We start from the raw sequence: 558,138 nt of genomic DNA on the forward strand, positions 1-558,138 counted from the left end.
GGTCACCTGTTTGCTCGGGTTGTTTGAGGCTTCGTCTCCTCCCACGGTTATAAATAAATTGAATTTTTCATCAAAAAACGGTGGAACACACTCATAGCTAGACAGAACACATATACAAATATATACGATTGATAAAGAAAACATGAATATAATGAATAAAAATAATAAATAAATTTAAAAAAAAGTTATCTAGATCTTAGGAAGACGGCATAAGATAGAGATACATACAACACAAACTTAGGTTTTATATACAGCCCATACAACACAATACGACACACATATTCATCACAACGGTTGGTACGACTGTACGAGATGCATGGTGACTCGACCCGAATGTGACTCAGCGGGCTCCTCGGAGTTTCGCCATGATTGACTCGGGCACTTGCTTGAGCCACCGGAACAAGACCAGACGCGCTCACAAAAAGAGTTTCTATTCAACCTCAACTTGTAAAGTAGAAGTTTTTGTTATACGGATTTATAAGGACCGAACGTCCATCTATTGGAATTTGCGCGAACATCGAATAGCGCTACAAATGGTGTGGCGAAACTAAACCCACCCACATCATCTAGTGACGATAGATCATTTTGTTTGTGTCGTCGTCCGTGCTCCTGTTGCGCGGGCATCCGACCGAGCAGGTGAGCTCCCGGATTGAACCCGGATACTACACGGACAGAACAGAGTAGGATACTCCAGTGAACACACATCCTGGTATAGAAATCGCAACAAACTCGTGAAGCAGAATCCATAAACCCGTAAAGCAGAATCCACATAACCTGAAGTCAACCGAACCGGATATTCCGGTAAGCGGCAGACCCAAATCCAGAACGACGTCCAGGACAGGAACCGCAGCAGCGACCAGAGGAGTCAACGGCGGGCCCAGACACACTACACCAAACACCTGTGAGTAAAGTGTAAACGAGCTAGGGAAATAGGGACGATAGGATTAATTGAATAAAAGCCGTCGAACAATATAAACCACGTGTGTTCCCCCTTTTCAAGTTAATCTTACTGGCTGTGATTGAGCCGACCCTGAGAGGACTAGAGGAGTCCATGCAGGCAGCTAGGGCGTAACAGAGCCTTTGTTACAAAACAGAAGGGATAATGACGGCAGATCCCTACATATACAACCAGCAAGAAAAGTTGAAGTTTACGCTATTCCAAACCGGCGTTGCGCGCCTAGGAAGAGCAGTATCTTCTTCTCCTTGAATGACGTTAACGTTCTCTGTGGAACTTTTGCCGTCTCAACGTATGTATTAACTAGCGTCATTGATTAATACTTAGTCGAGATTTCTTAAGCCAGATAACACGCCTTGAATGTATTCCGAGGGGCAAGCTCTTGAATACGCGTGACCACCGTGCAAGTCCGTGTGACATGTCACACTGTGCGTTCGGGTGATTCAAAACTCTGTCCCCTTCTACGGTGCTTAACATCTATATATTAACGGTACATAGAGGGAGAACACACGGATATTTCTACGAATAAAGCTAGCTAGAATATTTGAAAACAAACATATACTGAAAGAAAATAAAATTTAAAATGATTATAAAGACATTTAAAATGAATAAAAGAAGGAAGATAGATTTAAATGACGGCACAGGGCTAACACCACACAAACCAGAATGTATAAACAGCCAAGACAACACTACACAACACAATTCACATCACAACAGTTGGCAAGATTGTATCAGAGGCGGTGTAACCCGACCCGAATGTGACCTGGCGGGATTGAGAGAGTTTCGCCATACTCGAGGCGGACACTTTTATCGAAACCATCGGACAAAGACGCACCAACTTGAAGACGTTATACGATACAGTCGATACAGTTCGCGGAAAAGGGTAACATTAAATCCCAGAATATTGAAGTGAAGATTCCCTTCCGTTCCTTCCGAACAATCCATACCGTTTCCGGAGGAAGTTCGCGTAGCGAAAGTTTTACTGCTTCGTCGTCAATAACCATTGATGTATCAACGAATAGTGAGGCTGACTCGTAATTTACACGTGTCCTATCCAAACTTCGGTTTCCTGTGCACCGGTCAAGGAGCGGAAATAGGACGAACCAACACCAGCAGACTGAACCAGTTTACCTGAAACAGAGCCAACTACAGTGAAGCAGTGGACTGGAACCGTTCCACGACAGCACGAAAATCCAGCGGCGGGCCCAGACACTTCAACACACCAACACCGTGAGTAATGTAAAAAGGAATAGGGAACTAGGGAAGCAGGAAATTCAGGAATCACATAATAAAACGCCATCGTAAACCAGGAGTAACACGTGTGTTTTCCCTATTGTACCAACCTCTTTCGGGTTAACCTAGTATAGGCTGTGATTTGGCCCGACCCTGGGAAGGATCAGAGAGTTCATTGGGGCTGCTAGGGCGTAACAGAGCCAAGTTACATCCGAGGAAATTTCTTTCACGAAAAATCCCTCGGCCAGAACGAGAATCGAACCCGAACACGCTAACCACTCGGCCACGGATCTACAGTACCCAAATAACCTGGAGGAGAGCATGCCTAAGCATCTGCAGCAGGCCCTGAATGACACAATTATTAAAATGCTTTACTTTTACTTTTATTTATCTTTTCTGGAACCAAAATGAAGTGGGCACTTTTTGGTCACAGTATTTTTGTTTAATACAAACTGATTTCCTGAAGACTTGTTTTTTCCATAGGTGAAACATAAAAAGAATATAAAAAATAAGATATCAATAAAGACTTAAGTGTGTTAACTTCAATTCGAACCAAAAAAAATGAGAGGAATTCAAAGAATGATACGTGTCCAGAGAGTTGAAGGATTTCTACGCCACACGATTTGATGACAAACCGCGTAGGGAAAGTGGGGGCATAGTGGTCACCCTAAGGAATATGCCCATATCCAGCGTCCACATACCGCTTCAATTCCCGTTTTTCGAAGAATATTATAGTTCAACTCATTGTTGTTCAAGCTAGCATTCGGCATTTAATATAAAAATTCAAAATAGTACATTTTTTATCATTAAAACAAAAAGGTGAAAAATCGTACCTTTTTTTTACTTGAAGGCCTAGTGGGGGCAAAGTGGTCACTCGCACATATCAAGCTAAATGGGATAGATTTATGCGTTTTTTTCGTCCAAATTTGTTCAAATCATACTTGATATAGCAGGTACATGTATGAAATAAGCTCACCTAGAGTCTCAATTTAATTTTTCTCATGCATACAAAAATGTAGTAAGAAACACATAACGTTCTACATAATAAGGCTTCGTTTAGTTGGAGTGGCATATTTTTCCAGGGTCAATGTCACAAAAGAAAACTCTTTAAGAGCAGAATATGACGAGGTATATCAGCTTCAGTAAACAAAACATTGTAAGTGAATAACACCTATGACCACTTTGCCCCCAAACACGAAAAAAATCTCTATGCTAATTAATCGCTGAGATTGAACAAAATATCTGTTCACCTCTCCTAGAATAAGTGAACAGTTGTCCAAACTGATGATTTGTCCAACATATCAGATTGAACATACTAAATTTCACGTGATATTCCTTGAATACCATGCGCACAGAACTACGGCCCAATGACTATCGAGAGAGCAATTTTTGTTTTTATTCATATTTTGACGTTTTGACAGCTCTACAGGGTGACTCAAAAGTCATTAAATTCTTCAAACATAAGGTGACTATCGATACGGTTTCAATAGTCAATAGTTATACTACTAAACAAGCAGGTGGCCACTTTGCCTTCCATGACCAATTTGCCCCCACTACCCCTACAGAGTTAACGGGCACGGGTTTTTGCGGTGGCATTTTATTTCTCATTCCGGTTTGGTGTCTTCTGTACTATGTAAACATGTAGTCCAGAACGTTTCATTGTTTTCGAGCAAACCAGACTGACTCCTTGCATTTTTTGCGACATCTCGGAATGATATGTTCGGCTGGCACTCAAATTCTACCAAAGCTTTCTTGGGAATACTCTTTATATGGGGTAACCAAATTTGCACGACCCAGCCACAATGCTCTTCTAGCTAGTCAACCAAAGCCAGTTCCGTGCTGTATTTTATCACTAATGCCATAAAGATATTTTAATTTTTAATATCCTATTTAATTTTTCCTACAAGATGCGTCCCAAATTAAACAAAAATTAAACAAAACATTTTTAAAAAACTAAATTCTAGCGACACCCCCAAATGAATGAAGTGGAAAAACGTTCTGTCAAAAGTCCATGAAGAACAGAAGCTCGGAGGTCGAAATTTTGCTTTGTTAGCGGCAGTGTGTTTGTGGCATCAGTGCCTTCGGTTCAGGTTCTGCTGGATATTTCTGCAAATCAACGATCTTAATTGTACTACGATCAAGAGAGCTTCATCTCCAACCACAATGCGATGCAATATACAAGATGGTGTTTGATTATGAGAATGTTGAGTTCTTCTTGAACGCTGCTGAATTTTGGCCGTTAGCCTTTTTTTTATTAACAAAGCCAGTAATATATCTCTTCAATAATCAAATGAACTTTTATATATATCGTTTGCTCAAAATGATGGACGCACCGTAGATAACCGTAAAATATATGCGCTCGTAAACAAAAACAAACCAAACTTAAATTTTCACTCAAAATTGTGACCCACTAACACACTGAGCGTCGGGATTGATTAATCGAGTGCATTGTGCAGGTTGACAAACCTTACAAAATATGCAGACGAGCCTACCAGACACTCGTTGCGTCAAATTGCCCCAACGTAACACTCTCTATTATGAGAAATGAATAGATGTCGTTCTTTCGACGGATCGTAATCCACATCAAAACTATCCACACCACGTTCAAAGGTGTTAGCCGGTGACCGGTAACAGCACCCCGAAACACTGAGCTCTTTTACACCGCTGTGGATGCTACCATATTACCGTGTATTGCTCTTCATCATCCGCACTCCACGTGTTGCTATATGCTAATAGCATAAATTACTGCAACATATGTTAAAAACTGCTTCGTTCATGTTTTGCTCTCCGATACTCCGATACTCTCCCGAGTGTACGTACAAAATAACAATTATAGTTTGGCGTAAGATATTACTATTGAACCTGTCATTTTGATAGCAATTTTTAATGTTTTTGACATTTGTCAACAATATTCAAGTCAAAATATCAGAATTTTCATGCAGCCCCTTTTTTTTGTTAAATGTTTTCGAGCAATGTGCATATTCAATGTTCAATGTTCGAGCATATGACTGGTTAATAAGTTTAAAAGAAGGATCCTTTATGTGAAAAACGAGGAACGTGTAAAAGTACCAAAAATGTTTGAAGACGCCCAAAACTCTCTTAAAAACGACCAGAATACAAGAAAAAGCAATTGTGATGACAATGTCCCGTCACAATGATCAAGACCGGTCAGGAAAACGGTTGAGCTACTCAGTTACGCTCAACTAAAACATACGGCTTATTCATCAGATTTAACTCCATCCGATTATCATGTCTTTTTATCGGAGAGAAACGCACATGCAATGCGGATTCCCCCAGGCATCTTTGTTTTAAATCGATCTTAGGGAAACACATTTCGGTGGGAACAAAAATATCCCTGGCTTGCATGTATTTGCAAAGCTGATTCCCCCAGGCAAATTGATTTAGAAGTCTGTGTTGGGAAAACCGTAAAACGGGCCAATCAAAACTTGGCAGTTAGGGCGTTTTGAAAACGCTTGACATTTTACGGTAATTCAATTGTTTATCTCATGGAAAATAACATTTTATCATTTGTGATAGACGCGTACAAATATTTCCTTACAATTTATGCAAACATCATTCCGATCTATTAAGAAATGTTCGAGTTATAAGCATTTGGAATCTTCAATTTTTTTTTTGCATGTTCTGTGTTTAGGTTTTCATTTCACCCCCATATATTCCGGTTAGACGTAGTCCCACGTCAAAAAAATATGGCGAGGCATTCATGGATTGTCTGCAGATGGAAACATTCTAGTTTCATATTTATACACCAGGTATATGAGATGTAAAACCCAATTTTGTTTATTTCATATTGTATGATTCTCGGGATAAATACATCTCTTGTAGCATCGATAATGCCGAAATATCACCCGAATATAAAATTTACCGTTGTGATCGTAGCGCCCAATCCAGTCAACACTCTCGTGGCGGAGGTGTATTGATTGCAGTCAAATCTCACCTCAACAGTGGAGTCGTTATATTGTCAAATTGTGAAAACCTTGAGCAGGTAGCAGTTTGTATAAGATTGAAATGTCGATGCATCTATCTCGTCGCTGTCTACCTTCCGCCTAACTCAAGTGTTGACTCTTTTTCTGCACATGCCAGTGCAGTTCAACAAATCGCCGACCGTGCTTCTGCAGTGGACATCATTGTCTCTTTAGGTGACTTCAACCTCCCACATTTACAGTGGCAATTGGATGATCATATAAACGGACTTATTCCCTCGAATGTTTCTACTGAGCACGAGCAGGTTCTTATTGAAACTATGTTTACCATCGGATTACAGCAGTTTCATCGCTATTCGAATGTGAACGGTAGACTTCTTGACCTCATATTCGTAAGTCACCCTGAGCAGCTCGATATTATAGAGCCGACTGCACCTCTACTGCCGGTCGACACTCATCATGTACCTGTGGTCGTGCTTTTCGATGAGAGAAGTGATGTTCTTGTGGAACAAAGAACGTTAGATAGCGAACTTCGTTTTGACTTTCGCTCTTGCGATTTTGGGCGGCTTAAAGTGGTATTGGATGACATTGACTGGGACATTTTATTGCAAACCGGATCTTTGGACAGATTAGTTTCTAAATTTTACGACAAGCTTTTCTCAGTACTTGATGACAATGTCCCACGCAAAAGACGAGCAATTCACAACTCCAACAAACCCTGGTGGACCTCTGAACTTCGGCATCTCCGTAACGTCCTAAGAAAGGCCCGTCACCGTTTCTTCCGAACAAAAACCGAGATCAACCGCGTAAATCTCCGTGATATTGAAGCTCATTACAAGTCGGTACTAAAATCCACCTACGATAACTATCTGTCCAAGATCCAGGCCAGTGTTAAGCAAAACCCATCGTGCTTTTGGGACTTCGTAAAGAGTCGGCAAAATTCAACTCGCATCCCACGCAATGTTATCTTCGAAAATGTCCAGGCCAACACGGACACAGACGCTGCTAACCTGTTTGCCTCATTCTTTGAGAGTGTGTTCAGTGTAGCATATCCAGTATCGAAACGTGACAGTTTTGCTCATATTCAGTCTCACACCATCAATCTACCCGTCATTCGCTTTTCGGTTGATGATGTTGCAAACGCCTTGGACGATCTTGACATCAAGAAGGGATGTGGTACAGATGGCATACCATCCCTGTTACTTCAAAAATGCTCCACTGAACTTGCGAACCCTATTGCTCGCCTCTTCAACAAATCGCTTCAGGAGAAAACATTTCCAATAGCATGGAAAACTGCTTTCGTTGTTCCTATTCACAAATGGGGAAACTGCAATCAGGTGACAAATTATCGTGGTATATCTATGCTGTGCTGCCTAAGCAAGGTATTTGAACGACTAATGCACAAGGTTTTATACAACGTGGCGTCTCCAATAATCTTCAATGGACAACATGGGTTTATGAGGCACCGTTCAACCACATCAAATTTAATGTGCTACGTCACCGCACTATCACGCGAGATAGAAGAGAGACGTCAAGTTGATGCGGTGTATGTCGACTTCGCGAAAGCTTTTGACACAGTCCCACACTTCCTAGTAACGGAGAAAATGAAATGTATGGGCTTCCCTGACTGGATAACGGAGTGGATTTCATCATACCTTTGTGGTCGCACAGCACATGTCGTCGTCAATGCAGCTAAATCCCGCAGCTTTTATATCACGTCAGGGGTACCACAAGGAAGTGTTCTGGGTCCACTGCTGTTCAACATATTCATGAACGATTTGTACTCACTGCTTTCATCGCTCAAGCTCTCTTTTGCCGATGATCTTAAAATATACCGGGTGATTTCATCTCCTTTGGACTGCGTAGTTCTTCAAGAAGACATTAACTCAATGCTAGAGTGGTGCTGTGATAATGGGATGCGAGTCAATGAAGGGAAATGTAAGACTATATCTTTCGGTCGCTCTAAAAGCCCCATAGTCTTCCAATATAAAATGGAATTGACGATATTGGATCGCACAACGGCAATCTGCGATCTTGGAGTCACGATAGACTCAAAACTGAGATTCAATGACCATGTAGGCATTATGACTGCCAAAGCTTTCTCAGTTCTGGGTTTCATACGCCGCCACGCGTTTTAGTTCAGTGATATCCATGTTCTGAAAATCATGTACTGTTCGTTGGTCCGTAGCATTCTTGAGTACGCTGCTCCTGTCTGGTCCCCCTTCTACGTAGTTCACAACCTGAGGATTGAACGGGTGCAGAAAAAGTTTATCCGTTTTGCACTAAGACAGCTACCATGGAACGACCCACTGAATCTCCCCCCTTATGCCGACCGATGCAAGCTCATAGGACTGGATACACTATCTGTCAGGCGTACAACGATACAAAGATTGTTCATTTTTGATGTACTTCAAGGAAACATCGACTGCCCTGAGCTTCTAGCTCAGGTGTCTCTAAATATTCCCATTCGACGCTCGAGGAATTCATATCTACTATCGGTTCCATTCCATAGGACAAACTACGGCTACAACAACCCGCTAGATTCATGTATTCGTCTGTTCAATGTTGTATGTGATGTTTTCGATTTCAACTTGACAAAGAACGCATTTAAAAATAGAATTAACAATTACATCTAGTTTATAAGTAAATAATTCAGTCTGTACTAATAGAAGACGGTGTTGAAATAAATAAAAAAATATCAGTGATGTATGGAGATTGCAATACATCAACTTTGATTTTGATTTCAAAAACATAAGCAGTAAAATTAATTATATCCCCAAAAAAGGGGTTATCGAATCCTTTCTCAATCTCTCAATAAATAAATCAATGACCCAAGATACAAATTGATCCATACCGACCTACCTCACACCGGCTACACCCATGACTCAACTTCACCTAGGTACCGATAAATGTCCAACAACAATCGCCAGAGCGTTAATAAATGTGTGCTCACCGCTCGCATGACTATACCGGCCTAAAAGTACCATCATCAGAAAAGCCAATTCACATTTGCCCATCTGTCCGCCTATTTGTCGGTCTCTAGCACTAGGAGATCGCATGTATGTCAGCATAATGACCCAGTAACGTTTCGAAACCTCCTATCTATCGCAACCGGCGTGTTTAGATAAAAAAGAACAAAAACAGAAATACAAACTGCACAGTCCAACCCTGTGTGCTGTTGATCGACATCATTATGCCAGTGTACATATGAATCCGTTTCGAGCTATTTACTAGCCACTGAATAGTATGACTGATTACGTTTCGATACCGCATGAACTCGTGTCACCATTGTAGTGAATCATGTTATCTGATCAAGCGATCACAATGTCCGAATTTTCTTAACAAAATAAGAAGTTCGTTCCTTCCAATATTAACGCTGTAATAATTATGCTTACATAATCAAATCTGAGCAGTTAAATTCCTGGTAATTTAGAATCGGTACGCTTTCAATCGAATATATCATAGAATCTGTATTGTTTAGAATAAAACATTAAAGTCTGCTTCATTTAATATTGGAACACAAACAATTGGGTGTAGTTCAGTAATTTATTAACGAATTCATAATTTGTTTTTCATACAAATGTAGCATTTTCTTTACTCTTTCATAAAAAAAAATTAAAAAAATTATTCATTGCTGTTTCGAAGAAATTCTCGTACTTTTCCCGTAATACGGCACATTAGGCGGCGCACACCCTTTTCGTCCACCGTTTTGGCGATTTGATTCCACCAGTTCTTCATTTGAGTCATGTTCCTAACAAGTTTTCCCTTTGCCTTAAGCCTCCGCTTCGTGATTGCCCAGTATTTCTCTATCGGCCGGAACTGGGGGCAGTTTGGGGGGTTGAGGTCCTTCGGTATTACGCTGACCCCGTTCGTTGCGTACCATTCCATAACCGTTTTGCTGTAATGGCAGCTTGCGAGGTCCGGCCAAAACATTACTGGACGGTCGTGGGCACGAATAAACGGCAGAATCCGTTTCTGTAGGCACTCTTTTTTGTAGACTTCTGATGTCATTGTCTTGTCAGTGAGAAAGACTTTGGTTTTCTGTCCACAACTGCATATCCCCTGCCAAATCATGTACTTGCGGGCGAATTTATCCGCAAACACGAACTTAAATTTTGCAGGTACATCCCCCCGAGCCGTCGCCAAATAAAATGTTTGACCTGGGATTTGCCCAAAGTCCGCCTTCACGTAGGTCTCATCGTCCATCAGAATACATCCGTCGAACTTGGTCAGCACTTGGTCGTACAGCTTTCGAGCACGGATTCTGGCCACATTGTTCTGCTTCAGCGTCCGATTTGGCTGTTTGCTGGCTCGGAATGACCTTATTCCTTCCCAGAGACGAATTCGTCGCACCGTACTGTGAGCGGCCTGGAACTTATTGGCCAAATCGCGGTCTGAAAGATTGGGATTCCTCTTGACGGCCTTGATGACTTTCCCACGCAGTTTCCGGTCGACAGTTCCACTCCGACGCTTCGAATGCGGCTTCCGAGCCGTCGTCAATGTTTCCTTGTACTGCTTGATAACACGCCATACGGTATTTCTGGGCATTTAAAGCTGTTTAGCTAGCTTAGATGCCGACAACAATGGATTTTCAAGAAAACTGTGCACAATTTTATCTCTCCGTTCGGCTTCCATGGCGGTTGTTTACAAAATGCTATCGTTTGGTGTTATGACATAAATACATGGTGAAAGGTAATGAATTTCCCGACACGTGGGTTAAAAAAGTTTCCAAATCCGTCCACTAGGTGCGCCACAATGAGCAAAATAATTTGTTCCAATATTAAATGAAGAAGACTTTATTAGGAAAAATATCATGTATTTATTGCAGTTCAAAGGTACAATATATGTTTTGCGATTTTGAATCCTCTCTAGTGAAATTCGATCTTTGGGCTCGATACGTACCATCAACTACTGCACACTTTGCTGCTCAACCTCATTGGCTGCTTCAATAAACATTTGTTCGCATAGCTAGACGTAATCACCAGGTAGCTCTGCCTGTAGCGTTAGTATTTACATTTCCGATAATAGTCAAAACGTTACCGACGGAAACGTTTCAGTAGTTATCGGATAAAATCAAAAAGGTTTGGAAGAAATTTAATGAAATATCTGTAAAAGGTGCTCTGGATTTGTTGCGAGTCTATGATAGTACTTTTTTCCTGTGTATTTTCAATTAATTGAATTTGTAAAGGCAATCTGCAATGTTGGTATTTTTATTTTTTCATTATTTACCGATATCATGATCCTTTGCATAAAGATGGTGGAGTGACTTACACCAACGGTATGAGTAAATGCTGAGTGTGTGGAATAATTCTATGTCGAATTCGAGTAGTTATAAAGCTAAGAACCAATATTATTTTAATTTCACTACTGATCTGATTGTTTCATTATCTACTTGAAGATTCAAATGCAGAAATTTAGGTAAAAAACATTTAAAAAATACAACTGCTTCTCTTTGTTCATCGCAGTGCAGTGTACAGAAAATAGTAATAATATGAGTAGGGTTTTTAACAAACACTAAGTAATGAGACACTATCGTGACAGGCATGTTTGGACTCTACAAAAAAAGTGATTCAAATGTAGATTTAACTTATAGCACATAATACTGACAATTGTTGATTCTGTCTCCTATACAAACATGGGCAGTATAATGGACAAAAAAGTGTACCAATCCTAACTTGGCAGAACTAAATTATGTTTCTATAGTGTATCCCAGAATAAAGGGTGTCCCACATCAAATTGCATCACGGAAAAAAAGCACGATAGAAAATTACCCATTGGGTAATTTCATAAATTTTGGGAAGAAGTAGTTTAGAGTGTATTGATTACACTGTATTTCTATCGCTGTCGAAAATAGGAAAAAATGGCGTCACGCGAAAAGCAACGTCGCGAATTGGTTTTGCGCAAGCACCTGAAAAATCCTCAACTCTCTCATCATGACATCGGAAAACAACTCGGAATCGTGCAGTCAACTGTGGGTTGGTGTGATTAAACGTTACTCTGAAACTTTGTGCATCGAACGGAAGGAGAAATGCGGTCAGAATTAATGTTCTTTTAGTGATCACGATCACAAGCGTGTCGTGAAAGTGTTTGAGCGGAATCCCAGTGCTTCGGTCAGGTATGTGACCAGGTATGAGTTGAATCTGTCCAAGTATTTCGTTCAGAGAGCCAAGAACCGGGAGGGACTGCATACGTATAGAGTGCAGAAGACTCCAAATCGTGACGGATGGCAAAAAACGATGGGAAAGTCACGGGCCCGATAACTGTACATCCAGATGCCGACGAAGTCTCATCGTCTCATTATGGATGATCGTCAAGGTGGGCACCCGGGGCTACTGTTCTTCACCGCCAAGGAATACATGATCTGGCAGGCGATCTGCTCATATGGCAAACGGAGTGCACCGTTAGTGACTACCGGGACTGTAAACGGGCAGATATACCTCATGTATTGTCTACAGAAGCGTCTGCTTCCTTTGTTGGAGCAACACGAGGGCCCTACGATCTTCGGGCCGGATCTAGCTTCGCGCCACTATTCAAGGGACGTTCTGTTTCGTGCCCCCTAAAACCTCCATATGCATAATTTGGTTTTATTTGCCTGATTAATTCTCGAGTAATGCAGTAATTTGTGTTTCGTATGTATGGCAGCTCCCCCTTAGAGAGGAGGATGGAGTAGCTAACTACCGTGAAAACATTTATTGCACCCTAGAACATCCACATGCCAAATTGGGTTCATATGCTTGATTAACCCTTCGAGAGGGGGAGGGATCTCGAACTATCATAAGAACCTTCCCCGACCCCAAAAATCCCTACATTCCAATTTTCATGTCGATCGGTTCAGTAGTTTCCGAGTACATAAGAATCAGACAGACAGAAAGACAGACAGACATCACTCAATTTTTATATAGGGGAAATGCGGTTAAAATGAACACCCTAAGGAATATGCCCATTTACTGGGTCCACATGTCGCTACAATTTCCGTTCTTCGAAGAATATTATAGCTTAACTAATTGTTATTTAATATATCAAACGATTTTTTATTATAAAAAAATTTAAATAGCACATATTTCTTTAAAAGAGAAAAAGTTGTAAAATAAATTTTTTTTTTAGTGTGCGGTCAAAATAATCACCTGGTGGTGGTAAATTGAACACCTGTACATATCATGAAGGGTTAGATTAAAACGTTGTTTCACGTCCAAATTTGTTTGAATCATTCTTGAGAAAGTAAGTACATCTATGAAATAATCTGGGCCTATTCACCTAGAGCAGTAATTAGAATTTTCTCATACGTACAAAAACGTAGTAAGAAACACATAACACTTCACATATTGAGGTTTGTTTTTGTTTGGGGTGGCATATTTTCCCAGGGTCAAAGCCACAAAAGGAACACCTTGAAGGACCACATGTGATAAGGTATTTCAGGTCCAAAAAACATAACATTATAAGTCGTTATCAGGTGATGGTTCATTGTGCCCCAAACGACAAAGTAATTTCGAATGCGAATTCCTCGCTGAAAACAAACAAAATATCTGTTTACTCCTAATCGAATATGTGAAAGTCGTTCAAACTGATCATTTGTCGAAGATATCATGTCGAATAACTCTGTTCATTTTTACCGCATTTCCCCTATATAGAAGATGATGAAAAAACACGAACACGTTTCAACCTTATCGGATAATGCGAATTGAATTTTTCAACGATATTGACCGAAATATACTACTTTCCACATTGGAATTAAACTAATCTTCCAAGTACGATACTTTTAATCAAATGAACAGATGTAGCTCATGGAACACACGTTCATCGCAAACCGATAAAAAAAAACCCTAATTGACACTCTTTGTGTTGTTATAGAATAACTACGTCTACGCAACAATCATCAGCGAAGGAGATCGATCCGAAGTCGAATGAAGATCGATTCATCCATACAACTGCTCTGCTCTGCAAGAAACATCGGGCTGTTGTGCTATAAATAGCACAACAATGATCATATCAACTGTTTCCGCTGTCCGGTCTAACTGAATAATGGAAGAATAGACAGAATACTCTCACGCCTTAATGGCTACTGTGTAATGCACAATTTATAAAGGGTGTGTCACATCAAATTGCATCACGGAAAAAACGCTATAGAAATTTAATTTTTAGAAATTATATGTTCAGCTTTCGCTTATAATCAAATAAGAGTGTATAGATCACGTTGGCCATGCTTCACTGTCAATTTTTCGTAAATTTGGAAAAATGTCGTCGAACGAAAAAGAGCGTCGTGAATTAATCCTGTGCACTCATTTCGAGAATCCGGAGTTGTCACATCGGGACATCGGTAAGATGCTGGGAATCGTCCAATCCACGGTCAGCAGAGTACTAAAACGATACTTCGAGAACCTAACCATCGACCGGAAGGTGAAGAACGGCAAAAATGGATGCTCCGTCAGTGAAAAAGATCACAAGCGCGTAGTTAAGCAGTTTAGACGTGATCCGAGAAGTTCGGTCCGGGATGTCGCCAATAAGCTGAATTTGTCAAGTTCATTCGTCCAGCGGACCAAGCAGCGGGAGGGCCTGCATATACAAGGTTCAGAAGGCTCCTAACCGCGACGAAAGGCAAAACATGGTGGGGAAGACGCGAGCCCGGAAGCTGTACACCGAAATGCTGACGAAGCCGCATTGCCTGGTAATGGACGACGAAACCTACGTCAAAGCGGACTTTTGTCAGCTGCCGGGCCTGTTGTTCTTCTCCGCAGAGGACAAATTCAGCGTTCCGGAGGAGATTCGCAAGCAGAAACTATCCAAGTTTGCCAAAAAGTACATGGTGTGGCAAGCGATCTGCTCTTGCGGAAAGCGGAGCGCCCCCTTGGTGATGACCGGCACGGTAAACGGGCGGGTTTACCTTAAGGAGTGCCTACAGAAGCGCTTACTACCACTATTGAAGTAGCACGAGGGCCCGACCATCTTCTGGCCGGATCTCGCTTCGTGCCACTATTCAAAGGACGTGTTGGAGTGGTACGAAGCCAACGGGGTCACCTTCGTGCCAAAGGAAATGAACCCGCCCAACGCGCCGGAGCTTCGCCCAATAGAGAAATATTGGGCGATTATGAAGAACCCAAAAGTTGTCAAATCAGAGGCGGACTGCAAGAGAAAATGGATTTCTGTTCAAAAAAACTACAACCTGACGTTGTACAGAACCTTATGGACGGGGTAAAGAGGAAGGTGCGAGCATACGGGCTTGGGCTCGAAGTATGAATAAAAAGAAAATGCCAAAAGTTGTTTAATAGTTTTTATTTTACTGTATAAAATTTTCAAAAGGATCGGTCTACTAGGCGAATTTCTACAGCGTTTTTTCCGTGATGCAATTTGATGTGACACACCCTTTAGATACGATAAAACATGTAATATGTACACGATTCAAATCCGGCTCTGTAACAGCTAAAATGCTAATGAGCGTAAATAAATGAACAAATGGGATAAACAAAATTAGCTCACCTACACATCCTTCATCATCAAAACCATTGAAGATCGCAAACAGCTGCAGATTTTTAGCTGCCTTCGATAAACCGAATGATGAAATCTTGATAGCAAAATTTCGAACTTCAGGGCAACTTATACTTAAATGTTTCAAGCTCTCATACGCCGACGACATTAAATCTTACTGCGTAATAACCGATCCGGAAGACGCACTTTTTCTTCAACATGTACTTAATATTTTCTCGAAATGGTGCTCAACTAATCGGATGAGTCTGAATGCCGACAAATATTCTGTCATTTCTTTTGCTCGTAAACGCTCTCGTCATTACTTCATTTATACCATCGCCAATACGTCTCTCAAACGAGAAGCCACCGTTAGGGATTTGAGTATGCTCCTAGATTCCAGCCATTCCAAAGATCACATAGATGACATAGACTGATGTCTACTGCCTGAAGGTTCCTTAACAGTTCGGCTGAAAAGTTTATAAGATAACACAATAAAACTGGTTTTTTTGCAAAATTTAATTTTATTATTCAACATAATTGCCTTCGAGGGCGCTACAGCGATTATAGCGATCTTGCAACTTTTCGATACCATTTTTATAATACTTTTTCGGTTTTTCCTCAAAATAAGCCTCAGTTTCGGTAATCACTTCATCGTCGGTCTTAAAATTCTTGCCAGCGAGCATCCTCTTCAGGTCTGTGAACAGATCTGAAGTCGCTGAGGGCCTGATCTGGATAATACGGTGGATGTGGAAGCAATTCGAAACCCAATTCATGCAATTTTGCCATCGTTTTCGAAATTCGGATTTTTCAATTTTCACAATAACAAAAGTTGCTTCATTCTCAATGCTGTAACTCACGAACCAATCGACCAATCGATTGGTTCGTGAATCAAATTTTGACACGTATCCATTGAAAGATGATGCTTTGTGATAGTCAAGTAGATTATGTCAACCTTATGAACTTTTCAGTCGAACTGTTATTGCTTGTTGGTTCGATCCTCACTGGAGTATGCAGCAGTTGTATGGACACCACACCGAGATGGAGAATAGAAGGTGGGAAGATTCATGGGTTTTGGTTGTGTTGAACTCTGATTGTATTAGTAGCCAGGAAGACAGGAAGTTCACATACCAGGCATATCAGTCAGTTACTCAAATGGTGCAAAATTGAATGTGTCAACGAATAACGTTGAAAGAGGATATACAGAAACTCATCAACAGATTTCTTAATAATTATTACGCATTATGAAAAAAAAACAGAACATATCACGAACTAAAATGTTTAATTTTTTCTGTGAACAAAAGATGGTGTGATTCTGAATTTGTTCGTTTACGTTTTTGGTCGACGTAACGAGAAGTAAAATTGAATTGAAATTCTGTTTAGAACACTTCAGATATACTGAAATTTCAGTTTCTGTTAAAATGTCGGACCCTTATGATTTTGAACGCTAGCATTGATTTAGGAAAAAAAAAGTTCGTTCATTTCATCTGCTTATTTTTACTTTCAATAACAACACTTTTCCTATGCAGTGGACTATTATAAGAGAAGTAACATACGTAAACAAAATCTGTGACGTCACAGATTTAAAAAATGTTCCCACCTTTCATTTCCATCTCGGCACTACTCTACCCAAACCGCATACAACAAGTAGAGGCGATTCAACGCAAGTTTATACGCTTTGCTCTTTGTTTCCCCCTGTTGGGTGTGACCCACTGCGTCCATTATTTTGAACTATTGTGGTATACCCCTTTTTTATACTACACTACAAGCTTATCTACTGCTTATTGATGAAGGAGTATACTGAAAGCTATAGCTAGATACTATAGCTATACTACTTTTTGCCAAAAAAATCCGATCCGTAACTGCAGTTCTCCAACTTCCGGCTGCACCGATCCTTGCCAAGTCTTGCTCCATCCGGTCCAACCACCTCGCTCGCTGGGCTCCTCTCCTTCTTGTTCCTACTGGATTCGATGCGAACACCACCTTTGCAGGGCGCTGTCCGGCAATCTTGCAACATGCCCTGCCCATCGCACTCGTCCAGCCTTGGCGACTTTCTGGATGCTGGGTTCACCGTAGAGTTGCGCCAGTTCGTGGTTCATTCTTCTTCTCCATACTCCGTTTTCCTGTACATCACCGTATATTGTTCTGAGCACTCGGTGTTCGAAAACACCAAGCGCTTGTGAGTCCTCTTCAAGCATCGTCTATGCTTCGTGCCCATAGAAAACAACCGGTCGAATTAGGGATCTGTACATGGTACACTTCGTACGGGGTCGTTGGACCTCAAGGATTTAGTTGAACATCAAGGATTTGCGGAGCCATAGTATGCACGACTTCCATTGACTATGTGTCTTCGAATTTCACGGCTGTTGTTATCGTCATTTGTTATCAACGAGCCAAGGTAGACAAATTCCTCTACCACCTCGAGCTCGCCGCCGTCGATCACAACACTACTACCCAGAAGAACTCTGTGGCGATCAGTCCCTCCTGCTAGTATGTATTTAGTCTTAGACGCATTGGTCCTAAGCCCAATCAGTCCTGCTTCGTGTTTCAGTCGGGTTCAAAAATCTGCTACCGTCGCATGTGTTCTTCCGATTATGTCCACGTCTTCGGCGAAGCAGATAAACTGACTAGACTTGTTGAAAATCGTGCCCCGCATGTTGAAGCCCGCTCTCCGCATGACACCTTCCAGAGTCCATCGCCTTGTCGAAGTCCACTGTGAGTCTCAAATGATTCCGACAGTTCACCTGAGATCCGCACACTGCACTGCACACCGTTCATCGTTGCCTGAATCAGTCTTGTCAGTTTTCGGGGAAATCCGTGTTCGTCCATTATCCTCCATAACTGTCGTCGGTCGATTGTATCATATGCGACCTTGAAGTCAACGAAGATGTGGTGCGTAGGGACCTATAGTTCCAATCAGGAATAATCTGTTTTTTTTTTTGCCTCTATAAGTTTTACAGCCATCCAATTGGCTGTCACTTTCCGGTCTTTCCATTGCTTTAGCTCACTCTTCAACACACAGTCAGAAAGTCCACAGAATGGTTCTGGTGAATGGTGAGTTTGAGCCGTTCCTGGCAAGTTCATCTGCTCGCTCGTTTACTTCTATACCGCACTGGCCAGGAAACCAGTACAGTTGTACTGAACTTATCTGACTTAATTGCCGTAAAAGGGAAATGCATTTCCAGCCAATTTTTGAAGAGCATTCAAAAGCATTTAGAGTTTCAAGTGCCGCTTGACTGTCTGAGAATATGCAGATGTTAGCATGTCTATATTTCCTTTTGAGGCAAACATTTAAACATTCTATTATTGCAGCTATTTCTGCCTGAAAACTGTAGGCTAGTTTTTCATAGCCACAGAGATTTTTGTCCTGAGACCATACACTCCGGCACCTGTTCTGATTCTCATTTTCGACCCATCAGTGTAGAACATGATTGAACCATTACGAACGTTGGGGCCACCTTCATCCCATACTGAGCGAGAATGTTCGATCACTCTGTATGGAATGTCATAATTAGTCCTAGGTTCCATTCAATCTCTATTCATCTCTGAGGCTGGTCCGACCGGTAAGAGATTCAGGATACTCAAGTGACCGGTTTTATCCTCGTCTAGTATTTTTTCCATCTTTTAAGCTTTACAGCGCTTTTTTACCGCTTTACTCTTAGACGATTGCCTTGGAACAACCCTTTCAATCTCCCAAGATTCCAAGCAGCGATCCCAATGCCAGCTAATCGACCGAAACCGAACCGAAAAAATGTTTCCAAGGTTTGCTTAGTGTCCGATGTCTTGCAATCTCACATTGACTGCTCTGCTTTGCTAAACACGGTCTAGCTTGTTTTTTGTTAGGTTATGTGAGGTTATGTACTTTCCACACATAGTTGTTCCGAACCGAATTTATTGGCCAATAAAGTTATACAAAATTTGATTGAAACTGATAGTAAGCGGTAGCTAATAGACCAAGCAATCATTCGATGCCAAAACCTCACCATATGGTTGTTTTCCAAAGCCATGAGAAGTTATAAAAATTGCTGTTCGATTTTTCGAACGCTTGGCACAAAATGGGTTAAAGAAGAAGAGGTTTTATACCCATTTAAGCAAAAAATACATAAAAAAATAAATAAATAAATATCTCTATCTCCATTAACTATGTCTTGAGATATGTAATGTGAAAATTGTGAAAACAAACTATATTTGAAAAGAAAGTTTAAGATTTTCATTTTTTTTATTTATACAACTTAGCATGTTTACTGTATTTTAATGATTGTTTCGCTCGGAGGTAATTTCTCCATTAACATAAAAGATAAAAAAACCTGCCATTACTTCTAGACAAAACAATTGGCGATCTAACGTTCAAATCTACACCTAGGCGGTGCTGCGGTGAAAGTGATGATGGTTTTAAATTTTTCCATGTGAGCTTATGGAAGGCTTTCCAAAAATTACAATGTTATAATCATAAAAGATTATTTGATTGCGATGAGTTTTTAAGAAATTTAATTCTGCGCATTTTTATATATAACATGTTATTTTCTTATCTCTTTCAGTAGTGAAAATTGTATAAATATTGACAATGGTTGAATCAAAGACGGAAATATCGAGAGCACCATCAAAAACAAGTTGAAAAATGCATGGTTCTTGCATGTGAGAACTATCTTGGAAAGTCCGAAAGTAAAACATACGTGATTTGTTTTTCAGTTTTAGGTTACCTAATCATCATTTTCTCAGTTCAAAAACAGAATCCAGATGTCTCACCGATCGTTTACGTTTTGCGTTAGATCGCCAATAGTTTCGTAATCTTTTTGCTGCCCGCAAGTCAGGCGCTTCAGTTTAAGTGTCTCAACGATACTTTATTCCAATCAAGATAGTCCCACTTGTCATAGATCTTCCGGCTTTACTGAGAGAACGATTCAGTGAACAGTTCATTACATGTTACCGGAGACGAGGAACTTGTTAATCCCAATTACTGAAAACATCATAAAAAAGAAAATTATCTCAAGAAAATAAATGTAAACAAATATGATTTTCTATAATAAAAAATAACCAATATTTTTTTTCAATTTTATGTTTATTTTCGAAAAAAGTACCTCCAAACGAATCACCCTTTACATTCACACAATGTTTGTGATACACAGATTTTGCAATAATTTATTTCGTTTCCACTTGAGACTTGTGTGTGTGTGTGTGTGTAGATGATATTTTGTAAAAAAGAATACTTTTTTTTATTAAATAGCACCTTGATCGAAGAGCAATAAAATCTAGGATCAAACATGCCGATCTCTTGTATAACTGCTCACGCGCGCGAGGTTTCCTAAGGCCCGTCATTGGACTGAAGGGGAGGGGTTTAGTGTCTATTGCGAAAACGTACTTTGCTCCTAAAGCATAACTATTGGCTAGAATTATTTATTCGTCTTTAAGTGTTTTGTGACTTCCGTTTGCGGGTTGTGTCGTCTGTAATCTCTTTTCATAGCTTTCATTTGTGTGTTTCTTTTTTTTTTTAATGTTTCACACGATTCTCTTCTTAGTTAGTAAGAGGATTTAAAAGTACAATTAACCTAAACTGATGAACACTTTCAAGTTTCTGAGAGTTGTAAAAATGCATGTTGTGTGACGATGCACACGCCTGCGTTTTTTTTCCTATTGGGCATTTTCAATCATTGCATTGTTAAGAGCAGATTACTGTTTTACATTAATTGATACTTTCAGAGATGGGATGGGGGGGTTAGTGAAATAAATAACTTGCTTTGTGGTAATGAATTAAAACATGAGCCTATCTACACAAAATATAAAATATGACTGGCAGATTTCTAGCCTAGCGGCCACCACGACTGGCCAAGTATTCTCTTCGAACGGGACTCGATCGAACCTCAAGTATATTGTTGATTTTTTCCACAATCTCTTGCGCAGTGCTGGGGTCCGTTTCAATGTCGTAATGCTTGAAAAGAGGGCCCTGAGACTGCTGCTGCTGTTGTTGCTGGCGAATGGTTGGACTTGACGTAACACATTCCGTCCCTGCGACGGAAAGTGTTTGCGAGAAGGGAACTGTACTGTAAACAATCCGAACGGTTGACTTCGAGGATTTACGTTCAATTATCGAACAGTGGGCTATCGAATCCATGCTGTGATTTGCGGGCTTCTGTCGGGGCCAAAATTTGGCCGACTTCTGTTGAACTGGATCGATGTCTAGTTTGTCACCGGAAATGCCGAGCTGAACCTCCGTCTTTAAACGTGCTTTATGGAGTATGAAAACCTGAAACGATCTGTACAGTGGTGCTTCCAGCTTCGACGTGTGACCCTGCATTTTGTCCAAATCCTCCTGTTGACGAAGGGTCATCAGTTTGGTCTCGGTGACAGATGGGTGTCCTGTCGATAGCGCTGTTTGACCTGGTTCCGCCCCAAAATCCGATGTCAACGATCGTGTTCGATGTTCGGACCGAATGGTACCAGAGTGACTAAAACTAGATTGTGTTTGTAATTCAGGCGTCTTTCGTTCCGCTATCGCCAAATGAGTGAAACAAAACTTGGAACATGGCTCTCTGGTATCCAACGAAGGAAAATCTATATCTATTTCTCCATCCTCCTCAGTCATAAACAGTCCGTAATTTTTAACGGATTTTAAACTCACATCCGGATACGCTAAACTACACTTGTAGCATATCAAACCGATGAAATCCTGAATTTTGGCAGTGGCTGTTACACAAACCTGCATAGGATATGCTCTGTGGTGTTCGTCGGGCAACATCGTTAGAAATATCTTAAAAGATTTCGTGGGAACTTCCGTCTGAGAGTTTCCATCGTATTTGGCATACTCGAGAAATTTGTTTTGCGGTATCTTCGGGCATGTTGCCAACTGCGCCGAAAGCAGTGAAGTTCGTTCTTGCGTTGCCACTCTCTCCACGTCTTTTCTTACAAACAAATCTCCATCATCTTCCTCCGTGCGCTGGACAACGCTCTCACATTTAACACTCTTTATTCTCGCTGCTTTCCTTCTAGCTATTTCCAATCGCTCCAACTTTTGTGCAGTGTTTGATCTCTGTCGATGGAATCCGATGTCCTGGTCCATTTGTATTTCGTACGATTGAGACAGCGTGTCGATTTCTTCCTCATCTGAATCGTCCAGCCCGGGATAGCAATAAAAATCCTCGAAATTCCTGTCCGTCGCACCAAGTCCTTCCCCTTCTTCCTCTTCACCTGTTGCTCCGCCAGCAGAGCGCTGTTGTAATGCTTGCTTGTGAAGCTGGGCGTATTGATGCGGAATGTCCTCCAGCAGCATCACCGTTTCACTCAATCCCGTATCATCAGTCGAAATGAATGAATTCCTGATGTGTGACAACAGCCAATGCGGATTACTGTAAGTAGCCATTGTGACCTAAAAACGAAACGTTATGAATCAAAAATCATTCTTCCCCTAATATAACATGCATGCTACCGTTAACAGTTAAGAGGTAAACTTACCTGACGGAAGGAGGAATGCGGAAGTATCTGGGCTCATCTAACAGTTGATCGATAATTCACTGTTCCTTAAAAGGTCGTTTACCCTTTTGCTTCTTCTCTAATGATGAGTGTACGACGTGAATTAGGGCAGAGAAAATGCGACACTGCTCTGCAGTGCCTCGCCAACTGCACACCCTCACCCGCGATTATTTAGATGCGGAACACATCGTCCTCAACATGATGTCGCACTTAACTTGTTTACAAAGCGAGCAGGCCAGACCGAACGGCGTAATTTCACTCTCGTCGATCGGAACACATACCACATTGAGGCGAACTTAAGGAACGATATAGAGGATACGTAAAACTTAGGATTTATTATTAAATATACGATTTATGCCCGCGAATTTCGATCAAGCCCGACTAGTTCTGCAGCACTTCTTAAAGTTTGACAGTTGTGTTCATTCGCAGAAATATTTCCTCTTGGCGAATGCGTGATGGTGTAGGGAAAACAAATATCACCGATTTAAAAAGATGGTTGTTAGTCGAGGAACTTTCGGGCTTAAAGAAACAATTTCATTCTAACTATCCCACAAACTATGAATACAAGAGACGTGCTCTGAACAAATAGAGAATATGTTTTTAAATCAGAGGGATGTTCAGTTTATTTATCGTAAAATATTAAGCACAGTGAATATTTTCATCAATTAGCAGACCTGGCAAACCTCGTACTTTCGCAAGTTGAACTGGATGGAATTGGATTTAGGCAAGGCGCAAATTGAGACACATATAGCGCGAGTAACTTGGCGCGATATAGCGCCTGTTTTTGTGGCTAATGAAAACAGATAGAATTGCGCAAATTGGCCAGATGACGCGAGATGGTGGAGCGCTCGTGAGACACGACTCGCGCGACGCTGTGGCTGAACCACAGTTTCTCGTGCTGGTCATGCCGGTTGTGGTAGTTGTGTTGGTGAACAATCATATAGCGCCGTGGGTTTGACACTGTATGGCTGTACTGGTCGGGTAATTGTGTTAGTAAATAAATATATCGCGCAACTCTGTGTTAATCATTCATTGTATGCGAGTGGCATGTTATTTACACCAAACTGCGACTCAATATGCGCTCCACCACGCTACGTTTGTGGTACGTATGAGTCGTGTTGGTAGTCTCGCGTTCGCTTACGAGCGCTATACGCTTCTCAATTTGCGCCTAGCCTTATGATTTTTCTTTAATGTGAACATGTTTAGGTTTGCAACTTATATAAGGCGGCGGTGACACTGGATGCAGAAAAGTGGTCGTACGAATTGTATGCAATAGTGAAAGTAAGCAACCACATTGAGATGTATTGGTGTGGTTACATAGGGCTATTGCTACACATACATGCAGAGCATCTGTTGGGCAAACATCATTTGTTTACATTCGTAGCTTCTAGGCAGCAGAAGCGGATTCATTATCAATCGACGTTCTTATAGATGACTTAAATATATTTAAATATTGGTGCGAAATATTCCATAGAACGAATATGAATTTTGTGGAACAGTAAGGTAAGCTATTCACCGAACAAGAGCTTTTGTGTGATGCATATCGCTTAACTTACTAGCACCTATTTGGCGATGTTCATTGAGCGACATTCCCACTAGATTTGAATCGAAAAAATAAAAGGAAAGGATTATCAGCATGTTCGGACCTCTCGTTCGAATGCTTCCTTGTATTTTCCATTAATTAGCCAATTGATGGATTTTCTTCGTTTCCGATCAATTTTCTTATAACCATACTTCACTTCTCCGCAGAGCATTCAGGTACCCGGAAATCATATCTGAGGGTTGGTTTATGTTTCTGGCTGAATATGTTCTTAATTTCAACATAATCATCTGATTTTTTGGCGAAACTAACCACCGATTAAGGATATCTGCAAACGAATATTCATTATAGTTTACTTCTTCACGAGACCAGCATTTCAGGGCAAAAAGCACAAAGCCTAAATGGGAGCACACTTCACTTAATCCGACTATACAATCGCAATGTGCAATTTGCATTGTTTCTGTGAAACTTTTTGAATAATCAATCTGCTTCCATTGATATAGATCATAGCCATAACAGAAATTTCTATTTTTCTCCGTGTATATGCCTTTGACGCTAAAAGTAAATATTTTTATGTAATGAGGCATATATTCGCATGTAATTAATATAGTGTAGCGCGTAATTTCTATAACTATTTCGCTAAAATATTTTTTGTTTAAAAAAAGCTCAATCTTTTCGATTCATATAAATCGCAGCGATCTCTTTTGCCTGCCCAACAGATCACTAATACATATGCCCTATTGGTTCCCCCTTTGTTCTTTTTTTTTTTTTTTTTTTATCTGTATTATAGTGATTTTCAACTCATTTGGCTGGTTCGTCACTTTTTACTTCCATTTTTGGAAGAATGTCGGGAGTGAGAATTGAGCTCGTGACCTTCAGCGTGACCTCTGATACACATAAGACATAGAATATCAATTGTTTGCCGACACATGAAGCATAAAGCTTTTCGTATGAGAAACATGTCCTTGGTCTTTGGACTTTTTTGAGAGTCCGCGCGAATGCTAGACGAATGGGAAATTGTGGGCGTCAACGTGTTCAAATCGAAAGCTGAATTGAATCATCGGGATGCGTAGACTCGCTTCTGAAGCCAGAGCGAACGTGACACGCGATGCAATGCGAAATGCACGAGATTTCCAAAGCAACGCGTCAAATGTTAGCAAGGGGCGTTATTTTCATTTCGTGTTCATCGAATCACAAGGTTAAGTGTGCCGTATTGAAATGAAATCTGACGGAGAATTACTGACGGAGAAATTTTTAGGAAACAAAAAATACTTCGGAATCCATCCTATCAATTGAAAACGAGGAGAATACCAAGATCTGGTTAATGATCCGAACAATTTTCGCAACTATACCTGTATGAACATCGAAACTTTCGAATATATATTAGGCTATATTGGAAATAGAAATCATTCAATTGAAATTGGATACGTCATTCCTGGTCGTTTATTGTAGTTGAGTGGAAATGAAGTTTATATAGATATGGTCAAGTAGAATACACACCAAAAAAGTTTTCTTCGTCACATAATACGGGGCATAACCCACATGGTCTCTCCTGACCTCATTTGCGACCTGGAAGTGACCACTGCTTTAAACGGTCTCCAGCGGTTGATGTTACCTGTGAGCCATCTGCTTCGTCGTCGAGTTTACGAACCTGGTACCGGTCATTAGGCTAAACATTGCCCCGAAGCACCGGGACTCCAACTTCAGGCCGACACCGAATCGCGTTCTTAGGATTGCAACGATGTCATCCACTCGATATCCCTTTGTCGGTCTACGACTGAATTTATCATATTTCCGTTTCCTGTGCTGGATTTCCTTGATTCCTTCATGTGGCATCTGTCGCAACTGATATATTTCTGCTCCAAACTGGTCTTGTCTCCTTGATAAGAAGCTCCTTGAGGATCTCATCCTCCTTTGTCTGAATCTTAACTTCGATCATCAGTTGAACCTTTGGACTGAAACAACAGGCTTGTAACATGTAACAATGTAACATTTTCGTCAACTCGAGAAAAACGAAGTTGAAGACCCAAACATTATCCCGCGAATTGTCTTTAAAGCTTTCGATCTTTATCGCTACTTTCACCACTAGCAGTCAAGAGAAACTCTGAAAAACCAATCGTAACTGTTGTTCCGTGATTTGAGATTAAAGTTGAAGACTAGCAGCGAAAAATGTTACATTGGACCTTTTGACTGCCCGCATTTGCACATTGGACATATTACGTTGCACGATAAGAATTTGAAACTAACTACTAAACAACAATCCAAATAACAGCATTTCATTCTAAAGGCAGATTATTATTGTTTATCACTCGTCGAAATTGCACTAAAATCGGTAACAACACCTGTAAGAAACAAAAACAGGAAGTGGGTTATATCTATGGTATAACCGCAAGGGTGACGTAGGACTATCGTTGATTTAGAGATCATTTGTATGAAGTTGAATCTGAATTCATTCTGAATGAATGAATATTTGGAGAACTTCGAAAACGAGAGCGTTACGTTGGAGGCACAAGGTTTTATGCATCCAATATTGGATACGGAAATATCCTACTGATGGGGAAGAATAATCTTCAGAAGCTATCCTGTTGATTGCGATTGATTAAAAAATCACAAAACCTAATGTATTTGGTCACAGTGTTACATGGATAGAAAACATTAAAATAAACTCTTTCATATGAATATATTTTGAAAATTCCCAAAGGAGCTGGCAGATTATTTTCAGTAACGATTAGATATTTCCACATTTTCCTCGATACTGGAAGCCCACCAGTGGTTAATGCCAACTCGATAACCACCTGTTAATAGCACTTGATTGAAACATATTTGGTCACAGTGTTACATGGATGGAAAACATTAAAATAAACTCTTTCACATGAATGTAATTTTAAATTCCCAGAGGAACTGGCAGATTATTTTCAGTAACGATTAGATATTTCCACATTTTCCTCGATACTGGAAGCCCACCAGTGGTTTATGCTAACTCGATAACCATCTGTTAATAGTACTTGATTGAAACATATTTGATCACAGTGTTACATGGATAGAAAACATTCAATTAAACTCTTTCACATGAATATATTTTGAAAATTCCCAAAGGAACTGGCAGATTATTTTCCAGCAATGATTAGATCTTTCCGGAACTTTCTCGATGCTGAATGGCATCCTAACGGAAAGAGTTCTGCGCGTGTATGTGTCGATCCTTCGCCGTCCACCTCCTCCAGCACGTTAGGCAACGATGTTGTCTTGTCGATGTCCTCACGAAAAATGAATGTGTCTCACCACCAGAATATCGCTTAAGTATGCTTTTTGTGTGTGATTGAATCGAGAGAAGGTGTGGTTTACGATGGCAATTTGGAAGGCAAACTAGAGGGGAATGAACTCTCTGAGCTCGGAACTTTCGGCGACTGAGCAATAATCGATTGCGGGCGCATACAATATTGGATACGGAAATATCCTACTGATGGGGAAGAATAATCTTCAGAAGCTATCCTGTTAATTGCGATTGATTGAAAAATCACAAAACCAAATGTATTTGGTCACAGTGTTACATGGATAGAAAACATTCAATTAAACTCTTTCACATGAATATATTTTGAAAATTCCCAAAGGAACTGGCAGATTATTTTCAGTAACGATTAGATATTTCCACATTTTCCTCGATACTGGAAGCCCACCAGTGGTTAATGCCAACTCGATAACCACCTGTTAATAGCACTTGATTGAAACATATTTGGTCACAGTGTAACATGGATAGAAAACATTCAATTAAACTCTTTCACATGAATATATTTTGAAAATTCCCAAAGGAACTGGCAGATTATTTTCAGTAACGATTAGATATTTCCACATTTTCCTCGATACTGGAAGCCCAGCAGTGGTTAATGCCAACTCGATAACCACCTGTTAATAGCACTTGATTGAAACATATTTGGTCACAGTGTTACATGGATAGAAAACATTCAATTAAACTCTTTCACATGAATATATTTTGAAAATTTCCAGAGGAACTGGCAGATTATTTTCAGTAACAATTAGATATTTCCACATTTTCCTCGATACTGGAAGCCCACCAGTGGTTAATGCCAACTCGATAACCACCTGTTAATAGCCGCGCGTGTATGTGTGTGTAGCGATGTCTTCCCAGGGAACCGTTTGTGGCATCACTCTCCTCCTGATAGATTCCCTTCTGGCCTAGGGTGCACAAACAGGCTCTTGGTGACACCGTTCATCCGCGCTTTCATGATAAATAAAGAGCTTCACCGCAACAGCGACAACATGCTCCAATCGCTGTTCAATTAGAACTGAGTGGATTTCCGAGCGCCGCTCGCTTATATACCGATTGGTGATTTCAATAGCCTGTTTTGAAAGCAATTTTAAGACTATTGAAACAAGTTTTTGGATCAAAAAGTAACAAGTATATAACGCGTAGACATTTTATCTTTCGAATGAAGTGTTTATCATACCATTTCGTTCAGTTGTTTAGGAGCTATTAACGCTCAAAATCTCGGTCTCCGGCGTAACGCTTTCGTTTTCGAAACTTTGATTTTACACCCCGGTATAGAAATGAAAGACGTAGTCCTACGTCAAAACTCAAAACGACCGAAGTATGACTTCGTATTGTTTTGACTGCTTTGTTACTTCGCACGTTTCGGGCGTCGGAGAAAAGAGGCGTCCGAAGTAACAGCCGGGCGCATAAAATCCAAATCTGTACATTTGATATTTTTTGTATCGGAGATAAAAAGATGAAGAAGATAGATACGTGAACGATTGTTTTTGTAATACATTCAATGATTGAAAACTAATAGCGTGCATCCATTAACTCGATTTGTTTACATTTGTTACATAGGACCTTTTCAAAAGTTACGCGAGAATTGTATGACTTTCTAGTGGACGGTATTGGACCAAGGTGATCGATATGCAGAGTGTCCATCGGTATGTCACCCTTGGGAATTGGTTGCAGCTCACCGTCCGGGAATGCACACCATGATACATCTTATAGTCGTCTCCTCTATGCCTTGAATGTAGTAGTCACCCTCAATCCTCTCGATAGTATTCTTTACACCGAAATGTCCTCTCTCATGCGCCGAACGAATCACTTCAATCTGCATCGCTTCTGGTAGGTACACTCGTCGAACTCCGTCTTTCTCTTTATAAAGCACACCATTTGAAACGGAATAGCATTCAATTGTATCCTCCTGTTCCAGGGCTGTATCGCAGTTCTGCATCTGCATAACTGTTTCTCTATCCGATTGAAATATTAGTAGAACTGGATAAGTTGCCAGGACATTCTTGATTTGGTCGATGGCCGCCACAGCGTAATCATCAAACACAAAATCATTTTCTTTTTTCAATAGCTTGGACAGCGGACGAGCGACATCAACAAGAGATGGAACGAAACGTAGCTCGAAAGTCCGTAGAAACGTTGCAACTGCTTCACATTCGTTGGTTGGAGAAATTGTTTCAGCTTCTCGAAAAGAGCGGGTTTCACTTGGCCATCATAGACAGTATTTCCGATGTATTCAACACGGCGTTGTAGAAATACACACTTCTTCCAGTTGAATATCAGTCATTTTTGCCACAAAACTTATCCCTTTCTTCAATAGTTCGATTTCCTTCTTCCTCCGTCTTGGGAGAAATGATCAAATCGTCCACATCGAGCGATGGTATTCGTCATCTGTAACACCGTCAACGTATATTCACAGAAATTCAGTGCATCAAGGCCGATTGCAAGAGAAACCCGCTGCATCTCATAGATATAATCTCTTATCGGTTCGGTCATCTTTTTCTTACGCGCAGCCAGTTGCCTGTGCACGACACACACACTCACGAGAGGAGCAAATCACGGAAAGAGTACGGCTGGGAATATTTGCTAACAGTCTTCTTGCTCTTTATTGTAGGTGCTGAGTGCAAAGCCATTAGGAAAACATTGCCTTCGTCGTCGCCACTGTTCACTTTGTCGTTTTCTTCGTCATCGTTGTGGTCGTCCACGTCGTCAGACGTAACACTCAAACTGCCGTCGTCGTCAGCAGCATCGTCGTTTTCTTCATTATTCTTCGGAACGTCGTTATTGGAATAATTCTTGCCGCCACCTCGGCTATCGTCATGCATATAATCGTCGACGCTCAGATGAGCATCGTTTGCAGCTATATTGGTGTTATGAGCAACTATTCGCTTCACCATCTCCGTTTTGCTGCCTGTCACGGACAAGCCCAACTTTTTACACTCGTTGTCCAATCCAGCTTTCGTGAAAGTGACATACAAGTTTACCACCGGGTCAGCCATCTTAAACTTTCAATATCCGATTTCACTGAGACATTTCACGACATAATGCGAGTAGCTTCATTAAAAAAAACTAACCGGAACTAACAGAACTAAAATACACAGCAAAAAGTTTTTCATCGTCACATAATACGGGGGATAACCCACTCGTCCCATATATGTATGCCATATTTTATATGCATATAAAGCCGTATATAACGATATACGATGCATTTCACACTGATATGCGATTTGACCCGATAATGCTGTATAAAATGAATAGAATTTGCGTATATACCCAGCAAACATTAAATCGTATAATTTTGCACGTGCCAAGTCTTACAAGAAATCCGAATAAATCATAATCGCATATAATATCAATCAAAGTATGTGTCGTGTATATTTGAAATCGCATAAAATGTAAAAACTCGATTTTATATACCATTATCGAATTAAGAAGCAATTCGGTATAATAACCCAGCAAACATTAAATCGCATAACAAGCGTATATATAACATTTGTCGTAAAATATATTTAATCCGCATCATATGCGTATATTACGCTGATGCAGTTTGTGTGTCGCATAAGCGTATAATTTAAATCGATTCAGTACTGTAGTAAATAGTGTTGCATGCTGAAGAAAATCATGAAACAGTAAATCATATTAGATCCTAATAAATAACATATTACATGATATTGAAATGTCAATGAAATGCTGATGTACTCGAAAGTTTTAACCGCTGTTGAATTAAATTTCAGATAGCCGCGCGAGATAGCTGGTGGATGATAATCCAGACGACCGGAGTTCGAACCCACATCGGAGCAGTTTTCACTAAGCATCAATCTGTGCCTAACATTCATATTATACGTTCAACACAAGTCAATCAAACAATTATTATTTCTACAAACATAAATACTCATATATAAATCTCAATATATAATATATAAATGTATGTATATGGCCTCCACTTTTGCATGCATATGCCAGTTAGGCGCATTATATGCCAACCAAATTTTAGGGCATATGATGTTATATATACGCTTGTTATGCAATTTAATGTTTGCTGGGTACGCTTGTTTTGCGATTTAATATTTGCTGGGGCGTTAACGTTCCCTGTGGAACTTTTGCCGTCTCAACGTATACATCAACTAGCGTCATTTATTAATATTTAGTTGAGATTTCTTAACCCAAATAACACGCCTTGAATGCAAGTCGAACACGCCTTGAACCACATTGCAAGTCGAAGGAAATTTCTCTGGCGAAAAATCCCTCGGTCAGAACGGGAATCGAACCCGAACACCCGACATGATAATGTGAGACGCTATCCACTCGGCCACGGGTGCACTCGGATACACATGATGCATCCTTTGATAGATATTTAATACAATTATGAGTTGATACGAATTTATATGCGACCTGGCATGTGCACAAGTTATTTAAGAAAGAAGAAGAGGGACTTTTTCGATGGGAGTGGGGAAGAGAAAGTTTGATCGTAAGTATCTGAAATTTAACATTCTCTCAATGTTTTTGCTACAAGTACTTTTTTTCAACATATAAAATGTGTATGAGGAAAAAACCTTCATAACACAAAGGGTCGTATTGGAAATACAGTAATTTACATTTAATGCGACATTTTTTTAATTGGACATACCTGTAATGCGACACGTTTAATTGGACATGTTTACGTCTAATTGGACAGATGTGAATCCGTACTGACAGTGGTTAGTGTCGACGTCTGGTGGCGACTTTCAATTTGGGACAAAACTCGATAGTGTAATCTATATCAGATTAGAAGGCACGAAGCCAGTTTTGAAATAATAAAATTTGAATGAAAATTTGTACACCATGTTAATTAATCACTTGAAACACGTACTTTTGATTCTTATTTAATCGATTGTCTATACACTTCTGATATTTTGACTGAAGCCTTTCATTATATATAATATAAAATTGTTCTCAAACACGATTTTCGTATGAGGTTTTTTTACCCCATGTAAAAAAAGTGTATTTCATTTAAATAGAATACTAATTTGATACAAATAAGTTAATTTTTATTCATAATTTTAATTTTGAAAACGTGTTCATTCCGCCTGAAAATTAATTACTATCTTGGACGCTCCCAAAATCATGAAACGAAGCTCAGTGCCGTCAACGCGAATATCAACAAACACAGCACAAACGAAAAACAGAATGTGAAAAACAAGTTAGAACCAGACAAGAAAAACATCAAAATGGACTCAGAATAACATTTTGATAAATCGTGGTGAGAGTGTTCTACAAGTGGCTGACGAAACGGGCCTTCCACGGTCGACAGTTTACGGAATCGAGAAGCAAGAAATAGCATTGCGGTATTGCAAGGCGCAACTAAACTATCCCCTGATTTCGAGATAATAATAGGAAATATAAAGGTAGAGAAACCAGATGCCGAAATCGACACAACTATCGTTAAGGAAGAATATGATGTGAAACTTAAAATTACGAATGCAATCACTCAGCCCATGGCGCCGAAGAAATTAACCAAGAACATTCATAAACTTATCAAAAAAGGTTTAGATGGATATTTTAATGTTATTTCCGCATGTTCTTATCTATATTAATTAATTGCAGCATCAAAACACAAATCTTATTTACGATATGGATTAAAGGATGTTCAAGTGCGTCCGCGGAATAATGAAACAGGGAAAGCAATGTGTATATTGTGTGTTGAAATGGAGGTTGCAATTTATAAAAAAAGTTGAATAAAGTCAAATATCTAATCGGAAGTCTCTAATTCGCATCTCAATTTTTACAGGATTGTCATTTTCGCTGCAGAAAAGTGGAAATCATGTGTCACTTGCCATCTGTTTGTGAGAAACGCAATATCCCATATTGCTATACGCCGAGTCGGAAGACTTGGGAGCAGCAGTGGGTGTGAAATGAGGCACAGTCGCAATACTAATCCGAGAGCAGCCCGATTATCAGGAACAGTTCGATAAACTAAAAGTGAAGAATCAATGCCGTCAACACGAATATACCATTGTGCGAGTTTTTACAACACGATAAATTTTTAGGAGTATTTTCAACCATTTTTCCAATCAAAACAATTTATGGTGTTACAATCAATCATTTTGTATTTTTGTTATCATGCCATATACTTAATTAAAATTCACTATTGTTATTCGTCAAGAAGGCGAATAATTTCATTTTCATATTCGTTTTTTCATTTTTCGGCTTCCACTAATTTACGGTCATCGCCAACAGCAATAAGAACATTTTTGAGTACATCCATGATGCTGATAGCCTACTTATCATCATTGCGTTTTTCGGATTGACTCCTCCAAGAGTACATATAACCGAAGTACTAAGATCACCCTCAGCATTTTCGTTAGCATCGCAATCTTGCTCTTCATGGTCGGCCTCGAAAAAGTCACCACCAGAGGCTTGGCCAGTTGCTCGTCGGTATATATTTGCGCTACATCTATGTTGTCTGAGTTGCTTAGCCACTCTTGAACTTCTTCTTCGGTCAGTTCGTAGTTTGGATCAACGAGTTGCACTACTTTAGAAAGCAACACGCGGGGGTCACTTGTTGGTGAAGAAATTGTGAAATCCTTGAACGAGTTATAGTTTTGATCTTGACTTAAGAGATTGCGCCAACAGTTAGCAATCGTTTCTGGAGTTACAGTGGCCCACGCATCAGTCGCTAGTTGAATAGCATCATAAAGGCTAAATGATTTGATAACTTCTGTAACTGGGCGATCGCTGTCAGTTTCTAACAGAACACGGCGCAGAAAATTCGATTTATAGATAACTAAAAAATAAAAATAATATTCACTAACTTGGACTCGAAAATGTAATGACATTATTACCCTTAAAAGCATTGATGATTCCTTGATCCATAGGCTGAAGAAAGCTTGTCACATTTGGAGGAAGAAAGATCACCTGAATTTCTGCATCATCCACTTGAAACTTATCTTTACTGCAATGTGCGGTGCAATTATCTAGAATTAGAAGCGCATTAGTCGGTCTATTCTGTGCAGCTGCCTTCCGTTTGATCTCAGGAACGAAAACGGAGCAGGACCAATCAGTAAACGTCGCACTAGTTTGCCACGCTTTCTTATTTGAAAAATAGTGTATCCCATCAGGCACGCCTTGCGTTTTAAAGCACCTAGGATTTGATGCGCGGCCAAGCACTTGTAATGGTAATTTGTGGCTACCACTTGCATTGCTGCAAGGTGTAATTGTCAGTCTCTCCTTCAACGACTTGCGTCCGGGTGCAGTTTTTTCGCTAGAACTAACCAATGACTTTGTAGGCAAGGCTTTCACAGACTATGTTCTTATCTTTGATGGTGAGGACATTATACTTTCGTCTCTTGTATTTCACTGGACGGTCATTTTGATCAGGCTTGCTGTTAGCTTCGCTGACGGTGATTTGTTCTAAAGCAATAGAACAGCTCGAATGAATGTTGGCCGGTAGTAGATCTTCTAAATGTTCATCTAAATATTCTCCTTGCATGTATCCTTCACCAATGTCTACGAAAATTGAGTCCATTTTGCTGTTTTTCTTTTCTGGTTCTAACTTGTTTTTCACATTCTGTTTGTCGTTTGTGCTGTGTTTGTTGATATTCGCGTTGACGGCACTGAGCTTTGTTCCACGATTTCGGGAGCGTCGAAGATAGTAAATAATTTTCAGGCGGAATGAACACGTATTCAAAATTACAATTATGAATAAAAGTTAACCTATCCGTATCGAATTAGCATTCTATTTAAATAAAATACACTTTTTTTTACAGGTGGTGAAAATATCTCATACGAAAATTGTGTTTGAAAACAATTTCAATTTTAATGAAAAGTTTCAGTCAAAATATCAGAAATGTATGGACAAACGGTTAAATAAGAGTAAAAAATACGTGTTTCAAGTAATTAAATAACATAATGTAGAAATTTTCATTCAAATTTTAACATTTTAAAACTGCATTCGTGCCTTCTAATCTAATAGAGATTATACTATCTAGTTCGGAGCCCGAATTGAAAGTCGCCACCAGACGTCGACACTGACCACTGTCAGCGTGAATGTCCAATTACAGGTCACAATCTCTTCTAATGCGACACTGAGTGGTGCCTCGACATGTCGCATTAAATGTAAATTACTGTAGTTCACAAACCATGCTGAAGCTTATTGTAATTTGTTCACAGGTAAATCGTGATAAACTTTCCAGATAACTGCAAAATAATTTCAGCAAGTTGACCCGCCAGACTCTACACAGCATGCCAGAATATCGGTTCAAATAATTCGGGGCATCGAAGCTGAGTTTGACAGCCAGTTTATATGAAGCAAAGATAAACAAAACGCAAAGCAACAAGTGGTGGATTTTAACAAGTAGTTTCACAACTGAATTGATTTTGATAATGGTGAGCGTTGAATGGAAGAATAATGTTCTACAGAGCTAATTAGGTTGAAATATATACACTAGCAGCATTAGAAATATCTTTTTATTGCTGTAGGAATTGAGGCTTTCTCTGCGGCGGGAAAAATGAACACAGATTTAGGAAAAAAAAATATCAATGAAAATCAAATTGTCCGTATAAATATTCTAAGTAAAAGTGTAACTAGTTTTGTACAAGTGGTAAAAAAATCATGAGCGAAAACAGTGTGAAGTAATGATTTTTTTCGCGTTTTTTTCTAGAGCCATTATTAGGAGAAAACGCAGCATGCAATGTATTTGTGGCGCATAACTGATATTTTTAATTTCACTGCCGGAGGATGTCGTTTGGTCGTCGAGGGTAATTTTACATACCTGGTGGAAAAAAATGCAACTCATTGATATGAAGATTTCAGGTATGGTTTTTTGTCAATGGCACAATTTCCATCCTGAACCGTTAAAGCTATTCGAGGTATCAGCCCAGCAAACATTAAGTCGTATGAATAGCTTGTATATTGGAGGCGATATAGATACAACCAAGACACATTTGTATGATATATGATGCAGATAACTAGCATATACACACAAAAGTGGAGGCGATATACGTATATGCCATATTTTGTACGCATATAAAGCCGTATATAACGATATGCGATGCTTTTTGGACTGATATGCGATTTGATACGACAACGTTACCACTTAATCCATCGATGACATGGAAAATCGTGTTTTTGCATTTTATGCGATTTTAGATATATATGATCGATATTTTGATTGATATTTTATGCGATTGTGATTTGATACGAAATTATATGTGACTTATCATGTGCAAAGTTATACGATTTAATGTTTGCTGGGCTAGGTTTCATCTGGTTTCGATGAAAGATTACAATATTCTGGGCCAATATCTCAATTTATAATTTGGAACGACTATACAAATCGAGCGACAGTTAGGATCAGCGTTATGATCATATTTTTCAGTATTACTAACAAAAGCAATTCCCTTATTGTAAAGGCAACTCGTTCAACTTTTGAGGTCCACCTTTCAAAGGTTCTGGTGAAAAGATTTAGGAGTTCTTCTAGTGATGATTATACACGGTTCCGGACTATGTAACATGACCATGCAAACGCAAATTATTTTTCATTCAATGTATGAAAATTTACAACAGCATTTGAGCATACTAGTCCCAATGAAGGTACTCTTATTCGAGTAAGTTCCTGAAGTAAAAACTGCTTTACTAAGCTTTACTCTGCCACTACGTATTCGTTTTTTTATAAAGTACAACAAAAAACGAGAAAAAAAGCACTCAAAGGACAGTTGAAAAACACACGATTTGTTTACTTTTTTCATGCATTCATAATATCCGCTAGATGACGGCAACGTACCTTCTGTGTCGTGAATTTTATTTGTTTGCATTCCTCTCTATGTATTTATCTTGTTCGTACAATATTTTCTCTGTACAGTATCTGTGCCAATTGTCAAAACACCGAATGCTGGTGTTGTGCTCTGTCAAATTTCAGATCGGTTTTGTAGAACCAGTATGATTCTGTTGACAAAGAAAAAAGTTTCTAAATAATATATTATTTGTATATATTTTCATGAAGTAACAACAGTTTCTGTTGAGACATTGATGTAATGCTAAATAGACTATACGATTCAAATGCTTATTTGAATTCTGAGTAATTTCTATTTGATTGGGAAGTGATTTTTTGTCATTCTATACGGTTCGAGCCGAAATTTTTTCTCAGCATGGATTCTTGGATGGAGGGCCAATTATATGGTAATCCTTTCTATATGACATTGCGGTCGAACAGAATCTATATGGAAAGATTCTTGTTGCACAATAATTTAAGTTCACTTTCGAATTGATTCATAGAAATAAGCTGATCATTATGTTATAGGTGTAACAACACTGGATATGCCAACAGTGCTGGATGATTTCCCAGTGGAACTTTACGATGAGTCTCCTATCAGTGACGGACCGCTAGAAGCATTGGATTGTGAACTATTATCTCCGAAAGAATGGTCGGAGGAAACGTTGTTTCACCAAGATCAGACAAGCCCCCATCATGGGGACTTCGTTGATCCGGACACGTTCCTCAACGGAGTTGTTAAAAGAGATAGTGAATCAGAGCAGTCAAACATGTCGCTCAGAAACACTCCGTCTCCATCTGACAGCCACAAAAGCTTCGAATCTTATCCTTCTAGTGGATATGGTTCTAGTAGCAGCGCACGCCTGGACAATACACCCTTTGACGTTTCACCCATTTCTTCAGAATATTTCCTGAATCCACTTGAAGTCGTTGACATTCCGGGACCCAACGTGATTCGTGTTGGGGCGGCTCATCCACCAACCGTTCGAAAAGTTTCCTGTCAATCCAATTTGTCCGATCTGAGGAAGGTTAAGTTACCTCCAAAAGGGACAAACAATGCCAACAAACATTTGATGAAATCAAAAACCATTACTAAAAGGACTATAATCCTCACCGCTAAGGATTATAATGCATTGATTCATAATATCAAGAATCAAACAACTGCGGGGCCGGTTCTCATAAAAACAACGGTTGCACCTACCATAAATATGGACAAACCCGTCCTACCGAAAGCTGGAGGCAATTCATCTCCGTCACAAGTACAAAGTGCATCTTCAGCGGCAGCAATGGTGCAAGATTCAATTGCGGAATCTACGCAGTCTCCAGCAGCTCCCCTTATGGCACCGATGATGTCTCCCACGAGCAATCAAGTCGATGAGCGAGCCTTCAAACGACACCAGCGGATGATTAAAAATCGTGAATCTGCGTATCTGTCCAGGGTGCGCAAAAAGGAGTACGTCACTTCCCTGGAGCAGGAGATAGATTCATTGAAGAGTGAAAATCTGTTTTTGAAAAATGTAAGTTGAGGCTTGGGTTAAGGTTAGAATTAAACATGTATTGAAACTTACAGGAAAATTCCAAACTACTGGAAAAGCTGAAGCTGAAATGCTCTTGTGGAAAGCCCTATCTGAACATCGAGAGCATTTCGAAGCAGCTGACACCAAATGTACGCAAGAACACCGCGATCATTCTAGCGATGTTGTTTATGGTGTCAATCAATATCGGACCTTTGGGGTGACTATTTCGATTTATCTTGGGTTGATTGTCGTGTGTGATTATTGAATATATTTTCAGAAGTCTTCTCACCGCTCGTAACAATAAGGTTTCGCTCGATAAACCAATTGCATCGACTCACCATAAACGAAGTCTGTTGTGGCTCGACGATTCGAATTTATCGAATCGGCGAAAACTAGATATTAGTTTGAACATGACGGATTTGGATGACGATCTCTCAAGAACATCTGATGCTATCTTCCCGGTGTGTCCTTTTTATGTGAACCAAACCGAAAACATAAGACTTGCGAGCGAGTTGCGGCGATGGATCGGTGAGAATGGGTACAAAAATCTTACCGACCGGGATGGGGACGATATGAGCATTAACTCATTCTCGGAAATGTTTGCGCTGAAGGATACAATCGATTCCATGTACCAACAGATGAAGGATATTAGTTCGCAGATGCAAACATTCCAGAAAAGAAGCAAGCTCACCGTTCCCAAAAAGCGTCAGCAATCGAAAAGTAAGAAAGTGCGAGACTTGCAGTTGTATCAACAACAGAAGGAACAGAAGCAAAATGATCTGGCCTTTTACTACGCGGGATTCAACCGAAAGTATGCGAAATTCTTCGAGGAAATTGGCCGACGAGATGATACTTTTTATCTGGTGTCGTTCAGTGGCGAACATTTGCTTTTGCCAGCGCTGGCGCACAATAAAACCAATCGGCCCAAAATGTCACTGATGTTGCCGGCAATGATGGAGAATGGTACGTATTTGCGTGGATAACTCTTTTTTTTATTATCTACCTTGGCTGACATAGTAGTGTGTTTTGTGCTGTGATGTGATGTGTGTTTATTGATATTAAGTGTGAAATATTACCCTGTGCAACGAAAAAAGTCTTCGTTCACGTGCCCTTTGTGTACTGAAATCAAGATAAGTAGGGTAATGGTTGCCACAGCAGCCGATTCTCGTTCTCACGAGGAGGAAAAGGTTTCAAACCATAATGTTTGTACTGCATAATCCTCACATTACAATTTTGGCTCCATTTACTCTATTGATTCTCGAGTTACGCACAAATTCATGTTTTGTTTGTATGGGAACCCCCCATTTCAGACGATTGAGGTATGTCAAACCATCAGAAACATTTCTTGTACCCAAGAACTCTAACAGGCCAAATTTGACTCAATTTGATTGATTAGTTCTTGAGCTATCCGTAAATTTGAGTTTCATTTGTATGGAAACTATACATTCCACAGGGGAGGGGCCTCGAACCATCATCAGAACTTTCAGCGACCCAAAAACCCCTATATACAATTTTTCAAGATGATCGATTCAGTATTTCCTAAGCCTCTGAGGAACAGACAGACAGAAATCTATATTTACACATAATGTCAATAGTCTTATCCCTAAAATGGATACGTTCAAATTTTTGTTTCATAACATTAATTGAGGGGCTTAGAATGCAAGGGGTGTAAGTGATTTGCTCGATTTGTCTTCATCAACTTTTTCTTTAGTTAATAACTCAACTGCAAAAACGTTCCAATTCAAATTTGCTATAGTATCCGATAGATGAGGTTCTGACCTATCTTCCACATTGTTAAATACAGCTGGGGATGTATTTGAAGCTAAGTTATGACCAAAAGAAAGAGTCGATGTAGAGAAATCGATCAAATCACTTAAACCCATTTCATTCTAAGCCCCTTAATTGTGATGTTTCTGCTCTGTCCGAAACTTTACTTTCTTACGTGATAATGGATACTAAAACCAAGTGCTCTTGAACCCTCGCTTTGCTAGAGTTCGTTATCGTTAGATTGCAAGTGGAATGTAATCCAGGATCCCAACGATAGTGTTCACTTGTCAATCAGGATGTCTATCATTCATTCTTCTGAATCAATAAATATGACATACGACCTCATAAGACACATTGACTGGAATGAGTATGCAGACGCGATTGCTCTAGCCATCAATTCCAGAGATGATCCTTAGAGGGACTATAACTTCCTTTCTCGTTCGATCTACGACAGCGCGGCCAATGAAAAATTTAGGAAAAGGGCTCGAAACATGATGAAGCGTTCTGGATTTTTAATGTTGCACGGAAGGTCCCGATTCCGCTCCCGCAGAGAATTGTACGATCCTGATTCCGAGTTTTCGGTGGTAGAATTCTCTCTTGCTCTCCCGTCATATAACAATTCTGCTCCTGGATCGGATAGAATTACATTCAAACTGCTAAAAACCCTCCCTGATGTGGTGAAACATCGCTTGTTGAATTTGTTCAATCGGTTTAGGGAGATAGTATACTCCCTAAACCGATTGAACAAACTGATCTGATTATTGGAGACAAGAACGAGTTATAGCTATTCAAAAACTCGGAAAACCCGCGTCCAACTTCAATTCGTATCGCCCAATATCGATGCTGTCTTGTATACGGAATTTGTTACAGAAAAAGATCTTGTTTCGTCTTGATCGATGGGTTGAAACAAATGGCCTACTCTCAGATACACAATATGGGTGGGTGCGCAGGGGCAAGAGGACGAATGATTGTTTTGTGTTGCTTTCTTTAGACATTCAAATGGCTTACGCCGAAAAAGCAAAAGACTTTAGTATTCTTGTACATAAAGGGGCCTTTGATTTAGTTTCAATAGAGGTTCTGTCAGACAAATTATACTCTCGGGGTCTGCCACCTCTATTGAATAACGTGTTATATAACTTGCTCTGCAAGAAACATTTGAATTTGTATCACGGAGATTCGGCAGAGAGTCCGGTCTGCTACATGGGATCGCCCCAGGGGTTATGTTTAACCCTCTAAGACCCAAGTTTTTTATTTATCTAAAAAACCTATTCCATTTTTATCTCGAATTTCCAACTTTCAACATAAAATACTCCTAGCAGAAAGCTGCCAGCACAAAACCAATGTGTATGTGTGATAAATGAAAATATTCTAAAGACGTTCTAGTGGGGGTGAACGCTGAAAATAATGTCTGAATAATTTGAAAAAAGAATCCGTGACTGTAGAGGATTAGAGGATTAAGCCCACTTTTGTACAACTTCTACGTAAGCGATATTGACAATTGCCTTAACATGGCAGCCTAAGACAACTTGCAGATGATGCAGTAGTGTCTGTCGTAAGATCAAACGAATCCGACCTGCAAGCAGGTATGGGCAAAATCGCATCGAAATTGGTTCAACAACACTCATCCACAGATAAAACTCACCCTTCTATTCTCCGTTTATGCCGCTCGAATCTATTCTCAGAGAATTTCGCATTTCCTCATTTGCCTCTCGGAATGATGGTGATAGAATCAAACTGGAAACTTTTGCTTGAGCCAGCGAGTGTCTCTGTAAAATCATTCGTTTTTCACTCAAATAGCAATCATTGAGCCTCGATCGCGGAAGTAAAATATAGGTAGATAGTTGAAATCGAGTTGTTTCCTGTGCACTATTGCAATGACATTTTTTGTTTCTAGTATGAAACGATCTAAGCCAACGCAAAAGATTATAATAACGCAAGTTAGCGGTGAGCGGTGGATTCATGTGCACTTGAATGCTGACAAGGAAAAGAGTACAAGGGAAAATAAAATCAAACATACAAGCAGATTCAGTCTATTTTGACTCACTCGTTATTTCATTTCGTGCGATCCTTCCAAAGGAGTATTCATTCATTGAATGTTGTTTTCCACTCTTTGTTTTGTTATGTTCACTCTCAGTCCCGATTGAAGATGGTCGGGGAATGAAGAATGATTGATGCAAGGACCCTGACAAGTTACTTTGAACAAATTTTCAACCTGAACCATTGGTCTAGGAATTGAGTTTTCTACGGAGAAAATAGAGATGGTCGTCTTTTCTAGGCAGGTTAGACCAGCAAAAGTTTAAAATTTTAGGTAAACCGATCACTCATGTCATTTCATTCAAGTATCTTGGAGTCTGGTACGTCTACAAATGTGGGAGGTCCATATTAAGTATCCGAGTGAAAAATGCCAACAAAGAATAAACTTTCTCCGTACAATTACCGGCACCTGGTGGGGAGCCCATCCGGAAGATCTTAAAATGTTGTATCGAACAACTATTCTCTCAGTGATGGAGTATTTTTTTTCCTAAATATATATTTATATTTTGGAAAAAAAAATACTCATACGGCGTTAGCCTGACGGGGCCGGGAGTTCAATATTTTGACAGTTTTTCTTATTATCTATGTTAGTAATATGTAACCGATTACTTTCGGTCTGTTCGAGGTTAGTATTACAAGTGTTGCCCGACACGCGATACTTACTATTGGGATGCAGCTGATCATTAATGAGCAACGTCCCCTAGTCTGTACCCCATATCTAGCGTGGTGCGTCTTCTCGACTCGAGGAATCCTGGATAGAATGGTCACTAGCCGGCGCAATCATCAGCTCGTGTAGAGTTGTCATGAGCGGTACAACCTTTAGCTCTTGTTGAATGATCAGTGGAATGCACAACCTTTGGCCCGTGTATCTGTAAAGAGTGTGTGTATGTATTGCCGCGACTAAGTAAAAGTTTATAGATCGGATAGGAGGGATATGAAACAGGGACACAACGATGGAAACTTCATTAAACGTTGACATCGGCTTTTCTGAGGCACAGGTATAGATGAAGCAAGAGATCACGATCACGATCACGGCTACCTAAGATATCCCGGACGGGGATATCCGATTGTTTGCCTTGAGCTCTCAGTGCTCTAGAGAACTGAGAGCGAGCAGCATGGAACCGGATACACGACCAGACAATATGCTCGATGTCGTGGTAGCCGTCGCCACAATCTTAAAGATTGTTTGCTGCAACCCACTGCGATAGTATGGCAGTTTATGTTATTATGTGATGGAGTATGGCAGTTTATGTTTTTAATCAGCTGCTAAAAAAACAGCTCATTAAACTCGAGCGTATTCAGTACCGCATTACCGCATTGCGTTGGGATGTATGCCCTTAATACACAGCATGAGTCTCGATGTTTGGCAAGCGTACTCTCACTAGAAGATCGTTTCAATTTGTTATCTCTTCGGTACCTCTGAGCAGCAGATCGAGCTAAATTTTCACTCTGCATTCATGAGTTCACATTGTGAATTCATGATGGTTGTTCCTTCTACGAATATTCCCAACCGTGTTTGTTTTCCTGACTACACCAATTTCTCCGTGCATTTTGATCTGTCCATGAAGTAGGACATTCATATAATTCCCGATTATCATCGATCAGAGATCATTCCATCGATTTTCGAAGCAAAATATCGACGTATCAATTGTGGAAATATGTACTTTACTCATGGGTCCTCTATGAACAACGAGTTCACAGGGTTTGGAGTGTTAATTTTTTACCATCTCTAACAGTCTTCAATATCCGTGCTCAGCATATAGTGCCGAACTGGCAGCGATACACTATTACATTGTAACGGATAGTCTTAGCTTTGGCGAAGCTATCCGTTCAATGAGGCCAGAAAAGCACTCACCGAAGATACTCCTTGAGAAGATACGAGACATTTTGAGTGCTTTATCCAGACGCTGTCATGCCATCACCTTTGTCTGTGTCCTTTCACATTGCTCTATTCCGAGTAATGAAAAGACTGACTCATTAGTAAAGGTGGATGCGACTGGAGGCGATATTTATTGTGTCAAATCGGAAGTGGGGAACGACACTGGTATTGTGCAAATACGCTTGATGCAGAATGAAGAAAAGCGAGGCAATCCGGGGCTCATCGTGTTAAGAATTGAGTGTGATCATCAACATTGTTACAATTTCCCTATTTCCCCTCATTCTCCTTTAAAAAAATGACCCTGCTAAACTCGAGTCGACCGCGAGTAATCGGTTTTCCAACTTATTAACCATAGCGAAAAACGAAAACGAAGTGAATTGTATGGAAGTTTATATACACCTGAGAATATACACTTCTTTTCTTTTCTTTTTCACCGTGAAGTGACGTTCGTGATCAGACCCTTAATGAAAGATGTTTATATTAGTATGAAAATATAATTATGAGCTTGAGCCTGAGCCTGCAAAAACAAATGAATTATAAAAAAAGAAAGACATCCACTTTCCCAAACCTCTCACCCAATTCTATCACTGTTCTCGTTTTAGCTACCCATCCATCGGATAAAGTAACATTGATGCAAATCGATTGCGAAGTGATGAACACTTCGATGATTCAAATCCGGGAAAAAACAATCCCAGGCGATTTACTACGCTCCCATGGGAAGCCGGATGCCGAAGACGACTTTTCGAGACAGGATACAAACAGAACGAGCCGAGCGTCGGAATTCAACGAACGTCCGGAACGGAATATTACTAGAGACACCACGGCAAAAGTGAACAGGAAGCTCCATAAGCACGCAGCTGTTAGACCATTTTTCGTGCAGCGCATGACAGCGCACGTGAAGGAGGAATTAGAACTGAACTAAGGTTAGATTTAGCTAGTTTTGAAAGCAGAATTGTGGAAACTTGAAATCTTTATGATGAATTGTAGGACTGAAATGAAACGTTTCATGCATTATGCCGTGCAATCAATTTATAATTAAAATTTGTTGAGCATATAATATATTTCATCTGCTGTAATATTAGTATTAGGCTTACCGGAATAATCACTACATGAATTGAATTGTAACACTAACTAGGATTAGGTGTTTCGACAATTTTTGGCATACATGCTAACGACACAAACAAATTTATTCAAGTATTGGATGCATAAAAACAAGGTGATACAATAAAAACAAATTACAAGCGCAACCCCGTCACTCTATTTCCTTCGAAAGAAGACTCTTCTCCACCAATTCCATCGCTTTAGTATCGACCTGGGCGCGTGCTTCACGTAGAATAGCGTCATATCGTTGGGTAATGAAGGACTTCCGCTGAATGTAACGCTCCAACAGGTGGCAGAATTCGTTCGAGCTCTGCACAAAACTCTCCACACTTGGGCCCGTATTCAGGTAGGCTTGCTGTTCTGCCGACAGTATTGAGCTGTCCAGTTCCAGGATGGTTTGTTTGTGTTCGTGGATTTCGTGAATTTTGTTGCGTAGCAGTCTGCTCCAGCTCTCAATTTCTTTGGTGAGTTGGTTTTCATAGCTAAAATAGGCAGAAAAATTAACAGAACTGAGAGTACATCAGAAGACACTCTTGGAACGCACCTTGGCTTGTATGTGCTCGGAGACGCTGACGCAGAACCTATTTGGGATTGCGTATTTAATTCAGATTCAACAATAAAGAAAAACAGTTCTTCACCTGAATACTCACCTGAACCTGAACAAAATAATGAGGACCGTCGACGGATAACAATATTTTGTTGAACGTTTGCATTGTCTTCCATTATCAATCATTAACAGCTTCCAAATCAAAACAAAACGAAAGAAAACAATTAAGAACACATAAAATACATGAAATACATGAAATGGTGCAAAATAACAATATAGATTATTGTTTATCTTTTTGTTTACAATAACCGTTTATTGCATTCCTATGCAGAGTTCTGCAATTTTGCCCGGTATGAATAAGCGTAACGGAATCGAAACAATTTCGTTTCTGCCAAGGTGAATATGTTACATTGACAGGACAAGCATAATAGCTGCATTCTTCTTGATTTTTGTTATTGTTTTTAAAAAATGGTTTATTTACACGGTCAATGAAGAAAACTTACCACCAAGGCGCCTAGAAGTATATCCTAAGGTGGGCCAACTTGCTAAAACGACTCTTCAGCCATCTTGGAAGTCTACTGTGTTTTGTTTGTAAACAATACACAATACACTAGTGGCGAAGCTCGCTCGTGATCAGTCTGTCTCTTTCACGCTACAAGCAAATAATTCTCCATCTGCTTTCTTCCGTACTGTTTTCATATACCGCTCCCCTAACCAACTTAGTGACGAAACGGCCTCACCTAGTACCATAGACCCGTCTTGCTTACCACTAGTTTTTACATACACCCAGAAAAATGCTTGCTTAAAGAAGCTAACAATTCTTTGGTAATTCAAATGGTCGGTGTTAGGTCAGAGCTAAGTGGTGCGGACTCAATCCACTGCATTTTCAAGCAAATTCATGCATGTTTCCAAGCGATTTCTTGCAATAAATTCTCAGACCACCAGAGATGCCAGATTTACAAATATGTTTGTAAATTTACAGACATATCTGTAAAACACTTTCTATTTTTGTTGTAGACTTTTTGGATATAACAATATTTCACAGGTTTTTGAAAAATAAGAGGCTCTATCCATCACATCAAAGATATTTGACTCACCATATGACATTTTTCCACAGTTTTAATACATAAAAGTTATTATATTTAGTTTATATCAATACACATGACGTTAGACCAGCGATACTCAACCTGCGGCCCGGCAGTCTTTCTGGTTGGCCCATCTGGTGTGTATAAAGTTTGGAGCTCATACACATAAGTACTTTTGCCCTGACATCATTGCAGACGAAAGAGAGGATACGGTTATACACAATTAATGAAAAATTGCATTCTATGCAGGTAAGGAAAAATCTTGAACGAAAATTGTCTCTGATAATTATTTTCTGTTCTAGATAAGATTGTTTTGCTGAAATTCAAGGAGATTTATTGAAAATAGTTAAGTTAGGGTCAGGACTATGTCTTCTAAGTATTTGAACAACATCGAATAAAATTTTTCATTCTATTTTCAACAACTTACATTCGCTTTCGGGTCTGCTTATGACGAAATATGGGTTACTGTTCGATATTGTTACCACAGACATGGTTCATGGCCGTGTGGTGATCTAAAACTTGTATAGCCTTGCATGGCGGATGGAAAATATACACTGCATTTTCTTATAAATTTCATCAACGACAAGACCGCAAGCCTTGGTGGATGTCCAATATATCAATGTAGAAATACTGATTTTTATAAAAATTAACAACGCGTATGTATGTGTTTGTATGTAGATCGTTGAAACATTTAAACACACTTACAACACATAAGTTATTATTAAGTGGTCCAAAAATCATTTTTTTCCACTTTTTCCCAAAAATGACAAACGAAAATTAATAACTTTTGAATCACTGAACCGATTTAGATGATCAACATATAAAATTGAAACTAATGACCTAGCCTTTTATTAAAAAATATTTATCTTGCGAATAGAATAATTATATTTTAGTATTTATTCATTTTAGTCGTTTTTTATTTTTTATTACTTTGGCGCTATATTTTTGTATATTTTTTCTTGAAAGCTGTGGATTTTTTACAAAACATATCTCGATATCAGAGATGCTATTTTTTCGTTTTTTAGATATGATTTTTCAATTTTTTTTTTTTTTGGTTCAAAAAATCATTTTTCCCCCTTTGTCCAAAAATAACTTTCTGCAAAAAATCATAACATTTGAACTACTGCACCGATTTAGATGATCGATATATTAAATTGAAGTCAATAAGCCAACAATATCACACTTGCGGGAAGATTGGATTCTAGTAGCATAGGTCTTATAGGTTGTGCTCCCGTGGCCGAGTGGTTAGCGTCATAACTAACATGCCGGGTGTTCGGGTTCGATTCCCGTTCTGGTCGGGGGAATTTTTCGTCAAAGAAATTTCCTCCGACTTGCACTGTGATCACGCGTATTCTAGAGCTTGCCATTCAGAATGCATTCAAGGCGTGTTATTTGGCATAGAAATCTCAACTAAGTACTAATAAAAATGACGCAAGTAATACTACGTTGAAACGGCGAAGTTCCTCTAGGAACGTTAGTGCCATTGAAGAAGAAGAAGAAGCATAGGTCTAGTTTAGTCACATATGAATATGTTAAATGTTAAATTTACAAAATTATAACTTGAAAACGATAATTATAGCATCTTTGATATCGAGATATGTTAGGTAAATAATCCTCAGCTTTCCATAAAAAATATAAAAAAATATAGCGCTCCTATCTTTAACCGAGAAAACTATGAAAAACTAACTCAATCAATAATTACTAAAGCAAAAATTAATTTTTTTCGCAAAGGAATATTTTTTCGAAGAAAAATAACTCGTAAGCTTCAATTTCATATACCGATGATATGAATCGGCCCAATAGTCCAAAAGTTATGACTTTTTGTAGTGGGAAAAATGGGGAAAATAGTTTTTCGAATCATCGATTACTTTTGAAAAATCATATTTCAAAAACGAAAAAATAGCATATCTGATATCAAGACATTTTATGAAAAAAAATTCTAAGCTTTCAAGAAAAAATAAAAAAAAATATGATGCCCCCTAGTCCAAAACCATGAAAACATTAAAAAACGACGACAATCAATAATTACGAAAATATGATCCATATTATCTGCAAGTTCAATATTTCTCAATTAAACCTCATTGGCTTCAATTTGATGTGTCGGTAAAGTGGTTCGAAAGTAATAAATTTAAAAAAAAGTCATTTTGGGAAAAAGTGGAAAAAGAAATTTTTTGGATCACCCTAAAATGGAAATGGGCACCCTAATGAAAAAATAAAAAAAAATATGAGTCTAATGTTTTGCGATAAAGAACAAAATTACCACTTTTGACGAAGATCTGAGAACCACTATATTGGTTTGGCATGGAATGGTTGTATATATATATATATATATATATATATATATATATATATATATATATATATATATATATATATACAAAATACAATCTTACGTGCATCGCGATGTACAAAGTATTAATGAATATGTAAAAATTAACGTTAAAAGACATTTCTATAGATCTGCACACTTTTACAGACTTTTCCACATTTTTAACAGACATTCACATGTTTTTACAGACTTTTTTTAAAAATCATCTGGCATCTCTTCCTTCCACTTTTTATCGAATATTTTCAAATCGCAGGAGTAAACATTTACGTGACTCTGACTTCGTTTGTTTTTATTTCGTTCGGAAAAACGTTATGTCGAAGAGAGGGGACATTAAAAATGCGTTGCTCAGCGAAAGGTTGAGATGCTCTTTCAGAGATGCAATGGTTAATTGAAAAATTGACGGAAAAATGTAGTTCGTTCATTTTATAATTTTAATTATTTTTGCCCTTGACAACAATACCTCTTTCATAGTGTTGATTATCATAAGAAAAATAACACTCCTGATCGTTGGATCTCTTTTGACATTTCAATTGGATCTTTTTGACAGCCGTTTTGATTCAGTCCGCACTACCTAGGGTCAGAGCGGACCAAGTCGCAAAATTGGAAATTCCGAGTTATTGATTACATTTGGTTAAGCATTATGTAAGCTACATAGCACATTTATCAGATTTAGAAAATCACACATACAGCAGGAATAACGGATCGAAATTGTTATGATTGATCAACGAAAATCCTTCATAGTATGCAGTCAGAGCGGACCATGTACCATTTACCATGGCGAAATGGCTCTATATCATGTGCAGACAGAGTGGACCATGGGACAATCATTTGTATATTAAAATTAAACAATATCCAAGCGCCGAAACCAACAAAACATTTTCTTAATGCTAATAGGTACCTTGTCGAAATGTGCTTGAACCCGTTAGTTTAAAATGTGCACATTCTGAGTATATTAAAAGATAAACTTGGTCCACTCCGACTGAACGGATCATTGAAAAATGCTGGTCCTCAGTGTGATATTTAAAAAATATTTCTAATTTGTAATCTTTTTCATAGTAAAAAATTTTTTTAATATGTTTGTCGTTTTATACCATCATGTTCATGAAATTTTATGAATTTTCTTATAATTTCCAACAATTTTTTTGATTGATTGGAGTTTGTTTTAAGATAAAAAAGATTTTTTAGTGTCGCTACGTTTTGTATTAACCCACATGTCTTCGAATGTTTCGTAACGTAACTCCTAACCATATGTCTTTACCATAACGATGTATTTGGAAAAGTTGTTGGAAATTATAAGCGAATTCATAAAGTATCATGAACATGATGGTATAACACGACAAACATATTTAAAGGGCCTATTTATTATTAAAATGACAATAAATTACAAATATTTTTTTAAATATCTCGAGAATGGCTACATTTAGAAGGATATTGATAATAACCTTTTTTGTTTTAAATCACATCAGAACTCATAATTTGTGGCTAAGAATGATTGATAACATATAAAAACTCGAAGTTTCGAAAATTCCTAAAAATTTATTGTTCTACAAAGTTCGTCAAAAATAGTTTTATCATCTTGGGCCCATTTTTTAAATTTTCTACATGACTTCTATTTTATATGAAAAGATTGACAAAAATATAAAAAAATATTATTTTTTTTGATATCGCAAATTAAAATTTTATTTCGTAAATAAAAAAGAGTACTAATTTATCTTCTCAGTGTATGTTTTTTTTTCAAATTAAACCAACAATACTCTATAACTCTTTCTAAGACACTATTTCGGTACGACTCATATTTTTTGAGATATAAATTATCAAAGATTTCTCTTACTCAAATCGATACGCCCTTTTCAAAAGTTACGCTTGAGTCAAAAAATGAACCATGATGATGTATTTGGAAAAGTTGTTGGAAATTATAAGCAAATCCATAAAATTTCATGAACATGACGGTATAACACGACAAACATATTAAAAGGGATTATTTACTATAAAACTGACAATAAATTAGAAATATTTTTATAAATATTTCGAGAATGGCTACATTTAGAAAGAGATTGATAATAACCTTTTTTGTTTTAAATCACATCAGGATTCATAATTTGTGGCTAGAAATGATTGTTAACATACAAAAATTCGAAGTTTAGAAAATTCCTAAACATTCGATGTTCCACAAAGTTCGTCAAAAATAGTTTCACCATCTTGGGCCCATTTTTCTGCATGACTTCTATTTTGTATGAAATTTTTTTAAAAAGAGTAAAAATTATGTATTTTGGATATTGCAAGTTGAATTTTTACTTTGTAAATAAAAAAAAGAGTACTAATTTTTTTTTCTCAGTGTACATTTATTCATATTCAGCCTTCAATACTTTATAACTCTTTCTAAGGCTAAGGTTACATTGGCTCGGAGTACGCACGAAAATTTGATTGTACGAAAAAAAACAAACAATTTTGTTCAATGGAAGCAGACGAATTCGTACGAAACAAGAGGAAAGCAATGTAACCACTTAATGTGGTTGTTTACTTTCACTTTTGCATACAATTCGTACGACCACTTTTCTGCATCCAATGTCACCGCCGCCTAAGACACTATTTCGGCACGACTAGTTTTTGAGATATAAATTATCAAAGATTTCTCTTACTAAAATCGATACGCCCTTTTCAAAAGTTACGCTTGAGTCAAAAAATTCCCAATTGCTGTGAAAAACTCATATTTCCTCCAACCCAAACGGAATACACACTTTCATTGGAATCAAAAATACAAGTTTTTAAAATCTGCATTTTTAGGACGATTTCATTTGGAATTACTGCATGATCATGAGGGACCTCACTTGGATGAAAAACTGCCATACAAATGAAACATACATTTCTGCATAAGGCATGTGGAGGTCTTAGGGGGCAAGAAACATTTTCAAAGTGGTTCAACTTCTTCTTTCTATACCAATAATAAAAGTATCGCCGAACATATAATAAGAGCAGAATTCGAGCAAGGAATTGTCCGATTTAGGGCTGTTTTTATTCTATCATGTTTTCTGTATAAAACATTTATTCCATGGTGCAGGTGGTTGAAAAATCTTGAACGAGAACTGTGCCTGAAAATAATCTGATATTATAATGATGCGTTTTGGTAGAAGTACTTTATAGTAAAAGTATAGTATAGTAAAAAGTAGATACAACAGGGTCGATTAGATGATCAATCAATGAACAGTTCTGCGATTGGACTAATGAACTTGCGCTTAGTAAGAAAACGTGAATGTTTGAAGGTATTGATAACAAAAAACAAATGTTGGGCGGGACGTTTGCCGGGTCAGCTAATATATTATAAAAGCATATCCCTGAAACTGTAACTGTAAAAAATAACCATAAGCCACCGATTAGTTTATAGTTTACAGTTTACAATTGTTCCACAAGTGCAATTCTGTCACAAGTGTGTATATGTGTGACCATTGCATTTAGTGAACAACTATATGAAAGTCAAACATTTGTATTTTACTTTTGTACGTATGAATCTAACGACGAATATATCAACGAATGATATATGATTCCGTTCAATCCGGTATGCATTATAACAGGGATGGCCAAACTTTTGGGCATTACGGGCGACTAATTATTCAAATGTTAGGCTGCGGTCTACCAAATTGGAAAAAAAATCAATAATTTCTCATTGACACAAGATAAATTATATTGTTTCCAAAATTAAGTTAGTATAAATCCATAACATTAATGCACTAACATTATTACTTTTATTATAATGTTTTAACCGACTTATTGGGCTTGCTTCGTACACCAGGCCAGCTTCGGAGAACAGTCTTTCACTGCAAACACTACTGCAAGGAGCTGAAAGATAAACTCTAGCAAGCCTTGCCAATTGGGGGTACTGCTTAGAGTTTATTGATCACCAAAGATAAAGATCGTGATGGCGATGGTTTCGCATAATAGTCAATGTCGTTAGTGATGAAATTTTTTTTACTGAACGTGACGCTGGCTATCATATTCATTTGCCACATCATTGAAACTTTCCCAAAAAGTACCATGAGTTTCGTGTGTTTAATTCAATTTCGTCTTTTTGGCTTCGTTTAATTTGATTTGTGGTGGAGTAAGTGTAACCTCTCTCAGATCATGATCCCCAAAGACAGTTCCAAGTTTTTTAATCTAGAATGAAAATAATAGATTGAGGTTCTTTACTCATTTGAATTCGTCGTACTTATTTTTATTCGACTAGTATTATTTCAATATTTCACAAAAAAAATCATCATTGTGATAGAAAATCCTTAACAGAAAAAAAATCTGTTCAATATTCATTGCAGAAAACTTGATACTCTATTAGGGAATATTCATTCTATACGGAAGATTTGATCATACTTTTTTTTATGTAACATGCGATTATTACTTTCTTAAATGTAAACATTCATTTGCATTTGCATTTGCTTAAATGTAAACCATTCAGTTTCTCCCAGTATTTGCAAATAAAGAGACGAATATCCGGCCTCGAAGCTTGTCGGACATCTGGTATCTAGTATCCGGCCAAACTGCTATCCGTTTCATCACTAATAAGAACTATCTATCGAAAATATTGTATTCTGTTATGCAAATTGAATCGAACAGTCAATTCGATCCATATGACTATCACACCGAGCAAACTTTCGTATTTTGCAAATCTAAAGAATCTTATCGAATCGAGATCTTTCTTGGGCGTCATGTGTTGCGAATTGCATATTTTGAAACGTTGCCGAAATGTTTTCCAAAGCAATACATCAGCAATGCAACAAGCAAACCAAACAGCTCGAAAAATTAGGCCGACGATTTTCACCCGACTGCTAATATAACAGCAAAATACTGCTATCGAGCAAAATTCTGTTCAACTAGAATTACATTGAAGGGTTCAATATTTAATTTAGGAAATTAATAATTTCCCATTCATCACTGTTGATATATTCATGACTATACTTCTTGGAAAAAATCTGCACAATTAATGCATATTACTTATCGTAGTTTCAAAATGAAAATAACAATACTTCATTAAAAATCGCATTCGCATTCTTCAAAGACGAAGCTATCTCCAAAAAATTAGTTTTTAAAGGTTTTAGAAACCCTATGTCGGATGTTTTCAGCATTTTTAATTGGTCGAATGAAGAGAACATAGTTGAAATTGTTTCTAGTGATATTTTTTTTTGGTTTATTAAAAGTTATGATCGAACAACTGGATGGGTTAATACAAAATAACTAGTAATCTGAACGAAAATACGGAAGCTTTAATGAAGAAATATTTATTCTCTCTACTAATTTGTTTTGTTGACGTTAGCATAAACAACTCATAAAATGAGCAAGGGAAAAGGTAGAGGGATATTTAATCCATTGCGTTTGGAGGTGACACTATCCCAGACCAGCTAGGGGCACCCGTGGGCAACCAGTAGACCGCGAACTACCGTTTGGCTATCCCTGCATTATGTTCAATGAATGTTCCACGCCACTGACATTAATTTATTCATTTCATTGAACAATATTCCAAAATGGCAAAATAGTCACTTGTCCAAAAAAGTTACTCCTATACTCGCGTCGGTGTGTCAGACCGAAAGTGGTAAAAAAGTGATACACGTCGCCTTCGTACCAACTCATACGATCCGCTAAACGATGATGAACGACGAATGACGAAGCTAGAGAGAATCGAAAAGTCGTAGTGTTGATATTTTCTGAGAAATGATCGAATTATTGATTTCTCGGTCTCACAGACGTTTGCGCGAGTATAGGAGTGTTAACAAAAGCTAAAGTATTATGAACATTTTTCAAATGAGTTTGACTTTGTGTACAGATAAAGTTAGCGTTACGTAACTTAAGGGGGAGGGCATCAAAATTTGAAAAAATGGTCACTAAAAGGTCCACTTTCATGACACGACGTAAGCATCTCTCTTAATATGTAAGCGGCTGGCTATACTATTCCGTTCGAATACCCGTCTTGGTGCTCACCAAATCGCATTTGGTGTATTGTGATCTTGCGTATATTCCAGCTGGATGTGATGAATCGTGGTTATGAACAAAGATTTTTAGCATCTTCCCGTCTTCTGGTCACCATTTCCGAGGTAATAATTGAACTTCTAATCGTTTTGACTATGACTATGAGGATTTCGAAGAGTTGAGGACAAAGAAAATCAAGTTGTAAAAGATGACTAAAAAACGATGTTTTGATCGATAAAAACGAATAAAATGTAAAATGTCAATGCAAAAGAATAAACTATTCTTCATAGTTCAATCTTTGTTCTGGTGTGAACTATCCTACTTTTTCTGTATCATTCTGACATAACGATTTCCAAACTCTAACAGGCAAGATCGCAAACCTTGTTGGCATAAATGATAATCACGATACGGAGGAACGAGTACCTCATTCAAAATGTTCATCATTTCAACATATTTCAACAGTGCCGTTTCGTACTCCCCAGCGGCATGATGCTTTGTGGCGGATTTGAACAACATATCCGTATCCTGAAAATATCAGGTCATGTTAAAACCATCAACTAATTAATATTTTAGCATGATACCTGTAGTGATTTTAGTCCTTTCATGATATTCGTATGCTCGCCACACTCCGTACAAAGAATCATAAACTCGTTGACTTCTGCCGGGATAAGCAAAACATTGGAACATATCTTGCCGCCGTCACATTTGAAACGTAACACGTTCGGATCCATATCAGTGTATTTTGGCCAATTCTCCGAGCAAGCGAGACAATTGCAGCTGAATTTGTACTGTTGCAACAGCGTATTGCGACGTTCTTCGCGGGATACTTGAGTGAATAATTGGCCATAATTTTCGGCGACCATCGTTCCCGCCGATATGTTTTTGACGGTTCGTACACAAACAGAGTTACCCCGGTAGTAGCGTGTTACCCCGGGTTCACATGAATGATTGAACAGTGCCAATGTTGGATACAGACCACCGCCGATGAATACAGACTTTCCCACATCACGTTCATCCTCTCGCTGAAGTTCGGAGATCTCATGGGCATTGAACTGGAGCAACTGAAGATTGTGTAGCAGAAGGCCGCCGATAAAGCTGTTTTGGAGGGTGGAAAATGAAGAGGGGAGAAGAATAATGATCAAAAACTAACCTTTCAGCTTCTTTGGTTTTGTAGAAACCACCAAGCGTTAGACAAGCGTTCAATAAAGTTGCCATCAATGTACGCTGAAAGAAATCCTCCACTGATCGCTCATCGTCATGCGTAACAAGTTTATAAACTTTTCTGTAGTCATCGTTAGCTAGCCTGAAAAGTACGCTTCATAACGAAAGTGGCTCCAAAGGTTTCATTCAGAATGTTATACTTATCAGTAACCTCACTTGACAGCGTATGAAGCTCTTGACATAGATTCAGGAAATATTCCTCAGACTTTTGAGTAATCATCCGTAGTGCCATATGACAAGTGATTGAAGCACCTGACTTCCAGAAAATGGGCAAAAACCCGCATTCGTAGCGATGGAAGCTGGAGCTCGCGGCTTTCTCGCACTCTTCAGAACAAAAGACCACATCCGCACATTTCGGACAACAAACCGGAACGTTGACACGCTTGAAACAGTTGCTGCAGTGACTCAAACTGTATTCCTCTAGAAGCGTTGAAACGTGTGGTTTTTCCAACAACAGAATTGTGTTTGGTTTCATGTCCGCGTTGGTCTTTGCGAAACGTCCCTCGTCTGCGGAGTAATCGAAGTACAACGCCTTATCTACGTAAAAGTCTGGAATAGCCGGTTTCTTAGCTGCTGCTGGGGCATGTTTTCTTGCTTTTGCGAGTTTTTTCTCCGATTCGATGTTCCTCGGAAGTAAATTGATCATAATTTGGGCGTCTCTTTCCAGTTTCTGACGACGCTCCAGCGGAAGCTTGCTGTCGTCTAGAGCAGGAAGAGTTTCTCTAAAAATTTAAAACATTAGTATCAATATGGTACCGTAATCGTGCTGCTGTCGTTTACTTGAAGCATTGCAATGCCTTAACGTGGTCTTTTTTAGCAAGATAACACCGTGCCTTACGTTCGTTGAGTTTGTACATCAATTCCTTCGGATATTTGAGATCGATTGCTCGTTTGATATCTTTCAGCGATAGATCATATTTTTCCAAGTGATACAAAGCCGCTGATCTGTTAGCCAAGATGATCGATTTTTCAGATTCTGAAAGAATTGAGTGAATTTTATAATTTTTGTTTCTCATACTGTGAGGTTATTTATTCCCGGTACCGGCAAAAGACTACCGGCGACTCACAACTTACCATTCACGTCTGGCGTAGCCATATAACACATGTTATAAAACATTAGAGCCTCATTCCAATTCTCTTTTTGAAACGCTTTATTACCGAGGTTCTTATATTGTAGTGATCGTTCAAGATTTTTGCCATTAAATTCACGTGTCAACTTTAATTCGGTAACAATCTGTTTGATGGAATTTACAAATTTGAAGCGTTCTGCATCATTGGCGAGTTGGGCAAAGTTATTGAACTCATTCAAATCGATATCTTTTCGCATAGCCTGGCAATATTTTTGAAAATATCCATCTTTCTTGTAGATTTCCATTTGGTCAACTTTTGTAGATAAAAATGGCGTCGAAAAATACTTCACCTATCCGTATGTGGCGAAAACACTATGAGAAATGTCGAAAGAGAGCGGTGTTTTCACGGTATATCACGTTTGTGGTGCTATTTTAGTGAAGATCACGAATACAAGGGAAAGAGAGAGAGAGAGAGAGAGAGAGAGAGAGAGCAAATTCACGTTTACTCATTCTGTTGATCGTGAACCGACGAGCCACATGGTGTTTTTACGATCGCTAACGAAAGTTTGTTATTGTTTGGAAACAACGTCAGCGCGTGCGCACATTTCCGATGGCGCATGAGCACGCAAGATGCGTTTCGAAGTATACAAGACGATCAAAGAAGTAACGGACGATCAGGAGTTTTGTTGTTACTTTGAAAGTGATAACGTGTTACTGATGTTGCATATGCACGAAGATAAATAAAACAAAGAAGAATAAGTCAGCATTAAGTTCTGCTTCCAACTTGTTAGAAATTTCACCTGAACGTTCAAATAGATGAAACAAGTTTTTTGTGAGGTACCATTAGAATGCGTTATTTAAATAAAATCAGGTTTACTTCGTGTGTTCACTTAATCTTGTGTTAATGATCATTTATGTTATTTCGATGTACGTATTTTGCATTAGTGATCGAAAAGCATCGAATGACTTCATATAAGATTCAGATTTGTCCATCCTTAAGTCTTTGATCGACCTACAGGAAGCAGGACACCATGCTGCAACTCAATGTCAAAAGATGAATCTCACTAAAACAAACGATTTAATGAATAAACAGAACTTTTACTAGGAATGACGGATTCACGTGATAAAAATATATATAGTAAACCTTATCTTTCAACCCACCTTATGACGACCATTACCAGAGTATTGGAATGCCTTAGCGCAATCCGTCTCTTTGTTTACTTTTCCTTGTTCCGTGAGATCAAAACAAACATTTTTGCGCGTTGACTCAATCGGTCCGAAAACACTAATTTTTTCAAAAATATCGCCAGGATTGCACGTCAGGTAATCGAAGTTTCCTCGAGAAGTTTCTCCGAAAAACAAGAAATTTGACAATCTGACTGTTCCTGGCCCAAGCGGTTCAAACATAAAGGCAATCGCAAAAAGGGTAGGAACTTCAACTACGTCAAGTGAAAAAGGTGAGTTTCTTCAAACCCCCTATCACGCCAGATCCAAAACGAGCATGGACACTGGAACAAGCAATAAACCTAACCATAATTTCAACAAAACAGATGGGGCTGGGATTCTTTGGGATTCTCCCAAAGAAACCCCCGGATCGGTCAACCCAACCTGATGCAGAACACTAAAGTTTTGCAAATAAACCTCCATCACGCTAAAGCTGCGTCGAGCGTGTTATCCAGGAGGTTTACAAAAGACGCTGCGGATCTAGCTCTTATCCAAGAGCCTTGGGTTCACAAAGGAAGAATACTAGGTATTCAAACAGGATCATGTAAGTTGTTCTACGATGACAAGCATGACTCCCCAAGAGCTGCTGTCTTAGTAAATGCAAACATTCAATGCTTTCCTATTACAGAGTTCATTCAAAGGGACATCGTCGCAATCAGAGTGGAAGTACCAATCGCCAAAGGAAGTTCCGACATCGTAATTGCGTCGGCTTACTTTCCTGGCGACGTTCCTGAGGTTCCTCCACGAGAGGTAGCGGCGTTTGACTACTGTAGGGAAATTAACAAGGACTTCATCATCGGATGTGATGCCAACGCTCATCACACAATGTGGGCAAGTACCGACATCAACTACCGAGGTGAGTGTCTTTTAGAATTTCTCTCGTCAAACAACATAGATATTGCTAACAAAGGAACTGAATCAACATTCATAAACGCAATCAGACAAGAAGTCTTAGACCTAACGCTGTGTAGCCCGGTTATTCTTGACAAGATTCATAACTGGCACGTTTCCGAAGAGGCGTCTTTGTCTGATCATAGACACATTATTTTTGAATGGGCTGGTGGCATGACAGTTCAGCGAGAATACCGAATTCCCAAAAAAAAAAACCAACTGGGATCAGTATTCCCTTGAACTCGAGTCAAAAACTCTTAGCTCAAAAATACGGTCGATTCAACAGCTTGGATCAGCTTCAAAAGAAATCAACGAAACGATAGTCTCTGTCTACAACAACAATTGCCCACTAAGAAGAGTTTCTTCGACAAGAAACGTTCCTTGGTGGAATAAAAGACTTGAACAGCTTCGCAAAACAGCGCGGAAACTGTTCAACAGAGCAAAAATTACTTCGAACTGGTCTCAATACAAAACAGCTCTAACTGAGTACAGCAGAGAACTGAGACGATCCAAACGAAAATCCTGGGTATATAACTGCGAAAGCATTGAATGTACTCCAACCGTTGCTAGACTCAACAAGACTCTGGCAAAAGACCACTCTAACGGGCTAGGTTCCCTTAAAAAGGACGACGGTTCGTTTACAAAAACTCCCTCAGAAGTACTAGACTTACTGATGAAGACTCACTTCCCGGGATCTACATCTGTCCACTCGAATACAAATCCTGGCTATTGTGGCGACACAAAATGCTCTCGATGGCATCCCACAAGACCTGAAAGTGCAAAGGATGTTGCTAACAAAGTTGCTGGGTTAGTCTTCACGAGAGCCAGAATAGTTAACGCGGTGAGATCCTTTCTGCCTTACAAATCTGCAGGTGCAGATGGAATTTTTCCAGCCCTGATTCAAAATGGTGAATCAAAACTAATTCCACCTCTAATCGAGATTTTTAAGGCAAGTCTGATACTAGATTACATTCCTTCGGTGTGGAGACTTTTTAAAGTAGTTTTCATTCCAAAAGCGGGGAATCGTGACAAATCACTCCCAAAGGCATTCAGACCAATTAGTTTATCATCAATACTGCTGAAAACTATGGAAAAAGTATTGTATGAATACATAAAGTCTGTATTCATGCCCAAATGCCCATTATCTAAATACCAGTTTGCCTACCAATCAGGCAAATCCACAGGAACAGCGCTACACACGCTTGTAACAAAAATTGAAAAATCTCTCTCGTCAAAAGAAACCGCTCTATGCGCGTTTCTTGACATCGAAGGTGCCTTTGATAATGCTTCTTATCTATCAATGGCACAAGCGATGAGAAAAAGACACTTCGATAACTGCATAGTCAAATGGATCCTGGGCATGCTCACACATAGACGAATCACCTCGGAGCTGGGCGAGTCGTCGACATATGTGATTGCAACTTGTATTTGACGACCTACTGACAGGTTTAGAGATAAAAGGATTCGAAGTTGTGGGCTTTGCCGATGATCTAGTCATAAAGGTTCGTGACAAGTTTGACGACGTGTTATCGAGCAGAATGCAGATGGCCTTAAACCTTACACAATCTTGGAGTATCACAGAAGGTCTGAGCATAAATCCCTCAAAAACAACAACTATCCCGTTCACCAAAAAGAAAAAACTGCATCTGCAGTCTTTACATCTTGGGGGAGAGGAAACAAAAAGCAGCACTTCAGTGAAATATCTAGGTGTAATCTTAGATGCTGAATTAAACTGGAACGCGCACTTAGATTCAATAATCAGCTAGGCCAACTCAGCTCTATGGGCATGCTCTAAAATGATGGGAAGAACATGGGGCCTTAAACCAAAAATGGTTATGTAGGTTTACACTGCAATTGTGCGGCCTAGGATAACCTATGCCTCACTTGTATGGTGGCCAAAAACTAAGGAGACTGTAGCTACAAAAAAGCTAAACAAACTCCAACGACTAGCATCCGTTGCAATTACTGGAGCAATGCGAAGTACACCCTCAAAGGCATTGGAGGCTATCCTTCACCTGGTACCTTTGAACCAATATGTTCAGCTAGAGGCTGAAAAAAGCGCTCTAAAGCTTAAAAGATGGAAAAAATACTAGACGGGGACAAAACTGGTCACTAGAGCATCCTGAATCTCTTACCCGTTGGACCAGCCTCAGAGATGAACAGTGATTGGATGGAACCTATGACCAATTATGACATTCCATACAGAGTGATCGAACACTCTCGTTCAGTATGGGATGAAGGTGGTCCCAACGTTCGTAATGGTTCAATAATGTTCTACACTGATGGGTCAAAAATGGGAATCAGAACAGGTGCTGGAGTGTATGGTCCCAGAACAAAAATCTCTGTGGTTATGGGAAACTGGCCTACAGTTTTTCAGGCAGAAATAGCTGCAATAATAGCATGTCTAAATGTCTGCCTCAAAAGAAAGTATAGACATGCTAACATCTGCATATTCTCTGACAGTCAAGCGGCACTTAAAGCTCTAAATGCCTTCAAGTGCTCTTCAAAAATTGTCTGGGAATGCATTTCCCTTTTACGGCAATTAAGTCAGATAAGTTCGGTACAACTGTACTGGATTCGTGGCCATTGCGGTATAGAGGGCAACGAGCGAGCAGTTAAACTAGCCAGGATGGGCTCAAACTCACCATTCACTGGTCCAGAACCATTCTGTGGACTCTCCGACTGTGTGTTGAAGAGCGAGCTGAAAAAATGGGAAGACCGGGAAGTGACAACCAATTGGATGGCTGCAAAACTTAAACAGGCGAAAAAATTTATAACGCCGAGTATTAAAATTACTCAACAGCTGCTAAGCCTTAATAAGAAAGACTTAAGCACATTCACTGGTCTTGTAATAGAACACTGTCCGAGTAAATACCATCTTTAGAACATTGGTTCAGCACAAGATGATATTTGTCGCTTTTGTAATGCCGAAAGCGAAACCTCGGAACATTTGCTCTGTAACTGCGGAGCTCTAACTAGACGCAGACTTCAACACCTTGATAAAGCTATTCTGGAGCCCAAGGAAATCTGGTCTGCGTCGCCGATCAGGATTATAAATTTTATCAAACAGATCATTCCTGATTGGCACCTATCTCGCCATAGCTTTCAGTCTACTCCTTCATCAATAAGTAGTAGATAAGCTTGAAGTGTAGTATAAAAGAAGGGGTATACCACAATAGTTCAAAATAATGGACGCAGTGGTTCACACCCAACAGGGAAAAAAATCGAATAAAGATAAATCACTGGAGGGGTGTTGAAAAGTAAACTTAAAAATCTTTTTCCGTATAGCTCTGAGTATTTTACCCTAGGGTAAGTTGAAACCAGTGAAAATCGAAAAATTTTCAAACATTGCTGCAGATGCCAGACGTTATTTTTTTCGTGAGTGGTGTATGGATGAATGATGATAAATTCAAAAAATAAAAATCATTCATATTTCTTTCCTCAGTATGTTGTACGTAATTTCTGGATACACAGACATGATATAAGTCAAATTTGTTAGTTTTGCAACTAGGGGTCGTTCAAATATAACGTAACACGATTTGTTTACTATTTGTTTACTTCCCTACATATCATGTGACAAATAGTCATTTGCATAGAAATGATTAGACTTATTTGAATTTATTTCTAAACAAGTTTCCATAAGGCATTCCCTCCTCCTTTTCTGAGTGCGTTACGTAAAGTTTAAATATTTGAATGACCCCATAAACCTCATTAGTGGCCTCGGACATGAAAGCGTCTAAAATAGTATTCTTGATGTTATTGCTTCGTATATGAATTTATAGTATCCAGCGCCCATTTTGCGTGTATCCCCCTCAACTCACGTGTATCAAACCTCTTTTTTCCAATTTTTCATATGTAATTCTATCAATTTAGTGTCTCATAAATCAGTTGTAGATAGTTCGAGAAACAAAACCGCATATTAAACTCATGATAGTTCCGCGTTTCAACTTACCCCGCTCTATGGGACAAGTAGAAGCAATGTATATGAAAACTAAACATTTTCAAAATTGATATTTTTCGAAACATGCAGTGTGAATCCCTATTTTTGATCAAAATTCACCTGTCATACCTTGTATAGGCTGCAAACAGATGACATTTTAGTGATTTAGTGATTGTTTAAGTTATGTTTCAAGTTGAACTTCGAAAAAATAGTTCCAACTTGCCCCGGTTTACCTTAAATGTTCTTGTAGTTGTCGAAATATTACAAAACTAGGCATTTCCATTGCTTTTGGTCTGCTCATCAAAACAAGCTATATAAATTGAATTTACCTGTTACCTGTAATATACGACATGTCGTTAATTGAAAAAAGTTAGGCTGGTCCTAAACCGATGCTTTATTTTTGCTCTGTGCGTGAGCGTTTGTGTTTGCGTGTTGGCCGTTGATCGTTGAGCGTTGACCTTACATTTGTTTCCGTTTTCGTTTTCGTTTTTGTTTCCGTTTCCGTTTCCGTTTGTCTTCTTTTGCTACCGCCATTTCGTTCTAATACTTTATTCGTCTTGCTTCAACACCTTCTTTGTCCAAATCCACCCCCCTACTCCATTACCGGTCTTCAACTTCTTTTTTCAATGAACCGAAAGCCACCATCTTCATTTCCAAAATGGTATCGGAATACGATATTCGATTTCTTCTGTTATAGCCCTTTCACCCAAAGACCCTTATTCGTAGGCGGTATCCATCATTGTAGGTCATTTAGAGCCATTATCACCAAACCAGAAGTCAGAACAAAATTATGTATTCGTTTTTCGTTCACCTATTTTTCACCTTTCACCTATTAGGGTGTAGGTCATTTCCGACCAATTGAGAGTAGATTCGCTGCAAATATCTTTTCAGGACCAAAGGAGGATCGGTTTATAACCATCATTTTTGAAGGTGTAGAAAAAAGGGACTTCCGATTTGGCCTCTGTTTTCCATTTTTTTAGTACTCATGAACCACACCGACCAGTATATAACATGTTAAAGAATTATAGTATTCATTTCAATGCCGAAGTCGCCAAAAAACGATAATTTTATGTGATGAATGGCCGATGCGATTTAGGGGATCGGGTCAGGGCCACCTTCCCCTACAGAAAACAGCGTGAAGGAAAATTTGAATAGTAGTGCCAACAATGTGAGATGGAATGAAGGATTCAAGTTTTAGCAATGACCCAAAGCACATTGTAAATATCCACGGTCTGCGGGGCCAGCACATGCCATTGCTGTTGAATCAATCGACACGGATATTGGTCGAGCACATGAAACATGTCTCTGTTGCTTGAGAGTCTGCACTGAATAAATGGTGCCAGCACTGCCATACCTGTGTCCGTTGTACAGTGTACGAACATTACATCAGTCATATCCACTCTACACTTTTTATAGAGGTTAGGAAAGCTCTACCAGCCTTATCTAGGACGGGTTAACCCAGATGTTTTGTGGGGTTCGCACCCACAAAAACCAAGCCCTTTTCGTTGCCTTAACTCTTTTTTTGAGAAACTTCAATGTCAACACTCCGTTGTACATAACGATCTAGATCGTTCGACCCAGGATAGAGCCTTGTGATACTCCGGTCGTTATAATAATCGGTACCTACCCTCTGCTCGTTTCGTAGACTATAGTGCGGTTCTGGAAATAGCTTTCTAAGATTCAGCACAAGTACCCCGGAACCTTCATACACTTCGTACACTTCGTCAGCCGGTTGAGGATAATCCTCTCCAAGAGTTTTCCGAACGTATCCAGCAGGCATATAGGCCTATATGATGTTGGAACTCCCGGGGACTTTCCTGGTTTCGACAGCAACACTAGCTTTTGTATCTTCCATTTTGTAGGAAAGTAACCATCATCCAAACATTTCTGTAGCACTGTTCTGATGATATCCGGGAGGGCCTGTATCGTCGCTTTCAAGGCCACGTTGGGGATTCCGTCGGGGTCGGGCGCTTACTTCATCTGCAATCTTTTCGCAACTGCTACTGATCATCGCCGTCACGACGCGATAAGCATCTCCCCATGGGTTGGTGTCTGCATCTCGACACAGCTCCTTAAAACAGTTCGATTTGCTCAGTCTAATTTACCGTTTCAAGGCGGCTATAGCTGCTCGGTACACTGTACTACACTCCTCTGTCAGCAATGTTTCATGCTCGCTGGACCCTTCTTCTGGCTCGGAAACAACTAGCGCGAAGAATGCGGAGTGTTTCGAACCACCAGTAAACTGGGCGTCGTTTATTTTTTTTTCCAATAGGAGTACCGGTAAGTTTTTTCGTTTTTTTCCAAAATTAATGCTTTATTTTGCAAAAATGGTTACAAATTTAATATTCAAAGTATTGCCCATCGCTAGTCACAACTTTTTCCCATCTTTCTGGCAATTCACGAATTCCTTTGCGGAAATAATCGGCCGGTTTGTCGGCTAACCACGAATCGATCCAATTTTTGACTTCATCAAAATTGGAGAAGTGCTGGTCAACCAGTTCATGTTGCATCGATCAAAAAAGGTAGTAATCGGACGGAGTAATGTCTGGAGAATACGGCGGGTGGGATAGGACCTGCCATTTCAGCGTTTCCAAGTATGTTTTGAACGGTTTCGCGACATGCGGCCGAGCATTTTCGTGCTGCAAAATAACTTTATCGAGTCATTGCTCGTATTGTGGCCGTTTTTCCTTCAGTGCACGGCTCAAACGCATCAATTGTCGTCGGTAGAGGTCCCCCGTAATGGTTCCAATCGGTTTTAGCAGCTCATAGACAGCATAACCTTCTGGCCGTGAATATTCCGCGCGGCTGTCGATGTTGATGCATGACCGGGGTATCCATACGTTGCCCGACGTTTAGGATTGTCGTAATGGACCCACTTTTCATCGCCAGTAACGATTCGATGCAAAAAACCCTTTCTTTTATGCCGTTGGAGCAGTTGTTCGCATGTGAAAAAACGGCGTTCGACGTCTCGTAGCTTCAACTCATACGGCACACAATGTCCTATCTTTCGGATCATGCTCACTGCTTTTAAACGATCGGATATGGTTTGCTGAGCTACTCCAAGTGTATCTGCAAGTTCTTGTTGCGTTTGTGACGGATCTTGATCGAGTGAAGCCACCAATTCTTCATCTTCAAACTTTTTTGGCGGTCCGGAACGTTCTTCGTCTTCCAAGTCAAGTTTACCACTTCGCTCAGTTGGAGCATGGTCACTTCCACCAAAATGCGATGAATTTCTGCAGCTTTTTTATTTATATTTAATCAATGAAGTAACACTCCCCGCAAAAACACTCTCGTGGGTACGAAATTCGACATATTCGAAGTGGCAAAAAACTATGTTGTTTACGCTTCAACTTTCTGATATATACTGAAAAAGACGCACAATGACAGTAGCTTTCCAACGAATGTCTGGAAATTTGATTCACTGGAATAATAATCAAGTTACGTTTTCTGTTGTAAAACCGAAGCAACTTACGAGTAATACATATTTTTAATAAGAACATTAGGGTGGCAGGGAAAATGGTCATGTCAAATTTCAAAAACCGACCATGTACATTTTGTTTATTGGCCCAAAAAAATGCCCTGTGCAAAGTTTCAGCTCGATCGGATATGATTTAGGGGTGCCTCGAAGCGCTCAAAGTTTTGATTTTTTGATCCTCGAAAATCTTCCAAGGGGGGAGTAGAGGAAATTTTGAAAATCGTGATTTTATTTTCGATGCCAAATGACTTAGAAATGCATGAAACGTCGAGATCTGGTGTCATCTCGAAAAAAAATTTTTGGCCAAAAATCGACCTTTTGGGACTTAGTCTGAGAGGCAATGAAGGTATGGAAAAAGAATTAATAATCGAATTTCAAAAACCGACCATGTACAATTTGTTTATTGTTCCAAAAAAAAAAAGACCAGTGCAAAGTTTTAGCTCGATCGGACATGATTTAGGGGTGCCTCAAACCGCTCAAAGTTTTGATTTTTTGATCCTTGAAAATCTTCCAAGGGGGGGAGTAAAGGAAATTTGGAAAATCGAAATTTTGTTTTCGATGCCAAATTTCTTAAAAATGCATGAAACGTCGAGATCTGGTGTTATCTAAAAAAAAATTTTTGGCCGAAGATCGACTTTTTGGGACTAAGCCTGAGTGGTCAAAAAATCAAAACTTTGAGCACTTTGAGGCACCCCTAAATCATATCCGATCGAGCTAAAACTTTGCACAGGTCATTTTTTTGGACCAATAAACAAAATGTACATAGTCGGTTTTTGAAATTCGATGATGAAATTTTTTCCATACATCCATTGTCACCCTAAAGTACATATTTTTCTCGGCTTTCGTCTTCCACTTCCGCTCACAGCTTGTTGTTCCTTACAAGGATCGTCTGAAAGGATTCGTGTCGGACGGTGCGACGTATGTTTCGCCCCAGATCAACAGATTCAATCGTTTGTTCCATGCTGAAAAACCTGATTCACGATGTAACATGAAGAGCTGAAAGATTTCCATTTGATCATTCTCACTAATATCTGCGAGGAATTTTACGTTGTTTCAATGTCCAATGCTATTAAATATGAAGATCATTTGAAAAGCGACAAGAATTTTAGTTTGGAATAGCAGCAGAAGAAATTGTCAGAACAATGGACAGCGAAAGGCAAATAATTTCAATGGATATTTGTCGAGGTTTTTTTTCGTGGAGCTGGTTAAACAAATGAGAAAAAGATTGATGATTTTGATGATTCGACGCTCGAGTCTGCGGCAATGTTAAATCCCAGAAACTTTTCCAATTTGACCTGCATTAACGTTATGTTAGAAGCGTTTCCGGGATTCTACAATGGGAATGTACAAGATGTGGAGAATTAATTCCGTACCCTAAAAATAAAATTACTCCATAAGGAACTCACAATTTCAGAAAACGAGCATGTGCAGGATTGGTGGACGAAAATTGGATGCCTAAAAAGAAAAAGCATTTTCGGCGCTGAGATGTCTTGTTTTTAACGTTCTCACTATGCCTCAATCTTCGGCAACTGTCGATTTATTTTTTTAAATATAATCAGAACAAAACTAAGCTTCGAAATCGGCGATACGATGAACGCTATTTTGAGATCAAAAGATTTGGCCAAACATCGTGGCGGCAGCTCGAAAATTTTAATAAATGATAGGATGCAATCTAGATTCAGAAAAACTATGTATAAGTATCTTCAAACACAAGAATGACTTGCAAATGTAAATGTAGTATTTGTAGTAAATAAATGAGTTTTTTTTCATGCTAATAAATTTTTTTTTCTCTTAAACATTTTTTCGATGGTACAGATTTTTGGAAAAAAAGTACAGATGAGAAAGATTTTTGACCACTCTGGTATAGATTTAAATGTGGCAACCCTGCTTGTGAGTACTCAACCATTCACAAATGGTTTGAGTCCAGAGTAATCAATACCAACCGCGCTACACTGTCATGTTGACCGTCATCGAACGGGGTTGCCAACTAGGCAGAGAAAAAAAAAACGATTGTTTCCCCTCACCAAAAGTTGGAAAAAGGAGAATGCTCGGCAAATGACCAATGTCGGCAAACGCCTTAAAACATTTGAGGAAGTAAGCAATGTGCGTCGGAAAAAAAATCAAATTTTGAAGATAGTGCTGAGAGGTGGTAACGAACTACTGATGAATAAAATATTAGGTTAGTTGAAACTTGAAAATTAGAAATTGTTAGTAATATTTATCTTTTGTCAGACAAATTACACTCTCGGGGTCTGCCGCCTCTATTGAATAATATGTTATATAACTTGCTTTGTGAGAAACATTTGAACTTTTCTCACGGAGATTCGGCAGTAAGTCGGATCTCTTACATGGGCCTCCCCCAGGACTCATGTTTAAGCCCCCTTTTGTACAACTTCTATGTAAGTGACATCGACAATTGCCTTACACAAAATTGCAGCCTAAGACAACTTGCAGATGATGGAGTGGTGTCTGTCGTAGGATCAAACGAATCCGACCTGCAAGAACCCCTAAAAGATACTTTGAACAATTTTTCAACCTGGGCCATTGGGCTAGAGATCGAATTCTCCACGGAGAAAACAGAAATGGTGGTTTTTTCTAGGAAGCATAGACCAGCAAAACCAAAGCTTCAACTTTTGGGTAAACCGATCACTCATGCTATGTCATTCAAGTATCTTGGGGTCTGGTTCGACTCCAAATGTACTTGGGGCCCATATTAGGTATCTGAGTAAAAATGCTAACAAAGAATAAACTTTCTCCGTACAATTACCGGCACCTGGTGGGGAGCCCATCCCGAAGATCTTATAATGTTGTATCGAACAACTATTCTCTCAGTGATAAAGTATGGCAGTTTCTATTTTCAATCAGCTGCCAAAACACACCTCATTAAACTCGAGCGAATTCAGTATCTTTGTCTCCGTATTGCGTTGGGATGTATGCCCTCAACACATACCATGAGTTTCGAGGTTTTGGCAGGCGTACTCCCACTAAAAAATCGCTTCAATTAATTATCTCTTCGGTTCTTCATCCGCTGTAAGGTCATGAACCCATTGGTACCCACTATAAACGAGTCAACAGGATTTGGAGTGTTCAACGATTTTTTTAGCACCTCACACAGTCTTCAGTATCCTTGCTCAGTGTATATTGCTGAATTGGCAGCGATTCACTGGGCGCTGGACAGCATCGCCTCACGACCTGTTGAACACTATTACATTGTAACGGATAGTCTTAGCTCTGTCGAAGCTATCCGTTCAGTGAGGCCGGAAAAGCATTCGCCGTACTTCCTAGAGAGAATACGAGAAATTTTGAGTGCTTTATCCAGACGCTGTTATGTCATTACCTTTGTCTGGGTCCCTTCACATTGCTCCATTCCAGGTAATGAGAGAGCTGACGCATTAGCAAAGGTAGGTGCAATTGAAGGCGATATTTATCAGTGTCAAATCGCCTGCAAAGTCGGGACTTTATTCGCACTTTCTCCCGACTCATATCCAATCACTGTTCGTTAGACGCGTTACTCTTTCGTATTAATCTTGCCGACAACAATCTTTGTGTTTGTGGCCAAGGTTACCACGACATCGAGCACGTTGTTTGGTCGTGCGAGTTGTATCTTGTCGCCAGATCGAATTTAGAAAACTCCCTTCGGGCTAGAGGACGACAGCCCAATGTGCCGGTGAGAGATGTGTTGGCTCGGTTAGACCTTGATTACATGTCCCACATATATGTTTTCCTTAAAGCTATCGATCTTCGTGTGTGATTGTCCCTATATCCTTATATATCCTTTCCGCCCTTTGCGGGTAATTCGTCCCCTTGCTATAAACAGTAGAATGAGTTGAAACGTAAATACACTATAGATATACGAATAGATTTAAGAATTGAGTGTTCATCAACATTATTACGATTTCCTTATACCCCATCCTTCTCCTAAAAATATGTCCAAAAAAAAATATTTATATATATTTCACAGTTAATTCTATAGTAATTAGAACAAAAGAGAGCTCAGGAAAAGGAAGAGAAAAAAGAAGAAGTTTAAAAAGGTATCGTGTGATTTTGTGTCTGTAGTGTACCTAGTCCGAATATTAATCCACTGGACAGGTTCGCCCAGCCGGCCTTTTTTAGGCATTGTGATTTATACCATAGCTGCTTAGCTGCAGAAGCCATCGGCCACTAGAAGCACGCGCGAACCCCGCCATCTATAGTATCCGCCATTGCATGCAATCGCTGGTGGAGACCTACAAAAACCCCGGGACAGACACATCATTTAGTTTACAACCTGGTAATCAGAGATACCCAGAGAGAGATAAATTGAAAATTCCCAAATCCCACGAGTTACAACGATGGTGTCCAACTTCGGATTATTGTAGGTATGTAGGGGATCCGACGAGAGAATTCGAATGCTTGTTGACACTCCTTATTCCTCTCGCACTTTGCATGCAATTGCGCTCAGGAAAGAAAGGACTTCTGGAACGTCAATGGAAGGCGATAGTTTGGCGATCGCTTCGAATTTACTGGATCTGGACGTAGTCCTTGATGATCGATGACACTTGCTGGAATGCGTCGGTTAGATCGATCTGGCTGAATACATTACGGTTAGTGAGCTTTGCGAAAATATCCCACGGATGGGGAAGCGGGTATTAAAGAGACTGTAAGGCGGAATTTAGACCCATCGAATAGTCTGCGTAGATCCGAATCGAAGCGTTAGCCATGTATACCACAACTACCGGAGCGGCCCATTCCGAATAAATCACCGCTGAAATGATTTCATTCTCGCTAGATGATTCCACTCCTGATTCACAGCATCCTGCATGGTATACACCACTAGGCATTTCGGACAGAAAACCGGGTTTAACTGTTTGTTTAGATTCAACGTAATTTTAATCTTATGGAACTATACGAGATATCAATCACTACAGCCGTTCACCGAGAAAATAATGGATTTCTTTCTCGCCAACCTAATATTTGAAAGAATGTACGTGGCCTCAGGCTTCCGGCATTTCACACATTCCCCATCTCTTACTGAGAAGCCTAGTCGCGTTTGTTCTAATTTAAGCCTTGGATACTGTTCAACATTATTTGAACTGTTATCGAGTGGGACGATATGTAGAAAAATAGACAATGTTGGCGAAGGTTATCGAACGCAAGCAAAGTAGGTACGTCTTCCGACCGGGCAATATGAACTAAAACAAAAATTATATAGATGCGCGTAGCACTCTTATATAGGTTTACGTTCATTAGTTCATTGAGTATACCTAACGTTTTACATCCAAAGCGTTTAGATATTACTGCGCGCGCATATAGTAGAGGACAAAATATTCGTAGCGTGTTGTGCTTTCAGATCCATGGGCCATCAGCAATATGTGTGAACTGCGGATGTTTAAAAAAAGGAAGTAGATAGAGAGCAAGCTTAAAAGAAATTACCATTCAAATGTTTTTGGTAATTTAGGTATTGGTAAAACTTATCGAAATGGAAAGATGGAAATTTGATAATGATTCGTCACAATAGTGATTGGTGGTAGGATAGACCGTATCCAATTATATCTAAATGTATTCATATGTTTCTCTGATAGTTAGGTCGTGTTTCAAGTAATTCCACCAAACCAAATATAATAACCTCAACTCCTACATGCTGCATGTTAATGCTTACACGTCGTCATAGTCACTTTTGTAGTTCACGTTATCATATGTTCCCACTGCACGAATTTTCATCATGCAATATTTTGTTCTAAATGTTTTGTCCAGTACTGTAAATTTCTAATCTCGCTAGTTGTATTCGATGAATGAATGAATGAATGAATGAATACAGAAGCCAAATTTGAAATATAAAGATAACTTGACAAAAAATATTTTATAAATAGAAGAAGAGAATCGTTGATGTTTTGGTAGTTGAAGTAAGATTTCAAGGCAATCGGAACTAGTGCGGGTGTAGTTCGTAAGAAAAACTGAACTTTGAGAGCGATGGAAATTACAGAGAGTGAAGGATTTTTCCATCAAGATTATGACAAATTCCGATCGAATATTAACGATAGTGAATTTCTGGATTTTTCCCGGTTGCGAAACGATGAGCAACGCGTTCGTTTCGTGAATGAGCTGAGGGACCGTTTGGGCGGTTTGTGGAAAATCGAACGCCAAGTTGAGAACTCAAAGTGTCTTTCGAAGACGCTAGAGTTGAAGGAACTTGGAAACGAGGCATTTATGGAGGAAAAATGGAGCGATGCACTTGGGCACTACAACAAAGCGTTTCTTTATGTACCGTCTGGTAAAAGTAAGTAAACGCTTATGCTGTCCGTTGTGACCTTGTATTTCATTCATGAAAATTTGGCACGGGACCACAGATTTATTTTTGTCGCGATGCAGTTAGTGTTTGTGTTTGAGTTTATGCGGTATGAAAGTTGTGTTGAACGATCAGACTGCATGGTGCCGCTTCATTAGTGATTGAATTAATGATGTCGGATGATCGGAACATTTCACGGAAATATGTGCGGAAGTTGTTCAACGTGTTGTAATTTTTTTTTTCGGTAAACATTAAACACTTTGAGGCGAGTTGGCATTGTGGAACATGTATTGGTATTTATTGAATTGATTTGCTAATTTACAGTTCTCAGTGGTATTGCATCATTCAAATGGCCATTTGTATCCGTATGATGGAAGAGACTAGCGATTGATTGAAATTAAAGATAAGGCTTTGTAAATTACGCTTATTGCTTTATTACATTATCTCGATCAATAATTCATACTCTGAATGAATGTCCATGAAAAATGAAATTTGCAATGCGTGTCACATGACAGAAGATCAACTTTACATATAGTTTTATTCAAAATAGTGAGTCAACACTACGCTGATGTAATGATTTGAAGCACTCGATACATCCATTTTTTCAGAAAACTCTCATAGCTCTCGTAACCCTTTTACGGGTAGTGGCAACTATATTGCCACCAACGATTAATTTTTTTCTTCTGTAACAATAAATTATCATTTATCGATTTATGTAATAGCTAGGTCTGATATCTAGCAACAAGCCTGATTTTTTGAGCGCGAAAAAATCAAAAACTATTCATTTTGTAGCCATTTTCGTGTTAACAACTCCCAATTTAGAGCAGTAAGAGCAAATTTCCTGAAAAGTCATCGTAAAATAATCAATTTGTTGAAGTTTTCAATTAATATAAACTGTTTAGGACTTGCTGAGTCTGATTTTTCCTCTATTTCTTTAATTAGGCTCAAGTGGACAAAGAGCCATCATGCAGCAACACATTTTTAAACTTAAGATAAAACATATGTTGGTTCTGGCTGCACTGCATTAGCCTTTTTTCTATCATAACCAGGGGCTGGTGCTAGCGGGCGTACTTTATACCAAGGCGCTTGTATAAATGTATAACAGGTGAAGCAACATCATCACTTCAATGAGAAGGGGATTACGGTTTGTGGAGCGGGGGTTGTTTGTTTTGTTATTGCAAGGATACGCCATTTTTGCATTTTCACATGCGAGAGTAGAGGATGAACTGGATGAGAATAAAATTCTACAAAATCGCAGCAGTTTGTAGAGAGCCGCCGGCAGCGTTCTGATGCTGTTTGTAAACAATACCGACAGCAATTCCAATATGGCTGAAAGTGCATTTCATATGATTGTTTCACCTGGTATATATAGAGGCGCCTTGCTTTAGACCAGTCCTCTCTTCTCTCAGCTGTCACATCGCGAGCCGGCCAGCCAGCTTACCCGACCGACCGGCTGCTTAGAGCAGTCATATTGGTGTCTATTCTGTATTTCAATCGATTCGAAATATTTCGAACGACTTGGTAAATTCCATTCCCTGTTTCGTTCGAGGTGTTTTCAAATTCGAATTCCTTTCGTTCGGACTGTTTTGTTTTCGAACATCTTTCATTCGAATCAAACCAAACGTCAAACCCACTTTGTTTATGAAGGAGTGAATAATTTCCGCAGCGGATGAGCGGTGAACTGCAAAAATGTAAGCTAATTTTTAATCATTTTTTTCTTTAAATTAATTTTAACGTTCAACAGGGAAAAAAACAAAAACAAAACAACCACTAAAAATCAGTTCGAGCGGATTGTGCTGCTTCTGGAGCAAGAGCCGGACATAGCAAAGGGTTTCTCCCGAGGAAATTCCGGACCCTTCTGGGATGATCTGGCGGCAGAAGTCAATAGTTTGGGACCGCCTATTCGCGATGGAAGTGGATGGAAAAAGGTATATACTAAAACGAATCCGAAACATATGTTTATAGTCTTATTTTTGCCCTGGTTTTCTGTGTAGGTTTGGGCGGACTAAGTCCGGATTAAAGCGAAAACTCGCTCACAACAAACGGGAGCAGAGGGCGACAGGTGGAGGACCCAATAAAATTATCAATTTGTCCGAGCTGGAGGAGCAGGCAGTTCTACTAACTGGGTTACTTGCGACCGTGGAAGGAATCCCGGGTACCTCATCTCATGGAACACAGTTGGATTCGCCTTCGGGTGAACCTCAAGCTGCAGACCAGGAAAATTTTATATATTATGGTACTTCCGACGAGTGTGACGGTATCAATAATACCATTCACTTCCAGCCCTCTCAGCCGAAAAAATCCAGACCTTCTACCACGAGGCTATTAGAGCTGCAAGTCGAGCAACAAAACAAATTTCACACCAATGTGAAATCCCTGTTAAAAAACACAAACAAGAATTTGAGTGATCTGGTTCATTATCAGCGCCAATCAGCTCGAGCGATTCTTTCCGTGGATGCCACACTCAAAGAACATCTGAGTGAACAAAAACGACATAACCACGAGATGAGAAGATCGCGCTGGAGAAATCAATAGTCAAGCGACAAATCCTTGAAACGCAGATTGCGTATATTTCAGAACATTAGAATAATGTTTCAAAATATCAGTGATCTGATTTTTTATCTTTATATTGTAACTCAAGTATAAAAAAATGAAAAAAGTTCTAATCGTATTTTTATATCTTTCCATGGAAGAAAAATCTTACTTAATTTTTTCTTTGAAGTTTGTTTGGAATAGCATCAAAATTATATAAACTTTTTTAAAATTCACGAATTTCGCCTATAGTTTATGGAACTTCCTTAACCCCTTCACGTACAACATTGAACTTCACTCGTTGTTTCTCGATGTGAAATAATTACATAGCTTCAGGCATATGATGAGGATACCGACAACTGAAGATTATCAAATTTCCGTTATTTAAAAAAAAAATTGAATGAGCTAAAAATATAAAATATAATTTGAATATTATAATTAAAATAAAAACGAACGAGTTAGTACGTAGTAATAACTCCTTCGTTTTTATTTTAAACACAACATGTATTTGCTCATCATAGGGCACCCATGTTAGATACCCACACTCAGCAGAGTAGCGGAACGACTCGAAGTGCTCGTTTTGGGCCGTGCTGTTGGAAATTAAATCGTACAGCAAGGGGTTAAAACAACGCAAAAAGTATTAATAATGGTTATTTGAATACTTGGCCTGCTTACGAGAAATCGATAATGACATGTTCTCAAAGTGTTGGCAGGAATAAGAGTAAATAATTCTGCCGAAACCATAGTTAAGTAAGGAAGACACTTCCTTTTCCGGTGGTTGTTATTTATTTGAGCATTTGCAAACAAGTTAGATGAAATTTAACAGTCATAAATATTAATTTAAACAAAAGTTTATTATGTAAACAGCTACATAACATATTATAACTACTGAGAACGACCAAATTCTAAGCATATATTGTGAAGTGCACAGCATACATTTATAATTTGAGCGCATTTAGTAGGATTGTAGTGAAGTTGTCTCGCGCCAAGGATGCATCTAAACCGATTTTTTAGTAAACCGATTGTCCGCTCGACGATAGCACGACCCAAGGCATGCCTGCGATTAAAATCGCTCTCCAAACTCCCTTCCTCCGCTGCTCTGAATGGCGTTACTAACCAAGGTTCCGATGGATAACCAGCATCACCTGAAAATATTTTATCACACAGTACATACAAGTATACTAAAATATTGTAGTTGAACATTACCTAGAATCTTAGTATTAACTTCACCATTTTGGTGAAGCTGCTCAAAGTGAGTTCTTGCAGGGCTTACACGCCATATATGAGAGTCATGATTAGATCCCTGGAAGGTAGGATCAACGAAACGAATCCTTTGCTGATCGTCACAAACCTATGTTGATAAAAAAGAGTATTTGTTCATTGATTTGTTAATTCAAATACTAATAATACTTACAATCAGAACGTTGAGACTATAAAATCCCTTCCGATTAAAAAACAAATTTCGATTCAGCTTAGGTGGAATAATTTTTACGTGGGTTCCATCCAAACACATAATAACACCCGGAATTGATGTTTTCTGATAGAAGTGTAGTTTAGCACGCCGCTGTTCGTCTTCCGTCATATTTAGGGAAATCCATTTCTTACACAGTGTCCGCTCCAGAATGTTAAGCATTTCAGTCAGCACCTTGGAAAATGTGGGCTGTGCTATGGCAATGTGATAATCTTGCCCTGCTCCATGTTGATAATTTCCTTCAGCAAAGAATCGCAAACATGCTGCGAGTTTCACCTCCGTGGATAGACCACCTTTCCTTGTGGTAAGGCAGTTCTCAATTTCCTCTAAAACGTACCGAAAAGCTTCCTTACTTAGACGAAAACTTTTGATGAATCTGAATAAGGGCAAAATTAATCAATAAGAGAAACAAACATGGGATTTTTGAGACGGATACTTACGCTTCATCAGAAAGTTTCATGAAGTCGGTTGATTTTCGGTGGTTTCGCCGATGGTAGCAAGGCATTCCAATTTCTTCTTGCTCCGCCAAAATCGGTAACAAAACGGAATCCATTGAACGAGAAAATTTTCTCACAAATTTCTCTTAGGATCAAAAATTAACTGGAATTCAACTCGCACTCGCCGCTATTTAATACGGTGTTTCTTTTTGTTTATCGGTTTTTGACAGATCGATGCATATTCGAAATTTTCTAACACTTTCGTTCGAAACGAGCAAAACGATTGGAATAGGGAATGGTAAATTCGAAAACGATCGAAATATCACTTTCGAACGAAATAGAAATCCGTCGGAATACAGAATAGGCACCATTATAAGTTGTTCGACCCGCATTAAGGAAAGACGTAAATAATATTTAGTGAAGAGAAAATTGTCGCTTTAAAATTCCTGAAATAAATGTGCATGTAGTGATAAAGTTGCTTTGCTTACTTACCTGTGAGTTGCCCTCTGATACTTACCTGTGGGTCCACCTGCGAAGAAAAACCATAAACTTACCTGCTGCATGCTGTTTTATTGTGAAATACCGCTGCCTTTAACCTGTGTGGAATTCCTGCTGCCCCGCTGTGAGTGGATTGAGTTGTATGCTGTTGGAAGATTTATTGCCGACCCGTTGCTGGCTCAGAAATTTGTTGTTGCCTGCAAGTGCTTGGTACGACGGCTGAAGGAAACACAACGTAGGGTAAGTGCACCAACAACATATTATAACTCCATTATTATTAAATTAAGTCTATTTAGCCTATAACTACAGAACAATATTTCATTTAAAAAAAATAATTAATTATTCCTTCGTTACCTCATCGGTATTATTCTTGTCTGGTACAGACTATGGTGGGTCGTAATAACTACATCGCCAGGTGTTGTAGCCAGGGCTCTGCATAGTCATAGTCAACTGAGAATAGTCAGCTGACTATCTGACTGACCATATCCGTATTCAATTAGTAATGACTTTTGGCTTCTAAACGCAGTTTCTCCGCCAAAACTACTAAACAGTCAGTCGGGCGTTTAGTCGCTATCTCCCTCTACCGACTCGACTATATCATTTCATTCTTCCCAGTCAAATTGCCCTCATTGCATTCAAGGCGCCTAGAAGTATATCCAAAGGTGGGGCCGTTTCGTCACTAAGTTGGTTAGGGGAGCGGTAGGGGAACTGTGGGGAATGTGGTCACGTGGGGGTAAAGTGATCACCTGCTTGTTTGGTAGTATAACTATTGACTATTGATACCGTATTGATAATCATCTTATGTTTGAAGAATTTCATGACTTTTGGGTCACCCTGTACTACAGTGGAGCTGTCGCATGTCAAGATATAAATAAAAACAAAAAACGCTCTCTTGGTAGCCATTCGGCCGTAGTTTTGTGCGTTTCGATCTTAAGGAATTTCAAGTGAAATCTAGTTTATTTGACCTGATATTTGCGACAAATCAACAGTTTGGACGACTGTTCACATATTCTAGGGGAGGTGAACAGATATTTTGTTCAATTTCACTTTCCTCCTCACTAAAAAAATGTTCGATTTTTCAACCTTATTTCTAATAATGAAAATGTACTATTTTAAATTTTTATAATAAAAACCGCTTACTATCTTGAGCTACAATAAGTTGAGCTACAATATTATTCAAAGAACGGGAATTTTAGTAATATGTGGACACAGGAAATGGGCATGTTCCTCAGGGTGACCACATTCCCCCCAGTTCTCCTATATGAAAACAGTACGGAAGCGAGCAGAAGGAGAATTATTTGCTTGAAGCGTGAAAGAGACAGATTGATCACGAGCGAGTTTGGTCATAAGCGTATTGTGTTTTGTTTATAATAAACAGAACACAGTAGGCTTCCAAGATGGCTGCAGAGTGGTTTTAGCCAAGGCGCATAGAAGTATATCCTAAGGTGGGCCAACTTGCTAAAACCACTTTTCAGCCATCTTGGAAGTCTACTGTGTTTTGTTTGTAAACAATACACAATATGCTTCTGCCCAAGCTCGTTTGTGATCAGCCTGTCTCTTTCACACTCCAAGCAAATAATTCCCTTTCTGCTTTCTTCCGTACTGTTTTTATACACCGCTCCCCTAGCCAACTTAGTGACGAAACGGCCTCACATTAGAATATACTTCTAGGCGCCTTGGTTTTAGCCACCTTAGGATATACTTCTAGGCGCCTTGATTGACTTCCCCCAAAACGGATTCGTTCCTCTCTTTCTCTCTCCCATGTACATATGCATGCATCGATGTTTAAGTTCAACGGGATTTGACATACGCTACAGGTGAGCTAGATTCTTTTGTATCGTACACGAAAATTATTCACACGTATATAATAGCGTGCAGTGTGTGTGTGCGCGCTATTTTGCACGCTATTTACTAATACTAACGCGAGGATCTTTATAGCATACTTGATAAATGTTCAAGTTCGTTGGTTTGAGTTCACGATGGGTAGACAGTTAACCGTCCATTGATGGGGTAACTTCTTTTTTGCATCAGAAATAATGTTTTCGTTCCTCTTTATATGGACGTAAAAATAAGATTGCGTACGCGGGTATAAAATTAGTGTCAGGGGGAAATGGATATGTGGATTGAAGTCAGTTGAATGAAGAGGCAGATTTGTATTCAAAGTAATTCTCTTCAACAAAGTTGATGCAGCGCTCATCGCCACCACAAAAAGTTGGTGATATTTTTATCCCCAAAAATACGCACGTTTCATTTTTTTGTCGTTTTTTTCTGGGGCAAACAAAAAAACGTGTTTGTTGACGGCATTTTAAAGCGAATATTCGACTCTAATAAAATGTGAATGTTTCGAAAATAGGTTATTTCTTGAATGTGGGTAAACTAAATTGGAAATCACAAGTTTTTGGGTCATATTTATGCGGAAGCGTTAGTCGAGGCCGGCCGGGTATGACGAGATCTATTTGAAGTTGAACGACAACGACTGGCACCAAGTTTCTAAACGAGGTCCCTCTGTGGCTGCTGATCAACGAAAAGGGAATCTCCAGGCGTTGTTCTTTTCTTCGGAGTTTGCGATGAACGGGGAGATATACAATACGAGCATTTCCAAATGAAATCGACAAATGACAAAACATGAGTATTTGTGATTCGAATGAAAGTGTGTATTCCGTTTGAGTTAGAAGAAATATGAGTTTTCCACAGCAATTGGGAATTTTTTAACTCAAGCGTAACTTTTGAATCGCGTATCGATTTATATTAATAATAATTTATATCTCAAAAACTATGAGTCGTACCGAAATAGTGTCTTAGAAATATAACTGGAAATTATAAGCGAATTCATAAATCTCATGAACATGATGGTATAACACGACAAGCATATTTAAAGGGCCTATTTACTATTAAAAAGACAATAAATTACAAATATTTTTTTTAAATATCTCGAGAATGGCTACATTTAGATGGAGATTGATAATAACCTTTTTTGTTTTAAATCACATCAGGATTCATAATTTGTGGCTAGAAATGATTGTTAACATACAAAAATTCGAAGTTTAGAAAATTCCTAAACATTCGATGTTCCACAAATTTTGTCAAAAATAGTTTTACCATCTTGGGCTAATTTTTTAAATTTTCTACATGACTTCTATTTTATATGGAAAAATTGAAAAAAATATTAAAAAATACATATTTTTTGATATCGCAAATTAAAATTTTATTTTGTAAATAAAAAAAGAGTACTAATTTTTCTTCTCAGTGTATTTTTTTTCAGATTGAGTTAACAATACTCTATAACTCTTTCTAACACACTATTTCGGTATGACTCGTATTTTTTGAGATATAAATTATCAAAGATTTCTCTTACTAAAATCGATACTACCTTTTCAAAAGTTACACTTGAGTCAAAAAATGAACCATAATGATGTATTCGGAAAAGTTGTTGGAAATTATAAGCAAATTCATAAAATTTCATGAACATGATGGTATAACACGACAAACATATTAAAAGGGATTAATTACTATAAACAAACAATAAATTAGAAATATTTTTTTAAATATCTCGAGAATGGTTGCATTTAGAAGGAGCTTGATAATAACTTTTTTTGTTTTAAATAACATCAGAATTCATAATTTGTGATTAAAAATGACTGTTAACATACAAAAACTCGAAGTTTCGAAAATTCCTAAAAATTCGATGTTCTACAAAGTTCGTCAAAAATAGTTTTACCATCTTGGGCCCATTTTTTGAATTTTCTACATGACTTCTATTGTGTATGAAAAAATAAAAAAAATACAAAATATGTATTTTGGATATTGCAAATTGAATTTTTATTTTGTAAATAAAAGAAGAGTACTAATTTTTTTTCTCAGTGTACATTTTTCTCATATTCAACCATCAATACTCTATAACTCTTTGTAAGACACTATTTCGGTACGACTCATAGTTTTTGAGATATAAATTATCAAAGATTTCTCTTTCTCAAAACGTTACGCCCTTTTCAAAAGTTACGCTTGAGTCAAAAAATTCCAAATTGCTGTGAAAAACTCATATTTTCTCCAACCCAAACGGAATACACACTTTCATTGGAATCAAAAATACAAGTTTTAAAAATCTGCATTTTTAGAACGATTTCATTTGGAATTGCTGATACGAAGTGCCCACCGATTGTTCCCGTCTTCGTCAAGAAGTGTCAAGCGATGAAGGATGTGGTTTTTGGCCAGGCCATTAGGCCAAGCCAAAGTGCTCCCTTGGCCGAGTGGTTAGCGTCATAACTAACATGCCGGGTGTTCGGGTTCGATTTCCGTTCTGGTCGGGGGAATTTTTCGTCAAAGAAATTTCCTCCGACTACACTGTGTTCACGCGTATACTAGAGCTTGCCACTCAGAATACATTCAAGGCGTGTTATTTGGCATAGAAATCTCAACTAAGTACTAATAAAAATGACGTAATACTACGTTGAGACGGCGAAGTTCCTCTAGGAACGTTAGTGCCATTGAAGAAGAAGAATTAGGCCAAGCGAACACTGGAGAAGATGAACCGGCTGAAGATAAACGTTGTACTGATGATCGCCAGCTCTGCTAGCTTCTCCAATTGCGAGCCATAGAAAATTTTTAGGTGAATCTCAATCGGAGGATCTACCACAATATGTTCGTAGAAAAAGAAAGAAAAGAGCTGAGGAATATACCAACATACATTTTTTCATTTGTCATGGCTAAGGCTCTGACCAAATGTCGTGAGGTCGCCTGGTAGCGTGACGAAGCATTTTTGTAGAAGTTTAGTTTTCTACGTTTGTCAAGCCTTTTGCAAAAGGAAAATGTGATCCATTGAATTATAATGTATAGTTTTTATTCATCGCGATCCGAAATTAGTCTTCTTCTTGTCCGTTATTTTATGTATAGGTTATTTATTGATAGAATTTTCAGCGTTGCTGAACTGACTTGTAACGTTTGAATTTTAAAAAATTGACTTTTTTCGGATGGTGATAAAGAAAACTAAGACAGATTATTGAGTTTGATAAATTCTCTATGAAAAGTAATTATATTAGCCTATTATTGGGATTGATTAACACATTCTCGTTCAAAATTAGCTGTAGACATCTATGACCCAACCTTTCGCATTTTTTCTGAATTCCACATTTCAAGTATTATAATATTACGTTTACCCTTCCAGAAATAGAAGAAATATTCTGGTTTTCCAGCTCCTCGGTACATTCAAGAACGTTCTGCAAAAAAAACAATAAATTACTTAGTATGCCGTCTTGATGAACTCATTATTTGTTTTAAATTTGCAGTAGGCATCACGATGCCCCATTATATCCTTTTTTTAATTTTTCTTTATTACATTTTATTCTTATTCTTTTTATAAATTCTTCTCCTTATTTTTTTTCATTTGTCTTTTATCGTTTTCTCTTCAAACATTTTAATTCTTCGTATTCATTTTTATATGCTTCCTTTATTTATTCTCTTTATATCTCTTAGTATTTGATTTCTTTAACTCATTTTTCTTCATTTTGTTTTTCTTCATTATTCACATCCTCTCTATTTTGTCCTTCCTTTTAATCCTCATTTTTTCAGAATAAAATTCAATGCCTATTCCATAAAGGAAAGTTCTTCCGTTTTCGATTTAAGATTGTTTTAGAATGAGCTATATACATATTTTTTTTCGTGTTATCGATCGATAATACCGTTTATAATAGCGAGAGGAAAAAATCTAATTACAACAAATTGCTTCAGATAAATATAGCAAAACCGCACTAAACGCTATTGCAAATTTGATTTAATTTATTTTTATGTCGTTAAAAAAATCATCGACTTCATTGATATTTGTGAAAAAAAATGTTATATACTACGTCGTTTATTATACTTTATAGTGTTTATTTTTGTTAATTGTTATATTTTCTGAATCTATTATTGTGAACTTTTTCAAATTTGTTCCCATTTTTTATAACAGTAGTTCGTTCACTCGGTAACTCCACAACTTCATAGAGTGTGGAGACGATCTAGCGCAGTGGTTACATCCATACCTCTCACGCTGAAGGTCACGAGTTCAATTATCAATGTTCGTTCGACAACTCGCAAGTAGATCGGACAAGTTTTCGAAACGATCCAACAAAGGTGTTTTTTTCCACATTGAACTAGACTGTGATTTTTTTTCATCGGTTGCGCTTGCGAGTAGAGCGAAGCTCAAAGTGGTGCGCGACCGAGACGCTGAGGATACAATTCAGACAGATTCATCACACACGCCACACAGCAACGGCAAGTATAAGTTTATTTTTCTTTTGTCCTCCTATCATTCCTTCTACCATCTGTGCTCGATTTACACCATTGTTCATCTGTGTGTTAACCAAATCGGCAAACGTTGGAATTAGGGGTGTCTATTTTTCCTTGGTTTCATTACCGTTGAAATTTTATTGGAACTTTTTTTCATTTTATAATTTATATAAATAAAATAAATTGATATAAATATTATCCCCAGCATAACCTTATAATATATTTTTTTACTTATTCATTTTGATAATCATTATATTCTGTTCATATCGAACAGCTGGCCGATTTTTCTGATATGGCTGAGGGCGGAAAGGACCCCCCGTTGACACAATTGAATATTTCTGATACCGAACCTCCTCCTGAAGAGCAGGAGGATGAAGCAGAAATTGAGGTAGAAAATTCTGTTTACGAAGTTGGTAGTTCCGAAGATGAGGAAATCGACGAGAAACAGGATTTTCGTCCTAAAGAATACCCTGAAGGCTCCAAAGGCCCTGACGAAAGTCCGCTTTGACGTAGGATTCGTCGTCCATTACCAGGCAATGCGGCTTCGTCAGCATTTCGGTGTACAGCTTCCGGGCTCGCGTCTTCCCCACCATGTTTTGCCTTTCGTCGCGGTTAGGAGCCTTCTGAACCTTGTATGTACGCAGGCCCTCCCGCTGCTTGGTCCGCTGGACGAATGAACTTGACAAATTCAGCTTATTGGCGACATCCCGGACCGAACTTCTCGGATCACGTCTAAACTGCTTAACTACGCGCTTGTGATCTTTTTCACTGACGGAGCATCCATTTTTGCCGTTCTTCACCTTCCGGTCGATGGTTAGGTTCTCGAAGTATCGTTTTAGTACTCTGCTGACGTGGATTGGACGATTCCCAGCATCTTACCGATGCCCCGATGTGACAACTCTGGATTCTCGAAATGAGTGCACAGGATTAATTCACGACGCTCTTTTTCGTTCGACGACATTTTTCCAAATTTACGAAAAATTGACAGTGAGGCATGGCCAACGTGATCTATACACTCTTATCTGATTATAAGCGGAAGCTGAAGATATAATTCCTAAAAATTAAATTTCTACAGCGTTTTTTCCGTGATGCAATTTGATGTGACACACCCTTTACGAGTTGTCGTCTCAAGCAGGACCCAAGCGAACAAAATAACGCGCTGCGACCTCTTTGCGATTGAGTATCGTGTATACGTACCCTGTTGCAACGTCGAAATAGACGGCGTAATAACCGAAAAGGGTTTGACCCGAAAAGAGATAATCGATGGTGTCGGTCGCTTCAAGAACTCCACACTAAAAACTGTTAGGATTCTTGCATGCGATCGACTGAAATCTGTGTCATATAAAAATGACAAAAGAATTCTCAATCGGACAAACTCTTTTCGTGTGACTTTTAAGGGTTCCGCCCTTCCAAATTACGTTGCAATAGGGGCACTTCGTTTACCTGTTCGGTTGTTTGTACCCCGGGTAATGAAATGCAACAAATGTATGCAACTCGGTCACACGGGCGCCTATTGTTGCAATAAAAAACGTTGCGCAGATTGTGGAGAGAGCCATGATGAGAATCCTTGCGCGAAAGAGCACAAGTGTCTTCATTGCGGCGGGACTCCTCATGATTTTACTCAATGCCCGGTGTACATACAACGAGGGGAAAAACTCAAGCGTTCCTTAAAGGAACGTTCCAAGCGGACTTTTGCAGAAATGCTTAAGAGTTCCGTGCCAACGACACAGGACAATCCCTACTCCATTCTGCAGAACGACGAACCTGTTGCTGACGCTCCCAATGCCGGATGTTCCGGTACATCGCAGGGTGCCGTCAGGAAAAGAAAAATTACTTCTTTTCCATCACTCCCCAGAAAGAATACCGAAGCTTCCCAAGTTGGAATGAAGCCTCGAACTGAACGTGCTGAGAATAGGCCGAAGCAAGTACCTCCCGGTTTACGTGGTCATGCTACCAACCAGGGGTCCTCAGCACTTCCCGGAACAACAACGAACACGTCTGTTCCATTTTCGCGGTCGAAGCAACAGTCACTACCTGGCCTGCTTGCGCTTTCAGACCTTGTGAATAACATTTTAAATGCTTTAAATATAAATGATCCTCTTAAAAGCATAGTATTATGTTTGCTTCCGGTTGTGAGAACATTTTTGAAAGAAAAATGTGACTTTTTAGCAGCGTTCATTTCCCTCGATGCCTAATTCAGCGCAAGAGGTCAAGGATTTGACCACTGTCATACAGTGGAATTGCAGAAGCATCATCCCTAAACTAGACCAATTTAAATTTTTAGTTCACAGTTCTAACTGTGATGTATTTTCTCTCTTTGAAACATGGCTTTGTTCAGCCGACGAGCTGAATTTTCACGATTTCAACATTATTCGCCTCGATCGTAACGACTCGTTTGGTGGCGTACTATTGGGGATCAAAAAACGTCACTCCTTCTATAGAGTCACTATCCCATCGATTACAGGCATTGAAGTTGTCGCTTGCCAGATACAAATCAATGGCAAAGAACTCTGCATTGCTTCGATATATATTCCTCCCAGGACTACGGTAGGCCGCCATCAGTTCTTTGATATTATCGAGGCATTGCCGGAGCCGCGGTTAATCTTAGGTGACTTCAACTCCCATGGAACAGCATGGGGGTCACTCTACGATGACAACCGAGCCACGTTGATTTATGATCTGTGCGACAACTTCAACATGACAGTTTTAAATACTGGGGAAGCAACTAGGATAGCCAACCCTCCTGCACGGGCAAGCATGCTAGACATATCTCTCTGCTCTTCTTCATTATCCCTGGATTGCACATGGAAGGTAATCCAAGATCCCCACGGTAGTGATCACCTACCAATAATTTTATCGATCGCCAATGAATCAAAATCTAGTGAGTCAGTCGATGTTGCGTATGACCTCACGAAGAATATTGACTGGAGAAAATTTGCGGAATTAATATCTGAAGCAATAATTTCAATGCATGAACTTCCTCCCCTTGAAGAGTATAACTTTATATCAAGTTTGATTTACGAAAGCGCACTTCAAGCTCAAAAGAAACGTGTACCGGCTACCACTTTCCGACGTCGTCCTCCATCACTTTGGTGGGACAGGGAGTGTTCAAAGGTCTACCTTGAAAAATCATCCGCTTTCAAAAAATTCAGGAAAACTGGATTAGTGGAATGGTTTCGAAAGTACCAAGCTCTAGAAGCCAAACTAAAAGGTCTGATTAAAGCAAAAAAGCGTGGATATTGGCGGAAATTCGTCAATGGTTTGTCAAGGGAGACCGCTATGAGTACTCTTTGGAATACGGCTAGGAGAATGCGTGGCTGGAACCATACCAATGAAAGTGAGGAATACTCTGACCGTTGGATTTTCAAATTTGCAAGGAAGGTTTGTCCCGATTCTGTTCCTGCACAGAGCGTCGTACGCGATATTCCGCTCCAATGCGATTATGAGAATTTTTCGATGGTAGAATTCTCAATTGCCCTCCTCTCATGTAACAATTCAACTCCGGGGTCGGACAAGATTAAATTCAACTTGTTGAAGAATCTTCCCGACTTGGCAAAACAGCGTTTGCTGAACTTGTTTAACATGTTTCTGGAGCTGAATATTGTCCCGCATAACTGGAGACAAGTGAGAGTGATAGCCATACGGAAACCCAACAAGCCGGCTTGCGATCACAACTCGTATAGGCCGATTGCAATGTTATCCTGTATTCGCAAATTGTTAGAGAAAATGATTCTACTTCGTTTGGACAAGTGGGTAGAAACGAACAATTTGCTGTCAAATACGCAGTTTGGCTTCCGCCGAGGTAAAGGGACGAATGATTGTCTCGCGCTGCTATCTTCTGAAATCCAAATCGCATTTGCTCGCAAAGAACAAATGGCTTCCATTTTCCTCGATATCAAAGGGGCATTTGATTCAGTTTCCATGGAAATTCTCTCAGAGAAGCTTCATAATCGTGGACTTTCACCAATTCTGAATAATTTCCTGTACAATTTACTGTCAGAAAAGCACATGGCAGCATTCTCTCATGGCAACTCAAAATCTTCTCGTTACAGTTTTATGGGCCTACCGCAAGGCTCCTGCCTAAGCCCCCTCTTGTACAGTTTTTACGTCAATGATATGGATGATTGTCTAACTAGAGACTGCACGCTGAGACAACTTGCAGACGATGGAGTTATTTCCATCACGGGTACTAATCCCGTCGCTCTGCAAAAGTCGTTGCAAGATACCATGAACAATCTGTTAACGTGGGCCCTCAAGCTGGGTATCGAATTCTCTACGGAGAAAACTGAAATGGTCGTTTTTTCTAGGAAGCACGAACCCGCCCAATTCCAGCTTCACCTATCCGGCAAAACGATCCAACGCTCTATGTTTTTCAAATACCTGGGTGTATATTTTGATTCTAAGTGTACCTGGGGGAGACATATTGCGTATTTGAAACAGAAATGCCAGCAAAGAATCAATTTTCTCCAAACAATTACCGGAACATGGTGGGGTGCCCATCCTGGAGACCTCATTCAGTTGTACAAAACAACGATATTGTCAGTGTTAGAATATGGCAGTTTTTGCTTCCGATCAGCTGCCAGGATTCATATTCTCAAGCTGGAGAGGATACAATATCGTTGCTTGCGTATAGCCATTGGGTGTTTGCATTCGACACATACGATGAGTCTCAGCCGTGGAGTTGCCGGCCTAGAATAGCACTTCGGGTCTTGGTCCCTGTCCCCGTCGTATGAGGCGACTAATCGGGTGACAACGCGAGTAAGGGCGCGGTAAAGCCTATTGGAGATTGCACGGGGGAAATACCGTGTACAGGAGCCACGAAAGGAGTGCCAAGCACATCAGGATCGACGCCAGTAAGATCCTGATTACGACATACTGGTTACGACATGGAAAATGGACACGTTACGGAAACGATTTCAACACGACGCTGAAGGCTGACAGTCGTACTATCCTGTTCCCTGAGTAAGGAAGAGTGACACCTTCCTGAAACGGCGTGTGGGCTAATAGTGCGATTGCCCCCGTCCCGGTAATAACTTGGCAAGTCTTCGGGTACGTTCGATGCTCTTCTAGGCTAAGGCACTAGGTACTAGGCGTCAGATGTCACATTCCTGACTTGCGCTGATGTGGCTCTGAACACGGTCCCCATGAAGGACCGTGTCAACCCCTGCATGGCCTCACTGCTTGCATAGATAACCATGATAACCATGGATCACTGATAGCGACTATGTACAACGAGCGGAGATAGCGGCCCGAAGTTGGGACCCAACAGACATGAATACCTTCGAACAATTCAACAGACGAAACGACGGGAATGAAGACACACCAACAGGAGAGGCGAGCGTGTTCGCAAGGAGCGGTAAGCTCCAGAGATCACCAATTCGCAACCAGACAGCCATAGCGAATCCTACAGGACACCAACAGGATCCACAACAAGGAGAGAGTAGCCTGATACAAGTGCTAACGCATAAAGCCAACACCACCACTTCTTTAGAAGGGCTGCAGGTCGGGAGATCAAGCTTGATGGAGGTCAAGAAAAAAGTGAACGAACTCTACGAGTTCATTAAGGACAAAAACAATGTCCATACTAAGATAAAACATTTAGTCACAAGCATCAAATCGGCCGTTACGGCTGCTGACCGTGAACAGAAGGAGATGATCACGCGAGCAGAGGTTGTCGAAAAAGCACTCGCTGAAGCAAGGGTGAAGATGTCCGTCGAGATACAGGAGACGCCGAAGACGCCACGAAATCCACGATCGGACAAAAGGAAGAGGGATACCCCAGGGGATGAAGAAGACCTGAAGAAGGTTAAAAATGATAACCTGGGAAACAAAAAGGAAGGTGAAGGCAGTGGATGGCGCACTGTCGAAAAACAGACGGAGAAACGAAAGAAGAAAGAAGTAAAGAAGAAAGGGGTGCAGGAGACAAAAAAACCTAGGCCCCGACGCGAGCGAAGTAAGGGAGAGGCCCTGATCGTCGAGGTGAAGGAAGGAGTGACTTATACATCACTCCTACGGAAAGTGAGGAACGATCCGGAGTTGAAAGAACTGGGAGAGAAGGTGGTGAAAACCAGGCGTACCCAGAAAGGAGAGATGCTCTTCGAGCTCAAGAGGAATCCGGCGGTCAAAAGTTCAGCCTTGAAGGAACTGGTTGCGAAGTCGCTCGGTGAGGAGGTGAAGGTGAGGGCTCTTTCCCAGGAATCAGTGGTCGAATGCAGAAATCTGGACGAAATCACGACAGACGAGGAGCTAAGGCGCGAGTTGATAAAACAGTGTAAGCTGGACAATACACCAATGACGATCCGTATGAGGAAGGCGTATGGTGGTACGCAGACGGCGTCGATACGGCTCTCAACAGTCGCAGCCAATAAGATGGTAGAAACGATCAAAATAAAAGTTGGCTGGTCGGTTTGCTCGCTGAAGATGGTGCCCCGGGTGACCAAGCGGATGGAGCGATGCTTCCAGTGCATGGGCTTTGGACATCAGGCAAGAAGCTGCACAGGCCCCGATAGGTCTGAACTGTGCAGGAGATGCGGTGAGAAAGGGCACGTTGCGAGAGACTGCACGAAGCAACCGAAATGCCTGCTCTGCAAACCAGAGAACGGCAGCGACCATGCGACAGGAAGCTTCAAGTGTCCCTCGTATAAGAAGGCGTTAGCAGAATCGCAGTAACGGAGATAATTCAGATCAATCTGAACCATTGCAACACAGCTCAGCAACTGTTGTGGCAGTCGACAACAGAGACAAAATGCGACGTTGCAATCATAGCGGAGCCGTACCGAGTACCCCGTGATAACAGCAGCTGGGCGACGGATAGTTTAGGGATTGCTGCAATACAGGTGATGGGCAGATATCCTATCCAAGAAGTGGTTGGAGGTTCACATGAAGGTTTCGTAATCGCCAAAATTAATGGAATCTTCATGTGTAGTTGCTACGCACCCCCGAGATGGAGAACTGATCAATTCCACCAGATGCTAGACGCAATGACCGAGGAACTAATTGGTAGAACACCGATCGTCATTGGAGGCGACTTCAACGCCTGGGCGGTGGAGTGGGGAAGTAGATGCACCAACATCAGAGGGTATAGTCTACTGGAAGCTCTAGCAAAGCTGGAAGTAACGTTACTGAACGAAGGTACCACCAGCACTTTCCGGAAGGATGGGCGCGAATCCATCATCGACGTTACTTTTTGCAGTCCATCGCTGTTGGCGAGTACGGAGTGGAAAGTGTGCGAGTCGTATACGCACAGTGATCACCAGGCGATCCGGTACAGTATCGGTCAACGAAACCACGTGCTAGTTCGGAGGACAACAAGCTGTGAGCGGAAGTGGAAGACGAATGCTTTCGACAAGGACCTTTTCGTCGAAGCACTTCGTCTAGATAGCGGAGTTTCAGATTGGAACGCAGAAAAGTTGACAGATCTACTGGTTAGAGCATGCGACACTACCATGCCGAGGAAAGTTGCACCAAAAAATGGAAGACGCCCAGCTTACTGGTGGAACGACTCTCTCCGCAACCTTCGCGCTAGATGTCTTCGAGCCAGAAGACGCGTTCAGAGAGCACGAAACAGTGCTGATAGAGAGGAACGTAATACGGTGTACCGAGCAGCTAGAGCCGCCTTGAAACGGGAAATTACAATGAGCAAAGCGAACTGTTTTAAGGAGCTGTGCCGAGAGGCAGATGCCAACCCATGGGGCAACGCGTATCGAGTCGTGATGGCGAAGATCAGAGGACCTGTGACGCCCGTCGAATCCTGTCCCGAGAAGCTGAAGGTCATTGTGGAGGGTTTATTTCCGATGCATGATCCTACGGTATGGCCACCGACACCGTACGCCGAAATAGCTACCGAACGTTCTCAAGTTTCCAATGAAGAACTGGTAGCAGTGGCGAAGAGACTGCAGGTAAAGAAAGCGCCCGGCCCCGACGGAATCCCCAACGCGGCCTTGAAAACGGCGATTCAGGCGTTCCCGGACATCTTCAGGATAGTGCTACAGAAATGCCTGGATGATGGTCACTTTCCTAAGAAATGGAAGATCCAAAAGTTAGTGTTGCTGCCAAAACCAGGAAAGCCCCCGGGGGTACCAACATCCTATAGGCCTATATGCCTGCTGGATACGCTCGGGAAACTCTTGGAAAGGATTATCCTCAACAGACTGACGAAATGTACGGAGAGTGACCATGGTCTGTCAAAGATGCAGTTTGGATTCCGGAAAGGCAGGTCCACCGTTGATGCTATCCGGACAGTGGTTGAAAAAGCAGAGAAGGCATCACAGCAAAAGCGGAGGGGCGACCGACATTGTGCTATAGTAACGATCGACGTGAGGAATGCTTTCAACAGCGCTAGCTGGGAAGCCATCGCCGAGTCCCTACACCGTATGAAGGTTCCTGGGTACCTGTGCAGAATTCTAGGAAGCTACTTTCAGAACGCGTCCTAGTCTACGAGACGAGCATGGGGCGGACAACGTTGAATATAACGGCCGGCGTACCACAAGGCTCTATCCTGGGCCCAACGCTCTGGAACGTAATGTATAACGGAGTACTGAATCTGAAGCTTCCCAAAGGCGTGGAGATCGTGGGCTTCGCGGATGATATCGCTCTCACAGTGGCAGGCGAGACACTCGAAGAGGTGAAGATGCTTGCAATCGAGTCCATCGTCTCAGTAGAGAACTGGATGCAAGCAGTGAAACTGCAGATTGCTCATAATAAAACGGAAGTATTGTTGGTGAGTAACTACAAAGCCGTGCAGCGAGCGGAAATTACAGTCGGGGAACACGTGATACCTTCTAAGCGTAGATTGAAATACTTGGGGGTTATGATCGACGACCGGCTGAATTTCAACAACCACGTCGACTACGTCTGCGAGAAAGCAGAGAAGTCCATTAGCGCGATAGCGAGAATAATGCCGAATAACGCAGGACCTTGCAGTAGCAAAAGACGTCTTCTGGCTGCTGTATCCTCGTCCATACTGCGGTATGGAGCACCAGCCTGGTCTGCGGCTCTCGAAACCCATCGGAATCGTAGAAAACTGGACCGTACGTTTCGGCTCATGGCGATGCGAGTGGCGAGCGCGTATAGGACGATCTCGTTGGAGGCAGTCTGCGTTATCGCCGGCATGATCCCGATTGGCATCACTCTGGCGGAAGACGGAGAGTGCTACAGACGGAAGGAAATCAGAGGTATCCGGAAAACAGCGAGAGTAGAATCACTCTTGAAGTGGCAGCAGGAATGGGACTCGGCGGAGAAAGGTAGGTGGACGTATGGGCTCATACCGGTACTATCGACCTGGCTGATGAGGAAGCACGGGGAGGTGAATTTTCATCTGACACAGTTCCTGTCTGGACATGGCTGCTTCAGGCAATATTTGCACCGGTTCGGGCACGCAGCGTCGCCACTCTGTCCGGAGTGTGAAGACGTGGAGGAAACACCAGAACACGTGGTATTCGAGTGTCCCAGGTTCACCGCAAGACGCGAGGGGCTGCCTGCCCTTCATGCCGGGAACATAGTGGAGGAAATGTGTCGCGAGGAGGGCACCTGGAACGCTGTGAACAGTGTAATCGTGCACATCATGTCCGAGCTACAGCGGAAGTGGAGGGTCGACCAGCGTGGTAATAACCCCTGACCGTAGAAGAGAAACAACTGCGAGGGCTGCTGCAACGGACTGTACCCCACGAGAGTCGCTGTGACGGAGTGCGCGTCATGTTGGAGGGCACTGCCTAATCGGCGCTCCGTTGGGAAGAGAGATCCTGCGAGGGTGGCTGTGACGGGGCGCGCGTCAAGTTGGAGGGCGCTTCCTAATCGGTTCACGTCTCGACAGGTGAGAAACCCCGCGAGGGTGGCTGTGACGGGTTGCGCGTCAAGCTGGAGGGCAATTCCTAATCGGTACACGTCTCGACGGGTAGGCGGAATCTGGAGAGCAGGACAACAAAAGGCTGGCAATGCCTGTTGGTGGATTGGATGGAGGAACACTGCGAGGGTCGTCTAGACGAAGCGAGCGCCTAGGAGGGCGTCATCAGATCGGTGTGTACCCCACGAGAGCTGCTGTGACGGAGTGCGCGTTATGTTGGAGGGCACTGCCTAATCGGCGCTCCATTGGGAAGAGAAATCCTGTGAGGGTGGCTGTGACGGGGCGCGCGTCAAGTTGGAGGGCGTTTCCTAATCGGTTCACGTCTCGACAGGTGAGAAACCCCGCGAGGGTGACTGTAACGGGTTGCGCGTCAAGTTGGAGGGCAATTCCTTATCGGTACACGTCTCGACGGGTAAAAGGAATCCTTTGCAACGGATGTGCGCGGCGGAGTACAACGGATTCGTAAATGAGATATACAGAGAAAAAGGGAAGGATCAACGCTAGTTAGCGTTGAAAACTCGTGAAGTGCATGAGCACAGCCGCCCCCTGAAGTAGTCGCCTAGATGTGGTCCCGGGGGGAATGAGGCTACGAGTAGAGGGCTTGGTTTTTGTGGGTGCGATCCCCACTCGACGTCTGGGTTATCCCTTCCCAGATAAGGCTGGAAGAGCGTTCCTCAATTCTATAAAAAAAAAAAAAAAAACATACGATGAGTCTCGAAGTTTTGGCAGGAGTACCCCCGCTTACTCTTCGGTTCACAGAATTATCCTACAGATTTCTCATCCGTTGCAAGATCATGAATCCATTGGTGATTGATAACTTCGAAAATCTACTACAACTGACTCCTCAGTCAAGTTTTATGTCTTTATACCATGAGTACCTTACCCACGACGTGCACCCTTCACCAGGCATCTCCAACCAAGTTTGCTTCCCATACTTTTGCAATTCCTCTGTCATTTTTGATCTGTCCATGCGACAAAAAATCCATGGAATACCAGATCACCTACGCTCCAATGTTATTCCGTCGATATTTTCGGAAAAATATGGGAAAGTTGGATCTGATAAAATGTTCTTTACTGACGGTTCATACATAAACGGGTCCACTGGCTTCGGCATCTTCAATGAAAATTCCAGTGCCTCTTTCAAACTCAAAGATCCTTGTTCCGTGTATGTCGCAGAAATGGGTGCGATATACTATGCTCTAGGGATCATTGAAACACTGCCCATCGACCATTATTTTATTTTTTCAGACAGTCTCAGCTCAATAGAGGCAATCCACTCAATGAAAGTTGATAAACGCTCATCTTATTTCCTAACAAGAATAAGACATCTATTGAGTGTTTTGGTCGAAAAATTATTCAAGATTACCTTAGCATGGGTTCCCTCTCATTGCTCGATTCCGGGGAATGAGAAAGCGGACTCGCTAGCTAAGGTGGGCGCTTCAGAAGGCACACTTTTTGAAAGGCAAATTGTCTATAATGAATATTTTCACATTCCTCGTCAGGACACACTCGTTAGTTGGCAGCGCATGTGGAGTGAAGATGAGTTCGGTCGTTGGTTACACACGATTATCCCTAAGGTTTCGACGAGTGCTTGGTTTAAGGGATTGAATGTAGGTCGTGATTTCATTCGCGTGATATCTCGGCTCATGTCCAATCACTACAACCTAAACGCGCATCTCTATCGCATTGGGCTCGCAGCAAACAATCTTTGTGATTGTGGCGATGGCTACCACGACATCGAGCATGTTGTCTGGTCGTGTATCCGGTTCCATGCTGCTCGCTCTCAGCTCTCTAGAGCACTGAGAGCACAAGGCAGACAATCGGATATCCCCGTCCGGGATATCTTAGGTAGCCGTGATCCTGATCTTCTGCTTCATCTATACCTGTTCCTCAGAAACGCCGATGTCAACGTTTAATGATGTTTCCTTCGTTGTGTCCCCGTTTTATATCCCTCCTATCCGATCGATAAACTTTTACTTAGTCGCGGCAATACATACACACACTCTTTACAGATACACGGGCCAAAGGTTGTGCAGTCCACTGATGATTCAACAAGAGCCAAAGGTTGTACCGCTCATGACAACTCTACACGAGCTGATGATTGCGCCGGTTAGTGACCATTCTATCCTGGATTCCTCGAGTCGAGAAGACGCAACACGCTAGATATGGGGTACATACTAGGGGGCGTTGCTGATTAATGGTCAGCTGCATCCAAATAGGAAGTATCCCGTGTCGGGCACACGTACAGAGCATTGGAGACAGCAACATCCCAATTACGAGAACACTTGTAATACTAGCCTCGAGCCGACCGCGAGTAATCGGTTACATATTACTAACATAGATAATAAGAAAAACTGTTAAAATATTGAACTCCGGCCCCGTCAGGCTAACGCCATAGGAGCATTGATAAAAATATATATTTTGGAAAAAAAAAATTATCATTCCCGACATTCTTCCAAAAAAATGGAAGTAAAAGTGACGAAGCAGCCAAAAGTGTTGAAAGTCACTATAATACAGATGAAAAAAACTTCATAGAGTCCTCTCCGACAGCTTTGGAGCTTTTCACCTGTTCCCATCGTGTTAGTATCGACCAAATCTTCCCACATGAGCTACCAATCGTTTGCTTTTTGGTCATATACTTCTTCGCGTTTTTCTTTTGAAACGGTTAAGCTTTCTTTAGTTTGAGAGTGAATGTTGCTAAAAACTTTTATCATTTCTGAGCAGTAATCGTCATAGGTTATTTTATTCTTATTTACTTCATATATGTCTGTAGGCAGTTTGGTCATTATTCCATATATTAATTCGAATGGAGTCTATTCTGTTGAGGAATTCACCGTTGTATTGTATATAAAAATAAAGTATGGCAAAATCGAGACGATCGCCAGCAGAGTGTTGCAAAAACGCGCGCCCGTAAATTTTACACGAAACCGTCAATAAAATACCGGTACTGCTTCATTGATGATGAGATCTACACCAAAGCTGATTCAAAGCAGTTGCCTTTAACAGTATCAAACTAAGGAGGCTGTCGAAGTTCGCTACGAAGCATTGGCAGTGAATATTTACGTGTGGCAAACGGATTGAACCATTCGTGACCAACGGCATTAAAAACAAAGAGATCTCCAAAACTGAGTGCCTCGAAAAACGGTATTTGCGGGTTTGAGACAGCACGATCAAAAACCGTTGTGTTGGTCCGAACTGGCTTCATGCCACTACTCCAAAACCGTGTAGGCAAATCCTGTGGATTTTGTGCCGAAAGACATGAACCCACCAACTGTCTTGAACTCCTTCCGATTGAACCATGATGAAGTGCGAACTTCAATAGGCCAAAGGATACAAACACTGAACTACTCTGAAAATTTGGTTTTATTTTAATAATTATAGCCGATTTATCAATCAATTAGAAGTGTCGCAATAATTATCTACTCACCCTTTGTCAACCTCTGGTAACACGTCTGAGGAAAAAAACGCTAATTATTTGAACGTGGTCAAACGTTATTGTTGTGCTCCAGCACATATGTGAAATTTTAACTATACGATTTTATAATAAATGTAATACTTTTTATGTTAGAACCAAATGTATAACCAGATCTTCTTATTGCCACATCATGGAAGATTCATTAAATAATTGTATGGAATTTTTTTTTAAAAACCCTTTATTACATCTTTTCAGTATGATTTGCTTAGCTCAAATTTAATGTATTTCAAATCCAAAACCACTAACATTGATATCTGCTCGAAAGAAGTTACTGATGATTGTTTTTTTGGATCCACTTTTACAGGTTTGGACAAAGCCATCGTTCTAGCTAATCGTTCGGCAGTGTTATTCCATCTTAAAAAATATGACCAAGCTGTGCTGGACATGGACCTCTCAATTGAGCTTAACTATCCGCAAGATATGATGTACAAATTGATGGAACGTAAAGCCCGTTGTTACCTCGGTAACAAAGATCCCCTGAAAGCCCTCAAGTATTACAGGTTAAATCGATGTATAGCTTCCTGAAAACAATATTTTCAAACATCTGTTTTTGTGCTAACAGGGAATGTTTTGAAGCGTTATCCAGCTCGAAACTGAAGGGAGAAAATCTACTGAAATGGACAAAAAGAATAGACAAAATAATTTGTGATCTAGAGCTGCACATCGCCACTGTGAAAAAGTACCTAGAACCGGTGAAGAGTCGAACTGTTAGGAAATTTGTTCCGCATTTTGATAAATCTCTGTACTTTGATTGTACTGAAGAAGAGGGAAGATTTGCCCGCACCAGCACCGACCTTAAACCAAACCACATTCTTATTAAGGAACAGCCCCACGCTTCGGTGGTCACATATGACTACAGTTTATTCCATTGTGATCACTGTTGCCGCCGTGTCGAAGTTCTGTTTTGCTGCTTCAGCTGTGTTGATGTGGTTTATTGTTCGGAGGAATGCCGGAAGCTCGCCTGCACCAGTTATCATCAATTCGAGTGTGGTTTTCTGTCGTATTTGCGCAATTCTGGGGCAAACGTAGTTTGCAGGCTAGCATTGAGGATAGTTACACAAAAATCATACGATCACTTTGTAAGCTTGCAAAGTTCAGAAGATAATTTGAACCAGTTGTCTTGTGAAGAGCTGAATAGGTTTGTCTGTGTATTTCTGTTTTGTCGGGTCCAACATATATAATTGAGCTTTACAGATTACCAGCACATGACTATCGACGCGTTAGTCATTTCGTATCACATGCCGAACGTAGAAACGCAGAAGACTCCTTGAAATGGACACTGATGGCAGTCTTCCTGAACGCTATTCTACTGATGTCCGGATTCTACAACTCGACCAGACTCGATGGGTTAGTTTTATTGCATCTCTTTTAATATATGAAATTTAATGATTTCTTATGCCAGATTAATAGGAACCATCTTGCTTCGAAACATGGGTATAGTCACATACAATTCGCATGAAATATCTGAATTACAGCGCAGAAGACACCAAGATCCGGGTAAATCGGTTTGCATAGGTGCCGGACTTTACCCTACACTAGTTTTATTCAATCATTCGTGTGATCCAGATATCACAAGATATTTCATAGGCAACGAAGTTTATGTCCGCACGGTGAAGAACATAGCTGCTGGTTCGTCAGTATCGGAGAACTATGGGCAACTGTTTGCCCGCTCCGAACGAAAGGACAGGCGCAAATTCCTCAGGACATTGTACAAATTTGAGTGTAACTGCCGTGCTTGTGTTGAAGATTGGCCCACTGTTTATGAAATGGTCTCCTCCAAAGTTCGGTTCCGGTGTAGGGGGAAGATCGGATGCAATAATGGCTTGGTGTATACCGAAGATTGTACTAGCGATGCTTTGACGTGCGAAAAATGTGGAGAGTTGACCGATATCAACGAAAGCTTCAAATTATTGAAGGTATGATTGACTTATAATTGATATTGAATATCGGAACGACCTGGATTTTTTTTCCCTAGGACACAAATATGTTAAATAATTACAATGAAGCGAATCGTCTCCATGAAATGGGCGAATGTGAACGAGCGCTCTTCAAGTATGCAGCCATCATGAATTCTTTGGACCAGGTTTTGGTTCAACCCTACAGAGAATACCATCTTTGTCAACAAGGTATCCGAAGGTGTTCACTGGAACTTGGAAATATGTATGTTGCACAAGGTGACCGGAATAAATCGCCACAGTAAACAACTGCAACAGAAACAACCGCTTAGAAAAAGTGTAGTAGGCTAGAAATATTTGGCGCGGGAAAAACATCATGTGCCTCACATTTCTATTATAAATTTATTCTCTTGTTCTCGTTTTTCGAAATTTATTCTGAGGACAATGTAATGGGGACGAAGTCCCCATTTGGCGAGGATAAGGAATCGAGGCGGCCCATGCCGCCAAGATGACGCAATCCGAGTCCACCGCCGACCCGCCGTCGGAAGCGGCGGTGTCTCGCACGCAAACCTGGGATCCACTGATTGCCCGGTTAGTTTGAAACATAGGATACGATCCTTTAGCAATGTCCGACCGAGCTCTAGCGAGCGTCGGACGGTATACGTCTGCCCGGGGCGTTACGTTTGCCTGGGGCGATACGTTTGCCCGGTTAATTCTTGTTTTGAAATACAATACCGCGCCACAATATTTATAGCCTACTACACATTTTATAAGCGGTGGTTTCTGTTGCAGTCGTTTTCTGTGGCGATTTATTCCGGGAACCGTTGCACAAAACTAGCCTGGTAATAACATCAAAGCGACTGGAAGAGAGGGGGATTATATTTGTCATGTCATTACCTACCATAGGTTTCATCCAGGGCAACTCCCTAAGCAGGACTTACTAACTCAGAAAAGCTACATCGTACACTTATGTGTATTAGTTTTTTGTCTGCCAAAAATTCTAATAAGTGTATCAAGCTTAAAATTAACGAAATGTGATAAAATAAAAACAATGAATCTTGAACATAAACATTCTGTTTGGGTTTGGTCAGTCGCTGGAATGGTATGGACATGAAGGGTAATATTTTTTTTTTATCCCATTTATTTATTTCAGGCTCATTAGCATTTTAGCTGTAACAGAGCCGAATTTTAATCGTGTACATGTCACATGGTTATCATATCTATAATTATAGCACATTACATTACACAGTTGCCATTCGCCAGTATTCCTTCTATACCATTGCATATGGTACATTTACACAGTAGCCATTTAGGCGTAAGAGTATTCTGTATTGTATTTTTCTTCCATTATCCAGTTAGACCACCGGACAGCGGAGAAAGTTGATTGATCATTGTTGAGCTATTTATAGAACAGCAGCCCGATGTGTCTTGCAGAGCAGAGCAGTTGTATGGATGAATCGATCTAATTTCGACCGTGGATCGATCTCCATCGCTGATGATTGTTGCGTGGACGTAGCTATTCTGTAACAACACAAAGATGGTCAATGAGGGTCCTGAGTTTTGAACTCACGATCGATCGCTTACTAAGCGAACGCGCAGCCAATGTGGCTACGGAGACCCCCCTTGAAGGGTAATTTAAACAGTGTAAAAATATGTGTTTCGGCGATATAACTTTTTAGGCTGCCTCAGTACACCTTTTAATATTTATTACAATATTTGAAGCGTGGTTAATTTTGAATGTAAGTGGGGTGTATGTGATTTGATCGATTATTCTTCGTCAACTTTTTCTCTAGTCGAACAGCAAAAACGTTCCAATTTGAGTTTGCTATAGAATCCGATAGATGAGGTTCTGACCTATCTTCCACATTGTCAAATATAGCTGGGAATGTGTTTGCAGCTAAGTTATGACCAAAAGAGAGAGTCGATGTAGAGAAATCGATCAAGTCACTTCACCTCTTTCATTTTTAGACCCTCAATAAACAATGACACTGTGTCATTCGTTTAACAATATATAACAAAATGCGTTTCTATGCGTTCGACAGTGATCATTCCGTTTACGTGTGTGGCTGCATGCATTTGGTACAGCGAGTTTCCAACATCTCGATTCCCTTTCTGTAGTACAAAACGTCTAAGTCTTCGAAATATGCCTCAGTGCCACTCTGCAGACTACATATTGGACTCAGGAGTGTGGTAATGGATCCGTTTGGGATGGATCGTTTCATCCATTGTCACAAAACGTCGAAAGAAGTACACTCGATTACGCTTCAACAACGCCATGAATCATGTTTTCGGTCGATGGTCAGCAAACGCGGCGTATAGCGGATCGTTCAAAACGAGTCGATGCACTCGTTTTACGATTTCTTTCTTTCTTTCTTTCTTTGTTTTTAAGAGGCTTTAAACTTTGCAGTTCATTCGCCTCTATTACGATTTCACGTTTCTTTGTTTTTAAGAGGCTTTAAACTTTGCAGTTCATTCGCCTCCAAAAACGATTTCTGGATTCGTTGCCTCTTTTTGCCTTCCAGAGCGAGGTGCATCTGCGATGCTTCTGCGGCCCATTTCAAATTCACTAAACCATCGATAAACTTTTGTTCTCGATGGAGCAGAAGTGGAATAACATTTTGTCAACCACTGCATTGGTTGTTCAGGAGTTTCTCTCATCAAAAAACAATGTTTGATCCAAATACGATATTCCTCTTTTTCCATTTTCTATACCAATGCTCAGGTAGTGACACTGTAGTTTGTAGTTTATGAACAAATAAACGAAGTATCATGAAACTTCACACATAAGCTAGTGACAGATAAACCGCTCGAAACGAACCATGTTATTTTTTTAGTTTTTTGGCGCCATCTGTTAAAAAATCTCGAACTTTTCAGACCATGTAGCAATCTCCAACGCACGTGAACCATCCTTTTATATCCACTCCTGATATCTTCGAACTTGCTGCAGTCACTTGTTCCGGAGTGCGCAAGCTGATATTGTCATGACGGATTGAAAATCGTGAAAACCATTTTCTTTCCGTAATTGCAATGGACTTTACGATTGACAAATTTTAAAAAATATTGTCATTTTTGTCTTTTACCAGGAACATTATCTAAGGAAGGAATTCCGTCGGAATCCGAGAATGCCTTTATCTTGAACAGAAGTGACTGCATCACGACTGGGAATGGCGCATCGTTACTGGCGTTCCATATTTTTCAGCCAGGTTAAGATTTTCCGTTCCACTTGTTGGAGACCCTTTACCACTCAAACGGAAGGGGATCGAGTGGCTCCATAAAATTCCCAGCACCATAAATTGTTTTCTGGTAATATCGTTGTATTGTTATGTAGTAAAACTTGTCTTGTATGAAATGTAGCGTCTCGTGTCGGATCATATAAAACAAGCTTAACCCTCCTGTACTCGCACCCGAAATCATAACTCGTATATTAGCGCACGGTGTAACATACCGAGAGTTGAACTCTGTAAAATTGCTATTGTGTAGTTTTTGGGCATTATTGGTATTTATTTGAAGAAGAGAATATTTATTTGAAGAAAAATCCAGAATCTATTTTTTCTTCAACTCCATTCAGTTTCAATAGTTCAGCCTCCTCAAAACAGGGTAATTTTTGATACGCCAACACAAATAATAGAATTCGATTTTTGGCGTAGAACTACGTTTTTCATTAAGGGTGCCAAATCAGAAAACAAGTCACGTTTTTATGAAATGAAGTTAACGTTAATAACTATTTTTGCCGTACACGGATTCTGGCGATTTACATACCAAACGAATCGGAAATTTCCTAAGATTTGTCTTATATGCTATACATTCCAATAGTCTGTATATGGTTTAAATTGATGAAAATTGCATTTCCTCATACATTTGTTCTGTCCATTTGTGTGCTTTCCCAAACAGAGCTGTCAATAACGAGCAACTTATCGACGAGCAACGGAGGGGAAACCGTAAGATGTAAAGTCTCCGTGAACAAACGAAAAAAAAAAGAAGAACGAAGGGGAATATTTGCTTAGAGTATAAACAGTGGATCTTGCTGAGGCAAACTTCATTCTTCGTAAGGACACCGACTGGACAACACTGTTGCTGGGCGAGCCGGACGGCGAGGGATCCAATGGTTTTCTCAAGGCAATAAGGGTGGAGGAGTAATATGAGGAAAGAGTAAAGTTTTCCAAGGGCCTTTTTGAAGGCTAGAGACGAATGAACTGAAGAAGTTTAAAGTCTCTTTAATTCAAAAAGGAAAGGAAGGAAAGGCAAACTTTCAGTATCGTTATAGATATGAAACAATGAACATCGCTTGTTCTTCCTTGTTTTGCGCCATCACATGTCTTCGTTTCGAATTGAGCTGTGGACGCGTCCAAATTACTCACTCGCTGATGTCTCTGGCATTGGAATTATTGCATCAAATTGATGCCATTGCATTATTATTTTGAGCTACACAATTGTGTGGGGAAATCAGTTGCTTCAAGCCATCGATATATGGATATTTGTGTGCGTACGTGCGTGCTTCATAACCCGTACGAAAAAATAGTGCATCTTCGTTACGCTGAAACCCCATTTGTAATGATAAACATAAACAAGAAGGGGAGATAGCGGGAGGGAATTATTTACGCTAGAGTATTAGTAATGAATTTCTGCTGAGGCAAAAATTCAGCTTTGTTCCAAGCAGTTAATATCGTTTGTTTTCTGTCATCATAAAGGCATCGTTGGTGCCTTTGACATTGAATCAATGCTTTGAACTGACGCTATGGCGAAGCAGTTGTTAACGTTGTGCACCAAAGAATAAATAGGGGAATCAAGAAGTTATAATAAGTCATTAATTTATTTGGGTTAGCGTGCAGATAGAGTTTATTTCGCTTATTTAGTCACCAAGAAAGCAAATTTTGTTCTGGAATTCTGTATGTGATTTGGGTTCTTTTGCCAGTAGCAAAACTTTCTCCACTAAAGATGACAGTTGCGTTTATCTCGAGCATGTATTGTTTTGCGAGCACAAGAATAAATTATCAAACAATTATCGTCAAATGATTCTACTATAAAAAAAATTTATACTTATAGAATGGTAATTTCAAAATTTCCGTAGCATTATAAAATAATATCCATATAATGCATTAAAGCATAAAGAACTATGAAATAACATAGAAACGTATTAATCGATTGAGGCTTCATTGGTGTAACAAACAGAACATACCATAACTTCAGGCCCGAGAAAAACCCGTGTCTTTTTTTCAATTTCATGTAATTGTAACCTTTGTCAAATAAGGTATTCAAATATTTTCAAACATATAAATAAAATTTTATTAAATTAAATGATTTACAGTGATTTTAAAGGATATTTTTACGAATTCACACGTTTTAAGGGTTTATAAAGTCCACCTTCTGTTAGTGGCAATGCTAGATAATTATTTGGAACGTATTCGGACCTTTTCTGGATTATAATGCATACAAATATTGTAAACATCATGCTTGCACACCATTTGTATCAGATTTATTTGTCTAAATCATGTAGGGGTAGTGGGGGCAAATTGGTCATGGGGGGCGAAGTGGTCACCTGCTTGTTTGATAGTATAACTATTGACTATTGATACCGTATTGATAGTCATCTTATGTTTGAAGAATTTAATGACTTTTGGGTCACCCTGTACTTCAGTAGTACTGTTACATGCCAAAATAAAATTAAAAACAGAAATTGTACTTACGATAGCCATTCGGCCGTAGTTCTGTGCGCATGACATCTAAGGAATTTGTCGTGAAGTTTAGTTTATTCTATCTGATATATTGGATAAATCATCAGTTTGGACGACTGTTTTCATATTCTAGGAGAGGTGAACCGATATTTTGTTCAATCTCAGCGATTAATTAACATAGAAATTATTTTGATGTTTGGGGGCAAAGTGGTCATAGGTGCATAACGACTTACAATGTTCTGTTTACTAAAGCTAATATACCTCATTACATTTTGTTCTTGAAGAGGTTCCTTTTGTGGCTTTGACCCTGGAAAAATATGCCACTCCAACTAAACCAAGCCTCATTTTGCGGAACGTTATGTGTTTCTTACAACGTTTTTATGTGCATCAGGAAATTTAAATTGAGAATCTAGGTAAATAGACCAAGCTTATTTCATACATGTACCTACTATATCGAATATGATTTGAACAAATTTGGACGAAAAAAAACGCATAAATCTATCACATTTAGCTTGATATGTGCGAGTGCCCCACTTGCCCCACCACTTTGCCCCAACTAGGTGATCACTTTACCTCCAAGCAAAAGAAAAGATCGATTTTTCACCTTTTTTTTTCAATGATGAGAAAAAAATGAGATATGGCCACGCTAGATATGGGGTACAGACTAGGGGGGCGTTGCTGATTAACGGTCAGCTGCATCCCAATAGGAAGTATCCCGTGTCGGACACACGTACAGAGCATTGAAGACTGCAACATCCTAATTATGAGAACACTTGTAATACTAACCTCGAGCCAACCGCGAGTAATCGGTTACATATTACTAACATAGTTGTAAGCAAACGTTGTCAAAATATTGAACTCCCGGCCCCGTTAGGCTGACGCCATCTGAGCCTTAATAAAAACATATATTTTGGATAAAAAAAGACGGGTGGGTAATGTCGGGGACATAACCGGAGTGACGTAGGACTATACAAAGGGGACAGCTTTTGCTAAATATATATTTTAAATATATTGTTTTATTTTCTTCTCCTACGTGAATACCTACCTATCTACCTGAAAAATGGATTAGTTTTCTGTTTACTCTTTATGAACATGTTGGGGGTTCTGAAAAGAACCTTTGGTGTTGTGTTTTTGCTTTTTTTTATACAAACTTTCTCAATTTTTTCTCACTATCTCATAGTTGATTCTTGATTTTTTCCTGGAGGCTTTGTACTTATTAAATGTTCAACGCCGGGCATCTTTTGGCGTATGCACATATCGTACAATCAAAATGATGGCTGTGATAGGGAATGCATAGGTGGTCATCAGCGCGCGTTTTGTACTTTAGCGGTACACGCTCACAGGATAGAGACAAATCGGCAGACTCAGTCAAAGGGTCGAGTCCAACGAGACGAACGAATGAGCGTTAAAAGGCAGCGATGGCAAAAAAATACATTCATTACGTTTTGTTCGCTCGTTGGATTCACATGCAGTCTAAAAAGGGTCCTTTTCAGGATCACAAAATTATCTTCAATCTAAAGAGTTTATTGTTTTGTTATCACTCGATATCCCCATCTTGTTCGGCTAAACCTTTCTGTTTAGCGATTGCGTTTGCCACTCGCCACAGCTTTCACAGTTGGAAAATTTCCTCCCATCCAACTTGTGACATGTTGTACAGTAAATTACATTTAATGCGACGTGCCGAAGCACCACTCAGTGTCGCATTGGAGGCGATTTTAACCTGTAATTGAACATTTGCGATGACAGTGGTACAGTGTCGACTTTTAATGTGGGGTCATAATTTGGACCCCGAACTCTATGTTTACAAAAATGTCCAACTAAATATGTCGCATTACAGGTCCGTCCAATTAGCTAAATGTCGAATTAATTGTAAATTACTGTACTTTCAATCTGGAAACAATTTAAGAATTGGTGAAAATTGAATAATCAGGAAAGTCCCCAACAATCAATAAGCTCAGAACAACTTCCAAATTCACATACTCATCATATCCTGGCAAACAAATTATGAAAAAATCAATTTGTGTTTTATAATTATTTTGGATATTATTTTAGAAAGCATTGAACTGTATTTCGTAAACTCTTTTTGAAAGGTTTAATGGCCCTGATAAGCGCCGTGTTTTATGGAATGGTTCCAATTTAGAAAACTTAGTACTCGTGACTTTGAAAAAAAACATTTCGAACGCCCTCGATGCCGCCTTCTTCTGGATTTGCCACCAAAGCAGATTGTATAAAGAACAAACTTTCTTCTTCTGCTACCTGCTGCCGTTTTGCGATTGCGTTTGCCATTCGCCACTCGCTGCAACTGCCTGTTGTCTTGATGTCCACCGAACCGAATGTGTTCTGTTCCGAATGCGGGTTTTCTTATCGTCGCGAGCAGCTTTGCCAGCTAACTCGATCACTTCGCCTTTCCCTTCACTTTTCCTCCTTTACCATGTCCAGACATGACTGCTTGGATTGGTTTGTTGATGTGTTGTGATGCGAACCGATGTGGTGTACGGTTTGAATGAGAATGATCGTTACGGCAGCGGAGCGGGGATTTTTAAGCTGTCTGGCTGGCTCAAGAATTACGCATGTGTGAGACTGCGACCAATGTTTCGTTCATTTTTTTCTTTTTCCTTTCCAATCGTGCTTCATTCTATTTCGCTGCTGCTCTGGTTGCCCGTTTTGGTCGGTACGATTTGAGGAGCACAAAATGGACCAATCAAAAATGGGCACATAGTGCATTTTGACAATGCTTGATATTTCACAATTATTCAGTTATTTATCTTAAGAAAAATGAAATGTTATTCGTTATGATAGATGCGTAGATATATTTCCTATCAATTGATGCAAAAACCTTTGCGATCTATTGAGAAATGCTCGAGTTATAAGCGTTCCAAATCTTGCATTTTTTCCTACTTGTTCAGTGCCTAGATTTCCATTTCACCCCCTATATATTCCGGTTAGACGTAGTCCTACGTCAAAATAATGATCAAAAATTTTATATTTTGAATTTTTATAGTAAAAGCCGTATGCTATCTTGAACAACAATTTAACTCACTATAATATTATATTCTAAGAAAAACGGGAATTGTAGCGGTATGTCGACGCTGGAAATGGGCATATTCTTTAGGGTGACCACTATGCCCCCACTTCCCATAGTTAATGCATCCCGATAACCTCAATTTTGATCATGGTTTGTTCGATGCACTGATGTTGGTTTATCCATACCAGTAATAATATGAACGTGATGTCATAAATCATTGAAATAAATAAAAACGATTCTCATATATTTTTTTAAATCATGAAATTTGCGAATAATTGGTGAAGAGAATAGCGCAAACTGACTTAATTGACGCATGCGCACAGTCTATTTATAACATTACCCACTTTTATTATGCATTTTCCATTTTGCGATTTTCTTCTGATAGCAGATCAGTTCGTCGCGGATGATCAGTGCAAATGTTTTAACATTTTCTGTTGTTTGGGAATGTATTTCGTAGAAAGGCGTTTGAAGTGATTTACTAGGAAATACACAAGTACCGTAAGTATCGTTGACTACATTGGTTATGATTGGAATCCTATTTATGAAATATTGGTCTCTCGGAGTGTCTCGCGATTCTACAATATATGTTCACATACAACCTGTTGCAGCGCATTGGCATAACCTTCTCAAAGGTTATGGTAACGTTGAACAAGCTTGGAACCGATCTTATAGAGGTTGTATGTATTTGTATTAGAATAATTCACTTAGAAAAATCCTCGGTCGAAAACTACCAAATACATTTGGTAATGCAAAATTAGTAGAATGTACAAATTTTTTGTACATATTGTCAACAAACCCGCATCCCTACCAGAGATTAGTATATTTTACTCGATAACATTAGTAAGCTTGGATATAGTCATATCTGAAAACTGGTGAGAAAAGCGCATATTAACCATTTTAATTGTTCCCATAAGGCAATACGGAGGTATAATAAGGATATAATTCTGATACGTGCAATTTCAGCGAGAAAATGTAGCTGATATTGGGCTTCCGAATCATGGTTCTGCTTGACATATGTGTTTATTAGTACGGTCGAAAAGGACTATAGATTGGTAGTATTTACCAAAAAATTCGTTATATTTACTAATTATTTCTCTCAGTGTTGATTCGTTATACGGCTTTTTTCTTGGCGGCCCAGGAACGTATCTTGGCCGTAGAGCGAGGTATGGGTGTTTAGTAAAAAAGTTAACAATTTAACGATTAAAATGGGTAAGTTTTCTTTCGATTGCACTAACCACTCGCTTTCCTCCCTGACGCAACGAGCAACATATTTGCCTAAATTCGGGCGTTAATGTGAGTTGATGCGTAAAATTAATTATTCTCCATTTACCTATGATAGGCATTTATCGGTTATTGTATTGTAGGTCGCCCAATCAATTCGTGCTCAATTCACTTTTTTATCGTGTAGGTCTTGCTACTAACAATTTCCAACAATTTCCTACACTTGATGGTTAAATCCTTGGTCTGCCAAGAATCTAACAAGGCCTACCGATGACTCGCCTCCGTCTCATTCACACCGAAGGAAACGATCTCATTAGTGGAATCCGAACAAATGAGGCGTACAAGTTTGCCCCAGAACGTGCTGTCCTTTTTTTTTTTTTCCAATTCGTTTATTTGTAAGGCTCAATCGCATAAGCTTTGCGGAGCCGCTAACTCAAGTTTTGTTTATACAAAAATTTCATCTTAAATCTATGTTTAGTAGGTTTCGACCGATTACTCGCGGTTTACTCGAGGTTAGAGGGGCAACAATTTTTGTGGGACGGGTCAGGTTAGGGATATGGATATGAGGTATCATTGTCTCAACCGAGGGTTGCCGCACGCACTGTAGCATTGTGCATAATGACCAGGGATAGCATCTGGTGTTCGACTAGCTGTCGAGGGTGGGCGACGGTGAGATAACGTGCTGTCCTTAATGTGTTAATATTATGTTTCCCATTTATGCCTTCCTAAGAAACCCGCTTCACTTTCTTGTATGCATAGCCCATTATCCTTTTCCTTTCCTATACATAAGCAGCACTTAGCACCCAATGAGATCAATTCACTATACAGCTACACGAACTTCCCAAGAGAGTACTCATGGCCGTAGAATACTCAATATACATAACCGGGCTATGAAGTTATTACGAGCAATGTTCCGGACAATCTGGCGACGAACGAGAAAATGCTATTTTTATCTATAATAAAATTTTATAGTCATAGATTTAGGCTTATATTTATGTAGATCTTAACTATTTAGACTTGTGTTTAACACTTTGACGCTACAGCATACGTTTTACGTTAAAACCAATGTGTTTTTCGTTTTCTACTGGCCTCAATACATAGTAGGACACTTCGATCACATAGTTTGGCATCACTGCTTGTATTATTCTACCAATTAGAATTTATCACTGCCCGAAATGCTCCGAAAAGATTTTATGTCTGGATTGTTTTAATAGAAGACATTTTACAAGTTTGAAATAATGTTATAAAAAATGTAATTTCGAAAAAAAAAATATTTTATAATGATTTTTATCGATATTTCACTCGTTTACCTTGAATTGGGGCCACGTGTGCAATACTACACACGGGTAGTTTTTACGCTTATATGGCAGATGGGGATGACATTTTATGCTAGATGGGTTCCTGGTGCCAACTAGTATAAGAATCAACCATCCAGGACCCTCCAGGTTTTTACGAACTTTTAGGTCAAAACACCATGGCCGTCAAAGTGTTAAAAATGGTACATGATAACTCTTTGTCTCCTTCTGCATAATTGCATAAACAGAAAAAAGGGTAATAACGGCTTTAATGGTATTTTGTGTACATTTTAAAACAGAATGAGGTTCCAGATTCTACCACGTTATCTCATCTAACCCGTTAAAGGATACAAGATCATACAGGAAACGTTTTTTTCAGGGCCTTCATTTGATGTATCAAAAGAGAAAAAAAATTACAGATTTTGAACAATGAAAAAACTCAATTCAAATGCAATTACTATCAGGGCCCGAAATCTTCGAAGGTGAAAAATGAAGACCGACTCTACTCTCAGTAGCTTCGCTTCGACTAGAACTGCAACGGCAGTCGCCGTCAACAAAAAGTGACTTGATTAGAAAATTAATTGACTAGCGTTGACTAGCGAGGATGACTGGTGAACTAGTCTAGTCAGTGGTTATTTTAACACTCCTATACTCGCGCATTCTGTCAGACCGAGAAATCAATAGCTCGTTCATTTCTCAGAAAATATCAACACTACGACTTTGCGATTCTCTCTAGCTTCGTCATTCGTCGTTCGTCATCGTTTAGCATATCGCATGTGTTGGTACAAAGAGGACGTGTGCCACTTTTTTAACACTTTCGGTCTGACACATCGACGCGAGTATAGGAGTAACTTTTTTGGACAAGTTCCTTTTTCCATATTCTAGAATATTGTTGAATGAAATGTATAACTTAATGTTAGTGGCGTGGAATATTTATTGAATATAATGCATAAGATCATTACCGGACTATTCTTATTTGATTACAGTGCCTTTTGTAACTGTATTGAACGGATCCATATATAATTACTTTGAGTCATACGTTCAAAAGCAAAATATAAATGTTTGATGTTCGTATAGTTATTCGCTAAATATAATGGTCATACATATACACACTTGTGAAAGAATTTCACTTGTGGAAGAATACGGTGATAGACATTCGTTAAGCCGCACTTGAAAAAATCTTGAAACACTTACAAAACAACTAGGAATGTTGTTTTTATCGGGATACTTATTTGCTGTAGTGATAGTATATTTAAGTCATTTTTATTAAAAGGACGTGCGTCACAATCACACACACAAGGCGGCATCGGTGGATATAAACATTCAAACGTCGTTTTATCTCGAGGCATAAGTTAAGCCGCAGAGCATAAAAATCGAGTTTTCGCATAATCACCAAGCCTTTATTTGTGTTTTTTGAAAAAATACTTGGGAATGTTCAATTTACAAGATAAATATTAGATGTGCAACGTAAGAAGTTGGTCAGATTAGTGATTTACGTAGAATTTAAAGGAATGGCGAAAGGTATTCTATTGACAGAAGAGGGGCGGAAAATAAAGATATTCAGTGAACAAAAGTTTTCTAGCCGCTTGATCGTAACAAAAATTGGTCTATCTGAGAAAGTGGTACGGAATTTATTAAATAGTGCCAGAAATATGGGATATAACGACCAACAAATGGGCCGTCAATGAGCACGTGGTTCATTTGGTTCGTTGTCCGTTTATGTGGAGATCTCCAGGCGACTTTGTGGATATCTTTGCGGGGAAGAGGGTGCTGAAGGAACTACACAGGAGGTTCCCAATACAGTTGCTAAACCAGCAGACCTCAACCTGTAGGAAGAGGGCCTCTATTGGCACCATCTTCACTGTTAATTTAGATCACTCTGATGAGGACAGTTCCACGTGAGACGTGTCGACAGCATGGAAGGAACCTCACGAAAGTATTGAAACTATATAGCGGACATCACATTTATATAAAAATAATAAAAAAATATTTTTCGGATAAAGCCAAATCGATGACAACTAACGCCATTTGTGTTTTATTTCAATTCAAAGTTCTAAATCCAATCTGAAATACATCCTCTGTTCAGTTTTTGCATACACCATTTACACTGTTACGTGGTGAATATCGTAAATATAATCATTATTTCTTCACCTTAATTTTCACTTCTCTGAATCAACTGAAGACGCTTGTGAACCCTTAGGAGTCATAATAATGTTTGTGAACACATGAGCATCAGGAGTTGCCGCTGAAAAGAGTTGCAGTCGAAGTAGAAATCAAATGAAAATGTTTATTTATGTTTTTTTTAATTATGAATGAAATTATCCTTTTTCAAGTTTACTAGTCTACCCATAAGAAGCCGATTTTTGACAGATAGCGCTACACAATTGACCTCAAGCGTTGTGATTTGATATATATATATATATATATATATATATATATATATATATAACTTCGTCTCGCCCAAAACTTATTTTTCGTTACCACATCCACGTTTTCTTATTAAGCTCACGTTTGTGGGTCCAATCGCACAACTGTTCATTGATTGATCTTCCAATCTACCTTTATAAATTACCTTTTACTGTACAATTCCTAGTACTTCTAGCAAAACTTGTCATTATTAAAGTAAAATTATTTTCAGACACAATTCTCGCTCAAGATTTTTCAATCACTTGCAAATAATATGTTTCTTCGTTACATGGAATAAATGTTTGATAAAGAAAATATGATAGAATAAAAAAGAGCTCTAAATTGGACAATTCCTTTCTCGAGTTTTGCTCTTATCAACACTTTCGGCGCTCCATATTTATTTATATAGATAGAAGATGATATAGGAATGCGTTTTATCACATTAACATCCATTTCCACTTTCGAACGAAGATCAATTTCGTTAGCGCAAACATCAAATGGATTTCCGAAAATTTTCAATTGTCATGTTTGGTTGGAATATATTTGGTTGAAATATGTGTGTTATTTTTATGAGACCCCTCTCCATTCCAGAAGAGGGAGGGGTGTCATACCATCATAGAAACACTTCTCTTACCCAAAAATCCTCACATCCCAAATTTGGCTCAATTTGCTTGATTATTTCTCGAGTTATGCAGAAGTTTGTGTTTCATTTGTATGGCAGCCCCCCTTAGAGAAGGGAGCGATGTGTCTGTCCACCTTAGAACCATTTATTGAATTCTAAAACCTCCACATACCAAATTTGGTTTGTTTGCTTGACTGATTTCTGAGTAAAGCAGAAATTAATATTTCATTTGTATGGCATCGCCCCCCCCCCCCTTTGAGTGGGGGGAGGAGTGTCTAACTACCATAGAAGCATTTATTACACCCTAAAACCTTCACATGCCAATTTTGGTTTCGTTAGATTAATAAATTTCCGATTAATGCAAAAATTTGTGTTCCATTTGTATGGCAGCCCCCCTTTGAGTGGGGGGGGGGAGGAGTGTCTAACCATCATAGGAACATTTATTGTACTCTAAAACCTTCAAATGCCAACTTTGGTTTCGTTTGCTTGATTAATTTCCGAGTAATGCAGAAATTAGCGTTTTATTTGTATGGCAGCCCCCCCTTAGAAAGGGGGAGGGGTCTCAAACAATCACGAAAACCTTCCCCGGCCCCAAAAACCTCTACATACCAATTTTCATGTCGATCGGTTCAGTAGTTTCCGAGTCTATAAGAATCAGACACTCCATTTTTATATATATAGACAGATATATATATCATCATTGGCTGACCCTGCATACTCAGTAATCCACAAAAAAAATTCTCGAGCATTCCGCTGGCTATGACCCACTGGCAGTTCAGCTAGTTCCCAACAGAAAATACACCAATACGCGTTCGTCCGTCTCGTTCGAAATTCGGCTTGTTCATAACTTATAAGCAAAGTAATTGACCCTGAAACACTTGATCCTACCACTCCAATCACATATTGTAGTGTCGCGCAGATTAACTTGGGAGGAGTACAATGAAAGACGTGAAGCCTACTTGAATGCCCAAATACGAATGCCGTTGATTGCCGCTTTGAATGTGTATGTGGTGTACAATGTTTTTTTAATAAGTGTAGTAAATCAGATCCAAGATAAGTATAGTGAGAGGTAGTTAATACGGTTGAGATACTACACATATCAGAACTGATCAGGTCTATCATGGAACGCAAAAAGCATATCCTTATCCTTTTTCCACAGTTGCGACTATCCGGCCAAAGATCTTCAGTGGTCTCTGTCCTGTGTTCAAGTGCGGAGATGGGATCTGTCACAGCAGGCAAGTACACATTCAAATTTTCCGAGTAACTTCCGGTAATACCAGTTGCTTTGATCACATCCATGCCAGCGGTAACTCTAAGCTAACGCCGAAACTTCATGTATAGTTTTTGACATGTCTCCAATCTCGCATTGATAAATTTCTTCAATCATACCGGGGTGCACGACAGCAATGTTCTAGATACACCTTATCCTAATTATAATTTACTTTAGGTTTTCATTGAAAAAATTGCCAACTAATGAAAATAGTTATTCACACGAGCAACTCGACATTCTCCGGTTTTCTTACATCGATGTTAACAAATGTACACACAACACAACCGGCCCTACAGTGATTATAATCAATCGATTTACCATGTGCGACACATAAAAACATCAACATTAAAAACCACTGATGAATGATGAATGAATGAATGAATGAAAATTAAAAACATAGTCCTATGTCAAAACGACCATCATATAGGAATAATATCTTAAACGAATAATTGATATTTTTGATATATCGTATGATATATTGATATATAACAATTGCACCATTTGGTAATGTGAATATTTAAAAACATTTAGCATATTTTTAGCAACGCAAACTCATTTATTCCTCTAGTAGACTTAATATTTAACTAATTAACTTTTAACTGATTTAATCGTCGATTGGGTTTCTGTTATTAGCGTTTCAATACGCATTCGGAACGATCGAAAAATTCTGGTAACATTACATTAATCGTGTTATAGTACGCTTGAGAGCAATCGCATTCGAGTTGTACTTAACAATGGCCTTAGCCTTCATGAAACGCGTCAACGGAACAATCCAATGGATTGAGATCTGGACTGAATGGACTGAACCACATGTCTTTTGAACAAAACGGCAAATAATCCTCCAACCATCTCTGTGAACGAACGAAAAGTGTGGCATGGAGCCTCGTCCCGCTGAAAGACTACATTTGGATTAGATCCATATTTTCCGTGACCTATGGAAGCACAAATTTACTTTAAAAACCGATATACACTTCCATTGTCTCTCTATCGCCTTCTAGAATAAATACTGGGTTCGTTTTTTACCGCCTGATGGTACCAGTTCAAATACCATGTCGCTGGACGGATATTTCGTCAAACTTACGTTTTTGTATTCGTTGGCCCTTTTCGGTAAAGATCTGATGGATCGGTCGATTGTACAATTTGATACGGAATCAACAGTAAACATGCTCTCGACTGAGGAAAAGATTACCGTGGTATGTGCTTAAGAAGATTTGAAATCTGCTTGAAGCCCTCGAAACGTAACTCCCGTATGAGTTGCGTTATCATCTTGGTCTTCTTCCGTGCTCGGGACATACCACCACAGTCTTCCAGATCCAGGCAGATCCTCCGCATAGTATGGACAATCGTTCCAACCTTCTTTGCCGTTTTTCTCATGAAACGCACGGGATTCAACGAAAGTTCACTCTTGACCTCTTGACAGTTTCGTTCGTCCGAACTGACCTCGGGTGACCCGAGGAGGTCATTGGAGATAGTTGCCCTTTCTTTTCCAGGTCCAAAACTCTTTCTACAGTCCACCGGGACACTCCAACAGCAGCCACAATTTGGTTTTGCGACATTTGCGCTCGAGATAAATCACGGATACGCTGCCACTTTGGCATGGCTTGAAACAACGATTGCAACAATGAACGAGCTCTGTTTACGTGTCTTTACTCTTGAGCACACACACATAAAGAAGCCCTAAGTGTTACGCAAACATCTCAAATAGCAGTGACTTATGTATAAAGGTGTAATCAATATGCCGCATACGGTATAGGTATATTAGTAATACAATGCACAATTTCATTGTTCTAAAGCCTGTTTCAGTTAGAATTTGGTCGCATAAAGTAGGTCATTGTTCAGCATAGAAATAACGTACAAAAAAGGGAAGGATCTCATTCTGTAGATTTTTTACTGAACTTTAAAATGGATGGGTTATATCTATGATATAACCGCAAGGTTGACGTAAGACTACCATTGGCTTCGTAAGCATTTATTTGTATTTGATTAAATTATTGATTGAATGAAACAATTTTCGAACTCAATTGAATTCAGCATATTTGCTTTGTAAGTAAAGAGTTTGAACAATTGCCATTCATGCAATTATAATTCGTTACAAGTAAGTTTGATGACCGCCCTTTTACGTTTGATATGATGCCTAGGACCAGGACCCGAAATCTTCGAAGATGAAAAATGAAAATCGACTCTTCTCTAAGTAGCTTCGCTTCAGCTGGGCATTCGCCGCCAACATAATTTGAATTGTCAAGAAAATAAATTGACGAGCGTTGAGAGCGAGGATGACTGATGAACTATTCTAGTCAATGGTTATTCTAATTCGTGTGACACGCCCCGCTCTTGCCTCGTTAGTTTAGCGATCAAGTGGGCTGGGCACTCGGCACATTTTCCGTCATCTTATCAGCAGGCAGTCGCCATTCGGCATTATTTTGAACTATTGTTGTATACCCCTTTTTTATACTTCACTTCAAGCTTATCTACTACTTATTGATGAAGGAGTAGACTGAAAGCTATAGCGTGATAGGTGCCAATCAGGAATAATATGTTTGATAAAATTTATAATCCTGATCGGCGACGCAGACCAAATTTCCTTGGGCTCCAGAATAGCTTTATCAAGGTGTTGAAGTCTGCGTCTAGTTAGAGCTCCGCAGTTACAGAGCAAATGTTCCGAGGTTTCGCTTTCGGCATTACAAACGCGACATATATCATCTTGTGCTAAATCTATGTTCTTAAGATGGTATTTACTCGGGCAGTGTCCTGTTACAAGACCAGTGAATGTGCTGAAGTATTTCTTATTAAGGCTCAGCTGTTGTTGAGTAATTTTAATACTCGGCGTAATAAATTTTTTCGCCTGTTTAAGTTTTGCAGCCATCCAATTAGTTGTCACTTTCTGGTCTTCCCATTTTTTCAGCTCGCTTCTCAACACACAGTCGGAGAGTCCACAGAATGGTTCTGGACCAGTGAATGGTGAGTTTGAGCCGTTCCTGGCTAGTTCATCTGCTCGCTCATTACCCTCTATACCGCAATGGCCAGGAATCCAGTACAGTTGTACCGAACTTATCTGACTTAATTGCCGTAAAAGGGAAATGCAGACAATTTTTGAAGAGCACTTGAAGGCATTTAGAGCTTTAAGTGCCGCTTGACTGTCAGAGAATATGCAGATGTTAGCATGTCTATACTTTCTTTTGAGGCAGACATTTAGACATTCTATTATTGCAGCTATTTCTGCCTGAAAAACTGTAGGCCAGTTTCCCATAACCACAGAGATTTTTGTTCTGGGACCATACACTCCAGCACATGTTCTGATTCCCATTTTTGACCCATCAGTGTAGAACATTATTGAACCATTACGAACGTTGGGACCACCTTCATCCCATACTGCACGAGAGTGTTCGATCACTCTGTATGGAATGTCATAATTGGTCATAGGTTCCATCCAATCACTGTTCATCTCTGAGGCTGGTCCAACGGGTAAGAGATTCAGGATGCTCAAGTGACCAGTTTTGTCCCCGTCTAGTATTTTTTCCATCTTTTAAGCTTTAGAGCGCTTTTTTCAGCCTCTAGCTGAACATATTGGTTCAATGTTACCAGGTGAAGGATAGCCTCCAATGCCTTTGAAGCAGTGCTTCGCATTGCTTCAGTAATTGCAACGAATGCTAGTCGTTGGAGTTTGTTTAGATTTTTTGTGGCTACAGTCTCCTTAGTCTTTGGCCACCATACAAGTGAGGCATAGGTTATCCTAGGCCGCACAATTGCAGTGTAAACCCACATAACCATTTTTGGTTTAAGGCCCCATGTTCTTCCTATCATTTTAGAGCATGCCCATAGAGCTTTTTTTTTTTTAAATGATGATGATGGTCCCACCTCTTTCCCCTACAAAGGCTTGAGCGGGACGAGTTATCTTATTGATAATAATTGAGTTACTGAGTTTATTACATCATACTAACCAGTAAGCACATTAAATTGAAAAGAAAACGGACTGGTTATCCCGCAGACATAGATTACTAATCGATAGAACAATTTAAGCCTTTGTCTAAAGTATTCATTCCATGGCATGTTGAGAGAATTTCCAACCCGGGAAGACCCTAGACCGATCGGGAATTGAACCCAATGCCTATGTCAGTATTAGCCATGAATTTTCAAGGGAAATCCCGCTTTATCAGATCCCCGGCCACGGCCTGCAATTGCGATCGTTTCCGAGTTCTAGTAGCTGAGCAAACCCAAGCCTTATTCTAGCCGACACTTCAGGCCCATCACTTCACATATCCCAAGGCATGTCAAGAAAATTTCCAACCCGAAAAAATTCTTGACCGATCAGGAATTGAACCCAATACCTATGTCAGCATTAGCCTAGAATTTACAAAGGAATTCTCGCTTTACTGGATACCCGACAACGGTCTGTTAATCGTTTTCGAGACCAGACAGCTGAGCAAACCTAAGCCTAATTCCAGCCGATACTTCAGGCCCTACATTCAACCTGGGGTATAAACGTGTCAACCTGAATCTGCAATGAGATCCGCCACAACACAAAAAAATCTTGATATAATTATCTGTTGAGAAGATGAATTTACAAGTATTCCGATTGAGCTATCCCTAGCTTACCTCAGGTTTCCACATTAAACCCCTTGGAATGACTTTGTTTTATTCGATCAAAAATTCTTTTGCTTTTGTTCAATCTCACGTTTCTCTATGTTTGCCAACGCGCGCGGGCTCAAACTATTGCAGACTTCACAATTATTTTTTAAATTTAATTGAATAACTAAGATATATATAAAAGCAAAAAAAAAAAAAATACCATCATCACCATAGTCTTGACAAGAAAAATACACGGACACACATACACTCAAAAGACAATAATTTCCTCGTTTTATGAAATAATGAAATAATGATGATGATCTCCTCAAAAAGTTTGTACTGTACGAGTTCTCTTGTTGATCTTTATGTAACAATTATTAAAATAACCAGTAAGCACATTGAAGTAAAAAACAAAACAAACGGACTGGTTATATTACAAACATAGATTCCTAATTGAAGAACAATTTATGTTATCAACTTAACGTATTTAACCCATGGCATGTCGAGAGAATTTCCAACCCGGGAAGACCCTGGACCGATCGGGAATTGAACCCCATGCCTATGTCAATATTAGCCATGAACTTACAAGGGAAATCCCACTTTATCAGATCCCCGGCCACGGCCTGCATTTGCGATCGTTTCCGAGTTCTGGTAGATGAGTTGGCCTTGCTGATTATAGAATCTAAGTGTGCGTTCCAGTTCAATTTAGCATCTAAGATTACACCTAGATATATCACTGAAGCGCTGCTTTCTATTTCCTCTCCCCCAAGACGCAGAGACTGCAGATGCAGTTTTTTCTTTTTGAGGTATTTATGCTCAGACCTTCTGCATTCTGTTCGATAACACGTCGTCAAACTTGCCTCGTACCATTATGACAAGATCATCGGCAAAGCCCATAACTTCGAATCCTTTTACCTCTAAACTTATCAGAAGGTCGTCAACTACTTTCATCTTATCGGCACATAGTTGTAATTTTTCGGTGGCACAGATTTTGTTTACGTTTGAGAAAAACTCGCTTAGTCAGAGCATTTTAGCTTGGCATCCACGATTCGAGTTCAACCATTTTCTTCGAATTATCGAATGGAATATTTGGGAATTCGAAGCCATTTTTCAAAAGTTTTAGTGTTAACGTATGCATTAGAAAAATTGGCTGATTTCGGATGGCGATGGAAAAAAAACTAGAAAAGGTAATACAATGGAACATTTTTTCTTTGAAGCTTATGTTTATTAAGCCTTCAACAAAAATGGTTCAACGCCGTTGATTCGCAGCAGCCTTGGCGCAAGCCTTCAAGCAACTTTATGATTTTTTCACACTGCCAGTTCCACCCGGAGCGAAGAAGATGGACATCCTGAGACACTTCGTGTCCACCGGATATAACCGATTTGATATTTACAACATCCTCTCCCTGTTGCTCCTCAAGCTGGATGATCGAAACAACCGGCCAAACGGCGGAGAAGAATATGACCAGAATGAACATTTTTATGCCGAAGCGTCAGACCAAGGAGATAAGCATTGACGTCTCTGGCTAACGATCGGCGAAAAGGGGATGTCCAAGCCGCTCTTCTTTCGAGTCTTGCGGTGAAAGGAGAGATATGCAGTACGAAGTGTCTGTCGGAAGTTGCCGCCTTCATAAAGAGGTATTACGTAACCCAAGATCATCGGAGGAGATGAATCGGTTGAAGATAAACATCGTACCAACATCCCCCAGCTGCGAAGGATAGAAAAAATTTGGGCGAACTTTAAACGGAAGATTTCTTTCAATAACTTCATGGATAAAAAGGAGAAACAGCTGACCGCTAAAGCCACGTAAAGGTTAAAGAACATGCCGACATCCTTCTTTTCATCGGCCATGGTTGAGGTTCCGGCCGTAAGTTCGCCTGGAATCTCATTTACGATACTTTATCAAACATCTCGGCCTCTCCCTGTCCAGTACCAATAGTTCTTCCGGCTTATCAAACACCCGACGGAGCTATAGGACCGAGAAGGAATTTTTCGTCTGATTCATGTCAGTCCCTGACGATCAATAGGACATTTCTATAAAAAACATATTTCAATTTTGTTGCTGTTGTTCCCAGTTGACACTCTCTAAACAAAAAGTACACTTTCGGTGTGATGAAACTGGCTCAACGTGTTAACCTTCGGATTCATTGGAAGCGCACTTGAACAGTCCGCCAAATATATGTTTTTTTAAGGTTCATACATTTAAGAAAATCAACATGAATAAATTCTAATATTGAAATATATTGATATCGCGGGACATTTACTCTTCTTTTGCCAAATGCGGGACGTTTCGCAGGAAGTAATCTAACGCGGGACATTTTGTCGAAATGCGGGACTGTCCCGCGTAACACGGGACGTCTGGTCAGTTTAGTTTAGGAGGAATTCTAAACAAAATTTTAGTTCACTTTGTCTCCGACTTCAATTTTGTGAAAAAAAAAACATACAGAAAAACGGGTTTATATCAAAAAAAATTCTCAAATATGTCAGTGTTTCTGAACAAAAAACTGCACGCTATTTTAAAATGTGAAATGAGATAGTTGAGTCGTAGAGTAAGATAGCAACTAAACGCCCGAATGGCTGTTGAGTCATGTTGACGGAGAAACTGCTGGAATAAGCCAAAACTCATTTCCAAATGAATGCGAAGGCGATTCATAGTCCCCTGACTATCCTCAGTTGAATATGACTTTGCCAAGCTCTGATACTAATAATATGAAGCAAAATTTCATTGTTTTATTACAGCTCACTATGAAAATAGTGTCTTGAATTTTTTTTTCGTTTGTCATCGTGATAAATTAGTCTACACAGTATTTTTTATTTTTCACATCGTTTATTAGATTTTTAACATAAATGTTTACAGTAAAGTTGGTGTAAATTCCGATGTATATAATACATAGAAGAAGATACAAATTGGGATTTCAATAGATAAATTTTGCACAGTTCTCACCGCAGTAATATTGTTTAGGATTACAACTCATAACGACAGGCGACAGTTACCGGATCTTCAAAGATTCGGATAAGGATTCGTAAGCATTCCTCAACTAGTGAACTAACCTATTTATGCCTGTAGACTTTCGTGATGTTCGAGTGATTTGCAACTGCGACTGGAATCTATATTTCGATAACAATGCAAAACTTGTTCGTGTGGAGAATAAAACTTTTTTTAAATAATGGACAACAATGAATAATAATAATAATTTAACAATGTAGGTTTCGCGCTAAAATCTATAAACTTATCATAATGCGTTTCCCGCTCCCATCCATGGTGTACGAGGAAATAAGGTTTGATTTTCCGATAATTTGGCATACGTTTAATGTTTGTTTGTTAAGGTTCGGCCATTGAAAATGTTAGTAACAGGGGAATTGAGATGGAAGTAGAATTGTGCAACCAACGTTCGATCGTAGATTGCATTTACCCATAATTGATTAAATAAGTATTCTTCTACCGAGCTTACAGTAACCCAACACCTTGGTCTATAAATTACGCGTTTGTTAAAACAATGGGACATGATTGTATGTTTGGGGGAATATTTACAGATTCGATTTCCGCGTAGAAATCAGCAAATAAATGTAAAATCGATTAAGATAAAAGATGAAAAACATAGCATTGCTGTTGCATCTGCATCTTTCCAAATAACGTTTATGGTACAGTTCTTATGGAAGCGATGTTTTCAAGCTATGTACACTGGAAGCTAATTACCACCTTTTGTTTGATTTTATAATATTGATAAAAGACGCTACCTGCTGCACGTAGAAACTTTTGCTTCAATATTTAAGGCACTAGTAGGATAAGTGATGATTGGTAGTTTTGTAGATTTTATATTATCGATAGGGGTGCTTCTGTTAGAGTGCATCTTTTTTGGTGATAAAAGTTTTACTTTTTTCAAAATATCGAATGTAATTTTGGCTTTTTCTTATTTGGGTTAAAATAGATTTTTTCTCTCTCAAAATCGTCTCATAAATTTACGTTCCCGTTCGGTTGGTTAGAAATTGCTATATCACACATGAAAATTAGTATAAATGTTTTCGTGGCAAATTTGTTGGATGATGGCGACTGATGTTGATTAGGAGGTTGGTCTTTACATAAGGTATCTCAACGTATTATCGTTAATTATATATGTGGGTGATGGGCTCGCCTGCGACTATATGTACTGAACGTCGTTAGTCTCATGGCTTACTTTGTTAGTGCTCATCTAGAACAAGAAGTAGGAGAAAAAAAATGTAGGAAATCTACAGGTTAGTAAATGTCAGGCTCATGTTGGGTTAGGTTATGTTACACCGAGAAAATGAAATTGTAAATTTTGAATTTTTAAAAATCATAAGAACCAGATTCCTCGTCACCTTTTCTTACTTTGAAGAACAGACGGTAGATGGCACCAGCGAGGATACCTCCCACGATTGGGCCAACCCAGTAGACCTGAGGGATGTATTTGCAAAGACGTTATCAGATGCGTGACTCAAATGAATCTTGAGTTATGTACTACTCACCCACTGATCGGTCCAATTGCCCATCACAACAGCTGGTCCGAAAGAACGAGCCGGATTCATACTAGCACCAGTATATTTGATCTGTAATGGTCAGTCGTTTAGAAAATTCCCATTTCATTAGTACTCCAGCTGTCATTACTCACCGCGCTTAAGTGGCCGGCAGTAATGGACAGACCAATGGCCAATGGAGCAGATCCCTTGATATCGGAACGACGATTGTCACACACGCCATGAACAACGAACACCAGGATGAATGTGATGAGTGCTTCGATGAGGACTCCCTGGCCGGGAGTGAGTCGTGGATCAATTCCGGTCACGCCAAGTCCCCCGATTACATCATGTGGAGTGGCGGCCTAAATGAATGGAAGAAGAAAAAAAATATTGCAGTGATGTTTATCATTCGAGTTCGCATGCATGATGTAAATAACGGTCCGCGGGAAGATAATTGCTACCGGCACGGTAGAATTGTACAAGATCATAAAATGGATTCATGGTTTAATCTATAGAATGACAACATTTTTGTACCAATATATAATAAAATAATCTATCTTTAAGCGGTAACTATCATTTGAGGCAATGTAAAATAAATACAAAAATTCTATGATTGAAAAACAGTTTTAAGACTGGAATTTACGAGTACGAAGGAGGAGCCGGACATCTTCTACGAATTGCAACTAAATTATCCTCATTCAGTCGATAGTTGAGTTCATTGCTCAGGAGTTCTCTACTTCTGTTTTGACTTTTGATGATAGAAGGATGGAAACCTGCGCCACTACTGAATTTTCAGTAGTGTCAAATGAAGGGTTTCCCCACGCTAACAATTGTTTTCTTTTTATTCATTTTCAAATGGTTCAGCACCGTAACGTACAGTATATCGCGAAATTGAGTATACACCTCATGTGGCTTTGTTATTTTTGAGTTTTTCGTGGTTAAAAAGTAAATAATGAAATGCGACTCATATTCATCGTAAAATTGATCCATTTTACTCTCATGTAGTGATAAGAAAAAAATAAAATTGTTATATTTCTACTCCATATTTCATACACAAACAAAAAATCACCAATTAAAACGTGGCAAAATTGAGTGTACAGTTTAAGTTTTCTCTTAAAAAGAAAATTAATATAGTATTGGTATTAATTTTCTTTTTAAGTAATAGTATTGAAGTCCGGTGATTGCGGAGGTGTTTTGAGTTGATTGGGACATTATGGAGCAGGTATTCCTGCACGATGAGGTCAGTTTGCTTCGGGTCATTATTCTGTTGAAAGTAGTAATCACGAGGGAGACCCAATTTCAGAACGGGAGACTGCAGGTTACGTTTCAGGTAGAAGGTTCCAGGTCCAGAAGCCACCAATGTACCATACATCATCTGACTACCGTAGCCGTGTATTACTGTGGGAACCAAATGCTGAACCTGGAGCACCGATACTGGTTTCTTCCACACCATCTGTCTTCCATCCGTTTCAAAGAGATTGGTTTCCGGCTCATCCGTATAAAAGACCTTGTTCCAGAACTCCTTAGGTCTGTTTACACATGCATTAGCAAACTATAGTCGTTTTTTCATATTCACCTTTGAGATGAAAACATTTTTACGGCCAATACGACCTCTCAGATTGTTCCTGTATGCTGCTCTCCGGACAGTATCTGCGCTGACAGGTCTTCCAATGATGCCGGCCACTTCGGTAGTCAATTTAGGAATGTTTGTTATAGGGTTCCTTCGCAATGTTCGCATAATTACTCGTTCATCATCAGAAGACAGGATACGTTTGTGTCTTCTACTCGGGAAATTTTCCATGGTTCCTTCGTATTTCCACTTGTGTATGATTATATTTGCTGTAAAGTGAGTTCTTCCGACTCCCTACTATTTCCTGCAATGTATTTCCACGACAATTCGTATACGTGTAACAATATATATTTCTTTCCTCTAACTTTCCATTTTGATAAAAAAAATGCCACCATCAATAAAACAAAAATCAACACTACCCAAATAATGGTTAAGTGTTGACACCAATCACTGAGTCTGAGTCCAAATGATCGTCAAGTAGCATTTGTACACCCAATTTTGCGATAGACTGTATAAATCAGTCGAGAAGTATCTGCGAGTAGAACAACGTAAATTTTCCTTCTCGAAAATGCATAGAAGGCATAGGGCGGAAGAACCCAAATTCGTTCAACATAAATTTGGCGTATTTCTCTCGAGTGTAGATTTAAAAAAATTGAACACCCCTTGCTCTTCAGTTTAAATAATGTCTCCCAAGCAAGAGGAGCAACGCTTGAAAATTTTGCTCGCCTAACGAGAAAATCCAAGTATCTCGCACGCGATGTTAAATATGCCGGATAAAACTAGATAAAACTGTCAAAATTAAAAAAAAAACTGAAGATTTTTCGCCTCTGGCTTCGGCGCCATTGATGCTTGAAAAAAACTGGCAATCTACAGGAGAACTGGAAAGTTGTCAACCCTGATTAGAAGTGTGCATTGATGCTATTACGAATGGTTTATTCGAATTTTTGAAAATGGCCTTTTTGTCCGTATGTGCCCCATGTGTGAGGCAGTTTCGGACAGTCCAGGGGCACTTTCGGACAACTAAAAAAAACATAACTAGCCTAATGAAAATTTTGGGTTTACCACAAATGTCGGCGATCGATACACGCCGACCTTACGACGCGAGTTGGTTGCCGGTCAGTATTCGACGTTCTGCTGAACAGTCCGTCCAAGACTTAACCAGAAGTTAGACAATGAAAATCCCGCGTAACGAGAACTCCAATGATAACTTCCTTGCAAGGGAGAGGTTTGGTTAGAACCGTCCTGCAGTACAGGCCAATTCTAATTCCAAGTTTGTTTGTAAGTTTCTATGTTCCACTTGCAGCACAAGTGAAACAGAGTAACTCAGGATTTGTAGCGAAGTGAAAGATGCAACTTAGTAAACTTCCTCACGCCGGAGGAAAACCTTTTTCGGATGTAGAGGACCCGAACGTACTACTTGAATATTCTTTGGATACTTTATTGATACTGATTATTTACATGCTTTGTGGGTTCTTAAATACTAAGATAATGGATTGTCAGCAATTTTGATGCCCCTTGCTTCCCAGTGTGAAAGGAGTTACAATTTCATTCAATAATATTTTGCCACCCGGGAAGCAAAGGGCGTTCAAATTCGGTATCCCTTTCGAATCGGGAATATGTGTCCATGCTATACTTTTTATACAGTATGTTCTCTTCCAGTCGCTGGTTAGGTTAAACCGCGACGAAATCTAATTGCTGATCCTAGCACAACTGACCTATATCCATACTCGCGAACGCGTGCGCGTAATGAATCAGCTCTTTGTAATCTGATCCCTCGCTCGGTCAGTGGCACGGCAGCGCGCTCATATTGTCGCTTTACAGCTGGTGGGAGGAAAATTGAACGAACGCTAACAGCTGATTTCAGCTAGCGGCGACAACAAATTTCTTCCGTTTTTTCTTATTTCCAGCATTTTCTGCATTTTTCTGTTTATCAGTATTTATCTGAACGGACTCTGCTTGCTATGAAGAGTCAGTCAAGGTTCGTGATTTTCCGTCCTTGAGCGGTGGTTTTCCGCCGTGAAGCTCTTGGAAAAAGTTTAGCATTCTCCGGGGAAAAAGTTGACAAAGTAAAATCTTTCTGTGTTGTAGACGCAATGTTTTGCAGCATTGTGGTATTACTCGATGAGTCAGTTGCTACTTCCGCTCCCGTTGGTAAAATCATTTGAGCATTAAAAATCCTTGCCCGAAGAAAACGTTTCTTGAGAACCTGTCATTTTGAATCCAGCTAGGATATTACTCGAAAGGAGAAGCATTCTAAGCCGGTGCAACTACCTATACCTGCAACGTCGTGTATATAAATAGTTTTGCTTAGGTAGCCAATCGTGCTGGGGAGCTGAGAGCTTTTGCTTGGAAGGGACCATTACTGAAACATCCAGCGGCTGTAAGAGATGTGTGCAATGAAGTTGAAAGGATACATGAATTATGGCATTTAAAGAGTGTGTCACATCAAATTGCATCACGGAAAAAACGCTGTAGAAATTTAATTTTTAGGAATTATATCTTCAGCTCTCGCTTATAATCAGATAAGAGTGTATAGATCACGTTGGCCATGCTTCACTGTCAATTTTTCGTAAATTTGGAAAAATGTCGTCGAACGAAAAAGAGCGTCGTGAATTAATCCTGCGCACTCATTTCGAGAATCCGGAGTTGTCACATCGGGACATCGGTAAGATGCTGGGAATCGTCCAATCCACGGTCAGCAGAGTACTGAAACGATACTTCGAGAACCTAACCATCGACTGGAAGGTGAAGAACGGCAAAAATGGATGCTCCGTCAGTGAAAAAGATCACAAGCGCGTAGTTAAGCAGTTTAGACGTGATCCGAGAAGTTCGGTCCGGGATGTCGCCAATAAGCTGAATTTGTCAAGTTCATTCGTCCAGCGGACCAAGCAGCGGGAGGGCCTGCGTACATACAAGGTTCAGAAGGCTCCTAACCGCGACAAAAGGCAAAACATGGTGGGGAAGACGCGAGCCCGGAAGCTGTACACCGAAATGCTGACGAGGCCGCATTGCCTGGTAATGGATGACGAAACCTACGTCAAAGCGGACTTTCGTCAGCTGCCAGGCCTGTTGTTCTTCTCCGCAGAGGACAAATTCAGCGTTCCGGAGGAGATTCGCAAGCAGAAACTATCCAAGTTTGCCAAAAAGTACATGGTGTGGCAAGCGATCTGCTCTTGCGGAAAGCGGAGCGCCCCCTTCGTGATGACCGGCACGGTAGACGGGCAGGTTTATCTTAAGGAGTGCCTACAGAAGCGCTTACTACCACTATTGAAGCAGCACGAGGGCCCGACCATCTTCTGGCCGGATCTCGCTTCTTGCCACTATTCAAAGGACGTGTTGGAGTGGTACGAAGCCAACGGGGTCACCTTCGTGCCAAAGGAAATGAACCCACCCAACGCGCCGGAGCTTCGCCCAATAGAGAAATATTGGGCGATTATGAAGCAAGCCCTCCGGAAGAACCCAAAAGTTGTCAAATCGGAGGCGGACTCAAGAGAAAATGGATTTCTGTTCAAAAAAAAACTACAACCTGACGTTCTACAGAACCTTATGGACGGGGTAAAGAGGAAGGTGCGAGCATACGGGCTTGGGCTCGAGGTATGAATAAAAAGAAAATGCCAAAAGTTGTTCAATAGTTTTTATTCTACTGTCTAAAGTTTTCAAAAGGATCGGTCTACTGGGCGAATTTCTACAGCGTTTTTTCCGTTATGCAATTTGATGTGACACACCCTTTACTACAGCAATAGCAAAATTGATTCGTTTACGCTGCTTTTTGCTACGTTTTTCGAATGCAGTATTAAACAGTGTCCGAATGTGCCCCACCACCATCCGAAGAAAAGTCATATTTTTTTTTCCAAAATATATATATTTTTATCAAGGCTCATATGGCTTTAGCCTGACGGGGCCGGGAGTTCAATATTTTGACAGTTTTTCTTATTATCTATGTTAGTAATATGTAACCGATTACTCGCGGTCGGCTCGAGGTTAGTAATACAAGTGTTCTCGTAATTGGGATGTTGCTGTCTCCAATGCTCTGTACGTGTGCCCGACACGGGATACTTCCTATTGGGATGCAGCTGACGTCATAATTTTTGTCATAATCTAATAAATAGACCTTTGTTTCACCGTTGTATGCACGTTTTTTCATTTCATATTAGTTGCTAATTGAGGTGGTGTACTCAAATTTCTAATACATTATATTTTTATACAATATCCGTCTTGTCCCTTCAGAACGGCGGGGGATATTTCGTCAAAGAATTTTTATTCTGACTTGCACTGTGGTCACACATATTCTGAAGCTTCTGAATCGAAAACCTGAAGTGACGAAATGGAACAAGCGAATTTAATTAAGTAAATTAGTAGTCCTACGTTAATAATGTAAACCCTTCATATTTTTTGTCGGTTACTTTCACATATTTACATTTTCTAGTAATTAACGTTAGCATAAAACTACTCGCGGTAGAACAACGCTTGATTAAATCAGAAATCTGAGGCACTCATGGTCTCTTAAAAAACAAATACAAGTATTTATAACGCCAACGATAGGTATCTGTCAACGAATAAGTGATAAAATAGGTAATTTTCTATTGACCAACGTGAGGTACTAATTAGGTACGACGTTGTCCAAACGATACACTGCTGGCTGCCCGATTTTTTCAGCAGTCAAACTTCTCACCTCGTTGGAAGGTTGTTCAGCGGACACATGACCACGAATTATGTTTCGTACTCTGTGACGAGTGATAGTGGCTGTTCAAATAGCCATTATCCGTGTACATTAGTTTCACTTTTCAAACTGTCAGACATGTGGCTTGAAAGGAAATTGATTGACCGGTGTTGATTGCATACTGAAGGTAATATAACGATATCCCGAGCACAGTTGGGAAACATAGCCTTATTCACATTAACTTTCCCAGCATGGGACTATAATGATTTCGACTACCCAATTTAGAAAGAAATGAGTTTATTGTTTGTGATGTTTGAAAGTTTCTTTCGATAGAGTATCGTATTTGCATATCTTTCCCAAAACCTCCCACACAAAACAGCACATGAAGGTGGGTTAAATCCCTTTTTTGACTTATGATCAAAGGTATAATTTGTTCAATGCTGATACGTCGTGATTTGTTAGAAAAAAATTATATCTAATTACGTCTTAATCTGATCTTATTGATTTCGGGAAACGTAACAGTTCGTGACCAGTCCCAAGTCGATAGTTAGTTAATCATATAGATTATTTCTGGTGGACGCAAGCGTACTATTACTATTTCAGGCGCTTGTGTACGGATAATTTTAAACAGTCTCTACAATATGTCAGTATGTGAGTTAGCATAATTTTGAATCGGCTGTCAAGTGGCCTGATATTCTCACTGTTATTATGATATCCGACCGTGGTTGTGGAGCATATGTAAAAATTGTCAGCAGCTAGGAGTGTGAACACAATGCTGTAGAATTATATCGAAAAGGCCAAGGTATGCATCGCGCCTACGCCAAACTCGACAGTATGGAGTGCAAAAAAGTGTTGACAAAGACACATTGAACCGTTTAAGCAAAAAAATCTCCTTTTCCCGTGTGACACACAATGCGTATATCGGTTTATTATGTATAATGACTGGTCGGTATCGTTTTCTGAAATCGGAATACTAATATAATAAGTTCCCAAATAAAGCGGCGGCTTGGCTCTACCACGAATTATTATTTTCCACATTGAACTTGAACCGATGGATCCTCAACATGGAATAAGTCATAACAATTAGCTATAAATATGCAACGTGATAAATTCAATCCGTCAGCTCGAGCAGAGGAGGCAGACACTCCGAAGCAATGAATAATTTGACGATCTCAGAAAACTAATTTAAAAAAATACATTTCGTACGTGATCGTGACAGGTGATATAGGTGGAGACGACGCGCGTAGCTGCAATTGTTCCAGAGCCGGTCCTCCCCGGTTGACATTCTATTGTTGTTGAATCTGATCGCGAGCTATTTGAGCACACCAACACCGTTTATGCTGACAGTGAAACATATTCGGCGTGGGTTCAGTCCGATTTTCAATTCGAGACAAGAGAGTCTTGTTAGTTGTTTGAAATGTTTTGGGTTAGGTTTGGATTTCATCCATTATACATAGTTCAAAATGTCTTTCCTAAACATCTTATTATCTTCTGTATCTAAATCATAGTTATTGAGGCTCACTCTACTCGTTTTTGCTTGAATATTAATCAACAAGTGTTCTGGACAATTTTTATCGGTGATAAATATTAATTCCATATCAGGAAACCAATGTTTTTCAATTTATTCTACGATATTAGGCACCCATACCACAAACGCGTGCACAATGAAAGCTACGACTGAAAACATGAGTGTTTGGCACACAGAGTGAACCTTGCATTCAATGATGCTCATCCGCGTCTGGCGCGAACTCATCTTGCCTCACCTGAATATTAACGGAATAGAGTGACGGTTGCCGCGGTGCAGTACCATTCGTTCGTTCGTGAATACTATTACAATCTGGGAGCATGTGCATGTCACACAATGCATGTCAGTTACGACGGGACTATTGAAAAGTGCTAATTTAGCCAGTCTGTGTGAGAAAGGAATGCCCGTTCGTATTTCGCCAGTGCACCTGACTGGCTTTGTAAAATCACCGCTACATGTTGGATTGACGGCGACAGGTGGACACAAAAGCGATTTGCATTTGGATGGGCGAACGAGACGCTTTTTAGGGTTTTTCACAGAACGTGCATAACCAGGCCAAATACTACACAACTGATACAGCTTGTTTTCAATAGAGATCAGCTCGAGAATAAAGAAGTAAGGATGCCAGATGACATTCCATTCACATATGGTCGGTGTTCAGTCAGACCAGACTAAGTAATATAATCATGATTTCGAGTGAATCGAATTCAAAGTTCTAAAGTTTCAAAGTTTTTAAAATCTGCATTTTGACGTAGAACTACGTCTTTCAGAAAGGGTGCCAAATCAGAAAACAGGTCACGTTTTTGTGAAATAAAGTTAACGTCAATAACTATTTTCATAGCGAACAAATTCTGATACTTTGCACACCAATGGAATCGGAAATTCTCTAAGATTCGTTTGATATACTATAAAGTACAATACACTTATGCCTTAAAAGTTTAAATTAATGGAAACTGGAAGCATTCTCATTTTTCCATACATTTGTACTGCCGATTTGCAGAGCAGAGCTGTCAATAACGAGCAAGTTCTGCCCGTTTTCAACATATTTGTTTTAAATAAGCTATCCGCGATTTAAAGCCACACAGCATTCGTTGCGTGGACACCGACTGGACAACATCGTTGCTGGACGAGCTGGACGGCGAGGGATCGAGTGCCTTTCTCAGGGCAATGAGGGTGGAGGTGTAGTGCTGGAGTAGAGTAAAGTTTTCCAAGGGCCTTTCTCAAGGCTAGAGACGAATGAACTGAAAAAGTTTAAAGTCTCTATAATACAAAACCTTCCTTCCCTGAAGCCACACCACTTCTCGTTTGGTGGTCAACGAAGCCGCAGAGCGTCGAGCGGGAGAGGATTGTTTTCTTGTCGGGTGAAGGAGGAGTCTGGAACAGAGTTCCTTTCCACAAGGACCCTTCTCAGGGCTAGAGGCGGAAACCAAAAACTAGAAGTGGGTTATATCTTTGATATAACCGTAAGGTGGACGTAGGACTAACGTTGACTTAGAAATCAATAAGTAACAAGCATATAAATCTTAGACGTTTCATATTTCGAATAAAGTGATTATCATACCACTTAGTTTAGCTGGAAAAGAATTATTAAAGTTCAAAGGGGGAATCGATTCCTCCTCGCAAATACCTAGCGCAAATAGTACCCACTCCCCAAGCCCCGACAATTGGAATCATCGGAATCATCCGGAGCAGGACTATTAACGCTTTAGAAGGAATGAATTCCTCCTCGGAATTACACAGCGAAAATAAGACCCCCTTCGCAACAATTCCAACTTCCCAATAACGACGATCGATTACAGCATTCGTATAAAAATAATTTTATAACGCTGCTTTTATAAATGTGATTTCTTTGATATGTAATATAATATCCACTTTGATCATATCCACTACACCGTATCATACCATATCAAATCCATAGTCAAACCGAGTACAATAGTACTCGCTGTTTGCATCTAATTTTCTATGCCAATTTCCCCTGGCTCCATGGTTTTGAAATCTGTGTTAGGGAAACATTCCGATTTGCAGAAACGCATGCGAGTACAAAAGTACCCGCAGCTCACATCTATTTTGCAATGCCGATTTCCCCATGATTCATGATTTTGAAGTCTGTGTTAGGGAAACATTCCAACTTGCAGAAACACAAACGAGTACAAAAGTACCCGCTGTTTGCATCTAATTTGCTATGCCAATTTCCCCTGGCTCCATGGTTTTGAAATCTGTGTTGGGGAAGCCTTCCGATTTCCGGAAACGCAAGCGAGTACACAAAAAAACCAGTACAAAGTACAAAAGTACCCACAGATTACATCTATTTTGCAATGCTGATTTCTCCTCGCTCCATGGTTTTGAAGTCTGTGTTAGGGAAACATCCATCCATTCCAGCGATCGTACCTCAATCGTTGCACAATTATAACAGAGTGGATTTCCGAGCGGCACTCGCTTATATACCGATTGGTGTGATTTCAATAGCCTGTTTTGAAAGCAATTTTAGGGCTATTAAAACAAATTTTTGGATCAAAAAGTAACAAGCATATAACGTGTAGACATTTTATCTTTCGAACGAAGTGTTTATCATACTATTTCGTTCAGTTGTTTAGGAGCTATTAACACTCAAAATCTCGTTCTCCGGCGTAACGCTTTCGTTTTCGAAACATTGAACTTACACCCCAGTATAGAAATGAAAGACGTAGTCCTACGTCAAAATAGAATAGAATGAAAATGCGGATGCGAGTGAGCTAGCATAACACAACAAGTGGATATCATTCATGCCTAATGTCGATTTCAAACACATACACTCACAGCTCGATAAAAGGAGAGGAAGCCTTCTGTATCGAGGTGCGCTACGACAAAGAAGAACAGCATATGAGAATTTTTTGTGCTAGTGAGGGTATGGACAAATATCCAGAATTTGGAATATAGATATACGCTGCATTTATTTAGATAAACGTATATTTCATGAAAGTATGTTTTAAAATTCCAGCAGCTTAACCTTACTGTTGCATGTTGTGGGGTTCGATCACATTTCAAGCGGAATATAGAAGCAAAAGGAGTTTGTGATCGATATCTGAGTGGAAAGGAGAAAGTCTGATGAGAGTTGAACCAAATAAACGAGAAGTGCTGATAGCATTCGACTCTACTCGACTCTCTCGAGTTTACTGAAATAATAAAAAATTTAATAGCTAAAAAGATATTACAAAAATTTCGATGCATTCTAAAATAATAATCGAAGTGATAAACAAGTGGATTGAATAATATAATTCAGTAGTTCTACGTCGACAACTGCGGTCGTGTCCTAGATACAACCCATTACATTTTTTTTAGTTCGATTTCATTTGGAATTGCACAGTTGCATCATGACAAAGTGGCAGCGTATTCGTGAATTGTTCCACGCGTAAAAACCGCAAAAAGACATTTCAATAGTGGTGGGAGTAACCCGGCGGACCGTGAAAAGGTTTTAAGACCGATAAAGGAACGGGCAACTATCCGCGAAGATGGCCACAGGTCGTCCGAGATCAGCTCGGATTCCGAGGGTTATCGCTGCCATCCAAAGCAAGATTAGCAAATTCAGTGCGTTCAATGTGGAAAATGGCGGGATCAGCGATTTCACGAAACGTAAGTTTATGAAAGAAGGTTGCGGGGTGAGGTCCAGGGTACGGAAAAAAACTCACATGATAACCAACTGCACCCGGGAGCTACGAGTCGAGCAATGTAAGAAAATCTTGATTTTCCTCAAACAAAAAATGCGGTAATCCAGTTCACCGACGAGAGCATATTTTCCGTCGATCCCTTATAGGGATTGCATTACCGTGTCAAAATTAAAAATAGAAAAATAGAAAATAAAACGTAGATTACGAAAATCAGCTTGTTTTGACGTAGGATTACGTCTTTCGGGAACATATTGGGGTACAAATTGAAAAACGAATATCGATCGCATCTTGAAAAATGTCCAATTTCAAACGCTTATTGCTCAGTCATTTCATGACGGATTGATGAGATTTTTACATCAAAACATTGCGGCACTCTATAACAATTTTTCACCTTGAATAAAATAATATATATCATGTAATTGACTATCGAACAATTGAAAAATCTCAACCCCTATCCAAACGGTACTGATTGGTCGAAATTGACGTCATTTCTTTTTCGCCTGCTTCGCCTCTTTCGTTACCCGATAAGTCAAATATTTGCATGGCGAGCGAGTGGGGGGCGCCTATTTCTCACATACCAACTGATATAAAAGGACGGTAGCATTTTTGGATTTCTCATTCTCGTTCAACGCTCAGATCGGCAAACATCTGGGCTTCTAGTGTGCAGTGCTCTACAAATCAACCAACACCATATGATGCGGCAAAGGAGAGGAAGCCATCGGCAACCAACGATGGATGCGGCTCGGCAAAGGGAGCCAAGAAGAGGAAGCAGCGGAGAGCATTGAATTAATTCTAGTGTGCATTGCTGGTGCGATCCTCTTCACATCAACAATTGGATGCGGCAAAGGAGGCAGAGGAGCGAAGTGCATTGCATCGCATCGTATCACACCCGCTATCCGTCGTTTAGCTCGTCGTGGTTGTGCCAATCAAACCCTCGCAAATCGACGCACAGAAGCCGATGGCGCCAAAGTCAAGGAAAGCATCAGCGAATCCGTAAAAGCTACCGCTCCCAAAACTAAATTGCTACATCCGACAGAAATGCAGCAGATTCCGTACAGCCCATTAAACCATTCCAGTCCTTCTCAGGACTATCAATTCGTTTTGAAACAAAAGAGTTTATTTTACTGTTTTCCATTTACCACAAAAACTATATAAAACCGATCAAAAATACTGTTTATTTTTACATTTTCTACTAACATGCTAACATGGAACGTATCACGTCAAAAACATACGTTTCATCAACCATCTTTTACTGGATTTGGCAAAAGAAGCGAAGGACATATGCATGCATGTATATAACGGAACGCTCCAGTCATACACAGCTCGTTAGGGACGAATGACCTTTGGGTTAAAGTCCCTTCAAAAACAAGAACGAACGATACACAGCCCGTATCAGACAAATGCATGAAGGAATTCTATAAAATAATATTTTTGCGGTGCCTTTGCGCCAACTACACGGGCGAGTAGCACCATAGTAGCAAAAAATGTCGAAGTTCGTGACATCTGGTAGCAATATTTTTATTCTTTTGAATTATAAGATTTTAAACTTTACGTTCATTCGTCTCTAGCCCTGAGAAGGGCCCTTGCGAAGAAAACTAGCTCATACTCTTTCTCGACCTACCTTTAGAAAGACATTTTCATTGTCGCTCAGCACTCCTCAGCAAACGAGTCTGCTTTCGGCGGCACCAAGCGACGCCATGAGCAATATTCAATTAATTATTTCAATTTTCATAAATAAAAACCAAGGTGTGTTCCCGCTCGAGAACGGGTCGTTTGGTCACCAAATCATTATCAAAGAGTTTAACGATGTAATTCTTCAAACATATCCAAAATCAACAGATAGCCTAACCGAATCCTACGTTAACTATGCGGTCGTGTCTCGGACACAACCCTCTTGTGATTTTTTTGTCCTAACTTTATTTTTCCGCGATTTCTGAGGCACTGAAACTTATTTTTTGAACGACCCTCGTATCTTACCTCAAGGTCCGTCAACAAAAACAGGATGATTCAACGGTGTTTCTGAGAATCACTCTGATGTGTTGCCAATATTGATAATAGCTTCGTAAAGTGATGTCGTATTAACTGAACCAGTCGTCTAACGAGGGGTATATAGATCCTAATCACATCGTCGACAAGGAAAACCCGAATCAATATGGTACGGGAAACAGCAAGCATTTTTTCGTAACAATGCTGGGATTTCATCCGGTTAAATGGAATTCGATGATTTCTGTTTGCTGAAGGTTGATTCCGGCATTGAATCGTCAACAGCAATGGGAGAAAAAGTTGTTCCAAAATAGTCATTGAGAGCTGTCCTTGAGAAAGGCTCTCATTTGAGAAACCATTTGAAGGCATCACTGAAAGGTTGTAAGTTTCTGTCCATCGTGGAAAGTAGATGACGGAAGTCCAGACTCTTTACGTTGCACATCGTTGCACGCTATTAGGCAGTGTTGGTTCAATCACGAATAGGGTTACTCTAAGGATGGGAGATGTTACTTCGAATGTCTCCTGTATGCAGCCATGTAGGTAGTTAATTTTTCAGGTTTGGCCAGCGACGTCTGTGAGTTTGGGTTTAAATTTTCTTGGTTCATGTTCCAATTCCAACATGTATTATACGAGGGTCACTATTTATATTTCGGGAATTGGCAACACTGATGTCATGTGAGTCCATCTGACGGTTCCATCGTAAAGTTTGACATTTTTTGACGATATACGTACTCAGAACATTTTGTCATACGGACGCTTTTTGTTTATTTTATATTTAGTTGAAAGTTTGGTCTCGGCAAAAAAATGGAACTGAATCGTGAACATTTTCGTGCGATGATTTTTTACGACTTTCGACGTGGATTATCACAACAAGAGTGCGTCAATCAACTTAATTTGACTTTTGGCGATGAAGCTCCATCAAAAACCACTGTGTATCGCTGGTATAGTGAATTCAATCGTGGTCGTAGTTCGCTGTCCGACGAGTTTCGTGAAGGTCGACCAAAATCGACTGTAGTGCCAGAAAACATCGATGCTGTGCACGAAATGATTAAGCAAGATCGTCATGTAACATATTGTGAGATTGAGGCATCCCTAAGCATTAGTTCCACCAGCATATATGCGATTTTACATGAACACTTAGTTGTGCGAACATTTTGTTCACGTTGGATCCCACATAATTTGACAATCGCTCAAAAAAAAAGGCTCGTGTCGATTGGAATAAATGCTTTGAAAATTGGTTTAAGCGCATGCAAAAGTGTATCGATCATCGTGGCGAGTATTTTGAAAAACAATAATCATATATTCGCAGCTTAACTATTTGTTTTTGTTCCTATTCCTGAAATATAAATAGTGACCCTCGTATTATTTAATCCATGCTATACCATACTGACCTTTTTTATAACCATATATGTTAGTAACTCGTCAATCTTCATCGCCTACGGCACCTATCGACACTTGGTGATCTCGTATAAATCCATCCATTTTGTACTTACCTTTATGAAAGCGGCACCAGCAATAGCTCCTACACATTGCGATACGATGTAGAAGGCACCCTTCAGTATGCTCACATCAGCCGTAACCATCAGCCCGATTGTGACCGCCGGGTTGATGTGGCAGCCACTGATATGACCGAAAGCCTAGAAGAAAATGCAAGACATAATGTGATTAAGTAGCCTTTGAGATGGGAGGGATAAACAGTGCACGAATGTGTTTCAAATCCTGGGTTGCGATTATCAATCACAGAAGCATGAAAGAAAATGTTCTCATGATTAACGATAAGCAGGGCGATTGATTGCCAAAGTTCGATAAACTAGAACCAAAACTGGTTCCCTCACTTAATGTTGCACCATTCAGTGATTGCACCGATTTGAATAAATTGCATCATCTTAAGCAGTGATTCTAGAACCAAACTTCAAGATGTTATATTGGAGCATACTTAAACGGTGTTCTATCAGTGGATTGAATGAATTCAATTTAATTCTAAAGCATGGTTCTTTTCTCCGGATCTCGCGAATACGCGTCAGTATAGATATATCCATGTACTAAAGTAAGAAGCTTAAACCATGAAACTCATGCACACGTTACACACAAAACACGCTCAAAAGTTGTTCAACATTCCTGGCACACACAAAAGGCACAACGAAAAAAAAATTCGCACAATTTTTGCAAGCTTGACGGTTTCAGAAAAAGACTGATTGGGCGGAAGGATGGAGAGGATAATCGGATATTCAGGTGCAAATTCCAGCCTCGAGAAGAAGCAGGGAATGGAGATTACAGAAAACAGCAATCTTTAGAAGTGTGTCATTAACCTGTTTCGCGCATTCCAATGGTTGTGGGATTTCCGATCAACCCGCGCTGTTTACGATCGACAACAGAAAACAAAACGAAACAACACCAAATGTAAATACCTTTGCAAGAGAAAAAAAGGTTCAACAAATCATGGCAACGAACGGAGATAGATTATTGACGGGCAGTGAAATTGAGAAGCGTAATAAAGATTGTTGATGTTTTTCGCTGTTCTGTGATAAGTGTTTTTGATGCTCGCCATTGGTACAAAACTCGGAATTGAGCTGCTGTAAACAACGGAGGTGGTAGATGTTGACGCATACACGGAAGTATTTGGCAAAACTAGGTCACCAATTGAACTTGAACTTTGATTTTTTACAATCGGAACCCAATTCCTTCGTCATCGCTAAACTGTACCCTCCGGGCTAAACACTATGTAAACCTTTAACAAGACGAATCATCTGGAAATTTTCCAATATCCGCTAATTATTGATCAAGGGAACGAGCCACGATTCAAAGACTAGTCGACGCGGGGAAGCATAGCCTGAATTGAACCCATTATAGCCGACATGATGAGTTGGATGTGCTCATATGAACTATACCTCTGCTAAATGCCAGGTATTAGCGATTGATCGGCGATTCCGTTAAGTGGATATTTATTGCAATCGTTATGTTGGCTTTTTCCTGCCCGATATAACATAACCGATCCAAATAACGATCATCGTCGATTTTTCCTTCACCGCTCGATCGCTTTCGTAGGTCAAGTACACTCCGAACGCACAGTTTGATCCACTACCTATCATTTTATCAGGATCGTATTGAGATCACTTTGTCCGAAAGTTCACCCGTTTTTAGAAACATCTTTCAAGATGTAGTCAAGTACACGCGAAGTAGTCCCTCTCATTCGCTTCACGCTGAGAGACAACATCGTGGCGTTAATAATTAGATGTTACGAGGCGGCTTTCGTGGTTGTATCTTTTTTTTCTGCGTTGCTGCTGCTGTTGTTGTTGTTGTTGGTGCCGTCTGCCAAAATGATGATGTGCTCTAAACGTGCCAATTATAGCATAAATGAACTGGAAATAGCTAGTTTGGCATCGTTATTCACGAATGCGATTTTAGTTCTTCAATGCGTCCGAAAATGCAAATCGATGTAAATAATAATTTGTTCATTTGCGCGTGAATGTTTTATTTGCACTGCGCGGCGGAGGTTTTGCGAACGAGACTGAGTGGCATCGCAGTCGCAATTTTTCATTAGGCGAAATGATTCCAACTTTTGTTGCTGTGTACCTTGGGACCGAGGTGAGAAAATGCGTCACAGTCACCACAGCCTGTGGGCACGTATCAATTAGCCACAGCACTCTCCCGATGGCCCTCGGGCGGAGATACAGATGAAATTAAGTTCAAAATTGCGAGGAGTTATATTTAGAAGGAGAGATAAAAATCACGATGTGAATCGTGTCGATGAATCTGATAAATTATCATCGAGAAGATGAATTAAATATAGTAAACTTTGGGAAGGTTTGGTTGTGAAGAAGTTGAAGGTTCAGCTATCTCATTCGATGGTTCTTCTACACTGCAAATCATATCTATAGAACCACTCTATTTTCTGAGTTTCCAGAGATATGTAAGAAGTCGGTTGAATTGAAATACATAGTGTAGAATACAATAACTATCTTCATTTATAAAACTGGCCATTTGAACATTATTGTTGTGTTCAGGCGCGAAACATTCAAAAAACTTTAAAAAAAGTGTTCCATAACAATAGAACCAGACGGAAAATCTTTCACTTCATTACAAAATTAATGTCAATTTCACATGAATTACAATAAGTTTCTAATTTGTAGGTCATTTTAAGTTCTCAATCAGTTCAAATAACCAATTCGGGGTGGTTTTGACCAAGCCTTACACAATAATGATTAGTTTATCCGTGCACTCTTTTTCCCTTAAAAGAATATCATTTCACTGGGATCCAATAGTATCAATTGTTATGTATTGTCCTCTTACCTCTAAGTGTTGTAGTGTCCTGCGAAAAAAAAGAAGACCAACTCTAGGAAGCTCGAGTATGAGTTCGTTAGAGATGGGGTGAGAGGAGGGTAAAAAAATTATAGGAGGTTGTGTCCTGCGTATACGCATTCGGATATTATTCTATAATGCATTTTAGAAGCAACTGCTTAGTAGAATAATCTCTGAAATGTTTTTTTCATTGTAGAATCAGTTGACGATAATTGATTGATGATTCATTCTTGCCCTCGCAAAACAATACACTAGATGATCGTATGTCGCAATTTATTTCATGTCAATGCATTGAAAATTTACCTCGAACGCTATTCCGGTGGCCTTTTTCGCCATTGACATAGACTCGGCTGCAGTCGATTATATACATGTTGCACCAGCACCATTATTCCACATCTCGTAACTACATCAATATATCTTTGGCACCGCATGGAAACAACAACAATGACAACACTTGCAAGTATCAAATATCATGCTGCAGGTTATTTAGTATTGCCTCAAATGAATCGCACCTCTAGGCATCGTTCGTACAACGTAAACCAAGCGCCAAACAAGCGTTCGCCATAGCATGCATACAGAGCCATACATTGGTGGCTTGACACTACTAGGAATATAAACACTTCTCATCTTTTTGCGCTATTCTCAAAAGATACGCTTCTGTTAATATTACTGGCCTCGAAAAAAGTTGCATTACTTTCTCATACTCGAGAGGAGCGCAGCTGTCACCCTTAGTGGAGGAAGTTTTGTTACCGGCAAGCGAAACCTAATCACATACAAAATTCCAGAACAGACATTTACTTTCTTGGTGACTAAACAAGCGAAATAAACTCTTTTTGTTAATAACCTCGAGAACAGTAGCAATGCTTCGTCATGATCAATATTAGCGCAAATGCAATCCTAGTTGAAGGTAGTTTTGCGAGTGGCACGCGAACCCAAATAACTTATAACATTCCAATGAGACAATCAAGATGCTTGGTATTCCCCAAATAATTTTTGGCCCACAACCTTAACGCTTATGACCTTAACGCCCTCATGATGACGGAAAACAAACAATGTTAACTGCTTGGATAAAGACTGAATTATGCCACACAGCTTGTACTCTGCTGTAACATCCATCGATGCGAATTCGCTGATGAGTTTGTCAAGAGCGACCGCCTTCACCACCAGCGGGGGGAGCTTGATTTCGGTTGCTGCCTGGGTAACGGCGTTTACATTTTCAACCGACGCGCCGAAATCGCCCACTTCGCTGTTGTTCGATGTGGTGTCACACTCGCGAAGGCTCGGTTCAGTGCGAGCGCTTTTCACTACACCAACATAGCGTGCATCATTAGATGACGCTTACCTCGAAATTTTATTGCCCCCGGCAATGCGTTCGTTTTTTGCAGGGCTCGAGCCGGCCTTCCTCTTCTTTTTGCTCATCACACACTACGCGAAGCCGATTTATGACGCGGAAAGAAAAACACACGATTCGAATAATGCGAAAAACGAACAGGAAAACCAAACGACGATATCCATGTTGGATTACCACTGGTGGGGTCCAATCTTTGATTGAATCGCAGCGAAAGCAAAGTGAACTGGATTGCTCAACAGTCCGATGCCGAATGAAAGTTTGCCTCAGCGAGATCCACTGTTTATACTCTAGGCAAATATTCCCCTTCATTCTTCTACTTTTCCTTTGTTCATGGAGACTTTAAATCCTACGATTTCCCCTCCGTTGGTCGTCGATAAGATGCTCGTTATTGACAGCTCTGTTCGGGAAAGCACACGAATGGACAGAACAAATGTATGGCAAAATTGAAACGCTTCAAGTTTCCATGAATTTTAACCATTTACAAACCAGGGGATTCTAATGTATAGCATATTAAACAAATTTTACGGAATTTCCGATTCGTTTAGTATGTAAATCGCCAAAATCCGTTCACGGCAAAAATAGTTATTAACGTTAACTTTATTTCATAAAAACGTGACCTGTTTTCTGATTGGCACCCTTCATGAAAGACGTATTTCTACGTCAAAAAATAGCTGCGCCATGTTGTAGTGTGTATCTCGTTCTACGCAGAGCATACTGCTGGTTTAAGCTCTTCAAATCACTCATACTCCTTGTAAGCTGCATCCAATATTCGTACGATCACTCCTCATAAGTTCTTCACATGATTTTGATTTGGTAAACAGGCTGAATAGTCCAGAATCTGAAGCCCCTGTTCATCAAACCATGCCATGACCTTCCGAATTTTATGATTTGAGGCCAAATTATTCAAGTGTCACATTGTTTTAGATGTGAAAACAGCAGTAAATGATTCTGAAGTACTTGGTTGCACTTCTGACTGTTCGTTCGTGTTGATGGTAAGCTATCTAACCCAGGCCTTTTGGAGAAAATTCTTCCCAAACCATAAAAATCCCATCTCCAAAGCATCGGGTTCAAAAATTAATGTGGAAGCTAATCCCATGGGGTTCACTATTTCAGGAGAACTTCTCTGTCGTGCACAAATTACGTAACGCTAAAAATCCGGATTTTGGTCCCCCTCGCCACTCTTCGTAACGCAATTTCCTATCTCTAATAACGCAAGGGGGTCCCCCCTTTTCATCAACACGAATGCACACTCAGAAGTGTAACGAAGTACTTCAAAATCATTTACTTCTGGTTTGCATCAAAAACAATGTGATAATTACCTAATTTGGCATCAATTGATAAAATCCAGAAGGTCATGGCATGGTTTAATGAATAGAGGCTACAGATTCAGGACTGGTCAGCTTGTTTACCATACCGAACCCCTGTCAAAAACTTATGAGGAGTGATCGTATGAATACACCCATACCTCGCTATACGGCCGCTCTTTATACGGCTTTTCGTTGAACAAGCTTGGAACCGATCCTATAGAGTTTGTATGAATTTGTATTGGAATAATTGATTCGTTATACGGCTTTTTTATTAGCGGCCCAGGAATGTATCCAAGCCGTAAAGCGAGGTATGGGTGTAGTAGATGCAGCTTACAAGGAGTATGAGTGATTTGAAGAGCTTAAACGAGCAGTATCCTCCGCGTATAACAAGATACATACTACAACATGGCGCAGCTTGGTCGAAACCACCCCGAAATGGGATAGGGATTGTCGGTTAATCGCACAGATGGAAAATATGATCAACTCTCGGAGCGCTTTCAGTAGTGTCTTCAGGAAAATCCCTGTTCCGGAGAGCAACTCGGATTATTCCTCCTCTCCATTGTCAACTGAGGATGGTGCATTCCGGCCTCTCTAATGCCTCTCTCTTCTCCTCTAAAGATCTCTGAGGTAAGCTTTGCTCCATTTGGCTACTTCAAAGCTAAAGGAGAAGTGCGAATGTGCTGATCGAATGTATCTTGTTTCTGCGTTTTAGAGAATCTCAAGGCACAGTTCACTTGACCAAAAAAATCCATCCATGTCAAAATTATGCGTCACCTTTTTTATAGCCTTGAGGGAATTCAATGTCATACAAAGTGGACTCGGCCTTGGAATATCGTATTGACTCAAATTCCGTTTTTTTTACTCAAATTCCGGACACTTCATCTTAAACTAAATATCGATCTTCCTGTTACCAGCCCAGAAGTAATTCACATCACCGGCAGACTCTCACTGTAGTCTGGTTTTTGTGGTCGTAGAGTCCCTTTTGACGTAGGACTACGTCTTACATTAAGGGGGCCAAATCAGAAAACAGGTCACGTTTTTATGAAATAAAGTTAACGTTAATAACTATTTTTGCTGCGAACGGATTTTAACGATTTATATACCAATCGCATCGGACATTTTCTAAGATTTGTTTTATATGTTATACATTACAATCCCATAGTCTGTATATGGTATAAATTGATAAAAGTTGCAAGCATTCCTATTTCCCCATACATTTGTTCTGCCCATTTATGTGCTTTCCCGAACAGAACTGTCAATAACGAGCAACTTATGCAGCCGCTGGAATAGAAACAACGCAGGGGGATAGCGAACAGAGAATATTTGCGAAATAAACTCCACCCTTGCATAGTAATTAAGCTGTCGCTAGTATAAGTATTGAATCTCCTCTGAGGAAAATTCTCAGAATCTTTCTGTGTCCGAAACAACAAAGGTCGCTTATTCTGCTCGTTTTGTGTTTTATGTTCCCCCTCAAGCTGTGAATGGTAGCGAATACAGTGGAGACAGTTGATATGATCATTATTGATCATATTCCGGTCTGCTCAACGACAAGCCAGTATAAAAGTACTCAACACCAAAAAATACCCCCGACTTGCTTGTATTTGCAAAGCGGATTCCCACAGGCACATTGATTTTGAAGTCCGTGTTAGGGAAACACAGCTCGGTGGGAACAAAAATACCCCCGACTTGCATGTATATTTGCAGAGCGGATTTCCACAGATACATCGATTTTGAAGTCTGTGTTGGGGAAACCGTAAATCGGGCCAATCAAAAGTTGGCAGTTAGACATCTTTCCGATCTGTTAAGAAATGTTCGAGTTATAAGCATTCGAAATACTGGCAGGGTTAGCACACAAATCGGCAGAACAAATGTATGGGAAAAAAAGAAGTTCTTCCAGTTTTCATGAATTAAAACCGTTTAGAGTTTAGCGAATTGTAATGTATAGCATATCAAACAAATCTTAGAGAATTTCCGATTCGATTGGTATGCAAATCATGAGAATTCGTTCACAGTGAAAATAGTTATTAACGTTAACTTTATTTCATAAAAACGTGACCTGTTTTCTGATTTGGCACCCTTCCTGAAAGACGTAGTTCTACGTCAAAATCACTTTTTTTTCTGATATTTCCGTCGTTTTTTGGAACAAAGCACGATTCAGCTCGATCGAAACTATGAAATTCACGTGATAATGGATACACGTTTATTGTTCATAAATGGTTCAAAATGTTTAATTCGAGGTAATGGATACTGGAAGCTGCATATTTTTCGATGTTTGTCAGGCAATACCTCAACAAAAAAACAATTTGTTTATGAGCCAAACCAATCATCGAGCCTTGCGCTTTGTTTCAAGCCGTTGGAATGGTCTGAATTTTGTCGAAAAAGTCCTCCCAAAATGATTGATGCACGACTAGTGCCCTGTAACTCGACGTATTATCGTGTAAAAGAGAACTTTCAAGATTAAGATATTGGGGTCGAATTAAGCGGATTCTGGGCATGAAATGTGCGAAAACTCTGAAATAATGTTCTTCGTCCCATTGACTAAAGGGAATGAACTTCTTGTATATAATTGATAAGGTTTAGTTTGGGTCCCGGAACTCAATTAAGACAGCGTGTAAGTTATCAATGACAAATTATTATTGAGGACCACCTATGCCTATGCCATCCGATGTGTTTACTAGTAGCGCAAAACTTCTCACGGTATGACAGTACGAATAATTCTAAGTGCTTTTTCCCTCTCACATCTGTCATGATGATCAAGCCTGAAACGATTTAATTGCTCTCATGCTTGGTGCTACTACCTAAATCAAATCACAAGCTAAAACGAATCATCTATAAATTGACCAAGAAAATCTCACAAGATGGTATCTTTGTTAAAGCGTGTCTTATATAAAAGCTCCAGTCAAGATAGAAATCTGCTACTGCTGCTGCTCAAAGTGAAGTGCACTTTAGTAGCTGGCTTAGTTAGTTAATTACTTCTTTCCAACGCCAGAGCCGGGTATTTCCTATTATGAGAAAAAATACCGACCTCTGATGTGTTTCTAATACTTTGACTCACAGAACACGGTAGAGAACATTTTGCCCAAAGCAGTCAGAATCAGGTCTCAATAATGGGAGTGATCGTGATACGAATGAATGGAAGTTCATTTACCGGTAATACCTATATGACGTTCGAAGGGTGTGAAGAACGCGGATTTCGTACACTTGATAAGCGATACATTTATCTAGGAATGATCTATGTAGGTTGTTTCCACGTTCATAGACATAAAGTATTTCACCGATGGCGTGTCGATAGTTTCGTGTCCGAAGTGAGTAATATCTGTTTTGCGGCGCACTATAATGCGCCGAAATCAACAGGTAACGAACGACTGTTGCGAATAAAGTGAATAAAGTACATGCAAGATTACGGCGGAGATGCCGTTTGCGATGAGAGGGTTTAACTGTTGGTACGTTGTTTTCATTCTCGAAAATGGATAAAGTCTATAAAAATTCCATCAACTCATTGTGTTGGTCATTGACACTGGTCTAATAGGGGATGACATCATTTGCCGAAGATACAAAGAGCTAAAGCTTTCAATCTGTAATTGATTATTGATTCCGGTTGCATAATTACTGAGTGAGTTAGTACTAATATTGTGCGATGTATTTGAAATTATCACCGATGCTAAATTTATTCCAATAATAATATTATTTAATATTACCTTACTTCAGGTATCATTAACAATGCCGGAAGCTATTGGCATTGGTCTTTCTCTTCTGTTGAAATTCAAAATTGTTTTTTTTTAAATTTTTATTAAGGTTGGGTTGTTTTACAACAATTTTCATTTTACAATAAAATCATTCTCGCAAAACCCTGAAATAGTTCGAGATCGCCGATCTTTATCATGACATCAGCTTCCTGTTTTTTCGTCTAGACAACAACACATTTGTACTGGCTACCGCTATCGGAATTGCGGGCACAAAATTAATCAAATCGGAACTGACCTACGCTTGTTCCAGAAGACGAGACGAGAACATCAATTGTTTATAAATACAAATCGTAGAAAATACGTCACTGGAAGTGTTGTACGTCTCAAGCCACGGTTTTATCATATCTTTCTGGCAACTTTCGAATTCCACATCTCGATCCTAAGACTAAAATATTTCTTTTTAATCTCTGCATTCCGTCAGAGCACGGTGGCCGTATGCGTCAACGAAAATTATGTGTTTGTTTCAACCGCAGTTTGTCTTGTTTTGTTAATTTTTTAGTGTATCGCACGCTAATGTGTTTTTTGGGCACGACATATTCAACAGTTTATCAAACTCGTGACGATTCGTGAATTTAATTTGTTTATGAAAACATTTGTTTTTCCAAACATTTCTCATGTGGTTATGGGCGACTTTTTTGCAACATTTTATATTAGCCATTGATATTATTCTTGGAAAGCTCATACTTTTTTAATCAGAAATTCTGAAGGGCACTTTATTTGATTTCTTAAAATTATGTATGCTACAAAGTTCATCCACCACTAGCCGATAAGGAATAAGGCCAATCAATCAACGAAGGGTCCTGTGGGAAATAAAGCTGACATAAAATAAAAATATACATCTGTATACGACACCTTTAATACACTCAAAATAACAGTGTCGGAAAACTCAAAGTTTCCTAAACGTAAGATCTACCGGAAGAAGAGATGTTTGAAGAAAACGATGATTGCCGAAGGCCGAACCAAAGAGAAGAGAATAGTTCTAATTGCTCCGATGTGAGAACAGGAAGCTCAGATTTCTGGCGAGCTTTTCCCGAAGATGTAAAAATGTCAAGTGTTCCAGAGAACTCCATCTATGCTTAGAAAGTAATTTTATTCGATACGAAGATAAACGCGCAAAGAAATAAAATCCCGTACAATAAAAGAAAAACACAATAACATTGAAGGCTGTCTTCAAGTGCCAGTTTCTACGATATACGGTCACATTCCGAAAATTTACGAATTGCCGTAAATCTGGCATCACTTCAGGAAAACGAGAGCCCTGAGAGAGAATTAAGCGGGAGAGAATTTGATTCTCTAGGTGGGATGATACATTGCATCGGATTGATATTCATTCTGTGTATGATAAGGTACCTCTTAGATCGAAGCAAGGAAAAAATAAAGATAGCTTCGAAGTTTCGCGACCCTGGTTACGACAGGTCCTAGAGATGAAACCACGATCGTTCGCCCGGTAAGCGGACGCGCAGCCATATAGGCTACCGGGAACCTCTGTGTATGTTTCACAGGAAACCTTAAAAAATGAGGAAGGTATATACAGGGGAAGTGGGGCCATAGTGGTCACCCTAAGGAATATGCCCATTTCCAGCGCCCACATACCGATTTAATTCCAGTTTCTCGAAGAATATTATAGTTCAACTTATTGTTCTTCAAGATAGCAAACGGCTTTTACTATAAAAATTCAAAATAGTACACATCATTAAAAAAAAAGTGAAAAATCCAACTTTTTTTTTGCTTGGAGGTAAAGTGGTCACCTAGTGGGGGCAAAGTGGTCACCCGCCCATATCAAGCTAAATGGGATAAATTAATGCGTTTTTTCGTCCAAATTTGTTCAAATCATATTTGTTATAGTAGGTACATGCATGAAATAAGCTCGGCCTATTCACATAGAGTATCAATTTAAATTTTCTCTTGCATACGAAAGCGTAGTAAGAAACACATAACGTTCCGCATAATGAGGCTTGGTTTAATTGGAGTGGCATATTATCCAGGGTCAAAGCCACAAAAGAATCTTCTTCAAGAGCAGAATGTGATGAGGTATATCAGCTTTGATAAACAGAACATTGTAAGTTGTTATTCACCTATGACCACTCTGCCCCAAACATGAAAATAATGTCTATGCTAATTAATCGCTGAGATTAAACAGAATATCTGTTCACCTTTCCTCGAATATGTGAACAGTCGTCCAAATTGATGATTTGTCCAACATATCAGATTGAATAAACTAAATTTTACGAGAAATTCCTTAGTTAACATGCGCACAGAACTACGGCCGCATGGCTATCAAGAGAGTAATTTCTGTTTTTATTTGTATTTTGACATGCGACAACAGTGTGACTCAAAAGTCATTAGTTTCTTCAAACATAAGGAGACTATCAATACGGCATCTACAGTCAATAGTTATACTACCAAACAAGCGACCACTTTGCCCCCCACTACCCCTATGTGGTTTTAGGATATTTTATTGGAATACATATTTCTATGTTTCATTGACTCAATAAAAGTTGAGTTTATTAAGCAGAACACACAAAATTCAGCTCATTTTAATGAGGAATAGACACCTTAAGGGTGAAATATAACATTAGGCTGTCAAAAAAGTCCTGCGGTATTTCCGCGAGGTGTCGTTGTAAGCGCGTAGTTCTAGTTGTATTCATTGTATCGAGTCATACTATAGCTTGTTGGAAAGATATTTTATATAGTCATTGACAGTGTTTTGTTTGGTTAAGTCGTTCGTGAGTTATAGTGTCGCAAATATGGAGCAAATTAAAGAGAAAATCCCACATATTTTACAGTACTACTATGACAAAGGCAAAAATGCATCTCAAGCTGCCAATAAAATTTGTGTAGTTTATGGACCCGATACAGTTTCCATTTCCACCGCACAACGATGGTTTCAACGTTTTCGTTCTGGTGTAGAGGTCGTCGAAGATGCGCCACGCTCCGGAAGGCCTGTCGTCGAAAATTGCGACAAAATCGCTGAATTAGCCGAGAAAGACCGGCATAGTAGCAGCCGTAGCATCGACCAAGAGCTGAGGATAAGTCATCAAACCGTTGTTAACCATTTGAAGAAGCTTGGATTCACAAAGAAGCTCGATGTATGGGTGCCACACACGTTGACGCAAAAAAACATCTTTGACCGTATCGACGCATGTGAATCGCTGCTGAATCGCAACAAAATCGACCCGTTTCTGAAGCGGATGGTGACTGGCGATGAAAAGTGGGTCACTTACGACAACGTGAAGCGCAAGTCCGCTGAAGCGGCTCAGACGGCGGCCAAGCCCTCATTAACGGCCAGGAAGGTTCTGCTGTGTGTTTGGTGGGATTGTCAAGGAATAATCTATTATGAGCTGCCTCCCCTGTGGCCAAACGCTCAATTCGGACCTGTATTGCCAACAACTGGACCGCTTGAAGGTAGCACTCATGAAGAAGAGGCCATCTTTGATAAACAGAGGCCGCATTGTCTTCCATCAGGACAACGCCAGGCCACACACTTCTTCGGTGACGCGCCAGAAGCTCCGGGAGCTCGGATGGGAGGTTCATTTGCATCCGCCGTATAGTCCGGACCTTGCACCAAGTGATTACTACCTGTTTTTGTCCATGGCGAACGAGCTAGGTAGTCAGAAGTTAGCCACAAAAGAGGCCTGTGACGCATATTTGACTTAAAACAGATGATTGTAACTAATTTTATGAACAAATGAAAATTCAAAAAAAATACCGCAGGACTTTTTTGACAGCCTAATATATTGTCTGATCGACATAGTGTAGTCGTGTCCTTGACACAACCTTTTACATACTTCTCTTTTTCAACAAAAAATATTTATTTCTCAAAAATACAAAAAATAACGAAAACTTATTTGTTTTCCAAAATTTCAACAGCAGCTGAAGTATTTTATTGTTCGTTCAAATTGTTTGAGTGTTTGACTAATAAGTTTACTTTAAATTCTTTAATTTTGGCTTTAATCTTTAATATGGCAAATTTCCGTCGTATGACCAAAAGTTGATGCAGCTGAATGGACCGAAGGCACACAAAGTGAAAGAGGTGCCGAAATGCGATGATAAGTAAAATACATAAAAAACGGCTTTATACTCAACATCCAACAATAAAATAATTGTAAATGGATTTCAAATACGTTTGTGTTGTAGTACGTTTACGGATCAGGAACGGATCGTTAGATTTGAGATGTATTTATTTTATTGTGTTCGTCTCCGCCCAAAATAAATTGTTACGGCGAGAAAAGCCGCGAGAAGTCCAACTGAATTTCATTATGGAAATTAGAATTAGCGTTGATGACATTGAACTTAGTGTACCGTTATCGTAAAATGAAAAATATAATGGAGTTTCAGGTGAATGACACATTTTGAATACCGAATATGTATTGTATGGAATATAGTAATACATTTTCTGCAAATTGGGGTGGAAATCTTGAAACAAATTTGTGTTTGATAATGATTAAATTGATGAAGTTAGAGCAAAAATATTACAAATCCATAGAAAACTAGTTGAATAAATAGTTCTTCTTGACTGGGATTAACGTTCCCTGATTTGTTCGACGAAAAATCGCTGAACTTTCGGCGTTGAGATTATTTGTAGTGAATTCGTAGAGCACGAACGCAAGAGGAACGAGAAGTACATGCAGGTGTTTAACAATTGAGACGCAGCACAATCGCGATCTGCAGGATTAAACCGTATCCACCGACAAAAATCGATACGATTGTACGATTCACTGTCGTGTGTTACGAATGATTAAATGCATGTGGCATGCAAAACTCTAAAGTTTCATTCTGAGACACCAGAGTTGTGTTGCGCAGCTGGCAAAGTTTCCTCCGTTGAATCAGCCATGAATAAATGTGCTTTTTCTGTACGGTAACTATAAAACATCAGATCATTCGACAATTGCTAGCACTTCTTCACGAACACAACGCTTCGGTTATTCAAGACGGAATTGGACGATATGCCTTCTGAAGACTACAAGAACGCCTATTTAACCCTTTATGAGGTCGTGGCAACAATATTGCCACCCAGGAAAAAAGTTTTTTTTTGCTGCAATTTTTTGAAAATCGAAAAATCACTCAAGGGGGGAGTAAAGGAAATCGGGGTTTTCGAAACAAAATTTTTGATGCCAAATGTCTTAAAATGACATGAAACGTCGAGATCTAGTGTAAACTCGAAATTTTTTTTTTATCAAACCGAACTACTGCGGTTCCTACGGCACAATTACAATTCATTACTTCGCGAGACGTTATCATGAGCAAAGCCGACACAGTACTTGCTATTATCAGGCCGAAACGCAATGTATTAATAAATTAATTAATTGATATTCGTAACGTTCTATTTAGGATCTATTGTGTAGGATCATGCAGTTTTTCCAATAAAATAAATGGCGTGTTTGATTGATAATTAAAATTTTCAATTTTTTTCTTCGTAAGTTGTTGCATAACCAAAGACGGAATGAAGTGAGTTTACAAGACAGCAGCTAACAATGTTTTTGGCATCATGCACAAATTACGTAACACTAAAAATCCAGTTCTGTGCAAATGGTATCTAAGGAATTTTTCGTGAAATTTAGTTTATTCAACCTGATATATTGGACAAATCATCAGTTTTGACGACTGTTCAAATATTCTAGGAACAGATATTTTGTTTAATATAAGCGATTAATTAGCACAAAAATTATTTTGATATTTGGGGGCAAAGTGGTCATAGGCGAATAACAACTTACAATGTTCTGTTTACTAAAGCTGATATACCTCATCACATTCTGCTCTTGAAGAAGATCCTTTTGTGGCTTTGACCCTGGATAAATATGCCATTCCAACTAAACCAAGCCTCATTATGCGGAACATTATGTGTTTCTTACTACGTTTTTGTATGTAAGAGAAAATTAAAATTGAGACTTTAGGTGAACATGCCATGCTTATTTCATACATGTACATGGAAGGAACAGTTTGAAGTCGTCAGCATAAGAGAGCTTCAAGCATCTCGAACGTAAATTAACGTCATTGAGATACAACAGGAAAATATATGGACCGAGATGACTTCCTTGTGGAACGCCATATGTCTCACAAAAAGGAGTAGATATAATGCCGCCTATTTTCACAGACATCTCACGATAACCACCTGTTGGAAAGGATAGGTGAATACTTACGACTAAGAAGCATCGAGTTCGACTGTTCGTAGATCAGAACGGTTGAATAGAGATACACGGCCACACCATTTAGGGGACTACCAACTGGACTACGTTGTAGGAATAGCGGCATGCGCAGTGGAAGACCCTGCGAGTGTTGAAGAAGCTCTTGAAAACTTGAAGAATCAACGGAACATGGAGGCTAGTGGATTTGTCCGAAGGACGAAAATTCATCAGATCAACCGCGTAGTAAATTTCAAGGTTAGACTGACAGTATTCTGGAGTTGGCTTCGGAGAAGTGTTGGCATCATTGTTGCTCAACATCTGGACATCAATACTGCCTTCTTTTATGGAACTCTCAAGGAGGAAGTGTACATGCGACAACCACCGGGGTTTTCGTAAACCAGAGAAGACCGGCTATGTGCTGGCTCTAACGCAACATATAAGGTTTGCGCCAGTCAATTCGCTGCTGAAACAAAAAATTGCATGAAGTTCTTCTGAAAAATATTTTGAAGGCTACCGAAGCTGACGAAAATTCTACGGTTGGTTTATGTGAACGGTCTACTGCTTGCATCAAAGGATGTGGCCGAGATCAAGCTAACTGAATAGAGCATGAATGCGGAATAAGAACTGATAAACCTCGGGGAAGTACGACACGACAAGAAGGCGATGTGTTCAGGATCGGTTTGCAAAATTATATCGTGGAGTTGTTGAAGGAGCATATAATGGATGTAGCTATATTTGAAAATGGCTGGTTCTGGAAATATTTCCGACGATCCGACAAAATATCACAGTTTTGTCGGTGGCTTGCTCTATCTAGCCTAGTAGCAAGCCCGGATAATGCGGTTGCTGCCACCATTTTGGGGAGAAAGCTTAGTGCACCTAGTGGAACTGACTAGACAGCAGCGAAGCGAGTGTTGTGTTTCCTGAAGAGGACGAAAAACTACCAATTACAAATGAGCGTACCGTTGATCAACCACGCAGATTGGGTCGGTAATCCCGAGAGTCGTCATTTCACTTCCAGTACGGTATTCCAGTTTGGAGGCTGCAAAGTTTCATGGGCGAGTCGTCGCCAGTCATCCGTTACCCTTTCGTCCATAGAGGTCGAATACGTCGCGCTCAGAGGAACGTACCATGAAGCGCTGTGGCTGCGACAGTTAATAAAGGAACTTGGTGAACCGCAAGACAATCCTACAGCTGCGACGGAGGATAATCGGGGTGCTTGTCGTTTGTAGGATCGGAGAGAACCAGCAGACACAATCGTTCAAATATCGATACAAAAAATGTCCAATACGGACTTTGAGCACTCGACTGTTACATCGGACGCCTCTGACGCCTAAAATATCCGAAGGAACAATGCAATCAAAACAACACGAAGTCGTACTTCGGTCATTTTGAGTTTTTGTATCTTTCGGGTAAAGTTATTGTTTTTAGTGCAGTTCAACAATAATAATCTGCCTTAGAGGCGAATGAACAGAGAAGTTTGAAGACTCTTAAAGCCAAAAAAGAAGAAAAAGGTAATCTCCAATTAGCACGAAATGCAGGTATTTGGATTATTTCAAATTCTTAACGTGAATCGTAATTTGTCCAAGGTACCTGTCAGTCGAAACGTCTAAAGTAACATTTTTCGCTCCGAGACTCCGAGGAGCAACAGTAATGAAGGGAGTGATAAAGATCGATTCCTTTCGATACAATTCGCGGAACACTAACCCTTTCTTCAGCTCCGTCTTTGCCGAGTTGACGGTGTTATTACATTGGACCAAAAGTTACACCAGAAATTTAAGGTGAAGGTAGAAGGAAGCCACAAATGGCTGCCACAATGGCGCTCATTTCTTTCATCTCCCTCCCTCTCCCCTCGCCTGAAAATCAATAATTTTACGAAACAGTGTGAAGAAAATGACCGTTTTCGCACACTTCCCCCATCAAGTAATATCAACCAAACGTTAAATTTTCATCTGCCATCGCACTGTATAGTGAAAAACGTCAGAAAATTCGAGCTAGTGCTGTGGAAGTAAAATCATTTTTCAATTTTCCGCAATGGTTTTGTTTGTATTGGTTAAAACATCGTTATTTTTTTCGACACTGATGCCAGATAACATCATCGAAACAGCTATAAAAACCACTCAATAAAATGTTATTCCTGAGTCATAGCGTTTCATGTCATGAAAATCAATAGAATAAAATTGTGTTGATATACATTTTTTTTAAGAGTCATAGTTTTGTTTATTTCATGTTTTTTTCCATACAATAATTATTTTAGCTTTTTGAAAATAAAACCTTATTCATCTATGATTAAATATAAATTTAACGCAATTATTATCTTTACGTTTAATGGGTCTATAATGCAATGTTTAAGCAACTTTAACATTGGTTAAGAAAATTGTATAGCAGAGCTCGGACAACTGTCACGGCAGCCTCTGCTGTAAAAAATAATAAACGGAAAAGTATTACATTCAATAAAAATGCCTCGGCCAACGAAGAGAACGATTAAGGCTCTCCAACGTGAATATGTGAAAAAAATTATAGGAGGTTGTGTCCAAGATACGACCGCATTGTTGACGTAGAACTACGCTGTTATTTTATATAAGTCGTTTGTTTATAACTTGGGATATTATTTTATAATGTTTTGAAATTTTAGAAATAATTGTTTAGTAGAATGGTTAGATCACCTTGAAATGTTTTTTTTTAATTGTAGAATCAGTTGACGATAATTGATTGATGATTCATTCTTGCCCTCGTAGAACAATACACTAGCTGTTCCATGTCAATGTATTGAAAATTTACCTCGAACGCTATTCTGGTGGCCTTTTTCGTAATTGACATAGACTCGGCTGTAGTCTATTATATACTCGTTGCACCAGCACCATTATTCCACATCTCATAACTACATCAATATATCTTTGGCACCGCATGAAAACAACAACAGTGACAATACTTGCAAGTATCAAATGTCGTTCGTACAACGTAAACCAAGCGCCAAACATGCGTTCGCCATAGCATGCATACAGAGCCATACATTGTTGGCTTGAAGCTACTAGAAATATAAACACTTCTCATCATTTTGCGCTGAAGAAACGCTTCTGTTAATGTTACTTGCCTCGAAAAATGTTGCATTACTTTCTCATGCTCAAGATAAGCGAAGCTGTCATCCTTAGTGGAGGAAGTCTTGCTACTGGCAAGCGGAATCAAATCCCATACAAAATTTCAGAACGACATTTATTTTCTTGGTGACTAAATAAACGAAATTATCTCTTTCTGTTAATCTCAACAACCTCGAAAAGAGTAGTATTGCTTCATTATGATCAAGATTAGCGCAAATGCAATCCTAGTTGAAGGCAGTTTTGCGAACCCAAATAACTTATAACCATCCAGCACGACATTCAGGATGCCTGGTATTCTTCAAATAATTTTTTGGCGCACAACCTTAACACCTGCTTCGCCATAGCGTCAGTTCAATGCATTGATGCAATGTCAAAGGCACCAACGAAGCTTTTATGATGACGGGAAACAAACAATGTTAACTGCTCGGAAAAAGACTGGATATTTGCCTCAGCAGAGATTCCTTACTAATACCCTAGCGCAAATATTTCCCTCCTGCTATCTTCCCTTCTTGTTTATATTTATCACTAGCAGACTCGGCGAACTTCGTCCCGCCCAAAATTATTGTTTTGATATGAATTCTTTAGAACAAATTTCCAAACTTTTTCTCATCATAACATTGTTCTATGGGCAGAATACAACAAATACAACAAAATGAAGACGCCTCAAAAGGGACCTTTCCTTCTTCGGATTTTCCGAATTTTCCGACCTTCCTGCAGAGTTTTCCGAAAATTTTCCGATTTTTCTCTCCATAACATTGATCTACGGGCAGAGACAAATACATCAAGATAAAAATGGCTCAAATCAGACGATTTCTTCTTCGGGTTTCACGCTTAGCAACGCATTTGGCCTTAAATTTTTATTTATATAGGTTACAGCGGCATAATTTGCACCTCCAAACAATCGTCAATCATAGCATCAAAAAAATAGGCGTTTGTTGAATCGTGACAGGGCCAATGCACACGGGAGCAGATACAAATACTCTTTTATACTCTAGGCAAATATTCCCTTTGGTTCTTCTTCTTTCCCTTTATTCACGGAGACTTAAAACCTCCGATTTCCCCTTCGTTGGTCGTTGATAAGTTGCTCGTTATTGACGGCACGGGTAGAAAAGCTCACAAATCAGCAGAACGAATGCATGGGGAAATGGAAACGCTTAAAGTTTTCGTGAATTTTAACCATTTACACACCAGAGGATTGAAATGTATAGCATATCAAACAAATCTTAGGAAATTTTCGAATCGTTTGGTTAAAATCTGTTCGCGGCAAAAATAGTTATGACCGTTAACTTCATTTCATAAAAACGTGACCTGCTTCCGATTTGGCACCCTTAATGAAAGGCGTAGTTCTACGTCAAAAATACGATCAACGAAGGAAAATATTGAAGAATTATCAACATCGAGGTACTGTGCGGAAGAACTTGTTTAAATCAAAAGAGTCCCAATTCGCATGTGTTACAAATTTGCTCATGTTACGCTCGCATATAATCAGAATTTTACGTCATATGCACGTACACCTTCTATATATATTTATATTTGCAATTGTTCATCAGAACACATCGTTCATATATTTTACTATAGTATTAAATTGTTATTTTTTACAAATGTATTCTAAGACTCATGTCAGTGAAGCGCCACACAGTCTGATAAGTGAATTGATCTATTTACGTACAAGAATAAAAAAAAAACGAAACAAATTGCTCTTCTCTCACAAACACTATTACCCCATTTTTACACGTGGTTTCACCTATACTACTACAACGGCTTCCTTCCACCTTCACCTTAAGGATTGAGGAAGGACAGCGACATGCGGTCGAGCATTGTCGTGTGCAAACTAACTTTATCGTGTTTTTGCTCGTATTGTGGCCGTTTTCCTTCAGTGCACGACTCAAACGCATCAATTGTCGTCGGTACAGGTAATGGTTTAATTCGGTTTTAGCAGCTCATAGTACACCACACCCAGCTGGTCCCACCAAATAGACGGCATAATCTTCTGGCCGTGAATATTCCGCGCGGCCGTCGATGTTGATGCATGGCCGGGGTATCCATACGTTGCCCGACGTTTAGGATTGTCGTAAAATGTCTTTTCATCGCCAGTAACGATTCGATGCTAAAAACCCTTTCTTTTATGCCGTTGGAGCAGTTGTTCGCACGTGAAAAAATGGCGTTCGACGTCTCGTGGCTTCAATTCATACGGCACCCAATGTTCATCTTTCGGATCATTCCCATTGCATTGAAACGATCGGATATGGTTTGCTGAGCTACTCCAAGTGTATCTGTAAGTTCTTGTTGCGTTTGTGACGGATATTGATCGAGTAAAACCTTCAATTCCTCATCTTCCAATTTTGTTGACGGTCCGGAACGTTCTTCGTCTTTCAAGTCAAAATTACCACTTTTAAACCGTGCAAAACACGTCTGACACGTTCGCTCAGTTGGAGCTTGGTCACCATAAACTTCCACCAAAGTTCGATGACTTTCTGCAGCTTTTTTCTTCATATTGAAATAATGAAGTAACACTCCTCGTGAAAACACTCTCGTTGTTACGAAATTCGACATATTCGAAGTGGCAAAAAACATTTGTTAACGCCTCAGCTTTTTTACATATACTGTAAAAGACGCGCAATGACAGTAGCTTTACAACGAATGTCTGGAAATTTGACTCACTGGAATAATAATCAGGTTACGCCATCTGTTGTAAAACCGAAGAAATTTACCGATACACCAATATTTTGGATGTATATCATCAGATCGGGAGAAAGTTTTTTGAAAAATCAATGGAAGGCGGACAACGGACGGATATTCTTTGAGAAATTGTTCACAAACACTTTCTAAATTATTAATTCTTCCCTAAACATATGATTTTCCATACACCGAATTACTATGATATGACAGTTTAGGATGAATGAATTTTGATGATCGAACTAGACCGGCACCGCTTACCGAACGAGGTTTTCGAACAGCTCGTGCGCACTAGGTGGTCCCTTGCCAGGCCTCATAAAGCGGTCCGAGGGGCGCAAAAAAGGCAACTGAAAATTAAGTTATCGCCTCATAAAAATCGGCACTACTGGTTACGAATCTCACGGATCACGGGCTGGCGGAAGGCCGGACGTAATACTCGCCTCGCCAAAGCTCAGCTCAAATAGACCGAAATGGAACCAAGTTTACGATCGTTCAGGGTCAGTGACGGTGAAAAGTTGTTTTCGGTGCATGAGAATGTTATGGACGCTTAGCAGTTTATATATTGGAGGAAAAAGTGTGCAATGAAATTACGCATGATGAACAGGTAGGTTCGATGGATTTTTGTGTTAATGATTGGATGATTGACACTATTTTTGCCTTCATATCTAATAATTGGATACTAATCTTATAAAACGTGAAGTGCATTGTGTGACAAATCTTCTAGAACAGAAATGAAATATATCGGATTCACTGCTGTCTCACTGTTTATAGTGTTATCTCTGCTAGAACTCTTTTGTGCTATTCGCCGGCTGTGGTTAGCTAGCAACATGTTTCGCGCGTTTAGATTGCATAATCCCATTTTCGGTTGCTAGTCAATACTCGCATTTGTAACCTTGACATCTCGCAGCACGAATCTGTGGTTCACGAACCTTACAACTGGTGCTGCCATTACACATGTTTGTGTGATGTTGCGGAGCTGGCAATTATTTATCTTTTATGCGGTTCCCAAAGTATTTAAAAGTGATTCGCACGCCGCGTTCGCCCCGGAGTCAAAGTGAGAGGAGATAGTTTCGAATCGTAATGACTGGTTGAGCAAATAAGGATTCGACCGTGTACCTCGCTCGTATAAATTGGTCTATTTTTATTTGGCGTTAATGAGCGACGCTACTTGTGTGTGAATTTTCCGATGAGGATACTGTTTGAAATATTTTATCATCTTACTACAAGTTTCATTGGATTAGTAAATTAAACAAGATTACTTTGAACTTCAATGGCGACCATACGGTGGTGACTAGTTTATCGCCAACTGAATTTATAATCAATCATTCAGCACGTTATTGTCAGAACCAAGAACCACATCATCAATAGCATCAGCTCATTGAAAAATCAATAAAGGCGAATAAGCGGATAAAAACTAACTTTGTGTGTCGAGTCGCTTGGCATAAACTACACGGTCATAATTCGCTCGAGTGGCGAACGGTTCAATAGGTAATTAACTGGCTTTGGAAAAATAACTCTCACAATTACGTGGTCTAGACGCAAGGGTTGGGTCTGATCACGCGACTTCTATGGCTAGGCTAGGTAACAGTACACAGGTTGTGTGTTCTTTCTGAATGCTGAAAGCTGCAGACCAGAATATCGCCAGCATCGTCATCGCGAACGTTGTCGCGCAGATCGAAAAGTTCATTCAACTCAGCTATTTCCATTCTAACTCGTTGACTTCTACACCCCTTTCGCGCAGCTGCACACCAACATGATGTTGGAGAGCTTGTCGGGTCGATCGTCTCGACTGCTGTCTGATCGGTTCAAACCGAGGTACAGGGTACAGTAATTAGCAAAATTACGCATGGATACTTTTTTTCCTTCTCCGTCGAACCTGTCCACAATTACTCTCCACTTCACTTCTTCGCAAAGATCAAGAGTAATGAATGAATGAGTTGACATTCATGAAAAATCGCTTTTAAAACGCGATCACAACAGCAACCAAACGGGTCATGCGAGTGGAGTTTTGATAGAAAAATGTTATGAAGTTTGTTGGATTGGTGACCGCTGCACCCGTCAATATTCGCAGAACGGCAGAGCGGATTCCTGCAGCTCGGTGGCCATCAACGTATTTAGAAGCAGAGGTTTCGAATTCCGTTCACTGTGTAGCAGTAGCTTATCGTCGATCCGTGCGATCGGCAGTGTTTCAATTAAGATCTACGACTGTTCAAGATGTCAACACAATAATCCTCCGTTTAATGTCGAATCCATTCAATGCCCTAAAAAGTATGTTTGCGGCAATTGACGATATTTAGCGCTGGCAGTGTGAATGCTTTTACGATCCGTATGTTGGCACATTTGTCGCTTATCGCGAAGGTGAGGAAAATAATTTCAATAAGCAGGTTATTTATGGCTTACGTTGTTGGGTGGTGAGCGGCGTATGCTCGTAGCATAAATCATGGTGGAAATTTTTCTGCTTCGGGTTCGATTCCCATTCCAATTTACACTAAAACGCTCCTAACTTTGCGCCTGCCTCTCAAAATACGATAGAAAACCAGCTATTGAGATCCTAATAAATTACTTATGAAAATGACACAACCATTTTCTGGATTTTCTGGAATAAATCCACACAGTGGTCTTCAAAGCATTTGGTCTTTTCCACGAAACTGTCGTACTCAAATGTTGTGATATTGTTCCTCCCTTTGCAACCAATCGTAAACGTAAACAGGATGATCTTAAACCCAACCAAGTGCTCGATAATAACCTTCTCTCGTAAACGTTCAACAGTCAATTTTGTTTATGAGCTTGGAGACACAATATTACAGCGTGTTGACTGTGTTAAGGACCTAGGAATCTTACTCGATTCCAGGCTTACATTTCGCGATCATATTGCACATGTAACTTCGAATGCATCTAAAGCACTTGCCTTATGTTTCGCTCGACCAAACATTTCGAATATATTCACTGCTTGAAACCTGTATACTGTGCCCTGGTCCGCTCAACACACGAGTATGCGTCTGTAGTTTGGGCACAATACTACCAAAATAGCATTTTACGTGTGGAGGCTGTCCAGCGCAAGTTCTTGAGGTTTTCCTTGCGCCATCTACCATGGAGTAATCCTCACAGTCTCCCTTGCTATGAACACCGCTGCAAACTTATTAGATTACACACTTTAGATGTTCGCCGTAAAATTGCTGAAACTTGTTTTGTATCAGATCTGATATTGAGTCACATTGATTGTGTCGAGCTTCTGCAGCAAATCAGCTTCAACATACAAAGTAGAAACCTTAGGTTTAATAGTTTTCTACGAATACCGTTTTCTCGTACAAACTATGGCTACAATGAGCCTTTATCGAGCATGTGTCGTGAGTTCAACCGATGCAGTTGTTTCTTCGATTTCGGGTTGTCTCGTGCATTACTCAAGAAACGCCAAGAAACGGCTTTTGGAGCCGGGGAGGTTCTTATAATAGTTCGAGACCCCTCCCCCTGTCTAAGGGGGGTCGCCATACAAATGAAACACAAATTTCTGCATTGCTCGAGAATTAATCAAGCAAATTAAACGAAATTTGGCATGTGGAGGTTTTAGGGTAAATTTTAAAAAAACCGAAGAAGTACTATAAAAATGATATCGAAAAGTTGCAAGATCGCTATAATCGCAGTATCGCCCTCAAAGGCAATTATGTTGAATAAACGAAATTGAATTTTGCAACAACAAAAAAAGTTTTACTGTGTTACCTTATAAACTATTCAGCCGAACTGTTATGCGATAGAGCTTAATCTCCATAACCTTCATCAAGTAATCAAGGAACGGCTGGTATAATTTTTTACATACAGTATTGTGTAGACACTAAGGAAGAAATGTTTACAGCGCCATCCAATATTTTCAGGCGAAACTTAAGTTAAAGTCCTAATGTTAACCGAAAAACCGTTTTAGTTCATTGGTATTGAATTTTATATAAAAACTATAGCGCCGAGACTATAAAAACAATAAAAAACGAACACAATCAATAATAACGAGAGCAGAACTCGAATTTTCTGCAGATATAGTACTTAAAAAAAAGACCAGGTGATTGGCTTCAATTTGATATGCCGATAATCTGAATCGGTCTAGTAGTTCAAAAGTTATGAATTTTTGAAAAAAGTCATTTTTGGCAAAAATGCGAAAAAATGGTATTTTGGACCACCCTAAAATTGAAATGATCACCCTAACAAAAAAATAAAAAAATACTGGTCTCATATTTTGCGATGAAGAACAAAACTACCACTTTTGACGAAAATCTGAGAACCACTATATCGGTTTGACATGGAATGGCTGTATATATAGTGGAAAGGGGGGCACTTTCGGACGGAGGCAGTTTAGGACAACGCTTGTAAAAATTAAGTGGTACCATTTTCAAACAAATTAAAAATATAAGTAAGTAAACAGCCCTTCCACCAACAGCCGTCATATGGTTTGACATCTCCTGTTCGTTTATTACTTACGTAAACAACACAGTGCCTTTTTTCATAGACGTTTCGAAACTTTTGAGCTTGAAGATGTAAGTATTTCCCTAATTCCTCTGTGAACGAATTAGAAATTTAAGTACACTACCTCAGTTAGTAACTAATATGAAATGAAAAAACTTGCATACAACTGGGAAACAAAGGTCTATTTTTTTTGGGTAATTATTTTTTGTCTTCGGATGGTGGTGGGGCACATTCGGACATTGTTTAATACCTCATAAAATTTGCGTCTGATTGTTGTTTACTATGGTTCGAAACTACAAAAAGAAAACTGATAGAACCAGCATTAACTAAGATAGATGGAAAGAGCTCACAGGTGGTCCAACTAGTCCATTGTCTTTGCTAATTTCCCAATTAACGGTTGCATAACGGAAAACCGTTTCTCAATGTTCTGGAACATTTGAAAAAGGTAGCAAAAAGCAACGTAAACGAATCAATTTCAAAAAATCTAAAATCTAAAAGTCATCGAGAAAATTGCACAATTCATGTATCTTTTCCACCTTCTGTCACAAATCACTTACAACCGCTGGATGTCTTAGTAATGGGCCCTTTCAAGCAAAAGCTCTCAGTTTCCCAGAACTATTGGCTACTCAACCATCCTGGAAAAAATATTTCTATACACGAACTTTCAGGTATAGTTGCATCGGCTTATAATGCTTCTTTCAATCTGAGTAATATCCTAGCTGGATTCAAAATGACAGGTTGCTATCCATTCTCAAGAAAGGTTTTTTTCGGACAAGGATTTTCAATGCTCAAATGATTTCACCTACTGAAGCGGAGGTAGCAACTAACTCATCGGGTAATAGAACAATGCTGCAAAATATTGCATCTACAGCACAGATAGATTTTACTTTGGTAACTTTTTTTTCCAAAATATATATTTTATTAAGGCACGTATGGCGTTAACCTGGCGGGACCGGGAGTTCAATATTTTGACAATTTTTGTCTTACGACTATGTTAGTAATATGTAACCGATTACTCGCGGTTGGCTCGAGGTTAGTATTACAAAGATTCTCATAATTGGGATAGTACAGTCTCCAGTACTCTGTATGTGTGCCCGACACGGGGTACTTCCTATTGGGATGTAACTGATCATTAATCAGCGACGCCCCCCTAGTCTGTACCTCATATCAATCGTGGTGCATCTTTCGTGACTCAAGAAATCCATGGTAGAATAGTCACACTTTGGCAACTTTGTCCCCGAAAAATGTTGAACCTTTTCCAAAAACTTCACCGCGGAAAACCACCACTCAAAAATGGAAGAAAGCAAAATCACGAACTGACTCTCATAGCAAGCAGTTTCCTTTCAGAGAAATACTGATAAACAAAAAAATGCAGAATATGCTGGAAATATGAGAAAACGGTAGTAATTTTTTATAAACATAATTTTTTTTTTCGTTGCCAGAAAGTGCCCCAGGACTGTCCGAAACTGCCCCACACATGGGGCACATTCGGACAATTTTCTAAAATTCGAATAAAGCATTCGTAAACGCATCAACGCATACATCTAACACGCTCATATGATACATTGATGTCCAAATGACAACCAGGATGAATTCAGCATTTTTTTTAAGTTTACAAAAAATATTAAAAATCAAGGAAAAAAAGTGTCCGAATGAGTCCCCCTCTCCCCTATATACAGCCATTCCATGTCAAACCGATATAGTGGTTCTCAGATTTTCGTGGGAAGTGTAAACTTTGTTCTTTGTCGCAAACCATTAGACCCGTATTTTTTTTTTTTTTGTTAGGGTGACCATTTCCATTTTACGGTGGTCCGAAAAATCAAATTTTTCCACTTTTTTCCAAAAATGACATTTTTCAAAAATTCATAACATGTAAACTACTAAACCGATTTAGACGGTCAACATATCAAATTGAAGCTTATAAGCTAGTCATTCTTGGAAAAATGCTACGTTTGCGAAATAATACATTCGCTTGCGAGACACTATCATGAGCAACGCCGACAGCTTTAGTTATAGCCAGGCCAAAGCGCAATGCATTGTCATGACATTGCGCGTGTGTTCAAACACAAAATGAAGTTCGATCGTATTCGTCCCCACATATTGTTGGTTGTATTCTGTTGAATGGAAGAAGCGCAATTTTGCATTCTGTTCAAGCTCAAGTCCAATCGAGTTGAGCAAATGTGACAACCTTGCCACGCAATTCGACGTAAACAACATTGGTCTCCATGTTCCATTTCTATGAAGCAAAAATAGTAATGGTTTTTCGGGTGGAATAAACACGCAAAATTTAGCATCCAAGCGAAATCGAATCATAATTTTCATTTAAATTTCAACAATTTAGAATTATTTCCGGAATTATGCCGATCAGATAGAGAGTAAATTGAATCACAAATACGGATGACTTATTTTGACCATTGTTTGTTTATGTGTGAAATACAACATCATTCAAATGTCCACCTAGGGCTTCTTCGCACACCTTGATCCGGAACAGGTAATTTTTGATGACTTTTCGGCACATATGGGGCGGTATCTCGGTCATAATTTCACGAATGTTGTCTTTCAAATGTTCAAGAGTTTGCGGAGACTAGGCATAGACACGGTCTTTCGCATAACCCCACAAAAAAAAGTCTAGCGGGTTCAAATCGCATGATCTGGACGGCCAATTGGCATCACCAAAGCGCGAAATTATGCGTCCCTCAAATTTCGTTCGCAATATGGCCATGTTCGGTCGTGCTGTGTGGCACGTGGCGCCGTCCTGCTGAAACCACATGTCATCCGTATCCATATCTTCAATTTGTGGCAAAAAAAAATCGGTTAACATGCGGCCATAGCGCTCACCATTTACAGTTACCGTCTCGCCGTCCTCATTTTCATTACGGCCCGATGACTCCACCAGACCATAATGCGCACCAAACAATGACTTTTGGCGGATGCAATGGCCTCTCAACAATCACGTGTGGATTTTCTGAGCCCCATATACGGAAATTTTGGGTGTTCACATAGCCACCGAGCTCGAAATGTGCCTCATCGCTGAAGAAAATTTGATGCGAAAATTCAGCATTTTGCTGCTGTTGTTCGTTCACCCAATCGACGTATGCCCGACGCATTCCATGGTCACCACGCTCTAATTTTTGTACCAGTTGGACTTTATATGGATGTAGGTGCAAGTCCAAATGCAAAATTCGCCACAATGATGTATTTGACAAGCCTAATTGCTGAGCACGCCGTGGAATCGAAACATTCGGGTCATCCTCCACACTGGCAGAAACAGCAGCAATATTTTCGGCCGAACGCACATTACGATGATGCACAGGTTTCACAATATCCGCTACGGATCCAGTTTGTTCGAATTTAAGCACTTCATTAGCGATTGTGTGCTCTGTAGGCCGTCCATGACGACCAAAATCCGTCCGTAATGCTCGAAAAACATTTGCCGGTTTTTCATCATTTTTATAGTATAATTTAACAAAATTAACACGTTGTGCGATGCTAAAACGATCCATATTGTAAAATGGCAGACATTCAACTAACGATATGACGATATGGTTGACAGCTATGTCAAACGGTTGTCAGCGCAGGGCTGTATACTTTCGGAAGCCCGAAATGGAAAACCCTGTATAAACAGTCATAGTTCAAACCAGACGACAAGAGAGTATTACCTATTCCAGTCAAGGCTATCACCAGTTCAAGTGGTTGTTAAAATCGGCTGGCCATTTTTTTCCAAAAAAGACAAGGGTTTCTACCCTAGAGAGCATTTTTATAGAGGCACCCGCTTTTCGAGGCATCGTATCATTAAAAAAAATTGATACTTAATTTGCGTCGTATTTGGTTTCTCTCAAAATCGTTATTTTCTATTTTTTGTGCAATCCTCGTTGGTGGATAATCGGTGGTTTACTGTATTTTACTTTTAAAATTGATTAATTTGTATGCCTCTATGCCTCTGCCGTTTTTCTTTACCTCACAATATCTCTCATCTGTTTTCTCTAAATAAATCAAAAAAAGATAAAAAAAAAAATATGGAAAATACTATGCGTCTGTGATAATGGTCAGGTATAGTGGGATTCAAAATGTTTTTTTAAACATGTTTTCAAATAAAACGGTGGATATCGACTCAAATTGGATAATTCTAACTATGCTAAATAGAGTCTTGAAATTTTCTTTTTCTCCCATTTATTGAAAACCAACTTATACGTTAGAAAATCAACTAGCCTCGAAATCTCGCTCTAATCTAAGTTACTCTACTTGGTGCAGCATTTCAAAGTATGCTTTTCACAGAAGCATATTTTCAAAGGCTTCTTATGAAAATCCAATGAATGTATTCTCATGATAACGCCAAGTATGGCTTCATCAGTGGTCTCGTGTCTCTTAATCATGTCAACACCGAGTGTCGAACCCTATTGTTTCGAATCAACGATTTACCGCTATCATGCTAATGCACATATGATGCTCCATCGAATGCCACCGAACATGCATGATTTCATGCAACTCATAGCATAGCTGCTGCTCCTGCTGCTGTCATAATTACTTTTTTCATAACCTCACCAACTCGCGATACCGTGAGAAAGCCATTAATATAAGTTAATGGCCATAAATGACAGTCAACCAGAACAAGACCAAGAGCCACACACTGTGGCGTGACAGATAAAGGCCAAATGCTATACCCTGCGGTCAGATTGTCAAAGGAGAAGGATGAGGAGAAAAAAACACAAATTAAGAGGACTAAAAGTGCACACATCACTCTAGTAAGTGAGCAGCATCGGCCAAGGATTATTCGTTCCATCGAGATCAACATTCGATTCAGCATGAATCAGGATAGGGACGTGGGGAGAAATGTTGCATTTGTGGAAACTTCAAAATGTGACCAAAAGCTTTCCGTTAAGATCCCAATGTATATAAATCATGTCATAAATATCGGCGTATCAGGTAACAATAGCGGAAAAATGAGAACACGTGGTACTTCAGCTTACCAGGTGTGCGAGTTTATTTTTTTGTCGGTTGATGTTTTAGATGCTTCCTGCATGGTGGAAGACATCAAACTTCAGAAATGGTGATTTGGATCTGAAAGACGATCACCATCCTGGTGCAGCGAAACAGTTAAAAAGACGAGGAATTGAATGCAGACCCAACTCAAACACAATGAAAATAGGTAAAACACTGAATGTATCCCGAACAACAATCATCCATTGTCCGAAAGCCATGGAAAAGATTCAGAAACTCGGAAAATAGGTGCTGGTTGTTCCCTTCATCAAAAAACCCGGACAATTTCAATTCACACGCCTGGCACGTCAATTCTACGTGATTTTCTATTGAGGGCCAGGGATACCATATCTACAAAATAATCTTTTTTCTACAGATTTTTCAGATTTTTTAAAAGCAATAATCTGCAGTTACATATTACAGAATTTTGAGGTTTCAAACGGAATTTACAGATTTTAGTTAGGTAACTTTCCAGTAATAGTTATATATTGATGTTAATAATGTTTTAACCACCTCACCTATTTCATTCAAATAACATTTGATTTGGTTTGAATGAAAGTCATCTCTTTTCGACTTTGTGCTGCCTTGGTTTCTCATAGTCAATCAAGGGTGAAAAGATGCAAAAGCCTGTGCATACTTAGCATCGGTTGGCGTCAGTTAGCATTATAATAACACTTTGGCGTCCGGTGACACCACAGTGGTTACGCGCGCATGGTATCTCAGTGGCCGACCACAGCACTTTAGTGTCGTTTGCATTCTGTTGGGGTTTTGTTTAAGTAACAGTAACTTATACACGCCAACATGTTTTATGTTTTTAAAAGTAGTGGAGGTGGCGAAATATGGACATATTAAAAAGAACTTCAATTATATCTTTCTAAAATCGTGTTTCTCCAAACCTAAATGCAGTTTCTTGCATTTCAATGTACTGTTTTTCGAGTTAATCGGACGAATTTTTTTCAATGTTTTTATTAAAATAAAAAAGGCCGAAAAGTAGAACATTTTTTCGATGATTACCCGCATGGACATATAGTGGGGGGAATATGGACATGTTTTTATATAAGACGGGGCACAGGATTGGGAACTTAAGAAAACTAACGATGAGATTCGTAAAACTCACCAATTTATAATTTCGATAATGTCAAGAACGGGCGGCGACAAACCAAGTAATCCGAGTTAGCGCTGCCGGCGCCGAGCGAATATTTTTTTTACGAAACGTGCGGACGTTAAAGTGATAAATAATCAACACTGTTTGTTTTTTCTTCCTAAAACACAGTGAACGTGAAGATTAAAAGTTCGCTCGTGCTGTCATTTCTCGATGAATTTACGACAGATTTATCAATCGACACAAGCTTACAATTTATTGTAACACTAGCTGATCCGACAAACTTCAATTTGTCCAGGTCTTTTTCTCCGAAAATTGTTTTCCTGAACGCGATCAATTGACGAGCAAAAAACCAAAGCGCATCAATCCTGAAACTGTCTGTTCGAATCGGTTGTTCCGTTCTCGATGAAACGATGCTCGTAGATAATATGTCTCAATATTCAGTATGTCCTCCATGATGCTCCATTACTGCGATGAGTCGCTTGGGCTCACTTTCGACCAAATCATGCAACACTGATCGAGAAATCGCATCCCACGCTGTTTGCATACCCGTCCAAAAATCGTTAAGACTTCTCCCCAAATCCAATGGAGTTTTTTCATCCAGTATTGTCCATAGATGCACAATGGGGTTGAGGTCTGGGAATTGGAGTGACCACTCAAGCATTTTAATCTTTTTAGACTGGAAATAGCGCTTCGCAACCTTCGAGGTGTGCTTGGGGCCATTGTCCTGTTGGAAAATACAGCGTTTCATATTCATTTTCCTGAGTGGCGGCTTTAAGTTTTCCTCCAAGACTTTAACGTAGGATTCACCAGTGATCTTTCCATCGATCTTGACAAGATTGCCCACCCTATTCCAGGAAAAACAGCTTCACACAAGCAGTGATGCTCCTCCGTGTTTAACTGAGCTTGAGTACATATGGATAGCAGACGGCATCTTCATCTATAAGTCAGTAGGGCGAGAAGCATATTTCTTTGTGAAATCCAGGTGCTTTTCGATATTGTCTTTCCGTAGTAATGGCTTTTTTCTTTTTGAAGAAGTTCTTTAGACCTGATTTACGCAGTCGGTTGCTCACGGTTCGACTAGTTATGCTAAGGCCCTACTCTTCCTGGATCACCCAACAAGATTTATCGGGGTCCGATCGGACCAAGCGGAGAATAAGGCGATCTGTGTGAACATTCGCTTTCACTTATGAAACTATCAGTTTCCGAATTTCCACCGATACTTTGACCCATCGCCTAGGTATTAAATAAATATGCTTAATATCATCTTACATTCACACAGTTTGGAACTATATTATGTTTCTACCTTTCTAACGACAATGAAAACGAAGCTTGACAAACAAACAAAACAATGTTTGGCAAATATTTCAACGAGATCGAATGAAGCAACCTTGTTTACTTTTTTATTTTCCGATAGCAAATCGCCAGAGCTTCAGACGAACTTAGTTATCGCGTAAATATGCTTGGATATGCAGTGTAGTTGTATTTGTTGCATCAAAGTATCATGACTAGTTTATGTAGAAATGATCAAATCACCTACTTTATTGTTAATATTCGATTAATTGGTACTAGCAGCAAAAGGTACACCCAAACTAGCGTTGGCAGAAAACATTTCATCTTTGGCAGAAATGATGCCATTTAGTGTGCTGGAGAGTCAAATGCGCAAATAATGAGCAAATAACCTTTAGACGGGCTTCGCGGATTCTCTTTTCAAATTATTGAGACATTATTTTCAATGTTCACCACGTCTTTAGAATATTTTCATCTATCACACAAACACATTGCTTTTATGCTGGCAGCTTTCTGCTAGGAGTATTTTATGTTGAAAGTCGGAAATTCGAGATAAAAGTGGAGTAGGCTTTTTTAGATAAATAAAAACTTGGGCGGTAGAGGGTTAAAAATGGTTTGTATGTATGCGTGCAGACATCTCTCTGTTTTCTATTCTCATTTCATTTGGGTTTGTGCCAAAAAAAAGTCCATATGACGTCAATGGGGATTGATCCAAGGACGGCTGGAATGCAAAGCTATTTTACACGACCACGCTATCCACATGACTAATGATGCTTCAGCAGTTGTTCAGCAAATACGTGATAACATTGCACCTGATTATAAAATGAAATTGGGAAATGTTTTCTAAGAGTAGAAAAGGAGCGCATGAAGGAGAACAATATCTATCTCGATCTGGGTCGTGTATGTGGCAAAGTATGCTGAAAGCTTATTTGTCAGCTGTATGATACCCGCCTTAGTGCTCCCGTGGCCGAGTGGTTAGCGTCAAACCTAACATGCCGGGGGTTCGGGTTCGATTCCCGTTCTGGTCGGGGAAATTTTTCTTCAAAGAAATTTCCTCTGACTTGCACTGTGGTCACACGTATTCTAGAGCTTGCCACTCAGAATGCATTCAAGGCGTGTTATTTGGCATAGAAATCTCAACTAAGTACTAATGAAAATGACGCAAGTAATGCTACGTTGAGACGGCGGAGTTCCTCTAGGAACGTTAGTGCCATATAAGAAGAAGAAGAAGATGACACCCGCCTTGTTTTTGGTGCCAACATCTCAAACGTCAAAAGTATTCGTTTTCTTAAAAACAGCGATCCGCGTTGGCGGCATTGTGCTTCGTTTACTAGTTTAGGGGAGCGTCAACGAATAGCTGATTTTCAGTCGGAATGAACGTTTTCAAAATTAAAATTATGAATGAAAATTAGCTTCTCCATATAAAATTAGTATTCTATTTGAATTTAAAACATTTTTGTTTGCAGGTGGTGAAAAAGTCTCATACGAAAAATGTTTCTAAAGACAATTTTATATTATAATGAAAAAAATCAGCAACAATTTTGGAATTGTATAGCCATATGGTTGAATGAAAGTCAGAAATACGTGTTTCAAGTAATTGAATAACATGATGTGAAAATTTTCATTCAAATTTTAAAATTTAAAAACCGGCTTCGTGTCTTCTAATCTGATACACTAACGAGTTTGGGACACAAATTATGGCCCTAATTTGAAGTCGCCACCAGACATCGATACCATCGCGAATTACCAATTTACCACCATCTGACATATCGTGATGTCGATGATGAACTTTTACAGCAGAGAGAAAGTGAAATATGCGATGACGGTAGGTAGAGTGAGATAGCGATAATCGTGCCATACACCAGTTATTTGTCTTTTGTTTCGCTCGCTCGTATCAATCTTATATCTATTTATTTATTTATTTAGTTATTTCCTCTGTCTTCGAAAAAAATCGTACAGACAGTTATTAATTTAAATTCCTTATCCTATTTTTGAAAACGTCCTTGTTTATATGTATATGAATAAAATTGCTGAGATGGGAAAAATATTTTTGTCATCAAGCAATTATTAATGTTGGCAGAGAAAGCAACTAAACGCCCGAATGACTGTTGAGTTATGTTGACGGAAAACCTGCTGGAAGAAGCCGAAACTCATTTCGAATTGAAAGCGGAGGCGGATTTCTTCATAGTCCTCTGACTATCCTCATTTGAATACATAAGAGTTGTACTTACAAATGTTTTACAGATACTAACAAAGATTTTCTAAAAGTTTGTTTGGACGAAAACATGTTGTCAAACAGGATTCATGAGATGTCGAAAGAATTCTCCGGTGACCAAGTAAAAAAAACTAGTGTTAATAGTAACAACTTTAAAAAATAATACATGATTTTGAATATATTGGTAAAACTTTTATAGTTGATGTTTTTTCCTATCCTCTATCCAAGCGTATATGTACTTTTCACCCAATACTCGTACTTATAAAATATCAAGTTGACTTTGAAACGCAACTCTTACGTTTATTTATATTTGTAGAAGATTTAAAATTTTAAAATGAAGAGTCCTTTCTGAGGTCATTATCAGTTTTATCTGCGTGAATCATTATACGCAGTGATTGTGAGTAAACAAGGCTGTTATCGCTCATGGTTCTGATGTAAGTCACTGCTATCGGCAAGAGATTACGGCAGCTCATATGGATATCAATGAATGTTTTTGATTCCCGTTCCGATTATAGTGCACATATCGGAGGTAGGGCATAAAAACATTAATACTACCACTAGGCAATTAAACCATAAAACAGACCTCGTGGAGACATTGGGTAGCCGAATCACGACGCAGGTTTATGCTTATCTGTTCTACGTGGAATGGCTCGTGCACTAAATGATACGTGTACAACTGTATTATTTATTTATACCCCACTCGCGAAGGACGCCCACTGTGTCACCACCTAGTATGAGGTGGAAGTCGTGCGTACCCCGCGTGTAGATTAGCATCATTTTAATTATCGTTTGACGCTAGTAGTTTGGGAGGTAGCTTATCAGGCGGAGAGATAAGAACCATTAAACTTCTCCCGTTTTAAGTCAAGTGATTTCGATTGTTCACGCGTTACAATCAAAGCATGTTTATCATGGTTTATGATCGACGGCATAATCAGTATCGAACGTGAATATAGGCATCAGAGATTTAGTTTTATTACTCTGTCGATAGATAACCAATCCAGTATTCCAGTATTCCCAGGAGACTGATTGAAAGAAGAAAACGTCGAACCAGAAACACCGCTGAAAGGGACAATTCAAAATTTGAAAGTTTCAGATAACTGGCGAAAGTTAAATTTGAGTAGAACATCGCAAGAACAATATTGTGTCGAACATTGCAAAAAAACTGCCTCAAGAAATTGAAATCAGGTGATTTTCACAGTGGGCACATTGATCAGATCGTTTCACACTACCTCTCGCACCATAGCGATTGCATAACCGCGCGTGAGAAGGACCTCCCTGCTTCGCTCTAATAAGTACAACCGCGTCCAATTTCTATAACTATCCATTCCACACGCTCGCTTTTACACACTGATGGGGTGGAACGAAATAAAATCGAGTTAACCTGTTGACCTCAGAAAGCTCGACTTTTTTTATGTGTCGATTCAGGTTTTTTTAGTTCACCTCAACCTCCAAGTTAACCACACAGACTCAGCGTCGACATCTCAATGCGCGGAAACCAATAATTGCAAACAAAAATAACAAAAAACAAACCCCGAGGGTGGGATAATGCGAAGGCACCAACACTTTGCGCGTTTCATTCATGAATAGTTTTTTTTTGGACGATGTGTTCTTTTTTGTTCAGCTCGAAGAACCAAAATCGCCAAATTGATCAACCATAAAGAATGCCAGCGTTTCAAGCGATTGCTCCGGTCAGCTCCGCGCGCCTAGTAGGGATGATCAGATCTGGTTGGTATGATCAATCGTAGATCTAATTCAACAAATCATTCGACAACCCCTAGAGCGACCAGAGCGAAGCGCGGTGATTTCTATTCGTGCCCATAAAAACTGACACCTTCTTCAAGTTCACAGAGCGGTCAACAAATAAAAGAGAGGTTTGTCAGCTTCGGGCGAGTGTCATAAAACTGTTCAACATCACGATTAGCTTCGCGCGCGCACTCGCCGCGTGCTGCTTACTGCCAATCGCACCACACTCATGAATGAAAAGCTCAGCCCGCGGGCGTCTGAACTGTAGACCTACCTGTGCTAGCGTTGCGACCACCAGGCCGAAGGTAAGCGCAATCTGCGTCATCGATGGTGCGTAGCCATCGCCCCAGCCCATTGTGCTACCGATGCCAATGGACACCAGGAAGAAGGTGCCGAGAAACTCTGCAATTAACATGCGCCATATGTTGCGGTTCTCGGTGATGTCCGACACGCCGACGATCTGCTTCACACCTGTGCGAGGAAGGAAGAGAAAGTTTTACTCAATTTTTGTTTCATTAGAGATGCATAGGTATAAGTGTTATGTGGTATGTAGTGATATATGTGACGCATAGGTATAAGTGTAGCATATAAACACATGCATTCTAGGAATGTGAAAAACTTGAGATACTACTGAGACATGAACCCAAATCAACAAATGTAAGAATATTGTGCAATGTTTTCAAATACGAATGAAATATGTCCTAGAACATACAATAAAACACAAACAGCGTAGTTAAAAATAACCTAGAAAAAAATGGTATGATATGATATACTTAAATGTAACGTTCAATGAAAAACTTAAACCTAAATGTAACTACAAGAGAATTCCGTCAGGCCTGCCAGCTGACAAAAATACAATTTTGATTCAATACCATAGTTGAAATACATAAAGGGCAGTATTCTAGTTTAGAAATTTGAAAAAAAAAACAATTTTTTGTTCCTTCATATTTCTGTAGTTTAGGTATTCAAGAATATACCCTAGAAAGGACTTATCGAAAATCGTATTATTTACCGAGTTAGAGCCATCTTAGTTATGCGGTATCTCACCTGGTACGGCCATAACAATGAACTTCAAACGCGTTTTTCTCGAAACTAGTTTTTTCAAACTGACGTACACGATATCACAAGTTCTACTGAACCGATTCATGTCGAATTTATATGGATACAATCTAAAGGCATCTCTCTATCGCATGAACCTCTAAAAATGATATTTTTAAAATCTTACTATTTTAAAAAAATCGGGAAACCTAAGAAAAAACGTTTTAAACCGCATTTTGTTTTTCAAACGGCCGCCATTTTGTCAAAAAAAAAGATGTTTTTGACTTGTCCGGGGTTCATGCGATAGCGGCATCTTTAATGATTCAGAATCTATTCGATTTTTTGATTCAGATAACAGAAGAGCTGAAATCATGTACGCCATTGCACAACTTTTTTTATCCCCCTCGCTTCATCAACTCTTAACCACTCTCGTTATGCATATTTTTCTCCGTTCAATTATTGCTGTCGTTAACACTCCTATACTCGCGCATTGGTCTGTCAGACAGAGAAATCAATAATTCGTTCATTTCTCAGAAAATATCAACACTACGACTTTGCGATTCTCTCTAGCTTCGTTATTCGTCGTTCGTCATCGTTTAGCGTATCGCATGTATTGGTACAAAGGGGACATGTGCCACTTTTTTCACACTTTCGGTCTGACACATCGACGCGAATATAGGAGTAACTTTTTTGGACAAGTGTCTTTTTTCATATTCTAGAATATTGTTGAATGAAATGTATAAATTAATGTTAGTGCCGTGGAATATTTATTGAATATAATGCATAAGATCATTACCGGACTATTCTTATTTGATTTCAGTCCTTTTTGTAACTGGATTGAACGGATCCATATATTAACTATTCGTTGATATATTCGTCATTAGATTCATATGTTCAAAAGCAAAATATAAATGTTTGACTTTCGTATAGTTATTCGCTAATGTAATGGCCATACATATACACACTTGTGAAAGAATTTCACTTGTGGAAGAATTGTAAACAGTAAACTATAAACTAATCGGTGGCTTATGGTAATTTTTAACAGTTACAGTTTCGGGGATATTTTTTTTATAATAGAAAATATCGACAAGAAAACAAGAAAAAGAAAAGGAAGTTCCTAGAAATCCTTTTATATCATCTTTTTATGCCCCATCTAAAAAAGACATTAATTCTTAGTTTACCAAGAATACAGAGACAAAGAATATTAGAAATATGCAATCTTTATATTGCAGAACCTTCTGGTAATTATCTAGAAGGTCATTATACATTCTTCTCTTCGGGGAGGCGATCTGGCGTAGTGGTAACATCCATGCCTCTCACGCTAAAGGTCACGAGTTCAATTCTCACTCCCGACATTCTTCCAAAAATGGAAGTAAAAGTGCGAACCAGCTAAATGAGTTAAAAATCACTATAACACAGATAAAAAAAAAATCTTCTCTTCGATAAAAGACCCGAAAAACATGCAACAACTACATGAAATGTAAAGAATATGTTTGTTTCGAGCATGCAGTTATGCTATGTTCTGATTCTTACTTCATTGAAACCACAATCGATTAATACGTTTTTATGTTATTTTATAGCTATTTATACTTCCATGAATTATACTCAATTGCTAACTTTTTATTAATTACAGTGAAAAATTCGATTTTCGTTATTTGTGTTGGAGTATCAAAAATTATTCTGTTTTGAGGAGGCTGAATAAGATGACTATTAAAACATAATAAAAACGAAGAAAACATATTTTTTTGGAGTTTTTTCATTCAATCATACCCTTTTCTTCAAATTAATTCCAATAAAGCCTGAAAAATACACAATGGCAACATTACAGAGAAGTTCAATTTTCGGTCTGTGACACCGTGCGCTAGTATACGTGTTATGATTTCGCACGCGAGTACAGGAGGGTTAAAAGAAAGATGCACAAGTAATGATATAATGGATAGTAAAAATATTTTTTGTTTTATCTTTACGGAGTTCGAAAAAACGTCCGAAATTTGTGTCTCTACACCCAAACTAGCGTTGGCAAAAAACATGTCATCTTTGGCAGAAATTATGCCATTTAGTGTTCTGTTGAGTCAAATGCGCAAATAATGAGCTATTTTGAACCAGAAGAGCTTAAAATGGTTTGTATGTATGCGTGCAGACATCTCTTTCTATTTTCTTTTCTCATTTCATTTGGGATTGTTCCAAAAAAAAATCCATACGACGTCAATGGGGATCGAAACCTAGGCCGGCTGGAATGGAAAGCTAATTTACACGACCACGCTATCCACATGGCTAATGATGCTTGAGAAGTTGTTCAGCAAATACGTGATAATATCGCACCTGATTATAAAATGAAGTTGGGAAGTGTTTTCTGTAGAGATGGGCAAAACAGTTTACTTTGATGAACGGTTCAGTCACAAACCGTTCATCTAAGTGAATCAGTTTTTTTGAACAGTTCTTTCGCTCTTTCGTTCAGCGGTATTCAGAACAACATAAAATATTAGCTGGAACCCAACATCTATAGACAGCTATTCATATATTGGATTGGATAGTGTACGTATGGGATTTATATTTTTGAAATTTAGTAAGGAAAGATAGGGTGCTTCTTCTTTAAAAGTCGCAAACTGTATGTGAAAATATGTTTATCGAACGACAAAAGTATAAGTAATAATTTAATGCGAACAAAATATGTGCAATTTTTCATATTTTCTGTATGGACAACACACAGATTCCATGTAAGATCATATTTCATTCAGAGGAAAAATTCAGCAACTATTTCTACTAACAAAAGATGCACACAGATTCCATGTAAGATCATATTTTATTCAGAGGAAAAATTCAGCAACTATTTCTACTAACAATCAATTAATAAAAAATCACGATAACACGTACACGCAATAGGCCAAACAATTGATTGAAAGCAACGAAAAAACTTTCTTCTCAACTTGCTCTCACTATGAGATTTTATGTTTACCTAATTCTTGAATCGCCCCAGCTTCCCCTAGATTTTTTTCTGATAATCAGGAAGTATATGAATGTTTCGCGGAATTGAAGAAAATACATGAAATTGAAAATATACAGCTTCGCCTTTAAAACTACGAAAATCTAATTTAATTTTTAACCCAAAATTGAGTATACATCAACAAAATAAACCTTGGGTTACATGCATTTTGCTCGTAAATAACAATATCGTTTTATTTTTCTTACAAGCATTCTCGTTCTATTTATCCATTCCGTCCAGCGCAAATCAGTTCAGCTGCACTCTTTCGTTCGCAAACAATTTGCCCGCAAACACTTCGTTCTCGAACAGTTCGTTCTCAAACAGTTCACTCCCAATCAGTTCTTTCCCATACAGTTCACTCGCAAACAGTTCGTTCACAAACAGTTCACTCTCAATCAGTTCACTCTCAATCAGTTCACTCTCAATCAGTTCACTCTCAAACAGTTCACTCACAAACCGTTCTTTCGGAATCAGTTCGTTCACAAACCGTTCGCTCGCAATCAGTTCGTGGGGAGAACTACCGTTCTTTGAAAAAGAACGACCGTTCGTTAACTCTTTTCGGCGAACTAGTTCTTTCGTACCGTTCGTGAACGGTTTGCCCATCTCTAGTTTTCTGAGAGTAAAAAAGGAGCGCATAAAGGAGAACAATATCTATCTCGGTCTGGGCCGTGTATGTGGCAAAGCATGCGGAAAGCTTACCAAAATGCAAATTTTGTTTATTTTTCTATTATGTCTTTCGCGCAGAAATAAAGTTTCTCTGTGTGGAATGTGTTGATGTGAACACTTTCAAAATGCCCAAGAAAAGGCAATATTCTAAGGAAAGCTTGAATTATGAATCGATGAATATGATGACAGTAAACTCAACCAATGATAAATGCAACATCTTCTTGAAAATTCGATTTTTTTCATTCAAAAATAGTGATTTTCTAAACCGGACAGACCATGATCATAATTTCGCTTTGAAGAAAATCGTTAAAATGTATAAAAATTTGAATAATTTCAACGCCTTATGGTAGTATTAGCAACTAGAGACTTGGGGCTTTTCAACAAACCCAACCTCGTATTGATTACATGTGATTTTCATGAAGAAAAATCGATTTGCATTTACTAGTGGCGTGAACACACCCGAAATTGGACAAATAAAGATCATTTACCCTACACGAGTTTCATTGAAATGTTTTATTTGGTAGACAGGAAAGACTTCTGACACTTTATCTCGGTATGATCAGTGATGTCAGATGTGAAGACATGTTTTTATTTTGAGAACAACAACAAACATTTCTAAAATTGATCAATCGAGACTCTTTTTCAATGCCAAAATCTCAAAATTACAATAAAGAGGAATAAGTTTCATATATCTGTTTGTTTTATTGATATTTTTCTACTAGTCAGACATTTCGTTATTATGAAGTTATTGAGGCCAACGTTTATTCACCTAATCAACAAACTTCCTCAATGTATTTCCATTAACATTTCCCTTAACAGTTGCACGATAAAGTACTCAAGTTTTGCTCATATTCATTGCAATAAACTTCGAAACAATAGGTACGACGAATGAAACGCATTTTTGTGAAATATAAATCAGTAAAGAAAACGTTGGTTTACCAAAATTGCTGAAAAAATTAATTTTGAATCATTCTTTTTCGTTCAATATGAATGTGAAGACACTTTTCGTTTCGTTCGAAACAGTCACCTGACATCTCTGGAAAAGAAGTGCAATGTTTACATTTGATTGTGTTGTTTGTAAAGTGGAATTTTTGACTTCATCAAAATTGGAGAAGTGCTGGTCAACCAGACCATGTTGCATCGATCGAAAAAGGGCAGTAATCGGACGGAGCAATGTCTGGAGAATACGGTGGGTGGGATAGGACCTCCCATTTCAGCGTTTCCAAGTATGTTTTGACCGGTTTCGCGACATGCGGCCGAGCATTGTCAAGCTGCAAAATAACTTTATCATGCCTTTGCTCGTATTGTGACCGTTTTTCCTTCAGTGTACAACTCAAACGCATCAATTGTCGTCGGTAGAGGTCCCCCGTAATGGTTTCATTCGGTTTTAGCAGCTCATAGTACACCACACCCAACTGGTCCCACCAAATAGACATCATAACCTTCTGGCCGTGAATATCCCGCGCGGCCGTCGATGTTGATGCATGGCCGGGGTATGTATACATTGCCCGACGTTTAGGATTGTCGTAATGGACCCACTTTTCATATCCAGTAACGATCCGATGTAAAAAAACCCTTTCTCGTTGGAGCAGTTGTTCGCACGTGAAAAAAACGGCGTTCGACGCCTCGTGGCTTTAATTCATACGGCACCAATGTCGGCAATGTCCTATCTTTCGGATCATTCCCATTGCTTTTAAACGATCAAATATGCTTTGCTGAGCTACTCCAAGTGTATCCGCAGGTTCTTGTTGCGTTTGTGACGGATCTTGATCGAGTAAAGCCACCAATTCTTCATCTTCAAACTATTTTGGCGGTCCGGAACGTTCTTTGTCTTCCAAGTCAAAATTACCACTACTAAACCATGCAAATCACGTCTGACACGTTCGCAGTTGGAACATGGTCACCATAAACTTTCACCATAATTCGATGACTTTCCGCGGCTTTTATCTTCATATTGAAGTAATGAAGTAACACTCCCCGCAAAAACACTTTTGTTGGTACAAAATTCGACATATTCGAAGTGGCAGAAAACTATGTTGTTCACGCTTCAATTTTTTACATACAGTGATAGACATTCGTTTAGCCGCACTTGAAAAAAAAACTTGAAACACTAACAAAAACAACTAGGAACGTTCATTTTATCGGGATACTTATTTGCTGGAGTGATAGTATATTTAAGTCACTTTTTTTGAAAGGACGTGCGTCACAATCACACACACAAGGCGGCATCGGTGGATATAAACATTCAAACGTCGTTTTTTCCCGAGACATACGTTTAACCGCAGGGCATAAAAATCGAGTTTTCGCATAATCACCAAGCTTTCATCTGTGTTTTTTGAAAAAATACTTGGGAATGTTCAATTTACAAGATGAATATTAGATGTGCAACGTAAGAAGTTGGTCAGATTAGTGATTTACGTAGAATTTAAAGGAATGGCGAAAGGTATTCTATTGACGGAAGAGGGACGGAAAATAATAAAGACATTCAGTGAACAAAAGTTTTCCAATCGCTCAATCGTAACAAAAATTGGTCTATCTGAGAAAGTGGTACTGAAGTTCTTCAGATAGTGCCATAAATATGGGATATAACGACCAACAAATGGGAACACCAAAGTTACTTTGCGTCTTAAAGGTCTAATAAGACACGAAGCAACAAGGAAACGATGTCCTGCTCATACATCAAGGCAGAGTCGGTTGTTCCAGTAACGAAGAGGCATATTGCGCGCATCTTGAATGAGTCACCAAACATCATGTGGAAGAAACCTCAAGGGAAGCCGAAACTGACTGGGCTATAATCAATATGGCAACACTTTAAAAGCTGTCTGACTCGATGTCCACCTCGATGAAATGGAGGTGGACATACTAAATATTAGCTACCAATTGGACTCGAAATTTGCCGCACAAATTTTCTTTTATTGAAATTTTAGGATGCGGCTAAACGAATGTCCACCCTGATTCCACATATTTGAATTACTTAGAAAACAAAAAGTGAATTTATACTTTTTTTTAGAATGAATTCGATGAAAATAAACAATCGTCTTTTATGAGCAAAACTGTACGAAGAATTGACTTATTTTTAAAAATATTGAGGAAAAATAGGGTGCGGCTAAACGAATGTCTACCACTGTATACTGAAAAAGACGCGCAATGACAGTAATTTTCCAACGAATGTCTGGAAATTTAATTCGCTGGAATAATAATTAAGTTACGCCATCTGTTGTAAAACCGAAGAAACTTACTATTCTTATTATTCAATAGTGGAACTGATGTAAACCTGTTGTCTTGAACAAATTTTGATCCGAAATATCCATTGATCTCGTTTCTAGGATGACTAAACTGAGCAGCGCATGAAGTAAAATATTGATCCTTTTCAATTTGTTCCAGAATTCTTTACTGGAATTTGAATAATTGATTCGGTTAGAAACATATTTTGGCTTAGCTTCTTCTTCTTCTTCAATGGCACTAACGTTCCTAGAGGAACTTCGCCGTCTCAACGTAGTATTACTTGCGTCATTTTTTATTAGTACTTAGTTGAGATTTCTATGCCAAATAACACGCCTTGAATGCATTCTGAGTGGCAAGCTCTAGAATACGCGTGATCACAGTGCAAGTCGGAGGAAATTTCTTTGGCGAAAAATTCCCCCGACCAGAACGGGAATCGAACCCGAACACCCGGCATGTTAGTTATGACGCTAACCACTCGGCCACGGGAGCACAATTTTGGCTTAGCTACATTCATCAAATTAGTAACTCACAGTTCTTTTTGAGGTCAGTATTGAAATCACCTATTATAATGGTGTTGAGGTTATTCAAGGAAAACTCAGTTAACATTTCGAATAGAATCTCAGAACATTCCAAATCGGGAGGGTTGTAAACAGTAGCCATCAAAAACCTATATTTTGTGTATCCCACAACAAATATTCCGTACGATTGGGATAATGTACATCTGCAAATAAAAAAAAATTTTGGGTTGATGTGCGCACTAGCAACCCCACCCATAAAAACTATCGCCCGATAAGAAGTCTACAATCTACGGAGGCTCTTAATCAGTATGGAAAGATTATGTTGCCTTCACAGCGATTTTCCCCCACTGTGTTTCCACGGTATAATGGAAATGAGTTTTGACTTCATCCAGCAGTTTCTTCGTCAACCTGACAGTCATTCGGGCGTTTAGTTGCTATTTCACTCTTCGACTCGACTATCTCATTTCATTCTTCCATGTCAAACAGACTTCAATGCATCTTGAAGTGACTACACGAAAAATCCCGTCTACTGGTCTCGGAGCTGCAGGCAATGACGCAGCGGCAGCGGCTGAATAAGATGGTCAAGCCGATTTTCCCGGCGAATCGCGACGTGGCGGTGGTGATGGATGACGAGACCTATCTCATCCTGGATGGCAACGACTGACAGTGCACTTCGTATTTTACTTCCCCCACAAAGCAGGTGTGCTCCGAAGTGAAGTTTATTTCTCACACCAAGTTCCCCAAGAAGGTGCTGCTGTGACTAACAATCAGCGAGAAGGGGATGTCAAAGCTGCTTCGGACTGGCCGTGAACGGGAAAATTTATAGCACGAAGTACCTGGCGGAAGTTGCGTTGTTCATCAATACCATAAGGGCGAAGCATGGTGTTCTGGGCGGATCTGGCATCGGCCCACTACTCGAAGCAATCGTTAGAGGAGATTCGGGAAATTCAATTTCCATATGTTCTACAATTACATAGTGACAAGCATTGTAAGTCCATCTGATGTTTGTGCTAACGAGATTGATCTTTGTTCGGAACTGGAAATGGATTTTCAGGTGATAAAACGCACTCCTATATCTTCTTCTATCTATATAAATAAAAATGGATTGCCGAATGTTGATAAGAACAAAACTCGAGGAAGGATTTGTCCGATTTAGGGCTGTCTTTATTCTATCATACTTTCTGTATCAAACATTTATTCCATATAACGGATAAACATGTTATTTGCAAGTTGTTGAAAAATCTTGAACGAGAATAATCTGATATTAAAATGAAGAGTTTTGGTAGAAGTACTAGGAATTTTATAGTAAAAGGTAATTTAAAGGGTAGATTAGAAGATTAATCAATGAACAGTTCTGCGATTGGACCCATGAACGTGCGCTTAGTAAGAAAAGGTGAATGTTTGAAGGTATTGATAACAAAAAAATAAATTTTGGGCGAGACGAAGTTTGCGGATTAGCTAGTAAACTATTTAAAAAAAAATTGTAAGGGGTTGTATCCAGGACACGACCGCATATTATTCGATGTAGAACTACGCAATTATTTTATGCAATCCACTTGTTTACCACTTCGAATATTATTTTAGAATGCATCGAAATTTTTGTAATAGATTATGCTCTTCGTTACAAATAAATTTGATTAACGTCCTTTTACGTTTGATATTATGCCTAGGACTACCAAAATATATGAACGGAAGAATTGTCAAACTATCATTGTATTTTACATTTGCCTCTCAAATTATTTCACATTTCATGTTTACGTAATTCTCGAACCGCGAAAGTTCATTCGCCCGCTAGTATCTCAAATGACGATTTTTCCAGGCTTCTCAGTTTAAAAGTATGTTTTAGGGGAACATGTTCTGGTCTGCACAACGACAAGCGAGTACAAAAATACTCAACACCAAAAAATACCTCCGAATTGCATGTATTTGCAAAGCGGATTCCCCCAGGCAAATTGATTTTAATTTCCATGTTAGAGAAACACAGCTCGGTGGGTACAAAAATACCCCCGACTTGCATGTATATTTGCAAAGCGGATTTCCACAGGTACATCGATTTTGAAGTCTGTGTTGGGGAAACCGTAAATTGGGCCAATCAAAACTTGGCAGTTAGGGCGTTTAGATAACATTTATTAATTGTGATAGATGCGTAGAAATATTTCCTATCAATTGATGCAAACATCTTTCCGATCTGTTAAGAAATGTTCGAGTTATAAGCATTCGAAATACGGGTAGGGTTAGCACACAAATCGGCAGAACAAATGTATGGGAAAAAAGGAAGTTCTTCCAGTTTTCATGAATTTAAACCTTCTAGAGATTAGCGAATTGTAAGGCGTCGTGCACAAATTACGTAACGCGATAAGGGGGGAGGGGGGTCGAGGTTGCGTTACTTTCTGCGCAATTTCTCTAGGAAATTGCGTTACGTAGGGGGGAAGGGGGTCCAAAATCCGGATTTCTAGCGTTACGTAATTTGTGCACGACGCCTAATGTATAGCATATCAAACAAATCTTAGAGAATTTCCGAATCTATTGGTATACAAACCATGAGAATTAGTTCACAGTGAAAATAGTTATTAACGTTAACTTTATTTCATAAGAACGTGACCTGTTTTCTGATTTGGCACCCTTCCTGAAAGACGTAGTTCTACGTCAAAACAAATACAATCAATAAATACGAAAACAAAATCTTTTTTTTAGGAAATTTAGTATTTTTTTCAAACACTAGTTCATTGGATTCAATTTGATACATTGATCGTATGAATCGGTCCAGTAGTTCTAAAGTTATGAATTCTAGAAAAAAATCAATTTTGGAAAAATTGGAAAAGGGGGTTTTTCAAACGACCCTAAAATAGAAATGGGAATCCAAATAAAAAAAGAAAATACGAGTCTAAGATTTTGCGACAGGAAAAAAAATTACCATTTTCTAGTTAATGCAAATCAATTCTTCCCATCAAGCCCCAAGTCTCTGGTTGCTAATACTACTATAAGGCGTTGAAATTATTCAAATTTTTATGTTTTTTAACGATTTTCCTTGAAGAGAAATTATGATCATGGTCTGTCCGGTTTAGAAAATCACTATTTTTGAATGAAAAAAATCGAATTTTCAAGAAGATGTTGCATTTATCATTGTTTGAGTTTACTGTCATCGTATTCATCGATTCATAATTCAAGCTTTCCTTAGAATATTGCCTTTTCTTGGGCATTTTGAAAGTGTTCACCTCAACACACTCAACACAGAGAAATTTATTTCTGCTATGCGCGAAGGACACAGTAAACAAACTGCAGCGCGCCAAGCGGTTGCCATAGAAATCATGTGGACAAAACAACATTAGTGAATCGGACAACTCATGATCAGAATTGAGGTCATCTAAATGCGTTAATTACGTGGTTTAGCTATGTAAATCTTAGCTAAAATGTTAAAGTTAGCTAAAATGTTAAATGTGTTAGCCTTTAAAACATGTGAATTCGTAAAAATAAGCTATAAAAATACTGTAAATCATAGAAAAGACAATTTTATTTATATGTTTTGAAACAATCGAACACCTGATTTGACAAAGGTGTGCTGAATAAGAGCATTAAAAAAAGTGGACAAACCATGATCATATTTATTTCTTATTTCTTTTTTTCCCTTTAGTGACCATCCTTTTACCGTTAACGCGAATCTTCACATGGTACGTAACAAAACGTAACAAACGTTCGCTTCAGAGATGGATTCTGCATACGGAAACGGGTTCTAGATGATACTTGCAACGTTTGAAGTTAGATTCATTGAATAACAAAGTTAAAACCGGCCCGGAATGAATGCATAATATTTTCGGAATCTCGTTTCCTCGAATGGTTGAGAGTTCGCGTTACAAGAATCACATCACGCACCACAGTAAATCCTGATTTTTTTTGCCCATTCCCACTAACCTTCCATGATAATCGCAAGGAAACCACGCTATAGAGGTGACCCTTCTGGCTGCGAATATCATACTAACATTTCTTACAGTCTACCCAAGCTCAAGCTATTCCTTTCATGTACTCATTCATCTCTAGCCCAATCAGCTTCACCCTAGCCATCGGTTTTTCAACATCAGAATCATCAACGACGGTAAAGAAGACTTCTACACGCAGCTAGAGCTTGGATACGATCAGTGTACAGGTTTATCTAGAAAGGTACAGGGTTTTTCGATTTTTTTCGGTACAAAGTCTAAACGGTACCGATTACAGACTTTTGTCATAAAATACAGATATGTACAGATTTGATATTTTTAAATTTATAACACGTGGGACAACGAAATTAAGCGTCTAAATGGGCTCAACAACGACGCGATGAACGCGATATACGAGGGTCGTTCAAAAAAGACCGGTTCTTGAGAATACTATTGTGGTTCGTTAGTTTACTTTGAGTTTTTTTTCGTTCAGTACTGTTGTAAATGATTTATGTTTCGTCATAGGCCACGATTTTCTTCCAAAACGGCATTATGTTTGAAGGGTGTTGGTATGCATACAATCATTCTGTATTATAAATTCAAGGGAAATGTGAACCAAACTCAAGTCAATATACGCTCTAGTTGATATATTACTTTAGCTTCATTTTCGATAACACTGAATAAATTAGTGACGCAGTTACATCGTACTTCAAAAAGTTGGACGCTACGCACTTCGCGCTCGGAATAGAAAAACTCGTGCCACGCTATGCAAAAATGCTTCGAACGTTACGGCGATTATGTAGAAAATAGAAAAATAAAACGTAGATTACGAAAATCACCTTGTTTTTCTTAACTTTATTTATTTTATAGTATTCGTGTGGTAGCTCGAAACTAAAGCCTGTCCACGTTAAATTTCGAACACTTTTCTTTCAGTGTAATTTATGAAATATTTCACTTACATGACAGCTGAAGCCCTCCTCTTTATTTCGATGTCCAACATGTTTACATTCTTCATCAGTTTTGTAAAATGGCGTCGAATCAAGTGGATGTACGCAAACGCATTTTGCGTGAACGGCAGCAAAATCCAAGACTGTTGGTACGCGATTTCAACAAAAAGCTAAAACTGCCTAAGAGTACCGTGTTTAGTGTGTGCAAATCGTTTGATCAGCGCTTAACTGTGGATCGGAAGGTTGGAAGCAGAACAAATCGAAAAGTATGCTCCCGACAGATGGACCGAAAGGTGGTTGCCATTATTGAGGAACATCCCAACTTCTCAGTTAGAAATGTGGCTCGAAAGGTTGGAAAATCAAAATCATATGTACAAAAAGTGAAGCAGAGGCATGGACTGAAGGTGTACAAAGTGAAAAAGGTGCCCAATCGTGATGATAAGCGGTTGATACCATTCATAAGAAGCCACGACTCGCCAGCGTTGTTTTGGCCAGATTTGGCCTCTTATCACTATGCAAAATCCATCCTGGAATGGTATAATGCATATGAGGTCAAATATGTGCCAAAAACAGCAAATCCACCGAACTGTCCAGAACATCACCCAGTGGAAATGTACTGATTAAGCGAAAACTATTCGAAACTAAGAAGAAAGCGAATGGCATTAATGATTTCAAGAGGAGATGGAAAAGCGCTGCCGTCAGCATATCTGAGGACAAATGTACGGAACCAAATGGCAGATGTTCCCAAGAAAGTTCGTGAATTTTACAGATAATGTAATTAACATCGAAGTAAGCTTTCCTTGTTTCAGATATAAGTCTATTTTACTGAAATAAACAATCGGTTTTGTTGTATTACGTGAATTACGTGGAATAATACAGAATGATTGTATGCATACCAACACCCTTCATACATAATGCCGTTTTGGAAGAAAATCGTGACCTATGACGAAAAATGAATCATTCACAACAGTACTGAACGAAAAAAAATCTCAAAGTAAACGAAACGGACCACAATTAGTATTCTTAAGAACCGGTCTTTACCCAAAATAATGTAATGATCGGTGTCTAGTGGCCTAGACTGGAAAGAAATTCTGTATTTGATCAGGGTTTTCCACAATTCTGTTAACACATTGCGGATCGCTCACGAGTTTTCTCGTGTTTCAGGTTCCGTCTGTTACGGGTAGATGACGAAATAACCCGTGTTTTCTACACTGGTTAAATGGTTAAATGGTTAAATCCTTGATTTGCCAAGAATCTAACAAGACCTACCGATGGCTCGCCTTCGTCTCATCCACACCGAAGAAAACGATCTCATTCGTGGAATCTGAACAAATGAAGCGTTCAAGTTTGCCCCAAAACGTGCGGTTCTTAATGTGTTAAGGACAAGAACTTCGATTCTGAACAGCACCTTGCACCTTGATTAGTTTTCCGACGAGACGCTCAACAAGCTCTCAAATTTATCACATTTACAACTATTCCGGCTTTCCTGTGAGGACATTCCGTTATCCTAAAACTTTTCAAACCGATCCATTGGCAGACCACGCGCTCAAATCCCTTGTAATAGAAAGCAAGTGTTTAGAAAATCATTCAGGGATGTTAAATTTGTTCAAATGAATTAAAAATGTGCTAATAAGGGCCGATAAATTTGACGATCTCACGAAATTCTCTCATTCCGCATGGTGACTACTTTTATTCACACACTTTTTTTAATTCTTAATTCTTATTCTCGTACCATTATTATTCAAAGTCCACTAGATTTGAAAATCAAAAGCAATACCAATATTCATATACACAAAATTTACTAATTCACACTGAAAAACAACATATTGCCGCAAAAACCCAGACGTTCTTCTTGTCAAGGGACATGATTTGGAGAGAAAGAATATTACATTTTAACAAGTATGGACGAAATGAAATTTCAAAATGCTTATAATGTTCCGTTTATGCTTCTTTAGAGTGAAAGATTTTGTGAAAACAGAGCGACAAAAAATCTAACGAAAAGAAATAAGTAACAAGGAAATAATAACAATTATGTCTACATGCTGAAACGCCATTCAAACTACATCACGATCCCAATTTCAATAGAGATATTAGTCAACCGCATCACGTAATTACAATGACGTAATACACGAACAATTCAAGTTGCAGCTAACTATTTTGATGTTGATATCAAAATGTCTCTGGTGATTCAAGATCTTAATCTGCCTACAAAGCGCAAACACTAATTGTGCACAACAAAAACACATAATCACAAATCACGTGCACCAAGGAAAGCAACCGCAAGCTCCACCAAATACCTTCGTCGTTCATAATATACACATGGAATCGCACAACCAATCATTTAGGAACCACACTTAAGCACACTACCTTCTTTAAAATCAAATTTACTAAACATAGGGATCATGGTTTCGCTTCCGTTAGAACTGAACTTTGCACGCTCTGACCGTCACCTCCGAACTGATCGCGCGTCTTTGCCTCTGCAGTCACGAGAAAGTGTTTTCCGCTGTCAGCTCTCTCGCTCGCTAACTGGAGGGAACTCGATAATTAACAAGTCCAGGACTAGGAATTAGCCCCTTGTGCACAAGACAAAACAACGCGAAAACAGATTTCGTCGAATCCCGGCTCGCCCAATAGGACTATTTTTACAACAGAATTTGAATGGAAACGTCCTCCAGATATTGATCAAACACGGGACGGGCGGAGAGAGAAGCGACCGAATCGTATAGTGAAAGTTACGGCTGATAGTGGAAAATTAAGCAGGAAAAAATTAGCCACCGAATCTAAAAGTTTTACTTCTGCCGTGAACGTGAGCAGTCAATTTGTAAACCGAAGGTACACTCTGTTGCTTCACGCGAAACTTGTTTTAAAAAGTTACTGACAGCAATGATTTATACATTTGCTCATCCAACCAGCCAATAATCGCGAAATTGAAGCGCTACAAGTTTCCCGTTTGAGATAGCTGGAGTCACGCGAGATTAATCGAGTTCCATCCGTCGCCGCGCGGGACTAGACGATGCTCTATCAACGATGCACGTTTTAGAACTTTTTTGATCGAAGCTGGAAGTAGCGGGTGTACACAAGAATCGGTGCTAAACAATTTGCACTCTCCCATCCGCGTTCTTAACTAGCACTGAATCAATAGACGTCCGTTCCGATGAAGCGTAACTTATCTACTATGCTAGAAATCGAGAGTGATATAGATAAAAAAAACACAACAGCATGAACTTGCAACGAGCAAACAAGCAAACAAACAAACGTACGAATAGGGTCCTATACGAGCACGGGCGGAGTGTGAGAGCCTCCCACTTTCAATCGAACACCCAATGTAAACAAAAATGATTGTTTTTGCAATGTGCGATATGATGGAATCGAGCCCAGAGAAACGGTAGCGGGCGTTTTCTATCGTAGGCCTACCGTTTTTCATCACCCACGCCATCGATGCGATGCTTTGTGGATTTCAGAGACACAGGAGTGTCAGCCCCAGACATAACATGAACGAGTGAACGGGTTAGCCCAATTAATGTTCTCTCGAAAAATAACCTTATTTTTACTCGTATTGCTGAGTATGAACAAGGGTTTTTTGTCACATGTCAACACATTAATTTATTGTGTTCTCCGCCTATAGCGGACACTTATTGAATTATAAACACTGAAACGCGTGTCAGCAATTAAGTATTTGAAGATAATAATAGACTACATTGAAAAGCCTTGTTATTTGATAAAAAGGAGATAGAAAAAGTACAGAGACATCAAGTGTGCAAATTGGAATCTACTATTTTTTTTTAATCAGAATGTAAGACTTTATCTAAAAAAATTTTCTATCTTCATTCTTCATTCTTGAAAATATTGCCCGTCACTAGCCAGAACCTTTGCCCATCTTTTTGATGACATACGGATTCCTAGCCTGGCGAACTGCTGGCCTTACAAAGTACGGCTCAGCCAGGTCTTGCGTCATCGATCGGAATATTGATATATGACCGTGGTAATCCATTATTTTTCTTTTGCTTTGTGTTGTCCTTACACCTAAACTAGCGTTGGTAGAGAACATTTCATCTTCGACAGAAAAAAATGCGTTTTTCGTGTGCTGAAGGTTGAAATGAATAAATAAAAGCTTTAAAATATTTTTATGTACGGAAGCAGGCTACTCTTTCTCTCAAACTGTACGTCAGCTTGGGATTGTACCAAAAAAAAAAGTCCAAACGATTTCAACGGGGATCGAGCCAAGGCCGACTGGAATACAAGGTTGTTTTACACAACTACGCATTCCACATATCTACTGGTGATGTTGCATAAATGCGTGATAATATTACATCTCAATATAAAATGAAGTAGGAAAGTGTTTTCTAAAAGTAAAATGAAGAGCATAAACGTGAATCTATACCATTTTCAGTCTGAGGCGTGTACGTGGTAAAGTATGCGAAAAGCTTCAATGCGTGCTCATTTGCAATGTGTCTCTTGCTTCGCCGCTCATATTGCTCTTATATTGCTACAGCATATATATTATACAAATGGTATAGATCCATTCCAGCGTGACGTGACAACGGTTTGACCCACTAAAAACAGTTTTTTTTTCTCGTTTTCATGTATACATCACACGATTTCCAATTGGCAAACGATTGCAAAGTGCATTTTGCATTTTGACGGCATGCATTTTGTGACGTGATAACGCGCTCTGTGCGAATAAACAGTCTCCACGAAGCGTTGTCACGTCACACAATCAATAAGTTGTATTAAATAAGATTTTCACCGTATTGTAGCAAGCGATATACTATTTTTTATGTTTTTTTATTACTCTGAATACTTCTTACTTTCCTCTGAGATCTCCCCTTCGACTTCCAAAAGTCCATCCTATAGGGGAAAGTGGTCCTAACGCAACCGTGCTTCCTGAACTGAATTTTCAATGGTGTCATAACGCTGACAATTTGATAATATGGTGAATTCTCTTCATTATAGCGTTTTAGCGCCATTTTACGTTTTCATTCCTCCAAAATCAGAGAAGAAATATATTCGACCTGTGTGCAAAATGAGTTCTATGTTCTTTTAGTTTGTGAAACATTGCGAAACAAGCCAATTTCAATTGTTTATGGTATGTTCAAAAAGCTATATAATTTGAATCTACCTGTTACCGGTAATACACGGTATGTCTTTATTTGGGAAAAGTCGGGGTGGTCCAAAACCGACCTCCAGTTTCTATATCGTAACACGTTGTTTAACACGTTCACTCTGGCGCTTGCCATCAATGGGTAGCACAATCCTGGTTCATCGAGTGGCGCTCACTACAGGGGGAACGCATTTGATTTTGCTATCAGAAACCTTTGATAAACTCACATACCTGTGCAAGGGCGTATATGTTTGCGTATTGAAGATGACTTTGACTTTGACGTAAATTTGTATGTGCACTTTCTTTGTATAACTCCACACACGTCGCTCTAAGGCTAGGTTCTTCCCACTCAAACATTATCTCCCTCTCACTTAAATCCTATCTCTCACTGTCAAACATTATTCTTTTTTTATTCCTCTTCGTGTACCCATGGTTATATGCCAACATTACCATTCACGATCGTATTGTGGGCCATTCCCGGTCTTTTATATCCGTTTTTAACGAACCGGAAGTCAACATCCTCGATTCTAAAATGGCATCGGAATACGACATTGGACTTCCGCTGGTAAGCCCATATCGTATGGGTTTTCCATATTTTTTTGCATTCAATAATACCATCAGCAAACCGGAAGTTGAAATAAGATTATATTTCATATTATGAAATCTACGTTCATATATTGTTGATAAAACATAGGAGAAATATCATTTGTATGTTTTGAAACGAAACGGTAATTACTGAAATTAATCATTATTGTTCAACAGTCCGAAACAGCAAAAATTCAGGTGTCACAAAAGTATTTGACTGACAACAAGCCAACCTAACTATAAAATATTCTCCAATTGATGATTCTCGTTGGAAATTTTCTTAATTTTACTAGAACATCGTTTAATTTTGTGTGCTTTATTCGTGAAAACGCAAAAAATGTGTTTGTAGTGAGTCAAAATGTTGTTGCAGTCAGCTCGCGCAGTCCGAAGCCGCCGGACGCAAAGTTGTTCGTGTCCGTTATTGTGTTGGAACAATACCGTTATCGGTTTCGCTGAAGTGATTGTGTCGCTCTAACGGTGTTTTCTTTATTGCGAGAGTGAAGTGATAAGTAATCACAACCAGCGGGAGGGAGAAGTCCTCCACTGCGGGCGCTGTGAGCGTGTTCCGTTCCTCGTCATCGTATTGTGGTGCGATACACCATTGCTGTTGTGTCAAGCGATCATCACGTGATTCGATTGGAGCACCGTTACAAATCATCCGCACCGTGCGCTTCAAGTATTTTAGTTTATATATATATTAGGTTAAGGATTTAAAAAAAAAAAAAGAAAAAGTAAAATTGTATATCTGCCATAATGGCAGAGTGCGATCCTCTTGATATGGACATTGAATCTGATGTTTCCTCCTCACTAACTACTGGGAAGTCGCTTAAACGCGTTCCCCCCTCAGACGATGTCTTTTCAGAGGAAGAGTTATTCAACCTCAACAAGCCCCCTTCAAGAAAATTGGCAAACTTTTCCACTTCGCCCTCTCAATCTCCCGCTCCCGCTTCCGATTATCACCCGAACTTGCCTCCCAGCCCAACTGTTCCCGCTACCGCTCAACAATCGACCTTGTCCTCCCCCTCAGTTGTCCCCTCTCCGCGTGTCAAGGTCTATCCAGAAGATGCATCTGGATCTGGCCCATGGGTTGTTTTCTTCCGGCCAAAACCCAACGGGAAATCGCTCAACGTTATTCAGATCATGAAAGATCTGACAAAAAATTATTCCTCCGTGGTCGAAATTAGAAAGGTTCGACCGAACAAACTGCGTGTTGTCGTGGCTGATCGGAAGCAAGCTAACGAGATTGTTGTCGACAATAGGTTCGTACTAGAATATCGCGTCTATGTGCCCTGCCATAACGTAGAAATTTCGGGGGTGATTACAGAAACGGGTCTGACGAGCGCATTAATAAAAGAGGGAGATGGCAGATTTAAAAAGCTCCCTTTGACGAAAGTTAAAATTTTGGACTGCCATCAATTAGGAAAAGTGTCCCAGGAAGAGGGAAAAACAAAATTCACGCCGTCCGACTCGTTTCGAGTAACTTTTGCTGGTTCCGCCCTCCCTGACTACGTTATGGTGGACAAATTGAGGCTTCCGCTGCGTTTCTTCGTGCCAAAGCCCATGACTTGCAACAAATGCAAGTCAGTTGGTCACACAGCAGACTACTGCGCCAACAAGGAGCGCTGTACCACTTGCGGAGAGCAACATGTGGGCAAATCCTGCAGTGCGACTGAGCATAAGTGTCCATATTGCGGGGGGGGCCCCACATGAGCTCTCAGCTTGTGAAACTTACAAGAGTCGCTGGGAGAAACAGAAGCGCTCTTTAAAGGAACGCTCGAAACGCACTTTTGCGGAAATTTTAAAGGGCGCTTCTCCACAGGCCCAACAACAACAACATCCAATCTCCTCACACAATATCTTTTCCACGTTGCCAGTTGACGAAATGGAAGCGGACACAGCTCACGGGGGTACACCGTTTATTTCCCAAGGGAATCCCCGGCGCAAAAATGTGACCACTCCCAAAATTCAATCACAAGTCTCTCCGGTGATATCCCCTGTTAGCTTGCCTAAAAAAACGAGTGCAGCGGACAAGCAAAATCAGGTTCCTCCTGGCTTCCGTGGGAATAGTTCACCTTCGAACGACCCAGCACTCGAGGGGACATCAAAAACCCCAACTGTCCCTATTGTTCCGTCCAGCTCAACTTCCCAATCGGGATTTATAAAGTTGTCTGACCTTTTGGATCAAATCTTCAAGTGTTTTAACGTTTCCGACTCCATCAGAACCATTGTCATTTCAATGCTTCCAGTATTAAAGACAATTTTGCAACAATTGATGCAAACATGGCCCCTCCTTGCAATGATTATCTCTCTTGATGTCTAATTCAAATAGAGAGGTCGGAGATATCACTGTTTTACAGTGGAAATGTCGTAGTCTTATCCCTAAATTGGATACATTCAAATTTTTAATTCATAAGTTCAATTGTGATGTTTTTGCTCTGTCCGAAACTTGGCTTTCTTCGCGAGATGATCTCTTTTTTCATGATTTCAATATTGTACGCTTGGACCGTGATGACAGATACGGAGGGGTGCTATTGGGGATCAATAAGTGCCACTCATTTTTTCGAATTGACCTTCCACCTATTGGAGGGATTGAAGCTGTTGCTTGTCATGCAAACATCAGAGGCAAAGACCTCTGTATTGTCAGCTTGTATTGGCCTCCGAGAGCTGCGGTTAGCCGCAAGCAACTTGTTGACATGTGCTCACTCCTTCCTGAGCCACGATTGATCTTGGGAGACTTCAACTCTCACGGAACTGCCTGGGGGGAACAGTACGACGACAATCGTTCGTTGTTGATATATGACCTTTGTAACAGCTTCAATATGACCGTTTTGAACACTGGGGAAACAACACGTGTACCTAAACCTCCTGCTAACCCAAGTGCTCTTGACCTCTCGCTTTGCTCGGATTCACTATCGTTAGATTGCAAGTGGAATGTAATCCAGGACCCCAACGGTAGTGATCACTTGCCAATCAAAATTTCCATCACCATTGGGTCGAATTCTTCTGAATCTATAAACATGGCATATGACCTCACAAGACACATTGACTGGAAAAAATATGCGGACGCGATTACTCTAGCCATCAATTCCAGAGATGGTTTACCTCCATTGGAGGAGTATATCTTCCTTTCTCGTTTGATCTATGACAGCGCAGTTCGCGTTCAAACGAAACCCAATCCAGGTTCCACCATTTTCCGAAGGCCTCCCAATCTATGGTGGGATAGCCAATGTTCCATGCTTTATGTAGAAAAATCGAATGCATTTAAAGCTTTTCGGAAACGTGGTACTCCTGAAAATTTTCAAACGTATTTAGCCCTTGAGAATCAGTTCAAAAATTTGATCAAAGGGAAACAACGTGCTTATTGGCGAAATTTCGTGGGAGGTTTGTCACGAGAAACGTCAATGAAAAAATTATGGAAAGTGGCTCGAAACATGAGAAATCGCTCTTCATCTAATGAAAGCGAGGAATATTCACATCGATGGATCTTTAATTTTGCACGAAAGGTTTGTCCTGATTCCGCTCCTGTGCAAAAATTTGTTCGAGATATACCACAAGATAGGTGCGATCTTGATTCCAAGTTTTCGATGGTAGAATTCTCTCTTGCTCTCCTTTCATGTAACAATTCTGCTCCGGGATCGGATAGAATTAAGTTCAACTTGCTGAAAAATCTCCCTGATGTGGCGAAACATCGCTTGTTGAACTTATTCAATCGGTTTCTGGAGCATAATATTGTTCCAGATGATTGGAGACAAGTACGAGTTATAGCTATTCAAAAACCCGGAAAACCCGCGTCCGACTTCAATTCGTACCGCCCAATAGCAATGCTGTCTTGTATACGGAAATTGTTGGAGAAAAAGATCTTGTTTCGCCTTGATCGATGGGTTGAAACGAATGGCCTACTCTCAGATACACAATATGGGTTCCGCAGGGGCAAGGGGACGAATGATTGTCTTGCGTTGCTTTCTTCAGAAATTCAATTGGCTTACGCCGAAAAAAAACAAATGGCTTCAGTATTCTTGGACAAAAAGGGGGCCTTTGATTCTGTTTCAATAGAGGTCCTGTCAAGCAAATTACACTCTCGGGGTCTGCCGCCTCTATTGAATAATATGTTATATAACTTGCTTTGTGAGAAACATTTGAATTTTTCTCACGGGGATTCGACAGTAAGTCGGGTCTCCTACATGGGACTCCCCCAAGGCTCATGTTTAAGCCCCCTTTTGTACAACTTCTATGTAAGCGACATCGACAATTGTCTTACACAAAATTGCAACCTAAGACAACTTGCAGATGATGGAGTGGTGTCTGTCGTAGGATCAAACGAATCCGAACTGCAAGGACCCTTACAAGATACTTTGAACAATTTTTCAACCTGGGCCATTGGGCTAGGGATCGAATTCTCCACGGAGAAAACAGAGATGGTGGTTTTTTCTAGGAAGCATAGACCAGCAAAACCAAAGCTTCAACTTTTGGGTAAACCGATCACTCATGCTATGTCTTTCAAGTATCTTGAGGTCTGATTCGACTCCAAATGTACTTGGGGGGCCCATATTAGGTATCTGAGTAAAAAATGCCAACAAAGAATAAACTTTCTCCATACAATTACCGGCACCTGGTGGGGGGCCCATCCCGAAGATCTTCTAATGTTGTATCGAACAACTATTCTCTCAGTGATGGAGTATGGCAGTTTCTGTTTTCAATCAGCTGCCAAAACACACCTCATTAAACTCGAGCGAATTCAGTATCTTTGTCTCCGTATTGCGTTGGGATGTATGCCCTCAACGCATACCATGAGTCTCGAGGTTTTGGCAGGCGTACTCCCACTAAAAGATCGCTTCAATTTATTATCTCTTCGGTTCTTCATTCGGTGTAAGGTTATGAACCCATTGGTGATCGGAAATTTTGAGCAGCTGATCGAGCTAAATTTTCATTCTGGATTCATGAGCTCATATCATGAATTCGTCTCCATGCAGGTTGATCCTTCTTCGTATATTCCCAACCGTGTTTGTTTTCCTGACTACATCAATTCCTCTGTGCATTTTGATCTGTCTATGAAGCAGGATATCCATGGAATTCCAGATTATCATCGATCAGGGATCGTTCCTACGATTTTCGAAGCAAAGTATGGGCGTGTCAATTGTGATAATATGTACTTTACTGATGGGTCTTCTACGAATGAGTCCACAGGATTTGGAGTGTTCAACAAATTTTTTAGCACCTCACACAGTCTTCAGTATCCTTGCTCAGTGTATATTGCTGAATTGGCAGCAATACACTGGGCGCTGGACAGCGTCGTCTCACGACCTGTTGAACACTATTACATTGTAACGGATAGTCTTAGCTCTGTCGAAGCTATCCGTTCAGTGAGGCCGGAAAAGCACTCGCCGTACTTCCTTGAGAGAATACGAGAAATTTTGAGTGCTTTATCCAGACGCTGTTATGTCATTACCTTTGTCTGGGTCCCTTCACATTGCTCAATTCCGGGTAATGAGAGGGCTGACTCATTAGCAAAGGTAGGTGCAATTAAAGGCGAAATTTATCAGCGTCAAATCGCCTTCAATGAATTTTATTCTTTAGTTCGTAAAAATACCATCGTTAACTGGCAACGCAAATGGAACGAAGATGAATTGGGCCGGTGGCTCCACTCAATTACCCCTAAGGTTAGCCTCAATCCGTGGTTCAAAAGTCTGGAATTGAGTCGGGACTTTATTCGCACCTTCTCCCGACTCATGTCCAATCACTGTTCGTTAGACGCGCTGCTTTTTCGTTTTAATCTTGCCGACAGCAATCTCTGCGGTTGTGGCCATGGTTACCACGATATCGAACACGTTGTTTGGTCGTGCGAGTTGTATCTTGTCGCCAGATCGAATTTAGAAAACTCCCTTTGGGCTGGAGGAAAGCAGTCCAATGTGCCGGTGAGAGATGTGTTGGCTCGGTTAGACCTTGATTACATGTCCCAAATATATGTTTTCCTTAAAGCTATCGATCTTCGAGTGTGATTGTTCATACATCCTTTTCCCCTCCTTTTCGTCCTTCGCGAGCTATCGGTTCCCTTCCTACTAACATTAGAATAAGTTAAATTGTAAATACATATTAGATGTAAGGATCGTTTTAAGAATTGAGTGTGAAGTGTCAGTGTGAATGAGAATGTGAATGTGAATGTGAGTGCGAGTGTAAACACACATCTCCTTACATCCCATCCTTTTCCTAATGAAAATGTGTCACCCTTCTAAACTCGAGTCGACCGCGAGTAATCGGTTTCCTATTTCATTAACCATAGAATTAAGGAAACAACATGTTGATATATGCTAGTTGAAATATAGTTAAGAGTTTGGCTCCATTAAACTTATGTAACTGAGCCTGTAAAAATAAACGGATTAATAAAAAAAAAAAAATGTTGTTACGTCACACTGGAATGGATCGAACACTATTCGTGACGTGACAACAACTTCTGAAGACAGTTGATACTTCTCTATTTGTGGACCGATCTCAAACAAATTTTGTGGGTTGTTGACTTTCATTGTTTGCTCTGAGAAACCCAAGTATAAAAATGTTTGAACCTATGTTCATTTGATAAACTAAAAAAATGCTCTATTTTTGTGACGTGACAACGCTTCAAAATACCTGTTTTTCAAATGCTTGTTTCTCATAAATTACAAAATGAAACGTAGGTCCACCCACGGCTCTTCAAACAAGCATTTAATCACCCATCCAATGGTATATAGACATTGAAATTTGGTTAAGCATGTGCAGAGATATCTCAAGAAACATAAAAATAGTGAAAACGTAAAATATTTTAAATTTAATTAAATAGTTTTTTAAACTCGCCTCTCTCAAAGGTTGGTGCATAAAAATTAAATTTTTTGCAAAAAATTTATAATATAATTAGTGCTTATTCAAATAACGTTTTCAATTTTCTCCTAAAACTAGATTTGAAATTTAGTTTTCTGTTTCATAACCTCATGGAATGGGTCTATACCAGTATGGGAAAGAAGCAAATTTTCTGTTATTTTTAAGCTCATTTAATGTAATAAATCGGTATGCCAAAACATGTGCTAAAAATTAATTTTGGATGTTGTAGCAATTCGATACAAGAATCCACTCCGGTTTCGACGTTGGAACCAGCCAAAACACGTGCAAGCAAAGTAGTTGTCAAAAAATAATTGAACATACGAACGAACTTGTCAGCATAAGTGAGAGATATGAATGGTGCATGACGACACAACAAGAAAATGGGAATCGAATATGCAACACTCACGAAAATTGAAATTCACGATACTTTTTTAACAGACCTCGTAGTGAAAATCCGCCACCCAACCCAGAGGGGATCTTTGTATCTCATACTGACTGGGAAAAAAGTATTCCTCTTTTCGGAAGGGGCACCATATACGTAGCGTACGTTCACCATGAATGTGTGGCTCTAACCAGCGTCTGTTCGCCATGTCAATCACGCTGTTCACAGTCTATATACCCGCGTGAAGCTTTGTACGATGCTTTTTCCACAGGACAGGGGGAGGACCCAACAAGTCACCCTGTAAAACTTAACTGATTGCAAATTACGAAGAAGAGAATACGAACAATTGGCGACGAACTAAACGACGTCTAGGCTGGGATAGGATAATCTTAATGATTTACATCCATTCACATTCTGCAATGATTCGGTATTATTCGACCAAAACAATAGTATTCAGCAAAAACAGCATTGAGCTTCGTGAAAATGGTAATGCATTTTCTGTGGGAATAATCACATTTTCAAATCTAAACTATGAATGAAAATCAACTTTTCCGTATCAAATATCTATTCTATGTGGAGGCGATCTGGCGTAGTGGTAACATTCATGCCTCTCACGCTAAAGGTCACGAGTTCAATTCTCACTCCCGACAGTCTTCCAAAAATGGAAGGTAAAAGTGACGAACCAGCCAAAAGTGTTGAAAATCAATATAATACAGAAAAAAATCTATTATGTGTAATAGAGTAGCAGATTTTGTGCAAGTGGTGCAAAAATCTAGAACTGATATTGTATTGATAACGATTTTACTACATTTTAATGAAACAGTTTCGATTAAAAATGAAATTAATTTTTTTTAAATAGATCGGTAAGAATCAGTACTACTTGTTTTATGGATTCAAATTACAAGTAGCAATAAGTTTTAATTAAATGTTAACAATAAAAAAGCAGCCTTCGTGTCTGTTGACCTGACAGAGTGTAAATTTCTTCATAAATACGGTTGAATTATGGTGAGGGTTTTTTTGCTCCAAGGCAAGGGTCGCACGTTTGCACTAATCGATTAAATTCAAGTCGAACGGCTTGCAGAATGCAGAAGTCGAGTTCGATCGGATCTTGAAAATCGATCGAATTTCGAATCCAATTGGATTTCATGGATAAAATTTTGTAGGTTCGGCCGTTTCTGCAGAAATGCCGCGAATATATACAACGTGTCATGTATTAATTGTGTAACCGTCGGCGAACCCTTTTTTGTTGAGGGATTAAAAACCACGTGGCTTTTGCGCCACTCTCCGAAGAGAGACCACCCGTCACTTTTATTGTCCAGCTATGGTAGAGCCCCCTCAATAAAATGGTCCCGAACGGTTCAGGTCTTCGAGACTGCCGCCTTCGGACAACGAAAACCTTCGACGTCTGGTTGCACCAGAATGGTCGCAATCTCTGTAACCAATTCTTCGAAAACACCGCGGACAAACACCGAAGTTGGAGTTTCCAAAGGACGAAACGAATGATTTGGAAGACGGACGAACGAGTCACGACTCACTGAATGAAATTCACTTTCAATTTTCAAACCTTTCTATTCGCTTCACATTTTCACTCTTACATCTTTCTTAACTATTCTATTCTCTTCTCTCCTTTCCCCCTCTTATGATCATGGCCATGTCAAACTATTAGAACATACCTGAGCGCAGGGTTTTACCCCATCTACTGAATCCGGATTCGTTTCAGGACCTCAGGAAGTGCTGTGGTACGGGTGGTCTTCGATCGGTGGTCTTTCTTCTAAATGCACGGTATGTATGGCGTACACCGCGGGATACTGCGGATAGTCGGACGTTCGGTTTGGCTCCCGTCCGTTTCGCCGTGGTTGGGGACTCACCCGGTATTCAAACGAATCAATTTGTCCAGCAGCAAGGTCCTGGATAAGCCGCCTGATGAACACGCTTTCTTTTGCTAATTTCACGCCGTGATATAATAGAACGGAACTTTATATTTTGACATCTTTAAATAATGCCGAAAACGAGATAGGCACCTAGGCACGTTCCGTCAACCGACCGCTCCACAAACGAAATGGTCGAAGAACTCCAAATTCGGTTTGATCATACCTCTGAGTATGCCAAGTGGCTGTAATTAGAATTCGCCCGTAATACCCATTGTAACATTTTCCGGAATTCAGAGCCCACATTTCCATTTCCGGAGACATTTTTCGGAATTCAGAGCCCTCTGCAAGCGAGTCTGTTCTAACCCTCGCCATATTCAAAGACCACCCTCAAATGGGAACTCCACATCTTTTATGGCATTTTTGAATTTAAATTGAATTATTTTTGTCCTTTTTTTCTCAACATGTTTTTTTTCACCAAACGTTGAACGTATAATTTTTTTTTTCACCAAACGTTACAATTGTTAGTCGATTTCTAATCGGCATACGGCACAATCGATTTTCGAAATCAGCTATGGAAGATTATGTACGATTACCGTTTTTCGGGTGAGCTTTCGGATACATTGGATCCGAATCCATGTGAAAATTTGATTATAGGGTAACTGACGAAAAAACAAAATATTAGGTTGGGAAAGAAGTAATCCATGCCGGTTTTTTGTTTGTTCCATTCGGTTGTGAGTTACAGGGTGTTAACGATGGAAGTCAACAAAGAGAAAACTAGGTACATTTTACACTTGTTTTCTTTTATAAAAGCGAAAATGCAGGCCACGCCGCTGAAATTGTGTACAGTGTTTATGGTGCCGTTACCGTAAAACACAATTTATTTTTTTTATTTACAAATTTTGTTTTTTGATTTTAAATTTTGATCTGGCACTACGTCTAACCTTTCAATATAGTGGCCTATTTTAAAGTTTCGGGTGGAAAAAGTGAAATATTTTGGAAGTTGATATCTTATATTATAGAAAGTCAATATGTTATATATAGGGGGCCTTCGTAGCCTAATTGGTTGCGTGTCCGCTACTAAGCGAACGATCATGAGCTCATAACTCAGGACCCCTCAACTGACCATCTTTGTGTGTTATTCTAGCTACTATGTCCACGCAACAATCATCATGTGGCGGTAATCCCAGTCCCTTACCGCTCACATTTTCGATCTGCTGCATCGGTAATTGGCACTATTACAAACACAATAATGGAAGCCTCATATCAATAGTCCCGCTGTGAACAGTCCAACTGTGAACATTCGAACAATAGAAATATTCTTACGCCGAAAAAGGGTGACATGTGTTTGTATCGATAGAATAGGAATACTCTTACGCCTAAAAATGGCTACAGTGTTATATACAACAAAAGTTATCTTAAGATAAAAATGTACACGTATAAATTCGGCTCTGTTATGCTTATGTTAAATGAGCCTAAAAATAAAAATAAACAGATGGGATAAAAAAATCTAATCAATTAATGGATGGGTTTTGATTCTGAATACACAAATTAAGAGATCCTCACGTATGTTTTTGTTCGCGACATATATAGTGGAAATAGTAAAACAAGTGAACAACGTAACGATGAAAAAGGTCGGAATTCGTAAATGCTTTCTAATGCAACAAGCAGCATTCCTCCATTCAATTCAATTCAAGAAACAGCTTACATGGCCTGGCTTCTGAGTTTCAGTCAAACCCCAACCAGCACGATGTGTGTTGAGCTGGTCGACGTGTAACTGAATATTATATCTTCTGTCCTTCTCTAATATATGCATCGTGCAACATGATTCTCTGAGTGGCGCGAAAATGGGCATAGCAACTACATTCTCATATAGAGAATCACGCTATTTCGAAGCGCGATGCACAGGAGAAGAGTGAAAGAAACAACAATCTCTACTTAGAGGCGAAATGAACCGAAAAGTTTAAGCCCTGTGCAGACCAAAAATAAAATTATTTTATGTAAGCTATTAGGAAAGGTCTTATTTCTAACCAGCAACATTTGGCCGGGATTCCAGTGTATTTATTACTGATAATTTTTATTCTAATGAAGCGAAAAGTATAAAAATCAGGAAAAATCAGGATCATTTCAGTAAAATAAGACAAAATCGAGTGTTTATCAGGATATCCGGGAGCGTGCCAAAAAGTCTGGGAAATCCTGGAAAATCAGGTAGGTTGGCAGCTCTGTTCTTCGTGAGTGTTAAAAAGATAGCAACGAAGATGGTCAAAATAAATACATCAGAAATGTTAAAATTCACGTGAAAAACGTGAAAAGAAAAAGGACGAATGATCTTACTTGCGAAGTGCAAAGCAGTGATCTATAACCAGAAAATATGCCCCCATGCTCCACACTTAATCACGTTATCGAGCAGTTTTGCGACGATCTTCTATCAGTGATTCCATGGACATGAAGCTAAATGCCAGATTTTTCAAGTTTTACCCAAACAACCGTATTTTCTAGAGGTTCTAGAAGAAAATTTTCTCAAATATTGTGTCACAGTAATGTTCGGGTAGTGGTAAACATCATTTTGATCTGCTCGAATGAAATGATCAATTAACGGTTTATTTCGCCATTTTATAAACTACATATAAATACTACAAGAAACTTCGAAGGAAATTCTATTTCTCAAGCATTGTAATGGACAAAAATTCAGTTTAGATGAATCATAGCTGCTTCTTGAAAAAAAACAGTTTTACAGGATCCATTTTTCGTCCAGCAATCTTCTATTTTTTTTAAATATTATTGGCAACCCTGGTTTAGCATGACATTCCCTCGCCTCTCAACTATTTTTTTCCTAAGGGTGAAAACGGATGTGTTTGCTCTCAAGTAGGCGAACTGAAGGCGAGGGAATGTCATACGCTCACTTCGATTTTCGCCAAAAACGTAATGCCGATTTCTATTTTCCGGCGAGTTATGATTAGTCGAAGAATTTCGTTTTCAGAATCTTGTTTCTTGCACGAATTTACACGCCAACAAAAACTGATTTGATGGACTAGGCTGAACAGATTAACGTTTTTCCATATTTTTAGCACTAAATGAGAAACGAAATAGTATTTTCGTTGAACTTCAGAGAGTGAAATTTCGCCACATCCCGTTATATGAAAAAGAATTTTCGGTAAAAAAGAAGAGCCGAAAATTCTAACATTGCGAGAACTAGGTTGATTGACTGAATACGTAGCTGAACGAGAATTTTTATCTCTGTTCAAAACCATACATCTCGAATATAACACTCTCATTTTCCAAACTTTGAACTCCTACGTCAAGAAGGTTGTTATAATTGTGTGTTTCTTTTTGACAATGTATTGCTTTGTTTTTCGTACCTACAAGAGGTTCAAGAAGTTTGTAAATAACAATGTGCTCCTCAATATGTAGGCTGCAGAAAGCCAGAACGAAAGTCAGGACGAAGAACATGATTAACCCCTTGAACAAAAATGACGAGTCCAGCTCGTCATAAACTTTTTTGAACAAACTGACGTTATGACCTTGAATGACGAATATGCCTAAAAGGATGGGGGATATTTTATGCAAAAGTGATAGTGACAGTGTTGATCGAGTGAATATGAACCGTAAGTTTCTATATCAATCCATCCCCTTAAAACTAAGAAAATTAAATCGTCTGCCAGAGCAGTGCTGATTGAAAAAAAATTGTCGTTCAAAGGGTTATACGCGTAATAGAGCAAATTAGAATAATTACGTAAAAAAATCGCGATTTTACACACTTGACTTTATCATGTGGGATTATAGGATGTCACACATCGAAATACAACTTTCTATGGAGCAATTCAACGAGCTTTTGTAAAATAATTCAGAGTAAATCCATCAGAATATCATGCGTGTCAGCTGTGAAGGATTCGTGTAAAGCTTGTGCATAGTTGTTAAAGAGAAAGGTTTGGACCTAATTAATATGATACATTTCTATGATATTTGTATAAATGGTTGCATTCGGTTCTTTCGTTTTGATGCTGGATCACACTGTGCATGCGACAAGAATCAATATATTGTACATACAGATCAATTGAAACCTTATGTATATATTGGTACAACTAATATTACACATGCGGTACTTTGTTGTTTGTATGCTGTACATAAAATTCCAAAAAATTGTTCAGCACTGATTGCATTCTAGCGAATAATTTTCGCAGGCTAATGTACGATAAAACATCAACCTTTTTTTTTTTGTTACACCGATTCACCTTTGTGAAGCACATCCATCTGCACTTTCTGAAAAACTATTCAACCAAGAATAACCGATGCAGAAACAAGAACATTTCCGGCTTACGCCAATATCGCTTCGTAAATTTGCTTGCGCAAGATGTGTGTGTAAAATAAAATAATAACACGTCTTACTTAATCAGCGGTGGAAAACATCGTTACGATAGTAACATAATCGTACCAGATGCTGAAGCACTACTCTCTCATCAATTTCCCATAACGATAGGAATATACATCAGAATCGGTTTGGAAAACAATTCAACATGTTCCCGCCCGCCGATGAAACGTACGTGTTTATTCCACTGAACTATAAAACTAATTTCTTTCGTCATAATCAGCGAAGATTTTCTCTTCTGTTTCGCACAATACCTTGGCTGATTAACCTACCCCGTATCGCGGTACATCGATACACATAGTGAAGCAACACCGAGACCGGAAACCAAAAACACGTGTGAAAAAATCTCGTGCACATCGCTCAATCCGTCAGGTGTTTACCGCCGCAGGTTGATAGCTGCTACCGAGAGGCAATCAGACCACCGTGAAACGCATGTGTGCACTTATAACAATAACGCCACGCCTCGGCAACGTAATTAAATATTGTTCGCGGGGGTTGCAAGCTAGGGTTGTTGTTGTTGATTTCTCCCATTGAAACGTTTTTACTCGTTGTTTACATCGATGGAAAACGTAAGGCCAAATTCTGTTGAATCTGTAAGAACTTTTCAAGTTTCCGTTCTAGATTTCCTCACGGAAATGTTAGAACACTATGGAAATCTAGTGTACCCTAGGGTACACTCTTATTCCAAGGAACTTTTAGAAGGATCGAGAGAAATTTGGCACGGACCTCAACAAGTGATAATCTGAAGATGCAACATCTGCTGAATACAAAAAATAGATGTTATCCGAAATCAACTACCGTCCAAGAAACCGACAAGAACAATTAATGGTATTTCCTCATGCAAGTCCGGATAGATATGAGTTGTAACTCGATAACTTAGTAGCTGAACACATCTGCACCTGCCACGCTTTCTTTACCGGTAAATGATTTATATTTCACACAGTTGGATGAAAGACTGCTGTATCCGGTTGCTGCAAAATCCAACCCGAGCGTGCATCATGAAATAAGATTTCCTATTGCAAACAACGTGACGGAGATTATGGCTTCGTTCATCCTATCGTTCATTCCCTTCCATTGGTCGCGTCGGCTGTAAGGCAGCTCTAGTGTAATGATAAAAAATACCTAATAGAAAATCTCTCCTTCCATCCATCCAGCCAATCCATCACGAAACCGGTATCGACTCGCACATCACCTGTGTTTGGCTGAAAGTAGCATAACTAAATTCACACCGGCAGCCACCGTGTTAACTTTGCATGCATATCACAGCTTCGCGAGTGACTATAAATTCCATAGTGTAAGAGCCCCAGCATGCGGAAATCTGAGTGCGGTCCGTTACGGCGGCCAAAGTCAGGGCAAAACATTGAGTAGCCTGGTCGCGGCGGTGGTGGTGGTGGTGGTCAAACACCGGGCGAGAAAATGGCTAAAAGACGGTATGGACATGTCGTGCGGTGATTGCTGGTTAGGTGTCTTATGTCTCCGGTGGGCATCACAAAAGGTTGTAAAAGAAACATGACGGTGTCGGTTTTGGCGCCAGACAGCACAAGCAGAGTGATTCCTTGACATTGACTTTCTTACTTCTACTACTGGTTTATGATTGGCTCGGTGGCACTGCACAGCCGTTGATTTAGATCCACGGCTGAGCTTCTCAGTTTCCGGTTGTGCTGGTGTGTGAAAATATTTTCTCTGATCATTTGAGTAGTGCTTTCTCAGGTGCACATCTGGCGCCCGTGTCTATATTGATGCAACGATGTTTTCAATGTATTGTTTTCGATTGAGTGTTGTACAAAGTACTATTGAAAAATAATTATCAATTCAATCTGCGGTGATTACTTTTGTCATTTTTTTCGAAAGTATATATTTTTATTAATGCTTATATGGCGTGAGCCTGACGGAACCGGGAATTCAATATTTCGACTATGTTTGCCTTACGACTATATTAGTAACGTTTGCATTAACCCTTTCGCTATGAGCGTCGTCTATAGACGACATCAGGGTGATACTGCACATCGATCACACCAGCGCGATATGCATACTATTCGGTGCAGTGCTCTGTTCAGCGGTAGCACTCTGACGGAATACACTGCCGTAGTGAAAAGGTTAAAAAAATGGACAATAATTGCCGACCTTCACACGCACTGACGAAACTACCTATGCAGCATCAATCATAGTAACCCATGAGCCAGCAGAAATAAAATAAGTAAAACAAACTTTTTAAGCTAAACGGTTTCATTGTGATCAAACATAGCAATGTACTAAAAGCTAGAAAATAATTAGGCAAGTAACAGTTAGCAGGTATCACACCTCTTCCTTCATTAATCTAGGGCATTGATGAGACTAAAATTAAATCGTGGGGCATATAATGTAATCGTTGACTGTGCCTAATGGAAATTAAACGTGCCCCACGATTTTTTTTAGTCTCATCAATACCCTAGACTAATGAAGGAAGAGGTGTGATAACTGCAACTGTCAGTTGTCAAGTTCGTTCGTTTGATACTCATATCCCAATCAACATTTTTTTTAGATAATATGGAATCAGCTATTTTGTAGCGGCGGTCAAATTGGATTTTCAAGGTCATGGTTATAAAATTATAAATTCATAAAATGACAGCAGAGATAAAGGTGTTTTATAAACTTAAGAACAATTGGTCAGTTCCTATTGGTCAAATTTATATTAATGTGGGACAACCCTACATCCATATATACATAAATACAATCAGTTCAAGCTAAATAAAAGCGTTTAGAAAAGTAGTTTGCTGTTTTGTGATTGAGGCCATCTTGGGTTTGGAGTTTTCAAGTTATGGGATCTACTATTCAAGCCCTTTCATTTGATACCCATAATAGCTGTGTTTTGAGAAAAATATATATCGCCATTTTGTGGTGGTGGCCATTTTTAATTCACCTTTTTTCATAAATAAAATGCAAATCCAAGATTGTTGCCACTACAAAATGGCGATAAATATATTTTTTCCCAAAACCCCATCAATATGGGTATCAAATGAAAGAAATTGACTAGTAAAACTCAATTATTCAAATGTGTTCTACTGGCAATATATTTGTTACCGTCTTATAAAGGTGACCATTTTGAATTTGCATTTCTAATGAATAATTGCGTTTTACTAGTCAAATTTGCATTTTTCATAAATAACTGTGTTCTACTAGTCAATCCCTTTCGTTTGATACCCATATTGATGGAGTTCTATGAAAATATGTGATCCGCCATTTTGTAGCGGCCGCCGTCTTGGATTTTTAAGATCATGAAGTACGCAGTTTTATAGTGACTGCAGAGATAAAGGTGTGTTCCAAATTTCAGATCAATCGGTCAACAGGAAGGGGGTCAAATTTCTATATATGTGGGATTAATGTGGGGCGCTACAGACAAACACGTTACAAACTTGTTACAGGGCAAGCTAAATAAAACCGTTTAAAAAATTACAGCTCGTGTATCAGTCGAACTCTAACCGTGATGGCGAAAACAGTGAAGCTACTCCATTCAGAAGTGTGCGCGTTCAATGAACGATATCCCGTCGCGTCGAAAGCGGACATCGTGCGGCACCCTGTGGACGCCGGATACGCCCGTTCCGACATCTACATCATCTTGGCACTATTGGACAACAATCAGATCATCGAAAGAAAGTCCGGTTCCGGATGACCGACGACCCTGAGTGACAAGAAGCTCCAAAGGATGCTTAAGAGGAAGATCGAGATAAAAGTGGCTACATCGTTGCGTGCGCTTGGCCGGGAGGTCGGTGCAACGGGCCAATTAGTGAAAAAGTAGTCCGGAAGTCCCGTCAACTGGTTTCGGAGCGGCAGGCAATTACGCAGCGGCAGCTGTTGAATAAGATGGCCAAGTCAATTTTCCCGGCGAATCGCGACGTGGCGGTGGTGATGGACGACGAGACCTATCTCACCCTGGATGGCAACGACTGGCAGGGCACTTCGTATTTTACTTCCCCACGAAGGAAGTGAAGACACACACCAAGTTCCCCAAGAAGGTGCTGCTGTGGCTGACAATCAGCGAGAAAGGGATGCCAAAGCCGCTCTTCTTCAGCTCCGGACTGGACGTGATCGGGGAAATTTATAGTACGAAGCGCCTGTCGGAAGTTGCGTCGTTCATCAATAAATACCATAAGGGCGAAGACGCGGTGTTCTGGCCGGATCTGGCGTCGGCCCACTGAATATCGACATGGTACCCAAGTCGTCGAACCCGCCTAACTGCGTCCCATCGAGAATTTCTGGGCAAACCTGAAGCGTAAGATCTACTCTATCAATTTTGTCGCTAAAACTGAGAAGGAATTGATGAATAAAACGAAGACAGAACTTAAAAACATGCCTACACTGGGATTGGGTGATCTCGGATCAATTTTCAGAAGATCGATCTTTTCCATTTCGGTTTTCGATTTTTTTGGATCGATCTTTTGTACTCGAGAAAATCGTTTTTTTTTGCTTTCGATTTATTCGATCTTAGAAAAACTTTTTGTAGATTTGTAACCACCAGTGGCTCATAGGATCAGTGAACTAGATGTTGACTTCAATCCCGGGCGAAAGGTTGTTTTTAACAACTGGCGCCAAAATCAAGAATCGGTTTCGACTACATTGTAGACGAATGGCACGTTTGGCTTATATGGGATCGTTGTCAGCTGATACTAGTTGATGGATATCTAATATTGCCTTTCAATTAATTTATTTAACAAAACGACTCCTTAACGGCACAAGATGAATGTCATGGAAAATGTTTTTTTGAACTTTAAATTTTTTTGTGGCCGTCATTCTGAGCAACAAAACTAAATGCTTTTGATGTATATATGTATACAGTCATTCTATGCCAAACCGATATAGTGGTTCTCAGATTTTCGTGAAAATTGATAGTTTTGTTCTTTATCGCAAAACATTTGACCCGTATTTTTTTATTTTTTCATTAGGGTGACCATTTCCATTTTAGGGTTTTCCGAAAAATCAATTTTTTCCTCTTTTTTTTCCAAAAATGCTCTCTTGCTAATTTTTTAAAAAATACTATACCTGCAGAAAATTCGAATTCTGCTCTCGTTATTATTGATTGTATTCTTTTTTTATTGTTTTCATAGTTTCGGGACCAAAGGCACTATATTTTTTTTTTTGTATTTTTTCCCATTACATGTGTCGAAACCAGAGAGGCGTTTTTTTCGTTTGTTAGTTATGATTTCTCAAAGTTAACCGATGGTTCGAAATATCAATTTTTTCCTCTTTTTTCCAACATAAAAATTCATAACTATTGATCTACTAGACCGATTAAGATGATCGACACATTAAATTAAAGCCAATTAGATGGTCTTTTTTGAAAAATATTAGGCCTGCGGAAAAAATGGATTTTTTTATATTTTTTCTTAAAAGCTGAAGTTTTTTTTACATAACATATCTAAAAATCAGAGATGTGTTGTTTTTCGTTTTTAAGTTATGATTTTTCAATGTTAACATGTTTTCAGTCTTCGTTCAATATTTCTATGCGACTAGACTGGATGTATGCGACTAGAATTCAATTAATTGGCAAATGCGTAATTTTTTCAAAAAAGGCTAGCTAATTGGCTTTAACTTGATACATCGATCATCTGAATCGGTTCAGTAGTTCAAGAGCAATAAAACAAAAAAAAGGCATTTTTGGAAAATGATTTTTTGGACCATCGGTTAATTTTGAAAAATCATAACTCAGAAACGAAAAAAAGGTATCTCTGGTTTCGACATATGTTATGTGAAAAATCCTCAGCTCAGACGATGTTTTGATCTATTTTTTCCAGTTTTGGAGATGACGATTTACTTACCTTAAATAACTGGAAAGTTCGAAACTACACTGTCAACGAAATCTTCATTCTATAGTAGATGATAGTGCGTATTCGTTTTTGTGAATAAGTTCAAGAGCTTTTTTTAAAAATTCGATTAGTTCAAAAATTACTTGCGGGGCACAGGTGCGCAGAGGCTGTGGGGTAAAAGTTTGCACTAGCGTTTTGCTCTGAAAGAAATTTATAAAATGTTTTCAACAAAGTTTTTAACAGGACCCATAAAAGAAAGCTGATTTGAAGAAATGCACTCCAGAAATGCTCAAATGGCCCGACAGAGGCTTCGGGAGGGAGTCTCGAAGTATCGGATTGTGGCAGACCTCGATATTTCTGAATTAGCACTGAGGAAGAGGCTCATACCAGAAATTGATTTACGATTTGAATCTTCTTTTATTGACATTTCTACTTCTGCTGGGATGTGTCAGTGAGCACCTAGAGCGGTTCAGATAGGTATTTACGAGTGAACAGTCTGAGGATCTGGCGGACCACTGCAGGGCACTGGACAAAAATTTCTATGTTATGACTCTCAAAGATTTACGGCGTTTGATTTTACGGAAGCCAACAACCTCCAGCACGAATTCAACCAAGTTGTAAAACTGGCAGGAAGAGATTTTGAGTCTAGCTTCATGAGGAACCATCGTCTGTCTCTTCGAACCCCACAACAGCACAACGAAGCATCAGCGCTCCATGGCAAAGCGTCTAAATCCTCAGAAAAAAATCCAAGATGAGGAATAAAAATAAACAATTACATAAAAATATTTTTTTTCATTTTCACCATGCATTCAATTCAATAACGGTTATGTTTCGTTTATGTTTATGTTTTCACAATGAACTTCAAATAAATATTGTTTTTTCCAACAATGAGTTTCAAATAAAAATGATTTGGTGTCCGTTCCTCACGATTTAGCTCAAGAAAGGAGAAACTGATTCAAACAGTCAGTTTCAGGACTGACTTAGTCTGCATCAGGTTTATATGGACATTTTCGGATATCTTATATTGTCAGTCTCCTCCCTCTCAAAAATTTCCACATGTTCGACCATAACACCCACTCTTCTCCACCCATAAAAACCATAGAACACCCCCTGCTGCCTACTGGACGGTGCCTACACTCTTTAGTAGTGATGTTTCTCCCGCTTCTGATGATAAAGCATTTATTTTTGGTATAAGTTATCTCAGAAGTTCAATTCAATAAATGCGCACCTTTGCCCCTACTATGAAGCAAAGGTTCGTATTTGTCTTGTTGTATTAAATTAGGTATTTGTCCAATTACAAACACAACTCGAGAAATGCTTGTACTACTTTTCGAAGGTAATATATACAGTTACAATTTGGTAAGCAAAGTTACAATTTGGTAAGCAAACGGAAATTTGGAAGAATGTCGGGAGTGAGAATTGAACTCGTCGCCTTTAGTGCGAAAGGTACGGATGTTACCACTACGCCAGATAGCATTTGTTCTCAATTCGCTGGCGTTAACAACGATCCAATTTAAATTCGTATAGTTATTTATAATCTCAAAATTGGTGAATATACCAAAGTATAGACTTAAAGATCGTTCTCGAAAAAATGCAACGAACAAAAATGATCACCAAAAATTAATTTCAGGTCGAATATTTTCGAAACTCTCAGGAAATAAATTTTCATTGTCTGCTGGACGAACCAGACGGAAGAATTCACCTACTTGGCCATGTCTCGTATCGAAAGGTTCGAATTACGTTTGAAGTTGTCCCTCACCTTGCTTGCCTTCACAGGGTTGGTTGTCTTCGGTTCACTTCCGCTGCCAGCTCGTCGCTGAGTCGTCTGGGTTTCCTTGAACAATTTTTCCACACGGGACATGGTCGAACAGTCGATTCCCAACTATATCGCGATCCACCTATGGTAATTTTTATCGAAGCACTTCTTGCTTGGAAGCCATTTCGATAACCTTTTGACAGATTGTGACGAAAATTGTGCACATGTGAACATTGCAGTCTAAACTAGTTTAGGCTAAATTTCATCAACTTTTGCCCACGTAATAAAAAGTTATACACAAAGAAAATGTTGCATTTTTTCGAGTGCAATATTTATTTTATAAGCCGCGTTGGAATAAATCCAAAAATGTTTTACCGTACCGTGTTGGAATAAATCCACTTTAATGATATTCGCATCGCATGCCGTCATTTGAAAGCAGCAATTGGGCATTTATCAAGCAATGTCGTGATCAGTGTTACCACATTTTAATCTGTACCAGAGGGGTTAAAAATCTATCTCATCTGTACTTTTTCTCCCAAAAAACTGTACCATCGAAAATATTCGTTTTTGGGAAATATCCATATTATTAGCATAAAAAATACTCATTTATTTACTACAAATACCACATTCACATTTCATTCGTCATATATGTGTTTGATTATGCATAGTTGATGATACATAGTTTTTTTTCTGAATCTAGATTGCATACTTATCATTTATTAAAAGTTTCGAGCTGCCGCACCAAGCGATACTGCGGCGTAAAAGTCATCATGTACCTTAATGTAGCTTTATTCAAATGTAAGAAATTTCACCCGCGGAAAAAATCTGTACCAATCTGTACTTTCTAACGAAAATCTGTACTCTGTACCGTACAGCATATGTACCAAAAATAACGAAAAAATCTGTACCTTTCCAGATGAATCTGTACGTGTGGCAACACTGGTCGTGATTATAGTAAGGGGCAGTAAAACACAGATCGCAAGAGCTCTGGTTGTTTAGTCAATGGTAATTTAATTTTATACCTGTACAACACAATCCTGATGTCTCCAGCCGAAAAGCTGGAATTGGTTTTGATCATATACTAGGCCTTTTTCAATATTACAGAACACTGAAGTTTGAAGCCAATATAATACAAAGAAAAATATATATAACGTTCGCGTTGCAGACTCAGAGACAGTACATGCGTTGGCCTAAGGAAACAAACTGTTAAATATGACCAGCTTGTATATTGTTCTCGCGGTTGCAGAATGAATCATGAGCCTACCATCTGCACCCACTTCTACAAAATCACGTAAGCTGTCCGCTCTTCTCAGGGCCACCGTAACATTCTACTGTGGAGCTAGAACTGAAATTTCGATGCCCTCTAAAATAACATTCGCAGTGATAAACGAGCGAATTGTATCCGTAACTCCGTAACAATCCGTAACGTTTTATTTTTTCAGTGTGATTATTCAATGCTCAATACCATTGATCGCTTGTTGTATTTAGAATGTTCGCATTCGTTACACTTGTCTGTGCAATGTTGAATTGGAATAAAATACGCCATTATAAATGCGTTGAAATTATGGTTTACAAATCCGAAATTTGTTTGTACAAGATTATTTATGTAACGTATTAAAGCGAAAAATAGCGGAAATAGTTTCTGGAATTGTGACAAGGCCTATTTGTTGCCTATTTCTGACTAACAATTCGTCGTAGATTAGATGATGATAGGTACAAGAGCAGGCTCAAATATACAGAAGTGCTTGAAATTTGCTCAGAAACACTTAAACAAGACCAATCAGTTGTAGGGAAATATTTCCTGGACCTAAGAGTCAAAAATTGAATTATTGAGCAAAAATTGCGAAAGTGAAAAATGGTTTGTAGGAACGACAGCTGTGACAATGTGATGGTGTAGGACTGTTGAACCATCGGTGTTCTGACAGTTCTTCTGTAGGAGCCTTGAGCCTCTGCGACCATCAGTTTGAGTTTTTAAACACTTTTGTCATACCGTTTTCTATCAATTTGTCAGAAAAAATTTTTTTTTTAATTCTATATTTAAGAGGCTTTCTACCTCCTGGGCTGGTTCGCCTTTTCAGAAAACATGTGATTTTCATTGAATCGAACCGAGTGTAAGAAAGATGAGATTTAAAATGTTTAAACAATCGTTGAAATACAAAAAAATTGATCATTGCTTGAAAAATACACATTATAATTCAAAATTTGAAATCGAATATGACGGTCACTGTACACGTGTAAGCAATAATACTAGTGAGCCTTCTGAAATGATCGGACTAACCTTATGTGTTTTATTCAGTTTCCTATGATAACAACAAATAGTTTGATGGGAAACAACATGGATTCATAGATTGATTCACATCCAGCAGATCTAATTCAACGCATTATGCGTTTATATAACAAGCACGATAAAATGACTTGTTTGTGCACTTTACACATATCTACCCATCGCGAACAGACATTAATTACCGGGAATACCTTCTGAATACGATAAGTCATCGCACCATTGTGATGCTGTTCGTAGGGTATAATTTACCAATCGCCATAGGCTACCATACGCTTCCATAAAACAATTGCGCATTCCAACGAATCAGTTATCCGATTTTTACATACAGCATCGATCAATAAGTTGTGGATATTCGATGAAATACGTGTGAACTCATTGATTGGCGCACAAAATCAATCGGGAACACCGGATTTATGCATGCAAGATTTATGTTCACAATACTTTAGACAGAGAGCGAAAAAAAACAATTGAATGGCTTTTAGTGGCAGCTACCCGCCAATAGGTGACTTGGGATGGAATGTGGCGGATTTGTATTCAAGTCCCATCGCAAATCTAAACACAGACACAAGGTCGCACGTCTCGAAGTACAGGCGAAAATACGTGATACCGAACTTTAAACATATCCACTAATGTTAAGAACAAGAACCAATGCGCAACCGCTCGGGTACAGATAAGATAGAACAAGTCTGCCGTAAATCTTGATAAACGGTGACCATGAAGTTGAACTGACTGAAGGGTTATTCCCCTTGCAAGGGTTATTTCCAGTGTTGTGCAGAAGATAAAGTCACTGTCTAATTAGCTGTTGCATCACAAAGGTGATAGTGAAATTCTGTTTCGCTTAAACCCAATTATTGAGGCGTAATAACACCGCCATGTACGGAAACATAATAACATTTTTCTGTACGATTTTTCTCTACTGCAACCGCCATCCTCAGAAATGGTATGCAGAGAAAACATATTATGCGTGTCAATCGAACTAATGACGCTACTGGTAATGATGATTTCGCGTTTGTATAATTATATTTATCTAATTGCATTTGAAGAGACAATTAAATTGCTTTAAAATGTCGCATGCTGTCAACGGAGGGAGGGGAGTTTGAAGAAGATGAAAAAAACAGGGTAAATGATTTGAAGTGAACATTGTTGGCTCAAGTCGACGACTTGATGGCAGTTTTATAAAGAGAAAGGGCAACACGCGTAAAAGGTCACAAAGAACATTTGTGCCAAATATGCACGATGACTTCACTGCTACTACGAGTCGAACACACCTCTGAGCTGAGCTTCACCTTGTTGTAATTTCTGTATCTCTACACTCGCAGATTTGTTATATATCGAATCAATTTAAGCGAACACATTAGTCACCAATAAAGTAGAATTGGGGCAAGAAGTCACACATTAGTAATTTATAACCGACTGGATTGACAAAAAACAAATTTAATTCCATAAACATTTTTTTATTACAACGCCAATCGAACATCTCCACAAAATCACAACAAATGTATCTCGTGCCTTCTCTCACAGCGGCGGCAGCACGTGCTCTACTCTCCTATTTTGGAGGCTGGGCAGATGGAAGACCGGTTTCAGTAATTTTCTTCCAATTTGGTACCCGGGGTCTAGATTCGCACACATCCGAGCGAGCGAATCCACGATGTAGCAGCGTGTTGTAAGAAAAAAATCGCCAATGAGGATGAGTCAGATTGAACCGACCTCAGCCTTGTGGGGCTCCTCATTATAAATTTAAACAGTCATTTCTTTGACAGATTAACGGTTGGGATTCTTGTTTCCTTTTTAGACATAGTGGGGTGTTGTGTTGTTTGAGAATGAGATTGATCTCGTCATTGTCGGCGCAGAGCTATCCGAGTGACTGGTATAATGCACTCCGATAGTTATGGTATAACAACTAGCAAAGTTCGTCGGTCGTGCGTACGTAAAGCGTGAATAGGATCTTCGCAATTCCTTTATTTTCCTTTATTTTGTATTGTAGGATAAATGAAGTGGTATGCAAATAACTCATAATTATATTCATAGTGATCTACGGAAAATAGAATTACCAAGTCAAATTATGGTTGATGTCATCTACATAATAATTTTCGAAGTAACAAACGTACGGTTTTTCCGACTTCCCTTTGTTTGCATACCAGTTGCATAAAATCAGAACTACCACTAACCACTCAAGTTGTAATGCTTACCCCGATTCTGTGTTTCGACGGATTTAAATCTCGTTCGAAAGTGTTATTTCGATGGAGTTCAAATTTGTCATTCCCTGTTTCGATCATTTCGCGCGTAAGATGTTCGAACACAAGTCAGCTCGAACGAAACAGGAAATGGCCATTTGCTAGGACAATCGAAATATATCGTCTGTCTATCAGACTGAATTACTTTTCATCTAACGTTTACAGAATTAAATTTCACCTTAAAATAAAACTTATTGGCTGTATAGCTAAGACTAACAATTTAATAATAACAAAATTTAATACTACAAGGTCAATAAGGTCAAAAAGCTCAATTCCATCGAATCGAACACATTTCATCGTTGTGTAGGTGCGCACCATGTGCATTCTGTGTATCGGTATTGGTGGCAGCTTTAGCCTCATATATGGGTTAGCCGACGCGCACGGTGTTGACTTGCTGTCATTTGTTGTTTGTTTACCGCGACCGATGAAGATGTACCGCGACGTCGTAGTAAAGTGGTTTGCGAAATGTGAGGGACCTGGCGACATATTCCGGCGGTTGAAATCCCAAGGGGTGAAGCGGAATTTCATCTATACCACGCATTGTCGATACCGGGAAACGTGTTCGACCAAACACCGTGCGAGATCCGGGCGGCCGCGTTCGGCGAGGACACCAGCAGTCATCAAGGTGGTGAGGAAGCGGGTTCGTCAAAAAATGAACCGCTCGATTCGGAAGACCGCAGCTAACCTGGATGTGTAGATCGGTGCAGCCCTCACCATCATGACGAAGGAGATGACGTCAAAGATGATTTCTACGAAAAACTAGAACGAACCTATGGCGAGTGCCCAAAACACGACGTAAAAGTTGTCATCGGAGATGCAAACGCACAGGTTGGGAGGGAGAAATTCTTCCGTCCGGTCATTGGGAGGCACAGCCTTCACTCGTCAACCAAATGAAAACGGCCTGAGACTGATAAACTTTGCCGCGGCCAGAGAAATGGCCATCTGTAGCTCCTATTTTCCACGTTTGAATATTCGGAAACATACCTGGAGGCATCCAAATGGAGAAAACTGCTCCCGGATCGATCACACACTGATTGACGGTCAGCACTTCTCGGATGTTACTGATGCTAGGTCTTTTCGCGGACCAAACATTGACTCTGAGCATTATCTCGTCGTTTTAGAATCCGCGCACAGTTGTGGAACGTGTTGAAATCCCGCACAGAGAGCTGGATCAACGGATCGCAGAACAGCAGGAGGAACAGGATATAAATGGGCTGTAGAGTTCCCTTTGTGCTCCCGTGGCCGAGTGGTTAGCGTCAAACCTAACATGCCGGGGGTTCGGGTTCGATTCCCGTTCTGGTCGGGGAAATTTTTCTTCAAAGAAATTTCCTCTGACTTGCACTGTGGTCACGCGTATTCTAGAGCTTGCCACTCAGAATGCATTCATGGCGTGTTATTTGGCATAGAAATCTCAACTAAGTACTAATGAAAATGACGCAAGTAATACTACGTTGAGACGGCGGAGTTCCTCTAGGAACGTTAGTGCCATATAAGAAGAAGAAGAAGAGTTCCCTTCACTGTACCATTGAAACGACTGCGAGAGAGGTGGTAGGTACGACGCGGGGAAGACAGCGTAACGGCTGGTTTGATGCCGAGTGCCAGAGAGCGACAGACGAGAAGAACCGTGCCAGGAGCCGCATGCTCACTGCGGCTACACGTCAGAACAGAGAATTACAGGGAGGCAAGAGCTGTCGAGTACGAGGAGCAGGCTCGCCAGCGCAGAAACAACTTTGCTAGAAACGACGTGCGGAGTTTCTATAGAACAGTCAACAGAGTCAGAAGCAGGAATTTTCCTGCACCGGTGATGACAAGGAAGGCAACCTGCTTACTGAGAAACCGATGGTTGCAGCCAGGTGGAAGGAGCACTTTCAGGCGCTATTGAACGGTGAAGAGAAAGATGAGCAAAACAGGATGAGGATTATGAATGACAAACAAGCTTTGGAGCCACCAACATATGAGGAGGTTAAAAAGGCGATCAGTGAGCTGAAAAACGGCAAGGCCGCTGGGAAGGATGGTATCCCGGCCGTACTTCTAAAACCGAGAAGCGAGCGGCTGTACGATGCGATACACCAGATCATATTGAGGATCTGGGCGGATGAACAAATGCCGAACGACTGTTTGGAAGGCCTCATATGCCCAATCTACAAGGCCCTTCTTACAATCGGCTCGATTGTAACATCTCAACTCCGCATACAATGTGCTCTCCCGTATCCTGTTCTTCAGATTGAGATCGCTAATGGAATTCTTCGTCGACAAATATCATGCTGGTTTTCGACAGGGGCGTTCCACAACGGATCAAATGTTCACCCTGCGACAGATCCTCGACTAGTTCCGGGAGTATAATTCGCAGACTCACCATCTGTTTGTAGATTTTAAGTCGGCATACGACTCGGGGAAAAAAAAGAAACGAGTTGTGGTAGTTTATGCTGGTACACGGTTTTCCGACGAAACTAATTAAGCTGAGTCGTATGACACTAGAAGGATCGAAGTAATGCGTGCGGATAGCTGGCGAGACATCAACCGCGTTTGTACGTAACGTTAGATGGACTGAAGCAAGGGGGGGTGCGCTTTCCAACTTACTGTTCAACATAGCCCTTGAAGGAGCAGTACAACGAGCAAACGTACAAAGAAACGGTACGATCATCACGAAATCGCGCATGCTCCTTGGTTTTGCGGACGACATTGATATCATCGGTATCGACCGTAGGGCCGTGGAGGAGGCCTTCAGGCCTTTTAAGAGGGAAGCGGCGAGGTTGGGGCTTATCACCAACTCTGCCAAAACAAAGTACATGGCAACTGGCAGGGAGCGTGGAGGTTCCGGTGGTGTAGGTACTGAAGTGGAGATTGATGGGGAACGTTTTGAGTTGGTTGATGAATTCGTTTATCTTGGTACGCTTGTGACTTGTGACAATGATATGAGCCGTGAAGCGAAACGACCAGTTGCAGCGGCGAACAGTTCCTTCTACGGACTACGTAACCAGCTAAGGTACCGTAGTTTGCAAACTCACACAAAACTAGCACTTTTCGGACCCTGAAGGAAGCTGACCGACGAGTGCTCGGAGTTTTTAAGCGTAAAGTTCTGCGATCGATACTTGGCCGGTAAATTGGAAGATGGATGCGCCACATGCGCATGAATCACGAGTTGAACCAGGTATACAAACATGCTGATATAGTGAAGGTAATACAGCGTGGCAGGCTGCAGTGGGCTGGACATGCAGCCAGAATGCCTGACGAGAAAGCCGCCAAAACTATCTTCAGCTGAGAACCAGGAAGAGGCCGTCGACTTCGTGGTAGGCCTTGCACTCGGTGGATATGCGCGGTGGAAGAGAATGCATGATCCGCTGGTGTATGAGGTGACTGGAGATCGGCTGCCCAAGACGGACGAAGCTGGACATTTGATTGATTGAATTTATGAACAAATAATTGACATGTTAACGAATATGTTTACAGCTTTCAAACTGCATAAACTGCGTTACTGAAACATGTGTCTGCCTTAAAACCTATCCGAAGAAAGTTATCATTAACTTGTCAATTGGTCAATTTTAGAAGAGATTATACGATTGTCAAAGAAATACTGAAGGTAAAAGAATCAAATACTACTTTCAAAAGAGACGGTTCAATGTAGTGAATACCAATTGGCCGGATTTTAAAATTTTTCTATAAAAATCTTGAAATGCATTGCAGTTTGACATCATTTTTCACTCGGAAACAATGCTGAACGAAAATTGAATGATCGATTGAAAAAAGTCACCGATAAGTCATTCACGATTCATCAGTCATCAAGATAGCTTCCAAACGGCAACGAGGCTTTCTAAATGGCCAATCTCAAGGCCTAGGTTTATAGAGGTGAATAAACTGCACAGTTTAAAGCCTCTAACAAGCAAGCAACCGAGAGTTCAGTTTTCAAAATTGACCATTCTCAAGGCTAGAGGCGAATGAGCTGAGAAAGTATAAAGCCTCTATAATTCAAAACATCATTACCATCTCCAATAAGTCCAAACACACTCCTAACACACACAAGCTCCCTCCCAGCAATAAGATTATAAAATTAATTAGCTTATTATTACTTAGAATATATCAGCTTTAGATTATTATGAATCACCTGCTGCTGCGCTAGGACGCCTCTCCTAGTGATAAAATTCCGGATGACAAGGATAGAAGAATCATGTGCAGTGAGGCCGCGAGAATCTCATTTACTTAGAACCGGGACACAACAACAAAAGATTATCAAAGAGCTCTGATCCTTTTGAGACCGTCTCGGTTTCTGTCGAGTATCTCTATTAATGTTATCCCGGTTCTGTAGTCGGATATATGAGGTATTTTCCGAGTCTACACACATACACAGGCAGATATAACTGCGTACTCAATCATCCGCTGTTTGACGAAAATTTTTGTTTCAGTAATTGTTAAGAGAATTCGAAATATCGCCTTCACCAGAGCAAAAAAACATTCCCTAGGTTCATCGCTAAAATTTTGAATACCTACGTGCTAAAAAAAATTGACAAGACCGCTTCTTTGATTCATAAATATGAACATCATCTTAAAAAGACGGTTGGGTAATGTCGGGGACATAACCGGAGTTACGTCGGACTACATCAAAGACTGTCAATTTAAATAACTTATCGTATATCTAAGCAGTTTTTCCATACTTATTAGCAAAATTACATCTCCAACGCTCCCAAAAACATCATTCAAAAGAATAATCCACGAATTTTACTATTCATAGGCTAGCCAAACGTACCGTTTTAAGTGCGATTCACATACAACATACACGTCACGTTCACGTCCCGTCACGTCACGATACGTCAATGATTCTACCATGCAATTCCCATGAAAACATTCACATACACCAGCAACGTAACGACCTGTAAGCATACGTTCAACGAAAACGACCGGCAGGATTTGTAGAAAAGAATAATTGACGGAGACGGACGGCTCGTTTGGTTTTTGTCTGGGCTTTATGTCTCGGCTTTTGTTTTGATTTGGTTGTACAGTAATTTACATCTAAATCGACATTAAACTAATCGAACCGATCTGTGTTGCAATACGTTTAATTAGACATTTTTACCTCTAATTGGACATTTCTGTAAATATTGATTTCGGGGCCCAAATTATGGCCCCACATTGAAAGTCGCCACCAGTCGCGAATGTCCAATTACTGGTCAAAATCGACTCCAATGCGACACTGAGTGGTGCCTCAGCATATCCCATTATAAGTAACTTACTGTACTTTTTATGCCAACATATCTCTTAGCTCCAAATTCCAGAGTGAAAATCATTCGCGACTAGTTGAGAGAATTCTCGCGTAACTTTTGAAAAGGTCCAATGTAACATTTTCGTCAACTCGAGTAAAACGTAGTTGAAGACCCGAACATTATTTCGCGAATTGTCTTAAAAACTATCAATCTTTATCACTGTTTTCACCACTAGCTGTCAAGAATAACTTCGTAAAACCAATCGTAACTATTGTTCCGTGATTTGAGATTAAGGTTGAAGCCTCGGAGCGAAAAATGTTACATTGGACGTTTTGACTGCCCGCGTTTGCACATTGGACATATTACGTTGCACTATAAAAATTTGAAACTAACTAATAAACAACAATCCAAATATCAGCATTTCGTTCTAAAGACTGATTATTATTGTTATCACTCGTTGAATTGCACTGAAATCGATAACAACACCTGTAAGAAACAAATTCCAAAACGACCGAAGTACGACTGCGAGTTGTTTTGACTGCTTTGTTACTTCGGACGTCTCGAGCGTCGGAGGAAAGTGGCGTCCGAAGTAACAGCCGGGTGCTTAAAATTCGAATCTGTACATTGGATATTTTTTGTATCGGCGACAAAAAGATGAAGAAGATAGATACGTGAACGATTGTTTTTGTATTACATTCAATGATTGAAAACTAATAGCGTGCATCCATTAACTCGATTTGTTTACATTTGTTACATAGGACCTTTTCAAAAGTTACGCGAGAATTATTCTATTTATTATTATTGTTGAATAAGGGTCGGACTACGGGGTTTAAACATTTAAATAATTGAATTCAATGATTCTCATTGAATTTTCCAAAATTCGAAACTGATTTTAGGCATGCTGATTTGAAAGAGTGCATTGCAATTCAAAATTATTGTAAGTGGCGACACCATGAATGAATTGAATCATTCGTTTGGCATTTGACGTGACGGTGCTGGAATGGAAGCATTGACTGCATGTGTGAATTGGTGGAGACGTTGACGGAACGTAGACGTTCTTCTCCGTAACGTGCTATGTGAATCGCACAATAATGGGAAAGTACCGTTTTTTCAACCATTTTGGATTGTTCCGTCTTTTTATCAGTTTGTACCGTATTTTGAGTATAAAGGAAAAAAAATTGTAATGTTGTTCTGGTTTTCAACGATTAGTAATCTTTCGAACATTTATTGTCCTTTTATAAGGAGATGCTGCATCTGCAGTGAAAAATGCTGTTGATTTTGATAATTCAATTAGAATTCTTCAACATAAAAAGGATTCTTTTTTGTTACTGAGGTGTAAAGTGTTCTCAAAAAATACATAGAGATTTGTGTCCAAGACCGCATTGTTGACGCAGGACTACAAAATCAGTATATCCAATCCGTTTGTTTACCACTTTGGCTGGGCGGCCAGAGCCATGTCGCAGTATTTGTCTGGAGATCCTATTTTCAATTACAATGATAATTTGGTCGGGGTTTCGTCATCTACGCATTTTATGAAAAAAAAATAATAGGAGGTTGTGTTCAAGACACGACCGCATTGTTGACGTAGAACTATGCTGTAGTTTAATTCAAGTCGCTTGTTTATAACTGCGGATATTATTTTATAATGCTGGGAAAATTTTAAAATAACCATTCTACCGGTTCGGTCGCCCTGAAATGTTTTTTTTATTGTAGAATCATTTGACGTTAATTGTTTGATGATTGATTTTTGTGCTCGCAGAACAATACATGCTAGAGATAAGCGCAGCTGTCATCCTTAGTGGAGAAAGTTTTGCTACTGGCAAGCGAAACCAAATCACATACAAAATTCCAGAACGACATTTACTTTCTTGGTGACTAAATAAACGAAATAAACTCTATCTGTTAATCTCAACAAACTCGAAAAGAGTAGCACTGCTTCATTATGATCAAAGCAGTTTTGCGACTGGCACGCGAGCCCAAATAAATTAATAACTTAATATAACTTATTGAATAACTTGGTATTCCCCAAATAATTTTTGGTGCACAACCTTAACACCTGATTCACCATAGCGTCAGTTCAATGCATTGATGACAGAAAACAAACAATGTTAACTGCTTGGAAAAAGGCTGAATATTTGCCTCAGTAGAGATTCATTACCAATACCCTAGCGTAAATATTTCCCTGCCGCTATCTCCCCTCCTTGTTTATATTTATCATTACGACTGCATAATTTGCAACACAAAACAAACGTCAATCATAGCATAAAATTAGGCGATTGTTGCATCGTTACAGGGCCAATGCACACGGGAGCAGATACAAATGGGGTTTCAGCGTAGCGAAGATGCACTATTTTTACGTACGGGTTATGAAGCACGCACGTACGCACACAAATATCCATATATCGATGGCTTGAAGGAACTAAATATACACACACTTATCTCCGTTTTGCGCTCTTCTCTTTCTGTTTATATAACCAGTCTAGATTTGCTTAGCTCTCATCCTTTGTGGAGAGTTTTCCTACCGTCATGCGAAACCAAATCACTGACAAAATTCCAGAACATTAATTTCTTGGTGAGCTGATAGCCTAGCTTGTTGATTCCCCACACAATTGTGTAGCTCAGAACCTTAATGCAGTGGCGTGAGTTTAATGCAACGATTGCAATGCCAGAGACATTGACGAGTGGGTGATTTGGTCGCGTCCACAGCTCAAACGAAGACATGTGATGACGCAAAACAAGGAAGAACAAGCGATATTCATTGCTTTGAATACAGAACGATACTGAAAGTTTGCCTTCCTTCCTTCCTCGAGACTTTAAACTTCTTCAGTTTATTCGCCTCTAACCTTCAAAAAGGCCCTTGGAAAATGTTATCCATCATATTACTCCTTCACCCCTATTGCCTTGAGGCATTCGATCCCTCGCCATCCAGCTCGCCCAGCAACAATGTTGTTCAGTCGATTTAGTCACGAAGAATGAAAGTTTTCCTTCAGCGAGATCCACTGTTTATACTCTAGGCAAATATTTCCCTTCGTTCTTCTTCTTTTCTTTTGTTCACGGAGACTTTACATCTTACGACTTCCCCTTCGTTGCTCGTTATTGACAGCTCGGTTCGGGAAGGCACACAAATGGACAGAACAAATGTATGAGGAAATGAGAATGCTTCCAATTTTCACCATATACACCATATATTGACTGTGGGATTGTAATGTATAGCATATTAAACAAATAGCAAAAAAAACAAGGGAATTTCGGATTCGATTGATATGAAAATGGCCAAAGTCCGTTCACAGCAAAAATAGTTATTAACGTTAACTTTATTTCATAAAAACGTGACCTGTTTTCTGATTTAGCACCCGTAATGAAAGACGTGGTTCTACGTCAAAAAGCAATCGGTCAGTGATTTGAAAACGAAGAGGCTTCAGTCGACATTTTAACATTCCCCGCTCAGAATCGATTCCTTATGCATGAAGCAATTCGAATGTGGTCAACCCGTGTGACTGCCACGGGAAGCACAATTTTATGGGGCACAATTGGACTCCATTGGAGTTAAATACTTTTAGTCCAATGTCCATCTCTACAAAATCATATTAACTCGCAATCACTAAAGGATTGTTTTCCAAAAAGGTTTTTTTTCGATGTGTGTGACATCAGAGTCAGGGTTGCCAACCATAATTTGAAAAAATCAGGAAGAATGAAAATAAAAATCAGGATAAATCAGGATAGCTCATATTGGGTTGTCCGAAAAGTTAATGTCGATTTTTGGGAAAACAAAAACATCATTTTCGATCAAAGTTCTGTTTTTCCAATTTTTCTCCATCTTTCACTCAGCTTAAATATTCTATCCTTCCAGAACATGTTTGCTTCCTTGTCGAAAACTGCTGCGAGCCATACATGTGAGAAACAGGTTGCTTGGTAGTTGCTCTTAATACAGAATCCATTCCAAATCCCACCACAAATAGAGTATATTTTTCTTCGGGCGAAGACATGATATGTAAAAGAATTAATAAGCATGGTATAAATACTCGCATAAGCGGAAATGCTAGTGTTTTGCCTGACATTTTGATCGTTTATATTTTTTCCGAAAAACATGCAGCATCACTACACACAATTACAGAAAAAACAATATTTAAATTTACACTGTATTCATAATCCATGCTTGGAATAAATCTTAACTCAACAAACGAGGAAAGCATACCAGCAGTGGAAGACTTGTTGATTTTTCCCTAATTTTTATGATATTTAGTGCGGTTATAGATATATTTACCATAGTCCCATCATTAAAGTTTATTCTACTTTGAATCAGACGAACAAATTACATATAATATCTTTTTATATTGACTGTGAATTCAATTTCAATTCAATTTTTCTCTTGAGTAATTTTACACTCTGAAACGTATTCCTACATCAATAACACTGGGGATACATCTACATACACATTATCCTCAATAAAGCAATGAAAATTTGAAAATTTCTAGCACTGTTTTGGGAAGCCACGAAACAATTGAAGGTAGAGATAAAAAAGGTTAAGTACAAAGTATAATTTAATGTAAGACATATACAAATGCGAACCGGAGAACAATCATGACAGAAAACTTGGCATGCAAGCCAGTACATTTATTACAAATAATGTACAGAGTACAAAAATCAGGGAAAATCAGGATCATTTCAGGAAAATCAGGATAAATTGAGTGTTCGTCAGGATATCAGGGAACGTACTAAAAAGTCTGGGAAATCCTGAAAAATCAGGAAGGTTGGCATCTCTGATCAGAGTAACTGCTAACTGCTTGCTAGTTAAAGCGAACACTGAATGATCGATTGTATAGTCCCCAACCACGAATGAGCCCAAAAACACTCCTAAATTAACATAAGCTCTCCACAGGCAAACAAAAAACAGTAGGTATTATTTATTACGTATTTTATTATCACTTAAGAATGCATCCTATTGTATCCCGTGATGACACGTAACGATACTGAAGCTTCCACCAGTGAAAGCATTTGCGAGTTGTTTCGTAAGCAATTCAGTGGTGTTTTTGTCAGTGAATGTCTTGATAGTGATCAAGTCTCTGCAACCGTTAAAAATGTACCCAGCCTGCCATCGGTCGGAGCCTGCCCTACGATTAATCGTAATGTTGTACAAGATGCCTGCTCTAGATTGAAGAAATCTACGAATGCTGGACCCGACAGCATTCCATCTATCGTACTGAAGATGTGTTCCAGTAGCCTCTCGCTACCGTTGAGTATTTTGTTCCACCGCTCCATCCTGAGTGGGACTTTCCCGACTGCTTGGAAAAATTCTTTTGTTTTCCCTGTCTTCAAAAAAGGCTCTAGGAAGGATGTAACAAATTATAGAGGAATCGCGTGCCTTTGTGCCATCCCCAAGCTATTCGAAATCATCGTATTGGATTTTATCACCCATGCTTGCAACAATTACATCGTCGAGGAACAACATGGTTTCGTGTCTAAACGGCCGACTCCCACGAATCTTCTTCTGTACACATCATACATCGCTCGTTCACTTGAACTGCGACAGCAAATCGATGCGGTGTATATCGATTTCTCCGCAGCATTCGACAAAATCAACCACAACATCGCTGTAGCTAAGCTTCAACGTCTTGGTTTTAAAGGTCGCTTCTTATTCTGGCTACGGTCATATCTCACTGATCGTATTATGTCGGTGAAAATTGGAGACACTATATCTTCTCCTTTTCGTGTAACGTCTGGTGTTCCGCAAGGGAGCCTCCTCGGCCCATATATTTTTCTGCTATACCTTAATGACATTAATTTTCGTCTGAAGTGCCTGAAGCTCTCCTACGCCGATGACTTCAAGTTGTTTTTCCGTGTGAATTCCACTGGAGATGCGGAGTTTCTGCAAGAGCAGCTGAATATTTTTGCTGAATGGTGCGCAACGAATAGAATGATTTTAAATCCATCCAAATGTTCGGTTATTTCGTTTCCTCGAAAGCGCACATTGATATGCTTTGAATATAGACTGCACGGTGAAATTTTGAAACGTGTGGACATTATTAAAGACCTTGGAGTTATGTTAGACTCTAAACTAACCTTTTGTGATCATATAGCTTACATTACTTCTAAAGCATCCAAAGTCCTCGGCTTTATTTTCCGTGTCACGAAGCAATTCACAGATGTACATTGCATCAAGGCCCTATATTGTGCATTGGTTCGATCCGTTCTAGAATATGTTTGCGTTGTATGGTCACCATATTACCAAAATAGTGTACAACGTATTGAGTCGATTCAGCGAAAATTTGTTCGATTTTCCTTGCGTAATCTGCCATGGAATGACCCATTTAATCTGCCCAGCTACGAGGATCGCTGTAGTCTCATAGGATTGGATTCATTGGGCTCTCGAAGGAATGTTACCAAAGCGCTTTTTGTATCTGATATTATTTTATCAAATATCGATTGCCCCGAATTGCTATACTTAATTAATTTTAACATTAGTCGTCGCAATTTGCGTACCCGTAACTACTTGTACCTTCCACCATTTCGAACAAATTACGGCTACAATGAACCCGTAACCAGTATGTGTCGTGTGTTCAATCTTTGTAGTTCGTCTTTTGATTATCACCTTTCCCGTTCGTCCCTCAAAGCGCTCTATTCTGCTATTCTTAAGTAGTTATAATTAAGTAGTTATAATGGTTTAATATTTAGTTCTATAGTTTTATTATTAGTTTTATTATTTAATAATTAATTCTCGGTCATTAGGGCAAACATGTTAAGCCTGTTGATGTTTATAAAATAAAGTAAAGTAATAACTCGTAGTGACTTGTAATAGGCTTTCCTCTTTTTCAACTTTTGTGAAAGGGTTTGGTGGCTCTGAAACCACAAATGGATTCATTCCAGCTCTCGCGATCCTAGCTACATCCATGGACTCGGTTATTTTTCTCGCTGCCCGCATGAACCCTTCCTTTTACCGCAATAAACAACAATAACCATTCAGTGATTTGTCGAAAATTGTATGAGGAAATTCCCATACTCCCACATTTCGTCAAATTTACCCATCTACAAGCTGGGGAATTATAATGTATAGCATATCAAACAAATCTTCCGATTTGATTGGTATGCATATCATAGAAACCCGTTCTCAGAAAAAATATTGTTAACGTTAAAACTATTTCATAAAAATTGGATAGTTTACTGTTCTGTTCTAATTGAAGCCTTCATGAAAGACGTAGTTCTACATAAACAAAAAAAACCAGAACATAGTGGCGCATCTAATAAATTTCCAACAACTTTGTTGAAGTTTACATTTCGATCTGACAAGTAACTCTTGGTTGATCATCAAACTGCACGAATATTTATTGGAATTTCAGGATTCCCTCGTTATTTGATTCTATTTGCTAATTCACGGACAAACAATTAGGTTGAAAACAAACAAAAACAGTTCAAATCACCCACCTCAGGGTTTTATTTCTTAGGTTGAAGCTCATTGGTATAAGTTACATCCGCTGTTATTGATTGTGAATGTATGATATAAACAAGAGAGTATTTTTTTTCAGCGATGGCTCACCTTTTATAGACCATAGCTTATTCATACGAATCCAACGCCATAATCGTAAAGTGAATGGAATGTGATGAGAAATCCTCCAAAACAAACACAATTTACCCTACGACTGATAATAACGCAACAAACGATGATGAACATTGTTCCGCTAATGAGTGAACAAGCATCTCATAAGGTTGTGATAATAAAAATGAAAAGTAAAAAAAAAGTTTACACATTCTTTCGATAACGTGATACTGCAAGATTCAATTGAATTCATATGGCAAGGTCAAAAGGCGATGTTTTTCTATAGCGACATCATTCCCAATGATCGGCTCAAGGGATTACCAGCTGAGACTGAATATCATCTGCTATTTATGTGACATGAATTTTTATATTGTTGCTAATCCTTCCGCTAATTTCATAAAAATATATTTAGGTCAAAATCTCAATCAATTATTTTTATCTTGATCGGAAACACTTTGGTTATCCTAATGCTGTAGTATATGACAGCTAAATTTAATTGATGATTTTATCTGAGCCGAGTCTCAGATGCCACTGGTCTGTTTTATCGAAATCATAAAACGATAAGACTGTTTCGTGGTTTTTTTTTCTGAATGTTTTATCTATAAACAATATCGCATAATTATGTCTTTCTGGAATAAAAGCGAAATTTTACAATCGGTCATCCATCTAATCCAATCATGATGATCGATCAAAATTATCTCCTAATCATCAGCTGTGGCAAATAGTCTGTCTAAGAAAAACCATGTTAAATCTTTTCAAAAATCGTTCGTTCTCATTAGCAGATATCATAAACGAAGAAAACGACCTTCTCGATGACTTGGCGTTTCCATTAGCTTATGCAACGACAGAATTTGGGTGTGCGATACGTTCTTTCTTGCGACGAAATCAATCATCCACTATAAATACTACGCGTGTGCTTCTTATTGGCAAATCACGGTTCTCTTGCACAGAAAGTCCTTTTACAGACCAAATCATTCTAACACGCACAAGAATATTAAGAAAATACAGAGACTGCATTCGATGGGATAGAGCTACCGATGAGGAACCAAACCTAAGGATGAATGTTCACACTTCACTTTCAAAGAATGAAGCACAACGAGTTGAAACAACAACAAAAAATGTACTTCGACTGTTATCTTGGAAACGAAAAAGACTTCCAGTGTGGGTCTGCTCCATCTTGTTTAATTATGCACAACATTACTCTCACTTCGTTTCGCACGATCACAATATGTATAGTTATTCCTTTTTCCTTTACCGGATTTCCATTCGTTTTTCGGGAGGGTGGCCTCAGACCGCATGAATTTCATTCACTTTGGATCATTTTTGGCTGCTACTGCCATTTTTAGTGCTGCTGCTACCACTTCTGCTACCACTACCGTGCTACCTACTACCACTACTATTGTTCACTTGTAATCGTGTAGGTCAAGGTTGGGTAAGTGTTTTTATAACAGTCCGCACCTTTCGTTGGCTATGTTTTGTTGTTTTGTTTTGTCGGTGTCCCATTCGTACCGATCTGCGGAAAAAGACTTGTTTTCTCTTCACTCACCTTCTCTTGTTCCTCAATAAGCGCAAACACGTTTGTAATGAAATGAATAAGATGAATTGTTTGGCTGTTTTCTGTACGTATATCACAATTTCTCACTGCGGTGGTTACCTCGCGGAATTGAGGAAAATTATGCATGTGAATTGAAGTAGAAGTTTACACAGACGATTCAAGTTGGTTATTGGATGCTTTTCTGAAAGTGCTCTTTTAGCTGTGTTTTGTTCATTTATTTTTCTTGTCTTGATTATGTCTCATGAAACATGTTCCCATTTTGTTTCTCCAGATAAAACGACTGAGTCCTTACCTTGCTATACAACATTTCCACTAGAACTGAAAATAGCCTTGTAAGTACGATCTAACCATAACCACATGCTAAATAGTCAACAATTCCTATATCGAATGCTGATGATTGGTGATGAACTTGTTTAGGCAATCCTGATCAAAGATAATTGTAGGGTGATCCATGCCAAACTTTTGCTCAAACTGCAAAATCAATTATTTATTAGGATTCCATTAGGTGACCCCCCTGTTTAAAAACGAATTTGAATACCGAGATAAAAATTATAGGAGGTTGTGTCCAAGATACGACCGCATTGTTGACGTAGAACTACGCTGTTATATTGTTTAAACCTTCGGATATTATTCTATAATGCTTTGAAATTTTAGAAACAACTGCAACAATCTCTGAAATGTTTTTTTTATTGTAGAATCAGTTGACGATAATTGACTGATGATTCACTCTTGCCTTCGCAGAACAATACACTAGCTGATCGTATGTCGCAATTTATTTCATGTCAATGCATTGAAAATTTACCTCGAACGCTATTCCGGTGGCCTTTTTCGCAACATAGACTCGGTTACAGTCGATTATATCAATATATCTTTGGCACCGCGAGGAAATAACAACAATGACAACACTTGTAAGTATCAAATATCATGCTACATGTTATTCAGTATTGCCTCAGTGGAATTGCACCTCCAGGCATCGTTCGTACAACGTAAACCAAGCGCCAAACAAGCGTTCGCCATAGCATGCATACAGAGCCATACATTGGTGGCTTGAAACTACTAGGAATATAAACACTTCTCATCATTTTGCGCTATTTTTAAAAGAAACACTTCTGTTTATGTTACTGGCCTCGAAAAAAGTTGCAATACTTTCTCATACTCGAGATTCGCGCAGCTGTCACCCTTAGTGGAGGAAGTTTTGCTACTGGCAAGCAAAACCTAATTACATACAAAATTCCAGAACGACATTCACTTCCTTGGTAATTAAACAAGCGAAATAAACTCTTTTTTAATATCAATAACCTCGAAAACAGTAGCATTGCTTCATTCTGATCAAGACTAGTGCAAATGCAATCCTAGTTGAAGGCAGTTATACGACTGGCACGCAAACCCAAATAACTTATAACATTCCAGTACGACATTCAAGATGCTTGGTATTCCCCAAATGATTTTTTGGCGCACAACCTTAACGCCTGCTTCGCCATAACGTCAGTTTAATGCGTTCATGCAATGTCAAAAGCACCAACGAAGCCCTTATGATGACGGAAAACAAACAATGTTCACTGCTTGGAAAAAGACTGAATTATGCCACACAGCTGCTGTAATGCTGTAACACCCATCGATGCGAATTCGCTGATGAGTTTGTCAAGAGCAACCGCCTTCACCACCAGCGGGGGGAGATGGTTGCTGCCTAGGTAATGGCGTTTACATTTTCGACCGACGTGCCGAAGTCGCCTACTTCGCTGTTGTTCGATGCGAAGGCTCGATTCAGTGCGAGCGCTTTTCACTGCACCAACATCGCGTGCGTCATCAGATGACGCTTGCCTCGAAATTTCAGCCTTCATCTTCTTCTTACTCATCACACACTATACGAAGCGTCCAATTCATGACGCGGAAAGAAAAACGCACGATACGAATAACGCGAAAAACGAACTGGAAAAACCACACGACGAAATCCAAGTAGGATTACCACTGGTGGGGTCCAATCTCAGATCGAAGCGCAGCGAAAGTAAAGTGAACTAGATGGCTCAACAGTCCGATGCCGAATGAAAGTTCGCCTCAGCGAGATCCACTGTTTATACTCTAGGCAAGTATTCCCCTTCGTTCTTCTTCTTTTCCTTTGTTCACGGTGACATTATATCCTACGATTTCCCCTTCGTTGCTCGTTATTGACAGCTCTGTTCGGGAAACACACAAATGGACTGAATAAATGTATGGGAAAATGGATACGCTTAAAGTTTTCATTAATTTTAACCATTTACAAACCAAGGGATTCTAATGTATAACATATTAAACAAATCTTAGGGCATTTCCGATTAATTTAGTAAGTAAATCGCCAAAATCCGTTCGCGGAAAAAATAGTTATTAACGTTAACTTTATTTCATAAAAACGTGACCTGTTTTCTGATTTGGCACCCTTAATGAAAGACGTAGTTCTACGTCAAAAACTTCTTTGGGTGTTGTGTCATTGGTGATTTCTCGCGAAACTTTTGAAAAGGACCTATCTACATTGATCGATTCTCTTAATCGACATCCTCTTTCGTTAGTGACTTGGCGATAAAAACATTTCCTGATGTGTTCAAATATCAAGAGTGTACACCCAAAATTGATTTTTACGCTCATGTTTTGTCATCCCGATTTATTACATTAAATGAGCGTAGAAATAACAGAAAATGTTATGACTCTCAAATCCTGGTAAGCATTTGTATAATATATTATGGCACGGCAATATAAGATTAATACGAGCGAGCGAAACAAGAGACTCGTTTCAAATAAGCACGCATTACTTTGTCACATATGTACGTGGGCCAAACCGAGATGGATATAGATCTTCTTTACGCTGGAAAGTGTTTTTTAAGAGTAAAATTAGAAAACACTTTCCAACTTCAATTTGTAATGAAATGTATATACTATCACACTTCTGCACAACAGCATCATTAGCTATGTGGATAGCGTGGTCGTGTAAAACAGTCTTGCATTCCAACCGGCCTTGGTTCGATCCCCGTTGACGTCGTTTGGACTTTCTTTTGTGTGCAATCCCAAACAAGATGAAAAAATAAAAATGAAAGAGATGTCTGCTTCCATACATACAAATATTTTGGAACGTTGAGGGAGGGATGACCTTATTAGCTCATTTGACGCTACAAGGCATGAAACGACATGGTTTCTGCCGAAAATGAAATGCTTTCTAGCAACGCTAGTTTGGGTGTAGAAGGAAACCTCGTCCATCAAACTATGTGGCGAAACTGGCGCCAAATCTGTCTGCAAGGTCGTGGTTATCGGAAGAGAAAGTCAATAAAGAGAATCAATCAATGTAGATAGGTCCCTTTTCAGAAGTTACGCGAGATTTCATTATTTCGAGTAAATATGACGGATTCTGTTTTTTTTACAATTTTGACGTAGGACTACGTCTAACCGGAAGATATAGGGTGTGAAATGAAAATCTAGGCACTGAACAAGTAGGAAAAAATGCAAGATTTGGAACGCTTATAACTCGAGCATTTCTCAATAGATCGCAAAGGTTTTTGCATCAATTGATAGGAAACATATCTACGCGTCTATCATAACGAATAAAATTTCATTTTTCTTGAGATAAATAATTGAATAATTGTGAAATATCAAGCATTGTTCAAATGCAAAATGTGCCCATTTTTGATTGGTCCATTTTGTGCTCCTCAAATCGTACCGACCAAAACGGGCAACCAGAGCAGCAGCGAAATACAATGAAGCACGATTGGAAAGGAAAAAGAAAAAAAAAGAAAATTCTCGAGCCAGCCAGTCAGCTTAAAAATCCCCGCTCCGCTGCCGTAACGATCATTCTTTGTGTGGACATCGACTGGACAACATCGTTGCTGGACGAGCTGGACGGCGAGGGATCGAGTGCCTTTCTCAAGGCAAGAGGGTGGAGGTGGTAGCGCTGGAGTAAACAGAGTAGAGTTTTCAAAGGGCCTTTCTCAAGGCTAGAGACGAATGAACTGCAAAAGTTTAAAGTCTCTATAATACAAGACCTTCCTTCCTTCCGTAACAATCATTCTCATCCAAACCGTACACCACATCGTTTCGCATCACATCACATCAACAAACCAACACAAGCAGCCATGTCTGGACATGGCAAAGGAGGAAAAGTGAAGGGAAAGGCAAAATCCCGCTCGAACAGTGTTGGTCTCCAGTTCCCCGTATGTGTATCCGCCAATTGCTCCGCAAGGGTAGCTTGGCCGAGCGCGTGCACCAGTCCACCTAGCCGGCGTTATATAGTTTCGGCCGCCGAAGTGATCGAGTTGGCTGGCAAAGCTGCTTGCGACGATAAGAAAACCCGCATTAGGAACAGACCACATTCAGTTCGGTGGACATCAAGACAACAACAGGCAGTTGCAGCGAGTGGCGAGTGGCAAACGCAATCGCAAAACGGCATCAGGTAGCAGAAGAAAAAAGGTTGTTCTTTATACAAACTGCTTTGGTGGTAAATCCAGAACAAGGCGGCATCGAGGGCGTTCGAAATGTTTTTTTTTTTTCAAAACCACGAGTACTAAGTTTTCTAAATTGGAACCATTCCATAAAACATGGCGCTTATCAGGGCCATTAAATCTTTCAAAAAAGAGTTTACGAAATACAGTTCAATGCATTCTAAAATGTTATCCAAAATAATAATAAAACAGAAATTGATTTTTTCACAATTTGTTTGCCAGAATATGATGAGTTTGAGAATTTGGCAGTTGTACTGAGCGTATTGATGGTTGGAGACTTTCTCGATTATTCAATTCTTAAATTGCTTCCAGATTGAAAGTACATTAATTTACATTTAGTTCGACATTTAGCTAATTGGACTGACCTGTAATGCGACATATTTAGTTGGACATTTTTGTAAACATGGAGTTCGGGGTCCAAGTTATGACCCAACATGTCCCAAGCTGGATGGGATAAAATTTTCCAACTGTGAAAGCTGTACCACTGTCATCGCAAATGTTTAATTACAGGTTAAAATCGCCTCCAATGCGACACTGAGTGGTGCTTCGGCATATCGCATTAAATGTAATTTACAGTACAACATGTCCCAAGCTGGATGGGAAGAAATTTTCCAACTGTGAATCCTGTGGCGAGTGGCAAACGCAATCGCTAAACAGGAAGGTTTAGCCGAACAAGATGGGTATATCGAGTGATAACAAAACAATAAACTCTTTAGATTAAAGATGGTTTTGTGGTCCTGAAAAGGACCCTTTTTAGTGTTTGCTTTCGAATCAGCAGTCGGAAAACGCTCTTTATTTGGAGCTGGTATACTTCTTCACCGCTTTGGTACCTTCGGAAACCGCATGCAAGTTCACCGGGCAGCAACAGACTGATTGCGATCTGAATTTCCCTCGCCGTAATGGTTGTCCACTTATTGTAGTGTCTCAGACGCGGGGCTTCCGCTACGATATGCTCAAAGATGCATTGACGAAGCTCATGACGCTCATCGCCTTCGATGAGAAACCGGTGTCGGGATGATCCGGATGCAGCACCTTATGATGTAGATAGCATATGATTCCTTCTCCTCCTTCTTGTCGGTTTCCGAGACATTCTTCTGCGCCGTGCCGAACTTTTTGGCGGCTTTTCCATTATTCCACTAGTCTTCGGTACCTTCGTGTTTGTTAGAAACAACTGCATGTGAATCCAACGAGCGAACAAATAGTAATGAATGTATTTTTTTGCCATCGCTGCCTTTTAACGCTCATTCGTTCGTCTCGTTGGACTCGCCCCTTTGGCTGAGTCTGCTGATTTATCTCTATCCTGTGAGCGTGTACCGCCAAAGTACAAAACGCACGGACCCGCAGAAAAATATATCATTCTCTTTCAAACCGTAAATCAGTTCGATTGTATGGCATCGTTTCACATCACATCGCATCAACGGATTGGTGCCGGAGCACCAGTATACCTAATAGCGGTTATAGAATTTCGCCCGCCGGAGTGCTCGAGTTGGCTTTCAAAGCTGCTCACGACAATAAGAAAACCCGCCTACAGAACAGAGCACATTCGGTTCGGTGGCAACAACTAGTTTCAGCGAGTGGCAAACGCAATCGCAAAACGGCAGCAGGTAGAAGGAAAAAGTTTGTTTATACAGACTGCTTTGGTGGCAAAACCAGCCACCGTAAAACACGGCCTTTTTCAGGGCCATTAAACCTTTCAAAGAAGAGTTATTAAAAGTTTTTCACAATACATTTCACAATGCATTCTAAACTGACATAATATGACATATAATATAAACCGATTTATTTTGTTTATGCTTGTTCTTGAGCTTATTGGTGGCTGAGGTCTTTTAAATTGATCATTCAGTTTTCACAAATCCATACATGGTTTCCGAATTAAAAGTGGCTTCAAATTACAACACATTGTATGCAGGATGGCATTAACGAAATTTCTCGGTAGCAAGAACTGCTTTCTTTGGTTGATAACTGATGTTGAAAATTGACGGACGTTACATCTGCATTGTATAGAAAAATAACTAAGGAGCAACATGATGAGCTATGTATTTCCTGCTGCTCTGTTCTTATTTTAAAGGACTTTAATCCGAAGGTCATCCGTCCCTGTATTTACTGTTGGTTTTTCAGAACGCTTATAGCTCGTTTATTTCTCGACAGATCGTAAAGTTCGTCTCCAAAACCTCAGTTCTGTTTCATTTTTAATTATTTTGTTTGCGGAGACTACAAATCTTACAATTCATTCGTCTCCGAAACCACAGTTTAAGGGATGATAATATGCTCAATAGTGAAATATATGATAGTGAATGAGCTGATGACCACCTATGCATTCCCTATCACAGCCATCATTTTGATTGTACGATATGTGCATACGCCGAAAGATGCCCGGCTTTGAACATTTAATAAGTACAAAGCCTTCAGAAAAAAAATCAAGAATCAAGTTTGTAAAAAAAACGCAAAAACACAACACCAAGAGTTCTTTTCAGAACCCCCAACATGTTCATAAACAGTAAACTAATCCATTTTTCAGGTAGATAGGTAGGTATTCACGAAGGAGAAGAAAATAAAACAATATATTTGAAATATATATTTAGCAAAAGCTGTCCCCTTTGTATAGTCCTACGTCACTCCGGTTATGTCCCCGACATTACCCACCCGTCTTTTTTTCTTAGTTTTTTAATAATATTGGTTTGTATATACGTATGTTGTGAATGTAAACGATTCATGTTATACATAAAACAAACGCAATAGTTCAATACAACCTTCAACCTAACTAAAACCTAGGTAGAAGTCCATGGAATGACAAAATGAGAATATATCAGATGTTTAATAATGTCAATTTAATACCAGGTCTAAGATTTTATGACACCGCATCAAAATGTATGTGTGTCGTATTCTAAGTCCTGTCGAATTACGATTCTTCTTCTTCTTAAATGGCACTAACGTTCCTAAGGGAACTTCATCGTCTCAACGTAGCATACTTGCGTCATTTTTATTAGTAATTAGTTGAGATTTCTATGCTGAAAACACGCCTTGAATGCATTCTGAGTGGCAAGCTCTAGAATACGCGTGACCACAGTGCAAGTCGGAGGAAATTTCTTTGACGAAAAATTCCCCCGACCAGAACGGGAATCGAACCCGAACCCCCGGCATGTTAGGTTTGACGCTAACCACTCGATCACGGGAGCACATTACGAAACCACGGCTAGTAACTAAATTATGGTATGATACAGGATATCCATTCATTTACACTGAAACATTTATTTTTAAAACGAGAAATTCGTACGCCTTCTCATATGGCTTCTCTGCATTCAACGGAAATTTATTAGTTTCTGCCTTCATGGCGATTAAAGATAAGTTACTACTTATCAATTACGAAGCATCTTGGTGCGATAAACTAGTACAGTCATAGTAAATTGTAACGCCATCAGCAAAAAAGTGAACTTTGCAACAACTTAGATTGCTCGGAAGATCATTGGAAAACATTGACAATCTGCAAGTATGAGTTTATCAACTGAACAGCATTACAATCTAAGAAAATTCTTTTGTGACACTCTATCAAAAGCTTTTGATAAATCCAGCATAATAAACACAACAGTTCTGGAATCGTCCAAAATAAGACCTATGCCGTGGCATCATCTTTATCATAACACTGCAGTATCCCTATTGAAATTTAAAAATGAAGTTCTGCTCAATTACAAAAAAAATTATTTGAATTTCAATATTGAAGCCTTAGAACCTCTATTAACCTCACATTAGTAGGAGTATCTGCTTCAGAATTCGTTTCGTTTTAAATGTCGTCGTAGTTTTAAAACTATCCGTAAATTCTATATTTTATTGGTTGAATAATGAAATGAAGGGCTTACAAATCAGGGGGAGTTTTCTTTAAAACTCTATCTCATATCTCATATCATATCTCATACACAATTAATTGTGTCCATATGTTCATACATATATACAGTAGGGTGCCAATGAATGTATGGGAAAAATCGACCCTAAAATTTCAAAAAGTTACCCTATACAAAATGTTCACCACCTCGAAAAAACACCCTATGCCAAATTTCAGCTCAATCGGACTTAAGGTAGAGTGGCGCAAAGCGGTCAAAGTTTGAGTTTTTTGAGAATCGAAAAATCACCCAAAGGGGGAGTAAAGGAAATCGGGGCTTTCGAAAAAAAATTTTTGAGCCAAATGTCTTAAAATGGCATGAAACGTTGAGATCTAGTGTTATCTCGAATTTTTTTTTTGTCAAAAATCGGCACTTAGGGTATATTATTATTCAAATCAACATTTCGTAGCAAGTTCCGAATGAAAAATTGAGAAAACTATTTTTATTAGCACCCAAAACCATACTTTTCGTTTCGTATACCGAAAAAAAAACAAGTGCCAGAGTGCCGATTTTTGACAATTTTTTTTTCGAGATGACACTAGATCTCGACGTTTCATGCCATTTTAAGACATTTGGCATAAAAAAAAATTCAAAAACCCCGATTTCCTTTACTCCTTTACTCTTCCTTGGGTGATTTTTCGATTTTCAAAAAATTCAAACTTTGACCGCTTTGCGCCACTCTCTCTCTCTTAAGTCCGATTGAGCTGATATTTTGCATAGGGTGTTTTTTCGAGGTGGTGAACATTTTTCATGGGGTAACTTTTTGAAATTCGAGATGACCATTTTCATAGGCACCCTAATATACAGTCATTCCATGCCAAACCGATATAGTGGTTCTCAGATTTTCGTCCAAAGAGGTAATTTTGTTCTTTATCGTAAAACATTATGCCCTTATTTTTTATTTTTTTATTAGGGTGCCTATTTCCATTTTAGGTTGGTCCGAAAAATCAATTTTTTTCACATTTTTCCTCAAAATGACCTTTTTTTCAAAAATTCATAACATTTGAACTACTGAACCGATTTAGATGATCGACATATTAAATTGAAGCCAATATGTTAATCTTCTTTGAAAACATATCACACTTGCGAGAAGATTGGATTGTAGTCGCATGTAGTCGCATAGTCTAGTCACATAGGAATATTGAAAGAAGAGTTAAAACAAGTTAAATTTGCAAAATAATAACTCTAAAACGAAAAATAACACCTCTCTGATTTTTGGATATACAGCGCGGACTCGATTATATACAGTCTCAAAATTTTTTTAACTGTATATAATCGAATCCTGTATATAATCAAGTAAAAAACAATTTTATTATGCATATATTTTATTGAAAATAAAAGAAGAATTCAATTTTTGATTCATCCCCTTAAAGTCAGAAAACACCTTTCTCACACGAAAAAAATATTTTTTTTTCCTTCTATACGTATGTTCGAATTTCAACAATGACAGAGTTATAGAAGTTTTTTTATGTTTCGTGCTATGTTGCCTCGAACTGGCTCTACACTGAAAAGTACGCTACGTAAGCCAATTCTGTTGCTTTCATTTGAAAGATGAGAAAATTTAGTACATGATATAGTAGTGGATATAGTACGATATAGTATCTAGATTAGATGATTTAATTAATAATTTGGAAGTGAAAATTGAAAAGTTAGTAATTTTTAATGTGCAATTGATTAAACTTTATTCTTTCTATCAATCAAATTAAAGTTTTTAAATCACTCTACAATTTGTTCTCTGACACCCAACTTCTATCTTTCTTAATTTCGCTGCAATATCGATATATAAAATTCCTGTTGAAAATTCAAGTAAAATATTCAAACATCGCGATTTTTACGCCCTGTACTTAGAATAGCCTTTTAACTTTCACCTTAACGTTTAAAGGTTACATTTTTTCTCAAAATGAATCATATTTGAAATATAATTTTTTTTTAAACTGTCCAAAATTGTATGTAATCGAATCACATATAATCGAGTCTGTATACAATCGAGTCCGACCTGTATTATGTAAAAAAAAAGCTTTCCAGAAAAAAATATAAAAAATGTAGCGCCCTCTATCTTTAACCGAAACAACTATGAAAAACTAACTCAATCAATAATTACAAAAACAAAAATCTAAATTTTACGCTAAAGTAATATTTTTTTCAAAGAAAACTCATGAACTTCAATTTGATGTATCGATCATCTGAATCGGTTCAGTAGTTCAAAAGTTATGAATTTTTGTAGTTGAAAAAAGGGGGAAAATTGTTTTTTCGAACCATCGGTAATTTTTGAAGAATCATATCTCACAAACGAAAAAAAAACCATCTTCGATATCGAGATGTGTGTTATGTCCTCAGCTTTCAATAAAAAATATAAAACAACCCTCTAGTCCAAAACCATGAAAGATAAAAAATGACTACAATCAATAATCACGAAAATAAAATCCATTTTGATTGCGAGTTCAATATTTTTAATAGAAGGTTAGGATCGGATCATTGGCTTCAATTTGTTATGTCTATCATCTAAATCGGTTACGTGGTTCAAAAGTTATGAATTAAAAAAAAAAAGTCATTGGGAAAAAGTAGAAAAAATTGACTTTTCGGACCACCCTAAAATGGAAATGGGCACCCTAATGGAAAAAATAAAAAAATACGGGTCTTATGTTTTGCGATAAAGAACAAAATTACCACTTTACTGTATCGGTTTGTCATGGAATGGATGTATAATTTCCTGGATGGGATTTTCTGTAACAGTTTACTGTTGCAAGTTTAGTTATATGAATTCATTGAAAGATTACGAATAAAAAACTAACGTATTTCATTTGGAGAGCATGTAGTCACTTGGTCAGTGCTAGCTTTGCGATCCCTCCAGAAAGTTTTGATACATCCACCTTTTCATTGGGTGATTGATATTGAGAAAAATCGTTATAACAATCTCTTTTTCTCGTGTGTATGATACTAGTATCTTTATCAACAATACTTTGAAGCCACTATAATAACGATCATTATCAAAATATCATTGTTATCTATATATTAAATAGACTTCAATCGGTGAAAACAGTAAATCGTGATTGAACATGAAGGGTACCCTAGCTTAATAAAAATAATAAACTTTTCAGAATTATCAACTAAAACTGAATCAATTCGTGAAGGCCCTACGCATGCATTTAACTGTATTCCAACATTATAGTTTATTCGTCCTTAGCCTTGAGAAAGGCGACTCTTTTTGAAAACGTAACCTAACAGCAAATGATGTTGACACGAAAACACTCAAAATCAGATAAGGCGGACAAAGCCGATGTTCGTTATTGACGTTATGAGTAGGTTATCACACAAATGGAAAAATGTACAGGAAAATGTGAATGCTTCAAATTTTCGTTGATTTACACCGTTTATTGATGAAGAATCTAGAAGTATAGCACATCAAAAAAATCTTATAGATTCTCCGATTCGGTGCAAACGATCAAAATTAATTCGTGATCTGCTTTCTGATGGCACCCTTACTTAAAAACATAGTCTTACTTCAAAAATTAGTAATGAAGAATCATCCATTAGCGACTCGACAGTTTTGTGTCTTTGTGAAAACGCACCCTTAAAACATTTGAATGATTTGTCAATGTCAAAACGTTAGTCAAAATCAACATTTTTATTATGGTGAAGAATTCGAACGAGCAACGCGTAGTAATTATTAATAATTACTACCGAAATTCGGAGTCGATGGTTGCAACTTCAAGAACGCTTACTCCAATTTTCGGTCGTAATAATCGTCCCAGTCGGCAGGCTGTGCATAGTTTAGTGACCAAATTTGAATCCACATTTTTTGCTGACGGATGCTCCCTTGCCAACGAGAAACCGCACGAAGCAACGAAAATATCGCAGCCGCAAGTGAATCCATCCAAATCAATCCATTGTACGGCGTTCTCAAGAATTGGACATCTCCCGCCTCATTGTGGCGCATTTTGCGAAAAGATCTTGGACTACATCCTTACTAGATCGAATTGACTCAAGGACATGTTGCAACGCTCATGTCAGGTACAGCTGGTGTATTAGAAATCTATTTCACACAGTAGGACTCGAAAAGATTTGGAAAATAAATAGTCGCAATGGACAGAGAGACACGATAAGATAGTTCTGCAGCATGACAATGTTCGACAATGTTGAAGGGAAAGTCTCCGAGTATCGTTGCGCGTCACTAACAAGTCATCTGTTAAGGAGGATATTGCACCATTTTAATCGAAAACATCACAGTGCCTTTACATTAAATAAAAGAACATTTTTCAGAAAAGCTTGTTGAGGGGCTTCTTCTATCTTATACGCGTTACCCCATAGTATTCGTTCGAACTTAACCAGATATCATATTTCTATTTGTGTTTGAGTGCATTCCTCATTGAAATTTTGCTTATTTGTATTTCCATTTGTACTTTGTTGGAATTTCGAAGCTAAGATGTACCTTATTTGTAGTTTAAGTGGTAAAGTTCCAAGACTTGCTACTGAAGGTCTCTGAATGATTGTGTAGGTAGAGCATACAATTTGTAGCGGTTCTTCGTCGTTCAGCTAAACTTTAGAAAAATCTTCATTTTTTCTGTAAATGACTGTTTTCTTCGATATGATGCCCAACCAATATTCCCCAACCTAGTAGAGATATACTGATGTACAGTTCATCTTGACCCTTATTACACTGATCCAACATGTAACATTTCGGCACTGTAAAAGTTATCCCTTTTTATTTGAACGCTCTCAATGAATCGATAAAAAGCGAGGAATGCTATTTCTGACAAAAGAAATTAAATGAGTTCTCGAGATAGAAAACTGATGTATGAAAGTTTACAATGATTACCATTGTTTATTGAAATGACACACGAAAAAAAGCATATTATGAGAGATGAAGGATTGTCCTCATCACTCCGTGAATTCGTGTTCTCTTGTTAGCTTGTAAAAACAAGTTCTTTAACGATTTTACCACTAGAGGTAAGAACAATCGAGCGCTAGCTAAATCATTAAGTCCAGTATCAGGAACGGATGTTTAACATTTAGCAGCACAAGAAAAAAAAACAATCCAAACCTTTCATCGTTGTCAAACAATTTCTGCTACTGACCTTCCCCTACATCCGTCCAGTTTCCGTCTCTAGTGTGAGATGAACTGAATCACATCAATGACACCGAAAAATTTGGGCAAACTATTTTAGCAACAAGCCAAACAGTTTAGGAACGAACGGAAGTGGCCAATTTGAATATCTAGCAAAAATCTAGCATTAAGATTGTTCACCGTAGCCGCATACTTCGAAACCTGCTCACCGAATGGGAAGTGGCCATAAACTCCAACCATCTTACCTTTGCTGATTACGTTTTTGTGTGTGTTTCCGTTGTAATGTCATCCGGATGGTCTAGTCACGGACAGATGGGTAATATATTTTCTCAAAAGTGCCGATCAATATACGAACGACAAAAATCCAAGAACTTTCCCACGTCACCTAATTTCATATCCCCCGAGACTTGGTTGTGGTGACCCTAACTGCCGCTAACTTTTGTTTCACTTTGTAGCTTTTTCGCGGGGACAATCGCGGGTTCCAACGACGAACCGTCGTTCCATTATAAAAGTTATAATTTATAGTCATTAGCGGATTCTTATTTCGTTGCGTTTTTTTTTTTTTTGTGTGTGCAGATAATATGTTCGTTGGAATCAGATGAGGTGAATGGATGCTAAATCACTTGGAAATAACACACGATCAGCGATCAACGCGTAGGTCCCAATTTTGCTACGCCAACCAAAAGTGTTGATTTATTAGGAACTGGGGTTGGCATTGGCGGGTGATTGAATTGTAATAAATTCAATTGCATTTATTTGTTTTTTTTCTTCTACACACTAAAAAAGCGTGAATCCATATGTGAATCATGTAGTCCTCGAACGGAGAAGCGGTGGTTTTAACATGATGAACTAGCTCGACTTTTTCGCTTACGTTTCTGCTGAGCCATACAGGCAGAATCGACGCGATTTTAATGTGAGACCCCTTCAGTGTCATGATCAACCAGAGCTTTGAATTGAAGAAGAAATAAAACGCGACGTGATTTATTAACGATAATTACTATGTTCACGCATTTAGCGGCATTTTTTTCGGGATCTGTGCATCAGCGCAAATTTGACCACGTTCAAAATATATGCTCTAGACGAATATATGAGCATTTGAGCGTTCACATTCATTATCGAAATCAAACGAATAAAGGTTGAAATTATAAGTAGATAAGGCGAGCACTTTCACCATACAATTTTGTACGTATAAGAGCAATTCCACACAGATTCGTTCCTAACTTTCTTCAAACTATCTCCATATTATGGTTACTACCCAAAATGATATACTTTCTCTTCATATTTCCAATTTTAGATGTATCTACTTTCTACAGCTCACGGTAACGTAATAAATGGTTAATATTCGCATAATCAAATACAAATATTTAAGCAAGTTGAACTTGTATCGCAAAACAAACTTCAGTACAGCTGTTTTTTATTGTTTTATTCGGAATCCTGAGATTTGGAGCTATACATCATGACGGGAATGAGTTTTCTGACGAAAAAAGTGAATAAAGTTCATTTATCTATACATTTTAGCCGATACCATACAAATTTGTAACCAAAATTTAAAAAACTGTGATGTGGATAACGAAGAAATTTGAAAAAAAAAATGGCGTGGTGTCAAAGACACGTATTGTTAACATTAAGCAGAATTATATTACTTGGGATATTAATTTAGAGTGAAACGAAATGTCAGAATTGATTGTTTAGAATAAAATAGATTTCAAACTGTGATGCTCATCGCCTATAGTCTTGAAAGGGTTGATTAGAAAACTGAGAAGAACTTTCGCGTAGCCGTGAGGCTGATGTCACACACGTCAGCATCTGACACATTCGAAACTTTCTATAATCGCTATTATATATTTGTTCCACCATTACCATTATTCGACATTTCTCGTAAACAAAACATAAAATTATAATAGCCACCCCAACCTACCTTGACAAAGCGTAAAAACAGCATTGAATATGTACGTTTGATGCATTAATACAGCAACGCTCTTCTTCAGACGATATACACACCGACGATGTACAAGGTTTCAACGACCAAAATCGCACCGCGGTGTGTGACTACTTCCATTCTCAACACACTCCGATGTGATTTTTTTCTCACACTTTACACTAAGTAGATCGGTTGTGTGTGTGACATCAGTCATAAAAGGCAATTTGAAAATTCTAGCAGTGTTTGGAGGGTTATCATCAAGGATGACCACAAATGCTCCCGCTGATTCCGAAAAAAGCACCACAGATTCTCGCACAGATCGCAAAAGTGATGAAAGGGTCTTCTGTTGAAGTTATGTGATATTTTGCAGTGGCCGGTTCTTAGTTTGAGCAGGATTCGTTGCTACCTCATTGCTTTCATTTGTTCGAACCTAGTTATTGTGCCTTTAATTTTCCGAAGAAACAGTCTCGCTTCAACGGACTATTTTCGTGGTATATCCATGAGATAAATTCTACAAAATTTGGTCTCAGGCCCACTGAGCTTGCCCCAGTTCGAAAGTTCCCCGCCACTACTAAGGGGTTGTCGTCCACATAGGTGAATCGAACACTAAGACTGAATCTTGAGGGGCAGTCTTCCCTCACTTACACATGTCCGCGTGATTTTCAAATTCCATATTTGTGTTGAAACACGAACATACTTTTCGCTAGTGTTCGATGTTTATTCCAAACACGCCCAATGATGCACAAACACAAACATGTTTGAATCACACGCGTTTCTCACACTATAAACAAACATGACGTTTATTGAATTATAAACGCCATGTTTGTTTACACATCACGTATAAAACAAACCACCCGTTGTCGCAGTATTTCATTGCTCTTCGTTTCTTTTCATGCACAGAAAAAAACAATTCCTCCTAAAACATTTATTTGCAGAATACTTTTCCACAAAAACTAACTAGAAATTTAGTTCGTATTGCAAAAATTCCATGAACTCAGAGGCTATTAGTTCATACACATTTTGAAAGTATGATTAAATACTCCATAGCTTTTCCCTGTGAAATGAAAGCATTCTCTGAATAGAAAGTAGCTTTCTATGAGAATTTTTTTCTCCGTGCATGTAGCCAATTGAATTCTGGGGAACCGAGTGCACAGCGGGCGACATCATACAAATGCTGGTCAAATAAATAAATAAATATCCAAAAAATTGTTTTAGATGCATGTTTTCAGGAAAGTTTACACCCATTCTTGGTATTTTGATATGGGTAACTAAACATCTCCGCTACGCTCTATTGAATTTTGGTACTTGTTCAAATTGCTAATAAAAGCGGATTTACAGAAATTTAATATATAAATTGATACGTGCACTAAATAACGATATCTATTAACTCTGATATCAATTGACGTTTATCTCCCCAAAAATTAAGCAAACACCAATTCGCTTCTTCTACTCTACGCACTGCCGGTGCTTGAGGTGGAAATGCAAGAGAAACTGTGCATCATGTTCGAAAATCATGTGAAACATTAAGATTAAACATCATATATCCAAACATACTGCGAATACAAACATTTCACATTTCCAAACATAGGTACGAAAAAATCATGTTTGTGTTCAATCTCAAAACTGCGAACAGCAGCGTGGACATGTTTATGTTCAAGGTTCGGTTTGTCGTGAGGTTTTTCACAAAGTGCTTGTGCGAGTTTTTATTGCGCTTATAAAGCGTGTCGCTGATGGAGATACCAAATATTAAATGTTTTTCGGTCAAATAGTGTAGAACCCACACATTGCATATGAATATTTGTAATGAATCTGCTATTTGATGTGTCGTGTACTGAGAATAATTCTTGATCAGCGTCTCGATTCGCTTATCATCAATTTCCCGGACAACCCAACAGAAGTGTGTTCCAGAAAACACTACATTTCAACGAAGATTTGTAATTCGTATTCCATTTCCGCAAAACTTGGGAGTTCAAAAAAGTTGAAACGAAGCGGTTTTGAATTTGGCGTCTTCATATTCCATCTTCATCCATGTCTCTCTAAAACAAATGTTAATTTGTAAAAATGTAAAAATTAATTTATCGAGGTTCTCAAGAATCACTCCAATTCAGAGCAAACTTCTTGGTTGCACATTTTATGATTTATATTAAACTCCGTTATTATTTGACAACCTATAATATTATTCTCAGAGGCCCTCGGTATCTATTAGACAAATTTGAGCCTTTTAGAAATACAAGAACCAGAAATTTTAGTCTGCCACATTTCAGCACATCTAATTATCACAATGCCTTCATTGTATGAGCAACTATTTTGTGGAACCAACTTCTCGTCGCTATTGAAAATATTCAGTCTCGGAGAAGGTTCCATCTTGAGTGTCTTGGATGGAAGCTAAATGGAAGAAATTAGTTCTCTTGAAATTATAGATTATAGAATTCAGTTATATGGAATTGATAGTATAAGTTAGTTTCTTTTTCGCACAAACATACAACTGATTGTAGAAATTGAAAAAGAGTAGTCCTTAACCTACAAGTATTTTCCAATGAAATAAAAAAAATAAATAACAGAGATGGAGACATGGTGGAAAATGTGAATAAATCGATCGCTCTCAGTTCATGTACGTTTTTCTCAGAATAGACAATTAGCAAAGAAGTTCAACGATATGAAAAAAATATGGATGTTCGACTTCAGACTGCAACTATTTTATTGACGAATTTCATGCCTTCTCGTCTTAGGAGTTGGCAGCACCATCTCAGATAGTAGTGAAACGTTGTGGATGTTAAGACATGGGTCATTTAAGCAACTTTGCATACTTGAAATATTCGAAAAAGAATTAGTCTACTTTTTGGAAAATGACAATTATTATGTCTTAATTTTTTACAAAAAAAATATAATTTAAAAACTATGATACCTACAAAATTCTGGTCAAAGGACGAAATGTAGGAAATTTTCACAAAAAACTACCAAAAAAATTTTTGGAAAAAAATTTCGCTGGCAAAAAAGTTATTTTAAAAAATAAAATTCATTCTTCTCAAAAACTTATTTTTTTAAATTCCCAAAAATACATATATAAATAGCCCTTACAATTTCCAACAAGTCATCCATACATCGAAAGATGGGCACTTTCACAGGGAAAAAGTTTTTCGAACAACAACTTTTTCATGTTTTCTTTGAAAAAAATATAACTTATCCTAATTTTGTTTAAAGTCAAAATAGCGATATAGTATATTCGACAAAGTTTCAGACCTTGTTAAATTTAAACTTTTGTCGAAGACATCAACTTTCTATCTTTTATAGTTTTTTGGAATATAAGCCATTTTTGTATGAAGACTCCTGAAAAAAAAAATGTTTTGCTCGTAACATTTTTGCGTGTAAATTATCGCGTTTGACATGTTCTTGACATGATTCTAAATAGAGAAAAGTAAGCAGAGCATGTAAATTGCGATAATTTATACATAAAAATGTTACGAATTAAACATTACTAGTATTTTTTCGAAGAAAAAAAAGCATATGTTTTCGAGAAAACTAAATTTCAATTTTCAAAATATTTTTTGAATGAATTTTTTTTCCACAAAATTCTTTGATAATTCTTAATAAAAAACAAAATAATTAAAAAAAAAATAGGTCAGATAGATTTTTGTTTAGGTTTTAAATTTTTTTTCAAAAAATTTTAATTTAACAACTATAAGATCTACAAATGTTAAAAATTTTAAGTATTTCATTAAAAATTATCAAAATAAAAAAAATTGAAAATTAAATTTCATTCATTTCTTAAAAACATATGCTTTCAAAATTCTGAAAAAAATAGATATAAATAGCCCTTAAAATTTCCAACAAGTTTTCCATACATCGGACGTTGGACACATCTACATGGAAAAAGATTTTCGAACAACAACTTTTTTCCTTTCTTTTCTTTGAAAAAATACTATTAATGTTTAATTCGTCACATTTTTATGTATAAATTATCGCAATTTACATGCTCTGCCAACTTTTCTCTAAATTCTTGTCAAAGGATTGTAAAGGCTATTTTACAATCCTTTGACAAGAATTTTGTAGGTATCATAGTTTATAAATATTTTTTTTGTAAGGAATTGAAAAAAAAATTGCTTTTTTCAAAACATAGTCTAATTATTCTTCGAATATTTCAAGTGTGCAAAGTTGCTTATATGACCCACGTGGACATTTTCTAAACTCCCTCCTCCCTCACCGTGGACAAGCGTGGATATCTTCGTAACCCCTAGACCCTCCCCCTCCCCCTAAAGTTGTCCACGTTGTATGTAGACAGCCCCCTCAACGGACCCCAAGGCAGCCCATTGAAAAATTTTGTGCTTTGATGAAAGGAAAGCTGAAGAAGGACAAAGAAGCCGACGACCTTGAGCAGCATCGATGATACGAATGTCCAGAACCTATTGAGAACATTAAGAAGTAGGTCATTGACCAAACCCAGAGAAACCTAAATAATGTATAATGTTACTTTTTTCTTGTATTCTTAAGATGTGTTAATTTGTTTTCAGAACTGATTAATAAATACAATATTTTAAGTTGTGTATTAGATATTTGAAAAGGGCTCTCCCCTTTCGAGTTCGATCAGCCGTTGCCCGATGGTTTATTTAGGAGACTTGTTGCAAAACTAGCGATGCTAAACATTTGACTATTGAAAATTATTGAAAACTCTTGATTCAATGATAGTTATTTCGATAAAGAAAGAATATTTCGTTAATGTGTGTTAAATCGTTCGCACTATTTTCCCATGGCGATTACTGGAGTAACATAATGACATGAAGAGAAGTAACAGTGGCTGAACCTAATTTGATCCATTCGTTTCATTTGAAGTGGATTCAATTTTTAATTCATGAAACCTAATTTGATCCATTCGTTCCATTTGAAGTGGATTCAATTTTTAATTCATGTCCCATTAATGATCCACGCCCAGCTTAAAGTGTCGAATTTTTAACCAACATAACTAATTATCAAACTTCATCTACATACAAATCAAATTTCTAGTTTGAAGTATTAGAATAGCCTTATATCCATTGTTCAGATCGCGGAACTTGAAGAGGTTCTACACAAAGGATGATCCTTTGGGAAAAGCAAATATATCGGTAACAAGGTAACGGAAAAAACGTGCAATGTTCTCCAAAATTCGTTCACACATTATAAAAATGTGATGATATCTTAAATAGAATAAAACTGAGCTCTCTTTTTGCAATTCGCACTGCATACTTATTCTAGCATTACTTTGTGTCCTATAAACGATGATATATAATCTGTTGGATAGGTTGCAAAAGGTTAATTGATTGCATCACAACGATATAAAACCATTTTACACCGATTCGAATAGAAAGAATGCAATAATTACCAACCTGCACTCTCAGCCATCCTATACGATTTTTCTCAGCAATGTAACCTTCTACAACGGAGCACTTGACTCCACACACCAGCAGCGCAAATCAACCGTGAAAAAGCAAATTTTCCGCTTTTGCACTCTAAGGTCACACACGCGACACTTCGAGAATGGCTCCTTGTTCAGAGACACTTTTATCACGTTGAGATGTTTCTCTCTCGCTCTTTTTGTACACACACGCACACAATTTCGAATTTTCTTCTCGTTTCGAAATGTTCGGTTTTCACTCGACAGCACTGCACCACCAGAAAACTATTTATCCTGCGAATAGAAAAAGAAAAACCAAAGTTACTCAAAAGGTAATGCATAGATTATGAAATGGGAAAAATGCTGTTCAACATCTTCCAAAAACAGAATTTACTCTAATCTACGTATGTTTGTGCAGCTCTTCAAACAGACAGCGTGTTTGCTACTAAACACCACCGCGTACGGGACGAGATAAGTTTAATTAATGCTTAAACCGGACGCCACAACGATCGAACACCTTTATCCAGATCATTGCGTCGGGAAGTGTGCGCCTATTTCTGCTCTTCCACTGCCGCCGAGATATCATCCTCACGTCTGCTGCTTTGCGATAAAACGCAAATGATAGCAGCATAGACCGCAGCGTAATGTTTTTTATTGTACTTCACAATGGAATCGTAATGCAGAATAGATGCATTTTAGCCATTTTTACAGCCCATTGGAGCGGACTTTATTGGCGCGCGGAATTAATAGATTAGATTAGCTAGGAATAAAGAATCGAGTCGTGCGCACGCTGTTGAACTCCGGGGTACTGAGCGTGGACAAAGAGATTTACGGGATTACAAGATGCGTTAACATTTTGTAAGGCTGTGGCAACTATATTGCCACCGACGAAAACTATTTTTTTCGCTTTACTTGGAATATTATTTTAAAATTTTACTCAACCAAAAACTTTGAAAGGTATCTGGCAATATTATATTTTTTGGGCTGCTGAAAATGTACGATATCAATTTGGGAGTCGTTTTTATGTGACGAAACCTCGATTTTAGAGCGCCGACAGAAAATTATGTTTAATTCGTTGAAAATGCAAGTTAAGAAAATTTTCAACCCGGGAAGATCCCCATTCCAGTTTCAACTACATTGAAATTTAATTGTGTATCTGTGTTTTGCCAGTGTTCCCTATTGACAGAGGCCAGGCTTCCAGGATTCAGCGCGTCGAATGCTAAAATATCGACAAAAGGCTTTTTTGTAGCAATCACTAACCAATTGTTTTCGATAGAGATTGTTTCGATCCTCCGAAATTATTTTGCGCTAGAACTCTGTATCAGGCAAAACCGATGTGTGTGACATCAGAGAAATTGCTGACTCGATAAGTTATAAAAGGGTGGGGTTAGTTTGCAATATTTTCTCTCTTCACATTGTCCGTATGAACGAACGCTGCATTTGCAGCTGGAGCAAGCGCTTTACTCATGCCTTATTCACAGTAGTATATAAAAATGATATCTCACAACTCCACTCGTTCCTCGATTTATAAAGCACAGGCAGGTATGAACATAAATTCACTGAAAAAAATTGTGGAAAAATGGGTATGCTTCCTATTTTGTTAAAGTTAAACCATCCAGAAATTCGGGAATCGTAATGCATAACATATCAAACAATTCTCAGAAAATCTCCAATTCGATTTGTATGCAAATCGTTATCCGTTCATCCGTCAACATCTGTTGACAGCAAACATAGTTTTTAACAGGACCCGAAATGTTCGAAGGTGAAAAATGAAGACCGACTCTACTCTCAGTAGCTTCGCTTCGACTAGAACTGCTTCGACTGTCGCCACCAAAAAAGTAGTTACCCCATTAATGGACGGTTTATTTTCTATCCATCGTGAACTCAAACCAACGAACTTAGACAGTTATCAGGAATGCTATACTGACTGTTTAGTCGTTTTGGCGGAGAAACTGCGTGAAGAAGCCAACAGTCATTTCCAACTAAATACGGATAGTCAGTCAGATAGTCAGCTGACTATCCTCGGCTGACTATGATACGCCGAGCCCTGGTTATTAACGTTAAAACTATTCCAAAAAAGTTGGACAGTCCATTCTGAAAATTCAAAGTGGTATTAGTATAACAAGTTCCATACATAATCATAATCTTTTTCGCAAAGTGTCTTCACCATCTAAATATTACTTCGTCATAGGGAGCGTGTACATCTAAGAACGTTTGATTAATTGGATTCATTCTCGGTTCTATTTTCTATATAGGGTAAATGATCTTGGTTTGTCCAATTTAGAGTATTTTTACGCAACTAGCAAATGCAAATTGATTTTTCTTCATGAAAATCACATATGATCGATACAAATTTGGGTTTGCTGAAAAGCCCCAAGTCTCTAGTTGCTAATACTACCATAAGGCGTTGAAATTATTCAAATTTTTATGTTTTTTAACGATTTTCCTCAAAGAGAAATTATGATCATGGTTTGACCACCTCTGATCATAGTTTGTCCAAAAAATGATCATGGTTTGTCCGGTTTCAGAAATCACTATTTTTGAATGAAGATATGCGATTTTCCATGTGGATGTTGTATTTATCATTGTTTGAGTTTACTGTCATCAGATTGATCCATTCATAATTTAGGCTTTCTTCAGAATATTGCCTTTTATTGGGCATATCTAAAGTGTTCACCTCAACACATTCAACATAGAGAAACAAACTGCAGCGCGCCAAGCGATTGCCATAGAAATCATGTGGACAAAACAACATTAATTAATTGGACAACTCATGTTCAGAATTGAGGTCATCGAAATGCGTTAATTTAATGGTTTAGCTATAAAAATCTGATACAAATGGTGTGCAAGCATGTTGCTTACAATATTTGTGAGTGTTATAATCCAGAAAATATCGGAATACGTGCCAAATAATCATCTGGTGATTGATTAAAAGTTAGCTCAAATGAGGGGCGCATTGACATCAATAGAAAGTGTATTGAACATACTTTATGTGAATCCGTAAAAATAAACTATAAAACTACTGTAAAGCATGGAAAAGACTATTTTATTAATATGTTTTGAAACATTCGAATACCTAATTCGACAAAGTTGTGTTGAATTAGGGCATTCAAAACAGTGGACAAACCATAATCGTATTTTCGACTGAACAAACCAAAATCATTTACCTTATATAAAAATCTCGTGTCACGGTGTTTCTGGTCGAACTCCTTCGAAACGGCTCGACCAATTTTTAAGAAATTATGCACAAGAACTTGGTAGGCATGAGAATAGGTTGTAAACTTTATATGATATCGCTAGGGTACCGATTACCATATACACTGAACAAAAAAATTAGAGGAACAGAGTGCGAAGTCGGAAATTTTAAGTGATTTTTGACATGCTGTATCTTCGTGAAAAATCAACGCATATCGATGGAAGGCGCATCATTTTGAAGCTACAGGTATTAAAATATTGTTCAGGTATTAGAATATTTTTCGTATATATTTTTATTTTGGTATGTGTAGGTGTAGTAGGCAACAATATCGGGAAGAAATGAAAAATCGATTTTTCTTTATTTTTACAAGAATATTCTGGACTAACACATTTTTTTGTCAACCAACTCAATAGCAAATCCAATTAACCTCTTTAATCAGCTTTTTCTGGTTCCAACAACGTTCCTGTGGGACCTTCCCACACAGAGATATTTCAGTTTGAATAAAAAATCACCCCTTCGTCTTTTATAATGAATAATTCAATAATCAACCATCGCACCACAAATAGAAAGGCAGTTTTGAAAACTCCAATAAATTCTGCACAAGGATAATTTGTTACTTTGACGAAAAAAAAAATTATTTTAATTTTTTGCATCGATTTAAAAAAAGTGCTAAAACAGGATTTTCATAGTGTTTTACAAAATTTACTGTAGTTGTGCAAATATCACAGTAAGTTCTAATGTTTGCAGGCAAATTTTTAGCCTAGTGTATTCCCTAAACTTCTTTGAACGTTCCATATTGATACGTTCAGCCGTTTTTTCTAGCCGATTTTTCAAAGTTTGGAATAATTTAGAGGAGCATTCAATCTAACTTCATAAGTTTGTAGGTGAAGAGTGCGTGTATGTGTGGAAATGCGTATGAATAAGTGTGAGTATCATCACTCCTTACAATTTTTGTACCTGAAAATGCATGGAAACGAAAGTTACGAAAGTTCGATCTGAGAGTCGCGTAGGATTTTGTACTTCTGATACGCGATCAAATGCTCCTCTAATTTACCTCAAACTTTGAAAAATCGGCTAGAAAAAACGGCTGAACGTATCAATATGAAACGTTCACAGATGTATAGGGAATACACTAGGCTAAAAATTTGCCTACACACATTAGAACTTACTGTAATATTTGCACAACTACAGTGAATTTTGTAAAACACTATGAAAATCCTGTTTTAGCACTTTTTTTTAAATCGATGCAAAAAAAATTAATAATTTGTTTTTCGTCAAAGTAACAAATTATCCTTGTGCAGAATTTATTGGAGTTTTCAAATCTGCCTTTCTATTTGTGGTGCGATGGTAGCTTATTGAATTATTCATCATCAAAGACGAAGGGGTAATTTTTTATTCAAACTGAAATATCTCTGTGTGGGAAGGTCCTACAGGAACGTTGTTGGAACCAAAAAAACTGATTATTGAGGTTAATTTGATTTGCTGTTGAGTTGGTTGGCAAAAAAAATGGGTTAGTACAGAATATTCTTGTAAAAATAAAGAAAAATCGATTTTTCATTTCTTCCCGATATTGTTGTCCACTACACCTACACACACCAAGATAAAAATATATACGAAAAATATTCTAATACCTGAAACTTGTAGCTTCAAAATGGTGTGCCTTCCATCGATATCCGTTTGTTTTTTCATGAAGATACAGCATGTCAAAAATCGCTTAAAATTTCCGACTTCGCACTCTGTTCCATTAATTTTTTTGTGGAGTGTATTTAATACCGATTGGTGTGGCCCTACGTAGAAAAAAATAGGATTTTTTTTTCTTGATTTTGGCTTCAAACCATACATACAACCCAAAGTTTCAACCATCATCCCCTTTGCTTAATGGCGATTTTAGTATGTTTGTTTAACGCGGTCAGGTCAACGCCATTCTACGATGTCGCGAGCTGTACCAACAATTCATGGTAGACATATACGCAAAAGCAGATAGTCAATGACGGCAATTTATACGACACAGTCCACAGAAGCCGTGTGAGGAAGCATACATTCACTTCCGAGGCGCTATCATAAGCAACACCGACACAGCATTGCTATTATCAGGACAAAACATATACATTGTCATGGCATTACAGCACGTGTGTTCGAACACAAATGAAGCTTCACTACAACATTCACCGTATTGGATTCCACAACTTGCCGGATGTATTCGGTTGAATGAAAAAAAACGAGGATTACTTCATACGCACATTTTTAGTTTGGTTAGTCGACAAAATAAGCCCTTAGGAAATCGGCAGTGTCACTTCTCCGGAAATTCCAAATCCGTCTACTGATTAACTACTCTCTTGTAGTCTGAAATAAAAAAGTCAGTGCGAAGCAGGGTTGCCAACCTTCCAGTTTTTCCTGTATATCAAGCATGCCAGCAAAACAGCCAAAGGCCAATTTTTTTTTTTAATTTTCACAGTTTTGGCCAGTTTTTTTTATTTTTACGAAATTTTCAATTTTCAAGAATGAATATTCAGTCCAATCAGCAAAATTATGCTGGTGCCATACTTATCAATGAATATTTGTAAAATTTCACACAACGCCGTAGCTGATTTCAAGACCAATCTTTAAAGTTTTACATTATACTCGTGGTGATTATTGATTCAACTATTGTCATAGAAAGGAAGCATATGTAAATTGTTCCTCTTCTAGGAAGTGTTCCAAATATTTGCGATAAAATAATATCCAGAAAATCGCTAGTGCATTTAGGTAGATCCGAAACCTGGGTTGTACTAGCTTCACTGTAAACGAACGCCATGATGCTTCTTTTGTGGTAAAATTTTATCCCAAAAAGGTATGACATTAATTTTGCTTATCCCAAATTGATAAAAAATCATTTCAACGTGCCTAATTCTGCCGCATTCCTTGAGCGATTATTTTTAGTATACAATTCGAACGAATCATAACTAGTAAGTAGAAAAGGTACAAAAACTATGCGAGGGATTGTAACTTTCTAAAATTATGTAGAAATAAACAATAATGAAGAAAAATGAAGCAAAGTTAGCATTAGTATGATTGAACAATTGTTTTCAGAATACAATTTGAACAAAACAAAACTAAGAAATAGAACAGGAACATAAACATTGCGAGGAATTCAAGCTTTCAAAAATTACGAGGACATGCGTGAAGAACAGTAAGTATTCTCGGAATTCTAATATCATGACAAACAGATTGAGGAAAATTATAAATGCTGTGGTACTTACGTATTAACGCCAATGGAACCAACTTTTTATGAGGTTGTTTTATTGCTATAAAATTTATTCTGAAGGTAATGTAATGGGAGAGACGGCGAAGTCCTCATCTAACGAGGATAAGAATCCGAGGCGGTCCCAATCCGTCAAGACGCAATCCGAGTTGGCCGCCGATCCGTTGTCCGAAGTGACGTCCTCTCGCAAGCAAACCTGTTTCCACCAACTATTAGATGAGAATTTCGCTACCATTACATTGGCCTCACAATAAAATTCATTACGAAAAAATATTCATAATACCAGTGGCGGTAATACGTATACCCTAATTTGTATTGGCCTATAAAAAAATTGAGAAAAATTAAAAAAAATAATTCTTCCAGCTTTTTTCCAGTTTTTTCCAGTTTTTTTCTGCTTTTTCAAAAATTTAGTTGACATTCCTGGTGCGCGTTCATCACTCGAACGTATCGTAATATTGCATTCTGTAATCCATTCGACTAAAGTCCAATCGGGTTGTGAAAATGTTGCAACCTTGCCACGCAATTCAACATAGACGACATTGAGCTTCGTATTCCATTCCGGTGAAGCGAAAATGGCAATGAATTTTCGGGAGAAATAAACACGCTTTTAAAACGAAAATTATAAATGAAAATCTCTGTTAGTGGGGAAAAATTTTGGAATAAAATTGCGTCTGATGATGATTTTATACTTTGAATGAAGTTTTGGTAGAAATGCGAAGAAATTTATATGAAAAAAAAATAAATTGAGGTCAGAACTTCAGATAGGTCTTCAAAGTATTAAAACGGTGTTCAAACCATAATTGCAAATAGTTGAAGTCCATGTTTAGCGCACCACTCTAAAGATTATTGCCCTCGAATTGAACAAATAATACGATCATCGATACCCAATCAATAGCCTTTGTCCAGCACTATCAACCTTTTGTTCTTTGCCGCACTTGACCACCAGCCCAAAAGAAGTATACGAAATATACGTTGACTTCGAATAAACCAGTTGAACCTACAACACGTTCTTTTGCTAATCGAACAAACGGTATCGAGTAATAAATTTCATTCAAATTTAAACAATTTGAGATTGCTCTCGGACTTGCTAATCTGATAGAGAGTAAATCGCTCTACGAATATGACTGAATTATTTTGAAGTTTGTTCTGTAACAAGGTAAGAGTGCATCATTCACATGGAACGATTCAATTTGGGTCGAACAAAATACAAAAGGAAGAATACAAAAGTCGAATTCGATTGAATCGTGAAATCCGATCGAGTTTCAAACTAATTGGATTCCAAAATATGGGTGACTGTTCGATATCGTTATCACAAACATGGTTTATGATCCATTCGGTGATCTGAAACTTCTATCGTCTTGCATGGTAGATGGAATATGTACAAAGCTCGCTCAAGAGATTTCACCAACGACACGATCACAAGCATCGGCGGATATCCAATATATTAACGAAGAAATACTGATAATGGCGGACAATCATTGACAAATATAAACAACGAAGCCATTGACATTGAAAACCGTTGAGTAGTGCCATATTCGCTTCAGCTGAGCAAAACATTCAATGCTCATGTTAATCTTGAGTTCTGTAGATCGGTGAAGAGCAATAAATACATTTGCAAGTCCGTGAATGAAAGAAGCAATATGGCTGTTTCTAATTCGGAATACCGATGTGAATATTCCTGGATTAAATGACAACAAATGGTAAGCGCGCATTTTCCACCAACGAGACAACAATTGATCTTCAAGAATATTGATTTTTTCATTTCATTTTTCTGCTTTGCGACAAAAATATACCACATTTTCCTCTGATATTTAACTTTTAAGAGATCAAACATGTTAGTTACGTTAATGAATCAAGAATCATACATACATACAAATTTTCATACAAATTTTCGTTCGAATCATTTCATTCGTTCTTTTTTATCGATCACATTCGATTAATGATCGTTAGAAGATTCATACACATTTACAATACATTAGTCATGTTCAGGGTTGCCACATTGAAATCTGTAAAATTTTCTGAGAAAATCTGTATATCTGTATATTGAGCAAAAAAATTTGTATAAAAATCTGTATGGAAAAAATAAGGGAAAAATGAAAATTAAGCTTTATCCTGAATTCATTTTTCTTATTTATTAGTTTTCGTTTCAATACAACAAAATGAATCATAAAAAGGTTTTCTCATAATCCTCTGAACTGTATGATGTTTATACATGGTTTTGTTGAACTTTGCCTTCAAATTTTTCGTCAATTTCATCCTTGAAGCTCCTCTTTGAGCCGATACGTAGTTCTTCGCTTCGCTTCGCTGGTGAATGTTATCGAAAAGTGTCTTACAAACGACCTATGCAATGAATAATGAATGAATACAATGAATAATAAAAATTTCTCATCACGTCTTTTGGCATCCAACAGCTGGGACCAAGTTATATCTGAGTCACTCAATTTTTGAGCAAGAAGATTCGTCTTGAGTAGCCTGAACTCGTTGTCCAAGCCTTACAATTCAAAGGATTATTATTACCTGCTTTAACGAATTGAGAAAATTGGCGCATCAAATCATTAAGGTTTGGTAGCTTGACGAAATTTTGAGCGTTTATCAAGGCCGTGGTTTTGATAACCGGATTGCTAAAATCAAATTATTTTGAAATCTGTTTCACGAGTTCAATATAGAAGTCACGACAAATCGATTTGAAGATCAGATTCCTAGCTGCATCCAATCCTCTTTCAGCTTCTTCCACATCAATACAAACGAAAACATCCTCAGGCTTCTACTGAAAGTCTTCAAAATCGTTCACATCAATGTCAGCATCAGCAAATGGTTGACGTAGCCCTTCAAACATAAGTTACCCAACATGATAAGCAATATCATTTTGGTCTCAATACAAAGTTCGCAAAATTGAGAACTTTCTGATTGAAAGGTGTAATTGTCGTTATTGATGAGCGGTAGAACAATGTTTAGAAACAGCATAATCAGTATACGATTGGCGTGTTGATTATGGTCATACTTAACTTGGAATGAATAGAATAGCTTTTAAAATCGCTCAAGATTTCGCTTAAAAACTGCCTCCAACGAAAGCCATCTCGTTGCGTTATGTTCAACATTGTTATAAATCAAGGTGTCTATGTATGCACTGTAATAAATTCAAAATTTAGAAATGAATTTCAAAAAATCTGTAAATTCTGTATTTTTGCTGAAAATCTGTAATTCTGTATATACAGATTCTGTATCTAAAATTTGGCGAAAAATCTGTAAAATACAGAATATTCTGTATATGTGGCAACCCTGGTCATGTTTTATTCAACCCAAAAAATATTCACTTGAAATAATTCATATGCCAGAACAACGTTTGCCGGGTCAGCCATAAAATTCTTCAAAAAATATTAAATAATGAATACAACATATAATTTTTTGGGTTAACGTGTCCCGTTTTTATTACTGAATATTACAAATATTGACATAGGGGAAGTGGGGGCGTAGTGGTCACCCTAAGGAATATGCCCATTTCCAGCCCCCACATACCGATTTAATTCCCGTTTCTCGGAGAATATTATAGTTCAACTCATTGTTGTCAATGATAGCAAACGGCTTTTACTAGAAAAATTCAAAATAGTACATTTTTCATCATTAGAAAAAAAGTTGAAAAATCGAACTTTTTTTTGCTTGGAGGTAAAGTGGTCACCTAGCGGGGGCAAAGTGATCACTCGCACAAATTTAAATTGAGACTCTAGATGAATAGGCCAAGCTTATTCCATACATGTACCTACTATTTCAAATGTGATTTGAACAAATTTGGATGAAAAAAACGCATAAATGTATCCCATTTAGCATCACATTTGAAATAGTAGGTACATGTATGGAATAAGCTTGGCCTATTCATCTAGAGTCTCAATTTAAATTTTCTCATGCATATAAAACACAATAAGAAACACATAACGTTCCACATAATGGAGCTTGATCTAGTTAGAATAGCATACTTTTCCAGAGTCAAAACCACAAAAGGAACCTCTTCAAGAGCAGAAAGTGATGAGGTATATCAGCTTTAGTAAACCGAACATTGTAGGGGTAGCGGGGGCAAATTGGTCATGGGGGGCAAAGTGGTCACCTGCTTGTTTGGTAGTATAACTATTGACTATAGATGTCGTATTGATAGTCACCTTATGTTTGAAGAATTTAATGACTTTTGAGCCACCCTGTACTTCAGTAGAGCTGTCGCATGTTAAAATATAAATAAAAGCAGAAATTGCTCTCTCGATAACCATTTGGTCGTATTTCTGTGCGCATGGTATTTAAGGAATTTCTCGTGAAATTCAAACTGATATATTGGACAAATCATCAGTCTGGACGACTGTTCACATATTCTAGGAGAGGTGAACAGATATTTTGTTTAATATCAGCGATTAATTACCATAGAAATTATTTTGATGTTTGGGGGCAAAGTGGTGATAAGTGTATAACAACTTACAATGTTATGTTTACTAAAGCTGATATACCTTATCTCATTCTGCTCTTGAAGAAGATCCTTTTGTGGCTTTGACCCTGGATAAATATGCCACTTCAACTAAACCAAGCCTCATTATGCGGAAAGTTATGTGTTTTTATATCCATGAGAAAATTTAAATTGAGACTCTAGATGAATATGCCAAGCTTATTCCATACATGTATCTATTGTTTCAAATATGATTCGAACAAATTTAGATGAAAAAACGCATAAATGTATCCCATTTAGCTTGATACGTGCGAGTGACCACTTTGTCCTCACCAGGTGACCACTTTACCTCCAAGCAAAAAAAAGTTCGATTTTTCCGCTTCTTTTCTAATGATGAAAAGTGTACTATTTTTTAATTTTTATAGTAAAAGCCGTTTGCTATCCTGAAGAACAATGAATTGAACTATAATATTCTTCGAGAAACGGGAATTGAATCGGTATGTGGGCGCTGGAAATGGGCATATTCCTTAGGGTGACCACTATGCCCCCACTTCCCCTAAGTCACTTGAATCATTATTGTTAAATACTGTGTGCATTTGTGTAGAAATTATTCAGTACAGTTGTCAATTTAGTGATAAAGATCAATTGCACTGAAAATTTAAATGGATCAAAATTCTCCTATTGTCGCTGCCCATTCAGCCGAGCAGCCTCAATATCAAGAACCAATTGGTCAATGCCTTATACGCACGAATCTCGTTTCACCGGTGGGTAAAACGTTGAACGTGGAGCGCGCTCTCGTTCAGCCCTTTCTGCCAGACCGATCGTTGACTTGCGATCGCACCGTGGGTTCGGACCATAGCTGATGATCTTGAAAACACCGTGTACAACCCCATGGAGTGCTACTACACTCAATCACCATTTGACCGCCGTTGACCACGACGCAACAAAACTGGATCAGAGCTCCGGAGCGCTTTTCTATGCGATACCTTACACTTGCCGTGAAATGATCGCTAAACCGGTCCGGCTGAAAGCCAGAGTGACAGTTTCGCATATCAACAACTAGATATTCGCTGAAGTCTGTGTGCGCATACACTTGCACAAACCATTCGAAAAATACATATGGGCGTACTTTCGCATCCGCTGCATGTGGTAGATGTTCATTCAATGGATATTACTTTGTGACATCACTTCTCCCCCGTGCCGGATTTGGGAACTTGCTTCGCGAATGCAATGATCTTCTCCCCAGCGACATGCCTCACTTAGTTCCAACGTGCATTTGATTCCAAGTATAAAAGTGCAATTTTACCCACATGAGCAAATGTTTTACGAGTGATGATCCGCGCGTATTTACCACCAGAGAAGAAAGTAGGTTGATTTATGGCTGCTCCTAATACGTGTTCGTTGTGTACAATTGCGGCTCTTTTGGTCCCCGTGTCTGGCCATCCGATGTATGGGCCGAGCAAAATTATGAACAAGCCAACGGAATAGCTAATTTGTACATCGCAAGAGCTATTTTTATCTCCCACTTCTGCTGCCAGTCTTGGAGGAGAGCCAGAGAACTATTAAGAAAGTACGATGGTCAGCGGTACACGTTTATCAGCATGCCACCACCATAAAGGCAATGGAATACCTTCAAGCACTCATTCGGTTCCGGTGACCTCTCTCTCTGGTTGGTACGGTGAAATTTACGACTTGGCGCATCCATATATGGATCTTATGCTGCAGGCTGCAGCTGACGGGTAAACTTAGAACGGCGAACCTTCTAACCTATAAAACTGTTACCACATTTCGTCATTATCCTTCTGACCTATGGCTCCAAGATAGGCTATTTGCTTTCGCTTTTGTACACGGGGTTCAGTCCATTCTGGAATCTACTATTATAATTTTAATATGCAAAACAGAATTGCACCGCCAGGTCTCCCGAAAGAAAGTCCATGCACTCCTTTCACCCAGAAAGAGGGGAAACCACAACACAACAAGGCGCCGATAAGCAATGGCACTCGAGTGGCCCGGAAATCATACAACAATGTTACGTTCCAACTTTAGGATTTCAATTGCCGAAGTAGAACCACGAATTTGGAGATTTATTATGTGTCGAAATGTGGAACCGTTTCCAGAGTGCACTTCCTGACGAAGCGAGCGGTGAGAATTGTATAATTTTCCCCGATATCAATGAGGGATTTCTCCCGAGCATTTGCATATTGCCGCCTCGACGATCGTCCGATGAAAACGTTAATGCGCTATAAGAGCCCTCACTGACCCACCCGAAGCTATTTGTTTCCATCGATTTCCTAGGCTAATTTGAGACAGACATAAAAGGGCTTCTTATTATCAACGAACACAACTCCAAAATTGTGTTTTGTTAAAACCTAATAAAATTTATAAACACGTTAGGAGAGCAGTGTGGAAAGTGCTTAAACTTACACCGTGGCAAAAACATTTGGTCGCAATTTTGTATATGATACATCTGCCAACATCACAACGTTGTCCGTAGAAATCTGCTGTGTCTCAAAATATCGGATAATTTAGAAGGATAACCTGTAATGCGAACTTTGGTTAGGAGAAAATTAAGGTTTCTCAAAATATCAAACACTGCATACGGTAGTATAATACAAACATTACATATGGTAGGATTATCAAAATTTATAGAAAACAGTTGAAAATTTGTAATAATGCATCATTATAGCGTTCAAGCGTTCCAGTCTTCCCCAAATATCGCTTGAAAACCAGCATTTCATCATTTATCAATCAATAGTGTTCATATCAAAATAATTTACTCTCAATTTCACTTCCGGGGTTTTTTTATCGCGCCGTTATTAGATTCATACAGATGAAGTGACCTTGGTTATAAGGACTTTTATCTGAAATGGAACATTACGTGAGAACCATTGTCTAAAATCTATGATTCCGTATTTAAATTCTTTTATCTTCACTCCTGAAATCGCTGATTGTGTAATGTTTTGGCATCGATTTGCTTGAAAGTGTCCTACGCTCGACACTCGACGAAATGTACCGTTTTTCCGACCATTTTGGAATGTCCCGTTTTTTCATCAATTTGTACCGTATTTTAAACATAAAGTAAGAGATACTTGTAATAATGCCATATTGTATTACGATTTATTTGGAAACTCAAACCTTCAACTGCTTCTCTCCAAAGATTGGTTAGTGAGAAGAGATTATATATCTGTTAAAGGGTGTGTCATATCAAATTGCATCACGAAAAAAACGCTGTAGAAATTCGCCCAGTAGACCGATCCTTTTGAAAATTTTAGACAGTAAAATAAAAACTATTAAACAACTTTTGGCATTTTCTTTTTATTCATACTTCGAGCCCAAGCCCGTATGCTCGCACCTTCCTCTTTACCCCGTCCATAAGGTTCTGTACAACGTCAGGTTGTAGTTTTTTTTGAACAGAAATCCATTTTCTCTTGAAGTCCGCCTCCGATTTGACAACTTTTGGGTTCTTCCGGAGGGCCTGCTTCATAATCGCCCAATATTTCTCTATTGGGCGAAGCTCCGGCGCGTTGGGCGGGTTCATTTCCTTTGGCACGAAGGTGACCCCGTTGGCTTCGTACCACTCCAACACGTCCTTTGAATAGTGGCACGAAGCGAGATCCGGCCAGAAGATGGTCGGGCCCTCGTGCTGCTTCAATAGTGGTAGTAAGCGCTTCTGTAGGCACTCCTTAAGGTAAACCTGCCCGTTTACCGTGCCGGTCATCACGAAGGGGGCGCTCCGCTTTCCGCAACAGCAGATCGCTTGCCACACCATGTACTTTTTGGCAAACTTGGATAGTTTCTGCTTGCGAATCTCCTCCGGAACGCTGAATTTGTCCTCTGCGGAGAAGAACAACAGGCCCGGCAGCTGACGAAAGTCCGCTTTGACGTAGGTTTCGTCGTCCATTACCAGGCAATGCGGCTTCGTCAGCATTTCGGTGTACAGCTTCCGGGCTCGCGTCTTCCCCACCATGTTTTGCCTTTCGTCGCGGTTAGGAGCCTTCTGAACCATGTATGTACGCAGGCCCTCCCGCTGCTTGGTCCGCTGGACGAATGAACTTGACAAACTCAGCTTATTGGCGACTTCCCGGACCGACCTTCTCGGATCACGTCTAAACTGCTTAACTACGCGCTTGTGATCTTTTTCACTGACGGAGCATCCATTTTTGCCGTTGTTCACCTTCCGGTCGATGGTTAGGTTCTCGAAGTATCGTTTTAGTACTCTGCTGACCGTGGATTGGACGATTCCCAGCATCTTACCGATGTCCCGATGTGACAACTCCGGATTCTCGAAATGAGTGCGCAGGATTAATTCACGACGCTCTTTTTCGTTCGACGACATTTTTCCAAATTTACGAAAAATTGACAGTGAAGCATGGCCAACGTGATCTATACACTCTTATCTGATTATAAGCGAAAGCTGAAGATATAATTCCTAAAAATTAAATTTCTACAGCGTTTTTTCCGTGATGCAATTTGATGTGACACACCCTTTATTAGAGTTGCTGTTAATAAAAAGAAAAAAAGTATTTTTGACTAGCTAGTGCAAAGTGTTCTTAAAAAATATAGAGGATTGTTCCCAAGAAAAGACTGCGTTGTTGACGTAGGACTAAGGAATTGTTTAATTCAATTTGCTTGTTTACCACTTCGGCTGGAGAAGGGGTAATAAGGCCATGTGCCATGTCGTCTTGAGATTCCGTTTAGATTGGTCGGGTGAACACCAGGGCTTCTTTATATCCGGCTTTTTGGAAACAATCAATGATTGCGAAACAAAGAGGCGTCAGTTGACATTGTGACATTCCTCGCTAAGAACTGCTACACGATTCTTGAAACAATTCGAACGTGTTTAAACTTTGTGATTACTACAGGAATTTTAGGCAGTTCTGACGGCACAATTGAAAGACATAGGAGTTAAAGAACCCCTGAAAATGTAGAACGAGTAAGAGTTTTTATTGACAGGCATTGAGACGGTCTGCGTGCGAATATGTTGTTGCTACGCACCTAAGGGAGGTTTTAAACAAGCATAACTTTCTTTTTCGGGTGCCTACAAATCCAATGTACTATATTTACACTCTTCAAATGTTACAGTATACAGTTTTGAACTATTTAAGCATCTGAGCGGTTCTGTCTGCACCCCTAAAATCGTGTAGGGGAAGTGGGGGCAAAGTGGTCAAGCAGGTGGTAATATAACTATTAACTATTGAAAAAAGTATTTATAGAAACCTTATGTTTGAAGAATTTAATGAATTTTGAGTCACCCTGTACTTGAGTAGAGCTGTCGCATGTCGAAATATAAATAAAAACAGAAATTACTCTCTCGATAACCATTCGGCCGTAGTTCAGTTCGCATGGTATCTAAGGAATTTCACGTGAAATTTAGTTCATTCAATCTGATATGTTGGACAAATCATCAGATTCAGCATGATATGTGCGAATGACCACTTTGCCCCCACTAGGTGACCACTTTACCTCCAAGCAAAAAAAAAATCGATTTTTCACCTTTTTTTCTAATGATGAAAAATGTGCTATTTTGAATTTTTATAGTAAAAGCTGTATACTATCTTGAACAACAATGAGTTGAACTATAATATTCTTAGAAAAACGGGAATTTCAGCGGTATGTGGACGCTGGAAATGAATATATTCCTTAGGGTAATCACTATGCTCCCACTTCCCCTACACTGCACAATGGTCCAAGAGGTGCATTTAAGTGGAAATTAGCATCTAGAGCTTGACAGATATTCTCTAGACGAAAACTGTCTTCGACAAATTTGTTGAATATGAGAAAGCGCTTATTTTAGTGTTGTCAAAAATAGGGTGACCAACATTTACGATGAAATAAAAATTCTAACTTTCTTATCTTCATAGATAGAGGTAGACATAGTTGTACAATATTGTAGTCCCAGTTATTTAAGAAAACCTTTTAGAACAAAGTTTTTTCCTATCTCTTGAAATAACCGGTAAAGCTTTTTTTTTCTGAGTTGCGTTAGGGTCACCATAAAAAACTGTTCTTTTGATCTAACTTTTATATTGCAAATTTTAAATGCAAATTGTCTTCAGAAGACTTTTAGAGATTTTTTGAAGTATAGTTTGAAATATAAAAGTTAGAGCAAAAATCCGTTTTTTTTCAGGGTGTCCGTTTATAATAACATCGAAGGGATGTCATAATAAGCGGACGTCAAAACACAAAATAACCCGTTTGTTTTGTAAGAACAACCCGTCTTTTATGTAAATATGTACTTAGGCATGTCAAGGAGTCATTATATCATTATATTATATTTTACCCCTCCCGCTGCTTGGTCCGCTGGACGAATGAACTTGACAAACTCAGCTTATTGGCGACTTCCCGGACCGACCTTCTCGGATCACGTCTAAACTGCTTAACTACGCGCTTGTGATCTTTTTCACTGACGGAGCATCCATTTTTGCCGTTGTTCACCTTCCGGTCGATGGTTAGGTTCTCGAAGTATCGTTTTAGTACTCTGCTGACCGTGGATTGGACGATTCCCAGCATCTTACCGATGTCCCGATGTGACAACTCCGGATTCTCGAAATGAGTGCGCAGGATTAATTCACGACGCTCTTTTTCGTTCGACGACATTTTTCCAAATTTACGAAAAATTGACAGTGAAGCATGGCCAACGTGATCTATACACTCTTATCTGATTATAAGCGAAAGCTGAAGATATAATTCCTAAAAATTAAATTTCTACAGCGTTTTTTCCGTGATGCAATTTGATGTGACACACCCTTTATTAGAGTTGCTGTTAATAAAAAGAAAAAAAGTATTTTTGACTAGCTAGTGCAAAGTGTTCTTAAAAAATATAGAGGATTGTTCCCAAGAAAAGACTGCGTTGTTGACGTAGGACTAAGGAATTGTTTAATTCAATTTGCTTGTTTACCACTTCGGCTGGAGAAGGGGTAATAAGGCCATGTGCCATGTCGTCTTGAGATTCCGTTTAGATTGGTCGGGTGAACACCAGGGCTTCTTTATATCCGGCTTTTTGGAAACAATCAATGATTGCGAAACAAAGAGGCGTCAGTTGACATTGTGACATTCCTCGCTAAGAACTGCTACACGATTCTTGAAACAATTCGAACGTGTTTAAACTTTGTGATTACTACAGGAATTTTAGGCAGTTCTGACGGCACAATTGAAAGACATAGGAGTTAAAGAACCCCTGAAAATGTAGAACGAGTAAGAGTTTTTATTGACAGGCATTGAGACGGTCTGCGTGCGAATATGTTGTTGCTACGCACCTAAGGGAGGTTTTAAACAAGCATAACTTTCTTTTACGGGTGCCTACAAATCCAATGTACTATATTTACACTCTTCAAATGTTACAGTATACAGTTTTGAACTATTTAAGCATCTGAGCGGTTCTGTCTGCACCCCTAAAATCGTGTAGGGGAAGTGGGGGCAAAGTGGTCAAGCAGGTGGTAGTATAACTATTAACTATTGAAAAAAGTATTTATAGAAACCTTATGTTTGAAGAATTTAATGAATTTTGAGTCACCCTGTACTTGAGTAGAGCTGTCGCATGTCGAAATATAAATAAAAACAGAAATTGCTCTCTCGATAACCATTCGGCCGTAGTTCAGTTCGCATGGTATCTAAGGAATTTCACGTGAAATTTAGTTCATTCAATCTGATATGTTGGACAAATCATCAGATTCAGCATGATATGTGCGAATGACCACTTTGCCCCCACTAGGTGACCACTTTACCTCCAAGCAAAAAAAAAATCGATTTTTCACCTTTTTTTCTAATGATGAAAAATGTGCTATTTTGAATTTTTATAGTAAAAGCTGTATACTATCTTGAACAACAATGAGTTGAACTATAATATTCTTAGAAAAACGGGAATTTCAGCGGTATGTGGACGCTGGAAATGAATATATTCCTTAGGGTAATCACTATGCTCCCACTTCCCCTACACTGCACAATGGTCCAGGAGGTGCATTTAAGTGGAAATTAGCATCTAGAGCTTGACAGATATTCTCTAGACGAAAACTGTCTTCGACAAATTTGTTGAATATGAGAAAGCGCTTATTTTAGTGTTGTCAAAAATAGGGTGACCAACATTTACGATGAAATAAAAATTCTAACTTTCTTATCTTCATAGATAGAGGTAGACATAGTTGTACAATATTGTAGTCCCAGTTATTTAAGAAAACCTTTTAGAACAAAGTTTTTTCCTATCTCTTGAAATAACCGGTAAAGCTTTTTTTTCTGAGTTGCGTTAGGGTCACCATAAAAACTGTTTTTTTGATCTAACTTTTATATTGCAAATTTTAAATGCAAATTGTCTTCAGAAGACTTTTAGAGATTTTTTGAAGTATAGGTTGAAATAGTTAGTTAGAGCAAAAATCCGTTTTTTTCATGGTGTCCGTTTATAATAACATCGAAGTCATAACGTCATAATAAGCGGACGTCAAAACACAAAATAACCCGTTTGTTTTGTAAGAACAACCCGTCTTTTATGTAAATATGTACTTATGCATGTCAAGGAGTCATTATATCATTATATTATATTTTACAAAGAATTTTATGTGAAAACCAAACTTCGTTATGTAATAACGTAATAATAGACGGCAGATCAATATAAGCGGAGTCATAATAAACGGATTCCACTGTACTTTCCTCATTTGGTGATTAAAGATTCAATGTATGGAAGACGAATTCTAAGAAATTCTTAATACTGATTTCTTTACAATTCACTGTAGTGAAACTGTAGGTTTGAGGAAAAAAAACGATCAAAATTCCCTCCAAAATTCTCTCAATGGCACAAACTTCAACTCTATGGTCATCATAAAAATATATTGAACAGTTTTCGACAAGAAAACAAACAAGTATGAATAAATTGAAAAGAAAAATGAGTCTGCCTATAAAAAAATTTGCTTATGTTTGCCCAAAAATCGGCACGAACTTTTCGGACAACCCAATATGAGCAATCCTGATATCTCTCTGATTTTTATTTTCATCTTTCTGATTTTTTCAAATTATAGTTGGCAACCCTGGCCACGAGTGTGCTTCGTTTTTGTAGGTTAAAAGGGTTAAGTGTACATATACATACAGGAGATATGATTAATTAGATAAAAAAGTGAAGCAATTGATCCTTACTAGTTGCGAGTTGTTGTATGTTAATATTTTCAGAAATGGAAAACAAATTTCTAGAATGGAATTCGTGAAGCTTACTGATTTTGTTGAGCTTGGGTAGACTGCACACTTCGTGGTTTCTCTCCGTGATTGACCTGAACCAGCGAAATTGCACGAAGAAAACACTGAATTCGTAAAGTATACTGATTATATTTTGTGTTTACCTTGTAGTACCGCAACTGTTGATAGGATTTTCAATGACCAATGACTCAAAGACCAATATTTGGACAGTAATGATATTCATTCAAGATTCACTTCAATCCACATTATCATTATTCTTCAACCCTTCACAATAATTTCCAATGTCATTACTGCCCTACAGTATTGTTATCGTCTTTAGTTTAACAGGTATGCTTTTTATATCTTACACCATCTTACACCAAAATTACATTGTCATTACTTTCCTAAAGTACTGTTATGGTCTCTAATTTAACAGGTATCCTTGAATATTAATATATTACGCCAAGATTACGCACAGAAATGGAAATAGTTTGCATAATTACGATGTTATTGCACAAAATATTTAGCTGCTTATTCACTATTACTAATACGTGGATCTTAATAGCATACCAGTGTAACCGGATATGTACAATGATTCACGACAAAGAAGCCGATTTTGAAAGCTTGTAGGAGCAACTCTAGCACTCATATCCACAAATTAACACGTTTTCGAAATGAAAATTATCTTTTCTGTATAATTGTTTTTGTTCTGTATTATAGTGATTTTCAACACTTTTGGCTGGTTCGTCACTTTTTCTTCCTTTTTTTTTTTGGAAGAATATCGGGAGTGAGAATTGAACTCGTGATCTTGAGCGTGAGAGGTATGGATGTTACCACTACGCCACATCGCCTCCACTTTTCTGTATCAATTAAATATTCTGATTAATAGTTTGAAAAGTTTTCTTCAAGCAGTGAAAAAGTCTTGAACGAAAATTATTTGATGGGTTTTAATTATAACTCAAAAAAATTGTTTTATCCTTATAATGTCCTTCAGAAATGGTTGAAAAATGTTTAGAATAGCATGTTTTGAGAATTTAAAAAACCATAAGTTGTTATTAGAAAAATAAACTCAGCGCACCTTAATTCATCCAAGGCGCCTAGAAGTATATCCTAAGGTGGGCCAACTTGCTAAAACCACTCTTCAGCCATCTTGGAAGTCTACTGTGTTTTGTTTGTAAACAAAACACAATACGCTTGTGCCCAAGCTCGCTCGTGATCAGTCTGTCTATTTCACGCTTCAAGCAAATAATTCCCCTTCCGCTTTCTTCCGTACTGTTTCCATATACCGCTACCCTAACCAACTTAGTGACGAAACGGCCACACCTTAGGATATATTTCTAGGCGCCTTGACTTTATCCACCGTTATTAAGAATAAAATGAACGACGATGAAATGTCCGTGAAAATAGCCTGCTTCCAGGAGGATGCCCCAGGCAAGTTCAGGTTCGTTTCGCTGAAAAATTATAAAGGGTTGTGCACAAACATGACCGCATTGTTGACATAGGACTACGAAATTGTTTCAGTCGTTTCGCTTGATATAACATCGCGCTCCCGAGGCCGAATGGTTGGTTTTACAGATTGTTCGGGTTCGGGTTCGATTCCCGTTTCGTCCGGGGGATTTTAATCAAAGAAATGTCATCCAACTGGCACTGTGGTCAAGGTTGCTGCTAAGAATACATTTAAGGCGTGTTATTAGATAATAAAAATTTCTGCGCTGAGACGACGAAGTTCCTCCGGAACGTTAGTGTCATTGAAAAAGAACTTCGGATATTCAGAATGAAACGAAATATGAGAATTAACTCTTCAATAGAAAGTTCGTTCTGGTCAATAACTAAAATCAACCGTAGATATTACAACAATAACGCGAGAAACTAGGTATTCCTTTCTAGATTCCTACAGAAATAAGCCACACATAAGAACCGATATTGATACAGAACACAACAGAAGGTTTACTGCGTTTTGCCTTATATGATTATTTAAACATGGTTAAAAATTGAGCCATGAATCCTCTATTACAATCACTAGGGGAAACAAATTTCACGAATGTTCTGCCCTAAACCGCAGGTGTTTCCAAACAAACTAGAAAACAAGCATGCCACTTTTTTTTGAGAGCTGCGTCAGTTGCAAATTTTCTTGCAACGCAAACCAACAAGCATCAAACAGGCGTCCAACATAACGCCAAAAAATATAACGGCATGTTGAATACAGAAAAATAGCTGACGTAACTTTGTTTGTGTAACGCACTTAGATAAAACGTTCCGTGCAACGAAAGCACACCACTACATCCTCAACTAAACAGGTGTCTAACAAGACTAACACACATCTCACCATTTTGCAATGGTCACAAAATAAACTCTTTTTTCATATTATAAGCCTTGAAAAAGTCTGATAGTTTGGTAAGATGTATGAGAAATTAAATCCCACATAACGTTCCAGCGCGTAATGTTGCCACATTGAGCAGGATGACGTTGGGCCAGCCAAATGATGCCATGCATAATGTAGTACCTTGTCGTGATATCGGTTCGATGTGTTGTTTGGCACTGAGACAGGACCGAGTGAGTTATCCGCTCGCGTCCACAGCTCGAGGGAAAACGAAGCCTTTGCTATGATGCGAAACAAACAGAGCAAGCGATGTTCGCTGATTTGAGTGTTGGATGAGACTAAAAAGCGAAGTGCACTATTTCTAGTCAAGCAACAGCGTAGGGTAGTTTTTTGTTTATTTTAATGCGATTTGCACAAATTTCGTTATACGTGAAGAGGGGAGGGGGGTCGAAGTTGCATTACTTTTTGTTTATTAGAGATAGGAATTGTGATACGTAAAGAGGGGAGGGGTCCAAAATCATGGTAGTCTTCTGTCATTGTTAATATTATCATGGTTAGTTGTTCGTTATTGAGTAGGTTAACACAGAAATGCACAAAACAAATGTATGTGAAAATGGGAATGTTTCCAATTTTAGTCAGTTGGAACGATATTCGAGGATTTCGTTACGAACGAGATGGAAGATGTACAAGCAAGTATGCCCGATAAACATATTCTACCGTTTATGAATCCATGGATCCAGTCCCTGGCAAAAAAAAAATTCTTTCGTTTGCTTAGTCTGTTCAAATACGACCTTGCAGAAGTCATTTCCTCAGTGGCATTCGTTTGTTGTTACATGCTCCGAATCATGACACAAACGAGGACGAGAGAACTCTGCACATGATACGTAAGTATGCGAACCAAAATGTCATGATCGCTTTCGGTGCTGATAGTTTGTGCTCGTTTTTGCTATATAAATAGCATGAACTTCAAACAACGGATTTGGCTTTGGGTCGATGCTGATTGATATCCGCGGTGTCCCCACGATTCTCTCCGCTTTAGATCGGTACCTTCTCGAGAGATAACGATTGTCTCGGAAACTTTCTTTTTTCTTAAGTTTGAGGTAAGTAGTATTAAGTAGAATTCAGAATGTATTGGTTTACATAGATTGACGACAAATAAATAATTAATAAATCAGATCTCTTGCAGATGAAAAAAAAATTATATTTTTTTCCGTAAAAAGATACATGGCACTTGGTAGTCCAACGCTTTGGATTATACTGTCTGAACATATGCTAGAGCCGTGTCCGGGACAAATCGCAGAGGAAATAAACGGACGGAAATAGCCGCAGAGAAAAAAATTACAATGTCATAAAAGCTCACTGGAAATATGTTCTCCTCTTAGGTATAAATTTCCCGATTAGCTTGAAACATAGGAGACGATTCTTTGTTTAGGTCCGACCGAGCGTTATCGAGCATCGGACTTTTGCCCGGTTAATTTTTGTTTTAAAATATATCATTCATTGCAGTTCAAAACTATTGTACCATGGTCTAGAGAAATGTCCACACAAAAATTATGTTTGATGAAAACAATATTTTCCCAAATCGTATCGATTCCCCAAAACTTTATTGATACCTATCTCTAGTCTATGCCCCGGTAATGCAAGGTAGTAATCGGTAAGAAAGGATTCCCTATGAAATAATAAGAGTCATATAGAATTTGAGGCACAATATGTGTGAATCCATTTGTTTTGTCCAGGGCGAAGATGAAATTCTCTTTGGTGTATACAAATACTAAATTTTATTCCCAAGCAAACCAAACTGACACTGTGTCCAAATACTTGCATTTAACTTTCTTCTGATTAACTTATCTCGCCAATCTCTTTTGATTAACTCGCTAAAGTTCGAAGAAATTTTAAATTATATTTAATTGTTTTTTCACTGTAGAAATTCAAGGTTGTAAATTGAATGGATTAAATTATTCGCTGCTACATGTGAATTTCAGACGATATATGGTTACTACAAAATGAAGAAAAACGAATTGTGATCACTGGTGATTTTAAGCCACAAGATTCAGACAAAACATTGTTGATCACATCACAATTGCAAGGACAACATCGACTACTATTTAATAAATTTTCAATTATTTTGTTGATTTGAATTGGTTGAAATTCTACCTTCAATTTAAATTAAATTCAATTTAAAGTCTGAAACAATGCAATGTCAAGAAAACGGTATCTTCCAGCTTTCACTTCCTTTTTTCCAACTGGTCAACGACTCATCGCCCGCATTGCAGTTGAACAGCGTGAAAGCTTGAAATTGAAATAAAAACACAAAATTTGTTCAAATGTTCACCGAAAAAGAACACGATTTATATCAATTATCTGCCGCATATCCTAACAAGCATTATAGTCTACACATTAGCTATCGACCGGAATTGTAAAACTCTAATGTGATCACTATCTCCGCAATCTCAACACGACACAATGCTTTCGAAGCATTTGCGCCAACCATCACGAAATCGTCTTCGTCCGGTCACTTCTACGATAACAATCAATGGGAAAGGCATGTACCTCACACGATTACAAAACCCCTTAAACATGACACACAAAACTGAAACATCAAAACGTCATCCTGAAAGAATTGATCACTTCTTTAATGTTCTCGATACCGCCATGACACCATGGTACCATCGAGTTCAAGTCTACGCCGCCAACGCTCTTCCGCTCGAAGAAGAATCGAACACGATGTGTTCCCACAGCTGACTCTGGAATACCACACCAAACACCTGAATATCAGATAAACGGTGCTCAAAGCGATGAACAATGCCACCTTTCACTGAACACTTCTTTGAACAGCGTTATCACTCGTTGGCAGCTAGTAGCAGCACAATTCTATCACTTTAATTGGTATTAGGGAATCTTAAAATAAAACCCACATATCATGTTCTTCGCTTATCGTTATCGCAGGATGAGTTTCATGAGATGCTATCGGAATATACGTGTGCACATTTACTTGATCCGTGAAATTCTTCGGTTAGATGTTAGTACACAATCACCTTTTCCAGCTGGTCGACGAGTTGTTTCCAGCTTCGAGTTTCGAACACGTGTTCCCTCCTCAACGAGACGTCCGACGATGCCGCCACTCTTCCAATAATCGAACAATAAACACTTTTCAATAGTTACAATTTCGTACGCCCGTATTATCGATAATTTCACCGTAACCCACTGTTTTGGTCACTGCGCCAAAACAAATTAATTTTCGTATTATACAAACGAAATCAAGGAACGGTCAAGTGCGAGAAATCCGCGAGTAGAGCCTGCAACAACCAACGTTTAAATGACAAATATCTGTAACGTACGAAACCAAATATACCTCAGGGGGTTAGTTCGCAACTATCGAGAGTCTCTCGCGCGCGCACACCGGACTCACCTGGTGCAGAGTAACTCTATAGTGCGGGCTGCTGTTGGGATGAATGCTTATTACAGCAGCGTGTGTGTATGGGTGCGTGTTTGTGTTTTTATTTTTCTGATTGGCGCGCATAAGTTTTATGCTCACTCACCGACTAATGCTGCGACATGCAATCTCTGGCGGTTATCATGCGACTCGAGCCCTCAGAAAAGGTACGCTTTTCGCGGCTATCGATTACCGCGAATTTCCACTCACCACCCACGAAACACACGGCATCTTTGCGTCTTCGAATGACCACGATGCTCATGCTCTCGCTTTGCTCCGATAGTTGTGTTTATCATGCTGCTGCTGCTGCTATCTGTAGAAGAGTTTTATTGGGTGGGTTAATATAACTCCGCCTTTTCGTTGAAAATAAAACACTTTAGCATGTTTAGAAAATGTAAACATTGTCTATTTAAATCATGCGACTATAATATACAACATTTTGGAAAACTCTAGGGCTCCTTGTGTGAAGAAGTCTAGGTCTTTTGAAATCAACCAATCAACGAGACATGATTTCCACGCTTTCGTAAGAAGTAAATCGATGATAAGATCTGACTACATCGTTACTGTAATTTGTAGATAAGTGAACGAAGATTTCAACTCTATCAAAATCAGGACTTGCATCGGCTCCTTACAATTGAATTTGAAAGTATTGCTTGTTACATATATTAGAAAAATAGAGCTCTCAATTTAAAAATCGAAATTAACCTAATTAATTTGTTAAATACTGTCAATGTCCCAAATGGCGAGGTTTATTACGCGGTGTTTTCGATAGAAAGGAGCGAGTTTGAATCGAGATACCAAGCTAAAATTCTTCACACATATCGTGTGGCTCTCTTCTTCCATCAGTTAAATGCAGACTTTAGAGAGACTGAGGATCACACCCAATATTTCTATCCGATTCGATTTCAACCTTTGCCGTCTTGACCGCGTTTCAGTTTTGCAAACTGTTAAGTTGATTTGTTGACGTAGTTTTTCGGGAACATATTAGGGGTACAAATTGAAAAACGATAATCGCATCGTGAAAAATGTCCATTTTCAAACGTGATTGGGTGAATGGATTGATGAGATTTTTCGTCAATCGATTTCGACACTCCATAACAATGTTTTACATTGAATAAAATACTAGGGTAAGTGTACCAATTATGGAGGACATATGTCACCGACTTGCAAAAATTGGCGAATAAATACTCTATTTTAGTTGAAAAATATACAAAAGTATACTTTTTCTAGCAGTTTGAACTCTGTTTTTCAAGATTCCCACTGATATTTCGATGATTAATTGACTGAATTGTATGAAAAACATGTTTGCAAAGGCCACTTCCATGTACCCATTATGGTAATAGTGTTGCTGTAGTTTCGTAAGAAGTGTACCTATTATGATAATAGTCGGTGTCACATGGAAAATTAACACTTTTTCCATGTGACACCGACGGATTCAAATAATCTATATAAATAAAAATTTACGGCAAAATCTGTTGGTAAAAGCAAAACCCGAAGAAGGGATGGTCCGATTTTTGCCTCCTGTATTTTGTTGTATTCGTCTCTTCACGTAGAACAATATAGTGGAGAGAAAAATCGGAAAATTTTCGGAAAATCCTGAAGGAAGGTCGGAAAATTCGGAAAATTGAATTCCCACATGTTCGAAAATTACATCATAATAAGCGTTGTTAGTCCATTCGATATTTGCGCTATCGAAATTGATCTTTGTTCGTAAGTGGAAATGGATTTTCAGGCGAAATAACTCATTTCCATATATAAACAAAAATGGAAGGCCAAATGTGTTGGTGTGCCCTAAACCCGAGGAAGGAATGGTCCGTTTTGAGCTGTCTTTATTTTGTAATATTCTCTGTATCAAACATGTATTCTATGCAACGGAGAAACATGTTATTTCCAAATGCTTGAAGAATCTTGAACGAGAATTGTGTCTTAAAATTATTTTCTATTATAAGGACGAATTTTTGTAGAAGTACTAGACAATTTATAGTAAAAGGAAATTGTAAAGGGTCAAAAGGTAATCAATCAATGAAGAGTTCAGTGATTGGACTCACTAACGTTCACTTAATAAGAAAACGTGGATGTCGGGTCAGCTAGAACTTCAATAACAATTTTTCAATGAAACCATGCTTCTAAATCTTGTTCCCAATATGCAATACTATGTCGTTGATTCTTCACTCGACAAAAATTATGGGAGCGCGAAGTCGAAGTTTTTAAGTGATTTTAGAAACGCTGTAACTTTGTGAAAAACCAAGGCATGAAGATGGGATACACATCATTTTAAAGCTTCAAGTTTTTGAAGTTTGAATGCTTCTACCTTTTTGTATGTAGGTGTAGTGGATAACAATATTGGAAAGAAAGAAAATCGATTTTTCTGTTATTTTAAAGATTTTGTGGATAAACACAGTGTTTCAATAACCAAGTCAATAGTGAATCCAATCAACCTTATCAATCAGTATTATTTGATTCCAAGAACGCTCTTGTAGGTCATTTTACTACAGGAAAAAATTTTGATAGAATGAAAAATGTCTCTTTTTCTAATGAATACTTTTTTAATAATGCGATTATTCCCAAATCAGAAGGCAGTTTTGAAAATTTCAATAAATTCTGTACAAAACTCATTATTTATTATTCAATATTCGTCAATTTTTCCCAATTTTTTGCTTTGGATTTGATCGATTCTTTTGATTGACTTACTCTTACGATAACCAAGGTCTTCCAGACAGATGTTGTGCCACATAATTTAAATATGCAAAGAACATCAACCAATTACTTGTGTTCAAAATGAAAAATTAAGAACTTCCGAGATTATAATGTGAGAGAGAGTACACTTAATTAACTACAAATAAAAAAAATAACAAGTATTACATGTTCCGGTTATGATTTATCTTCTGTTGATGAGAAATTATTGTTTTTTTTTTTAATATCCGGTATCCGGCCGGATACCAAATATTGACCGGATAGGCAGAATACCGAATATGCGTCTCATCCTTAAGGCGCGTCCACATTATGCCGAATGATGCCGATCAGCCTGTAACAGGCAGCATATTCGATACGTTATGTAATGTGGACGCCACATCGGGTGCACGAAGCCGAAGCCCCATCGGATGTAGAAAGCCGTCACGAACACACGAAGCACAATGTCGTCAACGCTAATTTACTTCGTTTTGTTTTGGTTCGACTTTCTCGAACCGGACCCACTTGTTTCGTTGGGTTCGGTTTGTTTCGAGTCGGTTTTCGGCACGTCGGCAAGCCCGGGCGGTACGTTCACATTTAGTCGGCTTTACCGGGCGGCCAAGGCCGATTGGCGTAATGTGGACGCGTCTTAAGATTCAATTTTCAACAGAGTGAATCAAACGAATATACTTCAGTCGGACACGCATAGTGCTATTTCACAACACTACTGAGCGTTTAAAAGCGCCCTATGATATGCATTTGCACAGCGTGAAAACGTGAGTAACAACCATAATGGCATAATAAGCATAACATAACAACGTACAACCATAATAGGATCATAGCAGATCTGCTTTTCAACTTTGCAGCGATTACCTACAACCATAATAGGAACAAGGCAGCTTTCGATATTGCGATAATTGGCACGTAGATGGAAAATTGTACCAGTTATGGTAATACAAAAATACATGTTTATTTCGATAAAATCGTATAAATTGATCGAATCACAACATCAGGAAGGTTGTATGCTTTAAATGTGTAGAACTGAAAGAGAGAGTAAAAACAGCTAAGGCTAAAGGAGAAATGATCCATCATGACTAAAAGTAGATTACACAAAAAGCGAGATTAAAACTTTTTTTTCTAAAGAAAAAGGGGACGTATTACTCAATTTGAGCTTTGACTGAATTTTGCTCTGCCAAAAATCCCGGATCAACTGTATGTAGTAGGCAGTTGTACCTATATATTTTTACGAATGTTCAGAGGCATAGAAAGGGCTCATTGGCGAACTGCCCCCAATCAACTGAAAAAGGTGGAAGTCGTTTTCCCCATTCCCATACATTCATTCATCCCTCCACATCGTGTGTTTGTTCAAATTGTGAAGAAATTGAGCAACATGGAGTCCCTCGTTCAGCCTTCAGAGTTCAACGGCATTCTTTCGGAAGATGAAACGATGCTCAAGCCGGGAAGAGACTGCACTAATATGGATTATAAGAGTGCCAGCAATACATTTCTTAAATCCCTGCACAATGGCACTACAAATTTAGCCCTACAAAGAGAATTTGCACAACCAAGCATAATAAGAAGGGGAGGTTTTATACATAACGGAGGTTGGAGCGAGAAACTCTTTTGTGTAGACTAAGAGATTATTGCGCAGTAAGCTAACGAGATTTTTGCTTCAATCGATTTGGGCACTCCATAATAAGTTGGGGGCATTTTTGTATTGCAAGTGAGGTGGGTGATACGATTCATTCTAGCAAATAAAATATAACATATTTCATAACACAAACAAATATGAAATATGAGGCAACGACGATGAAAACATAGCAAAAGATTCTCACCTCACGAATAATTTCATGTCATGGATCTCAGTATATCGGAAGATATATGTATCAATGTTCTGAAACATGCCAACTTTTCACCAACGAAGAATATGATATGAATCCTGCGCTGGCGAAAAGCTTCAGACTATCAATTGTACCCAAAACATGATGCTGTAAACAAGCGAGAGAAGTAAACATTCGTGAATGAAAAACGTTGAGAGCGCAAAACGCAGCATGCAAGAGAACTCACGGCATTAGTTAGTATGCTTAGCATGGAACCTACAGCGGCGCCGAAAACCGGCTGCGAAACCACAGATTCGTGAGTGCTTGCAATCCAAGAAACGAGTTCCGAACGTGTCACATCGCAGATCTCACGACTCACGAGAGAACGCAAGCTACACAACGGACATAGCGCGCTGGACATTGTCGGAAGCAAAGATAAAAACAAACCAAAGGGTGGTATCGCCAAAGTTTCCGACTTGCGTGACTGCATTCAATTTCAACTCGCTAACGTGAAAACACCAACGACCAACAGTGATGATAATGCCGAAAACAACGGACGCAATGTTTTCGTTTGATATGTTCAATTTATTATTTTTCCGGTGTGAAGTACTGCGAATAATTTCATCATACGAACACTTCATCAACCAAGCTGATTGATTATTTACTAATAATTTCGAAGAGTTGTAACAGAAAATCTTGACACCAAGTTAGCATCTCAAGCGGCGTTGCTAACATAAAATTGAAAAATGATTGCCGCTTACGTACAACCTATTTCCTGTACTAAAATGCACACCCACACAATTTTCATAGAGTGAAATACAAAAATGATTGCATTTAATTATACTCACGGATTACATTTATTTTATTACCTTTTCACTTTCCCTCAACGCCATCCGCATAGCGACATATATTTTAAATTACTACATTCATTTTGCGATATATTCATTTTATAGAACGATATACTCACTCGTACTTTGAATATTGTGAAAAAAAAATCTAAGAGTTCATGAATATTCCAATCGATATCAATTGATTACACAGTTTGAAATACTAATTCCGTTTATGGATGTGCTGGACCTTATCAGAATAATTTCAGGCATTTGGATATTTGTGGTCTTCTCTAGGTACAGTTACGCTTGTGAGCTGCATCTAGAAGCGTCCAAAAATCATTCTGTATCGTCTGGCCATATCTTCAATATCCTAGTGGAATCGTTCACCTGAAAGCAAAGGTTATCCGAGTTTCTTTTTGTAGCCAGAATCTTTTCCATTGTACAAACATTTCTCTATGACCACAATTACACACCATCCTTATTTTTGAGGATACCTCATTGTATCATCTATGAATTATTACTACTCGGGTCGGTCAAACGAACCTCCCGCAACACCTCAGTCCCTGGTCTGACAAGATCGAGTTTGAGACCAATCGCTCGCAGGGTTGGCTCTTCAGGGAAAAGCTTTCCAAGCTCGGATGGTAGAGTGTAAGTGAAAGTGATATATAAACAGATTTTTTTAAATAATTGTAAATCTCGACGTGCCACGCAATTTTAAGACAGTTGGCATCAAAAAATTATTTTTTGAAAATTGTTAAACCTCTCCGTTCTCTCATTCCAGCTTCTATGTGAATGTGTACATGTCACTTAACCTAATACCTAAAGGTGGTCGTACACTGTTTGACCTAAGGTCAAATATTCGACAGTTTTTGACAGAAAAAATTCGGTTAAAATTTAGTACAAATTTAATGTTTGACAAAAATATTTTACAACCATAATTACCTATTTGTTTTTGTCAAAAGTTTGACGTAAAAACTATTAGGCCAAATATAGTCATTTGGAGTGAATGCCAAACACGCTTCTCAAATAGTATACTACTTGTCGAGTCGGATACTATTTTGTATGCGTCCGCTGTAACAATTGTGTAAGTATTTTATGGCACATTTTTCTACACACCTAATACAAACATTACAAACATGACGAATAAACAACTAATACAATAATACAAGAAAACAATGAATACAAGCGGTAACAGAGTTTTTCAATAATTGGTTCGACGAACATACCATTCTTCGTTTTGCCAACTGAAGTGCCTGGAAACTTGCTGACCAAATATTTGAAGCATTCTCCATCTCCAGAAAATTGTTCAACAATTTGATTCAAGTTTCTGTCAACAGTGAGTATTCTCGGTTGTCAGCTCTTCTTAGTCCAATTATAATTTTTGTTTTCGGCTGTCTAATGAACGTGTTTGAGTGTTTGAAAAAACAAATTAAACTTGGCTGAAAACAATATTTCTACTGGATCGAGAGAGAGAGAGAGAGAGAGAGAGAGGGAGAGAGCTGAAATGCCAATTTGAATAACCTATTCTAAACTCTCGTCCTTGAGAAAGGAAGCCTCGCTGCCACTGAATAAATACTGACAGACATTTCATCATGCCTAAAATTCAGAACGTCATCGAAACCCGACTCTCTGTTGTTCCTCGATTACACTTTTCATTGAATGCGCTTCAGAGCAGTTCCACACCAAATGTGATCAAATTGAGTGACCCGAAGTGGCTCAAATTTAGCATACACATTTGGCTTATGATAATGGTTAAGCAAAGATTATTTAAAGCAATAGTAACACGATTCCAGTCCTTCTGGTTATCTGAAACAAAAAAATCGAACAGATTCTGAATCAGTAAAGATGTCGCTATGGCATGAACCTCGGACAAGTCAAAAACATGGGTTTTAACAAAATGGCGGCCGTTTGAAAACAAAAATGCTGTTTAAAACGTTTTTTTGCGTTTACCGATTTTTTAAAAATAGTAAAATTAAAAAGTTATAATTTTTTATTGGTTCATGCGATAGAGAGATGTATGCAGATTATTTTCATATAAATTTGACATAAATCGGTTCAGTAGAACTTGAGATATCGTGTACGCCAGTTAGAAAAAAACTAGTTCCGAGAGAAACGCGTTTGAAGTTCATTGTGATGGCCGTAACAGGTTAGATACCACATCACTAAGATGGCTCTAACTAGGTAAATAATAGGATTTTCGATAAGTCCTTTCTAGAGTATATTCTTGAATGCCTAAACTACAGAAATATGGTAAAAAAAAATTTCGATTTTTTCAGATTTCTAGACTAGAATACCCCCTTAAAACCTTCGGTTGTATAGAAAAACTGCCCAATAGCAAGTTGTCAGGAACAAACTTAGTAAAAAATAAATACTGAGAGAAAATTAAAAATAAGATAGCTCAAAACTCATTTATCAGGGTTTCCTTCATTTTGTTCTGTTCAAAAATTAGATGTAATAACATAGTTGATAAAAATATTGATTATATTCTAATAATTCTGAGTTCATGACCGTATCACAATGCATCCACCATAATCGTGTTCTAGAATACCATTGTGCCAGCAGAAGGCTTGCACAACCCTTACCGTCTTAGAGTACAACTACATGGATAACACATGCACTCCGATTACACCAATTGTCCAATCACCGAAACAGATCTAGATCGAATGTATAGAAAAAGGTTTCAATGCATTCACAAGGTATGTTTAGTAGAATACCACTGTTACGTAAATCTTGAAACATTTATATATCGATGAAATGTTAAGTTTATGGATCTTTGAGATTAAACCCTATTTGACATTATCTCTCGATGCATTGGGAAAGAGCATACACTATGATTAGAAAGTATCAGGATTTTTTATTTAAACGTACCATATATGCAGGGATCGGTTGCTGGTACGACGAGGGAACTAAAGGCCATTCCTTCGTCAGCGTACCAGCGATGCATGGAGGACTTGGTCAAGCATTGGCACATGTGTGTTGCTTCAGATGGATCATATTTTGAAGGAGATAAAATAAATTTGCCTGGAGTTTGACTCTATTTTGTTTTATTCAAAAATTCCCGATACTTTCCGATCAAACACTGCCTTTCAAAACTATACAATCACTCAGTTTCCAGAGATATATAAAAAGTCGGTTGAATAGTATGTAGTATGAAGTATGTAGTTTAGAATAATCTTCAGTGTAGAGTATTTTCTAAAATAATACATTAGTTGTCTTAAAATAAAAGTATCACCCTTACTCTTCTATTTTGATATAGGCTACATACTTGGAAGTTATATCTTAACACAAAAGCTAACATTCAATTTACCCTGTTTCAAACCTCACAGATTACTCATAACGCCAAAACCAAAACAATAGTTAAATGAACTAAATCAGATTTCTTTACTAACCAACTGTTACAGAAACTGTGGAATTTTACAAGGCGGAAAGTGTCCAAATCCTTGGGATAATTGAACTTGAAAAAGCTAACAATCGCGATCTTAAATAACTCGTTAGTGCTAATTAAAAGATTATAATAATGCTAATTATAATCAACAAAAACGAGAAAATATTCCATCGAAACCATATGTGTACCAAATTAGAACACAGCCAATTGTTTTCAATCTCATTAGCAACGACACCTTAAGTAATTAGGTAATCAGTCTTGAATGTCTTATAATCATTTATATTTACATCTTATCAAATAGATGCAGAGCGTTTTCACTTTTTTCAAGATAATAATCAAATAAATCCTAATTTCAGTGGTTTGTTGAGTTCGCCAGGTTAGATTATTCAACAAATATATTTATATTATATGTTATGTCATGTTATAGACGCATTATGGTATTATGAATAGTTTTATAAAACTGGCATTTTTTTTATTTCATCGTAAAGCAGAAAGTCAAACTTACGTTATTGTGTTTAGTGATGCCACCCGAGCGAATGCTTTCTATACGGACTTTTGCAGTTTTTCGGAATTTGGAGTTATAATTTCATTCGTAATAGAGAGTTTCGATCAGCTGTCTCTTGGTGAGGATCTCTTCTTGATGATTGCTCGATTGTTTAGGTTACCCATGGTCCCTTTAAGGTTCATTTCAGGTGAGCTCCCCGGTTTCAAGTTTCTTTTTTTTATGAATAATTCAGAACTTTTTCGAGCTGTGGCAAAAGCCGATATTCTTATTATCACATATACTGATCCTGCCTCATTCACGCATTCGCGATGACACTTGACTTATATCACAGTCCGTACCATGATAGCAGGTAATTGAAAATTATGAGAACTATTTTGTGAGCTCGTATACATACTTACTTATATTCAAGTATAATTCAACAGAATATTTTCAAAAAATTGCAGGAGATTGTGTTTAGCACACTACCGCATTTTTGACTTTTTTATTTTATTTAATCATTACTTGGATATTATTTTGGAATGCATTTTTTTAAAGTCATTGTTTTGTAGAATCATCTGGAAATTGTTCAATCTACCCTTGGCAACGCATAAATACAACAACGTGTGCATTAGGGTGCCAATGAAAATGGTCATCTCTAATTTCGAAAAGTTACCTCAGAAAAAAATAGTTGGTAATCGGGGTTTAAAATTGCATAAAACGTCAAGATCTAATGTCATCTCGAAAATTTTTTTTTGTTAAGAATCGACACTCGAGGACTTAGTTTTTTTTTGGAATACGAGACGAAACGTATGGTTTTAAGTGCCATTAAAAATAGTTTTTTCGATTTTTCATTCGGAACTTGTTACAAAATGTTGCACGATAATATATTTTTTTCGAAAACCCCGATTTCCTTTACTCACCCCTTGGGTGATTTTTCGATTTTCAAAAAACTATGGTCTTTCACCGCTTTGCGCCACTCTTACTTAAGTCCGATTGAGCTGATATTTGGCATAGAGTGTTTTTTCGAAGTGGTGAACATTTTGTATAGGGTAACTTTTTGAAATTTTAGGGTCGATGTTTTCCCATACATTCATTGGCACCCTAGTGTGCAAATAATGCAAACACACCAGCACTCTCTACCAGACGGCATGGAAACCTACGATTTGTCTCGTTTGATTGAGTTCCACCTTGATTTTAAGTCGCGAACAAAAACTAGTTGCTGGCCGTATAACTCGTGAGAACTTCATGGGCATAATTCGCGAATGACCTCTGTTTTTGTACCCTCATCCGATACGACGTATGTGAAAGGGCGTACTAAACGCTGCAGTTGGATTTCTCCTCTTGCGACGTAACCATTTAAGGATTCGGGAATTGTAATGCAGAGTATATCAAACGTAACTTGAAGAATTTCCCGTTCAATCCCAATCGAATTCATCAAAATCATCAAAGTCCGTTAACAGCAAAAATAGTTATCGACGCTAAAATAATTTAATAAAACGTTGACATGTGTCTGGGAGTCATGTCATGGACAGCTGTTCATAAGAGTAGACCCAAGTGAAAAACCCGGACTAGGAATTAGAAACTCTGAAGTAGTAAGTTTTTCATTTTTCTTGTGAGTACCCGAATTCGTCCGGACTTATTGAGAGCACGCAAGTGGAACAGCAGAGATCGTTACCGGATATTAACGAGGTCAACAGGATGAATGGTTTGACGAAGAATGTCGAGTGCTTTTGAGCAAGATGCATACAAATGGCGACACGGAAAACGTGGAAAAATACGATCGATACGAAGACAGCACTTTTCTTCCGGGAGGAAATAAGTTGCATCATCTTTATGTGTGACTTCAATAAGTTGATGGACTCTCTTGTCTGCTTTTCAACGTGTCGCTTGGTACGGAACACAATTTTAAACAAGTCCAGTCAGTTCATCTGCTTCAGAATGCCTCTTAGTAATAACATTAGTAATCAACGAGCTCGAAGTTGTGGAATTTGTCTACCTTGGCTCGCCTATAACAACCGACAACAACAACAGCCGTGAAATTCGATGATGCATAGTCACCAAAAGTCTTATCTACCGTGGACTCAACAAATTCCTAAAGTCCAAAAAACTCTGACCTCGTTCAAAGTATACCATGTGCGAATACCTTAATCTCTCGCCGAGTGACATCCACCGTCCTCGCTGGAATAATCTGACGAAGGAGGTACCTCGGAATAAGTTCCAGTTGTCAGCGAACCCCATCGCCATCGTATACGGGTTAGTCATTTGAACGTTTTAGAGGACACGGTACGGTGTGATCTAGTCGAGTCTGGCCCCCGCTCGCCGTTACTTTAACCAGTGAGATTCCTTCCTGGATTCCTTCCGTTACTGTTCAGCTGTATCGATCCTATCTACTAACCTGAAAAACAATGTACAACGAATGTACAAAAATACTTACCAATCTGTTCTTAATTAATACGAATGACATGATGGCTCTACTTTCTTCCATAAAACATCGTGAGTTGTTAATTTGAACCACAGGGCTAGTCAGTACTTACAAACTTCATGAAAAACCCAGCATCCAGGAAATTGTTAAGGCTGGACGAGTGCGATCTGTGGGACATCCTCATTCTCCGGTTCTTCATCCTCCGGTTGCTCATCCGATGTTAGATTCTGAAATCATTAGTGATTGGTGAGGCATGGAAGGTAAGCGATTACATCAAGCGCAATCCGAACCTTTTGATTCGGGGCGTGGCCAAGAAGGTCAATTCTTCCGTCTGATTCGTCCAGCAGACAATGCAGCGGGCCGAACTTCATGTCTTCGAGGTATAGAAGGCGCCTAACCGAATCGATAAACAGAATACGGTGGCCAAATCCCGCGCCAACAAGCTGTACCGCGAGTGGTTGGTGCAGCCGAAATACATCGTTATGGACGACGAAACGTACATACATTAAAACGGTCCCCAAGCAGATCCCTGGCCTGGAGATTTCGTCGGCAAGTCCCACCTGAATGTTCCGGAAAAATAAGGGTCGACAAATTTGCCAAGATGTACTTGGTGTGGAAGGCGAAACATTCTGGGCGATTATGAAGGGCAAGCTGCGAAAAACAGGAAAGGTCTTCAAAAACGACCAGAATTTGAAGAAAGAGTGGATGAAAGTGTGTAAGATGGCGCAAATGTTGCAAGGATATGATTGGTAGGGTTAAGTACAAGGTGCGGACATTTAGCTTAGTAGAGAAGGTTGGATGACCCAACTTTAGAAAAACATAGCTAAAATGGGTTTATTTATTCCATGAATTTAAAAAATATCCGATTTAAAATAATTTTTTTATGATCATCTTTGTCTGTCGCATTTTTTGCGAGTACGATCTTGATTACTTCGGAACGGAATGTCTTGGCTCTGTCAAGGCTATCCGTTGAATGGGGCCGTACCTCCATGAAAAGATACAGGAAATATTGAGTGCTTCATTCTGACGATGTTATGCCATCACCTTTATTTGGGTCCCTCCACATTGCTCTATTCCGGACAAGGATAACCCTGATTTCATCGTGAACTGGCAGCGCAAATCGAACGAAGATATAGTAGGTCAGTGGCACCACTCAATTATCCCGGATTTGTTTTGAAGAAAGCAAACGTTTATTGCATTGAAATGAAAAACTATACTTTATTCGAAGTATTTTCCATCGATAGCTGTACATTTTTTCAATCTCTTCAGCAATTTGTGGATGCCACGCAAAAAAAACTGTTCCTCTTCAGAACCAATCCATTCATCAATGCAAATAGGTGGCAGTCGGAAGGAGAAAAATTTGGTGAGTAAGTCGCATGTAGTAGAACTTCAAAACAAAATGACTGAATCGCTTCCTTCATCGGTTTCACAGTGGGTTGCATTATCATGCAACAAAATCTCTTTTTGTGTCATTTTTTGGTACTCTGGTCATTTTTCACTCAAAGCCCGATAGAGATTGATCAATTTGTTGTCGGTAGCGTTCAATATTAATGATTTCGCAACGTTTGAGTTGCTCATAGTTGACCCCACCAAACACTAAGCGTTATCTTCCGTGTTGATATTGATGGTTCCCCATGGACTTATCCAAGATCCTTCACACTTAGTATTTTCGAAATAAATCCACTTTTCATCATCAGACAAAATCCGATAGAGAAATGACTTCCTTTTGTTCCTGAGGATCCGATCTTCCGATTTTTCGAACTTCTGGATTTTCCCCGTGGTCTTCATGCATCTTGAGTCTAATTCGATTGATACGCCAGTTGTTACTGTGTTTGATTGTCATCTTCGTCCAAAAATATTTGCTGTCCCTGAACATTTTCGGAGGTTTTCCTCGCTTAAAATGGTTTCCACGTTCATGTGTGTTTTCGAAAAAAAATCGTTGATGCCAAATGTCTTTAAATATCATGAAACGGCGAGATCTACTGTCATCTCGAAAATATTTATTTTTCAAAAATCGACACTCTGGGTCTACGAGACAAAACGTATAGAAAAATCGAGTTGATCATTTTCATTGGCACCTTTTTTGCTCAATTCTTTCCTTTACGAAAATTAATCCCAGTGTTTCACCCCTATCAGTATTTTGTAAGAAAATCTGTAGCATATCAGTAAAGTAATGTAAGAATACAGACGGTTTTCGATTTATATTCGCAACAAATTTTATTTTATTCTTGTATCAGATTACAAAACAGGTATATAAAGTTTGGCAAGTCAGTATGGCACCTGCGCCTGAACTATTTCCGCCAAAATCGCAATTCTGGAGAACGTTGTCGAAAAGCACACTTCATGTCTTCGATACACACTCTGTTACAGTGTTTTGTTCCCATCAACAGCATTGTAGGAAATCCAGATTCACATAAATTCTACGCAAAAGACAACAACACTCGTAACGCTTATTCCGCATATCAGGATAAGAAGCGATCATTTATAGATCGATGAGTTTGTTCTGAAACTGATCCGAAACTTTCGTCACTCTCAGTCGGAAGGCGTTTCAAACCATGTCCAAATTTGTACTTTGATATTAGGAAAATATGTTTCAAGTTTAACTTTTTGTAAAAAGTCTTGACCTTTTTATGGTCTTCTTTACGAAAGTCTTTCAAACATTGTGAAGTATGTAGCTCAATTGAACATTACATTTCAGATTTGGAAATGTTTGACGAGGATCACAAATTTTAGTGTTTGTGAATGAAATTTTGGTGGCAATTTTTGCTCATCATTGTCATCTTCAAAGTGAAGGATATGTGCAATATTCCCTTGCACAATTCCCCCCTTTTCATGACAAAATTCCCCCACTAGGGGGGAATTCCCCACCGATTGAAAACCACTGCCCTAAACCGTACGTTTTGTCTCGTATTCCGAAATAAAAATTCCCAGAGTGTCGATTTTTGGCAAAAAAATTCTTTCGAGATGACAGTAGATATCGACATTTCATGTAATTCTAAGACATTTGGCATCAAAAAATATTTTTTTTAAACCATTTTCAATTTTCAAAAAACCAAAATTAAAACTCTGGGCCACTTTCCCTCAAGTTCGATTGAGCTGAAATTTTGCATAGGGTATTTTTTCGAGGTGGTAAACATTTTGTATGGGGTAGCTTTTTGAAACTTTGATGTTTTTTTTCCATACATTCCCCTTGGTACCCTAATGTACACCGTAAGCTTCGACAAGCATTCTAAGCGATGCTCCAGCAGATTCCTTCAAATGGTAGCAGAAAATCAATGCTGACCGAAAATCGTACTTACTAGACACAAAAGTCGACAAGTTCAATGTTCTTCAAACCTATGCCGCAGAGAAAAAATTGTTTTATTTAGAGTTAAATCCCTGGACAAGATGTCATAACAAGGCAGTGTTGCCAAAAATTAATTATGATGAAGATTGGATTGACTGTTAAAGCGGCATTCCATCTATTCGACTTGATTCATGCTGCAAGTCAACGATGAACAACAATGGATATGATCAGAGATGCCAACCTGACGCACATTCAATTTATCCTGATTTTTCTGAAATGATCATGATTTTTCCTTATTTTTGTACTCTTCAAATTATTTGTAATCAATATACTGGTTTCCATGCCAAAGTTTTCTTTCGTGATGGTTCTCCGGTTCGCACTTGTATATATCTTAAATTAAGTTAAATTCTCTTTTTTTATCTTTTTTTATCTCCATCCTCAATAGTTTCGTGGCTTTCCAAAACAGTGCTAGAAAATTTCATGAAACCAGATTGTCTGACAAATTTATGAAATTACAACGAGATTAAGTTTGAGGAACAACATTGCTTTATTGAGGATAATGTGTATGTAGATGTATTCCCAGAGTTATTAATGTAGGAATATGTTTCAGAGTCTAAAATTACTTCAAAGAAAATTTTTGAATCCACAGTCAATATAAAAAGATTTTATATATAATTTGTTTGTCTGATTCAAGGTAGAATCAATTTCAATGATGGGACTCTGGTAAATATATCTATAACCGTACTAAATATCATAAAAATAAGGAAAAATTCAACAAGTCTTCTGCTGATATGCTTTTCTCATTTGTTGACTAAAGATTAATTCCAAAGCATGGATGATGAACTGTAGTGATGATGGAGGTTTTTTGGAAAAAATATAAACGATCAAAAAGTCAAGTGAAACACTAACTTATGCACTTATTACACTAACTTGTACCATGGTTATCAATTTTTTACATATCCGGTCTTCACCCGAAGGAAGATATACTCTGTTTCTGGTGGAATCCAAGTCCAAGTAAAATTGTTTTTTTCTTTATTATAGTGATTTTCAACACATTTCGGCTGGTTCGTCACTTTTACTTCCATTTTTGGAAGAATGTCGGGAGTGAGAATTGAACTCGTGATCTCTGCGTGAGAGGTATGGATGTTACCGCTACGCCAGATCGCCTCCTCAATCCAAGTCCAAGTAAAAAGATACACTCCAATAAGCAAGAACCATCGAACTATAGCATGTATCAAGTCGAATTGATGGAATTCTGCCTTTAGAGCCACTTGTTTGCATGTTACTGTTTCATGTTTATACACCTGGTATATCTTGTCGCTAGATCGAATTGATAAAATTCCCTTCGGACCCGAGGAAAAAGAACCCAATGTGCCGGTACAAATGTGTTAACTTTGAGTACATGTCTCGAATCAATCTTTTCTATAGATTTTCATGTGTTTATATCCTTTTTCTGAAAAAAAATATGCCACCCAACTATCTTCGATTCGCCCACGTGAAATCGGTTTCCGATCCTATTAGCAATAAATTCAATCAAAACTGTAAATGTAAAATATGGTCAGTAAAAGTAAACAAATTCGGAAAAAAAAATCTACCAACACAATGTAAACGTGAATGATTTCTTACTGCAACTGCAAACAACTGTATGTACTCTCACTTGAACGAAATCTTTTATTACATTCAGCAGTGAACATCATTTTTTTACGAAAAAAAAGGCTCATTTATGTTATCTACTACTGCATACACCAACGTTCCCGTTTCTCATAATATGAAGGTCACATAATTCTGTAATCTGAAATGTCAGCTTGATATTTAAGTGTTCACGTTCCGTGTTAATATAATTTCAAGCTTCTGTTGTGTCTTATCACCCCATTACCGAAGAGCACACCCACGCCAGGCGAAGAAAATCCAGATAGAGCCGAACATTTTACGCTTGACATAAAATAATCAAGACAAGGAGGAAACCCACTCCTGGTGAATTCATTTAGAAAATTGGATCAGAATATCGTGATAACTGAACGTGAACTTTCGGCGTTATAGGAAACAACGGAAGGACTAATCAGGTGTTGATGAGAATGCTCAAATGGAGGCGCCACCAAGTTTGGAATTTATATGCAACCGATTCTACAACGTTCAAGTTCATAGTTCCATTTGTAGTGTAAAGGAACAGTGACTCTCCGTACATCTGCCTCGCCCTTTTGCAAATGATCCACTGTTTGAATAAATTATCACTACATCAGTAATGAACCTGTGGTTAACGCCAGTCATTAAAAATTCATTGCGCGTCGATCACCGCACAAACAAGTTCCGCATCACTGTCGAACATATTAATTCTGATTCGGCGCATAATTATCACGTATCGCAGTTTATGCTTCGTGTAACCGTACTTTTGATTGGCAAATGTGTTAGCGAAATTTGTTCTTCCCTAGGTCATGAACTTTATCACATTAATTTTACAGTTTGTACTTGAGCTTCAGTCTATTTATATCTTTTCTGAAATATGTCGCAGGCAATATGATATTTGGCAATGTTCCCGCTGCACAGATCTCAATGTTTATGACTTTCTTGAAATTGGAATTCCCCCATAAGCAAAACATCTGTTGCAGTTTCTACTGAATTTCGTTCGATCAGTTTCAATAGAAGTTGTTGGTTATTAAGTCGTCAAGAATGCTTCGTTGTTATATTTGATATTTTAATGTTTGTACCGTGGGATACCACAAAGTGATGCCTGAAAATCGACAGTTAGGATCAATTAGGATAAAATAAAAAGGTTTTTTTGCTTCTAGCATTTCAACTTGTGCACTATATATGATGACCCTTTTTTGGTTTTGGGTTCTTATAATGAGATGAAGCAAACCACAGCCAAAACTGAGGTTCATTACAAAGTGCCCGGATACGTAAGCCCCCGTCAAGGGCTTCTCATGTGATCTCAAGGAACAATATTATTGTTGCTGGAAACGGGTTTCTATTAGGGTTTTCTGAAAAATTTCCAACGAGACGCGCGAACCTTATTCACATTTCTATTTTATCAGAAAAAAAATCTAATCGATGATCAAATCCGCATTCCTCACAATTTGTGGTTATCATTGCCACCACTCATCACATTTGTAACAATTATCATCTGTCAATAGAACAATTATGAGTCACTCATTCCCAGCCGTGTGAATTGGCGGTAAACCTTTAATTTCTAAGGTCGTTATAAGTTTTACAATACGAGTAAGAATGATCATAATATTATTTCATCGGATCACGATTCGGTGTTTTCCCAACGCAAATTGTTCGAATTTGTGACGCAGATTCCATCTGGATCTTAATCTGCGCACAATAAGGTATTCATCAGTCATCTCAGGAAGTCCATCGCGTGCGCCGTTATTGAATGCCCCAGGGTTCGTGCGGATTCGCAACCTCCCCTTACTGCAAGACAAGCGTGAGGTGAAAAGTAAAATTTATTAGCACTATTATATTGGTTGTTAGCTTCCAAACCCGGTGTAACCACCACGTGATGATGCCTTTGAGAACCTAACCTTGTGCATGAACTTCAACGACACTCTGTGAACAAATATCAATAACACACCCCATCGAACCGAACACATCGGCTAATTAATTATAAATAAAAATAAATAAGTTATCTACTGGTTTACTATCGATGTGTGTATCACTATCACTTGTTTGACTAGTGCCCCTCTTCCCTTGTCGGTTTCGTTCTCATCTGCAATTAGATACAGCACTGCGCGCGGATTGGTATGCAAATACGTGCGGCGATTTCACGCTTGAAAGATGTCTCTTCGTGCGCTGTCACATGCATAGGTGCATCGCGTTGCATTCTATGGCCAAAGTAACGGTCTCCGAAGACATTTTGCTCGAATGTCGTCTGCATCCATAATATGAACATTCATAATATGAACGAGGGACAACGATCGATATAACGGAATACTTGTATCGCACATTCTGCAGACAGCTGCTCTGTGTATCTTTCTGATGGACATTTCTTGTGATCTTGACAAACCAAACAATCAGGATTAAATGTATCTATTTCAAACCGCACTAAATAATGCTAAAACGTGAACGGCAACAACAAAAAATTCAACATACTATCAATAAATATTATCGGGAAAAATTGTAAAAAAAATATTCTATGAAAACTTTACATTACGATAGTATATGTATCATCTACAGAATAACTCGGCTTGAAAAAACACTTACAAACATAATTCGTCAATAACGTGAACATCGATTTAACACTGGGCTATCAAATAATGAAAGTGAAAGAATCTCTCATGAAGGTACCGTTCTGAATCATATTTCGGGCGCTTAAGGCATATGATGCAGAAAACAGATCTAAAATGTATGCACAAGTATTATTTGGTTGATATTTGAGGGGCTTAGAATGAAAGGGGTGTAAGTGATTTGATCGAATTCTCTACATCGATTCTCTCTTCTGGGCATAACTTAGCTGCAAATACATTCCCAGCTGAATTTGACAATGTGTAAGATAGGTCAGAACCTCATCTATCGGATTCTACACCCAAAGCTAATTTTTAGCACATTTTCTGGCATCCCGATTTATTACATTAAATGAGCTGAAAGATCACATAAAATGTTCTACTCCCCAATACATGTATATCATTTGTATAATATATATGCTAGAGCCAATATGAGTGAGCGAAACAAGAGACACATTTAAATGAAAGCTTTTCGTATAGTTTGCCAAATACACGGCCCAGACAGAGAAAGATATATTCTTGTTCGTGTTCTTCTTTATCGGCTTAGAAAACACCTTCCAACTTCATTTTATGATGAGGTGTAATATTATCACTCTCCTTTAAAATAGCGCTGGCAGCTATATGAATAGCGTGGTCGTGTAAAGTAACTTTGCATTCCAGCCGGCCTTGGTTGGTTCGATCCCCCCATCCAATTTAAGTTTGTTATACACCCAAACTAGCGTTAGCAGAAAACATTTCATCTTTGGCAGAAAAGATGCCATTTCCTGTGCATGAGAATCAAATACGCAAATAATGAGCTATTTTAAAAGCTTAAAAATGGTTTGTATGTATGCAAGCAGACATCTCTTTCTGTTTTCTTTTCTCTTTTCATTTGGGATTGTGCCCCAAAAAAAAGTCCATACGACGTCAATGGGGATCGAACCAAGGCCGACTGGTATGCAAAGTTACTTTACACGACCATGCTATCCATATAGCTGCCAGTGCTATTATAAAGGGACGTGATAATATTACACCTGATCATAAAATGAAGTTGAAGGTGTTTTCTAAGACGATAAAGAAGAACATGAACGAGAATATATCTTTCTCTGTCTGGGCCGTGTATTTGGCAAACTATACGAAAAGCTTTCATATGCTTTCATTTAAATGTATCTCCTGTTTCGCTCGCTCATATTGGCTCAAGCATATATATTATACAAATGATATATATGTATTGGAAGGTGCACCCGTGGCCGAGTGGTTAGCGTCTCACATTATCATGCCGGGTGTTCGGGTTCGATTCCCGTCCTGGCCGGGGGATTTTTTAGTCAAAGAAATTTCCTTCGACTTGCACTGTGATCACGCGTATTCTAGAGCTTGCCCCTCGGAATACATTCAAGGCGTGTTATTCGGCTTAGAAAATCTCAACTAAGTATTAATAAATGACGCTAGTTAATGCATACGTTGAGACGGCAAAAGTTCCACAGGGAACGTTAACGCCATTCAAGAAGAAGATATATGTATTGGGAAGTAGAACATTTTATGTTATCTTTCAGCTCATTTAATGTAATAAATCGGGATGCCAGAACATGAGCTAAAAATTAACTTTGGGTGTATATATGAATTCAGGTTATTTGTTGTTCAAAGTAATAAAATAATTGATGGCATCAGAGCATGAATCTTGATTCTCATTTTATGTTACATAGTTACATCTATTTTGTCATTATCCTTTTGTACCAATTTCTCTTTCTTAATTGTTGAATTTGCAGCTTTTTTGTCTTTTTCAGTTCTTCAAGTTTTTCTTTCTGCACCATCCGTTTATCCTGTTTTCGCAGCTTAGCTAATGTCTGGATTTTTTCTTTCTTCCCGTTTCAACTCAGTTTTTCGTTTTTTTCCTCAAGTTTTTTGGCGCTTCGTCATTTCAATCAACTTTTTCGCAGGTTCTACTTCTTCATACGAGGGTCGTTCAAAAAATAAGTTTCAGTGCCTCAGAAATCGCGGAAAAGTAAAGTTAGGACGAAAAACAAGGTGATTTTTGTAATCTACGTTTTATTTTCTATTTTTCTACATAATTTTCTATTCCGAGCGCGAAGTGCGTAACGTCCAACTTTTTGAAGTACGATGTAACTGCGTCACAAATTTCTTCAGTGTTATCGAATCGTTGACCGCCAGCAGCGAGTTGCATTCTAAAGACTGCTGAAAATTCACATTATAGCATCAAACAATTTCAACGTCAAACACAAACGATAATGAGTGGATTTAGGATTTTGGATGGACTTTTTCATACTATTTATGTAATAATTCGAATGTAATCCTCAAATGAAGTGATAGTGAAACCAAAGGATTACTCTAAAGATGGAATTGTGATATTAATTTTATAGTTATATCATCAGTACATCAAGCATTTCAAGATATTAGAACAAAGTGTCCGAAATATGATGTTGTCCGAAATATGATTCAGAACGATATATTTTATAGTCAACTGCGGAACAATTACCAAGCAATCACAGTAAACTGTTAACGATGATGAGAGCTGATGAAACACGGGAGAAATTTAAATATTAATAAACGGGCAAATTCTTCGTGCTCACGCTAAGCAAACGTCAAACACAAACGATAATGAGTAGTGTTGTCAGATTTTTGCCGATTATGTTATAATTCAAATGTAGTTCTCATATGAAATGATAGTGAAACCAAGGGATTACTCTAAAGAAGCAATTGTGATATTAGTTCTATAGTTATATCATTAGTGTATTAGGCATTTCAAGATATTAGAACAAAGTGTCCGAAATATGATTCAGAACGGTATTATCATGAACGGTTCCCTGTAAAAAATCGCGCCCGATAACAACTGCATTAGAAACTACCGCTCAGAAAAATCGTTAGGTCACAAATAGGCTGAAAATATTCTGACGCGGAAAAACATCATGAGTATAAAACGGTCTGTGATACCGTGCTCGATTATACGATGATTTTGCGCGCTAAATGTCCAATCCAAAATACCTAAAATACCAGATCGTGGTGCAATATTTTCGAATTGTAATGAATGGTATATTTTAAAACAAAAATCTCGCTAAAGCTCGGTCGGACCTTGCCAAAGGATCGTATCCTATGTTTCAAATTAACCGGCAATCAGTGGAACACAGTTTTGCGCACCCGGAGGACGTCTTTAGAGACTCCTATTGAACTGACAAGAGTCAACATATCGAGTGACACTTCTCAGTTTGGGTTCCCCACAGTTTCGATTGAAGAACAATATTTCATAATGGCGCATTTAGTAATTGATTCCGACTTGATATTTTAACTGTTCTGTCCATTAAATAGGTCATAACAAAATCTGATACTAATAAAAAATATAGCTATAATTTCCATTGACCTGTGGTTCAGTTCTCAATCTTTTTATAAGTATATTTCATTAAAAAAAACCAAATTATCATCATTGTTCTTTATGAGATAAGGCATTTCCATTTGTAAGTCTTGAATTTGACTGAAAATTGTAAACATTGTTAAATTATACCTCGTGGTGCATAGCAATGTCGGCAATTATTTGCAACTTTTTTTTAATGAATATCTTTTGTGTAATAGAAACTGTTGTTTGGAGGTAAGCGTCGCAAAAGTTATCGTTGAATTATTTAAATCTACACTTTTTTCTGGATGTGACACTATCAGCTTCAATCGTGTATCAATTACGGAAAGCAGAGTGCTTGATTATTCTTGTTTCGATTATCAGTTTTTGTTACTTTAAACTAGCACGTATAACATTGTAATTTTAACATTTGTGTTTTAGTTGATGGGTTACACCTGTACACAGGGGAGTCGTCCTTGCAGTGCAAAAACTGCTCGCATACTGCGGCCACTTGATCCTGACGAACTGAAGGAAACAGCCACCGCTATGGTCAAGTAAATATCGATTAGTAGCCGACCCGGCAAACTTCGTCCCACCCAAAATTTATTTTTCGTTATCACATTCACGTTTTTCTACTAAACGCACGTTCATAGGTCCAATCGCAGAACTGTTCATTGCTTGATTTTCCAATCTACCCTTTAAAATTGCCTTTTACTATAGAATTCCTAGTACTTCTACCAAAACTCGTCATTATAATATCAGATTATTTTCAGACACAATTCTCGTTCAAGATTTTCCAACCACTTGCAAATAACATGTTTCTCCGTTACATGGAATAAATGTTTGATACAAAAAATATGATAGAATAAAGACAGCCCTAAATCGGACAATTTTCGAGTTTTGCTCGTATCAATACATTCGGTGATCCATTTTTATTTATATAGATAGAAGAAGATATAGGAGTGCGTTTTATCACATATAAACAAAATTTTCAGAAATTTGAATTTCATTTGTATGGTAGTCCCCCCTTAGGGAGATCGAAGGAGTGTTGAACCATCTAAGAAATGTTTCTTGCCCCCTAAAACCTCCTGTCTATGATACACTATGCAAGCATTTGCATAGCCCATGCAGGGCTATGCAAATGCTTGCATAGTGCATATCCCCGATTAAGGGATAATAACCCACCCAGTCTGGCAACACTGCATTTTCGTCGCTGATTTGTATTGACGTTTTGTTGGAATAAACATTCAATTCGCAAACAGATTCAACAGAATAGGACGTGTTTTGAAAGGAGAAATAAAACAGTGGAAAAAGGAAAAGTTTTTGTAAAGGTTTGAAAGTGAACTAGAAAGAAAATGAAGTGATCGGAAAACAACAAAGAAGGACAACACAACGTAGGGAACGAAAGGTACGGATTCAACACCTCCATATGCCTAATTTGGTTTTAAATATTTGCTTGATTAGTTCTCGAGTAATACAAAAATTTGTGTTCCATTTGCATGGAATTTCTCATAACGATCATCCTAAAGAACAGGGCTGAGGAAGCAGAACGCAATTAAGAATAGGTAGAATAGTTTGCTTGAAGCCTTCGTATTGAAGATCAATCATTTGTAACTAAATGAGGCAACTTAGAGATTATGTTACATAGTGTATCTGTGTTGCAATTCTGAAAAAAAAGCTTATTGTATGATAACGACATCCTGTTTTACATTTCATGTAAATACTAAAGTAGAGACAGAAAAATTTATTTCGACTCGGATGCAGCTCATAAGTCGATTCACTGAATATATATATATATATATATATATATATATATATATATATATATATATATATATATATATATATATATATATATATATATATATATATATATATATATATATATATATATATATATATATATATATATATATATATATATATATATATATATATATATATATATATATATATATATATATATATATATATATATATATATATATATATATATATATATATATATATATATATATATATATATATATATATATATATATATATATATATATATATATATATTAACGTGGGACTACGTCTAACCTGAGTATATGGGGGTGAAATGAAAATCTAAACACACAACATGCAGGAAAAAATTAAAGATTCCGAATGCTTATAACTCGAACATTTCTTAACAGATCGGGAAGATGTTTGCATTAATTGATAAGAAATATTTCTACCCGTCTATCACAATTAATAAAATGTTTTTTTTCATGAGATAAACAATCGAATAACTGTAAAGCGTTATCTAAACGTTCTTACTGCCAAGTTTTGATTGGCCCGTTTTGCGGTTTCTCCAACACAGACATAAAAATCAATGTTCCTGTGGGAATCCACTTTGCAAATATACATGCGAGTAGGGGGTATTTTTGTTACCACCGAGCTGTGTTTCCCTAACACGGCCTTCAAAATCAATGTGCCTAGGGGAATCCGCTTTGCAAATACATGCAAGAAAAGGGTATTTTTTTCACACCAAAATGTATTTCCCTAACACGGACTTCTAAATTAATGTCTCTGGGGAATCCGCTTTGCGAATACATGCAAGTCGGAGATATTTTTGTTTCCGCCGAATTGTATTTCAGTACAATACACATGCTTAATGAGACAAAGGTTGTCCCACGTAAACCTTGCGGTAATATCATAGATATAAACCACCCATTTTAATATTTTGTTATCTACCAGGATCTTCCATAGATTAAAAGTGGTTTTATTGTTGGAGCTCTAATAGATTTGAGAACTGCTGAACCGACCAGAATGAAAAGTTGAAATTTCGAGTATCGTACGTACTTTTGTGCTACTAAATGTTGCGGCATGTATAGCGGGATGAGTATTTTTGTTATCTAGCTGTACGATTTGAGATCCTAATCTATGTACCCGATGGTATGAAAATATACGGGAAAATTGTTGTACGAATGATCGGAAATAGCAAGACCATTTGATGGCATTATCAGCTAAATAATTTACGTTATCAACAAGCCATTCTGCCTTATTGTGCGCGGCGTATCGTATGTGAAACTAGAGTAATGGAGCTAGCTTCGAGAGGACTCAAAATGGAACTGAAGTGAACAGTCAGGAACTATGGAATGCATGAAAATGCCACTTTCGGATGGTGAACTTGAACTCGTCAACTTTATTCATTTTGTTTATCAATATTTATTAATTTCCTTCGAAAAGAATTAGCTTAGTAAGTTTTTGCCTGTTTATCGGCTTAAAATATACCATGGTTTTGCTGTATAGCTTCATTCTTTTGTTGAGGTTTAAGTTTAAGTAGACTAGATTTATGGTCTTCCGCACATAATTCGCTTTCAGAAAAATCACCGTATAAATCATCAATATACGATTGCACTCTTAAGAATGCGTTCGTCGCGTCCTCGTAGTTCGGATATTCTTGAGTGAGACTCTTAGTTGAAAGCGTGTCAACTTTCCCAAAATTCGAGCAATTTTCTGTGGTTGGATTCATTACAGCATTGTTAACTAACAGCCTTTTGTAGCTTGTCCTAAACTGTGCTGCGTTGGGGTTGTTGTTTGATCGATCTGATAGCGATCTGAGAACACCAAAGTGTTCTAGGTGATCTTGGCTAAAAAAATACTTTCCAACGAACTCCAATTCTTCAACATATATTCTATACAATTTTCGGAAGCTCTCAATCGCTACTAGAAATTCCAAAAATCCTGTTTTGCCTCGTGAATCAAAGATGCTTGATCCATCTGATAATTCCATATTGCGGATTAAATATTCGATATACTCGAAAGCATCATGGTAAAGGTCAAAATTTTGTTTAGATAACGGTTTTTTGAAACCCCTGCCATTTTTGTCCATGCTGTTGTTTAAATCAAACAAATCGCTGAACAAGTGAATGAATTCAGCTGTCGCTGAGCAATCGCTGAAATCCGGCTCGATGCTGACAAGTTGTTCGAGAGCGGTAGCAACGCTGTTGTTAAGCACTTGAACAGCTAATACCACCTTCAATTTTGAATTCTCAAAATTCACATGTTTTTCAGACAGCTCCGGTGTCAACTTCAAACCAAGAGTTTTTGGGTATTGATTAAGCTTCTCTATATATTCCCATTCAACTGCTCCATTGGGAGTGATCAACACCTTCTGTTTGTGGAGCGTGTTTCGTATGAGCTTAATCATATGAACTGGATCCAGCAGGACATAAACATCATGGATGGAAGTAGGGTGTTTGAAGCATGTCTTCAAGGAATTCGAATTCCCTCGTATGTCGCATCCCAGAGCATTAACAGTTCATATGTTCGTGCACGTTCCGCCGAATGTTAAAGCGACAATCGTAACGCCAGCTTCGTGCAAACTTTCTAACATTGTATTAATAATGTCCTTTTTTTCGATGGAATTAAGCCCTTTGATAAAAAAGTAAGCTATTGGAATTTTCCATGGATCCTGGACACCCGTGACCATAAAAAACTAGAGCCTCTTTGGCAGCAGTTACATGCTCCGCTGTGGACTGAGCATTTTTATCCGTTATTTGAACGGGATGCAAATAAGATACTCCTTCCAGCTTTTTTGTTTGCAGATTCCATATAACCTGCTGGCGCACGGCCATCTCATCCATTATGAGGCATCCCAGTAATGGCTTTTCTTGGGACTTCATACTAGCTGCTTTTAACTTCAAAGCATCTAGGCTTTCTCCCGTGATACCAGGTTCTCAGTTCATACTTTCGCAGGTAGTAAAAACGTAAAATATGGCGAATTTCTTGCTTGGTGGACTCCATCTTTGACGCGCTATAACTTGAGACTGAAAAGGACAATCACAACACTGTCAAAACGACACTGTTTTTAAATAGCCGTATAGTATGACCCGATGCGATAAGTACAACACAAGATATGTTTAAGTGTTGCCATATATTGACAGTATACGACATTTCTTTTTCCCCAACCCAATATAACATATTACATATTAGATATATTAAAGTAATTTTCATTCATAATTTCCATCTCGAAAGTGTGTTTTGTAAAACATCCAGCAACGATGTTGCTCCGATGACCACCAAGCGAGAATTGGTGTGGATTCAGGAAGGAAGTTATTGTATTATAGAGACTTTAAACTTTTGCAGTTCATTCGTCTCTAGCCTTGAGAAAGGCCCTTTGAAAACTCTACTCTATTCTACTCCAGCGCTACCACCTCCGCCCTCTTGTCTTGAGAAAGGCACGCGATCCCTCGCCGCCCAGCTCGTCCAGCAACGATGTTGTCCAGTCGGTGTCCACACAAAGAATGGTGTGGATTCAAATCGTGGATGGCTTATTTATACCAAATAACTTGAAAACGAGCAGATACGAATGTATTAGATGCTCGATTCTGACGGTACGGTTGTGGGAAGCGCACAAATCGGCAGAACGAATTTATGGGAAAATCGGAATGTTTCCAGTTTTCATTAATTAAAACTGTTTAGGGGTTAGGGAATTGTGATGTATAGCATATCAGACAAATCTTAGAGAACTTCCGATTCGATTGGTATGCAAATCCTCAGAATCCGCTCTTTGTTTATTGTTTATTTATTTGTTATCAACAGGCCTGAACAAGAATGCCCTAATAATATACTTAAACATATTAAAATACTAACTTAAATTCTACTTAATGTATAAGGGCAGTAGAAAAAATATTGTTCAGATGTGAACGGGTCAAGTTAAAATACAAGTACGATGGTACGAGCGGTTGAAAACTCGGCACATACTCGAAACGGGTTCATTATACCCGCAATTAGTGCGTGAAGAGGGGACACAAATGAAAGTGTGTGAGCGCAAAGTTCGTATCCTTATATTAAAATTAATTAATTGAAGAAGATCAGAACAGTCCATGTTTGAGAGGATCAGGTCTGATACGAATATCGCTTTAGCGACGTCTCTACGTAGATTTAGTGAGTCTAGTCCAATTAAATTAGAGAGATCTTCATAATTTGGAAGATTTGAAGGATCGTTCCAAGGCAAATATGAAAATGAAAATGTAAAAATAGTTATTAACGTTAACTTTATTTCATAAAAACGTAACCTGTTTTCTGATTTGGCACCCTTCCTGAAAGACGTAGTTATACGTCAAAACTATTTCGAGACAACATTTTTAAGACATTTGGCATCGAATTTTTTTCTTCTTTAAATCCCGAGTTGATGTAGCCATATTCAACGATTTTGCGATTTTTTTAAACTAATCACGTCTAAAATCAATTTTCTTCTTTCGACTTCCATCCGTCCACCATTTTCTAAATCTGAATACACTGCTTTCACCACCGAAAAATTTGACCATAGTCCTTATACCATTTGAGTCATAGTATAACGATTTGGAAGAATGTAAACCACACTACAAAAAAGTAATACATCGCGTAGTGCAATACCGATCCTGTGCTAATATCCAATGAATTATGACTTAGTTATCAGTTCTCTTGGCAAGTTGAACACGGAAAATCCAGTCTGATGACAAATGCCTCATTTGAAACTAATCTGCTGAGATCAACCCTTGTAACTGTAATTAACATTCAAATACCTAATTGCGGCATCGTTTTCAGCATCCATTATTTGTAGTCTCTGGAACGCTTATCAGTGCTTGCTGAAGCAGAGAATATTCGAAAGAAAAACATTTACCTAACCTCGTAAGAAGAAATATTCTCCCCATCTGCAAAGCGCGTCGAAATATTCCGGTGTGATAAGGAACTCGAAAAAACCAACTCGCCGCAGCATTCGCAATTCAGCGGAGCGGAGTCAGCGAGACTAATATCATTGTTTATTCAACACGGCGACAATCTGTGATAAAGATTCAGCACGATTTGTGCGGTAATGAGGTAATCTGTATGTGCTGCAAAACGGTTTGTATTGCTACCGAATGCTAAGAAAAAAAATCGAAGCAAGGATAGCTGCACTCCCAGGAATGAACGGAACTTCCCGGCTCAGTGGTAGAAGATTCTATGTAACGACTATTTAATTCTTTTGTGTTGGAGTATATAATTAAAAAATGTTTACTTTATCATCAGAACACAATTATCTAGCCAACGGCTATTTGATTTCGGTACTGTTTTTGTGGAATCACGTGTGAAAATTTGCATGCATTTACGATCTTCGCCAAATGATGATGGAAATACGTGATATTCATCGTTTTAATGGGTTACCGTTTTTTTCCTGATGAGAACATACAGTTCTCACACTAATCATGCTTCATTCCAGTGATGCAACGTCAGCAGAAAGGGATTCTGTTGGGACTGATTGATAATTCCAGCAGCGTAGGTTCAACTAACAACTAAGGCTTATGAATATTTCTAATAATGTATTATTCGTACCTGAAGGAATGTTTTAGATATATTCAAGTAAATATATTCCGACTACGACTTACATATCTCTCAATGTTATAAATTAGTGAAAACAAGCGCAGTGCAAATTGCGCAGACAATTCTATTTGACGCAAACAACCAACTTCCCGCAAGGATAAATGACCAAATCAGTGCACACGCGTAGTTGCAATCGGCTTGAACTGAATTTTCAATTCAAAACACACCGATCTACACATTATAGCGCCATCGAACATTTATCAAAAACGAAGCCGACAATATCAATAATCCACTTGTCAATCTGATGTCGATAATGACGCCAATATCGGTGAAATTTCACTGTGTGGGCTGATGACCTCAAACTGCCGGGAACATACGAAACTTGAGCGCTCCACAACTTTGAGTCGTGCGGCAGCGACTCAAAGAATTATCGTGTTACAACCAATATTGACGTCAGCTCAAAACATGATATTGACGCCAAAAAGCCGCAAAATAATAAATTATCTAAACTTCGACCACCCACTTCCAGCGAAAAATGCATTTTGTGGATAGATTAAAACCTCATTCGACCTGACCTTGGACTCGTTGGTTTAAGTTAAATGTTTTTTTTTTTAATTTGAATGGTAAATCGAAGCGGAGCGTGATAATAAAATGTTGCGATAAACGGTTCATCTGTTTGGCGCCCGTGTCACCACACTCATTGCAGTCCTTCAGCAGCCTTGTCCGATTGGAATTTGTTTGAAGAGGCTTGGATGTCATCAAGCAGATAAGATAGACATGATAAATCGAATTCTCCCAAGCGCCACGAAAATAATTTCAACTAGTGATAACCAGTGAGCAGTAGTTCAAAATAAATTAAAAAAAGGTCAGATCGCAGGACTATGTGTCATAAAATATGCAGTTTTTCGAAGATTCATATGCTTTATATCCCATCAACATAGAAAAACCTTGTCGATAGTAACCATATGCGGCCCATTACATTTGGATCATGGATTTAAATCGCCAATTTTCCCCCATACAATACATTTTCCGCCAATCACTTTTGCAGATTGAGCATTGATTGAGCTATACTGACTGTGTGTCAAAGCGCTATCTACACGAATTACAGTCAAACACAATAACTGGATTGTGTCTCAGCTAGCATCTCACTGTTGGAAACGTAACGCTATGGCTTCGAAAGCATTTTTCTACACTTATGTCTCACCCAATAATAATCAACATGGGAAAGATACATATTTTAATTTCATGACATCATTTAACGTTTATTCTTTTTCACATCATACACTCATGACATTGGAATTTTATAACATCTTAATGTTAAATAATAAAAAACAGGAAGTGGGTTATATCTATGGTATAACCGCAAGGGTGACGTAGGACTATCGTTGATTTAGGGATCATTTGTTTGAAGTTGAATCTAAATCCATCCTGAATGAATGAATAAATAAATATTTGGGTGGCTTCAAAAACGAGAGCATTACGTTGGAGGCTCAAGGTTATATGCATCCAATATTGGATACAAAAAACCTTGTTCTGAAGAATGATCTTCAGAAGCTTTCCTGTTAACTGCACTTGATTGACAAACCACAAAACCAAATGTATGTGGTCGCAGTATTATATGGATAGAAAAAATTAAAATAAACTCGCTTGAATGTAATTTTCAATTCCATGGGGAACTGGCAGATTATTTTTCAGTAACGATCATTTCTTTCCAGGTTTCTTCTCGATAACCAGCAAACGAAAAGAGTTGCGCGCGTGTATGTGTGTGTTTGTGTGGCGGCTGCTTCAATGTCTTCCCGAGGAACCGTATTTCAATGCTGATTTCGATGCTCTCTTGGTCACCTTCTCTTCTCCTTCTGATCGATCGGCTTTTCTGCGCTCCCTCACAGTTAAAACAAACTGATTGCATTTCAGGTCAGGTCAGGCTAGGTAATGAATCCCTCGATCCCTCGCCGTTCAGCTCGTTCAGTAACGATGTTGTCTTGTCGATGTCCTCAGGCGTCGTGCACAAATTACGTAACGCTAATAATCCGGATCTTGAACCCCCTCCCCCCCCCCCTTACGTAACGGAATTTCCTATCTCTATTAAACAGAAAGTAACGCAACATCTACCCCCTCCCCCCTTTTCGCGTTACGTAATTTGTGCACGACGCCTCACGAAAAATGAATGGGTTTCACCACCAGAATATCATTTAAGTATGATTTTCGTGCGTGAATGAATCGAGAGAAGGTGTGATTTACGATGGCAATTTGGAAGGCAAACTAGAGGAGAATGAACTCTCTGAGTATGAAAATTTCGGCGACTGAGCAATAATCGATTGAAAATTATATAATTTTCGCGATACGAAACATTTTCCGTTGCGCGCGCATACAATATTGAATACGAAAATATCCTACTGATGGGAAAGAATAATCTTCCGAAGCTTTCCAGCTAATTACACTTGATTGACAAATTACGAAATCAAATGTATTTGGTCGCTGTGTTATACGGTTAGAAAACATTAAAATAAACTCCTTCGCATGAATGTATTTTTCAATTCCTAGGGAACTGGCAGATTGTTTTTCAGCAACGATTAGATTTTTCCGGAATTTTCTCGATGCTGTATGGCATCCAAACGAAAATTCTCGTTTCAGTTTGGCCTGCAAAAAACTTTTCTGAACTCTAATCCATCAAATTTGGAGCCCTGAAAAGGGCCGTTGATTATATGCTAAGCTAATATAGCACCCTCTCCTTGGATTCGACGGGCCAGCTGAATGTCCTTGGGCATGATGTGACGCGTTTTGCGTGGATAGCACACAAATTTGTATCTTCGAATAAGCCTCCTGCAGCGTCATAACCGCGGAACTTTGGGAGCGCAAGTCGGTTTTGAAGTCCTGAGCAATTTCACGAACCAAATGCTGCAAAGGTAGCTTGCGGATCACCAATTCGGTCGACTTCCGATAGCGATGAATTTCACGCAAAGTTCCCGGTCGATAGCGATGTGGCTTCCTCACCTATCCTGCGGCTGGTGCGCTTATCCGAGCTGCTTTCGTGTGCCTTAACACCGAAAGACTAACGAGCTGTCTGCTTGGTCCCAAACAAACGAGTCGTCACGGTGCGAGAGTAGAGTAAGAAATGAACGAAAGCAAAGGAAGCGTCATTTTATAAACCATAAAAGTATAGAATCTAAACCCCACCCTTATTATATTCGTTGCTTACCCTGAGAGAGAAACGAATAACATCGAAGTAAGTATACAGTAATGTATTTGAATCCGGACACTTTGCGTTACATTTAATACCATACCGCAGCCACAACATTTTCTGCATGTTGAATTAATGCGATTGATTAGTAACTATCATGAAACTATCAGTAACTATATTAGTAGCTATTATTCGCATAAATTCAACATGAAAAAAATGTTATGGCTGTTGTATGATATTGAATGTAATGCAAAGTGTCCGGATTCAAAAGCATTACTGTAAAAAAAGGGTTAACTCGACTGAAAATTTTTCGGTTCGGCCTGTAAATACGAAATTAAGAGCCCCCGCAGACTGCAGACTGACTTGTCGACCGATAGTTCGGTCGGCTTCTTAATCAGTACGGAGAGGTATGCATGTGCGCACATTACGCCGATTCAGTTGGGTCGGTTTTCCCACCAGAAGGCCGATCCGACCCAACTGTCGGCTGAAGAAAAGTCTGTAGTGTGCGGGGGCTCTAATTGAAGTGTACAGCATAATGCATAGACGTAAGTATGAGCTTCCCCATCTCACATTCCAATAAGATTAATGGGTTTCCAAGTGGGCGCGCTACATACGGATACGAATGATTTCAACAACCTGTTTTCGAAGCTATCATTAAGCTATTGAAACAATTTTTCGACTCAATAAATAGCAATCATATAACTCTTGGACATTTTATCTTTTGTATGAAATTATTATCATACTGTTCCGTTGATCCGAAGCAGAATGAATCACGCTTAAAGAAGGAATGGATTTTTTCTTGGAATTTACTCAGCAAAAATAATGCCCTTTCCCAACAATTAAAAACGACAAACGTTAAACAGTTTCATCAAAATGATTTCTTCGATATGGGGATATATTCACTACATCAAGTCATATATTTCATATTCTTCATTTTGATTTCCATATCCATGGCACCTATCGGTATCGAATTATCATCGACACCACGATTTTCGCTAAATGCTCCTTTCAGTTCGGCCTGTAAAAAACTTTTCTGAACTCTAATCCATCAAATTGGGAGCCCTGAAAAGGGCCGTTGATTATATGCTAAGCTAATATAGCATGCTCTCCTCGGATACGATGGGCCAGCTGGATGTCCTTGGGCATGATGTGACGCGTTTTGCATGGATAGCACACAAATTGGTATCTTCGAATAAGCCTCCTGCAGCGTCATAACTGCGGAACTTTGGAAGCGCAAGTCGGTTTTGAAGTCCTGAGCAATTCCACGATCCAAATGCTGCAAAGGTAGCTGCGGATCACCAATTCGGTCGACTTCTGATAGCGACGAATTTCATGCAAAGTTCCCGGTCGATAGCGATGTGGCTTCTTCACCTATCCTGCTGCTGGTGCACTTATCCGAGCTGCTTTCATGTGCCTTACCACCGAAAGACTAACGAGCTGTCTGCGAAAGACTAACGAGCTCGAGTCCTCACGGTGCAAGAGTAGAGTAAGAAATGAACGAAAGCAAGGGAAGTGTCATTTTATAAAACATAAAAGTATCGAATGTAAACCCCACCCTCTTTATTATATACTGTATACTTACGAATATAATAAGGGTGGGGTTTAGATTCTATACTTTTATGGTTTATAAAATGACGCTTCCTTTGCTTTCGTTCATTTCTTACTCTACTCTCGCACCGTGAGGACTCGAGCTCGTTAGTCTTTCGCAGACAGCTCGTTAGTCTTTCGGTTGTAAGGCACATGAAAGCAGCTCGGATAAGCGCACCAGCAGCAGGATAGGTGAAGAAGCCACATCGCTATCGACCGGGAACTTTGCGTGAAATTCGTCGCTATCAGAAGTTGACCGAATTGGTGATCCGCAGCTACCTTTGCAGCATTTGGATCGTGGAATTGCTCAGGACTTCAAAACCGACTTGCGCTTCCAAAGTTCCGCAGTTATGACGCTGCAGGAGGCTTATTCGAAGATACCAATTTGTGTGCTATTCATGCAAAACGCGTCACATCATGCCCAAGGACATCCAGCTGGCCCATCGTATCCGAGGAGAGCATGCTATATTAGCTTAGCATATAATCAACGGCCCTTTTCAGGGCTCCCAATTTGATGGATTAGAGTTCAGAAAAGTTTTTTACAGGCCGAACTGAAAGGAGCATTTAGCGAAAATCGTGGTGTCGATGATAATTCGATACCGATAGGTGCCATGGATATGGATTTCATAATGAAGAATATGAAATATATGACATGATGTAGTGAATATATCCGAAGAAATCACTTTGGTGAAACTGCATTATAAAATTATTTGTGTACGAATGCCGCAATCGATAGTCGACTCTAATTTGCGCTGGGTAATTTCCTCGGAGGACTCAATTCCTCCTTTGAGCATTAAGAAACTCTTTCTGGTAAAACGAAGTGGTATGAATCACATTATTTGAATGATAGAATGAAGAAGTTTTCTGCCAATTTCCTTCAACCTCCAAACATATCTTTCTCCCGTTTGTCGTTTTCGCGTTCGCTAATCCTTTCTCACAACACCCATTTCTCGTTTGAGAAATTGTTGAGTAAACATTGTTTGCCAGTGCGCGTAGAGCGGGAATTCCTAAAGATTCATTGCACCTCTAATAAATTGCAGAAAGACGTGGTCTTAGGTTGATCGCACTTGATTGAAAAAATCCAAAACGAAATGTATTTGGTCGCAGCATTATATGAGTAGAAAGCAAATAATCGCTCGAAAATGATTTGATTTTCGCGATGATGTTTCACGTTTTTCATGTTATGCATCCAATATTGGATACGAAAGTTTTCCACTGATGGGAAAAAAATATTCAGAAGCTTTCCTATTAATTGCGATTGATTGAAAAATCACAAAACCAAATGTATTTGGTTGCAGTGTTATATGGATAGAAAACATTAAAATAAACTCTTTCGCATGAATGTATTTTTCAATTCCCAGGGGAACTGGCAGATTATTTTTCAGCAACGATGATAGCAACGAGAATTCCGCGCGTGTATATGTGTGTGTGGCGGCCGATGTTTCAAGCGGAACCGTGGCATCACTCTTCTCCTGATGGATTCCCTTCTGGCCTTAGGTGCACATACAGGCTCTTGGTGACACCGTTCATTAGCGCTTTCATGATAAACGAAAATAGCTTCACAACACAGCGACAACATGCTCCAATCGCTGTTCAATCATAACTGAGGGGGTTTACGAGCGGCGCTCGCTTATATACCGATTGGTGATTTCAATAGCCTGTTTTGAAAGCCATTTTCAGACTATTGAAACAAGTTTTTGGATGAAAAAGTAACAAGTATATGACGCGTAGACCTTTTATCTTTCGAATGAAGTGTTTATCATACCATTTCGTTCAGTTGTTTAAGAGCTATTAACGCTCAAAATCTCGGTATCCGGCGTAACGCTTTCATTTTCGAAACTTTGGTTTTACACCCCGGTATAGAAATGAAAGACGTAGTCCTACGTCAAAAAAATATTTATTTCGTCAAACCAGCGTAGACCAAATATGCTGCCCAAATATTACAGTGAAATTTAACTATATCTTATTCTATTCAGATAGTCTTTAAGCATTGACCTTGATATGGTTACATCAATTATTTCACTGTGTTCGTTACAGAAGCTCATCATACGATCAATAGGACTATATTAGGCATACTTTTTTTTTCGGTAATGTTAGGGTTTCGCAGGTGCCTAATCGGTGCATAAAAATTTAGGTTTCCTAATATTTCTTCTGAGTATTTACACTCGATGTGATTTGATGTCAATAATAAATAGAATCATGGCAGAGTTCCGACGTTCTTTTAAGCTGAGAAGATGTCATGTCTTGCCTTACGCCAGGAAGTGGCGAGTTGTCATCCTCCATTGGGTTCGTCAATTCCGGGGAAAACACGAATGCCTGCATGAATATATGATTGAAAACAATCTTCAATTCTTCCTCTGATGATGTGCTTTTTTAGTGAGTAAATATTCAGTCGAAAACATGGACTATGAATACAGATAAATTTTAAATAAAGATTTTCTGTAATTGACTGTTGTGCTGCAGGTTTTTGGAAAAAAATATTAACGGATCTTTTGATCTTTTGACACGCTGGCTTTCCCTTTTCTGGGAGAGTTTATACCATGCTTATCTATACTTCCACATTTCTAAAGATAGGCTGAACGACATTTCTCTCAATTCAATCTTAATGAAACGAAGGTTAAATGAGTAGAGTAGGAACGAAAACAATGAAAGGAATGTTAGCCACTAAAAAATATGCCGAGACAAGCAAAAGAGATACAGGCTCTGTTATATTTCGCAGCAAATAACATCTTAATACACCAAATCGGTATATAAAACATTTAGAAATAAGAATATTGAATAATCTATATAAAGTTGTTTGGAAAGCCGCCTCAGATGAATACCAAATCGAGACGTTAATCAAGAATAATCCTCGGGTCCTCGGGACAAATAAATAAGCAAATTCTCTACAGATACCAAAACAACCGTTCATATGGATCTGGTGAAATTAGGTTACGCAAATTATTACGATGCGTGAGTTCCACAGAATTTCACCAAAAAATTGTTTTAATATATTGCATCTCGGTCTGCGACACGCCGCAAAAACGCAATGAAAATGTCGTTTTGAATCAAACCGTGACGGATGATGAAAATGAAACAACACATTCTGTGAGGATAGATTTTTTTAGTTACATAAAAGATGGCGAATGATTGTGCAGATAATGTTTATAAAAACGATGCTTTCGTTTTCTCCTTAATCGTCACGAACTTTCCGGACAACCCAATATGAGCTATCCTGATTTCTTCCTGATTTTTATTTTCATTCCTCCTGATTTTTTAAAATTATAGTCGGTAACCCTGGTCCTGCCGATTTTAGCCCTTCTGGATATCTGAAAAATCCAATAAATTTTTAATCTATATATATAAAAATGGAGTGATGTCTGTCTGTCTGATTCTTATAGACTCCGAAACTATTGAACCGATCGACATGAAAATTGGTATGTAGGGAGTTTTTGGGGCCGGAGAAGGTTTTCGTGACAGTTTGAGACCCCTCCCCCTCTCTAAGGGGGGGGGGGGGGGGCTGCCATACAAATGAAACACAAATTTCTGCATTACTCGGAAATTAATCAAGCAAACCAAACCAAAGTTGGCATGTGAAGGTTTTAGGGTGCAATAAATGTTTCTATGACGGTTGGACACTCCTCCCCCCACTCAAAGGGGGGGCTGCCATACAATGAAACACAAATTTCTGCATTACTCGAAAATTAATCAAGCAAACGAAACCAAAGTTGGCATGTGATGGTTTTAGGCTGTAATAAATGTTTCTATGATAGTTAGACACTCCTCCCCCACTCAAAGGGGGAGCTGCCATACAGATGAAACATAAATTTCTGCATTGCTCGAGAAGAGAATTAATCAAGCAAATAAAACCAAATTTGGCATATGGAGGTTTTAGGGTGCAATAATTGTTTCTTTGGTGGTTAGACACTCCACCTCCTCTCTAAGAGGGGGCTGCCATACAAATGAAACACAAATTTCTGCATTACTTACAAATTTCTACATTACTCGAGAATTAATCAAGCAAATGAAACCAAATTAGGCATATGGGAGTTTTAGGGTGCAATAAGTGTATTTACGGTAGTGAGACACTCCTCCCCCTCTCTAAGAGGGGGCTGCCATACAAATGAAAACCCAATTTCTGCATTACACGAGAATTAATCAAGCAAATAAAACTAAATTTGGCATGTAACGTAACGGAGAAACATGCTATTTGCAAGTGGTCGAAAAATCTTGAACGAGAATTGTGTCTGAAAATAATCTGATATTATAATGTCGAGTTTTGGTAGAAGTACTAGGAATTTTGAAGTAAATAATTTTAAAGGGTAGATTAGAAAATCAATCAATGAATAATTCTGAGATTGGACCCATGAACAGCGCTTAGTAGAAAGAAACGTGTGAAACGTGTGATAACGAAAAATAAATTTTGGGCGGGATGAAGTTTGCCGGGTCAGCTAGTCAATAATAAACGTAATTTTCATCAACGTCACTAAACCTCGGTCAAACAAAAAAAATTGAACCAAAAACGCGGCAGTTTTAAAATGAAAACTTTTTTTCCCAATTTCTAAACTAAAATACAACAATATGTGAATCTCCTTCCACTTCTTTTGAAAATCGCAAGCTTTCGGAACGTTCTATTCAGAAGTGTTAATCAAATTCGTTATTCAATGTTCGGTACGATAGCCCTTGTTCATTGTAATTGCCTTTAGTTGTATCGGGAGGCCACCTACGAGATTTTTTGTGTATTCATTATCCATTTCAAAGACCTCTATATTGTCAGCTTGTATTGGTCTCCGAGAGCTGCGATTAGTCGCAAGCAACTGACATATGCTCACTCCTTTCGAGCCCCGGTTGATCTTGGGAGATTTCAACTCTCACGGAAACAGTACGACGACAACCGTTCATTGTTGATATATGCCCTTTGTAACAACTTGAATATGACCATTTTGAACACTGGGGAAACAACACGTGTACCTAAATCTCCTGCTAACCCAAGTGCTCTTGACCTTTCTATTTGCTCAAATTCACTATCGTTAGATTGCAAGTGGAACGTAATCCAGGATCCCAACGGTAGTGATCACTTGTCAATCAAAATTTCTATCACCAATTGGTTGAATTCTTCTGAATCAATAAACATGGCATATGACCTCACAAGTTACATTGACTGGAATGAATATGCGGACGCGATTGCTCTAGCCATCAACTCCAGAGACCTCCATTGAAGGAGTAAGGGAAAAAACGTGCGAATTGGCGAAATTTCGTGGGAGGTTTGTCACGAGAAACGTCAATGAAAAAATAATGGAAAGTGGCCCGAAACATGAGAAATCGATCTTCAGCGAATAAAAGCGAAGAATATTCACATCGATGGACTTTTAATTTTGCAAGGAAGGTTTGTCCCGATTCCGTTCCGTGCAAAAAATTGTTCGAGATATACTACTCTCAGATTTGTGTATGGGTTCCGCAGGGGCAAGAGGATGAATGATTGCCTTGCGTTGCTTTCTTCAGAAATTCAAGGGGGCCTTTGATTCTGTTTCAATAGAAGTTTTGTCAGACAAATTACACTCTCAGGGTATGTCGCCTCTATTATTTATTTATTGTTTTATTTATTAAAGACACTTTACCACTACTATGGCATTCGTGTCGCGTTGAAAGATGATTACATAACGTGGCTTAACATTGTTTTCGGTTAAATTTCGTTATACAAGTTGCTATCTTTGAGGAATTTAATAACTAATTCTTCTTTCTGTGGATTGTACATCATAGCGTACAACAGCTAATGTTCCGTTGATACGGCAAGCACTGCGTGTTTGGGCGAATGCTCTGCAGTCGATTAGAATGTGTTACACTGTTAGTCGTATTCCACAACATGTAAAAATCGGTGGAGGGTTGTGGTTTAGCAGATGGGAATGAGTGAGACGAGTATGCCCTATTCGTATTCGTGATAAGCTACGCTGATCGGAAGCGCACGTGCGATCCGGGTATTTTCCAGGTGTGTTTTTGATTTGCCTGAGTTGTACTCGGCTTCGGTTCCATTCAAGTTCCCAAGCCTGCCAAATGTTGCTTTTGATATTATGTGTGACATCTTGGGCTGGTATTGTGATGTCAAGTTGAGTTTCTGTTTGTCCTTGTTTGTCGCCTCTATTGAATAAAATGTTATATAACCTGCTTTGCGAGAAACACTTGAATTTTTCTCACAGAGATTCGACAGTAAGTCGGGTCTCCTACATGAGACTCCCCCAGGACTCATGTTTAAGCCCCCTTTTAAGTTGTACAAAAGATAATTTTAAAGGGTAGATTGTATTTAAGTTGTAGATTGTGTTTAAGTTATACAAAAGGGGGCTTAAACATGAGTCCTGGGGGAGTCTCATGTAGGAGACCCGACTTACTGTGTATGTAAGCGATATTGACAATTGCCTTACACAAAATTGCAGCCTGAGATAACTTGCAGATGATGGAGTGGTGTCAAACGAATCCGACCTGCAAGGACCCTTAGAAGATACTTTATACAATTTTTAGACCTGGGCCATTGGTCTAGGGATCAAATTCTCCACGGAGAAAACAGAGATAGTGGTTTTTTCTAGGAAGCATAAACCAGCAAAACCAAAGCTTCCACTTTAGGATATTCCGATCACTCATGCTATGTCATTCAAATGTCTTGGGGTCTGGTTGGACTCCAAACGTCCTTGGGGGGGAGCGGAGGTGTTTGGGTCATATTAAGTATCTGAGTGGAACATGCCAACAAAGAATAAACTTTCTCCGTACAGTTACCGGCACCTGGTGGGGAGTCCATCCAGAAGATCTGATAATGTTGTGTCGAACAACAGTATGGCAGTTTCTGTTTTCAATCAGCTGTCAAAACACACCACATTAAACTCGAGCGAAATCAGTATCTTTGTCTCCGTATTGCATTGGGATGTATGCCCTCAACACACACCATGAGTCTCGAGGTTTTGGCAGGCGTACTCCCACTTATAGATTGTTTCAATTTATTATCTCTTCGGTTCCTCATCCGGTGTAAGGTTATGAACCCATTGCACAATGGTCCAGGAGATGCATTCAAGTGGAAATTAGCATTTAGAGCTCGACAGTTATTCTCTAGACAAAAACTGTCTTAGACAAAGTTGTCACTCATGATAGAGCGCTCGCTTTTATGTTGTCAAAAATAGGGTGACCAAAATTTTCGTTGAAATAAAAAATCTAACTTTCTTATCTTTATAGATAGAGGTAAACATAGTTCGACAATGTTGTAGCTCCAATTATTTGAGACATCTTTGTCGAACATAGTTTTTCTCTATCTCCTGAAATAACCGATATAGCGCATGTTTTCTAAGTTACGTTAGGGTTACCATGAACAAAAATGTTTTTTGCTCTAACTTTTATGTTTCAAATTTTACATGGAAACTGTCTTCGAAAAACTTTTAGAGCTTACTAATACAAACATTTTTTGATACAGAACTTGTCAATATCTCAACTTTACTCAAAGTTATTGATATTTCTTCCCAAAAAACATGCTCTTTTCACTTGTTTGTCATTCTTTCTGGGGCAAACATAAAAAAAAGTTTGTTGACGGAATTTCAAAGAACAGATTTCACTCTATATAATATGTGATTTTCAAAACTATGTTATTTTTCAAGAGATAGAGAAAAACTTTGTTCTACAAAGATGTCTCAAACAATTGGAGATACAACATTGTCGAACTATGTTTACCTCTATCTATAAAGGTAAGAAAGTTAGATTTTTTATTTCATCGACAATTTTGGTCACCCTATTTTTGACAACATGAGTACGAGCGCTCTATTATGAGTAACAACTTTGTCTAAGACAGTTTTTGTCTAGAGAATAAATGTCAAGCTCTAAATGCTAATTTCCACACAAATGCATCTCCTGGACCATTGTGCATTGGTGACCGATAATTTTGACCAACTGACCGAGTTAAATTTTCGCTCTGGATCATGACTTCATATCATGAATTCATCTCTATGAAGGTAGTTCCTTCTTTGTATATTTCCAACCGTGTTTGTTGTGTTGACTACATCAATTCCTCTGTGCATTTTGATCTATCCATGAAGTAGAAAATCCATGGAGTTCCAGATAATCATCGATCGTTTCTACGATCTTCGATGCAAAGTATGGGCGTATCAATAGCGATAATATGTACTTTACCGATGGGTCGTCTATAAACGAGTCCACAGGATTTGGAGTGTTCGACGAATTTTTTAGCGTCCCCCACAGTCTTCAGTATTCTTTCTCAGTTTATATTGCTGAATTGGCAACGATATACAGCGACACTGGACAGCGTCGCCTCACGACCAGTTGAACACTTTCGAATCTATCCGTTCAGTGAGGCCGGAAAAGCACTCGCCGTACTTCCTTGAGAGGATACGAGAAATTTTGAGTGCTTTATCCAGACGCTTTATGTCATTACCTTTGTCTGGGTTCCTTCACATTGCTCAATTTTGGGTAATGATAGGGCTGACTCATTGGCAAAGGTAGATGCCATTGAAAGCGATATTTATCAGCGTCAAATCGTCTTCAATCAATTTTATTCTTTAGTCCGTGAAAATACCGTCGCTAACTGACAACGCAAATGGAACGAATATAAATTGGACCGGTGACTTCACTCGATTATTCCTAAGGTTTGCCTCAAACCGTGGTTCAAAAGTCTGGAATTGAGTCGGTACATTATTCACACCTTCTCCCGGCTCATGTCCAATCACTGTTCGTTAGATGCACTACTCTTCCGTTTCAATCTTGCCAGCAGAAACCTCTGCGTTTGTGGCCAAGGTTATCACGACATCGAGCACGTTGTTTGGTAGTGCGAGGTGTATCTGGTCGCCAGATCGAATCTAGAAAACTCCCTTCGAGCCCGAGGAAGACAACCCAATGTGCGGGTGAGAGATGTGTTGGCTCAGTTAGACCGTGATTACATGTCCCAAATATATGTGATTGTCCCACAATTGATACGCCCATATTTTGCATTGATTATCGTTGGAACGATCCCCGATCGATGGTAATCTGAAATTCCATGGATATCCTGCTTCATGGACAAATCAAAATGCACAGAGAAATTGATGTCAGAAAAACAAACACGGTTGGGAATATCCGAAGAAGGAACAACCTGTATGGAGATGAATTCATGAAATGAACCCATGAATCCAGAGCGAAAATTTAATTTCGATTAGCTGCCCAAAATTTCCGATCACCAATGGATTCATAACCTTACACCGAATGAGGAACCGAAGAGATAATAAATTGAAGCGAACTTTTAGTGGGAGTACACCTTCCAAAACCTAGACACTGATGGTATGCGTTGAGGGCATACATCTCAACGCAATACGCCAAAAATCTGAATTCGCTTGAGTTTAATGTGGTGTATTTTGGCAGCTGATTGATAAAAGAAACTGCCAGAAACTCCATCACTGAGAGACTAGTTGTTCGGTACAACATTATAAGATCTTCTGGATGGGCTCCCCACCAGGTGCCGGTAATTGTACGGAGAATGTTCATTCTCTGTTGACATTTTTTTACTCAGATACCTAAAATGGGCCCCCAAGAAGAATTGAGTTTGATCATCAACATTGTTACATTCTCCTTATATCCCATCCTTTTCATGAAAAAATATATCACCCTTCTAAACTCGAGTCGAGCGAACCATACCATAGAATTAACAAAGTTGTTTATATATAGTTATAAAAAGAAAGTTAAGAATTCGGCTCCTTAAAACTGAGCCTGTAAAAATAAACGAATAATAAAAAAAAAGTTTTCTCAAAGTGGTCTATCCAGGGTTTTCCAAGGGTCGATATAAACGAAAACTGATTTTGGAAGTCGACGGGGTCTAAAAATAGACCCCAATGAATTAACACAAGTAATTATTTGAAACTTCCAAGATACTGTATAAGTTGTGTCACGTGGATCAACTGACTAATAACTAATATTTTAATCGAAAGTATTATTGTTGTATTTTGTATTAATGATTACTAATTACACTTTTTATTTACTGGATTTTCTGTCGAACTATTGATGGGAAGATCATGTCAAGTTTACTCACTTAACAACCGCTGGTTTTTAATTGGTTAGTATTTTGTTTGAATAGTATTATGGTATCACTTCATTCAGGAAAAGGGGTCTCTTGTCCAAAAAAAGTTTAAGAATCCCTGCTCTAGATAGTCCAACTTGACTCATTTTTTTTATTTTAGAAAACTGACTTAAAGCTCGACACCGTACAAGGTATTCAAATCGATTGTGATGAATTCCATTTGTGTTTTTACTTGGAAATCAATAATCATAAGTATAAATGCAGAATTTATGGTATTTTGATAGTTAAAAATAGTATTTCACCGTGCATGTTTGACGGCTGTAACGTGCTTCACAAAAATGCTACATAAATTCGGTAAAATTTCCGTTGTCGAAAAACAAGTCGAAGTGATAGTAACAATTCAAATTTCAACGAATTCAATTAAGTTAAAAATAAGATATTTATGGTAAACAAAATAGCGTAGAAAGATTACTACGGTGTGAGACTGATTACAATAGCCCGATTGTTTTTTACCCCATATAGTTCAAAGTTGCCCTTGCACATTAAAAATAAAAGGTTATCATAAATAGATTTCCATACTGTCTGTAAAGATTCCGGAATAGAAAACAACTCCCGACAAACAACGCATGACTAATTTAACTTGCATTGACACATATAATTACTTTGCACATCAAAGTTAATCCAAATCTTGCGAATTTAATCAAACACACGATCATTCTGTTGGTTTACTGAATTTGATTAGTTATGAAATTCTGCTTTGAATTATTAAACATCAACGCCCAACTCGGTGTGTATGTCTGAAAACATCGAATCTATTATTATTCTATTCATCCCACGCACATCATTACCCATGTTTCGCACTTACAAGTTTAGTGGACGATGAATTTCGTTCCTACTTGAAACGGCTAGTGTTTTTATCATTGGAAGAACCTTGAAAGGTGACAATTCTCAGTCCAATCGAGATGATACATTACTTCTAACGCTTACATTAAAAAATGAACAATTTTGGGATGGCGATGAAAAAACTACAAAATATAATTTAATTTCTCCAGACAATTGACGAACTAAGATGTCCACACACTGCGAGTGATCAAGCGGCTGTCCTCTTCTCTGCTGTTTAGTGGTTTTATTAAATATTTTAATAAATCGAATATCTAAATTCCAAACAGAACTGTGGCGTACCACACCTACACCCAAATTAGCGTTGACAGAAAACATATCATCTTCGGCAGAAAAAATGCTTCTCCATGTGTTGAAGGGTGAAATGAACAAATAAAAGCACCTTTCCCAAGAGTTTTAAAATGTCAGCTTGGAATTGTACGAAAAGCTCTGAATGTTAAATTTTAATTTTCAATGTTCCGCAATGGTTCTGTTTGTATTGGTGAAAGCATCGTTATTTTTTCGACACTGATGTCAGACAACGTCATCGAAATAGCTAGGTATAAAAACCACTCAACAAAATGTTATTCCTGAGTCATAGCGTTTCATGTCATGAAAATCAATAAAATAAAATTGTGTTGATATCAATACAATTATTGTTTTGACGTTTAATGGGTCTATAATGTAAATTTTAGCAACTTTCATATTGGTTAAGAAAATTGTATTGCAGAGCTCGGAACACTTCCACGTAGTAGACGAAATAGTATTATATTCAATAAAAATGACTCGGCCAACAAAGAGAAGGGTTAAGGCTCTCCAACGTGAATATGTGAAAAAAGTCACAGGAAGGTTATGTCCGAGACACGACCGCATGGTTGACGTAGGATTCCGTTAGGCTATCTGTTGATTTTGGATATGCTTGAAGAATTACATCGTTAAACTCTTTGATAATGATTAGGTGACCCTGAAAAAGATGTCGAATGAGACATGATGAAATACGCCTCTGTAACCCTAGACGAGATGCCTCCTGTGTTATGCAAGGATCAAATAAAGAAAAAAAAACTCAACAATGCAATATAAGATAATATTCAATACCGAACACAATTATCAATTTTTGTCATCAGTAAAAACATGTTACTTTAATACAGTAGAATCTCGATTATCCGCGAGCGGATCCGCGAAAGCGAGTTCACTTGTAATTCTATAGAACTTCCCAGAATTTTCCAGTGAGCGGAAGGGTCTTGTTCTTTTGTTTTGGTCATGTCTTTTACATTATCTTATCACTGGTGTGAACGACCTTACAGATGGATAGTTCAATGATTTCTGTATCGATGCTTAAATATCTTTTTTATGTCTGCACCTAATTTTTAGCCCTTCATTGCGTTATCTGCGATTTTCGCAATTCGCGGTGAGCTAGCCCGACTATTCCGCGAATTATCGGGATTCTACTGTATAGAGACTGTATAGAGAAAACATATTTGAAAAGGAAAAGATAATTTTCTTTTATAATTTTTACTTTCTGAGTGTTTGTTCAACCTTTTGTTCAACCCAATGCGAATTTTTATTTGACTAACAACCCCTAATACTATATGGAGAGCATATGGGAAATCACTTTTTCGAATATTTCTTCACTTTTCCAAATTTTCTCACTGTATGAACATTCCTTGGGTGAAAATGAACACAACAAAACAGACAGCTTTAACCGAACGACCCGTTCTGGAGTGGGAACACACCTTGGATATTATTTACGAAAATTGAAATGAATCGTTTCTAATTTTTAACATTTTCAATACAACTGCTACCATATACAATTTTCCACTTACACTTGTGCTAAATTTTTCACAACACACTATCGGTCTTTGATATGAAATTTGACGAAGCAACCAATATTAAAGTTCCAAATTTAAATTTTATTTGCTAGAATTAATCGTGTCACTCACCTTACTTGCAATATAAAAATGCTTGCGACTTGCATATATTTGCAATGCCTATTTCTCCCGGGCATCTTGGTTCTGATGTCTCTGTTAGGGAACACATTTCGATGGGAACGAAAGCTCCCCATACTTTAATGTATTTGCATTGTCGATTCCCCCGAGCACATTGGTTTTGATGCCTTTGTTGGGGAACACATTTCGGTAGGAACAAAAGCTCCCCCTGCTTTCATGTAATTGCAATGCCGATTTCCCCCAGGCAGCTTGGTTTTGATATCTCTGTTAGGGAACCGCCGCATGTGTCGTCAATTTTGACCAATCATAAGTGGGTATTTCCGTTAGAACAGGGGTTGAGATTTTTCAATTGTTTGATGTTAGTTTCATGACATATATTATTTTATTCAACGTAAAAAATTGTCATGGAGTGCCGAAATCGATTGATGCAAAAATTTCATCAATCCATCATAAAATGACTGAGCAATAAGCGTTTGAAATTGGACAATTTTCACGATGTGCTCGATTTTCGATTTTCAATTTGTACCCCAATATGTTCCCGAAAGACGTAATCCTACGTCAAAAAATCTCTCTATTAAGTTGGTGAATCATTATTTTTTTAAAGTTTTGAAGTGATATATCACTTTGTTTTCGACACGAGTGCACCCAATTGGTGCAGATATACTTTACAGTACAAGTAGCAGTGGTAGTAGTAGTAGTAGCGTTGTAATAGTAGTAGTGTAAGTCTTTTGGCATTGCAGTTCATCCGCCTCCGACCTAAACTGAAAAGGTCATTTAAATGAAACTAAAACTCTATATTAAAGGCCTTTAGAATGACCATTTAGGAAGCTTTGAGAAACGTTGGCAGCTTGACCGGTGAATGGTGAATGAAAAGTCAAGTAAAGTTGCGCTCCATACGGCTGATATGTCACCCGTTGCCGCTAGCAATGGAAGAATGAATGATTATGTATATTGCAGAGATCGAAATTCTCGCTCGGCTGCTCGATAAATATTCATTCAATCAATCTAGTTTTCGATGAACTGTGTATTGTTGATATTTTCGTCTCTTCCTTTTCACCAAAAATTCTTTTTCAGAGAGAAAGAGATGTCGAAAATCTCTATCTCGGAAGTTCAACGAGAATGCTTTTTCGTCTCTCATTTGGTACTGAAAATATGGAGCGAAAAATCATAGCTAACTTTACCAGCATTAGTCTGGTAGAGCAGCGTCCTGAAACCCAATATTGCCGCATGTTATCAGCTGTACTGAAGAAGTGAAAAACCGGCATCAAGGAGTCACTGAAAACGAGACCATTTTTCGGCAATCATAACTCACCGAAAAATAAAAATCGGCTCTGCGTTTCTCGCGAGAATCGAAGTGAGCGTATAATATTCTCTCGCCTCCTATATTTTCAGCTATGTTTCTCTGTGGGTGAAAATGGATGTTTTTCGTCTCAAATCGGCGAGCATTTCGATCTCTGGTAAATTGCAATAGATTGTTTGGGAATGTCCATATCAACAAATCAATTGATGCTAAAACTCGTTAATCTATCCAGATTTGACTGACTGAGTAAAAAGCGCTTCAAATTGTACAATTTTTCTTGACGCGACCGATTTTCAGGTTTTCAATTTGTACCCCCAATATTTTCCCAGAAGACGTAACCCTATGTCAAAATGTAATAGTATTTCCCGAAATTTGCTATGGGCCACTCCAAGGCGCCTAGAAGTATATACTAAGGTGGGCCAACTTGCTAAAACCAAGGCGCGTAGAAGTATATCCTAAGGTGGGCCAACTTGCTAAAACCACTCTTCAGCCATCTTGGAAATCTACTGTGTTTTGTTTGTAAACAAAACACAATACGCTTGTGCCGGAGCTCGCTCGTGATCAGTCTGTCTCTTTCACGCTTCAAGGAAATAATTCCCCTTCTGCTTTCTTCCGTACTGTTTTCATATACCGCTCCCCTAACCAACTTAGTGACGAAACGGCCTCACCTAGTACCATAGACCCGTCTTGGCTAAAACCAAGGCGCGTAGAAGTATCTCCTAAGGTGGGCCAGCTTGCTAAAACCACTCTTCAGCCATCTTGGAAGTCTACTGTGTTTTGTTTGTAAACAAAACACAATACGCTAGTGCCGAAGCTCGCCCTGATCAGTCTGTCTCTTTCACGCTACAAGCAAATAATTCCCCTTCTGCTTTCTTCCGTACTGCTTTCATATACCGCTTCCCTTCCCAACTTAGTGACGAAACGGCCTCACCTAGTACCATAGACCCGTCTTGGCTAAAACCACTCTTCAGCCATCTTGGAAGTCTACTGTGTTTTGTTTGTAAACAAAACACAATACGCTATTGCCGAAGCTCGCTCGTGATCAGTCTGTCTCTTTCACGCTACAAGCAAATAATTCCCCTTCTACTTTCTTCCGTGCTGTTTTCATATACCGCTCCCCTAACCAACTTAGTGACGAAACGGCCTCACCTAGCACCATAGACCCGTCTTGGGCCACTCTACACTTCCCTGCAGATACACATCACAAACTACACAAATGCAAAGTTCTCATAATGTCATCTTTTGGAAAACAACGATAACTCACACAAGGTCCCAATACAATAGCAGTGCAAAATGAATGTACAGTGTAACCCCGATTATCCGCGAGCGGATGATTCGGATGCGTATTATTCGCGACGGCGAGATCCACAGTAAATCTAGAGACCTTCCTGAATTTGTCATTGTGTAGGGTAGACTCATGCTATTTTGCTTTGGTCATAGTACGAGCTTGTAGATAGATAGTTTAATGATTTCTGTATTGATAAAACATAGTTTTCATGTTGGAATATTTTTTTCGTGTTTGTTATCCGCGAACTTCATTGCGTTATCCGCGATTTTCGTTATACGCGATGACCTTGCCAGACTATTCCGCGGAAAATCGGGGCTCTACTGTAGTGGCATTTCAAGTGATTTGTATGATATCATACAGATTTCATGTGGTATGTTTGCAGCTTAAATATTAGTGCTGCTTATTCTAATCCAATATCGTCTATATTATCGCCCTATTTATCGTTATATCTTCGAAACGAACAACGATGAAAACAACCTAGAGTCTCCATTATATCGACAACATCATCGACTGCATACGGAATAATGAATCCTTAGAGTTGTATCAAACCCAATCATCGGAAGACAACTGTCAAACGAAGGTCCCGCGCACTCAGGATGACTGCGCTCACGCAGGTTTATTTCTGCATGCTCCTTTCCATCTGCATGTGCGCATAAACTGATCGGAGTTCATTCCGGCGCAATGCTCGGAAACTGAAAACCGTTTACCTGTGGTACCAAAGCGTGCTGCTGCCTCTCTCCGGCGTTCGTTCGGTCGTATAAAAGCGTTAATTGAGCGTTCTAGCGCGGATAGTGTGAGTTCACATTTTGAACGGTACTGACAACGTTTGTTCGTTCGTTCGTTCTGGCGGAGGCAGAGGTTCCATCCGTCCATTGACAGAAATTAGATAATACTGTAATTGCAGGAAGCTACACAACAACAACAAAAAATACAGAACATGCAGAGAGCCCCAAACGCACTAAACTGCCGGTTGTCATAGTTATTTTTTAAATTTTAATTTACATTAATGCTCTCAAGACACTGTGTGTTATCAATGATAAATTGAAGTGTTCGCGTGTTGCGCCCACAGATAGAACATATAGGTGGATAGCAATTGTCATCGGAGTGTGTTTCTTAAGTAACTGATAAGAACGAAATTAGACCAGTGTTTCAAAATATTTGCACATCACATTCTGCCCGGTGGAACGTGTAATTTTAGTGAGGAAACTTGTTGGCAAACAACAACCCAGCAGTAAAATTGTAGACATCTACGCACAACCGTATCATCGAGGTGAGTTTTTTTTCGATTTGCTATGTTGATGTCTAATGTACACATGTCGTATGATCCAGCACACTATTCATCAAGGTGGTATTATTATCTCAGTGAAAGTGAAAGTGAACATTTTGAAGAACGACAATGACAATTCAGTGAGTGTTTATTAGCGGTTCGAATAGCATGAATGAAGTTCTAATTATTTATTTAATTCTGGTTATTTGATATCATCGATGAGATTAGTAGATTGGCCTACATAGAAAAAGTGTGAGCCCCACCCACTGCCGGGTTTTATTTGTGAATCAAATAAAAAAATCTTGGTATAGGTGAACCGAACACGACTATCTTAAAAAAACATTTGAGCAATTATTGCATCCGTAGCCGTCTACTAATTATATTATTTGCATCGTAAAATTTACAGACTCTCTCCCTGATTGCATTGCTTTAAATTACTATAGTATTACCCTGACAAATATTATCTCTTATGGTGAACGTTTCTCCGTAGTCTTCTGAACGCTTACATGTTTATCGAGAATATCCCTGTTCGCCTTAAGCTGCAACAATTGGGTTAAGAACATAGTGAACGCAATGCAAAGCGTTCGCGTGAAAGTTCGCAAGATGAGCGTTTCATTGGAATAGCCTGACATAGTGAACGCGACTTTGTTCAGTATTTTGTTGTTGTTGAAATTGAATGAAGAACTAATTTTGTGTTATATTGGATTGGGGAAAAAGAAATGTATTTCTGATCGAAATTTGATGCTTTATTTAACATACTTAAAGTTATCCAATTTAAGTCAAATATGCGCCGTTTTATTCGCAAACTTGTTGCCATTTAGAAGGCAACTCCATTATCCACCCTTATAAGAACAACGCTTTCCAAAAGGTTGGATCGCGAAACACATCGGAGATTTTGAACATGAATCCGAGTTGCTTATTATCCCTAGCAATTATGTCCGAGATCACGTATTTTTCCCACAAGTACCAAAGGTTGAAAATGGATCATGTATGTAAACATTATTGGGAGTTTTCGGTGAAATGTTGTAACGTTACATTTTTGAACACTTAGTGTAAGAAAAAATTCTTGAGCACGAATCTACAAAACAGTTTATCAGGTGCTGTAGGCGTAAGTAATCAGCTGTGCTTCAACCTGTCATATATATTTTAGCATCATCCGCATAGAATGATCGACTACCAGCTGGGAGGATCAATCCGATCTCGTTCATGAAAATAGAAAAAAGCAACGGTCCAAGATTGCTGCCTTGAGGTACTCTTGAACTGTTGGTGAAATTCTCCGAAAAATCAGATCCAATTCGTACACATATTTTTCGGTTGGTAAGGTAAGTCCTGAGCCAACGAGTGGAGTCTCGGAAATACACCAAGCTTCTCAAGTTTAGCAAGCAGTATGGTGTAATCAACACTGTCAAAAGCAGCCTTGAGGTCGGTGTACACAACATCCACCTGCGCTCCAGCTTCCATACTCATAAGGCAAAATGAAACGAAGGGAGCAAGATTCGTTGAGTTCTGCTTGTCTCCTTTATAAAAAAAAACCAGGAACATAAATGAGAATTTACAACGTGTAGAAAACACACCTTGCTGCAACGATATATTGAATCAAAAATATATCTGGGCGTATCCCTAATTGAATCGCCAATTTGGGTCGACGAGGCGTAGTAATCGTTAAAGACGCTCTTGAAGTGCTCAGCCAAAAGTTGGCATTTTCCCAATGAAAAGCAGGCTCTCCTGTTACCCAAGTGAATTTCCACCGGTAGCCCGTCCTCTTTACTTTTAGTCTTCACAAACGACCCGAACTGCTTTGGATTGCGCCGTAGATTGTCTTGTATACGCCTTGTATACCTTTTGTAAAGGAAACGGTTGTAAGCTCGAGATTCCTTGCTGGCTGCTGAAAGGAAACGTTTGGCGAATGAATTGCGGATGCGACAGTACTTGTGGAACGCCTTCAATCTCAGTCGATTCAGATGACGTAGTCGGGTATTGAACCGAGCAGGCTTCGGAGCAGGTTTGCTCAACCAACCAAATCAGATATTGCTCGACCTCGATCTCCTCGAAGTAGTTAACGCCTTCATCTATAGACTACCAACCCTCCTGGACGAGCAAATGGCTCAATGCAACAAAGTCGAGCTCATGCGCATCAGGGGTATTGTCGGATGCGGGATTTCCAATGCAGGATGGTGAATATCAATACCGATCAAGGGTTCTGAAGCTTCATTGACAGAACATTTCGGGATTGCAGCTTCATTCAAAAGCACAAAGTCAATGATCAGAGAGTTAATGTTCATAAGTTTGTCAATTTAGATTATGCAGACTGAAACCATCCAGAAGTGTACTACAGGAAGCCGGAATGTTCGAATTCAGGACATCGGTGGTGGTGGAGGCGATCTGGCGTAGTGGTAACATCTTCCAAAAATGGGAGTAAAAAGTGACGAACCAGCCAAATGAGTTGAAAATCACTATAATACAGACAAAAAAACAAAAAAAAAAGGACATCGGTGGTGGTATGATCATTTGCATTGAGTGCTCCCGTGGCCGAGTGGTTAGCGTCAAACCTAATATGCCGGGGTTTCGGGTTTGATTCCCGTTCTGGTCGGGGATATTTTTCGTCGATTTAATTTCCTCCAACTTGCACTGTGGACACGCGTATTCTAGAACTTGCCACCCAGAATGCATTCAAGGCGTGTTATTTGGCATGGAAATCTCAACTGAGTACCCATGAAAATGACGCAAGTAATACTACATTGAGACGGCGAAGTTCCTCTAGAAACGATAGTGCCATTTAAGAAGAAGAAGAAGAAGGAAGGAAGGAAGGTAGATTACCGCAACACTTAAAAATCTGTTTGGTGTCGTCATTTTTATCCAAATCTGCTCGAGAGATAGGCAAACCGAAGTAGGATTGCGACAGCAACTAAGACGATTTTAAACAGCAATCAAGACCCCACCTCTATGTGATTTGAAACTATTTAGATGATTGCGGTCGTTACGAAAAATAGTAAACGCACTCCCGAACAATTGAGATGAATTGATTCGTTCATTAAGCCAGGTTTCGGTGAGGACTATAACATCGTAGTTGGAATCAATAGCAGTCGTCTATCTTTGTCCTCAAGCCACGAACGTTCTGGTAGTACATCAAGAGGCCGTCGATTGGAAGTCGCTAGAAATCTGATGAATCAGTATGGATTGACCGTGGGAAGAATGATGTACGCTGGGATCTCCCATGAGGCAGCGGGCTGTGAGTTCAGTATAAAATAAAATAAAAGAAATTAGTCATTCATAACAAGTTGGTTCACGCAACACAACTTATACATTATCTTGATAGTTTCAAATAAGAACTTGTGTTTATTAATAGGGGTCGATTTTCAGACCTCGTCGAACACCAGAACCAGTTTTCGTTTATGTCGACCTCTGGGAATCCAACATCGACCTCAAGGAGTATCGACCACATTGAGAACCCCTGGTCTTAACGAAAAGATCATTTGGGGGCTCTACCTCTCGATGTTGATAGTTGATGGAATATTAAAACAAGCAAATATACTAACTAAATAACGGATGGGTTATTATTGCGATGCTTCACATAAATAAGCTGGATATGGACTAAATAATAGTATGGGGATTATTAACGGCAGGTTTTTTCTTTCAAAAGAAAACTTTTGCTGTTAATTCTATTGTTGACAGTAGAGAAATTTCAATGCTCAATAATTAGTTCTTTCCGATTATCCATTTCCCGAACAATCGAACATTTTCCAAAACCTACAAAGTACAAATACACTACGAAAAAACAATGGCATTGAGGACTGGGAGGATGTCATTCAATAGGATATAATCGCCATCTGGATTTTCTGCATCATCGAATCCGAATCCGGCGGAATAATATTATCCAGCATTCTGATTACAATCGTCGTTCCATGTCCCGATGATTTCCTCCAGCTTCTCCACATTCGAATTTGGACGGAACGCCATCACCTAAGGTTAAGATCGAACAAAAGTGTTACTTTTCACCGATATTTGCTATATTAACCGATACTTACAAACATTCACAATTGGAAATGCAAAAATTAATAAAAAAATATATATATATTAGGCTGTCAAAAAAGTCCTGCGGTATTTTTTTTTTTTGATTTTCATTTGTTCATAAAATTAGTTACAATCATCTGTTTTAAGTCAAATATGCGCCGAGTTTCGATCGGGCAGTCGTCGGGAGAGGACGTGTATTTTTTCACTCCTCGTTCGGTTCTTTCTTCGTCGTCACACATGTTCTAACATCTTCTTCTTCTTCTTCAATGGCACTAACGTTCCTAGAGGAACTTCGCCGTCTCAATGTAGTATTACTTGCGTCATTTTTATTAGTACTTAGTTGAGATTTCTATGCCAAATAACACGCCTTGAATGCATTCTGAGTGGCAAGCTCTAGAATACGCGTGATCACAGTGCAAGTCGGAGGAAATTTCTTTGACGAAAAATTCCCCCGACCAGAACGGGAATCGAACCCGAACACCCGGCATGTTAGTTATGACGCTAACCACTCGGCCACGGGAGCACATGTTCTAACATGCCTGTACCAATATTCCTTACCTGAATAAGATTTGCCCAATATTATTTCATTCGACGATGCCAATTTATGTTGTCGGTGGTTTGTGATGGTGTGAAAAGGGAAACCAATCAAGCCTAAAAAAGTGAAAGTGTTTTTGATTTTTTTTTTCTTTCGTTCTGCTTTCTGTGTAATATTTATTTTAAAAAGTAGATTCCGATGTTTTTCCTCGCGAGTGTTAAGGAGATCAAAATTGTGAGTGAATGAGACTTGAGTAGCTCAGTTGCGTAAAGTGGAATATTCCGCCAATCATAATATCCATTATCATGATGAATTCGCATGTTCTGCTAACGCTAGAGAAAATATGGTGTGCTATCCGTTTTTTGTTTCTCCAACCTTCTCTCCTATACTGCAATGTGTGTGCGTGTGTGAAAATCATGTTCTTCGAAATGAACTCATCACTTGCACCAATACGGACACATTTAATAACAGTGGTGATATTATCACTGAAACAAGGAGCTCTGTGACGGTCCGCCAGCAGTATTATGCCAAAATAATAACAGCTAAGTTTTGCAATTAGTATTTACATTTACCAGTTCCAGCCTCAGACTCAATTATTAAGAACTATTTCTAGATCAACATTTTAGTTGCAGATATTGGATGATATAATATAGTTTCGTATTTCACTTTTTTCCAGTGCCATCCAATCATACGATGTAGTAATGTTAGTAATTCATCATAGCGGTTCTTCGACTTCGCTTGGTTAGCGCGAACACTCACACTGACTTTGCAGAAAATCTTATACTAATACTAATGCGACATAACTTGTTAGGCTCAGCATGAATGGACAGTGTACTTTTAGTTAGAGCAAATCCTTGTACTGGCTTGTCACAGTGAGCTTGGCGCTCTTAATGCACGATAAAAAAATCAACGAGTATTTAGTTTCTGAGTCTGAACTGAATCTGAGATAAAACAGATATTTTTTTTTGTTATACACACACATTATCTAGATTAATTCTTTAATAGTTAATTTTTTTATTCTCCAATTTTTCGATTTTTCATGAAAAGTACGTATGATAAATAATTGAAAATATAGATTTATCTTGGTTACCTTCTCAGATTTCTCCAAAATAACTCTCCTCCGTTGCGATTGAACTTTGATAAACGTACGTACGATAAATAATAGAATATAAGTCGGTTCAATTCATTTTACAGGTTTTCCTTCTCAGGATACCTGAATATAATATCTGCCGCGTATCGTGACACGAAATTTTAGGGTTTCGTTCCGTCGAGTGGTCATTAGTTCGCGTTTACATAATCACATCACTTACCACAGTGAATCCTGATACACCTCTCCCTACTAACAACTATCCCTCCCATGATAAACGCTAGGGAACCACGCTATAGAGACGACCCTTCTGGCCTTCGGGCGGCGAATATCATACTAACATTCCTTACTTTCCCCTGGTGGCTGTAAGGACGTGGCCGGCGTCGTTATTGACCATTTAAAGCTCGAATCACCGAAAATTGCACAACGAGAATGATTTGCTAGTCCCAAGCGTCATTCTGTGTGTTCTTTGTGCAATTTGGTTGGTTCAGGTCAATCACGGAGAGCAACTACGAATTGTACAGTCTACCCAAGCTCAAGCTCAAGCTCAAGCTCTGTTTTAGGTCAAATATGCGCCGTTTTGTTCGATGATTTGTTCCCAACGAGATGTCAACTTCATAATACCCCTGTTATAGAAGCTCGCTTCCTTATTGGCAAAAAACTCGGATAGCCAATTTTCACAGGCCTTTTTTGTGGCTAACTTCTGACTACCTAGCTCGTTCGCCATGGACAAAAACAGGTGGTAGTCACTTGGTGCAAGGTCCGGACTATACGACGGATGCAAAAGAACCTCCCATCCGAGCTCCCGGAGCTTCTAGCGCGTCACCAAAGAAGTGTGTGGCCTGGCGTTGTCCTGATGGAAGACAATGCGGCCTCTGTTTATCAAAGATGGCCTCTTCTTCATGAGAGCTACCTTCAAGCGGTCCAGTTGTTGGCAGTACAGGTCCGAATTGAGTGTTTGGCCACAGGGAAGCAGCTCATAATAGATTATTTCTTGACAATCGCACCAAACACACAGCAGAACCTTCCTGGCCGTTAATGAGGGCTTGGCCACCGTCTGGGCCGCTTCAGCGGGCTTCGACCACGACCGTTTGCGCTTCACGTTGTCGTAAGTGACCCACTTTTCATCGCCAGTCACCATCCACTTCAGAAACGGGTCGATTTTGTTGCGATTCAGCAGCGATTCACATGCGTCGATACGGTCAAAGATGTTTTTTTGCGTCAACGTGTGTGGCACCCATACATCGAGCTTCTTTGTGAATCCAAGCTTCTTCAAATGGTTAATAACGGTTTGATGACTTATCCCCAAAAATACCTTTCCAACAAGCTATAGTATGACTCGATACAATGAATACAACTAGAACTACGCGCTTACAACGACACCTCGCGGAAATAACGCAGGACTTTTTTGACAGCCTAATATATATTCCGTCTTTCGATGTAAATAATCTTGGACGCGCTGCGAAGGTCAGATGTGTGATTTATGCTTCAATAGAGAAAAAATTGAAGGCTGTTGTGTCTGGAACACGATAGCGGTTTTGTAGAATCAGCTGAAGAGTTTGAGTCTTGCTTCATTCTTCCCCTCTCGAGAATAAAACGACAAACACGAGAATAATTAACAAGCATCGCAAGCGTTATTTTTCTCCTTGGTGTTATAGCTCTAACGATTACGGTTCCAGTTCACAGTTGTTCACAATTTCATTCGCAACATGAAACACTATCGAGCCTCCAAGATGTACACCGCTAGCTAGCAGGAGTGAGACTGGTTAATAGAAATTGAAAATGTTGGCTTTATGCTAGGAAGGGGTGAACAAGTTGCCTTTGGATAGAGCTTAAATTGCAATATTTCCTTACTACACAGTCTCTAGTATTAGCTTTTTTTTACTCGATAATTGGTCGGCTTATCATCAAAATTTGTTCACCGTAAGTTGTAAACAAAACTGGTGAACATAAGTAGAAAATTATAATGATGGTTGCTTTGTTGTGACGTCGTTTCGGGAAGCAGAGAGTCGTCTGTTCCCTGTCTCTCTCAGCCATTTCGTTATTATTGTATTGGATGTACAGCCTAATTCGTCCCGATTCCACAAGTTGGCTCAAGGTGATATAAATAGTCGACGGCGACAGTTGTTTTTTTGCTGAATCGTGAAGTGCCGACGTCTGTGAACCAAATATTGTTTGCAAGTCTATGAACGTTGCACATCAAGTTCAATTTTACTGCGCAGAAAACTTTTACTGCGTTCAAAAAAGTGCAGCTGAAGCGCATCGAATGCTTGTAGAAGTATATGGTAACTCTGCTTTATCGGATAGATTTTGTAGCGAATCGTATGATTTTTGTGTTAAATACAAAAGCATCCGAGTCAACCGAAAAAGTTTGCAGTTGAAGAATTAGAGACATTACTCGTGTCAAACGCAAACCGAGCTTGCATAATCATTGGGTGAAACCCGACAAGCTCATTCTAAACGATTCAAAGCCACAGAATCCATTGGTTCATTACGACAATCCAAAACGCAAAAGATCGTATGTAAAATACGACCAACCAAACATCAACGAAGTCGAATATCCACGGTGCCAAAGTAATGCTCTGTATTTGGTGGGTTCAAATGGGCGTGATCCACTATGAGCCGAAAAACATCCAGATTCCATCAAGACAACGCTCGGCCTCATGTTGCTGTACGAATGAAAAACTATTTGGAAAATAGCGGATGGGAAATTCGAGTCACCCGCCTTTTAGCCTGGACCTTTCTCCTTCCAACCATTTGTTTCAATAGAAGCAGAACGCTTCGAGTGGAATACGCCTTACTTCAAAACAAGGTATAGCAAATAGGCTGGGTTTAATCATGGCTTCAGAAGATGAACGCTTCGTTCGCGACAGATAGGAAAAAGTATTGGCTAGCGATGGCCAATCCTTTGAAAAATGTATGATTACATTTCATTATTCATAAAAATATGTTTTTCATGCAAAAAAAACGGAACGAATTAAGTTGCACACCCAATAGATGTTAAAACTTTGAATGCACTCGCTTTTATCCATGTAATTTAGCCATTTAGAAAATTGTCAATGGAGAATTCTAAAAGTGAGGACGTACATCCATTTACTCGCCTTCGTACTAGATGCAAACGGAGAGAACTTGAACTGCAATATTTGCTCTCACCTCAGTGTCCGTAGAGGAATTATTGCATGTTCAGCCAGCGATTTACACTAGATGTGCTAGGAATCGCGAATATGGATTAACAACGGGAGGGGCGTAAGTGGCAATATTTCCTCTTCCCACTGTTCCACTGTGTCCATAGAACGAACGCAGCAATGGTATATAAATATTGTTTCTAACAGTAGAACCTTATTGACAGCACGAATAGGTAAGCACACAATTGTGCAGAACAAGTGTATGAGGAAATGGGAATACTTCAAATTTTCTTTAAATTTAATCATTCTAGCATTGTAATGTACAGCATATTTGACACAAATCTCAGGGAATTTCCTATTCGATTGGTATGCAAGTCATCGAAATCCGTTCGATGCAAAAAATAGTTATGAAAGTGAACTTTAATCCTTTGAGACGTCACCTGTTTTCTGATTTGGAACCATTGCTGTAAGACGTAGTCCTAAGTGAAAAGTGAACAAACATAACCAGTCTTCAGAATGCAACTCAGTGCTGATGCGCAACAAGATTTTTGTACCCAGTTGAGCTCCCACTCATTGTGCACACATGCGCTCTGGCGAATGAGCACGCTCTGAAACACAGATGAAATGTTTGGTTGTCAGCCCCGTTCTTACGCAGAGATTTGCGTGTTAAGCTGAGTTTTACGCTGAAATTTGCACCGTGCTTGCGCCGTATTTCTATACTGCGCGCTTGAAACTGGATGTCTCTCGCCGGGTACATTTTGCGAGTTTTCTTTGAGCGCGCGCTGATGAAAATCAAACTCAAGCGCAGCGCTGCGTTTGTTTTCTGAACATCTTCTTCTTCTTGAATGGCGTTAACGTTTCCTGTGGAACTTTTGCAGTCTCAACGTATGTATTAACTAGCGTCATTTATTAATACTTAGTTGAGATTTCTTAAGCCAAATAACACGCCTTGAATATATTCCGAGGGGCAAGCTCTAGAACACGCGTGACCACAGTGCAAGTCGAAGGAAATTTCTCTGACGAAAAATCCCCCGGCATGATAATGTGAGACGCTAACCACTCGGCCGTCGGTGCACTACATAACCTTTACTATATTAACGATGTGAAACTGACCACCTCTATTTACCGTCAATGCAAAATGATGCCAAAAATATAATAAAAACATAATTTTTTCAGTAAATATAAGTATTTTAGAAGCTGAAGTTTCAAAAGTAGCCTCACTCGACGAGACATAAAATGCTCACCCGAAGACAGCTTTCTGATTGCTAACCGTAAAAAAGATTTATGGCCATAGCGATCGATCCTCGCGACGTTAGAACTTTTTGCATCCGTGTCCAAAGCAACTGAAGCTTGCGCTCAAAATATGTGGTTTCTGCTACTCATTATCAAATTAACGAAACTGTAGAATTTCGTTTGGAGCAAATTTGTTGTCATTCTCCGCCTTCCATCCATATGCACTATGTAGCATATTAGTCGATGATTTCATTATTGACGCTTCTTCTCGACAACTAGATTTAACCAATTGGGAAACCAGTTTCATTTTTCATTTTGCATTGCCATTTATTTGTCTCACCGCACTCCACTGTCTGTAGGATGCCTCGAGAGGCGGTTCGTGTTTTTTTAATGAATTTTATACAAAAAACTATACGCTCGAATTGTTGTTGCGATCCAAAACATCTAAGAGTTTGATTTAAATTAATTTAGGGTGGCAGTTTGATCTGCGATTAAGATTACTGTTAAGATTACTTATTAAATTACAAGCCATACGATTATAGAACGAAGTCAACACCAAAGAGGAAAGTGATTATGAACCAACACTTTAAACTGAAAAAGTCGTTGAATACCTAAAATATCCCCGATTAGCATAGAATTGGATTGATTTCTCCCTGGCCTCAAAATAATCCAAAGGAAAAAAGGGCGGTTTTAAATTATTATGATTTGTATTACTGAAATTGTAATAATATACGTCTATGCAATTGTATGAATCAGCATCTATAAACTATATCAAATGAACGCGATTTAGATCAATGTTTGAATGCGATTGAAAAGCCTTTTAGTTTACGAAATTTAATCCACGATGAGGAGGAAATTTACAACAACTAAGAGATATTCAATGACTAACTGCTCTGTCATGTCAATTCTGTTAAGTCGTCACTCGAAGCAATCACTACAGTCAATTAGGGAAAAAAGTGTTAATGATAGTCATTCCATTAGAAGACAGCGTAATTATTATCAATTATTTTTTTACGACGAGATAAACATCACAAACGATTGTTTTTTTCCCACTGCATGTGAAATCAATGCTTCAATGTTTACAATTTTCGGTTCTCAACACCGACGCAGTTCCACTGACTTCCACTGTTTATAGCAACAGATTGGAATGTCGAATAAAAAAAGGATAGCGTTACCTGTTCCAAACCTGATTATTGTCAAAAGAATGCTGAAAAGGAAACAACAATTCGGAAAGACCCATGCGATGATTGCTCAGATCCGAACGGTTCCGACTATACAGTTGATTAAGCCCCCCACATCGCACTCGGACATTTCGCGATAATTGCAAAAGATACAGCATCACGAACCCAATCAGTAAGCTAACAGGCAAGAGCAAATTAACGCAGGTGTCAAGAAGCATGCGATCGTAGTTCATGAGAAGGCGCGCAAAGTCATCGTTAATGGTATGCATCCGGCCGGAAAATTTCGCGAGATCGAAGGCAGACTCATTCGGTCCCTTTGGAATGAAAGCCTTGGGCTGTTAGATAAGAATGCGGGAGGCATGCTACTGGAGCACTTGACTCAAGTCAAGTCTAAGCTTCATGACAAAGTGAATCAGAGGAAATTGCTTCTTGTTAAGCAACAACGGGATATCACAGAAAGTATGACGAGTGTCACTTTGCCATCATCAAATCATTTGAAGGAGATAGATATTCAGATAGTATTGAATAGGTGGCGCAAATCCGTGCTCTTTTCAATTGAAATCTATCAACATCACATCAATACATTTTTGGAAGTTTCGGATATAAATTTTAGAGTATTTAGAAATGGTTATCCGTTTTGGCGATTGCAGCGTCTCCAACTGTCAGCATTGAAACATTTTGATAGTTTTTTGTGCCTGGTAAACAGTTGTTCATTTCATTTTTTTTTTTTGATAATTATTGATTTCAGCATGCAATAACAAAATCATTGAACCCGCTCATTTTAAAACTCCATTAGCACCCGTACGTGGTTTGACGAAATTGCAGAATTTACAAGTACAACAGTAGTACGAGTCATTGAGGAGCTCATACACTGTGTAACCGAAACGAAATATTTGACACATTCTGGCAGATAAAATTTGTACAACGTGACGTGTACTCATGGAACTGATCAATTATATTTGACTCAAAACACGACAAGCGGAAATTTAGTTCTCGTTGGGGTTCGTTGTTCCCCTCGAATCATGTACCTTCATGCGTTAAATATTGCAGTCAAATTCTTCCCATGTTCGAAGTTTGATGTTATTTGCCACTGTTGATAATTTGATCAGTCGAAAAGTGTCAAATATTTGACCTTCGGTTAAATAGTGTGCGGCCACCTTTATGTTTGCCCTTAGAAAACAACGAAGAAAAGAAATTCGAGAATATTACTATCAGATGTATGTTTTATTGTAGGGGAGGGTGGCCCTGACCCGACTTCCAAATTATCACATGTAATTCCTTGTTTTTTGGCGACTTCGGCATTGAAATGTACATAGAGTGTAACTTTTTAAAAAATAATAAAATGTCCACGCTTGTCCACGGAGAGGTGGGAGGGGGTGTAGACTGAGTCCACGTGGACAAGAAGTATAATTTTTTTCTTAAATACAATCACCTGTACATTCAAAATTCAATAAAATCTGTTACAGAATATCAAAACTCTCGGTATTTATCAATAAACGGTTTTATCCGTCTGAAAATGCTACCCAGTCAAACGTATATATATATATATTTTTTCGAATCATTTAACTTTTTCAGTATTCTGAAGATACCCCACGTAAACCCATGTAAATGACCAAACTATTTCCTATGATTGAACTTTTCTAGTTATGGGGTATGCATAGACCCTCATAGCCCAAACCTATAAAAAATTAACAATACCATAATGGTTGCGGTTTCATGATATGAGTAAATGGTTTTTCATCAAATAGAATAACAATATGTATTGTTATATCTCGAGAGCAGTTAGTCTTAGAATAATAATGTCTGTATAGTTTTCCATACAGAATTACGTGTAAAATCAATTTTTCAAAGTATTTTTATTCGTCAATTGCTACGAATCAATAATTACATTTGTATGAGATTGTCCACTCACCTTTAGTCGTCAAATTTAAAATAAATGAGCCAGTATTCCAATAAAAATATATATATGGAATTAGGTAGCTGATTCGGTTTATTTCAGGAAATGATAGAGGTTAGCATTTGACGAAAAAAATCCTTCTCCACATATGGTCAATTCTCAACTCCAATTTTATGCATTGAACACACTCTAATTTAAAAGTACGCTACTCAGAATGATTATGCTGCTCATTTGCAATTTTGCATTATAGAATGTAGTTGCAAAATATTTAAATTAATGGAACCAAGTGCTTTTCAAAAGTAAAGAAAAAAAATGAAATGTTGTGTTTTTATGGATTTCTATTAATTTTTCAAAAATGCATGATAAATTGGATTGTTTTTATCAATCAAATTGAAATTCTCCAACTACTCTTCAATTCCTTCCTTGGAACCACAAGTATTATCTTCCAATATTCCATTCCATTCGCCACTAATCTTCCACTAACTTAAATGTTTTATAACAGATTTTTATGCAAATTTTCATCTTTCAAATGAAAGCAATTGAAACGTTCTAAGCAGCGTACTTTTTGAATTTGAGTCAAATCAAGGCAAAAAAATCGATCTCAAGGAAAGTTCAATAATTGTTTCTTAGTTGAAATGTGACCACAAGCGAGGAAGGTTTTTTCATCAAATATGATCCTCTATCACCTCTTGAAATATTGTGGATCAGCTACTTAACAACCTGCATATAACAATGTTTTAAACAGACATAAACGTTTTCGATGCATTATTCAATTTATGAGAATGTTTTCTCAACTGTTTGAACATTACTTTAAATTTCCATAGAATGTTGATTGATTTCTCAAAAACTTGTTTCAATCGAGCAGCAGGTTTCAGAGCTATGATTTTTTGGTAAATGAGTCATTTTTTTAAATGGAGAGTATCGGGTAATTAAATAATTTGACGTTGAATTGTTCTCTTGTAAACTATTCGAATTTCATAAGTAATATTTAAAAACGGATTTGAGCGGAGGAAAACCAAAACAACAGAAATGGAATTTGGAAGAAACTAAAGAGCAAAAAAATAAGGGCAAGGTTAGTATAAAATCAATAGTAAATAATGTAAAATTTCTTATGTAGCTTTTCCCCGCGAGCACTGCGACGTCGAAAGTGAGTTTTGAGTGATTTTTGAAACGCTGTAACTCTGTTATAAAATAATGCATTCGTCGAAGCAAACACTAATCCTTGCATAGAATATTTTAAAGTTTGTAGGGCTCAGTGGATTGTTTTGACCATCGATTTGCTGTGCGTTCATTGTTTCATTGAATATTCATTATTCAAAATTAATAAATAATTTTTCATTCGATAGAGAATACATCTGTAGGAAAAGGTTCTACTGAAACTTTCTATGAATCGAATTAAAACACTTCAGTTCTCAATCCTTTTTTAAGTGCAGATCTATAGATATCAGTGCATGTTTCCTACTTCATCTTTTCTTTTCTCAAAATTCTTTTATCTGAATAAAAAATAATCTGTGCATATGAAATTGTTCTATTTGTTTGTGTGCGCTTCAAATAATCGGAAAGTTCGGCACAGATGGAGCTCATATTATGACAAATATACTTCACTTCAAAGATTGTTGTTGCTACTGCCAACACCTCAGGAAATTTTAAGATTTCCAGTTGGAATAAGCACAATTTTGAAATAAAGTTGTGAACGTAAATTAACTTTCTAGTATTGAATATGTTGCCCAAGATCAGTTTTTGGAATTCTGTGCTTTATATTCGGATTTGGATTGTTCAACGGTATATTGCGCCATTCTGTGTTTGCAAACCAGATAGCCTTTATATAGGAGTGACAGGGTGCAACTAGTAAAATATGTAACAAAATAAACTTGAATTGAATTAAAATTCGATTTTCGCGCAATTCACTTATTTTCTCAATTATTCTAATAAAATAAGGAGAAATGTCCACGTGGACAACAGGGGGAGGGGTATGAAAATGTTCACGCTTGTCCACGGAGGGGGAAGGGAGAGTCTAAAATCGTGCTTTTTCTGTCCATGTGGTATGTGGACAGCTCCTATGCTCCTCCAAGCCGGGCAATCGGACAATTTGAGGAATTGCTCGACAGTTTAACGGACGAACTCACAGCGCGAAGTCCTATTGTTATCGGTGGTGACTTCAACGACTGGGCAGTAGAGTGGGGAGTAGACTAACCAACGCAAGGGGCTTTAGCTTAGTTGAATCCTTCGCCAAGATTAACGTGAAGCTGTTCAACAAAGGTGTAACTAGCACCTTCCGTAGAGATGGTCATGAATCCATAATAGACGTCATCTTCGGGGTGCAGTCACTGGCAGTAAATTGGAGATTATGTGAGAGATATACCCATAGTGATCACCAAGCGTTCCGATTCAGCATTAGTAAACGAGCGTCAGTCGGAGGAGGTGAACAAACAAACAACAAACTTCGATTCAGATCTCTTTATTGAAGCTTCCCGGAAAGAAACCAGTCTGAATGCGAGACTGAATGCGAACGAACGAACAGAAGCAGTAACGAAGCCATGTGACCTAGCCATGCCGAGGAAACATGAACCGAGAAATAGACGTTGCCAAGCATACTGGTGGAACGAAACAAATCGATCCCTTCGTTCAAGATGTCTTAATGCTAGAAGAAGCATGCAGAGGGCCAGAACCGACATCGAGAGGAACGTGTGCCGGAATGTGTTCCGTGCTGCACGATCCGCACTCATACACGAGATCAAATTTAGCAAAGTGAACTGCTTCAAGAAGCTCTGCAGAAACATCGTCGCGAACCTTTGAGGGAAAGCATACAGAGTCGCGATGACGAAAATCAGAGGACCGGTGACGCCACACGAAAGGTGCCCAGTGAAACTGAAAAGTATTATCAGCTAACTTTTTCCAGAACATGAACCTACGATCTGGCTACACACCTTACGGTAGCCAGATAGATGGGGACGATGGACAGTTGGTATCCAATGAGGAATTAATGACGGTTGCAAAGGGGTTGAAGAAAAATAAAGCGCCGCGCCCGGATGGAATCCCCAATGCGGCTCTGTAAGTGACAATACAGAAGTGTCCAGAGTGGCACAACATAGGTGTCTGAGTTAAGGATATTTTCCAGACCAATGGAAGAGGCAAAAACTGACACTACTCTCAAAACCAGGTAAGCCGCCAAGATAGCCGAGGAATTGCACAGTATGGGTACTCCCGTCTATCTGTGTAAAATCCTGGAGTGTTATTTCCAGAACCAAATGATGTATATCCGCGCTGGCGGCATTGAATTTCGTTTACTAGTTTAGGGGAGAGTGAAAGAATAGCTGATTTTCAGTCGGAATGAACACGTTTCAAAATTTAAATTATGAATGAAAATTAGCTTTAATTTTTTTCAAATTCATTTTTGTTTGCAGGTGGTGAAAAAGTCTCATACGAAAATTGTTCATGAAGACAACTCTATATTATGTGAAAAAATTCAGCAACAATGTTGGAATTGTTTAGCCATATAGTTGAATGAAAGTCAGAAACACGTGTTTCAAGTAATCAAATAACATGATATGAAAATTTTCATTCAAATTCTAGAATTTGAAAACCGCTTCGTGTCTTCTAATCCGATAGAGATTACACTAATGAGTTTGGGACCCAAATTATGGCACTAATTTGAAGTTGTCACCAGACGTCGACACCATGCCACTGTCATCGCGAATTCGGCGCAAGCAGTTTAGAACAAATGTTAGCGTTTAGTACAACGATGCTAATGACGCAACGCATTGTTGTGTTCGACTAAATGGAAACACACATATTCAAAATGAAATGTCAAAGCTCAATTGTCGCAACGCGACGCATAGCGCGGCATTCTGGTTCCACCTTAACGGATAAACACCAAACGCACAACACTCAACACGTAAATACATGATCCAACACGTTCACGTAGCTAACTCTGGACGAGAGTTGGTCAAAGTCATCTAGTTCTTCTTCTTCTTAAATGGCACCAACGTTCCTAGAGGAACTTCGCCGTCTCAACGTAATATTACTTGCGTCATTTTTACTAGTACTTAGTTGAGATTTCTATGCCAAATAACACGCCTTGAATGCATTCTGAGTGGCAAGCTCTAGAATACGCGTGACCACAGTGCAAGTCGAAGGAAAGTTCTTTTACGAAAAATTCCCCCGACCAGAACGGGAATCGAACCCGAACCCCCGGCATGTTAGGTTTTGACGCTAACCACTCGGCCACGGGAGCACAAAGTCATCTAGTACCATAATCAAATACGTTCAGTCGATAGTGAACGCCTCCCTACGAGCCAGGTTTGTGCGAGCCATTGATGGCAAGCGCCTGAGTGAACGTGTTGAATAATTTTGCAATTTCACGCCAAATCAGCCAAGAAACAGCTAATTTTGACCCGGCCCTGTCCGATTTTGGAAACTTGGTACTTATGATGCTTCAAGCTACCAAAAATCACAATTTTCATTATCATATGACCAATTTCAATTACGGCTGATTTTTTAAAAGGTCGTATTCAAAATCATTGATTCATTTCTTTCAAAAAATCGTAACTCAAAATCCAGATGTCTGATTGAAATGTGATGTTTGACAAAGTTTTGAGAAAATCAATATACAAAATTGATGTACAGTGGTGCTGTGTGGCACTCCCCAAAAATGAAGGTATGAAAGTTTATGAAATTTCAATACAGTAGAACCCCGATTATACACGGAATAGTCGGGCAAGCTCACGGCGGATAACGCAATGAAGGACTGAGGTGCAAACACGAAAAAAAGTATTAACATTATGTTTTATCTATTCGGAAATCATCAAACTATCCATCAATAAAGTCGTGTACATCAGTGGTCAAATAATGTGAAAGCCATGATAAAAAAAGAGCATGAGCTTACCATTCACTGACAAATTCCGTCGAGACCTATAGATTTAAAGGGTGTGTCACATCAAATTGCATCACGGAAAAAACGCTGTAGAAATTTAATTTTTAGGAATTATATCTTCAGCTTTCGCTTATAATCAGATAAGAGTGTATAGATCACGTTGGCCATGCTTCACTGTCAATTTTTCGTAAATTTGGAAAAATGTCGAACGAAAAAGAGCGTCGTGAATTAATCCTGCGCACTCATTTCTAGAATCCGGAGTTGTCACATCGGGACATCGGTAATATGCTGGGAATCGTCCAATCCACGGTCAGCAGAGTACTAAAACGATACTTCGAGAACCTAACCATCGACCGGAAGGTGAAGAACGGCAAAAATGGATGCTCCGTCAGTGAAAAAGATCACAAGCGCGTAGTTAAGCAGTTTAGACGTGATCCGAGAAGTTCGGTCCGGGATGTCGCCAATAAGCTGAATTTGTCAAGTTCATTCGTCCAGCGGACCAAGCAGTGAGAGGGCTTGCGTACATACAAGGTTCAGAAGACTCCTAACCGCGACGAAAGGCAAAACATGGTGGGGAAGACGCGAGCCCGGAAGCTGTACACCAACATGCTGACGAAGCCGCATTGCCTGGTAATGGACGACGAAACCTACGTCAAAGCGGACTTTCGTCAGCTGCCGGGCCTGTTGTTCTTCTCCGCAGAGGACAAATTCAGCGTTCCGGAGGAGATTCGCAAGCAGAAACTATCCAAGTTTGCCAAAAAGTACATGGTGTGGCAAGCGATCTGCTCTTGCGGAAAGCGGAGCGCCCCCTTCGTGACGACCGACACGGTAAACGGGCAGGTTTACCTTAAGGAGTGCCTACCGAAGCGCTTACTACCACTATTGAGGCAGCACGAGGGCCCGACCATCTTCTGGTCGGATCTCGCTTCGTGCCACTATTCAAAGGACGTGTTGGAGTGGTACGAAGCCAACGGGGTCACCTTCGTGCCAAAGGAAATGAACCCGCCCAACGCGCCGGAGCTTCGCCCAATAGAGAAATATTGGGCGATTATGAAGCAGGCCCTCCGGAAGAACCCAAAAGTTGTCAAATCGGAGGCGGACTTCAAGAGAAAATGGATTTCTGTTCAAAAAAAACTACATCCTGACGTTGTACAGAACCTTATGGACGGGGTAAAGAGGAAGGTGCGAGCATACGGGCTTGGGCTCGAAGTATTTTTTTTTCTTTCTTTATTAAAGAGATTTTCAGCCAAAGGCTGGTTCATCTCTACGTGCTCAAAGTATGAATAAAAAGAAAATGCCAAAAGTTGTTTAATAGTTTTTATTTTACTGTCTAAAATTTTCAAAAGGATCGGTCTACTGGGCGAATTTCTACAGCGTTTTTTCCGTGATGCAATTTGATGTGACACACCCTTTACTGTGGAACTTGATGTCGCGAATAATCCGCACCGCGTATCATCCGCTCATGGATAATCGGGGTTCTACTGTGTTTTGTGAAAACGTAATACATGAAGAGAAGTAACATGAGAAATTGAATCTACATGCGATTCAACATCAAAAACTACAGGGTGGGCCATTTAAAGTGGAAGGATTTGTTTTTGCAATAGCAAAGTAAAGAAGTGGAATTTAAAAAAAAAATATTTTGAAATTCATTTATTTTGGTCCAAGGAGATTTGTTCTAACTACTTTTTGATTATGATATCTCGTAAATGACCGCCTCTGGCCTTGACCGCAAAATGTGCCCTTTTTTCGGCATTTTCCATCACTTTGCCCAATGTTTCGGTCGATATGGCAGCAATTTCTTGTCGGATATTGTCTTTCAGCGCAGCCAGGGTCCTTGGTTTACCAGTGTATACCTTGGATTTTAAATATCCCCATAAAAAAAAGTCAGGAGGCGTCAAATCAGGTGATCTCGGTGGCCAGTCATAATCGCCGTTTTTCGATATTAATCTTCCGGGGAACATTTCGCGCAATAATTTGGTCGTGGCAGCCGCTGTATGGCATGTAGCGCCGTCCTGTTGGAACCAGTAATTATCCAATTCATTTTCACGAACAAATGGCAATAAAAAGATGCCTAACTCTTGCGAACGATGGCGACCTGATGTCGATGGAGTCTCTGCAACACTGGCTCGAACGGCATCAATATTCTCGTCGATACGTCTTGGTCGTTGTCTGGACAGATGACTGGCATTACCAACACTACCAGACGATATAAATTTGGCATATAATCGACGTATAGTGTTGTCTCCAGGCGATGTTTTTACTTTATTTTTATTTTTCCACGCACGTTTAGTTAACACAATTGAGAAGTTATTTTGAATGTACAGCTGAACAATTTCAGCGCGTTGTTTAGGTGTGTATTGTTCCATGGCTAAAATTGTACTGAAATGACGCTTCCAACGCGGTATGACATTTGTTAATCTGACATCTCTGTCAAAAGTTATGGGGTTGCCAGATGCTTCCACTTTAAATGGCCCACTCTGTATATAAAACTAGAGATATAACCAATTTCAAATAATTAAAATCATCTTTGTGGAATATTAGAAAATGCAAACTGCTGCTGGACACTTCAACTAAGGTTCCGACATTTTACTAATACGAGGATACGCGGATACCAAGGTTATTTTTGGCAACCTGAGAAGGTCGCTAAGAAACCCTTTCAATATTCCTCTAATCAACGATATATACTTAACCTGAGAAGGTCACCGAGGAAATTCTTTTGAACTCGCTAAAACTGACTATATGTTTCGATGTTCGTCACTTGTTTGAAACTCTCCTTATGTATCCTGAGAAGGAAAACTCGTGAAATCAATTGGAGCGTTAATATGTTCTTTCATTTATCGCACGTACTTTTGTCGGACTGCAGTCCGATATAGAATTCCGTTAACCATCAGGCGTACTTTTAATGGGACTCCTATCGCGACGGTTTTTTACTGGTAACCTAAAAAGGTAACCGAGACGTAAATTTTCATTCAATATCTCTATTTAAAAGATTATGTAAAGAAATTTATAAGAAAAACTTAGCTCATCATGGGTGCATCATGGGTACTATCACTGCGATACGCTCGAATACACACAAATATAGCGAACTAGTTACGAGAAGAAGAAAAAACACCACATTCACGAAGAAGTCAGAACCGGTTTGACGAAATCATATTTGCACCATCAAAATAAAAATATGTGAATTTACTGCAGTTAAAACTTATTAACACTACTGCACATCATAAAATACATTTCAACGCCATAATATTGAAATTCGTTCCGAAACGGGTTTTATTTGTTTGCATACACACGCCATTACGAGACATGTCATCACATAATACAACACACACTGGAACAAAATTTACACTTCTCTGTCCACAACGTTTTTAAATTGATTTAAAAACTCATAATATGAAACCACTTCCGCTACAGTTGCCTTTCTAAAATGCAAGAATTTGAACGAATTCTTACTGTACTTAGCAAGAAACTCCAAACTAAAATCCTGCCAACCCAATTTTCATAAAACGCTGCCATGTACACTTGAAATCATAAACATGCGCATTCATATATGCGCTTCCCGGAACACGAAATAACACAAACAAGGACACTTTTTCGCTCATTCACTTTGCCTAAACCCAGAGAGGATGGCTTGTGGGTTCTGGTTTAAAAATAAATCCATATAAGTCTAAACAGTTTTATGTAAATGACCGCTTGCTACATGTTAAGTAGGGAGAAGGGAGTAGAAAATAAGAGAAAATTTCCGTTACGAAATATTTGAATGACCTCTAGTTGAAAAGTTAACAGATTGTCTCATGTATGTGCATTCATAAATTACGTTCTTACGTACTGAGGAACGAGATATAAATGTTCGTTACTTTTTTTTTTAATTCATCATTCATTCATATAGAAATCACCGGCAAATAACGTCCGGCGCATGCAAAGTGTAAAAAATAGTCGATTCTCACTGCTGCTTCAACTTACCCCAGGTTTGAAAAAACATGGGGTAAGTTGAGAAGCCCAGAGCTATGCGGGAAAAAGATTTTTCAGCTTAGTTTTCAAAACCCCTACACTCGATTATCACTATTTAATTACCTGACGTGCGATTCTGAAGATATTTTCTAAAAAAAATGTGATTTCGGACCGATTGAGCGCGCAAAAATGCTTGTTTTGATTTCACGAACGACGAAAATTAATCGAAGGCACGTATTGCGTTATGGTGGTACAGTGTTCTGGTTATGGCAAACCTATTTTTTTTTTTGGTTATGGTGGGTTAAAAGGTACTGTTTACTGAAAAACTGTATCATGTCAATCCATCATTCATAATAAATGTTATGACTTCCGTTACAACTTACCTCGTATCTACACTTGCCCCGGTGTACCTTTTATAGTTTTTCGTGTAGAATCGCATGTAAATTCCATTTTTTCCGCTACTTTTTTTAAATGTTTACGATTTCACAAAGCTTCTATCGTAAGTACCAAGTTTTAGAAAAATCGGCAAGGGTCGGGTCAGCTGCCAGCTGATTTGGAGTGAAATTGCTCAAATTCGAAGCAACAACAATTGGTCGGTTTAGAATCACATTATTTAGGTCGATTCAGTATGTGCTCCCGTGGCCTCGTCAAAGAAATCTCCTCCGACTTGCACTGTGGTCACGCGTATTCTAGAGCTTACCACTCAAAATTTACTTGCTATAGCTTGTTTTGATGAGCAGTTTTGTCATTTTTCGCCATCTAAAAGAACATCTGACTCATTTTCCGTACAGATCAAAAATCTATCTTTTCCGCTTTTGATGCACTGAAAATACAAAAAGGCGCCAAAACGCTAGAATGACGAGAGCAGGAAAAAGGTCACCATACAACCAAATTGTCAGCGTTGTGGCATCTTTCATTTAACATTACATTACTAAAAATTCGGTAGGTAACGCTGTTCCCGAGATTCCCAAGAGAGGGTCGATTCAGGACCACCAGTTCGATTAGGACTATCATCCCCTATCCGTTGACATACACGATTTGCTCTTGAAAGTAAGAAATCAAAGATATGCTTTTCACATAAAGATCCAAACATCGATGCGTAAAAATGATCTCACCACAAGAAAAGAATAGATTAAATTAAATATTATACCTATCATCTAATTAGAAGAAGGTTAGGCTTAAGTGTGAAAAACGGCTTGGCCCGGTGCAACCGCCAGTATATTCAACAACCGGGAACACCGACTGAAATAAAGATCTCTATCAACCGACTCAACTAAACGACGACCGTCGGTGCTGCATTTATGCTATTGACACATTCAATTTAAAATTCTAAATTCGAGTCAAACAACGTCCAGCAAGGCTTAGTATTGCCGCCAACTGAAAAACGTACCGCGAGCAGATGAGCTAGCAAATTGGAAGACCTTGTTTTGTTGTGTTTTAGATGGATGTTCTAAAATGAAACGCCCAGTACAAGTGATGATCATGCTATCGGATTGAAAAGAGATACAACACATGGAATATTTCAGAGGAAAAATGTTGATATTTTACAAACGCAACTAAATATCGGGTCATAACCTATTCGAGTGACGTGCTCTACACACAATCCAGATTGTGTGATCTGCGAGTGGAAAGCATCGTCACAATACAGTATAATTCAGTTAAATTGCGTTCATATTTACCAATTATATTCCATTCACTATAATTGAATTGTATGATTCGTGATGAAAATGCTGACCCATTATTTTCAAAGGTAATAATTATACAGTAATCAACTCTTATCTATTGGTCTTTGTTTATAAGGCTTCACTCTGTACTCTATTTGCAAAAAACACACAGTAGATATTCAAAATTCTAGAGATAAACAACTGAAGCATTTGGAAACTGACCCATTTCAGCGTGACGTTACAACGGTTTGACTCACTAAACACAGGCTTTTTCTCGTTTTCATGTATAAATCACACGATTTCCAAATGGTAAACGATTTTTAAGTGAAATTGAGGAAATGTCCTACAAGAATCTTCAGTTGGAGAATATTTTGCAATTGAATTCGCTTGTTGCCAGTCCAATACTTTTGTGACGTTACAACACCTGTCTTTTTGCGGGTTCCGACTTTTGAACATTATTGTTGTGTTTTCAGTTCCGTTTCAAAACATACAAATAAACTTTGTTCTATGATTTGTCAATGAAAGATGAACGTAGATTCCTGTATACTCAGTTTTTCAAAAAAAAAACTCGCGAGAACATGCATTTTGTGACGAGACAACGCGCTCTGTGCGAATAAACAGTCTCCACGAAGCGTTGTCCCGTCACACAATCAATAAGTTGTATTAAATAAGAATTTCACCGTATTGTAGCAAGCGATATACTATTTTTATGTTTTTTTATTACTCTGAATAATTCTAACTTTCCTCTGAGATCTCTCCTTCCCCTTCCAAAAGTCCATCCTATAGGGGAAGGTGATCATAACGCACCCGGTGGTTCTGAACCTACCCTCCTTTGTATCTCAGGAACGGTGTTTCCTACTGAATTTTCAATAGTGTCAAATGAAAGGTGTCATAACGCTGACAATTTGATAATAAGGTGACTTTTTTCTGGCTATCTTCATTCTAGCGTTTTAGCGCGATTTTACGTTTTCATCCTTCAAAAACAGAGAAGAAACATATTCGACCTGTGTGCAAAATGAGTTCTATGTTCTTTTAGATTGTGAAACATTGCGAAACAAGCCAATTTTAATTGTTTATGGTATGTTCATCAAAATAAGCTATATAAATTGAATTTACCTGTTACCTGTAATACACGGTATGTCTTTATTTGGGAAAAGTGGGGGTGGTCATAAACCGACCTACAGTTTTTATATCGTGATTGTTCAACACGTTCACTCTGATGCTTGTCATCAATGGCTAACACAATCCTAGTTCATCGAGATCACGCATTTGATTTAGCTATCAAAAACTTTTGATAAACTCTTTGTATGCATCCGCGCACATACCTGTGCAAGGGCGTTTCTGTTTGCGTGGTGAAGATGACTTTGACTTTGACATTGACTTTGATAGTTGATCGTACTTTGTATAACTCCACACACGTCGCTCTAAGACTAAGTTCTTCTCACTTGAGCCACTCCCTCTCACTTAAATCCTACCTTTCACGATCAAACATTATTCTTTCTTCTTATTCCTCTTCGCGCACCCATGGATATATGCCAACATTACCATTCACGATCGTATTGTGGGATTTCGTTTCATTTCCGGTCTTTTATATCCGTTTTTAACGAATCGGAAGTCACCATCCTCGATTCCAAAATGGCATCGGAATACGATATTCGACTTCCGCGGGTAAGCCCATATTGTATGGGGTTTCCATATTTTTTTAGCATTCAATACTATCATCAGCAAACCGCAAACAAAATAGAATTATATCTTATATCATGGAATCTGCGTCCATATATTGTCGATAAAACATAGGAGAAAGGTCATTTCTGTGTTTTGAAACGGAACTGTAATGAATTAAATTAATCATTAATGTTTAAAAGTCCGAAACAGCAAAAAGTCTGGTGTTGCCAAGTCACAACAGTATTTGACTGACAACAAGCTAATCTAACTATGAAATGTTTTCCAACTGATGATTCTTGTTGGAAATTTTCTTAATTTTACTATAACATCGTTTAATTTTGTGTGCTTTAATCATGAAAACGCAAAAAAGGGTTTTTAGTGAGTCAAAATGTTGTTACGTCACACTGGAATGGATCGTATACTTTTCGTGACGTGACAACAACTTCTGGAGACAGTTGATACTCCTCTATTTGTGGACCGATCTAAACCAAATTTTGTGGGTTGTTGACCTTCATTGTTTGCTCAGAGAAACCCAAGTATAAAAATGTTTGAACCTTGTTCATCTAATAAACTAAATAAATAGTATATTTTTGTGACCTGACAACGCTTCAAAATACCTGTTTTTCAACCTAACCTAAACCTAAAATATTTTAAATATAATTATGTAGTTTTTTAAACTCGCCTCTCTCAAAGGTCGGTGCATAAAAATTAAATCTGTTACAAAAAAATTATGATATAAATAGTGCTTTTTCAAATAACGTTTTCAATTTTCTCCTAAAACTAGATTTGAAATTTGGTTCTCTGGTGCATAACCTCATGGAATGGGTCGACTGAGCCGAGTGATATTTAGTAGTGAACGGAAGCAAAGCAACAAAGCGATAATAATGAAAGGAAGCGAAAACAAAATCTTTCGCTATCATCGCTTTTTTACTTCGCTTCTGGTCACTACTATCACTCATCTTCCAAGTAACAACAATACTGCTTCCGGGTCAGATACGTAGAAGAAGAACCTTGTTGAAGAACCATACGAAAGAAAAATTTGGCTTGTTTTTTAACGGTTCCCTCGATCAGTGGATCTCGTTGACTCATCGCAATTTAAGCAAACCATTCGCTAGTTAAATTTTTCAAAACCATTATCTAATTTATTTCTTTTTCTATTACGAGACACGTTATTTTTCGATTCGCAACTGTGAATATAGTTTTTGTGAACTGCGAATTTTCATTTCTGATATGACTATTGATATCATATAATCTACGTAACAAAACAATTCCATTGACCAAATTGGCCTATTGGCCAAATTTTCAGCATCAACCATCAGTGAAGGGGTCTTCGTAGCCACTTGGTTACGCGTTCGCTTACTAAGCGATCGATCGTGAGTTCAAACTCATGACCCTCAATTGACCATCTTTGTGTTGTTATAGAATAACTACGTCCACGCAACCATCATCCGCGATGGAGATCGATCCACGGTGGAACAAAGATCGATTCATCCATAAAACTGCTCTGCTCTGCAAGAAACATCGGGCTCTATAAATAACCCAACAATGATCAATATCAACTGTCTCCGCTGTCCGGTCTGCTGAACAATGGAAGAACAGATAGAATACCCTTACGCCTAAATGGCTACTACAGTGTAATTTACCATAATGTAATGGAACATAAAATCTAACGCCTAAATGGCTACTACTTCTACTGTGTAATTTACAATTTATAGAAACATAAACATATGTACATGTGTTGATAATAGTAAGCCATGAATTAGATTTTAAATAAAATGTTCATTTCTGTCTGTACAACTAGTCATAACCAGAAGTGTTTTACTAACGTAGTAACCATTAGGTTATGGGCCCAGATGTCTCTTGCTGGAGCTGGAAGCGGAAGTTCCGGAACCGGAAGCGGACATGACGGGGACGGAAATGGACGAAATTTCGGAGATAGAGGAAGATCGACCGGCAGTGGAGGGATTTCGCTGCCAGCCATGGAACGTCTTCGAGGCCGAGAAAACTATTCTTCATGGGCATTCGCGACCAAAATGCTGTTAATCCGTGAGGGAACTTGGGACGCTGTGAATGCACCGGAAGAAGGTGATCCGGAAAACGAGAGGTCGCTGAGAGCACTAGCTACGATATGCCTCAGTATTGAACCGATCAATTATAGCCTGGTCCAGTCGGCAAGCACAGCGAAACAAGCATGGGGTAACCTCAAGAAAGCCTTCCAGGATGACGGGATGACTCGGAGGATTGGGTTACTTCGTAAGTTTACCAGTATTCGCCTGGGAGACTATTCCACTGTTGAAGCGTACGTGAACGAGATGATGTGTACGAGTCATAAGCTGAGTGAAGCAGGATTCAAGGTTGACGATGAATGGTTGGCCAGTCTGTTGCTGATGGGACTCCCCGAGGTATATGAACCAATGATAATGGGCCTCGAGGCATCAGGAAGGAACATCACAGCGGATTCGGTAAAGGCCAAGATACTTCAAGACGCCAAGGTTTCCAGCGATTCAAGCTCAAGCGGACATGATGGTGCGTTTTACTCCCAGCAGCGGAAAGGATCCAAGTCATTCAATAAGGCCAACGTGAAATGCTACAAGTGCAATCGATTGGGGCATTACGCGGCGGAATGTGCTGTAAAGGATGAGAAGCAGAAAAAGGTCAAATCCGACAAGCATACTGCATTCATGATAACGCAATCGTCAGCCGAGCGCGAGGTGAGCTGGATATTCGATTCGGGTGCTACTTCACACATGTGCAACGGTGAAGTTACTTTGGAAGATGCTAAAGAAGTCCAGCAGCGAATCAGCGTGGCGAATAATGCTGTGTCGATGGTAGACACCGTTGGCAGCGTGAAGATTGAAGCTGATGTCGGCAATGGCACGTGTAACGTTACTTTGTCCAACGTGTTAAGTATTCCCGACTTGGCAATCAATTTGATATCGGTGAGTAAGATATGCAGTAATGGCCATTCGATTACATTCACCAAGGATGCATGTGAGGTGCGATCGGCTTCCAACGAGGTAGTGGCCATTGGACGAGAAAGCAGCGGACTCTACAAACTTTGTTTGGTGAATGAACGTGTTTCGTATGTGGTCAAGGAAGAAAATGGCATGGTGCTGTGGCACCGAAGGATGGGGCATTTGAACGTGCACAGTTTGAAGATGCTTCGGTCCATAGCAACAGGAATCGATTTAGTTGATGCAGAGGTACAGTCATGTGTTGCGTGCTTGCAGGGCAAGCATTCTCGTCGCCCCTTCAAGAAGAGTGGAAACCGCGCAGGAGAAGTTCTGGAATTGATCCACAGTGATCTATGCGGCCCGATGGAGAACGTGTCAATCGGTGGTAGCCGGTATTTTCTAACGTTCATTGATGACAGCAGCCGCAAAATTCATGTGTATTTTTTGAAGTCGAAGAAGCAAGTGTTGCAGTATTTCCAAGACTTCAAATCGATGGTGGAGAACCAAACCGGCAAAAGAATCAAGCGCTTACGGACGGATAATGGCACAGAGTATGTGAATGGAGAGATGGAGAATTTTCTCCGCAAATCCGGGATTCATCATGAAGTCACGGTGCCGTACAACCCAGAGCAGAACGGGTTAGCGGAGAGAGCGAACCGTACGATCGTCGAGCGGGCACGATGTCTGTTGTTTGATGCCAACCTGGAAAAACGCTTCTGGGCGGAAGCTGTGTCAACTGCTGTGTTCCTGGCGAATCGATCACCAACGAAAGGCTTACGAGTGACCCCGGAGGAACGGTTCAGCGGTGTGAGACCAGACCTGTCCAAATTACGTGTGTTTGGAGCAAAAGTAATGTGCCATGTTCCGAAGTCGAAGCGATTGAAGTGGGATGCAAAATCCGAAGATGGCATATTTGTTGGATATTCCGAGCATTCGAAGGGCCTGCGAGTGTTCAATCCTAGGACTGGAAAAGTATTTGTGTCTCGTGACGTCGTCTTCGTGAGCGAAGCTAGCGGAAATGCCATGCAGATGTCGGAAGCTGAACCTGTGAATGAAATGATGGAATTAATGAGTGAAGAGATCGTTGAAGGTAATGAAGCTATCGGCTTGCCAACTGGTTCCACCGAAGGCAATGATGAAAATCAAAAAGACCTGTCATCGGAGGACGAGACGGATTACGACAGCGCGAATGATAGTATCGAGACAATTCGGACAGCATCACCTGCGCTCCCCTCGCAACAAGAAGAGCAGCGATATGCTGTCAGGCGCAGCGAGCGGGAGCGCCGTATTCCATGCAAGTACTATAATTTCGATTTGACGTATAGTGTACTTCCTGAAACGTTTGTTGAATCTCAGATAATCGGCAATGAGCGGGAAACCGAGCCGCAGACGGTCGGTCAAGCAATGGAGGCCGACGATCATGAGCTGTGGCGTGAGGCTATGGAAGCTGAGATGCAGGCGTTGAGAAGCAACCAGACGTGGAAGTTAACAGAGCTACCAGCGGGAAGAAAAGTTTTGAAGTGCAAGTGGGTCTTCAAGCGGAAATTCAACTCGGACGGATCTGTGCAGAAGTATAAGGCAAGGCTCGTCATAAAAGGGTTCTCGCAAGTCAAGGGAGTCGACTATAACGAGACGTATTCACCGGTGGTGAGACTCGCAAGCATTCGATTTCTGTTGGCACTGTCAGCGCAGCAGGATATGCGTATACACCAAATGGATGCCGTTACAGCGTTTCTTCAGGGAGAGTTGTCCGACGAAGAAATCTATATGGAGCAACCTGAAGGATTCGTTGATAGGAAGTCTCCGAAGAAAGTTTGTCGTCTGCTGAAGGCTCTGTATGGATTGAAGCAAGCGAGTCGTGTCTGGAACACGAAATTGGATGCGGAACTGAAGCGTATGGGTTTGAAGCGATCTAGCTTCGATCCGTGCGTATACTTCAAGATCGAAGGAAATACTATTCTGGTGGTCGCTGTATACGTGGACGATTTCTTGCTGTTCTCGACGAATCAAGATTGGATCGACACCGTGAAGAAGCAACTGATGACGAAGTTCCACATGAAAGACCTAGGAGAGGCCAAACGGGTTCTCGGCATGCGAATCACCAGAAGTAAGAACGCTGTTATGCTGGATCAAGAAAGGTATGTGGAGGAACTACTGGAGCAATTCAACATGACCAATTGCAATACAGTGTCGATACCCATGGACCCACATCAGCGATTGACGAAAGCAGGACCAAGAACGGAAGAACAGAAGCAACAAATGGAAAAGGTTCCGTTTCGTGAATTGGTGGGAGGATTGCAGTTTTTGGCGCACTGCACACGGCCGGATATCGCTTATGCCGTAAACGCAGTGAGCAGTTTCAACAGTGATCCTAACGAGATACACTGGGCAGCGGCTAAAAGAATTCTCCGGTACCTGAAGGGCACAAAATCCAAGAAGCTGACTTTCCACAAGCAAGCTGAACCATCGTTCGAAGGATATAGTGACGCGGATTGGGGCAACGATTTGGAAACTCGTCGTTCTGTCACAGGGTATACCTTTCAGTACGGTGGCGGATCAGTGGCGTGGAGTTGTAGGTGACAACCAACAGTGGCTTTGTCCACAACTGAAGCGGAATACATGGCTCTATCAGGTGCAACACAGGAAGCTGTTTGGTGGCGTGGTTTTCTCAACGAGATGTTTCAGATTGATGTTACTGTCCCGATCTTCTGCGATAATCAAAGCGCAATCTGCTTGGCGGAAAAGGAGATCGGTTATTCACCTCGAAGCAAACACATCGATCTAAGGCACCACTTTGTACGCGAACAACTGGAATCCAAGGCGATCTCGTTGCATCACGTGAAGTCCGAGCTCCAGAAGGCGGATGTTCTTACCAAACCCATTCCGGTAGGCCGTCATACTGAAGCAGTGAAGAATCTTGGAATTCAACAAATTCATGGTTAAGGAGGGGATGTTGATAATAGTAAGCCATGAATTAGATTTTAAATAAAATGTTCATTTCTGTCTGTACAACTAGTCATAACCAGAAGTGTTTTACTAACGTAGTAACCATTAACATGTACACGATAAAAACCCGGCTCTGTTACAGATAAAATGCTAATGAGCCTGATAAATAAATAAATGGGATAAAAAAAACCATCAGTGAAAATAGAAGTGTGGAATACTCCTCTCTCGCTCCTTGGGAATCCTTCAGCTACAACGACAGTAACGTGGGATATCCCAGATAAGACAGATCTTTAAAATCAATTCAGTGTCAAAAATTATTTCAATATAAAAACCGGACCATATTCAGGGTTCAATCTGGCACTCTAGTAGCGTGTGTAAGAAAATGATAAGAATGGTTGAATACTTTGCATACAAGCATTTTAGATCTACGAAACAAATTGTACAGACGACAAATCTGAGTTCCGAACCTTTTGTAGTACATTAAACCTACAACTGTCATTACCCCCCACTCGTTACGTGTTTAACATTGATCCGAAACTGAAATAAAAATAAACAAACACTAAAAAGGAACGTCCAATAACACTTCGTCCAGTGCATCAGCAGCCTGTTCGTTGAAACATATGTAACTTACAGTAGTACTACTATTTGAGGATATAGACATCGTGACCACTCATTTGCATCGACTTATAGGTAATGTAAGTTCTACGATCCGGCCATAAATAAGCTAACTTGATACTAAACAGCGCGCTTATTGCCGCCGTCAATGGATGCACCTTCCTGGTGTTTCACCTTCACACGATTCCTTCGCGAGCTTTATTATATAGCCAGTGCAATGCTGCCTATAGCCAAGTGCAATGTGCTATCTGAGAGTAAACATTATTATGCAACTCTACGACTGGAATTATCGTGATCAGATATCAGATATTGTAGAAGGTAAAATTGTCGCTGAAATTTCTCAATGAATATTACAATTTCAAAATTCAACTTTCGCAAACGGCAAAATAAACAACAATCTTATTATCATTGAGATCCGAAAATGTCGACGCTTGACCCCTCAAAATTAATCTTAAAACCATTAATAGACAAGTTCCAGTCAAAGTCAAAAGTCAGGTGCTAATATCAAGCGGGCAAGATGCAGATTAGTGTCTCGGTCCGTACACCGTACATGTTTGACGCTAATTATCACTCCTCGCTTAATTAATACGACATTTGAACGTGTTATGTACATATGAGATGAAATGACTAGCGAAAGTAAATAAACAAATTAAATTTTAGTTTCCCGTAAACTGATTGAAGTTATGAATTGCCTCGTGTTGATCTCCAACAAACAGATGAATCATTAAAGTGTATTAAAATTATTGTATTGTATTGAATTGTATTGAAATGTCGGAGTTATATTGAATTATTAGTGTACTGCAAATTTTCGATCTTTCTAATAATTTATTTATTAAACGAATAATTATTCAATCGAGAATAATCATAACAAACAAATGAACGATGTAAAAAACTTTTGCAAATTACATAATATTTTGATAATGTAAGCATTGAGAATATATGTGGCGTTTTTTGCCTATTTGTAACCGTGATTCGAGAGAATTTAAGAAAAATCCTAATAAAAATCACTTAAAACAAATGTTGAAACATATACCCGACTGGCAAATATGAGCCTAACAAGAGGTGCCAAAATTATTATTTTTAAAGTTATTTGGGAATATATTCGACGCAAAATATGGAAGAATCAAACTAATTAACGGTTAAGAGGAAACAAGAATTTAGAACTAATAACAATGGAAGAAAAGTGGACGAGTGGTTAGCGTCACGCATTATCATACCGGAGGTTCGGGTTCGGTTCCTGGCCGGGGAATTTTTCGTCAAAGAAATTTCTCCCGACTTGCACTGTGGTCACGCGTATTGTAGAGCTTGTCATTCCAAAATACAATCAAGGCGTGTTATTCGACATAGGAATGTCAACCAAGTACTACAGGGCGGACTCAATTATATACAGTCTCCGATTACTTTTCACTGCATTTAATCGAATCCTGTGTGAAATAGAGTGAAATTTCAGATATTTTTTTTCGTCAGATTCTTATACATATACTAACTGACCCGGCAAACGTTGTTCTGCAGTATGATTTTTCTCTAGTGAATATTTTGGTTGTTAAATAAAACATAACTAATGTACTTGAAGTATGTTTGAGAGTTGAAACGATCTACAATATTAAACGATTGTAATCGATAAAATAGACGAATGAACTAATGTGAACCGAAATGTATTTGATGTATATGTTGCCGAAAATGACCAGATACACCAGAAAACTTCATTGGAGCTGATATACCAACCAATATGGTAGCGCATTATTTCGACGTTGTCATTTAATCGAGGAGTATTTTTTTAGGAAAACGTTTTGTACATTTTCTATCTGCCATGCAAGGAGATAAACCTTTTGTTGAAGGTGGGATAACGGAGGGATTGGTTCCGGTGTCGATGAGGCATCGATGAGAAACCTTCATATGTGAAGGCTGATTCGTTGGACATTTGCGGTTTAGGTTGATTGGTCTTCTGGTGAAGTTTGAGATTGCTGCTTATTGCGGTTTCGAGGTGCCTTGGTTTTCATTGTGAGTTTCGTCTGGGGTATTATACGAACAACCACGAGGACGGCTATCGTGACGATTTCGCCCACGAATGTTTCTAGATAGGACTCCACCGGAACGGCGTAATAGAGCTACGAATCAATGTTCTATTGACAATATTGATGAAGGAGCAGATGTTAATGCAGAGATCAGTTAGCAATATTGTCTGCAACTTCAGCTTGATCGTCCAGCGTAGCAGTTCGCAGAGCAGCGATTATGGAATGAGGGAAAAGTCGAAAGATACTTAGGTGAAGTAAGGAACGTTTTCTGTACATCATGTTCCACCCAAATTTCGCAAACAATCAAATATACGCAACCCGCAGAAATTCAAAAATCGCGATACTTTTTGAACGGATCTCGTATATTGTTGGCATTTGTTTCTTTACAGCAGAGACCGAATAACATTTATCGAGCCATTCCTTTGCTTGAAGATATTATAGGAATTTAGACAAATTTCGCCTTGTGGCAAAAAAAACTATAAAGTATTATCAGTCACTGAAATATGACGATTGTGAAAAAAACAAAATCAATTTGCAACAGATATTTAAAAGTGGTCAATATAGGATTATATATATTCAAATATTCACCGCACTACACGTATTAAATTTAGATTTTCTACAAAATGACTAATCGTCGATAATATCTCTGTGTATCTCTCATCAACCGTCATCTTATTATTCCCCACACATCAGTCGTCATCTCAACAGATAATATTTCATTCAAAACAAAATCATGCCGCTCCATTCTACCTCAGTTATTTATCAGTCATGTGACAAGATTTTTTTTTGTCTCGAGGATCGTGTGTTTCGATGTTCGTGATAGGATTCCCAACGCAGAGGAGAACAAGTTATGTGATTATCAAAATACAGCTTGTCCTTTACTTGATTCAACCACATGGATTACGTCACGCCTGGCGTTGTATGGCTAAAGAACTATTAAATAAGCGTTAGAACATCTACTATGGTAGAATTCGAGTTTAAATATCGTCTCTCTCTCTGATTTATCTTCGCAGATAAGCCGTCAATCAAATCTCACTCAGGATGGGCACATCGTACAAAATTGGCATGGAGGAACTCTCGGCCAAATCGGCTAACATCTGGAAGGCCATGTTGGCGGAGTTCATTGGTAAGCATTCGAGATTTATCTAGAGAAACACAAACAGCTAAATTAAAACAAATTCCCCCAAGCAAATATGTATAAATACTTTTGTTTTGTTGATTCCGTTCTCCCACAGGCATCCTCATACTTAACTTCTTTGGTTGCGCGGCGTGTACACATGCAGCAGGTGACAAAACGCTAATTTCGCTCGCATTCGGTCTCAGCGTGTTTATGGTTGTGATGGTAAGAGATAGTATTAATTTGCGTTACAATATTCGGCACATTTTTGTTTACGCTAAAAATATGAAATATACATTGTCTCATGATAAAAGATGGAAATCAGTTTTGCTTCTCCAACACAGTATAGATGTGGGGAAAAGTTGAATGCAGAAACCTACAGTATTGAACAAAACTTTTGCCTCTGAAATTGAAGCAAAGACAGACATACTGACTGAATTTCATTTACATATTGCCCAACATTAAAATTCAATTCCACTGAAGCAACACCGAACGGCACGACACATCATTTATGTTTGTATTGTCGCATCATGCTGCTTTCATAGGACGGCTCATACGTGCAAATACGTGATAACAAACCTTGAAGAGCAACATATTAGGCTGTCAAAAAAGTCCTGCGGTATTTTTTTTGAATTTTCATTTGTTCATAAAATTAGTTACAATCATCTGTTTTAAGTTGAATATGCGCCGTTTTGTTCGATGACTTGTTCCCAACGAGATGCCAACTTCATAATACCCCTGTTATATAAGCTCGCTTCCTTATTGGCAAAAAACTCGGATAGCCAATTTTCACAGGCCTCTTTTGTGGCTAACTTCTGACTACCTAGCTCGTTCGCCATGGACAAAAACAGGTGGTAGTCACTTGTTGCAGGTCCGGACTATACGGCGGATGCAAAAGAACCTCCCATTCGAGCTCCCGGAGCTTCTGGCGCGTCACCAAAGAAGTGTGTGGCCTGGCGTTGTCCTGATGGAAGACAATGCGTCAATGTCTTCCAATGTTTTTTTGTGTCAACGTGTGTGGCACCCATACATCGAGCTTCTTTGTGAATCCAAGCTTCTTCAAATGGTTAATAACGTTTTGATGACTTATCCCCAGCTCTTGGCCGATGCTACGGCTGCTACTATGCCGGTCTTTCTCGGCTAATTCAGCGATTTTGTCGCAATTTTCGACGACAGGCCTTCCGGAGCGTGACGCATCTTCGACGACACCAGAACGAAAACGTTGAAACCATCGTTGTGCGGTGGAAATGGAAACTGTATCGGGTCCATAAACTGCACAAATTTTATTGGCAGCTTGAGATGCATTTTTGCCTTTGTCATAGTAGTATTGTAAAATATGTCGGATTTTCTCTTTATTTTGCTCCATATTTGCGACACTATAACTCACGAACGACTTAACCAAACAAAACACTGACAAGGACTATATTATAGCGCGCAATACCTTTCCAACAAGCTATAGTATGACTCGATACAATGAATACAACTAGAACTACACGCTTACAATGACACCTCGCGGAAATACCGCAGGACTTTTTTGACAGACTAATATCAACTTCAGAAAACATAACATTGTATGTCGTTATCCACACAACAATGCACAATGGTCCAGGAGATGTATTTAAGTGGAAATTAGCATTTAGAGCTCGACAGTTATTCTTTAGACAAAAACTGTCTTAGACAAAGTTGTAACATACGATAGAGCGCTCATTTTTATACTATCAAAAATAGGGTGACCAAAATTGTCGATGAAATAGAAAATAAACTTTCTTATCTTTATAGATAGAGGTAAACATAGTTCGACAATGTTGTAGTCCCAGTTATTTGAGACATCTTTGTAGAACAAAGTTTTTTCCTATCTCTTGAAAAAAACCGATATAGCGCCTTTTTTCTAATTTACGTTAGGGTCACCATGAAAAAAACTGTTTTTTTTGCTCTCACTTTTAAAATAATGAATAACAATGTCACAATCAGCCACGGTTGATCTTGGGAGACTCCAACCCTCACGGTACCGCCTGGGGGAAACAGTACGACGACAACCGTTCATCGTTGATATATGACCTTTGTAACAGCTTAAATATGACACTTTCGAATACGGGGGAAACAACACGTGTACCTAAACCTCCTGCTAACCCAAGTGCTCTTGACCTCTCGCTTTGCTCGGATTCACTATCGTTAGATTGCAAGTGGAATGTAATCCAGGACCCCAACGGTAGTGATCACTTGCCAATCAAAATTTCCATCACCATTGGGTCGAACTCTTCTGAATCTATAAACATGGCATATGACCTCACAAGACACATTGACTGGAAAAAATATGCGGACGTGATTGCTCTGGCCATCAACTCCAGAGATGGTTTTCCTCCATTGGAGGAGTATAACTTCCTTTCTCGTTTGATCTATGATAGCGCGATGCGCGCTCAAACGAAACACATTCCAGGTTCCACCATCCGCCGAAGGCCACCCAATCTATGGTGGGATAGCCAGTGTTCCAAGCTTTAACAGGATAAATCGAATGCATTCAAACTTTTTCGGAAACGTGGAACCTTTGAGGCGAAATTACGTGGGAAGTTTGTCACGAGAAACGTCAATAAAAAAAATTATGGAAAGTGGCTCGAAATCGTTCTTCAACATGTGAAAGCGAGGAATGTTCACATCGATGGATTTTTGATTTTGCACGGAAGGTTTGTCCCGATTCCGTTCCCGTACAAAAAATTGTTCGAGATACTTCACAAGATAGGTGCGATCTCGATTCTGAGTTTTCGATGGTAGAATTCTCTCTCGTTCTTCTTTCATGTAACAATTCTGCTCCGGGATCGGATAGAATTAAGTTCAACTTGCTGAAAAACCTCCCTGATGTGGCGGAACATCGCTTGTTGAATTTATTCAATCGGTTTCTGGAGCATAATATTGTTCCAGATGATTGGAGACAAGTACGAGTTATAGCTATTCAAAAATCCGGAAAGCCCGCGTCCGACTTCAATTCGTACCGCCCAATAGCAATGCTGTCTTGTATACGGAAATTGTTGGAGAAAATGATCTTGTTTCGCCTTGATCATTGGGTTGAAACGAATTGCCTACTCTCAGATACACAATATGGGTTCCGCAGGGGCAAGGGGACGAATGATTGCTTGCGTTGCTTTCTTCAGAAATTCACTTGGCTTACGTCGAAAAAAAACAAATGGCTTCAGTATTCTTGGACATAAAGGGGCATTTGATTCTGTTTCAATAGAGGTTTTGTCAGACAAATTACACTCTCGGGGTCTGCCGCCTCTGTTGACTAATATGTTGTAAAACTAAATTTATGAGAAACATTTGAACTTTTCTCACGGAGATTCGACAGTAAGTCGGTACTCTTACATGGGCCTCGCCCAGGGCTCATGTTTAAGTCCCCTTTTGTACAACTTCTATGTAAGCGATATTGACAATTGCCTTACACAAAATTGCAGCCTAAGACAACTTGCAGATGATGGAGTGATGTCTGTCGTAGAATCAAACAAATCCAACCTGCAAGAACCCTTACAAGATACTTTGAACAATTTTTCAACCTGGGCCATTGGGCTAGGGATCGAATTCTCCACGGAGAAAACAGAGATGGTGGTTTTTTTCTATGAAGCATAGACCAGCAAAACCAAGGCTTCAACTTTTGGGTAAACCGATCACTCATGCTATGTCATTCAAGTATCTTGGGGTCTGGTTCGACTCCAAATGTACTTGGGGGGCCCATATTAGGTACCTGAGTAAAAAATGCCAACAAAGAATAAACTTTTTCCGTACAATTACCGGCACCTGGTGGGGATCCCATCCAGAAGATCTTATAATGTTGTATCGAACAACTATTCTCTCAGTGATGGAGTATGGCAGTTTCTGTTTTCAATCAGCTGCTCCCAGTATATTTCCAACCGTGTTCGTTTCCCTGTCTGCATCAATTCCTCTGTGCATTTTGATCTGTCCATGAAGCAAGATATCCATGGAATTCCAGATTATCGTCGATCGGAGTTCATTCCAACGATCTTCGAAGCAAAGTATGAGCATGTCAATTGTGATAATATGTACTTTACTGATGGGTCCTCTATGAATGAGTCCACAGGATTTGGAGTGTTCAACGAATTTTCTAGCACCTCCCACAGTCTTCAGAATCCTTGCTCAGTGTATATTGCTGAATTGGCAGCAAAATACTGGGCGCTGGATAGCCTCGGCTCACGACCTGTTGAACACTATTACATTGTAACGGATAGTCTTAGCTCTGTCAAAGCTATCCGTTCAGTGAGGCCGGAAAAGCACTCGCCGTACTTCCTTGAGAGAATACGAGAAATTTTGAGTGCTTTATCCAGACGCTGTTATGTCATTACCTTTGTCTGGGTCCCTTCACATTGCTCAATTCCGGGTAATGAGAGGGCTGATTCATTAGCAAAGGTAGGTGCAATTGAAGGCGACATTCATCAGCATCAAATCGCCTTCAATGAATTTTATTCTTTAGTCCGTAAAAATACAATCGTTACCGGCAACCCAAGTTGAACGAAGATGAATTGGGCCGGTGGTTTCACCCGATTATCCCTAAAGCGGCTCTTACACGATCAGTAGCATCGACATTATCAGTAATGGCAATACTAGCAAGACATACTCCATTCGGCATCATCATTATTCTTCAACCCTACACGATCATTTTTATTGCTTCGAGGAATGCAGCAACTCTAGCCTCCATAGTCGTAAGAGAAATATACACATTTTCGAAATGAAAACTATCAATGAAAATCAATTTTATTGTATCAAATAAACATCCACATCAATAATTTGAAAGGTTTTCTGCAAACAATGAAAAAATCTAGAACGAAAGTTGTTCCTAATAATGGTTTCTGATTATGATTTCAACAATTTGATCTGTTAATATAATGTCTTTCAGTGATGGATGAAGAAGATTCAAAACAATATGTTATGAGCATTCGAAAAACTTTTTGAAATTCTGGTGGTAATTTTATTTTATACTAATGAGTTTTAGTAGGGATTTCAAAAAATATATAGAAAATTGATCAAGTAAGGTTCAGTGCTACGTGTTTTATGCATTCAAGTAACAGCAAATAATAACTTTCATTCAAATTTTAAGAATTTTAAATTACTTTGGGCCCACTGATCTGATAGAGAGTAAATTGGGTCACAAACATAGATTTTGACACAAGATGTCGCACAGTATCCTAGACACCTCGAATGATAGTGTCCCTGCTCTATTGCAGTAATGATGGAGCGAGATCAGAAAATCCGGATTTGCATCATTATTGCCCTTCATATCAATTTTGTCAACCTTACACGACCATTGCTATTGTCATTCTGATGAAGTAATGTAATTATTATTTATCGTGTAAGGGACCCTTAAGCGGCCCTTACACGATCAGTAGTCACATTATCAGTAATGAAAATATTGGCAAGAATCGCTCCATTCCGCAATCACCTTATTCTTCAACCTTACACGATCATTCTTATCGCTCGCAGGAATGCAGCAACTCTGGCCTTCATAGTTGTAAGAGAAATCAACACATTTTCGAAATGAAAATTATCAATGAAAATCAATTTATTTTGTCAAATAAACATCCCCGTTAATAATTTGAAAGGTTTTTTTGCAAGCAAAGAAAAAATCTTAAACGAAAAATGTTTCTAATAATGATTTCTAATTATAATTTCAACAATTTGATCTGTTCTTGTAATTTTTTTCATTAATGGATGAAGAATGTTCAGAATAATATGTTATGAACATTCAATAAAACATTTTGAAATGCTTTTCATTGATCTATTAACAATTCAAAACTGTATTTTATCATAATAATCCTAATAGATTATGCTCGATTCATTACCATTTAATACCTTCGTAAATGTCGACACCGTATCTTACCCGTGTGCTTCACCCCCGTAATCGGGTAATAGATGTCGACACTGTGTAGCAGCCATCGCGAATTAACATTTTATGCTTCGTGCTTCATCGTTGTGAAGCGAAAATCATAATGGATTTTCAGGTGGAATGGGCAAACTTTTAAAATCAAACAATAAAAATAAATATCACTTTCTTCGCATCAAATATGTTGCTCTATGTAGTAGAATAACAGGTTTTCCGCAAATGGTGAAAAAACCTAGAACTAAAATAATATCTGGGTATAATTTTATTTTATAATTATGAGTTTTAGTAGGGATTTCAGAAAAATTATAAAAAATTGATTAGGTAGATTCAGTGCTACGTGTTTTATGCATTCAAGTAACAACAAGCAATAACTTTCATTCAAATTTTAGAGATTGAAAATTCTCTTGGGCCCACTAACCTGATACAAATTTCCTCACAAACATAGATTTTAACACAAGATGTCGCACAGTATCCTAGACACAGACAATCTGGATATGCATCATTATTGCCCGTCATTTAAATTTTGTCAACCTTACGCGATCATTTTTATTGTCATTCTGATGAAGTAATGTCATTATTATTTATCGTGTACGGGACCCTTTTAGGTTAGCCTTAAACCATGGTTCAACAGTCTGGACTTGAGACTTTATTCGCACCTTCTCTCGGCTCATGTCCAATCACTGTTCGTTTGATGCGCTACTCTTTCGTATTAATCTTGCCGACAGCAATATCTGTGTTTGTGGGCAAGACTACCACGACATCGAGCACGTTGTTTGGTCGTGCGAGATGTATCTTGTTGCCAGATCGAATTTAGAGAACTCTCTTCGGGCCAGAGGAAGGCAGCCCAATGTGTTGGCTCGGTTAGACCTTGATTACATGTCCCAAATATATGTTTTCCTTAAAACTATCGATCGTCGAGTGTGATTGTTCTTACATTCTTTCCCCTCCTTTTCGTCCTTTGCGAATTATCGGTTCACTTCTATTAGAATAAGGTGAATTGTAATACATATTAGATGTAAAGATAGTTTTTAAGAATTGTGTGTGAAGTGTGAGTATGAGTGTGAACATTGTTACAATCTCCTTACATTCCATCCTTCCCCTAACGAAAATGTGTCACCCTTCTAAACTCGAGTCGACCGCGAGTAATCGGTTTCCTATTTTATTAACCACTAGCTGACCCGGCGAACTTCGTCCCGCCCAAAATTTATTTTTGTTATTGTTATTTTGTTTGTAATACCTTTAAACATTCACGTTCTCTTACTAAGCGCAAGTTCATGAGTCCAATCGCAGAACTGTTCATTGATTGATCTTCTAATCGACCCCGTTGAATTTACCTTTTACTAAAAAAAAATCCTAGTACTTCTACCAAAACTCATTATTATAGTATCACATTATTTTCAGATACAATTCTCGTTCAAGGTTTTTCAACCACTTGCAAATAACATGTTTCTCCGTTACATGGAATAAATGTTTGATACAGAGAATATGATAGAATAAAGACAGACCCCTCCCCGCTTCTCCCCTTAGAGAGGGGGAGGAGTGTCTATTCACCATAGAAACGTTTCGTGACCCCTAAAATCTTCACATGCCAAATTTGGCTTTTCATTTCAATTTTTTTCAATTTGTTTTTCATTTGTATGACAGCCCACCCTAAAAGAGGAGGAAGGAGTGTCGAACCACCTTAGAAACATTTATTGCATCCTAAAACCTCCACATGCCAAATTTTGTTTCGTTTGCTTGATTAGTTCTCGAGTTATGTAGAAATCTGTGTTTCATTTGTATGGGAGACCCCCTTAGAGGGAGCCGATCTGGCGTGGAGGTAACATCCATACTTCTCACGCTCAAGATCACGAGTTCAATTCTCACTCCCGACATTCTTCCAAAATGGAAGGTAAAAGTGACGAACCAGCCAGAAGCGTTGAAAGTCACTATAATACAGAAAAAAAAAAAAAAAAAAAAAAAAACCCCCTTAGAGAGGGGGGAGAAGTGTCGAACCTCAATATGCCTAATTTGGTTGCATTTTCTTGATTAATTCTCGTGTAAAGCACAAATTTGTGTTTTTTGTGTTTTCTGTAATATTTAAAGCATCCTATGACAATGAATACTGATCGAAAGTGGAATAGTGAAACAAAAACCGAAAATCAAAGATGATTCCGCATATGGATGTAACTTTTGTGGCATCTTCGAAGGTATTAATTATTATTAATTAATTATTAATTATATTATTAATTAATCGAGCATAGGCTATTAAGATTTCTATGAAAAAAAATTATTTTGAATTGTTTCAATGAAAAGAATTTCAGAACTTTTTTCAACCATTACTGAAAGTTATTATAAGAAGAGATCAAATTGTTGAAATTATAATTAGAAACCATTATTAGCAACAAGCTTCGTTCATTATCTCGTTGTTTGCAGAAAACTTTCCAAATTATTTATTATTTATTTTATTTCTCTTACGACTATAAAGGCTAGAGTTGCTACATTCCTTCAAGCAATAAAAATGATCGTGTAGAGTTGAAGAATAATGATAATGCGGAATGGGGTGATTCTTGCTAGTAGGGTAAAAGGGGGGAATTTGGACCACCTAAGCAAATCGCCTAATATTTTCTAACCAATACGGTCTACACAAAAAAATGGCACATTGAACACTGAGCTACACTTGTTTTCTCTCAATCAATAATGTTTAATCATTATATCAAGCTTCAATCTGCCAAATATATCATAAAATAAAAGAGATGATTTTGGGACATTAACAATTTTGGACAAGGACATTTATGCGGGGTGATTTGGACCGTCTGTGGGGTGATTTGGTCCAGTGTGTGTTTCATCGAAAGAAACATACTTATGTTTATGTAAAGTATTTTGGGATAATGTTACTATCAGTAACAGTGTTTTGGAACCGACACCAGGTGTCTTGGCCAGATTTCAGACCAGAAAAATATTTTCTTACGATAAGTATATACGGTTCAACAAAAAAGTTGATGACATTATAAAAAATCCAAGTTGAGTCGTACTTTTCGAGATAAAAGGGTGGTCCAACTCACCCCGTGTTACAACAATTGCACCGGGTATCAATCACTTCACGTATTAATCACTTCACGTACAACGTAAATATTTTTTGTATAGGGGCTTCCCCGTACCACGTGGACAGAAAAAGAACGATTCTCGACCCCCCCCCCCCTTCCCCTCCGTGGACAAGCGTGGACATTTACTATACACCTCCCCATGCTGTCCACGTGGACATTCAAGGCATTAATTAAATTGCGTCTGTATTTTTGTTCTGAATGTTTTAGAAAACTCAAAGTAAAAAATATTTCCCTGCAAATTTTAGGGAGGCGTCTAGCTTATCTTGCAGAAATTTTCGACTATCTAAACTCGCTAAACTTTAAACTTTAAATTCTGTTCTGTTCTTTAAACTTGATTCTGTTCCAAAACAATCTTCATGCATTTGGTTCCGCCCGAAGACAATGTTCGAGCAAAAGCAAAGATCAAAACCTGCGCCGGAAGATCAGTTCTGAATACATTGCCACGATCGAGTGGTTATGCTGTATCACTGACGAAGAAACTTTATTCGGATCTAAAATCGGAAATTATTCCTGTCAGGGACGAATGACCATCGAGTCAACGTCCCTTAAAAAGCAAAAACTGGGGGTGGTTTGGTGGCGGTGGCGTCATATAAATGAAACACAAGTTTCTGCATAACTCGAAAGCTAATCAAGCACAACTTGGGATGTGAGGGTTTTTGGGTATGATAAATGTTTCTATAATGGTATGACATCCCTCCCTCCTCTGGAATGGAGAGGGGGTCCCATAAAAGTATTACACATATTTCAATCAAAAATATTCCAGCCAAACATGACAATCGAAAATTTTCGGAAAACTCTGAAGGAAAAAGGGAAAATTCGGAAAATTTAATTCCCATATGTTCTACAATTACATAGTGACAAGTGCTGTTAGTCCATTTGATGTTTGCGCTAGCGAAATTGATCTTTGTTCGAAACTGGAAATGGATTTTAATGTGATGAAACGCACTCCTATATCTTTTTCTATCTATACCAAAAAAAAAGGATCGCCAGATGTGTTGATAACATTTATTCCATGTAACGGAGAAACATGTTATTTACAAGTGGTTGAAAAATCTTGTACGAGAATTGTATCTGAAAATAATCTGATATTATAATGATGAGTTTTATTAGAAATACTAGGAATTTTATAGTAAAAAGTAAATTCAACGGAGACGAATAGAAGATCAATCAATGAACAGTTCTGCGACTTGACCCATGAACTTACTCATAATAAGTAAACGTGAATGTTTGAAGGTATTGATAACAAAAAACAATTTTTTGGCGGGACGAAGTTTGCCGGGTCAGCTAGTTGATGAATAAAAATTTTTGAAGGTTGGCACATTTAAAAATTCATGAAAATGAAGAACAAATATCATTTATTTTTGAGGAGGTGTGAATGTACCCATAAAAATAATTATTTTACGTGTCCACGTGGACCTCCTCCATCTTGCGTTGTGGTGATGAATGGCACAAGGGTTGAGTGGTCCGCTGAAGTAACATATTTGGGGCTAGTGATAGATCAGAAACTCCTCTTCCGTCAGCACGTGGAGAAGAATTTGAATAGGTGTTCCGCTTTGGTTCGATCTCTGTACCCTCTGATCTGTCGACGATCCGACAATCAAATCATAGCTCCTGCCATCCTTTATGCAATTGTGGTGTGGGGGTCATGTGCTCAGACTCACAGGAACAAACTCCAAGTGGCGCAAAATCGTGCATTGAGGTTGATTCTTGATCGTCCTTTTGACACAAGGATCTCGGATCTACACCAAGAGGCTAATATCCAAAAACTAGATGCAATTATGTATGAAACAAAAGCTAAATTTGTTGAGAAATCTAGATCCTCTGAATTTGACCTGATAAAAAATTTGTATATAGTAGATTAGTTAGTTGGTTATTAGTTAGTTAGTTAGTAGTTTATAAGTAGTCTCTTTCAAATTTAATTTCAAACAATACCATTAAAATGGTGAACAACTGTCAAATTCAAAATAAGGAACTTTTGCTCAACAGTATGATTTTAAATCCAAAAGCTGAACCAAAGATGTAAAGCCCTGACTGTGTCACTTGAACTGTAAAATATGTATTCAAATAGAAAAACATCTGAATAAAAATGCATTTAAGTTGTAAAAAAAAAAAAAAAAAAAAGTGTCCACGTGGACATCACCTATACCCCCTCTCCCCATCACCGTGGACAAGTGTGGACATTTTCGTAACCCCCACTCCTCCTAAAACTGTCCACGTGGTATGTGGACAGCCCCATAGCTGCATTATGCATGGACAAAAGGAAAACTGAAACTTTTAATTTTTTTTTAATCGCAAGAATTGCATGATCTTACACAGGAGATCCTAAATAGAACGTTTCCAGTGAAAAACTTATCAACTTGTTAGATTTTCTACGAATTCAAACAGAATTTTCTGCTCACGCTCTAAAATAGTGGTTTTAATACATAAAAATGACTCCAAAATCAACATCGTACATTTTTAGCAGCCCTAAAAAATGGAGTATTGGCAGCCCAAAACAATGGAGTATTCCAGCGAAACAAAAACATTTGTCTAGGTGGCAATATGGTTGCCACGGCCTTATAAAGGGTTAGAGTATCACCTCACAAACAATTTATAGCATGACATATTTGCCCAAATATGTGAAACATGAACAAGGTATAGCTTCAGGCGTTTCTATGGTTTCACTAATTTTTGCTATAATCATGAACATGCAGCTCACAATGCTTCCCACATAGATCATGGTTTATTTCGGACTCATGATAACCTGCTGATATAATAAAACAACAAATGTTGGTTCAGTGCAGTATTTTTTATTTGTATTCCACAAACTCAAGCAGTCAATGTATTCATAATAGAAAAACTTAAAATTGCTCCCCCGCCCGCTAATTAAGTTTGGGCCAAAATCATATCAGTACGACTGAAGGCGGTTTACATTCGCTGTAATCCGTTATTATCTACGTTAAATAGTTCTCATTCAAGATTATTGTTCAAATTTAAGCGCAGTATATTTCTATTCACATTAATGTTTGAATCATTCAACAATCTGACTCCAACAACACATCGTAAACCCGAATGTCACCCTGTATGTAGACTGTTTCAACACGCCTTGGATTCTCCCGAAAAAAAAACTCTGCAATCAGTTTATCATTCAAATAAACCTGGTAACTAACATCGGTGCACGCGATTTTAAGATGAAACGTTTTACCGGGCATGAAATCGGTCAAATTTTCCGAACGCTCTTCTCGATCCCATTTACCGTTGAACCAAGAATTTCGGCAGATCACATGCTTTCCACCAACACTGCCGAAGCGAGGATTCAGATGGAACAGAATGTTCGGGTGAGGCCACACATAATGGTTGGTTTGGAGATTCAGGAAAAAAGAATGTGGCAGAAGTTTCACGCGTCCTCGAATAAGCAAGCTCTTTCCATTGGTGAAATATTCTCCCAACCGACCAGTATATGGCATCATTTTGTAGTTGGTGTCCGATAGTTCCGAAATGTGAAAATTTTCCTTCGAAACCTGCTGGATGTCATCTAGCACTATATCGGGATACGTTTCGGTGTACACTTGTTCAACAAGAACATCCTTAACGTCTCCTTTAACTTCCAGGGCACAGATTTTCTTGTAGGGTAATCGATGTTTGAAAGAATTGAAGTGACGACCATTGACACACATCAGAAATTCCTTGTCAGTCACCAGGATTTGTATGTTGAATTTTTGTCCCCGATGAAGATTAAACGACAACGGCGAAGCCACTTCTTCCTTGCCCCATATTCCCTTGACGCGACAATTCCGGACGATATAATTCTGCGGTAACCTTGGATTAAAGTGTAGTGCCAAATCGGAGTTTTTCAACATCAAATTAATCGAGAATCGTTCGCACGTTAACAGAATGCTTCCGCTAATCACAAAACTCAGCCCCGGTGAAACTTCTGTGATATTTTCCAAGGTGTATACCACCTCTGTCGATGAGCTCTTATCCAAACTAATTGACCCCGGGGATTTGGGTGAATCCTGGTATGCGAATTCGCAGCTGTCTATCGATTCAGTCGACATGATTGTCGTCAATTCCTCCTGTTTACTGTATTGAGCAATGTAGTATCGTATTAATTGTTCACGTCGTTTGCACAGCAAATAATTTCTACATTCCGCAAAGGAAGCCCCAGAAGAAATAAACACGTCTGCGATCTCAAACAGGTCACCACCAATACTGAACAGGAGATAACAAATTACTGCCATTTAATTGTTGACTCGATCACTGACAACTGGAAACATTCACATACATGACGACGGCTTGTGCATGTTTGATGTTACAGCAATTCACACTGCCTTTTTACTCATTAGTATTGCAAATATGACCGGATGACACAAAATTATTTACAGAACCATAGTGTTGGGGTGTTTGTATTTTCGTTTACCAAAAATATCATTCAGTGACGTTGGGAATCATCTCACACATAATCATCATCGATGATTAATCTTGACATATGATGATAATTTTTCTCACGCTACGTGTTGCTTCGTATTCATCCAATTTGAGAATTCCGCTGGCTTTCGGCTTCACACAGCTTCAATAGCTGATCAGGGCATACACGGAAAAGTGGAACGTGATAGACAAAATAATTGCGTAGCACATATTCGCGTAGACGGTGTTGAGCTTCGAGTTCCGTTGACGTGGAACGAAAACGGTAACAGATTTTCAAGTGGAACAAACACACACCACAGCAGTGGAACTCCATACAATTCACTTACTAAAAAGTGTCCACATTTTTTAGGCTTGTTTACGTGAAGAATATAATTTTTTCAGGCACACTTGATTTGAGAGTGTATGGATTTCTAGCTGTCTTGACGCAAGGTCTTTAATGAAGAATGAGAAGATGGGAAGGTTTATATAAACATGTTTATAATTACATAAGTTTATTCAAATATTAATATTGCTCTTATTTAACTATTCAGTGCAATTTTATCAAAATTTGAAAGAGAAATTAAAAAAGGAATGTTTTTTTTTCAATATTTTTCTGAGATGGTTATTAAAAATCCATTGCTTTATTATTTACCCTCCATTATTTGTTAATTTCTTCTGCTTTTCGTTCTTTGACCTATCATTTTAACAATTCAATTTGAGAGGTTTAAAATTGCGACAAGATAAAAATTTGGTGTGAAAGAGTGAATTGTGGAAAATTAAATTGCAAATTCTCTAAGCGTTATAATTAAAGTTTTTCTGTAGTATTTAATTTTTGAGTTTGTGTGAACGACAGATTAAAGTTGATTCATAAAAGAATAAGATTTCATTTGATGACGATTTTTGAAATCGACTCAATGGTTGTAAAGTTATGACGTTTTGTAAGAAATCTAGGCCCTAGTGGCATGTGCTGTACACAAAAGTTGTCTCCATTCACATGAATTTTATATTTTTTTTCCAATTCTTAACTTTCAAACCAACATATCATATCTTTCCGTTATCCGCAAACATGCCAAGCAGTAACTTAAAAAAAAAACAAACTCATAAACGACAAAAAGAGTCTTAGATTGTATATTTTTTATATATTTTTCACAGTTTTACAGTACCATTTGCTTATTGGCGTTTTTTTTAGTTGGAGTGCCTTTAAATTGGCGGTTCACCAGTTGGAGCACGCGCAAATCAAAAAGCAATCATCTGTCAGTTTTACTATGTTGTTCCAATGCCATTTTTGTTGAAAGGTCTTTGAACGTTAAACTCAAAAAATTAAGGCACAGTATAAAAGTATTTAGTTTTGCAGTTTGTTTGACAAATGTATTCGTCTGAAAACATTTATTAATATATATATATATATATATATATATATATATATATATATATATATATATATATATATATATATATATATATATATATATATATATATATATATATATATATATATATATATATATATATATATATATATATATATATATATATATATATATATATATATATATATATATAAAGTGAATTATATCACATCCACTATTCAAGGAAGTTAATGATATTTTCTAGCATCAATCCAAATGCAGTAATTCTAACTATTATTATGGCCGCACTAAAAGACATGAAAAACAACAAGAAAAACGCGAACTTCGAAATTTGTGAACTATTGCAGTATTACTTCAGCCATTCCATGCCAAACTGATATAGTGGTTTTCAGATTTTTGGAAAATTGGTAGCTTGTTTTCGTTATGGTAAAACATTGAACCTGTATTATTATTTTTTTGGGTGATTCGATTTTTTCACTTTTTCCCAAAATGATTATTATCAAAAACTCATAACTTTTGAACCACTAAGCCGATTCAGATGATCGATACATCAAATTGAAGTAAATTAGCTAGTCTTTTTGGAAAAATATCAAACTTCCAAGAAATTTGAATTTTGTTTTCGTAATTCTTGATTGTATCTGTTTTTATAGTTTACATGGTTTTGGGACAAACGGCGCTATATTTTTCTATATTTTTTCTTGAAAACTGAGGATTTTTTTACACATTTATATTGTTTACTCAAAATTAGATATATTCTTTTTTCTTTTTTGAGTTATAATTTTTTAGAGTTAACCGATAGTTCGGAATATTAAATTCTTCCTCTTTTTCCTATTTTCTAAAATTCATAACATTTGAACTGCTAGAGCGATTCAGATGATTGATATATCAAATTAAAGCCAAGAATTCAGAGTTGTTCGAGAAATAATAAAACGAAAAATAAATTTTGGAAAAATATTGCACTTGCGTAAACACTATTTTTGTTTTCGTGATTAATAATTGTATCTGTTTTTCATAAATTAAAAAAAATATTTTTGCGTGTGTGAAATTATTGACTTAAATTAACTATGTCGATTATATGAATCGATTCAGTAGATAAAAGTTATGAATTTTTAAAAAACGTCATTTTCGGAAAAAAGGAGAAAAATAATTTTTTGAACCATCGGTTAATTTTGAAAAATCATAATTTAAAAACGAAGAACACATTTTTGGATATGTTATCTTAAAAATCCTCAGCTTTCGAGAAAAAATATAAAAAAACATGGCGCCCTTGAATGAAAACTATAAAGAACAATTACGATCAATAATCAAGAAAACAAAATTATTTTTTTGCAAGTATAGTATTTAAAAAAAACTGGCTAACTGGCCAATTTGATATGTCGATCATCTGAATCGGTTTAGTAGTTCAAAAGATATGAATCTAAAAAAAATATTTTTGGAAAAAAGGAGAAAACTAGATTTTTCGAACCACCCTAAAATGGGATGGGATCTAATATTTGACGAAAAGGAACAAAACTACCAATTTACACGAAAATTTGAGAACCACTATGTCGGTTTGGCATGGAATCTATATATAATACTAAAAAATATAGTTTGGTGTTAATTTCCCCTGCAACTAAAAAACTGATTACTAGAAACTAATTGACGTTAACGTTTTATTACCTTGTAAAGTCTAGATACAATACCAACAGAGGGTATTTTAAAAAATAAAAATAGCTTTTTATGGGGTGTGTTCAAAACTGAAAAAAATATATTCAGAAATCATATTTTTATGTTGTTTTTCAAGCGTACCTACATTATTTAGTCGTATAATTATTGTATCATTCAATTTATTCTGATGTGAATGCTTTAAAATATTTCAACTGATGCTCTTACCACATTTTAATTTTTTTTATTCAATGTTCAGTTTCTATGGCGAAGCTTCATTCGTAAATTACACATTTGTCATCATTGGTGGAATACGATCATAAATGTTGTTATGAATAGCACAGCAAGTTATGATTACAATACATATGGATTTATTTCGATAATGCATTATACATAAACCGATAAAAATGCATTATAATATCTATCCACAGCGTTTTAGCGTCTATATGTATATTTTATTCAATTTCAGTTTGTAATTTCTATCCCATTCGCCGTGTTTATCATGACATTAATAACATTATATACGAACCTCCCACCTTATATATGATGTCTCCCACCCTTTTAGAGACATCTTAACATTATGTTCAATTTTTAGAGCGTAAACTATCTGTCAATTTTTTCACTGTTTACATTTTCTTGCCACAAATCGTTGCCACTTTTTTCTCTCAAGTTCCACTTCTCTTCTCTGCACACACATTTAAAACAAAAATTATGAAGGAAAAATTGTCAAAAGTTTTCTATTATAACGATGCGATTTTAGTCGAAATATTAGAAACTTTGTAAAAGTTTATAGTTATAAGTAGTGATTGGGTTTACGTATTTTCGTGTATTCAAAGCTCTTAAAGTTATAATTTTCTTTCAAACCTTATCAACTTAAAACTGCTGTTGGATCTTGACTAAACTGACCAGACCAGAAATGAAGCGCTTGGCGGCCTTACGGAAGTTGGCCGGAACCTCAACTATGGCCGATGAAAAGATGTATGTTGGCGTGTTCTTTTACCTTTTCGTGGCTTTGGTGGTTGGCTGTCTCTCCATTTTGGCCATTTGCCCAAAATTTCTCTATCGGTCGCAGCTGAGGGATGTTGGGAAGGTTGGCGGTCTTCGCGACAATGTTTATCTCCAGCCGATCCATCCTCCATTGATCTTTTGTCATAATGGGCAGATCCCAAGTTCGGTATGAAGACCACATCACTTTCGCAACTTCCGGTAAGCACTTCGTACTGGATATCTCCCAGTTCACCATATGACTCGAATGAAGAGCGGCTTGGACATTCCCTTCTCGTTTGTCAGAGAATGGCCTTCTTAGAGAACTTGATGTGGGTGATATATTCGTCGCCATCGCTTACCTGGGGAACGTAAAGTATCCGATCCCCTGCCATTCGTTGAATTCAAACATCAAGTACGTCTTGTCTTTCATTATGAGTACGAAAAGAAGTTTTTCACTTCTTTCACCGGAAAGAAGTTCTTCACCAGTACTTAAAGCTACTCCTTCTGGGTGATTGTCTGCTGCGCTTCTCGTCTGACGCTTTCGCATAAATATGTCCATTTTGGCCAGATTTTCCTTCACCATTTGGCCGGTTGCTTCGATCTCCCGGCTTAAGGAGCGGCAGGGAGAGGATGTTGTATTTACCAGATTGGCTATATCTGGCGGACACAAAGTGCCTCAGGATGTCCAACTCCTTCGCTGTGAGGCAGTATGAAAAAAATCATCAAATTTCTTGACAGTGCTGCTGCTGCTGCTGCTGCAAAACAACAACCTCAAATCATTTTTGTTGTAGGCTTAATATACGTTAGATTTAAGGAAAATTTGTTCGATTAAATTATCTTGTAGTTTTTTTTTCATCGCCATCCGAAATTAATCCATTTTTTGAATGCATACGTTAACGCTAAAATCGATGGAAAATGGATTGGAATTTTCGAGCATTCCATTCGATAATTGGAAGAAAATTGTAGAATTTGGATCGTGTTTGCCACACTTAAATACTCTGACTGAGTGTGTGATTTTCAGACGAAAACAAAATCTAAACCACCGCAAAATAACAACTGAGTGCAGATACTTATAAAGAAATAATACAGATCAGGTTTAATTGCAAGGACACATGTTGAGAGTTTCACGAATAAATGAGACTCTCTAAACTATGGTTTATGTTCACATAACGTATATACATAACGTTTTGTTTTTTGTGTCCCGCGTTAGACCTCTGACCATCTGGTCACTTTAATCTTGATCATAACTGTCACATCGTTTATAGACACAAATATAACGCATTTATTCCCCTTCTGCAATTGTTTTCAACACAATTCTTTGTATCCGAACTGAAAAAAAAACCAATAGTTTTAGATCGCAACACGATCGGAGCACTGATAACCCTCAGATAAGCTCCAGATAAAGCCTGGCTTAGAGTTCCCGTGAATGTGAACATGAACAAGTGGTGAAATAATACGATCATTTCACGGTGAACTACATTGCGAACAAACCAATCAGAAAATCGTGGTGAATAGAATGTGTTTGTACGCGTTCACGTGCACGGGAACTCTAAACCTACCTTAAATGTGAAATAAATAAACATCGAGCTTCAATAAAAAATACAGTTGTTCACGAAGCAACGAAGTGTTTCGACCAGTTCAAGGATCCGATTGAATGAAATTGCATCCACATGGAAATTTTCACTGGAAACTCGAGAGCTGCTTAACATATCCTTTAACAGTTCACGGTGAAATAATTTTCAGAATGCCTTGCGACATTCAAACGTGAACATGAACGGAGAAACTTTTCGACGTCTATATTCACCACTGTTTTCACGTTCACGTTCACCGAAGCCGGCGAACAATGGTGAATTCACCAACTTCTCGATTCCACGGTAGAAATTCAGAATCGTGGTGAAATATTGAATGAATCCATTTTTATCAATATGAATTGTTTTTAAATATGTTTTTCAACTAGAAAATGTTTCTTTCCAGTTCTACAACATATAACCTATATTTGAAAAAAAAAAACATTGAAACTCTCGCTTTTTCTGCATGCTGTAAACGAGCGAAGATAGTGCCCAAAACTCTCATTTGAATGCGATTTCAATTCGATTGTCAAACTGGCTTTCGCAGAGGCCACAGTATCAAGACGACAACGTTTCGTGTATACGACCATGTAGCAGCCACAATTGACAAGAAGGGGTCAGCCATACCGCTATTGCCAGACTTTTCCGAAGCGTCCAATATCGTTTAAACCGTGAACCGTGAACGATGCGCGGAGGATGGTTATATTACTCATTCTGGTCGACGAGTTTTTATTCCACTCCGCTGTCGCAAACTACCAGCAATAATATGATATCAATTCCCGAAACAGAACGTCGATCATTGGAGTCATTCCTCCAGTCTGCACCTCCAAATGCCACGAGACTTTCCGTAAAATCCTGTTGTCGATAGTCGTCAAGTTTATGGTTCATTGTACCTCTAAGGTCCAATAGAACCCAGTTTAGATACCCACGTGTTCATCCATCGCATTACACTGGAGCCCTGCAAAATAGTTCACCGCAGCACAAATGTACGGCCTTGACCTCACCATCAGGTACATGAACAACCAATTATTTCCCTGTACGGTTTCTTAGTAAACTGCTTAGCGTTCTACAATTCTTCGGGTTCCAAGTGCAGTTCCATCGGAATCAAAGGTAGTTTACAGTTGATAATCCAAACCGATGACATAACAATACAGAAAGCAGGAGGATGACTCCGGCTGACGACGTTTAATATCGCAGCTTCGTCGGTGCACTATTGTACATAGCTACAATTTCAAGACCGGAAATAGCAGCAGCAGCATTAATTCTCAGCAGAAAATCAGTCAACATGTGTAACGTGACTGAGTTGAATTGAAGTAAGTGGTGTGTTATTTTGCGGCCATTCAGGATCCACATTAGCTAAGCTTGAGCAGTGATCGTGAATGCTGACTAGGCTGGAGACTCAACTGATCGGAGGTCTATCAGTAGTTCCAGGTCGACGGAGCAAGCGTAAGTTGCATGAGTCGCAAGCAACTGAAGTAGTTATGCAAGGTTGCGTAGCCTCTTCAACGATAAATGCGGAAGATGTAACGCTTCCGAAGCTACGCTGGAGGTAGTTCAACTACAAACATTGTTGGCAGAGTTGGGACATGAACAAAAATTATCCACAGACATCGGAGTAGACAACCGAAGCTACATTGACTTTGTGTCGATAGAGAGATAAAATGAAAGAAGTAAACATATCGACACGAAGGATTATCTTACCAAGTACCTTTGCGTTCGTGGAGTGATTTAGCTACGTTATTCTTCTACAGACAACGTGTCGTGACGGCTGACGTTTTCATAATCCCGCATGGCTAAATGAAGATGCAACAATTCAGAGAGAAGCTATGACTACGTAAATAAGACGAAGTCCATTGATCAGCGAGGAGTAGAATTGGTGTGTTCAGCTAAGACGTTTGTTTTTTTCAACGCCAGTTTTTTTTTCACGTTTCTCATACGGTTATGCGGCTAGTTTTAAAAAAAACAGTAATAATGGAATACTATCTCTTCTGTAGTTATGAAACACCAGCATTCTGGTTTTTTTTCGAATGTCTGACCATTTTCATTTCATAATTTAGACCGATCGTTTTCGCATCTCTAGAAACCTCAAAATGAGTGGTTTTATACTTACAAAACGGGGTGTACGAGGGTAGTCCGATAAGTATCTAGCCTACGAAAAAAAAATTGGAAAAGTGGCGATCCCTTTGAGGCCGATAGGACAGTATTTGCCTTCTTCGGAGCACGTTCACCAGGTGAAGTCCACTGTTTCGACTGTTTCTTGGTCTCTGGTATGTACCAGTGGATCCATGTTTCATCGACGGTCATGAAACGACGCAGAAACTCCTTCGGATTGCGCTTAAACAGCGTCAAACACTGCTTTGAAGTGGTCTCACGGTTGCGCTTTTTGTCCGGAGTGAGCAAACGCGGCACCCGTCGCGCCGACAACTTTCTCGTGCCCAAAAATTTCATGCAGGATATGACCCACGCAGTTTTTTGAGATACCTACTGTTTCAGCAATCTCACGCACCTTCGATCGGCGGTCTGCCAATACGAGAACGTTAATTTTTGTCACGTTATCCTCCGTGGTAGCCTTTTTCGGGGCACCTGCGCGTGGCTCATCAAAAACCGACGTGCGACCACGTTGAAATTCGTTAAACCTATTTTGACGGTCGCCATCGAAGGAGAAGAGTCATCCAAGCGCTCTTTGATTACGCTGCGCGATTTCCCTTCCAAAAACAACAATCGACCGATATTACTTATTTTCCATTTTTCTAAAATCCGCAGACACGCCGCTCCACACACGGTCTAAACAAAACTACGAGTCCGATTCGGCTGAAATTTTGATAGTAGCTGTTTATGAGAATGTACTAACGATAGTAATCTCTCTTGCTATACTGACACCATCGGGCGATGAGGCTAAATACTTATCGGACCGCCCTCGTATAGTAAAGATTTATTCAAAAAACCATCAATCTTGAATGATCCCAGACGAATAAAATAGAATTAGTCATCGTTAGACCATTAATAATAACATTTTATGTTCCGAATTTTGCATTTCAGTCTTTAGGTCACATCAGTGGCGGCCATATCAATCCTGCAGTGACTGCAGGACTACTCGCTGCAGGGAAAGTTAGCATCGTTCGCGCTGTTCTATACGTAATTGCGCAATGCGCTGGAGCTGTTGCGGGAACTGCTGCTCTCAAGGTTAGTTTATGAATTAAAAAACGGTTCCATAACTAATACAATAATTACTGTGCAGGCACTCTTACCGGAGGCCTATCAAAATGGCCTTGGGCAAACGGGTCTGAAGGAGAACGTTCAGGATATGCAAGGACTGGGCATTGAATTTTTCTTGGGATTCATTTTGGTGCTTTGCGTTTTCGGAGTTTGTGATGAAAACAAACCAGATTCCCGCTTCGTTGCCCCTTTGGCTATCGGCTTGACCGTCACGCTTGGTCATCTTGGTGCGGTCGAATATACCGGCTCTAGCATGAACCCAGCGCGATCTTTCGGTACTGCATTGATCAGTGAAAACTGGAACGGTCACTGGGTAAGTAATGCCATAATTAGTATCTCATCATATATTATAACACGTTCTCCAACAGATCTACTGGGCTGGACCCATTCTGGGAGGCGTATGCGCTGCTCTGCTCTACAGTCAAGTTTTCAAAGCTCCAAGGTCAGAAGAACTGTCGGCACCTGAGCGCTATCGTGTGGTAGCCGATGAAAAAGAGGTAAACCTAACATGACTCATTTAGATAGAATGATCTACTTATTAAATTCTTGAACGAAATTTAGGTTCATGATATCAATCTTAAGCTGAAATACATAGATGAAGACATGTAACAGGTATTTTCAATGCCAATTAGAGACCAATGGTTGATTGATATACATGGTGCGTTTCAAACAGGTTTTTTTTCAAAATGGCTGCTAACTGGCAGCGCCAGTGGTTGATGGTTGAACTGAAAAGCTACATTTATCACTTTTCATAATTCATGAAAAACTAACAATTAGAAGTCAAGTATTTGAGTACTCCGTAAGCGACTGTTTGTTTATGCATTGTTTTGAAGTTTAATGTCGAACATAATCTAACGTATTTATTTGAATGTTCAGGATTTTTCCCACATAAGCCAGGAATGAATTTTTATATATCATTTTGAATGATGATGTAATGTTAAGCTATTAACAGGTTAACTGCAGACAATGAGATAACTCGTGGGTTATCTCGAGTTATCTCACAGCTGCGGACACATTATCTCGGATTTAACTCTAGTGTGGAGATTTCTTTTACATTCTTCTTTCTTGGCCAACTACGAGATAAATCATAACATGTTTGCAAAAAACGTGCAAATCTCTTTTTTTGATTAATATGTACTATAACGAACAGTGTCAATATTATAATTCAGTGAGTTGAATAGCCGTTGTAGAAAGAGTGTTAATTTGATTCCGTGTCGATGAAACCAATACACTTCCCTATCAGATAATGGGCCTGGTTCTCGAATACACTTCACGGTGGAAACGAAATAAACGGCACGCCATTGAACTACGTTTTACGAGTTAGTGAAATGTCGAAGATAATAATGAGTTTTCGGGCAGAATGAGCACTTTTCAAATAAAAAATCATTAATGAAAATTAACTTCTTCGTATCAAACTGGTATTCAATGTGAGTTGAAAACTTTGTTTTCTTCATGTGATATAATAATCTCATACAAAAATTTCATCTGAAGATAATTTGATATTATAATGATAACTTTAGTGGGAAACTAATCTCGTATCCAGATGTCGACACCGTACCGTTGTCATCGGGGATACGTTTCATTCCGTTTCCACCGTGAAGTGTATTCGAAGTGTATTCGAGAATCAGGCCCAATAACTCGACTTCTAATCGTCCGTTGTTAATGAATTTTTGACTGAACTGCCTTGAAAATTGTATCCATTCAACTTAAGCCGCCATCCGTAGGTGATGAAATTTGAATGTGCAGTTTTTGAAACTATGGTTCAGTTTTTTAGTTTGGTACACATCTTGTATTATAGAAACCAGGCTACGCTTTTCATCAATTATTGCTGATTACGATAGAACGATTTTTAATCATTTGAAACAACCATCATAAACGTTTCTAATCATTCAAACATCTAAAATACTTTATAGAAAGAACAATTTGTCATTTTAGATGAAACGCCTGGATGGAAAACGTGATATGGCGTGATAGAACAGCTACGCGGATACGAACAATGTTTAGCTGTACACTCATCGAATAAATATATAAAGACAACAACTGAATAGATATATCAATAATTGTTTAAGAACTTATTGTACATGTTATTGCCATTTACATACGTGTGTTTTGTTATGAAAACCATCATGAATAAATTGTTTCTGCTTCTCTTATTTGGGTTTGATTTGTATCACATTCTGCTAATACTGAGTTACTGCATGACCTATTCGAAACTCATAAATATTACTATCAGATTTCCGATGGTTCGGATGCCTCCTCTGACCCGGCGAACTACGTCCCACCCAAAATTGATTTTCTTATATGAATACTTTCTAAGCGAACCTTTGTGGTAGAGATGGGCAAAACCTGGCAAAACGGTTCGTTTCAGTGAGCGGCTCAGGGCCGTGCGCTCAATGAAAAGAGCCGGCTCAACGGCTCTTTTCAAGAAGCGGTTTATTCGGATATGTAAAGAATGGAAAACGCAAAAATAAGGTTCCAAACAATAATTAGTGCAGAGAATAATAAAAATATGCAAGTCTACTACGCCTTTCACTGCAAACTTGTTCTGCTTTCGGGAAAATTCACTCACATGGTACTGAAGTCGCCGGAATACATAATATTTTAAAAAAATAGATTTCCTTTTTTTCCATCAAAGTCGCTTATTCTCGACTCCGCTAAATATTTATCTACAATAGCTATTGCAGCAGCTTCTGGATCATGTGAGGATTGAAGATTGCCAACCAATGCATAATACTCCTCCCATACCAACCATATGTGGTGGTTTTGTAGGCGTGTATTCTATGGATGTCATTTTTAGCGTCCTTATCAACGATTGGTGTGCATTGTTGTGCTTTCTGTTATCCCCAAAACCTTGCTGCCTGAAGCGAGGATCTAGCAGTATTTATTGGGCTACTAATTTGTCTGTAAATCGCTTTAGCAGCTCCGAAATCGATTCCTTGCAGAGCTTTTTTTTAAATCACTAGAACTGATTTCTCTTGATCCATTTTATGTTGAACATGTCGATTTATCAGTCGGGAGAGTATAGCAGTTTTCGATAACGACACAGTTTTCTTACTTATTTTTTTTTTCGGAATGTTTTCATAATGTACTGAATTATATTAGTCAAATCATTTCATTCGATACCATTTAAGAGCATTCAAGAGCCGTTCATTTGAGAGACGCGGCTCATTTCTAGAGAACCGTGGATCGTACGCTCTTTCTGGTGAACCGGCTCAAATGAGCGGCTCGTGAGCGCTCGCTCATCTCTACTCTCAAATAGACCCATTTCTCTATCCCCTTCCCCTCCGATGGTGAATCGTACCTCAGTCGGCACCGCGGGGAGGTAAGGATAGGAGTTACTGGACAAGAAGCTAGGACCCCACGAATGAGGTCTATTTTATGTCTTCAGGTGCACGAAGTGCCGATAGCCAACCAAATACATTCATTATATGAAGGAAAAACGCAAGCCCTCAACACAGTTGTTCGTACAATTCAGCTTAGTCCGACGAGTGTAAGTTTTAATTCGAAGAAAATGCCGACTGACACATATACAAAACACATCAAATAACATACCTAATTTTATTTATCCGTAAGCTTATTTTAGATTATTTCATTTGCAGTTTCGATGGATAATGCTTTCGAAACAACTCAAAATGGAAACAAAAATTATCATAACCTCAACATTACAGTTGTTCCTTGAGTCCTGCTAGGGCTATCAATATATGCTACATTGAGAAGATTCTATTAGTACACACTAAATGGCGCAGACTACTCGGATTGCAGAAGCCGCAGCGTCGAATTTTAAATATACAAATAATAGTTGTCATCAACGTAAAATCCTCAAAATGAAAAAAATCAATTACTTCTGAAGTAAAGCTTAAAAGAATCATAAAAAAATAATTTTTTGCATGGAAACTCGAGAGAGCTTTTTGTGTTTATGCTACGGGATTCGACTTGTTTCAAATTCGATATTCGCAAGACCAGAGCGGAGAGCGATTTCAATTTGTATACCGACTCACATGCTATTTATTTGTTTAAAATTACTTTCACAAAACAACGAGCGCTTTATCGTTATTTTTTCACTTTCGGTTGCTTGAGTATCATTTTGTCTCCTTGCATTTCGATTTTCCCATCGCGTGCCATGGCTGCAACTTCCGCCTTTGTCATGACGACTTTTTGCACTTTTACCATCTTATCGCCAATCTTCATTTCGAAAGTTTTGCCCTTTTTGACAGAAGTGGATGGAGCAGGACTGGGAGTGGCCACCGGCCTTACCGCTCTTGTGGTCGCTGTAGAAACCGCTTTGGCCACCGACTTGGAAGGAGATGATGCCGTGCGGATGGTTTTGGGATCGACAGCAAGTTTTTTAACAGGAGTTCCCTCACTTTTGTCTTCATTTGGCCGCTTCATCGCAGTTTTTGCTGGCGGGGATTTAACCGACTGTGACTTCTCTGCGACTGCTTTAGGAGAGACAATCTTGCGTTCCGTTTTTGGTTGAACAACAGTGGTAGTAGTGGGAGATTTTTGTTGATCCGTAACTCTGGTGGACATTGGTTTTGTAACTTCCGTTTTTGCTATGGGTGATAGTTTGGGTTCTGGTTTTATATTAGCAGTGTTGGAAGTGGTGGTCATCGATCTTTTTATCACAACGCCTTTGGGTAAATTTTTTAACACATCACCAACACTTTTAGTCGTTGACTGTGCCCCATTATTCTCAGCTTTCTTGAAGAACGAATCCAGTTTTTTCTGTTTCGTTTTAAATGTATCTGACACTGCTTCTGGCTTAGTAGCCGAAGATTGTGGTACCACATCAGCCTTTTTGAGCTCTTGTTTTTTTGGATCGATCTTTATACCGGTTTGAACCCGATTTAACACTTTTGGTTGTTCTACTTGCTCTTCCGCAATATCTTCGTCGTCTACAAAGTATGTTTCCTGTTCCTCTCCTTCGACTAAAAGTAGATTGCAAATGAAAAAAAACAATATATCGAAATATTTGTAAGGATTACCGTCCCCTTCCTCGTCGGAATACTGATCATGCACATCCATAATGTCCACGTTTCCCTCGTGTTTAACAACTACGCCGGGCGCTTTCTGCACAAACTTCTTCTCTTTCTGCTCACCATCTACAAACGTCGTGATCATCTTACTTCCGTCAGTGTTGATAGCGATCTCCTCAATGATGAGCTGCTGTGTTGCTTCGGAGGAATCATCGATGGAGTCCTCTGGGTCAGTTTCGGTCCGATCCATAGCCAGTACGGCTATATGCTCCTGTTGGCAATGAGAATCCAATCGCTCCGCGGTGGTAAAGAGCAAGTCACAGTAATCACAGGCATATTGGATTCCCTCCGAGTGTTGCTTAATGTGCTCCGTTACGAGTTCCAACGTATCGAAATGATCGCGGCACAACGGACAGGTAAGGCTCTCCGTAGCATGGACAGCCGAATGGTAGATGAGCTCGTCCTGGCTGTTGAAAATGCTTGAACAATCATTGCACTTGTATGCACCGCGACCTCCCTGATGTGAACGAACGTGTCTGGTGAGATGATGGCTCAACATGAAAGCTCTGCGTGACAATGGAATAGATAACCAAAAATTTAGTAAGGGTAGTAATATAATCATAATTATCTTGATTTTACCAGGACCACTGACTCAATGACAAAATAATTCCATCAACTTTTGAGATTGTATTAGACTTTAAACTATTTTATGGCGTGAATTCGTCACCAGGTGTAGAAAAAAGTCACATCCATGTCTCGTTGCCATTAATTATGCGTTGAATAAACGTGGGATCAGAATTCAATTGTTAACACGTTGAGCCCCGATTTTTTTTTTGCTCTCTCTTTTCGCGCTCTCCATTCAGTCCGCATCAACAACATTTGCACAATATCAGTGTCAGCCCCCGCTCTCAAAGATATTTATTCTATTAAAAGGAAAAAGTCAGAAATTCGACTAGGAAGTGGTCACATATCGTAAAACATCCGAAAACAAACATTTTTTCTTTATATTCCCTTATTCCGTAACTGTCAGTCCCAGTGATCAACACTTTTCTAACGAAAAGCTCAAAAGCGTTCCCTAGGGGCTCAACGTGTTAAAGCATGTTTTCAGTCACTCGATTGTGATGAAATTTTTGGAGAAAATTGAGCTCTCTTGGTACTAGTCGTGCTGCGACTTTTCTCATGCCCAAGACATCAACCAAAATACGGTCTAACAGTCTCAGACAAAAATGTTTAGCTGAAAGATTTAAAATTAAAAACTCCCGGTATATATTTGAGAAATGTAGTAACATGTTTTGCAATTTGGAAAAAAATTGAACCAAAATTTGTTTTGCTAGTGATTTTATATTATAACGATAAGCTCTAGAGGAAATACGAGGAAATTGGTTAATCAAGGATCAGAGTCACGTGTTTAAAAAAGGAGCCTTGAACCACTGCGAGTTTGATCCAGAAATCGAAAGGCGAGTGTTGGATGAGAAATATAACCCATCGTTCTGGGAGCACTGCAAATTGTACTAAAACTAAAATGCCCACGCACACTATTGTATCTTGTTGAATAAAATCACTTATATAGTCCGGTTAGCCAGAATCGAACGCTTTTATTTCGATTCTCGCTTACAGTCCAAGCATCCGTTCTCACCCACAGAGAAAAATACTTGAAACTATGAGAAGTGAGAGGATGTTATATGCTCACTTCGATTCTCGCGAGAAACACAATGCCGATTTTTATTTTTAGGCGAGTTATGGTTAGCCGAAAAATGGTTTTATTTTCAGTGACTTCTTGATGCCGATAATGGTTTTTCAATTTTCAGTACAGCTGAAAACATGCGATAACATTGGGTTTCATCGTGAAGTGAACATGAGATGGGTTAATTTTTGTACAATTCAGACGCTGTCTAAACAGGCTAACGTTGGTAAAGTTAGCTTTGATTTTTCGCTTCATATTTTCAGTATTAAATGAGGGGCTTAGAATGAAAGGGGTGTAAGTGATTTGATAGATTTCTCTACATCGACTCTCTCTTTGGGTCATAACTTAGCTGCAAATACATTCCCAGCTGTATTTACCAATGTGGAAAATAGGTCGGAACCTCATCTATCGGATTCTATAGCAAACTTAAATTGGAAAGTTTTTGCAGTTGAGTTATTAACTAAATAAAAAGTTGATGAAGAGAAATCGATCAAGTCACTTACGCCCCTTGCATTCTGAGCCCCTCTAATGAGAGACGGAAAAGCATTCTCGTCGATTTTCTCTCTGAAAAAAAAATCGATGAAAAGGAAAAAGCGAAAATTTTAACATTGCATAACTCATCGAAAATTAGATTGATTCACTGAATACTTATCTCGTAGCTGAGCGAGAATTTCGATTTCTGGTTTGATCTATTGCAGTGCACTCCAGTTTACTATATATGCACCTCAGGGTAAGTGATGGTCGAACTAGAACTTTGCGTTTCCCTTTGCAGGAAAGTATGAATTTCTTTATGAGGTTCCTTACTTTTTTTAGGCATATTAATGCCTTTTCCAAGAATCCAAAGTATGCACATCGCGCTGGTGTGATCGATGTGCAGTATCACTCTCATGTCATCTAAAGACGACGCTCGTAGCGAAAGGGTTAAGGATAAACTGAAGGCTTTGAAATGCGATCAACGAGAGAATTGCTGCGCGAGTTTTCTTGGGATCTACCAAGCGGCAGTTCGGGGCAGTAACTGAACGATAGGGTAAGCTCCACTATATGATCGAGTTAGACGACGGCAGAATCTGGAAGCGGCATGTGGACCAGATGAGACCAGGTCCCGAGAAGCAGAATAAAGAAAACGATTCCTGGACGGAGTTTTTCGATAGACCACGCAGTGATACAGTGTCTTATCACCCTAGCCAGTAGGTTGTTAAAAATAATGGCACTGTTATCCGTCAGCAAACAACGAATCTTCAAACGTCGAGCGTACCACCAACACCATTTTCAGTAAATGGCATATTCAAGTCAGATTATCGAAAGTGTTCAGAGTTATATCATGTGAATGTTGTTCCGCTTACGAAGCACGATAGACTACAGAGAGCTGATCACATAATGTGGGTGGCTGACGAGCGATCAGCGAAAAAAAAATCAGCATGGACCTTCATTGGAGTCGACAGTTTTGAGGCGGGCTAAGAACTCGGTGTATATATACTATAGAAGAAGATAGAGAAAGAGAAACAAGTATCAGTAGAAACTGCAGAGGTATAGCGTATTCAGAGTTTGACGAAGAACCGTACATACTGGAATTGCCATGTAAGAGTATATTCCCGATCTACTCCTAGCCCGAATAACGGTGCTGGTAATAATCCTAAATTTCGGAATTCGAGAAAATGTCTTCAAATTGTAATTAAGATCATTAACAAACTCCAAACTGTTTTCACTGAGAAAGAGCTACTGCCTATCAAAAAAAATTGTCTGTTGCGACAAGAGCAAATTGAAGCTACAATCTATTATCCAATCTGAGATTCCTCACCAGTGTCTTAGAATATCATCAAATATTCACGAGTAACGAATATGATTTCATTTCACTGCCCTCATTATATTGATCAAGGCGTTGTACTATAGGTGGACCGGAATGTGAAAATTGCTGTTCGGCCATTGCTCGTGAAAAGCAAATTTGTTTACAAAACAAATCGTATCTATTAGTGACAAATGTATTCGTTGGCAAAATAGCTGCTCGCGCTTTACTGTAGCTAGGTAATGTTCTGGATGTCTATTCTAACAATTTCTCATAATTGCTTCTATTTTTTCAGAGATCTACAATAAGTGGTCGAATCATAACAGTGCAGAAGGATTAGTATATCTTTTCGCTCCTAGCCGCGCAATCAATGCCTTTCTTTCCAAGCAAGATGTACTGCTGTTTGGCTCCCATCGGCGGGGAAAAGAGTACTATCTGCTTACGGTGATGGTGACAAGAAATAAAGCTGATTGTGGCTCCACTGATTTCGCTCAGGGGGGAGGAGAATGCTGTGCATATACCGGGAAGGAGATTACCAGATCCAGAAGATCCGGAAAGGGCTTTTGCAAGTAACTAGCATAAATGCTAGAGCAAAAAAAACTTGACAATGATCGCAACAGGTTCGTGTTTACTTTTCAAATTAGTTGTCTTTTGTGTTGCTAATTTGCCATATATTACAGGAAAGTAACCAGTTGCGATGGATGTGATAATCAAAGGAAATCCTGAGCCTTGAGTTTTGTGTCTCTGACTTCTGTGTTACATGAATAAATTTGAAGCAACAAAAAGTAAAAAAAAACTGTCGGAAACGAATGAATCGTTAGATTTAAAGTCTCCGTAAACAAAGGAAAAGAAGAAGAAGAATAAATCTGAAAGCTACGTCTCGCTATTCGTCTCACGTCTTGCCCTGAAAGTGTCAAGAACGAAACATCTACCGTTTCAGCATCTTGATATTGATGACAATAACAAACGAGTTCATTTTGTTCATATGGCTGATGCATGAACAAATTTGCTATAAAAATGAATGCGGCATTGAGTGGGGTTCATAACTTCGCTGTTATTTATACTTTGAATATCAATATAAAAAAAAATGATATTCTTCACATTCGAAACGATATTCGTTCTGGCATTGATTCTGAGTCAAAATTCAAAGATTCAAAAATTAGTCAGGCTGGACCATTTAGAGAACAAAATCGCCAGAGTTCGATGAAACGAACTTTGCAAGAAATCGCGCAGGATTTTGTTTGGCGAGACGGTAACAACGGCATAAATAAAACCAACCGCACACACCTGCCTCAGGTTAAAAGTAACTAACAGCTGATATTCATTTGGCTAAAATGAAATTCAATTCTGGCATCTTGAATAATCAAGATGAAAATGACACTGGGTGGAAAAATAAACCTCAAAACATATTGAAGAACAAAAGTTCATTTGCTCATATTCACTGGTTGTCTGGTTCTGCCATTTTAATTTTCGTTTGGAATATATAGGTTTTCGATGCAACCTAGCCCGAAAATCTATGCATTTGAGCTTCGCGAATATGATTTTTTTCAACACTGGCCCTCACATTAATATTACACATTAGCTAGCTTACCTAGAACACATTCGGCAAGGATATGGACGACTTCCAGCGTGAGCCGTCAAATGTCGTGCTAATTTTCCAGCTGTCGCAAAGCTAAGATTGCAGTGTTCACAAGAGAAGGGAAGATTTGTTTCGTGAGTTACTTCGTGGCGCTCCAAGCCCTGCTTATAAGCAAAACTCTTGGGGCACTTATCACACTGGAACGGCCGCTTCTTCTGATGATTTTCGGTGTGTTTTTGCAGTTCTTCGTTCGAGAGGAATGTACGCTCACAGTAGATGCAAAGAAACTTGGGTTGATCCTTGTGAACCTAGGGTTGTGAGAAATGAATGAATAACATAAGTCCAAAGCGTTCTTCGCACGAAGCAAATAGTTATACCTTTTGATGCCTCGTCAGAAGTGTAGATCTCGAGAAGGCCGATTTGCAAATAACACAAACGAAGGGACGTTCGCCAGTGTGTGTGAGATTGTGTTTTGCCAAATCATACTTGCTGAAGAATCGTTTGTCGCACATCTCGCAAGGATGATTCCTCTCCCGAGTGTGATTCTGCATGTGGATTTCCAAAAGTTGACGCAATGGAAACGATCTCTCACATTCGGTGCAAGGAAATACGTACGTTTCGACGGGTGGAGCATTTTTGATGGGGTCCAGTTCTTGCGTCTCAGTGGAAATAATTTCCAATGTACCATCAGCGGTTTGTACAAAATGTTCTTCGGTCTTTTTCGTTGGTTTTAAGCTATTCAATATTACGGGTTTCTTGTTCACATTTCCAATATTACCATTTATAAGCTTGACAGGTTTTTTGTTTGGATTGTTCGTGCTACCGCTAGCGGTGGCATTCTGCGATGAACGAGTCATCTGCGGAAATTCCTCGCATCGCACAACTTCAACCTCGATATCTTTAGATATCGGAGAGGCTTTCTTGATGAGCTGCATTTTGTTGATCGGTCGTCCTTGTTTGATATTTTTCAAATCTGCAATACTCAGCTGAACAATTTTGGGTTTCACATCTTCCTCGTTTTCTTCTGTTTCTGATTCTTCTGCTTTAGCAGGTTCAATTGCAGTTTGGGGTTTCTTCAAAGGTGATTTTGCAGTAACATTAACTATTTTCTTGACTACCTTGGTCTCATGATCTCTATTCGATGCTGTTGGTACAACTTTCTTCAATGTTGTACCGCCTAATGTAGTCACTGATTTAGCTTGGGAGTGATTCGCGCCAGCTTCCGCCGCAACTGTCGATGGTTTGATGACCGGTGTTGGTGGAGGTTGAGTACTCTAAAAGATTATTCAGATATAAAATAGAAGTACCACGAATCCAACTCAATCTATTGATTGTCGAAGACCAACCTTTAGTAAGTCCTTCGGTATTTGCAGTCTTCCGGGCCAAACACCCGTCATTGGATACGTCTTCAACAGTGTATCGGCTTTCTTGCAGATTTGCTTGAAACGGTAAGAGTGGTCCATCAGCCGTCGACAGTCGTCACATATAGTACTGGGCATGCCATCATCTTTATAAACCTAGGATAGAAATACCAATTATGGTTATATGAGTTGTCGGTTGATTTTCAAAAACACTACTCTCAATTATCACTATCTGATTATCTGACGTTCAACTCTGAACATATTGTCAACAAAAAGCAGTGTTTACGGACCGATTGAGTCAGAGTGCTTTTCGTTTGGATTTCACGAACGACAAAAAGTAAATAAATGATGGGTTAATATCCATTGTTCAGTCCCTGGAGAAGCGAAACTGCATCACAACTCCTCATACCTTTGTGACATTCCTGTCAGCTAGCAACGAGGAACAGGCAGTTATTTTCCAACTGGGAAGCACTCAACAACAGTCTAATCAGCAACAGTAGTAATAGCAAAGCAGTCCTCACATCGGTAAAATCAGTCAGTAACATCAGCAGCAGCATCAATAAGTTTCAAAATTCACGTTGAATAAATGGTCAGGGTTCTGCCAAAACGAACCAAGCGCCATTTTTTTCAATATTGAGTTATATACATCATTGGATGCAGAAAATAATAATCTATCGCCTGTAAAATGAGCATGTCATTCTGACAATTGACAACAGCACAAAAAGAAAAAATCTGTGTAGCAAACTGTAAAAAACGAAATTGCATTCAACAAAAGTGAACCACAAACCCACAATATGGCATCAGAAGATAATGATCGTTTCCTCCAAGAAATTAGATCCGAATCTTTAACAGATTTTTCTGTTTCAGACAGCTCCTGGAATCTGATGTCGTCGAGATCTGGTAAGTAAGACAGCCTTAGGATTGCCATAAAATGTAGAAACGCTGATCTGTATTTCTAAAAAATGTGTTCAACCACAACGAACCAAGTGTAATGCATTCCTCGATCAGTTCATTTTCATTTATTAAGATATTATTTTGTCAGAAACAGCAAAAGTCAGTCAATATATATACCATTCATGAAATTAGTCAAGAGTCGTTACAAAATACTAATGTGTTGTGTAATGATATTATGTTAAAAGTTAGCATGTACTTGGTTCGCTCTGGCTGCAAAGAGAACGAAGTTTTGCGTGTCTAGCAACAACATAATTTTGTTTTTCATATTTCTAAAGGTTCTGAATCAGAAACTGACGAAGATGTATGCTTACAGCATGAAAGGAAGTATTATGTTTGACATCCTGTTTGTAACACGTGAGCGGTAAAATGATAGATTTGATCCGACACAATCAATTAGTGGGAGCCCAGTGGGAGGCAGAACCCCGACCAAATAAAAACCTGATTCTTGTTCCACTCATGTCGCAACGTGTTTAAGTAGTAACACAATTATAAATTCCTCTCAGGACAGATTTCCGGAAGTATTTCGGCCGTTAATATTACAAGTTCAAGCGTTCAGAGGCACGTTTCACCGGAGAACCGTGCACCATCCAACCAAAGCCATTGCTCTCTTGCTATTCGCGAAACATCATACGTTTTGCGGTATGGCATCCCGACATAGACGACGAAGATCTAAGTCTATGGGCTTTGACGATAATAAGTCTCGCGTAGCGCGATGACCTATCTGCATTGATCGATTCTCAACATCAACATTCTCTTTCATTAAAAACTCAGCAGTAAAAGCATTTCCTGATTTCAAATGCATGTTTCGCAGATTTCAAACCCCGAATTATCCGCCGAATAGTCTGACAAGGTCACCGTGGATAACGAAAATCGCGGATAACGCATTAAAAGGCTAAAAACGAGGTGCAAACCACAAAAAAAAGTTATTTCAGCATGATAACTAGATTTCATCGATACAGAAATTATCTAACTATCTATCTGTATGGAGCAAAATTCTACCATTCATTAATTTCAGGAAGACCTATAGTATAGAAGTATAGAATTACGCGGACAATCGGGGTTCCTCTATGTGTTATAATATATACCAGTAGACGGCAAATTTATCAAAACATATTTTTCAACTGGGGCCTCAACAGTGGAAATAGTAAAACAAGTGAGTAATTTAACGAATAAAAGAGGGATGTTTTGAGAGTGAATGCAAAGGTGAATCATGCATAATGCATTCTTTCTTTCAGCTTGGTTCCCGTGGATATTGTATGCAACACAAAATTGTGTGCAGTAATTCGTTCTATCAAACCTGAGACGAGACATGACAATAGGGGGCCGATTCCGGACCACTTTTTCTGTCAAACTCGGACCACTTGCAACTCGACTCCTGATTGGTTGATGAGGAAAACAGTTGACAAAGATAAATATACTACAATGGGATTTCCAACATTTTCACAGTGTTGCCAAATATATTCAAAATTGACTAATAGTTGCATTCATATTTCAATTTAGCGAAAATTTCTATTATGGATTCTTTGTATATTTTCGTTTCTGTTACGTCCTGTGTTCAGTTCCCGAAGAGAGGGAAACATTGTACAGTACTGTTAGTTTTTGAACGATGTCAGAGTTGAATTCTAAGGCCTTATTTCCGTATACACTTCACGGTGAAAACGAAATGAAGTGTATCCGCGATGACAACTATACAATGTTGACACCTGGAAACAAAATTAGTTTTTAACAAGGATTACTACTCTCACCACATCAGATTAGCCGGCCCGAAGGCAGTTTTAAATTTGTCAAAATCCGAATGAAAATTTGTACTTGGCGTTGTTTATTTACTTGAAGCACGTCTTTCTTACCATAACTTAACCCATTTTCTATACACTTTCCGATATTCTCATTAAAATTTATTATAATATAAAATTATCTTCAGATACCATTTTTGTAAGAGATTATTTTACCATATGAAGAAAACAAAGTTTTCCATTCACATTGAACATTAATTCGATACGGAACAGTTAATTTTCATTCAATTCATGTATTTCAACATATCATATTCCTGTTATCAAATCTACGTTTTCTATTTCTTTTTGCTTTCTCTGCATTTAAATTCGTTTTGGATACCAAAATAACAGGAAAATACTAACTGTTTGAAATATGACACCCGATTTTATAATTAATATGAAAAATTGTACAGCTCAAATAAGACATGATACGAAGAACACATGTTTCTCTTATGGGAAAATAATCTTCCGAAATTTTATAATATTTGGCAACCTTCACATCTCGCGTGGCTCGGCTCCCTGTTATCTAGCACTTGGTTGACGAAAATGCAGAAGGAAGAGTAAGAAGCCAGTTGTCACGTCTTGTCTTAGTATCAAACAAATTAGATGTCTATGTGTAGGAATAAGGATGATGTAGATAGTGGAATGGGTCAGTAGGATGGCTGCAATTCTATAGAAAAATTTTATTTCAGAAAATCATTAATTCAGCGATACCAAGGTGATATTGTAATGGGCTCATTGCCCATAGTGTCAGTGTGTGTCACGTGAAGTATAGTCTGCGAACGAACCGCATTTCACCGGAAAAGCTACTACTATTTCACATGACTTAGAATAAGACTAATAATAAGAATAAGACAACATTTCTTTGTTTCTTTGTTAACATCATATTCTATGTAATTAATGACAAAATATTTGTTTTGTTTATTAATTCACATACACTTTGTCTACCATTCCACCTTGTTATGTGTCACACTAATTTTTATGAATAATTTTCAGTTAGACGGTTGAACCTCCTGTCAGATGCTAATTTTGTTTTTTGTTCGTTATAACTCGTTTGACGGTTATGAGTACATGAGGGACGCCATTTAGTGTTTCCAGAAAGTTAAAATAACAGATTTCTGAACAATGAAAAGAATTACATCAGAAACATTGTTCCGAACAATCACAGTCCTACGTCAAACTTACGTCCGTGCCTCTAGGCTCAGACCCAATGAAGTACATATGAGGTGGAGCAGTAGGCAGAGTATATCTGTATTGGTAAACAAAATATGATGTTGTCATTATTTGCATTCAATATGGAATATATATGGAAGAGACGAAAAAATATTCAAAACTCACAAATTGATGATGTTATGAGCTAAAATGCTCATGAAAACTTGTAACTGATTGTTTTTAATAGATGATAATTGTATTGTGACTTACTTCCATCATTCAAGAAGCAAAAACCTTCAGAGAACAGTGTTATTCTTAGTCCTCGGAAATAGGAATAAATAAACTCGGAATAAAATTTCAATGAAATGCTGCTTAATTGTGAATTATTTTTTTCGAATCACATACACCTGTGCTAGGAACCTTCAAAATATCATTATATTACCGCGAAAATAACTAAATATGTTTGTTTCTACCACGATAGATACAATACGGTAGCGCGACTTATGAGAAAGGCCTTTCAGCTATCTTGGATTTTGTATGTAAACAATCTGCAATATTTTGCAATATCTTTTTTTTTGCTCTCTGTGTGAGGTATTGTTTTGGTGGGAATGGAAGCATTGAAAAATTGAAAGGTAAGTCTTTTACGGTTAAAGTTAGGTTTGTAATATACTCTATTTTATATGTTTCAGCTCAAGAGAATAAATCGACTTTCGGTGTCGGTCGGTGATGGAGGTATTTTTCCTGCGTTTTGCAGTTAGAGACGTCGGTTAATTATTCGATTGTAAGGTTTCTGGAATTTCAAGTTTTCCTATATCTAATATACTTTGTTTCTGTGTTCTTGGTTAACAAAAACTTAATGCCTGTTTTTGATGGGGCATAAAAAGATGATATAAAAGGATTTCTATAAACTCCCTGCGACTTGTTTTATCGTCGATATTGTTCAGCTCATATATTATAGAAAAAACCCGAAGCTGTAACTGTAAAAATAACCATAAGCCACCGATTAATTTATAATTTACAGTTTAAAATTCTTTCGCAAGTTCATTTATTGCACAAGTGTGTATATGCGTGACCATTATATTTAGTGAACAACTATACGAATGTCAAACATTTGTACTTTACTTTTGCACGTATGAATATAACGACGAGTATATCGACGAATAATATATGAATCCATTCAATCCGGTGACAAAAGGACCAAAATCAAATAAGAATAGTCCGAAAATGATATAATGCATTATATTTAATAAATATTCCACGCCACTCACATTAATTTATACATTTCATTGAACAATATTCTAAAATAGGAAAAAAAGTCACTTGTCCAAAAAAGTTACTCCTGTACGCGCGTCGGTGTCTCAGACCGAAGGTGGTGAAAAAGTGATATAGGTCCCCTTCGTACCAACTTATACGATACGCTAAACGATGATGAACAACGAATGACGAAGCTAGAGAGAATCGCAATGTTTTCTGAGAAATGAACGAATTATTGATTTATTGGTCTCTCAGACATATGCGCGAGTATAGGAGTGTTAACCGTCATGGTGTTTCGTCGAAATTCTTCGGATATGCTAAATCATTTGCGGTTGAACCATAAAAATGATTCCCTGGTGGTGGAGGAGACTGGGAAGAAGAATTTAGGGTCTGCAGGAGTAAAATGCGGACTTAAAGAAGGTGGTCTCAGCTCCCGTTCTAAAATAGTAGTATTCAAATTCAGAGTGCCGAGGAAAATATACCATACTAGTGGTCAATGATTCTATAAATGTACCTCTTTTGAACTAGTAGCTATAAGGACCAAACAGAAATATTCAAACAAATCAGCTATTTCATTCAACATTCAAAGAACAGGTAATTTTGAACAGAAAAAATTTTATGTTGGTACAATAATAATATTGTTCATCATTCTCATTGTGCACTTTTTTTTTCAATCGTCCTCAAAATATCATGAAATGGTAAATTTATCAATATACTAAAATACCATTTCATTCAAAAACAATTATTCTGCACCATGTTTATTTCAAAATTATATTTAATGTAACTTTTAAAATTATGACATCATACTTTTTTATTACAAATATGTCTATTCTTTTTGATTACAAGAAATAAATACTCGCTCGGTTAATCGAATACTGAAAAACAATTATTCGAATGAATCGAATATTTAAAAATGACCCCACGATTAATCGACAATTGAATAAACGAAAAATTTAGACATCTCTATTTGCAGTCAAATCCCTTTCCACAGTCCTCTGTATATTTATACCGTTTCCCCTCGCGCACTTATTGACGACACGGTCACACCTTTATTCTACACATCTTGGTTTCTACGAAGGCGAGAGAGTGAAAATGACACACAAAATATAACTTTCATTCTTCTTTTCCGTCATCATTTCACAAATATCCACTGCACACTGTCACATTGTACGCATATTCAATGGGAACTCCACGAAAAGACCTGTTTTTAATTGATAAAAAACATGCCGAAAAAAGCGTTTTCACATGGATGTGGAAGGCAATTGAATATAAACACAAATATTGACATAACAATGTAAAAAGTAGCTATGGCAGCGCATGCTATCACGCACACTACGCTCACAAATTCTGCCATCTGATCCACCTAATAATCCTTCTCATGGGCTCAGACCCTTCTACTTTTTGACGTGGGACTACGTCTAACCGGAATATATGGAGGGTAAAATGAAAACCTAAACACAGAACATGCAGGAAAAAATGAAAGATTTCGAATACTTATAGCTCGAACATTTCGTACTGGATAGGAGAGATGTTTGCATCACTTGATAGGGAATATTTCTACGCATCTATCGCAACTAACAAAATGTTGTTTTTCATTAGATAAACAATTGAATAACTGTAAAATATTATTAAAATTAAATTAAAATATTCCGATTGAAATGTGTTTCCCTAACACAGACTTCAAAACCGAGGTTTCTGGGGAAATCGGCTCTGCAAATTAATGCAAACTGCGAGTACTTTTGTCCTCGCTTGCCTTTGTGCAGAGTGGAATATGTCTGTCCTAACATGATCTTCTAAACTTAGGAACCTGGGAAAATCGTGCAGCCACTAGAAGCGAATGAACTTCCCAGTTTCAAGCAAATTCGAGATTCGAGAAGTATGTACACTTTTGGGATGTAAACTTCAGAGGGAAATGTAAAATAAAATAATCGTTTGATAATTTTTTTTGTCTTTATTGGAAAGATTTTCAGCCTTAGGCTGGTTCATCAAACGTTTGATAATTCTTCCGTACATATATTTTGTTCTAGTCATCATACCAAACGTAAAAGGTCCGTCATTAAATTTACTTGTAACGAAGAACAATCAATCACAATAAATGAATTGACTTTACACGGCATTTGTTCATTTTTTTCGCTCACAGAGCAAATATATTGAACTCAATTGAATTTGGAAACTGTTTCATTCAATCAAGAATTTAATCAATACAAACGAATGATTGCTAAGCTAAGGTAGTTCCACGTGAACCTTGCGGTTATATCATAGATATAACCCACTCATTTTTTTTTAGATAAAACGCTAACCAACAATCCTGTTCTTGTTGATGGTGTGCTACAAGAAGTCATAAACAAGCAAAAAACAACTGTAAGACGTAGACTTTTTGATGTGTTTCAATTTCCACCTACTGCGATGGAACTGCACAAAAAAAGCTCGAATCCATCCTACAGCTTGGCAACGTCTCGAAGAAGTTCGTAAGAAAGAAGAAGAGAAAAGAAACAAGCAACAAAAGAAAAGCAAGATATTGGAGTGCCAGGAAGCGAAAATTCAGCGGGAAGAAGCAAAAAGAGCTAGATTTGAAGAACGCGAGCGGAACAAAAAGGAACAAAACAGGAGGAGATATAATTCAAAGCTCCAGAACATGCGTGCTATGATTCGAGATTGAAAATTGTTCACTTTATACACAGATTTATGCATACATGTGTGTTCGAAGACATTATTAAATGAATTGTGAACGTTGTCTGGCGTTGATACAAGATTGAAAAAACATTTTGAATTGATATTTAATTTAAAATCAAGTAAAAGTATCAACATTTTCAAACAACTTTTTCGCTCAAAACAAAACAAGTGTTTCTGAAAATGTGTGATTTATTGAAATTTTCAACATAGATTAAGAAGAACACTTCTTCACAAATGTATGAAAACGAAAGTTAAAAATTGTGCATTACGTACGCACGCATAGCACTTTGAACTTTTGGTAAAATTTGCGATGAAGAGTGACGATTGTTGCATCACAACAGGGCCAATGCAGACGGGAGCAGATACATCCATTTGTATCTACAAAATACAATTGCAATTACAAATACAATTTCAGCGTAGCGAAGATATACTATTTTTTGGCACGTACGCACACAAATATTCATATGTCGATCGCTTGAAGCAACTAAATATACACACACTTATCTCAGTTTTGCAGCTCTTGGTTGCAGAGCCAGAGACATTAGCGAGTGAGTAATTTGGTCGCGTCCACAACTGAATCCGAAACGAAGACATATTAGGCTGTCAAAAGAGTCCTGCGGTATTTCCGCGAGGTGTCGATGTAAGCGCGTAGTTCTAGTTGTATTCATTGTATCGAGTCATACTATAGCTTGTTGGAAAGGTATTTCCGCTATAATATAGTCCTTGACAGTGTTTTGATTGGTTAAGTCGTTCGTGAGTTATAGTGTCGCAAATATGGAGCAAAACAAAGAGAAAATCCGACATATTTTACAGTACTACTATAACAAAGGCAAAAATGGAGCTGCCAATAAAATTTGTGAAGTTTATGGACCCGATACACTTTCCATTTCCACCGCACAACGATGGTTTCAACGTTTTCGTTCTGGTGTAGAGGTCGTCGAAGATGCGCCACGCTCCGGAAGGCCTGTCGTCAAAAATTGCGACAAAATCGCCGAATTAGCCGAGAAAGACCGGCATAGTAGCAGCCGTAGCATCGGCCAAGAGCTAGGTATAAGTCATCAAACCGTTATTAACCATTTGAAGAAGCTTGAATTCACAAAGATGCTCGATGTATGGGTGCCACACACGTTGACGCAAAAAAACATCTTTGACCGTATCGACGCATGTGAATCGCAACAAAATCGACCCGTTTCTGAAGCGGTGACTGGCGATGAAAAGTGGGTCACTTACGACAACGTGAAGCGCAAACGGTTGTGGTCGAAGCCCGCTGAAGCGGCTCAGACGGTGGCCAAGCCCTCATTAACGCTGCTGTGTGTTTGGTGGGATTGTCAAGGAATAATCTATTATGAACTGCTTCCCTATGGCCAAACGCTCAATTCGGACCTGTACTGCCAACAACTGGATCGCTTGAAGGTAGCACTCATGAAGAAGAGGCCATCTTTGATAAACAGAGGCCGCATTGTCTTCCATCAGGACAACGCCAGGCCACACACTTCTTTGGTGACGCGCAGGAAGCTCCGGGAGCTCGGATGGGAGGTTCTTTTACATCCGCCGTATAGTCCGGACCTTGCACCAAGTGACTACCACCTGTTTTTGTTCATGGCGAACGAGCTAGGTAGTCAGAAGTTAGCCACAAAAGAGGCCTGTGAAAATTGGCTATCCGAGTTTTTTGCCAATAAGAAAGCGAGCTTCTTTAACAGGGGTATTATGAAGTTGGCATCTCGTTGGGAACAAGTCATCGAACAAAACGGCGTATATTTGACTTAAAACAGATGATTGTAACTAATTTTATGAACAAATGAAAATTCAAAAAAAATACCGCAGGACTTTTTTGACAGCCTAATATGATGACGCAAAACAAGGAAGAACAAGTGGTGTCCATTGCTTTGAATACAGAACGAGACAGAAAGTAAGTCTTCCTTCCTTCCTTGTCGAATTAAAGAGACTTTAAACTTCTTCAGTTTATAGTTTCGAGCCTTCAAAAAGGCCCTTGGTGAAAACTCCTGTTGAATTACTCCACCTCACTCACGCCTTGAGAAAGGCATTCGATCCCCCGCCAAAGCCCGTCCAGCAAACGATGTTCACCAATCGAGTGTCCCACAAAAAATGAAAATTTAGCCGCAGCGAGATCTGATAATTATATTCTAGACATCAATTCTAGGCATCAATCTCACAAATGAGCATGTATGGGAAAATGGAAATGCTTCTATTTTTCATCAATTTAAACCATTTACATACCAGGGGATTGTAATGTATAGAATGCCAAACAAATCTTAGAGAATTTCCGATTCGTTTGGTATGTAAATCGCCAAAATCCATTCGCAGCAAAAATAGTTATTAACGTTTCATAAAACGTGACCTGTTTTCTGTTTTGGCGCCCCTAATAAAAGATGTAGTTCTGCGTCAAAACACAGATTTTATTATGGCCACTCTGGTGGTCGGTTTAGGACAAGTTTTGAAGGCGTCGGAAAAAGGAACCTCCGATCTGGCCTCTGGTTTCCCCTTTTTTTAGCACTCATGAACCACACCGACCAGTGTAAGACATAGCCATAAACATTGAGTATAATATTCATTTCTATGCATAAGTCGCCAAAAAACAAGATTTTTATGTGATGAATGGCCGTTGCAATTTAGAGGGGTCGGGTTAGGGCCACCTTTCGCTATACTATAATCTAACGGCAAATATTCGTTTGTACCGACAAACGGCCGCACATGAAGTCATCTTTCCATAGATACAAACCATTTATACTAACAGCACCGAAAAGGGATCGATAGCAAAGCGAGCAAAACGCAATAAAAAACGATGACAAGTGTAAGTAGCCATTTTGAGCTAGCCTTTCTGTGGGTGTCGCGACTTGAGGAAAATCAGCGGAGACTCTCTGTGTGATATAGCAAACACTGCTCCCGATCAAAATCCCAGACTTTACGAATCTTACCGCCAAAAATTATCGCAACCTAATGTAATTTTCAATTCCCGTATTCAGACTTACCTCGATAGAAACACAAGCCATTATCTGCAGCGTTAAAGGCGTCGCCTTCGCTGCTTTGCTGTTGCCCTCGATCACATCATTGGAGTAAATATCACTCAGGGGTTCCTCCTGGGTCAGACAGAACCGGCAAATTCGTTTGATTCTCAGCTCTTCCGTCAACCTCTCCTCTGTTTCGTCCATTGTATTCAGTTATCGGTCACTTCCTAGCAAATTTCCCGAGCAATTTCGAAACCAACTACGGCTACGACAAAAACAAATGTTCTCTGTTTAAATGTACAACAAACTGAGCTGCCTGAGCTGTAATATACTACTTCTGCAAACGACCGTGACATTATACGTGAATAAATGGCGCTGAGGTAGCGACAGTTAGGACACCTGGTGTCATTTTCAGGTACAATCCTCTCATCATGATGGTACTATAAAAAGTTGGCGCATTCTTTGACAATCGAAACCAAAACAAACCAACGTGTTTGCGTTGCAATCGGATAGCAGTATTATCGCGCCTGTAGGAACAAGATTTATTTTATTTGTGAAGCAATGGATAGTGGGAATCTTGACGAGATCAACAGTTCGTACTTCGATAGCTATGAAGACTTGGGGGTAAGTAGCGAACAATACCGAACTAGTACGTTGTTGTTTCCGTACTAACACTTGCAGAACGTCACAACTTTATATGTGTTCTATAGAAGATCCATTTTCAAAAGCTGAAGCAATTCTTCAACGCCTCTTTAATTGTGTTTCTATTGTTGGCGGTAAACGGTTTACTCGGCGGTAGCTATTGAACAGTTTATATGTTCTTATGTTAAAATCGAGTCAAAATTGAGAATAAATTCCCGCGGCTCGTATAGTCAAGATTAATTGAAGTGGAGAGAACACTTATTACGGATAAACAGACAAAACTTCAACGATGGAACCCCAAGTTATCCGCCAGGGCAACAGCGCCAATACATTAGAAGGTTTAATCAAAATGTTGGCTACGAAAGTGGGCCAAGTCATCATACAGGCGAGAATGAAGGAGAAGTCAAAAACCGACTCCAAACCAACCGGGAATTACTGGTTTCACATCACGATTGACGATCATCCGGGAATAACGGCAGACATGAATAAATGGCTTCTAGCCAATTCCCATGAACCAATTGTCTCGCGGCTTCCGCTTTGCATAGAAATATCTCTTAAAACTGCCGAGGGCGACAAAATGGTCATGGAAGTCTGGTCGCTCAGTGTACAAACCGACCATGGTAATTTACCGTTGCATGGAGCCGCCCGTAATGTTTACGATGGCATGGGATCGATGCTGAAATTCCTGCTCACGATTTCACGAGTCTTGCCCGCCTATCGAATGTCCCGCAAACAGAGTGCAGACTCGTACATCATGCAACACAGAATTTACAGTGGCGAGCCAGAGACCCAAGAGTTGGGCAATGGGTTCAAGCAGCAAAGTGTCGCACAGTTGCGCACTCAGATCGGAACACTATTCTTGGCAGTTGCCTACCGCAACAAATCGGAAATTTCACTCAACAAGCGCGAAAATTCCAAGATGAAGACCGATCATCCTACGAACGAGGTCAGCCCAAAGGTCAGTCGGTTAGACGACAACAAAAACGTAAAAAACCAAATAGATTCCACCACATCCAATAATAGCGACGGTCTCGTGGATGCAGAAAACAATTCGCTCCTTCCGGAGACCGAAAATCATTCGGGCTCTCCAGTGAACGGAAATGGCGTGAATCGAGAACCGTCTAAATCCTACACGGAAGCTTCAACCAACGGCAGCTCCTCTGAAGCTTCTGCGTATAATCCGAACAACAACAATGAATCATCCCAATCGGCACAAAATGTACCGGATGGATTCGCTACGGGTGCATCAGTTATAGTAGCCTCTATTCCCAGCAAGGAACCCTTGTTCACGCAGCAACCCGAACCAGAAGACAAAAAACTACAAACCTCCTCCGTCCAGAAAGTCAGTGGGCAGAGCGAGCTTGCTCAATTCTACCGCGATTGCATGAACGCACCATCAACGACAGTAAATTCCACTGCGAATGGTAACGACGATACGTTTGATATTACCAGTGAACTGGAGCGTTTCGAAGCCGATCTTCACAAGTGGAATGATCGGATCGGAAAAGAGAAAACCTCACACGGCCAAGAGCCCCATCAGTAAATTCCATGTGAAACCGTTTTAAAAATGTAGTTGGACATCATTCTTAGGCTTAGATGAGGGAGAACAAACTGATTGTATGATTGTATTCTTCTATAGAACTGTTTTTTGTTTTTGTTAACTTTTCAAATGTATGGTGCAGATGATAGCAGCAGTATTGTTTCGTATTTAAGCAAGTTAATGGTGAAAACAGAAACAGACATAGAAATCATGATGAATAATCTTTGAGCCCTGTTTTACATCTAGTCATTCTTTTGATATTTTCATGTTCTAATAAACGTATAAGTTAAAAATATTACGGTCCAGAGTTACTTATACCATTCCAATGAATCACCACATGCGCTGAGTAGTTTTTATGTAAGATAAATGATGTTGGTTTGTCCAGTCAATAACATGATCTCGATTTGTCCACTTTTTGAATGGTCTAGTTCAGCGCACCCTTGTCAAATCAGGTATTCAAATGTTTCGAAACATAGATAAAATTGTCTTTTTCATGATTTACAGTAGTTTTATATGATATTTTTCGGATTCAGATGTTTTAAAGTTTATAAAATCCACCTTCTATTGGCGTCAATGCACCCCTCATTTGAACCTACTTTTAATCAATCACCAGATGATTATTATTTGGTATTTGGTATTCAGACCTTTTCTGGATTATTATTACTTACAAATATTGCAACCATCATGCTTGCACACCATTTGTATCAGATTAATGTATATAAATCACTAGCTGACAAGGCAAACGTTATTCTGCCATATAAATTATTGCTAGTGGATATGTTGTTTGTGAAAAACAAAAAAAACATAAAGTCGATCGAATGTGATCGATAGAATGGAACGAATGAAATGATTTGAACTGTAGTGTGTTTGATGTTTATGCTGCCGAAAGTGACGGTGCGCATCGTCATTCGATAAACAAAGTGAAATGTTCGTGACTCATGTATTCATTGTTGTGTTCGACATACCGAGGATCGGAACAAAAAGACGATGACCACCGATGAAAAAAAATAAAAAAAACAAACCGTAACTTTTCTTAATTCAATGTATTTCATTAACGTAACTGACATGTTTGATCCCTTAAATGCTAAATGTGAAGTGAAAAAATATTTTTTTTCGTGAAATAAAAAAAATGCAAGGGGTTTTCTCCTTCCTTTGATGCATCAGTAAATATACGTTGTCTTCCTCTATATTTGTTGTTCATCGCAAACAAAACTAGCTGCTTCATTCTAAATTGATTTGTTTCGGTTTTGGTTGTAGTTAACCCTTCTAAGAACGGACAGATTTCGACCGTTACTTGCTGAAGTTTTACTGTTGGCATGATATCATTGAATATATCCCTATTTTTTAGATATATCCTTGCCAGATAACTATATTTGTTCAACTCTAATTCATCCAGATCCTCTAGTTCCGTTAGTTGTCTAGCTACAGTATTATTTCTGCAGATGGCTCGAGCGATTTCATTGTTTGCTACTAGTTCGTTCCTCAAGTGCAATGGATATTGTCCTGCCAGAGTAGTTAGAGCATTCAGTGGAGTACTTTTTGTACAGCCGGTTATTTTTCTTAAACACTGATTGTTAGCGACTTCCAGCTTTTTTTTTTATTAGTATTACTGCTGTTGTTTTGTATAGTGCAACCATATTCTAGAACGTTTCTCACTAATGATTTATAAATGTTAGCCATGGTTTGAGGATGCCACTCCTGAGTTTTAATATATTGAGACGTTCGTTAACTTTTTTTAAGATCTCTCTAGTATTGGCTCCAAAACTTAGCAGACTGTCAATCTGTATTCCAAGGTATTTATGTATTTTAACTGTTTCTAATTGAGTCCGTTGATCTTCACTGTCAATTTGCTGTTACTATTGTGGAAAAGTATTCCTTTCGTTTTGTCAGCATTTATCGTGAAATTCAGATTGCCTGCTGCTTCTACGAACCTGTCCATATAGTTTTAGGCTATATCATTCAAACTTTCCAGTGTTCTACACTTCACCAGGATACCAAAATCGTCTGCATACAGGACTAGAATAACATCTCTCCATCGATGTTGTGTAAACGTATCGTATAGATGTTGAATAGCGTAGGTGAGAGTATGTCACCCTGGGGCAAACCATTTTTGATAATCCTCGAGATACACGTTTCACGTAATTCCAGACTCAATCTCCTGTTGTGCAGAAAATTTGATACCCATGTCGTTATTTCGTCTGGAACGTTCAGTTCTGTCAGAGTATCACTTAGAAAATTTGGGTTAACCGCGCTGAAGGCGTTGCTCAAATCTACACATATTAAAGCAACCTTCATTTTTCGCCTTTTGAATGTTTTTGACGTAGGACTACGTCTTTCATTTCTATACCGGGGTGTAAAATCAAAGTTTCGAAAACGAAAGCGTTACGCCGGAGACCGAGATTTTGAGCGTTAATAGCTCCTAAACAACTGAACGAAATGGTATGATAAACACTTCATTCGAAAGATAAAATGTCTACGCGTTATATACTTGTTACTTTTTGATCCAAAAACTTGTTTCAATAGTCTTAAAATTGCTTTCAAAACAGGCTATTGAAATCACCAATCGGTATATAAGCGAGCGGCGCTCGGAAATCCACTCAGTTTTAATTGAACAGCGATTGGAGCATGTTGTCGCTGTTGCGGTGAAGCTCTTTACTTATCATGAAAGCGCGGATGAACGGTGTCACCAAGAGCCTGTTTGTGCACCCTAGGCCAGAAGGGAATCTATCAGGAGGAGAGTGATGCCACAAACGGTTCCCTGGGAAGACATCGCTACACACACATACACGCGCGGCTATTAACAGGTGGTTATCGAGTTGGCATTAACCACTGGTGGGCTTCCAGTATCGAGAAAAATGTGGAAATATCTAATCGTTACTGAAAATAATCTGCCAGTTCATCTGGGAATTTTCAAAATATATTCATGTGAAAGAGTTTAATTGAATGTTTTCTATCCATGTTACACTGTGACCAAATATGTTTCAATCAAGTGCTATTAACAGGTGGTTATCGAGTTGGCATTAACCACTGGCGGGCTTCCAGTATCGAGGAAAATGTGGAAATATCTAATCGTTACTGAAAATAATCTGCCAGTTCCTTTGGGAATTTTCAAAATATATTCATGTGAAAGAGTTTAATTGAATGTTTTCTATCCATGTAACACTGTGACCAAATATGTTTCAATCAAGTACTATTAACAGGTGGTTATCGAGTTGGCATTAACCACTGGTTGGCTTCCAGTATCGAGGAAAATGTGGAAATATCTAATCGTTACTGAAAATAATCTGCCAGTTCCTTTGGGAATTTTCAAAATATATTCATGTGAAAGAGTTTAATTGAATGTTTTCTATCCATGTAACACTGTGACCAAATATGTTTCAATCAAGTACTATTAACAGGTGGTTATCGAGTTGGCATTAACCACTGGTTGGCTTCCAGTATCGAGGAAAATGTGGAAATATCTAATCGTTACTGAAAATAATCTGCCAGTTCCTCTGGGAATTTTCAAAATATATTCATGTGAAAGAGTTTAATTGAATGTTTTCTATCCATGTAACACTGTGACCAAATATGTTTCAATCAAGTGCTATTAACAGGTGGTTATCGAGTTGGCATTAACCACTGGTGGGCTTCCAGTATCGAGGAAAATGTGGAAATATCTAATCGTTACTGAAAATAATCTGCCAGCTCCTTTGGGAATTTTCAAAATATATTCATGTGAAAGAGTTTAATTGAATGTTTTCTATCCATGTTACACTGTGACCAAATATGTTTCAATCAAGTGCTATTAACAGGTGGTTATCGAGTTGGCATTAACCACTGGTGGGCTTCCAGTATCGAGGAAAATGTGGAAATATCTAATCGTTACTGAAAATAATCTGCCAGTTCCTTTGGGAATTTTCAAAATATATTCATGTGAAAGAGTTTAATTGAATGTTTTCTATCCATGTTACACTGTGACCAAATATGTTTCAATCAAGTGCTATTAACAGGTGGTTATCGAGTTGGCATTAACCACTGGTGGGCTTCCAGTATCGAGGAAAATGTGGAAATATCTAATCGTTACTGAAAATAATCTGCCAGTTCCTCTGGGAATTTTCAAAATATATACATGTGAAAGAGTTTAATTGAATGTTTTCTATCCATGTAACACTGTGACCAAATACGTTTCAATCAAGTGCTATTAACAGGTGGTTATCGAGTTAGTATTAACCACTGGTGGGCTTCCAGTATCGAGGAAAATGTGGAAATATCTAATCGTTACTGAAAATAATCTGCCAGCTCCTTTGGGAATTTTCAAAATATATTCATGTGAAAGAGTTTAATTGAATGTTTTCTATCCATGTAATACTGTGACCAAATATGTTTCAATCAAGTGCTATTAACAGGTGGTTATCGAGTTGGCATTAACCACTGGTGGGCTTCCAGTATCGAGGAAAATGTGGAAATATCTAATCGTTACTGAAAATAATCTGCCAGTTCCTTTGGGAATTTTCAAAATATATTCATGTGAAAGAGTTTAATTGAATGTTTTCTATCCATGTTACACTGTGACCAAATATGTTTCAATCAAGTGCTATTAACAGGTGGTTATCGAGTTGGCATTAACCACTGGTGGGCTTCCAGTATCGAGGAAAATGTGGAAATAACTAATCGTTACTGAAAATAATCTGCCAGTTCCTCTGGGAATTTTCAAAATATATTCATGTGAAAGAGTTTAATTGAATGTTTTCTATCCATGTAACACTGTGACCAAATATGTTTCAATCAAGTGCTATTAACAGGTGGTTATCGAGTTGGCATTAACCACTGGTGGGCTTCCAGTATCGAGGAAAATGTGGAAATATCTAATCGTTACTGAAAATAATCTGCCAGTTCCTTTGGGAATTTTCAAAATATATTCATGTGAAAGAGTTTAATTGAATGTTTTCTATCCATGTTACACTGTGACCAAATTTATTTCAATCAAGTGCTATTAACAGGTGGTTATCGAGTTGGCATTAACCACTGGTGGGCTTCCAGTATCGAGGAAAATGTGGAAATATCTAATCGTTACTGAAAATAATCTGCCAGTTCCTTTGGGAATTTTCAAAATATATTCATGTGAAAGAATTTAATTGAATGTTTTCTATCCATGTAACACTGTGACCAAATATGTTTCAATCAAGTGCTATTAACAGGTGGTTATCGAGTTGGCATTAACCACTGGTGGGCTTCCAGTATCGAGGAAAATGTGGAAATATCTAATCATTACTGAAAATAATCTGCCAGTTCCTTTGGGAATTTTCAAAATATATTCATGTTAAAGAGTTTATTTGAATGTTTTCTTTCCATGTAACACTGTGATCAAATACATTTGGTTTTGTGGTTTTTCAATCAATCGCAATTAACAGGATAGCTTCAGAAGATTATTCTTCCCCATCAGTAGGATATTTCCGTATCCAATATTATTGCTCAGTCGCCGAAAGTTCCGAGCTCAGAGAGTTCATTCCCCTCTAGTTTGCCTTCCAAATTGCCATCGTAAACCACACCTTCTCTCGATTCAATCACACACAAAAAGCATACTTAAGCGATATTCTGGTGGTGAGACACATTCATTTTTCGTGAGGACATCGACAAGACAACATCGTTGCCTAACGTGCTGGAGGAGGTGGACGGCGAAGGATCGACACATACACGCGCAGAACTCTTTCCGTTAGGATGCCATTCAGCATCGAGAAAGTTCCGGAAAGATCTAATCATTGCTGGAAAATAATCTGCCAGTTCCTTTGGGAATTTTCAAAATATATTCATGTGAAAGAGTTTATTTGAATGTTTTCTATCCATGTAACACTGTGACCAAATATTTTTCAATCAAGTACTATTAAAAGGCGGTTATCGAGTTAGTATTAACCACTGGTGGGCTTCCAGTATCGAGGAAAATGTGGAAATATCTAATCGTTGCTGGAAAATAATCTGCCAGTTCTCCTTGGAATTGAAAATTACATTCAAGCGAAAGAGTTTATTTTAATGTTTTCTATCCATAAAATATCCATATATTACATTTGGGTTTGTGATTTGTCAATCAAGTACAGTTAGCAGGTTAGCTTCTGAAGATTATTCTTCAGAACAAGGTTTTTCGTATCCTATATTGGATGCATAAAACCTTGTGCCTCCAACGTAACGCTCTCGTTTTCGAAGTCCCCCAAATATTCATTTATTCATTCATTCAGAATGGATTTAGATTCAACTTCGAACAAATGATCTCTAAATCAACGATAGTCCTACGTCACCCTTGCGGTTATACCATAGATATAACCCACTTCCTGTTTTTTTCTTTGAAATATAGCAGCTCTTTTTTTGAATTCTATCAAATTCGTTAGACTTGAAATTCTATTAAACTGCCTTTTTGCCTCCGTTTTTTTCACCCACGCTTCTTCTACCACTTCTGTCCACCAATGTTTGGGTACTTTAGTGTCCTTCTGCCTATTTGCTTTACAGGTCTTTTTTACTATTGTTATCAAATCCTCTACTTTTTGCACTACATTAGGATCAAGTGTTGACAAGGCTTCGCAGATTCTTTTATTATTGTAAAAATATTTGTTTTCTGATACCTTTTCTGAATTCAGAGTACTTTCGATAATCATGTGGTGAGATCCTATTTGATATTTAAATCGAGAACTTTCCATTGGATATCTGCGTACAGCTCAGCTGTACATAACGTGATGTCAATGGCTGTGGGTTTTCTATTCAGCTGGAGGGGCAGGAACGTACTAGACCCATCATTTACAAGCAGTAGTTCGCTGCTGTTCATTGCATTCATCAAAATATTTCCCTTTCTATCACATTTTTCATTGCTCCACGCATAGTGATGCGCATTCACGTCGCCTGCTAAGAATACTTTTCTGTATCCATTCAAACTGCCGATAATTTTGTTAATATCATCTTCAAATATACTCGCTGGTATATCTGGGCTAATATATAGAGCTACAACAACAATATCTAAAGAGCATACTTTTATTGCGCATACCTGGGTCCAATCTGATGTTGCTGGCAACTGGATTCCAAGGTAATTGAACTCCTTTTTCAACATAATTGCCGCACCACCATAGTTGTCGTCTCGAGATTTCACGATGAAGTGATATCGTGGGAGTTTATATCTGTTAGTTTGTTCGAAACCTTGTTTCGTCCATGTTTCTGAGAGTAATACAATGTCGTAGCTCCCTTCGACGAGGACTCGATTTAGTTCTGCTTTATGTTTCTCAATACTTTGTATGTTGCATTGTATTGCTTGAATTGGTTTGAATTTTTTTATTTGTAAATTTGAATATACCATACCTGAGCTACAACAACTTCTGATTTATACCTTTATCATTCAACTAATTTTTATTTGTGTTTCCTTCTACTACTGCATTTGCTAGTTTGAAATATTTTTGTGTGCAGTGCATGAATTTATTTTTTATTTCCTCTTGGTTGCCCAAATGACTGAGGAAGTCAGCGTAGAATGACATCATTGTCGCCTTGGTGTTTTGGCTAGCCATCCATTCCGCTTTTATGCGTGTTTCTCGCTTAAAATTTCCCCATTTCTCCTTCTCCGTTACGCTGTGTTGATTGTTCAACGCCACTCCATACTTAAGGCTGCCAGATTCCTTGCCAAGGACTCGGTCACGCTCGGCCGTAGTTTTCGTTGCATTCGTTGGTTCAAGAAGTTGTATTTCCTCTTTGCGCATTCTCTTCGTTGTTTGATCGCAATATGTCTTGACTGCCGGCCTAATCTTCTCGCGCTCCTGATTCGTTCGTTGCCATTGATCTCTCAAGTTTTCTCCGTGTTGTGTCGATGAGTACGATTCGCCCAAAATTGGAAAATCGTTGAGGTGCATATGCGTTTCTTGTTCGTAGAGGAAAACATTCTCTGGCTTCCGCAAAAGTAATTGCTGATTTCGCCATTAACAATTTAATGTTCATCTGTCTAAGCTTTTCCGGACAATTTTCATCTTGCGTAGTGTGATCATCCGATTTGCAGTGCGCACACTTTGGTCTATTGTTGCATTGTTTGAATTCCTCTTCCGTCTCGTGTTGACCGGCACAATTCTTGCATCTACGCATTCCTTTACAACGATCCTCACGATGATTGAATCTGAGGCATTTGTCACAAGCAATTAGCTTCTGTCCGAACGGCCTCACTCTGCTGTTACAACAGAAAATACGTATTCGGTCCGGTAGCGTTCTAGCTCTGAATCTCACACTGATTCGACTTGCCGGAATTTTCACTCCATCCACATATCTGGACAACCGTCTCACGCTGATGATTGGAACGTCGCTCGAAATATCCCCCATTATATCCTCCTCTGAGATGTTCGTCGGAACTCCATCGACTATTCCTGTCACGCAGACCAGGTGTTGTGGTACATATGCTCTGTAGCCGCTTGTTGTGCTTTTGTTTATTAATTCTACCAAAGCATTCGCCTTCATGTAACTGCTGATGAATACTAGAATACGGTTTCGTCCCACCTGTTTCATGTCCGATATACATTGCTTGAATTGTTCCATTTTCCTAAGAGTTGAACCAACCGCAAATTTGTTGACTTTTTGTCCTCCGTCATTATTTCGTAGCTCCATATATAATCTGTATGGACCTGTATCCACCTCCGTATTGTAACCCCCCCGACTATTAATGGAAGAGGACTCTTAAGGTCGAGCAGCGTTTCGCCTCAAACCCTGTTGGGACCGGAAGGACACTTACTAAGTAGGAACACACAATAATACAACACGTGCCCAATAATCGTCAACCGCACACGTTCTTCTCAATTCGAATCTCACTAACTTAGGCTCAAAGGCTTCTAAGCTAATTCATCTGACCACTATCTGCGAGCGAGGCCTGGTGGTTCCGTTCGTACCCGAATAACGCGTACTCAAAAAAACAGAGAAAAACAATCAAGGGCTGTTTGTTGTGGTAGATACGTTCGAAAACGAAGGCGATATTTAATAACGGAATTTATTTTAGGGATTTTGTTTGTGGGTGGATGTGAGGGTGATTAAATTGGTAACTACAAACGGTACTTGCAATTTTTTTGTGGGTTGCCTCCGTTCTCCTTCTCAGCTAGATATACCAGCTGCAGTTTTGATTTAGTCACTGGTGTCTTAATTGACCAGTAATCCGGTAGATTGTCCCTTGTCAGGGCCTCTTCCTGTGCGACCTTGTATAACGTGCCCGTGCGGGCCTGTAGAGAGAAGCCAATACAAAAAGGCCCGTTGGCCGGACCTGACCAACAAAATGCATTAGTACATTTGTGTGATGTCACTAGTTTTTATTTTAATGATCCATTGAAATAGTTTCTAATCAATTACCTTTTTTTTTAATGTGTTAGATTTATAAGTGTGTTCGTTGTTCCTTGATATTATCTCACTGATTTTAGTGTGACTATAGTTTAAGGTAAGATTATTGTTTCGTTTTATTATATTGACCATTTTTATTATACTGACCATAATTTTATGGGGGTCTCCGTAGCCACATTGGTTGCGCGTTCGCTTAGTAAGCGATCGATCGTGAGTTCAAAACTCAGGGCCCTCATTGACCATCTTTGTGTTGTTACAGAATAGCTACATCCACGCAACAATCATCAGCGATGGAGATCGATCCACGGTCGAAATAAGATCGATTCATCCATACAACTGCTCTGCTCTGCCAGACACATCGGGCTACTATTCTATAAATAACTCAACAATGATCAAACAACTGTCTCCGCTGTCCGGTGGTCCAACTGGATAATGGAAGAACAGAAAGAATACCCTTACGCTTAAAATGGCTACTGTGTGAATGTACCATATGTAATGGTATAGAAGGAATACTGGCGAATGGCAACTGTGTAATGTGCTAATTATAGATATGATAACCATGTGACATGTACACGATTAAAATTCGGCTCTGTTACAGCTAAAATGCTAATGAGCCTTAAATAAATAAATGGGATAAAAAAAAAAATTTATGACGATTTAATTTTAAACCACAAACACATATATATATTGATATTTTAAAACTAATTGTATTTTTTTAAACCTACAAAAAAACACTTGATTATGAATTTGAACATGCAACAATTATCTATACAAATTTACATTCACGACGCGCACTTCTATTCTCGAGGACAGTCGACGACAGAAAGAACGAGCACAGTTTAAGCCGAGAACAAATAAAATGTCGAGAGACCGGACACATAATTGTCCTATCAAGTTGTAAGTTGTGCGAGCTGACCAACTCTTGGACACACACTTACAACGTTCACACCACTTCTTCCATGTCCTACGGTCCCCTATCCATCGTATGCTTATCATATGTCAAGTGACAGATGCAAAGCAGACAGTGGAGATTTTGGCGCATCGATTTGTGGCGAAGCTGCAAAGGTCTTAAGTGACCGAAGGTTACAGTATATACCACATTCGTAAATGATTTGTTCTGCTGGGACCGGATTTCCTGCTGTGCTTCTAGACTGGCTGCTCCAGCGCAATCGTTATTTTTACCTATGTCCTCATCCGAAAGACTTGATTCTAACCAGTCCGGTGGTTTTTTCACTTCGTTCATTTTCCTGCCCAAAATGGCGTCCTCGTGGTTGGATTCTTTTCCGAACCAAATTTCGTTGTTTTTGATACTACTTCCACTCCTGTTCTTCGCAAAACACTTTCTCAGTACTTTTTTTTTTCCTACCGGACACTATTAATTATAACTTGAGTAAAGAAAAAAAAAACTTAGAAAATGGCAAACACTCCGAACGTTTGAAACGCGTCCACTTCTAAAAATGGCTTCCCATTGAATGGGCGCTCGCTAACTGGGCTATAGCCCAGTAAAAATCAGTTAATCGTCAAATATAACATAAACAACAACATTGGTGAGGGATACTCCAATGCATCACAGATCTATAACCATCAATACACTGAGTGAAATAATTAGTATGTATTTATATAACAAATTTTATTCTGACTAGTACCAATCCGATTGTCATTTTCTACCGTACTAACTACGTGAGTAAATGGTGAATACAAATGTTAACGTTTATAGTAGAATATCGGCTCAACATCGATCCAGTTTTCGGGACTTCGGACCAACGTCTAATTTATCAGTATCGGGTTGCTTTTGTACCATTATTGTATGTTCAGTTCATGCAATAATGACAAAAAAGGTTATGTTTTGTTCATCTATTTCCATCAAATAAAATTTCAACATACAAAATGTAATCGATTAATTTGGGAAGCAGAAAACCGGAACTTGGTGCAAATGAACTGTGTGGCGATGGTCCGAGTCTTTTCGAACTTGGGCACTTGTTTATGCTGGAACATTTTGCAGATGGGTTCACTTCCACGCTCGAAGTATTTTGTTGCTGAATGATTGGCGAGTTGGTAATGCATATCTGCGCTGGTATTTTGTTGCCGGTGCCGTCTAGAGTGTTTGATTAGCACAATACAATATTTGGCCAATGGATGAAGTAAACCAGCTGAAGACTTATTGAAGAACCCAGCAAACATTAAATCGTATCCAATATTTTGGGTGGTATATGATGCACCTAACTGGCACAAATAAATAAATATTGTCACTTGAATATACGATTTATTACAGACATAGAAAAAAAAACATGTGGCCAAAAATATGTACATCAACTGTGATTATAACCTCACGAATCGTCATTTGTACACCCAAAATTGATTTTTAGCTCATGTTTTGTCATCCCGATTTATGACATTAAATGAAACATAACATAACAGAAAATGTCATGACTCACAAATACTGGTAAGTATCTGTATAATATACATGGTACAGCAATATAAGATTGATACGACTGAGCGAAACAAAAGACAAATAAACTTTCCGCATACTTTGCCACATACACGGCTCAGACCGAGATAGATATTGTTCTCCTTCAGGCGCTCCTTTTTTACTCTTAGAAAACACTTCCCAACTTTATAATCAGGTGCAATATTATTACGTATTTGCTGAACAACTGCTGAAGCATCATTAGCCATGTGGATAGCGTGGTCGTGTGAAATAGCTTTGCATTTCAGCTGGCCTTGGTTCGATCCCCATTGACGTCGTATTGGACTTTTTTTGACACAATCCCAAATGAAATGAGAAAAGAAAACAGAAAAAGGCTCGTATACATACAAACCATTTTTAAGCTTTTAAAACAGCTCATCATTTGCGCATTTGCCTGTGTTAGAGAGGCATGCGATAACGCGCATGATACGATACCAAGTGGCCTGCGTGAGAGTGATACGATAGCACGCATGCTATGCGCTCACCGAATGGTGTAACGCAAAGCGGAGCACTGTCTCGTAAGCCTGCAGGAGGTCTCGTGCATAAGATAGGTCACCGAGTGGCCTGTGCATGGTAACGATAACGATAGCGCATCATGGGCGCAGTTGCTCCGTGTGAACATAGGCCGGGTATACCAGCCCGCGCATGATGTGACGTCTCTTCTGTGTGAAAAGTATTAAGATGGTATTGAATATGCTATTCAGCATAGTGCCAGACACTTAGGAAGCGATTGGCCTTTGAGGGTAATTTTTTGTAACAAATGACTAAAACGAGTGGTGGTGATGATTAAGAAAATTGCTCTGATGGGATTCTAGTTCTGATTGCTTGGATTGTTTAGCAGTGGCTATCTTGCACGGCGTTCTAGATATAATTTCAGAGCTGGTAAAACTCGTACGTATGAAACGAAAAAGATGCAATCGAATACGTCATTCCTGGCCGTCTATTGTATTTTAGTGGAAATGTCTCGAAATTTATATAGAAATGTGGTTAATTGAGGTTCAGTGCTACGTCTTTTAAGTAATCAAATAACATGAAGTAAAAGTTTTCATTTAAATGTTGGTAATTTAAACGTGCTTCCAAGTCTGCTGAGAAAAATTTGCTTCCCTAAATCACCATATCACCACCAGACGTCGGCACTGTACATACGATATCGCGGATCTTGATACGACAAATTCTTAATACGATGTAATATGGCCTCATTTACGATCTAATATGATTTACTGTAGAACGAATTCCCACAGAATGTTATTAAATCGTATGAGTAGCCATAATTGGAGGCGATATACATACATCGAAGACAGACACATTTGGATGATAACTGGCATATACACGCAAAAGTGAAGCGAAATCCTTATATGATATATTTTATACGCATACAACGCCGTCTATAAAGATATACGATGCTTTTTACACTGATATGCGATTTGACTCGACAATGCTATGTAAAAGGAATAGAATGTGCGTATATAATACTGCATATCGCGATACCAGGTTGATCGTTATGCCGATATACGACACCATCAATGATATAGGAAATCGTGTTTTGGCATTCTATACGATTTCGGATATACATGATGCATCCTTTGATTGATATTTTATACGAATGTTATTTGATACAAATTTATATGCGACCTAGCATGTGCAAAAGTTGTACGATTTAATGTTTGCTGGGGTAATATAATTTTTAGGCCGTACTGCATTGATTTAATTAATATGTTCATGCGAATTACAAACTGCATCAGCCTGATATGCATAAATGATTTCGTATAGATCGATTTTACGGTAGTGTATATCATAAAACCGATATTTGTTACACAGAATTAAGACTTAATCTGTAGTGATCAATAAAATAGTGGTTTTCGCATTTGATACGATTTTAAATGTACACAATGTATCCTTTGATCGACATTGTATATGATTTTGATTCGATCTCACTCTATATACGATTTCTAATATGCCAAGCTAAACGATTTAATGTTTGCTGTGGTATGTTAAATGAATGTCAGATTGAATGGATATCCCTACCAAAGGTTAGTCTATTTTACTCGATAGCATACGTAAATTTGAATGTGTCATATCTGAAGACTGTGGTGGAAAAAAGACGGGTGGGTAATGTCGGGGACATAACCGGAGTGACGTAGGACTATACAAAGGGGACAGCTTTTGTTAAATATATATTTTAAATATATTGTTTTATTTTCTTCTCCTACGTGATCTACCTGAAAAATGGATTAGTTTACTGTTTACTCTTTATGAACATGTTGGTGGTTCTGAAAAGAACCTTTGGTGTTGTGTTTTTGTCATCACTCGATAACCCCATCTTGTTCGGTTAAACCTTCCTGTTTAGCTATTGCGTTTGCCACTCGTCACAGCTTTGACAGTTGGAAAATTTCTTCCCATCCAGCTTGTGACATGTTGTTCAGTGTATTACATTTAATGCGACGTGCCGAAGCACCACTCATTGTCGCATTGGAGGCGATTTTAACCTGTAATTGAACATTTGCGATGACAGTGTTACAGTGTCGACTTTCAATGTGGGGTCATAATTTGGATCTCTATGTTTACAAAAATGTCCAACTAAATATGTCGCATTACATGTCCGTCCAATTAGCTAAATGTCGAACTAATTGTAAATTACTGTACTTTTAATCTGGAAACAATTTAAGAATTGGTGAAAATTGAATAATCAGGAAAGTCCCCAACTATCAATAAGCTCAGAACAACTGCCAAATTCACATACTCATCAGATCATGGCAAACAAATTATGAAAAAATCAATTTGTGTTTTATTATTATTTTGGATATTATTTTAGAATGCATTGAACTGTATTTCGTAAACTCTTTTTTTAAATGTTTAATGCCCCTGATAAGCGCCGTGTTTTATGGAATGGTTCCAATTTCGAAAACTTAGTACTCGTGGTTTTGAAAAAAAAAACATTTCGGACGCCCTCGATGCCGCCTTGTTTGGGATTTGCCACCAAAGCAGTTTGTATAAAGAACAAACTTTTTTCTTCTGCTACCTGCTGCCGTTTTGCGATTGCGTTTGGCACTCGCCACTCGCTGCAACTGCCTGTTGTTGTCTTGATGTCCACCGAACCGAATGTGTTCTGTTCTGAATGCGGATTTTCTTATCGTCGCGAGCAGCTTTGCCAGCTAACTCGATCACTTCGGCGGCCGAAACTATATAACGCCGGCTAGGTGGACTGGTGCACTGGTACTAACGCGCTCGGCCTAGCTACCCTTGCGGGGAACTCCAGACCAACACGGTTCGAGCGGGATTTTGCCTTTCCCTTCATTTTTCCTCCTTTGCCATAACCAACCATGGCTGCTTGTGTTGGTTTGTTGATGTGATGTGATGCGAAACGATGTGGTGTACGGTTTGGATGAGAATGATCGTTACGGCAACTGAGCGGGGTTTTTTTTTTATCTTTATTATAGTGACTTTCAACTCATTTGGCTGGTTCGTCACTTTTACTTCCATTTTTGGAAGAATGTCGGGAGTGAGAATTGAACTCGTGACCTTTAGCGTGAGAGGCATGAATGTTACCACTACGCCAGATCGCCGCCCAGCGGAGCGGGGATTTTTAAGCTGACTGGCTGGCTCGAGAATTACGCATGTGTGAGACTGCGACCAATGTTTCGTTCACTTTTTGACGTAGAACTACGTCTTTCATTAAGGGTGTGAAATCAGAAAACAGGTCACGTTTTTATGAAATAAAGTTAACGTTAATAACTATTTTTGCTGCGAACGGATTTCGGCGATTTACATACTAAACGAATCGGAAATTCCGTAAGATTTGTTTAATATGCCATACATTAGAATCCCCTTGTTAGTAAATGGTTAAAATTCATGAAAACTTTAAGTGTTTCTATTTTCCCATACATTTGTTCTGTCCATTTGAGTGCTTTCCCGAAAAGAGCTATCAATAACGAGCAACTTATCGACGACCAACGGAGGGGAAATCGTAGGATTCAAAGTCTCCGTGAACAAAGGAAAAGAAGAAGAATGAAGGGGAATACTTGCCTAGAGTATAAACAGTGGATCTCGCTGAGGCAAACTTTCATTCGGCATCGGACTGTTGAGTAATCCAGTTCACTTTGCTTTCGCTGCGCTTCGATCTAAGATTGGACCCCACCAGTGGTAATCCAACTTGGAAATCGTCGTTTGATTTTTCTGTTCGTTTTTCGCGTTATTCGTATCGTGTGTTCTTCTTTTCGCGTCATAAATTGGACGCTTCGCGTAGTGTGCGATGAGCAAGAAGAAGAGGAAGGCAGGCTCGAGCCCTGCAAAAAAACGAACGCATTGCCAGGGGCAATAAAATTTCGAGCTAAGCGTCATCTAATGATGCACGCGGTGTTGGTGCAGTGAAAAGCGCTCGCACTGAACCGAGCCTTCGCGAATGTGACACCGCACCGAACAACAGCGAAGTAGGCGATTTCGGACCGTCGGTCGAAAATGTAAACGCCCAGGCAGCAACCAAAATCAAGCTCTCCCCGCTGGTGGTGAAGGCGGTCGCTCTTGATAAACTCATCAGAGAATTCGCATCGATGGGTGTTACAGCAGAGTACAAGCTGTGTGGCATAATTCGGTCTTTTTCCAAGCAGTTAACATTGTTTATTTTCCGTCTTCATAAGGGCTTCGTTTGTGCATTTGAGAATGCATCAATGCATTAAACTGACGTTATGGCGAAGCAGACGTTAAGGTTGTGCACCAAAAAATTATTTGGGAATACTAAGCATCTTGAATATCTTACTGGAATGTTATAAGTTATTTGAGTTCGCGTGCCAAGCAGTTGTTTCTAAAATTTCACAGCATTATAGAATAATATCCGAAGGTATAAACAAGCGACTTATATAAAATAACAGCGTAGTTCTACGTCAACAATGCGGTCGTATCTTGGACACAACCTCCTATAATTTTTTTCTTTTTCCTTTCCAATCGTGCTTCATTCTATTTCTGCTGCTCTGGTTGCCCGTTTTGGCCGGTACGATTTGAGGAGCACAAAATGGACCAATCAAAAATAGGCACATAGTGCATTTGGACAATGCTTGATATTTCACAATTATTCAATTATTTATCTCAAGAAAAATGAAATGTTATTCGTTATGATAGATGCGTAGATATATTTCCTATCAATTGATGCTAAAACCTTTGCGATCTATTGAGAAAAGCTCGAGTTATCAGCGTTCCAAATCTTGCATTTTTTTCTATTTGTTCAGTGCCTAGATTTTCATTTCACCCCCTATATCTTCCGGTTAGACGTAGTCCTACGTCAAAAAGCACGTATTAAATATTTTTATTGTTTCCATAAGGCAATACGCAGGTAAGAGTTTTGATTTAATTGTAACACGTGTATTTTCACCGGATAAATGTAACCAATATTCGACTTTCGAATCATGGTGTTGGTTGACATATATGTTTCACAATTTCTCATTGTAGACTAAATCAATAATTATCACGGTAAAAAATTACTAGATTGGTTGCATTTTTCGAAAAGTTCGTTATATTTACTAATTATTCCTTTCAGTGTAGTTTTTGTATTGCGCTTCCATATTTTTCAATTAATATGTTTTGAGTGCATCATTGACGTTCCTCTCGGTGCTTTTTAACGTTTGAAATGTCAGCCCAGTTGTCAGCAGGATTCGATAACTGGGCTGTGACATCCGCCCAGTTGGCGGACAAACGCTGTACTTGTAAATTCATCTTCTGAACAGATAATTATGACAAAATTTTTCTGTGTTGGGGCAGATCTCATTGCAGATTCAGGTTGATACGTTTATACCCCAGGTTGAATGTAGGACCTGAAGTATCGGGTGGTATTAGCTTAGGTTTGCTCCGCTAATAAAACTCGGAACGATCGCATTTGCAGACCGTGTCCGGGGATCTGATAAAGCGCCTAATTCCCTTGTAAATTCATGGCTAATACTGACATAGATATTGGATTCAATTCCCAATCGGTCTAGGGTCTTCCCGGATTGGAAATTCTCTCGACATGCCATGGAATAAATATTATATGTTTCCATGCCATGGAATAAATATATGTCTGTGAGATAACCAGTCCGCTTTCTCTACAATTGATTTTTCGATTACTTGTTAGCGAGATGTCATAAAAAATACAGATTCAAATTATTATCAATAAGATAACTCGTCCCGCTCAAACCTTTGTAGGGGAATGAGGTGGGACCATCACCATTAAATCCATTATTTACTCCATTACGCTTGTCCACGGAGGAGGAGGGGGTGTCAAAAACCGTTTATTTTCTATCCACGTGGCATGTGAACAGCCTCTTATATGCTACCAATTTTCAAGGAATGGGAATTTTTGTCACCTTCGTATTTTTTCACGTGTTCGTTTTTTTGACGTAGGATTACGTCTTTCGGGAACATATTGGAGTACAAATTGAAAATCGAAAATCGAGCACATCGTCCAATTACGAACGCTTATTGCTCAGTCATTTCATGATGTATTGATGAAATTTTGGCGTCAACCGATTTCTGCACTCCATAACAATTTTTTATATTGAAGAAAATAATATACGACATGAAACTAACTATCGAACAATTAAAAAATCTCAACCCCTATCCTAACGGAAATACCCACTTCTGATTGGTCGAAATTGACGACACATGCGGCGGTTCTCTAACAGAGACATCAAAACCAAGCTGCCTGGGGTAAATCGGCATTGCAAATACATGAAAGTAGGGGGAGCTTTTGTTCCCACCGAAAAGTGTTCCCTAACAGAAACATCAAAACCGAGATGCCCAGGGGAAATCGGCATTGCAAATATATGCAAGTCGGGGGAATTTTTATATTGCAAGTGAGGTGAGTGATACGATTAATTCTAGCAAATAAAATTTAAATTTGGAACTTTAATGTTGGTTGCTTCATGAAATTTCATATCAAAGACCGATCGTGTATTGTGAAAAATTCAGCACAAGTGTAAGTGTAAAATTGTATATGGTCACAGTTGTGTTAAAAATGACTTGATATGTGAAAACTTAATTTTCATAAATAAAAGCGTGATGTGATTTCTACATACAGTATTAGGTGTTGTTAGTCCAAACACTCGAAAAGTAAAAGTTATAAAATAAAATTACCAATAGAAAAGGTATCAAATATGTTTTATCTATATTAAAGTAACATGTTTTTACTGATGAGAAAAATTGATAATTGTGTTCGGTATTGGCAATTATCATATATTACATTGGTGAGTTTTTTTTCTTTATTTCATCCATACATAACACAGGAGGCATCCCGTCTAAGATCACAGAGGGTGGTTTTCATCATATCTCGTTCCACTTCGGTATCTTTTATTTGATATACACCATCCAACGACTGTTTACCATCCTTCATGTAAACACTGGTATAGTGAACAAACAATACCCAACAATCAAACAAAACGGCCCTTTTCAGGGCCACCAAATCATTATCAAAGAGTTTAACGATGTAACTCTTCAAACATATCCAAAATCAACAGATAGCTTAACGGAATCCTAGGTTAACTATACGGTCGTGTATCGGACACAACCCTCCTGTGACTTTTTTTTGGTTATTTGTTTGTCTCATTTATTTGGTTTCAATCAACATTTCCAACTAATACCAATGCCTGGTGTATTTTCGCAACAGATTCACCAGTTGATGCTAACAGACAAACCACGTCAAGACGCGTACAGGAAGGCAATTCTAGATAACAAGGAACTATTTAAGAACAAAGTCGTACTTGATGTCGGTACGGGTACGGGAATCCTCTCCGTCTTCTGTGCCCAGGCAGGGGCGAAGAAGGTCTACGCAGTCGAAGCATCAAACCTAGCTCGCTTAGCGCGGGAAGTTATCGCCGAAAACGGCTTCGAAAATACGATCGAAGTGTTCGAGTGTAAGATTGAGGAATTCAAACTCCCGGAAGGCACTGACCGGGTGGACATTATTGTCTCCGAATGGATGGGATTCTTTTTGTTGCACGAAGGAATGCTCGACTCGGTCATATTCGCGAGGGACAACTTTCTCAAGCCGAATGGCCTTTTATTCCCTGATACGGCAACAATTTTTGTTTCCCCGTGTAGTGTTCCGACACTGTTCGATAGTTTCGATAGCTTATCTGGAGTTAGTATGAAAACCTTTGGACGAGAGCTTCGAAAACAGAAATCTGACAAACCAGAGATCTTAACAGTGGCGGCTAAAGATCTGCTTCACGAGGGTCTAATCATGGCTTGGCTCGATTTGAAGGAAGTTACCGTCGAGGATTTAAACACATTCGAAATGAAGGAGGTAATGGTCATACAAAAACCTGGAAAGTTCCAGGGCATTTGTATTTGGTTCGACTGCACTTTTCCTACCTGCAATTCGGACCAACTCACTGATGTGGTTGTTCTTTCCACGAGTCCAAGTAGTCCTCCTACGCATTGGAAGCAAAGCGTAATCCTTCTCCCGGAGAATGCATGTGAAGAAGTGGATAAACTTGACCCCGTTGCATTCAATCTAAATCTAACGAGGAATCCGGAATACTGCAGAAGGTATGGCAAGGCTTTCGGGCGACCATTTCGATCAAGTTGAAAAAAATGATAATTTTATTATTTCAGATACAATCTTCAGTTAACTCTCCTAGATGCCGAACAGGAAACACACGGTTTGCCGTGCGATTGTGTTATGACGAAGTGTATACTCATGAAGGCGCATTTGCAGAAAATGGAAGTTGATCAATAAAAATAAATTGGAAGGAAATTATGATACGTTCGACTGAGTATTATTGCTGAACCAGTAATTGAAATCCAACCGTAGCAGTAACTGAGAGAGTGGCGCACTGCTGGGGCCTGCCTTTAGGCCAATCAATAGTTTTAGCAACGAATCCACAAGCTTGTTGAAGCTGTAACCGAAAGTAATAAGATATGGAGGATTGGAAAAATATAATATTGCATCACTTACGCCTGCTCGTATCCGTCAAATTCTTGTCGTTCTACTGTAGTCATTGGATCTTTGCAACTGCCACAGAACGAGCAAAATTTGTCCACTATTACCAGCACTGTGTCTAATATTGTCAGGACGGGATTCTCGTTTATATGGAGAACTGCTGTTGATGACAAATCGGGACTATTGTTCGACAACAAAAAGCATAAGCTTAAAACGTTAGCTTGGAATACGGTGTGTGCTCGTTGAATTTTCTCGAAATCTTTGGTCTCCCAAATTGATCCCATCAAAATACTGAACTGACTCTCCAAAACATCCACTTGTAAGTAGTACTGCAAATTGTCGATGAGAAACATTAGTTTATTACGAAACTGGAGCAATTCCGACTTCTTCTGGATTCTATTTTCCCGCTGGAAAGACCAAACCTGATGGATGTCGTACTGTATTTTGCGAACGCGCAACAAAAATCTGAACATTTCGTTGTATTTCTCCAAAGTTTTAGGAGAGAACAGCAGATGGAGTGGCCATTTCACCTTATACTTCAGAGTAATGTAGCTCAGGATTCCTTTGGTTTCATAACAAAAACTATCAACATCATCTTTGGGAGGAAGAACAAACGAGAACTGCTCGATATCCTCCGTTATATTAACGCTATTGGCAGCTAGCTGGAACGCCCGATTCAAGTCTCTCGATGAACCATCAGTGATTCCCTTTGCGAACAGTGTTCTAAGGGATTTCGTTTGCTTCAACAATTCCGAGAACAATTCACCTCGGCCCAACATGAAATAGTCCTTTATCAGTTTGAGCTGCTTCAATAAATCTGCCTCTTTGATGGCAATTTCTGACATTTGCTCGGATACGCATAGTTTTATCTCATCTACAATGTGTTCGAACTTGGCCACGTTCATGTTCTCATCCAGCTGCAGACGGTGAAATTTTTTGAAGAACTCATATTCCTGTTCACCCCATAGACTCTCTTTCATCGAAGTGAATCGCATTTCGTTCGAGTAATTCCTCTCACCCGCCAGCCGTTTCTCGGTGCCATCTCTGGGGTCAGAAATCAACATGAGGACGGTTTGACCAATAAATAATACCTTCTCAGCCCAACTAGCCGGAAAGTAGTAGGGTAGAATTTCCCGTCGAATTTCATAGCGCCACAGTTCCGTGTTGATGCTTGTATTGTCGGAAAAGGAGTTCCCCGATATCTGGGCTGCGCCAACTGTACCCCGGCCCAACGGCGATCCCGAGCTGCGAGGATTTTCCACGTGTTGAATGAAAAACTCCCCGAACTGGTCGACAAATTTACCGTGCAGCAACCAACCGAACAGTTGCTTTATGAAAATAGCGTATACGGAATTTTGAATTCTGAAACAACAAATGCAGTAAACGGTTCCGCCGACGACTCTTCCCAATGATACTTACAACCGAACAGCCTGATAGTGTTTATCGTTTCCGCGCAAGCAATGCTGCTGCAAATACTGCAGCAGCGCACATCCATGAATCCGCTGAGTGACAACACCACTAACTAGTCGCAACAGAAACCCAAATAACGATTGATACTGGTTCACTTGGTGGTAGATGAAAATCAGTGACAAGTTTGGTCTCTTCAGATAGTTCGCTTCCAGCTGTACAATTAGATCGCGGTACGGTTTCACCGCTAAGTCCAATCCATCGGCAAATGCTTGTAGATATAGTCCTTGCAGTAATGGTTCCTCTGTCGGTTTCAGTTGCTTCGGTTTGATGAGCCCTGCGGATTGGGTGCCGTATTGATGTATGAATTTTTTCAGCTCTTTATATTGGTTGGCGATCCGTATCAAATCTTCGAGAATTTTTATTTCCCCTGGATGTAGGAAACTGGAGGCGACTTCCGGAATCTGCAAGCATATTTTGTTCTGTACATCATGTTTCAACGACTCGAAAAAAGTAATAAACATACGGTAAAGTTTTCAATCGGCAAATCCGCATTTGAGGAGAACAACGTAAACAGGATATCATGAATCATTTCTCAGATGGCGCTTTGCAATTTATCACACGAATAAAGGAAAACGTTTTATGAACTAATTTCTCAAACAGATGATGGGCAGACGTTAACGAAACATGTAAACAGCTACATCACGTAGAAGTTCTATGTACACACACCGCTCTACGTTCATATGAAATTATTTGTTTTGATCCAACGAATATCTTATCACCGACTGTGTCGACATTGTTCTCATATGGCATTAGCCAAACGCAGCCATTCGACGGATGAGCTAAATAATCTGATGGATCTGATGAGAATAAGCTTTTTTTATGAAACATAGATGTCGCTAATTGGCGATCTAACGTACAAATCTACACCTAGGCAGCGCTGCGGTGAAAGTGATGATGGGTTTAAATTATAAATTTTGCAATTTGAGTTTATGAAAGGTTTGTTGTTCTTTCCATAAATTACAATGTTATAATCATAAAAGATTATTTGATTGCGATGAGTTTGGAAGAAATTTAATTCTGCGCAATTCTATATATAACATGTTATATTCTTACCTCTTTCAGTAGTGAAAACTGTATTGGCGATCTAACGTACAAATCTACACCTAGGCGGCGCTGTGGTGAAAGTGATGATGGTTTTAATTTTATTCATGTGAGCTTATGGAAGGATTGTAGTTCTTTCCATGAATTACAATGTTATAATCATAAAAGATTATTTGATTGCGATGAGTTTGTAAGAATTTTAATTCTGCGCAATTTTATATATAACATGTTATTTATTTACCTCTTTCAGTAGTGAAAACTATAAAAATGTTCACAATGGTTGAATTAAAGAAGGAAATTCGAGAGCACAATCAAACACAAGTAGAAAAATGTACGATTCCTGCATGTGAGAACTACCTTGGAAAGCCCGGAAGTAAAATATACGTGATTTGTTTTTGAGTTTTAGGTTACATTAGCATAATTTTCTTAGTTCAAAAACAAAATCCAGATGTCTCACCGATCGTTTACGTTTTGCGTTAGATCGCCAATAAATATTGACGAATTTACGCAAAGCTGAATCAGCTCATGCGACATCTACATTAGAGCCCAGAACCACAAAAGTGCGGGTGTATGTTTATGTTCGTGACAACACGAAGGAGCGCCAACTGTCTGTGGATTGAGGAACTACAAAAGCGAAAAACCCTAGGCAGGGGATCACTCGGCTCGTGGATCGATGAAGACCGCAGCTAAATGCGCGTCAGAATGTGAACTGCAGGACACATGAACACCGACATCAGGTCCTTCGAACCGGATAAGCGTCGAAACTCCGCTCATCTGATACCCACGTGCTACGATATACGATCCGCCATTGTTCAATTCATCTGGAACGTTCGAGAACATCCACGATCTCGCTGCAGGTAGCGACCATTGTTCCTGTTACTATTCATACAAGGCACGTTATTGCCTTACACAAGGTAATTGCATTTCCAATAACGTTAATTTTTCCCGTGAGAGCTACGCGGTCTTGCGTTTTGCAGATCAGCTCCTTACTCTGCCATCATGTCCGCCGAACGCCGCATCAAAGGATTCAAATCGCGCTACAAGAGCTTGAAGTCATCACTCATCCAGATCAAAATCTTTGTCGACGAGTATCAGGAGGATAGGGACTACCTCGAAGTTCCAGTTCGTCTGGAACACCTTCAGAAGCTGTGGACCGACCTGGACAGCGTCCAAAGCGATCTGGAAATGCAGGACGATGATGCTCTGGATGAACTCTTGAAGGAGCGGATGGCGTTCGAGTCGCTCTACTACAAAACAAAGGGATTTCTTTTGACCAAGAACAAACTGGCTACTACGTCGATCGCTATTCCGGCTAGCCGTTCTCACCACCTTCCCGCACAGTCGTTGCACGTCCGCCTGCCAGACGTCAGACTGCCTACTTTTAATGGAAATATTGACACCTGGCTCAATTTCCACGATCTTTTTGTATCACTGGTTCATTCCTCGGCCGAGCTCTCGTCCATACAGAAATTCTACTACCTGCGTTCTTCACTCGCTGGCGACGCATTGAACCTCATTCAGACCGTTCCGATCAGCGCCGAGAACTACCCTATTGCGTGATGATTGCGTCTGATGAATCACTATCAGAACACTGCCCGACTCAAGCGCACCTACGTAGATGCTCTATTCGATTTCCATTCGTTGAAGCGGGAATCTACGACGGAATTGCATTCGCTGGCCGAGAAATTTGAAGCGAATGTAAAGATCCTGAAACAGCTTGGTGAACGCACAGAGTATTGGGACATAATCCTGATCCGCATGCTCAGCATACGACTAGACCCAACCACGAGGAGAGACTGGGAGGAGCATTCTTCTGCGCTGGACAACGTGTCGTTCCAGCAACTGACCACTTTCATCAAGAGGCGAGTGACAGTACTACAAACTATCAATTTGAAGGCTCCAGAAATTCCACCACCTGCTACGCCGAAAAGGCCTACTCAACGGCCAGTAGTCAGTAACAACGCTTCTCAGCAGTCAACCAACAGCGGTCGAAACTGCGCCGTCTGCCACGATCCTCATCCGGTCTACCTTTGCCCTGTCTTTTCGAAGCTGGATCTGGAGGGAAAGGAGAAAGACGTTCGTCGCCTGCAGCTTTGCAAAAACTGCCTTCGAAAGGGACACCGGGTGCGGGACTGCCCATCTTCTAGCTCTTGTCGAAGATGCAGAGGACGTCATCACACTCAACTCTGCTCGGGGGAAAACGTAGTCGCTGTGCACTCCAGGGCTACAGAATTCGAACACGCGAGATCAGTCCCCACTCCAGCGGCTGTACAGCAAACACCGAAAGCTTGTGTCAACGCTACTCTCAACTATTCGCCTAGCCACGCTTCATCTGGAAATCATCACAAGAACGTCCTACTCGCTACTGCTATTGTCACCTTGATCGATGCCAACGGGGCAGCACATCTCGCTCGGGCTCTGCTGGATTCTGGGAGCGAATGCTGTTTTGTCACGGAGTCGTTTTCGCAGTCGATCAAGGCACCACGTCAGAAGATCTCGCTGCCAATCTCGGGGATTGGGCAGTCATCAACCTACGCGCGCTACAAAATCCTGTCCACCATACGATCCAGAACGAGTGACTACTCCGCTACCGTGGAGTTAGTTGTTCTTCCGAAGGTCACAATCGATCTACCGTCGTCGTCCATAGATCCATCTGCATGGAAAATCCCTCCTGGCATTCAGTTGGCTGACCCGAATTTCTACCGCTCTTATCCGATCGACTTGATTCTGGGCGTGGAAATCTTCTTTGACCTCTTCAAGGTCGAATCCAACTCGGAGACTCGTCACCATTCCTCGTCAACTCCGTACTTGGTTGGGTGTTGTCCGGGAAAATCGCGAACGGAACCCCAACCACTCCGATTGTCGCCAACGTAGCCAACGTCACAACGGTCACTGAACTGCAACATCAGATGGAGCAATTTTGGACCATCGGAGAAGGCACCCCCTCATCGTGCTATTCGGTGGAAGAAACAGCACGCGAGAACCACTTTCTCCATACTGTAACTCCCAACCCGAATGGCAGACACATCGTTCGCGTGTCACTGAAAGACAACGTACTCGAGCAGCTTGGAGACAACTGCTCCAACGCTGTTCGTCGGGACACCACGAAACTTCGGGTCGTATTTGACGCATCGGCTAAAACTCCCAACGGTGCATCTCTGAACGATGCCCTAATGGTCGATCCGATCGTGCAGGACCTCCGAAGCATCACTATGCGCTCGCGGCGCAAAAAGGAAACGCTAATTGCTGACATTAGGCAAATGCTCCATCATCTCTTGGTGGACCCTCGAAACAAGCCGTTGCAGTGCATCGTCTTGCACTCCACACCGGACACACCTCTACACATCTTCAAACATCGAACGGTAACCGCGAGCGCTCACTTTCTAGCAACGAGAGTTCTCCAGCAGCCTTCAGAAGGAGAACAAAGCAGCTTTCTCATGTCAGCAGAGGTTCTACGAATGGACTTCTCTGTCGACGAACCCAAGAGCATGGAAGAAGCCATCGAACTCCGAGAACCACTGAATCGTGTATACAGCAACAAGCAGACAACCAACACCAAAACGCCAACTTCGGAAATTACTCGCCTCACTAGAGGCGAAAGCCGAAACATGGAAGCTGTTTTGATCAAACTCGTTCAGCAGCAAAAGTTTCTCGACGAGTGGACAAGGCTCCAGCAGTTACAACCCGTTAAATCCAAATTTCGTCTTCAATGGTTCGCTCCATTCATGTCGCTGGATCAGCTGTTCAGGATTGGCGTTCGTCTCACTCACGCACCACAGCCATATAACATTCGCAGTTTACATCTGAAGAACCTACATGCTGCTCAACAACTCCTACTTACACTTCCACGCCTGTGGTACTGGATCACAGGGGCCAGAAGTTTGACAAAAAATGTCGTTCATCAGTGCATCTTTTGTTTTAAGATCCGCCTGAAGCTTGTGGCACAGTTCATGGGAGAACTACCAGCCGCAGGAGTAACCGCCAGCCGACCTTCCTCCGCCACGGCAGTGGACTACTGGGGTCCAACAGCGCTTCGACCACCCTACCGTCGAGCAGCCTCAAGCAAAGCATACATCGCAGTATTTGTGTGCTTTTCAACACGCGCTGTGCACATAGAGCTCGTCACCGACCTCAGCACAGCAAAATTAATTCAGGCTCTACGCCGCTCCGTTTCTCATCAGAGTCTGTGTGCAGTAGTTTACAGCGTCAACGGCCGTAACTTTCTCGTAGCGGACAACGAAATACAACGACTTGTGCGAAACCAGCAACACCGTCAAACAGTCGCCCAGGAGTGTGCTACCAACGGAATGCAACCACTAACGCCGGAGTACTTTTCTTTTGGGTCCGCTTTAAAGGCCGTTCCAGATTCGGATGTATTTGAAATCCTTTTCAATCGCTTAACGCAGTGGCAGCAAATTCAAGAACTGCTGCAGAACATCTGGAAGAAGTGGCATTCCGGATATTTGTCGACGCTGCAATCGAGTACGGTCACCATCAGCAACAGTCAGCTCGTTCTTCTCAATGTTGGAAATTGTCCTCCGATGATATGGCCAACAGCAAATCGTCGAAATACACCCAGGCACCGATAACGTCACCATGGTCACCGTTCAGACGACGGACAGCCGATACACTTGTCCGTGACGAATATTTATTTGCTGCCAATTTGACCCACACAAGAAACACCACCGAACAACACCGAATACGGAAAAAAAACAACACTGACATCCGCTCCCCTGTTGGATTCCTTCCGATTTTCGTCACGATTCCATCAGCTTCACCTGGAATTAAACAAATACAACGCCTTTATCAATTAGGGACAAGGTAAGCACCTGTCCAATCAAGTTTATTTTTAAAACCCTCTACCGGGTTCTTATTTTCATATCGCCGCGCTGAGTTTTGCTGGTTTCGCTCGCAATCAAAACAATCATCGCCTGACGTCTATCGAGTGACAACCGCTCTCATCATCATCGAAGCAGGGGATAGTAACTTCAAGCAAAAAAGTGGGACCGATTCGAGATTGCTTTTATGTAAACAGTGAACTTTTTTTACACTCTAAAAATCGAACCGACTTGCACTGACAACTGAATGATATTGTCAATTTGTGCGAGATGCCTCAAAATAGCTGGGAATAAATATTGTTTATATACAGTAAGTTACATTTAATGCGACGTTTAGATTATTGAACAGACCTGTAACGTGACACGTTTAATTGGACATTTTTGTAAACATCGAGTTCGGGGACAAAATTATGGTGCCACATTAAAGTTGCCACCAGACGTCGACACTGTACCACTCACATCGCCAATGTTCAATTACAGGCCAAAATCGCCTCCGAAGCGACACTGAGTGGTGCCTCGGCATGTCGTATTAAATTTAAATTACTGTATTATGTTGTTATTTATGTCATAATGCATAATGTCATAAGCAATGAACACACATTTATTTTCCACTTGCAACAGTATTCACGATGATTGGATGGATGAATATACGACTCCTACATGCATCTAGTACGACTATCGTCATGCGTATATACGATTTACTACAGACAACCCAAAAACGAATGGCGGAAAACGTTCTTGATAATTATGATAATTATTATAGATTCTTGTAAATACATGTATGATTGGAATATTACGTTAAAAAATATTTTTAAGTCAGAATATTTCCGGTTTTACGAAAAGTGAAAGTTAAAGTTGCTTTTTTTATTTTTAACTTTTAAGAACGAAAGATTATCTGTTTGACGGTCTTTTGAGTTCTGATAAACATAGTGACAAAAATAAATTAGTTCAACTTCGTCATTCAATTGCACTTAACTCAAGACTGTAGACATGCGATTATGAACTTGAAAAGCCAAGCTGCCAAGTATGCCAACCCAGCAAACATTAAATCGTATAACTACCGTATATAGAGCATCGAATATTTGATATTTTGGGTCGTATATGATGCGCCCAAATAGCATATACAGTAAGTTACCTCTAATCCTCGACATACCGAGGCACTACTCAGTGTCGCATTAGAGGTGATTGGCCTGTAATTGGACATTCACAATGATAGTGGTACAATGTCGACGTCTTGTGGCGACTTCCAATCTGGGGCCATACTTCGGGTACCAAACTCGATGTTCACAAAATATCCAATTAGAGATGGAAAAGTCCTATTATTTGTATCCCATTACAGGTCTGTCCAATTACCTCTTATTCGACATTTAGTTAACTTACTGTACATGCAAGGTTATTAGGCAATACCTAATAACATAATAAGTCTGTTGTCATACGAATATACGATTCATCACTGCCATAAAAAATGGCTGAAAATATTAAAGTAAAATGTTCGGCCCGGGGAATCATCATTTTTGTATGTATATAAAACCTTTATAAACATTATGTTTGTACAAATAGGAATTAATCAATTGACTTTCAGGGATATAAATGTTTGATATGAGTGGAGCTACGCTTATAAAATTGCTCCGATGGGATTTGAACTCCGGTTGTTTGGATTATCAAGCCGCAGCTATCTCGCACGGCTATCTGAAATATGATTCTAGGGCAATTAAAGTTCTTACATATGATACGAAAGAGTTGCACTCGGATACTTCATACCTGATTGTTTATTGTGCTTTAGTGGAAATATCGCAAAATTTATAAATTAAATAAAGTTCAGTACTACATGTTTCAAGTAATCAAATAACATGAAGTAAAAAATTTCATTCATATTTTAACAATTTAAAACTGCCTTCGGGCCTGCCCAGCAAACATTAAATCGTAAAAAAAAATTCGAGGGGTTGTATCAGAGGCACGGCCGCTTAGAACGTAGGACTGCGCAATCTTTATTCTTTTGAAATTTGATGGTTTATCATTTCGAATATTATTTGCGAATACGTCGAAATTTCATAAATAACTCTTTAGTAAAAAGTTCCGGGGACCCTGAAAATGTTTAATGGCTTGCGTAGTTTTGTACTCATTTCGAGAAGTAACAATCATTTTTTGCCCTTGCGAGAACAATATATTTTTCACTAAATTTCCCCTTTCAGGTCATCAGGTAACCAAGCAGCTCAGGTAGGTATTCAGACTCACTTCACTAATTTATCTTCCTTTATTTTAACCTAACTTAACCACGAGTTTAAATTTACTCCATTTTCTAATTAAATGTCAGTTGCACAAATAATTTTTCTTCACTGAGCTTCACTGCTCACAAAATGGTTGATAGCAGGTGTCGTCGGCCGGAAACAGATATTGACAGCAGGTGTCGTTGATCCGAAAAGAGTTGACGGCAGGCGTCGTTGAACAGGAAAAAGAGCGAGGCAACTTTTTTTTTTTCACTTAAATTCTTTTTATTTCTCAATTTGGTTTACATTATAATATAATACTACATTTCAAGTGATCAACCTAGGGTTCTACATCTTTAAATTAGAGCGAGGCAAACAAAATGTGCTTCTTTTATACCCGTCGACGTCATTCGTTCGGTATGCGGAAACGATGAAACGTCAGCCAAACGCGAGACAAACGCATAATCAAATAAACGCATGACAGACGAACGAGGGGTTTTTCACTTTTGTAGTTCCTCAATCCACAGACAGTTGGCGCTCCTTCGTGTTGTCACGAACAGTGGTAAAAAGATAAACCTTAAGTACTGCTCCATAAGTCCCCACTGTTGTGTCGTTAAATAAGTAAATGTGTAACCGCCTATGATAGTTTTTATTTTTAGTGAAGTATGTGTACTCTCTCTCAAACCATCATTCTTGAAGACAGTTTTAAGTTTTTTAATATGCATGAAAATAATTTATTAATGTTCTTGCTTACTTTAATTTATATTAAAAATATGTTAATACATCTATAACAATCTCATCATTCCTTATCACAAAAACAATCTTCTCAAAATTCCTTGCAGAAAACAGGCTATTCATTTAAAAAGGAATCATCGTTCTTTTTTTCTATGTATGAATTGTTTATTTCTACCTAAAATGTAATCTACTATTTGCTGTATGCACACATGCAGTTTCTCCCAGTATCGTATTCGAAAATGAACCGCCGAATGTTTGTTTAACTGGTCTCGAAGCTTACCAGATATCTGGTATCCGGCCAAACTATTATCCGTTTCATCACTATAAATTAATAACAATTCCCTTTTTCAATGTTCATTCAAAATTTTTGAAAAATTATTGGATAATTAATAATTTTCAGTTGCATGATATTGTTCGAAGCATTTCCACGAACATCATAAGCCTGAACCCATTTAATCATTTCACATCGATACACCACGAGCGTGGTTCGATGTTGTAGCTGGAAGGGTTAATGTATACAGCACAGCATTACACTCGTAATTATTAAAACTGATCAGCACTGGCTTCGAAAAAGAGCCACCCAGCCCCCAGTACGTGAACCAATCTCCATCAGCATCAGCGGTCATACCCCGGCAATGTTATCGAATTCACTAGAGATGGACAAACCGTTCTTGTTCACCAAAAAGAGTGAACGAACTGTCGTTCTTTTTTGCTGTTTTGGGTACAGTTTTGCTATAGCAGTTATTGCAATACATCATAAGCAAAGCAGCACAAAGCTAGTTTGTGTTGAAAAAAATGAATGATGACTCAAACAAAATAAAAATTCCAATATCAAAGTTATTTCTAACAAAATTCGGACGAATTATTATCGAAACGGAATTTTATGAATACACAGTCCTACATAACATTCCGAACTTTTTATACTTGCTTTGACATATCCCTCCACTGTACGAAAGAGTTAGTGAACTGCTCAAATGAACTAATTCACTTAAGTGAACGGTTGGTCACTGAACGGTTCATTAAAGTGAACCGTTTTGCCCACCTCTAGAATCCACTGAAAGGAAGTAATCTCGGAAAAACACCAAGTCCCAGTAACAGCGAAAACGTGTGGAACTATCTACCTCAATGGTTTTTGAGTAAGAGGAAATATATTGCAAGGAAGAAATACAAATAGATATTTGCGATGTATTGTATTTTTCCATTTAAATTAAATGAAAATTATTATTTTGAACTAATTGTGAACAATGTATAGTATATAAAAGTAGATCATACCGAGAAAAACGATTAGGAATTTCATGAATGAAATTACTAAAATATGTACCCAGCTTTTCTTTATGCGGGATATCATGTTTCAATTTTTTACCGACCATTCCGTTACATAAAATATGTAAAGTACCCGTACTTTCACCGAGGGTTGCCTTTCAGAAACAAACATAAGGGGCAGTGTTTATGAAACATCTAGCAATAAGTCGGCATCACTGCAACGTGTGACAACGCTGTCATTCAGCTCCGTACGTAATCTGTTTAGAAGCCGAGTGTTTGCGAAGGTGTTTTCATGTTTAAAACCATTAGTGAGAAAATTGTTATTTATATAAATTTTTGGCTGCTTGGCTAGTGCATAGTGCTACTTGTTTGCACAACTTGTTCTACTAACGTAAACTGCTCGAGCAATGGCTGATCCGCTGAGTTTGCTGCGACAATACAACATCAACAAAAAGGAAATCATCGAACGCGATGGGCAGATCATTTTTGGCGAGTTTTCCTGGCCGAAGAACGTCAAAACGAATTATTTGAAATATGGGTAAGAAGCATCTTTGCTGTGATGTTTATATCAGCTTCAATAACGTTGTGCACATCCGCAGATCGGGGAAGAAAGGTGCTCCCAAAGAATATTACACTTTGGAGTGTTTGCTATACATCCTGAAAAATGTTGCGCTTCAGCATTCTGTGTACGTTCGACAAGCAGCCGCTGAGGATATTCCTGCCGTAAATCGTCCTGATCGTAAGGAGTTGCTGCAATATCTCAATGGCGAAACGACTACTTGTGCCAGCATTGACAAGAGCGCTCCGCTTGAAATTCCAACTCAAATCAAGCGACCTGCTGAGTCGGATTCATTGGACAACTTGGCGAAGAAAGCACGCTATGAGGACACACAAGTACAGAAGGTCAAGGAACAGCTGGCTGCTCGACTGGATGTTAACAAGAAGGAAGCATCCGTGAACATTGATAACATCAAATCTCTATCGGAGACTATGTCCGTTGAAAAAATTGCTGCCATCAAAGCAAAACGTCTCGCCAATAAGAAGGTAACAATCAAACGGACGGATAACGATGACACAATGGGAGTTGGACCGGATTTGAGAGCTATATTGGACTTCGATGTAGACTCGACCAAGGATATTATCAGTAGGGAACGACAGTGGCGCACCCGAACCACGATTCTTCAGAGTAACGGGAAGATTTTTGCTAAAAATATATTAGCAATTTTACAGGGCATTAAGAATCGCGAGGAAGGGCGTGGACGTCCGCAAGCACCTGCGATCAAACTGCCTGAGCCACCGCGTGTCATTCGGCCCCAGCCACAACCCGCTCAATATAACCGTTACGATCAGGAACGATTCAGTCGTCAAAAGGAAGAAACAGAAGGTTTCAAGATTGATACCATGGGTACCTATCACGGCATGTCGCTGAAACTGGTAACAGAAGGTTCGGCAGCGCAGAAGAAAGCGCAGCAACAGAGTAGTAACAATAACAATGTGATTTCCACGAATTTACCACCGGGAAGGCCAAAAGAGCTGATCCCAACGGCACAAGCACGCATGCTTCCACAGAACAATTCGAACAAGCGACAGAGCAGAACACCCATCATAATTATACCCGCGGCTACGACTAGTTTGATCACAATGTACAACGCAAGAGATATTCTACAAGATTTGAAGTGAGTTGTGGTCCGTCTCGGAATATACAACATTGTCAATAATATCAATATTTTATTGCAGATTTGTAACCACAGAAGAAAAGAAAGCTAAGGGCGGCTTACGTGAGAATGAAGTATTGGTTCAGGTACGTAATTTTGTTTCATAACAAACTTAAAAGGTTTATTCCAAATTATGATGGACAAAGTATTGTGTTTTGTGCTGTGATAGTTTATTAATATTTAGTGTGAAATATTGCCCTGTGCAGCGAAAGAAGTCTTCGTTCGCGTGTCCTTTGTGTTGAGAAATCAGGATAAGGAGGAGAACGGTTGCCCACAACAACCGATTTTTGTTCAATTTTGCTGTTTTTCTTGTATAGCAGTCGTGGCGGTTCAATCTTTCTTTATTTCCCTTTGTATGATTGTATAGCGTCCCGCATCAATCTGTGTTGGCTATGGAATGTTCGGTGTGTAAACTGGGGATAGTGATAAGCGATCTGCCGGTTTGCTGTATCGGTAAGTGTAGCGGAGTGTTCCACTACAAATGCACACTTCTGAGCAGACCGACAGCAAAGCTTATCAAGTAGAACGTAAATGTCAAATGCAATGAATGTCTATCAGACCAGGGTTGTGGTGAGCAAAGTGATCTTATCTCTGATGTGCGAAAGATAGACCCCCTTATTTCTTAGAGGCGAATGAACTGCAAATTTCAAAGCCTCTCAAAAAAAAAGGAATTGACTAGACCCCCTTATTCCACGCGGCGAGTGACGTGAGATAGCAAAGTTTCTCGATTCGTTGTGGAAGCTACATAACTTTTCAACTTCTTTTTGACGCCCGAGCCGATAACATATGAGGACACAACTTAAAATCTCACCTAGTGACAAAATATAATCACGCCATTCGCCTACAGGAATGCAATGACTTGAGCCATCTCACCTCATTCGGAATAAAGATTCTATGACAAGTTCATTTCTAACGTTTACCGCGCAGAATAATTCAGCTGCAAGGAATGATTCGCTCAATGAACCTGTTGCAATTCCTTCTGAATCGCACCAAAACATTCCTAAACGAAAGAAACGTAAATATCAGAACAATGATAATGATGATGTCATTCTAAATAACATAAGTTTCGCCGATGTAGTCAAAGGTTCCAACAATGCTAATGATAATAATATGTAGAGCAATAGTATTAAGCAAAATATTCGTAAGACTCAGTCGGTTATTGTAATAAAACCCAAAAAGTCTAAACAAGCTTGCGAGGAAACTCGTAAGCATTTAAAAACGAAACTAGATCCTAGAACACACAAAATTGGTAATTTTAGGAATGGTAGAGATGGCTCCATCATTGTTGAGTGTTCAACTGGAGCCAACATAAATCTCAAAAGTGATATTGAAAGCAATTTGGGTGAAAATTACCGTGCTGTTGTTCCCATATCGGTGCCAAGATTAAAAATTGTGGTCATGAGCGATCAGCATTCCTCCGACGTTTTCATTGACTATTTAAAGCAGTAGTGACCAACTATAGACATGGTGCGGACCGCATTAGAATTTTCATTATAGCCGTGGGCCGCAATGATTTTTTTCTTACTACTGTTCCTAATGAAATGTAAAATATACGTATTCAACTGGTACTTTTTTGACTCACTTTTTATTTCAAATTAGTATGCATTCAGTTCTATACCTGTAAAATTTATAACTCGAGAACAAAATGAGATAAAAATCCAAAACATTCATTGAAGGTATAAAAGTATCCAGAATTAACATTTTTGGCAAAATTATTCGACCATCTCTTCTTCACCCAGAGTCGAAAACGCAAAGGCCAATCGTTAATCGCTGCAACTTCTCGATAAATTTTTTTGACGTTTGGTAATTCCAATTAGAACTGTGGATAATCCGATGGATTGGCAAATGGCCAATCATTTGCGGAGATGAAGTCTGGTAGGTTTGTTGCTAGTCTCGTTCTTTAACCGTTCTAGGAGTTTTTTTGCATCGTTCCAATGTGGGCGTCAATAAATGACTCACACATCGATGTACGCACCAATTATTTTACCCAATTCATTTCGACTGATGTACAATTTTGTTTCCGAAGAGGATTGCGCTGAACGCGTTCATGGACAACATAAATAACATTGTGCAGCCGTACCAACCTCGGACTTCCCTTTTCGGGGCCTATCGTCCTCATCAGCCGTGACAATTGCCAAACGCTTCTCGTACAGACCGAACTTTATCATTAATAGCGAACCGAACAAGTACTGATGAGAGCACGAAACTTAGTGAGAGTGAAGTGGAACATTGAACTACACGACTGCAGTGTTATCACTATTCCTCGCTCCGAATTTCTCTGCTGAGGGCAGCTGCGATTTCACTGACAAAATTATGGCTATACTTGACAATGTGAATACGGTATCATGATTAAATTGGACGTTCTTTCAATCATCAAAAAGTTTCTACAATATTTTTTGTTCGTTTCAATATAGAAAATTCTTAAATACAAACATACACCGTTTCGATTCCACTAGAACTACTTTTCTTGAGCCATTTTCTGTAAATCAGCTTGAATGTGAGAGACAGTCACTGATAGTGACTGACTGTCAGTGATTCTGTTCCTTGACTTTGATTTCACTTTTTCCATAACTGAAACAATTGCTAATAAACATTTGTGGATTCAAACGAAGAAGTGATAAAATGAGCAAGTTTTATTTGTTCTGGAAATCGCGCTTCTGAAACAAATCTGGAGTTGAAATCCAAGGTTTTCGAATTTGTCACGCAGCTCTAAACAACATTGCGTTTCAATGAGTTCCATCTGCATGTTTTCAGTGCTATGTACATCATCGAAACTGAATGGAGTAGAGAAAATTGGAGAATTATTTCATTTGCTTTGAAGTACCAAAATCTGCGAGAAAAATCAGCATTAATCGACTGGAGTATATCAACATGTTTCCTCATTGTCGGCACTTGAGAAATTCTCAATGTCAGAAAATGGGTAAAATGAAAATTTCCAATTTGTTGTTTGAGCTTGAGTTTGTTTTAAATGAAAGAAAATGAAGAAATAAAAGAAAAAATGTGCTCCCATCTATCACCACTGAATAGAATACATAGTCGGCAGCTCATTATTTAAAACTTTCAAACAAACAATTTACCTCGTTTACTCCATACATACAAATCAAATGTCAAATTTCATGGTATGGGTACGTTCGTAGTTCTTCGAAACGTTTGGCGTTTACTCGCAACCGAGTAACTGACAACCTAAAAACCCGGTTTTACTACCGGTGTGAACAGAACAGAACGTGAAATAGTCCTTTGAGTACTAACGAGAACAATTGTCACAAGGTGAAATTAGCATGAAAAAACGGAAAGGAAACAGGAAATGGTCAGCTTGGGTACACACGATTAACAAGAATTACTCACAAAGTTATTTTTATTCAATTGCATGGAAGAATTTTCAACTATATTCTCAATTTCGCTCACAATTTTTTTTTCAAATCAGGCAGCGGGCCGCATGAACAAGGCTAGAGGTTGTCCACCACTGATTTAAAGAGTAAAAATGGAACCATCGCAATTAAAGATGTAAAAGTTATGAACGTTTTCGAAAATCCACGCTTCACATACAACAAGTATAGCGCTATGATTAAGTAGATGTTGACACATATAATAATTCACTGAGTGCGAAAAAAGTAAATGTGAGGTTTGATAGGTGCTCTGTAGTTCCCGCGATTAGTGTGTTAAGACGCTTCAAATGCGGAGAATTTGGACATAAGAGCATGGTTTCCAATAAATGTGAAACATTTTCTAGGTGCAGTCAGAAGCACACAACATCGGAGTGCAAGTCAACTGTATTGAAATGTGTTAGTTGTTTGAAAATGAACAATGAACGTAAAATGAATTTGGACGTCAGCCATACCGCATTTAGTTCTGAATGTTTAGTATATAAAAGACTTTATGAATTGAAAAAAGGCAGCTTACATTTCAAAAACTAGCAACCATGTTCCAAAAGAATTGTGAATCAATTTCATTTTTTGTATTTAAATATTGCGAGGTTGTCAACAAACTACGTACCATTACGTCAGATTGTTGAGGAAAAGCGTCCACTTTTAGTTTTATTATCAGAAACACATATTGTTAAAATTGAATCATTTGATTCCGAGATATAATATTGCTGCTTGTTTATCACATTCTAGATATACTGGCGGTGTTGCTATTTATTTCAAAAACTCAGTTCAATTCAATCTTCGCCTCAACGAAGTTATTGATGGAAACTGGTTTTTGGGAAATTCAGTTAAACGTGGCATGAAGATGGGTAATTATGGAGTTTTGTATCATAACCCCAGCTCAAGTAACCATGTTCCTTGATTTTAGCAAATTAAATATATTAGCTGGTAATTTCAATACTAATTGGGGTGATGACTACAATTCGAGCCATTTGAAGCGCTTATGTTATCTTCAATTTGAGAAAAACAGTAAATAAATTCACGCGTATTTCCAGGCACAGTAAAACTTCAATTGATCATGTTTATTCCTATTTTGAAACTATCAATATCGTAGATGAGTTCGTGGCAAACGACGATTTTGTTAAATTAAAGTGCTGGAGGAAATATTCGAAACATGCTGTTTCGAATCTTGTGACGAGAAGCCTGGATTTTCCATTCGAGGTCGATAATTTAGATGAATCAGCAGCTGTTCTAACTATTACCTTGAAAACGTGTACGAATCAGCTAGTTACGTAAAAGTTTGTATCTTTGAAAAACAGCTGGTACAATTTGGATCTTTTGCGCCTTAAACGTGAGAGAGACAAATGGTACAACAAATTTCGTAGAACAAATGATGGAAATCATTGGAATATGTACACGATCGCGCGCAATAGATATTCTCAATGGATTAAGAAAACTCGTTGTGAATATATTCAGAGGAAGATTGATCAGCATCAAAACAACAGCAAAGAGTTATGGAAAATTTTGAAATCTTTATTGAAACCTAGTAATAGCAAACCGCGGTCCATAGCTTTTCATGACACACTTGAACAGTCTGAACAGGCTATAGTATCTAAGTTTAATGATTATTTCGTCAATAGTGTTTCATTGATCAATCAGTCCATTGAATTGGTCGATGAACCTGATGAAATAAAACAGCCAGTTCATAGTAATTGTAGATTGGAAAGTTTTCACCCAATTACACTGAATGAACTTAAAACTATTTGCTTTTCTTTTGGAAAAACGGCTGGAGTGGATAATGTAAATGTTAGAGTTATTCATGATTGCTTTCATGTCATTGATCACATCTTGCTGGACCTTATCAATAAGTCTTTATTAAATGGGAAGTGCCTAAGGTGTGGAAGGAATCTTTAATATTTCCAATTCAAAAGGTTGCTGGAACGATTAAAGCCGAAGAGTTTCGTCCCATCAATGTATTGCACACGCTAGAGAAAATATTAGAAGTAGTCGTTAAAGGCCAGCTGCTGGAATATTTGAATTGCAATGCTTTGCTAATACCAGAACAATCGGGATATCGGGAAGGCCATTCCTGTAAAACCGCATTGAACTTGGTGTTAACAAAATGAAGCGAAAAACTAGAAGATAAAAACACGATTGTTGATGTTTTTCTTGGGTCTAAAGCGCGCTTCCGAGACAATTTCTAGGCCCTTGTTGTTGAACACGATTAAGCGGTTTTGAATGACGAGTACTGAATATAAATGGTTTGGAAGCTATTTGTATGGCAGATCTCAACGGACTGTTTTCAACGATTTAATTTCCAGTCCCGTAGGGAATTATCTTGTAGTACCTCAGGGAAATCAGGGCTCCTTTTATTTATTATGTACATCAATAACATGCGACGAGTTTTACGATTTTGTGATATTAACCTTTTTGCAGATGATACTGTGTTATTCATTGCAGTTAATTATTTCAATCAGGTCGTCTTACATTTGAATGGAGATTTGCGTTCTTTAAGTAGATGGTTGATTGACAATGTCATCAAGAACATTGCCAAGAAGTATGGAATCTTATGCCGATTGAAAAACGATTTAACTATGTGCAGCAATATACTGCTATACAAATCAATCATATTATTTTTAGCCAATGATACACAAATATCGAGATTACAGCGTTTGCAGAATAAAATAATGCGGTTGATTCTAAAATGTAATAGATTTACTTCCTCATCTTTGATGCTGGACGCTCTAAAATAGTTATCCGTGAAGCAAAGAATTGTTTATTTAACTGTGGTGTTCATTTTTGAAGGACTTTGCTGCCTCAATATTTGAGTGATCGAGTTGAAAGAGGAAGTGATTTTCAAAGATATAACGCTAGAAACGCGAATGAATTAAGAACACCTAATTTCTTGTCATGTGCTCCACAAAATTCGTTGTACTTCAAAGGAATAAATGTTTTCAACTCGATGCCAAGACATATGAAATGGGCAACAACACTTAGAGTAGTGCGGGGCAAAGGTGCGCATTGGCCTTTTTAAGGCAAACGAGCATTTTTACAACAGTGTATTCATTTGATACATTATTACAACAGCAGCTCACACATATAAACAAGATACGTTTGATGAAAGTGGCAAAAAGATAGGAGGTAAAAAAAGTTTTGCGATGTTTTGATCTATTTTTTTCAGTTTTGGAGATGATGATTAACTTACCTAAAGTAACTGGAAAGTTCGAAACTACACTGTCAAGGAAACCTTCATTCTATAGTAGATGATAGTGCGTATTCGTTTTTGTGAAAAAGTTCAAGATCTTTTTTTAAAAATTCGATTAGTTCAAAAATTACTTGCGGGGCAAAGGTGCGCAGTGTCTGTGGGGCAAAAGTTAGCATCAGAGTTTTGCTCTGAAAAAAAATTATAAAATGTTTCAAACCAATTTTTTTATGGGACCCAGAAGAAGAAAACTGATTTGAAGAAATGTACTCCAGAAATGCTCAAATGGCCCGACAGAGGCTTCAGAAGGGAGTCTCTAAGCATCGGATTGCGGCAGACCTCGATATCAACTGTGGGTGGGACGAAATTCGCCGGGTCAGCTAGTTTGTTTCAAATGTTGGACATTTTGAGATATCTTATTTTGTCAGTCTCCTCCCTCCCAAAAATTTCCACATGGTATGTTCGACCATAACAACCACTCATCTCCACCCATAAAACATCATACAGCACCCCCTTCCTCCCCACTGGATGGTGCCTACACACTACAGTAATTATGCTTCTCTCGCTGGTAATAATAAAGCATTTATTTTTGTTACAAGTCACCTCAGAAGTACAATTCAATAAGTGCGCACTTTGGCCCCCACTATGGGGATATTAAATTGAAAGATTTTTAATTGCCGGTCTAGGAATTTTTCTTAAAGGAGATTTTCTCGATTTCTCTGAATGAGGATATTATAGTGAATCCAAAACCACTTGGCTGCAAGGGCCTCGTCGGAACCGTATTGTCTCTGTGGCAGACATGACTGAGTATTGGTTTATCTTTTGACATTGCAATTTTTTGAACTTATATCTGTAATTAAAATTATTGCGTTTTTTTGTGTTTTTTAAACTGATTTCAATGTTGAGAAAAAATAAACAAATTCTTTTAGATAACTCGTTTTGCTCAAACCTCTGTAGGGGAAGGAGGACCATCATCATCATCATCCTAAGAGATCTTATTAATTCGATTTTTTTTTTGTTTGCAGCGTCAAAAAGCGGGTGGATTGACCGTGCCCTACCGAGTTATTGATAACCCTACCAAGCTGACAGCTCAAGATTGGAATCGTGTCGTCGGCGTGTTTGTGATGGGTCCTGCTTGGCAGTTTAAGGGCTGGCCTTGGGAAGGGAATCCGGTTGAAATTTTCGCCAAAAGTAAGTTTTTATTCATCATTTACAGATTGCAGATATTCATTTTTTTTCTAAATTTTTTTTTGCAGTTGCCGCCTTCCACTTGCGTTACGACGAAATGAAGTTGGACGCGAACGTTGCACGTTGGTCTGTCACGGTACTCAACGTTTCCCGGACCAAGCGGCATTTGGATAAAGCTAGTTTAATGATATTTTGGGAGAAGCTGGATCTATATATGACAAAGTATAAACCGGATCTTCGCTTCTAGGAAGCTTTACAAATGGTACTGTCTGTGCAACGTTTGCCCGATAAATAACGAATGGCAGTAACATCCCCTAGCATCCACGATATGAAATTTGTCAGAAATAGTATAAACAATTAATGTTTTTTTTCTTCACTGAAGTATAATACCTATTGTTTCGTCACGGTAGTCAACAAACATTCTTCACAAAACGCGGAGCTAGTTCCAACGCCATTTTGTGTTTAAGTACAGTATCATCAACTATAATTGTAAAGATTGATGACCTAGCATTAGGATAGAAATTGGTGACAAGCCTCTTCCTAAACCTATATAATTTTTCATAGCACGAATAAAACAATCCAAAATGTCTCAATATTTCACTCTTGTTCATGCAATAGTAAACGACCATTTGATCGTGTTAAGCAGGAAGTATCCTAGAACCATAACAAAATAAATTGATTTTGATCGCTTTCAGTTATGTCTGTTTTAGGACTTATTTTTTCCAAAACAGGAACACATACAAATAAAGTGTAAATATAAAAGAATACATTCGAAGCTGTTTTCACTTGCCATCACCGCCTTGTGTAAAATCTCATTTTTCAGAAACTCTAAACAAGTGAAGCAGTCCCCATGGGCTAATGGCAAGCGTGGCGCTTGCCAAGATGGAAGCTTCGCGTTCGATTTCTAGTTGGGTCAGAAATTCTATAATCAAAGGTCGTTTTTCTGGCTTGCACTGGTTCAGGGGAACTGTCTAGGGTAACTATACCCAACCTGCGGCCCGGCGAGCTTTTCTGTAACTACGTCTTTCAGTAATGGTACTACTCTAGAAAACAGGGCACGTTTTTATGAAATAGTGAATTCAGCGTTCGCTCTACGGACTATTTGGACAGAGAGCATATTGCAATTCAAACTCCACCCGTTTTCAATTTATTGAGTATAGCTGACCCTGCAAACTTCGTCTCGCCCAAAATGGTTTTTTGTTATAGATTCTTTCAAACATTCTCGTTTTCTTACTAAGCGAACGTTTTCTTACACCGCGGCTTCGCCCTCGTACTATAAATTTCCCCGTTCACGGCCACTCCGGAGCTAAAGAAGAGCGGCTTTGACATCCCCTTCTCGCTAATTGTCAACCACAGCAGCACCTTCTTGGCAAACTTGGTGTGTGAAATAAACTTCGCTCCGGAGCTCACTTTCTTCATGAGGGAAGTAAAATACGAAGTGCCCTACCACTCGTTGCCATCCATGGTGAGATAGGTCTCGTCGTTCGTCACCACCGCCACGTCGCTATTCGCCGGGAAAAAAGACTTGACCATCTTATTCAGTCGTTGCAACTGCGTCATTGCCTGCAGCTCCGAGACCAGTGAACGGGACATCCGCTTCCTGACATGTATGTCCATGTTCACCAGGTACATTTTCACTGTTTGGCGAACGCATCGATGTAGCCACTTTTTCTTCGACCTTCCTCTTCAGCATCCTTTGGAGCTTCTTGTCGTTCAGGGTCGTCAGCCGTCCGGAACCAGATTTTCTTTCGATGCTCTGATTGTTGTCCTATAGTGCTAAGATGTTGTAGATACCGGAGCGGGCGTATCTGGCGCCCACAAAGTGCCACACGATGTCCGATTTCGACGCGGTGGGGTACCGTTCTTTGAACGCGCGCACTTCTGAACGGTGTCTATCATCTATCATTTTCTGTCGTCTATCGCCACTGACAAACAGATTCGTGAGAAGTTATCAGGCCGACTTCATTGAAGGTCTACTACTGGCAAAATTCACCTTGCGGCAGGTCATCCAGAAATGCCGTGAGAGTCCCAACGCACCATCTATTAATCGAATTTAAAGCCGCATGTGATTCAATAAAACGAACTACGGAGAATCATGATCGAAAATACAAATTGGCTAACACTGGCACTAACATAGATCCAAATCGCAACCTAGATGGGGGCTATGGACGTTGATAATGCTTGTGTCAAAGAAGTTGCTTCGCATCCTCAGTCGGCATATTCTTCCGTTGATCGACCAGCAGCCAATCACCTGTTTCTGCATCTCTCACATCACGATGAAAGCTGTACCAGCTCATGTGCGTTGCCGTAGCTCTGGTAGATGGTATAACCACCTTGGATCGATCGCACCATCGAACCTTTCCAGCACACCTCCTGCAGCGCTACGATGTTGAAATTGCGGGCTCTCGATATTTCCGAATGAATACGGACACTCGCAAGAAAGTTGAGAGACTTCATGGTCGCGAGTTTTCAATCTCTTGTTCCTGTTCCTTGCGTGGCTTTTGTCGGATTTACTGTCTCGAATTTCCTTGTGAATTTTCATGTGCGTTTCATTTCACGTTTGCACCAACCCCTTGTATCATCGGATGGCCATCGTGCACAGCTGTATTTAGAGTCCCCGCTGGCACGAGGATAATGATCAGCCGCCCCTGACATAGGGAATAGACTCTGTTTTGAGCCGCACCTCCATGGTGAACAGACGCTTGGATAGGCCGCCGGGGTTGGTTACCCGATCTTCACTGTTGTTACTCGTAGCTCAGCCAGCACCGCGTGGAGGTAGGGAGTTACTTGACATGAAGCACAGATGGGATCTATTTTATGACTGCAGGTACGCCAAGTACCGATGTTACGCTTAGTCCAATTGTTTACCAACCTACAAGCAGACGTATAGCTAGAATAAAAGCCGGTAGGAACAATAAGAAGATGGAACACGCGAGCGAAGAGTTTGCGACAGGACTTAGTGAAGCAATAATTTGGAGGGCTGCTATCACGGACCCAGTGTATTGATGAAATAGTATTGTGAATATTTATTCTCAAGCAGGAATAGAAATAGGTAGAAATAGCTCAGCCGAAATAGTTGTATATTCATGAAGAAACATTTCGTGTACAGAGAACGCAGAAATAGCAAAACGTAATGATTTAGAACACATTGAAAAGTTTCAAACTAATCTTATCACCTAAACAATAAACAGAATATACTACATATATGAATTTTGAATAACCTGATATTGACTTATATTTTCTTCTTTTAAATCTAAATGTTATATCACATACTACTACTTGGGGTTTTGGGATATCTAAGAGATTTTCGTGGCTCAGGGCGTCGATTCAGTATGAGTGGTGATAACGTGGTGTCGACGTAGTGAGTGGTACGATCTAACCACTTCTTCGCACGGTTCCTGCGGTTTCCTTCCTATGCATGCAATAATTTGCATGCTCTGGCGGGAATCTCAACATCGTGTAGGAGTACAATTTTGTTGTTGTGACAGAGTCACACGCTCTATTTTGGAACTAACGGTTACAATATCCTAGGTTGATTGAAGAGCCTGAGTTAAGCTTGTGCATTAACAACCGTTGTCCGGTATCTGGTTAAGCGGAAATTACTTCTGTAAATTTGAGGTTAATACTTACATTGGTATAGGATTCAATTCTTGATTCGTCAAGGATGTTTCGGGTTGAGATTATGTGAGCAAGATGGTTGCTTGTAATTCTCCTCTTCTAATGATTGATAATTATAGGAGAGCGAGTTGAGCAGCATACTGGAGTGGACGTGTGTTTTCTTACTCCGCGATGTCTCCTCTGTGTGCTTGCTTCTTCTGTCATTTAAGTGTTTTATAAATCGTGAAACCAATGAAAGTGTTCTATTTATTAAGCTAAGCTGAAAACCAGTGGAATTTGGTTGAATTCGTTGGAGTGATTGTGGAAATAAGTATGGACAGTAACGCATCAAATCGGGTGAAGCCATTTTTTTTAGCTTGCATTTGTCTCCGATCGTTATGCTCCTAATTTTTTTTTCACTCTTCGCCACTCCCAAGTGTCGTGCTCTCCGTTTCGCAATTTACTCTTAGTCGGTGTGCTTTTGATTTGGTATAGTGCTTTCAGCCGTCGCGCTCTCGGATTCCTAATGAGCTTTCAATCGTTTCGCTCTCGGTTACGCACAGTGCTCTCAATTGTCGCGTTCTCGATTGTGGGTATCGCAATGCGAATTTTTAGTGCCGCAGTGAATGTATCACTCACCACAAAAGGAATCGCTGACATGTGAAGACCTAGGATAGCAGATAAGTTTTCTATCTAACGATAGCACCCCTCTCTCATACACATACATATTGAATTTGCATTTTTTTTCACACATCTACAGGTAACATGTGAAGTAGTTTCATTAATTCATCAGTTCATTTGTCTCATTCAAGAATTCATAACTTTGAATTCTGGAAATCAGATATTGAATGTCGTATTTCGAACATCGTATTTCATTTCAGATGTCATAATCAGGTACTGGTTAGCAACGGCAAAACAAACGCGTAGTATAAAATTGAATATGTTTGCATATTGATCAGGCCCTGTGTTATTCGTGCAAAGTAGTGTAGGTTTGATGCTTACTGTGTGTTGCGAGTGATTTCAGTTTTTGGATGTTAGGATCAAGACTTATATAATTCAGACTTTTGCCTTATGTAATTCTTCGATTTATTAATTAATTAATTCTTCAACCCTTTATTAAGTTTCAAATCACAAATCATATGGTTCAATATAACGGAATATATGGTGGGTCGATTGGTTACTGAGGTTCTCTCGGTTGCAATCTCGGGTTTCCCGCAGAGGGCCCTCCGCCGTCGCGATTAGATTCCTAATCGTGACGGCGAGTGATGTCATTGCAAGGGGCCTGATGGGGTGACCGGGAGGGCTCGATTGTTACTAGAGAGGTTTTTTTCGGTGACCTCAGGTTTTCCAAAAATAACCAAATTATAGTTGCAATAAAGAGAGCCTGATTACGAGCGTCACTTCACGGTGAGAGCGAGATAATTTGTATGCAAGGTTTCATACACTTCATCTCGTTTTCGCCGTGGGGTGATGTTCGTGATCAGGCCCGAAGTAGGCGTGATGAACAGCAAAACATATCGCCGAGTCGATTGGCCTTGGAGGAGTTCTCTCGGTTACCTTCTCAGGTTTCCCAAAGTTATTTTTCTGCGATGAAATTTCGACTAAAAAAGATGCGTTAAATAATCAAATAACAATATCTGGTCCAATAAATTGTTTAGACTTTCCTTCTCAGGTAACCTAAAGATAATCTCTGTTACGCGTTGTGACACATGAAGTTTTTGTTTCGTCAAGTAGTCAATAGTTCGCGTTTACATAATCACATCACTTACCGCAGTGAATCCTGATTTTTCTTAACCATTCCCACTAACAACTATCCCTTCCATGATAAACGCTAGGGAACCACGCTATAGAGGCGACCCTTCTGGCCTTCGGGCGGCGAATATCATACTAACATTCCTTCCCTTCCCCTGGTGACTGTAAGGACGTGGCCGGCGTCGTTATTGACCATTTAAAGCTCGAATCACCGAAAATTGCACAACGAGAATGATTTGCTAGTCCCAAGCGTCATTCTGTGTGCAATTTGGTTGGTTCAGGTCAATCACGGAGAGCAACTACGAATTGTACAGTCTACCCAAGCTCAAGCTCAAGCTCTTCTAATGATTGATAATTATAAATCTTCTTACAATTTAAAAACAGGAAGTGGGTTATATCTATGGTATACCCGCAAGGGTGACGTAGGACTATCGTTGATTTAGAGATCATTTGTATGAAGTTGAATCTGAATTCATTCTGAATGAATGAATATTTGGAGAACTTCGAAAACGAGAGCGTTACGTTGGAGGCACAAGGTTTCATGCATCCTATATTGGATACGGAAATATCCTACTGATGGGGAAGAATAATCTTCAGAAGCTATCCTGTTGATTGCGATTGATTGAAAAATCACAAAACCTAATGTATTTGGTCACAGTGTTACATGGATAGAAAACATTAAAATAAACTGTTTCATATGAATGTAATTTTAAATTCCCAGAGGAACTGGCAGATTATTTTCAGTAACGATTAGATATTTCCACATTTTCCTCGATACTGGAAGCCCACCAGTGGTTAATGCTAACTCGATAACCATCTGTTAATAGCACTTGATTGAAACATATTTGGTCACAGTGTTACATGGATAGAAAACATTCGAATAAACTCTTTCACATGAATGTATTTTTAAATTCCTAGAGGAACTGGCAGATTATTTTCCGGATCTTTCTCGATCCAAACGGAAAGAATTCCGTGCGTGTATGTGTGTGTGTGTAGCGGCTGCTTCGAGATTTTCCCGGGGAACCGTTTGTAGCATCACTCTCCTCCTGATGGATTCCCTTCTGGCCTAAGGTGCACAAACAGGCTCTTGGTGACACCGTTCATCCGCGCTTTCATGATAAATGAAGAGCTTCACCACAACAGCGACAACATGCTCCAATCGCTGTTCAATTAGAACTGAGTGGATTTCCGAGCGGCGCTCGCTTATATACCGATTGGTGATTTCAATAGCCTATTTTGAAAGCAAATTTAAGACTATTGAAACAAGTTTTTGGATCAGAAAGTAACAAGTATAGAACGCGTAGACATTTTATCTTTCGAATGAAGTGTTTATCATACCATTTCGTTCAGTTGTTTAGGAGCTATTAACACTCAAAATCTCGGTCTCCAGCGTAACGCTTTCGTTTTCGAAACTTTGATTTTACACCCCGGTATAGAAATGAAAGACGTAGTCCTACGTCAAAAAAAAAACGTGAAAATTGAACAAAAACAACATATATTTCTAAATATCTGAAACGTGTTTTAGACACCTCTCTCTGAAATACTCATGCCGCTTCCTTTGCTCTTTCCGATCCGCCGCGAAATACTTGGAAAGCTTCTCACTCCCATAGGTTGCTTTTTGCTTGTCGTGCTCCTCATCATCGTCATCAAACTGCATCCCGTATGCTTTCTTCTCCAGCGCCTTCCCTGCAGTAGACCAGCTAAAACGAACCAATCTCGGGAAACCGAACACGAGATCGAAGTCGTTGAGAAATGCCTTTGTCACCGGATCACCCGGATAGCCGCTCCCAAAATTAACATCCGGATTTTGCCCCTCGCGAAACTTCCACACCTTCAACGCATGGTCTCGGCTTACTTTTGCGCAAATACTAGCAGCTGAAACAATCGGATACGTGCTATCGGCTTTTTTCGCAACGATGATCTTAAATTTGGGGAAAATTTCCTTCAGCTTGGCCTGATACTTTTCGGGAGGTCCAACCGTATCGACGTACACTTCTGCAATATTAGCCCCCGCTTCAATCGCTCTGTGAATCAGCCCAATAGCTGAATCCATGGAAACTTCATTCAAAGACCGCTTCGTGCGTCTTAACATGCTCATACTAATTTGATTCGGTGAAATCACTTCCACGGCCCAACCAATGCTTTCAATGGCAAAATCTTTCCGATTCATATTATCGAATATTATATCTCGTTTCTCCTCCGTCAGTTGCTTGGAATCGGCAAAGCCCAACTGTTTGAGAACATCCTTTTTGCTGATAGGACTAAACGCAATTCCATACACCATAGGACCTGGAACAAAAATAGGATGGGATTATGCAAACAAAAGAAAAAATCTTATTTGGAACCAACCGAGAACTGGACCACGTCCGGCTTCATCAACACCAAGAACGCACGGTTCGTCTATGCAGCTCTGAGGAACATCAGAGATGTAGGTAAAATTCTTTGCATTATCTTTCGAGCTGATGTATGGACCAAGAGACTCCAGGCTGGTAATTTTGCATCGTTTACAGTCAGGTTCGCCACTCGGTGATCTTTCTGCTTCAGGTGAGGACATTTTCGGAAGAACGTTTGTGTTTTTGAGTTGAAATAGAGGAACCGTGATCGAGGTTTGGAATCGAAACACTTGTTAAATTTGCGCGCTAGAATAATGATACAATCTGAACATTGAAGCAGGAGAGTGGCGGATAGGATTGGTTGTACACTCAGAAAAAATAAGTATAGAAATATTTTGAAATTTGAGTTTTGAAAACATTAGGCGGCTCGCACACCAGAGCAATAAGCAACTAATACCAGGGACAGACATACAGCTGTACTTGCGTTGTACGTGTACAGCGTTGTACAGGTACCATCGTACCATGACAGACATACTTTGGTTGTACATTGTACCGTATGTCAAACTGACAATCAGATATTTTTCCAATTTCCACCACATATTTCAATGAAAAAGGTTTTTATTTAGTGTCTAAACTATCAAACACAACAAACAAGTTTCCAATCTGAGTTATTAACTTAAGAGAAAGTCAATGAAAAGAACGTTTATCAAGTGATTTGATTCTGCTTGTTCATGCTACCCACCACTAACCGTCTATGGCGCTGCGCACAGTACAACTGTAGCCATGTACAGCGGTAAAACAGGTCGGTACAGGTACAGCGATTGTACCGAGTTGCTTGCATGGTTCTAGCGCTGTACATGGTGACAGACATACAATTTTCGAAGTACAACGCAAGTACAGCTGTATGTCTGTCATAAGTATAACAATTAGCAACATGCAATGAGCAATATTATCGCCAATAGGTTTTTCCATTATATTTTTGTTGATCTCGCACTGTTGCGGATAAATTGAAAGAATTCACTGTATTTGAACATCTTTATTTAGAATCGCTTCAAATCTGGAACATAATGCTAAGCTTTCAAACTAATAAAATTAAAATAATTATTGCTTACAAATCAGTGGCCTTTCCTTCTATCTCGGTCAAATGCTAGCTAGAATAAGTGATTTTTTTCCATTTATGTTCCATAGCCTACTTGTTTTTAAAACTCTCGAAACTTCTATGGTTCAAGGTTGTCACTTCGTTCAATCGATGTATCTGCGCTAACATTCTCCCCCGGGTGCGGGCTATTGGCCTCACTAGCCGCACTGATTCCTACATCGATTACTGCGAGCTTAGATACTGGCCGACGGAGAACTCCTCCCGACGTCTTCACTATAGCTTGGCGTACATGGCCGTCCTGAGCTTTGATCGAATCGATCACACGACCGCGTATCCATCTGTTACGTTTCGTTTCATCGGCTATTAGCACCACGTCGCCGACTTGTACGTTTCTAGTTTCGTCGAACCACTTTATTTGCCTCCTGATTACCGGTAAATATTCTTTCAACCAGCGTTGCCAAAATCGGTTGAGTTGACGTTGTATGTGATTCCATGCGTCCTGTGAAGTTCCCTGTACAATATCTATGCCTGGTAGTTTGACTCCATTCGAGCTTCCTAACAGGAAATGGTTTGGTGTTAGGGCTTCAGATTCGATAGATTCTATAGGCAAATACGTTAGGGGTCGAGTGTTGACTATGCTTTCTGCTTCCACGATTAAAGTTTGCAGTTCCTCATCATTTAGTTTCCCTTCAGTATAGGCATCTCCCATCGCTGTCTTCACCGAGCGGACAAGCCGCTCCCAAGCGCCCCCATGTGCGGAGCACCAGGCGGAATGAACGTCCATTTCGTGTTGGAGTTAGTAAAGGTTGCTTGAATGCCGTTATTAATTTGTTCGCGAAGTATTCGTTCAGCTCCATGGAAGTTGGTGGCGTTGTCACTAAAAAAAAATTGACAGGAGAACCCCGGCGGCATACGAATCTACGAATACAGGAAATGCACGAAGCTGTGGTTAAGCTGTGCACCATCTCGAGGTGAACCGCACGCACCGTCAAGCACGTGAATAGTGCGATCCATCGCTTCACATTTGATCGGCCTTGCTTCACCAACAACGGACCGAAGTAATCGACTCCTACATAGCTGAAGGGACGATTATAGAAGGCTAGGCGGGCTAGCGGTAACGGTGCCATCGTAGGAACGCTAGGAAGCACCTTGCGTATCTTGCAGAGCTGGCAGTTTCTCCCTACACGCTTTACAAATGTTCGTAGTTTCGGGATGACATACAACTGACGAATTTCGTTTATAATTGTTTCCGAATTCGCGTGATGATAGAGACGATGGTATCGGTTAACTAAAAGTTCAGTACATCGATGACTTCTCGGAAGGATTAACGGAAAACGTACGTTGTGATGAATGTGCTTGGCTGCTGCGATTCTGCTGTTCTGCTGCATCATACCTCGTTCATCAATTATCGGCATTAGTTGATACAACTTGCTTGACTTTTCAATCGATTGTTGCTTATTTCCCGGTAACGTTTGATTGTTTCTCAACACCATCACTTCATCTGCGTAAACTTCCATTTGTACCTGTTTAATAATTTCAGTTTCAGCTGCTTCGAATTCTTGCTGCATGATTAGTCCAATGCGTCTTTCTCCTTTTCTGCTAACGTTGTTCACGAATCGTAGTACGTAAGCCATGCAGCGTTGCAGTTTCTCCCATGTAGAGAATCGCTTATAGTCTATCAACGCTTCCCATTGGGTATGAAAATATACTGACGGTCGTATTTCATCGATTGGGTCCACTATTGGATCACTATAGCTCGGCCATTCCTGCTCCGGTGAGCGTAAGAGCTCTGGTCCATTGAACCACTGGCTGTCTTTACTAAAATATGGTCCACTGCCCCATTTTGTCGCTTCGTCAGCTGGATTGCATTCTGATGGAACCCAACCCATTCATCGGTAGTCATAGTTTCTTGGATCTCCCCTACACGATTTGCCACGAACTGTTTATAATTTCTCGGGTCTGCTCGAATCCATGCAAGCGCGACCGAATTGTCCGTCCACAAAATTCTTCTTCCTATTTGAATGGAATGGTTTTCTTGAATAAACTTCATCATTCTCGTTCCCAGGAGGCATCCTTGGAGCTCTAGTTTAAGAACGGTCATAGGTTTTAGTGGTGCTACTTCAGCCTTTGCTGCGATAAGAGTGCACTGAGGCACGCCATTAGCATCGATTGTTCTCAAATACAGCGCACAAGAATATGCAAATAAGCTTGCGTCAACAAAAACGTGAAGTTCAGCTTCTTTGTACGTTTGCACCGCTGCATCCAAAAAATAGCAGCGAGGAATGCGAACACTCGCAATAAACGAAACCATCTTTATCCATCTGGTCCAGACTCCGTAGTGATCATCACCGATATTTTCGTTCCATCCAGTTCCAGCGCGCCACAAATCTTGCACCAGTATCTTCCCATGGATTAAGAAAGTAGATAAAATCCCTATCGGATCAAACAAAGTCATGACGCATCGTAGTACCTGCCGCTTTGTTGGTCGTTTGCCACTTTCCAATAGTCACTGAACTTCATCACTCATCTGAGTATTGAATGATAGATCGTCTTTCTCAGGGTCCCAGAGCATCCCGAGCACACGTTCAGTGTTGTGAATTGTTGTTATCAAACTCTTACATGTAGCAGTTTGCGTTTCCCCAAGATGCTCCAACACGCTTTTATTATTCGAAATCCAATTCCAATTTTTCAGTTCGAAACCACCGTTGCGGAAAATCTGGCGAACTTCTTCAGAAACACGACAAGCTTCTTCTTCTGTACCGAAACTGTCTAAATAATCGTCCACATACGTGCTCTGTAAAATGCCTTCTGCTGCTCTGGTAAATTGATTGCTGTGTTCCCGAGCATTTTTGTTTTTCACGAATTGTGCCGATGCCGGTGAACATGTAGATCCAAAAGTCGTTACATCGGCCAGGTATATTTCCGGATCTCGAGTAGGATCTTCACGCCATAGAATTCTCTGTGAATGCTTGTCAGCCTCGCGCATCATAATCTGTAGAAACATTTCCCTCACGTCAGAGCATACCGCTATCTTGAATTGCCGGAAGCGGAATAACACACCTAGTAGAGGTACCAACTGGTCGGGCCCCTTCAACAAAACACTATTTAGCGACACTCCTTCAACTTTGGCCGCTGCATCCCGTATTATACGTATTTTGTCCGGCTTTTTTGGGTTCATTACCGTCCCCACTGGGAGATACCAAATTCTGCGTGGATTCGCTGACTCTAATTCCTTTTTTGTGGCTTTGTGAATGTAGCCTTTGCCTATGAACTCTTTAATCTGTCGGTGGATATTTTCTTTAAAAGCTGGATCACGTGCCATTTTCCTTTCTATACATTCTAGTCTTCGCAACGCCATAGAATAGCTATCTGGTAGTTCTACCACAGTCCTTCCACAGTAATCCTGTCTCAAACTTCTCACCAACTCGTACCGTAGTATGTTCGAGCAAATCTATGGCTCGCTGTTCTTCTCTAGAACGCAGGGTAACTTTCCCTGCTCCAATCTCTTCAAGATCATATAGCTGCTTCACGGCATCGTATAATTCTTTGTTTGTAGTACACTCGCAAATATGAAGATTATATTGATTGGAAACATCTGGAACCTGTTTCCCGTAAACACACCAGCCTAGTCTCGTTTTTACTGCGACTGGTCCGTTTCCTTTACCTTGTTTTGATTTCAAAGGAACAGCTAATTGCAGATTGTCGAGCCCAATTAACAGCTTTGGTACAGCATTCTTATAACTCTGGATGGGCAACTGCTTGAGATAACTAAATTGCTTAACAGCTTCTTCCAATCGGAATGTCTGACTGGGTAGGTTCAGACTAGACACTGTACGAACGTTCGACATATTAAATTTTTTCTGCGATCCGGTTCCGCCGACGGTAACGTTAATTATTTTTGATTCTTCTTCAATGCGTGAAGTATTGCCTGTCCATCGTAGGCAAGGCGGCTGAGTTTCTCCGCTCACGCCTAACTGCTCTGCAATTTCGCCCTTTATCAGCGTTAGAGATGAACCTTCGTCTAAGAAGGCATACGTGGTCACGAAACCGGTTTTTCCATAAAGCGTTACAGGAACGATCCGGAACAGAACACTCGATTCAAAATATTGATGCGTGTGACTCTCAGCTTGCTGAGGTAGCGTGGTAATATCTTTCCTCTGTCTTGTAGAGTGCAGCAACGGGTGGTGACGGTATTGGCAGCCATCAATATTGCAAAGGGTGTTACTTCTACACGATCGTCTCCCATGGTTAAATAGACAATTATGACATACTGACAAAGCTCTTATGTTGCGCCAGCGTTCGTCGTTGTTCAAATTTCTGAAATCCTGACATTCTCGTATGCGATGTCCAACCTTAGAGCAAAAGCTGCACTCGATCGTTTTGTTCCATGTCGACGGTGGAACGGCATCATCGTTCCCCGCATGAGAATTAACGTACACTCTCGTTTTCATTTTTTCTACATCGAATAGTACCTCGCTAGAAGCATCACAAACAATATTTTCCATGTAGTCACTGAATGATTTTAAATCAACAACTTCAAGGTTTCGCTTGTAAGCAGCCCACATTAGCTTTTGATCGGCTGGTAATTTCTCGACAAGCTCTTGGAGGAGCATCGGGTTGGATAAGTGAGCATGTTTATCCAGAAATTTGCTCTGAAGCGCGAGTTCCATCCGTTTTCTCTCTAGCTCCTGACGATCTTTCAGTCGGCGAGATCCCGTGCATAACTGGAAACGGTACTGCTTGACCCTGCGCTTCGTAGAGGATTTCGTGTTAGCTTTGTGGTACACTTCGCACAAACCCAAGAACGATTGGTGATGGATTCAGTCACACCAGCGCATGAAAAGTGCCACCATTTATCACACGCATCGCATTGAACAAAGTCAACCTCATCTGTAATTGAGCAGCATGCAGCACATTCAGATTGTTCTGGAACTTTTTCTTCCATTGATTTCATCATCAGCTCGATGATTTATTTGAAGATTTTGTTGCGGATAAATTGAAAGACTTCACTGTATTTGAACAGCTTTATTTAGAATCGCTTCAAATCTGGAATATAATGCTAAGGGTGCTCATACACTGTTTGACCGAAGCCAAATATTTGACTCTTTTTGACAGATAAAATTTGGTCAACGTGTACTGATCAAATATATTCTACACGAAACACGACAAGCAAATATTCAATTATTGGATGCCTAAAATATTTTTTCAGTCTGTTCTTCGAACCTGTCGGTACATGGTTAGGTTACCTTGGATATTTCAGTTGATTTTTTTTTCATGTTCGGTGTTTGATATTGTTTACTACTGTTTAAAATTGAAGAGTGGCAAACAAAATAGTGTTTGTACAAATATCAAATCAAACCTTATCTGTCAAAAAATATCAAATATTTGACCTCCGGGCAAACAGTGTACGGCCACCTTAAGGGTGCTCATACACTGTTTGACCGAAGCCAAATATTTGACTCTTTTTGACAGATATAATTTGGTCGACGTGTACTGATCAAATATATGCTACACAAAACACAACAAGCAAATATACAATTTTTGGATGCCTCGAATACTTTTTTAGTCTGTTCTTCGAACCTGTCGGTACATGGTTAGGTTACCTTGAATATTTCAGTCGATTTTATCCATGTTCGGTGTTTGACATTGTTTAACACTGTTTAATATTTAAGAGTGGCAAACAAAATAGTGTTTGTACAAATATCAAATCAAACTTTATCTGTCAAAATATATGAAATATTTGACCTCCGGGCAAACAGTGTACGGCCACCTTAAGCTTTCAAACTAATAAAATTAAAATAATTATTGCTTACAAATCAGTGGCCTTTCCTTCTATCTCGGCCAAATGCTAGCTAGAATAAGTGATTTTTTTTTCCATTTATGTTCCATAGCCTACTTGTTTTTAAAACTTTCGAAACTTCTATGGTTCAAGGTTGTCACTTCGTTCAATCGATGTATCTGCGCTAACACGCACAATACGATATTGCTGTCGCCTTTGTAGAGCAACATATATCGCTAGCAACACGACGTGTTGGTTAAAAAGCAACATGTCGCCCATAATTTGGCAAATTTCGTTCATTAAGCAGATTTTTTGCATAATGTCAGGCGTTTTTATTGCTTTGATATGCGAAATACACAAAATATGTTTATTGCTCCGGTGTGCGAACCGGGGCTCTGGCAACCCTATACCGACCAACACAAGTTAAGCGAGGTTGAGCGTAGATAACATAAAGTAAGGCTCACGCTCAGGGCTCACGTATTGTTTATTGTTTGTAGTCAATATTTATACATATATGTTCAACATTTGATTACGTTAGAAACTTTCCTTTGGCAACCGATGTTTGGATACCCACCCAGAAGCTTTATTTGGCGATTTGCAATTAAAATTACTGCTGCAGAATCGCATGGAGCATTTCGTTTTTTAATTTAGGTTTTTATTTCTATGCTCATGATTTTCTATGCTGTCTACAAAAAGATGGCCGTATAGGACCTCCCCTGGTGCGAACCGCCTAAAGTGCGCTACACATACAACGTCCCGTCACCGTGAAGTCAACGTAAAGGAATGAAATGTCGAATATTCTCCGATGGACATCGTATGGTGGAATTCACATACTCAATTACCGGCAACTTTGACGTCGGCAAAATAAGTCCAAGAGAATAGTTGACGGGACGTTGACGGTGACGCTGTATGTGTAGCGCACTTGAAGCGAACCTTACACGGTCAAAATTATTGACAATATGATGACATTTGAGAGCATAATGACAACTGAATACAGCCGACGACGCAGAAATCCGGATTTTCTGATTTTCGATCATCAATATCGTGACATTTCATATGAATCCATGATGTTGACGTATTACCTTACGGACTTCGAGACTGTGTTGCCAGATTTGCAAGCGTTCCTGTAAGTTTGCGGACATTAAATTTTGGTTATTCTTTTTTGCGATTTCAATTAAATTTAATAAAGTTCTGAAATTCTAAGAAGCATAAATGAAAACATTTTGTTTGGAAAACGGATACTTTTAATAGCAAAATACAGTACTTTTCGCAATACAAATCAAAACCTCGAGGTAAACTGACAATGTGATGTGGATGAACCATAACAATGTTTTAATGTTCTGAACTCGGGTATTTTTTTTGTGCTAGCATGCGAAGTAACTACTTTAGTCTAAGTTGCGTGACATTCCGCTAAGAAATTCGGAAAATGAGAAGATCTAGGAAAATCACAGGTGGAAAAAACATCATGTGTTAATTCAAGGTACTGTTGAACCCCTATTATCGGAAGAACAGTCGGGAAAACTCACCGCGAATAACGAAAATCGCGGATGACAATTAAAAAATTCTTTCAACATGAAAACTATATTTTATCAGTACAGAATCATTAAACAATCCATCTATAAGGTCGTGTACACCAGTAGACAAATAATGTAAAATCCATAACCACAACAAAAGAATAGGCCCATGCTCACCTACAAATTCCGGAAAGGCCTATTGATTTACTATGGAACTCGCTGTCTCGAATAATCCACACCGCAGATCACCCGCTCGCGGATAATGGGGGTTCTACTGTATATGGTGAATATAAGATATAAACTATACCTAGTCTTATTTATAGAACAAAAATATTCACTTGCAGATAATATGACTAGCATATATTTTCACAAACTGAAAACACTGGCATCTCTGAGTGTTAAGGCCCATTTATACGTTGCTAGTAGCTGACTTCTCAATGGTTGACTCGCCTTGTCCGCTCACACAATAAGCCATATGAATAAAAACAGAATTCACCTTTACTTTACTTCATTCGAGCAGTCGAGCAGTGAGATTAAGTTTTTACTACGTTTGGTATGAATAAAATTAACAATTAAGTATTTACTTTTCGAAAATCGATGATAAGCTGATTTCGTATGAATAAAACAGCATTTATCAAGTATATACTTTGTAATTATCAAGTGTGCTCATGGGCATACTTTGGATCTGAAAATACATTCATTCGTTTTGATGTTATATCCGATTTATGTTTAATGCTGCTATCTTGTGCTTGAAGTTAAACAAGTTAACAATCCGCATTGATGGCATTGAGCTTCGTTTACTAGTTTAGGGGAGCGTAAAAAAATTGATTGATTTTCAGGCGGAAAGAACACGTTTATAAAATTTAAATTATGAATGAAAAATAATCCTTCCGTACCAAATTAGCATTCTGTTTAAATAAAAAAACACTTTTGTTTGCAGGTGGTGAAAAAATCTTGTACGAAAATTGTTTCTGAAGACAGCTTTATATTATAATGAAAAGTTTCAGTAATGTTGGGAATGTATAGACAAAGGGTTCAATAAAAGTCGGAAAAAGTGTTTTTAAGTGACTAAATAACATGATGAAAATTTTCATTCAAATTTTAACATTTAAAAACTGGCTTCGTGTCTTCTAATCTGATATGTATTACACTAACGAGATAGGGACCCAAATCATGATCCCTAATTGAAATTCGCCACCAGACGCCGACACTATTCCTTTGTCATCGCGAATACACGCTTTGTCCAAATAAAACCTAAACAATCAGTTGACAGATGTTTGACAAAGTAAAAACTATGTTCGAATTCGAACATGCGTTAAAATTAAATTAGTAAAGTAAAGTTTTATTCATACGGATTCAAGTAAATACTAGGAAAGTTAACTTTACTTGGAAACGGGCAGAATAAGTAAATACTTTTTTTTATTCATACGACCTAATGTGAGCTGCTGGCAAGAAACTAGATACTACGGCACAGGTTTACCAGAGATGCCAGGCGATTTTTCAAATGTCCATCAAATAGTAAGAAACAGCAATCAGATTCGAATTTGTCAGATGATTGATCCGAAATCGACTTCTTTATTGGCAGTTTTCGTCTTAGGTTTTCAGTTGAATTTATCATTACACAATTTTATCGCGAATCACACGCTGGCCGTGTTTAAAAATACTTTGTGCTGAATTTCTTTGAACTGAAGGTACTATCCGGAAAAAGCAGATTTTTGTAGAGACTATTTTGTAGAGACGGCCTATTTTGTAGAGACGGCCAAATTGGATTTTTCAAGATAAGCAATTTTAAAATGACAGCAGAGATAAAGGTATTTTATAAATTCGGTCAGTTCCTATTGGTCAAATTTATATTAATGTAGGATAATCCTACAGACATACAAACAGTTCAAGCTAAATAAAACCGTTTAATAAAGTAATTTGCTATTTTGTGATTGCGGCCATCTTGGATTTTAATTTTTCATGATCCACTGTGATCTACTATTCAAGCCCTTTCATTTGATACCCATATTAATGGTGTTTTGACATAATATGTAGTCCGCCTTTTGGTAGAATTTTGATGGATTTGCATTTTTCATAAATAATTGTGTTCTACTAGTCAAGCCCATTCATTTGATACCCATAATTATAGGGTTTTTAGAAAATATGTAGTCCGCCATTTTGTAGAGGCAGCCATCTTGGATTTACATTTATCATAAATAACCGTATTCTGCTAGTCAATCCCTTTCATTTGATACCCATATTGATGGGGTTTTGGAAAACCCACATTGATGAGGTTTTGAGGAAGAAAGGGATCCGCCATTTTGTAGCGGCCCCCATCTTGGATTTTCAAGATCATGAAATACGTAGTTTTGTAATGACTACAGAGATAAAAGTGTGTTCCAAATTTCAGATCAATCGGTCAACAGGAAGGGGATCAAATTTCTATTAATGTGGGTCAGCGCTACAAACATGTTACAAACATGCAAACATACAAACAGATTACAGGGCAAGCTAAATAAAACCGTTTAATAATAACGATTCCGCTTAGAAACTATGAGGGTTTTATTTGTTTTTCCAATAATTTTCAAGTCTATAAATATCTTCGCATATTTTCGAATATCTTAAAAATAGAGACATGTAAAGACAATGTAATGATTTGGCATCCCTGATTCGAGCGCTAAATTCCGTTTTTGACGTTTTGAGGGATGCGAATGCGAGTGAATTCAAAAAACTTTGAAGTAGCTCGCACGCCGAATCACACATGACACTAGGTCGTATGAATAAAACAAAGTATTTACTTATTCTGCCCGTTTCCAAGTAAAGTAAACTTTCCTAGTAATTACTTGAATCCGTATGAATAAAAGTTTACTTTACTAATTTGATCTTCGAATTCGAACATAGTTTTTACTTTGTCAAACATCTATCAACTGATTGTTTAGGTTTCGTTTCAAAACGTTTTTTTGGACAAAGCGTGAATTCGCGATGAAAAAGGAATAGGTCCCTATCTCGTTAGTGTAATACCTATCATATTAGAAGACACGAAACCAGTTTTCAAATGTTAAAATTTGAATGAAAATGTTCACATCATGTTATTTAATCACTTAAAACACTTTTTTCCGACTTTTATTTAACCCTTTGTCTATACATTTCCAACATCATTACTGAAACTTTTCATTATAATATAAAGTTGTCTTCAAAAACGTACGTATCGTATCGTATCGTATCGTACAAGAGTTTTTCACCACCTGCAAACAAAAGTGTTTTTCATTTGAACAGAATGCCAAATTGGTACGGAAAGGTTATTTTTCATTCATAATTTAAATTTTAAAAACGTGTTCATTTCGCCTGAAAAACAATCAATTTTTTTACGCTCCCCTGAACTAGTAAACGAAGCTCAATGCCATCAATGCGGATCGTTAACTTGTTTAACTTCAAGCGCAAGATAGCAGCATTAAACATAAATCGGATATGACATCAAAACGAATGATAGTGTTTTCAGATCCAAAGTATGCTCATGAGCATACTTGATAATAACGAAGTAAATACTTGATGAATGCTGTTTTATTCATACGAAATCAGCTAAACATCCATTTTCGAAAAGTAAATACTTTGTTGTTTCTTTTATTCATACCAAACGTAGTAAAAACTTAATCTCACTTCTCGACTGCTCGAATGAAGTAAAGGTGAATTTTGTTTTTATTCATACGGCCTACTAACTGGCATGATGTGTTCACACGGTGTGAGTAGCTGTACTGCAGTAACTGACTAGACCGACTCGTATGCTTACTCGCACCGTCTGAACCCGGCTTTAGGATGTGTTTTTGAGAAGGAAAAACAAATTTTGAATTGGCACGCCGAATCTAATTAGTATTCTATGTGAATGCCAATCTTTTTTTTCTGCAAATAGTGAGAAAGTCCTATACAAAAATTGTGTCTGAATTTGATTTTATATTTTAATAATAAGTTTTAGTAGGAATATCGCAAAATTTGGAGGATATAGGTTATGTTAGGGTCAGAACTACGTGCTTCCAGTAATTTTATAATAACAAATTGAAATTTTCATTCATATTTTACAAAATTAAATTTGCTTTTTAGCCTTCTTATCTGATGGAGAATAGTTTGGATCCCAAACTCGAATGTCGCCACTAGTCATCGCGGATACTTTCGTTGTCCCGGGTTGATGACGATATTGACCGTGTAAGGTGGCAAAATATTGATTGAGGCTAGATCGGATGTTGAAAGCCTGGCTGTCACGATATTGTCAATAATTTTGATCGTGTAAGGTGCCCATTAGAGTGAGCAGAAAGAATTGATGACTCGAAATCGATTAACTTATCCAAAATGGCCCTTCACTGCTGTTTACTCAAGTAGCAGAATGATGCAGTTCAAAATAAATATGTGCATATGTAAACGGGTCGTACATTTATCACAACTTCAAATTGCATGAAAGAATTCATTGATACTCACATCGTATAAATTTGCGCTAGTGTGAATGGTTGTTGCGATTTCTATAAATCTCATCATATTTCTTCACATGAATACATCACAAGTCTAAATCCGGTGTAGCTTTACTGTAGGAAATTAACTGTCTCAACGTAGTATTAGTTACTTAATTTTTTTTGTACTCAGTTGAGGTTCAGCCCTCTAACGGGCCGTGAGAACTAGGCATGTAATCAACGCAAATTCCAATACAACGACATGTTTACAATACTAAAATACACAAAAAATGTTGTTTAAAAACATTGAAAAATGTGGTGGCAATATAGTGTCCTATTCCAGAAAACGAGACGAGCAATTCGTCTCGTCTCGTCTCGGCTTCAGTCACCATATCCCATTCCAGTACACGAGTTTCATTGAAATGTTTTATTTGGTAGACTGGAGAGACTTCAGTCAGTTTTTCTCGGTATGATCAGTGATGTCAGATGTTTTTGTTTTGAGAAAAACAACAAACAGTTTTAAAATTGATCAATCGATACTCTTTCCTCAGTGCCAAAATATTTAAAAAAACATAACAAAAAGGGATAAGTTTCATATATCTTTCGGTTTCATTGATATTTTTCCTTGAGCGTATGGTTTCATCACTCAGACGTTTTGTTATTATGGATTTATTAGGGGCAATGTTAGTTCACCTAATCAACGATTTATTAAGAAAAGTTTCAAATCTATATTATATATATATATATATATATATATATATATATATGTTTTTCCAATAAAGTAGCTGTTTTGAATTACTCATTTTCGTTCAATATGTGAAGACCCTTTTCGTGCCGTGTTAATATATTCAAAACAGTCATCTAGCATCCCTGGATATGAGTTCAATGTTTACATTTGGCTGGGTCATACATCATACAATTAAAAGCAACCATTCTGGTGCCCCTGAACTTTTTTAAAATTTTATTGTAGAATCATTTGACGATAATTTTTTGATCATTCATTCTTGTGCTCGCAGAACAATACATGCTCGAGATAAGCGCAGCTGTCATCCTTAGTGGAAAAAATTTCGCTACTGGCAAGCGAAACCAAATCACATACAAAATTCCAGAACGACATTTACTTTCTTGGTGACTAAATGAACGAAATAAACTCTATCTGTTAATCTCAACAACCTCGTAGTACTGTAGCACTGCTTCATTATGATCAAGATTGGCGCAAATGCAATCCCAGTTGAAAGCAGTTTTGCGACTGGCACGCGAGCCCAAATAAATTAATAACCTAATATAACTTAATGAATAACTTAGTATTCCCCAAATAATTTTTGGTGCACAACCTTAACACCTGCTTCACCATAGCGTCAATTCAATACATTGATGACAGAAAACAAACAATGTTAACTGCTTGGAAAAATGCTGAATATTTGCCTCAGCAGAGATTCATTACTAATACCCTAGCGTAAATATTCCCCTCCCGCTATCTTCCCTCCTTGTTTACATCTATCATTACAAATGGGGTTTCAGCGAAGATGCACTATTTTTACGTACCGGTTATGAAGCATGCACGTACGCACACAAATATCCATATATCGATGGCTTGAAGCCACTGAATATACACACACTTATCTCCGTTTTGCGCTATTCGCAATAGAAGCCCTTTCTGTTTATATTTTCAGTCTAGATTAGCTTAGCCGTCAGAACGATACTGAAAGTTTGCCTTCCATCCTTGCTTGAGAATTTAAACTTCTTCAGTTCATTCGTCTCTAACCTTAAAAAAAGGTCTTTGAAAAACTTTATCCATCATATTACCCCTATTGCCTTGAGAAAGGCATTCGATCCCTCGCCGTCCAGCTCTCCCAGCAACGATGTTGTTCAGTCGATTTCCTCACGATGAATGAAAGTTTGCCTTCTTTCTTTCATTCTTTGTTTTTAAGAGGCTTTAAACTTTGCAGTTCATTCGATAGTTTGCCTCATCGAGATCCACTGTTTATACTCTAGGCAAATATTCCCCTTCATTCTTCTTCTTTTCCTTTGTTAACGGAGACTTAACATCTTACGATTTCCCCTTCGTTGCTCGTTATTGACAGGTCTGTTCGGGAAAGCACACAAATGGACAGAACAAATGTATGAGGAAATGAGAATGCTTCCAATTTTCATCACTTTAAACCATATACAGACTATGGGATTGTAATGTATAGCATATTAAACAAATCTTTGGGAATTTCCGATTCGATTGGTATACAAATCGCCAAAATCCGTTCGCGGCAAAAATAGTTATTAACGTTAACTTTATTTCATGAAAACGTAACCTGTTTTCTGATTTGGCACCCTTCATGAAAGACGTAGTTCTACGTCAAAATTAAATGAAGTGCATCGAACCTTGCATACAAATCATTTCGTTTCCACCGTGAATTTACGATCGTGATCAGGCGCATAAATTAACACGTTAGTCGCCCAACGTGACGTTTTTGAGTTTCTTGCGGGGCCCAACATGCGGATAAATTATCAAATGAAAATCAAATATAATTTGTAGACAACATTTACATGATCTAGCTTTTTTTTTTAATTTGTAGACAACTTTTACATGATCTAGCTTTTTTTGACGTAGGACTACGTCTTTCATTTCTATACCGGTGTGTAAAATCAAAGTTTCGAAAACGAAAGCGTTACGCCGGAGACCGAGATTTTGAGCATTAATAGCTCCTAAACAACTGAACGAAATGATATGATGAACACTTCATTCGAAAGATAGAATGTCTACGCATTATATACTTGTTACTTTTTTATCCAAAAACTTGTTTCAATAGTCTTAAAATTGATTTCAAAACAGGCTATTGAAATCACCAATCGGTATATAAGCGAGCGCCACTCGGAAATCCACTCAGTTCTAATTGAACAGCGATTGGAGCATGTTGTCGCTGTTGTGGTGAAGCTCTTCATTTATCATTAAAGCGCGAATGAACGGTGTCACCAAGAGCCTGTTTGTGCACCTTAGGCCAGAAGGGAATCCATCAGGAGGAGAGTGATGCCGCAAATGGTTCCCCGGGAAGAGATCGGAGCAGCCGCCACACACACACATACACGCGAGGAACTCTTCGTTTGGATGCCATTCAGCATAGAGAAAATTCCGGAAAGATTCAATCGTTGCTGAAAAATAATCTGCCAGTTCCCCTGGGAACTGAAAAATACATTCATGCGAAAGAGTTCATTTTAATGTTTTTTATCCATGTAATACTTATGACAGACATACAGCTGTACTTGCGTTGTACTTCGAAAATTGTATGTCTGTCACCATGTACAGCGCTAGAACCATGCAAGCAACTCGGTACAATCGATGTACCTGTACCGACCTGTTTTACCGCTGTACATGGCTACAGTTGTACTGTGCGCAGCGCCATAGACGGTTAGTGGTGGGTAGCATGAACAAGCAGAATCAAATCACTTGATAAACGTTCTTTTCATTGACTTTCTCTTAAGTTAATAACTCAGATTGGAAACTTGTTTGTTGTGTTTGATAGTTTAAACACTAAATAAAAACCTTTTTCATTGAAATATGTGATGGAAATTGGAAAAATATCTGATTGTCAGTTTGACATACGGTACAATGTACAACCAAAGTATGTCTGTCATGGTACGATGGTACCTGTACAACGCTGTACACGTACAACGCAAGTACAGCTGTATGTCTGTCCCTGGAATAACACTGCGACCAAATATTTTTCAATTAACACTCCTATACTCGCGCATTGGTCTGTCAGACCGAGAAATCAATAATTCGTTCATTTCTCAGAAAATATCAACACTACGACTTTGCGATTCTCTCTAGCTTCGTTATTCGTCGTTCGTCATCGTTTAGCGTATCACATGTGTTGTTACAAAGGGGACGTGTGCGACTTTTTAAACACTTTCGGTCTGACACACCGACGCGAGTATAGGAGTAACTTTTTTGGACAAGTGCCTTTTTCATATTCTAGAATATTGTTGAATGAAATGTATAAATTAATGTTAGTGGCGTGGAATATTTATTGAATACTAGCTAACCCGGCAAACTTCGTCCCGCCCATTTACTTGATTAATTCTCGAGTAATGCAGAAATTTGTGTTTTATTTGTATGGCAGCCACCCCTAAGAGAGGGGGGAGGGGTATCTAACCACTATAGAAACATTCATTGCACCCTAAAGTTTCCATATGCCTAATTTGGTTTAATTTGCTTGATTAATTCTCGGGTAATGCAAAAATTTGTGTTTCATTTGTACGGCAGCCCCCTCTAAGAGAGGGGGAAGGAGTATCTTAACACCATAGAAACATTTATTGCATCCTAAAACCTCCACATGCCAACTTTGGTTTCATTTGCTTGATTCATTCTCGAGTAATGCAGAAATTTGTGTTTCATTTGTATGGCAGCCCCCCCTTTGAGTGGAGGAAGGACTGTCTAACCATCATAGAAACATTTATTGCACCCTAAAACTTTCACATGCCAACTTTGGCTTCGTTTGATTGATTAATTTCCGAGTAATGCAAAAAATTGTGTTTCATTTGTATGGCAGCCCCCTCTAAGAGAGGGGGAAGGAGTATCTTATCACCATAGAAAAATTTATTGCATCCTAAAACCTCCACATGCCAAATTTGGTCTCATTTGCTTGATTAATTCTCGAGTAATGCAGAAATTTGTGTTTCATTTGTATGGCAGCACCACCCCCCCCCCTTTGAGTGGGGGAAGGACTGTCTAACCATCATAGAAACATTTATTGCACCCTAAATCTAGATAGATAGATAGATAGATAGATAGATAACGCATAAAATCATTACCGGACTATTATTATTTGATTTCTGTTCCTTTTGTAACTGGATTGAACGAACCGATATATTAACTATTCGTCGTTAGATTCATACGCTCAAAAGCAAAATATAAATGTTTGACTTTCGTATAGTTATTCGCTAAATATAATGGTCACACACATACACACTCGTGAAATAATTTCACTTGTGGGAGAATTGTAAACAGTAAACTATTAAGTAATCGGTGGCTTATGGTAATTTTTAACAGTTACAGTTTCGGGGATATTTTTTTATAATGAACAATATCGACAAGAAAACAAGAAAAAAAGGAAGTTCGTAGAAATTCTTTTATATCATCTTTTTATTCCCCATCTAAAAAAAGGCATTAATTCTTTGTTCACCAAGAATACAGAGACAAAGACTATTAGAAATATTTAAACTTTATATTCCAGAAACCTTTATCATTTGGTGATTATCTAGAAGGTCGTTATACATTCTTCTCTTCGATAAAAGACCCGAAAACACGCTACAACTGCATGAAATGTGAAAAATATGTTTGCTTCGAGCATGCAGTTATGGTATGTTCTGATTCATACTCCAATGAAACCACAATCGATTAATACGTTTCTATGTTATTTTATAACTCTTGCTACTTCCATACTTGACGGACCGATCTTCGGCTAACGATATCGTTTTATTGCTCGGCGATTATAATCTTCCGCATCTGCAATGGGGTTTTGATGAGGATGTCAACGGATACTTGCCTGTGAATGCTTCTAGCGATCCAGAACTCGTGCTAACTGAATCCATCTCATCCTATGGCCTCGTACAAATCAACTCTATTCCAAACATCAATGGCAGACTACTTGATTTGGTTTTTACAAACGCTCCCGATAATTTTGAAGGCCAGCCGCCGATATCACCACTTCTACCCGTTGATCCGCACCACCCACCATTCGAACTACAAATAGACATGCAGAGCTGTGTGCATATTTCAGCCACAACTGATTCCTTTGACCTGGATTTTAGACGATGTGATTTCAACTCTTTAAATAGCGTATTTTCATTGGTCGAATGGGAGGTACTTCTTCAAGATCGTACAGTTGATTCCGCCACCCATATGTTTTATGATACCCTGTTTGAGATCATACATTCGAAAGTACCCCGACGCCACCGTTCTATTAATAGGAACACCAGGAAGCCTTGGTGGACTGCAGAGTTGCGAAGGCTGCGAAACAAACTGCGTAAAGCACGCAAACGATTCTTCATCGATAAATCAAACGAAAACCGTGAATCTCTTCGCATCGTGGAAACATGCTATAAGGATCTTGTAGAGAACAGCTACAGGGCCTACCAGCAGAGACTTCAATCTGATATGAAACGGAACCCTACGGCGTTCTGGAAATTCGTTAGAGAGCAAAGAGCGAGTAATCGAGTACCACAAGTTGTCGAATACGGTAACACAACAGCAAACCTACCTGATGAAGTTGCCGATCTTTTTCGACGATTCTTCCAAAGCGTGTTCAAGACTGAGCTGCCTCAACCAGGATCTGGATGTTTTCGCAACCTACCGTCGCATCATATCCACCTACCATTCTTCAATTTTACCCACGAGGAAGTTTTAAGATCATTGCAAAAACTAGACGCGACGAAAGGAACTGGAGTGGACGACTTAGCACCTATCCTGTTGAAGAACTGCGCTTCATCATTGGCCTTTCCTCTGACAATACTCTTTAACAAGTCGCTCGAGGAAAGAACATTCCCTAGCCTATGGAAAACTGCGAAGATGATTCCTATCTACAAATCAGGCAGCTTGCGGCGCGTTGAAAATTACCGTGGAATATCCATCCTTTGTTGCCTAGGGAAGCTACTCGAATCACTGATCCACACAGTGCTACTGTCTGCAGCGAAATCGATGATATCTGAGTTCCAGCATGGATTTGTACCCCATCGTTCCACAACGTCCAATTTATTATGCTACACCAACGTGCTCTTTCGTGAAGTTGAACACAGAAATCAAGTGGACTCTGTTTATATTGATTTCTCGAAGGCTTTCGATACTGTTCCGCATATTCTTACAGTGAGAAAAATGAAGCACATGGGTTTTCCTGATTGGATATCCGATTGGTTGATGTCTTACCTGACCGGTAGGAAAGCTTTTGTTGAGGTGAACTCAGCACGATCCACAACATTCGATATAGCGTCCGGAGTCCCCCAAGGAAGTGTACTAGGGCCATTGATATTTGTAATCTTCATTAATGACTTGTGCCTACGAATATCTTCTGGAAAACTATTGTTTGCCGACGACCTTAAAATTTTCCGAGTCATCAAATCAGCTGCGGACTGCTGCAGCTTGCAGGCCGATATCGATTCTCTAGCGCAGTGGTGCAAAGACAACGGCATGCGTGTGAACACAAGTAAGTGCAAGGTGATCACCTTTAGTCGTTGCTACGAGCCGATAGACTACCGATACAAGATCGACACTCTTTTCTTGGATCGTGTACATTCTATCCGTGACTTGGGTGTTATCATGGACTCAAAGCTACGTTTCCACGATCACATCTCAGCTATCACCTCCAAAGCATTCTCTATCCTGGGATTTATACGTCGGAATGCGTCACAGTTCACCGACGTATATGCACTAAAAGCTTTGTACTGTAGTTTAGTGAGGAGCAACTTAGAGTACGCTGCACCGGTCTGGGCCCCATACCACGTTTCCGAGATTGTACGTATCGAGCGTGTACAGAAATGTTTCATTCGATTTGCATTGCGACATCTCCCGTGGAATGATCCCGTCCATCTTCCCCATTATTCGGAACGTTGTCGTCTAATCGACTTGGAATTGCTCACGGCAAGGCGACTGAAGATGCAACGACTGATTGTATTCGACATCCTCAGTGAAAACATCGAGTGTGCCGATCTTCTTCTGCATATTCCAATAAACGTTCCTCAACGTCAGCTGCGTTTCTCCGCATTAATTGCTGTTCCCGGACATAGAACATGCTATGGCTACAATAATCCATTCAGTTCCTGCCTTCGAGCCTTCAACAATGTCTGCCAAATTTTTGATTTCAACATGACCAAAGATTATTTTAAAGCTAGGATTAAGAATATATCATAAGTATAACCAGTCTGTACAATACTCTCGAAGACGATGAATAAATAAAATAAAAAAAAAAAATAAATAAATTATATTCAGTTGCTTACTTTTGATTAATAACAGTGAAAAATCGTTATTTGTGTTGGAGTATCAAAAATTACTCTGTTTTGAGGAGGCTGAATTCGATGACCACTAAAACATAATAAAGACGAAGAACATATTTTTTGGAGTTTTTTCATTTAATCATACCCTCTTCTTCAAATAAATGCCAATAAAGCCTGAAAAATACACATTGGCAACATTACAGAGAAGTTCAATTTTCGATCTGTGACACCGTGCGCGAGTATACGTGTTATGATTTTGCACGCGAGTACAGGAGGAGGGTTAAGTGCCATTAACAGGTGGTTATCGAGTTAGCATTAACCACTGGTGGGCTTCGAGTATCGAGGAAAATCGGGAAAAATCTAATCGTTGCTGAAAAATAATCTGCCGGTTCCCCTGGGAATTGAAAAATACATTGATGCGAAAGAGTTTATTCTAATGTTTTCTATCCATATGACACTGCAACCAAATACATTTGGTTTTGTGATTTTTCAAGCAGTCGCAATTAACAGGAAAGCTTCTGAAATTATTCTTCCCCATCAGTAGAAAATTTTCGTATCCAATATTGTATGCGCGCGCAACGGAAAATGTTTCGAATCGCGAAAATTATATAGTTTTCAATTGATTATTGCTCAGTCGCCGAAAGTTTCAAAATCAGAGAGTTCATTCGCCTATAGTTTGCCTTCCAATTTGCCATCGTAAACCACACCTTCTCTCGATTCAATCACGCACAAAAAGCATACATAAGCGATATTCTGGTGGTGAAACGCATTCATTTTTCGTGACGACATCAACAAGGCAACATCGTTATTGAACGAGCTGAACGAGCGGAACGAGCTGGCAGCGAGGGATCAAGAGATTCATTACCTGGCCTAACCTGACTTGAAACACATACAGTTTGTTTGGAACTGTGAGGGAGCGCAGAAAAGCTGATCCATCAGAAGAAGAGAAGACGACCGAGAAATTATCAGCACCGAAAAACGGTTCCATTTGAGATATCGAAGCGGCCGCCACAACACACATATATATACGTGCGGAACTTCTTCCGTTTAAATGCCATCCAGCATCGAGAAGATTCAGTTCCCCTGGGAATTGAAAAATACATCCATGAGAAAGAGTTTTTTTAAATGTTTTCTAATATATAACACTGCGATCAAATACATTTGGTTCTGTGATTTTTCAATCAAGTGCAATTAACAGGTGCTTATCGAGTTAGCATTAACCACTGGTGGGCTTCGAGTATCGGAGATTATCTGGGAAGATGTTATTGTTGCTGAAAAATAATCTGCCAGTTCCCCTGGGAATTGAAAAATACATTCATGCGAAAGAGTTTATTTTAATGTTTTCTATCCATATAACACTGCGACCAAATACATTTGGTTTTGGGATTTTTCAATCAAGTGGAATTAACAGGTGCTTACATATAACATATAACACTGCGACCAAATACATTCGGTTATGTGATTTTTCAATCAAGTGTGATTGGCAGGAAAGGTTCTGAAGAGTATTCTTACTCATCAGTAGGATATGTTCGTTTCCAATATTGGATGCGCGCGCAACGGAAAATGTTTCGCATCGCGAAAAACATAATTCTCAATCGATTATTGCTCAGTCGCTGAAAGTTTCAAACTCATTCTCATTCGCCTCTAGTTTGCCTTTCAAATTACCATCGTAAACCACACCTTCTTTCTATTCAATCACGGACAAAAAGCATACCTACGGGGGTCTCCGTAGCCACAATGGTTGCGCGTTCGCTTAGTAAGCGATCGATCGTGAGTTCAAAACTCAGGGCCCTCATTGACCATCTTTGTGTTGTTACAGAATAGCTACGTCCACGCAACAATCATCAGCGATGGAGATTGATCCACGGTCGAAATAAGATCGATTCATCCATACAACTGCTCTGCTCTGCAAGACACATCGGGCTGCTGTTCTATAAATAACTCAACAATGATCAATCAACTGTCTCCGCTGTCCGGTGGTCTAACTGGATAATGGAAGAACAGAAAGAATACTCTTACGCCTAAATGGCTACTGTGTGAATGTACCATATGTAATGGTATAGAAGGAATACTGTCGAATGGCAACTGTGTGTAATGTGCTAATTATAGATATGATAACCATGTGACATGTACACGATTAAAATTCGGCCCTGTTACAGCAAAAATGCTATTGAGCCTCAAATAAAATAAATGGGATAAAAAAAAAAAAAAAATCTCGGTCTCCGGCGTAACGCTTTCGTTTTCGAAACTTTGATTTTACACCCCGGTATAGAAATGAAAGACGTAGTCCTACGTCAAAAAAAGCATACTTAAGCTTAAGAGATTCATTACCTGGCCTGACCTGAAACGCATTCAGTTAGTTTGGAATTGTGAGGAAGCGCAGAAAAGCCGATCAAGCAGAAGAAGAGAAGACGACCGAGAGAATACCAGCATCGAAAAACGGTTCCGTTTGAGACATCGAAGCAGCCGCCACACACATATATACGTACGGAACTTCTTTCGTTTAAAGGCCATCCAGCATCGAGAAGATTCCGGAAGAATATTATCGTTGCTGAAGAATAATCTGCCAGTTCCCCTGGGAATTGAAAAATACATTCATGCGAAAGAGTTTATTTAAATGTTTTCTAACCATATAACACTGCGACTAAACACATTTGGTTTTGTGATTTTTCAATCAAGTGCAATTAACAGGTGGTTATCAAGTTAGCATTAACCACTGGTGGTGGACTTCGAGAAGGATCGAGAAGAATCCGGAAAAATGTTATCGTTACTGCAAAACAATCTGCCAGTTCTCCTTGGAATTGAAAATTACATTCAAGCGGAAAAGTTTATTTTAATGTTTTCTATCCACAAAGTACTGCTGCGATCGAATACATTTGGTTTTGTGATTTTTCAATCAAGTTATTAGCAGGAAAGCTTCTGAAGATTATTCTTCCCCAAAAGTAGGATATTTTCATATCCAATATTGGGTGCATAAAACCTTGTACCTCCAACGTAACGCTCTCGTTTTCGAAGTCCTCCAAATATTCATTTATTCTTTCATTCAGAATGGATTCAGATTCAACTTCAAACAAATGATCACTAAATCAACGATAGTCCCTACGTCACCATTGCGGTTATACCATAGATATAACCCACTTCCTGTTTTTGTCATTATCTGTCGGAAAACGCTGCAATGAATAATGCAATGAATTCGGATGTACAGTAGAACCCCGATTATCCGTGGCGCGGATTATTCGCGGCAGCGAGTTTCATAGTGAATCTATAGGTACTCCCGAAATTTATCACTGAGCGGTAGGCTGCTTCTTTTTTTGTTCATGGCTTTTATATTATTTGGCCATTGGATTGCGTTATCCGCGGTGAGCTTGATTGACTATTTAGCGGATAATCGGGGTTCTACTGTAATTTCATTTGAAAACGGGTAATGATAGTTACGGATCATGATAGATATCTAATTCTTGTCGTATATGTAGAACTAAATTTCCCTTCTGGGTATAGCTTCTTTGGTTTCTGGATCTATACCATCTATACGCAATCATAGCCAAGCTATTAATCTTAGTTATACATGAAATAAAATCGTTCGATGCTAAGTTTCAGGTGATTAACATGTGAATATTAAATATCTTGCAACAGTTACCTCAAATTGCCTAGGTACACTTTACTCCCTTCGTCGCGGGAGAAGACAATTTGTATCGATATTATCGGATCTGGGACGCACACACAGATTTGCATTCGTTACGAGAATACATTTAAGAAAACTGAAAACATTCTACCAGAACGCATCTCCTTGTTGCATCAAATTGGAATATTTCGGAGGATAAACTCGACTGGTTTTTCAACTCGTAGACCTAATTTTTATTTGTAAACGTGTACATTACAACTGTAAAAATCGTAATGTTACAGGGAATAAAAGCAGTGTGCTTCTTTTTCCGCACGTCGTATCTTCCGATGAGAAAGAATCTAACCGAAAAGACCTGCAAACAAACACTCGTTAGTTCTATATAGGCTCATTGAGGCAGACAGTAGACTTACCGAATCCCATATCATCATCAGATTCCTCGGGTTCTTCCTCCTTCTTCTCTTCTTTCTTCTCGGCAGCAGCTGGGGCTGCAGCGGCAGCGGCACCACCAGCAGCTGGTGCAGCGCCACCGGAACCTACGCCGGATCCAATGTTGGTGATCAAGTCCTTAACATTGATTCCCTCCAGAGCCTTGGCGAAGAGACCGGGCCAGTATGGCTCGATGTCGACGTTGGCAGCCTTCAGGATGGTCGAGATCTTCTCATCCTATGAAATTAAGAGAGTAACATTAGTTTATTCAATATTTCTTCCTGGACAAACGCTTGATGATAAAAAGCGTGATTTTTAAACGAAGTAAACAAGGTAATCATAACCTCGAAACACCGAACAATTCACTTTATAATTAATCACCGATAGATCCAAGATATTTTTCACATGGTATCGGGTGATGTATGTTAACACATGGCAACGAGTAATGCAAGTTTATAAATCAGTGAAGTCCATTGATACACAACTGTTTGCACTGTTGTTCACCATCGCGTTGTTCCGAATAATTAATGTTTCACGAGATACTTACGGTAACGGCGACATCGTCGTCAACGAGGATGAGCGCCGAGTACACACAGGCTAATTCAGCTTTGTTAAGAGCCATTCTTAAAAAAGAAAACCGTGCAAGTCGTCAATTATTTGACCTTAGCTCCGGGTGAGAACACTGCACAGTATGGAATCTACTTTGCAAAAGAGGCTGAATCTAGCGACGACGACAGCTCGTGGCGGAAATAAAGGTTGCGTTCCTTCATTTGTCAGAGAATTGTCAAAAATGACGCTGCTTTTGAAAATTTAGTTTGATTGTTCTGAAGGGCGAAGCAATGTCCCGGAAAAAAAGTATGGAGATGGTAGAGTTTCGAGTGACATAGCATGCGCTGCCATAACTATTTCTCAAATAGTGACGTCAGTCGTGTTTATCTTGGATTGCCCATCGCAATACTATTTTCAGGAAGTAATTTATCAATTAAAAACGTGCATTTTTTTAGAGTTTCCGCTGAATATGAGTGATAGTGTGCAGTGAATCTTTGTGAAATCACGTCGAAAAGGACGAAAAAAGTGATATTTCCATGTGCCATTTTCACTCCCCCACGTTCATAGAAACAGACGAAGTTTCATTATTTTAACGTTATGAAGTGTATGTTTCGAAGGTTCTTAGTGTCAGTGTGTATGTAGTAAGAGAATAATCGCCAATTAATCAAAATTTCACCGAGAATGTTACTGATTTCAAGAACTAAGTGTACGATTGATATACGAAAAATTATGTCTGCTGATGATTTTCAGCAATATAAACGAAAGAAAGTTTCTGCAGTTGATGGAAGGCGTAATATTTTTTCTTGATGATACCGAAGCTAATGATCCCATTGAAATGAGATCCATCAATTTTACTTACTTTGACCTGTCTCCATTTAGGCAGTACAAGTTTATTTTCTAGTAGGGAATTGAATAAATCTAGCAAGCGTCTTTTTGCGATATCGGGATGGTCATTATTAAAAACATCGTCTTTGGATGAAGAGTTGTTCGATGAAGACCATTTTTTTTTTTGAAGACGTATATTTTCTAAGTTTTGTTTTATATGCCATTCATTACAATACCATAGTCTGTATATGCTTTAAATTGATGAAAATTGGAAGTGCTCCCTTTTCCCCATACATTTGTTCTGTCCAATTGCGTACTTTCCCGAACAGAGCTGTCAATAACGGGCAACTTATGCAGCCGCTAGAATAGAAACAACGAAAGGAGAAAGCGGAAAAAGAATATTCGAAACAACAAAGGTCACTTATTATAGAGAAGAGTGCAAATGATTATAGGTAGATATCGCCAAAACAGTTCACTTTGACGTACGGTTTAGTCACTAACCGTTCATCTAAGTGAATCAGTTCTTTTAAAGTGTTCTTTCGTTCAGCGGTGTTGGTTTTCCACCAACGGGACTGAAGGGGTTGATTCCGGGATTATAATGCTCCAAAGAATAAAACACAGGAACTTGGTGTAGTTCAATGGAGATTATAATATACCTATGAAATGTAATTTTACTTAATCTATAAGTTATAACATAATAAAATATTTGTGGTTTTCATACATAATGTTGTGTTTCGATAATGTTTGTGATTATGATAAAATGTTGTGATTGTATTGTTCTTATTGTTTGTTTCCAATCTATGTTCACTTACGTTTAGTCCCCTAAGTGTTTTTTAAATTCCTTGTATATGTTTAATCCTGTTTTGTGGAGAAACAGTTTAGGCTAATAAATCCTTATAAATAAATTCAACCATACCTCGATATTTAATGTTCTTATATGTAATTCTTGTGTGTGATTGAAATTTATGTGATTTAGATTCACCGGTGACTTTCTTGGGATCAAAATGGTAGCACTACAATGGTTGTTTTATTTACCTTCTCTATTGCTCTCTACTCTACTTGTGTTCGTATGTGTTGTCCAAGGTTGTTGTATGATGGGTGCGCGTTTGCAACCAGGGGCTGCTAACACTCCCCCGCGTATGTCGACCACCTAGTCGACTTACTTTCCTTCGCGAACGTCCAATACAGCAAGCTTAACCACAGGGCGCTCATACACTCCCCCGGATGTTCGAACCGTTGCGGATCTTACTTCTCCATCTTTGCCAGGACGAGTTGCTATTACCCTTCCCTTTGGCCAACAATTGCGAGGTAACTTTGGATCTACAACGATGACCACGTCACCGATCTTCACCGGTAGCACACAGGCTGAATGCCACTTGGTTCTCCTAGTTATCTCTGGTAGGTATTCCGATAGCCAACGTTTCCAAAATTGGTTGGCAATGATCTGAGAAGTTCGCCAACATTGACGCACGACAACGCTGCTATCATCTAAAAACGTAAGTGGCTTCGTCCCGTTAGAGCTTCCAAGAAGAATGTGATTAGGGGTTAGTGCTGGAGCCGCGTGATCTTCGATTGGAACGTGTGTAAGCGGCCTTGCATTTAATGAACCTTCTATTTCAGTCAGCGCATTACGTAGTACTTCGTCTGATGGTTTACGGGGTATTTCTAGAGACATCAGATTGCTCTTCACGCTGCGGATCATACGCTCCCAACTACCACCCATATGGGGCGATGCTGGTGGATTAAACGACCATGCTATTTCGTAACCCAAAAACTCTTTTATGATGGCTTCTTTGTTCAGCAGTTTATCCACTCTAGTCAACTCGTTGCTAGCGCCAACAAAGTTGGTTCCGCGATCACAGTAAACGTGACGAGGAACTCCACGACGAGCAATTAAATTGCGGATAGCCATGATGCAGGAATCGGTGCTTAGTGAATGGACGACTTCTATGTGAACAGCTCTGATCGTCATACATGTAGCCAGCATTCCCCATCGTTTTTCAACTCTTCTTCCTATGGCTACCTCCATCGGTCCGAAATAGTCTATCCCTACGTGGGTAAAGGGTCGAGAATGTGCTGCTAATCTAGCAGTTGGAAGGTCCGCCATGATTGGAGATGGTACTGCTCTGGCGTTCTTGCAGCGTTGACAGGCTCTTCTAGCCTTGGCGTAGCAAACGCGAATTCGCGAAATCGAGTATTTTTGTCGTATCTCATTTATAACAGTCTCATGGTTTAAATGGTGAAATTTGTGGTGGTAATGCATGATAATCAAGGTAGTAACGTAGTGGTCACGGGGTAAAATTATAGGATTTTTTGCTTCTTCTGTAATGAACACACAGTTGGAAATTCGGCCTCGCATCCTCAGAACTCCTCGGTCATCTAACCAGGGGCTGAACTTAACTAGAGAACTGCTTCTCGATATGAGTTGTTGTTTTCTTAGAGCAGTTATTTCATCAAGGAAAACATCCTGTTGGGCTTGACGGACCACATGTTCCTCGGCCGCACGTTTCTCCTCTAAATATAACGGTCCGGTGCAAATTGATTGATGTTTGCTCTTCAGACGACAGTTGTTCGGAAAACGAAACACAAATCCGACGACGTTGATCAGCCGTTGCCATTTGGAGAAATCAGTAACACATATTAGCGGTGATTGGTTCGACAGGTGAGCCACCAAATTGGGACGCAACTCTTCATTGGTTGAGCTCTTTCGTATTGGTTGTTGTGGCCAATCTTCTTCGGTTTTCCACAGGAATCTAGGACCGTTGAACCATCTGCTGTTTGGTGTCAGATCCGGTTTAGTCTCCCACTTTGTTGCATCATCTGCCACATTATGTTTCGTAGGCACCCAACGCCACTCTTCCGCCTCTGTTATGTCGAGAATCTCGCTAACCCGGTGCGCTACGAACTGTGTAAAACGACGGTGATCGGAATTAATCCAGCATAAAACGTCGCGAGAGTCAGTCCAAAAAATGCGTCTTGTAATTTGAATTGAGAGACATGCTAGAATCGTATGTGCTAATCTTCCTCCTAACACGGCGGCCTGCAGTTCGAGTCTTGGAATAGATTGGAACTTTAACGGTGCGACTCTGGTTTTTGCGGCAACTATGGTACATTTTATCTGATCACCACAGATGAAACGAAGGAATGACACACCAGCAAACCCGTTCTCACTAGCGTCGACAAAGGTGTGAAACTCAGCTTGATACTCGCAGGACGTTTGAGCAAAATAACACCGGGAAACTCGTACTTTTTCAACTGTTAGTAGCACACGCAGCCAGGATCGCCATTTATCGAACAAAACATCGTTGATGGTGTCGTCCCACTGAACACCAGAGCGCCAAATTTCCTGCAGCAAAATCTTCAGGAATATGAGAAAATGCGCAATCAATCCGAGAGGGTCAAAAATTGTCATAAGAACTCGAAGCACTTCTCGTTTTGTTGGTCGACGTAGTCCTTTCAACAACGTTTCTTCATATCGGTCCCATCCGACTCTGTATGTGAACGAATCCGACTCTGTACACCACCACAATCCTAGTACTTTCTCGGTGCATATTTCAGTAGACAAATCCAGACTTTTCGCGTTCGCTTTTGGCTGATTCAATACAGTTATAACAGCTGTTGAGTTACTGACCCAGTTACGGATTTCGAACCCGCCTTGGGCATGTACGTACGTTACCTCCTGAGCTAGTCGAATAGCTGTTTCTTCGGAGTCTACGCTCATCAACATATCGTCCACGTAGTGTTGCTGGACGATAGCGTTCACTGCATCTGCGTATTTCCTAGAGAACCGTTCAGCATTTATGTTTTTAACATATTGAGCGCTGCTTGGAGAGCAGCACGCACCGAAAGTCATTACACACATTTCATAAACAATAATCTCTCCTGTATTGTCTCTCCAAAAGAACCGCTGGCATGATCGGTCTGTTTCGCGGATTTGGATTTGGTGAAACATTTCGCGTATATCCCCAGTTAGTCCTACACGGTGCTTCCGAAATTGCAACAGAATAGAGAAGAGCGAACACATTTGGTCCGGGCCCTTCAAGAGTGCAGAATTTAGAGACGTTCCGAATACGGTAGCTGCTGCATCCCAGACTAATCGAACCTTTCCAGGTTTGTTTGGATTGACCACTGGGAATATTGGCAAATACCACGCGCGTGAAACAGGCAAATTTTCTTTTTCTTTAGACAATTTCCGTATGTATCCTTTCTGCAGGTAATCAACTATTTTCTGGTTCATAACCTTCAAAAGCTCCGGATCTTTCTGCATTCTTTTTTCCAGTAGCTGATACCGACGAAGAGCCATTGGCCGGCTATCAGGTAAACGAATATCATCGTATCTCCACAACAAACCAGTCTCGAAGTTGTCTCCAGTGTACTTAGTGAGAGATTCGAGCATTGAACAGGCTCTTTGATCTTCGGACGACAACAGAGCACGACTGGGTCTTACTACTCCAAGACTATCGAGAGCGAAGTACTCCTTCATGGCGTTATGTAAGAATTCGTCCGAATGTTCTTCGGAATGCACATGGAAAGAGTAGTGCACCAAATTCGACGCATTGTTCTCGCCATTACCACCACAAACGGTCAAACCCAAACGAGTCTTTATCGCTATCGGTTGATCTGGATTTCCTTCTCTACTTTGTAGAATCAAGCTAACGTGAGCATGCTTCAATCCTATTAGGATTCGCGGCCGTGCGTCGTTGTATGATCTTATGGGCAGACCTCGAAAATGTGGATACTTGATCCTCATTTCATCTATGTTTAGAGATTGATATGGCAACTGCAGCTCCTTCACCGTTCGCACCTCATTCAGTTTGAACCTCTTTGCTCCATCCTGCGTGCCCGCAATAGACACGTGTGTTATTCGAGAGTCTTTTTCATATCTCTCAGTGCCACCAGTCCACCGAAGACACAATGGACTTTTTGTTCCATCCAGTCCAAGCTCTTCCATGAGGTCATGGTCTAATAAAGTCAACGCAGAGCCTTCATCTAGGAAGGCGAATGTTTGAATGGACCCTTTCGTTCCATGTATTGAGACAGGAAGGTAACGAAACAGAACAGCATTTGAACTAGCACGATGAGCGTTGCATTCGTGGTGCGAATAACTGGTTCCTGGACGAGGATCATCGGGTCTTGAAACTTCTTTGTGTTTCTGTTCATTGTGGAGGAGCTCGTGGTGTTTAAAAGTACAACCATCCTTACCACAAACTTTGGCTCTGCAACTTCCGTTGTGTTTACGAAGACATCGACGACATAGACCGAATTCTCTCACTACAGCCCAGCGAGAATCCCGAGGAAGCCCCATGAACTGCTTACAATTTTCGACGCCCTTACAATCGGCTCCACACACAACGCAGTCTTGAATATAACTTTTATGATAGGTTTGTGTCTGAAGATCATGAGGTGGGGATTCGGATTCTAGATGAGCGTTAAGAAAACCACCACTTTTCTTGGGTTGATGAAAATCACTCCGCGTGGATTTAGACTCCTGGATCGCTGGGACAGTAATGGCACTGGCCGCTTCTGCAAGTGAATAAATCCAGTTTCCAAAGCACGCCAAATTGACGCTAACAAGCTTTTGACGATATCTAGCCCAGTCAAGTTTAATTGACGGTGGAAGTCGGTTGACTAATTGATGAAGTAAGGACACGTTGTAAAGATGGTCTTCCAACCCACATGCATCTACGATAGAGCAGTAATTTTGAACATTTACCGCAAAATCCATGATAGTCTCTAGTTTGTCTTCTTTTAAACCCGGCAACGCGTTGATTTTTGCTATCAATGAGTGGACAATAGCTTCAGGTTGACCAAAACGCATACGCAGTGTATCGATGACTCCCTTCACGTTCGATGGATACATCAAACGGCTCTTGACAGCTTCATATGCTTTTCCCGTAAGACATTTTTGCAATCTGATTGCATTTTCTGCATCCGTGTAACCGCACATTACAGTGGTGTTGGTGAAGGACGACAGAAATATAGGCCAATCCTCGGGATTCCCAGAGAAAGAGGGGAGATCCCTTGGAATCGCTTGACGCGCGGCAAGTTGTTTCTTGGTGATAGGACATTCAACATACTCTTCAGGACATAGATTCCTCGTCGATTGTTGATTGTTAGGTTGCTCCGTACAATTAACGGCCATGGCCCTCAGACCGTCATTGACTTCAGGAATCGAACTATTGCTTACAACTGAATTCGACGATGCGAGTGATTGATTTTGAGTAGAATGTCGTTGAGGCTCAAAATTACCAGAGTGAACGCACTTTTCTACATTATGAGTGTTATCATCGACCCACTCACGCACGCGGTTCATACTAACTCCAGAACAAGAACTAGATGCATTGGTGTATACTTGTATACTTTTACTATAGATGCATTGGTGTATACTTTTTATCTATATAATCATGTTCTAATTTCCGTTCTTCCTCCAACTTCTGAAGCTGCAGCTTGATGAGTGTCTTTGACGATTTACGAGACGACGTCGACGCTACGACACTTTGTGCCTTCGCGGGCGGACAACTGGATTTCTGGTCGTTGGGAGCATGAGTTACCTTAACATCTACAGGTTCATTTGTTGACTGCTCGACAGCCGATTGTGCAGGTTTTTTTTCTTGAACTTTCACATTTGGTTTTGGTTTGTGTTTCGTAGTAAGATGCTTCGCTCCAGCTGTTGGTTGAAGATTCTTATTGGAAGTAGATGCAGTTTGCTGGATTCCTTTTGCTGATACGCATTTCGGACAACTCCAACTTTTGTTCTCTATTTCCTCTGTTACTCCAACGCAGCTGAAATGATGCCATTTATCGCACCCGTCACACTGTACCATGTTCTCTGTATCCGGTTCCGGACAAGATTTGCACGCCCGCCCAGGTAATGTTTTTTCTGCCCTCGATTGCTCTAGATCTCCCGTGACCACGACTACCACATCAGCACGATTTTGAGTTAATTCACCCGATTTCGACTTTGTACTTTTGCCCTTTTGGCTATTTTCGGACACACCATGATTCTTACTCGACATTTCGGAATTTAATAAATAAACGTATATTATAAGATGTTGGTTTTCCACCAACGGGACTGAAGGGGTTGATTCCGGGATTATAATGCTCCAAAGAATAAAACACAGGAACTTGGTGTAGTTCAATGGAGATTATAATATACCTATGAAATGTAATTTTACTTAATCTATAAGTTATAACATAATAAAATATTTGTGGTTTTCATACATAATGTTGTGTTTCGATAATGTTTGTGATTATGATAAAATGTTGTGATTGTATTGTTCTCATTGTTTGTTTCCAATCTATGTTCACTTACGTTTAGTCCCCTAAGTGTTTTTTAAATTCCTTGTATATGTTTAATCCTGTTTTGTGGAGAAACAGTTTAGGCTAATAAATCCTTATAAATAAATTCAACCATACCTCGATATTTAATGTTCTTATATGTAATTATTGTGTGTGATTGAAATTTATGTGATTTAGATTCACCGGTGACTTTCTTGGGATCAAAATGGTAGCACTACAATGGTTGTTTTATTTACCTTCTCTATTGCTCTCTACTCTACTTGTGTTCGTATGTGTTGTCCAAGGTTGTTGTATGATGGGTGCGCGTTTGCAACCAGGGGCTGCTAACAAGCGGTATTAAGAACAACATAGAATGTTAGCTGGAACCTAACATCAATAGACAGCTATTCATTGATATCGTTGGATTGATAGTTTTGAAATTTAGTGGGGAAAGAGAAAAAAATTAGCAGCGATTTTCACTAACAATCAATCATACAAACAATCACGATAACACGTACACTCAATAGGCCAAACAATGGATTGGAAGCAAAGAAAAAACTTTTTTCTCCACTTGCTCTTACTATAAGATTTTATATTTACCAAATCCATGAATCGCCCCAGCTTCCCCCAGTTTTTTTTCTGATAATCAGAAAGAATATGAATATTACGCGGAATTGAAAGAATATATGAAATTGAAAATATATAGCTTTGCCTTCAAAACTACGAAAATATAATTTCATTTTTAACCAAAAATTGAGTATACATTAACAAAATAAATCCTGCGTTACATGCATTTTGTTCATAAATAATAATAACGTTTTATTTTTCTTACAAGCGTTCTCGTTATATTTATCCTTTCCGTCCAGAACAAATCAGTTCAGCGTTCGTTCGCAAACAGTTCCCCCGCAAACACTTCGTTCTCGAACAGTTCGTTCCCAAACAGTTCGTTCGCAAACAGTTCGCTCTCAAACAGTTCACTCGCAAACCGTTCTTTCGGAATCAGTTCGTGGGGAGAACTACCGATAATAGTCGTATGAGGATTAATGATATCCTTCCACAGACAATCTAATGATAGTGATCACATTTTAAAATAATAGGATCCAAAAAACAAATTTGACTGAATGTCCTACCCAAGGCGCCTCTATATATACCAAGTGAAACAATCATATGAAATGCACTTTCAGCCATATTGGAAATGCTGTCGGTATTGTTTACAAGCAGCATCAGAACGTTGCCGGTGGCTCTCTACAAACTGCTACGACGCTTATTCGAACGATGCCTACTATGCTCAGATTTCGCGAATTTATGTGAAAAAGAAAGGATGATTTTGTAGAATTTCATTGTCATATCGACTACTCTTGCATGTGAAAATGCAAAAATGGCGTATCCTTGCAATAACAATACAAACAACCCCCGCTTCACAAACCGTAATTCTCTTCTTATTATAAGTGATGATGTTGCTTCACCTGTTATACATTGATATAAGCACCTTGGTCCTACCTACCTTGAAAATTTGGTAAACACGCCTCATGCGCCTCATGCTGAGAAACGCAAATCGATGCGTTCGGGATTTTGGCTGTGTTTGTGTAGGTTTGAAGTTTGTCAAAAATTTGTCCCGAAACGAAGCAGCAGAAAAGCAAAACATTCTGCGATTTCCTATTCGCATTTTGTGTCTTTTCTGTTGAAATTGACTCCCGTATACTGATTAGTGTATTAAAAATAGGGGGCAACACAAACAATTGTAGATATAAGACTGCCAACTGTTATCACAAGCCTTATTTCCCATTGAAATCCGGCTCTAATCCGGAACAACAGCAATAGACGACGATGAGCTTCTCAAGCGATGAAGTTAATTTCCTTGTTTACCGCTACCTCCAAGAATCAGGTTAGTTCCATGTTTTGTTTCGAATGTTTTCATTGCATCACAAGATTTGCGAAACCAAAATCTAACTCAACGCGCGATGGGTAGGATGAATATCGAAAATGAGAGCGGAAGCAACCAGAGTTGCAATGTTAGAGTAATTTCCTTTGCACGGAAGTGTTATCATCGGTTGTTCAAACAAAATTTCCAAATATTCAACATGATTTTTAGGATGATAGCTAAAGTTTTTTTTTCCAAAATATTTGTAGGATTCTCTCATTCGGCATATACGTTCGGCATCGAATCGCACATTTCACAGAGCAATATCAATGGAGCACTCGTGCCGCCTGCAGCGCTTCTCAGTATTTTGCAGAAAGGGCTCCAATATACCGAAGCTGAAATAAGCATCGGGGAAGATGGAACGGAGCAACGTTTGGTTGAGAGCCTCAGTTTGATAGACGCCGTTATGCCAGAAGTAGTTGCCATTAGGCAGAATATGCAAAATCAGCAGAAACAAACCATAAAAACAGAACCAACCGAAACTAATGGAACTACTAACAACACTACAACTGAAGAAACGTCAACAACTCAAACGACCACCTCCACAACAACGACAACGACTTCAGCGTCGACGCCTGCACCGGCTGATAACATGGAAGTGGATCAAAGTATTGAGATTCCAGCCTCGAAGGCTACCGTTCTGCGAGGCCATGAGAGCGAAGTGTTCATCTGTGCTTGGAATCCAAGCACCGATTTGTTGGCCAGCGGTTCAGGAGATAGCACTGCCCGTATATGGGACATGTCGGACAATTCGACAAATCCCAATCAACTGGTTTTGCGACATTGCATCCAGAAGGGAGGAACGGAGGTTCCTAGCAATAAAGATGTTACATCTTTGGACTGGAATTGCGACGGTACTCTGCTGGCAACGGGCTCGTACGATGGATATGCCCGCATTTGGCGCACTGACGGATTGCTCGCAAGTACACTTGGACAACACAAGGGTCCCATTTTTGCATTGAAGTGGAACAAACGTGGAAACTACATCCTTTCTGCGGGCGTTGATAAGACGACTATCATCTGGGATGCCGCCACTGGGCAGTGTACACAGCAATTTAGTTTCCACTCGGCCCCTGCTCTGGACGTGGATTGGCAGTCCAATCAATCGTTCGCAAGTTGCAGCACAGATCAGTGCATTCACGTGTGCAAATTAGGTGTCGATAAGCCTATCAAGTCATTCCAGGGGCATACGGTAATTATACAGTACTGTTGTCGCTTCGCACAATTCGTAACGAGAGTTTTTATTTTGTAGAATGAGGTAAATGCAATCAAATGGGACCCTCAGGGACAACTTTTAGCGTCGTGTTCGGATGATATGACTTTGAAAATTTGGTCTATGAAGCAGGACACCTGTGTTCATGATTTACAGGTAAAGTGCTAAATATCATCACAAAATAAGTCTCTTATAGGACTTCTCTCAACAGGCTCATTCGAAAGAAATCTACACAATCAAATGGTCCCCCACTGGAACCGGCACGAACAATCCCAACATGAATCTCATCCTGGCGAGTGCTTCCTTCGATTCCACGGTTCGCCTATGGGACGTCGAACGAGGTGCATGCATCCACACGTTGACCAAGCACACCGAACCGGTGTACTCGGTGGCGTTCAGTCCGGATGGTAAATTCCTCGCTTCTGGCAGTTTCGACAAGTGCGTTCATATTTGGAGCACGCAAAGTGGCCAGCTGGTGCACAGCTACAAAGGAACTGGGGGCATCTTCGAGGTGTGTTGGAATTCCCGGGGCAGCAAGGTTGGTGCCAGTGCAAGTGACGGTAGCGTGTTTGTGTTGGATTTGAGAAAATTATGAGCGGGAACGTCTACCGCTGCAGACAAGAAAGCCAACTCGTCTAATTCTTGAAATACCACAAACGAATGTTGTTGGGCAGCGGAGATAATCGTTCGATCTTGGTCTTGGAAAGCTCATTAAATAAGAAGTTCACTTCGGTGGAGCCGTCAGTACATGTTGGGTATAGTATGTGAGTAGCTTGTAGTGACGCAGTGTTTGAAGGGAAATATTTCTCTTTTCCACCAGAAATTACACGAAAGTATCGTGACGAAGCTCATCAAATATAGGGCTTTATGTGCGTAGTACAACTATATACTACCTGTCGACGTTTAATCGAAGCATAAACTAGACTTACTCCCCATAATACATAACGTTTTCGGTATCGTGTTAGGAACTAAGATCCAAATCATTCAAAATTGGGTACGACTAAATGAAAAGTATTGAATGATCCAGTCATAGAAGTCTGTATCATATCAAAGGTAGTTTTAGCTGTTTTAAAAGTGTATTTGGAAAATGTAACTTAGCTCGTCGGCGGCTGCACGTAATAAAATATATGTTTTAAATCTCAAAACTGCTGTATTTGGGGTGGGTTGCAGGAAATGGACATACTGAGAGGGCAACCAGTAATATCCTACATTATTCGATTCTCCGAAAAGGTGTATAATAAAGTAGCGATTTGTCTTCTAATGGTGTGTAGGGAATGATAATTCACTAAATGCTCAGTGAAATTAATTTGAAGAATGTTTTTTTTTCAAGGTGGGTTTTCAAGCGGAGCATTTGCTATAACTTCGCGGAGCACAAATTTCCCGCGGAGCCTTTGAAAACCCCTGTTCTATACTATAACACATCTGAGACACCAACGTGGCGGTATATTGTTGAACTTCAAGTGCAGATGTCTCTTACTGGGTTAAACAATTCGCAATCTAAGGGTGCTCATACACTGTTTGACCGAAGCCAAATATTTGACTCTTTTTGACAGATAAAATTTGGTCAACGTGTACTGATCAAATATATTCTACACAAAACACGACAAGCAAATATTCAATTATTGGATGCCTAAAATATTTTTTCAGTCTGTTCTTCGAACCTGTCGGTACATGGTTAGGTTACCTTGGATATTTCAGTTGATTTTTTTTCATGTTCAGTGTTTGATATTGTTTACTACTGTTTAAAATTGAAGAGTGGCAAACAAAATAGTGTTTGTACAAATATCAAATCAAACCTTATCTGTCAAAAAATCTCAAATATTTGACCTCCGGGCAGACAGTGTACGGCCACCTTTAGATCGCCAATTGACGAATTTACGTTGGATTTACAACCAGATGGCGCAGCGAGTAAAATGAGTATGTTTTGTTTCTATACCGGGGTGTAAAATCAAAGTTTCGAAAACGAAAGCGTTACGCCGGAGACCGAGATTTTGAGCGTTAATAGCTCCTAAACAACTGAACGAAATGGTATGATAAACACTTCATTCGAAAGATAAAATGTCTACGCGCTCTATACTTGTTACTGTTTGATCCAAAAACTTGTTTCAATAGTCTTAAAATTGCTTTCAAAACAGGCTATTAAAATCACCAATTGGTATATAAGCGAGCGCCGCTCGGAAATCCACTCAGTTCTAATTGAACAGCGATTGGAGCATGTTGTCGCTGGTGTGGTGAAGCTCTTCGTTTATCATGAAACGCGGATGAACGCTGTCACCAAGAGCCTGTTTGTGCACCTTAGGCCAGACATGAATCCATCAGGAGGAGAGTGATGCCACAAACGGTTCCCCGGGAAGATCTCGAAGCAGCCGCTACACACACACACACATACACGCGCGGAATTCTCTCCGTTTGGATGCCATTCAGCATCGAGAAAATTCCGGAAAGATTCAATCGTTGCTGAAAAATAATCTGCCAGTTCCTCTGGGAACTGAAAAATACATTCATGCGAAAGAGTTCATTTTAATGTTTTCTATTCATGTAACACTGCGACCAAATATTTTTCAATTAAGTGCTATTAACAGGTGGTTATCGAGTTAGCATTAACCATTGGTGGGCTTAGAGTATCGAGGAAAATCTGGAAAGAACTAATCGTTGCTGAAAAATAATCTGCCAGTTCCCCTGAAAATTGAAAAATAAATTCATGTGAAAGAGTTTATTTGAATGTTTTCTATCCATGTAACACTGTGACCAAATACATTTGGTTTTGTGATTTTTCAATCAATCGCAATTAACAGGATAGCTTCTGAAGATTATTCTTCCCCATCAGTAGGATATTCCCGTATCCAATATTGTATGCGCCCGCAATCGATTATTGCTCAGTCGCCGAAAGTTCCGAGCTCAGAGAGTGCATTCCCCTCTAGTTTGCCTTCCAAATTGCCATCGTAAACCACGCCTTCTCTCGATTCAATCACGCACAAAAAGCATACTTAAGCGATATTCTGGTGGTGAGACGCATTCTTTTTTCGTGAGTACATCGACAAGACAACATCGTTGCCGAGGATGCTGGACGGCGAAGGATCGAGATCTGCCCTGAAACGCAAGCAGTTTGTTTGAAACTGTGAGGGAGCACAGAGAAGCCGATCCTTCAGGAGAAGAGAAGGTGACCATCGAAGCAGCCGCTACACACACACACATACACGCACGAAATTCTTTCCGTTTGGATGCCATTCAGCATCGAGAAAGATCCGGAAAATAATCTGCCAGTTCCTCTGGGAATTTAAAATTACATTCATGTGAAAGACTTTATTTTGATGTTTTCTATCCATGTAACACTGTGACCAAATATGTTTCAATCAAGTGCTATTAACAGATGGTTATCGAGTTAGCATTAACCACTGGTGGGCTTCCAGTATCGAGGAAAATGTGGAAATATCTAATCGTTACTGAAAATAATCTGCCAGTTCCTCTGGGAATTTAAAATTACATTCATGTGAAAGAGTTTATTTGAATGTTTTCTATCCATGTAACACTGTGACCAAATACATTTGGTTTTGTGATTTTTCAATCAATCGCAATTAACAGGATAGCTTTTGAAGATAATTCTTCCCCATCAGTAGGATATTTTCGTATCCAATATTGGATGCATAAAACCTTGTACCTCCAACGTAACGCTCTCGTTTTCGAAGTCCCCCAAATATTCATTTATTCATTCATTCAGAATGGATTCAGATTCAACTTCAAACAAAGGATCACTGAATCAACGATAGTCCTACGTCACCATTGCGGTTATACCATAGATATAACCCACTTTCTGTTTTTTTGGTGTGAAATTCGTTCAAATTTTCTAGACAAATCAGAATTTATCTTACAAATTTCCCGGTTTCATGTATTCTTTTCACGCTGAAAAGGTTAGAAAATCATCATTTTACAATGTGCAATAAATATTACGAGGAATGGCTTGTTATAAGTATTGTAACTTTAATTTTTTTCAACTAAGTAAACGATGAATAGAGTGTTTTCCGCTAAAAATACTGCAAATCCTTCTCGTATCGACCCCTACATAATCAAGGATATCAGCCAATTTGATATGATATCGATTTCATCGCAATTATCCATAGTATCAAAAACCGGTATGCATTATCAAACATAAAATGTTCGAAGATTATCTATGACTTTGATCAAATCGCGTGTTTACGCAAAACTGAATCAGCTCATGCGACATCTACATTAGAGCTCAGAACCACAAAAGTGAGGGTGTTTGTTTATTTTACGCACTAAAAAGAAAGATTCGGTGGTGATTATTCATTTTATTTCAATTTAGATTCATTTCAGTCATTGAATGTCGTCAGAATATGGTAAGAAAGTTGGAGTTTTGTATATTTACGATGGTTTCAACACGCGATTTGACCAAAGTCATAGATAATCTTCGAAAATTTTAAGTTTGATAATGCATACCGGTTATTGATACTATGGTTAATTACGATGAAATCGATATCATATCAAATTGGCTGATATAATTGATTATGTAGGGGCCGATACGAGTAGGATTTGCAGTATTTTTAGCGCAAAACACCCTATTCATCGTTTACTTAGTTGAAAAAAATTAAAGTTACAATACTTATAACAAGCCATTTCTCGTAATGTACATTGCACATTGTAAAATGGTGATTTTCTAACGTTTCAGCGTGGAAAGAATACATGAAACAGGGAAATTTGAAGATAAATTCTGGTTTTTCTAGAAAATTTGAACGAATTTCATGCCAAAAAAACAAAACATCCTTATTTTACTCGCTGCGCCATCTGGTTGTAAATCCAACGTAAATTCGTCAATATGAAATTGGCGATCTAACGTACAAATCTACACCTAGGCGGCGCTGCGGTGAAAGTGATGATGGTTTTAAATTTTGCAATGTGAGCTTATGGAAGGTTTGTAGTTATTTCCATAAATTACAATGTTATAATCATAAAAGATGATCTGATTGCGATGAGTTTGGAAGAAATTTAATTCTGCGCAATTTTATATATAACATGTTATTTTCTTACCTCTTCCAGTAGTGAAAAATGTACAAATGTTGACAATGATTGAATCAAAAAAAGAAATTCAACTTCAACTTCACTTCACTTTCCTTGTTCCAGACTACCTTGTCATAAACGTACCCTGATTGGGTCTCAGCTGAAGATCAATGTTCTGGAAAAAGGTAATGAAGATGGTAGAGTTTCGAGCGACATTGCATGCGCTGCCATAACTATTTCTCAAATGGTGACGTCAGTCGTTGTGTTTATCTTGGATTGCTCACCGCATCCATGTGAAAATGCTATTTTCCGGAAGTAATTTATCAATTAAAAACGTACATTTTTTAGAGTTCCCGATGAATATGAGGCTAATATGATAGCGTGCAGTGAATATTTGTAAAATCACGTCGAAACGGATAAATATGATATTTCCATGTGCCATTTTCACTCCCCCACGTTCATAGAAACAAACGAAGTTTCATTATTTTAAAGTTAATGTTCCGAACTTTCTCAGTGTGGGTGTGCATGTTGTGAGAAATTAACCGCCAATTAATCAAAATTTCACCGAAAATGTTACTGCTTTCGAGAACTAAGCATATTACTGCTCTCTGGACCTTTTTACCACATAAATAATCGAAATAAGCCACGATACAATTGTCATCTGTTAAAAAACAAACAGTTAAATGATTTCATGATTTGGCTCAAATTATCATGCAACTGTGAGTACTTTCAACATTGCTTTGTTTTTTCCATATTTATTGAAAATGATTACGACACGATATTTTGCTTACCAATACAGATATACTTCGCCTACTGCTCCACCTCGGTACACTCATTGGCTCAAGATATACAAATCGAACACGAAGAAGTTTGTTTTGTTTACTCTAGAAGTATAGACAGTTTTAAAACTTTAGCATTTATGTGTAGTAACTGGACAATTCTGAACTTTGATTGCATTCGAATAAATGAATCTAGAGAAGTGAGATGGCGTTTGTTAGCGACAACCTGTAAGTAAATTGGGAAAATGTTTAGGAAACAGAAGCATCGCAAGCCAAAACTAACTTCCACGATTACGGCGATGTGGCTTACTTCTATTCCTGTTGAAATCCATGAGTTCATTGAGCCAACATTGAACAAATATAATTGGTTTGATAACAAGACATTCTTGATATACTGGTGATATACTAAATGATACTGATGTTCGATCATATTTCATATCAACAGTGATCAGTGTAGTTTTTGCTACAATAAAAACGATCAGAAATTCCATCATTTGCTGGTCCCTTCTCAGCAAGAGCAGAAGCTAAAACCAATCCTTCTGAAGTTAAGCAGTTTCACTCCCCAGCTGAGCAGTTATCTTATATGCGATAAATGCCGCCATAAATGCATAACCATCCATGGCATCCCCGAGAGCTGCTTCCAAATTTTGCCCATCGCCGAACCAAATGACATCAAGATGGAACCAGAATTAATGATTGATGACAACGATCCGCCGTATAATGAAAATATTTTTGAGAGAGACTCTATCGTGGATTTTGGGCCGATCGAACAGGATGACGAAATGCAAATCAAAAGCGCAAACGGAGAAGTATTCTTCGTCAGCGAAGTGGACAAAGATGGCCATCGGCCATTAATTCCAAATGCTGAAACAAATACACAAAGAACAGTTGAATTGGATGCTACCGCGGAGGAAGGTTTGTCAACTAACTGTTACACACGATGAAAGTATGTACTGATCTGGATCTATTGCAGGAGGGTTACCGTTTAAATGTGAAAAGTGTGGTAAAACATTAGTTTCAAAAGCCGGACTAAAACTGCACCTTCGAATTCATACGGGTTTGTTAGAAATAATCGATTCAATAAAACGTTCAGCAGAATCATTGCTTTGCAGGTGACCGTCCCTATTCTTGTCCACATTGTCCGAAGACGTTTGTAAGACCTTCAGTGCTCCAATGCCACATTCGAACTCATACGGGTTGGTAGAACATGTTTTATTACTGTGAACTATTCAGTAGAGTCATTCCTCTATTTGTTATTTTTATTTGTATTTTATATTTTGTGTAAATAATGACAACATGTTCAAGAATTACTTTTTTCATCTCACATTTTCCGGGAAATGACTGTTTGAAAAATCGAACATTGGTCGAAACCCGCACTTTTTATTTGAAGTACAAACATACTACGAACTAAAAGTCACATCAATTAGCAAATATACTGCGTTAAAGATGCATTAATTTTATATTCCGCGACGAAAATGCACATGTTGATGGAAGTCTCTTTTTTTAAATGTGTATTAATCAGACCCAATCACTTATCATCTAACGTTTAGAGTCAAATTTCATCTTAAAATAAAACTTAATTTCGATACAATTAAGACTAACAATTTAATAATCAGTAAATCTAACTCTAGAGTGATTGGGCAGGATTAGAATTTAGAAGAAGGATGGAGCGAGTGGAGGAGTTTGGTTTAATGAAAAGGGAATAAATCAAAAAGCGATATAATGGGTCTGATCACGAACGTCACTTCACGGTGAACACGAAGTGAATTGTACACAACCTTATTACGGCTGTCACCGTGTGTGTAGAATCCAGAAGAGTTCATCCGTCGTGACAACTTTGACGAACTAGGTGTTATGAATACCACGATACTGTCATGTCACGGAGAAAAACAGGTATATTTGTCACCTGTGTTTTAGATGGTGAAAGCTAGTCACGCGGAATGGAGTAAGTTTAATTTCGTATTTATTTAGCTTTTTTTGCTACCATTTTGGATCTTGTCTTGTCTTGTTTAAGAAACAAAAGATAAACAAACAGCAATTAACCCGCCTGGTGGCACTTGTAGAACGAAATTCTGACGTATCCAGAGGACGTAAATTTGTTTATTTGGATTCGGTAAATGCGCTATGGGATGTAATTAAGGATTAAAAATGTAGTTCCCGTAGGCCCATTGAAACATGGCGGTGGTCTACTTCCGATTGTCTTGAATGAACAGAATTTTTTTGTTTTGGTCGAATTGTACTGATGCTTAAGTCCTTCCAAATCAACGCAGGCAACAAGAAGATTATGATATGTTGTAATCCATTTGACCATCGAGTCTAGGAGCAATGGTTATTCAATTGCAATACGGTGTTTAGGGATCGTTCGCGATGCCGTTGTTACCGTCTCGCCAAACAAAATCCTGCGCGATTTCTTGCAAAGATCGATTCATCGAGCTCTGGCGTTTTTGTTCTCTAAATGATCCAGCATGACTAATTTTATTTTATTATTTTATTTTGGCTCGAAATCAATGCCAGAACGAATATCGTTTCGAATGTGAGAAATATCAATTTGTTGCTTTTGATATTCAAAGTATAAATAACAGCGAAGTTATGAACCCTACTCAATGCCGCATTCATTCATTATAGCAAATTTGTTCATGCATCAGCGATATGAACAAAATGAACTCGTTTGTTATTGTCATCAATATAATGAGGGCATATTTGCTGATATTCTAAGACACTGCTTTGAGCAGTTTATTCGATCAGAAGGCTAGAGATATCATTACCAGCTTCGCTCATTCTCTAGCCAAATCTTTGCCTTGCATGCTTAAGCTGAAGCAGAATGGTCCAAATTACATCAAAATCAAAGTTTTAGCGATTCTTTCTCGTTCGAATTGCCAAGGCTTTGTGCCTGATCACGAACATCACTGCCACGTACGCTTTCACGTCACTTACACTTCACTTAATCTTTTTGTGTCTATCATCATTGTCACGGACAGTTGCGTGTGAAAATGAACTCCGTGAAGTGAAAGTATTCATTCCCGTTTATAAGAGACATGTTGGCTGCATAATGTCGGGTGTTTGAACGTTGAGTCGGTTGCATAATTTCGGACGTTTTAACGTTATGCAGGTAAAATTAATACAACGTATGAGATAATATTCAATTTAATTAATCGTATATTTTAGAACGACAAGTTTGCAATTATACCTCGATGATTAGTTTGCTGAATCAAATCCTGGCTGAGGAGGAATACTCGGTTGCTCGGGAATAATGTAGTTGTTGAACATATGGGAAGGTAATTCTACGCTAGAGATAAAACATGACTTTTATGTTTAATAATCGAAATCTCGCATGCTCTTGTACTTAGCTCTGTCTTACTCGTTTTAATAGTGAGAAATATTTAGAATATTTTTTTATGAACCGTTTCTACAATTTTGATGAATAATAATATCCTCTACATCTCAGAACAAACCCGAATTTACCCACCTCACGATCAGTATAATCTGAGCTACTCCCATATGGAATTCTGAAGTTTATTCATCTTATCCTTCCCATTTTCGGAAAAGCGGAAAGTGATTCAGATTTTCTTTAGACTGATATCAAAATCATGGAAAAAGAACTAGAGAAGAATTTAAAAACAGTATCTTGTGAATGCTTTGCAATGATAGACTAATTTTTTCCTTGTTTGAAACTTATTATCACTTTTTAATCCCTTCTCGTACGATCTAATTTTCGAAAAAGCGAACCAAATGCGAACGCTTCGATGGGGTACGCATCGAGTAATTCCACTTCTCTGCTGAGTGTCTCAGTAGCTTGTGATATGAAAGCGCACCACGAGGGAGACTCGATGCTGTACGTTATGGCACAATCATTTCACATCGAGTGACACTGTTGATGTTGTACGTGGAAGGGTTAATATTCTTTCATTCAAAGTATGGCTTCAAAACAATACCGTTGAAAATATATATATAACGTAAAAAGTTATAACTATCGTTCTAATTCTGGTCTGGTCCGCCAATTGTGAATGTTTGAATTACAAAAAACTAGCTCTGCAATGTTGGGAAAACTTTACAGTTATTATTTTATATTCAAAATATCAACAAATCAACATTATACATAATCAATAATCATCGTATTTGGGTCAGTGGCCTCCATTGCCATTTTATGGTGTTGCAACTCTCACTTAGTCTAATCCTAAAAATAGAAACAAAAAATTTCTGTTCGTTCTAAACAATCGAAAGTAGACCTCCGCCATGTTTCAATGGGCCTACGGGAACTACATTTTTAATCCTTAATTACATCCCATAGCGCATTTACCAAATACAAATAAACAAATTCACGTTCTCTGGATACGTCAGAATTTCGTTCTAAAAATGCCACCAGTAAATTGCTGTTTGTTTATCTTTTGTTTCTTAAACAAGACAAGACAAGATCCAAAATGTTAGCAAAAAAGCTAAATAAATACGAAATTAAACTTACTCCATTCCGCGTGACTAGCTTTCACCATCTAAAACACAAGTGGCAAATATACCTGTTTTTCTCCGTGACATGACAGTATCGTGGTATTCATAATAACACCTAGTTCATCAAAGTTGTCACGACGAATGAACTCTTCTGGATTCTACACACACGGTGACAGCCGTAATAAGGTTGTATACAATTCACTTCATTTTCACCGTGAAGTGACGTTCGTGATCAGGCCCATTGAGTCGGCCTTGGCTTATTTTAGAACGCAGATAATTTTCAATCAATTTAAGCTTGCTGAAACTGCGTTCGCACGATACCACTGTAACTGGGAGCGTCAGTAAAATTCGTAGTGCCATCTCGATGTTAGGATAAAATGCATCGAGAAAATATTTGAGAATAATGTTCATTTGCGTCTTAAACACTTCCACCTCTGATACAAGTTCCTCTGTTTCAACATATGATCCATGATCCTGATCCAATTGATCCATACTCATAGATGTTAGTCAGTCTCTCGCTATAAATGAAAAATCTGATGGTATGTCCGCTATAGCAGTGGTGGCCAAACTTCTCACCACCCCTTTCTACCAACACAATATGTTTTTTAAGTCACTGTTAATAATAAGTAGTAGTTTGATTGTAAAATGTTGTTTTCGGTAGCGAGAATAATGATTTCTTCTCAAAAACCAGTTAGTTATAATAACAATATGCTCTCTTATTTTTTATGTTTTTATTTTTATTGCGAACAATTTTATTTTAAACACATTGAATCCTGAATGTTTGTTTTGTATCTGATAAAGCGCTGGATACCTTAGATTGTATATTTTCGACATGTTTTTCTTATTTTTGTTTAAATACACTCAAATTTATTTGCAAACAGGCTTCCAAATAGTAAGCTGCCAAAGAAGAGCGATGTTTTCATAGTAGAAAATATTTTTTTGCGGATATAAGTATACTTTTTTTTTATTGGAAATCATGCTTTAGTGATGAAGAACATGAACGAGTTGTATATGTCGTTTGTTCCTTCATTGATAAAACTTTGTTAAAAATACATCTTTATTACACATATCACGCAGTTCCAACTGTATGCACAGTATGCGTCCTTATAATGCAGCTTAAGGGGAGAACCCGGTCTGGAAAGTCGAAAAAAAGTTTTTTTTTTTGCATTTTTCAGAAGCTAATGCCCTCAGAAATGTTGGAAAGTTACAGCCAAGATGACGTCACCTCAAGGGATATAGTATTGCTGTACGAATTTTTAAACGCGTTTTGACGTGGGACTACGTCTAACCGGAATATATGGAGGGTAAAATGAAAACCTAAACACAGAACATGCAGGAAAAAATGAAAGATTTCGAATGCTTATAGCTCGAACATTTCGTACTGGATAGGAGAGATGTTTGCATCACTTGATAGGGAATATTTCTACGCATCTATCGCAACTAACAGAATGTTGTTTTTCATTAGATACACAATTGAATAACTGTAAAATATTAGGCGTTATCTAAACGCCCTAACTGCATCGTTTTGATTGGCCCGATTTACGGTTTCCCTAACACAGCCATCAAAACCAAGCAGCCTTGGGGAAATCGGCATTGCAAATACATGAAAGTAGGGGGACTTTTGTTCTCATCGAAAAATGTTCCCTAACACAGACTTTAAAACCAAGCAGCGAAATCGGCATTGCAAACACACGAAAGAGCCTAGAGGCGAGTGAACTGAGAAGTTTAAACCCTCTTAAAGCCAAAAAGAAGAAAAAGAACACACGAAAGTAGGGGGAGCTTTTGTTCCCACCGAAATGTGTTCCCTAATAGAGATTTCCAAACCAAGGTGCCTGGAGAAATCGGTATTTCAAATTCATGCAAGTCGGGGGTATTTTTGTTCCGACTGGAATGTGTTTCCCTAACACAGACTTCAAATCCATGAAGCGTGGGGAGATCGGCATTGCGAATTCATACAAATCGGGGGTATTTTTGTTCCGATTGAAATGTGTTTCCCTAACACAGACTTCAAAACCGAGGTTTCTGGGGAAATCGGCTCTGCAAATAAATGCAAACTGCGAGTACTTTTGTCCTCGCTTGCCTTTGTGCAGAGTGGAATATGTCTGTCCTAACATGATCTTCTAAACTTAGGAACCTGGGAAAATCGTGCAGCCGCTAGAAGCGAATGAACTTCCCAGTTTCAAGCCAATTCGAGATTCGAGAAGTATGTACACTTTTGGGATGTAAACTTCAGAGGGAAATGTAAAATAAAATAATCGTTTGATAATTTTTTTTTGTTTTTATTGGAAAGATTTTCAGCCTTAGGCTGGTTCGTCAAACGTTTGATAATTCTTCCGTACATATATTTTGTTCTAGTCATCATACCAAACGTAAAAGGCCCGTCATTAAATTTACTTGTAACGAAGAACAATCAATCACAATAAATGAATTGACTTTACACGGCATTTGTTCATTTTTTTCACTCACAGAGCAAATATATTGAACTCAATTGAATTTGGAAACTGTTTCATTCAATCAAGAATTTAATCAATACAAACGAATGATTGCTAAGCTAAGGTAGTTCCACGTGAACCTTGCGGTTATATCATAGATATAACCCATTCATTTTTTTTTCTGGAAACCATGTTTTTTTCAGCTGGGTGTATCGATGACTCAGGATTTACTCGACCGATTCAACTGTTATTTGTTTTCAGCATGTCAAAATGGATTATCCTGAAACCTTTTTCTGATATTTCATTTTTTACAGTTTTTTATGAGCTTTCAAACACCGTTTTTTATGAGCTTTTTATGAAAAATAACTCATTTTTAACAAAAAAATCACAATTTTGGCATTTTTTTGGATTTTCAAGAACCCCTATGTGACGTTTTTGATATTGTCCTAAAGTTTCAAAATATTTATTGGAATTCGCCCTGCGATACCCCGTTGCTTCAAAACCGATACCGATTTTCGGACAGCATCTACGCATCCAGCTGTCAATAGCGTAATGATCATTATTCGTACATTAGACAATAACCAAAATACCCGAATATCACGCCCTTAAGCAATATCTGTGAAACAACGCATAGCATAAAGGGGCGCCCAGGGATACATAGCAAAAAATTAAAAGCGTATTAATATAATGTGATGTGATGTTGTTTCAATTTTGCGAAAATCAAAGAGAGGTTACTGGTTTCATGTACGGACAAAGGCAAATACTCACGATGAATGTTTTTTTTACTCAATTGAAAGATGAAATATAATAGGGGGAAAAATTGCAATTGAAAATTCTTGGATTTTGGCGCCCCCGGCAAATGCGGGGTTTGCCGCCCGCGCACTACGTTACAGAGAGGGAGCATTAGGTTGAGGTCGCGACTAGCCAAGATGCCGGTAAAATATACAAAGTTCGTACCACTAAACATATTTCTAAGGAGTTCACCAAACTCTGGTCCGGGTTAACGAACTTTAATGAATACTTTTCGGACACATATAAGAAATGGGCTGCATCCAAAGTGGACACAACAGCCGGTAAGTCAGATTGCCTTCCTAGTGCCCTGAGTGATTCCGATATATGAGCCCTGGCAGAATAAAAGTTTATACATGTTGGGAACGTGAAAACCTTGTTCCCAAAGAAGGCCCTCTGATGACAGTTCTGCTGTCATCATGTCGACGCTGGTATAACGGAAGGGAGTTGTACGTCAGACTGTATGTCAGTCAGTCAGCGTGTGATAATTTAGTAAGCAACACATATTTTAGAGTCCCGCAATAAAGATATTTTAATTCGTTATTCTAATGCACGTATCGCGTATTTCTCTCGGTCTAACCGAAACAGCCACCTCTTAAACCGCGATCGTAACAAGTGGCGACGAGTTATTAGTTTTTCGGTTGTGAAAACATCGGAAAATAGCATCATTCCACGTGCCTAAGAATGGAGGACGAACCTAACCTGTCGGGACATCTCTCAGCAGGAGCCGGTCGACAAACGCCTATTGTGTTCCCGCCGCATCCTGGAATGCATCAGAATCCCCTCCAGCAGCAGCACTTCACAAGCCTTCTTCCACAGCAGACACCGCAACAAGCACACACGTCCACCGAAGCCACCTACGCCCAGCTCATACAGCAGCTCAAGAGACAACACCAGGAATTTATTCAGCATCAACATCATCTTCTTTAGCAGACTATCTCCAAAATCCAGGTACAAGTACCGCCAAATCCTGAAACCATTCTTGATTCGTTAGCGAACAACATAAAAGAATTTCGCTACGAGCCGGAAAGCAACATAACCTTTTCGGCATGGTACGCTAGATACGAAGATCTTTTCGAGAAAGATGCTGCGCGTCTCGACGAGGAGGCAAAAGTTCGCCTGCTCATGCGCAAACTAGGAACAGAGGAGCACGAATGCTATATAAGCTTCATCCTACCTAAGCTGCCTATTCGGTACTGCTGAATCTGTCATCAGCAAGCGCTATCGTTGCTTACAAATAACCAAGCATTCCATCGAGGATTACGTCACATTTGCCTGTCGAATCAACAAAACCTGTGTTGACTTTGAATTGAGCAAACTCACCGAAGATCAGTTTAAGGAGGCGATCTGGCATAGTGGTAACATCCATGCCTCTCACGCTAAAGGTCACGAGTTCAATTCTCACTCCCGACATTCTTCCAGAAATGGAAGTAAAAAGTGACGAACCAGCCAAATGAGTTGAAAATCACTATAATACAGATAAATAAAAAATAATAATAAGATCAGTTTAAATGCTTGATGTTCGTTTGCGGACTTAAGTCGGAGGGAGACAGCGAAATCAGAACGAGATTACTGTCAAAAATAGAAGAACGTAACGACGTCACCTTGGAATAGCTATCTGAGGACTGTCAACGATTGTTGTCACTGAAGCGGGACACAGCAATGATAGAAATGTCATCACCAAGTATACAGTTCGTGAAACAGAGTAACAGATATCAACAGAAGCGTAATTTCGGACGAGGCAAACAGCAGTCCAGCAGGCACAGCGTCCGGTGATGCGCTCAAGCTTCTCTTTTAGTTCATCTGTACAATTTCTATCAACGGTGAACATCGTGAATTGCAGATCTACGTGGTGGACAAATCCCTTCATCTGCTAGGTATCGATATACTCGACGCTTTCGGGTTGTGGTCAGTGCCCATCAGCAATTATTGCAATCATATCGTAAGTCCTGCCACCACCGTAGAGTCACTCAAGGTGAAATATCCAGCAGTATTTCGAAGCGAGCTAGGAGTGTGCACTAAAACGAAAATAAAGCTCGAACTCAAGGAAGGTGCAGTTCCAGTTTTCCGTCCCAAACGTCCCGTTGCATATTCCACCTACGACGCAGTGGATAGTGAGCTGGATAGACTGGAAAGAGAGAGAATCATCACTCCCGTGGATTTCTCCAACTGGGCGGCTCCCATAGTAGTCGTTCGCAAGGCCAACGGTACCATCAGAATTTGTGGCGATTATTCCACCGGTCTCAACAACTCGCTGCAACCACAGCGGTATCCTCTTCCGTTACCGGAGGATATTTTTGCAAAATTAGCCAGCTGAACAATGTTCAGTCAGATAGACCTTTCTGACGCCTTCCTCCAGGTGGAAATTGATGAGGACAGCCGCGATCTACTTACCATCAACACCCACCGTGGATTGTATTGCTACAACCACCTTCCGCCAGGAGTCAAAACAGCACCAGGTGCCTTCCAGCAGCTAATCGACACCATGCTGGCGGGCCTTTCGTGCGCTTCTGGTTACCTTGATGACGTTGTCGTGGGAGGTAAAACAACGGAAGAACATCTAGCCAACCTCCGTGCAGTGTTCCAGCGTATTCAGGATTTCGGGTTCACCATCCGTCCAGAAAAGTGCACATTCGCTCAACGCCCAATAAAATATCTGGGTTATCTACTAGACCAAAGCGGACTACCCCTAGATCCGTCGAAGATACAGATCATCACCGACATGCCACCACCAACCGACGTTAAAGGAGTTCGTTCCTTCCTGGGAGCAATTAATTACTATGGTAAATTCGTACCTAGTATGAGATTCGCTTCCCACTTGATGAGCTACTGAAAGCCGAACCGAAATTCAGGTGGACGCCAGAATGTTAGAAGGCGTTCATTAAATTCAAGCAAATACTTTCATCCGACCTCCTGTTGACGCACTACAACACAAACCTTGATATCATTGTATCAGCAGACGCATCATCAGTAGGTATTGGCGCTACCATTAGTCACCGATTTCCGAATGGCGCCCTGAAGGTTGTTCAGCATGCGTCCCGAGTTTTAACACCAGCAGAGAAAAACTACAGTCAACCAGATCGCGAAGGGCTAGCGATCATTTTTGCAGTAACCAGATTCCACAAAATGATTTTCGGTCGTCAGTTCCTTCTGCAAACCGACCATGCTCCACTCTTGAGGATATTCGGCTCTAAGAAGGGCATTTCTGTATACACATCCAATCGACTTCAGCGATGAGCTCTAACGCTGCTCCTGTACGACTTCACCATCGAACATATCCGAACTGAGAAGTTTGGAAATGCGGACGTGCTTTTCCGCTTGATAAGACAACACGTAAAACTAGAGGAGGATTATGTCATCGCAACAATCGCCTTTGAAAACGATATCAGGTCAGTAACGGTGGATATTATTAACGCTTTCCCTTTGAGTTTTAGAATCGTTCAGAATGCTACTCAGTCCGATCCTACCACCAAGAAAGTGTATCGCTATCTCCACGATGGCTGGCCTACAATAAATCCAACAGAGCCGCAACTCAAACGGTTCTTCTACCGGAAAGATTCCCTAAACACGGTCGACTGTTGTATCATGTTCGGAGAACGCCTAGTTATTCCTTCGATGTACCGTAAGCGCTGCCTCGATCAGCTGCATCGTGGCCACCCAGGCATTCAACGTATGAAAGCTATTGCACGGTCATATGTTTACAGGCCATCCTTGGATGACGACATTATTGGCTACGTCAAGTCCTGTCGTCATTGTGTTGCATCAGCGAAAACAACACCTAGGTCAGCACCGCTATCGTGGCCTAAATCCAGCAAGCCTTGGGAACGCGTCCATATGGACTACGTTGGACCAATTGATGGGGACTATTTCCTCGTTGTCGTCGATTCACACTCTAAATGGCCAGAAATAATCCAGACCCGTTCCACAACCACAGAAGCTACAATTGGCATTCTCAATGATGTATTCGCTCGTATGGGGATGCCCAAAACACTGGTTAGCGACAATGGCCCTCAGTTTACCAGTGCCAAGTTCCAGGCCTATTGTGCGGAAAACGGAATCGAACATTTGACCACCGCACCATTCCACCCTCAATCAAACGGTCAGGCAGAACGTTTTGTAGACACGTTCAAGCGGTCTGTAAAAAAAATCCAGGAGGAGAGAGGCACCATAAAGGAAGCACTCAGCACCTTTCTGCTTGTTTATCGAAGCACTGCCAATCCTTCCGCACCAGACTGCAAATAACCTGCTGAAATAATGTTCGGTCGTCCGATCCGAACCTGTTTGGAATTGCTTCGGCCTCCAGCGCCCCACGTCAATGCGATCAGAAGCTAAAGCGAAGTTACCAGCGTGATGATCCTGTTTTCGCCAAAGTCTATGTTAACAACAAATGGCATTGGGTACCAGGAGTTGTCCGCGAAAAATTCGGCAACGTAATGTACAACGTTTTTCTCGACAATGGAAGACTTGTGAGGTCACACATTAATCAGCTGAAAGACCGTACTGTAGCTAACAAAGAACCCGTAGTCACACCCATTCAACGCAAACGGCTTCTTCTGGACATCCTTCAAGATGAGTGGAATTTGGCTCCACCAAGCGCTTCAATTCATACATCAAAGCTCTCCAGTCATACTAAACAGTCTTCGCCAGTATCATCAGGTAATGTGATTTCCTTGCCGTTATCGACACCGAACACCATCGTACCAGTTTCGATTTCTCCACCGGAACTAACGTCGTCATTGTCATCGTCATCGTCTTCGTCTACGTCTTCTTCGTTTGCGTTACAATCTTCTTCAACCCTGTCGTCGACGAATTCAGCCACTTCGGACTTTCAGTCCGCTGTTGAAGCAGAAACATCAGCTCCGGTTCTCATACGTCGCTCGTCTCGCAATAGAAGATCGCCCACGCGATTTGACCCGTACCAGCTGTATTAGAGGGGAGATGTTGGGAACGTGAAAACCTTGCTCCCAAAGAAGGCTTACTGATGGCAGTTCTGCTGTCATCATGTCGACGCTGGTATAACGGAAGGGAGTTGTACGTCAGACTGTATGTCAGTCAGTCAGTGTGTGATAATTTAGTAAGCAACACATATTTTAGAGTCCCGCAATAAAGATATTTTAATTCGTTATTCTAATGTACGTATCGCGTATTTCTCTCGGTCTAACCGAAACAGCCACCTCTTAAACCGCGATCGTAACAATACAGGACCAGACCACATGCTCGATGTCATGATAACCATCACCACAAACACAAATATCACTACCGACGATCCCAATGCGATACGGATGTGCATCTAACAAGTAATGATTAGACATAAGACGGGACATCACGGGCCTGATTCTCGAATACACTTCACGGTGGAACCGAAATGAAGTGTATCCGCGATGACAGCGATGAGGTGTCGACATCTGGATACGAAATTAGTTTCCCACAAAAACTATCATTATAATAAAAAAAAATAACTTCAGATAAAATTTGGGTATGAGATTGTTTTACCAAGCGAAGGAAACAAAATTTTCCATTCACATTGAACACTAATTTGATACGGAGAAGTTATTTTTTATTGATAATTTTTATTTGAGAAGTGCTCATTCTGCTTCAGAACCCATTCTTATCTTTCACGCTTCACCAACTCGTAAAAGGTAGTTCAATGGTGTGTCGTTCATTTCATTTACGCCGTGAAGTGCATTCGAGAATCGGGACCCACGTGAATGAAGTCCTGACCTACATTCAATCCCCTGATCCACGCGTTCGTCGATACCTTGAGAATAATTGTATCTATCCAGCGACCCATATTATATTCACTCCAATTGTGTTGCCAATTAGTGCCTTCCAATCTTAACTAACGAGTCCGCATTCTCGTTACCTGGAATGCAGCAACCGGCTGGAATCCAGGATTATATGATCCAGTAAGATTTTTCGATTAGACTACTCAAGAGCTAAGACAAGACATGACAACTGGCTTCTTACTCTTCTTCCTCGTCCAAGCGCGAACAAGAGGGATGCCGATGTCATGATTCCAAATGAGATAAAATTTCTGAAGACTATTTTTCCACATCCCTAACATATGTGTTCGTATCGTATACAGTAAAGGCTGATTTAGACGATGCCAGTCATTGCTCTAGTTGAAGTATCCAGTGAACAGAGAACAGACACTCTGTTCAAGTTACTTGTACCAATATCGAACAAGTAATTGGTCTCAAACTTGAACAGAGTGTCTGTTCTCTATTCACTGGATACTTCAACTAGAGCGCTGACTGGCATCGTCTAAATCAGCCTTTAATTTACATTTAATGCGACATTTTGATAACTGGACAGACCTGTCGCGTAAATTCGTCAATTGACGAATGCTGAATCAGCTCATGCGACATCTACATTAGAGCTCAGAACCACAAAAGTGAGGGTGTTTGTTTATTTTACGCACTGAAAAGCAAGATTCGGTTGTGATTATTCATTTTATTTCAATTTAGATTCATTTCAGCCATTGAATGTCATCAGTATATGGTAAGAAAGTTGGAGTTTTGTATATTTACGATGGTTTCAACACGCGATTTGACCAAAGTCATAGATAATCTTCGAAAATTTTAAGTTTGATAATGCAATGATACTTTTGAAAATGTTATTGATACTATGGATAATTGCGATGAAATCGATATCATATCAAATTGGCTGATATAATTCATTATGTAGGGGCCGATACGAGAAGGATTTGCAGTATTTTTAAGGGCAAAACACCCTATTCGTCGTTTACTTAGTTGAAAAAAAATTAAAGTTGCAATACTTATAACAAGCCATTCCTAGTAATATACATATCACATTGTAAAATGATGGTTTTCTAACCTTTTCAGCGTGGAAAGAATACTTGAATTCGGAAAATTTGAAGGAAAATTCGGATTTTTCTAACAAATTTAAACGAATTTCATATTAAAAAAAACAAAACATCCTCATTTTACTCGCTGCGCCATCTGGTTGTAAATCCAACGTAAATTCGTCAATTGGCGATCTAACGCAAAACGTAAACGATCGATGAAACATCTGGATTTTCATTCTGAACTAAGAAAATGATGCTAATGTAACCTGAAACTCAATGCAGAAACCATGCATTTTTCAACTTGTTTTTGATTGTGCTCTCGAATTTCCTCTTTTGATTCAACCTTAGTCAACATTTATACAGTTTTCACTACTGAAAGAGGTAAGAAAATAACATGCTATATATAAAATTGCGCAGAATTTAATTTCTTCCAAACTCATCGCAGTCAAATAATCTTTTATGATTATAACATTGCAATTTATGGAAAGAAGTACAAACCTCCCATAAACTCATATCGCAAAATTTAAAACCATCATCACTTTCACCGCAGCGCCGCCTAGGTGTAGATTTGTACGTTAGATCGCCAATTACAGGTCAAAACCGCCTTCAATGCAGGGGTTAGACATGAATTGAATAATAGGCTACCCAAAATCAAAATCAATATGGCGTCATTTGTTTACCAACATATCATTTGCGAGGATTGTAATCGTTGAAATATCTCCGTGATTAAAAATAAACTAACTGTATGAGCGATTTTCATATTTCGATTTCACATGGAGGTGTTCACTTTAACATGGAGTTTAAAGTTAGCCACTATTCGACTATGTAACCGGACCGAGTTTAAACAACAGTAATTGAGAGAACCAGAATGTCAGAGAATCGCAGCAATATTGGGTACATTTGCAATATGAGGGATTTGACGTTTTAGTCATACCCCTGCTCCAATGCGACACTAAAACGCGATTCACATACAATATCCACGTCACGTTCACGTTCCGTCACGTCACGTTGCGTCAATTATGCTTCCATGAAATTCCTCACATACATTCACATACACCAGCAACGGCAAGTCGAAGTTGCCGTTGCCGGTGTATGTGAATGTTTGCATAAGAACTACTTGGTAGAATAATTGACGCAACGTGACGGGACGGAACGTGAACGTGAACGTGACGTGGATGTTGTATGTGAATCGCACTTCGATGACATTGTTAAGCGAATCAACATTAAGGATGATATGTTTTGGGTAACCGATGCTTGGAACGAGGTACCGGCTGATTCCATTGTCAAGTCATGGAAAATGCTGATAGCCCGTTGTCGGTTATAATAAAATGCATACTTTGGATTCTGAAGAAATTGATTGACCAGAACAATACCGTGCACGACGAGGATGTGGAGTTTGAGGCCCTGATCGACGATGCATCAACATTGTTTTGCATCCAAACACATATTTCTACGACGATGAAAATTCGTTTTCCATTGCCGAGGGTGCGAATGCTTTATCAGTTTTGGAACTACATCAGGTTGATGAAGATGAAGAGTAGGATGCAAATGGAACAGCCTTATGTGGAATCGAAAAAGTTATTGCTTGGACTGAGGAAAACGGATTTCTATTGGAAAGACAATTCCTGCTGCGAGAATTGCGTAGAAATATTTTAGAGAAAATCATTCATCCACCAAATGTTAGCTTTCAATTTTTGCTTTGTTGCATATTATGCACATTAGAGTGCCAATGAATGTATGGGAAAAAAGAGTCCTTCAAATTTTCGAAAAAGACTTCCTGCAAAATATTGATTCCCGCGAAAAAATATCCTATGCAAAATTTCAGCTCAATCGGACTTTATTTTCTAGTATCGCACAGCCGTCAATGTTTAATTTTTTTTAAACTATAAAATCACCCAAGGGATATTATCAAAAATCGAATTTCGGGATTTAGATTACAAAAATCGTGATGACAGTAGATCTCGACGTTTCATGACTCAAATTTTGGCGTCTTTGCGACAATAGTAAATAAAGTCCGATTGAGTTGGAATGTTGTATATTGAAAGTTTTCGAGGGAATCAACATTTTTCAGGAAGTTCTATTCGTAAATTTGAGATGACCATTTTCATTAGCACTCTAAGGCTAAGGTTACTTTGGATCGGAGTACGCACGAAAATTTGATTGTACGAATAGAAACAAACAATTTTGTTTGATAGAAGCTGACGAATTCGAACGAAGCAAGGGGGAAGCAATGTAACCACACCAATACAACTCAATGTGGTTGTTTACTTTCACTATTGCATGCAATTCGTACGACCACTTTTCTGCATCCAGTGTCACCGCCGCCTAATGCACATCGTTACTCACGAATTTGTTTTTAAACTGTAATAAATAATAATTTGCCAAACGATTTTTTCCGATTTGTTCTGCAATAATATCGTAACATATGAACATTGTGTCCCACACGATCAGGTGAGTCTCCAGCTGAAGCAGCAGTCGTCGGGAAACGACATGCCTGGATATCCAAACCGTACCGTTGCGCTCACTCAATCGTAATGGGTCGTCAACGACTAATGTGATCAAAGCGAATGGAACTAGGAGCAGTACGGTACAAGCCCGCCGGTAGTGGCTCTTTCATATACCCACTAGCACAGCTCCCACAATCGCTGAATTGCCAATCCCAGCAGCAACGGCAACAACCCTCACGTCCCGTAAAACAGCAATGAAGACAATAACTTGCAGCAGTCACCGAAACACAACAATGATGCCAACAGCGTAAACAAACAAACACTTAGCGGTATGCATTCTTCATTGCATGCCATTTGTTATCCTCTTTCTCGGAAACGCTAGCCGTTCATTTGGCCGCTGTCAATTCGAACTCAAGTAATGGCTGAACAGCAATTCTGACATAACGTTCCACCTTATTATACCGCCTTGGGTTTATCACTTATTTTGTATAGAACACTATCTCGTGCGGGGAGTCTTGCTATCCTAGTAGCCTGTTTAGAGGTTTAGAGTCGACACGTTAAAATTATCGCACAGATCATAAATCAATGTGGCACGAGAATCATAATATGAGGGGCTTAGAATGAAAGTGTAGGTGATTTGATCGATTTCTCTACGTCGACTCTCTCTTTTGGTCAGAACTTAGCTGCAAATACATTCCCAGCTGTATTTGACAATGTGGAATATAGGTCAGAACCTCATCTATCAGATTCCATAGCAAACTTGAATTGGAACGTTTATGCAGTTGAGTTATTAACTAAATAAAAAGTTGATGAAGAGAAATTGATCAAGTTACTTACACCCCTTGCATTCTGAGCCCCTCGTATAATGATCCCAAACCCATTTCCATTCCATGCGAATTGCAATCACCAATATCTCTGAGCTGTTGACAGTAAACTGTAGTTCTAGGAGGAATAAAAATTGAAGCAATACAGAGGTCTCTGCCATTGATTTTTGTCTTACAACCTCCATTCCTGTCATCGGAGGAAAATGGACTCTATAAAAGGAGAGGCATTTTCCTCTAGATGGAATTTTGCCTGTCGGGAATTCGAGCCCGCACGACCCGGCAGGTAGATGTTTCCGACACCGTTTGGTACTCAAGAAGTACCTACAAAGCAAAATTAAAATGAATAGTGAAGTGTCTCAGGTAACAATCTATAAAAGGACAGATACTTACCAACAATGGTAGCACACGAGAGAGATACGCCCGTATCATCAAATGCAAACACGAACTCGAAAAGATCTTGGGCTACATCATTACAAAATCAAATGGACTCTTCTTCTTCGATTGGGTTCCGGCGAATCTTGAAGAAAATTATGATTCTCATCACAAAATCATCTTTATATGCATTATTGATCAGATGCAAACCCACATGTATTTCAAAAAGAGGAGGTGATTGCTATTGCTATCGCAACATGTTGGAAGACTTTTTCCGGCTAGAATTGAAAGATCTAAACATCAATGATATGTGATTTCAACAAGACGGTGTCGCTTGCCACACAGCGCACGTTACAATGGATTTATTGAAAAGTAAGTTTGGTGAATGTATTATTTCGAGAAATGGACATGTCGATTGGCCGCCTCGTTCATGAAATTTGACTCCACTGGATTTATTTGTATGGGGCTATGTCAAGTCACCGATCTATGCCAACAAGCCAGCAACTTTGGCTAATGCAATTCCCAACATTCCGGTCGAAATGTGTGGCCGAGTAGTGGAAACTTGGGTCCATCAGATCGATCGCTGTAAACGGGTCCATGGTAGTTATATGACCGAAATCGAATTTCATTTTTAAAATGTGAAAGTTGATCTACAACCAGAATAAATTTGAACACCATATCTCAAAAAATATGTGTTTTATTAAAAAAATACTATGGGTGGGTTATATCTAGGATATAACCGCAAGGTTGTTATAGGACTACCGTTGGATTAGTAATCATTTGAGTGTATTGGTTAAGTTATTTATTGAACCAGTGATTGAATGTAACAATTTCCGAATTCAATTGCGAACAAATTCCAATTAAGGTCAATTCATGCATTGGGATAGATTACCGTCTTCGTTGCAAGTTTGACGTATGACATGATGCCTTGTTAATTCCATTCATTTATCGTGGACTTCCAAAATATGAAAACGGAAGAATTGCAAAACGATCAATGTAGTTTACATTTCCATCTGAGCATCTCTCAAGTGAATGTACTTCTCGAACCGCAAATTTGCTTGATGTGATAAACTTCAGGCACTCAGTTTTGATTTTGACATGTAAGTAGAACGCATATCGACGTTATCGCAGCAAATTATTATCAATATTCTGCCAAATGGCATACATAGAAGTTCAGTGAACTGAAAACATGAAAGGATATCTTCCAAAGCAGTCTTGAATAACTGAGCCAGACCGTTGTGTTCATACCGATTTTGAAGTTCTCACACATTCCGGAGTGCAAAAATGCTTGCGGCTATAAAAGTATCCACATCTTGCATTTATTTTGCAACAACGATTTCCCCAGGCTCATTAGTTTCGAAATCTGTGTTAGAGAAACAAATTCCGGGTTGCAGAAATGCATGCGAGTACAAAAGTGCATCTATTTTGCAATGCTGATTTGTCTAGGCTCCTTGTTTTTGAAGTCTGTGTTAGGGAAGCACACAGATTCCAGCGTACATCGTACATCAACCACTGCGCAATCATAGCTGAGTGGATTTCTGAGCGGACATTCGTTTGTATACAGATTTGTGTGATTTCGATAGCCCCATTTTCAAAGCAATTTTTAGACTATTGAAACTATTTTGCGGGTCAATAATTAATAAGCATATAACTGTTGAACATTTTATTTTTCGAATGAAGTGATTATCATACCACTTCGTTCAGTCGGCAAAGAGTTATTAACGTTCAAAACCCTGCACTCCAAGCATCATGGTCTCGTATTCGAAACTTTGAACAGTACAGAAATGAAAGATGTAGTCCTGGTTCAAAAAAGTTGACAGCTCCATAATGAACGACCCGGGCTGAATCCGATCTCTAACCCGAGCTCAAACTAAAGCCTATTCATACTCTTCCTCAAACTTGATCCAATGGGTAAGGAATAAGAATAGCGTATGAGAGTGTGCGAGCTATTGCTTTTCAATTTTGAAAAAACGTTTAGCCGAAAATACGTACTCAAAGTGCACGTTCGAACACACATGGATACGTTGAAGAAAGCTCTACTCAATCAACCATTCAACAGAGTAATTTCTTTGCAGGTGAGCGTCCCTATTCGTGTCCACATTGTCAGAAGGGATTCGCACATAGTTCACATTTTCGAAAGCACATTCGATCTCATTCGGGTTAGTAGAACATGTTTTTTTTACAATGAAGCATTCGCAGAATCATTCCTTTCCAGATAAGCGTCCTTTTTCTTGTCCACACTGTCCGAAAGCGTTTAAGGAACCTTCAGCACTCCGAGATCACAATCGAGTTCATACGGGTTGGTAAAGGATGTTTTACTATAATGAATCATTCAGCAGAGCTGTTCTTTTGCAGGAGAACGACCCTATTCTTGTCTACATTGTCCGAAGACGTTTACGAAATCTATAGAGTTCAAACATCACATTCGAACTCATACGGGTCGGTAAAGAATGTTTTACTGTAATGATCCATTCAGCAGAGCCAGTTTTTTTGCAGATGAACGTTTAAGGAAAAGTTATTTGGATTTGGACGAGAGTTTGATGAAGGACCAGATCCAATTACATACGGGTGAGCATGAGAATGAGAATGTTATGTTTTGTGAACATTTACTGAAGATATTTTTCAGGAGAGGAACTACTTAAATGTGAAAAGTGTGAAAAAACATTTTTCTCAAAATATAGACTAAAAGACCACGCTAGGTCTCATACGGGTTGGTAGGACACGTTTTATTACAATGAACCGTTCAATAGAGTCATTCCTTTGCAGACGAACGTCCCTATTCTTGTCCACATTGTCCGAAGGCGTTTAAAACATCTTCAGTACTCCAACGCCACATTCGAATTCACACGGGTTGGTAGAACATGTTTCATTACAATGAACCATTCGCAAAGTCTTTCCTTTGCAGACGAACATCCTTATTCTTGTCCGCATTGTCCGAAAACGTTCAAGGAACGTTTATCACTCCGAGATCACATTCGAATTCACACGGGTTGGTAAAAAATATCTTACATAATGAACCATTCAGTAGGGCTATTGTTTTGCAGGAGAAGGTCCCTATTCTTGTCTACATTGTCCCAAGACTTTTATGAAGTCTAGAGCATTCAAACGGCACACTCGAACTCATACGGAACCACCTAAATGTGAAAAATGTGAAAAAACATTTGTCTCAAAATATAGACTAAAAGTGCACGTTCGAACTCATACGGGTTGGTTGAAAAAAGGTCTATTTAATAAACTATTCAGCAGAATAATTTCTTTACAGATGAATGTTCCTAACGGGGATCTTCGTAGCATCAATTGTTACGTGTTCGCTTACTAAGCGATCGATCGTGAGTTCAAAACTCAGAGCCTTCAATTGATCATTTTCGTGCGCTAATATAGTGGTGGAGATCGATTCACGGTCGGAGTCCTGGCCTCTCTCCATCCACACATGCTCTGCTGCTTGCAACAAGATGCATCCGACTGTTTTTGTTATTGATAATACAACAAATCTATCAGCTGTCTCCGTTGTCCGCTCCAACTGAACAATGGAACAGTAAGAATACTTTTACACCGAAAAGTACAATTTACCATATATATATCGATACGATAAACATCTCACATGTACACGGTTAAATCAAGCTCTGTAACAGCTGAAATGCTAATAAACCTAAAAAAATAAACAAAAGAAATAAAAAAAGGTCTCTATCCTCGTTGCGTTGTCCGAAAGCATTTACGACCAGTATTTCATAGCACGCGAGGAGCTCAAATTCATCGCACCGCACCGCGTTTACTATGTCCTCGGCCTTTGACGATTACTCGGAACCGAATAACTTTCAACGTATAAACCCGGCTTAAGGTGAAGGTGTAAGCTAGCCACAAATGGCTGCCACAATGGCGCTCATTTCTTTCATCTCCCTCCCTCACCCCTCGCCCGAAAATCAATAATTTTGCGAAACAGTGTGAAGAAAATTATCGTTTTCGCACACTTCCAATCAGGTAATATGAACCAAACTCTAATCGATTACTTACAAGATAATAAATTTTCATCTGTTTTTCAATATACAGTGCGACAGTTTGGTTGATATTACTTGATGGGAAGTGTGCGAAAACGATCATTTTCTTCATACTACAGTAGAACCCCGATTATCCGCGAAATAGTCGGGCTAGGCCATCGCGTATAACGAAAATCGCGGATAATGCAATATTAGACTAAAAATGAGGTACAAACACGAAAAATATATATTTTAGCATGAAAACTATGTTTCATCAATAAAGAAATTATTGAATTATCAATCTGCAAGGTCGTGTACATCAGTGATCAGATAATGTAAAGGCCATGACCAAAACAAAAAAGCAAGACTCTACCACTCACTGACAAATTTCGGGAAGGTTTATAGATTTACAAGGGAACTCACTTTCGCGGATAATCCGCACCGCGGATCAACCGCTCACGGATATTCGAGGTTCTACTGTATTTCGCAAAATTATTGATTTTCGGGCAAGGGGTGAGTGAGGGAGATGAAAGAAATGAGCGCCATTGTGGCAGCCATTTGTGGCTAGCTTCCTCCTTCACCTTAAGCCGGGTTTATACGTTGAAAATTATTCGGTTCCGAGCAATCGTCAAAGGCCGAGGACATAGTAAACGCGGTGCGGTGCGTTGCGATGCGATGCGGACCGATGAATTTGAGCTCATCGCGTGCTATGAAATACTGATCGCTTCAGATCGCGCGTTTTTGACGTAGAACTACGTCTTTCATTAAGGGTGCCGAATCAGAAAACAGGTCACGTTTTTATGAAATAAAGTTACGTTAATAACTATTTTTGCCGCGAATGGATTTTGGTGATTTACATAGTAAACGAATCGGAAATTCCCTAAGATTTGTTTAATATGCTATACATTAGAATGGTTAAAATTCATGAAAACTTTAACCGTTCCCATTTTCCAATACATTTGTTATGTCCATTTCTGTGCTTTCCCGAACAGAGCTGTTTATAACGAGCAACTTATCGACGACCAACGGAGGGGAAATCGTAGGATTTGAAGTCTCCGTGAACAAAGGAAAAGTAGAAGAATGAAGGGGAATACTTGCCTAGAGTATGAACAGTGGATCTCGCTAAGGCCAACTTTCATTCGGCATCGGACTGTTGAGCAATCCTGTTCACTTTGCTTTCGCTGCGTTTCGATCTAAGATTGGACCCTACCAGTGGTAATCCAACTTGGATATCGTCGTGTGGTTTTTTCTTTTCGTTTTTCGCGTTATTCGTGTCGTGTGTTTTTCTTTTTTCCGCGTCATAAATTTGACGCTTCGCGTAGTGCGTGATGAGCAAGAAGAAGAGGAAGGCGGCTCGAGCCCAGCAAAAAATGAACGCATTGCCAGGGGCAATAAAATTTCGAGGCAAGCGTCATCTAATGATGCACGCGATGTTGGTGCAGTGAAAAGCGCTCGCACTGAACCGAACCTGCGCGAGTGTGACACCGCATCGAACAACAGCCAAGTAGGCGACTTCGACGCGTCGGTCGAAAATGTAAGCGCCGTTACCCAGGCAGCAGCCAAAATCAAGCTCCCCCCGTTGGTGGTGAAGGCGGTCGCTCTTGACAAACTCATCAGCGAAGTCGCATCGATGGGCGTTACAGCAGAGTACAAGCTGTGTGGCATAATTCAGACTTTTTCCAAGCAGTTAACATTGTTTGTTTTCCGTCATCATAAGGGCTTCGTTGGTGCCTTTGAGAATTCATCAATGCATTAAACTAACGTTATGGCGAAGCAGTCGTTAAGGTTGTGCGCCAAAAAATTATTTGGGGTGAACCATTTTGAATGTCTTACTGGAATGTTAAAAGTTATTTGGGTTCGCGTGCCAGTCGCAAATATTCCTTCAACTAGGATTGCATTTGCGCTAATCTTGATCATAATGAAGCAGTGCTACTGTTTTCGAGGTTGTTGATATTAACAAAAGAGTTTATTCCGCTTGTTTATTTTTTTTTCCAAAATATATATTTCTATCAAGGCTCATATGGCGTTAGCCTCACGGGGCCGGGAGTTCAATACTTTGACAATTTTTCTTATTATCTATGTTAGTAATATGTAACCGATTACTCGCGGTTGGCTCGAGGTTAGTATTACAAGTGTTTTCGTAATTGTGATGTTGCTGTCTTCAATGCTCTGTACGTGTGCCCGACACGGGATACTTCCTATTGGGATGCAGCTGACCATTAATCAGCAACGCCCCCCTAGTCTGTACCTCATATCTAGCGTGGTGCGTCTTTCTCGACTCGAGGAATCCAGGATAGAATGGTCACTAACCGGCGCAATCATCAGTTCATGTAGAGTTGTCATGAGCGGTACAACCTTTGGCTCTTGTTGAATGATCAGTGGACTGCACAACCTTTGGCCCGTGTATCTGTAAAGAGTGTTGTTTAAGTGTTGTTTAGTCACCAAGAAAGTAAATGTCGTTCTGGAATTTTGTATGTGATTAGGTTTCGCTCCACTTCCTCCACTAAGGGTGACAGCTGCGCTTCTCTCGAGTATGAGGTGTAATGCAACTTTTTTCGAGGTCAGTAATATTAACAGAAGCATTTATTTTGAGAATAGCGCAAAATGATGAGAAGTGTTTATATTCCCAGTAGTTTCAAGCCACCAATGTAATGGCTTTGTATGCATGCTATGGCGAACGCTTATTTGGCACTTGGTTTACGTTGTACGAACGATTCCTAGAAGTGCGATTCCACTGAGGCAATACTGAATAACATGTATCATGATATTTTATACTTGCAAGTGTTGTCATTGTTGCTGTTTCCATGCGGTGCCAAAGATATATCGATGTAGTTATGAGATGTGGAATAATGGTACATGTATATAACCGACTGTAGCCGAGTCTATGCCTATTGCGAAAAAGGCCACCGGAATAGCGTTCGAGGTAAATTTTCAATGCATTGACATTGTGACATACGATCAGTGTATTGTTTTACGAGGGCAAGAATGAATCATCAACAAATTATCGTCAACTGATTCTACAATGAAAGCACCATTTCAGATATTATTCTATTAAAGCAGTTGTTTCTAAAATTTTACAGCATTATAGAATAATATCCGAAGGTATAAACAAGCGACTTATATAAAATAACAGCGTAGTTCTACGTCAACAATGCGGTCGTATCTTTGACACAACCTCTTATAATTTTTTAATGTTCATTCCACTTCATTCCACATGTAAACCCAGCACAAGGTACCAGATATGATAACATGTCATCATTTGAATTGTGAGATCGTTTCTCTCTGTGAACAAGGTGAATGATTCGGGGTAAGCCCATAACGTAGCGTTTCCATTATATGCATTATGTAAATTAGAATAGAGTTATATTATTCATCTAACAAAACGAAAATAATAATTTAACAGCTCAATTTTCATTTTCGTTCGATGAGTTCGATTGTGAAGATATTGTGAAGTTCACTCGCGGCAAAACACTCCACACACAGTTTCGCCGCATTGAAATCACGTTCGCATCGCGTTTACTATGGCTGATGTCACATTAGGCGGATTCGCCGCCGCACAACCGATCACGCGCCCGCGCCCGCATCACATTCACTATGTCCTCGGCCAAACGATCCGAAGAATATCATGAAATTTGACAACGTACCCATACCATGAAATTTGACCAAAGAAAACTTTGAAGTTCGTAATTCTTCGGATCGTTTGACGTGCACTCGCACCCGAATAAGGGGCTGTCCACATACCACGTGGATAGAAAAAGCATGATTTTAAACATCAAGTAATCAAATCACACCAAGTCAAAATTTCCATTCAATTTTTTTAAAATTCTAAAATGAACGTAATATGTTTCAGAATCCAAATATATTTTCGAAATATTTTCTCGTCTTACAGAAATCTTAACGGTTGATAATCTGAAGATACAATATCTGGTGAGTAAGGCGGGTGGAGTCTTAGAAGCGCCCTTGAAGTGTTCTAGATCTTTGATTTTAATACGTTCAGGTGCGAGCAGTACTTGTTGGAATTCAACGAAACTAGTTGCTTGGTAGAAGCTCATAATGCAGATTTCCTTCCAGTCATAATAGACCCAGAGAACCTGCTTCGGGGTTCTATTAACTTGTCCAATATTTCAATATTTTTTTTAACATCATTGTGATTGATTTGCTCTTCTCAATGTTCTACAAATATGTATTTTTGTGCTCCTGTGGCCGAGTGGTTAGCGTCACAGATTATCATGCTGGGAGTTCGAATTCGACTTGCACTGAGGTCACGCGTATTCTAGAGCTTTACACTCCTGGATACATTCAAGGCGTGTTCTTCGGCATAGAAATCTCAACTAAGTACTATGTACCGTCATCCGGGGGCAAATTGATCACCGGGGTGAAATTGATCAATCGTATTACTAAAAACAAACATAAGTTTTCAGAGGTATTATGCAATTTATTTTTAACTTTTAATTCACTTCTAGCCGATACTTGATGAGTTGAATAAGTAATCGAATACTTGTAATTACTATTCAAACAAGTAAGAAAAACTATTTCACAAAAAAGCACCAATAATGACCAGAACCAAATCCCATCATGCGACATATCGATCGTCTTGGTTTGTCAAAACTAGCTCATTGGTGACTATTTCAAAGGTTTTTGGCCACAATTGGATAACCTGAATGGTCTCCGGTGACCTGCAGATCAGTATTCAAATCGAATTATGGAAAGGTATGACCACACCTTCAGGTGAATTAAATCAGGTTTTTGTATCCTCAGACCCTAGAATTATCATTGAAATGACCGTACGTGAAGAAATAATTGGTTTTCTATACATTTTTGGAATATGATACTAGAAAATGCTATAAAACATTGATTGTTCAATTTCACCCCGAAGCTACATTTTGAAATTTTCTGCTAAAAAATTTCCAAATTAACGCTTTAGGATATTTCGAACAAAATTTTCCATAACGTTTTGTGGTCACAGCACCAGTACTGATTTTAAAAATAATTGAGTATAAATCTAACACAAAAAATCGTAAATTTTCACATTTTTCTGAAATTAGTGATCAATTTACCCCCGGTTCACGGTACTAATAAAATAACGCAAGTTATACCTACGTTGAGAAGACTAAAGTTCCACTGATCAAGTCAAGTCATGCATTTTCGTTGGGTTTATGAAACGAATCGTAGATGGAGATGCGTTCTTTCAAATGTTTTTCGATAAAATAAACCATTATTCCGGAATCCGGTCGGATTTGAAATAAGCACAATATTGCGTTCATTCATCTGATCGAGTCAAATCTAAACGGGTTGTGCAAATGTTGCAATCTTGCAACCCACTAGAAGCGTATGAAATTATCAATATAGGGCCTGATTCTCGAATACACTACGAATACACTTCACGGTGGAAACGGTATGAAACGCATTCACGATGACAATAGTACGGTGTCGACATCTGGATGCGAGATTAGTTTCCCATTAAATTTATCATTATAAAATCAAATTATCTTCAGATTAAATTTTTGTATGAGATTATTATATCACACGAAGAAAACAAAGTTTTCCACTCACATTGAATACCAGTTTGATACGAAGAGGTTAATTTTCATTAATTATTTTTTATTTGAAAAGTGCTCATTCTCCCTGAAAACTTATTATTGTCCTCGACACTTCACTAACTCGTAAAACGTAGTTCAATGGCGTGCCGTTTATGTTGTTTCCACCGTGAAGTGTATTCGAGAATCAGGCCCATAATTGGCGATCTAACGTACAAATCTACACCTAGGCGGCGCTGCGGTGAAAGTGATGATGATTTTAAATTTTGCCATGTGAGCTTATGGAAGGTTTGTAGTTCTTTCCATAAATTACAATGTTATAATCATAAAAGATTATTTGATTGCGATGAGTTTTTAAGAAATTTAATGCTGCTAATACTTATATATAGCATGTTGTTTTCTTATCTCTTTCAGTAGTGAAAATTGTATAAATATTGATGGTTGAATCAAAGACGGAAACTCGAGAGCACCATCAAAAAACAAGTAGAAAAATGCATGGTTCTTGCATGAGAGAACTACCTTGGAAAGTCCGGAAGTAAAACATACGTGATTTTTTTTTCAATTTTAGGTTACCTTATCATCATCTTCTTAGTTCAAAAACAGAATTCAGATGTCTCACCGATCGTTTACGTTTTGCGTTAAATCGCCAATAAGAAAAACATCATTGCAAGAAACAGATCTCCACAGATACGCCCCGTGCACTCATGGAAGAATTTGAGAGCCACTCGGAGAGCTCTCGGAAAATAAATACGAAGCCGTGTTGTCGTCAAGAGTAGAAGCTCAATCGAAACCTATGCATAAGTCGTGATTTTTCATACTACAAAAATTTCAACATTTTTTGTGTCTTTATCCTGACGGAATACATGGAATACATGGTGGTTTGAAAGAAACCATGGTACCCCCCTATAGTTGTCCACGTGGTATGTGGACAGCCCCTAAGGGTAGAAACACACTAGACCGCTCTCCCGCGCGGATTTTGGAATGATGAGCCGCGGCGGGAGCTTGATGTATAACACATTCAGCGACTTTCGACGGCTTCACTAGCTGCCATTATTATTGACGAATTTACGTTGGATTTACAACCAGATGGCGCAGCGAGTAAAATGAGAATGTTTAGTTTTTTTGGTATGAAATTCGTTCAAATTTTCTAAAAAAATCAGAATTTATCTTCAAATTTCCCGGTTTCGTGTATTCTTTACACGCTGAAAAGGTTAGAAAATCATCATTTTACAATGTGCTATGTGTATTACGAGGAATGGCTTGTTATAAGTATTGTAACTTTAATTTTTTTCAACTAAGTAAACGATGAATGGGGTGTTTTGCGCTAAAATGCTGCAAATTCTTCTCGTATCGGCCCCTACATAAACAATGATATCAGCCAATTTGATATGATATCGATTTCATCGCAATTATCCATAGTATCAATAACTGGTATGCATTATCAAACATAAAATTTTTGAAGATTATCTATGACTTTGGTCAAATCACGTGTTGAAACCATCGTAAATATACAAAACTCCAACTTTCTTACCATATACTGACGACATTCAATGGCTAAAATGAATCTAAATTGAAATAAAATGAATAATCACCACCGAATCTTGCTTTTCAGTGCGTAAAATAAACAAACACCCTCACTTTTGTGGTTCTGAGCTCTAATGTAGTTGTCGCATGAGCTGATTCAGCACTTTGTTTTTGAACTAAGAAAATGATGCTAATGTAACCTAAAACTCAAAAACAAATCACGTATATTTTACTTCCGGGCTTTCCAAGGTAGGTCTCACATGCAGGAATCGTACATTTTTCTACTTGTGTTTGATTGTGCTCTCGAATTTCTTTTTTAACTACTGAAAGAGGTAAATAAATAACATGTTATATATAAAATTGCGCAAAATTAAATTTCTTACAAACTCATCGCAATCAAATAATCTTTTATGATTATAACATTGTAATTTATGGAAAGAACTACAAACCTTCCATAAGCTCACATGGCAAAATTTAAAACCATCATCACTTTCACCGCAGCGTCGCCTAGGTGTAGATTTGTACGTTAGATCGCCAATCGGTTTCATCAAAATACTGAAAAAATTTTCGGTCTTTGTTTTTCGTGACATTGGCGGATACCTATTGGAGTCTTTGTTGACGTTTGCTTAAATGCGTGGAACAGGATATGTTGCTCAGTCCTATCTATTTCATTGGAAATTATCATAAATCTAAACTCCAACTAGATCAACAAGCACCGAGATGGCCTCAGATTGGGAGGAAATTAAACGGCTTGCAGCTGACTTCCAGAAGGCACAGCTTTCTACGAGTTTGCAAAGGTAAAGAGTTCGTATTGCATATTTTCGCTTAAATTTCTATTTCAACACCGTTATGTTGCAGATTGTCGGAAAGGAACTGTGTGGAGGTGGTTAGTCTGCTCATCGAGCGGGGTTTGATCGATGTGATTTATACCACAGATGGCAAGGAATATTTGACGCAGGCTCATCTGGCACAAGAAGTCAAAGATGAACTGTTTGTTCGAGGTGGTCGCGTTAATTTGGTAGACTTGGCCAAAGCGCTGAATGTGGACTTTGAAAAGGTTCAGCGTGTGGCGGAATATGTTATTTCGGAGGATACGACAATTAAGTTTATTCTAGGTCAATTGTTAGATGAGACCTATGTGGAGCGAGTTGCTTCCGAAATCAACGAGAAGTTGTCCCAATCCGGAGAAATCAATGTGGCCGACCTGACGGTTCACTATGATCTGCCAGCGGACTTCATACTAAACAATATTATGCTTAAGCATCTGAACAGAATTATCATGGGAAGACAAGACTCGGCGAATGCCAATATCTTTTTCACGCAATTGTATGTTTCGAGGACCAAAGCAAAACTCAGAGGTGCATTGGCCGCAATAACCAAACCTACACCGGTTTCTGCAATTCTTTCCCAAAGTGGGATACCGGAAAGGCTGTTCAACATGTTAATAAATGAAGTTTCAGTATCAGGAAGTGTACCATCGAAATCTCCAAACGCTCAGTACATTCCACATGTTTACATAAAGATGCAGTCGGAGTGGGTTCGGAATTTTTATCGTCACAACGGATATTTGGAGCATGATTCGGTAGCTGGATTGGGTGTATCAGATGTTAGAAATTTCATCGTTAAACAGCTGCCCAATGAGAAGATAGTTCATTTGAAAAAGTGTAGCGTTGGAGAGAAGATTATCGATAATATAACTTCATCGCTGGATGAATGCATTTCTTCCAACTCTTATTTGGACATTTCAACCATACTGCCATCGAATATGAGTGATGAAGACACTGAACAGCTTATTTCTATCGTTCTAACGCCTGCGAAGCTCAAGCAAACCATAATTTTTGGAAACGTTATACTTACAACCAAATTCATCGACGGTCTCATCAAGCCCTGTTATGATATTGCACAGGAAAATGCTAGACAATCTGTGGGTAATGGTAGTTACCAGCAGTACATGGCTGAGAAGCTTATGAAGCATCAGGATGTGTCCGAAAAGGACACGTTTGGGAACGACGGCAAAGTGGACAAACGCGAGGATCGCAGAAAAAAAGCTGCTGGCGGGAAAGGCGGTGGTGGCACCCAGGGGCGTGAGACGAAGACCAAGTCCACCAAGAAGCATACTCGAAGCCAGAAGGGTAACGTTTCTGATTCGGATGAAGACATGTCAACAGGTTATGTGACGAAGAAAGGCTCCAAAGAGGCCTCCATTGAACTGATCACAACGAAGGAAATCGCCAAGGTTTTGGAGAGCGGTTTGGAACCGGAAGGATTGGAAGACCTTTCGAAACAGTTGGCCCAGCATTACTATCCGTAAGTTAGTTTGAACATAGACCAGTTTTGACGTAGGACTATGTCTTTCAATTTCTGTACCGAGGTGTAAGTTCAAAGTAAAACACTTGGAGTGCAAAATTTTGAACGTGATTACCTCTCTGAATGGAGTGGTATGATAATCACTATATTCGAAAGACAAAATGTCCAAGAGTTATATGACTGTTTTTTCCAATTCGTTCACTTGTAAGGCCCAATCGCAGAAGCTTGGCGGAACCGCTAATTCAAAATTTGTTTACAAAAAATTCATTTTAATGTATTTTGAGGTCAATGATTGGGTAATGTTTCTGCTCGAAACTTAAGTTGAAATTGGTCTGAGAACCGCTTCCGAGTGAAGACTACCATACCGTAAGTGAAGATATTTGGTTTTCTACGGCGGTAATTCGATTCTTGAATTTCTTGCCCAAAAAAAAACAAGTTATCTAGGGAATTTTACAAGTTTTCGGCATGTGAACCTCTTACGGAAACCACACCGTCATCTGCAAGCTATCTTAGCGTACATTGTGCTACTGAGCAACTGTCAATATTTCTCACATAAAAATTATAAATAAACAGACTATTTCTGGAAGTTATCAGTTGCCCAAGGGCGAAGTTCATTCGCTTCTCTGACAACAAACTGTACAAATTCGAAATTCCAGGAAGTCCACATCTGTGCAGATTGTCTGACCGAATTTCTATGGAAACCGAATAAAAAAAAACTCCCTTAATGACCATAAATACAGAAACCAGTAGGATCCTTGTGCGTAAAGACCAGTTGAATATCTGTAGAAAACAACGCTAGACAATCGTCCTTTGCTCGTGCGAAACCCAAATTGTGTACTTGATAGCAATTTTTTGTCTCGATCTATTGATCAAGTCTTCGAGGATCATTTTATCCAACAATTTTCTAATGCACTTTTAAGCATAGCAATCGGACGGTATGAGTTATGGTCCGATGCGGTGCTTTTACACGCTTTTGAATCGCTATTACATTGACTTGTCCCAATTCGGGGGGACTAATGTTATTTCCTAGTAGGGAATTAAATAAGTCTAGCAAGTGTCTTTTCGCGATATCGGGGAGATTTTTTAGAAGAACAAATTGAATCATATCGCTTCAGCGTTTCAGCATTTCTCGTGTGTCGAAGAATATGTTGGACTGGTTATGCTCCCATGGCTGAGTGGTTAGCGTTCCACTTTATCATGCCGGGGTTCCGGTTCCATTTTCGTTCTGGCCGGAGAATTTTTCGTCAAAGAAATTTCTTCCGACTTGCACTGCGATCACGCATATTCTAAAACTTGCCACTCCAGAATAAATTCAAGGCGTGTTATCCGACATAGAAATTTCAACTAGGTGCTACTAATAAAAATGACGCACGTAATACCTACGTTGAGAAGGCAAAAGTTTCACTGGGAACATTAGTGCCATCCAAGAAAAAGATGTTGGATTGGAACTGAATCAGGATAGACCTTTTCAGAAAAATCAAATATCCATCGTGTTACAAATGGTAACAACGAAAGGGGGTTTCTTCCGTAATTATAATTGCAGAACTCGATGTTTTTGAAGTGCGTAGAGTAATTATAATTTTCCTGTAATTCAAATGTGTACATATAAGTTTTCTACGTTTTAATTCGTTTACAATATGTATCGTGTATAGGTATATGTGTATATAATTTTATTTTTAATTTGCAGGTAAAAGATAAGTGTTTACATAAATTCTAGTTGTATGTTAAATTATAACAACGGTATAGGTTTCATTCGCGTAGGCTTACTCACGTTTAGTCCCCTTATTATAGTTTATAATTTCATCTAATTTTAGAGCAAATCTAGTTCTTTTGTTTCTAGATTTTTCTAGGTTATGTTCAATCGTAGGTAATCCTAGTAGTAGTAATGTATTTTGGTTTAGGATATATTTAAGATTATGATAAGTATATACTCACTAAATAATAGTGTATAATGTAGATGATAAGGATTGTAATAATAAATATAGGTGTAAATATTGATAGAACTTAGAACTTTAGAATAGTATTAAATTCGGTCAGCAAATGTGAACACGTTAACTTTTTTTATCGTTTACCCGACCGATGACAGACCTACCGTCAAAGATTGTTCGATCTGTCAAAGGTAGGGCTATTCCTTGTTGTTTAAAAACTAGTTTAGCGAAATAGTTATAGAAATTACGCGCTACACTATATTGACAACATGCGAATATATGTCTCTTTATATGAAAATATCTACTTTTAGCGTCAAAGCCATATACACGAAGAAAATAGAAATTTATGTTATGGCTATGGTCCATATCAATGGAATCAGAATGATTATTCAAAAAGTTTCACAGAAACAATGCAAATTGTACATTTCGATTGTATAGCAGGATTAGGTGAAGTGTGCTCCCATTTAGGCTTTGTGCTTTTTGCCCTGAAATGCTGGTCTCGTTAAGAAGTAAACTATAATGAATATTCGTATGCAGATATCCCTAATCGGTGGTTAGTTTCGCCAAAAAAGCAGATGATTATGTTGAAATTAAGAACATATTCAGCCAGAAAGATCAACCAACCCTCAGATATGATTTTCGGGCACCTGAATGCTCTGCGGAGAAGTGAAATATGGTTTTAAGAAAATTGATCGGAAACGTAGAAAATTCATCAATTGGCTAATTCATGAAAAATACAAGGAAGCATTCGAACGTGAGCTCTGTGTCTTGAATCTAGGTCCGAACATGCTGATAATCCTTTCCTGTTATTTTTTCGATTCAAATCTAGTGAGAAGGTCGCTCAATGAACATCGCGAAATAGGTGCTAGTAAGTTAAGCAATATGAGTCACACAAAAGCTCTTGTGCGGTAAATAGCTTGTCTAACTGTTTCACAAAGTTCACGTTAGTTCTATGAAATATTTCGCGCTAATAGATAGATCGCAATTATATTTAAATCATCTACAAGAACGTCGATTGATAATGAATTCGCTTCTGCTGCACAGAAGCTACGAATGTAAACGAATGATGTTTGCCCAACAGATGCTCTGCATGTATGTGTAACAAGAGCACTATTGGATGGTGAGATGCACAGCCAACTAGGGATGGCTAACACATCGGTTAGAGTATTATTCACTCTCGTTGGTAGATGAGCAGTTACGCATGTTGCGAGTTGCCCTCCACAATGTGCGTATTGATGTGGTGACTTCCAATTAGGGGCCATAATTTGGGACGTCGAGTCTCTTCCACTAAAATCAAGCCCTCTACTCATTGCCTCACTCCCACCGGAACCATATCAAGGCGACTTTTCGGGGGGCAGCTATGCTCATGCACTTCACGAGTCTACAACGCAAACTAGCGTTGTTTCTACCCTTTATTTATCTACCCTTATTTATCTCATTCACGTTCCGTTGTTCTCCGCAACGCTCGTTCATTGCACATGCTTCCGTTTACCCATCGAGACGTGTGCCGATTAGGGATTGTCCTCCAACTTGACGCGCAACCCGTCACGGCCATCCTCACGGGATTTCTCTTCCTAATGGAGCGCCGATTAGGCAGTGTCCTTCAACGTGACGCACACTCTGCATAGCTACTCTCGTGGGGTACCGATTTGACGACGCTCTCCTAGGCGCCCGCTCCATCACAATGACCATCGCAGTGATCCAACCAGTATCCGTGTCGAGACGTGCACCGATTAGGAAGCGTTCTCTAACTTGACCCGCGCCCGTCACAGTCATCCTCGCGGGATTTCTCACCTCTCGAGACGTGAACCGATTAGGAAGCGCCCTCCAACGTAACGCGCTCCCCGTCACAGTCACCCTCGCAGGATTTCTCTTCCCAGTGGAGCGCCGATTAGGTAGTGCCCTTCAATATAACGCGCACTCCGTCACGACAGCTCTCGTGGGGTACGATCTGGTGCTACAGCCCTCGCAGTTGTTCATCTTTTATAGTCAGGTGTTATCTGCATGCTGGTCGGCCCTCCACTTCCGCTGTAGCTCGGACATGATGTGTACGATTGCACTGTTCACTACGTTCCAGGTGCCCTCGTCCCGACACATTTCCTCCACGAAGTTCCCAGCATGAAGCGTAGGCAGCCCCTCGCGCCTTGCGGTGGATCTGGGGCATACGAATACGACGTGTTCCGGTGTTTCCTCTACATCTCCACACTCCGAACACAGAGGCGATCTTGCGTGTCCAAACCGGTGCAGATACTGTCTGAAGCAGCCATGACCAGACAAAAACTGCGTTAGGTAGAAATTCACCTGTCCATGTTTCCAGTTCATGTTGTGCGTCCATCTGCCGATTTGAGCCGCACTCCACTCTTGCTGCCACCTAGCCATCGACTCCGCCCACATTAGCTTCCGGATTCCTCTGGTTCCCCTCCTATAGCACTCGCTGTTCTCCGCCAAGATGATGTCAATGGGGACCAATTTGGCTATGACGCAAACCGTTTCTGTTGATATGGTTCTGTACGCACTCGCGATTACTCGCGGTTGGCTCGAGGTTAGTATTACAAGTGTTTTCGTAATTGTGATGTTGCTGTCTCCAATGCTCTGTACCTGTGCCCGACACGGGATACTTCCTTTTGGGATGCAGCTGACCATTAATCAGCAACGCCCCCTAGTCTGTACCCCATATCTAGCGTGGTGCGTCTTCTCGACTCGAGGAATCCAGGATAGGATGGTCGCTAGCCGGCGCAAACATCAGCTCGTGTAGAGTTGTCATGAGCGATACAACCTTTGGCTCTTGTTGAATGATCAGTGGACTGCACAACCTTTGGCCCGTGTATCTGTAAAGAGTGTGTGTATGTATTGCCGCGACTAAGTAAAAGTTTATAGATCGGATAGGAGGGATATGAAACAGGGACACAACGAAGGAAACATCATTAAACGTTGACATCGGCGTTTCTGAGGAACAGGTATAGATGAAGCAGAAGATCAGGATCACGGCTACCTAAGATATCCCGGACGGGGATATCCGATTGTCTGCCTTTTGCTCTCAGTGCTCTAGAGAGCTGAGAGCGAGCAGCATGGAACCGGATACACGACCAGACAACATGCTCGATGTCGTGGTAGCCATCGCCACAATCACAAAGATTGTTTGCTGCGAGCCCAATGCGATAGAGATGCGCGTTTAGGTTGTAGTGATTGGACATAAGCCGAGATATCACGCGAATGAAATCACGACCTACATTCAATCCCTTAAACCAAGCTTTCGTCGAAACCTTAGGAATAATCGTGTGTAACCAGCGACCGAACTCATCTTCACTCCACATGCGCTGCCAACTAACGAATGTGTCCTGACGAGGAATGTGAAAAAAATCATTATAGGCAATTTGCCTTTCAAAAAGTGTGCCTTCTGAAGCGCCCACCTTAGCTAGCGAGTCCGCTTTCTCATTCCCCGGAATCGAGGAATGAGAGGGAACCCATGCTAAGGTAATCTTTAATAATTTTTCGACCAAAACACTCAATAGATGTCTTATTCTTGTTAGGAAATAAGATGAGCGTTTATCAACTTTCATTGAACGAATTGCCTCTATTGAGCTGAGACTGTCTGAAAAAATAAAATAATGGTCGATGGGCAGTGTTTCAATGATCCCTAGTGCATAGTATATCGCACCCAGTTCAGCGACATACACGGAACAAGGATCTTTGAGTTTGAAAGAGGCACTGGAATTTTCATTGAAGATGCCGAAGCCAGTGGACCCGTTTATGAATGAACCGTCAGTAAAGAACATTTTATCAGATCTAACTTTCCCATATTCTGCCGAAAATATCGGCGGAATAGAATCGGAGCGTAGATGATCTGGGATTCCATAGATTTTTTGTCGCATGGACAGATCAAAATTGACAGAGGAATTGCAAAAGTATGGGAAGCAAACTTGGTTGGAGATGCCCGGTGAAGGGTGCACTTCATGGGTAAGGAAATCATGGTACAAAGACATAAAACTTGACTGAGGAGTCAGTTGGAGTAGATTTTCGAAGTTATCAATCACCAATGGATTCATGATCTTGCAACGGATGAGAAATCTGTAGGATAATTCTGTGAATCGAAGAGTAAGCGGGGGTACTCCTGCCAAGACTTCGAGACTCATCGTATGTGTCGAATGCAAACACCCCATTGCTATACGCAAGCAACGATATTGTATTCTCTCCAGCTTGAGAATATGAATCCTGGCAGCTGATCGGAAGCAAAAACTGCCATATTCTAACACTGATAATATCGTTGTTTTGTACAACTGAATGAGGTCTCCTGGATGGGCGCCCCACCATGTTCCGGTTATTGTTTGGAGAAAATTGATTCTTTGCTGGCATTTCTGTTTCAAATACGCAATGTGTATTCCCCAGGTACATTTATTCATGATTCTTGTCAGTGCATTGATTGCCCTCGTTACTTTTTTACAAGCGTAGTCGACGTGACTGTTGAAGTTCAGTCGATCATCGATCTGCATCCCCAGGTATTTTAAGTCTCGATTCGAAGTTATCGAGTGCTCTCCAATCATGATTTGTGCACGTTGCACCGCCCTGCGGTTACTGACAATCAGCATTTCCGTCTTGTGCTGGGCTATCTGCAGTTTCACACCCTTTCTTCGTTTTGAGACGGTTTCATTGCTGCAACTAGTTCGTCGTTCGACACCTTTCTGCGTTCAATCTCATCCTTTTTATACGGCGTGGGTGGCCAGGTCGTTGGGTCGTGCTGTGGGAATAACTTTTCCACGATAATTTTTAGTTTTTCGGGACACATTTCGGAGGGTGTCGTTGGGCCCCTGAGCTTCGCTATTACCATTCGGTAGGCATTGCCCCATGGATTGCCGTCCACGTCCCGTCATAACTCCCTGAAACTTTATCGCCCGTTTAAAAGTGGATCTAGTCTCTCTAAATTTCACTCTCCGCTCTTCTCTGGTGTCTATGCTTGACCGTTGGAATCAAAAGTCTGAGAGCTTTGGGGCACCCCTAGATCATGTCCGATTGAGCTGAAATTTTGCACTGGTCAGTTTTTTGGGCCAATAAACAAAATGTATATGGTCGGTTCTTCAAATTCAACAATTATTTTTTTCATACCTCCATTCCGCTCAGCCCCAAAAGGTTGATTTCCGGCCAAGTTTTTTTTTGATATGACACCAGATCTCGACATTTCATGCATACATCTTTTCATTGCAAATTCGATCGGTTTTCACCAAAATAAACATGGCTGGAACAAGGACACGCATATTTCTACTTGTTTTTTATTCCACCCAACAGATTTCATTTGCTATATTGCGATGAGTAAAACAAACGCCGTTCAGAAACACATGCAATAGGATAGGTCGAAAAAAACAGACGCTGTAAAAATGGCGAGAACCGGATTTCCCTTTCGAAAGCACGGAATTCCGTATTCAACACTGCGCGAGAAGGTCTTGGGAAAGAAGGAGGAATAGTTGAACGCGCTGTTAGGCGCGTTCTGCGAAGTACTCGCGCAGTCGTACTTGGGCAACACACAGTGCAGAAATGTCGACGATTCCAAGTCCTCCTTCTTTGCGTGGTAGTGAAACTCTCTCCAGTGCCGATTGAGGATGGTGCATTCCGGCCTCTTTGAATGCTTTCCTCATCGTCCTTTCAAAGTCCTCTAGGTCAGTTTTGCTCCATTTGACTACACCAAAACTGAAGGTCGAAAGGGGAATCGCGAACGTGTTGATCGCGCGTACCTTGTTCCCCGCGTTGAGGAAAGTCCTCAGGACACAGTGCCAGACAAAACCAAAGCGGGCTGAAAGAGTCGTTTTGGAATATTCCCCTCTTTATCTGTAGCGTTCTAGACTGCAACACATTTTCCCCATCACTAAGGTGCAGAGACGTACTCAACTGCCTCATCGCATGCTGCAGGAACCTAACGTTGAGCAGAAACTTTGGCTGTAATTAGGCTGCTCAGTATTTTGTACAGACTCGATAGGCACGTTATCGGTCTGTACTTTGATGGGTTCAATATGTTGCTGTCTTTCGGGAGTAGGAAGGTGACGCCACGGGTGGCGAATTCAGGGAGGTTGTGTGGATCACGTAGCACCTTGTTGAAGCACTCAACTATCTTTGGATGTGCGACGGTCAGCTTCTTGTGCCAGAAGTTCTGAACACCATCGAGGCCCGGTGCTGCCCAGTTCCTCAGGTACCGCGAGGCTTCACGGACATCGTTCTCTCCGACGATGATAGCTGGCATCTCTCCAATTTCACCACAACTCTCCTCCTCCCGTCCTCACCACATTATACCAAATACCAGCCCAGAAGTTCGTCACATCGCTAATATCTGGCAAACCTTCGCGGTAGTCGGGCTTCTCATCGCTAATGTGGTCGTAGAACGCTTTTTCGTTATCTCTGAACATCCGATTTTGTTCCTGGCGCTTTGCAGAGTCAGAGTAACGTTTCAGCCGTTTAGTTAAGACGCTCAATTGCTGTACCAGTGTGTCGAGTTTTTCCGTCAGCTGGTGAGCTCTCAGCTGGCGAAGTTCAGTAGGTCGCACGATCACAGCAACTTGGCGACACTTTTTTTTCTTTATTAAAGAGATTTTCAGCCAAAGGCTGGTTCATCTCTGATCACAAGCTGTGTTGTCAGTACATAAACGACATATTATTACATATTAATTCATTCGATTATTGATTTCGACTCATTTAACTTGTTTATAACAAAAATCATTATCGAATCTACTATTTAAAACGATTCATTATTACAACAATTTGGTTATTGGAATTAGGAACACCAATTAACGGAATTAGGAAAATGACGTTTTTGCCGGTTGGAATTAGGACCAAAAGGTGCAAAATATTTTCCATCATTATAGGTGATGTTAATTACCTATAGGTTAGAGTACAGCAACGCTCACATCCGTATGTTTATCAGTAGTGGAACAAATACCAAGCAAGTAGCACAATCAAGAACATTGTATACGCGTATACAAGCAGTAATTTTTATAGTACACAAACGTTGAATATTGCCTTAGCTGAGCGGTATATGGGTACTTCACTTGAGGCGAAAGAAGAAAAGAACGACTAAAAATCACTTTAGGGGAGAAAAGGGAATTTATTGGAACAATAGACGTACGACTCTTAGAATTAACCGACGAAGAATTGAATTTTAAACAATGTACGCACTTAAACTCAGTTGACGAACATCCAAATGTTTTATATTGATCATTGCACTTTGAGCATTACTCTTGATCATTACAATATGTGTTCTTGTGCCCCAATTCTCAACATTCGAAACAACGTAGAACATTAAAGGCTTCAGCATCTGAACACTTATCCCATCCGATGCTTTCTATAAGAGTAATAATCAGACATCCATAAGTGTCATCATTTACTTCAATAATCGCATAATATTTGTTGTACTTTGAACGTGGAGCTTCTCATTCCGCAATAATTTTAACATGCAACTTCAAACAAATGATTACTAAGCCAACGGTAGTCCTACGTGCACATTGCGGTTATATCACAGATATAACCCACCTATAATTTGTATTTTTAAACATTATCTCTCATTTTAGGCAGCTGACCAAACACGCGTTGGCAAAAGCTCACGAGTTGTACGAAATTTCGCTCCATCAGAACAGCCAGAACCGTCGACAAACGCATGCTAATTTCCAGGATAAGCTGAACAATCTTTACAACGACATTCGTTTGTACGAGAAAGGTATTAAGCTGCTTCCGGCTAGCATCCAGCCGCAGTTGGTGAAATATTTACTGAAATCCCTTGGTACGGACTTTTGCAACGAAATTTTCTTCTACGTTGCTGCCGAATGTAACCTCAATAGCAATGGGGCAACCCTCACGGTTGAGCAGCGCAATAAAATCACCCAAGACTGCAGCCAGGAGTACAGGGCGACATTGCAGAAGTTGAACAAAGCAATTGCCGCCAGTGCATCTATCGATGATTTTCTCGAAGTCGCGGAATCATCTCTCCAAACGTGCAGTATGATACTGAAGAAGATAGACAAGAAGAAGGATAGGTAATTATTGGCAATTGTAGCGATTAACGAATTCCAACTCGACATCCCGTAAAGATCAATGAAAGTGACTCTCGTTACAAGATGTCTATTAATTGATACTGATTAAATTATGATCTCTCGTTTTTCTGCTAATTAAGGAACGTAATTCTATGTCACAAGCACGGTTTGCTCGAACAACTATCGAATTGCACGGATCCGGCGCTGGTGCTGCATTTGACTGTATTGGTTGTCTTCACAGTCACCACTCAGAGCATGTTACACGCTTCCGGTCGACACGTGTCTGCTCTGTTGAGTTTCTTGCAGCCACATTTTAGTCAAGAGCAAACACAAGTTCTAACGAATTATCATGGTGAGAACATAGATTTTCTAACTACGTATTTGAACGCATCATATTGTGTGTATTTGCAGATCTAGTCATGAAGCTTCTAAGTGCGGAAAATGCTTCTGGTGATAACAAGCCGGACGTTGATTCGATCACAAAGCAACTGGAGGCTTTAACTCCGGTAGTTCGAGATGTTGCTGTTAACTTCAAGAAATCCGGTTTGACTAGCGCCGAATAAGTCGTGCGGGCGCCCGTAGCTATATATTTGTGCCTCTATTAAAGAAAAGTTCGATAACTGCTTTTCGCTGTTTCAATAAATTGTGGTTTTCAATCATTCTTGGCGTTTTTTCTATTCATATCAGAAATGCACATAAACATTATAAACAAGCGTATCGCAGTTACTTTGAATGTTTGGGAATGGGATGCCAAAAATCGTTGCGATTTGAAGGGAAAAACTGACGAAAGCTATAAATACATACAGTCAACGTTTGCGGTCGTCTAGCATGTAGAATTCACGGTCAATTTTCGCACACATTGAATCACCGAGGTATTTACAGTGCGATAGTTTATTTATATTAACACGCAAACATGATAGAATTGTGTCAGCTCCGTCTTACGCAATATTGCTACGGGATAACGGCGTCATGTAATGCGGAGAAGGGAAACCACGCTGATTTTAGGGGCTCGTTTTTCTCTGAGTGTGTAATGACTGTGCCAATTTCATCTTTGCATTGAGCTGGTTGTTGATCTCGCGTTGTTCAATTCATGTTTTGCATTGTGTTATAATTCGTATCGTATTCGTTATGTTCATCGAACATTTCGTTTTGGTCAACTGCCAGTCTTGACAGGATTTGTGTAACGATTTGTGTGGTCGCTAACGTTTCTCTTTTTTTTCTTTTCTTTTTTTTGGACTGGGCAGCGCTATCATGAATTGAAATTTATGCTTTTAATAGTAAGTTGGATATAGTTCAAATGAAACACAAATTTCTGCATTAGTCGAGAATTAATCCAGCAAATGAAACCAAATTAGGCATATGGAGGTTTTAGGGTGTAATAAATATTTCTATGGCGGTTAGACACTCCACCCCCCTCTCTAAGGGGGGGCTGCCATACAAATGAAACACAAATTTCTACATTACTCGAGAATTATTCAAACAAACGAAACCAAATTAGGGATGTGGAGGTTTTAGGATGCAATAATATTTTTACGGGGGTTAGATACTCTTCCCCTCCCCTCTTAGAGGGGGCTGCCATACAAATGAAACACAAATTTCTACATTTGGCATGTGGAGGTTTTAGGATGCAATAAATGTTTCTATGGTGGTTTGACATTCCTTCCCCTGTCTTAGGGTTGGCTGTCATACAAATGAAAAACAAATTTTTGCATAACTCGAAAACTAATCAAGCAAATGGAGCCAAATTGGCATTTGAAGATTTTAGGGGCACGAAACGTTTCTATGGTGAACAGACACTCCTCCCCCCTCTCTAAGGGGTGAAAAGGATAGGGGTCTGTCTTTATCCTATCATATTTCCTGTATCAAACATTTATTCCATGTAACGGAGAAACATGTTATTTGCAAGTGGCTGAAAAATCTTGAACGAGAATTGTGTCTGAAAATAATCTGATATTATAATGATGAGTTTTGGTAGAAGTACTAGGAAGCTTTCAGTTAAAGGTAAATTCAACGGAGTCGATTAGAAGATCAATCGATGAACAGTTCTGCGATTGGAATCATGAACTTGCGCTTAGTAAGAAAACGTGAATGTTTGAAGGTATTGATACAAAAAACAAATTTTGGGCGGGACGAAGTTTGCCGGGTCAGCTAGTTTACTATAAAAAATGTTTGCTGTGCAAAGTTTGTCTCATTCTGATTCCTCTGATGGTGTAGAATATGTAAATCGCATTGAATTCCTGTTTCTCAATGTTTAAATGAATAATAATAATTTCTTCTTGGTACTATTTACAACCATCCCAGAAACGACTGCTCTGAAATATTATTAAATCAACTTGGTACTTTATTTCTAAATTATACAAATATTGTTGTAGTTGGATATTTTAATGCTGATTTGAGATCTTCTTCACCTCTAGCGACGAGATTAGATCGCAATTTGAATTCTTTAGGTATAGCATGTGTCAATTCACTCATTACTATCCCGGGGGATGCTCGATTGATCTAATGTTAACCAATAGAACGGAATTCATCTTGAGTTTCAATCAGGTATCAGCTCATGGTTTTAAATGGATTTAAATCGTACTGACACTACAAATAAATCGTACTGACACTACAAATAAATCGTACTGACACTACAAATCAATTTCAATGTTAAAGCGATTTAATGTACAGCATTTCTGACCCTAATATTGCCTTGGATTTTCTAAATCAAAGATTCATTGAACTTTATGATTCATTTGTACCTATTAAAATCTCAAGGCCAAAGAAAAATCCATGGTTCAACAATGCAATCCAAAATGCCATGGTCGAAAGAAATATAGCGTATCGCGTATGGATGATCACCAGAGATCCTTTGAATTTCATTCAATACAAGCGTTTACGTAACAAAGCAACACAGCTGATTCACGTTGCAAAGGTGAATTATATTTCATCTCGAATGAATGAATCCAGTTCTAGTAAGGATTCGTGGAAAAAGTTGAAAAATATATAAGTTATAAAGTCTGTCAAAAATAATGATCAGTTTGGATATCGTGTGATACAATCAACGAATATTTTGGGTAATACTTTACCAGTTGCTTCTAGGAATGAAAATGGTTTAAAATTTTCCCATATATCTGAATATGAAGTAATTACTGCTATAACTTCTATTAAATCCAATGCCATTGGGTTGGATGGAATTCCGCTTAGGTTTATTGAAATGATTTTGCCATTAGTTTCCCAACACATTTGTTTCATAATGAATTTATGCGTAACATATTCGAAAGTTTCCTCAAACATCATACCGATAAAAAAGAAACAAAACAATCTAAACTTGAACAATTTGCGCACTATTAGCATTCTGTGTAGTTTGTCAAAGGTATTGGAAAAAAAATCTAAAAGATCAATTTCATGAGTACATGAACTCTTTTAATTTACTCAGTAATTTCAATCTGGTTTCCGATCAGGCCATAGTACAACCACAGCTCTTCTTAAAATACATAATTATATTAGAAGTTGATAAGAAAATGTGTCGCAGTTCTTTTACTCGTAGATTTTCCTAAAGCGCTTGACCGCGTGCCACATAACAAGTTATTGATAAAATTGTTTTTAATTGTTTTTAAATTAATTCGATTCTTCTTGTACAATCGTACTTATCCAACAGATCTCAAATTGTTTCGCTAAATGGAGAAAAATCTAATTCTGTGAATATAGTATCTGGTGTGCCTCAGGGCTCCATTCCAGGCCCTTTACTGTTTTCACTATATATAAATGATCTAATAACTATTTTGAAAGCGAGCCAAATTCATACGTCCATTCAATGAATTTTTGAAGTTGCGTGCATGCTCAATAATTTTTAAAATACTTAACTATACATCTCCTCGATATCTAAAACCAAAATTACAAAGTTTCCGAAGTTCTAGAATGAGAAATTTTATAATCCCTCAGTTCAATACGTCGCATTATGGCAACACTCTGTTTGTCAGGGGCATAACTTATTGGAATCTCCTTCCTAATTTCGTAAAAAACAATTATTCAATCAGTGGATTTTGACGAGATAGCATGGCTTGGCTTAATCGGGAAATTAAGCAACTATAAAAAAAATCAAATTAGTAATAGGATAAATTAGAAAACAAGATAATTAATGTGATTAAGGATATGTACTATTGAATTCGAATTAGTAACTGGTTGCAGTAAACTAAAAGGTTCCACCTTACACTGTAATGATTAATAAAAGAAAATAAAATACCTTACCTGGACAGGGCGAATAAGATGATGATGATGGTCCCGCCTCCTTCCCCTACAGAGGTTTCAGTAAGAGGAGTTACCTAAAAGATAATTTATTTATTTTTTCTCAACATTGAAATCAGTTTAGTAAACACAAAAAAACGTACAGTTTTTATTCACAGATATAAGTTCAAAAAAATTGCAATGTCAAGAGACAAGCCAATACTCAGTCATGTCCACAGAGCCGATACGGTCCCGACGAGGCCCTTGCAGCCAGGTGGTCCACCAGAAAACAAGTCCAACCGCCAGCTTTGTTTTGGATTGACTATGAATATCCTCATTCAGAGAAATCGAGAAAATTTCCTTTACGAAAAATTCCTACGCCAGCACTTAAAAATCTTTCAGTTTAATATTCTTTATATCCGCGGCACGCGCGCGACGCTCAAACTTTTGTAGACTACTTTAATTTTTTTTTCAACTAATACAACTATAAAAACAACAAAATAAAAATAAAAATAGTTCATCATCACCAGATCATGACAGACATAATAGAGAATTTAAAAAAAAGATAATTTAAAAAATTTAAATGGTCTACATAATATAATCAGTTCAAAAAACTTCGTCAGATTAATTGAAAATATTAAAACAAACTACAAAAAATTGTCCACATTAATTATCCGTTCGTATAAAACTTCGTCAATAACAATCTTTGTCATAACATTTTAAAAAAATCGTTCGACTGTTAATAAAACACAGCTTTCACGTGTGAAATACAGTGCCTCTCAAATTCTGTAGGTGTTGTTGCGCATTTAATATGTCTTGGCATCGAATTGAAAACATTTATTCCTTCGAAGTACAACGAATTTTGTAAAGCACATGACAAGAAATTAGGTGTTCTTAATTCTTTCGCGTTTCTAGTGTTATATCTATGGAAATCACTTCCTCTTTCAACTCGATCTCACAAATATCGAGTCAGCAAACCGTTAACTACTTTAAAAATGAACACCATGCCCAGCAAACATTAAATCGCATAACAAGCGTATATATAACATCATATGCCCTAAATTTTGGTTGGCATCCCAGCAAACATTAAATCGTATAATTTTGCACGTGCCAAGTCTTACAAGAAATCCGAATAAATCATAATCGCATTTAATATCAATCAATGTATGTATCGTGTATATTTGAAATCGTATAAAATGTAAAAACTCGATTTCATATACCATTATCAAATTAAGTCGCAATTCGGTATAACAAACATCAATTTTATGATGTACATTGTCGTAAAATATATTCAATCCGCATCATATGCGTATATTACGCTGATGCAGTTTGTGTGTCGCATAAGCGTATATTTTAAATCGATTCAGTACTGTAGTAAATCGTGTTGCATGCTGAAGAAAATCATGAAACAGTAAATCATATTAGATCCTAATAAAGAACATATTACATCATATTGAAATGTCAATGAAATTCTGATGCACTCGAAAGTTTCAACCGCTGTTGAATTAAATTCCAGATAGCCGCGCGAGATAGCTGGTGGATGATAATCCAGACGACCGAAGTTCGAACCCATATCGGAGCTGTTTTCACCAAACATCAATCTGTGTCATTTTAAACATTCATATTCCACTCCCAACACAAGTCAATCAAACAATTATTATTTCTACAAACATAAATACTCATATATAAAAATGGCGGTTCGCGAGGCTATAATAAATATTTCACGAAAATATTTTGCTTTTTTTTTCTATGTCTGTAATAAATCGTATATGAGTATGGCAAAAGTCGTATTTGGTGCTTTGACGATTCATGAATGTATTCATATTAGATCGCAATTCAATTCCAACATAATCGCTATTATAGCCAGTCAAACTTGCATATTCATCCAAACAAATTCGGTAAGCATTTGCCATGTATGTATATGGCCTCCACTTTTGCATGCATATGCCAGTTAGGCGCATTATATGCCAACCAAATTTTAGGGCATATGATGTTATATATACGCTTGTTATGCGATTTAATGTTTGCTGGCATATAATGCGCCTAACCGACATATGCATGAAAAGTGGAGGCCATATACATACATGGCAAATGCTTACCGAATTTGTTTGGATGAATATGCAACTTTGACTGGCTATAATAGCGATTATGTTGAAATTGAATTGCGATCTAATATGAATATATTCATGAATTGTCAACGCATCTAATACGACTTTTGCCATACTCATATACGATCAATTACAAACATAGAAAAAAACAAATGGCGCAAAATATTTTCGTAAAATGTTTATTATAGCCTCACGAATCGCCATTTTTATATATGAGTATTTAAATTTGTAAAAATAATAATTATTAAATTTACTTGTGTTGGGAGTGGAATATAAATGTTTAAAATAGCACAGATTGATGTTTGGTGAACACTGATCCAATGTGGGTTCGAATTCCGGTCCTATGTATTATCGTTTTGCTGCATGTTTCATTATAAGGGATGTTTGCCGTTGTTACTTTCATCGAACATCAACAATTTCGAGTGCTGATATTCAGAAGTCCATTTTTGTAAATTCATAAAAAATCTATGATTTCCTATAATAGATTGAAATTAAACACGTTTTATGAAATCATTAAAAATTAAAAATAAATTACCATCATTAATGAAGTCATTGAATTGCTCTATTCCTGCAATCAAATCAAAATCCGAATTGTTTTGTTTTAGTGATTCATCCAACATTCCATTTTCATCTGTTAACTGGTTATGAGTTTCGCTCATATTTGTTCGATCCATTTAGCTTCTCTCCATCGGTTGCTATTTTTTTGTGAGTAATCGACTATAAGAGCCACTTTTTTTAAATTTAATTATTTTATTCTTCCGTGTGTGTTCAGACATTGCAGTTGTGAAATGAAACTTGTCAATGTTAAAGCATTTCATTGACATTTCAATATGATGTAATATGTTCTTTATTAGGATCTAATATGATTTACTGTTTCATGATTTTCTTCAGCATGCAACACGATTTACTGCAGTACTGAATCGATTTGGATTATACGCTTATACGACATACAAGCTGCATCAGCGTAATATACGTATATGATGCGGATTAAATATATTTTATGACAATGTACATCATAAAACTGATGTTTATTATACCGAATTGCGACTTGATTTGATAATGGTATATAAAATCGAGTTTTTACATTTTATGCGATTTCAAATATACACGATACATACTTTGATTGATACTATATGCGATTATGATTTATTCGGATTTCTTGTAAGACTTGGCACGTGCAAAATTATTAGATTTAATGTTTGCTGGGTAGTTAAATAAATAATTCTTTGCTTCACGGATAACCATTTTAGAGAGTCCAGCATCAAAGATGAGGAAGTGAATCTATTACATTTTACAACCAACCGCATTATGTTATTCTGCAAACGCTGTAATCACGATATTTGTGTATCATTGGCTAAAATAATATGGAAGAACAAAAGTCTAGATGAAGAGAGATGATTGTTTTATATAGCTGTACATTGTCAATGTGAGTATTGAACTTGAGTTTGTCATCAATAATCATAGATATTTAATCTCCCGAACGCGATCAATGGTATCATCATCAATTACAATAGATACGTTTTCATTAGAACGATTTCGCGAGATTACCATAAATTTAGTTTTATTTATATTCAACTACAATTGCTTCAACCATCTACTTAAAGAACACAAATTTCCATTCAAATGTAAAACGACCTTATTCAAATCATTAGCAAGGTTAATATCACGAAATCGTAAAACTCGTCGCATGTCGTTGATGTACATAATAAATAGATAGACACTTAAGGGGTACCCATGAAGTACGTCACGCATATAAGGGAGGGAGGGGTAACGTAAATCGAGACGATTTGTGCCGTAGGCGGGAATGTCACATGAAGAATATTTAAGAATTGAAGAAACATTATTCTCGTCATTATAATATGAATTTATTTTCAGACCCAATTTTCGCTCAAGATTCTTGATTCACTTGCAAACAACATGTATCTCCGTTACATAAAATACATGTTTGACACCCATGAAGTTGAAGAAAACTTATTTTCTGAAGTTTTTCTCATTCAATTGTATTTTTTTCTCCAAATAAATACCAATAACGCTTAAAAATACACAACAGTAATATCACAGAGATACACACAGTCTGTGAGTATCTTCTTCTTTCTTCTTCAATGGCACTAACGTTCCTAGAGGAACTTCGCCGTCTCAACGTAGTATTACTTGCGTCATTTTTATTAGTACTTAGTTGAGATTTCTATGCCAAATAACACGCCTTGAATGCATTCTGAGTATCAAGCTCTAGAATACGCGTGAACACAGTGCAAGTCGGAGGAAATTTCTTTGACGAAAAATTCCCCCGACCAGAACGGGAATCGAACCCGAACACCCGGAATGTTAGTTATGACGCTAACCACTCGGCCAAGGGAGCACACAGTCTGTGAGTATACGAGTCAAGATTTTGCGCGCGAGTATAGGAGAGTTAATTGTCCCGATTAAAAACAGTTTTGATTTGTTGAATGACATGGATGAAGCTGATACTGAAATTCTACCCACACAATCGCAATCCACTTCTAAACTGAACTGAATGCACTTCTAAAGTAACCACTTCTAAATAAACCAATTCATATAATTGGCCTTCCGATGAAAGACATCTTCCAGAAACTAAGCTAGGCGGGTATCCCTTCTGATGAAAGCTGCCCCTACGTATTGAAGCACACGAAAAAATCTGTACAATTTCTGACGAAATCGAAGAATGTCTTCTCCAAAGCAGTTTCCATCCTGAAAGCTGCTAACGTGCAATATTTCACCCATGATACTTCGGAAAATGTCTGCAAAGGTTTGTGTTATCTGGGCTACTGAATACTGCGATTCCTGACAACATACACTCTCGGGACAATAAGGTGCTATCTACTTCGAAATGTACGCTGGACCAGAGAGCTCTCTATCTACTCTACTTTGCACGAGGATTCACAAAGCTACAGGAGCTAAAGAAAACAAAAGCCTTATTCAACGTTGCTGTAACGTGGAGGTTTTTCGTCAGAAGACCCGATGATGTAGCGCAATGCCATCGTTATCAAGCTTTTGGTCACGGTTCGAGTAATTGCAATATCTTTCCTAAGTGTGTGAAATGTGGTAGCGAGCATCTTATTAGTATATGCCCATTGCCGAAAAAGCAGAATTGAACGACGATAACAACAATAAATCACAAATCAAATGTGTAAATTGCGGTGCTATTCATGCGGCCATCTTCCGAAATTGTCTGGCAAGAAAAACTTACCTTCAAGAGTTACAGAAAAGGAAAAAACAACTTGGTGCAGCACTAGCACGTATGACGAATTCTTCATTTCCATGACACACAGGAGATGAAACGCCTCCATCAAGGCGGGTGATCCAGCAGTCATCAAAACAACAACTACGCGCAAGTTTAATCCACCGCCAGAGACGGTGCACCCGCTCTCGTCGAAGAATCCATCAGTGACAATCTGTTCACTATCTCCAAATTCCTCTGTTTCGAGAGGGATATGTTTATTCGCCTCAGTGGATGCCACTCCAGGCAACAGCAATTGATGGCTCTTTCGGAGTTGATATTGAAGTATTTGTACCAGGTATAATACCGATCGTCTCAACATAGTCAATTGGAACGGCAGGTCAATCCTGCAGAAACGAGTTGAATTCTTCTATTTTCTCTGAAAACATAACATCGCTACAGTTACTGAAACTTGGCTAAAACCGAATAATGCTTTCTACCACCCCAACTACAATTGCGTCCGAGCGGATGGAAGAAGCTGTGACAACGAAAGAGGAGATGGGGTTCCATTGCTATCAGGAGAGGGATAAAATTCACACAAGTAAATATCAACACGAGTGTTATCGAATCGGTTGGTGTACAACCACAAACTATAAAATATTCGATTCTAAAATATTTTTTTCTCACAATAAAAAATGTACTTATTTTGTTTCTTTTAATAGTAAAAGGTTTTTACTCTCTTGAACAATAACTAGCTTAACTACAATATTTTTCGAAAAACGGGGACGCAATAAATGGACATATTCCTTAGAGTGGTTATTTTACTTCCACTTCCCCTATTTTTATACTCAGTCTTCCGTCAAACAATGCGATTGGCACCTTAAATTGCACATAAAGCGTACTTCTTTTTTTACGATGAGTTGAAGATCGACAATCTGCTAGAAACGTGAACGTTTCTGCTCGATTGTATTCTCATGCCCTGCCAACTCATCCACTCAATCAAATAAATTCCGGAAACAGTATGT

At 39.0% G+C, this 558,138-nt stretch overlaps 22 protein-coding genes and 2 long non-coding RNA genes across 32 annotated transcripts; 12 read left to right on the forward strand and 12 right to left on the reverse strand.

Moving 5' to 3' along the window:
• Window positions 1-20,533: 20,533 nt before the first annotated feature.
• Window positions 20,534-23,481, reverse strand: LOC129776088 (stress-activated map kinase-interacting protein 1). The gene is made up of 2 exons (XM_055781487.1): window positions 23,032-23,481; window positions 20,534-22,945 (listed from the first exon to the last, which is right to left on the reverse strand). Exon 2 carries the CDS (start codon window positions 22,937-22,939, stop codon window positions 21,389-21,391), a length of 1,551 nt encoding a protein of 516 aa, XP_055637462.1. The 5' UTR covers window positions 22,940-22,945; window positions 23,032-23,481; the 3' UTR covers window positions 20,534-21,388.
• Window positions 23,482-33,264: 9,783 nt separating this feature from the next.
• LOC129778261 (uncharacterized) lies at window positions 33,265-34,047 on the forward strand. Its single transcript, XR_008743411.1, has 3 exons — window positions 33,265-33,395; window positions 33,456-33,562; window positions 33,640-34,047. It is a non-coding gene; the product is annotated as an uncharacterized LOC129778261 (long non-coding RNA).
• Window positions 33,957-35,582, reverse strand: LOC129778260 (tigger transposable element-derived protein 6-like). Its single transcript, XM_055785055.1, has 2 exons — window positions 34,694-35,582; window positions 33,957-34,635 (listed from the first exon to the last, which is right to left on the reverse strand). Exons 1-2 carry the CDS (start codon window positions 34,722-34,724, stop codon window positions 34,139-34,141), a joined length of 528 nt encoding a protein of 175 aa, XP_055641030.1. The 5' UTR covers window positions 34,725-35,582; the 3' UTR covers window positions 33,957-34,138.
• Window positions 35,583-37,747: 2,165 nt separating this feature from the next.
• LOC129778739 (cyclic AMP-dependent transcription factor ATF-6 alpha) lies at window positions 37,748-46,065 on the forward strand. The gene is made up of 5 exons (XM_055785821.1): window positions 37,748-38,028; window positions 38,150-39,138; window positions 39,192-39,355; window positions 39,416-40,101; window positions 45,421-46,065. Exons 1-5 carry the CDS (start codon window positions 37,998-38,000, stop codon window positions 45,738-45,740), a joined length of 2,190 nt encoding a protein of 729 aa, XP_055641796.1. The 5' UTR covers window positions 37,748-37,997; the 3' UTR covers window positions 45,741-46,065.
• LOC129778740 (uncharacterized) lies at window positions 45,840-46,791 on the reverse strand. Of its 2 annotated transcripts, none has more exons than XM_055785822.1 (3): window positions 46,558-46,791; window positions 46,464-46,500; window positions 45,840-46,401 (listed from the first exon to the last, which is right to left on the reverse strand). In XM_055785822.1, exons 1-3 carry the CDS (start codon window positions 46,640-46,642, stop codon window positions 46,071-46,073), a joined length of 453 nt encoding a protein of 150 aa, XP_055641797.1. In that variant the 5' UTR covers window positions 46,643-46,791; the 3' UTR covers window positions 45,840-46,070. The 2 variants fall into 2 exon arrangements, with proteins under 2 accessions (XP_055641797.1, XP_055641798.1); XM_055785823.1 differs by having other exon boundaries at window positions 45,847-46,401; window positions 46,570-46,788.
• A 9,226-nt stretch (window positions 46,792-56,017) lies between these two features.
• Window positions 56,018-58,515, reverse strand: LOC129777865 (uncharacterized). The gene is made up of 6 exons (XM_055784427.1): window positions 58,125-58,515; window positions 57,831-58,026; window positions 57,191-57,772; window positions 56,980-57,132; window positions 56,411-56,924; window positions 56,018-56,354 (listed from the first exon to the last, which is right to left on the reverse strand). The coding sequence occupies exons 1-6, from the start codon at window positions 58,423-58,425 to the stop codon at window positions 56,148-56,150; spliced, it is 1,953 nt and encodes a 650-aa protein (XP_055640402.1). The 5' UTR covers window positions 58,426-58,515; the 3' UTR covers window positions 56,018-56,147.
• Window positions 58,516-73,538: 15,023 nt separating this feature from the next.
• Window positions 73,539-188,886, forward strand: LOC129778276 (SET and MYND domain-containing protein DDB_G0273589-like). 2 transcript variants are annotated; one of them, XM_055785074.1, is made up of 7 exons: window positions 73,539-73,906; window positions 98,735-98,930; window positions 98,993-99,568; window positions 99,625-99,777; window positions 99,833-100,346; window positions 100,406-100,556; window positions 188,698-188,886. In XM_055785074.1, exons 1-7 carry the CDS (start codon window positions 73,600-73,602, stop codon window positions 188,802-188,804), a joined length of 2,004 nt encoding a protein of 667 aa, XP_055641049.1. In that variant the 5' UTR covers window positions 73,539-73,599; the 3' UTR covers window positions 188,805-188,886. The 2 variants fall into 2 exon arrangements, with proteins under 2 accessions (XP_055641049.1, XP_055641050.1); XM_055785075.1 differs by lacking the exon at window positions 188,698-188,886 and adding an exon at window positions 101,149-101,394 and having other exon boundaries at window positions 100,406-100,594.
• On the reverse strand, window positions 75,532-78,744 carry LOC129778278 (putative nuclease HARBI1). The gene is made up of 4 exons (XM_055785077.1): window positions 78,359-78,744; window positions 77,862-78,294; window positions 77,654-77,798; window positions 75,532-77,592 (listed from the first exon to the last, which is right to left on the reverse strand). Exons 1-4 carry the CDS (start codon window positions 78,469-78,471, stop codon window positions 77,333-77,335), a joined length of 951 nt encoding a protein of 316 aa, XP_055641052.1. The 5' UTR covers window positions 78,472-78,744; the 3' UTR covers window positions 75,532-77,332.
• On the forward strand, window positions 75,545-77,350 carry LOC129778282 (uncharacterized). Its single transcript, XM_055785087.1, has 3 exons — window positions 75,545-75,606; window positions 75,660-75,843; window positions 75,910-77,350. Exons 2-3 carry the CDS (start codon window positions 75,779-75,781, stop codon window positions 76,448-76,450), a joined length of 606 nt encoding a protein of 201 aa, XP_055641062.1. The 5' UTR covers window positions 75,545-75,606; window positions 75,660-75,778; the 3' UTR covers window positions 76,451-77,350.
• LOC129778279 (aquaporin AQPAe.a) lies at window positions 109,430-392,234 on the forward strand. 4 transcript variants are annotated; one of them, XM_055785080.1, is made up of 8 exons: window positions 109,430-109,520; window positions 367,841-367,953; window positions 368,063-368,169; window positions 389,909-390,052; window positions 390,108-390,398; window positions 390,454-390,582; window positions 390,647-390,697; window positions 392,021-392,234. In XM_055785080.1, exons 2-7 carry the CDS (start codon window positions 367,869-367,871, stop codon window positions 390,692-390,694), a joined length of 804 nt encoding a protein of 267 aa, XP_055641055.1. In that variant the 5' UTR covers window positions 109,430-109,520; window positions 367,841-367,868; the 3' UTR covers window positions 390,695-390,697; window positions 392,021-392,234. The 4 variants fall into 4 exon arrangements, with proteins under 4 accessions (XP_055641055.1, XP_055641054.1, XP_055641053.1 ...); XM_055785079.1 differs by lacking the exon at window positions 109,430-109,520 and adding an exon at window positions 332,609-333,081 and having other exon boundaries at window positions 390,647-390,743; XM_055785078.1 differs by lacking the exon at window positions 109,430-109,520 and adding an exon at window positions 332,609-333,081.
• On the reverse strand, window positions 123,211-282,156 carry LOC129778281 (aquaporin AQPAe.a). 4 transcript variants are annotated; one of them, XM_055785083.1, is made up of 8 exons: window positions 281,782-281,903; window positions 281,465-281,725; window positions 256,089-256,390; window positions 176,911-177,107; window positions 139,755-139,898; window positions 125,032-125,241; window positions 124,889-124,969; window positions 123,211-124,817 (listed from the first exon to the last, which is right to left on the reverse strand). In XM_055785083.1, exons 3-8 carry the CDS (start codon window positions 256,102-256,104, stop codon window positions 124,710-124,712), a joined length of 756 nt encoding a protein of 251 aa, XP_055641058.1. In that variant the 5' UTR covers window positions 256,105-256,390; window positions 281,465-281,725; window positions 281,782-281,903; the 3' UTR covers window positions 123,211-124,709. The 4 variants fall into 4 exon arrangements, with proteins under 4 accessions (XP_055641058.1, XP_055641059.1, XP_055641057.1 ...); XM_055785084.1 differs by lacking the exons at window positions 281,465-281,725; window positions 281,782-281,903 and adding an exon at window positions 281,969-282,156; XM_055785082.1 differs by lacking the exons at window positions 256,089-256,390; window positions 281,465-281,725; window positions 281,782-281,903 and adding an exon at window positions 192,292-193,040.
• Window positions 379,688-381,665, reverse strand: LOC129778277 (32 kDa beta-galactoside-binding lectin-like). Its single transcript, XM_055785076.1, has one exon. The coding sequence runs from the start codon at window positions 381,132-381,134 to the stop codon at window positions 379,929-379,931; it is 1,206 nt and encodes a 401-aa protein (XP_055641051.1). The 5' UTR covers window positions 381,135-381,665; the 3' UTR covers window positions 379,688-379,928.
• A 1,396-nt stretch (window positions 392,235-393,630) lies between the features above and the next one.
• Window positions 393,631-412,581, reverse strand: LOC129775897 (RE1-silencing transcription factor-like). Its single transcript, XM_055781119.1, has 6 exons — window positions 412,264-412,581; window positions 401,454-401,624; window positions 400,485-401,381; window positions 400,120-400,415; window positions 395,071-395,627; window positions 393,631-395,013 (listed from the first exon to the last, which is right to left on the reverse strand). Exons 1-6 carry the CDS (start codon window positions 412,441-412,443, stop codon window positions 394,136-394,138), a joined length of 2,979 nt encoding a protein of 992 aa, XP_055637094.1. The 5' UTR covers window positions 412,444-412,581; the 3' UTR covers window positions 393,631-394,135.
• Window positions 398,699-399,439, forward strand: LOC129775900 (uncharacterized). Its single transcript, XR_008743028.1, has 3 exons — window positions 398,699-398,767; window positions 398,824-399,148; window positions 399,209-399,439. It is a non-coding gene; the product is annotated as an uncharacterized LOC129775900 (long non-coding RNA).
• A 56-nt stretch (window positions 412,582-412,637) lies between the features above and the next one.
• Window positions 412,638-435,338, forward strand: LOC129775899 (protein arginine N-methyltransferase 6). Its single transcript, XM_055781122.1, has 3 exons — window positions 412,638-412,863; window positions 433,831-434,714; window positions 434,781-435,338. Exons 1-3 carry the CDS (start codon window positions 412,801-412,803, stop codon window positions 434,902-434,904), a joined length of 1,071 nt encoding a protein of 356 aa, XP_055637097.1. The 5' UTR covers window positions 412,638-412,800; the 3' UTR covers window positions 434,905-435,338.
• On the reverse strand, window positions 434,751-437,326 carry LOC129775898 (gamma-tubulin complex component 4 homolog). The gene is made up of 4 exons (XM_055781121.1): window positions 437,042-437,326; window positions 436,528-436,979; window positions 435,124-436,470; window positions 434,751-435,064 (listed from the first exon to the last, which is right to left on the reverse strand). Exons 1-4 carry the CDS (start codon window positions 437,105-437,107, stop codon window positions 434,923-434,925), a joined length of 2,007 nt encoding a protein of 668 aa, XP_055637096.1. The 5' UTR covers window positions 437,108-437,326; the 3' UTR covers window positions 434,751-434,922.
• Window positions 437,327-437,673: 347 nt separating this feature from the next.
• LOC129778100 (uncharacterized) lies at window positions 437,674-443,161 on the forward strand. The gene is made up of 3 exons (XM_055784777.1): window positions 437,674-437,809; window positions 437,870-437,992; window positions 438,050-443,161. Exon 3 carries the CDS (start codon window positions 440,529-440,531, stop codon window positions 442,206-442,208), a length of 1,680 nt encoding a protein of 559 aa, XP_055640752.1. The 5' UTR covers window positions 437,674-437,809; window positions 437,870-437,992; window positions 438,050-440,528; the 3' UTR covers window positions 442,209-443,161.
• A 3,717-nt stretch (window positions 443,162-446,878) lies between these two features.
• LOC129775622 (parafibromin) lies at window positions 446,879-456,899 on the forward strand. The gene is made up of 5 exons (XM_055780582.1): window positions 446,879-447,200; window positions 447,262-448,338; window positions 448,400-448,463; window positions 455,970-456,135; window positions 456,201-456,899. The coding sequence occupies exons 1-5, from the start codon at window positions 447,070-447,072 to the stop codon at window positions 456,377-456,379; spliced, it is 1,617 nt and encodes a 538-aa protein (XP_055636557.1). The 5' UTR covers window positions 446,879-447,069; the 3' UTR covers window positions 456,380-456,899.
• Window positions 456,900-462,959: 6,060 nt separating this feature from the next.
• LOC129775628 (ribonuclease H2 subunit A) lies at window positions 462,960-464,177 on the reverse strand. Its single transcript, XM_055780590.1, has 2 exons — window positions 463,831-464,177; window positions 462,960-463,770 (listed from the first exon to the last, which is right to left on the reverse strand). The coding sequence occupies exons 1-2, from the start codon at window positions 464,033-464,035 to the stop codon at window positions 462,983-462,985; spliced, it is 993 nt and encodes a 330-aa protein (XP_055636565.1). The 5' UTR covers window positions 464,036-464,177; the 3' UTR covers window positions 462,960-462,982.
• Window positions 464,178-488,435: 24,258 nt separating this feature from the next.
• LOC129775629 (60S acidic ribosomal protein P1) lies at window positions 488,436-489,386 on the reverse strand. Its single transcript, XM_055780591.1, has 3 exons — window positions 489,200-489,386; window positions 488,637-488,889; window positions 488,436-488,578 (listed from the first exon to the last, which is right to left on the reverse strand). Exons 1-3 carry the CDS (start codon window positions 489,272-489,274, stop codon window positions 488,565-488,567), a joined length of 342 nt encoding a protein of 113 aa, XP_055636566.1. The 5' UTR covers window positions 489,275-489,386; the 3' UTR covers window positions 488,436-488,564.
• A 1,799-nt stretch (window positions 489,387-491,185) lies between these two features.
• On the reverse strand, window positions 491,186-493,753 carry LOC129773663 (uncharacterized). Its single transcript, XM_055777307.1, has one exon. The coding sequence runs from the start codon at window positions 493,751-493,753 to the stop codon at window positions 491,186-491,188; it is 2,568 nt and encodes an 855-aa protein (XP_055633282.1).
• A 5,146-nt stretch (window positions 493,754-498,899) lies between these two features.
• Window positions 498,900-501,543, forward strand: LOC129775623 (F-box-like/WD repeat-containing protein TBL1XR1). The gene is made up of 4 exons (XM_055780583.1): window positions 498,900-499,189; window positions 499,435-500,417; window positions 500,478-500,594; window positions 500,650-501,543. The coding sequence occupies exons 1-4, from the start codon at window positions 499,132-499,134 to the stop codon at window positions 501,031-501,033; spliced, it is 1,542 nt and encodes a 513-aa protein (XP_055636558.1). The 5' UTR covers window positions 498,900-499,131; the 3' UTR covers window positions 501,034-501,543.
• Window positions 501,544-506,308: 4,765 nt separating this feature from the next.
• Window positions 506,309-527,985, forward strand: LOC129775626 (zinc finger protein 883-like). Its single transcript, XM_055780586.1, has 13 exons — window positions 506,309-506,458; window positions 506,676-507,145; window positions 507,204-507,287; window positions 507,343-507,426; window positions 526,421-526,504; window positions 526,561-526,644; window positions 526,701-526,784; window positions 526,842-526,913; window positions 526,972-527,055; window positions 527,112-527,195; window positions 527,251-527,334; window positions 527,390-527,551; window positions 527,608-527,985. The coding sequence occupies exons 1-13, from the start codon at window positions 506,436-506,438 to the stop codon at window positions 527,619-527,621; spliced, it is 1,413 nt and encodes a 470-aa protein (XP_055636561.1). The 5' UTR covers window positions 506,309-506,435; the 3' UTR covers window positions 527,622-527,985.
• Window positions 527,986-535,986: 8,001 nt separating this feature from the next.
• LOC129775620 (E3 UFM1-protein ligase 1 homolog) lies at window positions 535,987-548,280 on the forward strand. The gene is made up of 5 exons (XM_055780575.1): window positions 535,987-536,177; window positions 536,239-537,687; window positions 547,163-547,624; window positions 547,762-547,973; window positions 548,033-548,280. The coding sequence occupies exons 1-5, from the start codon at window positions 536,101-536,103 to the stop codon at window positions 548,182-548,184; spliced, it is 2,352 nt and encodes a 783-aa protein (XP_055636550.1). The 5' UTR covers window positions 535,987-536,100; the 3' UTR covers window positions 548,185-548,280.
• The last annotated feature ends 9,858 nt before the right edge of the window (window positions 548,281-558,138 follow it).

The sequence above is a fragment of the Toxorhynchites rutilus genome, chromosome 3 (assembly GCF_029784135.1).
Source record: "Toxorhynchites rutilus septentrionalis strain SRP chromosome 3, ASM2978413v1, whole genome shotgun sequence".
Classification (NCBI taxonomy): domain Eukaryota; kingdom Metazoa; phylum Arthropoda; class Insecta; order Diptera; family Culicidae; genus Toxorhynchites; species Toxorhynchites rutilus.

Bases quoted from the DNA above. Each gene is read 5' to 3' on its own strand.
- LOC129776088 (XM_055781487.1), bottom strand. From the start codon at position 22,939: ATGGCTACTTACAGTAATCCGCATTGGCTGTTGTCACACATCAGGAAT.
- LOC129778260 (XM_055785055.1), bottom strand. From the start codon at position 34,724: ATGGATCAAGGAATCATCAATGCTTTTAAGG. The intron at 34,636-34,693 runs GTAATAATGTCA...TTTATTTTTTAG, and splicing joins AATCATCAATGCTTTTAAGG to TTATCTATAAATCGAATTTT.
- LOC129778739 (XM_055785821.1), top strand. From the start codon at position 37,998: ATGGATTCTTGGATGGAGGGCCAATTATATG. The intron at 39,356-39,415 runs GTGACTATTTCG...ATATATTTTCAG, and splicing joins ATCAATATCGGACCTTTGGG to AAGTCTTCTCACCGCTCGTA. The intron at 40,102-45,420 runs GTACGTATTTGC...TTCTCGTTTTAG, and splicing joins GCCGGCAATGATGGAGAATG to CTACCCATCCATCGGATAAA.
- LOC129778740 (XM_055785822.1), bottom strand. From the start codon at position 46,642: ATGGAAGACAATGCAAACGTTCAACAAAATATTGTTATCCGTCGACGG. The intron at 46,501-46,557 runs GTGAAGAACTGT...AATCCCAAATAG, and splicing joins AGGTTCAGGTGAGTATTCAG to GTTCTGCGTCAGCGTCTCCG. The intron at 46,402-46,463 runs GTGCGTTCCAAG...TGCCTATTTTAG, and splicing joins CCGAGCACATACAAGCCAAG to CTATGAAAACCAACTCACCA.
- LOC129777865 (XM_055784427.1), bottom strand. From the start codon at position 58,425: ATGGAAATCTACAAGAAAGATGGATATTTTCAAAAATATTGCCAGGCT. The intron at 56,925-56,979 runs GTTAGTTTTTGA...CCTCCAAAACAG, and splicing joins AAAACCAAAGAAGCTGAAAG to CTTTATCGGCGGCCTTCTGC. The intron at 56,355-56,410 runs GTATCATGCTAA...TGATATTTTCAG, and splicing joins AAGGACTAAAATCACTACAG to GATACGGATATGTTGTTCAA.
- LOC129778276 (XM_055785074.1), top strand. From the start codon at position 73,600: ATGGAAATTACAGAGAGTGAAGGATTTTTCCATCAAGATTATGACAAA. The intron at 73,907-98,734 runs GTAAGTAAACGC...CCACTTTTACAG, and splicing joins TTATGTACCGTCTGGTAAAA to GTTTGGACAAAGCCATCGTT. The intron at 98,931-98,992 runs GTTAAATCGATG...TTGTGCTAACAG, and splicing joins AAAGCCCTCAAGTATTACAG to GGAATGTTTTGAAGCGTTAT.
- LOC129778282 (XM_055785087.1), top strand. From the start codon at position 75,779: ATGATCTGGCGGCAGAAGTCAATAGTTTGGGACCGCCTATTCGCGATG. The intron at 75,844-75,909 runs GTATATACTAAA...TTTTCTGTGTAG, and splicing joins ATGGAAGTGGATGGAAAAAG to GTTTGGGCGGACTAAGTCCG.
- LOC129778278 (XM_055785077.1), bottom strand. From the start codon at position 78,471: ATGGATTCCGTTTTGTTACCGATTTTGGCGGAGCAAGAAGAAATTGGA. The intron at 78,295-78,358 runs GTAAGTATCCGT...GCCCTTATTCAG, and splicing joins ATGAAACTTTCTGATGAAGC to ATTCATCAAAAGTTTTCGTC. The intron at 77,593-77,653 runs GTAATGTTCAAC...AAATATTTTCAG, and splicing joins AGTTAATACTAAGATTCTAG to GTGATGCTGGTTATCCATCG.
- LOC129778281 (XM_055785082.1), bottom strand. From the start codon at position 192,328: ATGATCCCTATGTTTAGTAAATTTGATTTTAAAGAAG. The intron at 125,242-139,754 runs GTAAGTACAAAA...CCATTCATTTAG, and splicing joins CTGGTGCCGCTTTCATAAAG to GCCGCCACTCCACATGATGT. The intron at 124,970-125,031 runs GTGAGTAATGAC...TGACCATTACAG, and splicing joins CTGCCGGCCACTTAAGCGCG to ATCAAATATACTGGTGCTAG.
- LOC129778279 (XM_055785080.1), top strand. From the start codon at position 367,869: ATGGGCACATCGTACAAAATTGGCATGGAGGAACTCTCGGCCAAATCG. The intron at 390,399-390,453 runs GTAAGTAATGCC...GTTCTCCAACAG, and splicing joins AAAACTGGAACGGTCACTGG to ATCTACTGGGCTGGACCCAT. The intron at 390,583-390,646 runs GTAAACCTAACA...AACGAAATTTAG, and splicing joins TGGTAGCCGATGAAAAAGAG to GTTCATGATATCAATCTTAA.
- LOC129778277 (XM_055785076.1), bottom strand. From the start codon at position 381,134: ATGGCAGTAATTTGTTATCTCCTGTTCAGTATTGGTGGTGACCTGTTT.
- LOC129775897 (XM_055781119.1), bottom strand. From the start codon at position 412,443: ATGGACGAAACAGAGGAGAGGTTGACGGAAGAGCTGAGAATCAAACGA. The intron at 401,625-412,263 runs GTAAGTCTGAAT...TTTCTATCCTAG, and splicing joins TGGCTTGTGTTTCTATCGAG to GTTTATAAAGATGATGGCAT. The intron at 395,628-400,119 runs GTAAGCTAGCTA...ATTGTCACGCAG, and splicing joins CCTTGCCGAATGTGTTCTAG to AGCTTTCATGTTGAGCCATC.
- LOC129775899 (XM_055781122.1), top strand. From the start codon at position 412,801: ATGGATAGTGGGAATCTTGACGAGATCAACAGTTCGTACTTCGATAGC. The intron at 412,864-433,830 runs GTAAGTAGCGAA...TTTTCGCAACAG, and splicing joins ATAGCTATGAAGACTTGGGG to ATTCACCAGTTGATGCTAAC. The intron at 434,715-434,780 runs GTATGGCAAGGC...TTATTATTTCAG, and splicing joins AATCCGGAATACTGCAGAAG to ATACAATCTTCAGTTAACTC.
- LOC129775898 (XM_055781121.1), bottom strand. From the start codon at position 437,107: ATGATTCATGATATCCTGTTTACGTTGTTCTCCTCAAATGCGGATTTG. The intron at 436,471-436,527 runs GTAAGTATCATT...TTGTTGTTTCAG, and splicing joins CACTATCAGGCTGTTCGGTT to AATTCAAAATTCCGTATACG. The intron at 435,065-435,123 runs GTAAGTGATGCA...TTTCGGTTACAG, and splicing joins TTTGACGGATACGAGCAGGC to CTTCAACAAGCTTGTGGATT.
- LOC129778100 (XM_055784777.1), top strand. From the start codon at position 440,529: ATGGAGCAATTTTGGACCATCGGAGAAGGCACCCCCTCATCGTGCTAT.
- LOC129775622 (XM_055780582.1), top strand. From the start codon at position 447,070: ATGGCTGATCCGCTGAGTTTGCTGCGACAATACAACATCAACAAAAAG. The intron at 447,201-447,261 runs GTAAGAAGCATC...GCACATCCGCAG, and splicing joins ACGAATTATTTGAAATATGG to ATCGGGGAAGAAAGGTGCTC. The intron at 448,339-448,399 runs GTGAGTTGTGGT...ATTTTATTGCAG, and splicing joins GATATTCTACAAGATTTGAA to ATTTGTAACCACAGAAGAAA.
- LOC129775628 (XM_055780590.1), bottom strand. From the start codon at position 464,035: ATGTCCTCACCTGAAGCAGAAAGATCACCGAGTGGCGAACCTGACTGT. The intron at 463,771-463,830 runs GTTGGTTCCAAA...TTTTTGTTCCAG, and splicing joins CGGACGTGGTCCAGTTCTCG to GTCCTATGGTGTATGGAATT.
- LOC129775629 (XM_055780591.1), bottom strand. From the start codon at position 489,274: ATGGCTCTTAACAAAGCTGAATTAGCCTGTGTGTACTCGGCGCTCATC. The intron at 488,890-489,199 runs GTAAGTATCTCG...TTAATTTCATAG, and splicing joins ACGACGATGTCGCCGTTACC to GATGAGAAGATCTCGACCAT.
- LOC129773663 (XM_055777307.1), bottom strand. From the start codon at position 493,753: ATGTTGATGAGCGTAGACTCCGAAGAAACAGCTATTCGACTAGCTCAG.
- LOC129775623 (XM_055780583.1), top strand. From the start codon at position 499,132: ATGAGCTTCTCAAGCGATGAAGTTAATTTCCTTGTTTACCGCTACCTC. The intron at 499,190-499,434 runs GTTAGTTCCATG...AAATATTTGTAG, and splicing joins CCGCTACCTCCAAGAATCAG to GATTCTCTCATTCGGCATAT. The intron at 500,418-500,477 runs GTAATTATACAG...TTTATTTTGTAG, and splicing joins AGTCATTCCAGGGGCATACG to AATGAGGTAAATGCAATCAA.
- LOC129775626 (XM_055780586.1), top strand. From the start codon at position 506,436: ATGGCGTTTGTTAGCGACAACCT. The intron at 506,459-506,675 runs GTAAGTAAATTG...TCATATCAACAG, and splicing joins GCGTTTGTTAGCGACAACCT to TGATCAGTGTAGTTTTTGCT. The intron at 507,146-507,203 runs GTTTGTCAACTA...GATCTATTGCAG, and splicing joins GGATGCTACCGCGGAGGAAG to GAGGGTTACCGTTTAAATGT.
- LOC129775620 (XM_055780575.1), top strand. From the start codon at position 536,101: ATGGCCTCAGATTGGGAGGAAATTAAACGGCTTGCAGCTGACTTCCAG. The intron at 547,625-547,761 runs GTAATTATTGGC...CTGCTAATTAAG, and splicing joins ATAGACAAGAAGAAGGATAG to GAACGTAATTCTATGTCACA. The intron at 547,974-548,032 runs GTGAGAACATAG...GTGTATTTGCAG, and splicing joins AGTTCTAACGAATTATCATG to ATCTAGTCATGAAGCTTCTA.